At 32.5% G+C, this 576,716-nt stretch overlaps 3 protein-coding genes across 7 annotated transcripts in view; 1 reads left to right on the top strand and 2 right to left on the bottom strand.

Moving 5' to 3' along the window:
* rut (adenylate cyclase rutabaga) overlaps nucleotides 1-170,196 on the top strand; it is a 933,824-nt gene extending 763,628 nt beyond the window's left edge. For 4 of the 5 annotated variants that reach the window (XM_072523105.1, XM_072523101.1, XM_072523102.1 and 1 more), the window contains 13 exons: nucleotides 95,061-95,246; nucleotides 95,629-95,907; nucleotides 101,385-101,641; nucleotides 108,666-108,906; nucleotides 119,032-119,413; nucleotides 121,024-121,329; nucleotides 124,006-124,228; nucleotides 129,270-129,470; nucleotides 129,621-130,691; nucleotides 133,361-133,603; nucleotides 148,110-148,242; nucleotides 148,726-148,984; nucleotides 156,450-170,196. In XM_072523105.1, coding sequence (XP_072379206.1) covers nucleotides 95,061-95,246; nucleotides 95,629-95,907; nucleotides 101,385-101,641; nucleotides 108,666-108,906; nucleotides 119,032-119,413; nucleotides 121,024-121,329; nucleotides 124,006-124,228; nucleotides 129,270-129,470; nucleotides 129,621-130,691; nucleotides 133,361-133,603; nucleotides 148,110-148,242; nucleotides 148,726-148,984; nucleotides 156,450-156,784 — 4,116 coding nt within the window. In that variant the 3' untranslated portion in view covers nucleotides 156,785-170,196. The remainder of the gene's footprint in view (nucleotides 1-95,060; nucleotides 95,247-95,628; nucleotides 95,908-101,384; nucleotides 101,642-108,665; nucleotides 108,907-119,031; nucleotides 119,414-121,023; nucleotides 121,330-124,005; nucleotides 124,229-129,269; nucleotides 129,471-129,620; nucleotides 130,692-133,360; nucleotides 133,604-148,109; nucleotides 148,243-148,725; nucleotides 148,985-156,449) is intronic. The other variant, XM_072523104.1, reaches the window with a different exon arrangement.
* A 27,998-nt stretch (nucleotides 170,197-198,194) lies between these two features.
* Nucleotides 198,195-490,942, bottom strand: sog (chordin short gastrulation). The gene is made up of 10 exons (XM_072523100.1): nucleotides 490,431-490,942; nucleotides 313,580-313,683; nucleotides 273,625-273,757; nucleotides 227,639-227,707; nucleotides 223,142-223,448; nucleotides 221,210-221,531; nucleotides 220,736-221,126; nucleotides 220,196-220,677; nucleotides 219,465-220,136; nucleotides 198,195-212,862 (listed from the first exon to the last, which is right to left on the bottom strand). Exons 1-10 carry the CDS (start codon nucleotides 490,552-490,554, stop codon nucleotides 212,674-212,676), a joined length of 2,793 nt encoding a protein of 930 aa, XP_072379201.1. The 5' UTR covers nucleotides 490,555-490,942; the 3' UTR covers nucleotides 198,195-212,673.
* A 1,382-nt stretch (nucleotides 490,943-492,324) lies between these two features.
* Nucleotides 492,325-554,302, bottom strand: LOC140433718 (uncharacterized). Its single transcript, XM_072521696.1, has 2 exons — nucleotides 553,328-554,302; nucleotides 492,325-492,576 (listed from the first exon to the last, which is right to left on the bottom strand). Exons 1-2 carry the CDS (start codon nucleotides 554,300-554,302, stop codon nucleotides 492,325-492,327), a joined length of 1,227 nt encoding a protein of 408 aa, XP_072377797.1.
* Nucleotides 554,303-576,716: the final 22,414 nt, after the last annotated feature.

The raw sequence follows: 576,716 nt of genomic DNA, 5'->3' as shown, positions 1-576,716 counted from the left end.
GCCATGATGATTTCCAACCTTCGATAGAAGATGGAACTTAAAGAAGAAGAAGATTGGAATGGCAGGATGCCTTAATAACACTATATAGCGAAATAACACTGAGATGAAATCAAGAATTTTAAAGCCAGTGTAAGACCAATAATGACATATGTCTCAGAAACAAGATCCGATACAGCCACAATGCAAATGCTACTGAAAAAGGCAGATATGGGAGTATTGAGAAGAATTACAGGATATACGCTGAGAGATATAGCTGAGTGTATAAATAAATGGACACAAAATAGAAAAAAGAATGGAATAACCACATAAGCAGAATGGAAGGAGAACTGTGTCGTCAAAATAACAAGAGATAAGTCACCAATCGGCAGAAGAAGTATCGGACCACCGCGCAAAAGATGATTATCCATACATACCTTTCATAGAGGTATTAATTCGCCAATGAACAAGCAGAATTGCCTATAAAGAAGTAGAAGAAGGTATTGGAATGTAATCATTACTTGTTCTACGTACTGATTGTAGATTGCGAGTTTACAACTTTTATGTTCTATTTGCTTGTTGATTTTGTTTGCTGTTACTCGAACTGATACAGAATTCTTTGTAAGCTTTATAAAATTCAGGATTCTTTGTAAGTTTGTTTATCCGCATAACATACTATTTTGATCTCCGTGTTCCCCATTCTGTATTAAGTTCCAGATTGTTTTATTTCGTCCATTATGATATTGTCGTTGATTGTTATTTTATCCATCTTATGGATCTTAGAGTGTTATCCTTACTTACTTTAGTTATCATTATATTATATTACTTAACTTGTTTGCCACTCTTTTTCAACTACTTTTATTATTTTAGAACGAATGTTTCTCTTTTGCAGTAGAGTTATTATATTAGTCTAACTCTATCGAAGGTCTTAGTTAAGTCAATAAAACACATGAAAGCTACCTTGTTAAACTCTATGGCTATTTCTACTATTTGGAAGATTATAAATATTGCATTTATTTTAAAACCTTATTATTCTCCACAGATTCCTGTTGGCATTACTTCGTCTGCTAGAATTTTCGTGAATAGTTTTATTGTTTTTGTTTATGCCGTTTCAATATCTTTCATTAACATATTTCGTGTTGCTGATCTGGTTGTCAAATCTTTCATGTAGTATTACGCCAACACCTGATACTGCTCGCTCATTTTTATCCTTGTTACTGTATATTAGTATCTAGTTTTTATATTACATTTACCTTGATTTTTGGTCTCTGAGTGAGTACAGATGTAAAGTTTATGTCTTTTAATTTCCATGAAGATCTCGTGCTCTTTATGGTTGAATTATCATACATTCGAACATCCAATTCTTAGTACTCTAAGTTTCCGTATTCATTTAGTCCTTTTTCTCGCCGGGTCATCGTTGTTATTATTATCATTAGCGTTATTACCATTTGGTCTAAAAATATATGGTTGTTTATCACTGTTTTCGGATTTTTCTTTTGATCTCTCTCACTCCTTTCGGCTATTTTTTATTAAATCACTATATTAAGAATGCATCATTACGTGCGATACGTTAAGCCATTTGTTCTTGTGGTCTTCTTGATGCTGATCTTTAGTTCTTAGTTTTTTTACTATATATTGTTATTAATAATAGTACCGTATCTTTTTCTCCCAAATTGATTGTCTTTTAGGGCCAATTGAAAGATTTCTTCATAACACAGGTTCAATGTAATATATATATATATATATATATATATATATATATATATCTATATATATATATATATATATATATATATCATATAGATAGATATAGATATCATGATATATATATATATATATATATATATATATATATATATATATATATCATATAGATAGATATAGATATCATGATATATATATATATATATATATATATATATATATATATATATATATATATATATATATATATATATATATATATATATATATAGATATATCGCAAACCTTTTTACTGCAGTATAAGGACACATAAGGTGTAGTTATAGGACACTAAAAATAAATGAATAATTTTGTAGGGAAAATCGACAGCAAAAACCTAATGTTACTGTTTACTTTTTGAAAGGTTGTATATAAAATTTTAAAATCTAAACGGCCATTTTTCTAAAAATATAATATTTTCCAAAGTTTGTTAATTTATGAGATCCTCTGGTTCTTTATCATTTCAGTTTGGAGTTTTTGGGCGTAAAAAATAAAATACCCTTTTTGACATAAATATATTACAGGCCCTTTACCTTATCGTCGAATTTATTACGAGCACAGGGCATATGTAAAATAATACATCCCATTTAAAAAATAAAGCATAGAATAAAAATATGAAGAATCAATAAGGTTCTGAAATTTTTTTCTTGTGGCATGCCCGAGCTAAATATTATATCTATATAGGATTAAGCCACAATTAATTGTAATGAATGTTAACAATGATTAATTACATTTTTAACTATTATTTGTGTGAAAAGGAAATAACCTGCAAGGTTGTTTAAGCGGATTTTTTTTTATTAATGGTTCACTTACTTGGCCACGGTAGGCAACAGCCATGCTTTTAGCTGAAAAATCTGAGAGTGGAGTTTGTGCTCTCGGGACGTCAAATTCTATTATTTTGTTTTTTTTTTTGCATTAATGTTTATGTATTTGGTATTTGTAACCAAAGCATAATACATTCTGCTGACGGGTTCGCTACACATTTTTCTTCATTAAATAGGATGTGAGCTGCTTCATTGATTTTTCTGTTTTCAATGTCTGTTTCTTTCATGATTATTCACGCATCTTTCCATTGAGGTCATTGTCTCAAACATTTTTTGCGTATCTGTGATTTGTCGAAGTCTCTGTTTTTGATGAATGTTTCATGCTCAGTTCATGCTATTTTTAGTGGTCTTTCTCATAATACTTAGTGGTCTTGCGGTTTCTCCTACATAGAAATTGTTTGCATTCACAGAGTATTTTATAGATGCAGTTCTTTGATCTCTCTTGTGTGTTATTGGTTTGGTTTTTATGCAAAGTAGATCTGACTGTGGTGGTTGTTGTGAATGTTTTTATGTTGTACTTATTTCCTATTCTTTTTAATTTTTTGATATGCCGTTTACATATGGTATTGTTAGTGGGTCCTTCTTTTGAGTGTTTCTGGATTGTGGTGTTTTGTTGTTTGCTTTCTTCTATTTTGTGGAATTCCTTGTTTATAAATGACAATAGGGAATATTTTTAGTTAAAACATTTGTTAGCAGATATTTTTCTTCCTGAAATGCATTTTCATTAAAGCAGGTGTTTTGGGCTCTATGAAATAATGATTTTATAATTCCTTTTTTTGTGTTTACGTTGAGGCTTGACTGGTAATTTAAATATCTGTTCGTGTAGATTGGTTTTCTGTGAATTTTGGTCACATATCCTGTATCTTCTTGTGTGATTAACACTTCCTGAAAAGGAAGCAAATTGTTGTTTTATTTTTCCATGCAGAAATTGATTGATTGTTCTTTATTGTTAATATCCAACAGGAATTTATTCAATGCTTCTGGTCCATGGGGCCAAATGCGGTACATACTATCATCTATATATCTCCACCATGCTGTGAGTAGTTTTTCTTGTTTGTGTATAATGTTTTGTTCGAAATCCCATTCTGTTCGAATATTCGCTTACAGAAATCATTATCTAGCTGCATATAAGTATTGTCTGTTCAAAGAGTAGCTCCATGATAACAAACTAATACCTGCAGTTTGATTTTTGTGTTGTTGTCAAAGTATAATTTCTCTTGAATTTAACTTTTATTAGTTTTTAAGTTTTTTTTCAATAGAACATTGGTGAAAAGACTGGTAATATCGAAACTGACTAGCAATTGTTGGAATTGTAATCTATTTTTGCTAGTTTTTGCAAGAATTGTTGTGAGTTTTTAATATATGGTGTTGTGTTCGAAAGGCTGTATTATGTCTAGCTTACAGTCTGCTGCAAGGAGAACCCATGCTGCTTCAAATTAGTCTGAGGGGTACATTTTTTTGTGAATTTTTGGAACTTCTTGTAGCTGTGGTATCCTGCTTTAGTGTGGTGGTAGTGTTCTTCTTTGGTAGTTTGTGTAGTGTTCATTAAATTTGTGTAGTGTTTTATATATTTTATTTCTCAGATTCTTTCACTTAAAAGCATGGCTGTTGCCTACAAGATCTTGGTTAAGTAAGTCAACCATACATTTTTAACAAACAAAACCCGCTCAACAACCTTGCAGGTTATACTCTTTTCACGCAATTCTTAAATAATCTTTTTAGAAAACGATTTCCGGAGTGGAAATCGAAACGTCAAATATTAGTTAAAAATGTAATTTCCATTACAATCAATTGTGGCTTAATCCCATATATCTTCTTCTTCTTCTTCTTCTTATTTTTATATAGACATGACTCTGTCTGTTTTTCAATGTGCCTCCAGTAAGTTGTCTTTCCATCGTTTTCGTGTTCTTCCTACTGATCGTCTTCCTATTGGAGAACCGTCTCTTGCCGTTTTTACTACTCTATTTGTTGTTATTTGACTTATATGATCGTTCCATTCTACTCTTCTATTTCTTACCCAGTTCTTGATGTTCTCCACCTTGCATCTACGTCGTATATCTGTACTTCTAGCTCTGTCCCATAGTGTCTTGCCACTAATTTTCCTAAGTGTTTTAATCTCTGCTTTTTCTAACATCCTTTTGGTCCTCCCTCTGTAAGGTCGTGTTTCTGCCGCGTATGTCATTATTGGTCTGATGACTGTTTTGTAAATTCTGCCTTTCATTTCTTCAATCAATCAATTAATCAGTTTATAACGTTCTACGCCTCTTCTGATTTCCAGTTTTCAGTTATCTTCGTCGTTCCAAAGGTTTTCTTCAATGAACCCTTTCCTTTAAGTCTTTAACGATTCCTTCTCTCCAACTTAATCTCAGTCTACCTTGCTTTTTTCTTCCATGCGGTGTCCAGTTTAATATTTTCTTTGGTATTTAGTGTTCATCCATTCTTTGGACGTGTCCATGCCATCTTAGTTGATTTATTCTGATGTCCTCTGTTGTATTGTGCTTAACATCCATAATTTCTCGTATTGTTTCGTTTCTAACTCTGTCTAATCTTGATTTTCCAGCCGCTCTTCTCCAGAAGTCCATTTCTGTTGCTTCTAATGCTTTTATTGCCCATACCTCACTTCCATATGTAACAATATTTTTTATAATGCTGTTATAGATTTTGTGTAACTTTCATTTCTTTCTCGGTTTGCTCTATTCACTTGATCTTCCCTTTAGTTTCGAGCTTTCCGTAGCTAGATAATGGGATGTCTAGATATTTAAACTCCATCACTTGTTCTATTATTTGACCTTTCAGCTCCAATTTACATCTTACTAAATTTGCTGTTGTAAGCATGCATTTTGTTCTTTTTGGTGAAATTAACATATTCAATTTTCTGGCGCTTATATTAAATTGGTGCAGCATACGTTGTAAATCGTCTTCATTTTGAGAGAGTAGTATTGCGTCGTCTGCATAGCAGATTATTTTAAGTTGTTTTCCTCCCATTTGGTATCCTTTTTTAGTTCTTACTTTTTTTATTATTAATCCCATATATAAACATAATATTTAAATGAAGAATCAAATTTAGGAGCTGAATTTTTGGAAGCTACATTTTAGAATTTTGTTAGAAATAACTATATGATCAAATTAGCAAAAAACAAATTTTATATTCAAGAATAATTTAAATAAGTTGAGTTCAATTTTTATTGAGTTTTTATAAATTTCGGATCATTTCTGTTTATATATCTTTAACTTTAAAGAGTTATAAACAAACATTCAGTCTAATAATATAATCTATTGGCTTTGAAGTTGCGAAGAAAAATTTTTCGGGGCATTATTAGATCTTGTAGGAGACTTCTCAATAATGTGATCATGGTTTTCTCCATAATTATTTGAGTTGACTACTAATATCTATGGACATTTGCACTGTCGAGTTTAGATCTTAATAAGTGTAAACCATGTCTGGAGTGGAAGATCAAAACCTGGTGGAATCTTGAGGCCATGTATTCGTTATATTGAATGCTTCTTTTAAAATAGTATTTGCCATTTTTGTTGGACGTTTTCTAGAATTGATTCGGGTAATATTGTCATCCTCACTATCTGGATGGGCCGGTAGATTTATGTTGTCAGTGATCTTTGTGTACTTGCATGTAAGGGGATCAATCCATATTCTATCTAATGTCACGTCGGCTACGTCACTGTTTTATTTTCAAACCGAATATTATTGCTTGTTGCTCACAACTTGGTTCCCATTGAGAAACTGTTGGTTTGACTGGTCTAACCTGAAACAGTTCTGGACTGATGGTTATAGATAAATACCTGTAGAAGTTTATAGGTTGCGTATAAAAGACCAATAAATCATGGTTTTCCGCAGACTTGCTAGCTGCTGATGGCTATTAGTTTTGAGCGTTTATGTTTTTGTGATATGTTTCCAGTCTGTGAAAAAATGAACCAGCCATATTTTTGTAGACTTGAAACATTATATTGAAAATTCAGGTAATATTGTCTAATCTACTTCTGATATGTCTTTGTTGGAAAGGGGACCATAATATTTGGTTTCTGACTACTATTTTTTGTTTTATTTGTGTATTTTGATCTAATTATTGAATGTCAAAATAGAGGTAACTCTTAGTAAGTTGTTTTATTATAGCTAGGGAATAACAGGGAAGTATGCATTTACGTACACCCACACATGACAATAATCCCTGATCAGAATGAGACTTGCATACCCGTAGTTAGTTCAAGTAGATTAAGGACGAATCACCCGAGCCAGAATCCTCTCCAGACACTTTAGCCTATGCGCTATGTAAGGCTACTATCATAATAATGCTTGTCATTATAGTGGCAGTTTAATCCCTTGGTCTTCTTCTTCTTGTCGCCTTTATCTGTTTTGTGTGTCTGAGCATCGAGATTCCTTAAGTCTGCTAGAGTCTTTCGTCTGAGCAGACTCCAGAGTCTCAACACTCGAAAGGGAAAATGGCCCTCTATCACAGTTTGTTAATGTTTTGTTATTATTTCTTTCATCTTTAGCAAGATGTGGTTAGGATGGTCCATGGGTTCGGCGAATTTTGTTCTTGCTTTGTCGTCCATCTGGTCCAGTACTCTGATCTGTTGTGTATCTCTGACAAGGAATTTTTCCGCTACGTATCCAGGATCTGCTTTCTGTTCGTATTGAAGGTCTGTCCCCATGCGAGAGATACGTATCTCAAGATGGGCAGTATAATGCTGTTGATGTCTTGTTTTTGTTCTCAATATTAATTTTCTTCTTCTCCCAATTAGGCTTCTGATATTGGCTTGTGCCATTTTTGCTTGCTGTACTGTTCTTGTAACATGGAATGTAGAATCTTTTTTAACTGAATATTAGTCCTTAGACTATATTTTATTTTTAATTTTCAGTTCGATTATCAGGTCATAATGGGTGGCTTTATCAGGTCATAATGGGTGGCTTTGATTGATATTGCCAGGGCTGTAGCAATGATAGAAAGTTATCATCACTCTAGTGATCTTTGAGTGATAGTGTTGTAAATTAATAAATTAAAATCGTCCATCCAACGTAATGACACATGTCACAGAACAATAAAAGAATATGTGGATGAACACGAAAGTTACAAATTTTAAAATATTTTATTAACTTTTGCGCTAAGCTTTCTGAATTTATTAAAGGTCCTAATTTATTAAGAATTTACATTGCCAAGATTTTTGAAATTTTTCGAGTCTCTGATAGCGCAATACTTGAAGAAATCGGACAGGAATTGATTGTGCAATAATAATTTCTTAGTTGTTGATTCATATTATGTGTACACAAATTTAATAACATAAATAAAATACTCTTTTTTCAAAATTTTGCACATAAAACTATAATGTTCTTTAAAGTCCTAATTTAATGGGACTAAAAATTTTGTGCTGTAAACGTCATGGATTTAAATATGCTTCATCAATTTATATATCAACTTGGCGTATTTCTGCACAAGAAAGTGTTTTATGGGAGTTATACAAGTACAGTCCGGTCCAGAAAGCAGTATGAGGTCACTTCGAGATGTATGCGAATTGATTTCATTCATGATTTTATACCATTTTACAAAATATTTGTTAAACCAGATAATAAAACATTATGTTTTAATATAATTTGTATACTTCTATATTTATTTAAGTACATTTAATTTAAAAAAAATAATTTGTTGGGTGCTTGTTTTTTAATTTATTTCTAATATTCCCTTTATAATCCCTATGTAATTTCAAGATCTGTAGTTTATTGCCATTTTTATTTTAATTTTCAGTAAGTTGCAACTTTATAAATAATATTATTTATATACAATGAGAGAAATAATCTTGTTTTGTTACTTTATTTATTATTGAACAATTTATTACATACTAACATTATATTGCACATTTTAAAGTGTAAATCCTAAACTATACCTATGCTGAAATGTTAATGCCAGTAATTTTGAAAGCATTTCTAAATATGCTTAAAAAATTTCAGCGGAGAACGGCAAAATAGTGGAGTTTATAGAGTTATCGTAACTTAATTTTTTTTATTTAAGTTATTGCGAAAAAATATTTCAGGAAATAAGTTTACAAGACTCTAGGTTGATTTTTACAATAGTTATCAAAATTTATTAAAAAGTAAGAATTCTTAGAGAACGTAAAAAAGGCAACAGCATTTAGAATTCAGCATCATTCAACTGTTTTCAATTTTGTTTTAAATGCTTTACTTTTTTCCGGTAAACGAGCATCATAGCAAACTGTAAGAACAGTAGCACGAAGGACTGAGGAATTCTGAAAATTTTATAATTTTGAGTCGAATAAACTTCTATAAACAGCTTTTCGAAGTTGAAATTACACCATTGGTCTTGTTATTTGTTTCATTTAGCCAAAGCATTTATAATGCAGTGAAATATTGGTAAGTTTAATGAAATTTCTCCTCATATATGATTTCACATCATCATCATCAGTTAGCTCTACAGCCCTTCGTGAGCCCTGGCCTGCCTCAAAACATTCTTCCATCCATGTCGAGTGTCTGTCTTCTCCATCCCCTTACTCCAATCTCCATTAAATCGTCCTCCACATCGTCTAGATACCTGAGTTTAGGTTGCTTCCTTTTTCTTCTTCCGACCTTCCCATTTAGCATGGTCATTTTAGAAGGATCACTTTCATCCATCCGCATTACGTGATTCAACGATCTTAGGTGGTTTATTTTGATGATTTTTACGATATCTCCATCACCAAAAAGTCTATAGAGTTCGAAATTATATCGCCTTCTCCACAGGCCCTGTTAGTTACCTCAGCCATATATGGTCCTCAATATTTTTCTTTCAAAAATTCGTAGTAACTCTTCATCTCGGGTCGCCATTGCCAATGTTTCCGATCCGTATGTGAGCACTGGGCGATTACTTTATAAAATTTGCAGTTTGTTGCTTTTACTTGAGGGCCTAGCCCCAAATTTCATCGGTTAGCCACTCATATCTTTTTTATTATTTCTTTGGATTTGTTGTTTTTGCAGTCAACCGGTGACCTCACCATTCCACCAACCTTTCATTATTTTTTTCATTAAAAAAGTTCTTTGATGTGACAGAACTAAGATACGAAAAATAGAATCAGCTTTGCTCTCACGTTTTAACGTCAGTTTGCTCGTTTCAAATTTTAAACAACTAAGTTTTCGTAAAAAATTAAAAGTTTTTCCGATAAAATAAGGCTTCTTGTAAAAATGTCCCTGAACAATAGCTGTTATATCTTAGTTGTCTTACTAGAACAAGGGGACAGAAATAAAATGGAATACAAAGAAATAAACAAAACTATTAGAAAAAATATCAAGGAGGGTAAACGGAGAGTACAGGAAGAAAAGATAGAGAAAACAATTGAAAAAAATAGAAACATGAAGGGCTTAAAGCAGAACCTGAGAAACATACAAATTAACAGCATAAAGAACAAAGAAGGAGTGGAGACCAACAATATAAAAGAAATTTTACAGATAATGCACAAATATTATACAAATCTCTATAAAACAGAACAAAAACCAACCCAAGAAATCCGTAATCAGTTACAACTGAAAACAAAGAACATTAACTCTGACCTACAACCAGAAATCAGTAAAAATGAAATAAAAAAGGCACTCAAAGAAATGAAGAATAACAAATCTCCTGGGAAAGATGGAATAACTGTGGAAATGCTAAAGAATGGGGGGTAAACTACAGTGGAAGTAAAAATAAAATTAAAGACAGTCAAGATTTCCTTTCACGCAAAAATAGTCTATGTATCTGTTGACACGTATTTCGCTTTAATAAAGCTCATCAGAACAGTTATTCATAGGCTTTCTCAACGTGAAAATTAATCTTTTCCTGTCTTTGTGAAGCAACGATAAAATGGCTTCGAAACGGACGCAATAGAGACATCTGATATTAAATCCGTAAAATAGTTTCGAAACACAATTCAGATAACTGCCTTAATCTGAACCTTCTATAAATGCAAGGTATAACAGACGCTGATAAAGATGTTAATAGAGACATGGGGAATCTAAAATTTGCATTCCACGACATGTCTCCTCAGCTAAGCAGAAATCGTTAGCGAATTGGTTTCTTGTATTCATACAGAGTAGATCCGAATAAAAATAAAATTAAAGACAGTCAAGATTTCCTTTCTACTCTGTATGAGTACAAGAAACCAATTCGCTAACGATTTCTGCTTAGCTGAGGAGACATGTCGTGGAATGCAAATTTTAGATTCCCCATGTCTCTATTAACATCTTTATCAGCGTCTGTTATACCTTGCATTTATAGAAGGTTCAGATTAAGGCAGTTATCTGAATTGTGTTTCGAAACTATTTTACGGATTTAATATCAGATGTCGCTATTGCGTCCGTTTCGAAGCCATTTTATCGTTGCTTCACAAAGACAGGAAAAGATTAATTTTCACGTTGAGAAAGCCTATGAATAACTGTTCTGATGAGCTTTATTAAAGCGAAATACGTATCAACAGATACATAGACTATTTTTGCGTGAAAGGAAATCTTGACTGTCTTTAATTTTATTTTTATTCGGATCTACTCTGTATGAATACAAGAAACCAATTCGCTAACGATTTCTGCTTAGCTGAGGAGACATGTCGTGGAATGCAAATTTTAGATTCCCCATGTCTCTATTAACATCTTTATCAGCGTCTGTTATACCTTGCATTTATAGAAGGTTCAGATTAAGGCAGTTATCTGAATTGTGTTTCGAAACTATTTTACGGATTTAATATCAGATGTCGCTATTGCGTCCGTTTCGAAGCCATTTTATCGTTGCTTCACAAAGACAGGAAAAGATTAATTTTCACGTTGAGAAAGCCTATGAATAACTGTTCTGATGAGCTTTATTAAAGCGAAATACGTATCAACAGATACATAGACTATTTTTGCGTGAAAGGAAATCTTGACTGTCTTTAATTTTATTTTTATTCGGATCTACTCTGTATGAATACAAGAAACCAATTCGCTAACGATTTCTGCTTAGCTGAGGAGACATGTCGTGGAATGCAAATTTTAGATTCCCCATGTCTCTATTAACATCTTTATCAGCGTCTGTTATACCTTGCATTTATAGAAGGTTCAGATTAAGGCAGTTATCTGAATTGTGTTTCGAAACTATTTTACGGATTTAATATCAGATGTCGCTATTGCGTCCGTTTCAAAGCCATTTTATCGTTGCTTCACAAAGACAGGAAAAGATTAATTTTCACGTTGAGAAAGCCTATGAATAACTGTTCTGATGAGCTTTATTAAAGCGAAATACGTATCAACAGATACATAGACTATTTTTGCGTGAAAGGAAATCTTGACTGTCTTTAATTTTATTTTTATTCGGATCTACTCTGTATGAGTACAAGAAACCAATTCGCTAACGATTTCTGCTTAGCTGAGGAGACATGTCGTGGAATGCAAATTTTAGATTCCCCATGTCTCTATTAACATCTTTATCAGCGTCTGTTATACCTTGCATTTATAGAAGGTTCAGATTAAGGCAGTTATCTGAATTGTGTTTCGAAACTATTTTACGGATTTAATATCAGATGTCGCTATTGCGTCCGTTTCGAAGCCATTTTATCGTTGCTTCACAAAGACAGGAAAAGATTAATTTTCACGTTGAGAAAGCCTATGAATAACTGTTCTGATGAGCTTTATTAAAGCGAAATACGTATCAACAGATACATAGACTATTTTTGCGTGAAAGGAAATCTTGACTGTCTTTAATTTTATTTTTATTCGGATCTACTCTGTATGAGTACAAGAAACCAATTCGCTAACGATTTCTGCTTAGCTGAGGAGACATGTCGTGGAATGCAAATTTTAGATTCCCCATGTCTCTATTAACATCTTTATCAGCGTCTGTTATACCTTGCATTTATAGAAGGTTCAGATTAAGGCAGTTATCTGAATTGTGTTTCGAAACTATTTTACAGTGGAAGTCTTTTATGTACTAATGAATAAAATATTGAACACAAAACAAATACCCACCACATGGAACGAGGCAATAACACTATTACTATTTAAGAAAGGGGATAGAAAAAAAAACTGTTAACTAAACTACTAACAAACAGATTAACAACCAAGCTAGATAATTGCCAGTCAAGAGAGCAAGCCGGTTTTAGAAAAGGATTCAGTACAAGCGACCATCTGCTTACGATAAAAATATTAAATGAAAAGGCCAACGAATATCAAATCCCAATGTATATGGCATTTGTAGACTTTGAAAAAGCATTCGATAAGGTGGAACATTGGGCAGTAAAGAAGTCTTTACAAAAGGGGAGAATAGACTATAGGTATACGGACTTAATTTCCAATATATATGATCAAGCAACTACATCCATCAAAATAGTTGAACAAACGGAGCCCATTAAGATACGGCGAGGAGTCAGACAGGGTGATACTATATCACCCAAACTATTCAATCAAGCTTTGGAAGACGTTATGAGGAAATTACAATGGGAAAAAACGGGGTATTAACATAAATGGCCAATACTTAAATCACTTGAGATATGCAGATGACATTGTATTAATAACAGATAAAAGGGAAGAATTACAAAATATGATGGATAAATTAAATGGTGAATCAACAAAAATAGGTCTACAAATAAATTATAATAAAACAAAAATTATGACCAACCAACCAGAAGAATTAATAATTACCATTGCACAAACAACTACAGAACAAGTAAAAGAATATATATATATATATATATATATATATATATATATATATATATATATATATATATATATATATATATTTGACAACTAGTTAAATTAAATAAAGAAAATCAGACCGCAGAAATAAAGAGAAGGATACGGTTGGCTTGGGTATCCTTCGGAAAACTTTCCTATATACTAAAAAATAGAAAATACCCCCAATATTTAAAAACAAGAGTCTTCAACCAATGTATACTTCCTGTTCTCACCTACGGTTCTGAAACTTGGACGTTTACAAAGGAAAACATGGAAAAAATAGCAAAGACCCAAAGAGTCATGGAAAGGCAAATGCTGAACATCAGGCTATCAGACAAGAAAAGAAATACTTGGATCCGCAATAGAGAGACGTGGAAGAAGGAACAGGAGGCCTATGTCCAAAATTTGACAGCAAGGGCTGTATAGATAGATAGATAGAATCTTAGTTGTTATAGTCTTGTACCAATACTATACTATTCATCATCATCATCTTTGGCTCGACAATCCTCTGTGGATCCTGGCCTCTTCTAAGATAAGATTAGTCACCATTCTGTTCGATTTCTGCTTATGATCTCTAGTATCTCTAAGTCGGTCTTAACTCCATCTAACCACCTAATTCGCAGTCGGTCTCTGCTTCTTCTTTCTATAGGTGTTCCTGTTGTTAGCTTTTTAGCAATCATGTTGTCAGGCATTCTTATTATGTGTCCAGCGTATCTAATCGCTGTTTTTTAATGAACGTTACGACATCTGGTTCATTAAAGAGTTCGTATAATTCGAAATTAAATCTTCGATCCTTGATCGTTTTGTAAGGTTTATTCGTCTTTTAATTTCTTCGCTTGTTTTATTGGTAGTAGTCACTAGCGAGCCAAGATATGTGAAACTGTCAACACGTTCAAAGATATGACTTCCAAAAATGTTGTTTCCCGTTCCTCATTTGCTATAGGATCCTTAGTAACTAACATGTACGTGGTTTTGTCTTCGTTGATGACTAGACCGACCTCTTTCGCCGCCGTTTCCAATTCTAGGAAATATTGCATAACATCTCGCTTGCTACGCCCTATTATGTCAATGTCATTAGCGTATGCTAAGACTTGTAATAATATACTATTATCAGCTATATATCTGGTTATAGTCATAATGTTTAACATATCGCACATGCTAAAGAAAAGTGACACTATCCAAAATAATCAATTTTACAGAATCAGCGTTTAAAGTTTTTGACATACTTTGTTGCGAAATATGATCCTTTAGAAATAAAGTTAGTGACTGAAATATATTTTTTTAAAAAACCTTATTTATTACCTTATACACTTAATTATGTAGTTTTTCTGTTTCCAAGTCTGATACTAGTAAAAAAATTAATAAAATCATTTAATATAGTATAAGCAGTGAAATATTTTTATAGTTACATAATTTTTTATTGAAAATAACAAGTTACAACATTCTTAAAAATATAAAAAAACTTAATTTATACCGTTGGCTACACAGTTGAAAAATTATCGGAATGAAATTAACATAAAAAGTCAGAAACAAATTAGAAAAAATTATAAAATATTATTATAATACGATACACTATAATATTCAGGTATTATATTTTGGTCTATCATGCTTTGTATGTGTTTTTTCTTTAATTCGCTCAAAGAAAGTCGTGTGGGATATAATTGCTTTAATGGGAACTGCTGATTCATTGGTCGATTTTTCCGTGTTTTACACCTGTTAGAACCATCTATATCAATTTCTTTATAGTCTTCGTAGTACGAATTTTTGTAAGTTACTTTAATATTATCTTCATCTCTTTCAATTCTTATTACTTTAATATCAGTCAGTTTTACAGTTTCACCTTCTTTGTTTCGTTGTAAGTTAACTAGATTTGCAAGTTCCTTGATATCGTAAAAATCTTTATAACATAATTCATTTACAGTATAAGGATTGCCTTTTTTCTTTGCTTTTCGTATTGCGGTAATGTATTGCGAAGGCACATAAATAGGACCGGACCTTAACGTTTTCTTTACTTCTCTTTCGATTGTAGAGTGGGCAGCGTCACCTTCATTTTGTGTATGCCCTTTTATTAGAAACTTATGTGTAATTGAAGTCAAGTTTTTTAAAGTTAGCAAGCAATAAACGTACAAAGAAATCATAAATTGGTTCTTTTGTTGACCACTGCAGTTATCTGAGTAGAAAATTATATTGAGGTTAGTAGATACAGTCATTTCTGACATCTTTCTAATATATTTAAGAACACAACTTGCTATTTCATTTGCTCCACGTTGGCCCTCTACCTCATTCCAGAAAAAACACTCAGTCTGGTCTCTTCCTATTGCTGATATAGTGAAATTAAAACAATTCATTTTACTTTTGTAGTAAAAGACTGAGACATCACCTCTTGGACAGGGCAAAACAGCTTGTAGGTCGTAACATGCTACTATTACATTGTCGCATACCAATAGTTTATCGTTATTCTTTTCTTCTCGACTTTTCTCTTTTTCAGAAATATGAATATTATATTTTTCTTGAAGAGCTTCCTTATTACCTGCTTGAGCGATGTTGTATGCTGCACAAAGATCACATTGATCTTTTTTTGGGACAAAGAAGCTAATGTTAAAGTCAGTTTTAAAAATTTTTCTATAAATTTGAATATCCACAAATGAAAGACTTTTTCTAATACAATCTTCTTTATAACCTCTATAGATGTCTGAAACTGTTTTACCTCCATCAATGAATTCCCTGGTGGTTTGCTGCCTTAAATAGTGACTTTCTATTCGTGGAATTCCATTTATGTGATTTCGTACAGCAGATAATAAGCTATCATTTAATTTTGCATGTTTTCCATGTTTTCCTCTCTGTTCTGTATCAATTATTCCTTTGTTGTCTATCTTTGATATTACAGTACGTATTGGACGATCAGATATTCCAAGAGTATTCTTAAAAAAAATTTTACATACTCGCACTGTCTTAGATGTATCTACTTTCAAATGAAAAGATTGTTTAAGTTTCCTGTTACTGTTAACCATTTTGTACTGATATTTTGGGATAACAGGTACCATACTCCTTGCAATAAATTCTCTCTGACGTGTCAGCGATCCCATAGCCCAATAGCTATCAAATATCTGTTTTCGAATTTCTTCTGAAATGTGGTCAGCACATTTTAAACGGCATTGAGTTGTACATGGAGATCCCATTTTTCTTGCAGGTATAACCCTACGGTTACGAGAAGCTGACAGGTATTCCTTTCCTGAATTTCTCAATGTTTTAGCAACTGCCTTCCTACTTTGTCCAGGTCTTCTAACTATTTTTGGCACAACGCAATCGTCTGCTTGTTTGGAGGACAGATTTTCAATGCCTGTAGCAAAATTTGACGGGGTAACTGCTGGTAGCGCTAATTGATTGTCGGGTTGTACCAAACCTAAAATATCATTATAATTTTCAAGAGCATTGTGTCGCATGTTAATGCTTTCGACAGAAATGTTGTTTTCCGTAGCAACATAAACGGGATGTTCTTCTGATTCGCTTTTATGAGTGCCTGATATTGAACTAGTTGACAAACCTGAGTTGGAAGATGAGCTTGTGCAAGACGAAGTGGTGCTAGAAGAAGTATCAGAGCTTGAAGAGGAGTCGGAGCTAGAAGACGCCCTGCGTAGTTTTTTTGTATTGGATGGTGCCAGCAAATTTTTGTAACGGCGTTTCTTTGTGTTGGACGAATAATATGGCAAATATTCTTTATCGTCGTCTGACACTGGAGAAAAATCGGAAACATTGTCCACAGTATTATTATTGTGTTCACTTAGATCTGTATTATTCAATAATATGGGAGTATTTGAATTGGGGTCTTCCACATTAGATGCTGTTGACAGTAAAACCTCCTCGTTAATAATTTGCTTTTCCGTTGGCATTGGATCATGTGCAATATCACAATTCTCGTATATTTGTGTTGAGTTAGGTGGATCGACAGATTTATTAGCTAGCTCTACCAATATTCGTCCACGAAACGGCATTCTGAAGTCTAAAAGAAAATATTGAGCATCAGAAGCATAAAGGTGAACTTATAGTCAAAATAACTATTTTTACAGTTTTTCTCAGATTTTATTTACAAAGAACCGATTTTAAAAATGATTATATTAGTATCTATATGATTAGTATGTTATTATCTTTATTACCAAATGAAAATTCATATTAATAGATTGAATAAACCAAATAAAAAAAACGACGACACAACTATGGTGTTTAAAAATTTTAATAATTAACAGTCTCAAGTTTGCAGTAAATTACGACATAAAAGCCAAATGTAATCATATATTTAAATAATCGTATAAACAACAATGTCACTAAACAAAACATGACGCTATGGTAGCACTTGCTGCAGCTATTAATATTATAAATTAACAGCTACAATGTCACTAAAGACAAAGTGGCGTTATTGCTAACCACAAAGTCAATTATATTTACAAGATGTATACGGAACAGTGGCACTAAACAATAAATGTCGCTTTTGGAAGCGGCTAATTTAGCTATTAATACTACAAACCAAAAGCCATAGTGACATTAAAAATAAAGTGACGTTATTCCTAATTGCAAAGTCAATACTAACCTTAAAACTGATACAGGTAAAGTGTCCTTAAACTGAAGAAGACGTTATTTCACAATTTGAATGTTAAGTTGTAGTAATCACGTTCGTCACCACTGACATAATGACGGTTTTCAATATTGTAGAAGATCATCTTTCAGAAAATGACAAAACGGATTTCTGCCATCTAGTCGGCAATAGTTGTACTAGAAAAATGATATTTTTATTGTATTGTGTATTTCTAAATTTTGTAGTAGATGCCGCCATCTGTACAAAATACGTAAATTTCGTATAGTGTCACTTTTCTTTAGCATGTGCGATATGTATACTATTGTTTATATCAATATTTTTGTATTATCTTTTTCGTGCTTTTAAAAATTCTTTCAAATTAATTTTAAACAATATTGGAAATATGGCGTCCATGCTAAATCTCCTAAATAGCGAGTTCGATCTTTTAAATGCCAAATGACACATTCTTCTACCTGAAATTTCTTCGTTTTAAAAATGATTCCTGTTAGAATCTGCTTATTCTTGTCGCCAAGCATAAAAGAGCCAATTTGGTTTTTGATACATCATTTTTGGAGCTGCCCTATGAGACTCAAACCTAGTTTTACTTTTCGTTATAAGAATATTAAGTTCGTGTTTTAATAACTAAATATTGTTTATCTATCTCAGACAGCCTTCACGTATTAAATTTCAGTCAGAATTTCTTATCTATCTAATTGCTGATATTGTATGGTGTATATTTTTGAAACTAACAAATCACTGTTTAGAACATCTCGCAACTATCAATATTAAATCATAATCTATCATCACTTGTCAAGTTGCCCGTCGTACACAGAACATTGATCAATGCTTAATATAGTTATTTGTAAGTGGATTACTTTCTTGTCTTGACGTAAATCCTAGTGTAAAATCTGTCAGAAAACTACAAAGTGTTGAAAATGTTAAGGAACATCGATTTTTTGTAAATATGTTTAAAAATAATATCATAAACTCTGTAAATAGGGGGTTTTTACTTTTTTAATTTCATATTCTTTATTTTTTGCTTTGACAGTATTCTGAGGACTATTATTGAATACTAAGTATGAATACGTAAGTCATAAAGTGGACTTCTATTGATTTAACACTTTATATTTTTTATTATCAATGATTTTCGATACAATCAAATTATAATTCTTCATTATTTATATGTAATTAGTAATGTTTAAAATCTATTTTAGCACTCTAAAAATAATCAAAAGCTGCGAACGGAAATAACTGCCAAGATAGTTAAAAACAAAGATAAACCAGATGTCCTTACTTATATGACACACTGGAGAATGGCCAAAGGATGATATTACACAAAAACGACCTCTTATTAGTTCTGCCAATTACCGCGTAATTGTCATAATGCCTTTTAGAAGTAAATTGTTTTTCACATATAAAGAAGCCCTCATATGAAAGAAAATGCCTTCAACGAAAGTCAAAGATTTTAAAAAGAATAAATATTCTCGACGCGAAAATAAAAAAAAATATTAGTTCGCCAAAAAGCAATGGTAACAATATTTTGATAATCCGTTAAACGAAGAATTTTACAAAAAAAAGTAGAACTAACGGAGACAAAAACAACGCTTAATTAGAAATGATTTACCAATGGGTATTGGTAATGATATATATATATATATATATATATATATATATATATATATATATATATATATATATATATATATATATATATATATATATATATATATATATATATATATATATATACCATGATAAATGATATACCAAGTGAAAGTAGGTTTGCGTCAGTGTTTAGTCCTAATTTCTTGTCATCAATATTGTATCAGAAAACAGAAATTTTAAAGTGATAGTCCTCGGTGTTCATGACTACTGATAATGTGGTGTAATAACGTAATTCGTCGTCAGCATATATGTCAAACGTCGTGAAGTCGAGTTATGTAGTGTGACACTTCGTATTCGAACTTCGGCCCTTTGACTCGGACGCGAAAAACCGACACAGAACGGAAGTAGAACGAAGCCAAGTCGCATGAAGTACCTACCTGTCTACACTCTTGTACTAGCTGAACTTCAATCAACTTCGCGAGTAGTATAGTGGCCGCTTATAATGTTATTTAACTGCACTCCGTTGACTAATATGCCTTCGTCTTGTTCGTTTAGCGCTTGTGGAAAAATATGTCCAGAGTATGTGTTAAATAATTAGTCACTCAGTAGTCTCACTCCACTATCGATCGAAATTGTCTCCGTCAACCGGTCATGCACTTTAATGCTGACCAAGTTTAATCGTGCATATTAAATTAATCGTATTTATGTTGCAAAAGCTGTATTTCCGCATATTGTTCTGTTAGCCATTCGTCCGTATCTATTGTAATTACTTTTGGTATCTTTGTCTGATCGTCTGTATTTTAGGGGTTTCTGGATTTTTAGTCTTCTGAAATCGGTTAGGTTCTGGTGGATGGGTAATCCTGGGTTGTTGACAAGCTTTTTGAACTGTCTTATAAGTATGTTATATCTTCGTATTTTAATCGGCTCTATGTTGTTTAGGACCGGCAACCCGAAGAGTGGGGTCGTTTTGATATATTCCCTGAGATTATCCTCATCATTTGGTTTAATATTCTGCCGACTTTGTCTACATGGGGGCTGTTTAGTCAAACTGATTAGCAGTACACGGCCGTTGAGTAAACCAGACTGACTGAGGTAGTGCGTGTACCAGAGTGTTTGTGCATCACCTCCCTAAGTTGTTTCCGCCCGCTAATTTGTATAAGATGTTGTTTCGGAATTTTAGTTTAGCAGCCAAAGTTGTCAGCTGTTTATTTAAGGGGAGAGTGCGATTCAGTGTTACGCCCAGATATTTTGGATATGGACTGGATGGTAACATTGTGCCGTCTAGCGATATCTGCAGGAGTGTGTAAGCAAGCCTGTTATTTAATTTGAAGCATGAATTTATTTTGGGAACGCTTGGGCTAATTCGCCATTTCCTGAAGTATAGTACCATCAATAGCAGGTCTTGAGTAAGAGTTTGTTCGAGTGCCATTATGTTGGTATGTTGGGTTGCGAGGGCAATGTCATCAGCTTACAAGAACTTTCTAGATCTGATAATTGGTGAGTCTGCCACATAGATATCGAACAGGAGAGGCGCGAGCACTGATCCCTGGAGAGTCCATTGCTTAGGATTTTTGATTTACTGAGTGATCCCTGCATTGCCACTTTAATAATCTTTCCATACAGTTTAGTAGGCAGATGTCAGGTCGATAAAGATTGCATCTGTTTTCATACGTTGTTCCTACTCCCGATCTGTAAATGTACCATGTAGCACCAGGACCTGGTGCTCATAATCTCGGATTGGTCTAAAGCCTGGCTGATTTATTGGTAGAGATTGAATTATGATTGGATTTAGCCTGTAAGAGAGGAGTCGTTTACATAATTTATACGCTCTAAAGTTTATACGCTCTAAGCGAAAGCTTAAGAGAGCAACAGGCCTGTAGCTTTAAGGTTTGTCGTCTGGCTTGCCAGGTTTGAGAATGACGATGATCTTTTTTTGAATTCCGTAGATAAGATATTTGAATGGAGAATCTGAAAGTACAAACTCGTCAGCCTTTCTTTTGTTCTAGGTTCGTAGTTCTAGGTTCGTAGTTAGGTTTGGGTCTATGTTATCAAAACCTGGAGCCTTGCCACTTTTGATGTCCTTCATTCTGCAGTTGTGGAAGGTTCTGACAAATCTTGCTGTTCTAACCATAAATAATATCTGGTTGGAGGCCTTAAGCACGACATATTTGTAAATGTTGGTATTACACAGGATATAAACCTTAACAAGGGTAGCAGACCTGTTATAGGGATAAAGGCAAAGAGAATTGTGATCCTTCCTTTTAATTTTAGAAATACAAATAGAGATACATTATATCTAAGTTTATTTAAAGTTTAGACTTTGCTAGTATTTGTAGAGATAGTCCAACATTATATTGGAACCAAAGAGCCGTAGTTCAAATTGATGAGCAAGAGTCAGAAGAAATGAAGATCTGTAGAGGACTTAGGTAGGGATGCGTCGGGTATCGCCACTTTTGTCTAACTTAAGTATATTTTGAAGAAATTTTCACAAACACGCCCAATAATATCAAAGCGGGAGTTACCGTTAACGGAAAATTAATTAACAGCTTACAATGTGCAGATGACACTGTGATGCATATAAAACCTACAACATCTAATCGAAAGCTTAAATATGAATAGTGCTGTTATAGGAATTACTATAAACGCTACAAAAAGGAAATATATGCTAATTACAAAAAGGTCACAAAATATACAACACATCTTGACAATAAATGGTAACGTGATAGAACAAGTAAAAAAATATTAGTACTTAGGAACTTTGATCAATGAAACCAATGGTTATACTGCAGAAATAAAAAGGCGAATAGAGATTGCCAGATTAGCATTTATACTCGTACAAATGATGCTACTTCTAACGTGCAGTAATCTTAATTTGGAAATCAGACGATCATCATTGCATGTTATATATTTTCAATATTATTATATGGAGCTGAGACTCGAACATTAAGAACATTAAGAAACTTGAACGTTACATACAACTCTAGTTATACCGCGTATTAAAAATATCATGGACTGATATAATTACAAATAAAGAAGTACTGGAGAAGATTGGTAAAGAAACAAAACTAATCATCACTATACAAACAAGAAAACTGTAATACCTAGCCCACGTGATAAGAAGGACCAGAATACGAAATTTTGATTCTCATAATACAGGTAAAGATTCCAGAAAGAAGATCGGTTGGCCGAATGCAGAATTCTTGGTTGAAGAATGTACGTAATTGGTGTCAATGTAGATCGATTGATTTGTGTAGATCAGCAAGTTCAAAAATGAAAATAGCCATTATGATTCCCAACCTCCGTAGAAAGACGGCATTCTAAGAAGTATTTGTAGAAAAGTTTAATTTACAAATGTACAATTTATATTTTTAACGCGGCTAGTTAATATTTTGTTATACATAGGTTGTAATCAAATTCTTAAAATGTTGTTTTTATGTTTACTACATTAAGTTTTGTTTTTTAAGATTTTTGTAATCTCCAATATTTCAGAAACATTAGATTTAAAAACATCATCATCAATGCCAAAACTTTCTACATTGTACAGTAAAGAAGAAAATAGTTTAATTACACTTAAAGGTTCGATATTAATAATCAGCGATTTGAATAAATTTTCAACCGGACTGTACTTGAATGATTGTAATAGTGCATTTCTGTATGCAGTCATGCGCGTTTATGTAATAGTTTTATTGGCGATCGTACAAATAACCCGTGCTCGTTAATTAAAAACAAACAACATCTTTTATTCTAAATAAAATGTTGTTTACGTATATAATGACTAAACAATAACGGAAGGTTGACATAGTAAACTATTGCTAATTGGTATTCTATACAAATCTTTAAAAAATAGTTTAAATATGTAACTAGTAACGCGGAAATAATATTTATTACAAAAATAAATATTGTTTTGAAGATATTTTTTTGTGGCGTTATAATATTTACTATCTTGAACGGAAATTGACCACAATTTCAGTTGAAAATATAATTATTTTGATTTAGGAAGTGAAAATCTAAACTGCAAATAAACCTATTTAAAACTTAAACTGTGGTAAATTCCCATTAATGATGGTAAATAAAAATAAATTAGTCATTTAAACCTCATAAAATGTTAATTTAAAACTTTTAACCCCCTGAGCTGGTAAAAAAGTCAACATTTAACAATATGTTAACAGACGTAATAAATATAAAATTTGCAATATACTGCAAAATTCATGATTGCTATTAATATTGAAACTTGACACTATACTCATTATTTACCGAATTGTCTTTAAAATAATTATGAATATATTATTTAAAATCTTTCTAAAAATATTGATAATCTTTGTGAAATGGTAAATCTAGTATTGATTCTTTTAGATTTGCTAAAGGTATTGTTTCCTGTAAAAGCGGTGACGCTATTTAGTATATTACCCCCACATTACCTAGCACTAACTAGGTCCTCATAGCGACATAGTGCCTGTTCGTGTATAAGGTTGATATAGCCTCATCATCATTGTGTAGCGCTGTAACCCTGGATAGGTCTTGGCTGATTGTACAACTTTTTTTCAATTGGCTTGGTCTTCAATAATTGTCGTTGAGAATTTGAAACTCGACGTTTCGGCACTCATTTTGGAGCCATCATCAAGAGGGATACCAGTATCTTGTTCTGTAAAAATACAAGAACCGTCAAACGGCAGTGAAGTCCGACGAGTGACGACCAGTCTTACTACTACTACTACAATGTTCAATTTGAGTGAAAGGTAAAAGATTTTTATTTCGACAGGATGAACATGTGTGAGTCCCCGTTTAGGATCTTTCGATCATCTTCAGGTTAGCTTTGAATGTGTTGTTGGTAAAGCGTAACAGCCCAAAAAATACACCACTGTGCTAGTGGTGTGTGTAGTGGAGCAACTTGGCGGCTGTTGAGATGGAGTCGCTACTTGAATCAGAGGTGAAAGGCTTGCCTGGATGAGATGTTCTTTCAAAAGTGTAGTGTTTGTGTTTTGAGCTAGATGTGACAAGGACCGAGTCTCTAGTTACTATTGTTTCTGTAAGCCGTTTTTACGTCTACATTCAACTTCAGAACTAGTGTATTGCACTATAAAATTTTGATATTGAATGTTTGTGTTAACGACCAGGCCAGGTTTGTGTGTTTGTGATAGCATGAAAGTAATGGACGCTACCATTTCTATGTTACTTTACTTCCGTTAGTCGCTTAGACATCCCCTGCCGACCCTAGAATTTGTGCCGGGCACATAACGGACCGAATGAATGTTTTATAAGTGTGTAGGAGGGTTACCGGTCTTGTCCTATGTAGCTGCTCTTATACTCTTAGTATGCGCGGTAACGGTATCGGTCTGCGCGGAATGGGTGGGGTCGCTGAAGCAGCGGTCGCCATGTTGCCGGCAGTCGTTTAGCGTCATCGCGCGTATTTAAGCTGTTAGGCTGTTTTTCAATTTGGATGACTTCACGAATGATTCTCGATTTTAAGGAGCGAATGGGGGCGAAGGTTTTTACTTTTTCGAAATCTATTTTGTGGCCTCTTTGAATTTGATGTTGGGCTAGGGCTAGTATTGGAATATTTTACAGATATAGAATGTTCGTAAATACGTTTCTGGATTCGTCTATTTGTTTGTTCTATGTATGTACGTGGGCAACTGGAACAAGGTATCCCGTAGACACCATGGTCTTCATTGGGGATTGGGTCTTTTACGGATCTGACGAGATTGGACAACTTGGAGTGAGCAGTGACGATGGTTTTGATGTTTAGATGGTTAAGAGTTCTACTGATCTCGTCAGTGACACCTTTAATAAAAGGTAAAAAGATTTTGGGTTGATCAGGCGGCAAGGTTTCTTTTTTGGATGAAATGGGGTTTAGATGTTTTTGAGTGCTCCTATTGATTTGTGTTTTGTGGTAGCCGTTTTGTAAGAGTTTTGCCTTATTGAATTGGTTTCGGTGATTGTTGTCGCTAAGTCTTATGGAACGGGAAACAAGAGTGTTCATAACTGAATTAAGTTGGGCGGTGATGATATATTTGTATAATTGGGTTTCCGGTACACGGAATATGAAAGACTGTTAGGTGGGTGTTTCTGAACAAGAAAATCAATAAACGGTAAAGATGATTCAGACTCAACTTACATCGTGAATTGAATACTGAGATGTCTTTCATTCAGGTGGGAGAGGAAGAGATCTAATGTATCTTTTCCATATAGCCAAATGACACAGGTGTCATCAACGTACCGTATCCATGTAGATATCAGCTATTACTGGAGAGAGGGGGATCCCATTGGGGCACCTTTGATTTGAAGATAGCAATGATTTTGGAATGACAAGTATGTATTAAACATGCAGTGTTTTATAAGAGATAATGTGTCTTTGGGGGATTTGATGTTTAGAGTCCAAGATGGAAATGGTTTCATCGATAGGAATGTTGGCGAATAAAGAAACAATGTCAGAACTAACTAGTATATCTCAGGGTGAAATAGAAATGTTTTTCAGAAGATCATTGAATTAAAAAGAGTTTTTGACAAAAGATGATGCGTTTTCGGCTAATGGTTGTAATGATGAGGTGAGATGTTTTGCCAATTTCGGAGTGGTGCAGTGTATGCACTGACGATGGGTCTTAGGGGAACATTGGGCTTATGGATTTTTGGAAGGCCGTATATCTTTGTAATTCGGAATGATTTTTGCCTGGGTATAAGAGATTTTTTGATGTCTGAAGTTGGAGTAGACTTATTTATGATGTATATATATAGCGGTTTACCGACCAGTTTCTGCTTTTTATTTTTTCAGTGATTATTATGATCAATATAATTGTAATTGTTGCTCCAAGATATCTGAAAAGTTTTGTTGCTTTCTGAACATATTTGAAAAGTGCTTTATTCTCCTCGAAACAATTGATCTTGAAAAAGAGTTGTCTGCTATATTAGAATTACGCATTAAAGTTTTCGAAACCAAGTGGAAGACTAAGGAAAATTTTCTCGTTTTGTCATTTTTTGTTTTTAACGATTTTTATTTACAGAAACAACGTTTTAACTGATTTCCAAATGCTTGATAATGTGGAACTGCGAAAGTAATTTGACATATTAAATTAATCATTTTAATAGCCGTCTAACCATTTTTTCTGAATTAATACATATAAGTAGAGCACACAACCTTAGTTATTCAAAAATGGTTATAAATATTTTTTACTTATACCTATAATAATTTTTTCGAATTATATAGAAATCTTTGTTATTAATAATTTTAACAATTAAAATATTATTTTTATATTCTAACACCTAAAATAAAATATGTAGGTAGGTAAATAGTTAGCGACATTCATCAGTCGGTAAAGTTACTTTTTAAATAAAAATAAAGTTTATTTAGCAGCATAGTGTTTAAATATTGATCACTATGAAAATTTCCTGTCTGATACTCGTTTAAATGTATTGCATTACTGTGTTTTTTGGAGATTTTATTTACCTGCCTTTTGCAGTTGAAACAGTTTTATTTTTGCTTTCCACATAATATCTATGTGATCATTAATAATCTGAATTTTGGTTTCAAAAACTAAGTTATCTTCAGATTTTGACTGTTCTTGTTCTTAGATGGCTCTATAGCGTCTTTATTTATTTTACAGTTACTTGTTTCCACGGAAAATATGTAATTTCACGTTTAGAGCTTCTGCATAGTCACTCTCAGGAGTCTTGATAGGACGAAATACGTATAAGCGAATAGTGGAAGCACTATACTGAAATCAAATCAAGTCTAAGGCTTTAGTCGACGTTCAAGGTTTCGAAATCAAAGGTCATATTGTAAAAGTCTTATAATTTTCAAATGGAAACTTCACAGAAAATAATTTATTTCAAAATTTCTAGTGTATTCAGAGCGTAATACATTTTAATGTATACATTTTCAGAGCCTTTCGTCCAAATTTCTCTCAAGCCTTCGTTTCTCAAGCTTTGTGGACGAATGCAAATGTTTGAAAGATATTCATATATTTTAAGTTCAAATAAAAGTTTATATCAACGGTATCTTTGTCTTTAATAGAAAAATAATAACAACTTTTCATATAATGTCACTTAGTGCAAACTTTAAACATACATTGAATGTGCATAGCTCAGAAGATAATGTGAATATAGCAAATAGTTTAATTTTAGGTATTGAAAAATTATTACTTCGTTTAATGGATTGTTTAAATGTTAGTTGTTTAAAGGTCATTTTAGAAATACTTAATAGAGTTTTAAATGTTCAGATAATAAATCCGTAAAATAGTTTCGAAACACAATTCAGATTTCTGCCTTAATCTGAGCCTTCTAAAAATTGCAAGGCAAAACAGACGTTGATAAAGATGTTAATAGAGACATGGGGAATCTAAAATTTGCATTCCACGACACGTCTCCTTAACTGTATGAATAGCTATTCTGATGAGCCCTATTAGGGCGACATACGTATAAACAGATACATAGACACTTTGTACGTGAAATCAAATCTTGACTGTCTTTTTTATTTTATTCCGATCCACTCTGTATGAGTACAAGAAACCAATTCGCTAAGGATTTCTGCTTAGTTGAGGAGACATGTCGTGGAATGCAAATTTTAGATTCCCCATGTCTCTATTAACATCTTTATCAACGTCTGTTTTGCCTTGCAATTTTTAGAAGGCTCAGATTAAGGCAAAAATCTGAATTGTGTTTCGAAACTATTTTACGGATTTATTATCAGATGTCGGTATTGCGTCCATTTCGAAGCCATTTTAGTGTTGCTTCTTAAAGACAGAAAAGATTTATTTTTCACGTTGAGAAAGCCTATGAATAGCTGTTCTGATGAACCCTATTAGGGCGAAATACGTATAAACAGATACATAGACACTTTGTACGTGAAATCAAATTCTTGACTGTCTTTTTCATTTCAGTTCAGATAATAATTTGATAATATACAACTAACTGGTTGCAGTACGCCTAGGCCTAGGGTATAACGGACGGCTTTCAGGAAAAAGATAATTTGCTAAAATAATCAAGTCAGTTGATTTATTCAATACTTCAATATCACTTCAATCCATAAAATCAACATTCTGAGATTATCTTGTTGTGATTATTTGTGTAAATTATTAAACGTTTAGATTTTTAATATATATTTTTGTAGTTGACAAATTCTTCTGTTAAGACGGACGTCAGTTGACAAATGTCGAAAAGTAGAATGAAATAATCGAGAGGAAGGAAAAAAATTTCGAGATCTATAATAATTCCAATAATAACGATCTTTTCTAATTTGAATTTTTAGAAAAGTTTTAATTGCATAAATGTGCCAAATGCAGTAGAATCAATATGGATCAGCAAATTCGGCATTCTATTATTTATTTACAAATTTTTATATTTGTTAATAGTCGTCTGACTAAAATGGATGATTTTGTGGAGTACAAACAATAAATGGAACATTTAAAATGTAAATACTGGACAGATACCACTTTGTAAAATAATTTGAAATGGTATGATATAAAAATAATACCTCATTTAAAAGTTCGTTTGAAGTTCTTTTCAACGATGCCTACATTTATACTATGGGTATAAATAAACACAACATATTGATGTTAATTATTATCTCTAGTTAAAAAAAGGCGAAACATATTTTTTGAACCATAAAACTTAAATTAATAATTTACAAGGAATGGAATATTTTTGGGCTTTTGCGGTAAAACTTCTAATTGTGTAGGCATCGTGGAAAAGGACTTAAAACCTGCTTTAAAATTAGTATTAATAATTTTTGATTACTTCAAATTATCTTGCAAAATGTCGCCTATCCGCCATTTTAATTGATTACGTCACTGAAACGTCATAAAATGACCTGCTAACAATGAACGATGTCAGTATGTTGCGTGGTGAAGGGGTTACTTTATACACACATTTTATGATAAACCCTAATAAGTAACACACACTGCTTTATATTATTGGCAACTCAAGTAACAATTTAATATAATGCAATCACAATTTTTTTATGATAACCAGGTATATTATAGAATATTCTTTTTTCTATCGTATTAATTATTTTGAAAGAAAGGCAAATTCAACATTCAGTGTTTCTAATAGACTACCGTGTTCTTTCTTTGTACTTTTAATGAATTTGCAACTTTTATGCGATGCGATATATATATATATATATATATATATATATATATATATATATTTATATATATATATATATACGATGCGATGTAATATATGATGATATTTACTGTTGAACAAAGAATATATTATAATATTGAAAAATATTTTGTGTTACTTTAAAAAAATACGGGTTTGTGCTGACACCTATTTGTGACTTATATATATTAGAAAAAGTTTTTGAACTAAGTCATAAACTAGGTCAATATTCGGTAGAAATCTTAAAACTATGCGGTTTGCTATGTCCACGCCATCTTTATAGGCTATAATTGTGCATTACCATATACGATTTTATATAATACATATTATTATAAGCTGTAATAAATAATTACATAATATACCACTTATCCGTGAGGATAATTCTAACAAAGCTTGCACCAATAATACTCCGATTCAGCCAAAATACCGCACGGATCTAAATCGCATTGACAAAACTGCATCTGCGCTATTAGGAATGTTTAAATTTACTTATACTATAATTATTGCATCTTGATTTAGTTTATAAGTATGCTGGATGTTGTAAAACTGCATGATGGTGTTGTTTTGCATTTTAGGATGCGGTAAGTGTTCCTATCTCTATCTAACTTCTTCCAACACACACTAAAACTGTAAGTAAACATGTATATTTTTACAAACACTTTAGATTACTTTAGATACCTTTTTTATGTTTTATTGTTTCAAAGGTTTATTTTTCGTAAACTAACATATATTATTATACCTTATTAAATTTTGGTTTGTTTTATAATATATTAGTGTTATTTTTTGTGCAACTTAGGTAACAATAAAATGATAAAATTTGTATTGGCCGATTCCAATTTTTAAAATGGAATTTATTTATTCTTATATATTTTTTTGAAATGCCTTTGAAACGTGCACTATCAAAAAAGTTGGCGCAAACCAAATCAACGCCTTTGAGATGTGGGTATATAAAAGGATATTACGAATTTCATGCACATCATCACATCGTACAGATAGGTCTGTGCTTCAAAAACTAAATAATCATACCAGACTTATTATACCAATAAACAGAAATGTCCTAACGTACTTTGGTTATATCACTAGGATAGAAGGCATAGTAAGATTGCTCGTGGAATGTCGAGTCGAAGGCAGAAGATAAAGAGGCAGATCTACTTAAAAAAATTTCGAGGACTACCTCTTCCGGAAACATCTCACAAAGCTCAAAATAGAGTTGAATGGTCAATCACAGCTGATCAAACATCAAGACGTCCCATGTCCTTGCATAGAATAATAGACTCTTTTTCTTCCCGTCTCCCTACGGAGGTTAGCAATGATATTAGCTATTTTTATTTTTGAACTTTCTGCTCTAAACAAATTAATGGATCTACATTCCGACCAATCACGTAGATTCTTCATTCAAGAATTCTGCATTTGGCCAACAGGTCTTCTTTAAATATTTTTGTGTATTATGAGTCTCGGAATTTCATATTTTAGTCTTCTCATTATGTGGTCTAGGTATTCCAGTTTTCTTGTTTGTATAGTGGTGATTAGTTCTATTTCTTTACCAACCCTTTCCAGTACTTCTTTTTTGTAATTTTATTAGCCCATGATATTTTTAATACTCTGTGGTATAACCAGAGTTCGAAAGCCACGATTTTGTTTGAATTGCATTTTTTTAATGTACAAGTCTCAGCACCATATAACCGAATACTATATAGTATGATTTCTAAATTATGACTTCTGCACGTTAGGAGTGGCTTCATTCGTATAAATGCTGATCTGGCAATATCTATTTGCCTGTTTATTTTTGCAGTATGATCATTGGCTTCATTGGTCAAAGTTTCTAAGTGCCGATATTTTTTTACTTGTTCTATCACGTTACCATTTATTTTCAATATGTGGTGTGTATTTTGTGATCTTTTTGTAATAAGCATATAATTAGTTTTTTAGCATTTGTAGTAATTTCCATCGCAGCACTATTCATACTTAAGCTGTCGATTAGATGGTTAATGCTCGTTGCAATGACCACAGTGTCATCTGTATATCGTAAGTTGTTAATTAATATTCCGTTAACAGTAATTCTCATTTTGATATTATTGAACGTGTTCTTGAAGTTAAACAAAACACAAGTGGCGATAAAACGCATTCTTGTCTAACTCCTCTACGGATCTTCATTTCTTCTGTTACCCATCAATTTGAACTATGGCACTTTGGTTCCAATATAATGTTTGGATTATCTTTATGATTTTACTGTCAATGTGCTTATCCATTAGTATTGATATTAGTTTTTCATGTCTTACAAAAATCAAAAGCTTTTTCTTTTTCTTGTTCTTCCTTCTTGTATGTAGGCCTTAAAGCTTCTTCAATATTAGCCTCCTAAATTGTTTAAATTATCGCACCATTTTTTTCTTGGTCTGCAAATACTTCTTCGGAAATTTGGTGACTTATCTCGTGCTATTTGTACTATCCTATCCTCTGCCATTCTACTAATGTGTTCATTCCACTCCTGTTTCCGTTTTGTCACCCATCCATTTTTCCTGATATTGGTCGGAGTATTTTCATCTCTGTTGTTTCCAGTAGTCTTCTCGTTTTAAATGTGTCAGGTGTTGTCTCCGCCGTGTATGTTAATATAGGTCTAATTGCTGCTTTATAGATTCTTGTTTTTGTGTCTTGTCTTAAGTGTTTTTTCTTCCAGATTGCATTCCTAATATTGGTAATCGTTTTTTCAGTAATATTTATACCAGTTCTTTTCTTTCAATCCCTTAAATTTTTTCTTAACATTTCTTTAGAATATGCGTTGAAGTAGGTTGGTAACAATACGTAGACATCATAGAAGAAAAAATATTCTTATTAATTATTAAATATCTTTTTATTAAGGATTATTAATCATGCTACTAAAAAATATATCCGGGTGGACTATATATGCTTAATTTTTAAACGGTTTTTAGTTTGTTCAATTTCCTTTGCCGACATTTCTCCAAAGTATGCTAACAGCGTTCATTCTTGTTTTTCTGCTCTTTTTATTATTGTACTGATATCAGGTATGTCGCACCAGTCTTATGTCTCTGAACCATGTGTGACATTTGCGACCTGTTCCCTTTGACCTTCAATTCTGCCCATTAAAATGGTTTTTAAAAGATCATATTTGTTGCCTCTTAAGATATGGCCTAAATATGGTACCTTTCGTTGTTTAACGATATTTAGATGCTCTCTTAGGGTATTAGGTCTTCTTAAGATCTCTTCATTTGTAAGAAGGTCGAGGCATGGCATCTTAAGGAACCTTCTAAGACACCACCTTCTTCAGAGCGATTTAGCGATCTTACTTTAAATGACCATGTCGATACCGTATATATTATTATTTGCCTTATGTACCATTTTAGGATCCCAATATGAAGAACCCAAGGAGTTTCGCGCTGACAAGGGTAGTTGTTAAATCTAGTAAAAGTATTTCTAGCTATTGCTACTCGTATCTTCACTTCTTCGGTACAGTTCCACTTACTGTTTAAGGTAGCTCCAAGATATTTAAATTCCTCATCTCTGTCTATAAGTTGGTTATTTATTTTCAACTGTGCTTGCATATGGGATTTCTGCATATTATTCTAAATTTCGTTTTTTTGATGTTAATGTCGAGACCATAACCTTCTCCCACTGTATTAATAATATTTACCATCTCTTCTACTTTTTCTCTATTGTCTACTATTATAGCTGTTTTAAATTATTTATTTTGATACCCTTTTTATGCTAGTGTACAAGGTAAAAAATCTCAAATCTCAATCTCAAATTACAGGGCATAGAGGAGGGGATGCAGCTCTGTCTTATGCCCTTACTTACAGTACAGCCGTTGAATAATACTCATATCTATTTGTTTCTCCGATAGTTTCTTTTCAGCGTCTCCCAAAACACCCTGGTCCATAGGTTGACAGATAGCTGTGACATTTGAAGGGAGAAAAATGACCTTGAAATATTTCCTGGCAGGGCGTGTTTTGAAATTCACTTAAATACTCTGGGGTTTTTTGCCTTTCCAATGATTGTCAGTTCCATCTTTTGGTTTGATGTGGCATTGCTACAGGCCAAAATGGTTTCTCGCTCTTTGCTGCGTTTGTAGCCAGGAGCTGTTGATCCACTTTTAGCTGCAAGACTTATTGGGTAATATTTTATAATTAACGCCTGCTTCATCGCAATTAAATATTTGATCACCTGTTAAATTTTCAACTTTAATAAATGCTTGAAACCTTTTCTACTAGCAACTAAAGTGAAGTGTAACTTGGGTGGACTGGGGAGGGGGAGGTCAATCACCTGGTTTGTCTGGAGTCAAATTCCTGCTGTATAGTCATTGGCGCGCGGCGGACTATTTTCAAAGGTGTATTTTGCTGCATACATGGTGCGTCGTATAAAACGGAATGACGGATAACTGAAGGACGGATGATTGAATCTCTACTTTAATTACTTTTCCTGAAGGTGTTTTTGCAAGTAGTATTTCTGCTTCCTCGTGGTTTTTGTTTTTCTATTCTATTCTGTTTATCTATTTATTTTTGGTCTAACTTATTTTCTTTTTAATTCGTTTATTTATTTCTTTGTATTCTCTTTTATAACTGTTTAATTTTCTTCTTGCTTCCGTCAGTTCTAGAGCCAAATCAAAGGTTTATAGCGAATAATCGTAAGTAAAGTATCGAGTTCTTCTTATGGTTCGACTGTTATGTCTCTTAGACGCATAGTCAAGCGAATATTTACTGAAAATGAGAAAAACGTTGAACCAGATTTTGTACCGTGAACTCAGTGCGAAAATTGAGTTGATAGAGACAGCATGCATTGCAGTGGCTTCCGCGCGGCATCGAATAAATGTCAAAAATACAATACTGAGAGCGCCCTGTTGGAAGCCAACGGTTATTAAGGGCACACCTTCATATGATTTATTAGACATCAGAAATCATCCTTACAAGTTTTTTCTCTAGTTTAAAATGACTATAAACTATTTAGTCGAGTGAGTCCAGGAATTACATTTGGAACAGTAATGAAAAGCGCAGAAAAAAGACTGGCGGTGACGACTGTGCCGAGCTTTCAATTACCTTTCTGATGTTTTGTTCAGGGCTTCAGAGGTCTCAGTTTTCCAAGCCCCTAGACACCATCAAACTGATCACTAACCAAGGCATTACTGCTACTGGGAACAGCGGACGGTTCATTTATACCGTCGACGGTGACGTGGTTTGGGAGGAGGTTGGCCTGGAGTTAGCGTAAGATTGGCGTGGGGATTGGCGTGGGTTTTTTGAGTTTTTTTAAATTTATTTCTATTTTTATTATGTTTTATCTCTAATTTGGCTCTAACCATTCGGTGATTGCTACTGTACATGTACTCTACTGTAGTGTACATTCTGTTTTGTTACACAGTATGTAATCTATTTCGTTCCGTGTTTTTCTGCCTGGGAATAGCCACGTCCACTTTATTTGAGGTTTTTTCATATAGAATGTGTTCATTGCATAGTATTTGTGGGCTTGTATAAAGTCCTCTCTCATTTCTTACTTCAGAGCCAAATTGTCCTATACAGTTTTTGGTTTTTTCAAGTCATTTTCCGATCTTAACGTTAAAGTCTCCTATTATCATCGTATACGTGCTGTGATAATTCGTGCTAGTTTCTGCAATTTTCTCGTAAAATTCGTCTATATCTTCATCGGGATGTGCTGCTGTTGGAGCGTATACTTGAATAATTTTCTCGTTTACATTTAGCCTAATCATTGCAATTCTTTCAGATATTCCTACAAATTGCTCTACTTTATGTGCATATTTCTTGGAAATTAGAAATCCTACGCCATCTAGGCTTTGTTCTTCTCGCCATTTGTAATATAGGGCGTTACCGGACTCTAGTGTTATGTACTTTTCTTCTTTTCTTTTTACTACTGCTAGACTAATTATGTCCCATTTTAAGTCCTTGATGTCTTCTTCGAGTTTGTAGACTTTTTCATATTTGCTTAAAGACCTTATATTTAGAGTTGCGATGTTGAATCGTGTGGTTTTTAGCAATTTCTTGTTTCCCCCAGATTCCATGAAACTGTCCATTTTTCCAAAGGAGTGGGATTTGCCATTACTGTAAAGTCTACCCACCTGGGGACCCATTTCTTTTGTTTTAGATATCGCCATATTCATGTTAGGGGGTTTTTATCCTTAAAACACCACGCTGGCTAGACGGGTTGGTGAGTGATTTTATACAATCCCTAAAATCAAGGGATTGCCACTTCCGCCATCCACACCGTACCGAAGGTATTCTTCTCCGCCGTGGCTGCCGTTGTGGACTTCATCCTTGAACCTGGACAAGGGACCCTAAGCAGGTACTAGTTTCCCGGGTCAGGAAACACCTGGAATCTGCGGAGAGCAGGGATTGATTCATTTTTCCTGATAGGACTATCCAAAGGAGTTCCTACCCGCTACCCGCGATATTTATAAATATATATATATATATATATATATATATATATATATATATATATATATATATATATATATATATATATATATATATATATATATATATAGTAAACTCTTAAATATTGGGGAAATCTGCAAGAAAGACTCTAATGAGTATCAATTGTTTCGCCGAACGTTTTCGCCAAAAAGAATTAATTTGGCTTCTTTAGGGCTGAAAGAGAATAAATTATAATTAGCTACCATATATTATCTATTAAAAACATTATTGATCTTACCGTAACTTAGAATTGTAGAGTTAGAATGTTAAAAAACTTAGCTAGTAACAACATAGTGGTGTTTTTTTTACTACGTGCTTTTTTTGCATATTTACTATGTGCTTTTTTTTAACGTTGGAAATGTATGGTAGATTTGAACATAAAACGCAAAGGTTTACCCAAGGTTAATCGAAAAACCCAATGTAACTACATTTAAAAGGAGGTAATTCTTTGAATTGTCGGCAATAACTAAATTTTTGATTGTTAGAAAGTTTAAATGTAAGGTTCTGTTTTAACCAGAACGCATGTGCTGACAATTCAAGTAGTCCTTTTGAATCTAAGGTTCATTGGTAAAACCAATCTATTTTAATGTTATTGTTTTCCCTGATCATCCTTATGCCAAGAAAGGGGACGGACCACCGTGAGAACAATAAATCTAAAAGAGAATTCATTGAAATATCTTATATTTTCCATAACGATTTCTCCATCAATGTTAAGAGTGACATTAAGAATCTAAGCGATATATACCACTTCCTACTTAAATCAGACACCAAGAACAATGCAACATCACAGATAACTAACTTGACTGATATATCCATTAACAACTAACCTACTTTAATAATTAATTTTCATTAACTAAAAAAGATAACATTCCCTTGCTTTTCTTAGATACATCTCAATAAGATATTATAATAATACATGAACAATATAATATAATTAAAAAAGAAAATCTAAAATAATATTTCCCTATACTGGGATTTAATTTCATTCGATTTTACCAATGAACCTTAGATTCAAAAGAACTACTTGAATTGTCAGTACATGCGTTCTGGTTAAAACAGAACCTCACATTTAAACTTTCTAACAATCAAAAATTTAGTTATTGCCGACAATTCAAAGAATTATCTTCTTTTAAATATAGTTACATTGGGTTTTTCGATTAACCTTGGGTAAACCTTTGCGTTTTAAATTCAAAGCTACCATACATTTCCAACGTTAAAAAAAACTTTTTTTGCACATAGTAACAAAAAACACCACTCTGTTGTTACTAGCTAAGTTTTTTAACATTCTAACTCTACAATTCTAAGTTACGGTAAGATCAATAATGTTTTTAATAGATAATATATGGTAGCTAATTATAATTTATTCTCTTTTAGCCCTGAAGAAGCCAAATTAATTCTCTTTGGTGAAAACGTTTTCTATATATATATATATATATATATATATATATATATATATATATATATATATATATATATATATACAGTATGATGCAAAAGTATGGACTAAATTCATTATTTCAGAAACAGATGACTTTTAAAAAAATCTTTAAACACGTCAATTTTAATTTTTGAATAGCCATCATTTGCTATATATGCCTTGGACATTACGTTGTCAGTGTTGGCATAATGACGTAATCAATGATTTTTTTAAATACAAACCGAGATCAAGGTACACCTCATTTGAAAGGTCTCCTAATCGCCTTTGCAACGATTTAATTATTTGAATATATTCAAATCAAAAAACAAAATCTACAAGTTTAATCAAAACTGTTGGTTTATTAATGCCACTAATTTATAATAAATGTTTATTAATAAAAATTACATTAATATAATTAAAGAAATATTGAAATTGACGACCTTTAGCAATGATGCAATGAGAAAGACGGGCAGTAAATTTTTTCCTAACGTAACGTAGTTTAGTGAATGAGTATTTATTGTAATTTCATTTTACTTAACTAAGTACATAGTAAAAATAATTATTCGAATAATACATCCTTGCAAAGGCGATTAGGAGACCGTTCAAATGAGGTGTCACCATAACAATTAAAATTGACGTGATTTAAGATTTTTTTGAAGTCGTCTGTTTCTGATATACTGAATTTATTCCAGACATTTTCGTCATACTGTATACATAGATGATCTATTTCACAACAATGGGATAATGACTAAGTCCAACTAGTTATAAACGTATATCAACACCATATCAAATATAATAATTTTATCATTGAAAATATATGTAGTAATACCTTTGAAACATTAGAACTAACATAATTTTATAGTTTTAAACATATAATGACACTAACTTTTTTTTTAAATTTTATTACTTTAACACAGTATTTTGCACAGCACAAGTAGATTTAGGAGAATTTTATTTCTATGTATTGTTTCGAAGTAAGAAGCCAAATAATTGTCCAATTTAAATTTCAATTTAATGAATATACGACTTTTTAGTTTTATTCAAAAAATTTTCGATTCAAGTTTTATAGATTCGATTTAGAAAACCCTTATTCAATTAATAAAAATGAAAAGAAATTCAAAATGCTACCTGACATTGAAAAACTGATTTGAGTATGTTAGATATTCTAATTTTTTTCAAAACAAAGAAACTACTCAATATTAACAAAAAAGTTAAATGGACGAACCTAATATATTCAATATATCAATATAAATCTCATTAAAAATTGTTTTTATGTCAAAAATGAACTACGATCATATCAATCTGAATGATTAATCTTTTCTGTACTTGACATAAACACGGTATTTACTTAAAAATAAATAGTATAAACAATTTATTTTTATAGAAGGTATATGTATATACATAAAATTCTAATCCAAATAATAAATTACTTTTTTAATCCAAAATAATCATTTAAAATTAATTAAAACGTTTTCGATCCTGTCAGACTATCATCCAAAGATTATGTGAGTTCTGAAAAGCAAGTACAATTCCACTTAAATTAATGCAGAAAGAGTAACATTTTGACTGTCAAAGAAAACCGTGTGGTATTAAATTACTCGATAAAAGCATGCTGCATAATGTATAATTGATAAAAAACCTTTAATTTTCATTTTAATATGTAAATTAAATTTAAACTTATTGACGTAATGTTGGTAATTATGGATTCAACGCTAAGAGTACATCTTGACCCACGTGAAACGAGATAATTCTGTAGGTGTGTTGTTGGTATAGCGGATGCAAGCAAAATAGGCAACTTAGAATTGCAAAAAGGTATTGTATGTGACAAATGCCAAGATATCAAGTTAAATCTGAAGTATCACATCTAAAATTGTTTTCTTAAACATTCTGTCTTAAACATATTTTTAACAATTTTATGATATCATACTTCAGAGTTGTCTTGAACACATCTACATGTTTACCTCGTATGAAGTGGGTTTTCAAGATGTTTCCTTACAGTTGAATTTATAATAATCAACATTCTGTCAATAAGTTTAAGTTTAGTTTAAGTATTAAAATGTAAATTTAAGGTTTATTTATATACATAATGTTTTTGCACAGCAAGCAAGTAATTAACACATTCTTTTCTTTGGCATTCAAAATTTTACCTCTTTTGGAATTAAAGTCCAACTACATGCTTTTCGGGCCAATGCTTTTTAAATGCATTCATTTTTTTCGAATCCTGAGAAAACTAATAAATATTTTTAAAAAATTTAAATGCAGAATGAAAGATTGCATTATTACCGAGGGCCGAAAGTCTCTTAGAATAAACAAAAAGTTTTTTTGAATGACATATTTGAAATTAAAAATTACACTAAATTTTCTCTTCTTTTTCACCCCTGTAACTTATTAAAATAAACATTATAGAAGTTTTTAGGGATTTTCGGCCTTCAGTAATAATGTACAATTTAAAAAGCATTGGCCCGAAATTTTGAGCCTAGGCTCGAGGATAGTCTGAGAGGACCTTTATAAAAGGTTTTATGGAAGTTTTAAATAATGCTTTTCTGTTTTTACATAAATATATTTTCTACAAAAAGAAGTTTGTGTACTACTATTTTATTTAATATTATGGTATACAACCAACCACTGTGAATTTTCTTTTAGTGGTGTTAATACTTCTTAGGTTTTGTTTATAGTCCAGTGAAATAAGTTTTTTGTCGGAGCACTGACCACTGACCCGTGGGTCAGGTTCCGAATGGGATTTTTGGGTACTATATACCTAATACATTATAAAGACAAAAATACCCATCACAGTTCGTAGACATATAATAGTTATTAATAAATAAGTGTCAAAAATATTATTTAGAGTATTCACCTTTTAGTAGATAGGCAAAGGTTTAAATAGCAGTTTTTGAATTTTGGTCTGATCATTTGTTGCTTCGGAAATTGCAAAAGAATAAGGCTATAATTTTGAAAATAAAAAATTTGCCATAACTTTTGCAAAAATGAACCTAGGACTTTGATATTACATGAAAAAAAAGTTCAAAACGATTCCTCGATTAGTTAAATTTTATTCAATTTTAAAAGCCAGAGACTTTTTTTTACAATATTATTGCTCAGAAAATAATATTGATACCGTGATTCTGCGGAAACCACATGAAATAAGAAGTCATATTTTCAATATATTTAAAAAAATAAATAAACGCCATTTTTGCCATTGCAAAATAATTTTACTAAAGGAGAGTCATTTTTGGCTTATAAGTCATGTGAATAACTTTGTTAATATTGACTGTAGACAAAATACACTTTGATATTAGAGACGCTAGTTTTTTTTTTATAAGAATTTTCAAACAAAAAATCGCCTAGGTCAACTAGAGTTAGCTAATTTAGTAATAAGAGTTAGCCAATTTTTTTTTATTTAATTTACAGCTAGTGTGATTTTAAAGTTCAAAGTTTATAGTTTATGTGTAAAAGTTTGAGTAAACTTTGAACTTCAACAGTGTGGTCAGTTAAGCTTTAAAAATAAAGTCCAAACAAAATAAGCTTGGGGCTGTTTAAGGGGAAATATAAAATCCGTACACTCAAAAAATGAAATTGATTCTTCAAACATGCAGCTTTTAATATTTTTGGAAATTGATGGATTTTTTTATCTTACTTTTTTAAATTTGTATGTAATCGTAGAGCACATTGTAAATATGCAATTTTTTATAAAATTAATATTAAATAATGCATGTAATTTGTTTAAATAATTTAAAAAACAATTTTTTTCTCAAAAAATGTATAATAAAAAATAATGTATACTTAATATTTTATTTTACGGAAAATAACGACTTATTTTCTGTAGACTTCGTTTAACCTTTTTTGTAAAATAAAATAAATCTTTTACAAATTTGATGAACAAATTATATTTTTTTTTTTTTGTAATAAAACATTTTTAAATTATTATTAATAAATTCTCGTAAACGATGTTATATTCAGTTATAGACATAGAAGTCTTTTGAAAGTATATTTCAAAATCACAAGAACCTTCATATAGGTGTTTATATTATATACTTTATATATAAAATGCACATAATAGCACAGCTGCTAGATTTTAGAGAGGGGAATGTATACCAATACACTTTTACAAGAATTCTGTACAATAGGATAAAAACATTGATTTTTTTGGAGATAAATTTTCAAATTATTTAAATAAATTACATTGTTTATTAAATGTTAATTTATAAACATAACTTCATTTATAATTATTTGTAATTTAGTCGATGAACATAAACGTCAGAATTCCATTAAGAAGTTTCAAAAATATGCGTTTAAAGCATGAAATAATATATTAAACTACTACTATTATTGATAAAATGTTTTCTATTAAATATAACAATAACTAGACAGACCAGAACAAAAAAAACAAGTTTATTGAGAAAACAATTTTTTAATCATTTAAACAAATTAAATATATTATTTATTACTAATTTGATAAACACATTGCAATTATAATTTAGTATACGAGTACAATTGTCAATATTCATCAACGAGTTCCGGAGATATTAAAAGCAGTATTTGTTTGAAGAATCAATTTCATTTTTTGAGTGCACGGTTAGGACTTCATCCTTAAAGCTTTACTGACCGCTTTGTTAAAGTTCAAAGTTTACTTAAACTTTTAAACATAAAATATAAACCTTGAACTTCAAAATGGCGCTAGTTAGGTTGCCTAATTGTTATAAACGAGGTAGCTGTGGATGAAATAAAAAAAAATGGCCAAATTTAACCCTAATTGATCGTGACAAAATTTTTTTTTTTGAAAATTTGTGTAAAATTGCCAGTTTTTTAAATATTCAAAGTGGATTTAGTATACAGTCCATATTAACAAAGGTATTTAAATTATTTATAATCCAAAATGACTCTACTTTAGTAAAATGTTTTTGCAATGGTAAAAATCGGTTTTATTGATTTTTTTAATGTATTGAAAACATATATCTTCTCCTTTCGTGTGGTACCCGCAGAATCGTTTTATCATTATTACTTTCTGATCAATAACATTTCAAAAAAAGCTCTGTGGGATAAACAAATTGAATAAAATTTAACCTAATTAATGAATCCTCTTGAAGTTTTTTGTCCATTATAAGAACTACTTGACTCAACTCTTCTTCTTCATGCAATATCAAAGCTTTACGCTCATTTTTGCAAAAAATATAGCAAATTTTTTATTTTTGAAATTTTAGCGTTATTTTGCAATTTCCGAAGCAACAAATAACCGGACCAAAATTCAAAAACGTCCAGTTTAAAATATGTCGGTTTACTAAAATATGAATACTCTAAATAATATATTTAATTACCCTATTTTTACCTGTAGCGATTTAAACGAAAAAACTGCCATTTTTGATCCTTATTTGTTAATAACTATTAGATGCCTCCGAACTGTGACGGGCATTTTTGTATTTATAATGTATTACGTATATATAGTACCCAAAAAACCAATTTGTATACTGACTGGAACAGTGTTCTGTACATGGTATTTTTTGCCTTATTTCCCTGGTGTGTTATTAACACAAGTCTCTATCATATATATAAGATCCGATTATTAAAAATATTTAATATGTTCAAATATGCTTTAAAAGTACAATTCTTACGTTAAAGCACAGTATTGACATTTTAACCACTTTTAAAATGAACTTCTATCTTAAATATTCAATCTTATATTAGTTGTTACTACGTACCAACGGTCTTTGTTGAGTATACGCGCTATTTGTAATTGATCCGGATGCATATTGAAATTTTCGGTACGTCCCGGGAGAGTTCAAAACTTTTTTGTTAAGGCATACTATGATTATTTTAAAAATAGACCTGTTTGGACATTTTGCTTATATTCAAAAATATATTTGCTCAGTGCAAGTACCGTTTATTTTAGAACGCAATATGTAAATCATGGCAATCATTAGTTTTGCTTAAGCCCGTGTAGATATAGGATAAAAAGGATTTTGTTACAACAAATATAGACGTTTAGTTTGATAAATAAAATATGTGCGTATTCTAAATAATAGCAAAGCACTAAAAAACTATAAAATAAATTGAATATTGTCGTTTGAATCTCATTAAGAAATAATCTAAAGAAAGTCAGTATACTCACGAAGTATTTGCCTTACATTGAGAAAATGTTCGTTTTTATAGAACCAATATACAATGGCTTTTTATTTCGAAATTTTAATGTAAAGTAGTGTAGAACCGTAGACACCCAACAAAACAGAAAGCTACGAATACTACAGACTACAAAAATTACTCCTTTATCGCTCTGTGGTGTTGTAATTGTGGCTTTGTAGGTGCTAGACCTCCAAAGGGTCCTACATGCTGTCCCTACAACCTAGTGGTAGTGACGTGCAGGCGCAGACTAGCAGCAAAGTGAGTTCCAACACCAGAAAGCTTATATACAAACACCATTTCATATTTCCGATATCCGTAGATATTTTTTGTTCTGAACATATTACGAAATTTCTTTGATTTAAGGATGTTACAAAAATATGTATCTATTTTTTATACTCATTGTCTATATCGATTTAAAGTAGTAATATTGATTTAAAATGACCTGGAATAGGTGTCAGTTTAGAACACGGTTACAAATATAGACAGGTTCAAAAATATTTTATGTAGATCTATTACGTGTCTCCTTTTATCTATATATTGCATTTAGTTGTAGGCCTATTACCGCCTAGCTCATGTGATCAAGTAAATTATACATAAGCAATTGTAAAATTGTTTATGTAAACAATTGCAATTGTCAGATATATTATTATCAGAGGTTGCTTGTGCAATTAGTACAATACTTTTATAATCCAGCTCTGTTCGGAAAATTAATTTTCCAAACTTCGCTTCGTAAATTACTATTACTTATTCTTACGTATTGAAGAACAAACATCTTTTTAAACCTATTTTGACAAACTAAAATCGGTTAATGAGATCGGCCTAGGAAATGTTTTAACATGTCTATGAAAATCGCATTTTTTCTTTTTATATTTACTCAAATTTATTGCTGATTTTTTTAATACTATTACCAGTCATACTTGACTAAACCACAGTTTTTTCTGATATCTCTGATATACTAAATATCCTATGAACGACATATCTATCTAAGAAATCCACATCGGCATATCTTGGTTATTTCTAGAGCAAGAGCTTCAAAGATTGGCGTGACGGTTTTCGACATTAAATTTTCACTAACACTAATACACTAGAACTAATGCTATTGCACCAGATCAAACGGCTTTCTTCTCTTAAACCTTTTTCACGTCCCCGGGAAGACTATGAATTGTATAAAAATACGGTGCATCCATTAGAACTTCGTTTTGAAATATTTGGATAATTGTATGCTATATATCCAGACGGGCTTTATAATTTTATTATATAGTAGGAACTTCTTCTTCTTCCTCCTACTTTATAAATAGGCAAAATGCCTGTTTTACTTCGGTTTTTAGCCTCAATTGACGTTGTCTGACCATCTTTTCCTCGGTCGTCCCAATGATATTCTTCCATTTGGCGATTTGTCTCTTGCTATTTGTACTATTCTATTTTCTGTCATTTTTTCGATGTGTTGATTCCATTCCACTTTTCTTCTTTTGGTCCACGCGTTTATTTCCTCTATACCACATCTCGCTCGTATTTCCTCACTTCTTACTCTGTCTCTTAGAGTTTGTTTGTTATTTTTCGTAAGACTTTCATTTCTGTTGTTTCCAGTAGTCTTTGTGTTTTCGCCGTATCTGCTCTTGTTTCCGTTGTGAGGTATTTGTTTCTCCAGATTGTGTTGTTGGAACATTCTGCTGCTCTGTTTGCCATGTTCACTTGTTTTTGTACTTCTTCTTCCACTTTTCCGCAGCTTGACAGTTTTATTCCAAGTATTCAGTGGGAACTGTGGGAACTTATTATTATTATTACCTATATTACCTATATTACATTGACAGTTTAAATTTCCGACCAAGGAGCCTCTACAGTTTTTTGAATTTAAGGTTAAGTTCTTTCCTATTCCATTAAATACGTTCATTCCATTTTAAACGAGCATCCAAGGCCATGTCCAGGTTCTTAGCTAAGTTATGACTTCTATTATATGGTGAAAACTTAATGAGTGGGAGCCTTGTAACTGGCTCCCTATATTCGAGGGTTGGAAATCCTTTGATTCCAAGCCTTACTTCAAAGGACTTGTGAATGGATGTATCTCCATAGGTTTGGTTCTTCAGTGACCGTTGAAGGATAAGGATTGTTAAGGTGAGCAAATATTGCTCCAGAGAAATAAAATCACTTCAAGTTTATCGACTTATAATTAACTATTTTTAGATTAAAGAGGTTCAAAACGACCGTAGCTGACAGTACAGTATCAAATAATTCTTTCTTTATCACACGTAAAAGAGAAAAACCGTATTTATGAGAAAAAATGCCCGATTTCGGCGTAGAGAAATATTTTATACGTGAATTGAGAGTGAATTTAAATTCCGATGCCTCAAGGGCGATCTGTGAGAACTAACTAATAACAAAATACTTGGTGCGTAAAAGTGTAGATTACCCCTCTTGTATTTAGGTGTGAAAACTATTTAAGAGGCTGTGGCGCCAATACGTCGGCTGTGACTATTTTACTTATTCTACACTAAGAAAAGTGTAAAGAACTATATTTTTATTTTATATTTTAAAATGATATGTTCATTTCTGGAACAAAGACTGCCCGCGTTGAAGTATTTACTTCAAAACGAAAGAAAGAGTGATTTGAGAAAGTAAGCAAACTTAACTTAAATGTAATTTAAGAAATAACTATTCCTAAACTAGAGTAATACATATAAATGTGACAAAATTTAAAATTTTAATTTTCTACTTTGTCCACAGGAAGAGGACAGAGTTTTGTAATGGGTCTATTAAAATATCCATCTCTAGTCTTTATTTTAACACTACGGACCTTATCGTCCTTACCAGTAAACAATTCAACAATTCTTGCCAATGGCCAGTGTAGGGGTGGAACTTTATCTTCCTTTAATAGAACTAAGTCGTTAACTTTAAGATTCTTCTGTGGTGTTAACCACTTGAGGCGATTCTGAAGTTGATTAAGGTAATCAATTTTCCAGCGTTTGGCAAATGATTGCTGAATCTTCATGTAGTTTTGCCAAATTGTTAATTTATTGTCAGGTATTTCCGTCACTATCTCTTCAGGAAATGACGTAATTGGTTTTCCTATTAGGAAATGTCCTGGAGACAATGTGTTAAAGTCATTTGGATCATTTGACATAGCACAAAGAGGGCGTGAGTTTAGTACTGCTTCTATTTGTGCGAGAACTGTGCTAAAGGCTTCAAAAGTTAAAGTGGTATTGCCTAAAAGCCTTAAAATGTGATATTTGGCACTTTTTATGGCTGCCTCCCAAATTCCACCATGATGCGGAGAATGGGCTACAATAAATTTCCATTGGATTTCAGAAGAGGAGAGAAAATTGAATATGGACTCAGAGGTTTCCTTTTGTTTAAGAAATAGTGCAACTTCCCTCAACTGATTTCTAGCTCCTAGAAAATTAGTGGCGTTATCTGAGTAGATAATTTGTGGACAGCCTCTCCTACTGATGAATCTTTTTAAAGCAAGTAAGAAACTTTCGGTAGAGAGACCTGTGACTAATTCGATGTGCACTGCACGAGTAACCATACATACGAACAACGCTTTGTAGGATTTTATTTTTGGAGCCTTTCTTAAATTGGAGCTTTTTATAAGAAATGGACCACCAAAGTCTAGACCAACATTGGTAAATGGAGGGGAGAAACATGAACGTTCCCGTGGTAAATCAGCCATTAACTGTGTGGCTGTCTTTGCTTTAAATTTAAAACAATCGTGACATTTATTAATTATTCTTTTAGTTTCTTTGAGACCATTTAGACACCAATATCTTAAACGAAAATTGGAAAGAGTATTTTGAGGGCCTGCATGACATAATCTTATATGTTCTCTATGCAGCATTAATTTTACTATGTGATTATGAGAGGGTAGAAGTAATGGGTACTTCTGTTCATATGGGACGTCTGAGTACCTTAGACGACCACCTACACGAATCATTTGCTGATTATCTATGAATGGGTTGAGTTTTAAAATTGTTCTATTTGAAATTATCTCCTTATTTTTAAGACAAGAAAATTCTCCAAAAAAGTGTGCCTTTTGCAAAAGTTTTATTATTAAATTTTCAGCATTTTTTAATTCTGAAACAGAGAAGGGTCCAACATATTTTTCATTTGGAAACTTGAAATTGTGAATATACCTGAGAATAAGTGTGATACTGCGTTGTAGTTTTGAGAAGTTTGAAAATTTGAGAGATAAATTTTCAATGAAACTTATTGGGCTTTCTTGTGCTAGATGAACTATTTTCTTTTCCTCGGGTATTTTACTTACATTTGGCTTTGAATCATAAGAAGTTAAATCTAAGTCATAATTAAGTAGAAATGAGGGACCTTGAAACCAAAATTTTGAGTTTAGAAGTTCAGGAGCAGACATGCCTCTTGACGCCATATCTGCGGGGTTTTGTTTTGACTTTATATATCGCCACTTAAATTGTGGGTTTCCTTGTATTTCAGAAACTCTATTTGCAACAAACTGTGACCATCTCGAGCTATGTGAGCCTAACCAAGCAAGTACGATTTCTGAGTCCGTCCAGCAGTTTATTGAGTCTATTTGAGTTAATTTATTATTTAGAATTTCAACTATTCTTTTAGTGAGTTTGCTGCATAAAACAGCACCCATAAGTTCTAACTTAGGTAAAGTTAATGTTTTTATTGGAGCTACCCTACTTTTAGAGGTGATGAGTGTGGAAGAGATATTTCTTGAGCTATAAGTAACTCTAATATATATGCAGCTGGCGTATGCCTTTTCACTAGCGTCGGAAAATGCGTGTATTTGTATAGTACATATCTGTACCGTAGAGGTAAAGGGTAGTAACTCCATTTTTTTCTAATTTGGACTTAATACTTTGGCTAAGCTTAAAATGTTCCAATCTTATTTGTGGCAAAAGATGGTATGTGAAGTATTACTGGTGGCCTAGATATTCTTATAAGAAAAAGTAGTATATCCTTTGGAGAACGAGGTAAAGCATAGTAACTCCATCCGCTGTCGGATTTGTTTATCGAGCAGGCTATTTCGCGCGCGGTAAACAGCAGTATCTCCAGACAAGTGTTAGTCACCTTGATTGACAGAGCGTTTTACTTGATAGATAGTTGACAGTTACAAAAAATAAAAGCAAAAATGAATTCCAAAGACTCTAAAACTTTGGAAAATTTAAAAAACATGGTTGGATCGAGGATATGTGCGATTGTGGAAAAAGCAAAAGCTGAAAATTTGACCGTAGACGGTAAGTGAGGTTAAGTTTTAATTTTTATATAATCTTATAACACTAGGAAATAACATGTTCTAAAAATGTTGGTTTGTCACGTTTTATATAGTAGGTGTTTACTTGTTCTTGCTCTTTAGAGTCTTTATAGTTGGGCATTTGAAAATATTGCTGTTGTAAGAGTTCTGACCGGTAGATATTATGTTGTTTTATTCACTGCCCAATTCTCAGATGCATAAGTACATTTATTGCTCCTTTTTTAAAGTAATTGAAATTCTTAATCTTCAACAAATATTTGTAAAATCTAATACTAATACAAAATTAATATAACCAGTAAGGGGAAAGGAACAAAAATGCACAATTTTGACGCCTTTCAAAATTTTCTATGTATTTTAAATGTTATCGTTTATTTCGAATCCTGAGAAAACTAATAAGTATTTTTAACAAATTTAAACGCAAAATGAAAGGGCCGAAAGTCCCTTAGAATGAATAAAAATTTGTTTTGAATGAGATATTTCAAATTCAAAATCACACTACATTTTCTCTTCGTTTTTCATCCCCGTAACTTATTAAAATAAACATTATAGAAGTTTTCAGGGACTGTCGTCCCTCGGTAATAAAGGTAATCTTCCATTCTGAGTTTAAATTTTTCAGAAATACTTATTAGTTTTCTCAGAATTCTAAAAAAAAATGAATCCCATTTAAATATCATTGAAGTCAAAAGTTCGTACCCATCCCCTTAAGGCTGTTTTAGCAGTTCAAGCCAACTGCGATTTGAAATGGGCGTATCACTTACTTTTCTACACTGCTTACGCCAGACCATCTTTACTCAGTGCCGCCGGCCGACGGGTAGTTTAATGACAACAAATACATTATTCTCCATTCAAATTAGTTTTAACACGAACTAACTGACCGTACGTTCATGAGATTTGACGTCACGAAGGCGATAACGATGAAACTAAGCCCAATGATGAGTAACACGTTTCACTATTAGATTTCAGTATTTTTAGGCAATTTTCTTTAAAGTTGGAACACGCTTTTCTCGATTATTACTGGACACAGAAAGGTGAAACAAAAATCAACGATTACAGAAAAAAAAACTCTTTCGAGTGATGGGCGTAAAAAGTTTGGTTATAATAGAACGTTAAACAGTATATTCCAATTTTTCAACAGAAGTTTCAAAAAAATAAAAAAAGTAAAACCATCAGTTTAAAGGCAACATAATTTCGAATAACGTGTCCAAATTTCGAGACATTTTGTCAGTAAATAACAGAGAAAACACTGTCTCTAGGTTTTGATGCACCGATAAAACAGCCTTAAGTAGTATTTTTGTAGTAACTGGTATTGTATTATCTTTTTAAGAAAACATCAACCTGCAAAATAGTGAACTTGCTGCTTTTTTTGAGAATCACACAACAATGCCTCTAATCCATTTTTTGCTTTATTCTGTGTATTGTTCTGAAGTTATTTTCTTGTGGTATCTTATGTAATTTATTATTTTAAATGGAAATAAAGCCACAATTTATTTTTAACTAAATTCATTTAAAAATAAATTGTGGCTTTATTCCCATTTAATATAATAAATTATTCTGTGTACTGTTAACAGTTCGACAGATAGAGAAGATTAAATAAAAATAAATTTTTTTATTTACAGAATCGACGAACGCCTCTGATATTGCTCAAGCTTCAACAAGCCGTGCTCAAAATTGCAATTATTTGTCTAATTTAACTGAAGAATGTGTTAGCGATGATGATAGCGTAAAAGACCCCGATTACACAGACGATGATGGAGAAAATATGGACAGCAATAACAATAGCTACAGTAGCAATTATTTGGTAGACAATAATGGTGAATTGGAAGCAGATGATGATGAAGATGTTCAACTTGACAAAAACTTGACTGAAAATGAAACGGAAACTAATAACCAAATCAAAAAGAAAAGACGTCATAAGAAACCAGAAACTTGGAAAGTAACAAAAAGAGTAGAGGCAACATTAGGAGGAAAGGAACACATCAATAAATCAGGTAAAATTGTAAAAGCTAAAGCAATGAAGCCCCCTTGCCCTCCTTGTCGACTAAAATGTTCAGAAAAAATAGCAGAAGCTGTAAGACAGCAAATTTTTGAGAATTATTGGTGTAACACAAAAAATTGGGAGTTAAAGCGTCAATTTGTGCGCTCGCATATCACTCCGAAGAGTGTAATACGTCGTAGACCTAAAAACCATTCTAAAAGGCCGAGAGAAGTCAGCATTTCTTATAATTTTGATATAAAGTTAGATGGAGGTGTAAAAAAAATTGACGTATGTAAAAAATTTTTTTTAAACACTCTAAATATTTCAGAAACAGTTGTACGTAACGTTCTAAAAAACGACAATATGGGAGGCTTTGTGGCACAAGACCATAGGGGAAGGCATGAACCAATTAATAAAATACCAGAAGCGGTTTTGGATCGAGTACGAGAGCACATTAAGTCGTTTCCGTGCTACGAAAGTCATTATTCTCGATCCAAAACTGCCAAGAAATATCTAGGACCAGAATTGAGCCGTGAAAAAATGTACAAATTATATACCTTAAAGTGTGAAGAAGACCACATTCCAAATAATGAAATTGTTAAATTATGGCTGTATAAAAAAATTTTCAATAATGATTTTAATTTAGCATTTAAATCGGTTTCCGTGGATACTTGTGATAGTTGCGATCGGTTTATGCTACAATTAAAAAACTGTTCCGAGCAAGAAACAATAACATTACGGCGAAATTATGAACAACATCTTCAAGAAGCAGAAAGTCGATACAAAATGAAAGCAAACGATAAAAATGAAAGCAAAAAATCAGCTGGAAAAACTAAAATTATAATGTGTGATTTGCAGAAATGCTTGCCTACGCCCTGTTTGACAAATAACCAAAGTTTCTACAAGCTGAAATTATGGACTATAAATTTCACGATATACGACGCCACAGAAAATAAATCGTATTGCCTTATCTGGGACGAATCCGAAGCTGGAAGGGGTGGCCATGAAATTGCCTCGGCATTAACTAAATGGGCTATGACAGTTCTATCACAAACTGATGTGGAAGAATTGGTTATTTGGTCAGATAATTGCCCTAGTCAAAACCGCAATGTTATGGTAATGATGAGCTACTTTTGGCTTTTCAACATCTGCCCTAATTTAAAAGTAGTTAACCATAAATATTTACTGAGAGGACACACTCATTTAGAAGCTGACCAAGTGCACGCTATAATTGAAAGATCTGTAAAAAAACAGCCAACAATGCAGATCGTAACGCCTTGGGATTGGCAGCAATTAATCAGTTCCGTAGGTGCTCAGGTGATTAAAATGGACAAGGATGACTTCAAAAATTTTGAAGTACTTTACTCTCAATCTCAATCCCCATTCATCAGTAAAAAGAAAAATGCCGACAATAATAATTTCCTCATTTCAAACGTAGTCCAATTCCAAGTAAAAAAATACACACCGACCATAATTTTTTATAAAGAGGCTTTTGAAGAAATTAGACCCAAAGAATTACACGTCGCTAGAAGAACAGCAACTGCGATCAATCTTCCAGAGCAGTTACCACTACGATATCAAAAACCAAAAGGGATCACACAAAAGAAAAAGGATCACTTACTAATCCTTTTACAATGGATCCCCAGTCAGTTTCAGGAGTTCTATAGAAATTTAGTTGTTACTACAAAAAAAGTTGATGATAGCGATGATGAATAAATGTTTTTTTATCATTTTTTGTGTTTTTGTTTGAATTTATGTAGGCACTTACTATTTTTTACAATGTTTTATCTGCCGGTACATGCCGAGGCAAAAGACCTTAAGTCCCAATATTATGTAATATATAAACAAATTTTTTATCACAGTAGGACAATATTGATTAACTAAAATATAACGTTACAATTATATAAATACATAATTTCATATGTCTTCAGATTAAGAATGGTTGCAATAATTATCTGGAACTCATCTTATTTTCCCATTATCTCAAAACTTCACTAAATGGATATACTACCCTTTACCTCTACGGTACAGATATATAATTTTCAATAAAAAAAGGTCTGTGAATTTTTAAATGTTTTAGTGCTGAAATATGTTTGAGAAAATTTAACCATTCATTTAAGAGTGTAGAGTCTAAACTTTCATTCCACTGAATTTTTGAAAGCCAAATTTTTTGCATTATTATTTTTGCAGTTACTATTACAGGATTAATTAATCCCTTGGGGTCGAAAAAACTTGCGATTATCGAGAGCACTTGTCTCTTAGTGTAGGAATCTTTTATTGCGATTTCTGGCACTGAAATAGAGAAACTATCTAATTTAGAGTCCCAACAAAGACCTAATATTTTATTGGAATGATTTTCTGAAGATATAACATACGTAGAGTCAGTTGAAAATTGTGAAATATTTTCTAAAAATTGTGGTGAATTTGAACACCATTTGTGAAGAGATATGCCTGCCTTTTGTAGCAGTGCAGTGATTTGCTCATGCTCAAGTGTGAGTGTTTCAATACTATTTGTACCATATAATATGTCATCAATATAGCAAAAATTAATGAGCATATCATGAGCGAGAGGATATTCTTCCTTATGCATGTTTGCGAGTTCAATTAAACATCGTGTGCTAAGGAAGGTAGCTGGTTTCGTTCCATAGGTAACCGTTTCCAATTGTATACATTTTAACGGCTCCGAGGGAGAGTTGCGCCACAAAATATTTAATAAGAAAGTTTGGTTGGGGTTTATTCTGATTTGTCTAAACATCTTTTTTATATCAGATGTGAATACATACTTGAAGAGTCTAAAGTTGACTAAAGTGTCAAATAGTTCTGGTTGTGTGGTATAACCCTTTAACATAATATCATTAAGGCTAAAACCAGAAGTGGTTTTCATGGATGCGTCAAAAACTACGCGCAAACGAGTTGTGAGAGAAGTGTCTTTTTCTACACTGTGGTGAGGCAAGAAATATTTGTTTTCTGAGTGTACATTCTGCAGAGACAACGGAACATATTTTGCATGTCCTAATTCAACATACTCATCTATAAAAGATTTATATTGTTTGTAAAGAGAATCATTTTTTGAGAATTTGTTTTCCAAATTTAGAAATCGCCTTCGCGCCATTTGGAAAGAGTCGCCCAATTTATTATTTTCATTAGGCGTGCATAGGGGTAAATCTACTTGGAACTGTCCATTCGGTAGGATTTGTGTTGTGGCTTTAAATATTTTCTCAGCCTTTTGATCATCAGGACTTAAATGCTTTATTTCGGGAACTTCTTCAATGTCCCAAAACCTTTGGAGAAGATTATTTATATTTTCTTCTTCAGTGTGAGATTGAACAAATAAAGAAATTTGATTCGAGTGTGAATAGTTACAGTTTGAGTGAGAGTGCATCTTTTTCTTAGATGAAACTTGTGGAGATAAGTTACCGAACATGACATATCCTAAATGAGTGTTTTGAAGCACTGGAAGACCTGCTCCAATATGAATTAAACCATCCTTTAATAGATCACAGTAAATTTCTGCACCTAATAAGAGATCGATTCTCCCTGGGGAGGAGTAAGAGGGATCACTGAGCTTTATGCCATCTGGTATTTTTATTTTGCTACGATCTAGAGGTACCTGAGGTATTTTACACGTAATATTATCCAAAACTGCACATGATACTTCAAATTTTATATCATTGTTTTTATATGGGAAAAATTCAATGTTTACCATTTCATTTGAGATGGAACAATTTTGAGAGATTGTGGAAATTTGTAATCTTTTATTAGTGGTAGAGTAATTTAGTTTATTTACTAAATCTTTTGTTACAAAGCTCGATTGAGATCCATTATCGAGAAGACATCTTGCGTGTACAGGTTGTCCACTTTTAGAGTAAATTGTTACCAGCGCTGTGGCTAGCAAAACTTCGTTTTTTGGATTGAAAGTTGAGAGAGAAGAGAAGAGATGCAAGATGAATTTTGACTTTGTGTGTCTGAGAGTAGACAATTTTCATTTGTCTGAGTGCTTAAGTGAGTAGAAGTGTTTGGTGATTCATTATATGAATGTGGAGAATTAATTGTTTGAGTAACTTGGGCATTATTACTCCTTTGATGAACATGAAAATGACTTTGAGAGATATGTGGTGCACTATGGCGAGTTTGTGAATCACCCTGTATACTTGCGGAGGATTGAGAGGTTTGTGGTGCATTAAAGCGTGATTGTTGCCTATTGGCGTGACTTTGATTACCATCATGTGAATTTGAAGCACTTTGATTGCTTCGAGTGGGAGAGAATAAATTATTTTGATGAGTGTGAGGAAAATTATTTTCTTCATGCAAAAGTGTATTGTGCTTTTTATTGCAAATTTTACATGTGTATTTAGAGATGCATTTATCAGTAAAATGCTTAGTGCCAAAACAGTTTCTGCAAAGCTGTGCTTGCTTTACAAAATTAAACCTTTCTCGAGAATTTGTGTCTTTAAATAAGTTACACTGATATATTTTATGACCAGTTTGTTTACAAAATATGCAATTTTCATAGCTAGATTTATTATTATTTATAGTAGAAATATGAGCAGTTTTTTGAGTGACTTTATTATTAAACTTTGACTGAGTTTCAGTGTAATTTAGTTTCTCTAAAACATCACATCTTTTTTCTAGAAATTCAAAAAATTGTTTGAGTGTTGGAACATTCTTAGAACCTACTTCATATTCAAAAGCCTTGTGAGAAGCGAAATCTATTTTTTCTAAAAATATTTCTATTAAAAGGAGGTCCCAATGTTCAATTGGAACTTCGAGATTACTAAGAGCTTGAAGCGTTTGCTTCGTGTGTACGAGAAAATCTCTTAGTACCTGAGGAGTGCATTTAACTAGAGATTGAGACTTTAACAGCCTTTTTATAAGAGTACTAATCACTCGTGATTTGTCATCATATCTTTCTTTTAGGGTTTTTATAGCGATAGCAAAATTTGCATCTACTACTTCGATGCTGCTAATTAAGTTTAAAGGTTCTCCTTTGAGGAAGGATTTTAAATATATAAACTTTTGTACATTATTTAAACTTGAATTGTTTGTGATCAGAGTTTCAAATAGTTGAAAGAATTCATTGAATTTTGAGAAATTTCCGGTAAAGGTTTTCATGCTAATTTCAGGCAGCCTCGCACTGGAAACAGCATTATTATTTGAGCTAGGTACTTTATTTTCTGTTAAATTTAATTCTATTATTTTTCTTTGCAAACCTTGAAGTGTGTTGAAGTATTTTTCTTCAACATTTGCTCGATCAGCTGATTGTTGGTCGCTGTCATCAGTCTGTTCGATTTCTAATTGAATTTGTTCATATTGTGTGAAAAAATTAAAAAGTTTTTCTTTCCTATTTTCAAAATCAAGTATTTCGTTTTCTGTGTCTTTATTGGCTATAAACCATTCTGAGATACGTGTAATTGATGCTTTAAGTGATTTGCGCTTTTTCTTTAAAGCTTCCATTTTTTATTTAAAGTGAATTTATTTGCAAATATATGCTGAGCGAGAAATAAGAGTAAATGATTTTGTTTAGTGTAAATGTCTTTTTCAACTAAAACGCGATTTTAATTTTAATAGAGTATTTTTACTAGAGTGATAAACAAATATTATTCGTGAGAGCGGGCTGTGAGACAATCTGTATAATAAATAATTGTCAGCTATCTTTAGCGATATTGAGAAGAAAGATCTGTTGTCAAATCAAAGCCATTAGTTAATATAAATATTAATAAACAAATAAAAGTCAAGACAAATATCTACCAAATATAAAATGTGTGCATGCAGTGACTATAGAAATATATAGAAAGAGTTTTAACCTCACCAAATGTTTTTCAAGTATCCAATTTAATTACCGCTGTCGCTTACCAGCACATAACGCACTTTTCACAAAACACACGTGTCTAATATTGAACAAAGGTCAACTTGTGCAATCTTTCTTCTAGGGACGAGAAACCATTATTCTTTCTTCCTGTTGCTCTCCGGCGTGTGTAATCCTTTTCTTTCTTCAGTCCTGTTTCATAAAATAATCTGTGCTCGATAGGACCACGAATGAGTGGGAGCCTTGTAACTGGCTCCCTATATTCGAGGGTTGGAAATCCTTTGATTCCAAGCCTTACTTCAAAGGACTTGTGAATGGATGTATCTCCATAGGTTTAGTTCTTCAGTGACCGTTGAAGGATAAGGATTGTTAAGGTGAGCAAATATTGCTCCAGAGAAATAAAATCACTTCAAGTTTATCGACTTATAATTAACTATTTTTAGATTAAAGAGGTTCAAAACGACCGTAGCTGACAGTACAGTATCAAATAATTCTTTCTTTATCACACGTAAAAGAGAAAAACCGTATTTATGAGAAAAAATGCCCGATTTCGGCGTAGAGAAATATTTTATACGTGAATTGAGAGTGAATTTAAATTCCGATGCCTCAAGGGCGATCTGTGAGAACTAACTAATAACAAAATACTTGGTGCGTAAAAGTGTAGATTACCCCTCTTGTATTTAGGTGTGAAAACTATTTAAGAGGCTGTGGCGCCAATACGTCGGCTGTGACTATTTTACTTATTCTACACTAAGAAAAGTGTAAAGAACTATATTTTTATTTTATATTTTAAAATGATATGTTCATTTCTGGAACACTTAATGTATATTCACAGTTTAGATTTTAGTCCAAGGAACCAATACCATAGACATGTAATACCTAGCGTTGTAATCTAAAACCCCCAGTGTGAAAGAGGAAAAAGATGCGAGCAGTCCTTGCATCTATTTCTAATGGGAGGGGTTTACCGATCACGTGATCCCACTACCAAACAATCTCCAAATACAAGTAAAGTCTCTTCTTCTTCCTGTGCCCTGCTCGATTATCGTGCGTTGGATATCAAATTGGCTATACTAATTTTGTCCACGGCAGCTCGAAAAAAGGATACTGATTATCTGTTAAACCATTCCCTCAGGTGTCTAATCCATGACGTTCTTCTTCGACTTGGTCTTTCTCTCTCGTCGGATGACGCATAACTTGGCCAAAATATTCCAGTTTGCGATTTTTAACTATTCTGACCTATTTGTAACTTTTCCCATCCGCTGCAAAACAACCGCGTTAAAAACTCTACCTACCCAACTTATTCACAGAATTCTCCGATATACCCAGATGTCAAAGGCTTCTAGTTTTCTTAGAAATGTATGCATTACAGCCCAACCTTCGACACCATATAAAAGAATAGAGAACACATAACATTTTACTAATCTAATTTTCAGTTTCAAAATAATAGATATTAGGTATCACATAAGATTTTCTTCAACTTAAAAAATGCAGCTCTGACTTTCTCCATACGTATTCTAATTTCTTTGCTCATGTTTCAGTTCTCATTTAGAGAACTGAAGAGAAGTGATGCTGTTGGTTCTCTCTAGTTGTTCTCCATAAGCTGTTACCACTTTTATGCTTATTATGTACGCTGTATTTATGGTGTTTAGCATCAGTCCATGTTCATCACACGAATCCTATTAATCAGATGTTGAAATTCTGTTCTACAGTACTGCGCGAATTAATGCATTCATAGGCTGTTTTAATGAAAAAACAGTTTATTTAGAAAAAAAATATATTTTGATAAAACTAATAAAGGTAAACTTACATCATTTGGTAGGAAATATGTACCCCTTTGCTGCAATTACTGCTTTGACTCGTTTTGGCATAGATTCTACGAGCTTCTGACAGTTGTCAAATATCCTTTCAGCTTTGCAAATGGCCCATAAATTTTCAATGGGGAAGAGGTCTGACGAATTACCGGACCAATCTAAAACATTAATCTTCTTATTTTTGAAAAATTCCATCTTTTGCTTTGACTTTTGACAGGGAGCAGAGTCCTGTTGAAGAATCGCTACTCCTTGAAGCTGACATTTTTGGAGTTCTGTGCCCAAACGCTGTTCCAACATGGATTTCTATTTTTGGCTGTTCATCGTGCCTTCGATTGGTACCAAAGATCCAACCGCCATGTATGAAAAAACATCCCCAAATCATTTTTTTGACTGGATGTTTTATGGTTTGATCAATATGAGATGGTGTAAGGTTTTTATTGTCAGACTTGCTGACGAATTTCGACCGCTGTCGCTGAACTATAAAGTGAGTTTCATCTGTAAATAGGACTTTTCTCCAGTCGTCAACGGTACAATTAGAGTATTTTTTTGCCCACAATAGCCTTTGTTTCTTCATTCGTTTAGTTAGATCTGTAAATATTGAAAAATATTCAGCACAATACTGAAGTTGCAATTAAAACCATGTCATCGGGTACCTCAAATTATCAATATTGATACCATTAATTTTGATACCATATTGAACACTATCTACTACAAGTAGGGTAACAACTTAAATATAACTAATATCTAATTAATGTAATATTCATTATTATAAACCAAAAAAAAATCAGTTGAAAAATCGAATCCCGAATATCCACATCTGAAAGTAAAGACAATAACACGTCCTTCGCAACCTCTCTCTGTTGCGTCAACCATTTAAGTTATATTTAAGGTGCTACCCCACTTGTGTTTGGAGATAGTTTGGTAGTGGGAAGGTCACGTGGGCGATAAACCCCGCCTATTAGAAAGATATGCAATGACTGCTCTTATCTTTTTTCTCTGTCGCACTAGGGGAACGGTTTTATATTTCAACGCGCAGTCTAGGTATTACATGCCTATGGCCAATACATTTTTAAATTTGAGGTTAAGTTATGTTCTATTCTTTTTGATTATGTTTCTTTTATCTCAAATGAGCATCCAAGGTCATGCACAGGTCCTTAACATTTTATTGTTTATCACTATGTCTAACTTTTTAAATAGTCATCATCCATTGGTTTATCTTGTTGCGTGACTTTATAAGTTTTTCTCTACTTTTACTATTATTTTTGCCACCTGCTAGTATAGCTGTATTATCGCCTAAGTAACTATTTTAATATTTTGCTATTGAGTGCGGAAATTACTAGAAGAGCAAGACTAGCATGGGCAGGATTTGGAAAACTTAGTTGGATACTTAAGAACCGCAAAATACCCCAATACTTGAGGAGCAAAGTGTTCAACCAATGCATCCTTCCTATCATGACATATGGATGTCAAACCTGAACCCTAACCAAGGCAAACATGAATAAACTAGCCACAACAGAAAGAACAATGGAAAGAGCAATGTTAGGTATACGACTGTCAGATAAAAAGAGGAACGACTGGGTAAGATCCAAAACAAAAGTCGAGGACATAGCAACAAAAATTGCCAAACTTAAATGGAGCTTCGCGGGCCACACTGCTAGACAAAAAGACCAACGCTGGAATACTACAATACAACATTGGAGACCTTACGAAAGTAATCGACCAAGAGGAAGACCACAGATGAGATGGGTTGATGATATTAAAAGAATAGCCGGAACAAATTGGAAATATGTTGCTCAGGATAGAGACCGATGAAAGGAGTTGGGAGAGGCCTATGTCCAAACATGGACGACAGAAGGCTAAGAAGAAGAAGAAGAGCTATTGAAGTATATTATGTGTATCAAACAAGTAAAGAACTGGTCGCGGTACACTACCCTAATCAACACTCGCTTTAATTTGTCTTATTTCAGAGTACGCCTCTTGTTTCTTTTTAGGTAAGATTCGATATCTCTGTCCACATATTGTATAAGCATAGTCAGGTCAAGTTTTTTCTCATAAGTTTGGAGGTTTCCTAATAAATTTTAATTTTTCAAAAATATGTAAAAGTCTGAATGCTCTTCTGTATATAAAATGTTCAATAATCTGAAGACTTCAGTTTTGAACTTGCACAATTTTGAAAATTAATAACTTTATTTTAACAAGTTAGATTGCAAAATTTTTGTGCAAAAACTATTTGATCGATTATATTGAAAATTTGTGTGATGATTGAACATATTAAGAACGTTTTTTTCTGGATGTGAAAAAAACGTTTCCGAAAGTGTGAAGGGCCTATATATATATATATATATATATATATATATATATATATATATATATATATATATATATATATATATATATATATATATAAATATATATATATATATATATATATATATATGTATATATATATATATATATATAAATATATATATATATATATATATATATGTATATATATATATATATATATATATATATATATATATATATATATATATATATATATATATATAGTCCAATAATTAATATAACAAAAAGCAAAAAAAAATCTAAAAAAGTTCTAAAACCAATGAGATATATGAGAAAAAGAGGTAAAATAAAATTTTTTTTAATTTTTTAATATATTGTTTAATAAAAAGTTAAGCCAACTTTTGAGAATTCACGCAAAGTGAAAATCTGATTTCTAGTGATACTTGGAAACGATTTATCCAAAAAACTACTTTTATTTATTTCCCATCTGATCTATATATAGTATAAAAGAAAATAGTAAAGTCCTATTTTTGTTACATATTAATTTAAAATTTATTTAAGTATTCTACAAGAGAAATCTGACTACTCAACTTCTGTGACGTTGTGTTTGTTCTCAAGTGCAGTGTGGTATATGATGTTTATTCTGAAAGTAAAACAATAAAGAAAATGAATGTTTTAGACCTTTGGATCTATATGTCCATGTTTTAGAAAGTCGGAGCAAAAATTATTACCACTAATTAAAACATTTATAATATTTTTTTTTTGTTTATTAGGAATGATAAAAACTTAAGAATATTTCCGAACAGTTGTCTCCAATAAAAATAAACAGATAGTGCAAAATAAAGTAGATTATATATTTGTAAACCTGTCTATAGCCGCTATGCGATATTCAAAAATATATAAAAGTGAATCTAAACTGATATCCTGAATTTGTTTAACTTGTACAAAAATACGACTTTGGTCCATAACTGAATACCTTTTCAGGTTTTAGTTTTTACTAAATCACGAAATTTATATTTAATATTATAAAAAATTTTTTAATTAAATACAAATATTATATACAACTTTTCATTTATGGATTTTAAACTATTGTAATATGGTAAGAATAAAAAATATCATCATCACAATTTTTATTCACGCTTTTTAGCCAATTTTAGTTCTACTGGATAAATTACATTAGGATAGGATTGAAAAAATTAGGTGCTTCCGACAAAACCCTTTAAATATTTTATTATTTACTTATCCGCTTTTTGTTTTCAATCCAATCCTCAATTATGGTGTAGGGCGATTTTTTATCTAGTTTGTGGGTGACGTATATTTGGGTGTTTTAGAGTATTACTACGATAGATGTTTTTTTGTAAAATATATGTTAAAATAATACCTTTAATATTTTCATCTGAATTATAAAATGTTAGAATTACCTGTCCAAGAGTATTAAGCTTTTTTATAAAAAGCATTACGTCAATTTAAGCGTATATGTCGCGACTAATGCTTGTTTAAGCTCCGTTCTTATCAGCTTCTACATGATTGCCATTTTAATTTAAATATTTTATTTATATGGTATTAAATGACAATTGATTGTAATAAATTTACATTTTACTTTTGTTTTTGACGTCTTGATTGCCACCCCGGAAATTGTTTTCAAAAAGGAGTATTTTGAAAATCAAGAGTTATTTTAACCTGTAGATGTTTATTAATTGGCGCTTTGTTTTTCCAATTTGATAGATTACTTACTTGGTCTCGATCTTGTAGGCAAATAGCCATGTTTTGATTGAAAATTCTGAGGGAGATGTACCTTCGGGTTGACATCAAATTAATGATTTTCATATATTTATATAGTATGTGTTTATGTTCTATGTATTATGTAGATGCTGTATCTCTAACCTTCTATTTATCCATTAATGCTGGTATGTTCTTGCTGCTGACTTCTTCTTTTAGTATGGGTAACCAGATCGTGCAACATTCTGTTGATAGGTTTGCTACACATGTTTCTTTATTAAGATGTGCTCTGCTTCTTTGATTTTTCTATTTTTGCTCTCTGTTTTTTTATCACTATTATGCATCTTTCCATTTTATTCTGTGCTCATTGTCCCAGGCATGTTTGCAAATCTGGGATCTGTCGAAGTCTATGCTTTTGATTTATGATTCATGCTCATTTATCCTGATACTAAGTGGTCTTGCGGTCTTTCCCACATAAAAATTGTTGCATTCTAAAATATTTTATTTATTTTTTATTCTAAAAATTTTTATATTATATATATTTCTTTGATCTCTCCTGTTTTGTTTGGTTTTGGACAGTTTACTATTTACTGGTTAACAAGTTTATTGGTTGTATTGAATGTATTGTGATGTATTTATTTCCTATCCTTTTTAATTTTTTGATAAGTCTTTTACATTTGCTATTGTTGTCATCTTCAAATCCGTTCTTGTAAGCATTTGTGGATTGCGTATGGCGTTATGTTGTTTCCTTCCTTCAATCTTCCGAATTTTTTTGTTTATAAATGACATTGAATAATCATGTTTTGTGAAAACCCTTTTTAGCAGGTTTTTTCTTCCTGAATTGCATTTTCATTAGAGCAAATGTTTTGAGTTCTATCATAATATAGTGATTTAATAATTTCCTTTTTAATGTTTATATTTAAATTTAATATCTGTGGGCGTGGTTTTATTTTGAGGTAGTGAGTTCTTGTTTTCTTCTTCCATGGTAGATTTGATTGATTCTTTACTGTTAATATCCATCAAATATGTTTAATTTATTCAGTGCTTCTGGTCCATGAGACCAAATGGTCATTTTAGTTATTACTTTTTCTGGGAATTAACCACATATTTGACGTTTCGACTTCCAGCTAGGAAATCGTTTTCAGAGTACAATTCTTTCTTCAAAAAAGATGTATTTTGAAAGCAACTAGTGTATGATACGCTACAGTCATGCAGGTTTTTCTCCCGTTCCCAGAATTACACCATGTCTGTTCCAAAAGTGTTAAAAATTATATAATGTAGTTGTAGATTTACAACAAGACCTACAACTTCGCAGTATTTGACTACAAAAATGTCCTCTGTGTGTTATCATGTAAGTATTCAATCATATTTTAATGAGATTAATATATTACAGGTGTCTGACCTGCTTAATGAACCAACATTTTCCTAGGATTTTCCTTATTATCTTACAATTAGACCTAAAAGTATAATGCTGTATTATTTATGTTCAGCCCAAATTTTTCTCCTTCCGCGTTAATACTGTTAAAAGCACTTATAAAGCTCCTCTATAGTGTCAGACAAAATAACCGTATCGTCTTCATATCTAATTAAAAGTGAAAGCACTCCATTGAATCCTACTGCTTCCTTGAATATGTAATACGAATTTAGGCTGAATAGCAGAGGTGACAATACACAACCCTGTCGAACGCTTTGCTATATGTCAATATCGTCTGTTGTAGAATGTCCTGCTCGTACCCGTGACTTTTGCCTTCAATATAAATTCCTTATAATTCGGATATCCTCATCAACTTTCATGTTTTAATGTATTTCTATTAAACAAAAAGAGAAATCAAACGATTTCTGCCTAGCGAAACCGAATTCAAATTTTTACCACTGTGTTTCCTAAAATTTGCAAAACAAACAGCTGGATAAATTACTCGGCAAGGGAATCTAAAATTGCATTCCACATGCCGTTTATCCTGGTCAAAATTCGTAGTGAATTCAGTTTCTTGTACTCCAAACGAAGTAAGTAATAAAACATAATGACGGTACTAGATTTTTGTTATGATACAGGGCAGCGACAACCACTTAGTGAGCAGTGACTATACCGTTCTGATGAGACCTAAAGAGGTCGAAATACGTATCAGCGGTTATCGCCGCCCTGTATCAAAACAAAAATCTACTACCGTCATTATATATGTATTTCTATTAGTTTATGATGCTGGACTCGATCAAAGGCTTTTTTGTAATCAATGAAAAAAGCAAATACATCGTTTCTTTGATCTCTGCATTACTGTAGGAGTAGGTGTATATTAAATAGAGCTGCGCTTGTTCCAAAAGCGTTTTTAAAGCCAAACTGTGTGCCGTCTAAATTTGTTTCTCATATATTTCTGATTTAATTATATATTTTTCGTAAAAAGGTTTTAGGCATACGTGACATTAGGCCAATTAGTCGATAAAATCCGCACAGTTCCTAGAATGTGGTTTTTTAGGGATAGTTATAAATGCGGATTTTAACCGGTCTTCTGGGATCTGTGATGTCCTGTCGTCTGTTATCTTTAGAAGTGATATATTTTTCCAGCTGTCTTTTTAATTTTTCGTTATCCAAATCAATTGAAAGCTAATAAGTGGAAAACTCAAAGAAAATTTTGACGGTCAAAAAGGTTAAAATTTTAAATTTAGAAATTGTATTTGTTAAAAGCAGTCAGATTCTCGTAATAATCATTAAAATGTGATATGCTTGACAGTTAAAATGCAGTGGGTCGTTTTTACAGGCTGATATTGATAAGATTACAAAAATAGCTACAATGTTTAAAACCCGACTGAAAAGACACCTTATGTATTTTGTACGCCAAGCAGGCTATTAAATTTTAATATTTTCTAAGAAGCATTCAAGGGAAAATCAGACTGCTGGTAATATTTTAATTACATTATAATTCTATAAAATTCACATATTACGGGTGGCCAACATGCTTAATATAACACCAGTTTCATTCGTCAATATTTTCCTCGCATTTCCACGTGTTATCTTCTAATCAGATGAAAAATATATTATGTTATTTGTGATTATTGCCAATCGCTGCGTCTTACTCCAGTAATTTTTCGATTATAAAAGGATTCTCCGTCGATACACTCTTATGTCTTACACGAAGTTCCAGCATGGTATTTATTTTTTGATTCCTTACCTTAGGTTGAAAGACTAAATTATCAGTCAAAATAGCGTGAGGTGTATGATTTTGAAAGGTTTCGTGTGAGCGTCAAATCGAGTTTTTATGAAATAAAATTAACTTGACAAAAATGAGAGCTGAAAGAACGCTTAATCAAGCAGAGCTTTATAGAAAGAGAAAATATAATAATTAGTGTTAAAAATTTTAAATTATAAAAAATCTCTCCTACTATATTGAAGATATTAAAGGCTTTTTCACCGATAATACTATTCATAATCGTGAGTTTATGATTTTGTTCATACAAAGAAAATGATATACTTCCATAACAGCTACAATCCGAAGCTACAATTTATTCGACTCTATCTGTACCGAGGATATTAATTACTATAGTGGAAATCAGTATTAATGCCTCTTTGTTTAGCTGAAGTAATGCATCTTTTAACATAATGTCTCTTTTTGAGCATTATAGATCCATATTGTTTTTTTTTGTGTTTATTGTTTCATTTAGTGTTATTGATTATATATTTATTCATTTTACTTACTTAATATTGCTTAATTTGATAAATATTTGTTGAGTTAGTTACTTCTTTAAAGTTGTAATTTTTTTTTAGTCCTTTCGTATATCTGCTATTTTGTTCATTGCTTTTTCTTCTTCGTCTTTCTGGAATTTAACGCGTTATTTTGTTTTTTCTCGATTTGTGCATTTAATACAGTAGTACATTTAGGGTTTTTCGTCATGATAATCATCCTTCAGTGGTTTTATTGTTTTCTTTACTATTACTTTGTTATTTTTAATATTGTACATTACATTACGCGTTGACTTTATCTTTTATCTGTAGCTCTATTTTTAGGTGCTGGTTTAATAACATCATTTGTATAAGTTTAATTTACGATCCTGATTGTGAATTTTTCGTCCTATTAAGCGGATAATTTTTTTTAAATATTGCATCTTATCCTTAAAACAACTCTCATCAATCTGTGTTATAAGGTAGCCTTTTCTTTTTCCCAGGTTGTAAGTGTTATCTTCTTCATTTTCTTGGTTTATTAATAGCTAGAGACCATGACAATAACGGAAAAGTCTATTTTTTTACAATTTTTCACTATTTTTTTACAAAATTGTATGTATTTATTGAGCTACTATAATGTAAATTAAACCGTTTGAAATTCTTTGTATGGATTGAAGACTAAGCTCGTAGCCTAACTTTTGATATTATGAATTAAACTGAATGTAAATATAAATTCTGGAAACTTTTAATACCCCTCAATATCTGTATTTCGTATAAGAAAATGAGTAATAAGTTTATGATTACATATTTCAGAAAACTTTGAGAAAATAAAAATGAGAAAGTCATGTGAGGAGTTTTGGCCAACTAATTCCTTTTTTTGAAGCTGCTGCCATTTTAGCTGACATTTAATTGATTTTAAACTTTCTAATACTTCTCATGATTGTGTTCTAAAACTCAGCAGAAAATCTGCAAACTTTGAATATACAGCGAAAACAACTTGCAAAGTTCCGCTCTTAACATCTACTTGAAAAGTTTTTAAACTAAAAATATATACATATTTCGTCAAGATAATGGCAAAATTAGTATAAAACAATATTCCTAATCGTTTTTTTATTATTTTCTCATACATAATATCTCAATAACTACTTTTATTTATCGTTTCTTATTAGTTTTGTTTTTGTAAAATTCTACTATTAGTTTAATGCAGTTGTTTTTTATTCTAGTTATGAATTTATATTCCACAATTCATTATATGTATATTTTTTTCTAGAATTTGTCACTGGAAACGCTTTAGCAGTTCTTGGTCATTTTGTGAAAGTGTCCCCATTTTGACTATGGTCTTATTAGTTATTAGTCTTCCCCAGTAAGCCAGTTTAATTTTGCTGTGTAATTCTGAGCCTTGGACTAGCGTAGGAACACTTATTGGCGAGAACTATTCTTGTTTTAATTTCTTCGCTGACATTGATATTTTCAGTCAGTATCGTCATATATCTTAGGTATCCTAGACTTATGTAGATGTTCACTGTTCACACCCTCTAATTCCATACCATCCAACTATAAGTCTGATTACTTGACCTAGGGACGGACATACAGTATGATGCAAATGTATGGAATAAATTCATTATTTCAGAAACAGACGACTTTGAAAAAAAATCTTAAAACACGTCAATTTTAATTTTTGAATGGCCCTCAACTGCTATATATTATGTGTTGGACATTACGTCATCAGTGTCGGCTAATGTCGTAATCAACGATTTTTTAAATACAAATCGTAGTCACGCGACAGCTCATTTGAAAGGTCTCCTTATCGCCTTTGCAACGATATAATCATTTAAATATTTATTTTTACAGGGTTAACCAAAACTGTTGGTTTATTAATACAATTAACTTACAATTAATGTTTACTTAAATACAATTTAATTACAAAAAATGTTCCAATTGACGACCTTCAGCAATAATACAATGTGAAATATAGGCAATAAATTCTCTCCTAACGTTATCGATGACTTCAGGTGTTATTTGTGCAATTTCCGTTCTGATGCGCTCCTTTAACTCTTCTACATTATTAGTTCGATTTAAATAGTTTTGAAAAATAACTTGGAATACTTACTACAATAATTAATTTCAGATTATAATGTAGCATTGTTTGTTAACAATGTATTTTTTTTGGAACCACTAAAAAACACTATTATGTTTTATTTCCGGTGTATTTTAGTTCAGTGAATGAATATTTATTCTAATTCCATTTTACTTAACAAAGTTCATAATTTTGGTGAACCCTGTAGAAATAAATATTCAAGTGATTACATCGTTGCAAAGACGATAAGGAGACCTTTCAAATGAGTTATCGCGTAACCTCGGTTTGTATTTAAAAAAAAATCGTCGATTACGTCATTATGCCGACACTGATGACATAATGTCCAACACATATATATATATATCAGTTGATGGTCATTCAAAAATTAAAATTGACGTGTTTTTTAGATTTTTTTAAAAGTCGTCTGTTTCTGAAATAATAAATTTATTCCATACATTTGCATCATACTGTATATCACGTTTTTGGAATATATTTTTAATGTTATTTTCGGACAAGACGCCATAACAGAGTCAGAGACCCTGTGGACCGCATGATGATGTCGATATCATCTACATATCTAACCATTTGTACAAATTTATTAAACAATGTGCTATCAACATTAATCGAGAACTCCCGAAGTACGATTTCTAGTACAAGGTTCGATAGAAGGCACTACAGAATGTCATTGAGATGTCATTCTGAATTCCATCTCCTATATAATTCAGTCCGGTTAGACGAAGAAAAGGACTAACCTTACATGGCGAGCTGCCCCAAATTTTATTATTTTTATCTCTAGGGGGATCTATTTACGACTCTTTTAGAACATACTTGTAAGAAGGCACATATGAACGAGCATGGTATCAACATAAATGGAGAGAATATCAGTCATTTGAGATTTGCAGATGACATCGTCCTTATAGCCGATCGTATCGATGATGCAATTATATTCTTTGAAACATTATATCACGCTTCCTTGGATATCGGACTAAACATTAATATGAACAAGACGCAAATAATGACTAATCTAGTGCTAAATCGAAATATTGCTTGTGATGGAAGTGATATTGTGCAGACTACGTCGTATAAGTACCTAGGACATGAAATTCGGTTGGGCAGAGATAACCAGACATGTGAGCTCCCACGTCGCATAGGATTAGCCTGGGCAGCGTTTGGTAAATTAAACTATGTATTTAAACCGGATCTACCAATATGACTCAAAAGGAAAATCTCTGAGCGATGTGTGATACCTACACTCACTTATGGAGCGGAAACATTAACACTCACAAAAGAGGTAATTAATAAGATTCGCGTGACTCAGATGGCTATGGAGCGCCAGATGCTGGGTGTCTCTGTGAGAGATCGAATCCCAAACGAAGAAATACGTCGTAGAACAAAAACAACAGACGCTATCGAAAAAATTGCGTCAGCGTCATTAAAATGTAATTGGACAGGACACGTCGCCAGATTATCAGACAACCGATGGACAAAACGTATTTTAGAGTGGAGACCAAGGCAAGAAGCAATACTGAGTAGAGGACGCCCACCAACTAGGTGGACTGACGACCTGAAGCATATTAGCAATAACTGGATGCAAGTCGCACAAGACAGAGACAGATGGAAAGAACTGAGGGAGACCTATGTCCAGCAGTGAACGCATACAGGTTGATGATAATGGTGTTATGAATGTAGTATCGAATGAAGGTATAGAATGTAGTATGAATGAAGCCCCTATCCGTAGCATTAGATTTGCTGGTAAGGTTTTTAGTTATTGTTATAGTTTACTCGCTGGATCATGTTGCATATTTTCAACTCGGTGGGCGTGGGAAGAAAAGATTTTCTTATTGTTTGCGATCTGTTTTAATATTCCAAAGATATACGAGTTTTTTCTGTTAGCAGTAAACGTAGCTGTGTCTACCAACAAGAGTAGGTGACAATTTTACTAAGGAATTTAGAAAGTTCAATTGCTAGGGTGATTAGTCTGATACTTTTGATGATACTTTTTAATAGGTTCAAACTCTTAAGCAGAACATACTAAATTGCACTTTAGGTAGCATACAAAATATGTTATTACTAAGTCTGACTCATCCGATTAATCTATGGTCCTCCTTTAAGTTGTTTACAATGTTAGTGTTCTTTAACTACCATATTCTATGTTTATCGAAATTTTTTGATATTTGCTCCAATTATTGTTTTCTTTACATTGATAAAAGTAGTAACATAACCCTTTTAAACTTTGCTGCATTTCAGATCTTATTGCACATCTACATTCACTTACTTTTAATCTGGTGGTTTTTTTACAGTTTATTGAAAAAAATAAGTTTTTTGACGATCATTTTATTTCTTAACAAATGTTATTGATTTATTTCTTTAATATTGTCTAGAAAAAAAACAACTTGGATGAAGGAATTTATAGTTTTCCACTTTCCAACGACAAGAATGACCTTTTACTAATCCTAGTTAATTGTTCGATGATTCTCTTATGAGTTATTGCAACATAGTTCAGTGCTTAGGAAATTAATATTGGCCTTATTAGAACGACCCGTTTACTCCTGGATGATCCTCCAGAATCGCGAAAATAAACCCTTTGAATTTAAACCAGCTAAGTAATAGTAGCAGTGGATAACAGAGGGATTGAGTGTCAAAGTGCCTCACTTTGGCTGTTAGTTGATTAGAAATCTCTTGCGGTTGTTGAGGTATTGAGCGTTGTTTGCCTAATTTCCACGATTACACCGACAGTGAGAGCTGATAAGAGCGTTCTCTGTCCTGCGTAAATGAAAGTTTTGCTGCCTCCTCGGTATGCAAATATTTAACGCGTTGTAGAATAAGTACAAGGAGAGATATTTACTATGTGCTTAAGACGGTGTTTTGTTTGGAAAATATCTTATATCAATAATATTTATATATTATATATATACATATATATATATATATATATATATATATATATATATATATATATATATATATATATATATATACTATCCAATTAAATCGGCACCATATGGGACAAACGTTTGTATTTTTAGTTTATGGACAAAATTCTGCATGGTCTAAGTCCTAAAATACAATAATCCAATATTAAATGTTTTCAATCATTTACTCGTTTGTCAAAAAATATGAATTGTGGAATTGTATTTTAGGTTTTAGATCATTCGAAAAAGAATTACTTTTTTGTCATAAAACTAAAAATAAAAAAGGTTTCCATATGGTGTCGAGTTAATTGGACCGTATAGAAAACTTCTTTATTTTTAATTTTATAAAAGAAAGTTATTCTTTATACAAGGTTAAAAAATGCAGTGTACCAAAATTGATGTGTAATTATGAGATTCAATTTATTTAACACCCATTTGTCTCTTCATGGAACGAGGCCGGTAAACGGCTTTTCGAAATTATATTTAGATTGCATTGCAGGCGCCAGTTCCAATTCTGGATAATTTTTAATTATCTCTCCAGATTTGATCCCCGTATTCTTTCGCCGTACTTCCTGGCGTCTTAACCGCGTTCTGTGTTCACCTACCTTTGCCTCCTTCTATATTCATATATATATATATATATATATATATATATATATATATATATATATATATATATATATATATATATATATATATATATATATATATATATATATATATATATAATATGGGGTGGTCAACCATGACCTCCATGGTGGCGGTTGAGGTAGTCGATATCGCTCCTGTCATGACTAATGCTTTCAGTATTTGTAACCAGAGCCTGTTACATTGTATTGATGTATTTGCTATACATTTTTCTTAATTTAGTAGGGTAAGGCCTACTTCTTTGATAACTGTTTATTCATCTTTACATTGCAAGCTGTGCTCGTTATCCCAGGCATGTCTCATTATCCACAGACAAAAAAACTTCCTAATAACGGTCGCATATATATAAAGTATGCTGGAAAACCTTTTTAGTTTATAGAAAAGTTTCTTGATCCCATGATCCATTATTTGTTATGTTTAAAGCTCTAATTTTTATGTTTTTAGTCCAAAGCATTATGATTTATTTATTTTCGTGAAGTATCTGGTTTGTCAGTTCTTTTTTAAGTAAACAGAATAAAGGATTTGTAATATTTTTTCGGATTTTAATTAACAATAATAGAATAATACTTTTTTCCATTTCATATTTCACTATAAAGTAGCTATCATCATAGTGATAATAAGTTGTCCATCAATAACTAGCTTTTCTCCAAATCCATTTAAACTTTTGATTGTATATGTCGCATTGCTATTATACAATACCGGTGGAACAATGTATTTTTATATTATGCCTTATTTTGAACAAGTCACTTAAATAGAGTATGTTATAAACATTTGCTTTTCCATAGCTATTTAGTAAATATAGCTTTTTGCTTGATTCGTAGTTTATTTTTTTTTTCTAACTTAAGAGAATATTTTCCAAACGAAACATGTTTTTTATGTAACAAAATTAACCTCTAAGTGTATAAATGTACCTTCACATACCACATCCCAGATTAAATTTAACTAACAAAAAGTAGCTATAATCTACTTAGTTTAGTGTTAAAATGTGGCTTATAGGTGCTAGAACTGCAAAGGGTACTTCACAGAGAAATCTCACCCTGTCAAGAAAACGTACCCTGCCAAGAAAACAACACGAATGTGAGTGCGCAGGCTCACTTTGGCTTTACCTTTTTCTCTTTTTATCTACTCTAGTACCCAATTTTGAATCCATTGTTTTATCTTTTGAGAGTGTGATATTAAAAAACGGGGTGTCTTTATTTTAATTTTTGCTACAATAACAAAGTTGTAATGCGGTATAACAGTATTTACAGGTTGGAACTATGGTATAAAAATAATATTGATATGACGAGATATGGGTTTTTTATGGTGAATACTTTGTTCATAAGAAAACGTTTTAAAGTACTCCTGTAAATGTATTTTTAGTTACTTTTAAGTATAACGGCTTATGGTAATTTTTAGGTTTTAAATGTTGGTATCCTTGTATCATATCCAATTTTACACCTATTCTATTGCTAGTGCGCTCCGATATCATTATCATCTATTGTTTACAATTCATTATTTTTGCCAATATTTCACATACATGTCTTATCTAACAATTTCCCAGCATATCTTATGTGGCAGTTCTCTCTTAACTCTTACAGAAACTCAGCGATAAAACCAAGTAATATCTCCTTAGAATGTACTTTTTATCTGATCCAGGAATAATAGTTCTTAGTGAGTCGTATTTAAATTTATACTCACATTACATTTCTCTCTATATTTTTATCTTAAATATAAAGGTTGATTTGATTGTTTATTGCGACAAAGCTTGGTAGATTCGTTTTAATAAAAGATTCCAATAAAAGCAAAAATTATAGGCAGGTTTAGCTTTTACATTTTAAAATTAGTATAATATTTTAAGGGTGTTTAACGTCATACCAAATGATATGCACGTGTTTTGACAGTTTTCCCGTAGATTGTGTAATACGTGCAGATATTTAGTCAAAATCCCATTTCACTTTTCTGTGCATCTTTACTAGAAGCATAAAAAATGACTTTCACAAAAAGCAACCTGGAAAACTACGAAAACTACAAAATAAAATCTTTTTTTTTTAATATGGCTCCAAAAAGGTTAAAAATTTCCTATGAAAAATTATATTATGTGTTAGTAGAAAAATCGAGAAAAAATATTTTCGCTACTTCAGTTTTATTGGCTATGACATGCTAACACAATATAGATTTTCATAAAAAACTTTTAAACCGTTTTGGATCAATATTAAAAGAAAAACCGGTTTTATTTTGTAACTTTTTTATTATTATGACATTATTATTTATTACATTACATTATATTATTTACATTATTTAGTATTTAGTAGAATTATATTATTTAGTATTACAACACCCCGTAATTTTTTCTGGTTCATTTTACATATAAGTAAGAGAGGCCATATACGTATTTTCATCGCTAAAAATCGTGGTATAATTTATGACCAATCTTTTTGTAATAATCTATATATATATATATATATATATATATATATATATATATATATATATACTCACTTTAATTAAACTTCTCGCTACAGCGATGTTCCTCCTCATTCCTTGAGCCCTTGTCAGGCCGTGGTGATACTCTAAATATTGTTAGCTTGTTGTATCCATTGATTGCGATCTTGTGCCATATAAACGGCTTCATGTAGAGATTTTCCCACCAGAGTCTTCATTTGGCCTGCCCATCGTTTTGGAGATCTTCCTCTTGGTCTTCGGCCTTCTATCTTTCCTTCTACTACCAATAGTTCCATGGTCCCCGTTCTTCTAGCTATGTGGCCGAAGTAAATTAGGTATGCTCGTTCTACTTTTTTTTTAATAGCCTGTCTTTTATATAAAGCTCTTCCAGTATTGACAGGTGGAGTCTATGTTATGTCCAGGACACGCATAGAGTTCTTCTATAGATCCACATTTCGCGAAGATCCGATCTTACTCCTATACTCCTATAGCAATGGGAAAAATAAGGGCATTAACCAACCTGAGCTTAGTATTCCCTGGTATTGTTTGGTCTTTCCATATTTTAATCAATTTAGCTGTTGATGGTTTGGGCCATTGCTAGTCTACGCTTGATTTTTAAGGAGAAATCGCCATTTTTGGGTATCAGGGAGCCCAAGTATAGAAATCTGTCTACTACTTCTAAATTCGCCACTTGGTGTATGTGCAGTAGATTAGTATTTGCTCTGACTACGATCATTATTTTCGGTGTTGATCTGAAGTCCAAATTCTTCGCTTATCTGGCTTAGTCGTTCGGTGATGGTAATTATTTCGACTTAACTCGATGCTAGTATAAGTGTGTGATTTGCGTATCGCAGGTTCTTTTCTGTCTCCTATAGTGAATCCTCTATCCCATTCGTCTAGTACTCTTCTCATTATGTTCAGAATATATGTTGTGTAACAATGGTGATAGTATGCAGCCCTGTATGTTCCTTTCTTTATTTTGAATGCATCTGAATATATCCTACGAAACAGAGCAGCATTGGTATGTTGTGTTCCCTCGGTTTTTCTATTGGTCTGGTGTTCACTACCTGCTTTCGTGTTCCTTTTCCTGGTACAAATCCGCATTGTTCTTCGGCTTCATCTGTTCCGCTTGTTCTTCATCTCTGGAGGTAGAAAGTTTTTTAGTTTCATTGATTATATGTAGCAGGGATATTGTTAGATAGTTACTAGTTTTCAAACTTTATTTTAAAATAAATTAAAGTAATTAAAGATTTAAATAATTGTTTAATAAATAAATGTCCTTAACGCGTTTTAATGACTACCTCGATTATTTTAACGCAACGCAATGGAAAGCAGGTAACAACTCTTGCCTGCTTCCCATTAAAAATTTGGGTATGTCTTTGCTGATTTGCATGTAAAGTTAATATAGTATGTAACTTACCTAATAAAGAGTTTTAGAAGAATGTTCGTGTGCGTGTAAGGCACTCTGAAGATTATGAAGTATGTTCAATGCAGTTGAGGCAGGGAGATTTCGAAAATAATGACCTTTATTCCATCCCAGCCTTTAATAGAATTTCTTCGAAATGGATCAATTTCCCTGATAGATCGATGATTTCTAAACTTAATCAAATTGCTTTAAACACGTAAACCTTAACTGTCAGAATCCTTTCCAAAACGATATTCGTCTGCGGAGAATCCAGATTCCAGATTTGCATTCTTCCTTCAATTTGGATGTTTCATCTTAAAAGACGCGTGTATTATCTTATGTCCGTGTAAAAAAAAATTGTCCGTGTAAAAAAGTATAGACTCCATATTAAGCATATTAAATTTTGTACTATCCAAAGGTTTTTACCCAGGTATTTAGTGGCTTAACTTATGTGCCCGTGTGAGTATTTAACCACATTGCTTTTTTAACCTTAGTCAAAATTTTACCTTTACGTTTGCCTTAAATTGAGTGGGAATACTTATTTCAGGTAACAAAACACTGATGATGGGCTTTTTAGTCCGAAAACGTTCTGTGTTGTAACCCGAAGGGTATTTTAAATAATATACCTTTTATAAAGGATTTTAAATAAACTTTTATAAAGGTAAACGAGAAACAAACAATAGGCAAAGTTATGGGATACAATAAGCGAGAAGCAAAGATATAGAGATATTCTTGATAGATCTGTTCTATCTATCTAAAATAAGGCGAGCAAAATAAACGTAGCTAGAAGTACAATGTTAGGAAGCAGAGAGTTTACATGAGCAACGTGACTCATTTAATTTTCACAATAAATTTTAGCAGTTTAGAGGATGTTTCAGGAATATTAATAAAAATATTAATAGACAATTATGTAATTCGCATACTGGCCTTCTAAGCCAAAGCTTACGAGTTCGGCACTACCAACTACGTTTTAGTTTCTAAAAATAATACGAGTCTTTCACCGTGCTTCGTAGGACACGTAAAGTCTTCGGTCCCCTGGGCTAGTGTGCATCGGCACTATGTAGTTACTTAAAACAGGGTTAAAGATGCAATTGGCGCCGGAACCTGCCCGTAAGGATCTGAAATTGGAGATTTAAAAATTGAAACGAATTTTAAATTTAAGTAAATAGTGACCTTTTATAACACCAATCAATTACCATGTATATATTTTTGGGAGGTTGTTTTTGAATTTTTACTAGTATGTTTTAAATTTTTTTCTTTTGGTTTATTAAAAGAGTTAAGCACCTATACATCTGCTCTATATTATTTTATCACTTTTTTCCGCACTTAATTAGGGATATTTGAGTATATATCCCTATTGCTGCATCTTTTCTGTTAATATATTTATAAATTATGGTTGATTTCTAGATTCTGTAACAGATTTTTAAAGTAAATCATTTTTTACTTGACTGAAGTAGAAATTTTATTCCCAGGAATATTTTAAGCTACGACCAACTTGTAAATACTGTATTACTTTCTTAAATAAAACTTTTAGTATTCATTTAAAAAGACATCCTTTTAAATATATATTGCCTAATAAAAAACTAGTTTAGTAACATCGTATTCATAGGAATTATAAGCCAATGCGAAAATGCATAAAATGCGATTTTTTTTTTAACTAGAAGGCGGTTCTTAAGAATACGAAAAAGTTTTTTACTAATCTCATTATCTAGAACCAGTAGATTGCCTACAGTGATTGAGTATGTTTTTGTTTTCCTTCATCTTGCACGGTTCTACTCCCCTTTAGTAAAAGTTCCGTGTTCAAATTTCTAGGACATATGAACACTCTTGTTTGTAAGCTTGTGAAAATCGAAGAAAATACCGCATAAAAAACTAATCCATGATATTTAGTTAAATATAACATCTAATAATAAGAAATTTTTTGTACGTCCTAAACGATGTTGCTGCTGACGTTACTAGATTGTAATTATATGCTAGATAGAGGAAGTATTTTAAAATATTGTTGGAGTTGTATATTTACTGATCATAATTATTTCTTATATCCTTTTGCGTAATCTTGGTCTTGATATACATAGAGGTAAGACCAATAATAAAAAAATTAATAAAACAAAACCGACAGTAAAGAGTATAAAGTATATCCTTGTTGCTCTTTAATACCGATGATATATATATTTAAAACAATTAGTTTTCTCATTATGGTAGTGATCTCCAATAAACGCCGTACGCAGCGTATAGAGTTACGTCCTACGTCTCATCTCTATGCTTTATATAATAATAAATAATAAACGGTTGTACAGCGTGTAACTGCTGTACAAGCGTACATACGAGACGTGCGGCGTAACACTAGACCCGGCATACGGCGTTTATTATAGACCACCGTTTATTGTACGCCCGTATAACGTGAAAATGGGAGACCACCGCCTTAGACACATATATTATATACATAGATGCGAAGCGTACCAAATTTATTTCTTTGAAACATCGATTACTTTTAAACTTAAAATACGTTAATAAGATTTTGGTTTGATTTCACAACTATGATAAAGTTAGATGGTTCGCCATCATCGCGTTTAAAGTAAGTATTGGGGAAATGGAAAGTAGCTGCAGTAAAAGACTGTGGCTCTAAATTAAACGATTTAGAACAGTAGTACAAATAGATAAACACAAAACTCATTAAAAGACTTGGTTTAGTAATACAAAGTATAATTAAAAAATAGCGGTGAAGCAATTTATTACTTGTACCTCTATTGAAGTCTATAAAACACATTTTAGTAACGTAGCAACGACAGAAATATTAATAATACTTAATGTGCTGGAATTATTTGCTTCATTTTTTTATTATTAAAACATAGGCATAGCTAATGAATGAATGAATAGATATTACTAAAAAATAGTTTGCTAACATGCTTTTTACGTAACTGGTTATTTAAAAAACTAATTTGCATAAATTTACACAACAAAAATAGAGCAAATTTGAAAGAAATAAAAACGTGATCAATATTTTGGTAACTAAAATGTGTCTTTAACGTTAACAAATACTAGTCCAGTGTACCACGGTAAACATATGGTTACCTCCGATATCCATCAACACGGATCGATTCGGATGAAATTTTAGAATTAACCTCTACTTACTCTTAACTTTAAAATCTACCCTATGTGCTTTTACCTTAGAGGTGCCATCCACCCCAACTGGAGTGTTGGAACTTTTATATCGAAAATAACCTTCAGAATATATCGAAAAATAGGCTTTTAAACTTAGTGGTGATTGAAAATTTCATTTTTTCTTATATTTTCAATTGATATTCACGAATAATTCGAAAATTTTACATTTTATATAAAACACTCAAGGAATTAAAAGTAGCTTATAAAAAATGAAAGAGATTTGGATTTCTGCTGTAAGCCTAATACTTATAACTCATTGAAGGTGACAATTTGGTATTTAACGACAAATTTTAAAAACTCATCATAGCAGCAAAACGATAAATTTTAATGGAAAAATTCGTAAAGTATTTTTTAAAGTAATTAAGAAACATTAAAATGAGACCTTGTAGAATTCTCTAGCATATGAGCTGAGTGAGTTATAATAAAAAGAATGCCGATTTCTATTTTTCTCGCGGGAAAAAAATACTATCATTGCTATTTCTAACCTAATTGCAAACATTACCCATTTCAAATTTACTTTATTTAAGGAACAGTAATGTGATTCAAAAGCTTGAACAATTTAAAATGAAAATATTTTTAACATTTTTAAAAATACCATCTTTTTTTCAAAATATTGTAAACCGGGGCTACTTTGGCCCATTTCTTAAAACATTTAAAATCAAATCTCAATAAATCTTAGCATTTTTCTACTACTAAGCTAGGGTCATCTCTTATACATAGGTAAACTTTTTCAGATAACATAAATAAAGCGTTTTACTAATTAAAAATTTTTTAAATTTTTTACCTGGGCCAATGTTATCCTTATGTTAGGGTTCTTCTTCTTCACGTGCCATCTCCGCGACGGAGGTTGGCAATCATCATGGCTATTCTGATCTTACCATTCCCTCAAGTGCATCCGTACCATTCCCTCAAGTTACGCAATCATGAGATTCTTCTTCTTCCTACACTTCTCTTGCCCTGGATTTTCCCTTGTATAATCAATTGAAGTAGGTTGTATCTCTCATTACGCATAACATGCCCCAGGTATTGCAGCTTTCGTGTCTTGATGGTTTCCAATACTTCCATTCTTTTGTTGATTCTTCTCATGACTTCGTTGTTTGTTACATGCTCGGTCCATGATATCTTCAGGATTCTTCAATACACCTACATTTCAAATGCTTCCAACTTTTTAGCAGTCGCCGCGTTAAGTGTCCATGCTTCTATCCCATAAAGCAGAGTCTAGAAAATATAACACCTTGCCAACCTAACTCTCAAATCCAATTTTAGTTCTCTTGCACAAAGTACCTTTCTCATTTTATTGAAGTTTGTACGTGCGTTCTCCATTCGAACTTTGATTTCTTTGGAGTAATCGTTTGTGTGATTAATTATTGTGCCAAGATAGTGGTAGTTTTCAACTTGTTCTAAAGCACTACCGTTAATTGTCAGGCTTTCACCATTATTTTGGGTTTTTGATATCCTCATAAATTTGGTTTTCTTGGTGTTTATTGATAATCCATATTCTTCTCCATACTCAACTATCTTGTTCATTAGCTTTTGGAGGTCTTGGAGGTTGTCTGTTATTATGATAGTATCGTCCGCATATCTAATGTTGTTAATTGGTGTTCCATTGACCTTGATTCCTGCTGTTTCTCCCTCAAGAGCTCTTTTTATAATTTCTTTAGAGTATGCATTGAATAGTAGTGGTGACAATACACACCCCTGTTGCACTCCTCTTTTAACTTCGAACTCTTCTGATGTGTGTTCATTGATTTTGAGAGGTTTAAAATATGCCGCATCAATTGGTGGTGGTAGGTGCAACGAGTTTGGAGGCAATCATACGAATTGGATATTATTCTCTTTGCAAAGCCTGACCACATTTAAGCGTACATGTGAGCTAAGATTAACCTCATAAATAAATTAAGGTGGCTCAGAGGTTGGCATTCCCACAAAACAAAACGCTAATATTGGACAGTCGTATTCATGATTTGCTCTGGGTACTTTAAACCCCTTCGACAGATTACTTTTTTCCTGCCTGTATCGTCAGGCATGCATGGTTCGTCGTGTTATAGATGTTCTGAGGCGGTATATTCTCAACTACTTGTTTTAAGTAATCAAATTAGTCAAAGATTATTTCTGTATTAATCTGATCACGATTTCTTTTTATATTTGCTGCAAACCTGACTGTCAGCTGAGGATGTCATTTTAAGAAAGATTTGGTCCAGTCACGGCCAGGCAAATTATTGCAAAAAAACCTTATTGTCTTTATTTGTCTTGTGACATAACTTTTTAAAATATGTCCCAAATCCAGTTCATCAATTGGGAATACGAATTCATACATTTTGTTGATGTGACTAGCAAATGCTAACTCTTCTTCCCGACTAAAAACTTTGGGATAACCCGGTGAGCTCGAAAACAGATTTTTAGTTTGTTTTTAATAGTGCTTAGTGATATTTTAAAAATATCTGCGGAAGATGAATTTGGAAGATGATTTTGACTGTAGTCGGCATAACTCCTGCTTCCTGGTTCACATATGTAGTTATAGAGCATCTTCCGTAATCTGAAAATAAATTCATTCAATAGAAAGCATCCACAATCTTGATTTAAAGCAGTACGTAAATTCTGATGTTAAAAAAGTTCTTACCAATATTGTAACAGACGTAACACGGTTTTTACAGGTAAAAGTTTAAGATATTAAAAAACCACTTGTTATACATACAATACAAAACGCCTCGTGCTGGTTCTATTAGGCAAAATGTGAAACATTTGATGTTCGTTACGAGTTACGCAGATCTACACTCCAGCGGAAACTACCGACATCGGCTTAAAATCTACTCTCTCGAGAAGTCGAGATACTTTGACAACGTTTTAGTTTATTGTTAATATAAGAAAAAGTTACGATTTTTGTTACAGTAACTACAGTTATAAAGCACACTTTACGTATCTTAGATAGTTCTATACTGATTTTGAACAAAACTTGATACATATTTTTAAAAATGTCAAAAATATTCTTTTACTGAAACCACAATTTTTTTAAAATTTATTTATTTTAAATTGTTCATACTTTTGGATCCCATTACTGATGCTTTAATAAAGTGAATTCTAAATGTTTAACATTGTTCTGAAGCTATTTTCTTGTGGCATGTTAAAGTAATTACTATTTAAATGGGAATAAGCCACAATTAAAGGTTAAAGTAAGTTTATTGACGTCTCAATTTTCACTTTGGAAATCGTTCTCAAAATACAAACATTAGTAAATTAAACAAATTTTGTTTTTTTGTTACTTGGTAAAAAATTCTTCTAATAATTTAATTTTATCTGACTCATTTATATTGACAATTCACACATACATTATACATTAGTAGACGACTTTAAAATGATATTGCCAATATTGTTGAGTTGCGTTCCTGGGACGACTTTACTTGTAAGATAGTTCATTCGATTACATGAAAGCTACTTTAACTTGAGAATATCCAGAATAAATTACAGAATAAATTATAGCATTTAATTCGTCTTTAAAAAGACAAACACATGCCATGATGACAGTAAAAATTCTCCTGTTAGTGATTCTATAATAAATTATGAGGGAAAAACCGGGAAAAAAACCTCATAATACTATCCCGACATGGTTGTGCATTTAGTTTACTTTCAATAAACACCAAATTCTGATTTTACATGTTTGTTATTTAAAAAACAAAAATGATGTATCATCTATATGTTACCGACTTACTATTGATCTAGTTACCCATATTAAAAGAGGAAGTTATTAAAAGGAAAATACCAGTATTAGTAAGTCGGTAACATATAGAGGATACATCATTTATGTTTTTTAAATAACAAACATATAAAATAAGAATTTGGTGTTTATTGAAAGTAAACTAAATGCACGACCAAATATTTACCATGTCGGGATAGTATTATTAGGTTTTTTTTCCTGGTTTTTCCCTCATAATTTACTATGGAATCACTAACAGGAGATTTTTACTGTTATCATGGCATGTGTTTGTCTTTTTAAAGACGAATTACATGCTATGATTTTTTTCTGACGGATATTCTCAAGTTAAAGTTGATTTCACGTAATCGAATGAACTATCTTACAAGTAAAGCCGTCCCAGGAACGCAACTCAACAATATTGGCAATATCATTTTAAAGTCGTCTACTTTAAAATGTATAATGTATGTATGTCTGAATTGTCAATATAAATGAGTCAGATAAAATTAAATTAGAAGAATTTTTTACCAAGTAACAAAAAAAAAACAAAATTTGTTTAATTTACTAATGTTTGTATTTTGAGAACGATTTCCGAAGGGGAAATTGAAACGTCAATAAACTTACTTTAACCTTTAATTGTGGCTTATTCCAATTTAAATAGTAATTAAATGTATAACGTTTAATTTAAATTAGGGTAGAAATAGTAAGACTGGTATTGATGTTTTTTTCTCGGGAAAAAATAGAAACCAACATATTTTTGTGATAACTTCTTTAGTTCATATGTTAGTGAACATATATGATCTAAAGGAAAATAAAGTCTCAAGTCAATGAAACTTTGTTCTACAGTCTCATTGTAATACTTTTTTTAAGCATTTAAAAAAATATATATCTAATTTTTCTAGTAAAATTTACCGTTTTCCTATTATTCTATATTAATTTAAGTTTTTAAAATTGTTCGTTAAATGCGTAATTGTCACCTTCAATGAATTACGAGTATACCTCGGTTTATACTAGACTTGCAGCAAAAATAAAGTCTAAAAGTACCTACTAATTTTTTGAACAATTTTATAGAACATTTTTTGCTTAAAATACGTTTTTCTATCGATTCTTGAGGTTATTATCAATATATCCACCCCAATTGGGGTGGATTCCTCTCCCAATGTAAAAGACACTTCGGTTTTTGCCTGTTAAGGTATTCTCGACTAATGTTAAATTTCAAGAAAACCGATGCATGTTGATGGAATTCGTAGTTCAAAACGTTGGTACACTTCACAATATGTTTTTATAAAAACATTGTAGAATATAAGCTCTTTATTTTTATTACAATTTCAAAGTTTAAAGTTCTAACTAATATAACTTTAATAAATACAAAATATGTTAACTTGTATAAACCAATTAAAACTTTAACATGTGCAAAATGAATTTATTTTATTTTCATACTCGTTTGCCGAGAAAACGCATTGCAGGAAATGCCTGCAATTAATTCGAGTATACCGTAAAAGTTTTTTATAATTAATATTCAGTATTAATGGATGCCAAAATTCTTTTCATTTATATACAAGTGTTCCAAGTTATCGTTTACTTGCAGTATCTCGCTAATTTGAAAATGTAAAACAATTAATCAAAAACTGTTTTGATTGAGATTCCAATAAGGGCGTTTATGAAACTTAACATTAACTTTTACCGTTCCTTTAAAACTGCCCCTAAGTTATTTTAGAGACACTCTCTGTACGTTTTCAACGTAAATTACTGTAATTAATTGCTGCTTTATTTTAGATGCAGTGACATACTTTTCAGCCGTTTCTATACAGCATTGTCAATGCCAAAACAATACCAAAAAGAAAAAAATACCCTTAAAAATCCCGAATTACCAACATACGAATTAAACAGACAATTTTGTTTTGTTACTTGGAAATTGAAAGATTCTTCTCATAATTTTATTTTATCTTTCTCATCCATAATGATAATTCAGACTTATATACATCTTAAAATAGAGAACATGGCACTTTCAGTATTTTGATTCTAAAATGAATTTTAGAATTTTGACAAAGGCAAGGGTTTCCTGCCGAAACGTTAATTTCAATGGATAATAAAATCTAGTTCCAAATTTAATATTACTTATTGAACTTAAACTCAAGAAATACTAATTTTATATTAAATATAACGGTTCATGACATGACATAAAAAGAATAGCCGGAACAAATTGGAAATATGTTGCTCAGGATAGAGACCGATGGAAGGAGTTGGGAGAGGCCTATGTCCGAACATGGACGACAGAAGGCTAAAAAGAAGAAGAAGTCGGTTCAAGAAACATAAAGTTTATAATATATAGATATATATATATATATATATATATATATATATATATATATATATATATATATATATATATATGTACATAAAGTTAGTAGGTATCGACATAGCTCGCAACAAAGCAAAAAACACAATAAAATCTGTGTATAAGATGGAAGGCAACCATATATACGTATTTCTGACTATTGGCCGTCGTCAGTACGGTACAGCCAAGTTAGAAAAGAAGCATGTTAACTTGGGAAAGGATCACTACAGGAGCAATGCGACCAATTTGTGCCAGTAATGTTAGAATTACGGGGCAAATATATATTGATTTTTTACAAAATTGATTCATACTCACCCTTATAGACATTTTTTTAAATGAAAATGTAGTTTGCCAAATAAAAACATATGATTTTCTAAAGATGGTGCACTTTCTGTTTGTTATTTTTTTTTAACAAATGTTTGCCTAGAAGATGGATTGATAGACGAAGAATAATAAAATGTTTATATCACTGAATAGAGACTTAAATAAGCTTTCAAATAAGCTAGTACATGGCCTCTATTCTCATTTAAAAAAATTATCGATGACGTCATTATGCCCAGATGGATAACGTCACAAGTATGACATACTAGAATGTGGCCGGATTCTACTGCATCGGAATTCTCGAACGTATGATGTTCAATACGAAAGTTTCTATTTTTTTAAATAACCAAAAACAATACAAATAAATTACAAAAATAATATCACGAAAGGCTGTTTATCACCAAACACGTTGCAGAGATCGCCACCTGCTACAGAGATAGTAGCAGCTTTTGAGGATAGGTGGCGCTAGGTTTTTCGCTACGAACAGATAGACATAATAAGCAAATTGTATACCATATGTATGGAATAAATTCATTTTTGGCGTTATTATGTACTATCTGAAAAAAAAACAGGTCGATTTTTATTCTTAAATTAACAATTTTCAGTATGAAAATATTATCCCCTTCCAGCTTCCCCTTTGAATTATAAGCACCCCCTCGAAAATTTTAAATAACAAAGGGGGTCGAGTGGCACCTTATTAGAAAGTGATTTTAGTATTCTGTTCAGCAATATAAAGATTTTTGAGTTTGTGCAATCATAACTAAGAAAATTGATTTTTACAATTAAATTAAATGTTCAACTTGACCACCATTATTTAATTCTTGATAATAACCGAGACGATTTTGAAATTCTCGTACTACATTTTGTATGGCCTCGGGGGTCATTTTGTTAGTTTTTATCGTCATCCTAACTTTTAAATCAGCAATATTGCCGGGTCTGTTAAAATATACTTTAGAAATAATCAGGTATTTTCGTATCTGTTCTGCTAAACATTAGGGAAATAACTTTGAAGATAATAAAATATTAGTCAAAAAGCCAAATAAACAATTGATATGAATCTAGTAGGCTGCTATCATTTAGGTATTTAAAGTTACTAAAAGACGTCAATATAATATTTGTGCGCGTATTAAATTTAATTATGGCTCATTTGTCCGAGACTCAAAGAATGGACATTTTAATTATGATTGGTTTTGGTAATAAAACAAGAACTCAAAAGGAGGTTTGTGAAATGTCTAATAATAAATACCCTGGTCAACAAGTTTCGCAGTCTACAGTTCGAAAAATTGAAAAGAAGTTTCGTTATACTGAACATGTGAAAAATATTCAAAACCAGGTAGAAATGTTAAATTTACTGATGAAAAAAAGTTAGATGTACTTCTAGAGATTGAGGAAAATACGCAAAAGACAACTCGAAAACTGGCCGCCGTCAATGATGTAAGTAAATTATCTATTTTGAGAGTTTTGCATAAAAAAAATACCACCCTTACAAAGTTCAGTTGGTTCAGGATTTAAATGAAGATGATCCCGATAGAAGGCAAGAATTCTGGACAGAATGAAAGCAGGTTTGCAGTTCATAAACAAAATAGTTTTGTCTGATGAAGCGACGTTTCATTTAAACGGAACGGTTAACAAACTCAGACAAAATTCTCACTTGGTGTGTGAGACTCACGCAATATCCTAAAAAAATTAACATTTGGGCTGGTATCATTAACAATAAAATTATTGGTCCTTATTTTTTTGAGGGCACAGTTGATGGTTAGGTTTATTTAGATTTTTTGGTTAACTTTTTAGTGCCTACATTACGAAGATTTTTTCCTAATGTCAATCATACAAATGAGATAGATCGATATATTTACTACCAATAAGACAGAGCTCTTCCGCATTTTGCACGTATAGTTAGAAATTATTTAAACGAGGTTTTTCCCAATAGGTGGATTGAAAGACGTGGAACGATCGAAAGGCCGGCTAGATCCCAGATTTGACTCCTCTCGATTATTTCTTATAAGTTATTTAAAAACTAAAGTATATTTTGATAGACCAAACAGTATTGCTGATTTAAAGGTTAGGATAACGGAAGAAATTAACAAAATAACCTTCGAGGTCGTACAAAATGTTGTGCGAGAATTCCAAAGTAGTCTCGGCTATTGTCAAGAAGTGAATGGTGGTCATTTTGAACATTTAATTTAATTGAAAATTACATTGAAAAATACGTTCTAAATATTATGTGACATTATTATCTTCATTCAACCTAAAGTTTTGTGATAGAGACATTATTAAACTTTTACATCTTAAAAATCAATATTCTCAGTTATTATTACACCAAACTTAAAAAACGTTATATTTCTAAACAGAGGACTAAAATCCCTTTCTAACAAGGTGCCATACGACCCCCTTTGTTATTTAAAATTTTCGAGGGGGTGCTTATAATTCAAAGGGGGTGCAGGAAGGGGATAATATTTTCATACTGTAAATTATCAATTTAAGAATAAAAATCGACCTGTTTCAGTTTTTTTTAGATAGTACATAATAACGCCAAAAATGAATTTATTCCATACATATGGACCGCATGGTATATTGATATGCCACAAAATAAAAAAAAATTGAATTTAAAATAAAGTGGCGATTGATTTTAGTTGAACAAGTTTATATATAAAATTTTTGTAACGTCTATTGGACACAGGTGTTGGAATCTTATCTCTTTTTTTATTTTATGATTATTTTATTTTGTCAAATAAGAAAGATATTGCTTGTAATAAAATATAACGTAGGAAAACCAGAATGCATATATATATATATATATATATATATATATATATATTATAGTGTCTAAAATTGTGATTCTTACAATTTTACAATTTTAGATACCAAAACGTTGACACTGGTTGCGTTTATAAATAAAATTATTGTGTAACTATTTGTTAAAAGTCGGATTATCTTCATTATAATAACGAAAGGATAACTGTGTTTGAAGTACTCCTGATTACCGTTAATGATACATAATAATGATAAAGTCTGCTTAATTTTTATTGCTAGTGATTCAGTGATCAGAGAAATAAATAAACTTTACAGGTATCTTAATCGAGATTTTTCTCGAAATTAAGTGCGGTCTTAATAGTAAAAATAAAAGAATGTGTCTTAGATATAATATAAATATTTAGAAATGGTTTTTAGTAAATATTTTTATCCTGTACCAAATGAGTAGATACAGGGCTTGTTCTCGAATTTCCAAATGCATTATATTATACCAATTTTCTATCGCATTTACAGGATGTCTAGAAACTCTAAAAAAACTTACATCCTCTAATATTGTTTAACTTAAAATTCTGTACGAAATTATTTAATTTACATTCCCGTTTATTATTTAATTCTTGAGAAACCCTCTTTTCAACGACCTCTCATACGATCCAACTAGCCGTTCTACCCCAACCACAAAACTCTTAAAAAATTATCAGAATGAACCTTAGAATTTTTCTCAAATTTCCTCAGAATCTAGGGAAAAATTGATTGTCTCCCACTCTTACACATTGGCTCTTATGGAAAGTACTGTTGCCAGTTGTTGCAGAATGCCTCGTTTTTCAGAAGATCAGGGGAAAAAGTATCATCGTGGTCCAGAGCCTAATTTGAGTAATTACTAATGCTTTCGACGTGAGGGAGGTGGTGGGTTAAGAGCGTTGTCCCTAGTACCAAAGCTTCCTTGTGATTCTTTTTTTATGACTGATCTTGTTATTATTGTTTTATAGTACAATGGTATCTGCTTATTCTTTATATCTACTCTAATTTCATCTATTACGTCCATGTCGTCGTCATATTGAAAAATGTACCAGTTTATTTATACCCTGCGCCACATGCAGTCAAAAATATGTGGGACAAACTAATCGACGCGGCTCGTAAGTAGTAAGTAAGTAGATTTAAAAAGCCTTATTTACAAGCCTTATATAGAAGCCAAGGAAGCCTTCCATATAGCTGAAAACGTCCACAAAATTAAATGAATTCGTTAAAACTGTTAATCATTAACATCACAACATAAAACGACGAAGAAAACAGAAAATCCAACTCTATATTTCGATCTTCGACCTATCTATTATTTTCGTCCCCAAGAAATCAAATAAACACATATTTGTTTAAACCTTACGTGTATGAATTGGTATCAATAGAATCTTATAACGTTATTTCTGTATTCCGTACGTCTTCAGACAGTCGGGTAGCTACAAACTCCTACACGGAAAGCCGGCGAATTGTCCTGCTATTTTCCACTTCTCGGGTGATAAGCTGCAAAAAGCGTCATCTCTTTTGATGGCCTTAAACAAAAACGATTTACCACTATCGCTTTCTGTCCTTTTGAGCTATACTAAATTTGTAAAAGATTTGTAGGTTTCAATTATTTTTCGTTTTCGATCAAATTTTTTGTTTAGGTCCATCAAAATAGATAGCGCATTTTGCAGCTTACTACTTAAGAAGTGGGAAATAGCCTGAAAATTCGCTGACTTTCCGTGTAGGGGTTTGTATCTTCCCAACTGTCTGAAGACGTGATACCATTTTGGAGCGCTTTCAAACATAGTCAGTTCTGCTACTTTTTTTAAACTTTTCTCTTTGACAAAAATTGTTTGTAGGCATCCTGTATTCAAGAAAATAAGGAATTTTTAAAGTTTGTTTAAATATCTGTTATGGGTTAGATACTCAGATTTCCTTATTTATCAAGCTTTGTATAAAAATAAAAAGTTGTCTTTTGTTTCAAGGCGAGCAAGTAATTTTTGATGTAAAATTTATAATTAAATTTAAAGATTATATTAAATTACTAATTATTGTACTATAATAAATTATTAAAAAAAATTTCAATACATGAATTAAATAAATTAATTAATCATAGTCTATAAAAGGGACTTTTTTGAAAATTTTATCAAATCGTTTGAAAGATTATTTTTCATTTTTAAATTTTTGTGGAAATAAGAAAGATTTTCACTCTCCTCGAAGAAACACTCCACTCCAGTTAAAAACTCTTGATTGGAGAACACCTTTACAAACCTGTAAATATTTTTCTGATTACTGAACGGTGCTAATAGTAACCTAGGCTTGATTTTTGTTGCTAGCTGATACCTTTTTCCTTCCCTGTTCCTTCACGACCTTCACGAAAAAGCTTTCTCTTTACACACAAAAGTATCACGTGACATGAAAATGTGCTTTTTGCTTTCATTTCCTCCTTAGATTTATTAAAATCGAAAGTTAACCAACAAAAGGGTCTGTACGCATCGATCACTATCAAAATGAGTCCAATTTTTTCCACCAAAAATAAATTTCTTAAGACTATTGTTGCTCGTCATGTATTGTAAATGTAGTAATTTTCGAATGTTTATCTAAAGAATAAAAAGTAAAGAAGTAATTTGTAATATAAATACTGTTGACTTAAATGGGTATCTAGAAACTTAAGAAAATGCTAAATTTGAGAGATGATCTTATCTTAGACTCATATTAAATAATAATAAATTTTTCACATTTACTTTTAAAACGACTTTAAAAAATTAAATATTAACAATGACTTTGTTTCAAACTTTTTTTGTCTATTGTGAATATAAACTTGTTGTTGGAAAGTGTTCGTGGAAATTTTATTAAAATGAAAAAGGTCAAAAAAAGGTCATAGTAAACAATATATTGCTTTTGACATTTTTTATACAATGCACATCTAAACTTTCTCCGCCAACTAATTTCTGAACAATAAACTAGCCTAATGCACCTGTTCTTAATTCAGAAATTGTGACAGGTGTCATTCTGTAAGATAATTTTAAATGGAATCTAATGTAATACATGCTTTGAAAGCTCTTATATAATTTAGCATGTTGCTATATTTGTATACCATTCTGTTGTGTAGTTTCAGTTTGATTAAAAATGACAAGAGGATAAAAGAAAAATATGGACTACCTCTAATAAATTGGTAGCCTTCAGCTTTTATAAAAACTCTCGGACAGGTCAAGGTATTTTTCGAGTTTACCAAATTCTAAAATAATTCATTTGTTTATCTATTGACAACCGTCATCAAAATATAACCTCACTGCCTTTTTTTAGTGACGATATATGGCACATGATATATCATTTGAAAGTTATTGTGCCCCGCAGTATGTTCTACACATGTATCCACTTATACCTTGTATACATTTTATTGTACTTTTATCCTATCAGGATAAAACAGCGAACTGTTTTAATTTTTTTACAAATTTTATTCAAAGATATACTTTTCCCCAGCGGAAGACAGGAAAAAAAACGGGTGTGGCAGTCCAGTGAGACTGTAGAAGTTACACTTCTATACACGCATTCGCCGTTACAAATTTATTTGGGAATCAATCAGCACAATCATTAAATATGTAATGCTATAGGTAAGACATAGCAGAAAGAGAAACAGAATTAATAACAACTTATTAACAATTAATAAACAACATTTGACCTGTAATAGGAGTATAGTAAATGAAGGATTGAATCAATATTTTGATGAAAATGTATATTTTTATTTTCATATATGTATGAAAGGAGTTGAATGCAAAAAATTTTTTACACATACTCTGGAGTAAAATTCATTGTTTATTTTGTTATTAATATAAAAATACAATACACTGCCACATTATTCAATATATTAATACAATACAAGTTAAAATGCAATATTCATAAGTATTTAAAAATGACAATAATGTACATAAAAAAAATACACTACAATACAGTGCAACATAATTCAATATAATAATACAATACAAATTAAAATGCAATATTCATAAGTATTTAAAAATGACAATAATATACATATATTTTCTACTTACATGTTTAATTTACCATGTAATAATCTTAATAAAAAAGTCCTCCCCGGCTGGGAATCGAACCCCGGTCTTTCGCGTGACAGGCGGGGATACTGACTACTATACTACCGAGGACATGACACAAATGCATTTCAAAATTGACAGTTCTGGGTCATACAGTGATTTATTGAGATTATTATTTTGAAATACAAAAGACTAATATAATTATGAACATTTAATAAATAATACAAAACATATCACATAAATAATAATATTAATAAATATTTTATTATATATATAATATTAAAAATATATACAAAAAGAACATTTTTATATTCGAGAGAGGAAGAGAGAGAAAATATATCTTCTGTCTCTCTCGTACTCATTATCTTACATATGTAATGATTTCACAGATTCACTCCCATACAAATTTCCAACGTGGAGCGCGCGTATAGAAGTATAACTTGAAAAAGAATAATAAACCAAGCCATGGGCCTACTAGGCCTGAAGAGCTAAATTATATATATATATATATATATATATATATATATATATATATATATATATATATATATATATATAATATATATATATATATATATATATATATATACATATAATTTTCCCTTTCTTTGAGATTCTCTACACAACTACATATATAACTATATCCTGATACGAGTTGGTGTCCATATCAGAATTACGATAAAAATTATGATAAAAATGTGTCGTACCTGTAGTTCTTTCGAGCGTGAAAGAAAGATTCTTGTCTTGTTTAGATTCAGATTCTTTTCTTTACGGTTGCATGAAGTTTTTTAAGAGTTTTTTAATCGTTAAGAAGAGGATCTGCGAAATCCATACGAAATATCTGCTCACACGCTACAGATGATGCGTATATAGTGGAGAAGTACTCCTAGTCTAAGACAATATACTACAGAAAATTCCAAAGTAATGAGACTACAAAAACGCAGGTCTTTGCATCAATACTTTTAATTTTTTAAAGTTTACTCCTAACAATTAAAATTACTTATAGTGTTTGAAATATAAAAGGTTTTACGGTTTTAAATGGTATAAACTTTTTCAAAACAAAAGTAGATAAACAGATAAATTTCGAAACATATTTCGAAAACACCTAAAAAAAGTTGATAGCTGGTATGACAAATTTACCACTTTAGCTAATTCTTATAAAAATAAACATTGAAAATATGGACGGAATATGAACTATTTAATTTTTTAGACAACTGTATTGACGATTTAGCATTTTCTTCGGTTTAGAGGTCCCTGGCATAGGTAATCAAATTTTGCTAAAAATATTAATTTTGGGAACCTAAAAACGATGCAAAACGTTTACCACCTTTACCCTCTGGCTTTCCCCTAAAACACCACCTCCTATGGGGGGAAAACGGAAAAAATCGATTTATTAAAAATCTATACGACGCGCTGTAGAAAAAAATGTTTTAAATAAAAACTGTTGCTAAAATAATTTTTAACAAAAATGTTTATTAGCGCTTTTTGTTTAGAATGAAGCGTCCTCTCAGAAACAACGCTTAAAGCGACTGGTGAGTTTAAATGTCATTTACGCGCCCGAAATTAATTTTAAATACATGTAATTTTATCCACTAGACGGTAAAAATTCGATATGTTTAGATCAGAGTGTTCTGTGTTCTACAATTTTTGTATTTTGCCACAAATAAAGTCAGTTTTTATAAAGGTGTTAAATTAATAAACGATGCGCGATTTTTGCCATTTTTTATAATTCTCATGACATCAATAAATTTATTACTTTCATTATCTGGTCACTATGGAATTTCCATTGTTAGATCCTAATTTTCAAAACGTACTTTTACCATGAAATTTCGGTTTTGAGTTTTGGCAATAAATGTGAGGCATTTGAAATATGCCTAAAAAACGATGAATTTAAACTTTCACATTACGAACGATCTGCTTTAAAAATGTTTAAAACTGCTCCATTTTGATTGCATAAATATTTTTGGAACAAAATAACTTCAACTATGCATTCCCCTCAATATCACATTCGTGGAGACCTTTCCCATGACGTGTTATCATTTGTACTTTAAATGTTTAAATTCTGCGTTTTTTAGATATATTTCAAATGCCTCATATTTAATGCCAAAAGTCAAAATCCAACTTTTTTGTCATAAGTTTTGAAGATTATTCTCTAATAATGGAAATTCCATTACGACCAGTCCATAAAAGTGATTTTATTGATCTCACGAGAATCGTAAAAAACGGCAAAAGTTGCACTCTTCCTTTCTAAAATGTGTTTTGATTTTTGTCGATTGGACACTCCGATCAGAAAATATCGAATTTTTACCGTCGAGTTGTTACAAATTTTATTTTAAATTTATTTCGCGCGTAAATGGCATTCCCAATTGTCGGTCGCTTCAAGAGTTGTTTCTGAGAGAACGCTTCATTCCACACAAACAGTGCTAATAAACGTTTTTATTCAAACATTGTCCCAGCTACATTTTTTATTTGATACATTTTTTTCTAGAGCAGCGTACAGATTTTTGATAAATCAAGGGGGCAGTTTAGGGAGAAGCCGGGGGTAAAAGTGGTAAACTTTTTTGCATTGTTTTTAGGATCCCAAAATTGACATACTCTTGACCGTTTATAACAAGATTTTTATATTTGATTGAATGTAATATATGTTCCATTATAAATATGTCTTAAAGTTATTATTTTTATGATAACGAGTTTCAGTTGTAGAAAGAAAGAATTAAGTTCTTGTGCCTTTTCAATTTATGTCAAAAAATAGACTGTCATCTTAGATATTCTAAATTTTTCTATGTCAACAGTAAATATAGGTCGATAATACATATATTATACGGTTTACAAATACGTATTTCCGTAAATAAAATAAACAAAGGATATGCCAGTCACTGTGACATGCAAAACATGGATGTTTTTGAAAACATAATACATAGATATAACGCTTTAAAAGAAAGAGTAAATTTTATTTTCTAGTAGGTAAATATCAACCTTATCTTGACAGAAAATTTTTAGATTTTTATGTCGGCCTCAATTGTAACAAAAATCAATTTATTAGAATTTTATAATTCTATGTAGTTTATTGTTGAATACTATCGATTATTTGAAAAAATAATATAGATAATTTCACTTAAAGTCTAATAAATAAAATAATTTGCAACACACTTTACAATAGCTTTGTTGTTTTAAATTCTCTTTATACTCTTAAAGCGGTAAAATATCACTTTTTTAGAAAACCTTTTTCCTTGGTAAGTTTACAGACATTAAAGAAACACTCGTTAGTTGGATCAGATAACAACCCTTTTGTTGGTTAATTCTTTCTCCTTCCGTATTCATTGCAGAGTTTAATCTCTTTTAATTTTTAGAACAAAGTAACAGAAAAATTCAAAAGACCGTTTAAAAAAAGGCATTCCAGCGTTTATCACCAACCGTCGAATAGGGTGAATAAATATTTGGCTCAAGCTATCGAAGCAAGAAGCGTTGATAGGGAAAAGTCAACGCATGTCAACTTGTTCACACTTTGTTTCAAGGATCGACAAAAAGAAGATCAGGTAAGATAATTGAAATATTTATAACAACTTTTTAGCGAATTAAAAAATTTATGTATACAATAAGGAAAGTTTTGTATTAATACTTCTTTAGATCTTGTTAAAAAAGGATCATGTTGAATTTTGTTTTGCTTTAAACACTGTTTTAATCCTACCGAAATTCCGCAGTACGTCTGTTTGGCTTCTCGGATGGTTAGAAAACAATAGAAAGTTTTTAATCAGAATTTTAGCAATAAACACTTCCATTACCTATTATGAATATTCTTCTTTTTTCAATTTCAAGTGAATCGACTATAATAAGTATCCCAGATTTAACTATATTTTAGTTTTATGTTGCTGTATACTTTTTTTACCAACATGTTTTAATCTTTTACTTTATTTTCAGTATCACCACGACATCGACGTGGGTTACAGTTCAACTCTAGCCTGTGCCTTGGTTCTCCTGGTACTTCTAAGTACTCTTCAGGCAGTAGTATTGCCAAGAACCACCATTTTGTTCATATTATTTCTAGTCGCTTTCGTTTGGATAGCAGTACTGTTGATGCTATTGTTGGCTGTAAGATTACGATGGATACTTTGGGATATATCTCAAAGTTTTGTTTTAAGACTGGCTATTACTGTATTTACCATTATTTTAGTGTATACTGTAGCACAGGTTAATGTGGTAAGTGAAATATATTACAATTTTACTACATTAAAACGTAATTAATTTTTTCCTTCTGATATGAAATATGTACTATGAAATTAGTAAAAGCACACTTGGGAAACACCTTAACACCCAAAGACTTATCAAACAATATTTATTTTGAGGCAATAAGGCAATATTAATAAATAACTTTATAATAAATACTAATAAATAATAACTTTATATCAACCACTAAGATTTAATACTATTATTAACACATGTTGCATATTTTCTATATTATTGAAAAATTCTTAATTATAGAAGATATGTTATTTATAGTTCTATTAAAAAGAACATATTTTTTATTATATTCTTTAAAAGCAGTACGTGGCCAATGTATAAAAAGAAATAATTATTGGAAGCCAGACATGAAAATGATTTAATTTACTTTAAAACAACATCCTGGGCTATAAAAATACTGGAGCTGACCCATAAAGTATAAAGGACCCCGGCACTTTTTTATGTAAAAGTGGTTTCAGTTAAATTGGCTGAAATTTTGCAGAGAATTGCTTTGGTCATGCTGGTCAAAAGTTCTTCCAAGACTCAGAAATCAATTGGCTTTCAGGTACAGAGGTTCAAATATCGGTTTTTGGTCCATTTGAATAATACGTATTTATATAATTTATAGGGTGTTAATAAATAAGTAAAATAATCTTCAGGCAATGATTTTGCATAAAAAAATAATGACAGTTTGCTATATAAACTTATGTCCGCGAATGCTTTGTTTTCCGCTGTACGGGTCGTTGAAATTTCTCTTACGAACTAATGATTTATTTATTGTTCTGAAACCGATTGAGACATGCAAATGAAATTTGATGAGTTTTAAGAGGTAGTGCGCGTTTTTTCCATATTAATTAAGAATTTTATATTCATCATTGGCGCGCATACATGTAATGGTCTCAATTTGGTTTAAAGAAAAAATGGTACGTCACTGAGATTATGCAATTTAAAAATCATTTTTGAATTCTTCGTTTAATTTGTGACAAAAAATCTGTCTTCTTTTTTTTTCATATGAGGCGCCGTTTTTATGCAAAAATAATAAAACAAATTAACGCGTATTTTTCATTTCTCTAATTAATACACTCATGGACAAAAATATCGAATATTATGGAATTTGCAAATTTTTGTTTTTTCAAAATAAATTTTGGTCAATCAAGTCGTTTATTGTGAAATAGAGTTTATTTTAACAATGTTTAATGAACAATTTTAAATTTTTATGGGAAGAAAATTGCAAAAAAAATAAATGCTTAATATTAAATAAATTAGGTTATTTTACTCCAAACTTAAATGCTAATTTAAATTACTTAAACAAATTTTTTTAACTGAACGAAGTGCATAATCAGTAACGAGTATTCCCCTTCTAGCTCTTATTACTACTTGTATCCTTCTCGGCATGCTTGCAAGTAAATTTTGGACATATCCTTGGGAAATTGCATTCCATTTATCCTGTGCAGCAAGTCGGAGCTGGTCTATCGTATTTGGAACGATATTTCTTTGTCGTATGCGGCGTTTTAGGTAATCCCACATGGGCTCTATTGGATTTAAATCCGGGCTAAACGGTGGCCAATATAATCTTCGAATTTAGACCTCATCAAGATAATTACTCACTATGGCAGCGGCATGTGATCGAGCATTATCGTGCATTAACATGAACCTTTCATATCCAATGTAACTAACATATGACAAAACATGATCTTGCAGGATATTTTAAACGTAAGTGTCACCAGTCATCCGTCCAATCACTTCCACAAATGCGGTGCGTACCTCCCAACTAATATCTTCCCAAAGAATTATGCCACCACCTCCAAAACTAACGGTTTGGACGAGATTGCAGCTGGCGAATCGTTGTCCAACTCTTCTGTAGACGTAATTTTGACCATCTGGCTTTCATAATATAATTCTGGTCTCATCGGTGAAAAGAACATTTTTAGTTAGATATTTCACTGAATATGTGTTCTTGCAAATTCTAAACGACAAGATTTATGATTTTGGAGAAGACGTGGAACTTTGCCGGGGCGTCTGGGCTTTAAGGTTGTTTCTTTTAATCTTTGTTTAACTGTATCTGAACTCACATTAACTTGTCAAACATTTAATAGCTCATTTCTGAGGTACATGGATATCAATCAACGATTTCGTGTAGAATTAAGAACCAAAAATCGGTCATCAATTGCTTTTGTACCCCTTGGGTGTCCTTGACCAGGCCTTCGTATAAAATATCCTGTTTCGCGATATCTTTTTAAACTATTCGAAACTGTAGATTGACTTCTCCTGAGCCGTTATGCGATATCTTTTTGAGCATATCCTTCCTCGTACAAAATTACAATTTGTTCTACTTGGGCTTCATCGCAGTGTCGAATTGGTGGCATAATTGTTTTAAACTTGACTGTTACCTGTTAAATCAAAACAATATTTAATTAAAATTAATAAATTAAACTAAAAATAACCGAATTAGTATGATTTTTCCTTTACGGGAAGAAGGTTTTTTATGATAAAATGTACGAATGACATTAAACGCTAAATAAACGTCATAATAAACGTCAAAATATTTCATAACAGTTGAATAAATCAGCCTCTATATGAGTATCATCAGTAATCTAAAATTATTTTGAAATAATGGTGACTACAAAAAAAATTCCAAAATATTCGATATTTTTGTCCATGAGTGTATGTTGTCAAAAACTGTCTAATACAATAACATTAAACCAGAACAATAATAGAAAGTACCACTAATAAATTTTTAAATAGGCTTAAAGCTACAAAAAATGTTCATAATGATCTCCTTGAAACGTGACACAAAACTCATCTCTCATCCTCATCGGTTGTCGTATTCGTGCAAATATCCCTGGTGAATTTTTTTATTTACTTATGAAAAAGTAGTTTCAGTTAATTGACTGAAGTTTTGCAGAGAGTTTTGCAGTTTGGTCATGCTAATCAAAAGTTCTTAGTGCCCCAAGACCCAAGTTACGGAGTTACAAGAGTTACAGAGCTTGAAAGTATCGGTTTTTATACCATTTTTCAAAATCATAAATTTGGAAACGTACCGCCCCACGCATTAAATATACGGCATCTGAATCTTAATAAACACGAATGTGAGATAAATGACTTTTTTACAGGGAAACATTAAGAAATATGTCATTCCAATACCATATTTGTGTTTATTGAGATAAATATACCGTATATTGCATATATGGGACGGCACGTTTCCAAATTTATTTTGTGTGTATTTTATTTTGTGCCAAACCTCGTCACAAAAGTGCCGGGGTCCTTTACGGTTTTAAGTTTTGGGTAGTTAGTATTATTTATAATGTGCAGAATAAGTTGTGTAGGTTCTCTTTTTGAGTCTATTTAACTGCATGATTTTTAAACCACATTTGCATTTCGTATCTATGATTAGATCACTAGAATACAGGTTAATTATATTTTATCATCAGTATTTTAATAATGCATTCATTTTTTCTTTTTTAGTTGTCTATCTTCTGTTTTATATTAGGATCTTCTAGTTGGCAATATTTACTGCATCCCAAGTTATCCCACCTCTTTATATAGACTATTCACGTTCATTTCAGAAAACATGTTCTATATGTCCACACTACTACTCAGCGGCGCTCCAGCTCATAGTGAAACCTGGTCGGCAAACTATCTCCAAAAGATCTTTCCTCAGGCAGTGTTCGCCATCTTCTGATTTATATTAATAAATCTTGTTTCCTGGAGTGTTTTAGAATATTAATATTCAAACGAATTACAGATTTAACAATTATAATAAATTCTTGGAGGAATTATTCAAATCACTTGTTTTTGGTTAAACATTTCATTCATTAATTTTAAATATAATAACAACGCGACACAATAACACTTTACACTGATAAATAATACTTATTATTTCTTCTTCTAGCTCTTATGATAAACCGCTTCCTCTGATGCATGACGTTCATTAAATATTTGATGAATAATAGCTGAATTTGATTTTGTGCACAATTTTTAAGTGCGCAATTTAGTAAGGAGATAGCTTTCGTGCTATATTTCGTGCTGTATTTTATTTCAGCTTGTCCCATAAAGTTCTGTGAGATTTGCGTCAGGATTATTTGTTTTGTCACCCAAGCTCTGCAACTGGGACATCTTCAAGATCCTGTATTACTGTTTTTGCTGCATGAACTCGATTAGGTCAGGTTCAATATGAGTGGGCGCTTAACCACCCTGCAACTCAACCTAAGAGGTCTCAACCGAGCATGAACTCGGAAATTATCATGCATTAGCACAAAATTATTCTAGCGAATACAATCGACATGAGGTAAAACATACTCTTCAAGGATGTTGCGTATGAGCCAGTCAGCATTAACTTTAAAATTTATCTTAGTTTGCTCTGTACGGCAATTATAATAAAGGAATAGTTATTCCCATAAAATTTTACACCCTTGCGCAAATTAGTTTATTTTATACACTATGTCAAACATTATCATTTCGGTAGCTTTGGATTCTAATTTTCCTGTTTTTATTATGATAACCATGATTTACTCCCAGATACCTTCAATTTTAACAAATCAGCATGGCCAAATGTATTTTTTGCTGGTACAGTATATGGTTTCCTAATGCTGTAGTAGCGGATCTTCTTCCTCCAAATCTATTGGTAATCGTAATTCCAACATCAATATTTTGTATTTGTTCAGGTGGATACTATTCATCCTTTCTGATAGACCATTCTTTTGCAGAGAATAAGGATAGGCATATTCGACTATTATTTATTTTTCTATTTAAAATTTCTTGAAATCGTTTGAAGAATACTCTCCTTCTTTATTGCCTCCTATTCTGCTTGTTATTTTTCCAAATTACCCTTTCAGTTATTGTCGTATATAGTTTATCACATTAGTTTCTGCTTCATTTTTTGTTTTTTTTGTTTTCAATAGGTGAACTACAGTAATCTATTCCGGAACTAGAAAAATCATCATAATGGTCTGAGAATTTTTTTCGCCTTGTTTAGTTGGAGGATTGATGGGTTATTTGATTTGATCGGACATAACTTATACCTTTGAAAGGTTCTCTGGTTGCTTTGACTCTCAATGCATGAATCGTATAGTTTGTCTCAGCAGATTTTGTCTACGATTTTGTCTAAGGCAGATTAAAAAATTTTTGTCCAATATTCATAATATGGCCACTGGCCATACAATTAAGATTTTTTAGTATTACCTTACATGTTATCAAAAAACTGTTTTTGTATTTAAAAAGAAAGGTACATATCTTTGTTACTTATGGTTTTTTTTGTTTAAAAAGTCATTCTGTAAGTCAAAATTAAAATTACTGTATTCTTCTTGAAACAAGAAGACATAATATTGAATAAGAATAATTAAAATTAACAATTGTACGTCAGTTAATTACAAATAGACATCCTAATAATATAATGCCTTAACAAAATATTTACATATAATGGTTTAACTGCTGTTAATACGTTTATTATATTTTAGTTCACATGCCTGCCTGACACCAATTGCATACCTCATACGACTGTTAACATCACCCTGGATGGTAGGGACCATAGGGCTTGCCCATTACCGCAATACATCGTCCTCTCTTGTGCCCTTGGATATTTGGCTGTGGCTATATTTTTAAGACTTCCGATTTTACTTAAGGCTACGTTACTCGTCATCATGTCTACGGTTTATATCCTCCACATTGAACTGTCTCATATTGAGTTGTTCTGTTGCTATGATATTAGAGTAAGGTAAATCATTTGGTATTAAATATTATTAACGAAATTATTAATTAATTAATGTTAAAATTATTAAAATGTAGCTCTTTTTAATTCAGATATTTAAATACATAAACATGCTTTCTAAACGATAAATATACTTAGTGGGTTACATCAGAAATAAATAGAAATAAGCTTATTTTTATTATTAAAAATACAAACGATTCTGAGGTGGAGGTCAGACTGTCAAATACAATGTATTTTCAATTAAAATTGTAATTTATTCCCATTAAGTATAGTAGATAACATAAAAATGTTATATTTTTTGACTTTCTATTCTTTCAGTTTATTCTTATCGAAGTACCTATCAATATCAGGCTCTGAAGACTATCAAAGCTATTAAGACTTTGTTGAGCGCATATTTTAAATGCAAGTATCGTTCAATCTAAGCAAATCAGGATTAATCGTTCATGAAAAAGAATTTTGTTAATCGAGCACATAAACTATTGAAATGAATAATAAAGTATTACTAGACGAAAGAGGTATTACTATTATCTGAAACATATTCACAGAAAATGACCTAATAGAAGATGACGTGAGTCACGAAAATCAAAGTATTTTAATATAGAAAGGGGTGTTAGGCAGGAATGGGTGCTGTCTCAGAATACGTCATCGGAACATCACTGCAGAACAGGGAAGGTACTAATACTAGTGGAATTAAACCCAATAATATTCGTTACGCCGAATACATCATAACCCTGATAGAGGGCGAGAGTGAACTTCAGAACTGAGTGACAGAGAAGACATTGACAGAAACCAGCGAAAACAGAATTCGAGCAATTAACACATCAAAAACAAAAAGTCTTGTATTTAGTAAAACCAATAATAATATGCCAACAGCAAATATCCATAAAGCTATACACCAACAAATGTGGATGTCACCTAATGGAACGAACAAAAATCAAATTGACCATTTTGAAAAAATTTTTATTTCAAAATTTTTAGTAAAAGGTATAAATAAAATACCCAAACGGGCTATATTACAAATACAGAACGTTTTCGGAATGTAAATGGTTATCAACAGGTCCTCGAAGACACTTTGTCTCAGGACCAAGTAACCGATGTAGAGCCATACGTTGCCATGTTACCAATTCCAACGGTAACTTAAACATCTTAATTTTTAATAGTATATAATGTAACATATTTGTAAATTTATAACATTTAAAGATTTTTCACCCATATATTTTAGTGGCTCATAACATGTGCACTTTGTTACACTGATGATGGAATTTACATTCCGAAAACGTTCTGTATTTGTGATATAGCACGTTTGGGTATTTTATTTATACCTTTTACTAAAAATTTTGAAATAAAATTTTTTTGTGATACATGGTATACAGCCAGCTACAGGAACTTAGTTTCCTAGTGGATTTCCCTATCGGTAATATGCACAATAGTGGCATATTAGATAGGTATAATAAGTTATCGGGTGCGGATGGAGATACGCACTATTATTTTGTCTTTGCAAAAATTAACCAAAGGCTAAAAAAATGTATCTCACAAGTTCTGACGAAAGAGAAACCAAACTTAGACAAGCTAAAAAATGCAGAAATAGTAGTAGTACAGTAAAAAAGACAGTAGCAAGTAGAACTGGAAAATAGATTCATAGCGTTAGAAAACCATGATAGCACTGACAGCGTGGGTGGCAGATAGGATAAAATTGCAATAAGCATCAAGAATGCTGCCTTGGAAACTTTGGGAAAAAGAAAAAGACTAAAGAGCAAGCAATGGTTTGACGACGAATTTAGTGGACAAATTAATTGACGAATGGACAAGAATGAAGAGTGAAGTGGTTAGATAACCCCAATGTATATAAATATAAATATCAAAAAGAAAAGCTTGCTGCCAGAAACACCATAAAACGAAAGAAAGGAGAGAGCTACGAAAACAAGATTAGAAGAAAAGTACAACAAAGCAAAGACTTTCTTTCAAGAAATACGGAGAAGTTGGGTATAAAGCTCGAACAATCTTAATTAAAGACCAACATGGGAACATTAACAGGTAACCAAAAATAATAGAGCGATGGAAAGAACATTTTGAAGAGCTTTTAATTTTCCTAAATAGTCAAATAGAGAACCAAACAGATTAAGAAACAGTGGAAGTGGGGGTGGATACCGCCAATATTAGACGAAGTAGACGAAGTTTGTAAAAGTATCCAAAAGCTGAAAAACAATAAGGCTTCTGGCTACGATGGAATACCAGCGGAACTGATTAAAAAGGGTGAAATTAAACTCTCAGAAACCATATATAACCTAATTTTCTAAATATAGGAATAGAAAGAAATTCCTGAAAAATACTTATAGGCAGTATTGGTTCCGTTGTACAAGAAAGGCAACACAATAAAGTATCCTAATTACCGTGGCATATATCTGCTATGCTGTGTACGAGTTACAAGATACTTTCTTATATCTTGTTAAAAGATGACTACCTTATGCCGAAGAGCATAATAATATTATTCGACAAATATTAGAAAAAAAGATGTGAGTATAATAGACATATAGGAACAGTTCGAGTATACTTCCACTTTTACATTTGAAAGCGGTTTGCAAAAACTAATCTTAAATTGAACCTTCTTATGGAATTGGTACTACGTAATGTACAACAAGTACCAGGTGAAACACGTTTAGGAGGAAACACTCTGTTTTGGTGTATGCTAACGACATAAATATATTGAGGAGAAATTGCAAGGAAATAAAGGTAAAGTATAAAGAGCTCGGGAGAGCGGTTAGACAGGTTGAATTAATCTTAATTATTCAAAAGACAAAGTTTCTTAAAGTCTCACGAACAAACACGATTAGTCGATGCACGAATCTAATAACAATTGATAATGATATTTTTGAAAATGTCAAGGAGTTTAAATACCTTGGTAGCACGATCAGCGATACTAATAAGATTGGTCAAGAGATAGCGACTAGAATACTGAACGGTAATCGAATAGCAGGTATACAAACTGGTTAAATTGCGGTCCTTGTCCAGAAAGCTAAAGCTTAATATATAGAACACCATCATAAGACCACCATCATAACACCATCATAATATATGGGCGGCATATGGAAGGATGAGACACATTTTTAAAACAAATACCCCAATTCACCTGAAAAGCATTTAACCAATGCATCTTACCAGTCTTGACCTACGGAGCAGAGACCCTAACTTTAACGAAAGCTACTGCCGAAAAACTGAGGGTAACACAAAGGCGAATGGAGAGATCAATGCTGGGCCTGACCTTGAAAGATCGCGTGAGAAATGAGGAGATACGCCGACGAACTGGCGTAGACGATATTATACTGCGAATCAATAAGCAAAAGTGGAGGTGGGCTGGACATGTTGCTAGAATGGAAGACGGAAGATGGACGAAGAAATTATTGGAGTGGAGACCAAGAGCCGACAAGCGAAGTCGAGGCAGACCACCCACCCGATGGACCGACGACCTAAGGAGAATAGAAACAAACTGGATTGCAGCAGTTAGAGATAGAGAGAACTGGAGACGTTTGGAGGAGGCCTATATCCAACAATGGATATGAAAATGGGGCTGGATGATGATGATGATCATAAGACCAGTGGTGCTATATAGATGTGAAACATAGTGCATGACTCTTAAGAGATCAAGCGCTCAAACCCTTAGCATCTGGCGAAATAATGCCGAACTACTGGCTCGTTTGAAAGCTTGATCGGTAATAATCTCATTTCCACACATGTATGATTTTTGTCGGTAAGAATTCTCCCTATCCGCAATCTCATGATCAATTAATTCTATCTAGTAGGAGATTGGTCGAATTAATAGGAATGTGCCAGAGCATTTGGCAATTTGTAAACAGACAAATTGTGCTTATCTGTTAAATGCAATTATCGCAGCGAAAACTGTTTAAAAAGGAGCAATTAAGAGCAATCATAATACCTCTCTCCGTTCGGGATTCAAATGTTAAAGATTAACTAACTAACGTTCAAATTTATAAGCCTTATACAGGGTCGCTCAAAAGTTACTTCTTTAGGAATTAAATTGAATTTGAACTACGTGAAATAAAATTTTTACAAATTTTTCTTTGAATCGTTACAGAACGTGTAACTCTCGGTTAAAAACATTTAACTGCTGGATTTGGTCTTGCAGGTACCCGTGCGATATGGGGGTATTAAAAAATGAACATAACAACAACTATGCGAAGGAAAGGTATATGGGAGAAGGAGCATAGGTAGAAAGCATAATTCCTGAATTTTCTGTAATATTCATCATTTCGCAAAAGAACTGACACCTAAGAGACAATGTCACAAATACTTTTCGGCTAAGATTTTTTTTATTGTTTTTATTTGGCGTAGATTATGGTACACTTGAAAACATCTATGCTTTATTTCTTCTTTTTTAATATCTATTTAATATGCAGGTAATAGAAAAGTTTGACAAGTTTTAATTTTATATATTATTCCATATAATTAAATGGTAAAGCTATGAAAGTATTACGTCTAAACTTGTGTTTAGAACTTAAAAAAAAAATTAAATATAACAGAGATACCAACAAATACTCTTAATTTAAATAACAATCTACTTGTTTATTTTAGCCAAACTTCTATTAAGTTTGCTTTGTATGGGTCACATATTATGTAATCCCTAATACTAAAATACACATTGTGTCATTCAATTTATTTTTGTATGATGTCAAAGAGCGCCGTGTTCGAACAGTGTGTCGAAAAAAACCCTAATTAGAGTAGTCTTTGCGAATAAAATAACGCAGGTTGGGATTTTATCCACTTGCACAAATTGGAATTTATATAACCTAAATTATTGCTTTAATAAAAATTTCAAGAATGTAATATACACAAGATGGAACCTATAAAAAAATGTTGGTATTTTTACATGTAGCGGATAAATTACAGAAGTGACGTCACATTACTAGCTACAATGTCTAACATGAATTTGACAAGTGATTAACATGATCCCGATATTTTAATGTTAAACAGGTAACATTATGTGTTAAGTCAATAATTTAATATATTTTAATGTATTTTATTTAATTTTACATAGTTACACGTCATTACCTATATCTAAATTTATTCAAATGTAAATAACAACGAAAATGGGATTAGTCCCTACTTTGGACGCAATTATTTATTCATAGGTTCCATGTTGCATCCTGAGTATGTTACATGATACTATAACCAAAGATACTATATAGAATATAGACGCTATAAGCGTCTATATTCTTTGCTATAACTAACAAGATAAGTCAACGCGCATGTTCTTGCATCTCTCTCGCACACCTGTGACGTAAACCCGAGACAACTTTAATGATGCCAAGTTAAATGCTCTATCTGTTGCTATCCTGTGTGCTTCAAAACGTAGTGAATGAGATTTTTATTTATTCATTGATGTAGTAAAGACTTTGTATATTATATTGGTATATAAATTTTGTGGTGAAAACATTCAGTTTACTCTGTTAATATCACCTAATTTATATTTCGTACACAACTTCCTCTCGACTACCTGTAGCTTCTTTATAAAGACTAATTATTTGGTTGCCATAATGTGTTGCGCAGTGGTGGGTTGTTTAAACAATTATAATAAAAAAAGTAAATCTTTTTCGAAGTGTCGTTTTTTGTGTTTCCTAGAGACAAACAAATGCGTAAAGTATGGGTCTTCAAGTGTTTTCAGCGAGACAAATTTAATGTAGAAACCGCGAGAATATGATCAAAACATTTTACAGAAGCTGACTATTGTTTAAAAAAAACTATAATGGAATATTACTACTAATAGTATAATTAATTATGAAATTGTCACTGAAGAGATCGTTTCCTCGCTAAACATTCCTAGTGGTGATACAGAAATTAACCCTGAAGATTTAATTGACAGTCATCAAGATTTTATTAATTCAAATATAAAAGACCTGAAATGGGATGGATTGGAAAATTTAGCCGGTTTCATTGCATTTAAGTTACAAAAAAAAAAGAAATACTTGGATATATTCCGGACGCTAACGATAAATCGTTTAATTGGGTAAACCACGTTTCTGAGGGTGGTTTACTCAAACCAACACTGGAATTTGTAACTAAATGTAGTGAACTGGAACATATTTTTAGTAGTTATAATGGCAACAAATTAAAAATAACTAAAAATTATTTAAAAAACCTAACAGAAGCTGCAAAATATATAAATGTTGCTAAGATGTAAAATTACTTTTTTTTATATGTAAAATGTATTTTAAAATACTAATTCTAAATAAAAATATTAAAGATAATTATAATATCCGCAAGAGAAAAATCACGAAGATTGTAAAATAAATGTCTAAATGATATTCATAAAGTGTGAAGTATGACCTGCTTTTCCTTATATTTCAAATTATTTACATTTTACCGGTCTTTTATATTTTGTTTGTAATACACACAATCAAATCGAAGATTCATATATTTCTTTAATTAATTTTACAAATTACTAATTAATTTTCAAACCACATTTTCACAGAAAGTAACTTGTTATGACTTCTTAGTGCAAGATATGGCATCGAGGTATACTTACCGTTAATTGTTTAAGTTTCGAAGTTGTTCATTACAGTAATGGAACAACGTTGCCATGTGATGCATCGTTAAAATAAGATCCACACAAGTCCCTTGGCTTTGTCTCGCTATGACGTCATGCGCAAAGTCGATTAAAATTAGAACGGCAAGTGAGCATACCTTGTTTGTTATAGTATCATGAGTATGTTATATGTTATAAATGTCACGCACTTGCGTTTATGATTTGTAAAATGGCTAAAATTTCAACTATGGTTATTTAGGTTTAAAATCCACAACCTACTTTAATTATAATTTTTTTCGATGGATCTGTATTAAATATATTACCTAATGTCTGTTAAGCAACAGTTTTTGGGTAATTTTCATTGCGTAAGAGTTTTATAATTTTTTTCCGAAAATGATGGTTTCTCGTGTATGACAAATCTAGAAATTTAAATTGTCTGTTAATGCGTGTAGTTCTTATCTTTATTAAATTAATTTTTTTAATCATTTCTAGCTCTATCATCCCACTTCACGTGATAAGTGTCGTTGAAGTATTAATGTTCGTGTTAGCTGTTCTCCTTCATGGCAGACAAGTAGAATGGACTGCAAGGCTCGACTTTCTCTGGCAGATCCAAGCCAATGAAGAGAAGAGAGAAATGGATGCCCTTCAACACTCCAATAAAAGAATTCTCTTTAACTTGCTCCCTGCTCATGTAGCTACTCATTTTTTGGATAACCAATTTAGAAATAATATGGTAAGAAGTAGTAGCCGTTCACGTCTCACTTACTTGTGTTCGTGTAGGCAACATTTATGTTTATATATTGTGGAAATGATTGCTTTCTTCTCGTCGTTCTTGTATTTTTTTGTTAGGGGTAGAACGATGAGATCGAAAACTTTGCATTTTATGTTATTTTTTATAATAATGTAATTTAATTTGGTCAAATAGAATATTTTGTCGTCATTAATACATTATGCTGTCACAGTTAAAACTGTTAAGATGTCATATAAAATGAACATCTTCATATTTGCAATAGTTGATATATCAACAAAAAAAAATAGAATAATTAGAATATTAATTTTTTATCAGCAGACATATTGTATTAATCCTGACAATATACTAATGAAAGGTGTATACTTTTTTGCAAGGATCATTTGATAGTAAAGTTCATGTCAGCTACTGGAACTCTACTTTCAATATAAAAAATATTACATATAATGTAATAATAATTTATCATTGTCTTAACATTTCTATAATACTATTAATTTATTATCAATCCTTTTTCCCACCACCAATGAGGTAGAATCTGTAGATGCTTTTTTTACGTGGTATCCCCAGCAGGCCCAATCTATCAATTTTCAGGCGAGATAATGGTGAACATAATTAAATATTTAAAAAGTTATTTTTCAACTATTGTTTTTTCATTTTCTTTGATGGTCTAGGCTGTGGTTCAGTATCGGAGGTGAATGTTTGCGAAATAACAAAAGTTAGAATTGCAATCGTGGTGAGTAATTCGTCTTTGAATTTATTTTCTTCGATTAATTCTGATATTTCCATGCATTTGAAGCCTGTTTTTCGGCAACTACACATACTCCCACAGTTTCCCTTGCATATGAAGAACATTAGTTTCAGAAGTTCGGGGGTGCTGGAGTTTTGAACGTTTAGTTCGGAGACTGTGGAACTTGGCTGCATCTTTTGTCGAAGGAAGCGATGTTAAGTTTAATGTATTTTTGGTCACTGTCTTCGTAAATTGTTTGTATCTCATGCTGTACAGAAAATCATCTTTATTTCCACCATATAAGGAGACGAAACAACGTTCGCCAACGACAGTAAGCAAAGATGGCTCGACTTTCTCAATGAGAAATAATGCTGTTCCGCTAGCTAATTCGAAGGACGCTTCTATAAAAGTTCGATAAATTTAATTTCGCCAATCTTGTAAGACGCTGATGTTGTATCGCATCCTGAAAAAATATGGAGAAACAGCAAATTCTTTGCAGTGCCGTCGCCCTATATAAAACTTGAAGGAAAGTACAATTAATCCGACTTACATACTTTTGAAGGTTTTAAAAAATATACACTGGACTGCTTTATTCCGAATGCCGTGAGCATGACAAGAATGTCCATATCCTCTGCTACGATAGTCACAAAATCATAGGATTGGGATGCAGCAAGCGCAGAACGGATGACGGAACCCACCTCTGATAGAGCAGTTTTGAGAAGGTCTGTTAAGTTTGTTTTATCCGTTTTATTACAAAGAACTTTATCTTTGGAATAATGTTGATACGGTGGTCTTCTTCTTCACGTGCCATATCAGAGTTATCTAATGTTGACGATCACCATGGCGAAGGTTTCTATATCTTCTGTCATATGGAATAATTGTCCTGCATTCCATATCTGAGTCCATTCCTGCATTTTATATCTGAGTGGATACTTTTAGTGTCCACACTTCTGCTCAATAGAAAAGTACAGACCAAATATATATATATCACTTCTTTGTCTTAGTTCTAAATTGGGATTCTTCTTATTAGGGTGCCTGTCCGTTCCGAACGTTGGCGATCATTCTGGCTATGATGACTTTGTTGGTTGCTAGACGGAATAGCTGTGTTGAGGTCTTTCTATACCATGCTCTCAGGTTAGCAAGCCAGGATATTCTTCTTCGTCCTGGGATCCTTTTTACTTCAATTTTACCTTGCAAAATGCATTGGAGTCGCTCGTATCTGCCTTGATTTCTCAATATATTTCCCAAGTACTGCAGCGTACGGTCCTTCACGATGTTGACCAAATCCGCGGTTGTGTTCATCCTCTGCAGTACTTCTTCATTGGTGACTTTGTCTGTCCATGGTATCTTCAGGATCCTTTTGTGTAACCATAGCTCAAAAACCTGAAGTTTTGATAGAGTTTCCACATTCAATGCCTATGTTTCTACTCCGTATAGAAGCACTGAGTACACGTAACATTTAAGGAGCCTTATTTTTTTTTCTAAGGTGAGGTCATGGCTCTTGAACACAGAGCTTATAGTCAAGATTGCACTTTTTGCCTTTCCGATGCGACATTTAATCTCTTGGGTGTTGTCCCACGACTCATTGATTATAGTTCCCAAGTAGTTGTACTGTGTGACACGTTCAATTCTCATTTGGTTCACATACAGATTTGCTCCAGTTATGTTTTCCTTGCTGATGATCATTAGCTTGGTTTTGTTAGTGTTTATATCCAGTCCATATTTATGTTCTACTTGTTCCCGTTATTTTGTTCATTAAGTTTTGCAGCTTCTGTGGTAATCGGAAAACAGTATTGTATCATTTAAGTAAATTGGGACAATAGTTGCAAAGGTATGTCTTCATTTTCATAAAAATAGTTTTAGTCATTGCTATTCTTCGTTTTATTTCTATGTATGGATCTAGTTGGTCTGTTATGACAGTTCCCATTTATATCATTTTGTGAACTTTTTCAACTTGGACTCCATTTTATTGGAGCTCTGCATTTGGAGGTGGTTACGATTAAAGACTAAAAATTTGGTTTTGTTTGAGTTGATTTTAATGCCCATTTCCTCTCCTACTTCGTGAATACGATCAAGCAGAATTTGGAGACATTCCAGATTTTCTAACAGAATTCCTATATCGTCCGCGTATCTAATTACATTAAGTAGTTCCTCCTTGATTTTTATTCCATATGGCTATCTCTAGAGCGCCTTTTTAAATAGCTGGTCAGAGTAAACATTGAACAATGTTGGGGACAAAATGCAACCTTGTCTGAGTCCTTGTTGTATGGAGATTTTGTCGGTGTAGTTGTCTCCAATTTTTACGATAGCAGTTTGATTCCAGTACAGATTTTTAATGACACAAGTATCTTTGTTATCTATTCCTTTATTTTTTAGCAACTGCATTAATTTTACATGCCCTACTTTATCGAATGCCTCTTCGAAGTCAAGGAAGCATGCATATACATCTTTTTTTTACCACGGCATTTTTGTAATAGGATATATAGCGCAAAAAGTGCCTCCCTAGTTCCCATCTGATCTGAAGTATTCTTAAGAAAATCTAATTATTAGGAGTGCGGCTCATTAGCATTGCAATGTGCATTGTGTTTTTCGGTACTGCAACAAAGATGAACGTACGCCACTCTGCGGGAATCACTCCAGTGTTATATATTGCATTAAAAAGTTTCACTAGTATTTTTATGTTATCTTCAGCAACTCAGTTGGTATATTATTGTCAACTAGTACGATGGTCTTATTAAAATTTATCCGTCGATAAGTGCTTTTTCGTGCGACGCAAGTATTCCCACGACTTTGTTCCTGCGATATCAGAGTTTTCGGAGTAGCTATCAAATATTATCCTTGCAGAGAGTCCATAGTGTCTTTGTACCTGTGCATACCCAACATACTTCTCAAGAATGTTGTTCAAAGACGAATTCCGATCCCAAACCACTTTATGTAACAAGTAACCACCATCGATAACAATATGACCTCTGTGACTGTTATTAGAGGATCTTTCTACTGTTCTTTGTACTGTAAAGGTATTAAACTAAGATGCCAATGGAAAAGGTGCTAATTCGTATGCCAGATATTGTTTGATATCACCGGCTGTTTCTCCCACAATACACATCCGTTGAAATAAAAGTAAGGAATTGACGACGACAGGAGATTTTTCGACTTCAATAGTACTTATTATAGCACTAAAGGGAATAATCTTATGTTTGCGATGGAATGACAGTCGTTGAAAATCAGATCCTATGATGTTACTTACCAATCCTTCTCATATTTCAATGGCGCGATGAAAATTTAAAATTTCCGAAGCTACTATTCCATTATCAATACAAATTAATTCGCGGCGATTTACGGTAAAATCAGATCATTTTTAGGTCTTTCTTTGTTACATTAGATATGTAAATAATAAAATATACGTAGAGGGGTTAAAATTATTGTAAGAACCAATGCTATTCTAAGTTTTATGGTAGGGGAAAGGGTCCATAATAAATTATTAATAACAGAAATGTTATTAAGAATACCATAGAAATGTTAATAAAATGATAAATTATATGAATGAAAATTATATAATAAAAAACTAACCCTAAAGGTTAGCTTTTACGTTTTCTTACGAGTATTCAAAAACTCTGTCAACTTCGAAGTTGGAAAACCTGGAAATATTACTGAAATTAAACAAATTTGTACATGAAAATTATTCCTTGAAAAGTTTTCTATAATATCGCTCTAATGAGATTTTATTGTAAAATGAGCAAGAAAAAGTTATAGTCTATAAATTCTATAAGGAGTCGCAAAAAAAATTATTTCAAATTTCATTTCAAAAATATTTAGTTATTTTTGTTTGTAACTTATTTATTTTCCATTTTATAATAAAGAGTAAGAAGAACACAGTTGTGTGTGTGCTGTTAGTTTCTTTTGACTGTGGACTTAATCCATTAGCCGAAGAATACAGTTGTAGAGAATTTAATTTTCTACAAATAATGTCTGCGATAATTGTCTATAACTTACGAGATACATCGCAAAAACTCTTTGCATCCCTTTTCCAAGATATCGCCCGGGAGACAAGGGTGGCGACTACAAAAACTTGAACCTAAGCTTATACTAATTACCCCTACACATAAAAAAAATAAAATTGCGTCCTCTCAAAAATGCAACCCTGACCCTTTTCTTTCCAAACCAAAATAAAAATGTGAACATTGTTTTCTTCCTATTAGTGCCCTTCTAGAATTATGTAAAAATGTATGACATAGATATTTTACCTTTAATTTATCGCTAGGTACCAAATTTGAATTTGTTACAAATATGTCACAATGATAAGAATACCACAAACCTTGTTATCACTGATGATATATGCATTTTCTAAGGTATGAAACGATTTCTCAAAACAAAGTTCAAATCTCTTATCTCTGAGTTCATGAGAGTACTCTCGTATCATAAACTCCCCACCCTTCTTTAAATTTTAGGAAAATGATATCTTCCCCTCATTCACGCAGACATTGCTTGAGGAACGTGGTCTATCTCATCATAGCACAAGTCGTCAGCTACTGATGTCTTTTTGTAGATTCTTTTTTCAGATACAGGTTCTTATTTTTTATTAGATAATCTTTTTATTATGGACACCATTCGCCCCTTTTTTAGAGATAAAAAAATCAAAAATCTACATTTGAAAAAAAAAACTTTACTCACCCTATGTGTAGTAATGTAACAAATTTGTTACTTATGTTTTACGAGGTTTTTTGATAGTTCACTAAACAAAAAAAATCGGTTGCCTGTAAAGTCGGTTTTACGGGCGAAGATTTTACGTGACAACGTCTTTTCCCAGAGACACAAGCACGCACCGATTCAACGCGCCTAATTCTCTAGTGCTGCGCGCGCAGCGGACCGATCATGTTTGAGTGGGAGAGAAACGCAAGGCATTCGCTGGTCCGGCGGGCCTCTCTCTCGGTCGGTGACTCATCGTAACAGACGTGAGCGGGCGTTACACTTTTTCATGAGTGACTCCGAGCCACAACCTAATTTAAGACGTTGTCACGTCAAAAAAAAACGAAAACGTACGCCTGTCTATTTATAGGATAATTGCATAATATAAAACAGTCACCAAAACCGCAAAGAAAACAAATTTCTTATATAAAATTAAAAATTTGTGAAAAAAGTCGAGAACCTTCTCAAAAATACAACAGGTGACAAATGATGCCAGTTGTGAGTTATCAGATATCGCTAATAATAAAGACAGAAACCAACTATTGACATCTAGCAGTAGTTTTATATTATAAGTACAAAAAGTGAACATAATGCGCCACAAGTCGCCTAGAACTCACTTATGGCCTAAAATGAAAATGTTACATTTTTGTTACATTTTCAAAAAAAGGGCTAATGTAACTTTTCATTGGACCATATTGATTTTTATTTCTTTAAACACAGTTTCCTTATTATTATTATGGTATATATATTTTGACTATGCCAAGTAACATACTAATAGTATACATGTTTTTTCGTAAAAATTTAAAAAGTATAGATCTTTCATAACTAGATAACACTAATGGTGTCCAGGACCACTACATGTAGTAATACGCATTAATTTGCAGACCTTGCATTTGGCTCTCTTGAAATAAAATTATATGGCATGTTTAAATTTAATGTTAAAAATGAACAGTATAGTTCAGAAAATGCACCAAATTATACTCGCTCGCTATTATTTTAAAACGTGGGTACACTAATTGGATTATACCAATACATTAGGTTTTGGGAAAAATACATCCAATACATTATTTTAGATTTATAAACATTATGGGCATAAAAAGCCATGCATCTACAAGATCGTAATTTTGGTAGCCAGCTCCGCCCTTTAGTGCGGATATCCCACACGAGATGTACCTATATTTCCCAGTTGTGGATTGGATAAAATCATATAAACGCCATTTAGCTTAGAAACCATCAATTTAAGTTAATTTTTTTTCAAAAATATTTCATTAAACTATAAAATATGCGGAAGTTCCTCTTGGTATAACATGTATTTAAAAGATTGGTCGGTTGTTTGTCCTGATTAAGAACAAAATATCCCTTTTTTAACTTTGTTCTCCTCATTTTCTTTAGAGTGTTTTGTCCTCGTCTTGTATTTTGCTAGATGCCTAAGCATCGAAATTTTTTATCAATGATCAAGCTAGCCGCAAAAACTCTGTCTTTCTTATGTGGTATCCTTCTATTCTTAGTTCCAGCTTTTGAAATTTATACAAAAAAAGGATTTTTTTATTAATATCCAATTAAGTTCAAAAAGGAGCTAATTCATGTGTTAACAAAGTAACCATTTGCTGAATGGGTTGCAATTGTGTCGAATCTTTTCTTCAAGGACTTTTTATATACTATATTTTTCGTTGTGTTGTCAGGCGGGAGAATAAATAAAGTGAATGGTTGGCCTACACGACAAGATACTTCGTACAATTGACCATGAAAGAAGCAATTATTTCCTATATTCAGTCCACAAACATTAAAGGACTGGCCTTCCAAGTGATTTGTTTTTCTTCATGGCGAATGCAAGACGAATGGTGTACTATTTTTGTGGTCCATACTGTATTTCTTCTTCTTTAATGTCCATCTTCTATCGAAGTTTGGAAATCATCATGGCTATGCGGACTCTGTTGACTGCCGCTCTAAAAAGTTCTGCACTACTGCATTCAAACCATTCCCTTAAGTTTTTAAGCCAGGATATTCTTTGTCTTTCCACATTTCGCTTTCCTCGGATTTTGCCTTGCATAATAAGTTGTAATAATGCGTATTTTTGCCCTCTCATCACATGTCCTAAGTACTCAAGTTTGATAGTTATATACTGTATAAGTAACTTTTAGTTCATGTATCTTAAATATTCAACAGGAAGTTCCTATAAGCACTTAGTGTTTTGGATTTAAAAATCTTTGAACGAGAATAAACAAAATTTGAATGTTTTTTTTTAAATTGCCTTGGATAAATCACTTTTTCTTTAAGAATTGCGCCTCAAAAGCGTCGATTGGAATAAACAAATCAAATGATTTATTTGCATTGGAAGCTTTCCTATTGGAAGCTGTCGCTAGCAGAATTAAACGTGGTTGTTTAAATTTTTGCCAAATGCCTTTGGCCGATGTCTTTAAGCGCAACCAATTGCCCGCTAGGTAGAAGTTATGAAGGCGGGGAGTTTTGTTTTACTGGCGAAAAATCATCGATGCTTGAGAAATAAGATCCCGCTTGATATCTTGAAAGAGTCGGGGGTCCGGAATTTCCGATCTAGGTTCAAGATACGTTAATTTACGTTTAATTAGGTAAATTCAAATGGCATATTAATTAGCATCATCGGAACTCTCGGAATGATAACTTCTTTATCTTTAAGTTTTCCTTTGATTATCGTCGCGTATATATTGCCTATGAGTTTTCACACCAAAAAATCAGTCCTGTTACATAGTTTTAATTGGTTTATATTTCTAATTATCATTACAACCGAGCCAACCTTTAGTTTTAAATTATGAGATGGTAAGCCAAGCAGATGTCTTTGTTTATTACACATTGGACTAACAATTTGGAATAACACATCTATATCCTTGTTCTTTGCCGCTAAAATTATTCGTTCGCTCAACCAATTGTAATTAGTGTGCTGCGCAATGATGTTAGAACACTTTATTAATGAGCTCGCCCTTTGTTGAGGCGAAATGTCAAAAATTCGGAAATAAAATCGATTCGATTTGTCGACAGAAGTACGGCCATTACCGATAGTCAGCAATTGCTTGGAGAACTCTTCGGCGGAAAAATCTTTTAGCAATTTAACTTGCTAAAGTCCTGTTTGTTTTCAGTCAGTTTCATTAACTTGTCGTCCACTTATCATATTCACTTTCTGTACATCAACATGCACGTTCACGTTATAATTCTCTATTGAAAGCGTCGCTAAAATTCGCGATTTATCGATGGCATTCTTAACTTGACTAATAAACTGCTGCACATGATGTAATACATGTATTCATTCAAAAGCAAAACCTGGTTATGTATCTCCTCATTCGTCTGTACTGTATACCTTATATAGAGGTTACAATTTAAACAAAAAAAGTGCTGTTATCTATTAACAATTTTTGAAACTTTATTATGGTTAAACTATTTTATTTTAACTGTTTTGTATTTATATCTATAAATAACAATAATAATTATACATGCGCATTTGTGTAAGCTTTAAATTTTTTTAAATTTCTTTAATAATTATTTCGCTAATAAAAAAAATAAATTTTGGAGAGGTTTCTGCGGTTAGTATAGGTAATTAAGCCTAAAACTAAGATTATTATTATTACAAAAGTTAATATTAAACTCAGCAGGCTTCCGGGATCAACTGTGTCGATTGTCACTATGCTGAGCTTTCGACACCTTGCGAGGTCTCAGTCTCCTGAGCCCCCAGATACTACACTGTTTACTACTCACTACACTACTGACTTATGATCTCGACAGGCTTTAAGGATTGTTAAATCGCAAAGAAGACGATTCTAGCTCAGCAGCAGATTGCTTTATGATCTAGTGAGCTGGTAAAATTCCTCCCCGTAAAGGCGAATAAAATGTTCGAAGAGGTCTCCGCAGTTAGTACAATTAAACCTAAAACTAAGATTAATATTATTGGAAGAATTAATATTAAACTCACTATGTTTCCGGGTTAAACCGTGTCGATTGTGACTGTGCCGAGCTTTCGACATGCTCTTCTTCGTCTTCTTCATGGCTTTCGAGGTATTAGTCTCATGAGAGCCTCCATACACTACACTGTTCACTACTCACTACACTACTGAATAGTATCAGATTTATTGCATCCTAACAATGTGGAAATATACAAGTAATTGAAAATATTTTATATTTGATGCTCTATTTCCAACTCAGAAATCAAAATGTAAAAAGAAAGTAGAATTGAGACCTTAAAACATAAAAAAAATAATTATAATTATGGTTTATTCCCAAAAAATATATAGTAGTTACTATAAAAAGGAAACATAAAAATAGTCTCAGAACGACGTTAAATATTAAATTAAGATTGCGCAGTATGCAGTAAACATTAGCATGATATCGCGATAACATGCTGATGTTTACGATTTCAATACAAAGGCCTACAAGCGTTTCTGCTCCTGGATTCGTTTTATTCATGTAAGAATTCAAGATTATCATTATATTTTTAACTTGGTGCATTTTGTATGCTTACTGGACAATATATTTGTAGAATTGGCTTTTCTTTTATTTCGTACCAAATTATACATTTTCTCTGAATTAATTTTATTCAATTTCGAAAAATGCAAAGTTTCCGGTCCCGCTATAGTTCAACTCCGCTTTTTATCGGATTACTTTTCGCTGATTGACGATGTTGGCTGCACATCCAAGGTTTCATACCCATCCCTTCACCATTTTTCTTACAGACTAATCTATCGCAGGAACTTTACCATCAAAGCTACTCCCGCGTAGGGGTGGTATTCGCTTCAATAACAAATTACCATGAATTTTATACCGAACTAGACGGTAATAACCAAGGTGTGGAATGTCTGAGACTACTTAACGAAATCATAGCTGACTTCGATGATCTGCTTTCTGAAGAAAGATTTAAAGCTATCGATAAAATCAAAACTGTGGGATCTACATATATGGCGGCAGTTGGACTCATGCCCGATCTAAGGATATTGGACGATGACGAAACTACTGCAGGTACTCATCTAAGTACCTTGGTGGAGTTCGTTTTTGCCATGAGGGATAGACTGTTAAATATTAATGAAAATTCCTACAACAACTTTATGTTAAGAGTTGGTAAGTATTTTTTTATATTTCGTTATTTTATTACGGAGAATCTGAAATAAATATACCTAAAAACAAGTTTGTTTTGTATAATCCAATATACATTACAATACAAGTTCTTTCTTAGTCAATTTAAAGATTTCAATTATCCAATATTTTATATTTTACAATATAATGTCAATCTATTATCACTATACTATGTCGAATCCTTTCTAAATGAACATAATAGTTGGTTAATGTTACATTTTTTAGCAACGCTCACACTGCAACATCATATGCACCGCCTTTGAACATTTGCGTCAGATAATCCAGCTGCCTATGCCCACAGTCCACCCAACTTCGAAGGTTCGAGATTAGTGACTTCGTCCACCATGCCACATTACGTGTTGCCTCTCACTCTTGCTGCCTCTGTCCAATTAAAACCAATCTCTCAGCCAGTCTTATCTCAGTCATATCTCGCTCTCCAATTTTCCGCCTCATTCGACAATGAATCCTGGCCCTTTCACCTGCCAGCACATGTAAAGGAACACAGCCGGTGATCACCCACAGAGCGGCAGCTGAGACAATCCTGTAGGCACATGCTACCCGCAGCAGACTAGTTGTGTCGACGCGTATCATGAGCCTCTTGTAAGTTGGTATTTCTACCGCTTCACTCCAGACTGGGGCCGCGTACAGGACGACAGAACAACACCGTGAAGCGCCCTTCTTTCGGATTTGAGTTCACCGATATTGGGCACTATCCTCCTCAGCGAAGCCATTCTTTGAATAGCTCTGCGGATCACCCCCTCAAATGTTCCCCCCAACTCCCACCCTGGTGGATAGTAACTCCCAGATACTTAACGTACTTTTTGGGCGTCACTCTCGCTCCCGCGCTCTCAAATGCAACACTGTCTCTCTTTCTGGAGCCTCTGAGTACTACAGAAAACGTCTTATCCTCCGCGAGAAAAAGATCATGCTCGCCCATCCAATCATCAACGAGAACACACGCACGCGTAATCCGAAGCAAGAGTTCCTCCCCCTGTCCCGTGCCGCAATGTCGTTCGCGAATGCGAAGGGGGTAACACCTTTCCCATATTCGCAGTTTAAAACCCCGTCATATGCCAAGTTCCACAGCGTCTGACCCAGGATGGAGCCCTGCGGGACCGCAGCCGTTACATCCACTATCATACCATTCTCCACCACAATCTTCCTCTCGGAAAGATAATCAGTGACCACATTCCTCAGATACCCAGAACAGTTCCTTAGTTCCAAAGAGCTCATTACGTGACCCCACTGCAATGTTTTAAAAGCATTTCGGACTCAAAAAGAATCAGGATGACCCATTGATGATCAGCCCCAATTTCCCGTGTCGCCAGAAGCACTACGGTCATCGCATTCACTTTACTTTTACCCTGGCAGAACCCATGTTGCCTCGGAGGCAACCTGCGGTTCTTAAAATTGCATCATTTGTGGTTTGAGCGGTCCATGACACTCATTAGAGTTTCCGTAAAGTCCACATCTCAAATTCATTTTTTTACTTTTTTATTTGTAAATTTTTTGTACTGCTTTGTACTAATACTAATTGGATGCATATATCCTTTTCAATTGAAAAATTTCAAAATAATCAAAACCTTGATTTGTAGGTATTAACATTGGACCCGTAGTGGCTGGAGTTATAGGTGCCAGAAAACCGCAATATGATATCTGGGGCAATACAGTCAACGTTGCAAGTCGGATGGATTCCACAGGTTTACCTAATCATACTCAAGTCACCGAAGAAGTATTTCATGTATTGAGATCTTATCCTTACGAGTTCCAGTGCCGTGGGAAAGTAAAAGTAAAAGGAAAAGGTGACATGACAACGTATTTCCTAATAGACAGAAAGCAACCTGGTACTCTAAGAGTTGAAGAACTAAATAATATAAGGACAACCTCGAATAATGCGAACAGTAAGAAACTATTGGTAATATAAAAATTTAGTTTAAAGGTATTATTCTCGTTGTCGCTGTGGCGTCCTTTAACAGGAATTGGTAAAGTTTTGAATGTGTTTTTGTTTTGTAATTGTTTGCGGTTTTGAAAAATAACAAGGTTCTAACATTAGGAAGGTATTGCTTAGTGTGATAATTTTTTATTTCATTTTGTATAAAACATATATTTATATTCAATATTTATTTACTACTACAGTTGTTTTACTTAGTACTATATTCCTGTGCTCTTTTTATACACATACAAAACATACGAGAAACTTATAGTAAAGAATAAAAATTTATCGGCCATCGGTGACTCATTGAAGAAGGTTTGGGAATGTACACCTCTTCTAGAAAGAAAGCGTAACTGAAAAAGTTAAGTAAGAACTATTATAACATATATTTGGATATGTTTATCACAGAACACGATAAGTAGTAATAGTGAGCAATTGTCAAAAGGTGCCGATTTATATTGTGTGGGATAAGCAGAAAGCTGGACAAATAGGAAAAGTATCTCAAATACTTTATTTATTTATTAAAATATATTTAGCTGAATTGCTGTTTATGATGGAAAGTATGGCTAGATGCGATATAATACAGTATTAGTAATAAAATTCTTTAAACTCATTTAATACAATGGTAATTCTTAAAATACATACAAGACCATTGCTCAAATCTCAGAGGAATTACGGTTGGAAAACCATAAACGTCCTTTTTTTGGAAGCCGTTTATTTTCTTCTTTTCTCCGTACTATGACCGCTACTGAACGTTGGCTATCATATTGGTTATCATAATTTTATTCACCGCAGCTCTGAAGAGTGACGACAAAGACTGATTAAACCACTCACTTAGGTTATGAAGCCATATTGTTCTCTTTTCGATTCGTGATAGACATACTACTCCAATTTTCGTATTTTTACGATTTTCACTACTTCGGATTACCTGTTTAGACGTTGTAATACTTCTTCATTTGTCACTCTGTCAACCTAGCTTATGCGTAGTAGCCTTCTATACACCCAAATTTCTAAAACTTGAAGATTATTTAATAGAGATTTAGTGAGCGTTAAGTTTTCAACTCATTACAGTAATGCCAACAAGATGTAATATCTGTCGAGTCATATTTTCACGTTGTAAAAAAGTGCTCTAGTCTTTTCAATGCGGATTTTTTTTTTGGAAGAATACCAAAGGCCTTAATGTTGTCACCGATGCGAAGAAAATTTGGTTCTTCCGAAGTTACCGTATACCGTTATAATGGAAAAACAATTTGAAACCCATTTAACAATGTAAAAAGCTAATTGAAAAATATATCCTCGATTTCTAAATTTATACAAGGAAAATATCAATCAAAATCGAAACCAGTCAAAATATCGTCAATGTAGAAATCATTGCTAATAATTAAGATATTTCTGGATCATTATTTAAAGAAAGCTCTCTTTTATTTTCGCAAGAAGTGATCTTTATTTTCGATGAATTTTAGTAATAAATTATCGATGTTTTTGATGAAAGTGATTATGACTGGACGAAAATACAAATCCCATCCCCATTAAGAAAGGAGTTAGACAAGGCGACGTAATATCTCCAAAGCTTTTTAATCTAGCCGTAGAAGACGTCGTCAAAGCTACAAATTGGTCATCATATATTATGGCATCAACGTTAATGGCAACAAGTTAAACCACCTCAGTTTCGCTGACGACATCGTTATTATAACAATCACATTCGAGGAACTACAAATTATGATGGAGGAACTCGCAGACAACTCCTAATCCGTCGGCCTAAAACGAATATGGCAAAAACAAAAACAATGACAAACACAGACGACCCCAGACGTATAACTATATATAAAGTCCATAAATATATCTACCCAGGCTAAATTATGAAACTTGAAAAAGAGAACCGTAGTGCGGAAATCACTAGAAGTGCAAGACTGGCATGGGAAGGAGTTTGGAAAACTCAGTTGGATACTTAAGAACCGCAAAATACCTCAATACTTGAGGAGCAAAGTATTCAACCAGTGTATCCTTCCTATCATGGCATATGGATGTCAAACCTGGACACTAACTAAGGCAAATATGAATAAACTAGACATGTCAGAAAGGACAATGGACAGAGAAATCTTTGGTATACGACTGTCAGATAAAAAAAGGAACGACTGGGTAAGATCAAAAACCACAGTCGAGGATATCACAACAATTGCCAAACTCGAATGGAGCTTCACAAGCCACACTGCTAGACAAAAAGACCAACGTTGGAACGCCACAATACAACATTGGAGACTTTACAAAGGTTGACGACCAAAAGGAAAACTACAGATGAGATGGGTAGATGATATAAAAAGAGTAGCCGGAACAAATTGGAAGTATGTTGCTCAAGATAGAGATCGATGGAAGGAGTTAGAAGAGGCCTATGTTCATAAATGGACGACAGAAACCTAAGAAGAAGATTACTGATGTTGCGATTTTAAAGCAGTTGTTTTAGCTTGTTAATCCAAAGTCAAAATTAAATAAAAGAAAAATTATATTTTATTTATTATTTGAATTATATGGGATTAATTGTTAAATGTAGTCTACGTCTCACGTTTGTAATAGTTTTACGTATCAAATTAATATGCTATGTATCAAAATTCTGAAAAATATTCAACAATATCTAACTTTATTTTAGACATCAACAACATGTACGGTGGTGTAGCTACACCTCTCGCCCTTCTTCACCACAGTGATTTAAATAATGGTCGCCCCAAACACAACCCGCTTCAGTCCCGCCAATCATCTAGAGAAGATTCGTATACTGCATCCAGAAACGCCATGAGGTTACCTCCTCTTAGGGAAAGTGTATCGCATCATGTCAATGGTTGTGAGAACGAGCCACTACTACCTAATTTCAGGTAAGGATTATTTATCAACGTAAATAAGTATATAAAACAATACTTACTAGGTTTGAATCACTAATTGTATACTTTTATTCATGGATGTCTCACAATAATAACTAAAGTTTGATCTTGAGCCTTTAAGTTGTTATTGTAATTATGTTAAGACATTCTTAATGTTAGACGCCAGCAATACATCTCAAGGGCATATATTTTCTTTGTGTCTGCTTTTTTTTAGTCTGCAAAATTCAGATGCGTGTAGGAATACAGAGAAGGAATATCAAGTTTTTAACTATTCGAACTTTGGTGTGAACTGGTTTAACTATACGATGAATTTTCAAAATCTTTATAAGTTTTGTAATGGCTTGCTTTGCCAGTGCAATTGTTCTTTTAATTTCTTCACTACATCCCCCTTGTTTTATTATTAGCAACAAAGATAAGTGAAAGTGTTAATCGTTTCGATGTTATAGATTTTCTTTATATTTAAATTATTTGGATTCTGTCAGTCTATCATTATTTAATTTTTCTGTTTTTAATCTGGAGACCGACTTCCAAACTTTTTTCTTCAACTCTTTGAATGAGTTCTTTTAATTCTTCTTTAGATTCAGCGATGAGGGTGGTATCGTCAGCGTACCGTAGGTTATTAATTTTGTTGCTATTGATGGTGATTCCTCCTTTCCATTTCTCTAAAGCATGTCTCATAATCCATTCGCCAGATATAAGAGCGTGGGGTTCAGTACGTACTTCTGTCGCACACCCTTGTTAACAGGAAAACACTCCGTGAGTTCACTTTCCACCTTGCCTGGCCGCTGTTATGTTCCTAAAGATGTTTAATTAGGTAGTTCAAATGATAAGAAACAAAGAAGTAGAAATACTCTGTTGTGTATTTAACATAAGACCAAAGAATTTAATATGAAAATCTTAACTCAGAAAACTAAAACAATAGTAATCAGCAAAGAACCAATCAGATATAGAATAGAAATCGATGGCATCAGTATTAAACAAGTAATGGAAATAAAATACCTTGGAATTACATTGTCCAGCTGTGGGAACCTAGACAAAGAAATGAGAGATCAAGTACAAAAAGCAAATAGACTGGCAGAATTTATAGAGCCAGTGTAAGACCAATAATGACTTATGCATCAGAAACAAGACCCGACACAGCCACAATACAAAGGCTAATGGAAACTGCAGGGATGACAGTACTGAAAAAAATACAGGAGATACGCTGAGAGATCGAGAGAAGAGTGAAGACATTAGAGGAAAATGTAACGTACAGTGTGTAAATGAATGGACACTAAATAGAAAAACAAAAGAATAAAATAACCACATAAGCAGAATGGGGGAGACCCGTGTGATCAAAATAGCAAGAGATAAATACCCAATTGGTAGAATAAGTACCGGACGACCGCGCAAAAGATAGAGTGATAACCTTCCATAGACATATTAATCCCATTTCTTCGAGGATGCTCCATAGTTGCTGCCAACACACGCAATCGTACACTTTGATGTAGTCAATATAGCGTAAATAGGTTAGTACGTTGCATTCCCTGGCTTTTTCTACAATTTGTCTTATGTTTAAAATTTGTTCTCTAGTGCCTCTGCCACGAACAAAGCCCGCTTGGTTCGACTGCAGTTATGATCATCATCATCATCCTAGCGCTACAGCCCTTATAGTACCTTCTCAAGCTTTCTGCGCCATTCTGTTCTATCCCTTGCTTGGATTTTCTAGTTGGCAACACCGATCTTCTCAACGTCTGTTGGCAATTATGATTCGCTTTTTTATCGAGTAGCATAACATCGGCAGTTATGGTAGGATGTAATAGTTGAAATGCTTCCATATAATCTGCAGCATCACTTAGGTGGCATATAAAATGAACTCTATTGTCTGATAATTTTCGCATATGCCTTTCGGACCATTCTGTATTATATCGATTTAGTCCAGTCAGGTTCCATTGCTCCAGATTAGGTGACATATTTTATAAAAAATATCAGTGCCAGCATCTCCTATCGCCACAAGCATTTAAGCGACAATGTTGTCTGCTCCAGGTAGTTTTTTAGAGAATATGAGATTCAGAAGAATTCCACTACTGCACAGTAATTCGATGACATCCTCCATCGTAATTTTATCAAATACTTTCCGTAAGCCTACAAAACACAGATATGCTATTTTAATTTATGCTATAGATTTTTCTAATATTCGTCGCGTAATTAATACAGCGTCTGTACATATTCTTCCAAATCTAAATCCTTGTTCTTCTACTAATGTGAACGTATTTATTTTGTTAGTTATCACTTTGGTGGACAATTTTATAATTGCAGACAGAAGATTTATGCTTCCATAATTAGAAAAATACTACTTGTTAATATAGGTATACTCCATTCGCTTAGCTCGGGCATATTTTGACAGATTCATTGTCGGAAACCTACAACACAACAATTCCTACTTCTCAGTATTAATAGCTCAAGTATCCTACTATTGCAGACTTCTTTCTTTCAAAAAAGAAGAATAATTCTAAATAGTGGAAGTGTATACTAAACCCATCAAATTTTGGGTAGTATATATTTTAGTTGTTATAATTTAACATAACTATTTATTATATGGTGCAGATAAATAAATATTGATTGTCGGTAATTCGCAAAGTTCTATTTTATTTACTATTTAGTTTGTTTACTATTAATATTGACTATGAGTACGTGAGCTTGGTTGTATAGTAATTTCCAGCCACTTTTAGTCTGTCAAAAAGTAACTAACTTCGCAAAAAAATAATTACTAAATTCACTAGACAGTTCGGACTGGGAATAGCGAACCGAGTATATCGATATACTTAGTCTCCAGCTATTTGAGATTATATTATGTTTAAGGTTCTTTCACAATAATTTTGTGATTTCCTCTGCCATTGCTGCATCACCATATTTTATCAATTCGTTGGGTATTATATTTGTTCCCCGTGACTGTCTTTATTTAATATGCTTAGTAGTTTACTGACTTCCCTAATGTTATCATATAGCTCTTGATTTAATTGAATTCCAAATTCGGGCATAATATATGATCATTATTTTTGAGCTACATTCTGAGGCAAGTTTATTGAACGATACTCAGTTTGTTTGTATGAAATATTTAAGTTAAAAACGTCTATCATCAACATGATATTATATGATTGGTCTTGAAAAATACCATGTAATTGACCCCATTCAGGCAGTGAAATTTTGTTGTTAGTGATTTCATTGCAAATCATGGAAACATACAGAAAAAATTATCAATACTACCTCGACACAATAAGTATTCGCTCTTACGTTTAATTTCTCTCAATGTCGGCATCAAACTCTCTTTTTATGAACAAATTTTTAACTAAAAATGATGTATCCTCGATATGTGATTAACTTACCAATGTTGTTTTTTTAGCAACTTTTTTATTATAACATCGGTTAGTAAAACATATCGATAACGCGTCATTTATAGTAATATCTAGATCTGGTTATGGATAATAAATAAATAGTCGTTAAAAAGAAAATATCACTATTAAAAAGTCAATAATATATCGAGGATTTTCTCTTCTCTGGACTGATTGAATTATCACAACTATTGTATCCTCAGGACTTCGCCAAGCTCTCTGCCGATACCCGATAGATACCCAGTATACTTAAGGTTCTTTTTATTAAGGCGACATTAAACACTTTTTTAGCAAAAATAAATTCGGCGGAAGCTACCTTATTGTGCTGAAGGTCATGAATAAGGTGAATTATTTTGTAAAAGAAAATAATTTACTATCAATATTGGATATAATTGATTGCGTGGAATTTTTTAAGATCAATCACTATCAAAATACTATCACTATTTTTGTGAGAAGTATTTCTAACTATCGTTCAATAAAGTTGTTAAAGAAAGGAAGCTTAAATTTACGGATAATACCAGTTTAATTTTTTTTACTTTTAACTGTAAATTATGTCGGAATTGTAATTGTTATTGAACCAGATAATTTTTTCGAAAGTTGTCTGTTATAACCTGGTCACACTGCAGCCAATTATCTTATTGTACATCTTCCGTTCATTCAGGATATCCAATCTAGAATTCTGGAACTCTGTAACAGCTTACTGCCTTCGATCTAGTGCCTCGCAGTCATATAATTATGTTTGATAGCTTTAGGTTCTCTCATATAGAGTTTGCAGCCTTAGTATCCATGAAGCAGCCTGAATTATATGCAGGTGTGTCTTGACGGGCGTATACTCAGTAAGGAAGCCTGTTATGAGTCTGAGCTGATCCCTGCTTAATTTCCGTAGTACTTCAGCCCTATTAGCACTTATCTGTCCAATATACGTTTTCCAGGTACACTTCCAGGTGCTTGACCGGGTATATTTTCCCAGTAAGTGTTATGTTACTTTTTAGGACTCGTACAGCTGACTCTGGGTCTAAGTTCTTTGTTGCCGATCCTCAGAGATAAAAAACAGAAAAAATCGATTTACCAAGAATCTGTACGATGTAGAAAAAAAATTGTTTCAAATAAAAACTGTAGCTGACATAATTTTGAACAAATCTTTATTAGTAATTTTTATGTAGAACGAACTGTTCTCTCAGAAACAACACCTGAAGCGACCGCCGATTTTGAATGTCAATTACGCGCACGAAATCAATTTTTAATAAAATTTGTATCACCTCGACGGTAAAATTTCGATATATTTTGATGAAAGTGACCTATCGACAAAAATCAAATTGTGTTTTAAGGGTGTGCAGCTTTCGTATGCAATCTTTTTTAGGGGGCGTTTTAGGGGAAATCCGGGGAGTAGTAAACTGTTTTGCGTGTTTTGGGGTTCCAAAGTTGTCATTTTTAGCAAAATTCAGCTTGTTCTTATGATTTTTAAAGGTCAAATCTCTGCCGATTGGACTAATGTGTTAAAAGTACATTTCACATGTACAAATTGTTTTGGCCATTGTCTTATGCATGTGCTATAGACCAAACTATTTATATCATTGGTTTGAAATTCAACAAGCCGTTCTTATTTTATTTGAAATAGATAAATTTATTACAGTTTTAAGTCACGATATTTACAATCATTTTAGAAATGGAAAGAAGAAAGGTATAGCTGCAGAGGAAAGTTTACCTCCGCCTCCGTTACCTCCACATAAAAATAATATACATAGACAAGCAACGCCTGAGATGAGATATAATCCTCCATGGCCAATACCAGTAGATAACAGTAAACCTTATTTAAAACCGCTACCAAAACCTCCTGGAAAAGAATCACCCAACAGACATACTAGGTAAATATTCATTCTAATTAGAAGGCTTGTGTTTTTTACAATTAATATTTTCTTATTACAGTTCCAATAACTTGCATGATACGTACTCTTATAAATCAATAGACGCCTAGGTTAGTAGTTCGCTTTAATTAACTTGTAAACATTTTTTAGGAAACATAACATCGCCCCCATACCACCTCCCCATCAACAACAGTCTCATATGCACCAGCGTACCCCTGAACATACACCTGAACTACTTCGAAATAAAATCCAAACCCGTCACAATCCTTTAGCTCAGTCCCGACACAGCCCTCATCATCACCGGCACTCCCCTCTTCAGCGTCATTATTCAGATGAGAGTATAGGTGGTGTATACAATCCTGGAATACCTCAGAGGATTCATTCTTCCGCCGACGAGATAAGCTCATTGAATCATTCACCTAGTATTAGTAGTTCTGATGAAAGCTACAGTAGGACTACTGATGCCGATGCTAGTCCCTGCGTATCTCCACCATTGCCTGCTGATGCGCAGCAATTTTTGTTTCCTTCAGACATTCAGGTCAATCCTTTATCTTCGCCTGAAGTCTCACCAAGGGCTTCTTTGGACTACATACCTCCTAATTGTTCTCTTAGGAACACGTCTGATTCTAAAAGAAATAATCTTGCTCCAGCTGCTTTGCTAGCGCTAGCAGCTACTTGTAATACTGTAGATTCTTCCATAATTACCAGTCCCCCAGTGTTGGATGGTGAAGACAGTTGTCGAGGAGAAAGCTGTGCTAGCTTTGAGTTTGTCACCAAACCAACACCTTTACTAAGAAGTATTAGTAGTAACGGTTCCAGGGGTGCAGCGAGTTCTAAGAAAATTCTTAATTTGGATAAGCACAGGACTCGAACTGACAGCGACTCTATTTTAGAATGTAACAAATTAACTTCCTCATGTAAGAGATCCCCTAGTTTTAAAGAAGCTGATGAAATTCGACAGTTGTTAAGAGAAGAAGACAACAAAACAACAGTTAGTACCGACAAAAGTTGCAAGAAAGATGGTAGCTGCCAGACCGACAAGAAAGATTTAAGGAAGTTAAGAAGCCCTGTTGGTTTTAGGGAAAAGACAAGCCCAATAAATAAAATAACTAATATACCTTTTGAAAGAGAAATCCAAAAGTTGTTGGATGAGCAGAATTTGTTGCAGAACATACCGCCAAAATTGGAATTAAAGGAGCTGGCTCTGGAACCTCTAGTGAGGTAGGTTATTTTTAATTATACATAGGTGGTTGTTTTGTATTAATTTTCGTATTATTTGCTACGTGTTTTACTAATTTTTAAATTTTCTTAGATATGTTAATATTTATGATTATTATATAATATTTAAAATATAAGTAGGGATAATGCAATGAAGAAACTTTTGTATGACACGGAAACTAAGAAAGAGTGATGTAATTTGACATTTTGGAAACTTTCAATAAATTTATTCTGAATTCTGACCGTTGCTGTTACTGAGTTCATCATAGCTTTAACTGGTCGAAGTTATTTTGTTCAAACTGTGTGGGATATATAACTGGCTTCAAAATTAATGAAAATGTTATCAACATCAATGTTCAGTTCCACAATTTATTTAGAATTTGATTTGCGGTAAACCTTCCAGGCAAAAGGCAGGTTTAATATGCCGCCACAATATTTGCAATGAGGAATGGGTCTTAGGGTATCAAAATAAAGAACGCTAGAAGTGTATTCAATTTTACGAGAAATATTCTTTGCAATGTGACATAATGTGCAGGTACGAATGAGGACCGTTCGATGGTTAGTCTTCATTGCCCTCTTATATGAATGAAAAAGGTATCAAAATAAATGGAATTCTCATAAATAATTTGCGATATGCCGATGATACGGAAAAAATTGTTGAAAGTAAAAATGCAGGGAAAGAGACCTATTAGAAGAGAAAGCGATGGATGATGTGGAAGAGGACGCCAGAAATCTCTTTGGCAGTTGATCGTGGAGGAGAATGGCTACAGACCGTAACAGATAGAGAGATTTAATGGGGGAGGTCAGGGCTCAAATTGGGCTGTAGAGCCACATGATGGATGGATGCCAATGATACAGCTATCACAGCTGACAACATAGAAGATTTACAAGAGATATTAAATAATCGGCAGACAGTGTAATATGCAAACACAGCTGAAAATAAGCAACCAGCTTATAAACAGAGTTGAAAAAAATCTTGGAGTTGCCTTAAACAGTAAATGGGACAGCAACGAAGAAGTGAAGACACAAGTAGCAATACCTAGAAATACTTTTACCGAATTCAATTATTCTCTTTGTCAGATCGAAACTCCTTCAGGTCTCTGCATTGGTCACTTAAAGTAAGATCGCTAAACTGTATTAAAGCTCTGAAATGTGGTGTCTCAGAAGATTGCTTAAAATTCCATCGGTCGACCATATTACAAACGAAGAGGACTTATGAATACCTAATACCCAAAGAGAGCTTCTAAACATTGTTCGATAGCGAAAGGTCTCATATCTAGGCCATATTTTAAGCAAGATATCATTTTATTGATATCGTTCCTGATATCAATACAATGATAAGAAGAGAAGAGGAAGGACCCGTACCCATAATCCAACAAGCATGAACGCCTACACGCTGCATCGCATACGGCACCAGAAGAAGTCCTCTTATACGTCGCTGAGGCCTATGCTCTGACTCATGACTAACTTAACCGTCTGAAATCGTTCAAAATGTAGCCACATGCTTATGTTATCTTGAATCGCATCACTAATAAAACGATTCTGGAATAAGTTGAAAAGGAACTAGAAATCTTGACATCAGTTAAATCTAGAAAAGAAGCGTATGTTGGACGCATTATACAAAATTATAAATATCGTATGCAATGAATCAAGGGTAAAATCGAAGACAGAAGAGATGCAAGTCAGCAAGATCAGGAATCTCATGGCATAAAAGATTTAGACAGTAGATTGGAAGAACGTCGTTCACCGAACTGATTAGAATCGCAGTTGATAAATGTAATTGGACTAAGGTAGTCAGAATAATTTAAATAGATTAACTACTAGAAGAAGAAGAACACGAATTTTAGTTAAAGTCTAAAACTTCCTATTTAGGATAGATGTAAAAATTTCGTAAGCTGCGTGCGAAGAAATTTTCATATTGCAGCTTTCCTTATATGAATAGAGCAATCAAGAGCAGCCTTTTTGACGATGAGGAAATTTCTGAGGAACCCAAAACTCAATCTGCAAATCCAATATCGGATGGTAAAATGTTATACCCATTCTATTCTTCGTTATAGCGCTGTAGCTTGGACTGTTAATGTTGACTCAATGAGAAAGCTGAAAGCTTTAGAAATGTGGATTTCTAGAAGAATTTTGAAATTGTGGCACACACAGACGTATGGCACAGACGCTTAAGATAGCAGCAGATAGAGACGTATTTTTCGCACAAAAAAAGACTTGAGACCTTTGTACCAAACTTCACAGAATTAATGCTTCGGAAGCAAACGATTTTCAAAAAATATTTTCATGTATAGGACATGTGGCACCTATGGATTTTTCTTTTCCGAGTCTGCCAATGCCTTATTCGGTTTCTATTTAAGTTTCCAATACGTTATATAATTTCTATAAAACATTTCTGTGGAACAATAAGTTTAATTCTTAATGTTTTTGCATGTATACATTTTAACTACTTGAAAGCCGATTAGACTACAGGTAGTAAATAGATCGAGAGGATACATAGTTTCCCTTTAACATTATAATGGATAAGTTGCCTATCGCTTGGATTATTTTTCAAATAATTGAATTAAAACTTTTTCTCGTGGTCATTATTTTAAATTCTTAGTAAAATTTAAATATTTAATATTATAAAATTTTTATTACTAGTATTGTTGCTTTAACATTTTTTTGTAAAGGTACGCTCCAAACAACAACAACCACCAAGTTGGTCTAGCTGCTATTCAAGCATTAGCGCTGGGTTTACGAGGAGCTAATAATGGCGCCAACAACATCTCAACACTGAATAACATGTCGACTCTGAACAACATGTCACCATCGCCAAGAGCAAGCAGCAAGGAAGGGTCGCTTAAGAGAGGTGCCTCGCCCGGAACCCCGGGGCAGGATGCCGTTAAGTTGGCCAAGGTGTCACCTCTTGACAGGTATTAGCTGATCTCATAGAAACGGGTGTGGGATAAATAATTGGAATTTTTTAATAAGTGGATGAATTTTAAATACACAAGATCTAACTGTTTTTATAATTTTTTAATTGATTTTTTTTAAATTTAATTATGTCGTATATTTTTCAATATATATATATATATATATATATATATATATATATATATATATATATATATATATATATATATATATATATATATATATATTGTAGCGAGATTAAATAAAACGAGCGGTTCGAATTTATATACATATATTTATTTATAACTTTACAGTTCGGTAGTATCTTAACGACTAAACTCACTCCTAACAACGTTACATATATATAATAAAGTTACTATTCGAGAACATTCTGGCGTTGTCCCACCTCTAATTGCCTCATCGATATCACCCGTCCGAAAGACGGGCGCTATTGACATGCCGATTCTTACGTTTTCTAGATTCGTCCTTCTAAGAATTATGACGTATCGGAGATGGGCTATTTCGTTACACTGCTCCCCTCTTAAATCTGATCGTCCCGATCAGCAACCCTATATGTAGGCACAGGATGGCGGAATCTACAGGACTCTCCAGCTCTGCATGAACCCTTTAGAAAGAAATAACAGTCTACTGACTTTGAAGGATACGATCTCATCGGGTTAATGCAACACACAGTAATTCGTACGCCGGTTTCTCGAAAGATCACTTCAAGCATGCTTCTGACAATCTTCCAGTCCAGATTATCTAGTGCATTGCCTATCTTGGGTAAGGCCAAATTCTTGATGTCGTAATTGCACACAATTTTTTTCAAATTAGTTAGAGCACGCCATATATCCTCGTAGCTTGCCCTGTCTGTATACGACTTCCTGGTCACCATATACAGCAAAGATCGAGAACCATCTTCTAATCTCAGTACTCTTCCAACTTTAGGTTGCTGGTTTTTTAACTCGTCCAAACGACCGAATTTCTTATAAAATACGGATGAGATTCCTTTAGTCATCTCAAGATCTTGGGCAACACAGTGGGCTAGAGAGACGTTATGCGGAACACTAAAAAGATCCTGCTGAACTTCTGTGGTCACGCCGAATCTAGCACTCTTTCTCTCTGCGTAATTTGACATAAATTCATTAAAGCTCGGTCGCCGGTCATCTTTGATCTCATGTTGAAGGGTTCGTGCTTCTTCTGTTTCGTTTGAGCCAGCATATTTTGCAAGACGATTTATGTGAACTACTTTTGGTTTACCTTTCGGCAACTTCTTAATTCGGTATATTACGTCATTTATTTTCTTTTTAATTTCATATGGACCTTCCCATTGTCTTTGCAGTTTGGGAGACAAGCCTCGACGACGTTGTGGATTATAAAGCCAAACAAGATCACCTACTTCATAGCTTTCACTCTTGCATCGAGAATCATATTGATCTTTCATTCTGTCACTGGCTATCTGGATGTGTTGTCGGGCAAGTTCATGAATGTTGTTGATTCTTAACTTCAGGCGGTCGACATAATCTTCGCTTGCAACATGTTCTTCGGAAGGTCTGCAGCCAAACTCTAGGTCGCAGGGTAAACGAACTTCACGACCTAACATCAGGCAGGTTCGAGTCTGGCCTGTAGTTTCATTCACGGCCGAGCGGTAGGCCATTAGGAATAAATGAATATGCTGGTCCCAATCTCTTTGATGTTCTGATACAACCTTGGATAGGTGTTTATTGTTCGGTTTATTCTCTCGACCATTCCATCTGATTGAGGATGCAGGGGTGTCGTTCTGGTCTTATTGACACCAATCAGTTTACAAACGTTTTGGAAAAGGGTTGACTCGAAGTTTCACCCTTGGTCGGAGTGGATCTCCAAGGGAACACCAAATCGGCTAAAGAATTCTTTAACAAGTACCTCTGCAATGGTAGCAGCTTCTTGATTTGGTATCGCATAAGCCTCAGTCCATTTCGTAAAATAATCCATGGCTACCAGGATATATTTATTTCCATCATTTGTCTCTGGAAGTGGACCTGCAATGTCGATTGCTACTCTTTCCATAGGACTACCAACATTGTACTGTCTCATGGGTGCCCTCTTTTTACCAGCTGGACCATTACTGGTTGCACACAGTTCACATTTCCGGCACCATCTTCTTACATCATCTTTACAGTTCACCCAATAGAACCGTTCTCGAACCTTTTGCAGAGTCTTCGTGATACCAAAGTGTCCACCTGATGCACCGTCATGCAACTGACGCAATACTTCTGACACTTTACTTTTAGGTACAATTAACTGAAGCTTAGTTTCTGTACCATCATCGTTCTCAAAGGTTCTATACAGAAGATCATCTTTCAGCACTAGGCAATTCCATTGGATCCAGTAACACTTGACTTCTGGACTACATGCACTAATGTCTTGCCAAGAAGGTCTTTCACTTCGACGCATCCAATCCAATACTCTTTTTATACATGGATCATCTGCTTGAGCGTCTTGTAGCTGTTGAGGCTGCCATTGCTCATTAATGACGGTGATTCGTCTCACGGGGCAAAGTCGTTCTTCTAATTTAAGACAGTGATTACAATTTGCACTGCACGGCCGTCTCGAAAGGGCATCAGCATTTGAATGAACTCTGCCAGCCCTGTGTTCGATCTCGTAATCATATTCTTGTAATCGTTCTAACCATCTTGCCATCTGGCCCTCTGAAATACGAAATTGTAGTAGCCATTTTAGAGCAGCGTGATCCGTGCGAAGAAGAAACTTTCTGCCATACAAGTATTTATGGAAATGCTCACAAGCCTTCACTACGCCTAGCAATTCTCTCCTGGTAACGCAATAGTTTCTTTCTGGTTTTGACAAGACTTTGCTAAAGTAAGCAACGACTTTCTCCTGCCCATCTTGGATTTGGGAAAGAACAGCTCCTATTGCACTGTTGCTTGCATCGGTGTCCAACACAAATTTTCCTGCCTGTCTAGGGTATCTTAAAATCGGTGCGCTGATCAGAGCCATTTGTAAGTGTTCGAAAGCTCTTTGACACTCGTCGCTCCATGTATATTCTTTGCCTTCTTCTGTCAACTTTGTTAATGGCTTGGAGATGTTGGCAAATCCTTTGACAAAACGTCGGTAATATGTACATAGGCCAAGAAAACTTCTAATTTCGTGTTTATCTCTTGGTACTGGCCAATCCTTAATTGCTGCAAGTTTTTCAGGATCAGCTGTTACACCATTACTTGCTACAATATGTCCCAAGTACTTCACTTCTCGTCGAAACAAGTGACATTTCTTCGGACTCAACTTCAGATTCGCTGCCCGCAATCGTTGAAAGACTTCTGTTAGATTATTGGCATGTTCATCGAAGGATCTTCCAACTACAATTACATCATCCAAATAAACCAGGCATGTTTTCCATGTTAGACCTCTTAAAACTGCCTCCATTAATCTTTCAAATGTGGCCGGGGCATTACATAAACCAAAGGGCATAACTGTGAACTGCCAAAGCCCTGATCCTATCGAGAATGCGGTTTTTTCACGATCAGCTGGCTCCATGTCTACTTGCCAATATCCACTTTTCAGATCGAGTGTGGAGAACCAACGAGAACCAGAAAGTGTATCCAAAGTATCGTCTATTCTGGGCAAAGGATAACTATCTTTTTTAGTTACTGCATTGAGCTGTCGGTAGTCAATACAAAAACGTGTTGAACCATCTTTCTTCTTTACTAGCACTACTGGTGATGTCCATGGACTATTTGATGGTTCAATTACCCCTTGTTTGTTCATATCTTTGATGATGTCTTCGGCTTCATCTCTTTTCGCAAATGGCAGTCGTCTAGGTTGTTGTCTGATTGGCTGAGCGTCTCCGGTATTAATTTTATGCTTGTTTTGCCATTATCCTTCTTATCCAAGGCAAAAACATCTTGAAATTCTATCAGCATAGATTTCACTTTTTTAGTTCGTTCTTCATCAAGATCTTGGCACGTTTTAATCATCGTCTCAACAAGCTCCTTTGGATACTTAGATTTCGACGGTTTCTCATTAGTATTCATGGAACAAATCGAAGCCACGGGAACACACTGTCCGATCAAAGTTCTTTTACTTAACTTAATAGCAGTTCCCTTTAAATTCATAACTCTTACAGGAACGACATCTCGAATTCTCACCAAAGCTTTTGCCGTTAGGAACTCGGCATTATTCACATCTTCGACCATCCTTAAACTTCCCTCCCGGCCGTAACCATCAGGTCTGGTCATCAAAATTTTCTCACTATTACCGGGTATAGTTACGTCACAAGTAGTTATTAAGCTGATAACATCTTCTTTGTCTTCATGAAATGGCAACTCTTCACTACTGATCTCGAGAACTCCATCTTTGACATTCAATACAGCCCCAACTTTCCTTAGTAAATCCATCCCCAATATGAACTCATCGGAGATCTCTGCAATTAATACTGTATGTTTAACTGTGGTCTGGCCAATGGATACTGACATATTAGCCTCGCCATATGTATTAATTATCTCACCAGTTGCTGTTCTAAGCTTTACTGTTGCAGGCAATAATTTAAGATGGCCTCGTACTACTTCTGGCCGTGCAATAGTTCTCGTTGCACCTGTATCTACCAAAAACGATCTACATTTATTATTGATATGATCGTCTATGTACAAGCTATGAATTCCGCCTGAGGACGTAATGTTCACAGTTACTATGGGGGCTGTATTTCTCGAGGTCGGCAGTTGCCCCCTGTTGTCGACCCGTTCTAGTTTTCCGACTGTTGTATAATTTTCTTGCAATTTACGGCGAATGTGACCTACGTCGTTACCATTCCAACATCTGGGTTGACGTCTCTTCGGCATCATGTTACGAACTACTTTCCGTACGATTTCCTCCAGACGTTTCTCGTTTTGTTCGTCGCTCTCTTCAGAGGTTCGTACTCGATAGCTCCGTGAAGCTTGACTAGCTGTTTCATGTTCCAAGGCAATAGCGAGCGCTTCATCTAAAACTTTCGGTCTTGCTAGTCGTAAAGCTTTCTGTAGTTCACTGTCTCTTAACCCATTGACGAAGGCATCTACAGTAATTTCTTCCAAAATGTTGTCTGGTGCCTCTGGATAGGCCAACAGCGCTATACGAGCAATATCTGCTTCAAATTCTTGCAAACTCTCACTTGCTCGTTGGATTCTACTTCTTATTTGTACTTTGTAGACTTGTTGTAGATGGGCATCTCCGTAACGTTTGTCTAATCGAGTGAACAAGGTCTGGTAACATTTTTCTTGACCCTTAGGAATCGATCTTAGGATATCCGCAGCATCACCTCGTAAAGCAACAGTTAAGGAAACAGCTTTTTCTTGTTCTGTCCAATGATTGGCTGTCGCAATAGCTTCAAATTGTCTAAGGTATATGAACCAAGAGGACTTTCCATCAAATGGTGGCAATTTGAATCTCATATGATGTGTCATTTCGTCTCTGGCTGATTCTTCTTTTACTACCGGATCTAAAGCTACCGTATTAATTGGTGGTAGCACTTTCGTGTTAGTTATCATGGTCTCTAATTGTTTGATCTTCTCTTCTACGTTGTTTACATTTTTCTGTGTCTGATCGAAGGTTTTAGAAACTTCTTCAAATTTTTCATTGTTCTTTTTAGAAGTTTCTTCCATCATTTGAGAAACATTTTCAAATTTCTTGTCGAATCTTCGAGATACATTTTCGAATTTCTCATCGAATCTTTTGGAAACGTTCTCTAATTTATCATCATTTTTTTTTAGAGGATTCTTCTATCATTTGAGACGTTTTATCGAATCTTTTGGAAACATTCTCGAATTTTCCATCAATTATTTTAGTTAAAACGGCTTCGTCTGCTGACTAGAACTGGAATGTCTCTGGGTCTTCTCCATTCTTGTTGAGAACAGTCTTCAGTCGTTCTTGGAGAATCTTCTTGGACCCACTGCAGTCTTCATCGCGTTCTTCTAGCTGCTCACGCAACTGTTTTACTGAAAGTTCTACTAGCAGCATCTTTGGTCAGGCACACACGTACTTTTTAAATGTTCTTTTATATAAAGATCACTACGCGGATCTTCCCGACAAATAATACTTTTTTTTCAAAAGTCTTTTTCAAAAGTCACTGTTGAATTTATATTTTCTTTTACTCACACCGTAACACCAACTGTAGCGAGATTAAATAAAACGAGCGGTTCGAATTTATATACATATATTTATTTATAACTTTACAGTTCGGTAGTATCTTAACGACTAAACTCACTCCTAACAACGTTACATATATATATATATATATATATATATATATATATATATATATATATATATATATATATATATATATATATATATATATATATAATAAAGTTACTATTCGAGAACATTCTGGCGTTGTCCCACCTCTAATTGTCTCATCGATATCACCCGTCCGAAAGACGGGCGCTATTGACATGCCGATTCTTACGTTTTCTAGATTCGTCCTTCTAAGAATTATGACTTATCGGAGATGGGCTATTTCGTTACAATATTATATATAATGTTATCATTTCCTCTGATTTGAGATTAGCCTTTGTTTTCTTTGGTGTTGATCGCCATTCTTCCATTCTCTCTATGTCACTTCCCTATTTAATTATAACGTAGCAATTCTTTTGATTATATCTTTACCTTTAATCTTTTTGTCATTGTTGAGCATTCTACGTTCCTCTTAAGTTCTTGCAAGTTATGAATTTTACATATGGATAGGTCCGATTTAAATACATAGTTTAATTTGCCAAACGCTGCCCAGGCTAATCCTATGCGACGTGAGAGCTCACATGTCTCTGTATCTCTGCCAAATTTCATGTTTCAAGTACTTATACGATGCAGTCTGCACAATATCCCTGTCATCAAGAGCAATATGTCGATTTAGCACCAGATTAGCCATTATTTGCTTCTTGTTCATATTAATCTTTAGTCCGACTTCCAAGGAAGTGTGATATAATTTTTCAAACATTATTACTGCATCGTCCATACAATCGGCTATAAGGACGATGTCATCTGCAAATCTCAAATAACGCTTCTCTCCATTTATGTTGATACCATGTTCGTTTAGATGTGCCTTCTTACAAGTATGTTCTAAAAGCGTCGTGAATAGCTTTGAAGATACGGTGTCTCTTTGCCGTACTTCTAGCTGTATACAGAATTTATTCTTGTTTGAATTGTTGAATTTGTTTCTTGTTCAGATGTCTTACACTAGCAGTGGCATTTTGGTAAACATATTTGATTATGTTAGTGTAGCGATGGTCTATTCGGCATTCTGTTGATGCTTTTAACATTTTCTGATGGCTTACGGTATCGAATGCTTTCCCGTAGACCACAAATATCAGTGCCAATGGCTTGTTGTATTTTGCAGAGTTCTCTATCAGGTTCTTTATCACTAGTCAGTTTCCTACTGATAGGACGGTAGTTTTTTTTTAGATCTGTTATGTCACCTTGCTGGTGTAATAAAATAATGACTACATTGTTTCACTGAGAAGGAGTTTTTCCGTGGTAAATGCATTCAGTGAAAAGCTTGGCCAAACCCTGGATAATTTTATTTCCACATAGTTTGATCGCTTCGATCACTACTCCGTCATCGCCAGGCGATTTGTTATTTTTTATTTCTGAAAGTGCCGTTTTGATTTCGTATGGAGTTATTTCTGGCATTAATTCTGATCCCTGGTTTGTGATTTTTGGCAGGGGCTGGCCTTGCCTTTCGTCGGTGTTCTCATAAATTTCGCGATAGAAGGATTCTACCTCAAGGATTTTGGTTCTATCTGTAGTAATGTTTCCATCTTTGTTTTTTTTTTATTTTGTACATATTTGTGTTGCCTGTGTTGTTCGTATTTCGCCTCAAAACTTTTAAACTTTTGTTTTCTTGAATTATTTTAGTTATTTCTCTTATATTGTTTTCTCTTATGTCTTTTCGGATTTACCGGTGGATATCTTTATTTAATTTCTTCATTGTTGTGTAGTTGAAGCCGTATTTTTCCGTCAGCTGTCTTCTTTTACCTATTAGCTGTTTGGTATTTTGGCTTAGTTTTTCTTTATGGGTCAGAGCGGTCGGGCAGTACTCCCCTTCCGTTTCTATTAGAGCTTTCGTTATGCCATCATTTGCTTGATCTACATCTTCTATTTCATCTTGCAAGTCTTGTATATGTCTGGTTATATGTATTGGTATCTTCATCCAGGTCGTTGTTTTCTGGGCGAATCCATTTTTTTCTTGTTTTTAGGATCATCTTTGTTCTTTCCAATTTGACATTTAATAATATCTCAGCTCGGATTAATCTGTGGTCGTTTTCTATTGAAAATTTGTTGAGTATTTCGTTGTCTTTGATTATCTCTTTTCTGTCTATTATGATATAAACGATTTCATTTTTTACACTGCCATCTGGGCTGATCCATGTCCATTTACGCTGAGACATTTTTCGAAAAAAGAGTTCATCATGGATAAATTTTTCTGGTGTAAAAAGTTCAGCCATCTTTGTCCTCGTTCATTTCTTTCGCCATATCGATACTTACCTAATGCTACTTCTGCATCATCTTGTTTAAGCCCCATTTTCGCATTAAAGTCCCCCATAATTATTGTGTAATATGCTGTTGTCGCATGTAACTCTCCTTCTTCTTCTTCTTCTTCTCGTGCCACTCCTATCGGAGATTGGAAATCATCATGGCCACTGCGACTTTGTTAGCAGCGCGCCTAAAAAGTTCAATCGAACTACACCCGAACCATTCACGTAGATTACGAAGCCACGATATTTTTCTTCTTCCCACACTTCTTTTGCCCTTAATTTTCTTCTAGGTCTAAACTCTCCTTCTAGGTCCTCGTAAAATTCTTTAATTTCTTCATCCAAGTGGGTATTCGTTGGAGCATATATCTGGCTTACCTGAAGGTTATATCTTGCATTTAGTTTGAAGATGAGATATAGAATCCTCGGGCTTATGCTGATAATTTTAACTATATTTTGGGTGTGCTTTCTATGTATAATGAATCCTACTCTACAATTTGAAGTGTCTTCTTCTCCTCTAAAATGAAATACGTGTCCTTGTTTAAGAGCAATTTGGGCTTGTCTTCTTCGTCTTACTTCGCTGAGGCCGATTATGTCCCATTTTATTTTTTTCAACTCTTCCTCCAGTTCCATCATCTTCTGGTCTAACATAGGAGTTCTAACATTGTATGAAGTAATATGCATTTGTCGTTCTTTGTAGTAGCTTGATTTTTTCCGGGGACGTTCAGTAGTTTTGTCTTTCATGTAAAAAAACTCTTGGGATTTTAAGCCATTAAAACGCCACGCTTGGCTAGTGCGTGTTGGCGAGTTGGTTTGGAAGTAGAGGGAGTAAATGGTGGGAATGCTTTGGGTTTAGACATGATTTCTCCGGTGATGGGATTTTGAGGAAATTCATGAGCTCGCGTGAGCATGTGTGCTATTCCTGAAGTAGATTTATCCCCTTTAGGGATCGCAGAGAAGTATCCACTCACAACCCATTGTTATTCACGACGTAATTATCTTTGCAAACAGTTTATACAACACTAATAATAAGCTGATTGATATAATTATCTAATTTATATTTATTTCTTTTTTTTAAGTATCAATACTATGAGAGCATTTAGCCAAACTGTAAGTAGTTCGTATATTTCTATTTATTTTAAAAATAGTTGGGAATATGAACGAATAGTAGATATTTAATAAAATTCATCCACTAATTACCTTAGTTGCATTAAACGTTAATAATATATTAATAAAGAGATTAAAAGAGAAATATATCTACCTGATATTTTAAACATTTGATTGTAACACATTCAAATATTGTATTTTTTTATGAAAAATTTAGGACATGTGAAAAAGATATCTTCATCAGCTGCATTTTATATAGGCGAGCGGTTTACCCCTATAAGCAGAGCATCAACCGACTTAAATTCTTTTTGCATTTCTAATGCACCAAACCTTTTTTATTCGATTCTATATATTTTTCCAAGATGAAATGTATTTTTTTAAATTCTTACAAGTGGGCCGGCAATTGTTATTAACAAATAACTTATACAAAAAGGCAATTTCACCGAATTGTTTCGGAATCAATTTTTTTAGGTGTATCTCATCAAAATAAACACTTTTTCTCTCTTGATAATTTTTCGAAAAATGCTTCCTTTTTGAGTTATTTGCATTTTTTTGTTGAAGAAATGCCTTAATTAGTGATTTTTGGGATTTTTTTTTCTAAAAAAACTACTAAATGAATTGCAATTTTACAAATAGCTTTATAATCTTTAAACCGGCGAGTGCAAGTTAGAATATTTTGACAAGGATAAATGGTTTCTATCTCGCTAAAAACGTAAACCCAAATATTTCGAATATGCCTTTCGAGAGTATCCCGCTAAGCGTGTACAGCGGTTAAGGTGCTGTAGGCGCTAAAAAAAATGCATCTAATGAAAAATTACCACCTTCGAAACCAGCATTATTACAACATTACTTAAGAGCAGAGTGGCAAATAAATGAATGGATTCAAGCAAAAAACAATATTATTTCATCTCTTGATCCATTAACCCATGGGTGGACAATGGAAAATAATTGTTTCGATTTTAATTATTTTGAAGGCGAAACTAGTTTAGATATGTGACAAAAGTATTTCTGCTCATGTACCGGAAAATGTTCTACGAAAAATTGTAATTGTATTTCCTATAATTTAGAATGCTGCGCAGTATGTGCATGTACACCAGAGAATTGTAAAAATGTTACAGACGACTCTATTGAAGACAATGAAATCAGCTTATTAGATGGAAATTCTGTTGCTGTTGACGAAAATTTTCAAATTATTGACAATGAAAACGATGTATAATTAATATTATATTTTAATTTTATTATATTTTTCAATGAAAATTAATTATATATTGCTTAATGTATTTCACTGTAATAAAACATTCAATAATATAGTCACCACGTATATTAAAAGAAAAATTACATTATTATAGCATTGTAAAAAATTAATTTTAATTGTTTTAATTATAATATGTCTATATAAAAATAATTAGAAATATCTTTTTTTTTTAATAAATTGTATGTAATATTTGTATTGAATTAATTTTTTAAATTTAAACAAATATTTCTACGCGTCGCACGCCTGTATCGCCGCAACCGCTGTACACACTTAGCGGTAGACTCAATGACGTATATATATATTATACGTCATTGGGTAGACTGCTCGAAAGAAATATTCTAAATATTTGGGTCCACGTTTTTAGCAAGATAGAAAAAAATTATCCTTGTCAAAATATTCTAACATGTACTCGACGGTTTAAAGATTATAAAGCTATTTGTAGAATTGCAATTCATTTAGTAGTTTTTTAAAAAAAAATCCCAAAAATCACTAATTAAGGCATTTTTCAACAAAAAAATGCAAATAACTCGAAAAGGAAGCATTTTTCGAAAAATTATCAAGAGAGAAAAAGTGTTTATTTTGATGAGATACACCTAAAAAAATTGATTCCGAAGCAATTCGGTGAAATTGCTTTTTTGGATAAGTTATTTGTTAAAAAAAATTGCCGGCCCACTTGTAAAAATTTAAAAAAAATACATTTCATCTTGGAAAAGTATATAGAATCGAATAAAAAAGGTTTGGTGCATTAGAAATGCAAAAAGAATTTTAGTCGGTATATTCTGTTTCTAAGCGTCTTTTGAGGGGTAAACCGCTCGCCTAATATTGTTTCCTTTACTTACGTATCTTGACTACTGTCATTTAGTTTTTGATTATTCCATTGCTTCTTTCGTGCACTTCTCAGTATGTGGTTACTCAGTTTGGTTCTCAAGATATAGTGCAGTCATTGAAGCATTATTGCTCCGAATTTTACTGTGTTTGAACTCCGCAACCACCCTGGGGGTGGTTGCCACCCTGGGGGGTGTGGCCACCCTGGCCACCCTTCTCGGGGGTGAATTTAATAAAATTAATCGTATTACGTCTAGAATTAACTTTGTTATGAAGAGTTTGATAGATTGTATCAGTTTGGCTGCTTCAGGACACATATTTTTCAAAAAAGTCACGATTAAAAAAAATTTCAAATTTTTAAAAAACCACCTTTTTTTCATAATATCTCAAAAATGACGACAGATACGTATAAAAGTGTGGGGATAAAAAATTTAGGTATTTTTCTGACAAACAATTTAATTTTTTTGTTTTTTCTGTCAAACAAAAATTGACGGAGATATGATTGTTTAAAGAGCGCGTGGCAGCGCAATCACAGCCTCTCTTAAGCCCTTTAACCATTCACCGTTTTAGAAAAAGGTTTTTTACTATATATTGCAATAAAGGATGTTGTAGCTCTCTTAATTACCTTTACAATGGTTTTTTATAAATTGTGATAGCATGAAAATTGAAGGAGTTATGGTCCAAAAACTTATCATATTTTTTTCTACTTAGTAACTGAAAATTTCGGAGTGTGAATATTTGAGCAAAGTGAAAGTACGCAGTATAATAGAGACCCAAAACTATTGTAATGTGTATATTGAGTCATGAATAATAATATTATATTTTAATAATAATAGTACAATTTTATACAATTTGTAAATATTTTATTCAATAAATGGCAATTTGTTACTCTAAATTAAATTATTTTTAAATATGTAATCATATATATTTACTGTTTTAATTTAGGGGTAGAAAAGCTTAAGAATATGATAATCATTTTCGAGAGTGTTGAATAATATTTAAATCCTTTTCATTTTATCAAAAAAAATTTTTAACCATTTTTTATTAAGGGGTAGTTTTCAAGGGTTGAAAGAGGGGGTAAAAACTTGATAATTATTATAGAGAAAATAAAATTTTACTTACTCTAAACTTACATCTTTTTATGTCATACCAAAGTATTTTTTTGTGATTTTTTCAATTTAGGGGTTGTTTTCAAGGGTGGTAAGATTTTCAAGGGGTTGAAAATGATTTTAATATGAGGTAATTGTGTTAGAAAACACTTTACAATTTCACCACTTACTATTAGACATGATAGGGGGAGTTCAGATTATTTTCACTTTTGAAGTTAAGGGTAAGATGAGCTTAATACCAAAATTTCATGCAAATCGGTTCACAGTAAAAAAATTCGGAGGTAAGACCGTATTTTTCGCTTCAATGACTGCACTAATATTCTGGATTTCGTTTTTATTTAACTGTGGTTAAATACTCATGGTTGGATTAGGTATCTATTTTTAAATTTCTTGTATAATAGCTAGCTCATTTATTATATACTATCCTAGATATATTCTAGCTTCAGGACAATAATCTTGTATATTATTGGGATCGTGAATTTTTTGCCTGTAGTTAGATTTTCATAAAGTGGTTTCTAATTTTTAATTTGTATCTTCTAATTTTTAGCCAGCCTACCAATTTACAGCAAAATACTGCGAAACTAGTCCTTGAACGGACGCAACGCCAACATTTAAAGTTTAAAATATCAGGTTTTAGTTGCATGCTGTACCTAGTTTTTTCACTACATCATAGAAAGGGTATGAAAAATTAAACTGTTGGGTCGATTAACAAACTATTAAGAAACCTATATATATATATATATATATATATATACATATATATATATATATATATATATATATATATATATATATATATATATATATATATATATATATGATCCAATTACTTTCATTTAAAAATTGAGAATTCGCAAAAAATTACTTTATCTACAAATACTGCTAGTGTTTTGGCATGTTGAGTGTTGCTTAACAGCAAATTATTAATTATATTTTTATCTATTATTTTAAGTCATATTTTCTGAAGCAATAAACCGACACACAACATGGTATCGAAGGACCTGATAGTGAATTAAGCGCGAACCATTTTGCAGAATACTAGCAATTTATAGGTCTATGAACCTAATGCAGTTAAACGTTATCGGACGGTTGTTTTTGCAAATGCTTTATGTTTTTACCCCCAAATATGAAATACCTAGCATTTTTCCTTAAGGGCTGTCAGTATACCAAGTTTCAAGACTCTTCTTTCTAGTCGTTAACCTATTACGGGTTAATATTAGCTATATCATGATTTCACAACTATATTAATATTAACTATATCATGACTTCACAAGTTTCACGAGCTTTTCGATGTTCCTCCAGTTCTCTCTGTGCTCTGTAATTATCGCTCAAATAACCTCCAAAAATTCTGTAAACAGCATTTTAAAAGTGACTGCATTAAATTGATTCGAACTTAATGATATTTACTTAGTATATTTTTATTTATTTCTACTGGATTCTATAAGGCTTATTCAGCACTATATTAAATGATATTTTCTCTGCTTGAATTCTTGTATTGGTCCTCACATTTTTTTTTTAATTACCATGATCGTTTTTGGATCCTTTCTAATATCAACTAACTTATAATGCAACTAACAAATTTAAATTAGAACTAACAACTTAGTTTTAGTGTTCATTATTAACAAGACACTGATCCATGCTGCTTGCTCAGCACCTATCACGCTTGCAAATCATTTCATACACTCTACAGCTTCACATGCATTTTATATTACTATCTGAGACTATTTTTCAGGTGTCCAAGAACTGCCGAAGAGGAAGATATTGACTTAGACTGTGATATGCCCGAAGTTAATCGACAGGATTATGATACTGATCTGGAAAGCTTCGAAAGGGAAGAAAGGCGGATGGAGGAAGAGGCCGCAAAGGTAAATATATCATTAAAATGTTTGTTAGTATGTTCAAAGTAGACCAATGAGTTATTTGTTTGTAACATAAATTTACTAAGACAATTTCAAAACTAAAGTCTTAGTAGTATTCTTTAGTTTCTAACAGCTTTTTATACTCTCGTGTACACGACTGCACTATATTACTGGTTATTACTGGCACTGTATTAACACATACAAATTGGTTCTCCTTTGGTCTACTTTGATTCGTGTCACTAAGGAGCTAGAGGGCCTCAACAATCGATGCCTTTAAAAAGTATTGTTAAAACGTTAGGTTATATAGGTTTAGCATTTATTGTCTTTTCTATTCCTAGTAAGAGATATGCTCTCCGTTATAGAGTTTTTATTTGATTAATATAAACTTTTTTTAATTTAATTTTTGTTACAAGCTTCCTGTGGATAAAGAACTGGTAATCAAATTAATCCTTTTATTAAAAAAAATGTCTACAAAATGTTTCTTTTTAGGAGGCTGAGGTTAAACGACTTTTAGAAGAAAAAATTCAGGAAAAGCTTCGAAATCTCGAAAATATTGTGTTAGAGCCTATGGGGCAAGAGAGAACAAGTACAGCTGCTGAAGCGAGTCCTTCCGAATGGTCTGAAGATGAAGATGGGGGAGCCTCCGAACCTCTTTTAAATGACAGGGAATCTACCGGCTATACAACGGATGATCCTGCATTAGAGAATATTTCTATGATTAATGAGACTGGATTGACAGACGCAGAAGGTGAGACAGTGAAGTGATAAGATATATAATTACTTTTACAGGTTAAAAATATAAAAAACAATTCCACATATTATATAATATTTAGTAAAAAAAATATATTAAATATTGTATAATTTAGTTTAACTCCCAAGTTTAATTGTATATTATTAAATATTCCCTATAATCATTAACTTATGGTGCGAATTATACAACTTTTAGCTAAGCTCAAGCAGGGTCTTGTACATGTCGGGTATTATCTAATTATTGAGATAAGTTAAGATGAGATGAAGCTTTTTTAATAATAAAGAATATCCACAAAGAAACTAAATTTCTGTAGTTATTCTAACTATTAAAAAATTAGCTATTCGTTTGATATCAAATTTTTTTTGTGTATACCCTGCATCTATGTTTTAAACCAAAACATTTAAACTTCTAAAAAAGTTTATCCTTTGCAGAGATACGTTTATTATCTATTTAGGTTCTAAAGAGACCTGTTATGGTGTTAAAGAACTATTACCCTGCACCCTGCAGTTGCATACACTGTGTTTGGCTGTTTACCTACGTGATATTTCGTTCCAATTTTTTGTAATCAATCCAAACATTCTGGATGTGATTCTTTAATAGTTTCCTTGATACGGCATGAAATTAACTTCTATATTGTTTATATTCGATTTTTTTTTGTATCCGCATCATTTGGTTTGCTTTTAATAAATTATATATATATATATATATATATATATATATATATATATATATATATATATATATATATATATTATATATATTATTGTGATATTTATAGTCTTGGTGCGCCAAGCAATAATTAGCTAATTAATTTTTTTGATTAATTAAAATTATTTAAATGATATGATTATGACTTTATCACAATTATTAATTCTTTTATCTCAGGGTTAAATTCGTGCTTCAATATCTATGCTATTACATGTGAAAGGTAAGGTCCAGAGAATACCGGAATAATAAAAAACACATATGATCTAACACTATATATTGAAATAAAAATAATGAAATAATTCACACTCAAACGTTTTCAATAAACAAACCTCATATAAGGATTCTCAAAATTTTGTTCTCCGTACGTGAACAATCAAAATTTATGGTACAAACAATATTAATTGAAATCTCAAAATCCCAAACTATTCTAACTCTCCTAATCAAAATATTTATATCCTTTCTAAATTACGTGTAGAAATTGTGTTATCAATAAAAGAAAAAAAACTGCAGAAAACAAAAATATCTCTCTCTGATGATGAGTGGTCCAAATCCTTGTTCCTTGTAGACTGTATTATCTCCTCTCAACCGCTCCCTATGTAATCAGCAATCTTACACAGATTGTTGCAAGTATATCGTCCTTAATGATCTCCTTCAAAAGCACAAATCATTCAAATTATGATAGCCTTTCTCCTCTCGATAAACTGAATCTCTCGTTGGCCCGAGTGAAAAATGACTCTTGGAATATCTTCTCTTTACGATAAACTGAATCTCTCGTTGGCCTGAACAGTGACTCTTGGAATATAAGTAGAGAAATATGACTTACAATATTTTGCTGCTTCAGCTTCTGTTAGATACACTAACTCCACAAAAACTCACTAACATTCAACACTACTGCTTGCTACATTTCAGGAACCGCCAGAGAACAATCACTGTTCCTCTTACAGACTTGGAAACCAACTCCTCTTTTTCTCTCTCCTCCTCCATCTCGCTAAACTTTTTCCTACATGCTTATCCCACCTTTTTCAATCTCCGCCAATCAAAACTCGTCACAATTCCCCATTTTTTCATTTCGATAACAAACAAATTTTTACCTATAATTATAAAATTTCCTAAAACTTATTTACAAATAATATTTTCTATAATTCTTAAAAACTAACAAAAACCTCTATCTAAAATCTCTTCTATTTGTCCCTAATCACTGCATTAATGTATTTTGGAAAACCCCGTTCAATTGTCTTTTTGTTTTCACTTAAAATTATGCGGGTCACTCAAGTATAACAAAGAAATAATTTATGCAAAGCTTACTTTTTGTTTGGTACAGGTAATTCAAGAAATTAATAACTCTCCTTCTTCGAAATGTTTGTTGGATATTATCCTACTTATCTGAATTATTTTAATGTTATTGAATTTTGAAATATTTTTAAACAAACCAATATTTTTCTCGATTTTACATATCATAACAATATATTATATATATTTACGTTTTCTGTCATCCATGGTGGTTCGTGGTGGTGTTTTTTGTCGTTGTTCTCTGTTGCTCTCATGTAGTTCCTTTTCTAATCTAGATTGAAAAAGATGTTTAATACTTGGTTGGAATAAAAGGTGCAATTTATATCTCTCGGTTTTGTACTGTATAGTATTGATTCTCTCACTTTCGGTGTTCTGTTTGTAGTATTGGTTGAAGGGGCACAAAAGATTAGCTAAAAGAAAGTAGTGATCTGTCCCACAGTTAGATCCTCTTTTTACTCTGCAGTCTTGGCGCTTAAATTTTGATTTCTGTTTCATTATTATATAGTCTATGATCGACTTCTGTTGGAGTGAAAGTCGTTCCCAAGTGTATTTATGAATATCTTTATGGTGGAATTGGGTATGCATTATTTTTAAACCAAAAAGTTGACAGAACCCAGTTAAGCTGTCCCTGAACCATTTGTAACTATTTCTCCGTGCCGTCCCACCACGTCATCGTCTATTTGAGAACCTACTGTGGCATTTAGGTCTCCTAACAGTATTATTTCTTGATGACTTTTTATTTTATCACAAATGTTTGATAACTCTTCCTAAAAAGGAATCTTTAACTTGTTGATTTGAATCGTCTGTTGGCGCATAGACTCCGACAACTATTGTTTCGATGTCTTACAATGTGACAGTTATTGTCAGAATTCTTTCAGAGATGTACGCATAGTCTTTTATATATTTTTTTAACGATTTTTTTTATAAAAATTAAATTCTATAAGAATTCTCAATTCCTTTATTAAATGGCTTTTATGAATGCAATTCGATTACAGATTAGTCTTAATTAAGATTTTCTTTTGGAACAAAGTACTATAAAGATGACTAATCTTATCTCATGGAAAATTTAATGGTATAGTTAGTATATAATGTAACAGGCTCTGGATTAATTACAGAATTGACTTCAAATGTAGGGCTTAACATGAGACCAAAACCATGAAATTTATCAGAACGGGAAATTTAAAAGGGATAATGTCGTCTAAACCTGAATGATATAAATCTAAATCTGGTGAGTGAAGTAAAGTACCTTGGGATAATATTAGATTCGAAGCTTACTTGGAATTAGCAGATAGAACGAGTAACTAAGAAATCGGTCACTACCTTAATGGTAGCCATACGCAATGATCGAAAAATATGGGATTTAAAACCAGATATGTTATGTTATGATATATATATATATATATATATATATATATATATATATATATATATATATATATATATATATATATATATATATATATATATATATATATATATATATATATATTATGGTTATATAATATAACCAACAATAACATACGTATTAGTATTATGGTGACCAAAGGTGCAGCAAGAAGTACCCTCCTGAAATTAACCAAAATGCAAATATTTATTTGTCTTGGAATTACAGGTACTCTGAGGGACACAACAAGAGCAGTTATGGAGACCCTACTGGACTGTCCTTCTCTGCACCTAGTTATAACGGAATGGCAAGAATGGGATATTATAAACTGCGAGAATGAAATTAGGAATACCTTGTGGATGATGACTTCTGACCACATAAAATATCTTTCCACGTGAACCTCTGTATACGAGAGATATGGGGACTTTGTATACAGACGGGTCTAAAACTGAAGAGAGGTCGGGTGTAGGAATCGACGTGGTGGATATGTAAACATCTGTTTTCTACTAGGAGAAGGTACCACTGTATTCCAAGCAGAAGTTTATGCAATCTTACATTATGCAAGAGAAATTAGTTGATGCATGAGAGTTTTTGAATTTAAGATGGCCAGTATATGCAGATAGTCAAGAGGGTACAAAAATCTGGGAATCCGAGAAGAACTAGCGGAATATAACAGTATCACACTGGCATGGGTGCTAGGTTATCCGGGAATACAGGGTAATGAAAGAGCTGATCAACTCGCCAGAAGAGGATTAGCTACAAAATACTTCGATCCAGAGCCAGCCTTAGGAGTGCCAAAGAGCACCATTCTTGACCGTAGAAAAGCTTGAATCCGAACACAACTCTCACTGGGAAGACAGTCAAGCACAAGACAAAATGTATATTGCTATAGTCGGCCATGTATTAATAGAGCTAAAGTACTGAGAAAATCAAGCAGGAATTAACTTAGAATCATAACAGTCTTCCTCATTGGACCTGCTCTAGTCAAAGGACACTTGCATAGAATAGAAGTGCTTCATGGAGACTTCCGTCGAAGGCTCTGTTATAACATAGAACCTTAACAGTCAACTATATCTTGTATGTCTGCGAAGATCACAGACGCAAACACTTTTTGGAAACTATCGAGTGAGTCCAAACGATTCGCCCGATAGTAGCAAAGATATGTGTCTAAAGCTCCTTTGGTATGCCTCTATGTTTAATTTTTCTTTGTCGAACGTATTTGATAGTATCTAAGATACGTACCTAAAGTCCCTTTGGCATATTGCCATGTTTAATTTTTGCTTGTCGTCGAATTCATTGTATTCATTAAATCCTGTCAGATGACACCTCACACGTCACGATTGGTCCGACACTAGCAATGATACGTGTTCAAATCCCCTTTGGCATGTCGGCATGTTTAATTTTTGTTTATTCTATCGTATTCTGTTCATATTCTATTCGCTAAATCCTGTTATATGACACCTCAAATATCAAGATCCAATTAGTCGTTCTACCCCCTCCAAAAAACGCTCAAAAACGAACAGAATGAATTTCTTATGAAGATTTACAAGGAAAAAAGTATTGTTTTGAGGCCGTATGCACATAGCCTATTTACTAACATATAGTACCAATCCACTAGACTAGACTTTTAAAACCTGGTACCAGGTTCCACAATTCTGGTATAGTTTTCATGAATACAACAGATTGTTACCCAATACTCCAGATGTGTCCTAGTAATAATCCTTGGGAGGAAGAAACTTTTATTCTGACAGAAGAAGAGTTTTGATAAAATACCTTATTTCCGAGAAATTACTAAAACAATTGAATTATTTTTGAAATCTACACACTTCGGGCTCCCACAAACTAAATAACGTCGTTATCTGAAAATAATTAAAACTTCTGTTGACATTAGCAAACTACAGTAATCATATTTTGACTGAGAAAAATGTCTTTATTATGTCAGTTTATGAAGGGAACGTACAAAAGCAAATAAAACTACATACTCTCATACTAAAACGGTCGCTTTTATTACAAATTACAGAAATTAATTGCCTTTCACGATTTATTATTACGGTTGATTATATTTAGATATGAAACTTCTTCGTCGTCTTCTTACGGTGCTTATCCGTTCCAGATGTTGGCGGTTAACATTCATCTTTACGTTGTTGACAGCTATTCGGAAAAGTCCGGTTGTAAATGTGTTGTACTATTGTCTCAGGTTTTAAAGCCAAGAAATCCTTCTTCCTGGTCCTCTTTATCTATACATCTTATCCTGGAGAACGAGTTGTAGCAAACCATATCTCTATTCGTTTCTCATAGTATGGCCCAGATATTCTAATTGGAGCTTTTTTATTTTATATTCCCCCTTCCTACATAATCTCAACATTGGTCATTCGGTCGACCCATGAAATTCGTAAGATGTGCTTGTAACACCACATCTCGAAGGTTTCCAGCGTTTTTAAAGAAGCATCAGAAAGCATCCAATGCTCTACTCCGTACATCAACGTTTACGTGAACTAGTGATCATAATGACGCTTGTATCGGAACACCTGTTATATTACGGAAGATAGATTATCTTTCAATTATTTAAAAAAAATTATAACGTTGCATGCATGCTGTTCTTAAAGTTTTTACGAAAGCTAATCATACCGCGTTACTCTCCAACCCAGCTGCACACTTCAACAAACTCATAGCTATAATTTTCCACACGCGAGTTTGTTTTATTTATAAATATTATTCTGTCCAAATATCAATTATTCCCCAATATATTATTTTTAAATAAAAAAGTATACACAAATTTTCTTAAAAATGTTCTACCAGCTTCTTCTTATGGTGCCCTATCCAATCAGTGGATGTTGGCGACAATTCTGGCATACTTCTCTCGGTCTTGTGTGGCTCTAAAGAGTGCATGGGCATCGAGGTTTGTCCAATCCCTTATGTTTTTAAGCCATGAGTATTTCTTTCTTCCGATGCCCCGTTTTCCTTCTATCTCCCCTTCCATAATAAGCTTTAAGAACTGGTACTTGGAATTTCGAAATATATGACCCAGATAAGCAGTTTTTCTTCGTTTTATTATTGGCAGCAATTCTTGTTCTCTGCCCATTCGATTTAATACTTTGATATTTCTTGTGTGATCTGTCCAGGGAATTTTAAGTAGTCTTCTAAATACCCACATTTCAAAGTCCTCCAATCGGTTTATCACATTGGCCTTTATGGTCCAGTTTTCCACACCATATAGCAGTATGGAGTAAACGTAACATTTTACAAAGCGATATCGAAGCCTATTTACTAATAGCTATTATATAGTTGAGGCTGCTGTTGCTTAGCAAGGTTCTCATATTAGTAAATGCTGTTCTGGCTTGCTCAATCATGCTACGTATCTCTATGTCTGGATCTAGATCTTCAGTTATCCAACTGCCGAGATATCTGAACTTGGGGACCTTTTGGATGTTTTTGTTGTTTACTCTTATATTTAATTGCATATTTCGTGTTCTGCTAACCACCATTACCTTCGTCTTGTCTATAATAATCTTCAAGCCCAGTCGTTCTCCTTCAGTGTTTATTCTATCTATTAGTCGTTGTAGCGCTTCTTGGCTATCTGCTGTTATTACTGTATCATCAGCATAGCGAATATTACTAATAGTCTGTCCGTTGATTTTGATTCCATCTTCAGTGTCACTTAAGGCTCTATCGAAAATCGTTTCAGAGTAAAGATAAAAAAGGAGGGGTGACAGAACACAACCCTGTCATACACCTTTTTCGATTGAGAAATATGATTTCCAGTCCTACTCTCACAGATGCCACTTGATTCATATAAAGGTTCTTTATGATTTTAAGGTTTTACCTGCACTAGATATTATACAGTATTCAACACTTGCTGCATTGCAAGGTTATCTGAAGCATAGTTATTTGTTTGCACGCATATTTACATTTGCAAGGATTTTTAAGTGGTACATCAATTCAATACGTTTTATTTCTTTGATTTTAATTTTACGGAATGGATATACAATGTCGCTTAGTCATTTCTTCAAATGATGTATTAATTGAAATAAATATTTTTTATAGAACACGAACTTGTTATAATTTATTACTTATTTTTAGGAGCTTTAAGTGATGTAAACTCTGCATATATAGACCATAACCATGATGCAGACATGGACGACAATACCTCGATGTCATCTCGTGCTTCATCTAGGATATTCGACTCGGATGCTATGATGTCACTGGATTCGCTGAGTGCTCTCTACGATTCAGAATACGATAATTGTTACCGCACCGACGACGACTTAAACGCAGTGCCCGACTTAGATAGACTAAACTATTTTTCAGTGCCGACCGATGACGTGCATTTGGCCAATATACGGTCCATGAGCGAAAGCATTACTAGAAATTTCGGTCAACCCAGGAGCGAAACTGATCCTGATAGCGACGTTTAGGGAATATACTAAGATTCTTTTATTGGTAAAACGAATTAACAAAATCGAATAAGAGACTAAAGGGATGTGTGACGCGGGGCTAAATTTTAAGACTAAAACCAGACAAATAATAGAAAATCACAAAAAAATACGTCATGTTCGTTGGTGATATATTATCCACTTATTTTGGTACATCAAAACTTTAAATTCGTAAAACATAAGATCGATACAGTAATCATTATATCAATAGAATGTTGAACGTTTACATTTTTACCCAAACTTATATTAGATTATATTTCAACTTCTCAGTAAAATAAAATTACGAATGACAGAATTTGTCAATATCATCGTAAAGTTAATAAATTATGACAACATCGTAAACTTAATAAAATCAATAAAATAAAGGAAAGAATATAATATTCTTTCCTTTAATATCACTCGCAATATACACTGGCAATATACATAAAAACCTTTTCTTAGATTTAATGAAGTTATTCCATTTTGTTTTGGTTTTTGTTGAACAAAAATATTTTGAATTTATGTTGTACATTGTACTGTTTTTTTAGCCATGGTACATAATTAATATTGGAAAATTTAATCAGTTTTTTTAATTATTTAACATTATGTCCATTATTCTTTATCATTTTTTAATCCAACTGATTTTTTTTTAATTAAATATAAATTTACAATTCAAAATTGAACCCTGGAGTGTCTGCCAAAATAAGTGTATTTATTATATATATTCACCAATTTTCACAAGGACATAGTTAGGAACATATCTGTCCAGCTCTTAGTCAAATTAGATTTTTTACTGAAGTGGACTTGAATAGGAAATATTTGCGTGGAATAACAAAAAACATTTATGAATGGTTTGGAATAAAAGAGGTGTAACTGTGCCTGTATATATATTTTTTTATAGTGTAATAATATTTCTCTCTAAAATTGGTATCCAATAATGTTTCATAAGTATATTTCAAATTTATTAATCGATCACTAGTACGCGTACACTGAAACTGTAATAAAGTGTGGCTTTTGTCTTCAGATAAAAATATTATAAAGTTACTATATAAAATATTATTATAGCGTACTTATAGGTACAACAAGCATACTCTTTACTCACAGTCGAGTTATGTATCAAATGAAAACCCCTTAATTAAGATTGAGATTCTTATGATGATCGATTCCTCAGATGATCCAAAAAAATATGTCGGTCACAAAACTATAAAAACATTGTAATGCGTAAACATTTGCCTTAATTTCTGATTCACCTACCAATTCCATTATAAGGGAATAATTATTTTAAAAACTTCAATTTGAATTAACTTTCTTGAAATATAAATAGTTAAAATGTCGCTTTTTTATTATCAAAAATAAAATAACTGGACAACTTAGTTGAACTAAATTCATAATACTGCGGAATTAACAAATACATGAATTCAAATGTATATGCATATTATTTTTTAGGTTAGTGGCCTAAGGTGGTTTTTTATTATAATCGCGCAATACCAAAATTAGAACGCACGTCTCAATTAATCCACTAATCGAGGTCTTTAATTTGACACATACCTTGATCTTGAGTGACGATTATGTTTATTTTTCTTATAAGTATATGATTTCTTTTTAATTTCTTCTTTTTTTTTGTCATTTTCTTTCTACAATATACTTGTAGGAGAAAATAACACCACATCACCTTTTAGAGGTTTGTTTAAAAATGTATACATGCTTTAGTGAGTTATTGTTTACGGTTGAGTCATCCCTTCATTCTATATTTTAGAAATTAGAATATTTGGAAGAGAAATTCCCCACAATTTTCGTTGTATTATTATCAACAATTATATCAATAGACATTTTTTGATTGGTAATATAAATTCTTAGTTATCTTGATGATGAGTTCTTTTATTATATTTTTCCACATACATGGACCCGGTTTCTTTCATTATTAGAACATTGTCAAGTGGTCCATAAACCTCAAACAAGTTTACATCTTAAGTTACTCTCCATTATTTTTCCACTGTAAGTAGTAGTATGTTCCATTGTAACATTATTATATACTGAATTTGATATTTAAGAGATGCATAAAGTCGTCATAAAGTCGTTTTGTATCGTCTAGGTTAGGAATTCCTGAACACCAAAGATTCATCAATTAAAAGAAACATATGCGGTATTTATAATTTCTTTATTATCTGGTTACTCAAAGAATGATCTGGATTCTTAAAGAACTATCCGGACTATTTATATTTTTATGATAGTATATGGGAATCACATGCACTGGCCAAGATTAAGTGTCATATAAAGTAGATCTACAGATCACCGTATACTTGATGTTTTCAGATTTCTTTCGACTGTGTATGGCTCGGTCTTAACATTTTTTTATACTTCCAGTGAATGAATCCATTTGTTTTTAATTTACAATTACATTTATTTTATTTTACAATTTAAATTCAATTTACAAATAATATAAATTCTCCTTCTAGTAGTTAAATATTAAATTGTCATCATTCGGCGAAAGGCTGGCCTATGCAAAATTTAAACTTTGACGTTCTAGATGTTCTCCACGTCCGCCGAGCTGTGGAAGGACTCCCCTAAGTCACCATAAATAAATATATTGCAAATATAAAGCAAATTCTTCACAAATATATTTGTTCAAATACATTGGATCTGAGATATTTCTAAACTTCTTCATGCATTTTGAAAATAATGTGAAATGACAGATAAAAATAGAGAAAATTAGTAGTATTAACTTGTTGAACGTATAATTGTTAGTTTTTATTAGTATTATACAAATGTCAAGATAAATATTATTACACTATTTGATATAGATATTTCAAAATTGGTGCTTACGGCATTGATAAAAAAGGGCTGAATTTTGTGATCTTTTTCTTTATTGTTAGGGTGGCTCTCTAACCTGAAAAGATTAGTTGTGCGCCATTTTCTGTAGTTGGTTAGAAACCAAAGATGCAATTATTATGAATAGTATTAGTTACTCGATTATTTTTCTTTCTCGAATTTTGACCATTTCACAGCCGACCATAAAATTACTGTATTGTTTTTTTTTACTTTTCAATGTATTGGGGTATCTCACAAGTATTAGATTAGTGGAAAATTTTATTATTAAGTTTATTTAACGATAAAAATTATTTAAGTTATAAATAACTAGGTGACAACTTTTTAGTGTTCAGGCAACTCTGAATGAAATAACAAATGTACCATATGAAAATAAAATTAAATGTATAAATATTTTATTGGCTGTATATTTTATAAACTATATTGATTTTATAATTGCACTGGGTTCTTTGAACTTAAAAAAATAACACATTTAAAAAATTCTTCTTATGGTGCCGTGCACCTATAGTGCGTTGGCGAATTATCTTAAGGTCAGACGTCTGTCTTTTGCGGCATGCAAAAGTTCGCCAGTGTTAGTTACGCCTGTCCAGTTCTTTATATTTCGCAGCCACGACATTTGTTTGCGACCTACTCCTCTCTTGCCCTCAATCTTTCCTTGGATAATTAGTTGAGGGATTGCGTATTTTTCCCCTCTCAGGATATGGCCCAGGTATCCAATCTTTCGTGCCTTGATCAAGCTGAGCAATTCTCTCTCAGTATTTGCTCTATTTAAAAAATAGAAAGACATAATTCTTTCAGGACCAAAGTCGTTTCTCCTTCAAACTATATTCGGAACCATAAAACTTTAATTAATATTTTTTAATATAGCGTAGGGCGCCATTTTAAAAAATAATTTGACATGGAATCAAATATCTGTACTACATTGGTTTTGAAAGCTCGTTACAGGTTAATTTATTTTTCCAGTTTCCCATATTCACACACACAATTTGTACAAACCCCAGCTCCGAGTGACATGTGTGTTCCAATGGATCAGTGGGACCCACATGTCCGAAGATCAATCCAGTCACACTCCTTAATGGAGTGGTACCCATCTGATCTTCAAGCTATAACCAACCACCCCTCCCTATCGCAGGATATAACGAATAAGGAGGCTTTTGTACTGAGCGTTACTTTGGATGCCCTGGGTAATGGGATATTCTCTGTTTTACTTTGCGTGGTTGGGCCACCTAATTTTAGGGGTAGCTAGACGAGCTTTTTTTCCTATGACCGATTGAATTTATTGTTTGACTTGACTTTGGACTTGTGTCCCAAAAGTGTGTTCCGGACAGATGTCCAGATTTTTGTGTGCTCAGTCACTCAGCCGCCGAATCGGCAAAATAAATTTTGTTCTCCTCGCGTGCTGAGGGCCACCGAGCTCACACTTGTCGCCGTAGGTCCTTTGACCTGCCTGAGGGGCTGTTTTGCTTGAGGGGCGATAGCCTGAGGGGCGTCTTGTATGTTTGTGCCTCAGAATTCACTTGCTGTGTTTACATCGTTGGCATAACTGCTGTAACAGATGGTGGTTAGTGAAGATTAAGATGAAATAATAATAGAAAGAAAGTAGCAATGGGTGGGGTGGACACTCCCAGGAGTATATGGCCATTACACACCCCGTGTATATATTTTGTGGTTTTTATCTTTTACAGTATAACTGGTTAGTAAAATAAAACATAACTAAAGAAAAGAAATAAGATAATATAAAGTTTTTTTTCTGTTACTGCGTACGTTAGACTATCACATGGCTATCTCATTCTTTATTAGTCTTCTGGGTTGTCCCTTTATCCTGCCAGCTGCTGCCTGGACCGTCTATGTATCGTGCTCATGTTTTCGTTATAGTCTGTCAACTCTCTTAATAATCTGCTCGGGTGGTTCCTGAGGTTGTTGAATATCTCGTGTGCTCTTTCGTCCATTGTTCTCAGGATTCTCTTTTGTTGTGAATCCCTAAATACGTACCTCAATAGGACGTACTTGACTCCCGAGTGCTTTAGCTGTGTTGACCGTTTGTTTTACATGCTCTTTGAAGGTCAGCTTTTTATCCAACGTTATGCCTCGATATTTGGCTTGGTTTGACCATTCGATTGGGATATCTAATAGGGATAGTACCCAATTTAATGCTATCTGATATTCCCTTTTTTTTTTGTACATGGCGGCCTGTGTTTTGTCAGGGTTGACGGCTATTTTCCACTGCACACACCATGCATCAAGTTCGTCGAGTGCTCTTTGTAGGAGTCTCATAGCTAGATCTGGATTAAGACTCTAACAGCTATCGCTGTATCGTCTGCGTACAGGAGTAGCATCGAATTGGGTTCAGATAGTGTGTCTGCCGTATATATGGTGTATAAGTATGGCGACAGTACTGCCCGATGTGGTACACCAGCTTCCACAGTCTCGACTTCGGACAGGGTGGGCCCGATCCAAACTCTGCATCTTCTGTCGGCTAGGTATGATGAACCTGAATTCATTTGTTTATTTATTGACATTGTCAAGGATGTGATATCATCAAAATGTGACATTTTTTAAACGGCATTATATATCGTATGTGATACAGTATTTCCAATGAAAGAATAACACTTTATTGCTTCTGGGAACATACTGAGTGACACAAGATCTTTAAAATTATGTATCACATGCTATATATTGTCATTAAGAAAAATATTGATGGCGCCATATTTTCGATAGATGGGCTTTCATATTTTTTTCCACACTGCCGCCATTAAACGTTAAACTGTAGCCATTTTAAAATAGTGCGATATATTAACACAAAAATCTATAAATAGACTGAGCGACACAAGAGTAGTAAATTATGTATTACTTGCCGTGTGATCCCTTTTAAACCAATTTTACAAAAAGCCAGCCTCCGTTATTTTTAATGACTACGTCACCACAGTATAAAGAGGTTCCTGGAACCTCTTTATACTGTGACGTCACTAAGACATAAAAAAATATTAACAGGTGTCTTAGTTCAATTAAAAAAATGTACATAACAATTTAAGTTTCATGGTTTAGAAAATAGTGGTGGGCAGGAGAGGGTGTGGACGCGGATTGTAAATAAGTAGATACAGTTTATGTTTTTGGATCAAAACATTTTTATTTATATTTAACAAAAATCTTTAAAATTGACTCCTTTATCGCATATCCCGTTTATATTTTATTGCACCACACTCAGTAAACAAGAATTTTTGCTTGTTAGGTTCAAATCAGAAAATTCTCCTAGAAAATTATACTCATCTCTTTTTTTTGTGTTTTTGTTTTTTATGGCATAATTATTTTGAAGCACAATCCTAAGACAGGGCTCGGTTTAGCTTCAGTCTTCTTTATTGTGCTGATGTTTCATTGCCAATAAATTGCCAATCTTCTTGGTCCATATTGCCTAAAATTTTATATTTATACTACTATATATATATATATATATATATATATATATATATATATATATATTTGTATTTTTTTAATTATTATTTATATGAGAAGTAAATTAATATAGATTTTCATTAAATTATAGATCCATGATACGTTTCGTAGTGTATTCATTATTTTTTTACTATTTTTGTTATAATATTTTGTTGTCTTGTTAATATTGTATATGAAAAATAGGAATTTTCATACGTTAACTAAAATTGATTAATAAAATTTTCCAATGTTTGCCGAAAGAGATTGAAAACGTTTGCGAAAAGTTTTTAATCATTTTCGTTTTTACAGGGTTAGCCAATAAGATGATATACTGAATAATATTAAACTCATATGTATAACTCAATAATAATGATAATTTAACGTTAATTTTGGTTGATCCTGTAGTTATTGTTCATTTTGCGTACAAATAATTTTTAAACATACAATGTTCTAAATAATAAGGTAATGTTTAATCTTAATACTAAACATATGAAATTATATTTTAAATTATAATAATTATTTTAAATAGTGAAACTATTTTCAAAAATACAAAGGAATGTGTGAATAGAAGTGATCCGATGTTACAGTATAACAGACTTTCAGGGCAACTAATATAGTTATCTGAACAATTTTCACAAATCTCTCTATTATTTCCAAGTTTCTTACCTTTTTCAAACTGTTTTACCTGCAGCCAATGATTTATACTACGACGAGAACTAGCTATCATTTTATTGTGAGTCTGTTCCTTCCTTCATTTAGTTTTAATTTTATTAATATGCCCTTATATTCGGTTTTTTTGCCGTTTTTATGAGATATATCATGCATATTGCATCGTTTAATGCTTTCTGGTTCCTTATCAAGCACTCCAATGATTCTAGTATTCCCAAAGTTGAATGTTAATCATCATCCAAAAGCCTGCTATTACATAAAGGTTAATAGAATCATTTAATCTTCTCTCCTTTCGAACCTTTACACATATTACAGTGAAATATGGCGTCTTAAAATATAACGAACATTAAAAAATTCGAGTATTTGACCACCCATTTTAATAAAGGGCATATGAGATAAACTTTTGGGTATAAGGTGCTAAAGGGAAATTTAAAATAATAGAAATATTATGGGTATAATATCAGATAAAGACAATTATTAGTCAACTTAACACCTAATAGTAATATAGCAGACAGTATTAAAATAGACAAATATAATACTCTAGAAAAACATTCGAAAGCACGTGCGGTTTTAATATGTATTGATAAAATCATCCGGTTGGTTTTTCTTCTTTATGTATCGTGTTCATCACTGGAGGTTAGCGGTTATGGTGGCCAACGTTTAGATCTTCAGCTGTACGCATAAGTTCTTCAAAGCCTAGTACTATCCAGTTTCTGATATTACGCAGCCAGGACAATATTTTCTTCCAATATCTCAATTTCTCTCTATTCTAGCCTTAATAAACAATTAAGGAATGTAGTACTTTTTGGTACAGTAGCAAATGTCCACAGAACTGGTGCCATTGGCTACGGTACCAAATCTTACGGTACTTTTAATCGTTCTCAACAGTTAATTTTCTATATTTGGTCGATTTAGAACTTCTTCATTTGTTTTTTGTGCCGTCCAAGAAATTTTTAAAATTCTCCTGTTGTACACCCACATTTCAATTGCCTCTAACTTATTGAGACTCTTTATCTTTAGATTCTACGTTAACTCCATACACTGGCCTAATTATCGGTCTGCTGTTTGACAAATTTTTACTATTATAAATGAAGGGTGTTAGGCTAGAAGGGGGAATGTCCAATAACCATAGTTTTCCAAACATCAAAAATTTTAAGTTACCAAGTCTAGATTATTGGTGACAGGAGAGTAAAGGAGTATGTTTTTCTCATGAAAAAGTTTATTGGTTAAACATTACAAAAATTAAATATACATTAAAAGTAATTTTCACCTAATTTTGTTGCGAATCATATTTAAAAATCACAACAGATAAAACAGAATTTTATGCACGTAATAACATATGAACGTTTATAACTCAAATGTCATTCGTTTTTCAAACGTGGGTAACATTAAAAAGACATTTAGCTGCTTTCTTGTCACAGAATTAAATCAAATGCTTTATGTCATTGTATTTTTCTTTACTTACTGGTAAACATTTTGAATATGATTGTTCAGGAAGTATGAACACACCTTTTTAAGTAAAATGATTATTCTGGGCACAATGTCGAGTTTCATTAATAAACTGCATAATCCTAACACCATTGTAGTTATCTTGAATCCTCACAGACTTACACTGGCTGGATTTTATAAGAATTTCTTTCATTTTTTGATACCAAACCGACATTTTTTCTTGTAACGCTTCTCGAAAAATTGGGTCCAATTGTCTACATGTTTCTGCTTTACTGCAATCACCTTGAATGGAAAAGGTTTACGTCGTGAATTACGAATATTTTCAATCCAGTCTTGTGGTATTTACATCTTTTTTTTTAGATTGATGACACGCATATTCTTATCGCAGCAGGTTATTTCTATGGAGTCCAACCTTCTTACAACATTTACAATATAGTGAAGGAAACGGACTATTGTATAATTTGTTTGCCCCCCCTCCCACCCTCCGTCCCAAAAATGTGAAAATGTCTAAACTCAACTGGTAGTCGATTCATCATGTAATAATCAAACAAAAGAGCATACTTCATCTGCCCCTATTTTCGAAACGTATTCCGGGTATGTGTAGAAAATGCTCCATGTACATATCTATGTATAGCGCAGTACAATGCATAATATGTACAGTTCCATGTACATATTATGCATTTTCGATATGTTCAATTCTTCTGGTAAATATATGCGTCCTGGGTTGTCTTTCAAGCTATAATGACTTTTACATGTCTTGAAATAACTAACATGCGATTTGATCAGGCCGATAGTGGTTTTGTTCATTGAAGTTTTAATTTGCTGGCCTCTCCGATCTATTGGTGAAAGACCTGTTAATTTCAACGGATGTTGAATATTCACAACCTTTTTTTTAACACCGTGTACTGCCAAGAAAAAATTCAGACTTCAGTAACAGACTTCAGTTTCTTTAAACACATCATCCTCGTCTTTGATAAAAACACGGTAACTGTATGTAGTTGCATTGGGTTTTTATCATCCCCTACTACCTTTCTTGACATGCGGCGCTGAATTTGTTACGCTGAAGTTAAATACGAATTTAGTTCATCATGGGAATTGAGCGAATTTACCTTTCTAAGAATTAATCTTCTGTTTACGTCGTTCATTTTCTCCATGCACTTCAACCTTTTTGCATTGACAAAACTTACCGAATTCGTGTGGTCATAACCGAATTTTTTTAAGCACAACTCTCATTCTGCACGTCTCAGATTTTCTTTTATAGATTCCTTTGCCAAAACTTAAAAAATACACGAAAACTCAACTACATGTCATAGCACAGAGGTAAACAAGCAACTGGTGACCACAGGACGAGAAATTCTGCGGCAGGTTAGCGTGTACTTGGACATTTTCTCTACTTGCAGCACAAAATCCGTGGCGCGTAGGACATTCCTTCTTTTAGCCAAACAGACGGGTATTTTCAAACCGCAAAACGTGTAACAATCATTTTTTCTAGTCTCCATGAGACCACGTTTCGCGATACTACATGGGCAAAGCTAACAGGTGATGTTGAAATCTCAATTTCTTTTTTTTTACATTCCCCCATGTTTTTTTGCCTAACACCCGTCAAATATCCAACTTAGATAATCATACGAATTACTCAAACCCCCCCCCCCCCCCAAAATCGTATTTTGTGTCGGGAGCATATTCTATAAAACTTGGCCAAATATCAATAAATTAACGAATTTATGATTTTAGTCAATGTTTACAGTTTTTTCGTTCAACATTAATCATACAATTTCTGGACAATCGTGTTCTGCTCGATAACCATCATCATTATCTATGCCTTTATTTCTATAAAGGGTTGGCTTCTCTAATATAATAGTAAGTAATAATTAGTAAGTAATGTTGGGTCATATTAATCCTCTTCAAAGACATGTCTTACCTAATTATCTTCAATCACGACTCCTTTGGTCTTTCTTTGCTACTTCTTCCAGGAACTTGATATTTAGCGATTCTTCATATTGGGATATTATCGTTTCGGCTTGGAAACTAACCATCTTAACCTATGCTCGAATTTTCACACTTATTGGTATCCCTTCTAGACTTAATATTCATATTTTTATTTTTAACCCTTTTCGTTGCTCTACTTATCCATTTAAGCAATATTATTCTGTACCATGCATTCGTTATTCTTCTTCCTTTTTAACTAGTCGTACATCATAGCTGATATTACGGTAATATTAAAGAATTTACTTGGAGTGTAATTAGAATTTTTCGGTCACAGAACACAGCTTTCCTTTTCTGTCATTTTTTTCAACTTGCTGTAGCTCTACATATTTGCATATATTTACCCATTGCTCTGTATTGGTGATCCTATATAATCTAAATATTGTAAATTAATAAACATTCTGTACAAGAATAATAAAAAGCATTAAGTTGTATAGAACATGCAACAGTGTTGCGATATGTAATTTGATCTGTATAGTATAAGAATTGAACTTATAATTGACACTTGTTTACTTTTTTGTGGAATTATTTTGATAACTGTATGTTGCCGTACATGTTTTACAATATTACTTGATCAATTTTTTATATGTTACCATTGATGCAATATTTTTTTACAAAAGTTACGTTTACTATATTTTTGCAAGTGATTCTTTTGAACTGCATGTTATAATTTTGTACTTAGCAATTGTTTATTCTTCAAATGTATTTTAAATATCGTTGATAAGATGTGCTTATCAAAGCTGATTTCCTTGTTAACAAATATTACACAATTTTAAAAATTTCTCATTGTTAACAATGATTTCAGAGTATAGAGGGGTATGCCATTTTAATACAGTTAGATTTTACTATTTTTTAATGTTTTAAGATTAAATTGTTGAAAAATATTATTCATATTATTAAACCTTGATTTGAAAATTATATTGTTAGATGTATACTCTTTAAATCATACTAATCGTATAGATCGATTTCTTCAGAAACATTATCCACTATTATCATCATCATTATTCAGCCATTTCTGTCCGTTGCCGGATATTCATCTCCTCTAAACATTTCCAAGTTTCTATATCTTTCTATGTCTACCTATCCTTACTTCGTGTACTAGATAGGATATTTCTCGGCCACTACTATTTCCGTTCTAGTAATATGAAAGCTTAATGAGCAGATGAGAACTATATGTGTCATTATATCAGTTTTGTTCGGGTTTATCAACAGGTCCACTTTGTGTATAGCGCTTTTGAATGACTGTAATAACAATAACGGATTTGTTAAACAAATTGAAGTTATACATAATAGCAGTAAGTTTAATAACATGATAATGTGCGATGTATCACTGGATCGCTGGCTTACTCCTGTTCTTCTTGTATACTCTCCCGGTAAGACACTTCCTGTCTCCTACATTTAATTGTAATACCATTGTACCAAAGCCTGCACTTTCACTAAACTATAAAAGAAATTTTGTGCTCTTGAAAAAAGTCAGCAGTTTACTTACAGATAATTGAATTATTTTTCTGGCGCAATAGCCTTTGCATTTTCGGTCCCATGATTCATTGCCACCTACGTGGCAAAACGAAAGTTTGATGTCAATGCTACTTATAATTTTCCTTAAAAGGGTTTCCTTCTAGGACTTCCGATTTGTTGTACTTTTCAGTCTTTTCCTTTATGCGCTTTTTATTCTCTTGATAGCTGTTCTTGTTACATTCTGAAGAATAAATTGAATTTAAATCAAAGATTTTAATTAGTTATTATTTATATGTGGTATTTAAATGGCTTATCCTGTTTTTACAATCAACATCAAAACTTTCCTTTTCTGTGATCACCATTCATTAGTGTAAGCACTCTCGAATGATATTGGTGGTATGTAAATATGAAAAAATATATATTTCTATTTTTCTTAAATGTTCGAATTATTCTCAATGTTAAAATTTTGTGTATATATAAAATACGATTCGGTTAATTTTTACAATTTCCAAGTTTATGAAATTTATTGGAATGTTACAAAGGTTTAAAAATGCCTTTTTAGTTTGTTTTAATACTCTAGATTTATGATCTTATAGAAGTACTTTCGGAAAAAACCAGTGCTAAATCTTATCGGAGTTACGGATTAATGTAGATATTAACATTCCAGAATACTAGTATCAGGGGACACACTCATAAAGCAAAATTTTGTTACCGAAAAATACACTTTCTAAACACACGTCAATACTTTATATCAAATGATCACTGCAATTTGTAGAAAGAACAACGCTGGACCAACCATCCCTGTTTTGGTCCGTTAAGTAAGTTCTTGGTATATGGCATAAGATATGTTAAAATAGCTATAACTTGGTTATCATTTTTCAGAATTTCACAGAAATATACAAATGGCTTGCTTACATTAGTCTTAAAACATATCATATATCTATTGGCTGTATTAATTTTGGATGAACGTATCTTTGCTATCTTACGCAGACTTATAATGTCATTGCTCAGAGGCCTTATTACACTCTTCATGTTTTTGATTCACGTGTAGAGCATGAATTTAAAGCAAATACTTCTTAATATTCTTTAGCATAGTGGAAAGCTAGGTTAAATGTGTCATGAACATTATTAAGACTAAAACATTAGCCAAATGTTGTGTAGTTTTTTATTACATTTTGACTCGACCTATAAGATGAGTAAATTAGATTTGAATTGTTTTAAGCATTAATAAAGCAAAATAAAATACAGATGCAGTTCATGATATTAAAAACGCAAAATATAGACAGAATAAATGACTGATGTTTAAGTAGTTCGAAGAGAAGTATTCCAAATTGATATCTTAAAATTATTTGTCCTCTTAGTTTTTATAAACATATACTCTTTACCTAGATTAAATAAGTGATTTAAAAGGTTTTTTAAATTGTAAAAATGGATCTTATCGTATTTTATTTATTTTTGTTCGTCTTAGTTATATTTGTTGTAAAACATTTTTTCTACTTTTATCCCTGTAAAAATATTATACATAGTGTATGTTAAGAGAAATGTTTTAATAATTTATTGAATGCTTAAGGATAATTGAATACATAATCAAAAATACAGTATTCATATAAACGTCTTTTATTTCATTTCCCAGGTTCAGACGATCTTTGACTCGTATTGGCACCTACAGTATATTCAATTAACTTACATCTCTACTAAACGATTAATTATTACTGCAATATGGGCTTGAAAGCTGGACATTAAAGCAAGAACACATAAATAAGTTACAGTCCTTTGAAATATGGTGTTACAGGAGGATGCTTAGAATAGCGTGGACACAGAAGAAAACTAACACGGAAGTATTGCGAGAAATGGGCAAAGAATGCGAAATAATAAACCCAATAAAAATAAGAAAGTTACAATATCTGGGACACGTAATGAGGGGACAGCGATATGAACTGATAAGGCTGATAATACAGGGAAAGATAAGAGGAGGAAGGAGTATAGGAAGAAGGAGAGTGTCATGGTTGAAGAATTTAAGGGACTGGTTTAAATGCAGTTCTATAGAACTCTTCAGAGCAGCAGTAGATAGAGTAAAGATAGTGATGATGATATCCAACCTCCGATCGGGAGACGGCACTTAAAGAAGAAACGATTAATGGAATTCGCAGAAAATCTTTCGTTGTAGTGCGTTGTAGTAAAAGGCACGTTGTAGTAAACTGCACTGGAGTTCTTCATAATCTTTTTAATTACTTAGTTTGTTTAGAAAATTTTGCCTGTATTATTAGTTAGTTATCATTTGTATAAAATGAGGAGCAAAAATTGAAATGAAATTTTAAATATTGTTTATTTATATAATAATGAATGTATAAATATAATGGTTAACCTGATGTACAATTATTTTGTAAATAACATTATAATAGTGTACTTATAGATTATTTAAATTTATAAATCATCATCATCGTCACTAAATTCACTACCGCTATCATTATGTAAATCTATAATTACTGGATTAATTTCACTAATTTTATTTTCCCGGATCCACCACTCTTCTATTAATTTTTCACATTTATTTACAGTTTTGGCCCATATTTGTGGAGTTGCAGTGTTAAGAGCTTCTTACATTTCATTAACTGCATCGTTACTGTATCCATTGCATCCAACGTGATTATCATAATGCGTTTTACATATAGGTACCCCAGATGTGTTCGATGAGATTAAACTGGCAGTGATAGAGTGTGCAACAAATTTAAGTTTGGGAATGTGACGTAGTGTTTAAGGCAGGTGGGCGGACTGTTTCTACCAGTGGCGGGAACAGATAGATTTAAAATAATTTTTCACAAGTATATCCAATTAAGTTAACAATGAATTTGTTAATTTTTATTTTTATAGTTTTTAATTATTATGAAGTTTATAGTCAGTTGCACTCGAAAAATAATGAGTAAAATATTAGGAGTACTTTAATAAATAACAAATTCCTCAATACTTACAATTTATTAACATTACCCCGAAGGAAGGGTTTCAATAATACAAAAAAAATAAGTAGTTTATTTTAACTAATTAAGTAAGATATTTATTTGTCTAAACAAGAAGTTAGTTAGTTAGTTATGATTTCTCGCATAGTGTCTAAGAAATGTTCTTTTTCGATTTAAATGTTTTTATTATTTTGCGGGTGTTTACATATATTAATCCACTCTTCTAATAAGATTTCTTCTGAAAATTTAGTTTTTGCTATATTTTCAACATCATTTATATTAAATGTTGTATTATGAGTTATTACTACTTTTTATCAAACCTCATATTTTTTCGATAGGGTTTAACTCCGTATGATAGGAAGGCAAGGGAAGACCTTGATGTCCATGATATTCAAGCTCAAAATATAATACATATACAGATGGAAAAATGTCATAAAATTATCGTAAAAATTATTTTAGAGGATTTTTCGGCGAATTAAAATAAAAATAATCATTGTATATTTTTGCTGAACGACCTTTAACTCGTTATTAGTTTAGTAGATAGTCGTTAATAAGGTTTTTATGAAATTTTTATCAAAAATAAAATTTGATTTATTATGAAACTTTAAAAGTAATTATGGCTTACATTACTGTTATTGTTATAACAATTGACTTTTTAATTATAAACGTGCAGATGATTTAAAAATTCACACGCATATTAATGCACACAGCGTTAGGTACAAATCCAGTCTCTTCTCCAGCCTGAAAAATAATCAGCCTTTTGCCCTTAGAAATCGGTTTCTTTAAAGTTTTTCCACTTTGATCTGCCCGGTGCAGTACGGCTAATGTGTATCTATATGTCTTTCATTGGTATAAATTATGGTTCTACCCTCAGATCAAAATTGAATTAGCTGCTTTAAATATTGTATTCGTTTTGAACGAATATCATAACTTTTCATTAGGACACTCCTATTGTCTTCGGATTTTCTCATTGCCTTTGGATTTTCGCCACCTGCAGTTTGTTCGAGATGATTTGAAGAGTATCTGTTCAAAAGTATGATGATTTTATTTGTTCCTATCTTTTTAGGAGCCATATTGTTAAGTAAGTATTATTAATAACTAAAATAAACACACTATAGATACCCTAAATGACTTAATAATACACTAATTACTACTACCAATATACTAAGCACTAATCAAAAAAAAATTAATAAAACATCCAACACGATCAAATCAACATGTCATCACTCTCTGCGATACGGACTTCTCAAACAACGACACTGGCAAGCAGTACACTGGTCGTTTCCATGGTAACCATGTTTCCATTCATCTCTGTTGTTTCTAGTACTCGTTTCGTCTCGTTTTATGGGTTAGGTCTTGTCTCCGCCGTGTATGTTAATATAGGTCTAATTGCTGATTTATAGATTCTTGTTTTTTGTGTCTTGCCTTAGGTGTTTGTTCTTCCAGATTGTGTCATTAAAAGATCCCACCGCTTTACTTGCTTTTAAGCTTTGTTGTCGTACTTCTTCTTCAACATCTCCGTAACTAGTTATATCTATTCCCAGATATCTAACTCTTGCTTCCTGCTTTATTATTTTTCCATCAATTTCGAATTTACATCGTAGTAGGTATTTAGAAGTTGTCATACATTTGGTTTTTTCTGCTGATATTATCATATTGTATTTCTTGTCTGTTGTATTGAAGATGTGTCTTTGGAGCTTGTCTTCTCGGCCATTAATGCGGCGGCGTCGTCTGCATAACGTAATATTTGGATTTCTTTGTTCCCCATTCTGTAGCCATGACCTTTACGTACTGCTTGTATTATTTTGTCCATAATTATATTAAAGAGAAGTGGGCTTAACGAGTCACCCTGTCTGACTCCGCTTTTTACTGGTATACACTGTGTTTTCCATTTATCTTTGCCTGTATTTGATTATGGAAGTAGATGTTTTCGATGGTTTGTATAATATTGATTGCTATGTTTCTATATAACAATCATGGTACATCAATAGTTAAAATCAAAATAGTGAACTGTTTTTATAAATTTAATTTATTGACTTTATTTATTATAAAATGTTCTACACTTGACAGCACTTTACAAGTTTATTTACATATGTTTATTTATTTAATCTAAATAGAAACACTTAAATATTAATTTATTTACACTTATATAATTTATTTAAGACATTCACACCGGTTACAATTTAACTAGCCACGCGAACAATTTATTAATCGACACTTGTTTCAGACTGTCCTTTTAAATCTCAAATCGTCCGTTTTATACCTGATTTGTTTATCTAGAAATTTCTGCCCGCTTCTTTGACCTTCGGTCGGAACGCCAACGATATTATTCGATCCTGATCTGGAAAGTTCCAATCGCAGGTATAAGAGGAAACCCGTGTTTACAGCTTAGGGTAAGGGTCACATTTATCGTAACAATAGTTAACAAATTAAACAAGCTCGACTGACGAAGCTTAAGTTTTCACTTTCAGTTTTAACAAAAAATGATTTGCAAAAGGACAATTCTACTTATACCCCATGCAATAAACTTTTGAAACACCCTTTTACTACGGGAATATAATAGGTTACCTGCTACAACAATACCAAAAATATTAGGTAGTATCTATAGGTATTATGTATCTATAGTAATATTTAAGATTGAAATATTGAAACAAAATGAACATTGGAATTTCCAGTTACTTAGTCATACCACTATCTACGGTTGGATAAATATTATTTAAAATTCGCAATTCGAAATAAATTGATTTTTTGTATACATGCAAAATCCCCAGATATTAGTTTAGCATGCAGACGAATGCAGTTGCCCGGGGTGTGGCACGTGAAGTCATAAGTGATAGTTGGACGTCTTGTAAGGACTAGAAGTTATCAAGAACTATCTGCCTATTATTAAGTCTTCCACTCTTTTGAGAAATCTCATTTCGCTAGATTGGATTTTAGAGTTATCTCCTTGCGTCTTACTTAGTTAGTTTTTTTTGCATTCATTTCGACTATGACTATTTCGTTATAAAGTTTTATCATTGTATCCATTCTTGTCTCATTTTTCAATGTTCTGTGATTTGTTCCGCATATATCCCCATCAATTTTGTGATCGATGTCTCGAATGTTTTTCTCGAAACTTGTGTAACACTTTAGACACTGAATAAGCCAATTGGCTGAAGTACGACCAGTTAATAAAAGACGGCTTCCGAAAATAAAAACACACTATGTAATTGAAATGACTGACTTGTTCTAGTGTATGATCGTTAACTACTACTTTTTTTTCGTCTTTTTGGTCGATATTTTTATATTAAAATTCTTACACGCTAGACATATGTTGTAGATAGCTTGCTGGTTTAGCGTGCGGCCTAATCCTAGTAGCTTCCTAAGAGCGAACGGATGAAAAGAATACCGCTAGGGTGCTGGTTCCTACCAGTCGTAAGATGCCGGTTGTCTTGCAGTGGCGGTGTCCGAGTAGTCGGTGACGAACTGAATCTAGGGTGCTGGCCCCTGTCGATCGTAAAAGTTGTTTAATGGGATGGAATGAGAGATGGTGAGCTGTCTCTTGAGGTGTCGGGATCGCAGCAACGAACACAGGGCGTGATCTAGCTCTTACGTCCCGTACGTAGGAACAGTAAGGTGGCCGTCATTTGAGGTATCGGAAGTCGGTATGGGGGCTACTAGAAGCGAGACGAGTCCATTAGACGCACTGGTTAACGGGTTGTGTTCTAGTATCCGAGATGAGCTCAGGTTGGACCACTCTACTCTCGTTCCACATAACCTCTGTGGAAGGTTTTTCAGGTCATATACGATCATTCCCAATCTGAACGTGCGCCTGTGAGACGTGTCCGTAGTAGCAGATGAGTGGTAGAGGAGTAGGCTCCTCGGCGTCAACCTGTCAAACGTATTTGATGGTTCGTTATCCTACCAACATGCAACTGTTTCCCTTTCAGGAATCACAGGCAACATAGGTACTGCGGGGAGGATGGAGCCTCACGATATGGCTATCGTTCCACCGTCACTGGAGACGGACTCGCAGTGGCATTGGTTCTGCAATAATAGGATAGACTTCCTCTCAGAAGTTAGCAATACCCTTTATGCACCTATTCTACCCAAACGGTAGTGTATTGGGTCGACAACGTCCGGGGTTCCCCGGCCTTTACCACCCGGAGAGGGAATCCACGAATCCACGGGAGTCCCGGCGCTGGTATAACCGGCGTGGAGGCGGAACGGCGATTTTGTTAGCAAGTTGAAAGTACTGGAGTTGACGACCGCTTCGTCTCTTAAAATAGGACATTCGAACTTGTGTGGACTGGGGGTCCCAGGGGGACTGGGGGGTCGTAACTATGACTCTCTTAAGATGGCAGCCTTAGTTCACTTTCAGAGTTTTGGTTTATCAGCTGATCATTGACAAAAGGGATAGTTTTTGTAGGAGTTGATGGATTCATATATCTATCCGTACTGTCTTATTCCACTTTCTTATGATGTGAATATATATTAAAAAGGTTTAAAGCTATATAAATTAAAAAGCTAAAAAAAAGATCAGGTGTATTAGGTATTTCCTTTTTTCCAAAATGTTTCAAATAGTTTGTGTCTATCGACTTAATCGAATTTTTTGTTGCCCTGCGTTCTGACCGCCTTTAATTCTTACAGCATGTCCTGCCAGTCTCCATTTTTGCCTTGTAATACGTTCGACAATGTCTTTCATTCCAGTTCGTCTACGAACTTCCTGGTTTCTTAGTCTATTTGTAAAGCTCATTCCAAGCCTTGATATCTACATTTTACGTTCTGTCCTTCTCATTGTTCCGCTCATGATTTTGAGAAAGTTAAGGTTTCTGCTCCGTATGTAAGGAATGGTAGAATACATTGATTGAAAGTTTTTTTTAATGGATTTGTTTTAAACACATCTATCATTTTTTCGAATGCAGCCCAAACTATACTTACTCTTCTAAAAAGCTGAGATGTCTGGTTGTCTCGCGTTAATCTTATTTCGTAGCATAAATACACATATCTTTCCACAATTTCTCTGGCCGGTTTCTCGACTTCTAGTAACTCATTGGAGACGGGATTATTCATCATTTTTGTTTTCTTTAATACCTTTGATAACGTGGTTATAAGGGAAGATGGGTAATGGAAACCTACTGTAGTCGGACGATGTTTACAAGAGCCAAGATCATATGTTGTTGAGAAAGAAAATTGGACATTGGTAAGAAGAAATAGCTATACCACTTGATACCGTTTAGTAATAAGCTTAATTACCATATTAACCTAGAAGATGATTTTGATCATAATCAGAGTGGCACAGGTCTTCAACATCAACGACCTGTGATAGTGAAATACCAAATCACTTTCCTACCGGAAGTACAAGATTAATTACAACCCCATCTCGATGTAAGGATTTCGAGATGTACTAATTTTGTAATCAGTCAGTAGTATTATTAAACTTTTTTAGAATATTTTTGGAATCTTTTTATTCTTGGTTCATTGTCGTTAGTTCTATGTTTTATCGGGAGAGAAAGATATCATGAGACTGAATAGCTCATGAATGTAAAGTCCTGTGATCACGGATCACTTGAATGATGATGATGTTTGTTGGCAACACGCGGAAAAACAGAGATATGGAAGAGAGACTAAAAATAACTAAATAATAGCCGACCCTACAAACGAATTGTTAGTTTTATAATAACCTATAAAGTATTTGCCATCTATTACATTAGTTTTTATTTAAGAAATTTAATAATCTTGCAATAGGTAATCTTCGAAGGATTATGCGTTTCATAAATGAGTTTCTCTCCAATAATAATTAGTCTAGCATTCAGCTAGTTAGCTAGTAGATGGCGCGCACTCAGAATATTTTAATTGTTTTTTTCTTAATTATTTAGTCCTAAAAACAACTAAATAGCCGAGCCTACAAACGATTTTTAAATTTTATATTAACCTACAAATTATTTGTCATCTTCTACATTAGTTTTTATTTAAAATATGCAATAATCTTGCAATCATTTTCAAACTATTATAATATATTTAATAAATTAATTAGCTTTTCAATTCTAATTAGCCTGACATTCGGCTAGCAGACGGCGCACACGCAGAATAATTTATTTGTTTTTTTTTTGCAATTATTTAAACCTAAAAACAACTAAATAGCCAAACCAACAAACGATTTGTTAGCTTTTTAATAACCTACAAATTATTTGGCATCTATAACATTAGTCTTCATTTAAAAAATTCAATATTCTTCCAATAATCTTTGAAGAATTATGCATTTCATATGATTCTCTTCAATAACAATTAGTTTAGCATTCGGCTAGCAGATGGCGCGCACGCGAACAATTTAATTGTTTTTTTTTTAATTATTTGGTCCTAAAAAAACTAAATAGCCGACCCTACAAACGATTTGTTAGTTTTATAATAACCTACAGATTATTTTTTGCTATCTACTACATTAGTTTTTATATTTAAAAAACGTAATAATCTTGCAATAACTTTTAAAGGATTATGCATTCAATCGTTGATTGAAATATTGGATTTTTATAATATAAAACCATTGTTTAAATAGGACTAGTTAGCCAACGCAATGTATAAATTTGTTTGATTCTAATTGAGACAGTCACTAGATGTCACCACTCTTTCTATCTCAATAGATTTTAATATACCATTGTTTGTTTGATATACGTTATACTAGATGGTGCTATGTGAAAAAGTTAAAGACTAAACTAAACGTCCATTTTTGATCCCCTGAATTAAATTCACCAGCGTTGCAATATTTCACTGACATAGTAGCAACAGGTTTGCTTACAAATAAAAAATGTTACAAAAAACGGACCATGAATCATTTAAGGTATTCATTTAAAATAGAGTTATTACTATCAACTAGTAAATATCGTGTCAACTAAAATTGTACATAAACGTGCTGTGGCTTCTAAATTTTCCTATATCTAAATAAGTTTAAAGAATTTAAATATTTTATTTTATTTGGAAGTGTATTACAAAAATTTGGTCCGAGGTAAGTAAAACATTTTATTTCTGTGTTTAAAACAAAAAACATTTGTATGAGAAATGAACAAATTAGGTACCTATTTAGAAATAAATTTTACCGGATAATACATACATTCGATAATATTTGAAAAAAGTGATTTTAAATTAAAATAATGTTACTTCCATAATAAATAAATGGTTTTTTACAGATGGCTGGAAATATTTGTTGTTATTACAAATGTGGTTTATCACCATACAAAATTCATGGATTAAGAATGTTCAGATTTCCGACAAAAAATCCTTCGGCTTGTCAAACATGGATATTACACTCTGGTAAGTAAATAGAAACTTTTTTTATATTCTTTTATTTTACATCGTTTCCGTTACGTAATTAACTTAAAAAAATGTTTATTTTTTTTTCATTCATCATTTTTTATTATCGCCAGGGTGCATGCGTCATATTTGAGATGCATTAATTTAAATTTTACGTTTTCGTTGGTATTATAATTATGATATAATAAATTTTGGAAAAACAAATTAGTGAATAAATATCAAGTTAATAAACTTAAACAAAGTATTAGATATTTAAATATGTATTTCTTTAGTTATTTTTAGTTATTGTATTGAAACGTAGAAATAAGTTCATCTTTATCGGAGAACTAATTGATACACCAGTCCATCTGGGAAAAAAATCATTGATTTCACGTAAAAATCTTATTTGATATCTTATAAGATATTTGAAGGTTCTAAAAGATATATGAGGGTTAGTTAATAATAAATCTGTGAAGACATACAGGTGATTTTGGTTTGTTTTTGTTTAAACAATTTTAAAAAGTAAGAGGTCATTATTTTGCCTATAAAACATTTTTTATTCAGTTTAGAGAAAAATAGTTAAAATAAAAATTGTAGATCTCAAAAAGTTCTTCCATTTGTGAGTTTCTAAATTAAAATATATAAAGAATTTACCAAAATAGTTGCAAAAAACCCTTGATTTTGCAGAACTTTATAAATTTTAATAACTTTGTTTTTGCATAATGGTATGTAATGTAACTAATAAAAATAGTGAAGATTTGTTTATCATGGAAAGCGATTATTTAAACAACTTTTTGTTGAGCTACCCCAGTCAAAAAAAAATTATGTTTTACGTGCCACAGAAGCCAAGATATTGCAAATTTTGCAAGCGCGATTCATTTTAAAAAAGTTCAAATGTAAAAAGAAAACGGAGCTCAGATGGTTCTCCATTCTACTTTTCCGAAGCGGTATTTTACGAATACCATCATTTTAACGGGTTATAAATGTTTACTTCTTTACCGCATATGCCATCTGTGAGTTGGATCGCACAATTCAGATCTTCATTTAGAATCCCTTCAATTTTCAGCTCTTACTGTTAATAGACAATGGAAGTATGATTTTAAGAATAAAATGCTTTGGTTTTAAATATAAAATAATGCTCTCTTGGCTCGTAATGGTCATAGAAAATTCTTTTTTTTTTAGAAAGTGTGTTTTTCATCAGTTTTTCATTAAGCCTCTATATAAGTTTGTGGCATAAACGATATCAAAGTTAATATAAATGTTTATAAACAGATTAAATAACCTATAAACTATTTGCTCTGATTGATATTTAGCGCACCTTAATAACTTATTAATTTCCATAATTTCAAGGAGCTATGTTACATGTCTTTGCGCAAAAAAGAGTTATTTTAATTTATAAATAACTGCTAAAACTATTTCGATTAATAGTTTCATGTATTTTAATTTGGATACTCTTAAAAGTTACATAACTTTTTATGATCTACAACTCTATAAAATCTTTTCATGGACACCAGAACGGAACCAACACAAATTGATAGCAAGGAAGCTCCAATAATATTATAATCTGTAGTCCATCATGCTATAAACAACTCAAAATCTGACAGAGCCCCTGGGCAAGATAAAGTTCACATCGAGCTGATTAAACTTTAATTAGATTAGATAAAGATAATTTAAGCGCCATAACTATCCTCTTTAACACCATATATAAATCTAATGAGATACCTACAGAATGGCTACTATCGAAATTTGTTTTGCTATCAAAAACCAAGAATCCCTAACACTGTAATGACTATAGATTAATCAGCTTAATGTCACAATTATTGAAAACATTTTTTAAAGATTATAGACAGTTTATATAGGCAAATAAATAGTTTGGCTTTCGTAATGGCTTCGGAACAATATAAGCTCTGTAAAGTTTCAAGTCTTGCTCAAAAATGTCAAGAAAAACAAAAAAATCTTTTCGTCACATTTATAGATTGTGAGAAAACTTTCGACAAAGTTAGACATAACATTCTCATGGAATGTCGTATTCGGAAGAAATGATAAGTATGATTTGTTGCAGATAATTATTGCAGATATATATATATATATATATATATATATATATATATATATATATATATAGATATTATATATAATATATGTTTTATTTCAATTGGTTGGTTTATTAATAAGTTTATTGTTTTTGTCAATTAATCGGTTAAGTGTGTTTTTTCGTGATTTTCCAGATAATTCTCTGACTTTTTTAGGTAAATTAAAATGTTCATGCTCTTTTCTGCAATTCCTTTACTTCAGTACATGCTTCCATCGCATCCACTTTTCCTTAGTCTCTTTTATTTTTTTCCTGTTTATGTTTTTCTCTGTATTTATCTGGGTTTTTGTTTCTACATTTTCTTTATTGTTTCATGATTTCCAGTATTTCTAGAGTCATCCAAGGTTTTCGGCTTTCTTAATTTTTTTGTGGAGTTTCACTAGATCATTATTATAAATTAATTAATAAGGAGTTCTGACCTGTTATCAACAAACAAAGTGTCATATATATAAAGGATGGTCTCAACGTACGGACTAAAGACATGGACTTGACGAAAAACTGATTGCTACCTTGAGACGAAAAGTTATGTGAGGCATATATAACGTGTTACGGAGAACAGATCCTGGCGCCAAAAACCAAAAAAACTGAATGCTGAATGGGGCATGTGAAATAGATGCTAAAAACGAAATACCCAAAAAAATAACCAAACAGATACTTACCAATAGGAACAACACCAAAAGGGATATCCAGTCTCGGATACATGAAAGTGTAATAAGACCTCAAGATTCTAAATACAACCAACTGCAAAAACAAAATGCATAGCAGAGGTCTCGTAATAAAGTCAAAGTTAAACTGGCACCAGAAAATAGTCTTTTAAGATTTCAAATTCAAGCATAATAAAATCCTAAATTCTAAAATCCCACTGCAAGATCAGTATTTCATAACGTAACTAATCAAACTCACATTTTACATACATTTAAAATTAGGACAACACAGGTTGCCAGTCAAAAAGTGACCGCAAATATTTTTAATTCAATTAATAGTATTTAATTTTTGACAAAAATTTTATTTCGTTCATTTATTTTTTAAATAAAATACGCTGCTCATGACGTATATGCATGTTTTTATATCAAATTAAAGCTAATTTTTTCTTAATATGATAATATAAGTTTGCCTGAAAAAGAATGGCTAAAAATTAGGGTTGCCAGCTGTTAAAAACGCGAGGTATCAAAGATAGACAAAGACATCTAGCGCGCAACGCTACTGGTTTGAAATGTCAGTTATGAGTTTTTAAAGCATGCGTCGATAGATATATAATAATATACATATTATCAGTTCCCCACGAAGCAGATCCCCACAACAAAAAATAGAAATAACAGATAGGGAAATGAGAACGGCCATAAAAACAATCAAAAATAAGAAAGCACCGGGACCTGAAGGCATCTTACCTGAGCTTATAAAATACGGATCAAAAAAATTATACCGGATGATACAATGGATATTTCAGAAAGCCATAAATGGAGAACAGCTCCCAAAGGAATGAACGGAGGCATATATGACATCTATATTTAAAAAAGGAGATAGAAAACGATGCGAAAACTACAGAGGAATAAGCGTAATATCATCAATAGGAAGATTATATGGGAAGGCACTGCGAGAAAAGATAGAGCAAGCGATAAAAGTCAAAATCGGGGAGGATCAGGCAGGCTTCACGGCAGGAAGATCATTCATAGACCACATATACACACTGGAACAACTGTTGGAAAAGAAAAATGCAAAAAATAGATATAAATTTGGCATTTGTGGACCTGAGAAAGTCGTATGACTCTGTACCAACGTCAGAACTATGGGAGGCAATGTATAAATTAGAAATATAGACGGAGCTCATAGAAGCTACAAAAGCTCTGTATAAAGAAAATATCGTGTCCATTAAAATGGGAACAAGAATCATAGGAGAGTTCACCACAACAAAAGGGCTCCTGCAGGGTTGTTCCACATCTCCAACTCTATTTAAAATATACTTAGAGAAAGCCTTGACTACATGGAAAAGAAAATGCGAAGGCATAGGAGTACCGGTACGGAACGAATACCTATATACGTTAAGCTTTGCAGACGATCAAGTAGTGATTGCACAAGACCAAGACGACCTCCGCTACATGATGAAGAAACTATAAGAAGAATATACCAAGGCTGGCCTAGATATTAACCTCGCGAAAACAGAGTACCTATCTACAAGTGAAGAAGACATAGAAGATCTACAGATTGATGACAACGTAACAATCAAAGGAAAGGATAAATTCAAATACTTGGGGTTTATAATCACGAAAAGGCAACAACAGAGGAAGAAATTACACAAAGATTAGGACAAACAAGAACAGCAATCCGACAACTTAACTCAGTATGGTGGGATAGACACCTAAATATGAAGACAAAAAAACAGATTTATAAAACATTAGTGCGAAGTATTATGACATATGGGGCTGACAATTGGATCATAAACAAGAAAAACAGCAGTAAGATAGTAGCAACAGAGATGGAATGCCTGCGAAGATGCTGTAGAGTAACAAGAATGGATAGGAGAAGTAATGACGAAATAATGCAAAGAACATTAATAGAAACAGACATACTAACATACATAGAACAAAAAAGACTAAAGTGGTATGGACATGTAAGAAGAACTAGTGACAGCAGATGGATAAAGAGAATAACCGAATGGAGCCCCATAGGAAGGAGGAAAAGAGGACGACCCCGAAAATCCTGGAGGAACGAAGTAGACGATGCCATGAGTAAGAGAGGCCTGAACGATGGAGAATGGAACAACAGAGAGAGATGGAAACAGTTGAGCGAGGGAAGGCAGTGAATACTGTAGAATCCCTGAATATATATATTATCAGTTGTCAAAACAGTGTCGTTGCGCCCTAACACTATTTTACTTTATCTTAAATACCTTCGCGGTTTTAACAGCTGGCAACCCTAATGTTCGACCATTTTTTCTCAGGTAACCTTTTAACATCATATTAAGAAATAAATTAGCTTTAATTTGGTATAAAAAACATGCATATACGTCATGAGCAGCGTATTTTATTTAAATAATAAATTAACGAAATAAAATATTTGGCAAAGACTAATTATTATTAATTGAATTAAAAATATTTGCGGCCACTTTTTGATTGGCAACCTATTATCAATAGATTCTCCGAATTTTAGATGGTTGTAAAATGTGAGTTTGATGAAGTACGTTGAAGATAAACAGTGATCGTGCAGTGGGATCTTGTACATCAAACATTATTTGTAAAATCTAAACAAAATTTGTTCGTTGCTTAGGTACATTTCTTTAATACAGACTTATTTGGATTTGAACTAACAAAAACTTATATCCACTCATTTTCTAATTTTCTGACCATTTTTAACAAGGATTTCCATTTCATCCAATATCTTTGTAATTTCTTTTGGATCCGTCAGTCCAGAACTATTTACTACCTTACATTGAGTTTCTTCGGAAGTTAACTTCTTTATATTTACTAATCTACTCAATAGATATTTTCGAATATTCTTTAACTCGTTTATATTTTTTTCAAAATTTTGCCCATTTGGTTTTATTTTAACCACTGGTTCTCCAGGTTTATTTAGTCTTAAAGTTCTTGTTAAATCAAACATAACTAATTGAGCTATCTTGTCGTTTTTGTTTAAATTCACATTTAAATTTGTAGTAGTGTTTTTGGTTTTCGAAGTTAAACGTTTTGTATACTTAATTTTGCGTGTCCACACTTCATTTAAACCATCGCAGCTTTTCAATTCACATAAATTCTCATTAGTTGGTCTTATCTCAGTTATTTGTGGTTGATCAGTTTTAATTATGGCTTTATCTCGTATATTGCTAATATATTTAAGAAAAAAGTTTTGACTGGCTGTGTTCTGGCCAATATTCTCAGTTGAATGTTCTTTTAAACTGTTTATTTCTTTAACTTGTATCGTTGTGTCTCTTAAATAACTTAATTTAATATGTTGTCTTTGTACCTCGCTGGATCTGTTAGGTTTGTTAATTTTTTCAGATTCTACAAAACTATTAATGGTAATGAGTGGTAAACTTTTACTAGTCAATTTAGGATCAAATTGTATTTTACTTTTTACCCTAAAAACATGGAAGCTACATGGGTTTTTAATAATATTTTCGTTTCTTTCTTCGGATTCCGCTAGTACCTTGGACATTCTGTTAAATGTGTTTATAATTCGTTTGATTTCAGATTTTCTCCAGAACATTAGCTTCTTTATTTGATGTTGTATTAAAGGGCTCAAACGCTGTGATTGTTTGGAAGAACTGAAAAGATCAGTTTTAATTTTATTTATTTTACTATCGGTCTCTCCTTTGTGTTCGTCAGAGAAGTTTTGGATATTAACAGCTCTGGTTGCGTCTGACTTATATGAACTTTTTTTATTTTCATACATACCTGTAAATGCTTTTGTAATTGATTTAATGTAGAAATCTGCCTTTATGAATAACTCCCTTTCAACCATTAATTTTTTGCAAAAGGTAAATTTGTCTCGCTTCTATAATGTCCTTGAATAAATGTGCTAAAAATGATGATATGGAAGCTGTACAAAACTATTATTTGTTCATTGTGTGATTGCAATAAAAATATTTTACTACATTCTGTTTTTATGCATTATAAAAGTATTCAGTGTAATGAACAACAATTTTTTTAATACGTCAAATTAACGTCAAATTGTTGATTTACACAGTATATTTCTAGGCATGACACGAATTTGAAAACGAAGAAATCATAAGTTTTAAGCATACTTATAATACTACATTAATATTCAATGAATGACCGAATGATTTGAGACTTTATCATATTTACATTATTTATTCGTGTCAAAAGCACCTTAGCAATAATAATTACAATAATAACCTATAACGATGGCACCATTAGCAGTTGCCGCCTGCTGTCCCTCTCTCTATATGCCCCACTCCCAGCGACACCCTACCACTTCCATCGATGCAGGCTGGAGATCGAACACCGCCAAAGGTATAAAATGCCGTAGATAACAACACTGAAGATCAGTACTTAGGTTTGCTCAAAATCACCTTAACCTGGTTGACAGGTGGTGTGAGAGATGGAGAGTAACACCTAACCCAAATATAACATAAATGATTCTCTTTAGACACCTCAGTCTCAGCCAGTTCATCACACCCATCATATCCGAAAGACACAACCTTAGACTTTGGAGGGACCGACTACAGCTCCGCGACCGGATCGAGTACCTCGGTGTGGTGTTTACACAAACACTAAACTGGAGGACCGATCTGTACATAGCCTTTAACAAGGCTAGGAGCAGACTCGGTCTACTCAATGCTGTTTGTGGCAAATTTGAAGAACACATCCACGATCACTCATACACACATATAAAACATTTATCAGGCCGGTCATCGAGTATAGATCCAACATCTATATGACGATGCGCGGCTATCTCAGACAAAAACTGCTGGCACTGAAAAGGAGAATCCTGCGTAGAGTGAACAACAAACGCCGCGACTACCCCTTCGCCCTTATCCATCACCTGTCGAATATCCAGCCCATCAATGAGAGGCTTTCCTCTCTGAGCAGGAGTTATACAATCAAAACCATCTGAGGCCAAAACTTCAGAGCCCAAAATTTACCTGCTCATCCATCGGCAATATATTCAGATGAAAACCTAAACCTAAAATCCCTTTCCTACCTACAATACTGCTGGTCCTTGCCAGTAACGAGCCCCCTGCTAAATACATTGACATTTAGGAGGCACTATCGTCACAATAACTTTTAAATGTTCACTTCGAGCTTGCCTAGATAGGGGGGATCGGTTTTCTGTGGTTTCCCGATCCCATTGCACAATGATACCTGCCTATTGCAGAGGATACAGCCACAGCTGCCTATATGCATATATATATATATATATATATATATATATATATATATATATATATATATATATATGTATATATTATCACATATTCACAAATATTTTTTAGACAATATCTTCTGAAAAGGACCGTTAACCAGTACCCCTTTCACCGCTGATTATCCATATGCCCTTCCGACAACAAGTCCAAGAAGCAAACCACCAGTAGAACACACAAAGCCAGCGAAAGAAAAAACACCACCCAACAAAACAAACCACGTCCTGAAGAGGTGAAAAACCTTAAACAGGACAATAAAACATCAATCAAAGAAAACCATCCCATAAAACGAACAACGATACAATGAGTCACATGAAGCAACTAAAACACGTTTGGAGGAAAAGATGTTAATTTTATCTTTAGGTCCGGTTCGACTTCCAAACGGTTCCTATATTTACTTTTAAGAAAAACCAGTGTTGAAAACCCTGCCTCACACTTATAGGTCGGAACAAAAGGAATTTTATCACTTTATTGCTTTTTCTGCTAAAACTGGGTACTCCTGACGGCATGACAGCCAAAAATGTATCAGTGGTAGTTTGTCAAATATAACTTTGAGTGCCTTATCACACGATAGTTTAATTACTGATGTACACAAATTAAGTTTTTTTTTATTGCAGTTTCCACCTTCTCTTGTACTTTAAATACAGTTACATTGCTACCTTGTAATGTCATATTTAAATTATTCAAGAAGTCAAAAATATCACAAAGATAGATTAACTTGATTAAACAATTGACATCATAAACACTGTCTTTAAATTGAAATATTGCATCCCTAGCTGTTGGTGGATGTTGTTCTAAGAATATTGAAATTTCTTCCTTCAATTCAATAAGTCTTTTTAAAACATTCCCTTTTGATAACCAACGCACTTCGCAGTGTAAAAGAAGATATTCATGTTCACTTCTCATTTCTTTGTACAAAGCAGAAAATACTTCAGTTCAGTGGGCGAGATTTTATGAAGTTTATAAATTTTACACACTCTTGCAAAGATTCGGTTAAAAGCAGTGGCATTTTTTTGACAGCTAAAGCCGCTCTGTGGATGCTACAATACACCCAAACACATTCTGGTGCTACGGCTTAGATCTTCGGAAAAAGTCCAGTACGAGCGCCTGTCATTGCCCGTGCTCCATCGTTATTTAGTCTCACACATTTATTCCATTCAATTCCATTATCATTAATGTAGCTATCATTCAGATAAAACACTTCTTCGGCCGTTGTTCTTTAACTGTTGACAGAGATTTACAAAATAGAAATTCTTCGTGAATAGTATTTTCAAAATCGTATCGTTCAAAACACATTAGATTAGCATTATCTGATATGGCTGTACTTTCATCAAATTGCAAGGAAAAATAGTTACACTTTTTTAAGTGACCTATAATAGTTTCTCCAATATTATCTGCCATCTTCACAATCCTATGCTTCACTGTGCTATCTGATGGAGCCAGCGAATTCACTTGCGTTTCCTGTTTTTTTTATTACATAATATCTGAGATGCTACTATTTTCATTGCTGGAACTATTAATTTCTCGGCAAGTGAGTGAAAATAACCGGTTTCAGCAATTAATTTTAATATTTCATAAGAAGCCAATACAAGGTTTTTAGATTGAGCGTTCTGAGAAAAATTCAAAGAGACATAGTCTTTTTGTTAGCTATTAATTCTCTTTTTATTTATAAAAAAATCTATTGGCTTACTTGGCAGAAAGAAGAAATCCTTGCTGAGAAATTTGAGTGAATGGTTTCAAATACCAGAAGCTGCGAACATAATACATGCGGCACACAACAGAGAAACCTATCGTTTGATGGTCGCCAACCTTCGGTAGAAGACGGCACATAAAGAAAGAAAGATTGGCTTACTTCTGTATTCCTGGTGCTTCAAGACGAAAATTTGTAATTTTGTGGATATGGTAGTGAAAGGGGAAAATAAAAGGGGTGGCGTCAGTCAGAGCGCGGCCATAAAAAGCAAGATCTGAAACGGCGAAGCGAGGCGAACCGGCATTTTGCTTTCGTGGCCCGGTACCGGGTCGTTACCAACTATTGGGGAAACTCTGATCTAGAGTATTGATCTGGTGAGAGCTGCTAGCCTGGGTATCCAAATATGGATCAGAGGTTATCGTCCTTTACATTTCCCATCTGGGATTAAGTATTGATATGATTCAGACGCTTCCGTTCCCCGTCTGAATCGAGTATTGATCGACCGGTCCCGCCCACCTTTAGACTAGACTGAGAAACTACATATTAGTTGGTTTTGGATATTGACCGAAGATCGTCCTTTGCCTCCCCAATCCGAGTGTCGCTAATATTTATTTTCACTGGTATCCACATCAAATCGGAGAACCATCGATTTTATTTACAAGATTCGTCTTTATTTATATTTTACATATTATTATTATCCAGATTTAGCCATACGGCTCACACTCCCTCTAAGGGGAAAATTCACTCATCCCAGATACCTACGGTATCAAAAGGATTGTGCTCTGGTGGGACTCTTTCCGTGTTATCGAGTCCTAGGTGACTTTGTATGCTGGAGTATCTCCCAAAAATTTTCGTACACATCTGGACGTTGAGAGTAGTACAGCTTTCTGCATGGTCTTGTAGAGATGTTCATTCAGACCTAGCTTTTTTATGTTTTCTAGGAGGTTCTTTGGAATGACTCCAGTAGTACAGAGAATAATAGGTATTGTCTGGGTACTTTCCATTCTCCACTGTCTTCGTATTTAAATTTCCAGATCCCTGTACTTGGCGATTTTTTCGTTCTGTTTAACACGAAGATTATTGTTGTTGGGTATCGCCACATCAATTAATGTTGTTTGTCTCTTTAGTTTATTAACTAGTATGAGATCTGGTCTATTATGTACCACTGTTTGGTCTGTGAGCACAGAGCGGTCCCAGTATAGCTTGTAGTTGTCATTCTCAAGTATACTCTCAGGAATCGGAATCTGAATCGGAAAAATTACCCAGGGCTCGATTTAATCACTTCAAGAATCCTAATAGAACTTTCCAAAAAAGAAGTGCAATATTTAACACAGATTTTTAAAGCAATCTTAAGACCTGATTAGCTTAAGATTACCTGAGGAGCATCCCCTTTTATGGAAAATAGCAGAAATTATCTTAATATCTTAACAGGATATTCTCAGAATACAGCATATTCTCGTGGAATAGCAGCTAATATCCAACCATCAGTCTGGGTTTAGACAGCAACATGCTGCCACTGAGCAAATTTAACGAATCTGCAATTCCATAAACAAAGCCTTAGAAGAGAGTAAATACTGTTCTGCAGCCTTTTTGAACGTCTCGCATGCTTTTGATAAAGTCTGGCACACTGACCTGTAATACAAAATAAAACAAATCCTTCCTCTTAACTACTTTCTCATCCTTAAGTCTAATCTTTCCGGCCCCCATTTCCTTGTAAAAGTAAAGAATCATTGCACCAACTAAATTCCAATTAAAGCTGGAGTACCTCAGGGTAGTGTCCTTGGACCTGTTCTCTACCTACTCTACATAGTATATCTTGCTACAAGTCGAAACATCATCATAGCCACATATGCAGATGACACAGCATTCCTTGCGGCTCACTCAAACCCGTACATCGCCTCGCAACTGCTCCAGACCAATCTCGATAAAATAACGACTTGGTTACAAATACGACGAATTAAATTAAACGAAACCAAGTCAGTACATATAACGTTCACTAATCGAAAAGGTACATGACCAACAGTCTCATTAAATAATCAAGTACTACAACAAAAGGATGATGTATAATACTGTAATGTTTTTATTATTAATCTAATTTATTGTTTTTTTATTTATTATCAAAGGTTCTACACTTATAAGTTTATTTAAAGTCTTTATTTGTACAATATAACTAATTTATATTACACTAATAATTATATGATTTATCTACGTGCGTTACATTTTAAAAACTCGACCCGATGTTCAAAAACTAACTGTCCTGTTTACAACAAAATTCCTCTTTAAATATAAAATGCCGTTAGTTCCGGAATCGCCGCGATTCCCCATCGAAGAGCCCAGAAGATCGCTCATACTGGTTTTATTCGGCCTGCTTCTGGAAATTTCAAGTCGTGGGTGACTCATCAGAATTCAGGTAAACAGGTCTTTCAACTGAGAGCCCAAATAACTAGAATAGAAAAGAATTAGTCATAATATATTTACAGTTTTATACGCCATAATATTTACCGTAACAATACCTAGGAATGCACTTGGACCGCAGATTAATGTGAAAAAAAAACATATGCACAAAAAGAAAAGAGTTGGTTCTGAAACTCCGTAAAATGTACTGCTTAATTACTATTTAAATGGGAATAAGCCACAATTAAAGGTTAAAGTAAGTTTATTGACGTTTCAATTTCCACTTCGGAAATCGTTTACTTCACTTCAAACATAATGTTTGTATTTTGAGAACGATTTCCGAAGTGGAAATTGAAACGTCAATAAACTTACTTTAACCTTTAATTGTGGCTTATTTCCATTTAAATAGTAATTACTTTAAAATGCCACAAGAAAATAGCTTCAGAACAATATTAAAATAAACTGGTTAATAGGAAAAAGGTCACAACTGAATTTGTATAATAAAATTCTAGTATACAAGTCAGTGATAAACCCAATATGGAGCTATGGAACTGTGGGGATCTACGTCGAGATCCAATATCGACAGCAGCATTAAATTATCAAACATCGGAGGAAAAAAAGGAAAAAGGAAAGGTTGGCATAGAGCAGATGTCCCATTAGACCATTTTTCATTTTGATGAATACTGATCTTGTCTTCTCAATTCTTACTTTTATCTTCGTCTAATGTTCCCACCGATCGTTTAAATTTTTGCCCAGACAGAAGTAATTGGTGACCCATTATATTGGTTGTTGGTTGAGGTTGACTAATAGTTGTTCGGGTATAATTTTGTTTTTAATGAATATAATATACTTTATATATGATCATCAGTAAAATATATACTAGTATTTTTAATATGTATTAAATTCTAAACCAAATTTCTCACTTTTATAAATAAATAACAAAATAAAGTTATATTCGATTAAGGCTCGGAGATTAAGGTGTGTTAATACACACACAGCAAAGGAAGGAAAGGATGGCTCAGAGGAATAGACATGGAACGGGCCGATCAACACTCGATCCGGCGAGAAGCGGAAAGCGACTAGTCAATACGTAACCATGGGAAAGAATAGGTCTGTCTCAGATTAATACTCAAGACCGAGTACGGAAATGCCCCTAGATCAACACTCTAGCAGAAGCGGTTAGACTTCAGTCAATACTCTAGGGCCAGTGGAGTTGTTGCAGATCAACACTCTGACGGAACTCCGGATTGTTGGCCTCCAGTCAACACCCAGAGGCCCGGTGGAGTTCCCACTAGATCAGCACTCCAGCAAAACTCCTTTGTCTCTTGTGGCGTACGCTGTTTTATACGGTCGTTGGTCTTTCATCTCCTCTAGCGCACATCGATGGAAGAGGAACGAGGAACTTATGGTGGGAGTGTGTGTGTGTACGGAGCGTTGACGGGAGGGAGGCGATGCATAGCGTTACGAATTGTTCATAATATGTATATATTTTTGATTATTCAAAGGTCCCTACTGTCTAATCCAATTGATTCCAGTATATTTATTAAATTGTCGTACTTAATTCTATCGAACGCCTTTTGATAATCAATGAATCACACATACACATCAGAATTGACGTCTCCACACCTTTGAAAGAGAACTTAAACTGAGAACAGAGCCTCACGGAGAACCCAATGTTGGGCTCCCGTGAACCCGAATTGTGTGTTTGTCATGTATGCCTCACATTTTTAGTCTCACTGTAGTATTCATTACATCATGTATTATTGCGAATGTAGACTTCAGCCATTGTTGTCATATGTTTTGGTATAATCTTATTAAATATCGACTATTTTAACTCAATAACATAAACATTATCTGGACCCGCAGCCTTAACCTACTTGTTATTTTTATTGCGGCTTTTTCTTCCATTTCAATGATTAGTGGTCCAGTTTTCTGCATGGTGGTATTATTTCTGTTGTCCTCAAATTTTGCTGTTACATAATTCTTCCAAATTATTTTTGTTTGTTCTATGCCAGTTACTGTCGATTGTCGGAGTGTCGGTTAAATGTGCAGATTTTTGGTTTGTATAAACCTGTTACCTCCTCCTTGATTTTCTTGTGGAGGTTAGACATATCGTGTTTGAGGTCCAGTGTACCGATTTCTGTTCATTTTTCTTCCATCCACATATTTTTAGCTCCTCTAATAGACTTTTTTTTATATCTTTGCCATTTGCTAAAATCGTACACTGTCCTTTCCTTTGACTTCTCTTCTTTCATTCGGTTTATCGGAAGTGCCGCGATTGGCTCACGGCAGATCGGCGTGTTTTAACCCGCCATTGCAATGTGAACAATATTCTAATCGGCTTGTGATGGAGAGGTAGATTTGGTTGATTAATTTTTTTCTTGGTTTTTGTCCTTTCGCAAGATAAAGTATCTATAAATAAAACAATTTAATGTATTAATGAAGCATATATTTCTCCAGCTAGCAGGTACACTTAGAAATTGGGTCATTTACGATAATTACATCACTGTAATACAAACGCTTTTGCTGCACAATCAATCTTCTCTAAATTATTTATACAGAGGTGTACTTATAGTATATACCTTTGAACGATTTATTCAATACATACTGCGTTTGCTTAAAGGTATTTACAAGATGGGGTTATTAAATCATATCAGTGGTGTAGTAAAACCCTATTTAATCTTGGTTTTCACTTTTGTTGGTGGATCAATTTATCTTGTATTTAATTAGAAAACAGCGCACCTACACCACTGATATATTTTTGTCAAATGCCTGTCAGCCCACATATCACTATTTGTAACATATTAAAACTTAAATAGAAGAAAGTTAGTTGATATAAGTTTTTCCTAATGATTATGTACGTTTTGTAGCTTAAAATAAAAGAAATTTACAAGGGAGTGACTAATCAGCCGAAAATCCGTCAAAATAGTAAATTAGTTTGTAGAATCTTTGGTCTCATAGTCACCTTATAATTTACAAAGCGCATAAGGTATTTTTCGAACAAGACGAAAAAATCGCCAGTTCATTTTTATTTACAATGGTTTTATTAAGAAAATCACAATTACTACTGAAAATACTTAGATTACGCTATGTATTATTAATTTAGCAAAATACTGGTAGTATTGCATAATGAGATTCCGAACAACAATATACAAAGCGTGCCAAGCAACCATCATCTCAAATTCCTAAATGGATATTAAAAAAAAAAAACAGAAAGAAATAGTTAACGTTTACAGAAATAGAAAAAACAGAAATAGTTTTGTAAATTAGTAAAGTCGTATATAAATCGACCTTGTTGTTGAAAGTTTCGATTAAATATATTTTAAGCAGATATAGGAAACAATACAAAAAGAAGAACCAGATTAAATGTATGCAACGTAGGTACCTTCTTTATTATTCAGTAGCTAATGAGTCAATAAAAGAAATAAACCATCATATGAGATTTTTTTTTAAGAGCAGAATATGAAAGTATCTTCACCATAGAACAATCACAGTTGACGTTAAATACTAAAATCATACCAATCGTGCATGTATTACTCTGCAAGATACGTACAAAATTAAAATATTGAATGTTAGAATAGTTGAGTTTTAAGGATATATTATTTAGTCTTTGAATTGTGGTATCTATAGAAGTCGGTATGCGGTATCTTATAGTCACGTAACGTCTACAGGTGATACTGAAAGTGACAAGAGAGTGTACGGTGGAACATTATAAAACATCATCATAAACTCGTGCTTTTTCTTCTGGTGATGTATTGAGCAAAATGGATAGTTTAAGTATTCTTTATTCAGCAGTCAGATTTGGTTAAATATATACTGATATGATATGCACAATGTCAACAGTGTACTTCAAAAAAATGTACTGTGAAAATGTATGCTTAAATATTAGGAAATATATATAACTAGGAAATAAATCATATATACCGTAATGTCTGTCAGCAAAGCAATTATGTAAATATCAAATTTATGACTATAAGAAGAAGTACCGTTAGATAGGAAAAAGCAAATATGGTCGTAAATAGTAATAACCTAGAAAGAATTCCTAGATACCAGTATGTACTTCAGATATGCAAGTTCATGTAAGTTGGAAACACGAAAACTAATATCCAGGGAACGTTTTTCAAAAGCAGTACGCAAAAGCAAGCATGTGTAGTCCGTATGACGACGAAACAGGCCTGTATAATGAAAGCAGTAAAGCCAGGTAAACTGGACGAACGTATCGTACATAGAAAAGTTCGGTGGAAAAATAGAATAACCTACCAAGAAATCCTATGTGGAAAGAAAAGGAGAGAGATTTGCTAAAACTAAAAAAAAAACGGGAGAAGCGGGCTATCCCTAGTAATTAATTAAAAACTTCAGCCGATAATCCAAGAGATTGAAGTCAAGAGAGTAAGAAAAAAGTAAATATCTTGGCTAAGGAATGTAAGAGACTGAACGAGCCTCAGAACTATGGAGCAACATTAAGTATTACAGTGTTAGCGAACTGTCAAGGGATTGATATTAAATTGGATGCTTTAGATTTTAATCGATGTTGTACCTACCTAATTAAAAAAAAATAGAAAAATTCAATACGTTTTTAAATAGTAGAAAGTTTTGAATAGTATGTATTAGCAACAAATAATAACTTTTATTTAGGTGAAGGAATAAAAAAAAAAATAAAACACCCTCATACGACTTTTATAGGACCATTGACCATCACTTATTTTACTTGATCCATATTCGGGGTAAGTTTTCGTTATAATTACTATTGCATCTTGGGTTATACAAATATTAATCCTCTTTTCATAAATGTTACGTCCCTTCCACCTTTGCCCCTTTGAGTTTGATGTTCCTTCCAGGAATTCGATACTCAGTAATTCTTTGAATTTAACGATTCTCATCTCAACGTTAAACGCGTCCTAACCGTTTTAATATGTTCTTTCATTTCGCCATTGATTATTATCACACTAAGAGCCGATTGTTCGAACGCAAATCAAAACTTGATTGTAATCAAATATTTAATTACAATCAAATACGTCACAGCACCTGTCAAAATTATTAAAAATTGCTTATTATTATTATTATTATTGATTTCTAAATAAAAACATGAAATTAACATCCGAAAGAGTTTAATTATGGTTTATTTTAAATTAAAACGCAAAATAATAAAATTGAATAAAATAAATCAGTCAACATAACCTCAAAATGTGACGTATTTGATTTTAATTAAATATTTGATTACAATCAAGTTTTGATTGGCGTTCGAACAATCGGCCTTTAGTCTTCCCGTTAATTAACGCTGAACTTAGAATGCGTCATTTGGGCCTTTATAGCATTCTTTAAGCGATTTCATTTTTTACACGACTTCATATTTTTTTAAAATTTGGATAGTTAGGTTAGGCATAATTATATTGTTTTACTCATGTAGTAAAAAGGAGCACCATATTGCAGAAATATAACTACAGTGGAACCTTGATTATCCGTCTCTCTATTAACCGTCACCTCTGTTAACCGTCAGGGTCCATACATAAGTTATATTGACTACATAAGTAAAAATTTAGTCATCAATTCATTTTGTTTGAGCACTGCGATAAGCCAAAACGAATGGTTAATTTGTGATAAGAACGCAAACGGTTATCGATTGCTGACAGATGATGAAATCGTTGAAATGGCAACAGAGGCGGACGAAACTGATTCAGAAGCTGACGCAAACTTTGACGATGGCGATGTTGATGATGCTATTGCAACTCACAAAGATTTACGCAAAGAAGCTAAAGAAGCTGCATCGCACATAAAACATTTTATCGAGTGGTATTCATGGCAAGAAGTAGCAAATAATGTAGATTTGATGATTTTACGTCGATTAAGAAATTCAGCCGTTGCAAAATGTGAAGTAACAATAAAACAAAGATTTAGTAATATTTTAAATCAAATTGATTCGACTGTGCTTAAATCCCTCTTATACTGTCAAATAAAACATACAAATAATATTTAAAAGTTAAACTATGGATTTTTTTTAATGCTCTGTTAACCGTCTTTTCGATTATCCGTCATACCCTTGGTCCGGTGCCCTGACGGATAATCGAGGTTCCACTGTATAAGAATATTATATAATTTTAGATTGGCGAATTTAAATACGAAAGAATGGCAATGGCAAGAAAGATCAATAACTTATACCTCAAAGTTACTGGCTAGATGATGGTCTTTGAAGCTTGGCAACACTATTTAAATGCTAAGTATAGACCCAAAAGTGATATACATATTGTGAATTAAATACATTAATTAATATTGCAATATATTTATCGACTGACGCATACAGGTTTAAAGGAAGTGTATATATATATATATATATATATATATATATATATATATATACGTATATATATATATATATATATATATATATATAGGTATATATATATATATATATATATATATATATATATATATATATATATATATATATATATATATATATATATATATATATATATATATATATATATATATATATATATATATATATATATACCTTTTTAACTCTTGGGTTTGTCGGTTTGTTATAAATAAAACACTTAATTACTGGCTAACGTTTCAGCTATTTGCCATTTGCAATAATTACTTTATCTAAAATAATTACTATATACTTCAAAATACGAGGGGGTCAGTGTCGTATTTTGAATATCTGTCAATGGTGCATTTTAACTATAACAAAATAACATCTTTTGTTATAGTTTTGTTGTAGTTGTAGTGTAGTTGCAGACACACAAAAAGTATAAACCAACCAATTGAACACTACAGTCTTAGCCAAGCATTTTCTGGAAAATAGCCATTCTTTTGATTTTAAAAATGTACAGATTTTGGAAAAAGAACAAAAATACAAAAAATATGCATAATAGAGATAATTCACATAAAAAAGATCAAAATTCAATTAATAGTAAGACTTATATCAAAGATCTTTCCAATATGTATCATAATTTAATGAATTGAATTGTTTTTTAAATGCACCATTGGCAGATATTTAAAATACGACCCTGAACCACTCGTATTTTGCAGTACCTGCCAGATGTATTTAGGGTCAGATAATACTTTTTCATTCCATGTTAAACTTTTAAAAAGGGCAGACATCAAATATAATTGTGTATTATGTAATGTTTAAATTAATTAAAGTACTTATTGAAAATGGCAAATAACCGAAACGTTTAAACAATAATTAAGTGTTTTGTTTAATATTTATTTAATATAAATGATCGACAAACAAATTTCAATTTTTATACAAACATATATATATATATATATATATATATATATATATATATATATATATATATATATATGTATATATATAATACATTACATACTTATAATTAAGTATATTAAAATTCAACACATAAAAAATTTAATTAGATGATTTCTAAAATTTTTTGTATATTTAGCTTTTAACTAAAATCCTTTAAACCTTTGATATTTACGTCAATTGTATTAAGTACCTAAAGTTTTGTCTTAATAATGGCACTATATATGATATGTTCTACTAATAATAAAAATTCTAGTTGCCAAAATTGATTAAACTCTATTTGCAAAAATATGTCATATTTAAAAATATTTTCAATAAATAAATAATAAAATATACAAAGATATGTACATAAAAAGTAGAAAGTATAGAAGCGGTTGTTTCGTGTTGATATTTATTCACAAATCTAGTACTTACTTGAAATGTTTTCTGTTGTGTCGGTTCTAATTATAGATAAAGATAATAATTAATTATCTTAAATTGAAAATTGAGGCTCTTAAAATATTAATTTATTAAAAATCTTTTTGTTTATAATTAATAAATAGTTTTGTTTTAAAATCTTCTCTTTGATACATCACTATCGAGCATTGAAGATACACTCCGGTAAGAATAAATTTATGACAATTTTTAAAACTGGAATTACGAGTACTTAAGTAGCATCTATTATTTTTACAAAAAAATAAATAATATGATACGCGTTCCATTGTAGACAAAATTTCATGACTGCATATTCGATGTTTTAAAGTAAGAACATTTTTTTAACATTTAATCTATATAAAACTATAGTGTTACTGTACCGTATCGTGTATTAGTTATTATACAAAATATACATTGCCGGGAAAATATAAATTGGTTAGATCTGATAACGATTTTGACCAGATTAGCAGCAGATAAACAGGCAAATAAGATATGTATATTTTAATTGAATTATTACAATAATGATCGAAAGCCATAATAAGAGATTCAAAAATGATATCTATCTATCTCTTTCTCTGGTTCTCTCTCTCGTCAGTAATTACTCTCAAAGGCCTATAATGAGTTTATGTTTTAAATACATTTAATACATACTTATATGGCTATGGTTGCAAGAAAATCTTGTTTAAATCAACAATGAAACAATCAAGTAGTATTTCTTTATCAAACAACAAGTCATCTCTTGATCCTGGCCAATTATTTTTTCCAAGTCCTTGTTTTTGTTTGATAAATATCTAAAGTGTATCGGTATTGATTAAATTCATTTCGTCGAAAATCTTTTACTGATTTTTAGGTACTTTAAATAGCATGTAATTTCCTTTTATTCTGTCTAGTTCACGAAATAAAACGAGATTTGAGTAAAATAAGACGAGATAAAATGGGGATAATGCAATTAATCCGTTATGCTAATTGAATAGCATAGCCAGATCTTTCAAGATGTTGATTCTTCTCACTAAAGGAAAATGCATGACAATAACAAAGATATTTCTGAGATGAAGCAGATATAATAATTAGGAAGCAAGAAATAAAAAATAGTAAAGTTTTGTAGATGTTGAGCTGGAAGTACAGGAACCACCACTAAGAACACCAAAAATGGTAGGACGTTAAAAAATACAATAATCAGTTATATTACCTATCATACCATTATACAAGTAGATGATACGGTATAGGCATGGAAGATACAATCGAGACATTTGTACAAAATTCAAAATATCGTAAAAACTCCGGGTACTCCGGGAGTGACCATTCATTTTAATAATTATCAAGTTACTAAAAGTCACTAAAAAAAGGAAATAGATAATTTTAGAACTGTCTTATATTGATAATAAGTATAGTAAAAAATTAAGAGAGCACGTGTCTGCAACAACTAAGAAGAAACACGCATGGAACTGCGTTTACTACTCCACGTAGTGTGTGACCGTAAAAGAGAGATGGAATGAAAAAATGAGTGGGAGATGAGGGGCGTGATTCTACAGCTATACACAGATGTATTAGAGCGCAGTATATATAATGTATATACCTATAGCTATACAGTCTGTGGTTCGCGCCATCTGTCATTACTGTCTTTCGTATGTTTTCATCATACCTCTGCACGATCCACTGCTCCATCCGTAGCCCGCGATAAGAAAGCTATGCTTCCAAGTAGAAGTTTCTAAAGTATTTTTCTGTGTTAGACGGTTGCCCAAACCTAAAATTATTAACTGGTCCAGCGATCAATATATTAAGAGGCAAGGATGTATAAGGCCACAAGATCACGTGAAGATGGTAGGTATACATGGCACTAATTTTCTGAAAACTGAAAGACCTTGAAAAAATCGCATTGTGAAAAAGAACCGTTACAATCCGTTCAAAACAAAATTGATATTTTTAGTCGAAAGCTGGATCATCGTTTTGTTTTGTTTATGTTATACAGAAAATTTTATACAGAAATATTGCAACATACCGAAAAAAGAGAAGTATCCGAAATACACCCAGGCACAGCTAGAAAGAATTCCTGCATATTGCAGGGCTTTGGCACGAAGATATTTTGTGAGAAACGGTAAATTTTACACCTCAAAATATTGAAACCTATCAAAAACGAAGTAAAATTTTAATTTGGTGTGCAATTTTTTGAGAGTCAACTGCGAACATCAGAGTAAAATGCAAGATAATCATAAAGACGAAATAATTTTGGCCTAATCTGGCTTCATGATATTTAGCCAGAAGGACTCGGTAATGGCTAGAGCAGAATAACATTTATTTATTTAGCGTAGGATCTGCAATTCGGCATGATCCGCTATTCAGCTTTAAAAATATTAGTTTTCCTGTTGTAAAAAGGTTATTAGTGTTTAAGGGTATCAACCATTAATATTTCATGATAAAACAATACATACAGACATAACACTGTTTTTTAATTTCCACAAAATATCATCAGCTTGACATGTTTCGCTGTACAACAGTTTCCTTAGAAGAGAAATATTAACCCAACTATTTATGTGTTGCAAATTGCAAAAAATTGCAATCAGGCTTAACGGAATATGTATTGCTGTCATTTATAAGTAATACATTGACTGTATTCTTCTTATGAAACCTAAATCAAAGGTTTCATAAGAATTAGGTTTTTAATTGTGAAAACTATTAATAATTTTTAGTATTTTATATTATATGTATTTTAAATAAATCTAATTTTTGACTGTTTTGGTGTCTATACAAAATTTCAAAGTTGTGGTTGATCATGGTCTTCTGTAATCAAATGCATTTATTTTATCGCAAACAAAACTAGCTCTATGTTCCGTTAACTGTTTTTTAAAACTTATGCCTGTTTAACCTGTGTATACTTTTGTGCATGTGCCAAAAGTGATTTTATATAATCCTAAACTTCGGTTTCTATCCTGTACCTGTTTATTATTTGTTAAGTATTTACTCAAAGAATTGTCATTTTTTAAACCGGTATTACTCCCGTTTTTCTTCAAGAAGTTCGCTACTTTCTCAGTTTATTGACTTATAAATTTTAAGGAAACGTGATATTACTTTTTGTCTAATTTATTACTGCAAATGGGAACTAATCGCTTGTTTGTATAATTTTTTATTAAGAAGTCTATTCATTTTTGTTCATTTCAATTGCTTCTTTTCTTGCATAAGTTAGGTGTATGTCCTGTGTTTACTGGGAAATATTTAGTCTTAGTTGAGATTCCGAAGACCAGCTGTCTTGCTTGTTGTTATGTGCTTAATGTGGCTCAATGCAATATTATAATAAGCTTATGAAATAGAAACATTTATCAACTTGTGTGTCATAATGAAGATGAACAAAAGTATATATTCTGTATAATAGCGAAGTTCCCCTAAATATTATAAAAACTATCGAAAACATCTATCAAAACAACAAAATGGAAGTCAGAATAGATGGACAACTTACAGAACCTATAGAAATAGGCAGCGGAATAAGGCAAGGGGATTCATTGATCATGGATGAAATCATCAAAAGCGGTAACAAAGGAAGATGATACAGAATGGGAAAAAAAGAAATAAAAATACTCTGTTACGCAGACGACGCAATATTGATAGCCCAAGATGAAGATAGTCTGCAAAGACTGTTTCACAGATTTAACATAAGAGCAAAAGAATTTAATATGACAATCTCATCTCAGAAAACTAAAACAATAGCAGTCAGCAAAGAATCAACCAGATGTAAAATAAAAATTGATGGCATCAGTATTATGGGAAATACTGGAAATACCAGGAAATAAAATACCTGGGAATTACACTATCTAGCTATGGAGACCTGGAGAAAGAAGTGAGAGATAAAGTACAAACAGCAAATAGACTGTCAGAATGCCTTAATAACACTATATGGCGAAACAGACACATTAACACTGAGATGAAGTCAAGAATTTATAAAGCCAGTGTAAGACCAATAATGACATATGCCTCAGAAACAAGACCCGACACAGCCACAACGTAAAGGCTACTGAAAACGGCGGAGATAAAAGTACTGAGAAGAATTACAGCAAATACGCTGAGAGACCAAAAGAGAAGTGAAGATATTAGAAGAAAATGTAATATACGGTGTATAAATGAATGGACACAAAATAGAACAAAAGAATGGAATAACCACATAAGCAGAATGGAGGAACCCGTGTCGTCAAAATAGCAAGAGATAAGTCACCAATCGGCAGAAGAAGTATTGGACAACCGAGCAAAAGATGGAGTGACAACCTTCCATAGAGGTATTAATCCGCCAATGAACAAGCAGAATTGCTTATAAAGAGGAAAAAGAAGAAGAAGAAGTATATCATAATGCTATATGCGATCTTTTGTGTATATTGAAGAAGGCAGTTCTATTTTTATATATTTTTTATCGTTATATTATGTAAAAAAAATAACTGATTTGTGCAGCTCTTTGTCTACTGGAAATTTGTTATGAGAATGGATGTTGTTTATTACATTCAAAGTTGTATGTAAGTCTATCTGAATCTGCAAAATATACTAGAAATTCATTCACGTATTTGCACCAATAAAAAGAGTTTTTTGTGGAATATTACTGGAACTTATTTTTATACCTTATTACGTATAACCGTTGATTGGATAGTCGAATATGAATCTGAAATTGAATTCGGATATTCAATCAAGGGTATAAAGCAGAAACTAGACCAAAAACATCAAAAAATAAGAGACTATTAAAAAAATCTGTAATAAATATAATCCATAAAATATCTGAAACTATTAATGATATAATAACTAGACATTTATAGACAGAGAAACAAGCTAAAGCATATGCAAACTCGAGTACTGGGATGAAAAAAAGTGACGATGAACAAATAAACAGAATGTTGAGAATCGCTGGCGATAAATCATCGAAAGAACATCTGAGGCTAATTCATTCCCGAATGAAGTAGGTTGATGACCGAAACAGGAAGGAAGCAGGTATTTGAATATATTTGGTATGAGGGATATTTTTTTTCTAAATATCTGGAATACTTCCAGAATTCCCGAATACTTACTAATTTTGTTTATAGCTAACGCGAAAAGGTATGTGTATATGAAATATACATACATAATATTAATCAACTTTAATGTTTTGTTCATTGTTTATCAACTTTTAATATACCTAGTTTTTAAACTATGATTGTTTGTAATTGGTCCAACCGCAAGGAAGTTTACTACACTAAATTATGAAATTTTGGCACTACTGACATTTAAAATTCGTAGGTTAATTAAGCTCTATCGGCGAGTTTTGTGTTTTCTGTGTTATTTCTTTAATTTTTGTATTTTAAGTCTACATTTATATAAAAAAAACAGTTCTTTTTAGAACTCTTTAGAGACGGATTGGTGTTATTAAACTAAAAATATGAATTAAATGCCAAGTACTAGTGGTAATCCCCTTCTCCATTTAAAAAAAGCCGAGTGGATATCATCAAATGAAAAGCAATGAATTACAACCATGTATAAATAAATACAAATTGACGATCCTTAAATGCAAATACCAGCCCTGGTGCCAAAAATAAAACAGGTAACAGGTTAGTTTTGCAGAATAGTGATTGTTAAAATTAAGACTTACTAAGTAATGTGCTAATTTTAGGTGTTGAAAATTCAACAATTTATAGATAAATAATTAAGGAATATAAGTAGACTGGAACAGTAAGATATTATTATATCACAGCCGAAAATTGTAAAAAATTCTGACAACTGCACAAAAAAAGAAAGATACGCAAGAATGGCTACAAATAAAAAAATATTCCTTTTGATTTGGAGATGGTTATGTCAGACATTTTACATCTGATACAATCAATTAAAGATAAGTATATGTATGTAACTGATGAGAGGGCTAAAACAAATGGTCAAATTGTACTGCGGCTGCCTCCATATCATTGCGAGTTGAATCCCATTGAGAAAATTTGGGCCCAGGTGAAAAATGAAGTGACATTCAAAAACACAACATTTAAACTGTAAGAAATAAAGAAACTTCTGTTACGAGCTCTCGATAATGTAACTACAACACATTGGCAAATTGTGTTAATCACATCCTCAAAGTAGAAGAAGAAATGTGTAAACTAGATAGCATCATGAATAGTGTAATAAAACCATTAATAATTTCAATTGGCAATGCTGACAATAACACCTTCCTCAGAAGGTGAATAAATTGTATCTACAATGTAATTTTTAAGTGATGATGATTTATTTGAATTTGTATTTTATAAAAATTAAAAACATGAATAAACGTCTATGTCTTAATTAATAGATTAAGTTCAGCATGGATTTGTACATCAAACGCTTACAACAAAGATATGGCATTTTCAAGCAACACAATAAAGTGAGACAAAATGGAAGATGTAGCACCCTTTTTTGCATAGGTACACTACTGTCGGTTTCAAATACGTGCCACTCATTTCAATGAAATTAGGTTTTTTATCTATGAAGTTGTCTGATACTGATTACAGGATTACCGTCGAAGGCCGAGGAAGATGAATCTGGTGATTGTTTTAGTGACATTATTAGATGTGAATCTGTCTTTTGAGTTTACTCCTCCTATTTTAAAAGCAGAGTATAGTACATTCATTTATTTTATTTTAATAAAATTTATACTATGAATTTCTGATCTATCCGATTTTAATCTCCCCAATACATTTAAATTTTAATTTATAATTTTATATTATATTGGTCTTATGTTTTTGTATTAAGCTATATATTCTATACATTCTTAGAAATTTCATATTAGTACTCTTTTTAAGGATAGTACTTTTCTAAATTGATTATATATGTCGTAAATAGTTTCATTCATATTATTTTTTAATGCATGCTCAAATAATCGTATAGTTTCTCATTTTTATTTGTTTCCGATATAATTTTATCCCTTAGCCACATTTTTAACTTCTCTACTGCTGTTCTTTGGGTAGAATGAGAAAATATAATGTACAAAATGGACAGAAAAATATTTTACTCATTTTTATATACAGAAATTTTTGCGAACTTTATATACAGAAATAATATAATTACGAAATTATAGGATCATAATGAAATCGTAAATTACGGCAACAAACTCAATAATCGTATCTGCAATTACAAGAATAGTTTTGCGTATATTTTACAAATACGCATTTCAAAATGAAGACAATGAAAATCCAAGCCACGACGATATAAAGAAGAAGACGAGGATTGGCTTACGAGGATTTTGAGTTCGAATTTTGTCAGGAAACTTTAAAATTTAAGTACTTAGTAAGACGGAATGAAAATTTTGAATAGAACTTTAATTTGGGAAACTGTAGTACAAACAACCTACCAGTTTCAAATGATCATTATTATAAGAAAGCTGATGTATCAGCAAAATATGTTAACTATGTTCTGTGGTAAATAAAAATAATGTTTACAGATTCGAGTTAAATCTTAAATAATAAAAGAAAAACAAATATTAAAATAAACAATACAGTCTATAAACATATTTCGGTAGTAAGCATTTAAACCTTATTCAAATAAAATGCCGTTTAGAAAACGTAGTTTAGTATGGTATTATTATATTACAATATCTTCTTCTTCTTCCTCCTCAGCTTTTCCTTTTTCAGGGGTCGCTATTCCTTACTCTTCGTCGCCACTCATTTCTGTCCATTGCGTCTTCTTCACCTAAACCTTTCTCTCTCTAGTCTTTTGCCACACTCTATCACTCCTTCCATCCACTTCTAACAGCTCTATCCTTCGTCTCAAATAGTTTTCACCTCTACGTCTGACATGACCAAACCATTGCAGTCTTTGTTCTTAAATCTTTTTTGAGACTGTAGTTACCCCGGCTCTTTCCCTAATAAAATCGTTTCTGATCCTGTCCCTTCTAGTCTTACATAACATCCACCGTAACACTTTCATTTCAACTACCTCCATCTTATTTTCCTGAATCTTCTTTACAGGCCACACTTCACCGTCGTACACCAACGCAGGTCTCGCCACACTCTTGTATATCTTTTCTTTCAGCCCATCCCCGATTTTTAGATCACTGAGTACTCCACTCATTCGCTTCCAATTAAACCAACTACCCTGTATCCTGTGGGCAATTTCTCGATCTAGTGTCCCATTTTCTGGTATGTTGGAGCCAAGGTATTTAAATTCTCGTACTCGTCCTAGTTTTTCCAAAAGCAATTCAATGTCCCCAACCATTCCTCTTCCTATTACAATATCACATATGTATATTATTACGTTTTCTTTTATCTTGTAATTACAGAGTCGTTCATTTACTATATCGTCATCAACCAAGCAACACCACATAATTAATTTTCTTCAACTTTATAGGAGAGCAATAACAAAATAACTTACTTTTGTTGAAGACGAACCCAGCAAACCATCCTTCAATGGTTTTGGTATGGCAACTGAATGAGATATGTGGTGTGGGAAATGTTATACGTGGTATTCCTTTATTGTGATTAGAGCGAAATCTGGTGAGATTTTTTTTAATCTAGGGGCAGTCAGATATTTCGATTGCGATTTCGCATCAAATGAAACAAAAAGCCCATTTCTCAAAAATTGAGTTACGTGTAGTTGCTTGGTGGACAACGATATACAAGAAGATGAATGAGCAATATGCTATACTTATATATTGTCTTTGTAACTAATATAATAGATTGATTAATAATGTAATATAACAACATAATCATTTATATCATATTTACTACAGGACTAGAATGTTCGGTTACTACACCGAATACTAAGTGACATACTGTTACTTGTGATTTATGTTTTATTTAGTTGTAAGTATTGAGTTCTTCCTCAATTTTTTTTATTATTAAAAAAATTATCTTCACGTTAAAAAATTGATTTGAATAAGTGAATAAATAATTATCCATTCAGCTAATATGGTACGTGAAAATGTAAAATATGCCATATATATGTAGAAATACATAAAAACTCTTTTGTATTCTTTTTTCAAATATTTTCAAATATCAGAAAATGCTGTTGTATGATTCAAAAATAATATTTTAAAAGTTAAATTTATTTTCAATTTTCACATTTTATTTATTTAAAGCCATCACTTCTATCTTTTCACATTTATAATATATTAAATCAGTTTAATCAATCATTAGTTTGTAAATTTCTTGTCATTCGAAAATTATTGCAAAACTGGTGATTTCGTAATACATATTTTATTCATCCTCTCGATGCTTTTCCCTTTAATTATGCTTGGTGTACTTTTGTACTAAATATTTCCTTTAATACTTATTCACTACAGTTTACGGGTACGTTTTTTATATTACGCTTTAACAACTTCTCAGGGTATTTAAATTTTGGTTCGTTTCTAAAGTAGGGCATTCTGTTGTTTTTGTGTCTGTTATTAGACGTTTGAATTAATCGGTTAATCTGTATTCGGTCATTAAGTAGCTTAATGTACGAGATAGCCAGTATTCGGTTGCAGAAAAGAGTGTGAGACAGCAGCTAAAGCCTAAACATACATGTACGAATAGATGATATATACCTCTTCCAGTTCTATGAGGTTAAATGACCCTTTTATCTATAATCTACCCATAAAGTTCGTCAATATTCAACAACGACAAATAATTTTAACGTTTTTTGTACTAAAAAATATTGCTACATTTCTGACATGCAAGTTTGTTTCCAGAAATATGCCAAATTATATGTTCCTGCAGTTTACAACTCGAGTAACTAAAATAGAGGACAATATCAAAGCTGTTTAATAAGGTGTAAATTTTTCAGCGATTAACCAACCTTCTAAAAATACTTTGTCAAATACAAAACTATTTATCCTTTCTTACATTTGTTAACACTAGATTTGTTAAGAAAAAAAAATTATTTGTTATTTAAACTTCAAAACATGTATATGGGCATAATTTAAATAAACATTTGATTATCTTTACTGACGTTTCCAATCAATGCGTTTATCCGATAAAAAATGCTGTTGGCGCTAATTTCTTTGATTTTTTTTCAAAAATTTTATTCTACCTACGTATATACGAACAAAAAATCATTCTAAATAATTATTTCGGGGCATTAAATTTAAAAACCAACGTTGGCAACTATATGTATTTAAAATTTAGATATACATCATTCACATACAAGGGGAAAAACCAAAAGATGACGTCACTAAGAAATTTTAACAAAAAATCTCTAGTAACTTTTTAACAAAATTAAAAGGTATAAATATTATACAATCTAAAAAAATCTTACAGCTTCCCCCCAAAACATTCTCAGCCTTCTTCTCTAGTGAGTATTGAGAAAAAATTCTCTTAAACAACTTTTATAGTATAACTTAAAGATCTATACTTTTGTGTTCCAAATATGCGAGGCCGATTTAGAGGGTATAACTAATTTATACATTAAATGAGGTGAATTTAAAAAAATAAAACGTAAAAAATTAAATAAATAAAAATTAGCTATGTAAACATTTCTAATACACTGACTTTTATACCAAATTATTGTCTCCCCAAAACTTTTTGGAAACTTTTATCTTCGAAATTCACAATTATTTTAATGATATAAATTATTAAATAATAAGTAAATCTAATAAATTAGCAGTTAATCCAAAATATCAATATATGACTAATCGAGTTATCAAAATCGATTTAGTACACGTTTTCCCTCTATTCTTTTTTTAGGTTACCGACTTGGAATTTTATAATAATTATCAATTATTATAAAATTAAGGTGTAAGGAGTCAGAATGTCAATCAAAACAACAAACAACTGAAATGTCGTTTTTTTTTTATTAACGAATAAAATTAAGGTGGCAAATTGACAATAGTAATGGAACTTATATGGAATAGAAATGGAGTAATAGTAATGGAAATAAGAATAGGCTCTGGCAAAATACTACTACTTGTCGGTTTATAACGTTCTCCGCCGTTTTCCGACTTCCAATCGCCACTTAGACCGGTTGTTCCATAGATCTTCTTCTATAGCCCTCTCTCTCAGTTCTTTATTTATTCCTTCGCTCCAATTTTTTCTCGGTCTACCTCGTTTTCTCTTTCCATCTGGTTGCCACTTTAGTATTTCTTTTGGCATTCGTTGTTCGTCCATTCTTTGTATGTGCCCGAACCAGATAAGTTGTTTTGTTGTTAGGTCATCTGTGATTGTTCGTTTGATTCCCATTATTTCTCTAATGCGTTCGTTGGTAATCCTTTCTCTTCTAGATCTTCCTGCGGCTCTTCTCCAAAAATCCATTTCCGTCGCTTTCAGCGTTGACAGTGTTCTTTCTTTCAGTGGCCATACCTCACAGCTATATAAAGTGATACTTTTTACTATAGTCTCATACATCCTCTAATTATTTTCTTTGCTGATGGATTGGTCCGATAAAATGGTGTTTAACATTGTGATGGCTTTTCTCCCTGACGTATTTCTCTCTCTTATGGCTTTGTCTAATGTTCCATCTCGTGAAATAGTGATACCTAGGTATTTGTAGTCACAGCAGTGCTTTATCGTAGTGTTATCGTCTAATATGAGATCTTTTTGTTCTGCTCCAATGCACAGGTAAAATATATCTGTCAGAGGTTCTGGCAAAATATAAATATTATTATATTGCTGGCACACATCTCAACCATAGCGAAAATACGACGTATAGATAAGAATTGGAAGATTTAGGTCACCAGTAGTAAAAATTGAAGTGAGTATGTTACACTATAATTTCATTACTGAAAAAGGTTTTTCAAATATTATGTCCAATATGTTCGCCCAAAGGACGATAAGAATACTCAATATAAAGAAACTGGAAACTATAGAACATTGGATTTATACACATATTCAAAATACTACACCACCTGATTTAAACGGATGACATACCTAGTTTTGATAATCTAGGCTGGAAAAGGCCTGCAGAGAAATTGGTTTAAAAATAAATGTCCCCAAAACAAAATACGTAACGAACCTCGTGCCCAGTAACAATTTAAAAATTCAGAAAGACGAAATAGAACTTGTTCATAAATACATATACCCTGGACAAGAAATTAGAATAGGCAAGGACATCCAAACAGACGAGGTATCAAGAAAAATAGCATAGGGATGGGCAGCATATGGAGCTCTTAAAAACGTATTTAAATACGGCATCATACCGATTAATCTGAAGCGGGAAAGTCTTCGATCCGTGTGTTCTACCAGTAATGGTGCCTAGGGTGCGGAAACACTGTCCCTAACAAAAAACAATGCTGTAACACTAAAAGTAGCACAAAGAAGGATGGGACGTTCAATGATATGAGTAACAATAAAATACAAAATCACAAACGAAGACCTATGAAAAAGAACCAGAGTTACAAATGTTGTGGAGAGAGTTTGCAGATTGAAATGGAGATGAGCTGACCACGTAGCAACGATGAAGGATGGAAGGTGGATACGCAATGGAAAACAAGGACAGATAAACGAAACAGATGAAAACCACCTACACGATGGCAAGATGATATGCGAAAGATGAAGAAAAATGGGATCTATACTGCACAAGACCGTACAGTCTGGATACAAACAGGACAGGCCTATGTCCTGAAGTGCACTTAAAACGGGCAGATCATGATGATGATTCAAAATGCCATGTACATATAATATTAATAAACGAAGAAGAAGAAGACTTCTATTTCTTCGAGTGCCTTCTTCTATCCAAGATCGGCAACAATTTTGTAAAATTTTCTGGGTCTCGGGTCTTCCTCGCCAAACGGTTTGGGCACCAAAGTTGGGTTGATCGAATAAAAAATGAAATAGTTTTACATCGAATGAAAAAGAGCACAGAAATAACAAAAACGATAAAAATTCGAAAGTTACCATATTTCGGTCATGTAATGAGACATCAGGAGAGGTATAACCTTCTTCACCTCATAATACAGGATAAGATCGCCGGAAGAGTAGGCTTAGGCCGACGAAGAACATCCTGGCTCCGAAATCTCCGAGAATGGTATCAAGAGACCACCGCTAATTTATTTAGAGCCGCCGTAAACAAAGTTATTATTGCCAACGTTCGATAATCGGACAGGGTACTGAAAGAATAAGATAGATTATATATATAAATTATATATATATATATATATATATATATATATATATATATATATATATATATATATGTATAAATTCCACACTGAGGCTACATGAGGCTACGCATTCTTAAAAAGCTGATCTGTCTATTTGCATCCACTCTCTGATTTCTAAGTCAGGATTAAGAGTCTCATCGATCGATGTGCAAGCCGCCATATTTTGAACAATTGATACGTAAGGGAAATTTACTATAACTAATTACGCAGGACACAGACTTGATGTAAAGAATTGGAAGAAGACTGGAATTGATCAAAAAAATCGAAATTGGTTTTGTTAAGTTTGTGTAAAATACAGGATGTGGGACATACATAAGTTAAAATGTTTCATTACAAATAGAGAAATAAAAAATGGTCGTTAACAACCTTTAAAGAAGAAGAATACACTAACTCGGTATATTGAGTAACGAAGTTCATAAATTGATTAACTTACTAATATTTAAATTAGTAAACCAAACAGATGGAATATTATGAAAGTCATAAAACGGCTTAGATATTATGCAGATATTGGAAAGAGATCTTTAAATCATACTATACACACTATGGAATAATTTACAAATTAATATTGTTGTCAAATAAATAATAGTTCTTACTTTTTACAAGCGCAGTCAAATTTTCATTCTTACGAAAATCTTACAAAAATATAAATAAATAAAATCTCATGTCTCTTAATCCTCAAAACCCTCTCTCCACATTTGACTTTGCTTTTAAGTGCGTGAAATATATACAAATGTACAGAGTGAGAATATAAACAGAACCCCTTGCCAACTTTTAATTAACCCAAATAAATCGTTTATTTATACGTAGCTCTTGGTTATTCCCTTGTAATAAATTGTAATTACTTTTAAGGTTGAAGCAGTTGGAATACTGGCAAAGAGTTCTCTTTATATTCCAAACCTGGTAAATAAAACCTAAACGTATAAAATAAATATGACAGCTCTTTCTTCATCCTCTTATTCTTAAACTGCCTCAGTCTTCTTTGGTTAAGGGGTAACAAGGACTTGAAGTCCACTTTTTAAAAAAAATTCCAAAACTTAGGAAAATCCCAAAAATAAGGAAGTTCTGTTTTAAAAAGTTTTCACTGTTTGTGCGAAGCCCTTTCTTCTAGCTTCTTCCTGTGCCGAATTCTCCTACATTCTTTAATTGTACAGCAATACTCTTCTGGGAAACTCTTCTTGTTGTTTCTCGATTTTGATTTTCGCAACTCAAATATCATTTTGCAATTTTTCCATTCACATCGTTCTCTTAAACAGGTTGATGTACCATTCTAAAACAAGAAACGAAGTATTAATATACAAAAAATCATATCTACCATTTTTAGATATCAAAAACTAGCACATTATACTCTACATTATTGATGGAACGCTCTGTGAGACTGCTACATTAACATTGGCAAATTTATTTGAAATTATATATTGGATACAAATAATTAAACTCACGTTTTAATGGGCTTAAACACAATTGAAAAAGATGTACTTTAAAACGATAGCATCGGTTATACATTAGGCTTTGTCAATGATTAGATAGTGTTGGTATACAGTAGAACTATATAATATTCTATAAACGCTTCTATAAACCGAGAATTATCCGAGAAGCCATAGAAATTAAAAAAAAGGCCAATTTGTCTCAATAAAAGAGATGCCGGAATACGGTTACCGTCGAATCTGAGACCTCTCGCGCCAACCCCCGCGCTAATCCCCACGCTAGCTCTAAAGCTAACCTCCTCCCAAACACATCATCAACGACGGTATAAATAAACCGTCCTCTATTTCCAGTATCAGTAATGCATTGGTTAGTGATTAGTGTAGTAGTGTCTGAGGGCTCGGGAGACTGAGAACTCGGAAGCCCTGAAGAAGAAGAACCACGTTGTTTCATGTGTCACTCGTAATTAGCCAGTAACGTTGTTTTAATTTTAATCCAAGTTGTTTTCGTTTATTAAAGATGTGGTTTCTCCAAGTAAGTCGTCTATCAAGATGAATGCCGAGGTATCTTGCCCTATCGGATTGCGGTATATCTTGATTATTTAGTTGTACAGTTGGGCATGTCAGACGTTTAGTTGTTAATTTTGACCCTGATTTGTCATTTTCTTAACCACATCTGAATGGTGTTTAACTGGACTTGTAACCTTCTAGATGCTTCGATCGAATTTGTGTGGGACGAGACGAAGGCATCGTCATCGACAAATGTGGCCAAGGAACACTGATTAGAAATGGGTTGGTCGACCGTGTACAATAGATATAAGAGTAAACCAAACACATTATCTTGAGGTAGGCTGGAGTTAATAGGTCTCAACTCAGTTACTACCGTACCATACTTTATCTGGAAATGTCTGTGTGTTATGTAGCAGTTGAATATCCTATAGTATTCAGATAATAGTTGTTTAATTTTGTACAAAAAACCTGTATAACACACTTTATCGAAAGCTTATGTGATGTCCAAGAAGGCTGCAGAACAATAGCACCTGGTCATCTGCAGCGTGTTTTTGTCGAAAACCAAATTGGTAGTCAGGAACTAAGCAGTTTTCATCGAGGAAAGAACTTAATTTCTTTATTGTTAGTTTCTCAGTTAGTTTGCCTATTTTATGGAATAAAATAACTTGTGAAGAAATATTGTTTTGCTGCTTTGTTAAATGCAGCTTTATTGGTCAGTATTCTATTGTTTTGCCATGTCTTTCTAAGCCATGTCTCTTTTCTCCAATTTTTTTATTATTAGATGGTTGGGTGTATTCCCAGCACGCTTTCTGAAGACATGTAGTGAGATCATCCACAGCAGTGTCTAGATCACTTTCTGTCTTAAGATATAAGTTTATGTTTAAGTGATTAGTAATGGTTTCTTTAAATAAAGTACAATTGGTTTTTAATAAATAATGTGTAGTAAATAAATTATTTCAGAAGAGAGGGTTAGAAATACTGGCGAGTGATCGGATGTTAAGTCGAAGCATGATTTAGGTAATTTTCTGCTATACCTTTGGTTATACAGAAATCAAGGAGATCCAGAAGTTTTCTTCTGTCTGTTGGCCAATATGTAGCTTTACCCGTAAAATAACTTTTAAGGTTATTAATATTAATTGCCTAAAGGAGTTATCTGCCTCGGGGGTTCATCAATCTAGAGCCCCACAAAGGACGTTCCGCATTGTAATCACCACCAGCTAGGAACCTTGATCCAAGTGATTTAAAAAATTCAAAAAATTGATTTGTTTTTATTGTGTGCTTGGGAGGGCAGTGATGATATAGTCATTGGCCAACTCCAGTCTTCAATTACTATGTTTGTGACCTGCAGGTGCGGTATTTTAGTTGTCTGTAGTTCGTAATGTTTTATGCTGATTTTGGTTATTATGGCGGAACCTCTGTGTGCAGTATCATCAGGATAATTTGTGGTATATAGTTTATAATTTGGCATTTTCCAGTAACTTTACATATATACCGTTGGCTTTCCATATTGCCAGTTTAAGTATAGTAGTTATTTAAATGATTCTGGATTCGACTGCCATCAGACGGCTTGAAAAATTGTCTAATCTAGTATTAATGTTTTCTAGTTTATTTATAATTGTGTACAGATCAGTCTGATTATTTGGCTCAATCTGCATAGTTTGAATCTGCAGGTTTTAAGTTGTGGGTTGTTGAGATGCTGGTATTCTCTGAGTTACTTGTGTGTATGTTAAATTTGGTTGTTGTAGTTGGTGTTGAGGCAAGCGGTTGTTGTTCTCTTAGGGCTGGAAATTTGCGTTTTTGTAGCACCTTGTAGACGTTACACCTCTTGTAATTTGCGGGACGACTTATACAGTGCGCAAATTGCTGGGGTTTATCTATCGTTCATGCAATCTTTGGAAACATGACCCTGGCCAAATCTGACATATCGAGGAAGTTGGATGACATATCGAGGAAGTGGAGCTTCAAACTCAACTATCATGTTTTGCAAAACTTCAAGTTTCAAGTTTCGAGGTTCGAGATATATATATATATATATATATATATATATATATATATATATATATATATATATATATATATACATATATATATATATATACATATATATATATATATATATATATATATATATATATATATATATATATATATATATATATATATATATATATGAGGCTATGAGTGCAATAACGGACCAACCCACAAAAATTCAAAATTTGTTTTATTGTAGAATATTAACCGTCTAGTTGAAATCTATCAGCTGCATAGTGGACCAATCCACATTGTGCCCTTGGTTCCTAGATGGCTGCACTAAAGCAAAGTGGACCATTCGCGGTTAGTCCACTGTGCCGCTGACAGTTATATGTTTATCTATCATTCTTGATTGATATTTTTGGAACTTTTTGTGAATTATTGTGACTTTTAATTATTGTGAAATATATTTATTCTATTGATATGGATTTCGATGAAGATGCTACAAGTAGAGGTGAGTAGGTATATTTTATAAATAAAAATAAAAAAAGTATGAAAGGAAGAAACATTGTTTCTAGGTTATGATTTTATTTTATTTTTCTTAGATAGTTTTTGCTTTCAAATAATTTAGTTTGTTATATTTTAATTTGCTTTTAATAAATTTAGTTGCTATTAAAAATTTGTTGTAAGTAGAGGTGAGGTAGGTATATTTTGTAAAGATAAATAAAAAAAGTACGAAAGTAAAAAACGTTGTCTCTAGGTTATGACTTAATTTTGTTTTTCTGGGATAGTTTGCTTTTAAATAATACTATTTAGTTGTTATTCTTAAAAATTAGATTAAAAAATTTCTCTATGGTTCTAATTTGTGCGTTTTGTTGCAGGCGGCTCAGCCTCAGAATCAGATCCATATGTGGATTCTGGATCGGAGTACTTGCCTTCGGATGGAGATTTGGCAGAAACTAATAGGGACGTGGAAAAAGGCAACGATACAGAAGCAGATATCGACAGAGCGGAACCAACGACATCTAGTAAACCTAAAAAGCGTGTCCGCAATCCTGAAAAATGGAAGAGAAACATAACCAAAAGAAAAAAGTGTACTGGACAAGAGTATGAGACTAAATCGGGTAAAATTGTACATTCAAAATCTTTTAAACCATTTGAATGTAAATGTAAAGGAAGGTGTTCATTTTTGATTCCAGCAGAAAGGCAAATCGAACTGCATAACAATTTCTATACTTTACAATCCTTCGACTTGCAAACTGCATATTTATTTGCTCTGATTAAAGTCGTTAATAAATTGCGTAGCTACACTCTGAACCCAGAATCTAAGAGGGAAAAAACCAGACTTTACTTTTTACCCAGTCAGGAAGGTGTGGAGCATAAGGTGTGCAAACCATTTTTTCAAGCGGTATTTCAAGTTTCTGTCGTTAGATTAGACAGACTGCTCAAACGTAAATCCATAGAAACACTACCACCTTGTGATAAACGTGGCAAACATCCACCGCACAATAAAACATCTGACGCAAAGAAAATGGAACTAAAGGAGTTCATTGAAAAATTTCCATGGTACGAATCACATTATGAGCGGGAAAAAAGCAACCATAGGAAATACTTGTCTCCGGATTTGAGTCTCGGTAAAATGTATAAGTTATATAAAGGTGAAACACAGAATCCCCTATCCTATTTTATTTTCCGAGAAATTTTATTATACGATATTAAGGAATATAATTTACACTTTCATCCACCAATTACTGACTCTTGTAAGAAGTGTGATTTATTTAAAGTTACAATAAAGGCAGCCACTAGTGAATCAAGTAAACAACTCGAAACTGAAAAAGAACTTCATCAAAAGAAGGCGAAGAGTGCTAGAGATTCTTTAAAAAGAGACACCGAAATGGCAAAAAATGGAAACGCATCAGTCATCTGTTTCGATCTAATGAAGACTTTACCTACACCTGTGCTTACCAGGAATTTGTTACTACAAGCGGCAATTATGGACCTACTGCTTCAATGTTCATGAAATGGGAACCAACAACTCATTTATGTTTGTGTGAGATGAAACCGTCGCCTCTAGGGGTCCTCAAGAAGTAGGATCCTGCAACTTATTTTACATAAAAAATTTCGTAAAATCGAAACGACTTATTATGTATTCTGACCAATGTGGCGGTCAGAATCGTAATATTAAAATGTCATTACTATGCAATTATATAACTGCATCTCCAGATTTTACCGTGGAAGAAATAGACCACAAGTTTCTGGTAAGTGGTCATTCTTACTTACCGTCTGCGCTACTAATCTTCAGCGCAAGCAGCCGGAGGTGAAGTAATTGGCCCATTTGACGAAGAAGAAGATTAGACATTCTAACTTCTGATGTTTTTTTACACATTATGTGGTAATAAAGTCTTTGATGTAATATTGAGTGTATTATTTTGTGGGATAACCCATTAACTAACTAAAAATATTTTAAATGCAAAATGGACCAACCCACATTAAAAAAACGAATATAGGTATTTATCCAAAATTTATTATAAAATTTATTAAACAAGTAATATATATATATAACATACTTCCATTCATTCAAACCAAAAAATATTCTTAAACAAGGTTATAGTTGATCTCCTAATTTTCACTTTTTTTCAAACCCATTTTCTAACATTTACTAATATTGGGGTTAGTCCGTTATTGCACTCATAGCCTCATATACTGATCGCATTTTTAAGGAAACAGGTAGTGAAAACTATTCTGGCCATATACATAGACGCAAACATAGATACCAAGTTGAGCATGGATGAAAGGTATCATTTAAACTTTTTATTAAAATTTTAAAGAATGAACAGTAATAATTGAGGAATTTTGGATGTTATTATTTATTATACTCGATTATTATGTCAGTAAAGGCAAAGGAGTAATGTAAAGTAGATATACGCTTTATATTTTTACATAGAAATATACATTTTATCTGAAATATATTATGGCTAATTGATAGTATCTTTCTTTCAGCCCTGAAGAAATAAATAAACATTCACGAAAATGTTAGGCCGTATAATTGATACACATTGAGTTTTGTAGTGCAGAATTCCCCAATATTCAAATATAATATGGTAAAATTTTGAATATTGGGGAATATATATATATATATATATATATATATATATATATATATATATATATATATATATATATTATATATATATAGAATATCGTACTTAGGACAACTCTAGAGTTATGACAGTATGGACAGGTTATGGAATAATGTGTGACGTTTTTAAGGGCGATGTACCGATGAGCTTAAAGAGAAGGGCCTAAACAATATGCCCTACCGGTTTTTGTGTACAGTGACGCAAAGTAGAATGAAGAATTTATTGTCTCACAAATATGTGAGAGATAGGGTAGTAAAGAAAGAAATTCATAAAATGTGTGGTGTAGAGGAGAGTAGAACTAAAATTCAAGTGGACAGGAGATATTGCCAGAATTAAAGACAATAAAATGACCAGAAAAAATTTAGAATGGTAAACAAGAGTGGTCAAAAGAAATCCGGTAAAACTTCTAACAAGGTCTATTGACGATGCTAAGAGGATCTGTACCAATTGGCTTGCGACGCGCAGGATAGATCAAAATCGAAGTTTCTTGAGGGGTCAATATTCAGCAGAAGATGAGTTTGGCTCGTGATTATGGTCACGAGGGCACTATTCGACATCCAGATCATTAGGAGTCAAGAAATGTGACTTCATATTTTGCACACCTTTTGTTGTTTTTGGCTACTTTCAGATATGCCTTAGTGCTAATGCAGCGTTACAGAAATAAATATTTTTTAAATCATTTAAATTCAGAATCAAAATGGACTTATTACACTGTTATATATCATAGAATAATCTATAATTTCTAATTCAATATATTTTGTGTAATTTAAAAACAATATAACAAACAGGTTGAATAATTATTATCTAAATAAATATTAATAACTTACTTGGCATTTACAGGTCACACATTTATATTCTCCAAGAGAAGAAATATATGGATGATATGTGCTTTGATTTTTGTAGGGTTTCTCTGGATTAATACGATTTTTACAACCACCTTCCTTCAAAATCAGCTCAGAATTAGAAACTTCTTCTTTTCGCTGTACAGGCCATTTTCTTATATTGTCTTCACCCATAGTATCTGGAGTAGTAGCAGCACCTTTGCCGCATTTATCAGTGTTGCTATCTATTCGTTTGCATTTAATTTCTAAATCCAGGGGATCACATGTACAAACTGTACAATCATCGAAGCCAATCGGTATAAGAAAGGGATGAAATTTGCTACCTGGGGAATAGGTCCTACCGTTAAATACGCACTTTTTAGTGCTCATCAAAACTTCGGGTTCCCCACAGATTGGACAGCATTCTCCAGGAGTGGTAAAATTCTTATGAGGACATTTAATGTCAGGACAGTTCATTTCATCACAAGTAGGTTGACCGTCTTGACAAAAACACATTTGGCATGGATTTTTGGATACCCAAGTACTATCTTTCTTGTAAAATTTTCCTTCGAAGAAGCAACTTTCAGTAGGGTGTCCAACTCCAGGTATGTCATAGATTACTGGGACATTATTATCTCTATCTCGATAAGGAGACCGGCAAGATATTGGCAGCTTGACCTATAATAATAAAATAGACACTTATTTTAATTATACTGCAGTCAGATGATAAAACTCACCTTCGGAAGAGTTGCTGAGAGAAGTACTACTTTATGAAGTGAATCCTTTAATTTAACAAATGTCACTCCACTGTCCAACATGTCGAGTTCTTCTTTAGTTAAAACATCTATTGGACTACCTTCCACTTGGTTACCCTCAAATTCTTCAAGAGTCTTTATTAGAACAGGTGCACCAGGAGCTATGATCGGATACATTTCTAAATACAACTCTAATTTTCTTTCGTGACCTAAACCAGAAATTGATAGGTCGTAGTGAATATGACATTCGCTGTCTACCGATATCCAAGCTATACCGCCAACTGTTGACGGTAGAGAATAATTTTCACGTTTTAGAAGTATTGGAGCTGGACCGTCACGGGCATCTGCTACTAATTTAGAGTTTAAATGTCCATGTAAACTGCTATTGCCTACAGATATTCTCATATCTAGTCTACTATTATAAAGAGGCTCCAAAATCTTATGAACCAGTCTGTCTTCAGAACCTAGAAAGCCAATTATATCATTATTCACATTTAAATATTATTTTTTAAATATTCTTACCATGTGCTACTCCTGTATGAAAATAGGGAGTCAATACCTCAGCTTTTCTTTTACCACTTGCATCTGTTAGGGTAACGTTATGGAGCTGGTCAGTATTTCTGTTGTCTATCTGTATATTGTAAATCAATGCCCCTTGATTGTTAAGATACATCCATGTTAGACCATTACTGGGAGACGTTAAATCTCTGTCACCGACCAAGAGTGCTTGGAAAATTTCACAAGTTACTTTAGTTATAATGCTACCACTTAACCTTAAAGCGCTTGGTTCAGAAACTGATGAAACTGTCAATAAGACTCTGCCTCTTGAGAGGGAACGAAGATCTGCCAGGGACACTGGTGAACTAAGTTCGATAAGATTTAGGTCTGGGGCGGGCTTGTTAACTTTGATATTCTGTAAAATAATAAATTAAAATAATTAAAATTTTTAAAATATCATTAAATTTTGAATATAATATTTCTAATTATACTGCTTACCCCTTCAATAATAATTTGTTTCTTTTCATCCAAAGCCAACATCACGTTGATAGGTACTCCCATAGATTCTTCACTTGTAAATAACCCATTAAAGATAATAGCTACGTGTACAGAAGGAGAAGGAGTAGATGAAGTTGACACTAAGGCAGTACCGCCAGATCCAGCCATTCTAGCGGAATCTGTTCCCGGAGCTGGTTCAAGAAGTGAACTGAATAATTCACTGGCAAGGGCAACATATTTTGTAAGTTTACCACTAAGTGTAAATTCTAAATCCTTTGTACCCCATATTAGCACTACGTACATCTTTTCTTGCTTAAGAAGTCTAAAACATAACAGTTTCTGAAATTAAATTCATAAAAACATTAAATTGAAGTGTCAGAAAGATTAAAAAAAAATAATTTAGTGATTCAAAAAAGGAGATATTGATAATTATGCTGAAGCTAGGAACGGATATATGCGATAAATGAATGGTTATGTAAAATAAATAAATGGTATGGAAGTAAATGTATAATATACGTTATATTTGACGTTTCCTAACTTAAAACGTCAAATTAAAAGTTTTGATTTGTATAATCGACCGTTACACTATTAAAAATCAAGAACCCAAACATTGTAGTGACTAAAGATTAATCAGTTTAATGTCACAATTATTGAAAACATTTGAAAACAAGGTTGTACATGCAAGAATACTCAGAAAGTATGTATGAAGCGGATATGAGTAATAGACAGTTTGGCTTTCGTAACAGCTTTGGAACAGTAGAAGCTCTGTATAGTTTCACAACTCTTGCTCAAAAATGTCGAGACCAACAAAAAGATTTTTTCGTTGCACATAAATTAAACATAACATTCTCATGGAATGTCTACAGCCAAAAAGACTCGACAAAAATGATATTACTATAGTGAGAAATCTATTGGAACCAACAGGACGTGGTAACATTAAATGGAAATAGCACCGATGCGCAACAGATAAGTAGAGGAGTAAGACAAGGATGTGTACTTTCACCATTACTATTTAATATATAATATATATATTATGCTGACGATACAGTTATTATCGCTGAAAGTGAGAAAGACCTGCAGAACGCTACTAAACACAATTTGTGATACTGGGGAACGGTTTGGTTTAACAATAAACATACAGAAAACAACACCCATGGTTATCAGTAAGAGGAGTAAAGTTATAACAAGGATCCAGATTAAAAATGAAGACATTGAACAAGTGGACAAAATGAAATACTTAGGAGTCTGGATTACTGAAGATCTAAATTCGAAATCAGAAATTCGATCAAGAATAGAGCAGCATTCTTGAAGATGGGAAAATTTCTGAGTAACCAAAGATTCAATCTGCAAATCCGATATGGGATGGTAAAATGTTATATCTACTCTATTCTTCTTTATGTTGCCGAAGCTTGGATTGTTAATGCTGACTTAATGAGCAAGCTGGAAGATTTTAAGATGTGGCTTTTTGGAAGGATTTTGAAAATACTATGGACAGATCATATTACCAACATAATGGGAAAAGACAATAACTTTTGATCACCATTAAAAGGAGAAAGACAGCATATTTGGTTAAACACACAAATGCTTTTAAAAAAAGCAGAAAAAAGATAAAGATCAATTTGTAATGGTTATAGCAAATCTTGATTAGTAGAGTCGGCACAACAAGAAGAATAAGGCATTGAGCAAGATTTAAAAACCAAGCAGATGAAAAGCTAAGAGCCTTAAGGATACAAAACTGGAAAACTAAGACAAATATTAGAATTAAACAAAGCTATTCCTGGATCAGTTCAAGATCAGATCAGAGATTAATAACAGGGTTTTGGTCACCAATAATTTATATAACTTACTTGACATTAAAAGTATAAATTTAAAATTATAAAAAGTCTATGAAAACATGCAAAACATGCATTTTAGAAAATAAGACATAGTTACCTTCTGTAATCCCTGGGTACCCTTCTCCATATTCCACATACCTTACGCGTTGCATTCTGGTACGGACTGTTGACCAAGCCACCGGCATGTGACAAAGTGAACTCTTCCAAAATATTTCCTTGGTTATCCAAGAAATGTAACGACCTTGGTCTAGCAGCTTTTTCAGATATGTAGAATGAGTAATGAAGATTTCTTCTATGGAAAGTGAACCTGCCAGTCGCAACTACATTATTTTTGTTTAAATCTTTCGGCATCGTGTCGTTTCGAAGATCGAGTGAGGATCTGCCTGTGAGTAAGGCTGCAAAATCTAAAAAAAACACACATTGATAATTTTAAAAGATTATTTTGGCCAATAGTGAATTTTACAGATCAAGGATCTAAGAATGCATGTATCGACTATGAAAAAAGCTTGTTTAACCAAGGGGTCATTATCATCATTCTCTTTGCAATTATTCATACGCGGGATCGGCTCCCTAATCACATTATTCTTAATTAAGTTTTTATCTTTAGTCATACCAATATCAATCCTCCTTACTGACATGTCGTACCTAAGAGTGCCTTCTCGCCGGTCTTTTATACTTGCTTTCCTGTTCTTTCCAGAAATTTGCAAATCAGCCTTTCTTCGTATTGGTTGATTAGCGTCTTGACGTTGAACATGTCCAAACCATTTTAACGTATGCTTTCTCATTTTGGCATTAATTGATGCCACCCCTAGACTTCTCCTTACATGCTCATTCTTAATTTGATCCTTTTTTCTTACTCAACTATCCACCTTATCGCTCTCATTTCCACCACACACATTCTATACCCCTCTTTCTTTTAAACTTCCTAATATTCAGTTTCGTACATAATACTGGTCTTATGCCAGTTTTATAGAATTTTTCTTTCAATTTCATTAGTCTTTCTGTGACATAACACACCACTCGCTTCTTTCTAGTTCATCGATCCAATTCTAATTCTACTGTATGCATCTCTATATATTTTCCCATTACTTTGCAATACCGATCCTAGGCACTTAAAACTATTACTTTTCACAATAATTTCACCATCCAAAGTTATTATTTTATTTGTAATAACTCCATCTCTAAATAAATATTCTAAATACTGTGTTTTTGTTCAATGAACTTTTAAACCTTTTTGCTTAAGAGCTTGTCTTCACTGTTTCAGTTTTTGTTATAAATCCCTTTCTCAATGAATACCATATGAACATTTCTTTCTTTTGCTGTCTTTTTTTATCAGCTGCCTTATAAAGAAAATTGCATCTGTTGTTGATCTGTCTTGCATAAATCCAAACTGATGTTCGGATATTTCGGTTTCTTCACGCATTCGACTATAAATTACTCTCTGCTCCATACGTTAGAACTGGGAGTACACATTGATCAAAGACCTTCCTTTTCAAGCACATGGGAATATCTGATCTAAAGACTTCTCTCAGTTTTCCGTAAGCCGCCCATGCCATTCCTATTCTCCTGTTTAGATCCGTTGTTTGATTATATCTTCCTAATTTAATCTCGTGGCCCAGATATTTATAGCTATACACCTGTTCAATCTGCGTGTCGTTAGTTGAGATGTTTTTCGCCAGTACTAGGTTGGTCATATAATGTGTTTTGGAGAAATTAATTTAATAATAATGGAGAAAGTTCAACTCGTGTACACGAGCTCTGAAGATCTTGAAGAAGCTGGCAGGCATAATCTACCCGGTCTGCAATAAGGACTATGTCGTCTGAAAATCTCAAGTTGTTCAGAAATTCTCCATTTATGTTGACTCCAATATTCTCCCAATTATTTTTTCTCATAGCACTCTGCAACAAAGCGGTAAATAGCTTAGGAGAGATGGTATCTCCTTGCCTAATACCCCTCTCGAAGGGAAATGTATTTGTATTGCCATAATACATTCTAACTGCAGCTGTTGCGCTATTATATATTTATATATATATATATATATATATATATATATATACATATATATATATATATATATATATATATATATATATATATATATATATATATATATATATTCCGAAGAAGAGTTGTGTACCTATAATCAATACTACACTCTGTAAGAGCTCTTAACATGGAGCTATGCTGGACTGAGTCAAACGCTTTCTCAAAGTCTACAAATATTAATATCAATGGCTTGTTGGATTCTGTACCTTCCTCTATTAAGGATTTTATAATTTGTGGGTGGTCTCATTCGTTCCGAAGCCACTCCTAAATCCGGTCTGCTCTAATGGTTGGTGAAAATTCAGCTTAGGTTCCAGTGTGTTAGTAATTATTCTTATAAAGAGCTTATATAAATGAGATAACAAGCTGATAGGTCTGTAGTTTCCAATTTCTATTACATCTCCTTTTTTGTGCATTAACATCATAATGGCACTATTCCATTTTTTTGGTGTAACTCCTTCAAAGAGGCAGGCATTATAAAGAGTTTTTAAAGCTTTTATGACGCATTCGCCTCCTAATTTTAGCATTTCACTTACAATGCCATCTTTTTCAGGTGATTTGCTGTTCTTCATACCTTTCAACGCTGATTCGATTTCCTCTTCGGTTATATCTGGAAGTTCCTCTGATCCTTGATTTTGTATGGCTGGGATTTACACCTCTGGAATGTAAGCATCCCGACGATATAATGTTCTATAGTACTCTTCGATAATTTCCATAATTTCTTGTTGTTCATATACAGCATGCCCTTGTCTGTTTTTTAGCTTATAAATGTTCCTGGTTCCTGTCTGCAACTTTCGTTTTAGAACTTTAAGGCTTTTATTTTGTTCTATGGTATTAGTTGTTTCTTTAGTGTTAAAATCCCTTATGTCTTTCCTAACGGCTTTTGAAATGGTTTTATTTAAATTCCTCAGCTCTGCGATGTTCACTGTGTGCTTATCTTTCATTTTCCTTCTTTTTTGCATTTGGTTCCTTGTGCCTTTTGTAAGTTTTTCATTTTTCCTTGTTTGCTTAACTCGACAGTTCTTCTGTGCCTTCCTTAGAACTATCTCCATTAGCACAACTGTATTAGTCAAGTTTTTCATTCAATAAACTGTCAAAGTACTTTTCCATCGCTTTTTGACATCATTATCGTGAACTAGTATTTTATTGTTTTCATATTGGATACATCTAATCTTTTTCTTTCTTTGCTCTATATTTGGATGTTTTATATATATTTGATTAATCCTTCCTAGTATCAAGTTGATTGTACAGATTTGTATACATATGCTTCTGCTTTAGTTTTAGCTACATCTGAGAATAAATCGCCAAAGCAAAAATGCGAAGATTTCTTTGTCGAAACCAAAATTCAGATTTTTGCTTTAATCTGTGCCTTCTATAAATTGCAAGGCAAAACAGATGATGAAAAAGATGTAAGAAAGACATGGGGAATTTAGAAGTTGCATTTCACAACATATCTCCTCATCTAAGCAAAAATCCTTTCTGTAGTGAACTGGTTTCTTTTCACGTATGGTGCCTCTGTATATTCGTTTATACGTATTTCATCCTACCAGGATTCATCCTACCAGAGCGACTGGTATAGAAGTTCTAAAAGTTAAATCAAATCTTTTCCTTATAAAGTTTAACTTATTGTTTATAAACTTATTTAACATTTATAAACTCATAAACATTACAGTATTTGTTACAGATTAAAGCAAAAATATGAATTTTGGTTTCGTCAAAGAAATCTTCGCATTTCTACTTTGGTGATTCTTTCTTAAGGTTTTTCCAAGCATTTCAATGGCTATATCCCTAATACTACTGGCCATATTCCTCGAAATTGTATTAGGGTTTCAATGTTCTATATAATTTTTTCTGCTATTTTTGCCATGAATAAACATTCTCTCTCATCTTTTAACATTCATCATTTAAAATAATCTATTTGGGAGTGATTTTGTCCACTTTTTCCTGTGATAAGTTTACATTCACTCTTTTGAAAGAATATAAATACCATATATAACGCTGTTGCTAATTTCAGCATGTCTGTTCAAAGTTAAATTTTCCATATATTGCTTCATATTCTATATTTATTGCTTTTTAACCGCTATGTAATAAAAGTATATATATATATATATATATATATATATATATATATATATATATATATATATATTTATATTGTATACGACTTTTTTGATATTGATGGCTTTGGTTAGGACTAATTAGCCAGATATAATGACATGTACATAATAATTTGACTAGTTTAACCCAGATTGAGGATGATCACATAGTTGTAACTAGAATACAACTACAGGTAGAGAAAAGTAGGCCTTTTAGGCAAAGTTTAAAGGTAGGGTGAACCGTCGCCCTTTATAAAGCAAATTATAGAGACCTATCAGTGCCCTATACAGTGGTCTCTATTTTATGTCATTCAACGTAGATAGCACGTATCTATACGTATACGTCTGAGCTTAAGTATATATTTCAAAAGTTATGTAAACCTTGTCCCTTACAAACATTCTAGTATGTGTTTCATTTTAATTGTGGTCCAATTAATGTGGAGAAAGTACTTACGGTTTATTCTTCTTTCCTCCTCTTCAATAACATTTTGTGGGACGATGTCTTGTATAACGTCGGGTTCATCTGTAAACAAAAAGAGTTCTAAAATTAATTTTACGACCATTTGTGGGTGTATCTGTAAAAAGTGGGCGGCCATATGATGTTAATTAACAGTTCAATATTACTGATCGAATATGGTAACGATTGTAACGGCCACATTTGTGTTGCTTATATTGCAATGGCGTATCGCTCTTTAGTTTATCTGATACACTAGTTAGTAAATGAAAAGTTGTATAAGCAGTAGGGTTAAATAATGATATTTTCTTATGTGTCAAAATAAATTCACTAAAAACTATTTCGATTTAATTGTTCCTTTATTTTGTTACAACTTCAATGTAATGATAAGTATAGTCTCCGCCAATGTTGATTACTTTGTTTTTTAAATATATATATATATATATATATATATATATATATATATATATATATTCTAAATAAAGGTATAAAGGAATTTATTCTTACTCATTAGTATACTTTGCTAATAATTTGTCGTTTTGATTAACATGTCAAAGTCAAATTTGACTGGCATAACGTCTAATTATTTATATAAAGCCCTAATTTGAATTCGTTCTAGGAGCTTTATAGTTATTTATGTATCAAGGGTGTTATTAAGATCCTTACGCCCGAAGAGCAACATAATCCAGCCAGAGGGCTTTGGCCCGAGGGATGGATGTTGCTCGATGTGCGTAATCATCCAGTAACACCAATGGTACATACAAGATTTTATTTTTGACTTCACATACTAAAATTGAGACGTTTTTACTTTTGATTTTACTGATGCTACAAAATATATATAAGTATGCATATTTTTAGTAGTCTATGACAAATAAAGTGTTTGAAAGTAGTCTATCAAAGTTTTTAATATTTTGACGTTTGTTGATTATATCATGTAGTTGTTCAGTTGGAATTATTTTTAAATGTGGATATACCAGAAATTATTCGAGAAAGTGTAATAAAGGCAACAGAAAATTTATTGCCGCTTTAATGCAGGCCATTGTAGAATAAAGAGTACAAAATATTTATTCAATGGAAATTGAAAACTAAAATCTTTCTCTTCCTCTTTATAAGCAATTCTGCTTGTTCATTGGCGGATCAATACCTCTATGAAAGGTTGTCACTCTATCTTTTGCGCGGTCGTCCGATACTTCTGTCTTAATACAATGTTGGATTTTTGCAATTATCGGTTCGACTATTGTATTAAAGTGAGATAAAAAGGGTTATTAGTAAAACATTTTCATATTTTATACAGTCACAGCGGAAGAACAATATTGTTCTGTCAATATTGTTACAGATAGCCCAACAGATATTTAAATTACCATTCAAACCACAAAGCAAATATCAAAAAAGGAAATATTAAATCATTGTATCATTTGAAACCCGAAACACGAAAACCTGCTCCAATGAAAATCCATTTGGGGAAGAAAAAAACCTGGTGACCAAGGTTTTGACAACAAATGACTAACATTGTCACAATTTATTGTTATTATTTATGGCTTAAAAACGTAATTTCACAAAATTGAAGAAAGAAAAAACAACAAAGAAAAAACAACAAAACACCACAAGTAATGTAGAAACACTTACAAGAAGGGACAAAGATGACAACAATACAAATTATAAAGGGCTTAGGATAAAGGGAAGAGAGATGGACCACCTTTTAGAAAACTGATGCCTGTTTCTTTATTAAATAAACATCAGAGTAGAAAAACATTGCATAACATAATTTAACATTGGTATTTGTTTTAGTATAAATATAAATTTGGTATTTTAAGTAAAAACTAGAAATTATAATTCTTAAACTTAAAAAAAAATATAATGCACTGGCACGTCATCGGTCCATCTGTCCCCAACTGTGGAGATGAGATGGGCCACTAGGAGTAGGAGAGATGGACCAATGGACTTTCTGCACTTGTTACAGAGATTAGCGAACCCAGTACAAGTTTCATGTTACCAGTACTTACAAAAAATACATTGTAATCAGTCATCTTTTTTACATGTTTGGCGATAGTCCTCGTTCCACCCAACACACTAATTTTCAATATCACTCATGTTTTCATCACCACTAGTGTCGTTTAGAGTAACATTTTTAGATAGTGACGATTCGCTTGGCTTTCTCTTACTTTTTTGTTTTTTATAGGTTTTGAGCTTTTTTTAATCGAGGCATCCTTCATTTTAATAAAGTCTTGAGCAGTAATCTCTCCAGTTATTTTTTTACGAACTCTCTTTACTGCTGTTGCCAATACAGGCACGAGCGTTACCTCATCAAGAGCCTTTCCGGGAGTTATATCTTCATCAGTAATTGATGACTTGTTTGGGCTACTGTGTAAAGATATTTTACCACTGATTCCAGAGGGAACTGGTTGAGGAGATTCTGATCTAACTGGAAAATACATTGTTTCTGTTTCTGATGGGGTGTGTGTCAAAAATTAATATTCTGGGATTATTAATGGATCAAACGGATAAATTCCGTGGATTTAAATGCGGAAGCCGCATTTTGGACAGTTGCTGAGTTTCCCCATGCTCGACCCAAGAGTTTACCAAACTGAATGCGTTTTAGAACACTGTGTTATTCTGTACCATAAAACGGCATAAAAGTTGCTTTTAAGTGACTTAAAAAAGCACGATCCAGAGGCTGTAGGTAATGTGTTGTGTGGGATGGCAAACAAAATAAAATTATTTCGTTTTGGTCTACAAATTATAGTAGATCCAGGTTGGTCGTATGGGATGTGTGGCCATCTAATATTAATAAGGTTTTACCTGGAGGCTCTCTCGGCAAAAAGTGTGTTTGTAACCATTCTAAGAAAATGTCACTGTTAACGTATGCTGATTTTTCCGACATCCTAATTTTGGAACCAGGTGGCATACCATAATGCCACTCGTCTTTTTTACTTTTTCCCTTAAAAATGCAATATGGGGGCAAGAAAATCCCTTCTGCTCTATAGCAAGCTAATACACTGATCGTTTCACCTTTTTCCCCAGGGCTTATACTAGGACCACATTTTGAACCTTTTTCTGCTAGAACTTGACTGGCTCTAGTATTCAGTTGTAATCCTGTTTTGTCAGTATTAAATATGTGTCTGGGTTTATCATAAAAATTATATTCGGTTCTTTGGACATTCCTAAAGCTCGTGCAATTGAGGTGTTCTCTGCTTTTCTAATTGAAATTTCAGGTCTTCGTTTTGAAAAGAGCTCTAACCATTTTTTACCAGCTTTACCTAAAAGTAGACAATAAGTAACTCTTGTATCAGATTTATGAATTTAAAAATTTACCTTCTTCTACATTAAATTTATTTGGGATTCCTAATCGCTGAGCTAAATTAAAGGCCATGATTCTTACTTCAGTTCTGGTTGGTACAAAGTCTGTGTTTTGTAGTTTTTTTTATATGGCTAACGATTTTAGCTTCAAAAGTAGTTCCTAAAGAACAATCTGGACACAATCGGTTCATCTTATCCATATTGTTTGTTTTTATTCGACGTTTAAAAGTCGTTTTGGGTATTCCAAATGCTTTGGCGGCTTCATTAATACCCATATCACCATTCTTTTCAGCATCTACGGCATCGATTAGCTCCCTAGAGGTCCAGTTACCTCTCTTAGGTGTATTTTGTTTGCGAATATATTTATTGGGCATAATCCTAAAACAAAACATACTGGTCCAACTCTCCAACTATCCTCAAATAGGAGGACAGATGGACCATGACCCGTATTGTTTAAAATAAGCAGACTACAGAAGTAGTTCTTACTCTATAATACACATTTTAAATATAGTTCAATAATAAACTAACAAATAATCGGTCAAACTCACCTGTTTTTACAAAAAATGAAATTTAAAAAACTCAAATAAAATTATCACACGTGGCAGTTTCAATTATCGTAAATAACACTCCTACATGTACGCACCGATGCGTTACAACTGGCGTCTCTTAAGCAATTAACGTTAAACGATACAACAGAGTAGGATAGACTTGCCCTGTTGCCAAGTTTGGTCAGGTATACATAGCGGACCGACTATCCTCCTGGTCCATCTCTCCTCCCTTTACTCTATCAGAAAAAGTGAAAAAAATAGGAAATAAGTACATCAGAATATCATTCAAAATAATCAACACTGATATCTATCCTGTCCAAAACCAAACCCAACAACACACAAGAAAGATCAAAGAACTGCATCCATAAAATACCCCGTGAATGCGATAATTGCGACAATGCACTATGTAGGAGAAACCAACCACTAAGTGTCGAGCATGAAACATATTTCAAGGACAGAGAATTTGACGAATCTGCCCACAATACACAAATAATCCACGTTAACCACACTTTATACAAGCAAATAAAACAATAGAATTTTCTTGATAAAATAAAGGCAAATATCGAGCACAGTTTTATTAATTAAATCTTGCCAAGTTAAATCGTGCCCTTGCTCATTCATGAAACTGTGCTCGATATCTGCCTTTATTTTATCAACGTTCATTTATTCGAGCATTCAACCTTATATCAAAACAATAAAACACACAAAACAGTGAGAATTTGATATTCCGAGGGTAAAACACGATCCTCAGATTTTTTGTCAACCAAAAAAAGGTTATTGTCTACAAGATCGAGGCCAAGTAAGTTATCACCAATATTGTAAAACATAACTTACAAATAACAACTTGTTCGGTTATACATTTTTACAACGAGTTCCGGAGTGGAAATCAAAACGTCAAACGTTATTTAAAAATGTCATTTTCATTACAATTAATTGTGCATAAGTACCTATTAAAAAAGTTTTATATATTTAAAATCAACAAGAAAATAAAAGGTATTATTATGAAAGTTTTTATGGCTAAATTATTGTGAAACAGAATTTATTATATTAGTTTGGAAATTTTTACCAGTTAACTCATTTGTACGCCCATGGTTTTGAGATAACAACCATTAGATACGTAATTTTTCCTATCAATGAAAATTATAGGCAAATTGAATGGACCGTTGAGTGCGCGGGCGTCCGCGTAAGATAGCAATGAGTGGTGAATGCACATAAGTTGGAGATGGGACCGGTTAGTCTGTGACTGTTCTGGCAACTTTTTATGGAATAGAAATTTAATTACGTCACATTAATATTCTGATAAGTAATTCATTTTTAGTTGATTATTCAGCAGACTTCATTACAAGAGAACATGAAATTTCCAAAAGGCAAATAGTACCACTGTTATTATGGAGTAATTTCAAAAATTAATGAAAGTAAAGTAATGCCTAATCTTAAATGTTTTGAAGAATTAAAAACTACGATACATGCAAATCAATTTGTTAATAAGCCAGAATTTAATCTCAGAAAATAATAGCTAAAACCCACTAGTATAGTAGCACAAGATACAAAGCTATATACAAAAAGGATAAGAAATAAAGAATGTCAACATTAAAACCAAATAAAAGTAAAAAAAGCATGCTGATCAGAATATAAACTTCGTGTCTACATAAATATTTAACCATCATATTGTAATGAAAAACTCCATTTATTAGTTTTAGTGACCTAAAATTTTAATAAATCCGTATATTTCTTACAGTTACACAACGGACAAACCAAAAATAGAGACATTAAAAAAATTTTAAAAGTCAATATCAAAAAATTTCCGAGGATTGTGAAAACACGTAAATCGGAACAGGGAACAAGATTGTGCGGCAACGATCAATCGTATCATATAAAGTTAAAACATCCATAGGAGCGATAAAGGATTGATGTGGATAGACTGTGGAAAGCTTCAAGCGATATATCGAAAAACAAAAATCAATCAACCAGACAAATCACTCAAACAAAAAAACTGGATAGAATAAAAATTTATTTATGTTTATCTGATTTATTTATCTGAAATATAATAATCAAACTCAATTTGCATAAAAACGGAAACAGTAGCCAGATTGGAAACATTTTTAAAATGCTCTTTGTGAAATAAACAATGTAAGCATTGAATATGGTCACACTACTAAATCTATTTGAGGTATAATTTATTTCAGGGTTTTCAGGGTGAAGTACTAGGTATGGCGTATATTTGAAGCTTTTTTACATAAACCTTTGATTTGTGTTTCGTAAATAAACTTATATTAACAACCGAAACACCAGAGACATTAAAATGCAGTGCTGCGTATTGTCTTCTGTTTAATGTCTATAGCGAAGCCATATTTAAAGTTGTGTTCTCGGATTCAATAGAACGTATATCTATCAATAAAGAAATTTTAAATAATTTATGTTTTGTAGAATATATAGTAATAGTATCCCTTGCTTATCACTAAATCAGTAGTTCAAAACATCCAACTGGTCATTGAAAATATTACAGTTGAGAGAGTGAATTCATACAAATACTTGGCACGTGAATAACAACAAAATATTTGACCAAGATAAAAAAATCAGGACTTGTATTTATGTATCACGTAGATCATGTATTAAACTAAAGATATTTTTGTGTTGTCGGACTATAGATGCTTCGAAGCTACGTGTTATTTACTCTTCTATATGAAATGGAAGTGTACACTAAAAATAAATTTAAATAAATTGACTGACTTTGAATTTTGGTGTTAGAGAAGATTTTTAGTAGTACAATCAATGGGAAGAATGTCAAACGTAGGAGTAATTTGGATGATGAGAAATTAACAGTGAATAATATTGACCAACCAAAGAAGTAAAGGCAATACCAAAGTCATAAAAAAGAAGCAAATTTGAGTAGGTACTTGAAACATGGGATGAGAGGGCAAAAATACGCATAAGTAAGCTGTGGAAATCGTTCACATAGCAATGAGGGTGTCAACTTTCGATAGAAGATAGAAAGTCGCACGCTTAAACATTTCCATTTTGCATTTTGCAAGTCGGGCAGCCATGTTACGTCTGCTAGTAATAAATGTTTTTTATGTAGGTATTGTATTAACCTACATTGGTGTTTTGGTACAAAACGTGATTTGGTACAAGAAGATTTAAGTCAATATTTTATTGTTTTCAAGAGAACCTGATAGGTGCGCGTATGTGGTACATATAGATACTTACAGTTCCACCTTTGTTTTTGTAACTTTGAGAGAGTGGCGGCTCGTGTTTTTATCTATTTGTCTGTTCTAGTAATCCTAATCCGTTGTCAAATTTTGTCACTTAAGGTCAGTGTATTCAAGAAGTTATAACCTCTATCATACGCGTGACCTTTTATGTTAGTTTTATACTTTTATTGTTTCAAACTATTTTATTACGAGTATATTTAACTTGTTTTCACATGTTAAATGCAATGATTAAAAAAATGTATTATTTTAACATAGCTAGAATGACGGATGGGCAATGGACAAATAGGTTATTCGAATGGAGACCAAGGGAAGACAACAGAAGCGTCGGTCGACCACCTACACGATAGGTTCTCGATTTAAGAAGAAAAAATAAAAACTTGAAACTGGAAAAAATAAAAACGAGAGTGGTGTAAGATAGACGGGGTTGGAAACACGAGGAAGAGGCCTATGTTCAGAATTGGACTTCTGAGGCTGGATGATGATGATGATGACATTTTTTTCGATTTAAAATATGATTATAGGTAGTGATTCGAATGATAAAGAAAATTTTATAAGCTATCCAGAAATGTGAAAGAGATTCTGTCAACGAAGATGATATTGAAAACATACAATCTTGACTTTATGAAGCATTTCAGCGAAAAAATGTTAAAGCAATTTATTCTAGGAAATGGCATAATACTAAATTATATCGTACAATTACAATATTTAATTTAAAGTTTTATTTTTAAGCTACTGAAAATGAAGTTATGTTAAAATTATTAAACTTGAATTTTAACTTTGAGTTTTTGAATACCTTATTACAATAGAAATAACCAGTTTTTGACCAGTTTTTGACTTATATAAAGATTTCATGTCTGCATATATATAATTAAAAAAATATTATATATTAATGTTATTTTCAATTATTGTTTAAAATATTATAACTAAAGACGCTATAAAATATTCTCAAACACAATTTTAATTTGTTAAAATACTATACATAACATGAGTTTCCCACCTTTATTCGCTACCTAAGTTTCTGCGTGGTCAGAGATGAGAAAGTTTCAAAAAGTAACAACCAAGTGCATATAAGGCATCCAAAGACGACTACGACCGTATGTCGCTGTTTTTATTGGCGACTTAACCTATTTTCAACCAAATGGCAAAGATCTCTACTATTTCGTTTTAGCAATATCTAAATTGTCGATTTTTCAAAAAAAATTGTAGTTTGTCTAGGCGGAAAGAGACTTCTTTGACACATTAACCAACAGTTACATGTCTACCGGCCAGTGGCGTAGGAAACAAACTTTTTCGGATGACTTTAGTTTCAATGAAAAAAATTGTGCAAAATTAGTAATCTTTAAGATAATCTCGTATATTTATTTTAATACCATTCTAAGAAATATTAAAACAAATTATCTATACAATAAATCAAATGTAAAATAGAAAAGTAAACTTACAATTACAAATACTTACGAATTTAATTTTATGTATAGAAAATGTATTACGCTCAGAGAAAGTTTAAGGGCAATATTTGAACCCATACCTAATATCGAGACAGAAAAAACCAAGAACACCACACTTTTAGCCAAATACTTCATATTTTAATATAATTACAATATACCAATAATATAGTTGCATAAGTATAAGAGATGTGGCAATTAAATAACGTGACTGCAAAACAATATTCTATACATATTTACTTCAACATACACACCACCTCGATCCCTACAATGCTCCATGTGATACTTAATTTTTCGAAACAGTGTCGGAAGTCTTCGTCTTCATCTCCGTCTGGACGCATGCCACTTTGCTCTTTCTTTTGCAATGAGATGGAGGGTCCCACACTAGATTGCTGTACTTGGCTAGAACCTTCTTGACAGATAATGCTGAATACTTTTTGCATGTTTAAACTATTATATAAAATATGCCATGCAAATTGTTTGTTAATTCCGACAGTTTCAGTAATAACACGAATATTTAGCGAACGATCAGATCGAATCACATTCTTTTGATATTGTCATCCGTTTTTGAGGTGTAAGGATGACCCGGTGTGAATCATCTTCAATGACTTGTCAGCCTTTTTGAAACCACTTATACTTTATATTTTTAGGTTTGTATGAATACTTACGCTATGGCTATGAGGATTTTTTTACAGAAGCAAGAATTACTGCAATCGAAAGACAAGACTTCGCATTAAATAGTTATTGGTGGTTTGGCAGATGCCTCTAATTTCTCTTGCAGCGTCAGTCTTGTATGTATCACGAACTTTAACATGAAATCCTATAACCATATAAAGCGTTATATAACCAATTAATTCAAAGACTTCTACCTAAATAAAAAGGGGAACTTAGAAAGCGAGACGACACGTGAACTTGTAAAAATTAAAAGAGGCGTAAGACAAAGTTATATTGTGTTTCCTAATGGGGATACTAATTGAGAGGTAGATACATGAAGAAACAGTTAAAATCAAATATAACCCTAGAGTTTGGATCTATGCAAGGCAGAACAACATATACAGAACAAAATATTATAAGGTTACTAATGCAGAAATAAGAGAACAAACAGTCATATGCTATACTGATCTTGAGAAAGCATACTCGTATGATAGGGCGACCCACCAGCGATTTATCATATTCTTTTTTTATTCGTATTTGTTATCGTGATTATTGGATCAGATAATAAAAAAGTTAATATCAGTTTTGATGTTTAATACATGTTTATTATCAGGTGGTGCCGGTAGAAAATAAGGCAATTGCCCTAAAAGACGGAAACCGCAGGAATGGAATTTTTAAGAAAAAGGCAGTAGGGCTTTTGAAAAGAGCATTAATTTAAGGAATAAGTTACTTATATAAATATGATAGTAACTTTTAATTCATCATCGGTACCATCAATACAATTCTAGATGAGTCTTGACCGCGTTTACTATTTTCCTCCACTGTTGCCGGTCTTATGCAATTTTCCATTGTTGTATTCCTATTTTGCGTACATCGGTTTTTACTGCTTTAACTTTCTTCTTTTTCTTGGGCAACCAGTTTTTGATCTATCATGAGACCTTTCCCAAAATGTTGTATTGAAGAGCATTTCATTACACGATATTAGTCCATGTCCCACTAAATTATCCCATATCATTCGATTATTGGGTGAAACAAATTTGAAAAGCATTAGTTTTAGGTATTCAGGATGGACAGTACAGAGAAGTAAAGAAATAGATGAAGATACGTGCAGAAAAATGAGATTAATATAGAAACAAGTGACAAGATATATTACAAAAAAATCTAAAAGCAATTAAATTTAATTTAAAACCGTCGATGATGTATGGCACATAATGGTGGGTAGTTTAAAATAAAAACAAGGAACGCAACTTGGATGCAACGAAAGTCTGAGCTTGACACCTACTGTTGCCACAATTAAAGGACATGCTAAAGTTAAGGGTAAGTGGAGGTCAGAAAGATCATGAAAATTGTAACAAGCGTTAGAAGCAGGCTATAATCAACTAGAAACAGTTACGTACGACATATTTTTAAATTAATTAATGTTGGTAAAGATAAAAATATATTAAGAACTATAATTAGTACAATTGACTGTTTAGAGGGACTAGGACAAAGTTGATGATAATGATTATGCATGGCATAATTTTGTAAAATTGATTTTCCTAATTAATATTGATTGGTACTACTAATTAATATGGAGTAACGTCAATTTTATTAAAAATATCGATCCTTTAGCTGACTAAAGGGCTAAGTAACCATATGAAATGACTTAAAACAATCCAGCATTTCTCTTAATACGAAAATGATCTTTACAATTCCTAGACTTTTATTATATTTAAATTAAAATACATTAATAAAATTTAAAACTAGACTTGTTTATACAAAATAATTAAGCGATGTCCAAGGAAATATATAAATTACATAAAATATATTGAAATAAATTAACATTGAAAAGAAGATGAGTATCACTGAGGTACTGTAAGACTTGACGGAAGATAAACTGCAGATTCCTATACTTTTCTTTGACATATTGTTGCTGTCAGAAAATCCTGTTTCTCCGTCCATGTTAAAGAATACTATCTCACCTTACGGGCGCCACTCAGGTCGTACCAAGAAGGTATTCATCTGAACAACTTGTCCACATGCTCATTGATTATGCTACAATCGATTTAAGTATGCACATTGGTTGTCGGTATATCATTAAATTGATATTACCTTATATTATTGATAGGTACTTTTTTGGAAAGTTGAAGTTTCGCGATATGTATGCTGCTAAACAGTGACGAAACTTTAACTGATTTTCTGTTATCCTTTTATAGAAATAATCATTTTTATTGGATGGAGTCTATATCGATTGGACGACCATATCGGTCTGTTATAAAATAGTAATATTACAAAGTTGTTAATGCGTCTGTTACAAATTATTTGACTTTATGACCACAATGAACAAAATTGTTTATATGTTCTCACAATATTTAAAGATTTAATAAGATTATTCGTGTCCATACATTCCTATGGTTTAGTGTAAACATTTTTTCATTACTTCATTTGCCATTTGCCTTTCATATATATATATATATATATATATATATATATATATATATATATATATATATATATATATATATATATATATTTATTTATTAACGTTATAAACGTCACATGTTTGTTATTTTTCTTTTAATAATAATTATTTTATTTCAATTTCTTTTGATTTTACTTGTTCATTATCTTTTATTTTACTATTTTTATTCTAAAAATAGTTGGCGTTCAATTCGTTATTCAACTCTTCAATCAACTAAATATCCTATTTAATCTTTATTTTTCATATTCAATCTTCATTTATTTCAGCTATATTTTTCTGTACTTGACACGTCTGTTCTATGTCACAGACATGGAACATATAAATTTCTATGCCTTACCTCAGTCGACAAACGTTATTTGTCTGTTGGCAACTCTGCTCTGTCATGTCACCTCTCATTGTCAGTTCAACTGTAGAGGTGGATTATTAGTTTTTATATTTTCTTTTGCTTATTTATGTTGGTGCTTCGGTTCAAAATTCATCTTATATTATTAAATCTTCTCTGGGGTACCTAAGTTATATTTAACCAATATCCAGTCTCTCTTTACGATTTCAAATTTTATTTAATTTTTATACATTCATACATAACCTCTTTCGCACATATTTCTTTTATAAACTTATAATTCGTCCAATATGCAGTTAGTATCTTTATTATATTTTAATTTTTTAATATAATAAAAGCCTTGTGGTGCACCACAAAGACGGGATGACAACTGCAACAGATATGCAGAACCCAATAGCTGCGTAGAATATTAGCTCCTCAGAAATAAAACGGGCTCTATGCCTTCACCTCCAGAAAGTTATCCTGTGAAGCCAATATCAACAACTAACCACTACATTCTGCAATCCTTTGAAGCCAACAAGTTATCCAGTGATGCCAGAAGTATCATATTTTATATTTGTTTGTTTTGATTTTTAATATCTTATTAACATTAATTTTATATTTTTTTTATGTACAATAAATATGATTAGTTAATATCTTGGTTTATTTGTCCCAGCCAAACTCATTGTTCAGATTTACTTCTAGGATAAGACGTTCTCACACCTGAGAGACCTTACAAGTCATTCCAAAGAAAGTTGTGAGTTTTATTGGTATACCTTGGTTCCCAACTCTCGGAGGTAGTTATATTGTTACCCATTGGTACCCAACGTTTCTGATGGGTCTTTCAAAGGTAACAATATATTAGGCCTAGTGATTAAAACACTAACATATGTAGATTCTTTTATTAAAAGTCGAGCGTTCGAAACTGTTTAGTTTATTTATTAAGACAATAAATTTTGAGATTAGAATAGTTCGCAAGCCATGTTAAAATGAAAAACAATATAATACATAATTGTAAAATACAAAAATTCAAACATATAATACAACATAATTTGACATATTTAGTCAAATAATGATTATTTGACTCAACAACTTGTAAATGTGATTTTACGGAATCAGATTAATTTATCTGATTTTACGGAACTTTAAGAATATAAATTTTTATGAACTAGAATTATTATTGACAGTTTAATTTTTGATTTTTGAATATATTACGTTATGTGAGTCAGAAATCATGTAATTTTGTTAATTTTTTTAATATGTTACTAGGTGTAACATGTAATTTTGTAACTCAATTTTAGTAAGAACAAAACAAAGGCTTTTTTATTCGATTCCAGTTGTAGCCAAATATTCATATTATTGTCATTTTGTTATGTTGATAAATTTAAAATTTAATTAAATTAACTTGCTAATTAAGTTTTATTTCAATTTATTTAAATACTGCAACCTGTTTTAGCTCTAAGATTATTGATGACAATATGGTCCCATGTAAATTGGTTTTTGAGTATTTATTAAACACATCTTGGCTAATTGCTGAAATTCGCATGTATTTGTTTATATTTTTTGGTATTAATAAACAATTTTTTGAGGCTTATTATTTTATTTGAATAATAGTATTTTATAGACAAAACAACTTTTTGAAGTATTTTATTGAATATATAATCTCTTTCAGCTTATGGGAAAATGAGTCAATTTTTATAATTTTTTTGATAATTTTATGACTCTTTAATTAAGAGTCATTGACACCCTCCTTATTTTGCAGTTTAGCTGTATTCAGTGTTTCTTGTCTTTCTTTGTCCAACTGTTATATTTCGTTATTTAATTATTATCTTTTTATTATCTACCTTTTATTTATCTATCTGTCGTTTAATATATACTATTTTTCAAAGTAAAAACGTTGCACGTCACGATTTATAAGTGTCCAGAAAAAAATTCCAGATTATCAACCTTAGATTTCAAATTTCCCTAACACAGCTAATAATAAGACACCCATACGGAACTGCTCGATCTTTCATAGGCGTCAATAAGGTATAATAATCAGAAAAATGTAATCATGATTATATTGAGAATTTTAGAATTATATTGATTAAATAATGAAAAACATTTGTTTTTATTAATAATATAAATTTTATGAAATAACTGTTTAAGTTAAATACTGCACCAAATAATAATTTTAATTAAATAGATTAGATACTTGTACGCCACTGATACCGGAATACATCAAATTTTAATGACAGTTCAGCGTTTGGCAAAATGATTTACAATGTTGCCGCTTTTGAGAATAAAAATTTTGTTTATGTTTTGATTTCTTACACAATTTGATTCACAATATATTATATATTAATAAATTGTTTTTATAAATACATATTAAATTTAGCTAAATACATAGCTTTAAAAACAAATTATAGATAAAATAGATTATTTTGAACAAGAAATAATGGCGGGACATTTTTACTATTAAATGCTATAAAAGAGGTAAGTTAAAGAATTCAGAATATATAATTTTGTATTAAAATATTTTCTTATGTATTTTAGTGTGCTGCAGTAGTCTTAAAACTAAGTGTATCTACTGTTATTAATATTTCTTAATGTGTTAAAAATAATAAATCACCTCCTAAAACATAGTATTACAAAAAAACAAACTAATACAGAAGAGTTGAATGTCAATGGTATCCGTGATGTTATTTACGATATGTTTAAACAAGTAAGAACTTTTACCAATTAGCAAATGTAGACAGAATGTTGGAAATGGAACAATATGTTGTTCATGGCAAAACGGAGACAAAAGAAGTGTCAGAACTAAAAAAACAGATGGTAAAAGGTTCGCATTAGTTAATTCGTTAATTATATATTATTATTAATAGCATTGGGTTTATAAAACCTTTCAGTTTTTTTACTCATTTTACTAGATTTTAAAAATCCAACTGACTAGTGTATTCTGTTCTTAAATAGTTGACATTTTAAAAATTCCTCACTTATTAACTATTTTGATGTTTTGACAACGCCTTGGGGTTCTTAGGTCGTAAATCTTGAATGACGTGCACTCAGTTTTATAGAATTTTTCATATAAAAATGAGTGCACGTCATTCAAGATTTACTACGTCAGAACACCAGAGCGTTGCCAAAACATCAGAATAGTTAATAAATGAGGAATTTTTAAAATGTCAACTATTTAATAACAGAATACACTAGTCAATTGGATTTTTAAAATAAAGAAAATAATCACACTTTCAAAATTGATTTTAAAAGTTAATTATTTTTAACAGCTTAAGAAATATTATTGACAGTAGATACACTTAGTTTTAAGACTGCTGGAACACACTAAAATACATAAGAAAACATTTTAATACAAAATTATATATTCTAAATTTAAAACTTACCTCTTTTAGATCATTAATAGTAAAAACGTCCCGCCATTATTTCTTGTTCAAAATAATCTATTAAAGCTTATCAGCTTTCTACAGACTATTACTTTTTCTACAGTTGTTTTGGCATATCACAATAATAATTAGTTTTTAAAGCTATAGAGCTATATTTAATATGTATTTATAAATACAATTTATTAATATATATCTAATATATTGTAATCAAATTGTGTAAGAAATCAAAACAAACAAAATTCTTGCTCTAAAAAAGCGGCAACACTTGAAACAATTTTGCCACACGCTGAACTCTCTTTGAAATTTGAAGTATTTCCATATCAGTTGCGAACGATTGTCTAATCTATTTAATTAAAATTATTATTTTGTGGATTATTACACTAATACAGTTATTTCATAAAATTTATATTATTAATAATAACAAATGTTTTTGGTAATTAATCAATATAATTTTAAAATTCCCAATATAATCATGATTACATTTTTCTGATTATTCTACCATGTTGACGCCTATGAAAGATCGAGCAGTTTCGTATAGGTTTTGTATTATTAGCTGTGTTAGGAAAATCTGAACTCTAAGGTTGGTGTTCTGAAAATTGTAAATATAAATGACGTCATTTTATATCAATTGTGACGTGCAACGTTTTTACTTTGAAAAATGGTATATATGAAAAATTCTATATCTGTTACTCTTCTATTAAATTATATCCTTACCCACCGCAAATGAAGCTCCAGAATTGGGCAACGTTATCTTAGTTAAATCTTGGTGAACGGTCAGCTCTTTAACATTTATTTTTGTGTGCTTTTTCTTTACAAATGTCCATCCTAGTCACATGCTCTTCTCATCCTCATTTTTACGACAGTTTGTACTATATCTTCTTCGATTTTTATCATTCTTTTTATCCATTGAATTATTGAGTTACTTTTATGAACAGTTTTTTGTTCGAGTGCTCATGTTTCTATTGTACATATCAAAATTGGGATTATGTAAGTATATACTCTAATTTTCATATATGTAAGATCAATGACAGTCTTAAAAAAATTGTTTAGTTTCTTATTATCCTCATCCATCCATTTTAAAGCTTCTGTCGCGATAGAAGTTAATAAATTCTGAAAAAATTAGGTAACGAACAATTTTTAGTAGTTTATTTATAAAATCAGTTCGGTATCGATTAAGAGTAAAGACCCGTCTTAAATTTTTTTGACAGAAACAGTTTTTTCTTGCCAAACCTCTTAAGATTCTCTATTTTAGTTGTAAATAATAAAATTTGATTATTAAAAACCCTAAATCGTCTGGAGACGGCTATAATCCTAATTTTAACGTTCTATTTTTGTAAATTCCGCGAAAACCGCAGAAAAAAATATTTACTTGGCAAGATTCAAATTTTTTTCATCGCCACAATATCGAGTTATTTATTTATTAACAAATCTTTCGACGATGCTTTCCAATAAAATGCAAAATCTTAATATTGCTTTCAGCGGAAAAAGAAAGCAAAACAAACAGGCATTATTTTCATGCAGTCGCATTAATTGAGATAAGTTGTGGTGCCACGAGAATTTCAATTGTAATAGGAATCAATGTAGGGGGAAGTCCAAAAAATGAAACACTAAATTCATTATTTTATTGATTCAAAACGAAAAAATGAATTAAAATAAAAATTGATTCAAACGAGGCATTGGAACCGGGCCGTGTTAGAAAATGTTGAAAAGGAATCACTACTCCTCGTACTGACCGTAAAATCAGGGATATTTGTCTCAAAAATCGTAAAAAGAGTGTGGCACATCTGACTACGATGATAAATACCGAAGGAATTAATGTTTTCGGAAGAACAGTCCCACGAAGACTGGAGGAAGAGAATCTGACAGGTTGCCGGTCTATGAAAAAACCACGGCTCACCGAAGCCATGAAGGGAAAGAGACTAGAAGCGAATATTTTAATTTTTTCAGGTATGCTGCTCCGACGTATCGACATTCCAGATTTTGGTGGACAAAAGTGCGTTCGTCCGACGACGCGACGTCCTGGGGAGCAATTCCATCCAGATTGCATTGTGAAGAGGGTTACACATCCGGTTAGAATCATGGCGTGGTTTGTATTCTCGGCCAAGGGTATGGGACGCTTATACATCGTGGAAGGGACAATGAGACAGGACCAGTATAAGCGAATACTTGAAACTCGGCTACTTCCCCAGCTCAAAGAATGGTTACCTGGTCAAAAAAAATTACGTTTTTATGCACGATTCTGCACCGTGCCACAAAGCTAGAAGTGTAGCTGCATTTCTGTCCAAAGAAAATATTGCAGTTCTGCCTTGGCCGGGAAACTCACCTGACATGAACCCCATAGAGAGTATGTGAGAGTTAACCATACGGGAGATCGCCAAAGATGGTATTACAACTACAACGAAGCGGCAGTTGATTGAAGCTCTTATTAAAGAATGGCATCATAACCCAAAATTAAAACACAATTCAGAAGTTTGTATTCAGAGCATGCTCCGACGTGTAGAAGCTGTAATTGCAGCAAAGGGTGGCATCACTAAATATTGAAATTAGTGATTTTATGTAACAATTTTTTTTGTGAAAAAAATAAATGGTTTTACTAACAGAACTCATTGTTTTTGTGACCTTAAATACCACACTCTTTTATACAAAAAATAGTTGCAAGCCTTAAAGCCAAGAACTTGCTAAAAAAATTCAGTTAAATTAGAAAATTAAGAAATCATCTAACTCTCCCTAATAATTTGGCCACCCACTTAGAATTTCCAAACTTATATTCTAGAATATCCACTTCATTGTAGCCAAAGTTATAATTATATAACTTTCTTTCATCATTGGTACTTCGCTAGCATCTCTTTAGTACCTATTTCAAGATACATCTTAATTTAAAAAATCTACACCAGTTAGTTTCATAGTTGAATTATGATGTGAGGATAATAACGTATTAGGGGATATAATTCATTTGCGGATTCTAATAATAACAGTAAATTATAAGAAAATTTAAATAAATTCTTTAGATGAATAATATTTCAAAACAATAACAAACTAAAATTCCCATCATTCCTATTCATGCTTATGATCTTATACTACAGATAAATACAACAATAATTATTTTAGAAAATGATTTAATATAATTAATATAATGTATTTATCGTTTTATTAATTTAGTTTATTATTACATCATACAAAACTGTTTCTAATGGAAAACCAAAACAAACCAATTATCAAAATAACTACTTTCATAGACAACTTGACTAATCTGCCTATATACATGTCGAAATAACCGCTTTTGTATTTTTTTAAAAGACATCTAGTTTTAAAACCATTTATTTACCTTTTAAAAATTCTACAGAATCTTGTTCTGATGTGGGAGTAGCACTTATTAAAAAGAAGCTACACCAGAGGCGTGCAAATACCTGTGGTAATAGATTGTTTAATTTGTAATAATCGATTAAATATAAATAAATTTGATTCTTCACCAACACGTGAGTATGCAACATATAATTGACCATATGAGAAACATGGATTCTCTAAATCCAAGCCGCAAACGGACATTATCTGAGATTTGAGAGGCCTTGAGATTTGTTAATGGTCATCGCGAATGCTTATCGAACAGGAATTGAAGCATTTTGAATGATATTGTGATATCTGTGGGTATATATCTTGGGATACGTGGCAATAGGACGTTTTCTTCTTCAAATCGTCCAGCCAATTGCTTCAATAATATTTGATACTTTTCATGAAATTCTGAGCAGGTTCAAATTGCGGAGCAGAATAATGAATTTAAAAATTATGTTGGATAATTTACGGCTTCATTGTCATAACCGTAAATGGTTAGTGGTAAGAGAGGACCGGGAAGAAGACGTATTTCCTGGCTTCAAAATTTACGAAAGTGGTATAACACGACTACCACTGAACTGTTCCGCGCTGCAATAAACAAAGTAAAGATAGCCGTGATGATCGCCAACATCCGGAACGGATAGGCACTTTAAGAAGAAGAAGAATCGTCATAATTAATACTCTCGATTGATTTAGAGATATCGGATCACCTGGCAACAACCGTTGAATCTGGAAGTTAATTTTGTCAACATTAACATTTTTCGCCACCAAAATTGCATGCTCAATGAGCCAATTATGATTCAAGTAATTATTCAATATAGCCGGGAAGACACTTACAATTAATTCATGTTTGATCTCGACAAATATGCAGAAATTATCTGGATGTTTGATGCATTATGTATTTGAATGAGGTTTTATTTTACTGTTTCCAATATCCAGCAAATGTTTGATCATTTTGCACTTGTACTCTTATTCTTCCTCTTCTTAGAGTGCCGTCTCGCTACGGAGGTTTTCAATCATAATGGCTATTTTTATTTTTAAACTTGCTGCTCTAAACAAATCAATCGATCTGCATTGATACCAATCACGTAGATTCTTCAACCATGAGTTCTAACTTCGGCCAACAGATCTTCTTTCTTGAATCTCTCCCTGTATTATGAGTCTCAAAATTTCATATTTTGGACCCCTCATCACGTGGCCTAGGTATTCCAGTTTTCTGGTTTGTATAGTGGTGATTAGTTCTGTTTCTTTACCAACTCTCTCCAGTACTTCTTTATTTGTAATTCTATCAGTCGATAATATTTTTAATACTCTGCGGTACAACCAGAGTTCGAAAGATTCGATTCTTTTTAAACTGAATTTTTTTAATGTCGAAGTCTCAGCTCCATTTAATAATATTGAAAAATTATAACAGCGACTGGTACGTAGTCGGATCTCCAAATTTAGATTTTTGCATGTTAAGAGTGGCTTCATTCGTATAAATGGTGATCTGGCTATCTCTATTCGCCTGTTTATTTCTGCAGTATGATTATTGGTTTCATTGATCAAAGTTCCTAAGTACTGGTGTGGGACTGTACTCTTATGGTAATGGTCAATCAAACTGTTTCGACATTTCGTTATAAAAACGATTTGTTTAAACATGCATTAATCTCATCCGCATATGTAAAGAGAGGAATAATCGGTAATGTCTGTCGGAAGTCACCAGACAGTAGTAAGACAGCACCAATAGTTTGTCGTTGCCGTTTAAATCTTGCATACTTCTATGTAATGCTTCGAGTGAATGTTAATGAGCCGTAGTACATTCATTCCACCAACTGAACTCGTATGCATCACTGCAACCATTCCACTTCTTCTTTTTAATGATACACATTGAACTTGATTTGCTTAAGTGCTGAATGGGCTGTTCGCCCACCACCTAACCACCTAACAATTTTCTGAATCACCAGTAATAAGTAATTTAAAGGTTCTGGTCATCGAGCAAAAAGACAAAAGAGGGAATCTAATCGTTATGAAAAGGCGACCAAAAAAGTGGCCTCTGATGGCGGACATATCCGGAACTGCGAATGCGCCAAATTTAAATTTTCCGACACTTATTAACAGTAGCTATAAAATAGTTTTCAGAAAGTGTCTTAGCCAAGAAAATTTTAATTAAATATTAACGATAACAGTCTAAAATGTGAAGCAATTGTTAAAAAACTTCAATATAAATAAGATTTCATGTGACAGTTGGGACAAATAATAACATAACCCAACTAAATTTGATTTCTTAAACAAGGAAAGACTCTCTTTCCTTGTTTAATTTGGCCTCTCAAGATGGCACTTCCTGTCTAACAATATTTTTGCCCCCACTACCTTTACATTCCCTCTTTTGTCTTTTTGCTCGATGGTTCTGGTGGAGTGGTAAGAGGTGGTAACACAACTTTTTCTGATACGCACTTAATGCCAAGTGCTTCATTGTGAATCTTCAATGCCTGACAACACTGGCATATTGTGTCCATTGCACCAAGTAGTAATTTTAAAATGAGCAGAATAATTAATGTCTGGGGCATATTCAAATGCAAGACGAACAAATGATATACGTGTAAATGTGCGGTTGATTCGCTATCCTTTTCGTTCTTGTGTTCTGGATCTAGCTATATGCTGCTCACGTGCAGCTCTTATTCTTAATATATTCTGTCATACACATTGGTCATAATGTGCATGAGATTCTTGTGCACATTATCTCTTGGATCTCTTCTGAACTCATTCTCTGATCTTTATTTATTTGAGTAGTTTGTTCACCCGATCTATTAACCCTTGCAATTCGTTTACGTCTTGCAGCTTGGCTACAAACATTGTTGAGGCTTGATTTTCTTCGGGGCATTTTAATAAAAATGATAATTGATATGCTTTCAAACAATTTAAACAAATAATTGTATAAAATCGAGATAAATTAAAAATAAACTAAGTAGAACCCACCTCTTTTTTATTTGTTCAATATTTTATAGAATTTTATGAATATAAACGTAATCTAAACATTACCACTGAAAATAAACTGAGGTAACAGTGTAAATAATACACAAAACTTAATTATTTAAATTTGGGTACTGTTATACATTAATAATATATAAAATAACATAAAGCAGAATGATAATAAAATAGTAAGTATATTTGGGTTTTACGAATACTATTATCTTTTTACAAAATAGCTTTTGGACCATCACCATTTGTTTGGTGTATGGTAAAGAAATTAATAAATAGAATAAAACTTAATAAAACTTAAAACCTAATTACCGCCAATCAAAATTTATTTATTTACACCATATAATGTATTGATCAAATGCACAAATAATAAAATCATAAAACAGTCTTGCTCGATTTTCAATAATTAATGAAATTCACTTTATATTTGAAATGTTAATATTGAATTGTATTCCTTTCTTTAGAGAAATATTAAGTGAAATGATTTCAGCATTGCTTACAACAACTGTAAGTTGCCTACATTTGGCGCAACTCAACGACTAACTTACTGTAACTTTTTGTATAAAATATACTTTTTTAGAGATAATAGCTTACTTTAACATTCTCAGTAGATTTTAATATTGAAGTTTATTTAGAATTGTTTGATTAATTTTATATCTAATTATTAAAATGTATTGAACTTATGCACAAACTTAAATTGTTAACTTTATTGCAGAGAAAACTTTGAAAATAGTATTTTTATTGTAAATAAACACTGTTGAACATTTTAAAATTATTTTTAATTCTAAACATATTTTGTTTTTATTAATTTTCAATATACTTGATATACAACTAATAAAAGTTGATATCTGATGGTATGTGGTATGGACCATTATATATATATATATATATATATATATATATATATATATATATATATATATATATATAATTTTTGAATGGTTTTTACTACTTTCCTTACAATTTCATCATATTTTCCCGAGTTTAAGCGAAACGAAAAAAGTAAATAGATGTGAAGTTTGTTAAACGTCACTTTATGTTTAAATAAACTACTGTAGAGGTATAGTCGTATAAAACACTTTGTATAAGAGTATAATGTAACTGTGTGTACGGGAAAATAAAATCGTTGCTTCTACCATTTTCCTTATAATTTCATATTTTTCCACTTATTAGACCTTCCTAGGACTTCAAATAAATATTTCAAAAGCAAAATTAGCCAAATCGATTCAGTCGTTCTCGATTTATTATAAAAAAGTTATAAAAACATAAAATGACGTTTGTAAACGTCAATACCAATATTTTTACTTTTGGACCACTTTTAAAGGGGGTCCAGGGATGTTTACCAAATTTTTGTATATTATTGAACCTTAAAAAGTAGCCTATAGCTTTTTTTTAGCCCTCTAGGTGACCCTGAGCCTGAGATATGCTCCTCGAAAGGGTCAAAAATAGCCCTTTTTACCCTATATTTGAAGGGCTATATCTCTGAGCCCAGTGAAGCGATTTTAACTCGCAATATCTAATTTTTTTGTTGTTAACTTTTTGAAGAAATAATTTACAAAACCACATAAGATAAATTTTGTATTATAGGTCAAGAAGAACGAAAATGCAACAAAATTTTATGATTTTCAATGAATTGTCATAACTTAACCATACGAAGAAAAAATTGTAGAAACAGGTATATCAAATGATTTTTAAATAACTTTCAAAGGAGCATTGGTAAACTCCATTCGCTTAGCTCGGGCACATTTTGACAGATTCATTGTCGGAAACCTACAACACAACAATTCCTACTTCTCAGTATTAATAGCTCAAGTATGCTACTATTGCAAACTTCTTTCTTTAAAAAAAAAGAAGAAATATTCTAAATAGTGGAAGTGTATACTAAACCCTTCAAATTTTGAGTAGTATATATTTAAAAAATATATTTTAGTTGTTATAATTTAACATAACTATTTATTATATGGTGCAGATAAATAAATATTGATTGTCGGTAATTCGCAAAGTTCTATTTTATTTACTATTTAGTTTGTTTACTATTAATATTGGCTATGAGTACGTGTGCTTGGTTGTATAGTAATTTCCAGCCACTTTTAGTCTGTCAAAAAGTAACTAACTTCGCAAAAAAATAATTACTAAATTCACTAGACAGTTCGGACTGGGAATAGCGAACCGAGTTTAAGTTACAATCCATTTAGTAGATTCAAAGAAACAATCTTTAAAAATAGCCAAATTTTTATCACTTTCGTCAAACTGAAAAGTTAAATTCTCCACCACCTAAAGTCTTTCTTAAATGCTTAAAAGTTAGGTATTTTTTCTATTTTAATAATTCAGTAAGTTTTAATATTGCAGATTAATCAAGCATATGAGAGAAATCATTAACAACCACATGTGTTAGCTTACTTACTTTACTTACGAAGCAAAAAGCTCAATTTTTCGGCGGTAAAAAATAGTTAAGTTTCGTTCCAAGAAATTCAATAAGTAGACATTAGTGTAGTACTACCTTTATCGAAATTTTTATACAATTTGAGATGATCAGGGAAAAATACTATTGGTTTACTAATGATACAAAATGCGATTTTCACCATTTGTTGAAAACATTTCTTTGAAATTGCACGGCTATGATTCGTGCAGACAAAAAAGATATATGTCGGTGGCGCCACCTAGTGTGGGTGGGTGTCCGAAGAGATGGGGCGCCCACACCTGAGGCCGGCTCTCGTATTTTATGCGCTAAGCTAGGAACGAGGCCCGCAATGGAAATGTCCTTATCGGTTATGCATTTGTTTTTTACGTAAGGTAGCTTTCTCGGTGAGAAAGAATGTTTACTTTACAAAGTACGAGGGATAAGGGGGAAGTATTGTTCTAATATTTGAAAATATGATTTGGTTATGTATGGAAAATATTAAAAAAATTTGATTATGTATTTTTTTAGTCAACTCGTTTATAATTTTGTCCGCCATTTATATTACATAAATTTTTTTAAATACATGATTTTGTAAGAGGTTTTTTTTTACTTTTACTTATTTAGTTCAAATTATTACATTACTTCATTAAATCCGCCTGATGTAAGTTATGAATGTGCTGTGAAGTACTACTAGTTATAATACAGAATTAAAACCATATGTCATTTTGTACGAATTCCCCCTACAAATAATCATTTTCAACATAATTATAATGCCAATAAAAATACAGACCAAACGATTATTGTTAAAAGTTTTACATTATATAACTTCTTTAAAATGTTTTTCATTTATAAATTTAGATTGTTAAATTATTAATAAATTAATATTGTTAATTTCTGTTGCTTTAATCAAGGCTCCCTGTAAAGTTTTTAGATAACATTTGTTGATATCAAACAACATGCTCGCCGATGCAGCAATAGTGTCCCTCTCACCTAATGAGATTTTCGCTCGTTGAGTCGAGGGTTAGAGTTCTTCTGGCACAGGAATATTGCGATAAAAAAAATAATTCTTGTGTCCATCGGATGGGTACTCGACCACAGTCCCGAGTTTTTCCAAAGGCAAGTTTGCTTATAACAAGCCATTTGCTCAACACACACACTACAAAAAACAGAAAATGTTTACGCAGCAATGATCTAAATAGGTCATGTTGCAAAAAGGACTTTGAACAGTTATCTTACAATCTACGACATTGTCTTTCTTATTTCATTTGATGTTTGGAAGAACATATGTTTCCCAAAATACTATGTCAATACAATTGAGGTAAAAGTATATATTCATTAATTTGAAATAATTCGAGTTTCACATCTGGATAATTAACAAAACAAAAAAACTCGACGATTAATATATTTTCCGTAGCAATTAATTCCGTTCATCACAAAAAAACTACAAGACTAGCAAAAACTATCGCTGTTAGTTCTCAGTTCGATTGCATCCATTTTTAAAAATAAAATGATATAATAGTTGTCAAGAGTTATTTTCAATTGCACTCTTATACAAAACAATATTAATGACTGTACTTAACGGTTGGTTATCATTGAGATTGCGACTAACGTCTGTTTTAAAAATAAAATGGCGAATGTCGTACTTCGGGAAAGCGTTGCCAATCTTTCAAATACACTAAAAATGAATAAATATTAAATGAAAAATACGCTACGATTTATTATGTTCTTTTTTTTATACAGTTCTTGGTTGCTGTTGTACTAATATACTGATTTATGTTACCATTCCATCTATTTGACGGGCGTTCTATTTATATGTATGTATGTAAATTTATAAAAATGTTGATATATGTAATAATAAATTATTTTTTGAAGATTCTGGTTATGTTTTGGCTTTATAGGTCAGTAATGGTAGATACTGTTGTATTCTGGATTATAAATTTGACTCCTGTTCACATGGGCTTTGCCTTACTGTACTGTTTCTGATTACTACATTTATAGCTTTAGTTGTTTGTTCTAGTATCTGTGTCAGGATGCACATAGCTGGGGATTTCAGTACTACCTAGTATCAAAAGTACCATGTACCCCAAAATTTAATTATTGTTTTATTTGTTTCTCTAGAGCTAGTTGGATCACGCATCTAGATTTACTTGTTAATATTTTTATGTTGAATATTTGTACCGTACGATTAAACTGATTACTCTCTCAAAGTGAAGATGATTTACAACGTATTCTGCACCAATTAAATATAACCGCCAGAAAATTTAACATGTTAATTTCCCCAAAAAAGACAAAATGCATGGTTATAACAGCAAATTTACTAAGATGTAAATTGGAGCTGGAAGGTCAGATATAATAGAACAAGTGATAAAGTTTGAATATCTAGGCATCACATTATCTAGCTACGAAAAGCTCGAAACTGAAGTGAAAGATCAGGTGAATAGAGTAAACAAAGCCGCAGGTTATCTGAATGAAATATGGAGAAGATAATGGCATACGCGACAGAAACACGACCTGACACAGTGAGGACAAAAGGGATGTTAGAAACAGCAGAGATAAAAACACTTGATGGTAAGACACTATGGGACCGTGCTCGAAGTACAGATATACGTCGGAGATGCAAGGTGGAGAACATCAAGAACTGGGAACGAAATAAAAGAGTAGAATGGAACGATTATATAAGCCGAATGACAAGAAATAGAGTAGTAAAGAAGGCAAGAGACTGTTCCCCAATAGGGAACGATCAGTAGGAAGACCACGAAAACGATGGAACGACAACTTACTGGAGGCACATTTAAAAACAGACAGAGTCATGTTTACATAAAAAGAAGAAGATTAAACTGATATGAGAATTCACCTTTGTAACTAATTGGACACAAGGACCGGATCACCCGCACAGTAGGTAATCTGTCGCTGCCGCCCATTTTATATCAGTTGTTAGAGGTTTGTAATACTCAATAGATGATTTGACTTAAAACATGTAAAATCACAAAAACCACACTTATATGATTTGTATTCTATGTATTGTTTCTCAACTATAGAGGTTATTGATAGTAGACAATTTGCATTAGAATAAAAATCAGAACTATAAATTAATACAGCGCATTTTAGAAAAAATTGTTACATTTTTTACATAAGTTTGTTAAGTCTATTAAGTTTTGGAATTCTTTTTGTTGGTTAAGGATGATTTCATATAGCAGTGGAAATTATAGTTTGTACGTTTATTCCCGTAATTGATGCTATTTGCAAGAAGATACCTTATATTTGTAAATATTTGTTAGTGGTCAATTGTAATTTGAATTCAGAAGTGGTCATACGAGGTGGTCGGTGATTTTCACGGCTAATTCATCTCTGTCATAGACTTGATTTTATCTCTTTCTTTTTTTCGTTTTTTTTTCTGATTCACAATTTCTTTTTCTACCTATGTCCTTTCTCTTACCTATCCTTCCTACTATTATCAATGCGAGCCTCTCATATTCCTTATTCCCCATTTTGTATCCTAAATATGAGAATGTTCTCAGGTTGCTGCATTCGTTATTTTGCTTGTAAGCGAAGCATTCTGCGATACATCCACATTTCAGAAGATTTAAATTTTGTTATTTCTTAAAATTAAATTTCTTAAAATTTCTTTTTTAATACTTATTTTAGAACCGCACAAAATCAATACTTAGCATTTTAGTGTTTAGCAGAATCTGATTAATGTTTCTGAATCTGGTACTTGTAATTGATTTTGCCTTTTTAACTTTAGTTATGAAAAAAGATTTTTGGTTGGCTGTTAGTTTTACAGTTTCGAAATTTAAGCTGGTATTTGTAAACTGGTCACTAAAGGATGGTGAAAAATGCTGTATATCTCCAGTATTATTTAATATATACATTGATGAGGCCCTGAGATAGTGGGAAAAATGTAAGAGAATTACGCAGATAATCAAATTGCTATTGCACAGGAAAAGAAGAATTTAGAATATATTGCAAGGAAACATGTAGAAGAATATAGAAAGGAGGGTTTGGAGATCAGCATAAAATACATAGTACCTATGAATAAGAAGGGAAGAAGCTACTGAAAAAACTGGACCTGGACTGGAAAAAATTGAAAGTTGCAAGAAATATGCATACTTAGGAATTAAACTAACTAGGTTATAAAGAAACCAAAAAACACCAAATAGTAAAAGGAAGACAAGTGTTAGGGGCCCTGATTTCGGTTTAATGGAAAAAATATAATAGAAAAAGATGAATCTACAATACAATATTAAAATCAAAGTTAAAATATGGGACAGAAGTATGGCAAATATTTTATGAACCGCTGAAACCATATGAAAACCGTTTTAATATAGGTGTATATTTGTAAACTGCTAGTTTAGCAGTTTACAAATTGCATTTAACGATTACTTTTATTAGAATTATACAATCTTTCCTTTCCAGTATTTCCTTTCGTTTTTAATCTAGTCTTATTGACTAAATTATATGATATTATGTTCACATTTTTGTTGATCGAATATATATCTTCTGATTTTCTCTCTTCTCCACAATGGTGTAGCTCATTGTTGGAGTTCTTTCATAAGAATCTCTAATATTTCACGAGCTTTTTTTTCCCTCCAAAAAAGATTTTGAAAGATGAGATGTATGAATATACCAATAAAAAATAATAAAGGTACCACAAAAAACTAGATATACCAAAGATGGCGTTAATGAACAGAGAAGGATTATATTTTACGCACGTAATTAATGTTCTTATTTACATAAAATTGGTATTCTGCAAATGTAAAAAAGCATAAACATTCATGCATATCTACAATATAAAGTAACAGTGTGTAATTGGCAACAATGGGCTTATATAGCTGTATTATTTTACTATCGCTGCATACCATGTTTATTATATAAAACGGTAGTAAACACCACACTTTTCTGTATGTAGGTCGAGACTAGGCGCCTTATTCTATGGCTCTATCCAGATGGCCTTGCAAATTGCTGTCATTGTACTCATATCAGACAATGAAAAAATACTTTTGTTTCGCGTTTTGTGTTTGGCTTTAAGTTCATGTACCTGGGTGAATTAAACTGTCATTTTATAAATTTATGGTTTCGCAAAGTGATTAATTGAACAATACTTCATCTGGTGGTACGGCTTAGTAATTTTGCAATGAGAAGAGGTGTGATAGAATATGTGTCATAAGCAACTCGCATTAAAATATTTTATATAAAAAAAATAAATTCATATTATATTTTTGGAAAGATTCAAGTATTGTGCGAATACTTTTGCTGGCAATACATTTGTCAGATTAGTGAGCTATTGTGACAGACTGTGAGTAAGGGCAATACCAAGCTACAGACCAGTAGCTGTTATCAAAATTTTGAAGCAACATGGCAAGACTGGGACGATTTAAGTGAACAAAAAGAGAAATCAGAAAGACGGTATTAGATTTAATTTCGATGCAGGGCATCTGCAAGCCGCTTATACGTATTTCAACCTCTTTAGGTCTCATCAGAGCGATATATGCAGTTGCGATTAACTGCATATGTCACTCTAATATAATATAATAGCGACATATAATAAAATAATTATTAAAGTAAATTATAAAGTAGAAAAACATATATCTTGAATGGTCAGAAAACTCAATCGGATTGAAAATATGTGAGATATTATAAAACCTAGTTTTCGTAAAATGGATAACACAACAAAAACAAGACTGATTAAGGCTGTAGTCCATATATGGTTTCAATAACAGCAAATATCACTGTACAACTGCAAAATAAAGTCGAAATGTCAAATGTCAAAGTATAGGCTCCGATTTTTTATATTTTTCCCACTAGGTCATATTATTATCAATCATACCGTGTTTTGCCCGTATATGTCATCTAATCTCGCCCGCTACGCTCGCTCGCGCCACTAATATCATACTCTTTTGTGATCAGCACACACACAATAGTAGTCCAGATTTGTTCAGGTAGATCAAGGACGAATCACCCGAGCCCCATGTAATCAGTCAAACAATCATGCTAAACAAAATTAACCGATGCTAATTTTAAACCTACAGAATCTCTGTTAGACTGGTTTATAACTGGTCAATAAACTGACCAATTATAAACAAAAATTAGGTTTGAAACTATTTCGAAAATTCGCCATAATTTTTATATTTCTCAACTTTAATTGTCAATAACTATGAATATCATATTCGAACTCATTATCCTTGATTCTACATATGAAAAAAGTTTTAAGAAAGTTTATTGCTACATGTAAATCGCGACCTTCCTAATAATGCATATACTAGATGGTCCTAATGCACATGTTACGGATAAACCTCGAAATTGTGTAAAACTAGTATTACCCGGATATCTTGCATATTATCCAAATTGACTGGATAAAATGCAAAGGAGATTGAAAACATTAATTTATCCGGGTCCTTCTAGATCTATCCAGTCTCAAATGGATAAGCAGTACTTTTAAAACTTTGGTATAAATAACACTACTTACGTTTAAGTTTTATTTGCTTTCTTTTCTTTATTAAGAATCTACTACAGAATTAATATCCAAAAGATATAACTAAGCATTGAGAGCTTGATATAATTATTAATAGCGATAAAAATTATACTAATTCATTTTTACTCCAAATTAAAAACAGTTATTTATTTGAACAAATATATTAACCAAATAAATCCAGAATACAACGAAATATTCATAAATAAGTAGCTTTATCCAGTATGCTCGGATAATTCTAGCATTATCCGCCATTCGCGGTTTAACCGTAACACATATACATACACAATATACTAGATGGACATTATAAAATATGTGATTGAAAAAGGAAAAGAACACAGTTGCAAAAATTAAGAATAAATATTCAATTCCGTTGACTGATCGTAGTGGAATTTTCATTGTTAGAACCTAATCTTTAAAACCTATAACATGCAATTTCGATTTTTAGTTTTGGCAACAAATAAAAGGCGAATTTTCCTCCGACGAAGACGGTATTAGGAGGAGTTTGTAGCTGAAGTTGCGTAGTTTCGAAAAACGTACTTGTGTAATCGAAAAAAAGGATTTTTAAACTTTACTAGATAGTTTGTAATATGAAAGTTTAAATTCAGCGTTTTTGGGGCATATTTCAAATTCCTCACATTTGTTGCCAAGATTAGGCACTAATAATGGAAATTCCATAGCGACCGGCCAATAAAAGTGATCAATTTTAATAATCTCATGAAAATCGTAAAAAAATGGCAAAAATCACGCTGCGTTTATTTATGTAACACTTTTATAAAAAGTGGCCTTATTTGCGACAAAATAGCTTTTCACTTTTCACCTTTAAAATATATTTTGATTTTTGTAACTCTCATTCAAAACCATTCGTCGCTTCAAGCCTTGTTTCTGAGAGAACAGTTTGTTCTACACAAAAAGTGCTTATAAACATTTTTGTTCAAATCTCAGCTACATTTTTTGTTTAAAATATATTTCTCTACTGCGTACAGTTTCTTGGTAAAGCGATTTTTCCGTTTTTCGCCTCCTATGAGGGGAGGTTTTAGGGGGAAGCCCGGTAATAGGAATGGTAAACTTTTTTGCATCTTTTTTGGATTCCCAAATTTGACATTCCCAACAAAATTAAGCTTGTTCTTTGAAATTGATGCTATTAATGTAAAAAAAGTAAACTAAAAAACATAAAATATTAAGATAAGTCTAAAAATAAAATTGAATCCTTGAGGAAGACAAAAATATAAAAAATATTAAATGATATCGTTTTATTAAATGAATAAATGAATGTTTACTTGTTCTAACATTTTTTAATCTTTTTCTATTTATTTATATACAGGAAAATATCAGGAAATGATGTACATACTTAAGCATAACTACTGTTAAAAATACACTTCTACGGAATCCACTGAATGGCCGACGAGACAGGGTAGAGATAATTGTGCAAAAATTTCATTGACGGGCTAGTTATTTTTCGAGATGTTATATTTTAGGAGTAGACAATTTTACAGTAGACTAAAAAATATGTGACTTGCTGAAAGATTTCTTGTCTTGACAAGGCTTTGAAATATTGCGTGTAAAATTATATCAGAAATTGGAATGCCACTAAAAAGTATCAGATCTCAATTTTCTCGGAAGTGACACTGAATCTGTTGACGGAGAATTTTTATAGTTTTAAAAACCATTTTATCGTTGTCTCGTGGGGTCTCATTTATATTCGATTATTTTTTGTTTTGTTGCGTGCCAAGCATATAAAAAATTATTAAATGGACAGTTTTTTACTAATTCTAAAACTATTTAGTGAATGGTTGTTTTGCGAAGATTTTGAGAAACTTCAATGGGCAACACCCGAATAAATCACAGTATAAGCTGACGAACTGATTCTTAGAACTGATAAGAAAACATGAACATAAATATAAATATGAAGCATGTTTTTTGACTACCGTTTTGATATGTAAAACAAACTAAGATTTTTATAATAATTTGAATGTTACATGAAAGACCTACACTTTCATTTATACAGTGAGCGAAGTTATATTTTAAGCAAAGATTTCCTGACCGTCAAATTAATAGCCATTACATATTTTAGATACAATTCTTCTAAATTTTTTGAAACCGGAAGCGTATAAAACTAGAAGCGGGCTGGTAGAAAGAAGACAAACACATAAATGTTTTGTCTGACTTCGTTGTAGATCCAACTGTATGAAGCAGAAGTGTAGCTCGTGATGGCCATGTGAGTCAAAAAACAGTTTTGAAAATACTTGGCATTAATTAACGGCATCGATATAAACTGCAAATGGTGCAAATGGTTGGCGAACTAACAAAAGAGGATCCAGACAGACGAACGGAATATTGTGAAATTATGACTACCGTTCTGGAATACAATCCCGATTATTTGAAGCATGTTAGCTTTAAGTAAGGTTTACATGAGTCGAGTAGCTGTTTAAGTTACTTAAGAAAGTAACTGGAATCCAGTTACTTAAGACTTAATTATTCAAGCGCTTGATCAAAAACTTGAACAAGCACCCAAGCAAGTCAAGTAACTTGAAAGCCATCCAACTTACTTGTTCAAGAAAGAGTCTCCCACTACGGAAAGCAGTGGTGGTGGGACCATACTTGAACGGCCTACCTCACACTTGTTTACGTACGTACTCGCTGTCAAGAATGTGTAGTGTGAAGTCAATTTTTAAGTATTTCAATTTTATTAAAAAATATATTAAGTGGAATGAGGAGAAAACATTGAACGAAGAACAAATATGTCCTTGGGATATATCTGGTAGCTAGTATAGAAATAAACAAATGAGAGATTCTGCTATTAATAAAATAGAACAAGAAATGAAAATGGATGATTTTGGTCCTCAAGATGTGAAGACCAAAATAAGAAATCTGAGCACGACAATATTACCAGGAACGTGCTAAAATTGCAAAACATGAAAAGTCTGGTGCTGGAACAGACGATCTTTTCCGCTTCATTTTTCTCTCTTCTCTGGACCGCTGTTCAAAATCAGTTATTTCACTTGAATAGTGTAAATGCTTTACTTGAATGCTCTTCAAACTTGAATACTTGATTAAAGTTACTTATAGTTACTTGTCAGAATGCCAGGTACTGGTCTGATACAAATTCTTGTTTGTTTCGTACAGATCATACACAATTTCCGAAAAAACTAAAGGTATGGGTAAGTATTTTGGTCTATGAGACTCAATATTCAATGACATGAATTTAAATGACGAAAAATACCTAAATCTGTTGCTGAATTAAATAATAACTGCAATAAACGACATAATCAGAGATCATCAACACCATTTTAACCAAGACATTTTTCGGCAAGACGGTGTATCGTCCCATTACGCACTCACCGAAATTATTTAAACACAGTTTTTACCGGACGATGATAACTCATTAGATTTTTTTGTGGAGTTATTTGAAGTTCTAAGTATACCAGACAAATTAAAAAAATTCTGATCTACATCATAGAGTTATACAGTAGAGTAACAACATAAATAGAGAAATGTTTCAGAATGTTGGAGAAAAAACAAAAAGTAGGTTTCTACTACTATCAAAAGGTGAATGGTAAACATTTTGAACACAAAAGAAACTAAAATTTTTAAGTTTTTATTATTGCAATATATTAACGTAACAGTTGGAAAATTTTTACTATTTAATCAGTTAATAAATAAGCAAAAATTATTAATGTTATATATTTTTGGAATCAAATTTTGATACCTTTTAAAATGAAGTGTCACATAACCATCGTTGATACTTAAAAAAATAGTGGTCGGTGGCTATCACCTCATGGGGGTTTATCCAAATACCTAAACTTTGTTACCGTTAGATATAAGAAGTTTAAAAATCGATGTGTAAGTGCAATTTTGTTTTATTTTTTAAATAAACGAGTTGCTAGAGAGATTTTATCCTTTCAATGTATAATACATTATACGGTGGCTTGTTTTTCGTATCGGTGTCCCTACTTTGTGTAATAAACTAAATAATAATCATAAAGATGCTGTTTTGTACGTCGCGTCTGTCCGCACAAGATGCACTAAAGCTAATAACGAATTCGTATACGGAAAAATACATTTACTCGTGCATTATGATACTAGATATCGTGCATTATAATATTATAAACCACCTTACAACAAGATGAGGTGTTGAATCTTAAAGAGATGTACTTAAAATTAATTGGGCTTCGCCCGCACATGTTCGAATCCTCTCCAGAGCGTATCTACCCTCTGTTACTTTTATATAACACTAATTTGTTTTTGTTTTTATATAAACTTCAACTTTATATGAAAATATAATAAACGCTAGAGCTATGATTTATCATATAGGTATGTGAAAAAATAAGGTCTAAATGTAATATGCAGTATTTTATTTCAGGTGATGGGAATTAGTAAGTATTTTTATTAAGTAAGCTCTATGTTGGGCATGTTACTTATCTCGACCCATAAACTTATTGTTTATAGCAAAAAAAGTTAAAAATGCCACCTTTGTCTTAGATTAGTGCATTTTCTAATGGAATCATTCTCTCTAAAACATTGAAAAATTAAATTCAATTCAATCTTTACATATAAAAATAGTAATTACACTTTGATTAGGCTAGATGTCAATTGATGTCATACTCTTTAATATTATAAATAAACTGTATGACGTGTCTGAATTTTATTGTTTAAATTTTATACAGTTGTTTACATTCTACTTACTAGATTTGATTGATACGTTAAGAATAGTCTATCAAGACAACATGTAGGGTTCTAGAATTATTTATATTTAAATTGTTAAGAAAGATCTTTTAAAACGAATATGAGTGTATAGGCTTATCAAATATATTCGTAAGGTATTGTTAGTCCCCATTTGCACGTCTCCTCGAGTAAATAGTAATAAAGGAATAGCTGTTAGATGATACTGAGAAAATGAAATACTTCAAAAAATCCACGACGTTTGATTCTCTAGAATCACAGAAATCAGTATGGTTTTTGAAAAGGAAACTCAACGCTAAATGTGATGAACCATGTCAGTAAAACAGCTAAGGAGACGATCGCAGGGACCAGATGAAAGGATGATACGAAGAAGTATTGTCTGGTGACCACATTGGATATCAAAAATGCTTTTAACTTCTTTAACTGCTCTCACCGAAATGAAGGTACCGTCATATGCGTAGGTACGAGGATAGTGACTAGCTACTGCATTGATTGACTTCTGAAGAATTACAAAGTCCGGTCTTAAGAAATATAAAATCAGTAGTATCAGTAGTAAATAACTGGAGTACCACAGGGCTCTGTGCCAGGTCCTCCCTTGTGGAATATATTATTAAGGGATGCTAACCTCGTTGGAATATCTTGGTCATGTGATGAGAGCGAAAAAGTACCAATTGCTCCAGTTAATTATCCAAGGAAAGATTCAGGGCAAACGAAGCGTGTGGAGACGACGTATATCTTGGCTGCGCAATTTAAGAGACTGGTTCCAGTGCACATCTAACCAATTATTTAGAGCAACAGCTTCAAAGATACGAATAGCAATGATGATTGCCAAACTCCGTAGCAGAGAGGGCATTTGAAGAACAAGAAGAACCTCGTGGCACATGCCGATGACGTGGTGTGGGGATCGTCCCAAAGCACCTTGAAAAAATAAATTTTGTGTCCCACATCATCTTCGAGAGAAATTTCGATTGGATCAACACAGTCAATTTAAAACTAGCGAAGGCACAAAACTGAGACTGTTCTTACTATGAGTCGAAAACAGCTGGAAACCGTAATACTGAGTATTAGAGAAAATGAAATCACATCACAACAATTTCTTAGGTATTTGGGAGTGATGATTAATGCCCGACTCAGTTTCAAGCAGCACTTGGAGCATGTCAGTGCTAAAGCGCCAGATGCCAAATGTAGGTGGCTAAAAACAAATCAGAAGGACTTTACTGAGGTAATCAGTTACGTAAGTATTAACAAACGAATATCCATTTGACACCTTCGGAACCCAGAAATCACGGAATAAGGTCGCATCAGCATCGTCATCTTGGCGTTTTAAGAGTTACCAGCGCATTTCGCACAGTATCTGAGGACGTCATAGCCGGGATGCTCTCTATTAGAATGCTTGGTAAAGAAATCAGGTAAAGGGTAACCTTTATTGGCAAAGAGGTTCAACAACAACTCCACTGTGCCTTGATCAACTAAGAAGAAGGCAATGGCAAAATAACATTCGTCGATGGCAAATGCAGTGGGATTTCACAACAACAGACAGGTGGAAGCCTTGTCTTATACCACTGGTGAATGTTTGGCTGAACCGCAAACATGGCGAAATCAACTATTATCAGACGCAGATGCTCCTAGGACATGGCTGCTTTCGAGCATATCTTTATTGCTTCAAACATGACGATTCTCCAGAGTGTCCGTCCTGTCTCGGAGTCAGTGTAGATGCAGGAACGTGTTCTTCATGTGTTTTCGGTTCACCTCGGTACGCAATACTCGGAACGGAAACAATTATCAAACAGAAAATTTTTCCAGAGGCCTTAGTAGGAGAAATGCTTTCATCGACGGCAACTTGGGATGCAATCAGCACACTTGCGATAGAAGTTCTCTAGGATCTTCGTCGCATTAAAAATAAAGGAGCCAAAAAAGATGCCGATAGAAGGAGAGAAGTCATGATTTCGAAAACCTAAAGTAAGAGCTATAGCTATAAGTGTCTCCGTGAAATAATGCCTTATGGCAGTTCCACTGAAGAAATAGAGGCAGAAGAAGGGAAGGAAAGGGAATTGGTTTATTGTATATCTAATATAAACTATTATGCAAGTGCTCGGGACTTTGGCAGATCTGCGACATATAAAAGCTCTCCGTTAATATACGATGTATAGGTATAGGTATAACAGTTCTGGTATATCCAAGTATACCCAGAGCTGTTATATCAAGGCGACATCAAACCTTGTCATAGCAAGTAAATTATTAGGGACTACGGAAGCTGTCTTGCTGCGCTGAAAATTTGCCTGAAAGGACCTTGATTAAGGCCATTGAGATCTATTTGGATTAAATGCAGAGTCCACGACCGGGGTCGCCTCTATTCCTTTTCTTTTATTATTATTATTGTACTGTTATTGTTTTTATTTGTGGACTAAGAGGAGTCACTTATTTCTGAATCCTCTTCTGACCCATTTTTGTTTAATCTCTTATATAATACCAAAGAGTATGCCAGCTCTTTCAAGCATCGTTTAGGCAACCCTTTTCGCCTAACACCATTTATCTCCTGCGCATGATGATATTACAACTTGTGATTGGGGAGCGCAGTACTCGTAGAACAAATGTTATCATTTAATGAGGTAATTCTGGTTCGGCTTTCTGATGATTTGCTGATTGAGCATGGTGGAAGTGTGCATGCGTTTATCCATAAACGTTCCCTATTATTCCCCCTAATAATCTGTGCTTTATGGAGAACTGAACTGACTTTGCTAATGGATGTACTAAATGTAGAGAATGTAGATATGACATAACATTTTGGTCACCTGTTTTTTGGTCTTTACGTGTCCATCTTATCCTTTTTATGTAACTTCCTTTTTTAATTTGAGTGTCATTGTTACTTATAGATTGTTTATGTATCTTCTTAGAATATCTTTATATTGGTTTTAAGAATGCCAACTTTCCTTTTCTGTTTCTCCCTCCACATCTATGTTCTATTTTTGTTCGTCTCACTTAGCACTTTTTACATAATTTTCATTTTTTAACTTAACTGTCAATGGTACTTTTATATTTTCTATATCTCTTCTTATAATAGCTTTATATTTGTTTTTTTAGAATGCCAAGTCTTTTTTTCCATTCCTCCCCTGCTTCTGTTTTCTATTTCAACTGTCTTCCTTAAATATACAGCTTATATCTGATTGTTGACGTATCAGACTCTTTTTCTAAATATTTCTAGAAAGATTTATGTTAATTTTAACTAACTGGCAGTTTGTATATACATAGTCGCAATATCCATTTTCCTTACACACTGGTATATAACCTGGTGGTGAAACTTCAAATAGTTTTGCGGAAATGCATTTACCACAAGACCAGCGCCAGTGAGAGTTTGTTGAAGAGAAACGGATTTTTCTTAATCTAAAGTAAAGGCACCAAGGCGCCGTTAATTTTATACAAACAACTGAAAGAAATGAGGATTTGCTGCTGAAATATTTATCACTTAAGCTAATTACACAATACTGTATTCATCACACCAGCAGTGACGGACTGACTTTAAATAAAAGAAAATTTCGACAAAACCAGGAAATACGAAATTATATTTTTTGTAATGTGTATGACTATATATATATATATATATATATATATATATATATATATATATATATATATATATATATATATATATATATATATATATATATATATATATATAGTTATTTTAGGCCGAAAAATAAACAACCTGTGTTTTGCAAATGTAACAGCCGTTTTTGCAAATAGTCAAAAAGAGTTAATTGCTCTCATACGACTGGTTGAAAACGAAAGTCAAATATTTGGTCTGCAGTTAAACATATATAATGATAGTGGATAGACTATATACCAATCATCCATATATAACCACGATTGACCGGTTTGAGCTCATACTTATATCTGGGATCATTCGTCACACTACAGGAAGAAATAAAGCGTAGATGTGATCTATCAAAAGTCGCCGTCGTATGTTATGGAAGGTATTTTAGATGGTTTATTACCTATTTGTCACTTATTTACAGTTTTAACACTGTATTTATTAGTATTTTATTAGTAGTAGTAGGTTAAAGCCTGTTTACAATATCAGCCTTAACGTATAAACAATAATAATATCGACCTACGCTAACGGTTGTGAAACAATATTCTAATATCTATAATGATTAATTATTATTGATTGTTTCTATTCTAATATATTTCTACAATCCGATATGTACCTTTTTTATACTTATAAATATCTAAGTACTTGTGTCTTTTCAATGTCAGCTTAGATGTTATTGTTTATGAACCGAAGACATTGTCTAGGCCACCAATACGTACTTTTAATTAGGATCAATGGATTAAATGCTAAACATATTTCTCATTATATAATTAGTGAATTCTTTCTATTATAAAAAGTTTATTTAAAAATCCTTTATAAAAGGTATATAATTAAAACACCCAATCGGGCTACATCACAAAACGTTTTCGGAATCTATATTCCATCATCAGTGTCTCTAAGCAGTACACTGAGTTGTATTACTCCTTGCGTGTTGATCTGTATAAATTATGTCAGTTAAATGTTCTAACATGACCAACGAGTTTAATAGATATTATATATTTTTTTTTTCTTTTAATTTTTTAAGCTTGTTGCTACGTTTATTAAGTATAATTAAAACAACGACAGCAGCGAATTACATTCTATGATATCCAGATTTTACTATTATATCTATTATATCCAGAATTCCGTACTAAATTTGATTTATTTCTAGATGTTCGAGAAAGAACAAGAAAGGAAAAAAGATAATATTATTCTTTATTTTATCGATTCTATCGGAGGTACTTCGGATCTGTGCTTTTCCACGTGCTCCTATTATATAAAAGAGCGTTATTCCAAAACTTACGAGTCGCTTTTAACGATATGATCATCCATGTTCTACAAACTAAGGCCAAGTCTTAGTCAAAATGAATGCATGCTTTTTAAGTTTGTTTCCAATATGAAATCAAAACAAAAAAGTTAAGTCCTTTGAGCATGCGCTCATGGGCATGGGTTCAAAGTAGTCTTTCGATACCTATTTGCTAGAGGTGACGATAGTGAACCCCAACTCGAGAGGTGACTACAAACGAATAAATAATTTTTGAGAAGGAAGGGGTAAAGAAAGCACTAAGTAAATTAAAAAATAGAAATTTATTACGAAGGGAAAATTCGAGGAAAGCGAAATGTGAAAAGACGAAGAATATGGTGGCTTAAGAATTTAATGGAATCTCTTGAATGAAGTAGTGCAGAACTATTTAGAGAGGCAGACAACATGATCTGCATAGCTAATATGATTTCCAATCTTCGATAGAAGATGGAACTTGAAGAAGAAGAATGAGGCATATAGCACCAGATTAGGACACTTAAGAGATATTACAATAAATATTCATAGAAAGCAAAGTAAAAGAGTGTTGTGTCTACACATCTTCTAATCATGGTACATTCCTAGAATAAAAGACCTTGAATTTGCAAACGATATCTGCCTGCTGGATTGATACATTAGTCGGACATAATTAGCCTCCGAATAAACACAGAGAAAACCAAAATCTTAAATAAGAGTAAACACTAAAATAACCAAATATTGATAAATGGACAGAAAATAGAAGAGCTGTATACGTTTAAATGTTTGGGATCAATGCTGAAACACAAGGGTAAATGTAAAAAGGATATGTAGACGCAATTAACCAAATTTTGAAATTAAGTAGCATATCTGAAACAAAAATAAAAAAAAATTCAGTCTAAACTTGAAAATGATGAAAATATACAACACTAAAACTATAGACTCTGTATCTTTTAATAATAAATATTCTGAAGAGCGGAAGACCAGACAACAGTTGGAAAATACTTTGTACACAGAATATTCAGAAAATGAAAAAAAAAAAAAAGATGCACTGACATTTCCAATTACATTTCGCGTTACTGGTCTAGAAACGCAAAATGATTCTATAATGAGTGATATTAGTAGAGAGAGAAGGAAGACCAGAAAATGAGTTTAAAAATAACTAGTAACTAGAGATTATCCAGAATAAAAGAGAAAGAAAATGCACTGACTTGGCCGTGCAGCCATCTAACATTATAAAGAGATAGGGAGAGAGAGAGAGCTTTTTTCTAATTAACTAAACGTTTTCACATTTTTCATATTTTTAACAAGTATTCATATTTTTCATTGAAGTTTTTTCGTAGATGAGTAACAGCCGCACAAAACTAGAAACATAGAGAAAAGACAAATATAAATTTACATGATGGGCTAGTGCGTTTGCTACTTATTCAAAGGCACGTAATACGTATAATTTTATTTTAATAAAATTTTATTTATTCAGCGAAAACACACAGAAACAGAGTACGAGCATTACGTTTGCACATAAGTGGCGCCAGTGTAAATATTTTGATACAGACGTTCTACGACAAAATACTACATACACTCTTCTGTCTACATGTGAGGTCTGCGTACACACGTACATATACTATAGCGCTATTTATAGCGAGTCTTACGAATTATTTCATAAAATATGTAGACTACTATTTATTTAGAACAATGAAATACCTTGTGGGCGCGCTCCGCAAAATTTGGTGCATGCTTAGGGAGCCTAGAAAACTGTCCCAAGTGACTTCATGCTATATTCGATCACATATTCAAGACGTTTTATAATATATATAGTAAAGTATTTTTTAAAGTGTTAATGTTAAATTACACTGTAGAAACTGTATTTTCTAATTCACATACACACATATAATATACACTGCTTTGAACGTTTATTTAATTAAAAATATAAAACGCACTAAAATTAAGAACCCAAAACAAAATTAACAACAAAACACAACAATTAAATAGCGGGCATGTCTACTTCGCGCAACAATGACTGCTCGCAATCTTTTTGATATCGAATGAATAAGAATCCGCTGGACCTGAGGGAATCTATGCTGAAATGCTTAAGAATGGAACTCATAAACTATTTGAAATATTAACTTATGTGATCAATCAGTGTCTAAATGGACACCCAGTACCAGAACAATAGAGAACGGCATACATGTCCTCAATACACAAAAAGGGGGACAAAAGGAATTGTAATAATTATAGAGGCATATCGGTAACCAGCACCCTGAGCAGACTTTATGGACGAATTTTGAGAAATATGATCGAGGAAGAATATAAGCACAATAAAGAGGAAGAACAAAGCGGGTTCCGTGCAGGAAGATCGTGCACCGATAACGTATTTTGTCTTAAACAAATAATAGAAAAAAGATCGGCTAAGAATCTAGAAACTCATACTACTTTTGTAGACCTGCAAAAAGCATATGACAACATCCCCTTAACAAAACTGTGGACAACGTTGAAAAGATCTAACATCAACCACACATTAATAAATGCTGTACAAGAACTATATAGAGACTCAAAGGCACAGATAAAAACAGGAAAATATCTAACGGAAGAATTCCTGGTTACAAAAGGCTTGCGACAGGGATGCTGTATCTCACCAACCTTATTCAAGATATATGTTGCAGCGGCATTGGAAAGATGGAAAAGAAAGGTACATAGGATGGGTATAGAGCTTAGCAATGAATGTATATGTATATATACACTCCAGTTTGCTGGTGACCAGGTAGTGCTAGCGACCGACAGGGAAGACATGCAGTACATGCTAAGAAAACTGATAGAAGAATATAACGACTGGGGAATGAATGTCAATACAACAAAAACCAAATATCTTTGTATTGGAAACGAGTCAGATAACATAGACCTCGAAAACGGAAAACATATTTCCTGCTGTCAGAGCTAGGACTACTTGGGTGTTGCCTTTGACAATACAGGAACTGATACACGGGAAATAGAAAAACGAATCACTCATGCAAAGAAAGTCTTAGGATGTCTCAATGGTATACTGTGGAGTAAAGAGATAACGAAAGGAAGGAAATTTAATATATATGAGACCATGATTAAAACTACTCTTCTTTGTGGCGCTGAAACATGGAGAATTAGTGAAAAGAACAAAAAGCGAATAGAAGCAGTAGAGATGGATGCAATGAGAAGATCTTTAGGTATTTCCAGACGAGAGCGAATCAGAAATGATGTAATAAAACAACGTATGGGAATAGAAGGAAATATAACTCAAGATATAGAGAAGAAACAATTAAGGTGGTATGGGCATGTTCAACGGATGCCAGCATCAAGACTCCCCAAAAAAGTAATAGAATGGCAACCGATAGGTCGACGGAAAAGAGGAAGACCCAGATTAGAATGGCAACACGGTGTAAACAAGTCCATGAGCGAAAGAAATTTAACAACAAACGACTGCGAAGATAGGAAGAGATGGTGTTTAGGTATCGGACAACGTCGAAAGACGTTCTAAACCGATGTATATATGAATAAGATGTGTTATCCGAGTCTGGGGAATAGCCCGATATTCCTCTATCAGCGCCAACCTAAACTACCAAATTTTCTGGAGTTCTAGGATGACAGTGAGTAGCTCTTTTCAATTCATCCCATAAATGCCCGATCGGATTGAGATCTGGGTTGCATGCAGCCATTCCAATCTTATCAAACCAACTTCATCCAGATAATCATTTACAATATGGTCAACGTGAGGTCTAGCGTTATCGTGCATTAATATAAACTGGTTACCAATAAAAGGTGCAAATGGAACTAAGACATCTTGGAGAACTTCTTCAATGTAGCGACAGGCAGTCATAGCTCCAGATATTCGGATAATTCAAAAAACAAAATCTTAGAGATGCCTCTAAGATAATATGAAAGGACTATGAAACAAAATTAGCTTTTTAATCTTTCCACAGAATTTTTTAAAGTTAGGAGAAAATACAACGCTTGCTTTGTTTATTACCAAAATAAATAACAAACGATACATGTTCATACATGTACAAACTGATGTACGAATCTTGAAAATCGAAATATAATAAGTAAAAAGCATATAAATTGTCAAACTTAATTAAACATTTTTAGTGGCACAATTTTGGGCTCCGGCGAGTGTATATATACGTATGTATATATGTATATACACACACACACACACATATATATATATATATATATATATATATATATATATATATAATATATATATATATATATATATATATATATATATAATATATATATATATATATATATATATATATATATATATATATATATAATATATTCAAAAGAACTAAACAGCTATTATCATTAGATGTACCTTGACGTTTGACTGATGTTTTTAAGAGAAATATTTAATAAGAAGTACCTGTTATTAAAAATATGTAACATATACTAACCAGTACAGAACAAGTTCTGCGTAAATGTAGTAAGAACAACCGAATCAGTATTAGAAAAAAAATTGAGTGTGTCAAAATGTGTGTGATTGAAAGTGTCAAAATTCGTGAATTAAAAATTGCATTTTCAGGGTATTTTCATGTCTCCATGGTATCTGGTAATTTCATTCTAAATCTGTCGACAGTGATTACTCGGGGGTTTTCAAGGTCGCTGAACACGAATATTTCGGTGATAAATGAGCTAAGAATACCTTATGCAACTTTATATTAAAACTTGAAAAAATTATCTAAAACATTATTTTTTAAATTTGGCGCTTTTTAGATGTTGGTAGCACTGATAAAGTGCCAGGTGGTACATATAATCTCCCCTTTAGCAGCTCCCGCCTTTTACTTTCACATGTACTCATATACTTATTCTCTCACACGTACTAGTACATAGATATCGTCCAAGTTACATAGTTACAAGTGCGTTTTTTTCTCTTTGCTGTATTTCAAATTATTATGAAAATCACTGTTTTTTAAATAAAAATATGGATGTAGAAAGAATGGTTTGGTTTGCAATTTGGCACGTAAAAATTTTGCTGGGTAAAAATTTCACAAATATGGAGAACTATGAAGAAAATCAATTATCTGATACAGAAGAAGATGAGGAAGAAATATATTGAAATGATACCATTATTTGTTATTCATCTTTTTTTAACTTAGTAAAAAACATTTTTGTACTCGTATTTATGTAGACGAAATATTATTTTCACTCTTATTGGATACGACACTTTCATAAAAATCTTAAATAACAAAAATCTTGAGAAAACGAGGTCTACGCTAGACACCAGGTACCTTGGAGATCATTGCAGCCCTAATATCAGTATTCAGCAACCCCAAAAACCAACGAGAAATGACTTTTGACTAATTTCGAATGAAAATAACATAAAACTCCAGGAGACGACGTCTACTTGGGCACCAGGTGGCTCGAGGACCATCGTCGTTATCATATTTCTATTCAGCGACCTCGTAAATCCTCGAGTTTGATTGTAGCCTTAGAATAAAATTAACATAATTCAGGAGACGAGGTTCACGTGTTCAGCGACCTCGAAAATCCCCGAGTAACAAAATTAAACTCATTCCTGTCGATATTTTCTTAGTTGCACATTTGTCATGCACTTTGGAAATGCATTTTTTATGCAAAAAATCCAAGATTGATTTTATTACCCTGAATTTTGTTCACAAACTTTCCTGAATCTAATGCAAAAGTTTCACACCGATTCATCTTGTTGCGGAAAATTGGTAGATTTAGCGCTTCGTTTCCCCGCCTATAGTGTAGTTTATGTATGAGTCCTTATTAAATTTTTTCTAATACTGATTTGGTAGTTGTTCTTACTATATTTACGAAGAATTTGTTTTGTACTGGTTAGTATATGATCCATATTTTTAATAACAGGTACTTCTTATTACATATTTCTCTTAAAAACATCACTTAAAGGTCAAGGTACACATAATGGTATTTACAACATTCATAATTAATTTTGTTTCGTGGCTGAATGTTAAAATATAGACTTACTTTTATTATCACCAGGACATATTTTACAGCACCTCTCCGGCAATAAAACAGGATCTTCGCATGTCGGCTCAGGACATTCGTTTTTGATGTTCCTACATTGAACCCTCGCCACTATCCTTCGCTTTCTTTGGAACTGAAAAATAAAAAATTCATCATGTAATTTCAGTTTTTTGTCGTTGTTTTTGTAAGGTTTTTAGTGCAGGTCGTGAATGATTCAACTGCAGTTTAATAGAAAGTAAATTGGGATAGACAGTGTTGCCACCACGTATGAAGTTTTCTGTAAAATACAGGTATCTAAAATGGGGAATATACCCATCATAGTTTTACAAGTAATTTAAGGATAAAAAATCAAATCTATTTTTTTGGTTTGTCGATTAATTTTTTAAATATCTAATTTATACATAACTAACATTTCAATATACTAGTTTTGAAGAGCAATTGAAACTGTCCACTGATCATCTAAAGCTAGGGGAGACTTGTGCATAGGTAACACAAGTACTCAGTATACCCGCACGTAAAACATGATTACATTATTTTCCTCCACACTAAACATAGCATTGAATAGCTGACTTACCATGACCAAGGTCTATAATATTCAATGCATTTCTGAATACCTGCAACTCAAGTGAAACATTAGGTATAACTTGTTGTATTTAAAAGTTGCACAATTCAGACAGACTGATTCTGGTAGTGGAAAGTTTCCTTCTCGTTTGATATTGAATCGATTTATTCATGCTTTTTTCTGATAATTTAAAGTTCCTTTTGCATTATGAATGTCGTTTTGGTATATGACTAGTTTTATTTATAATCAAATGTATAATTGTCAACTTCCTCTATGTAGATATACTGATATCTTCTGGCACAACCATTTCAGTTTTAGAATAGGCGTACATTGATCCCAGTAGATATATGAAGCGCAGCGAAAGGGTGCAACATCCTTAAAGGGAGGAAAAAACCCATTAACTCATTAACCCAATAATGCAGATACAAATCTAAACGAAATAGAAAGAGAGCCATAGACACTCCACACCAAAAGAACTTATTAGTGGAAACATCAATATGCTTATAGAAATAAGAGAATGAAAAAGTAATGATAGTCATTATAGAAATTATAAAAAAGAAATCGTCAATAACGCATGTAGATTAAAAAACGGAATGACCCAGGACCAGATGGCATACCAAAAGATGTCTTAAAATACGAAGGGAATAAAATAATTGAAAGCATAGATCTTTTTTACGAAACTTTGTGATGCATAGCTGTATAAAACACCAGACTCGCTAAAACGTAAATTTTTATTTAAATAAAAATATATTCAAATAAATAACAAAAATAAAATGTACTCTACAATAAAAATTAAAAAGACGAATCCTCGTAAATAAAATCAGCAAGTTATAGTCCTAGGTTAATGCCGGTGAAAGGAAAATAAATACTAGTGGCGTGGGTTAAAGCAAAGCACGATTTTTGCTCAATACCCAAAAACCGTGGGAACGGCCGATTGATACTTAACCTAAGCCAGAGGTGGGATGAAATCGGTCGATCCATACTCCAACCGAGGAACGAAAGCGATCTATTAACACTCGCTCGCTCTTATGGGAAAGGTCGGTGGGTTCTGACTAGTACTTAGAGACCTGGGATAGAAGCTCTTACCAGATCAATCGAACTTGGTTCGCTGTCGTGGTTCAGGCATTTTATATTTTTGGATCAAATCCCACTTCTCTTTGGAAAAAAAAATGTAGCTTACATTTTTTTATGGCGTGAAGATTTTAAAGGTATGATCTTTATTGGCTGGACGATAACCCATTTCGTAAACAGGTCTTGGATAACTATCAATAAAATGTTCCCCTTCGTAGATCTTGGGAATGGTCCCATTATATTAATTGAGACAGTATGACAAGACTTTTCTACGCATTTTTTTCTGCTGGTTTCATTTACAATGCTTTATACTGAAAGCCTTTCCGACAGTTCCTAACATAGTGCTATTTGTTTTGAATATCTTAGGCCAGTAGTATTTTTGCGCTATTCGGCAAATGGTTTTCGCAATTCCTAAATGGCCTGCTGCTATGCGGTTTTTATTCGGTTCTTATTTGGTTTTTGTTCGAATTCGGTTTCTATTCAGTTCTTATTCGGCTTTTATTCAGACTCTGTTCCTATTTGGTCTTATTCGGTTTTTTTATTTGGATTCAATTCCTCTTCGGTTCTTATCCGGTTTCTATTCGGATTCGGTTCCTATTCGCTTCTTATTCGGTTTCGGTTCGGATTGGGTTCCTGTCAGTTCTCTGCGATCTTTGATAAAACAAGGCACGCCAACACTACGCCTGTTGTAATTCATCTTTGGACAGACGATATATCCACGGCTTACCTATGGTGGCACCACTTACTGAGTCTGTACCTGTCGTTGCTGGATGAAGCACCATTTACTTTTGCTCGGGCGCAAATTTGTGACAGGTAGCTCTATTAGACACCAGTCTCAGTAAAATGCAAGTTGAATGTAACAAATAACGAAAAAAAATTACTTTTATATAATGTGTACAATAAGAATAAAAAGACGAATCCGAATCCGAAAAGACGAGCTGCGGTCGAGGAAATATAAATATGAGCGGCGTTCGGATGGGTAAGGCAAATGACGATTTTTGCTCAATACCCAAAAACTGTGTGAACGGCCGATCAATACTCAGCCTAGGCGAGAGGTGGGATGGACCTAGGGGCGAGGAATGGAAGAGATTGATCAATATTCAATTGCTGGTATGAGAAAGGACGGTGGTTTCTGATCAGTACTCAGAGACTTGGGGTAGAAGCTCTTACTAGATCAATACTGCGGATCGAACTTGGTTCGGGAAATTTACGTATAAAACGAGATTTACAATACAACGCATCAAAAAGGAAATAGTAGGAATGAGACCAAATATTGTAAATTCTTCTGGCTCACCGCGATTCTTAAACTGCTAATAAAGTATATTTAAAAATTTAATAAACAGTAAACAAATAATTAGTAACGATCAACAGGATTTCGACAGAATAGGTCAACAGTAGACTATATTCATAACCAGACAAATTTCTGAGAAGACATTGAAATATAACAACCTGCCTATGTTCTTTATATTTATATTTGACTACAGCTTTTGATTGCGTTAGGCTATAAGATTTATTAAAACTTCTAAAATTAAAACCTTCTTAACTAACTGATATTATAATCAAGAATGAACAAATATCGAAAGTAGATAACAACTCAAGTAGTAATCGATAAAATCATAGAAGAAACTAGAAATACAACACAAGAATATAAACTATGCAGAAAACAAATCAAAATCCTTTGATATGCAGACAATTCTGATTTCAGATAACAAAGATAAGTTACAGCCAATGGTAGAATTACTAAAATGGACTGCAGATATAGACAATACGAAAATATCAACATCTCTAGTGGCAGCAAGAAAAACCAATAGATAGTAATTAATGTAGAAACAGGTGTCAATATTCAAGTACCTTTCACTAGAAATATTTAGCTACTAAAATCTTATAAGAAAATGTACAAAAAACAAGCAGATAATGCGGCTTTTGTATCAAGATGAGTGATGGATGTCATATGGAAAAATTAAGGATACGAGATTAGTTGAGAAAGTACGCATAATAAACCATATGTAAGATCAACTAAAACATACGTGACGCAAACGATAGCCGACATGTCAGAAACAAAAATAATATCTAAAACATAGGAAATGAGAACCTTGAAAGCAATAGCTGGAGAAACGCCAAAGGACAGAATACCAAATAACAAAATTAGATATCTCTATAACATCCAGGATATTGTAGGATAAGGAACTTAGATTAACGAAACCGGTTTCTTTAATTTAAGATAAGGAAGACAAAAAAGACGAGAGTAGAACCAGCATACTATACGAATAAACGTGAGAAGCTAACCAGAATATCACGGTATTTAAAACCAACAGACACCAAACTAACAGACAGATCTTTAGAAGAAGGCGAGGTAGTTGCAACGAACGTCAAAAATACAGGTGCAATCTTAAAATAGGACAACGACCAATAGGAGAAAGATAGAGATTTTATTAATTTGCCCACTGTTTATTTGAACTTTTAGGAAGATTGTTTTATTAAAATAGTACCACTTAATTGGGGTGTTGTTACCTACTCACATAATTTGAGTACTGTCATTTTAAACACAATATTCCTCAACTTCTTCTTTTGTAATAAGTACAGCCATAGATAATATGTGTAATTTTTAGGTTTTTTGCTGGTAATTTATTATCGTCCAACAAAACTATTATATAATTTGTTCATGTTTCTTTCAGATTTCCAAGTTTATCTAAATAATCTTTACAAAATCCACCAGAAATTCCTAACTAAAAGAAATGTAATTTGCACATCAAATCCTCCGAATCTGAGACAAAAATAGAATTCCAAGCACAAAAACGACCATCACGAACTATCTTCAGACCAACAGATGAAATATTCAGTAGGTAATTTCGGTTTGTGTTTTGTTATGACCGGGATTGCCCCCCAAACTCGCTTTCTGGCATGTCTCTTCAGCTTCTGTAGTTGATGGTTTGAATTATTTAGCTGTTGCTTTAGCGAGATGAGAATAAGGAATGAGGAATGAAAGTGTGAATTGAAGTGGTAATGGAGATTCACTTTGACGCAACGTTGTCGGTATTTAAGCTATATATTGAGATCAAAGACAATATTAATTTAAGATGAATATTTTTACAGACTGAAAAATTACCGCTCGCAAATGAAACCTAGAGGAACAGAATACGGACTTGTACATATTAATTAACATTAGTACATTAGTATTTAAAAGTCATACAATTATCAACTTTGAAAAATATTTATTATTTTTATAATTATTAATCTTTATTCTAATATTAGATACGGACTATATATAAACAATTATGAAAATACTATATTTCCGCAGAGATAGTTACTGTCAGTATTTTGAAGGTGCATTTCTGAGATGACTGACACACACACATCAGTTTTATTCTTGCTAATACGTTTCAGGTACGTACTAAAACGGGTCAATAAGCCTTTCCCCTATCTGTTTCAGGTTTTCTATCTCTCTCTGTTCCCATTTCCACTCGTCTTCAATTATCGGTATGTTCGTCTTCAGCTGTTAGATCTATCGGTGGTACCCCAACAAACAACATTGCCTCCTAATCCGTTGACATAGTACCTGTTGCGTAACAACATTTGATATTTTTATTCACTTTTGTATCATAAATTCCCAACAGAAAGGAAAGTTGAAAAATAACTTTCTCAGGTAGTGTTACCAATGAAAGGAGAGTTGAATTTAATGTAAATGTAAACAGATCCTTTATATACGTCGAGGGTCAGGGGGCGATTTCTTAATTTTAAGAAACCGTTATGAGCGGAGTGGGATTCAAGGGGGCGAGTTGACATCAGTTCGAATCAAGCATTGGATGAGCTCGAGGCTCTTGTTCGCACTAGCCGCACCTCAGAAGGCTTAATACAGTCGGTATATTAATAATGTTACTCAGTTCGTGATAATATTGCATCACCGACAAGTTATCTAGTTTTTTTGCACATAAATTCAAGACGACTAAATTTCGTAAATCAGCTGTTCTAAGCAAGTTATCGGCCTCCAAAATGCGTTCTGGTAATTGTTTAAATAGACGTTAAAACGTTCTTTGCAAAACTTTCATTTGTCCTAGTTTTCTGGGTGGTCCTACAAAAAAGTATAGAAAAGTGAACCTATTTCCCTAAGGACAAAACTTGTTCCCCAAAGGAAAAAACCAGCGACTTAGGACTGGTGCGCGAAACAAAGGCATCAGGACAAGGTGTAAGGACAAACACACCTGCATCTTCGCACAGTAACTATATATGAACTTCTCTAATTTTGAAGCGTTCTTTTAAATCTTAATTTTTTACGACAGAACTTAACAGTCTCGTTTCATTTTTAATTCCTCTTCTGTTCTAGCATCCGCCACAACCCATGTAAGCCATTTGTAGTATTTGTAGATTCAGTCGCCCCATCATAGATCATGATCCGCCAGATTGGCGAAAATTCATACCTCTACGGAACACCTACATTCATATCCAAGGATCACCTTCAAATAAACTTTCTTCCGTTTTATTTTTTTTCTTAAGATCCTGTTTAAACCCTAACAGTCTCTATGCTAATTCGCTACCACTATTTCATTATACTATCGTCAGCATGCAATTAACACTAAATGATGACCTCTCGAAGTTTCCTTGTTATCTAAACTTAAATAGCGAGAGTATATAAAGACAGTACTGATGCTTTAGACTAATCACATGAAATTGATCAATCGCTCCAACACCAACACAGCAACTCTCGAGGTATTCTATCAATGTCTGATTTAATACATATGTTAAAAGATTTCCAGGTGTTTAATATTTAATTTAACATTTTGTGGTGCTTCTACTAGCATTATTAACTACACATGATTAAATGTTGTTAAAAAACCTATGAAATCTTGTGTAATTCTCGACATTTATGCTGCAAATCTGAGCAAAACACGAATACTGCTGGAGCAATATAAAAATAGGATTTTAAAGTGTTTTAAAAGATAGATTATACGAAGGTTAAGACGAAGCCAAAAGAACTAAGTAGATACTTGCAGCAGAGAAATAAAAACTATGCAGCAATAATTCGAGGGACTTAAAATCAAACGTTTATTAAACTATTTCAGAAATATAATATTTCGTCATTTTGAACAAGTTAACATTTTTAGTTTATTTTTGTAACTACACTATAATTACTCTATAATTCTATATTATAAAATTCTTTATAAATTCATATTCAATCACACATATTTATATTATATAAAATATTTTTAAAAATAAATAAAACATATAATTTAAATAGAAAATTGGCTACTATTGCCGAAGACAGAGAAGTAAAATATGGCGAATAAATTATGTAAATGTTAGTGGTGCATATTTAAATCATGTTTAGTTATTCAACCACGACAAATCGTGCGTTTAGCCACAACCGATTTTTTTTTCGACTGGCGCGAGCAGCACAACATATACAAACTTGCGAAATAGGTTAGGTGATGTCCGCCCATGCTAAAAAATCAACGTCGGTAGATCACAGAGAGCTTATGAAACGATTGTCGGTCAATGACATTGATGACCTCCACCTCTTCGAGGATGCTGCCTGCTGATGTTGATACGCCCCCAACTCTAAGGAGTTTCATTAATGGAATAAGAGAAATCACTTTGCTACAATACCAAAGTGACATTCAATTCTCTGTTGCCGATTCCGTGAGTTTACCCGTGAGTTCAATTAATTTTTAAAATTAATGTGCTCCTTTAAATGTACTTATAGTTAGTATGGGCTAATTACAAAGTTATAGCCATCATGTTATAGCTAGAAAGTTATAGACAGAAGTGAGTGGGGTAATAGAGTAATATTGGTATATTACACATTTTCCATTTTCAAGCAGCTAGAATATACTTAGTTCATTGTGATAATTCTTAATTTGATATGTGATTTTTTTTAACGTATATTCAGCAATCTATTAGTTATTAACATTCTAATAATAAGCGTCTTAGGGGTTCGGAATAAAAATTGACTTTAAGACAGGTCAGTTCAATGACTGGACCTCTGGTATGGAATAAATATGACACTCCCATAATATGCTATATACATACATTTTACAAACACTACATATTATATCTAAAATATATACAAAATTAGGGTGAGTTAGAACCCTTATTTATAAACCAGGTCGACCTTTTAGTATTTGAGTTTATTGACTGTTATCAAGCAAGTTTATTGCCAGTACATTTGATGATTTTCTAGAGGTTTTAGATATCAAGCACTGCACTGAACGATCACTTCACTGATCGTAGGTATATCTAGATCACAATAAATCTCTTTGTTTGACACGAACCATGGGGAATCTGTTATAGGTCGTAACATTTTGGATTGAAATTTTGTTATTATGAATAAATTTGATTTAGTTGCCGTACCCCATTGCTTGATCCCATAAGTCCAAACCGGTTTGAGTATTATATTGTATAGCAACAGTTTGTTACAAATAGATAATTTCGATGTTCTGCCCAGTATCCAATAATGATTACCAAATTTGAAGTTCAACTGTTGGCGCTGTTCCATATATGGGTTCTCCATGTCAAAGTTTTGTCCAGGTGCATTCCAAGGTATTTAACGCATTCAGCTTGTGGAATTGCTTTGTTATTTATTCCTATACTAGGCGATATTTTGAGACATTTTGTAAAAATATGTTGTGATTTAGATTCATTGATCTTTATACGTCATAATTTTCAAAGTCCCTAATATGCATTTGAAGAGATTCAGTAGCTGTTGCAGGCTTATTATCTGTGACTAGCATATTAGTGTCGTCTGCGTAAATATCAAATATAATATAGGACCCAGAACACTACGTTGAGGGACTCATATAGAGTTTCGTATAGGGTAGATTTTTGATGATTCATACTTAACACGGTAGTATCTTCCTTCTAATTATAATTTTAGTAAAGTAAACATTGACTCTTAAACGTTCATTTTTTATTTTGAAGAGCAACCCTTCATGCCAGACTTTATTAAAAGCCTGACTGATGTCAATAAAGAGTGCAGAGCAGTATTTTTTTCCTTCCTTGAAGTTTTATTCACTATCTCAACGACTCTATGTACTTGTTCTATTATTAAATGCTTCTCTCTGAAACCAAACTGATGATCCTGGAAAAGAACTATTTTCAAATATTTTAGCAATTATCGGTAAGATACTAATCGGACGATAAGAGGTATGTTCGTAAGGCGGTTTACAAGGTTTTGGATCATTATTATATCAGCAATTTTTCTTTGAGTTGGTACAATTTTGAGCCTTAGTGATGTGCTGAAAAGTTGTGTTACCATAACTATTCCTTTATCGGGTAACTCTTAAGATAGTTCCTGTTATAAGATCATAGCCTGGAGTATTTTTTGTGTTTTAATCTATATTTATTACTTCTTTTTTTAATACTGGTATAATTTGCTCGCCTGGCTGTTGGATTGTTGCTAAACTTTCGTAAATAGTTTCATCTTCTTCAGCACTGACAGAGGGAAGAAGTTGAAAAACTGCTTCAAGAGATTTTTCAAATGTCTCTGCATTTTCTTGATCTGTTTACATCCATAAGCTATCTGGGCTTCTTAATGCTGGGATTTGTTTACTGGGTTGTTTTAATTTTATGGTGGTCTTCCAAAGTGAATAACCGGTATAGTGCATTTTTTAGCTATCTTGCGGCTCTATTTTAGTTTATTTTATCTTGCTGCTGCCTTGTGGTTTGCCATATAGTCCTTAGTCGCCTCTTCTCTTTTTTTATTCTGTATAGCTTTACATTCTGGAGTGGTATTCCAGGCAGCTTCTTGGAGAAGTGTAATAAATTGGTATACTGTCATTTCAAGTTAATCTTGTGTTTTTAGGGAAATATTAAGGTTTTTTGATGTATTTCTTCCCTAAACAGATTTTAGTCTGTCTTGTGTGTTCAGATTTTAGTTCTTTTGAATTTAGCATTGCTATTACTGGAGAATGGTCTGAAGCAATTTCTCCAAAGCCTTTGCTTACAAAGAAATCAAGACAGACAGGAAGTTTACTGGGGTCAGTGGGCCGGTAAGTCGGTGTGTAACTAGATAAGTGTTTGAGCTGTAGCTCCTGCATCACTCGAAAAAGGATTCTACCTCTACCTGGTGGTGATAGTCGAGAGCCCCAACTTACATGTTTTACATTATAGTCAGCACCAGCTAGAAATATATTACCTAGTGAATTAAAATAATTAGTAAATAATTCATTATTTCGTGGATAGTTTGGTGGGAGATATGCTGCAGATATTGATAATACTTGCCGCCTGTGGGTTTGACTTGTTTTACGTATATATGGAATAAACGAACAATCTGGCAACGTGGCCATTCAATTCAAAACCTGGGCCGACGTATATAATGGACCAATTGGATCAGAAGTCAGTTCTCGACGTATAATTTATATTTTTCTTTGGATTTTATTCATTCAAGAGATTGGGATGCATGCGTAGGAGACGATCATCTGTTAGTGTGTTAACATTGTTTATGGATCGATTATAATTTAGCGGTGACTAAGAAACCGGTAGTACCGGTAATTTTACTAAAAAGAATTAAATAACTATTAATATTATAAAAGTTTAAGTAATATATTGAGAGATTTTGTATTAACCTAACATGGAAATTTTGTATTTATAAATAATAGAAACAAGACGAGTACATCAAATTATTTATTTTATAAAAATAGTACAATTATTAGGTACTTTTTTCTAATAGTGTAGATTTTGTATATGTATATGAGACAAAAATAATAAAATACTAGTGCACAAAAATGATGCCAGAAGGGAAGGGAAAAAATAATTTGATGGTTTGTTAACTTTAAGTCATAAAATATACGATTTTTTCATCATTAGTTCACATCTTTGTCATGATTGACCATTCCAATTTTTTCTGACAATTTTCTTATATATTTTTTATTTCAAACACCATTTAAACAAAATAAATAAATACAACTAACTTTATTAAAAAAAACTAAAAAATTTAAAAATACTTTCTCAACAGTAAATATTATATAATCAAAAATAAAATAGTAAAAAATCTAGTAATAAGATAACAAAGAAAAATTCTGAAGGTGGTACAGTGAAAATAAAAAATATACTTGTGTGAATTCTTGGAATTTTGGCAATTCATGGTAGCATGACATACTAATAATGTACAGCTCAAACAGGAATATTTAGTCCTTCGATCTCAGCTCATTAGTATGGTTTCACACGGGACAGGCTCTTCCCGTTCGTGTCCCGCACTTTTCCATTCGTCTCGTCCCGCAGCTATTTTCACTGTCCCGTCCCGCGCATCTCCCGTGTCCCGCGGGACGTGACGCGGTCCCACAACGCTAACTTAAATTATATTTTCTAAATAAGTAAATACATTTTTATAATAATGGTATAAAGACAATTTTAATATTTATATCTTTGTCTGAGCATATTTTGTTTTTACAAATTGTCTTAACAATTAAACATGTATTGGGTAAAGGATTATTCGCGCAACAATTCAATTAGATGTTTTCAATGTTCTATAGTGGTATATTTCTGAAAATTTAGACCAGCAGGGGGAGGTAAAAGATGCTCCACCTTCTAATTTAATATTTTTTATTAATTATTACTTTTGGTTAGCCTGAAAATCGCTGTAAGCTTATTAAATTATATCATTGATAACATGTTTATTATTTTTATTTCTCTTTATTTTCTATTAATTTACAATGTGTCTACCATACATCGATATTTAATCTAGGATGCACTGACAAACCAATCAATTTTTGACAGTAAACGTCTAATTGCTAATTAGAATTTATGAAATAAAAGAAATGACACCTTTATTAACACACAATCGTTTTCCTTTATTATATGTACAAACTGCGGTTTGTAAGGATGGTATAAACCGTAGTTTTTAATAAGAATAAAATTTTCTTAATAACAATTGTCGATATTGTTAAAATAAAGGTGCCTATTTACTTTACTCTTCATAAAATATATATTTTTTGACAAACTTATATTTGCGTATACGATTGAAAAAAAATTAATACCTGATGATTGTATTTTAGGTTTTAGACATCGCAATAAATCAAAAAGAATTGTCGAAAACATTTTAAAATTTTTGGTTATTCTAAATATATTAATTATGTTACATTATTAGAACAGAAAACCTTTGAATTTATATAAATATTTTTACGTTGCAAACATAATACAGATACTTTTATAACTTGAATTACCAAATTACTCGGTTAATAATAAAAGTGCAGTTTTTTCTGGACATGCGGGACAAAGCGCCAGTCCCGTCCCGAGTACCGTTCCGCAGCAAATTGCATCCCTACTCATTGGACATACACGAAATCTTCCCATCAGTTTGGGAATTTACACAGGTGACACTTTAGTGATATATAGGTCAAAGTGTTTAATTTTTTGGGTAATACTTCTTAGTATTCTAATATTATTTTTTCTTTCTGGTAGGTGGTTCCGGATCAGTGTAATCTACTTAATTTTGAAAAACATTCTTCTGGCTTGTTTTAAATCTAGACTCTTTCCTTTGCTTATTACCAAAGCATTTATGATCACTGTATTCAAAATAGAAAAGATTAAGAAGTCATTTCCGTGAATTTCTAGAGACGGTATCTGTTGACGATAAGTTGGTCCGTTTGTTGAAAAGGCAGCAAATGGAAAATATTTAAAAACATAAAGTTTCTTTGAAAACGGAATTATAATCCAAATAGGAGTATGAAGAATTTACGTAGCGCAACATAGCAATCTATAATAGAATTCTAACAGAGCAATAAAAAATATCATATTGGACAGTTAATATTGGCTAATCAAAAATATAAATGAAACTTGATGTAGGAAAACGGGGCAACATTGTTAAAGCTCGAAACTTTAATAGTAGAAGAGATGTGAGGAAATCTCTATTAACTTTGTGACCCTATCTGATCATGAAGATATGAAAAACGGCATTTGTGCAGTAGAAAAATGCATTTTAAAAGTGCATACGTATGTCTTGTTTGATTCATTTTTCTTACAGTTTTATTATCTCTGATGGATAGTAGTTATATTTGGTACTGCAGTGATAATTTTCGTCATCGAGGCCATCTTGTGGACGTCTAGGGTTCTGAATGAGTATGTCTAAATGACGTATTTCTCCAGCGAGGTATTTTAATGACGAATAATATTTCCTTTCAATCTGACTGATGTGTTTCGTGAATTGATGTTTAGCATTTTTGTTGATACCCGATTTAGGCATTTGCTACTTTTTCATGGTGTTTTATTAGGTTTTGTGATTGACATTAAAAGATGGAAAATGCTTAGCACTAGTGGTTGGTGGTTATGTTTTTGTTTTTTTTTGTTTGCTTTATTTTATGTTGAGCGCGTTAAGAGCAGTTTTCGAGAAATAAGCCCAAGTTTTTAGGATATTTTGATCCTAGTTTTGCTGTACACTATGCCGAGATATTTGATATGATGTCTAAATTAAGGTTGATCTCTCCAAATCCTGAAATATCAAGGTATATGAGGATTTGTTTGAGTATTAATGGTTTAATGATGAATAAATTTAAATGGGGATATAAATTCTTAAGTTGACCGTTTAGAATTCGGTCTGCATTTTTTCCGAAGTTAGCTTAAAAGCATAAAATTCATGGTTTACGTGTGTAAAATAGGGAAGGGAAATACCTACCGGTTTTAACCGAAAACCGGTTTTTTTACTTCGCAATAACCGGTTTTATCGGTTGTTTTTTTGTCCCGGTTATAACCGGTTTTTTATTTTTAAAGTAAAAACCAGTTATTAGGTTTTTACGGTGATTAGGATTAGATTAGGTATTATTTTTGATCCCAATCATAATTATTATTCTCAAGTAACTATTCCAAACAAAACCATAATTCAAATTTTATTTTATTTTATAAATACAAAAGCAATCTCAAAGTGCAAACTTGTAACCTATTGGATTAAAAAAACCAAAAACCGGTTTTTGAAAAAACCGGTTTTTTTTTGGCCGGTTATAACCGCCAGGTTAAACCGTAAGCAAAAAAAACCGGTATAACCGAAAACCGGTGTTTTGTCAAAAACCGCCATCCCTAGTGTAAAATCTTAGTAAAGTCACCATTAATAATTTTGCTAACAAGGGCCTATATAAATTGAAGCTTACATTCTGTGTTTTTCGCTCTTTAAATATAATATTTTATCTACTTGCCTTATAAAATCTTTTACATAAAGTTTAAATCAACTTACTAAGAATTTAGTTTTTCCAGTCATCCATCTATCCTACGTAACTTGTCTAATTAGATCAGGTAACTTGTTTTGCTTAAGTTGCTTTTTATATTTTTCCTAAGAATAATTAAATGGAATACAAAGCTAAAACTTTACGTAAGTTTTAATTAATCCCTCGTTCACTAACTATTTCCATCGTAAAGAAAAGTTTTCATTTTCCACTTTTAATATTTTTATTAAGTTCTTCTCGTGCTTTTTAATGATTTATGTAATATTTTTCATAATAATATAGATATTAAAGAAAATATTTAAAAATTGTAGAATATACAACAACAAATTATTAAATTAAAAATATAGATTGAAATATGATTAAAAATTCATTTATTTATAAAAAAAATCTCTTCCTTTATTCATACGCAAAAAAACTATTACTGTCGTATAGTATATTTAAATGTTGCCGGCCACTTATTATAGGCCATACTGGCTTTCATGCAAAGTAAGATGTATTTGAATTCCGTTTTGAGCATTCGATTCGTGATAATCTCTACAAATTTTGTGACCGTATGTGATCATGAAAAAATGAAAAATAAGTTTTAAGCAAAACGCAAAGGCGTATTGATCTGGATGGACCTTTGCGAAGATACAAGCAGACCCACTGATCTCTCTAGTTTAAAACAAGCCCACATCCAAAACGGTTACCGCGAAAATCACATCAATAGAACCATCCACAGAGATCAATCTTCCACTCAATCCAAATACTCAGACCCTCATCATACGAAAGCTTTTCTTACATCAAAGGTGTAAGTGACAAAATCGGCAAAACTCTTAAATAAATTAAGAGAAATAAAGACAATATTTATCTCCCAAACAAAAATAATCATTTCTTGTCCGATGAACCAAAGACAAGATTCCAAATGAACAACACGGAGTTTATGAAATTGTCAGACAGCACCTGATCCTATATAGGCCAAACAAATCATATAATTCAAAATAGAATTTATGAACATTGTATTTCTGTTCGCAATTCCGATTCAATTTCAGCTCTAGGTCCACACCATCTTCATACAGGTCACAAAATTGATTTTGAAAACTCCAGAACCATAGCCCCTTCCTCTTCTATAAAATCGTACGGTCAGGAAATATTAGCGCTGACCCCCAACACCCACGCCAATTCCCGCGCCAATCCCCATGCTAATCCCCACACCAACCTTCACCCAAGCTACGTCACCATCGACGGTATAAGTGATAATATATAGCACACTAAGCGAAAAATATCCAGAACCCGATGAGAATTACTACATGAAATATCATATCGCTCAACTCAATGGAACAAGTAATAACCAAAATGCTGAAAGAGAAAAAGACAATTGAGCTCTATAGGAAACAAAAAATAAACGTAAAGAACAATCAAAATTAGGTGAATACTGACTAATCTACAGTGAAGTAGCAAAAGAAAGCAGGGCCAAAGAAGGTGTAGCCTTACTACTAGTACACCAAAGGTACCAAAATCACACCAGAGAGGTCAATTCATGTCAGAAAGGATTGTAGCAGCAATATAAGAATGGAGAAGGAAGAACCGGATATCATCGGAGTATACCGTATAGCAAATAACAAGCTTCAAACAACAAGGGATACGTTTTATGACTAATTACAACAAGTAGTAGATCAAAATAGAGGAAAGATGAAAATATTGGGGGATTTTAACGCTCAAATAGGCAATCAAGTAATGCCCGGAATTAAACAAAGACATAACGAGAATGTTAAAAACGAAAATGGAGAACTGATGATAAACTTCTGCATGACTAAAGAAATTAGAATAAACAACACATTTTTTGACCACAAAGACCAACATAAATATATATTCAATGTAGGTTATTCCACGAATATACGACTGTTTGGATTATTGCAACAACGAATATTTTACTGTGCAAGTAGAAGTATGAAAGTAAATTGGTCTAATCATTATTCCAATAAAATGGATCTACTGTTAGTATGACATCTAAACTAAAATTATTTCAGATAATAGGTGTTCAGATAGACGCAAAATTTATTGAAAAATTTAATCCGAAAATAACAAAAATTTTTACGCAAACGCTCCTACAAATAAATACAATGACGTCTATAAAGCCAAATGTGTTCATTAGATATTTGAGTTGGTTTTCAGTGAAATGTAAACACCAAAGGCGCGTGCCGGGTTTCTTTGATATTACACTATTTTATTACTTTATTAGGTACTACAACTGTAATAAAAAGAAATATACTATTTTTAATATAAATGAAAAGAAATTGGCAAAAAGATGGTTCAGAAACCAAAAAAAAATCTATTTCACTTTGTTAGATTTAAATATTTGTTAGCTTTGAGTGGATGTACTCTTAAAAGTTCCGAAAGTAACGGGTATAACATACCGGCTATTGATAGTTAAAGTACCGAGTTGTTACAGATATTAAGATATTAAGTAACGAAAATTTATATACAGTTTCATATATCACCATAGAGGTGTCCGGTGAAGAGAGGTGTCCGTTAAGAGAGAGTTTAGTGTAGTGTATTTGTTTATTGAAGCCAAAAATGCCGAGACGTGTTTTAGATGTAGACAGGGTAGCGACGACAGTGATTATGGCTGTGAATCTGATGGTTAAATTATGAATAGTTTTAGGAGAATAAAAGAATAAGTAAGTTTTTTTTGTTTTTTTTAACACTAATTAAATATTCGACTAAATAAATTACACTATTTAATTACTTAAGTATTGTTACACTTCGTTTAAATCACTTAATTCAAAAACCAACTTGTTTACAATACTAAACTCAACGATAGTAATTATATACTTCAAAATCTGAATTATAACTGTTCTATAAACTATCAATTCTATATTTATATCATGACTTCATATTTAAATCTAAGGTTTATATCTGTCATAACAGTATTTTAAAAATGGGGAGAATTTACTATTGTACAATTTAGCACATTGGACCATTTAAATCGATACCTTAAACCCAATTTAAAACAGTCGTATATTCGTGGAATGGAGTATAACACCCATGGACAAAGATCTATAGATTATGTTATAACCTACAGAGATATACATCCATCAAAAATAATCGACGTAAGATGCCTCAATTCAGCAAATGTAGGTAACGACCATAGTCTACTATTATGTAAAATAAGAATCATCATGAAAACTTCACACCCAAAAGAGCTGCGCTAACACGACAAAAATCGGAGTCGAAAGACTAAATACTAAATCCAGGGAATACTTATACAGAAAAAAACGTACGTTTACTAAATTGTGAAAAGTGCAATCAATGTTTTTTATTATAATAATATAGCGGTAGATATTAATAGCAACTCATACTGGTCGTTTACTCTAATTTAAAGCAATATTTTTGAATAAAACGGAGAAGCCTTTCAATTGTATAACAAAATAAAAAATTTTATATCAAAATTATATTAGCTTTAAATGAAATATATGAACAACATACTTTTACATCGAACCAAGTATAACTCTGGTATTCTTTTTTCTACACGTTTCTCGTTGCAAGGAAGGTCGTTTTGTGTGAAAATATGCAATTGAATAATTCATCAGATTTTAAAATTCTACACTAGACTCGCCACTCAACCGCAAACTGGTATGTGCACACTTGGTGTCTGCCTCTCTTCTGTCTAGAGAATTATCCTGCCTTTTAGAATAATTGTTCTATGTGGCAAGAATTGTAACATACGGTTAAAAATAACTATGTAGTAATAGTTAATAATTTAATCCAAGATTATTAACGAGAGAGGTGCATAAAAATTAGTGTGATATTTAATCTAGAGATTATTGCCGTGTATTTAATATATCATTTTATTAAGAGTAGATATAATCTGAATATGAGAAAATATTATTCTTAATGTTTACTATATTACACACAGCTACCTAGGTAGCTTGAGATATTTGCTTGTGCAAGCCAATAATTTAATTAAACCTATTTTGAGAGACTTACACACCCCTTAGAATGAAATTTTGTGTGTTACAATTCATTGGAGCGAGGTTTATCGATTTGTGTAAGTGTAAACAGAAACCACTCCACCGCGCTCCAATGCTTCAGACCATGCCTTTGGTCCACCCAATACGAAGATTCGACGCTCGAGGATGTGGGCCCTTCGTGCCCGCGTTTTTCAGGTATGGTTAATTTTTTTGGTGGCTTGTGCCGTTTTGTTAGTAATTTTGTTATTTTTTTTGCCGATGCCATTTTTAAGTTTTTTGTATATATATTTTTTGAAGGATGTCCTGAAAAATAAATCAACAAATCAGTACATTGCCAGTGCCTTGAACGCTGGATTGTCTTCTAGTGATAGAGCTACAGTTATCTAGACTTAGTTATATATGGGCCAGTTTAGGCGACAAAGGCAATACCAAATTACCAAGATATATTTTGTCAAGTACCGCCCTCTACTCTACATTCATTCGGAGTTATGTTATATTATAACATTCAGATATCAAAGATTATTTCGAAAAATCAATAAGAATTTTTAAAAAATTTCTACAACGAGCTATGATAACTTTAAAGAAGTAGAACAGAAAAAGCAACTCAAAAAATATCGCGTCGAAAACTACGCGAAGGCAAAAGTTTATAAGGCATATAAGGCATTATTATCGTGGTATACCTTCTAAAATTCTCCAAATAATACGGTTTATTTGACAGGTTGGAACGAAAACATAACTGAAATAATTGAGTAGTGGCAAAACAGAAACTGACATAGAATGACCAGGCTTAACGAATGGCATAAGATAACCAAAGAATGGCATACAAATTAGTAGGCGGTTCATAAGATGGGTGCGAAAACTTTCGCTATCTTAGGAGCTTAAATATAAAGATAATGAAAAATGATTATAATTACAAAGTCGAACACTTCCAAAAATTTACGAGGAATTATCATCAAAGGAAGAGGAAGTTGAAGGCGATTCACGCCCGGAAGAAGATTTTCTGAAAGAAAGCGACCACAACACAGACACTAAGCAGTCTGACTATGATGAAGATGCTAATAATGAAGATGCTGATTCTTATGAAGAAGTATCTATGATCCAGCGCCTTGAAAATTATTAGGACAAGTCTGGAATGCTGTGGTGCAACAATACACCCAGAACCAGGGCTCTATAAAAATCCTGCCCATATTATACGATTTTATGAACGTCCTACATGTATCAATATATTTATATACGAATATAAAAATTCAGAATGTTTAAGACAACTTTACACGAGAAAGGAATGGCAAAGTAAGTTAAAATGAAAGCATTCTTAGGACTATTATATTTAGCCGGTGTTCCACAAGCTTCTCACCTAAATCTTTTAGATTTATGGACCACTGATGGCACTGTTATAGAATATGTTTGGTGCTTAATATCGTTGTTCAGGTTCTAGTTCATTATTTGTTGCATACGATGCGATAATATTGAAAACTGCGAAATTCAGAAACGTTCTGACAAATTAGCAGCCATTAGAACTCTCTTTGAATGATTTCTAAACAGATGCCAAAAACATTTTACAATAAGAGTGAAAGCTACGATCGACGAAGTTTTGGAAGCTTTTCGAGGGCGACTTGATTTTCCTCAATCTAAGTGTAAACCTGCGTGATATGGAATTAAAATTTTCTTGCTTGCAGATTCTCCAACTTACTACGCTCTGAATATATATGAAAACTTGTACAGGGAAGCAACCTGAAGGCCATTTTTGCTAGATAATAGTGCCGCAAGTATTGTGAAAATGCTGGTGAAACCAACTATGCAACTATGCAACTTACTTCAAAATTTACTGCAAAAAATTTGACAGCTGTTGGAACCATCAGGAAAAACAAGAGAGAACTACCGCCAGAATTCGTCAGCTCCAAAAATATAGAAGTGAACAGCACTATTTTTGGATTAACAAATAACATAACCCTAATTTCATACGTACCATGGAAAACTGTTATATTGATGTCGACGATGCACCATAATAGACAAGTTCAAGACGGTGCCACCAAAAAAACGGAAATAATATACTGCAATAAAACAAAGGATGGTGTTAACACAGTCGATGAAATGAAAGTTATTTCGTTTCACGTAAAACCGCGAGATGGCCCTAAAAATTTATTTCTCGTTATTAAATATTGCGGGAATAAATAGTCAAATTATATTTGAATTCAATACAAAAGCAAATCAAAAACGACGGCGACGCGACGGGTCTTTTGAGAACACTTGCCAAATAATTAAGAGCAATATTCGTAGTGTGCTAAAAATTAGTGAACCATCAACCCCTAGAACATGCAGTATCGTAGGAAGGTGTGAATACTGCGGCTCAAAGAAAAACAGAAAAACGAGTACAACTTGTGACGATTGCTCATATGTGGGGAACATAGAGTTGACATATGCCTTAGTTCCGTAGGAAATGAACATTTAGTTTATATATAATTATAATAATATCATTGTGCCTAATATTACTAAGCAACGATTTTTGGTTTTTGGACTATAACCATTGCTCTTTACTATTAAGTTTGGATTGCGATTAAGACCACTTGCATTCCCATAAGCATGACTATTTCGACTTGAACCACGATTTCATATCACATGGTATGTATTTACACACTATTTTAACAGAACGTGTTTGTCATTTCAGTCTGTGTAATAATAATAATATCATATGTTATTTTTGCCGAGGAGATCATTTCGGATTGTTCTGGCGCCAATCACATCTTCCGTGTTTCAGGTAACTAGTATCTATGCGCACTAACCTAGAGAAACCGATGACTTTACATGTCCTCCGAAACACGGTGACGGCTCGTATAATTTTTAGAAATTGAAAATTTCGTTGTTGGTGCCGAGAATTTAATTCGTGCGTTTCGGCTTGAAATGTCAGTACCTTAACCGCTTAGCTACGGCCACACAGTCACTACAGTTTTTTCTTATTCTTCACTGCCACCTATGCCAATATATGATGTAATCTATGCAAATTTTATTTTATCAGATTTTATCTTCTTTTCGATCGAATATTGAGTGTGGTGCGGAAAGCACCTAGGACGGCTTTCCAATCATGAGGGTGATGTTGTATATAGAGTCGAGTATCAGTCGATAAGTACGCTGTCCATCCATAGTCGATTCTGGATTGGATAAGAGATTTATAAAAAATAGTCTGTGTGCAATAATCAGATTCCAAATTGCGGTTTAAGTTTTTAATAAGTTTAGTATTCAACATTAGGGTAAGATGTATTTTATTTCTCTTAAAAACAACTCTATATTTTTAATATATCATTTTATTTCTTCAGAGTAAGATGCATCTGATGTCTACATTACTTTAGATGTAATATTCCTGACAGCTGTTGTTAACTACTTTAAATTTCCATAGCATTTGTAATTTTGATTTTTAAATCTAAATACGTCAGTCAACTTGTTATAAACATTGACTTATAAAGATTTATTACGAGTAGTTCATAACTAGGTAGATTTTTATCGCTTTTCAGACTTTGATAACTGTCTACTGTAATTGGCTGTAGGACGTTTCAATCGATGTCATATTTGGATCAGACCACTGCGAGCATATTTAAACGACTCAATTTGTTACTTTATGATCTTTTCATTTTGGTTTCGATTTGACAAGCTAGTTAGAATATGACGTTGATTTCAGTTTATTGGTAAACGTAAATGCAATGGAAGATTTATATTTACTCCGAGAATATATACTTATTAATTTAATAGTGTTGTGTCTGTTTTGGGATCATTTAAAAAGTTACTTATTAAATTAGTACTAGTAAGAAAATTCATGTTGGTTATATCACAGAGTATTAAAAATATCATGGACTGATGGAATTACAAATAAAGAAGTACTGGAGAGGGTTAGTAAAGAAACAGAACTAATCACCACTATACAAACAAGAAAACTGGAATACCTAGGCCACGTGATGAGAGGACCAAAATATGAAATTTTAAGACTCATAATACAGGGAAAAATTCAAGGAAGAAGATCTGTTCCGAATGCATGCTGAATCAGGCCGAAAATCAGGCCAAATGCAGATTTCTTGGTTGAAGAATCTCCGTGATTGGTATCAATGCTGATCGATTAATTTGTTTAGAGCAGCAAGTTCAAAAATAAAAATAGCCATTATGACTACCGACCTCCGTAGGGAAATGACACTCTAAGAAGAAGAAAATTCACAACACGATGGAAAATATTTTCAATAAGTTACAATCACAAACAACTATTCTTCTTTATGCAACATTTTCCTTCGTCCATCCTTACAACTCCTCTATTTGTTTCCACAGTTTTATGCCGTGTTTATCTATCCCTGCTATATGCCCGGCCCATCTCAATTTCCTTTTTATTACGATTATATATATATATATATATGTTATATATATATATATATATATATATATATATATATATATATATATATATGATATATAAAATTGCTTTTTACATATATATCGTTGTGTAACCTGTAGTCTGTGGATTGTTCTTGTAGTAATGATTCACGTTTCTGTTAAGTATGTCAATGCTGGTCTTATACATTGTTTCATCATCATAAAGTTTTCATTATAAAGCTCTAGTTTTTGGAATGCACTCCAAGCAATTCTGATTCTTCTATTTCAATCCGCAGGCTACATTTCTCTTTTTGTGTTTAGATTTGTTGCCGTAGGTAAATATATATCTACCACTACGAAAGACAAACTATCATTATAAATGTTTTTTAGTTAAATTCATTAGTGTGGGATTGTCTAGTTAATATCTTTATTATGCTCATATTGACATAATTGAGAAGTAATCTTATTGGTTCAATTTATTCGTTGATCTTTATGTTTAACTGTCTTAGAGTTTGTGTTTGACTGTGTTTGTTGTCAGGTGACAGCTCGCATTCTATTTGACCACTATATTTAGTACTTGTTGAAAAAACTTCCATATCATTTGTAATAACTACTGTGTCATCACAAGTAGAAGGGAAACAAGGCAGCTCTTTAATAGAGTGAAAAAACAGGTGATTCGAAAGCATATAAAGCTAAACTGAAAATCTAAATAGGACAATCCTATCCTCCAAGGAAAAATCCTGGAAAGAATTATGTGAAAACATTAAAAGTTTACCTGATAATGCCAGGATTAACAGAATTCTTAAAAGAGAACAATAATAAGATCCAAGACAGGAAGTATGTGGTCACTAAGAAGGAGGCTGCTGAATATATATTTATATAAAGTGTTCACTTTCCAGAGTCGACGCAACTGATTAGTGAAAATACTAAACAAACTTTAGCCCAACAAAATTGAAAGAGCTGACCGACGAAAACATTTTTGCTTCTCACAAAGTCAGATAGGCTATCTAAACTTTTGAACCATATAAAATTGCTGGATCAGATGGTATATCTGATATATATCTTATATATATATATATATATATATATATATATATATATATATATATATATACATATATATATATATATATATATATATATATATATATATATATATATATATATATATATATAGTTATTAGAATATCTTGGCCATATTATGAGAAATGAACATAGATATGGCTTATTGCAACTCATTCTTCAGGGCAAGGTATTTGGAAAGAGATGATCAGGGAGAAGAAGAATATCTTGGCTTCAAAACCTAAGGAAGTGATTCAATACATCTACAACCGGACTACTCCGAATAGCTGCAAGTAAAGTTAGAATAGCTATGCTGATCGCCAACATCCGGAACGGATAGGCACCCTAAGAACATGGTATATTGCTCGGACTACTCCAAGAGAAACTGGAAATAATGATGGCTCCCTGATCCAAATATTTAGAGCTTGACATGCTCTGGGAAAAATTTCAAAAATTTGGAGAAGTGAGAGTGTGTGTTTATTCCTAAACCAGGAAAAACTAAGACTTTAGCAAAATCATACAGGCCAATAAGTCTGACTTCATTCATGTTGAAAACCATGAGAAAAATTTTTATCGAAATCTTAATCTGAAGTCGAAACTCGAAAGGAGGTTACACCAGAAATAAGTCAGCAAGACATTTTTAGACATCGAAGGTTCATTTCATAATAACTGCATAGAGTCAATCTATGGTGGATTATTGTTGGTATTTTTACTTTGGTGGACTGAATGGATAAGATCTAGTCAACCACCTAGCAAAAGACAATAAATTGAATAAAGGGATGCATGGGAATGAACGAGCAGATTTTTTGGCAACACAAGGCTCGAGAGAAACCTTTGTAGGTCAAGAGCCATTGTGTGGAATCACCAAAGATGCTGCAAAAAACGAGGTTTAGAATTGGCTGATAAGACATCATCAAAAGAAAACACCTATACAAAATAGGTAAGGTGAATAAACCATGGTGCAGAAAATGTGAAATGAAAGAAGAGATTGCTATACATATCCTATGCAATTGCAATGTGCTAAGTAATATGAGGCAGATATTTACTGGTCAATTGAGGATTAAACCAGAAGAGATCCTAAAACTACCAATCATGAAACTCTTGGCTTTCGTTGAGGCCACATAACTTATTGGAGTTTATTGAAAAAAAAAACACGGTATGGTACAAAGATCTTATGACTAAGTGCCAGAAATGAACGTATCCCGCCTGAACTACGAAGTAGTATTGACGAGATCACACAACCTTGTTACACTCCTTTTATTAAAATTATTTAAATACTTATTATAGTTATTTATGCAGTATACTTCCAGTTACTTATTCCTATTTTAACAGAAGGTACTGTAAAATAATTTAAAGTCCGTTCTGTACTAATCCATAAATAAACGTATCGAAACTCTTAAATCCTTTAGTTTAGCTCGTATCTCGGTTGGTGGTATGGGTACCGAGGGTTGTACGATGTGTGGTACACATGCATTACGTGCCAGTGCTGTCAATATAATTGCCACATAGGACCCGCATGAAAAACCTTCATATATTGTAGGAACGTGATATTTTATTATTTAATGTAATACATTGTTAAGAGTTTATCTAGGTTTTTTACTAGCATTAAATAAAATATAAGAAGGTTTAATCAAACTATTAGGCATTTTCTTAATCAACTTATATTTAATATATACAGTCTATAGACAGTTTATAGACTTTCATTGACCTTCGATAAAATAAAAAATGACTGCATACATAATTAATTTACACAATATTAGCAAAGCTTAAAGATCGAGAGAAAAGTTGAAAAAAAAAAGAATCCAATTACACTTAAAATTCTTATATGCAGAAATTGTTAATTGGCAATCGGAGTAAACGAATAAAGATAATTTGAGTAACTTACGTTCCATAGACGCTAATTGCTGCAAATGGAAAACAAAAGAACGGCTAAAGAAATTATAGCACAGAGATTACACAATTATAGCAGGTTGTTGTCCGTTGTCCCCATTGTTGTTTAATCTGGCCTTAGAATATGTCATGCGAAAAATATATCCAAAAATCAAACCAGACATAACTGCTCGAGGAGCAAAAATTATACTCGCATTTGCCGATGACGTAGACGCAGTAGCAGAATCAACATTAGAAATTAAGGATATTTTCTCGAGCTTTGAAGAAGCTGCATTAAACATCGGTCTAAAAATAAATGAAGACAAAACAAAATACATGGTCGTCTCAAAACAAGAACGACGGCGAATAAGGCAAAACATTACTATAAATGATCACAACTTCGAAGTGGTTAAAGAATTTAAATATCTAGGAGCAACAATCACAGACAACAAATTAGAGCGAGAAGTTGAAACGAGAATAATGGCAGGAAACAGATCTTTGTTTGCAATGCAACATCTAATGAAGTCAAAACTTGTCTCACGAGATACAAAAATCCGGATATATAAGACCATAATACGACCAGCAGTCGCGTATGGAAGCGAAACATGGACGCTAACAAAAATAGAAATAAATAAATTGCTGGTGTGGGAACGTAAAATTCTTCGAATGATATATGGCCCTTGCAGAGACAGCATGACAAACGAATGGAGGGGCAGATACAATAACGAGCTAAAGTCGAATCTATTCGGAAAAGAAAATCTAGTCAGACATATAAAGGCCAATAGACTCAGATGGACAGGGCATGTGATACGCAGTAACGACAATCGCCTTATAAACAATGTGTTCTGGGAAAGGCCAGAGGGAAGAAGGTCTGTAGGGCAGCCTAAAAAAAGGTGGAAAGATGCAGTCAAAGAAGATGTAGAGAAAATGGGAGTGCGACAATGGGAATTACTGGCACAGGACCGACAAACATGGAAGGCAATAGTAAACGCGGCAAAAGCTCATGAAGAGTTGTAGCGCCATTGATGATGAATTATAGCAGGTAGTAAAAGAAAAATATCAGACTGATTTACAAATAATAAGAACAAAATAGTGATGAACATAATGACCAGGGAAGAAGATGAATTAAAATAGTGAAGCATACGTAAAATATTAGGTAACATCTAAGAGACTACAATCCAGAGCCGGTATATTAACATGTTAGAGCAATTTGCCAATATCCCTAACAATTAAAAATGCTTTTACTGATGCATAGACCATATTTACCAGATAATGGAGATAACTAGATAGAGTAGCTGAAATTAGCATTTAGTTAATACCAAAACAACTTCATATCAACGCAATGCTTTACGATTAACGGAGTCTCTTTCCAAACTAACATTTTCTTTCAGAGAATTGGTTGCCTGGTTAATTTTAATTATCCCTGAGCGTACTTGAAATTCATGTTTAGTATATTATTTATCCAAATAGTGCCAAAAAGCAAGGTTGAAGTGGAGAATCTGTAACATGTATGTAAATCAATTGAGGGAACTTAAACGGACAACGAAGTAGTAAAAGTGAGGGGTTGATGACCTTTTCATCATCCCCTCACTTCACATCACATCAAATTCAATCACATAAACAAGCGCTTTTAAATAACGTTTTTCTATTTTTTCCATTCAGAGGTAGTCTTAACCCCTTAAAAACAAAAAGCACATTTCTCCCATATACAACTTCTGCACAGGAGGGTAAGACGAGCTTAAATCCAAATTTTTAGCTAAATCCATGTGGTCCGACAGAATTGGAAGGTAAGTTCTTATTTTCCGCCCGAATGGACTGGACTATGAATAAGAAACTTTCATGAACTGGCTTCTAGTACTCAAAATACGAGTAAATAAAGATATAGACAAGACAGTTAAGATTTAATTTCGCGTATAGTGCCTCTACAATTCGCTTATAAGTGTTTCGTCCTTTTTAGAACTTATCAGAGCGCGTCGTTCATCAGAACTGTCTTTTCTATATTTTTTTATTTTCTTTCTCATCATTCGAATACTTTTTCATGATGTTTGGCTTACATTTGTGGTCCTTTTTTCTGAATACAGTTCTGTAGATTATTTATTTAAATTGTTTCAGAATTTACTTTGATCTCATTAATCTTAACATAGTTAAATATTTTATTGAATTTCCGACTTTCTTTAATAATTCTAGCTTTTATTATTTATACCCTTAAGTCTGCCTTGTTTTCTTCTGTGTGTTCCTTTTAATCATATAGTTTGTCTTCTCCTGATTTAATCTTAGGCCGTATTTTAGTACCTTCCCTATTTTCGTTAAAAAAATGTTTAGATTTGCGTGATCCAGTAAAGTCTGTTTTTGTAGATTTTCTGCCTTTGTATTTTAAACAATTAGTTGTTTTATGACAAATGTATTAGTACACAGTCATAAACAATGTCGTTACACAAATGAAATTGACTTAAGAATATTATTTTCTTTGAAGTCTGTTTTATAAACTGAACAAATTGAGATTGATAATGCATGTGACATTTATATAAATCATTCTGTGATTGCATTTGTATTAATGTTAGAATATTAGCATGTACTTCAAGGTCTTTTTGTCAGTAAGTAATAGTGGATGTCTCAATTATCGGTATAATTGAAAATATTTGTAAAGTAATTGTAGGAATAGTGCGAAAAATACGTCAGACCACTAATTTGTTTTAATAATATTAGACATGTGATATCGACTAGCTCAGGAACCACTATAAGTCTTATCATCTAAATCTCCATCTTTGCGATTAATTTCGGACCAAAATATTTGCGCAAAATATGCAACACAGAACCATAATGAGTAGTATTTTTATACTAGCTCCAACGTGGTGTATAATCTTTGTTGTGGCATCATTTTACAGTACTCTAATCTTGTCTTGGTAAATCCCTGTCATCCACAGGGGCTTAAAGCAAAGTGGTCTAGTCATAGTTATTTTTTCTTCTTATTCCAGTGCCTATCCGTTATCGAATGTTGGCAATCATTCTGGCAATGATAATCTGATTTGTTGCTGCTCTCCCAAACATTTTGTTTTAAACTCATTTGTTGCTGATCTCTTTTATATTTCTTAAACATCCGGTGGATGTTGCAAACCAAGGTTTTAAGTTGTTTAGCCAACGTATTCGTCTTCTGCCGCGTTTCTCTAACCCCATTCTCATTATGTGTTCCAAATATTAAAATTTTCTACGTTTTACTGTGTACATTATGTCTGTTTTTCTATTAAGTTTTTGTAGTACACGTATGTTTGATATTTTGTCCATCCATGATATTTAAAGAATTCTTCTATAAGTCTACTTCTCGAATGCTTCTAGCTTCTTTATTGTTGCCTCAGTCAAGGTCCAAGACTATACTACGTATAACACGATGGATCGTAGCATTCTGAGTTTCAATTTTAAATTTATATTATGTGTTTTAAATAATTTGGATATTTGGACGAAACCTGTTCTGGCTTTTTTTAATTCTTGAATGGTCCCGCAGTTCATGTATATTGATACTAGATCATTTTCTCATTGATGGTAAATTATAGTTTTCTAAATCTTGCTATACTAATTATCATGACTTGTTTATTTGGTGTTAACTTCTAGGTCACATTTCTTACTAATTTCAACTACCTTGTTCATGAAAAGCTATAATTATTGTGTAATGTCTGCAAAAATGACGGTGCCACTGTTATATTTGACATTGCTTACTCCTTCGCCATTTAACAGTACTTCTGCTTGCGCGTATTCTAGGGCTTCTTGGAAAATTGTCTCTGAGTACATGTTGAATATAAGGGGTAACAATATAATATCACTGTAGAATACCTCGCACTTCCTCTATTTTCTCTTTGTTGACTTCAAAAGCTGATTGATTCCAGTATAAATCTCTGTTTATATGCAGGTCCTTGATATCAATTTCTCTTGCTCTCTCTTGCACAACTCTTGCAAAACTTTCATCATTTTGTTGTGTTCTTAGTATTGGTGGGCATATTCGTAATGAATGTTGGTGATCATCATGGCAATCTTTATCTTGTCTGCAGCAGCGTGGAAGGCTGCACAGATGTTGTGTTGAACCAGGTTCTGAGGTTATTTAGCCAGGATATTCTTAATCTTCCTGGACCTTTATTTTCAAATCATTTTCCTTGTCGGATTGCTTGTAGGAGGGCACATCTGGATTTATTTCTTATAATGTGTTCGAAGTACTGTAGCTTTCGAGATTTGATGGTCGTTAGTACCTGTGGGTTCTTCTTTATTCTTTTGAGAACCTCCTCATTTCTGACTCGGTCAGTCCACGCCATCTTAAGTATTCGTCGATATAGCAACATTTCCTTAATTAATTTTAAACCAAAAGAAAGATTTTTCCTGGTTGTTAGTTCATTCTTCATTTATTATGGTGACGAGCTAGTTGCCGCGCGTCACTCTTTCTACTATGGGGTTTAGTTGACGTAGAGTTGACCTACTTATATTTTGTTGTGTTGAACTTTGTTAAATACCTTTGGATAATTATGGGAATGAAAGAATCTTTACATCTTTGGAATAGTTGAATAGTTTAATGAAACCAAATTGTGTTTTTCGCATGTTTTGTATAATGTCCGATGTATGATTGTTAAAAAGAGTTAGACTCATGAGACTTATTGTTCCGTAATCACTGTACTTTTCTTTGCTGTTCATATAAAATGACAGTTAATTATTTCCTGAAATTCTCATCGAATATTTTGATGATCTCTGACTGAACTGTGTAACAATGTTCTGATCGTTTAACAGTTCGAACCGTGGGAGTGTCAATATTTGCGCATCCACTTCTACAACCTGACGGCGAAGTGGGATTCGGAACGGCTATTTAAGGCGTGTGAATAGCGGAATTAGACAGTCTTGTAGCTGGGCTCTAGGCTCCCTGACTCGCCGGTGTAGTGAACCTGCGAGCCAACCCGGACAGAGAGATTTCCGTATAGAGGATCATACTCTGTCCTTAACCAAGTGGAACCCATGGGTATTGTGTATTGAACATTACCGTGGATCTGCACAGAGCCAACCCGGACAGAGAGATTTCCGTATTGAGGATCGTACTCTGTCCTTAGCCAAGCGGAACCCATCGGTATTGTGTATTGAATATTACCGTGGGTCTGCTATTTCATTTCTTTATTAGTAATAATTAGTTTCTTTTCTTTTATAGACGTTCGCCGGGGAACTCATTCATCGCGGGACCCAGACGGGGACGTAGAATTCATTTTATTTTTATTTTATAAGTATACAACGTAGAATTCCTTTTTATTTTTATTTATTAATAGATTTATTTTTATTTCAAACCTGTGTTTTACTGAGTCTGTCGCCCCGAAAGAGCTACCCATCACAACTGCATCTGGACCACAAGGTTTCTTATTTTTAAGAGATATTATTGCTGTTGCCACTTCCTCTAAAAAGATGTCTGGGCCTTTTAAATTGTTCGTTATTTGTTGTTTTGCTTTTAGACCTGAGAATTTTTCTTTTATATACCATGTTAATTTAATTTTTCCTATTGATTTATTTTTGAGTTTTCTTGTTATTCCTTTGACCTTATTGTAAACACCAAAGGCCTAACCTTAAATGGTGAACTGCCCAAAATTTTATTATTCGAACATTTAGAGAAGGGGGTAAATAGTAGTGTAAATTTAAAATCGTGACTAAATCCAACAGTTGCATTATCTTGAATTTTGTGAAATAAAAAAGAAGAACTATTTTTGCTCAATATCTCCGCCATTTTCATTCCATTTTATACAATTTTGATTTGTTTCATTTTTTTGCTGAAATCAATATTTAAGGTCCTAAGTCTAAACTAGAGCAAGCACCAAACCATAAATAGGAACGAACCTACGACTTTAAATACTGATTTTAGCAAAAAAATGGAAGAGTTCAAAATTTTATTTTTTGCTTATGTACATTCATGTCGTAAAGTTAATAATAAACGAGATAATTCGATAATTATGCTTTCCCTTCCCTTCCACTATTTTACCTTAACTCGGAAAATATCGACCGTAAGAAAAAATTTGTAAAAAAGAAATTGTAGGAAATCGTATTTGTAACAATTTCAGTTCTTCTTTAAACGGTTCGAAAAACGGTTCTGCTTTAAAATCAAGATGGCAGCATACGCAACGACGGATTCCAGCCGAGATTTTAAATTTACACTACTAAATTGACCCCCCCCCCTAAAGGTAAGAATAATATAATTTGGGGTAGCTTGCCATGCAATGTCAAATGCTATCTCGACTGGACTAAGTGTGGAGGGCGATTAAAAAGGTTAGCAACCTACCAATCGTAAAAAGGAATACTGCTCAAAGAAACCATGTGAACAATATACCATATATACCACAGATGTATTGGTTTTGTAATCATCGATTGGCCTTTATCTAAGTAAAACAACTGATTTATCGAATCATCGGTTGGCCTTTATCTAAGTAAAACAACTGTTTTATCGAATCATCGGTTGGCCTTTATCTAAGTAAAACAACTGTTTAAGGTCTAATGATGAAAAGGGTGACAATGTGAGTTCATAATACTAATATGAGTTGATATTCACAGTAGAAAGAGTCAATACTCACAATCTTAAGTAGTTTTTGGGCACAAATTTAACATTAATAAAAAATAAAAACAACTTAAGATTGTGAGTACTGACTTATTTTTTATACATTGGTCTTTAGGGCTTTCGAGTTTATTTAGCAATTTACAGTCAACTACAGTACAATTTTGTTATTAATTTACAGTCTTACCCTTATGAGGATTTTTTCTCCTCATAACTTAATAAACTTTTTGTATAAACAACATCTATATTGTCCCATGTCACTTTTATTTTTCTTAGACGCATTTTTAGGTTAGTTTAACATGGGACAGAAGAAGAGAAGAAAAAAGAAAACAATTCAGCACCCTCTTTGACCTGTCTGTCACTGCTCCTAAACTTATTCAACCTTGGTTTTGTCATAGAAAGTAGAGCTGTTCTGTTTACTCTCTCTTAGTATTTTTTAAACAAGTAACAGAGTTTTTCATACTAATAAAGAAACCAAAAATCAAACACAAAAAAAACAACACTTGATTTCATTAGAACTTAGTTTAACCCTTCCAAGTATAGATAACTGTATCATGTCACATTGAATGATATTTCAATATTTCTGTATTCTAAAATCACATTGGCGCAACCAGTATGCGACAATGGTAGTAGAAGGTTGTTTTGACATGATTGGTTGCCGTTGCTGAACGGTATTGTGCATTCCTTATGAAGATTCCACCCCCGATAAAGATTTTATATATTACCCATTACTCAGAAATTGTAAAATTAAGGATAATTCATCATCAAGAACTTTACTGTAAACATAATAAAAAGATAGTTTACTGCTTGAAATTGTTGTCTTAGTTCCATGTGTATATTTTTAATTTAACCGTGGATAAATAATTTTACTGATCGTATATATAATTTAATTAAATACATTTTAATATCTTTAGGTAAATAATATTTTATTTAGTAACTTTAATTTAACTACACTGTCACACAACTCCACATGTTACGAGTTTTATAGATGTTAACTGTAATATCTTAAAGGCAACATTGCTTATCACCACCGCGAACCTAATTTACGTTTTATTCAAGAGTTAAAATGACGCAAAATGCAAAAATACTAACAACAAATTTATGTAACGTAGCAGAAAATAGCTCCATTTTAAAAATGCAAATAGCTATAAACACTGAAGGCATAAATTCAAATAAAAAGACCATATTTTCAAACGATACTGTCGCTCTGGAACCAAATTTCCCGTTTGAGATGTCTCAAGATGAAAATTGTTGTTGAAATAAAAATAAAATCAGACTAAACACAGAAATGAGAATCATTATTTTTTATTAAAAATACGTTTGTAATGTGCTCGTTGATTAAAAAATGCGAAAAGTTTCAGGAAAAGTTCTTGATTCGAGAAAATGATAGTAAAGAATGCGGAGAAAATTTTGCAAAATGTGGTTACATTAGTTTATTTTACGGTTTTCTGGAAATTAAGTTTAGTAATCATTTAACTTTTTCTGTAAACTTTTATTAAAGTTTGTAGCTTTTTCTTCTGATTTATTGCCAGAAAACGTGTTCATTTTCGTTTAGTTTCTAACAATGTGGAAGTTAAAGAAAATATAAACTTTCTAGCCTCGCCTAGCACCAAATAACTACGGAATACGGCTCCAAATAACGGAAATAATATCAAGTTAGTCTATTTCACGACAGATGAAAATAAAGTTTAGATATAATTAAATTTCTTAGTACAGAGATTTTCTGTAAAAAGTTGCCAACGTGACTTGAGTGGAAAATAAATAAAAATAATAAAAATAAAAATGTGAACAATTCTTGGTTTTTTACTTTAGTAATAAGTGGTTATATCTTATTAAAGTGACATTTTTTAAATAATCATATATAAAAGGTGAAAAAAGACTGTAATATACTATTGATTATACAATTAATAGAAAACATTTGAAATTGTATATTGTTGTCAAGGGTAATTTTCAATTTTTGAACTTTACCTTATAAATATGTTATATAGATAAAAAATACAAATTTAAACAAGTGTAAACAATTACACAGTTTTGGTTATACCAACTGATCAATAGTAGATAGTGTTTTTCCTGATGGAAGAAAGAAGGAAAAACAAAAACAATAACTCTATATACAAAACATTACAACGAGATATATAGAGAAAGATGTTTTTTTAAAATTATACATCGCAGAATATAAAACTATGCGAAGAGAGAATACAAGACACACAGTTTGGATTTACGAAAGGCGTAGGTACGAGAGATACACTGTATAGTCTACATGTATTATTCCAAAGATGCATAGATATGACTTGCGATATCTACATCTGCTTTGTGGACTACATTTAACACAGTTTAACACCGAAAAATGAGGGATGTTCTAACAAAAGTAGAAATAGATAATAAAGACCGGCGTATAATAAAAAAATTATACTGGAACCAATCAGCCACAATAAGAACAAGTCTTAAAGGTGAACCGACGGAAGCGATCCAGATTCTGCGAGGCGTTAGACAAGGATGTATACTTTCACCTATATTATTCAACCTATATTCAGAGGAAATATTTAGTGAAGCCTTGGAAAATTGCGAAAATGGAATCCTTTTAAATGGAGAACGCCTAAACAACATCCGCTATGCAGATGACACCGTTATTTTTGCAGACAGTGTAAACAGTTTACAAAAACTAATAAACAAAGTAAATGAAGTAAGTGAAAGGTTTGGACTACAAGTAAACATATCAAAAACTAAATTTATGGTCATCAGCAAGAATAAAAATAGAGACGCCCAACTACTTATCAAGAACACACCAGTGGACCGAGTAAAACAGTTTGACTATCTTGGAACAATAGTAAACGAACAATGGGATCACTCACAAGAAGTAAAATGTAGAATAGAGAAGGCTAAGAGTGCAGTCAACAACATGGCCAAACTCTTTAAAAGCCATAACCTCAATCTGGAGATAAAAGTAAGGTTCCTAGAACGTTATGATGTCTTCTCGATATTATACTACGTAGTTTTATTCTGAACACTCACTGAAGCGATGGAGAAAAAACTTGAAGCCTTCGAGATGGGGCTATACAGAAGAATCCTAAGGATATCATGGACGGACAAGAGACCAAGGAGACTGTATTACGAAGAATGGGGAAAGAAAGAGAAGTGATGTATACGATTAAAAAGAGAAAGTTAGAATATGTCGGACACATAATGCGAAACGGCACTTTTATTTATTTAGCGTATGGACTTTCACAGTACGATAAATATACAAATACAATAATATATACATATATATTAAATATATTATTTAAACACTAAAGATGACAGAATGAATGACACTAAATATTAATGTCCAATTTACATAGCCATTCAATTGCTTCTGGGGAACATTCCGCAAAGTCCTGGAGGTTTCCACGGTAGGCACGATTCAAGCAGTCTGAAACACAATGGCTTATGGTCTGTCTAGATTGTCCGCAATCGCACTGTGGACTTTCTGCACGACCCCACCTGAACAGCGAATCAGCACATTTACCATATCCGGTACGTATACGATTAAGCCTTGCCCAAGTGGACCGGGGCAGATTTGATCCGATGAAACCCTGAGTTGGGGTGGATATCTTAATATAGTCCGATTCTACTGTTGGCATCCATCTTGTTGTCCATTGCCTATGTATATCATAGGAATTACCAATTTTTCGGGCAGATCGTATTGGAGGATTTCTAGATCTCAGTCGCTGGTGTGAAACGGCACTAAATACTGATTACTGAAAATAATCCTTCAAGGCAAAGTATTCGGAAAGTGAGGAATTGGGAGAAGAAGAATATCATGGTTAAAAAACCTGAGCAAATGGTTCTCCAAAATAACAACTAATCTATTTAAAGCGTCAGTTAATAAAATAATTATAGCCAGAATTTACGTCAATATTCGAAACGAATAGGCACCAAAAGAAGAAGAAATCCAGTCGTCAGAGATGTGACCTCTAAAAATCATACGAAGAAGCTGAATTTTGCTGAGAATGTCAATTTTGGAACCGAAAAAAAAAAATGTTTTAATAAAAAAGGTATCTGATAATTTTGAACAAAAATGTTTATAACGACTTTTTCTATAGAATGAACCACTCTGAGAAAAGAGACTTGAAGCGACCGGTCATTTTCAACGTTAGGTACGCGCGCGAAATCAATTTTAAATAAACGTTGTATCAACTCGACGGTAAAAATTCAATATCTTTTGATCAGAGTGTCCTACCGACAAAAATCAAAATGCGTTTTAAAGGTGAAAGGTGCAGCTTTCTTATAAATTTTTGTATTTTGCCACAAATGAAGTCAGTTTTTATAAATCAGGAGCATTCTTTAAAACCTATAACATGAAATTTTGATTTTAAGTTTAGCAACAAATATGAGGCATTTGGAACATAAACAAAAAACCTAAAACTTAAACATTCACATCACAAACAATCGTACGTCACGGGAATTGCTTCCACGAAGACGGTATTAGTTGGAATTTGTAGCTGAAGTTGTATCGTTTCGAAAAACTTACTTGTGTAATCAAAAAGAGGCAGTTTTATAGGTTTTATATTGTTTGTAATGTGAAAGTTTAAATTCATTATTATTCGATTATTAACTTATTACTCTCTCTACTTACTATGATCTTCTTTTCTTTTGAAAAATAATAAGATGATTCTGACAGGAATGTAGAGCGACCATACAAGGTAAGTGTGTGATTGAATTTTCTCTTTGGTATACATAAATTGTTCAGAAAAAGTTAAAATTATTTTCTTATGGTTCTCATAAATAATTCCTAGATTCTAGGTTTCTGAGTTTTCTTATCCCTCTAAAAAGACAAGTTGGCCCCACTTTTTCACATTCTTGTTATACCAAATTCTGCCTATTTTCATTGGAATGTTTCAAAATTTATTTTTATATATATATACTCCATCCTAGATTTATAGACTTACGTCTCAAAGCTCGCCGTTGTGTTCTTCGAAACAACTGAGCGCCGGTTTGCAGGCCATACTTGATCTTGTCTACGTACTATTATCAGAGTACATAATTAATCTATAAGCAAAAATTATAAAAAATTACCGAAATTATCTCATTTTAATCAACAGATTAGGCAAAAATATATTTCAAATATAATAGAAAGATCTTCTTCTTTGAGTACCGTGCCCAAGTTTTAGGCGTGGGTAGCTTCCATGACGATTTGCCGATATCGTTCTTGATCTTGCGCGTCATGTAATAATTTATCTGCTGATAAGCCAGTCCATTGACGAAGGTTTCGGAGCCATGAGTATTTCTTCCTACCAATTCCTCTTTTTCCGTCGATCTTTCCGTTGAGTATCAACTGCATTATCCTGTATCTGTAAAGATAGGAACCGTAAAATTTTAGTCACGGAAATTAATATATATTACAATAATAGATACGGACCTGCACCTTGTGTTGTGTTGTAGAGATCATAGTTTGTTTACTAATATACAAATAGATGGGATAAGTCGATTGCAAGATGGAAATGTTAACACATATTTCTGTAAATATTTACTAAAACAAAAGTTGCATATAATATAACATGTTTTTATAATTTTAAATTCATTAAATAACTTTTATGATGACGAGTAGCTAAGTTGCGTAGGAAGAAAATTGCAACGTATATTAAGCCGGCATTTTTAACCATTAAACATAATTTATTTATTTATTTTTCTTTTAAAAATTGAAATAATTGAATTTGCTATTAATTTATTATGAATAATTTAAATAGTATGTACATTTAATCATATCCACTCATTTTTGGTTTTGAGTTATGATTGTAAGAATACAGTCATATGACACAACTGAAAATCTCCAAAGTAATTTCATAAAATAGTGACGAAAAATTTCAAAATTATTGCAGTATTAAATCTCGCAGTGATTTTCATCATCATCGTCATCCAGCCTCAAAAGTCTACTGCTGAACATAGGCCTCTTCCACGTGTTTCCAACCCCATCTGTATTGCGCCACTCTCATCCATTTTTTATTTTTTCTTCTTGAATCGTAAGCTCATCGTGTAGGTGTTCGACCGACGCTTCTCTTGCTTCCCTTATCTTTATTCCAATAACCTCTTTGCCCATCGCCCATCCTCATTTTAGCGATGTTTCCTGCCCATCTCCCCTTTTTGACCTGACCTGACCTCTTCGTTTTTTATTTTGTCTCGCAGAGTTACTCCTAACATGGTTCGCTCCATTCTTCTCTGCGTGACTCTTAGTTTGGTAGCCGAGGCTTTTGTTAGAGTAAATGTTTCGGCTTTGTATGTCAATACTGGGAGGACGCATTTAAATACTTTTCTCTTCAGGCATGTGGGCAGCTGACTTTTAAAAGTTTCTCTCAGTTTTCCATATGCTGCCCACCCAAAACCGATTCTTCTCTTCAGTTCGTCTGATTATCCCTGCCAATCATAATTTCATGTCCTAGATATTTATATCCCGCAGTGATTTTAATAAAATAATAATGTGGGTAACTATATAATCTGTTCAGGAATAAAATTAGGACCACTTAAGTTTCTTAGAAATTACTAAAATTTCCAATCCAATTCCAATTTCCAATAATTATTTTAGTTATAGTTAAGATTTACTTTACATTCCTGTCTGTTTAGACCTTTAAACATAAAGTGCAGAATTTTTAGTTTTGTAATAATCTCTCCCTCCCCTCCAAAAGGAATATTAAGTAAACTATGCAATAAAAATGGCACATATGTCTAATTTTACTATTGTGAAATTATAGTGTCATTTAACAGTGCATTTAAAGACTAGAGTTAAATGTACATTAACATCCCACTAGTACTGTTGGGAGTATAGTTTCTAATTGTTCGATCATGACCGGAATTGGAGAAGACAACATTTAATTGTTGTAACATTAATGCCAGTTCATTAATTTTTTTATTCTAAAAGTAAGACACCTACTTTAAACAAACTTTTAGCAGACATTAATACTGACGAAACATAACAAGAGAAAAATTGTGGAAAATTAGACTACGTTTGGGAGAAGCACAATAGAAAATGTATGCTTATAGAGAAAAAATCATTTGTTGGAGGCGGAGATATGTAAGAGACATTTGAAAACTGAGAAGGGAAGACACTAATATTTTTTATCTGGACGAAACATGGATTATTGAGGACCAATTTGTAAGAAAACTTTGGCAAGATAAACAGGATACAAATGCCCTTAAGGCGTTTAATGAAGGTTTGTATACTTTATTAAAATTTCCAAATGGTAAATGTCGTACTTTAATTTTGACCCATATTGAAGGAGATATTGGATAAGTCTCTCTCAGGACTTTAACCTTGAAGTAATGAGAGAGCCAGTAACCTCCAATATTCAGAGAGCAATGCCGGCGTGAGCGTAGATACTGGTAGGGCCACCCATGCCGATAAGGTTTCGAAGTGACGAAGGTGAAGCCAAGAAAGTGCACAATACGCAGCGTCTGATCCAGAGTGGACGGATGTGCCTACATGACGGATATTACTTACATGACAGAGATGACAGAGGACACTGATATACTTGCACACTGATAAACTGTCAGTACATTTGGTACCCACCGAGTGCACATTTTTTTGGCGAAGGTGCTCAGTCATTATTTCATGTAAGAGGGATACAGAAATTTGTGAAGAAGTCATAAAAGTGAATCGCCGGTTTTTGTATATTTTGTCATCAATTTCTCCGTCACAAGAGATGACCTCTCACTCCATCCTTAATGGTGCCCACTGGTTCGTCCTTGGTTGAAAATATTGTACCATTTCGTCATTGAAGATTCGTTTATTACATTCTCACCATAAACAGGCTGTATTTGCCTATAAATGTCCATAGAGCGAACATTTTGCGCTTTCAAAAACCGAATCACACTGCATACTTCAAATTTGGCATGATTTTTAATGGGCCATTTTAAAATGTTATAGAACAAAAATATGTGACGAGACTTGTCTTACACTGTTGCGACATCGACATACAAAGATACAAAGGTAACTGACGCGACGCGCACGATTTCACGGCAGTGGGTAATCAGCGCCGCGCGGTATGCGCAATCGTTTTTTACTTTCTGGAAGATCATATTATAGTTTCTGAGATAGAAACTGTAAAAATTGTGGGACACCAAAAATTTCATATCACTCACCACTTTCAATAAAAATGTTGCCTGATTGCTATTGCTATTTGATTGTTATTTCAAAATTTTAATACAAACACTATAGATATTTTTTGCCAAAATAAAGATAATTTTCATAGTCATTACTCTGATTATTCAGAGAATGTTATTTTCTGTAAGTATAAGTTTAAAAATAAGTCGAATGCAGAAGAATCTAGTTGTAATATGATGTAAATAACATCAAGTTAAATAAGATGATTAATTTGTGGTAGGACATTAAATCAAGTTAATAAAAATAACACGTACTTACCGGTACGCATTCACATTTCATGCAGTACAGGACTCCGATAGGCACTCCTAAATCTGGAATCCATTGCGAACCTAGCTCCCTTATTTGTTTTCCAAACACACATTCTGCAACAATATAAAAAAGTTCAATAAAAATCAAACTGACAGAGCATTTATAGTTTACGTAAAAATTAAAGCTTATCTTTAGTGTAGGACTCAAATTAGTATAATTTAAAATAGATATTATATACATATACAAGTTATTATTCTTATTAAATAGTTCTTTGCGAATAAAGAACAATTATAAAATATACCATTTATTTAACGTTTAGGTTTCTAGATCACTGGCCGTATTTAAAATACTCTTTTTAAATATTTAGTAATATTCTATTAAAATCACCTTGTAGAGTTCCAACAGTTTTTATTACATTATTAAGATATCATCTGCGATTAAAAAATAATAAAAAAATTTTAAGTTCTGTTGACTTTTATACCCAGTCCTCAACACAACCATCATTTCGAGATTACAATATAGTTATTTTATTATCATGGTTGTTTAAAACCACCATTTTTTCAGTCCAAATTATTCCATTTATATTTAAGGATTCAGAAGCGAAATATCTTGTGACGGTTTGTACACGTGCTTCGTAGATGTAGAAAAGTTATTCAAAAGAGTACAACTAACAAGCGTTATACATCTACTATATAAAACTAATAAAATATATATGTAAGCAACAAAACTGAAGTAAAATTTCAGACAGAAACAATAGAACAGATAGGAAGACACCAGTCCCATAGTATTAAACTTCATATTGTATGAGGTGAAAAAACAAGTAAAAATCGAAGAAGGATATCAAATATAAAAAAAAGTAATAAAAATGATATGTTATGCAGATGATGCGGTACTGATAACAAAGAACGAAGACCACTTACAAAGAATTTTGCATCATTTTAACAACCAAACTAAGTCTAGCAACGTTCTAAAAATACTTTCTTGTGGCATGTCTAATTTAAATATTATGTTTATATGGGAATAAGCCACAATTAATAGTTGTACTAAAACTAACTCCACGATTTTCGAGGATTCCGATACTCATTTCCACTCCCGAAATCGTTTTCAACAAGGATTATTATACAAATTCTGGAAAATGTACAACCAGATTTTTTGTTATTGGTTATGTAATTTCAAAATTGACATGCTTGGCCTCGATCTTGCAGGCAAATAGCATGTAATGCAGCGGTCGGGGAACTTTTTTTGTAATCATTACCCAAAAATATTTTTGTGTTAGTTGATATTAACTCATGACAAAGTGCAAAAAAAAAAAACAAAACCGCCTCTTTTTAGCATCTTTCATATTATAGCCCCCATGATAATTTTGAAAAGAAAACAATAGCTACAAATTTAATTTAAACATCATTTATTCAATTTATCAAAGTAATACCTAATAATACATGACGGTAATAACAGTTATATGTAATATACAGTTGAGGAAAAACAATTTACAGAAAATATAAGTAAATGATAATTTCTTGTTATTTTGTAATTCATATGATATTTTTCTTGTATTATTAGACTCTAATAATTGTTGATAATATTGTAAATGATCTTTTTCGACCTCCTATTACTCCGCTATTGGTGGTATATTTTTGTTGTTGACTTCTTCTTTTAGTATTGGCAACCAAAGCCTATAACATTCTGCTGATGGGTTTGCTACACATTTTTCTTCGTTGAGTAGCATCAGGGCTGCTTCTTTGACTTTTCTGTTTTTCATGTCTGTTTCTTTCATGACTATTGATGCATCTTTCCATTCTGGTCTGTGCTCGTTATCGCAGGCATGTTTGCATATCTCGGATTTCTCGAAGTCTCTGTTCTTGATGTATGTTTAATGCTCATTTATCCTAACACTTGGTGGTCTTGCGGTTTCTTCACGTAGTAATTGTTGCATTCACAGGGTATTTTAAAGATGCAGATTTTGTTGGTTGTTTTGAATGTTGTTGTAATATTGTACTTGTTTCCTATCCTCTTACGTATGGTATTGTAGTCATCTTTAAATCCCTCTTGGTTGTTTTGAATGTTGTTGTAATATTGTACTTGTTTCCTATCCTCTTACGTATGGTATTGTAGTCATCTTTAAATCCCTCTATGAGAATTTGTGGATTGCGTATGATGTTATTTTTTATTCTTTATTCAATCTTGTGGGATTCTTTGCTTATAAATGACACTCGGTAGACATTTTTAGTCAGAACCTTTGTTAGCAGCTTTTTTTTCTTGAAATAAATTTTCATTAGAGCAGGTGCTTCGGGCTCTATCATTTATTGATTTCATTATTCCTTTTTTGATGTTTACGCTGTGGTTGAAGTGGTTAGGTGTGGTGTATAAAACCCCTCAGCATAATGTAGCAGTCCTTCCGGTAGGGATCTATGGAGGAGTATCACCGAGCCACAAGCCCTTATCTCTTGCCGTACTGCTCCACCATAGGCCGATCAGACACCAGCATATAGTTTTGGTTGCCAATATGCCAATACTAAAAGAAGAAATCAACAACAAAACAACGTACAACATATATGCAACACGCAATACAGATAAATACAAAATCTATTTTTGCGTAATTTACGTACTCAACCACAACTACGATAGAGTTGTTTACACAAACATACAACACAAAATACACAAAACAGTCAGAATTTGATATTCCTAGGGAAAAAAAACACCACCCTCAATTTTTGTTTACCTATTATATGCTGTTTGCCTATAAGATCGAGGTCCAGCATGCCAATTTTGAAATGACATAACCAATAACAAAAAGTTTAGCTATACAATTCTCAGAATTTGTATAATAATCTTTTTTGAAACCGATTTCCGCAGTGGAAATCTAAACGTCAAACACTAGTTAGTTAAAAAAGTGGTTTTTGTTACAACCAATAATTGTGGCCCAATCCCATATAAACATATAGACGTGCTAGAAGAAAGTAGTTTCAGAACAGAGATAAAATTTTATAACTTAATTTAGAATATACCTTTATTAAGTTTTTCCTTAATTTAGAAAGACATGCACTGAAGACTGAACCGCCCACATATTTACATGAAGAAACATTGTTCCTCTTCTCAGAACAGAAAAACAACTTTAATTTGAAAATTAAGTATTATTAATAAAAAGTAAAGTACAATTTATTTAACAACATTAGAAATTCTAAGATTTCCTACTTGGCGAAACTACAATTTATGTATTTTCACTGTTTTTCAAATTGATTGCAAATGTAGACAAAAATTTGACAAATTAACATACGGGTTATTGTTTTTTGAGCTTCATCATATTCATTTAATTCCTTTATTCACACAGATTACTCTCTTCTAGGATGTCTTTATCTGCTGTAGCCTATTGTTTTTGCTCGTATCAACATTAATCTGTTCTATAATTATGTTTATTGTGGATTCCTTTCAAGTCGATTTATCCCAATTCATTTATTCATTATCATTCATTCCTCACAAGGTCACATAGATTTCCATTTGTGTGCTGAAAACTATTTAAGGCATCACAATATTTATTAACCTGATTAAAATTTTCCTTTTTTTCTGGTAAGGCATTGTTTCTTTTCAGTCCAAACCAGATCAAGAGCATTCAGGTCTGGATGATATGGATGCAGTCGCAATTTGTAACCATCTTTCCCATTTAAACATTCGACTATTTCATGTCTTTTTTGTCTTGGCTTCTCCACATTTTATTGCCTTGGTTTATGTATGTTTGTGTAGCTGTATAATTATGGCTTTATACCTTTAATCCGTAATCGTTCTTGCATTTCCGTTCCCTTAAAAAATTATGGCGATTTTTTTAGTTGTTCGTTATGGTAGGGGACGTTGTCGATTATCAAAATATCTTTTATTTTTAAATTGGGAATGAGTTGTCTATTTTTTGTACTTCTTGTAATTTATATCTTAATGGTAGTCGTTACTTGTACATTTGATTTCCATCTAGTAATATAATTAGAAATGTCTCTCTGTCTACATTTGTGTTTTTTGGTGCTTAAACAGTCCCGCCTAGATCTTTGGTCATAGAATTTTTGTATCGTCTTCACAAAAATTTAAATTCTGAAAAGAGGAAGTGTTAATGTTTAAACAAATCCTACTTATGTTTATCTTGTTATAATCTTAGAAGCTAAAAATCCATTAAGATTGTTTCTAATCGTCTATTGGAAAATGTGTTACAAAGTATCACTAAATAAACATATTTTAGATAATAAATTATGTGCGTGGCGTCATTTTAAATAAGGTAATCTCGCTGAATTCCATAATAGACTTTTGTAAATTGTTATAATAATTATAATTTATAATATTCATCTTTATTACAATAATTATCACTTCTATACTACTTTAGACTGACAATATATGCGGTAATGAATGATGATCTAAACATGCAAAATAACAGATTTTCTCAACGTAATTGTATAAAGCAGATCTTATATTCACTCTAGTATTAAATTCGGATACTCAAGATATTTATTCCAAAGGTTAAACTGCATAGGGTGCCAAAAAAGTGCATAAATTGATAATAACACATTAAATAAATACCAAAACATTTTCTATAGGAAATAACCGAGGAAAGATTCAATGTAGAATCACTGTGGAATGACTACAAGAGAAATGTACCAAAGGAAGCTAAGACAGAAGATACAGGTGAAACAATTATACGACATCGAAGATATATACGCGAGCTGGGGGAAAATTAAAAACAATATTGAAGAAGAAACAACAGAAGCTCTACGAAAACGCAAAGTCATACTGAACAAAAGAAACGACAACAATACACCATGGTTTAGAAAAGAAATAAAAGAGGAATGTAAAGAGAAGCAAGAGGCCTAGACTAAGTATAAAACAAACATCAAATACTCTAGAATCCCGAGACATTTAAAGAAGAATACAAAATGAAACAAAGCAGTTGATAAGAAGAACAAAAAATGAACACTGAGAACAGTTTACAAAAAGGATGGAAAGCGACTTCTACGGTACACAAAAACAAATATGGAGACTAATAAGAAACCAACGGAAAGAAATGGCAGAATTGAAAGAATACAATACCATACCAGAAATCAAATGAGAAAGATACCTGACGGAACTGTTTAAAGAAAAGAAAAATATTAATCAACACAATAACGTACCTGAATTAAGACACGGAATAGAAATCAGTTTTGAGGAAGTAGAGATAGCCATAAATTCACTCAAAAATGGAAAGTCACCAGAACCAGACGGAATAACCAATGAGCCTCTAAAACACGGGGAAGAAAGTATAACCCTAGAGATGGCAAAACTTATAGACACATACCTAGAGATACAAAAACTAATATTGCACTGCAAGATACCAGAAGCATGGATAAACAGCATAATGATACCAATGTTGAAAAAATGATATAAAGAAGACCCCCACAATTATAGAAGTATAAATCTACCTCACTTAAGCTTACCACAAAAGTCCTAACCAACAAAATCAATAAACTAACAACTTTATCAGATGAAAAACAAGGATTCAGATCCGGAAGGTCCTGCGTAGACGCCGTATTGGTACTAAAAAAAATCACAGAAATGGCCATCGAGTACAATAAACTAGCATATCTATGTTTTATAGACCTGACAGAGGCTTTCGATCGCAACCAAGTCGAAGACGTCTTACACCTACTATATAAAAGAAACACACCAATCAATATTATACAAACCATCGAAAACATCTACTTCCATAATCGAATACAGGCAAAGATAAATGGAAAACTCACACAGTGTATACCAGTACAAAGTGTAGTCAGACAGGGTGACCTGTTAAGCCTACTTCTCTTTAATATAATAATGAACGAAATAATACAAGCAGTACGTAAAGGTCATGGTTACAGAATGGGGAACAAAGAAATCCAAATATAATGTTATGCAGACGATACCGCATTAATCGCCGAGACAAAAAACGAGCTCCAAAGATTAACACATATTTACAATACAACAGCCAAGAAATACAATATGATAATATCAGCAGAAAAAACCAAATGTATGACAACATCTAAATACCCACTACTATGTAAAATCGAAATCGATGGAAAAATAATAAAGCAGGAAGTAAGCAGCTATCTGGAAATAGATATAACTAGTTACGGAGATGTTAAAGAAGAAGTATGACAACAAAGCTTAAAAGCAAGTAAAGCGGCGGGATCTGTTATTAATGACTCAACTTAGAAGAACAAATACCTAAGGCAAGACACAAAAAAGGAAATCTATAAACCAGCAATTAGATCTATATTAACATACACGGCTGAGACAAGACCTGACACATCTAAAACGAGACGACTACTATAAACAACAGAGACGAATATCAGGGAAAAGTCTGTTGGATAGGGAGAGAAGCGAAAACATAAGAAGAGCATGCAATATAGAAGACATAAATGTATGGGTGACAAAACGGAAACAGGAGTAGAACGAACACATTAGTGGGATGGCAGAGGAAGGGATAGTACGAATAGCACGAGATGAGTCACCAAATGGACGAAGAAGTATTGGCAGACCAAGAAAAAGATGGTGCGATAATTTAAACAATTTAGGAGGCTAATATTGAAGAAGAAACAGGCTTTAAATACTACATACAAGAAGGAAGATGAAGAAGAAGATACTGCTCTGTGAATCTTTCTGCTTTCAAACATAGTCCAGAATGTACTATTTTTCCCTTCATTACATCTACTTAACTCGCAAAAAACGGGTTGAGATTTTAGTTAAATGTCTAACCTTTTACCTTATAAATCTTTTAAGTTTATTATCTCGACTGGTCGCCACAACACTTGAACATCTCCATGATATATTCGCGTTAAAAGGTTTTAATAGCCGGTTGTAAAATATTGCTATTGCTTTTGAATACGTAAGCTGTACGTACGAAACTGTAGGCCATACACCACACCTGTATTTTTTCATCGTTCTATTTTTACAAAACGGTTTCTTAATAGTCTATTACAAAAAATATTTTATTGCTTGAATGCATAAACTGAAACGCAATAAAAAAAGATCCTTTAAGTTTATTATTACAATTACCGATAGATTTCCGCTTCTTAGCCGAAACAAGATACTCTCAGTCTCAGACAAGAACCAACTCCTTTAAACTTTATTTTAACACAAATTGTAAAATAAAAGAGTTAGTAACTGTGCTCAAATAAAATAAAATATTTTAAACTCAATCTAGAATTACTAGAACATTGAATTGGTACCAGCTTTGCAAAAGATTTAGTAATCAGAGTCTTGATAATCAATCCCTTAGAAGTTTGGTTCTCGTCTGATGTTGAGGACAAGAGACATCCACAGCATAAGTGTAACGACGTAATTTCATTATTGGAGTGATATATTAGTGTATTCAAAACATGCTACTAGAATAGGGAGGAGAAAAAAATGAAAGTGATGAGAGTGGATAGTACATATCTAAATGAGATTTTCACAGAAAAAAGTGATAGGATCAAAAAATAGTGAAAAAAAAAGTTAAAGAATGGCTGGAACCTTAACAAATACTGTTATTTAAACAGGTCTCATAAATGGTAAACGTACTCCTATACAAGACAGTGTTTCGACTAAAAGTTCTTTATGAAAGTGAAATGTGGTAAATGACACAGGTATACTGCGCAAAAATAGACACCCAGAGGAGAAAACTGATAAGAGATAAAAACAAATGGTTAGTTTTTCGTAAGAAGATAAAATCTGAACTAGAGAGTTGATTTAATACAACTGGGAATTATAGCCAAAAACCGGAAAATGTGAAAATAATTTGCTCTGCTATGGACCTAAAAGGATAATAATATTAACATTTTAACAGGTCTTCCAGAATAAGAAGGAAATTTTCTATCATATTGTCTAATATGAACATTTCATTTAGACAATAATCAATCTTTAATTATTTTTTTAGCGGAGAGGCTATATTCAAAGGGTATATCTCTACCAAACCGTAATATTTCAAACAAAAAAGTTTTAACTTAATGTAAATAAAAAGCTTTAACGTACGCAACAGCATCTCTCATACTAGCATTAACACTAAAATTTCCCTTCCTGCATAATTAGGAAGAAAAGGATAATACACGGTTTTCCACTTCTACAGTCGGACATGATGAGATTTATCTAAATAATTTAGAGGGCTGAGGCATTATTTCATGTTTTAAAAAGTAGCAGAGAGGATGAATTGGGAAGTTTGGCACTGTAATATATATATATATATATATATATATATATATATATATATATATATATATAAGAATAAGAAAAAAGAAAAAAGAAGTACTTGTGACTCGTTTGGAACAAATATATAACTGTTTTGGATGGGTTGGAGTCAATAATAGGGCTATTGGTTAACTATTTTTTTATTCTCGAGCTTTCAATTGTGTTTACAATTATTATCAAGAGCTAAAAAAGACAAAATACTTACAAGGTTGAACTAAAAAGAAAAAACAATTTTTGTTAACTTACCAAATAAAAATTAGTTTGGTAAGTAAAAATCACTGCTTACATGTTCAAAATATTTAATACAAAAATGTTTTTATCTAATAAATATATATATATATATATATATATATATATATATATATATATATATATATATATATATATATATTGTTATGATGTGTTTTTTGTTTGAATGATGAGCAATGAGTATTTTTAATAATATAGGGTTTTTATCGCGGTTCTCAAAGAATTAGTTTGTAAGTACTTTTTTTAAATTATCTTTATTGTAACTATCATGAAACACACATATATATATCTAACCTAGCCAATGTAAATTTAAAATAAACTATCTTTAAATTGATATTCTTACAAAACTAATTAAATTCTATAGACAATCTAAAATTTAAACAAACTATCTTCAAAATTGAAATTGTTATGACACTAACTAAATTATATTAACAAAATTTTGTACCTTTCTTTCACTGAATGCCTAAATGAACTGTTTTCCACTATATAGATTCTAATCACCACTGAATGTCTTCGTACTTCAGTTATCCTTGTTTTTTTTGAAATTATTTTTTTCACTTATCAGCTTCTACCAATTTAAGATATAGTTTTCTTCACCAGCATTTATACACCACCAACCAAACCAGCAAACAGCATTTATATTTATTCTTCTTTTCAATATACCAATATCCAATTATTATAAGTTGATTTATACTAATCTCCAATCATAATATAATTTTAATTCCTTCCAATGTCCATCCAATATTCTTTTAATATACTTTTATAATTATATTAAACAATTGGACTATCTCCAACTAACTTTCATATTTCTTATTAAACTGCTTGACTGACTTACTAAAACTGTGAACAATTGACTTCACTAATTAATTGTGTCTATCTTCTACTAACTTTCATAATAAACTGCTTGACTTCTGACTAAAAACTTCCATCTTGAATCCAAATCACGGGTATTTATATCCTTTTGGATATTCCAGAACCATCTGGTAAGAGATCATGTTCCATTCGTTCTATTAACTTCTATATAGATGTTCTCGAAAAAAATATCTGTTCGATCCACCGCCATAATCATTATTTCGAGAATGTTCGACCGTAAACAATGGTTAAATTCTGCACTCTGGAGAATTCGTTAATGTTCCATTGATAATTTTGTTGACATTTAGGCTTTTCAGATCAGAATAAACATTCAAATTAGTAACTAACACTCTAATTTATTAAAATACACAATTCAAACAATATATTATTATAACCCAATCAATATATTTTTGGTTGCCTAGGCACATGGCTCACTTACATATATTTACAACATTAAAATTACTAAAATACAACTTTTTACAATTATTATATGCTAATTTATTAAAAATGCCCTCACATAAATATATTTTTATTAAATTCTCTAGTATTTAACTTCTTAAAATAACCAAATACTTGTTATATCTAAAATTATGTAGTATATAACTTATAAATTATTTTCTATAAACCCCAATCGTCACAATATATATATATATATATATATATATATATATATATATATATATATATATATATATATATATATATGATAGAGGTATTATTGACTGTTGATTTAAATATCAAGTGGTGATTCTTGAGGATGCAGTCTATTTGGCCCACAAGACAAAGAAAACTCTTTGAATTACTGTCAAGCTATCGAATTTAGTTTCAATTCTTTTTTAAGACATCTGTTGACTAAATATAAAAATCACACAAATAGTAAAATTTAAAAAAAAATGTGTTTCTTAAAATTATATTATTATGATGTTTGGTTGATTAACATACATATTTGAATAGTATACAGTTCTTTTATGTGAAAAGTAAAACCAGTAATAATAGTTTTAATTATTAATTTGATTGTCGATGAAAAATTAATTAGTCCAGTCAATTTATCTCAAGCATATATGAATTATTCAAATGTCGGGATATCGATAACAGATGAGATTATGATGTTATGCCAATTGTTTGTTGATATGTTAATATGTAACAATAAATGTTACTTAATTTGACAATATCCGATTTTCTATTCTATACATTTTTTATTTTTCTGTATATGTGTCATTTCTAAAAATAACCGCTTCTGTTCATTTTTCTGTCTTTCTAGAATTGAAGTTGAAATTAAATGTGTGATTTAGATTGATGGAGTGGTTGGCTAATGCACAAGCTTGTGATTTGTTTTTATATCGCTTTTGTGAGAAATGATTCTGCTGTGTAGTGTACGAGAAGTTTCTCCTATATAAACCTTATCACAGTCTAAGCAAGGTCTTTGATACACTACTTTGGAACTTTCCTTGGTTGTTAGAGGATCTTTTGTTTTAGTGTATAAATGTGCTATGGTTTTAACATTTCTAGTGGAAATTTTTATGTCATCTAATCCTTTAAATAATTTGAGAAGAAGTTTCGGTGTAATAGTAACAATTTTTTTAATGACTTATTCTGTGAAGCAAAAAGATTTTTAATTCAGAATCCAGAATTGTACATTCTCCGCAGTGATGAAAGTAACATAACATAAATACCATAACGTAAAGCAAATATTATAAGTAACTAACAAATGGTCCAACATGTACATTGCAACAAAAATCAAACAAACTTGTATCAAAATTGGCTAATAATGGCATATCTGCTGGTGAATCAAAATCATTGAAAATTTACAATGCAGTAGCTCCACGGTTCTATGCATTTCCAAAAATACATAAACCCACTCTCTCAATGAGATCAATAATCTCTTCAATAGATTCTATATATATATATATATATATATATATATATATATATATTTAGGGATTCTACAGTATTCACTGCCTTCCCTTTTTGTTCTATATATGTTAGTATGTCTGTTTCTATTGATGTTCTTTGCTTTATTTCGTCATTACTTCTCCTATCCATTCTTGTTACTCTGCAGCATCTTCGCAGGCATTCCATCTCTGTTGCTACTATCATACTGCTGTTTTTCTTGTTTATGATCCAATTTTCAGCCCCATATGTCATAATACTTCGCACTAATGTTTTATAAATCTGCGTTTTTGTCTTCATATTTAGGTGTCTATCCCACCATACTGAGTTAAGTTGTCGGATTGCTGTTCTTGTTTGTCCTAATCTTTGTGTAATTTCTTCCTCTGTTGTTGCCTTTTTCGTGATTATAAACCCCAGGTATTTGAATTTATCCTTTCCTTTGATTGTTACGTTGTCATCAATCTGTAGATCTTCTATGTCTTCTTCACTTGTAGATAGGTACTCTGTTTTCGCGAGGTTAATATCTAGGCCAGCCTTGGTATATTCTTCTTGTAGTTTCTTCATCATGTAGCTGAGGTCGTCTTGGTCTTGTGCAATCACTACCTGATCGTCTGCAAAGCTTAACGTATATAGGTATTCGTTCCGTACCGGTACTCCCATGCCTTCGCATTTTCTTTTCCATGTAGTCAAGGCTTTTTCTAAGTATATTTTAAATAGGGTTGGAGATGTGGAACAACCCTGCAGGAGCCCTTTTGTTGTGGTGAAGTCTCCTATGATTCTTGTTCCCATTTTAATGGACACTTTATTTTCTTTATACAGAGCTTTTGTAGCTTCTATGAGCTCAATAGATTCTCCCAACAGTAAATTACATTATATTAAATCTTTAAAATGGCAGTGGACGGGACATTTAGCGAGAAGAACTGACAATAGATGGTCCACTAGAATTACACTGTGGTATCCAAGAGGCATCAAGAGACCAAGAAGACGTCCAAAAAGATGGAAATATGAAGTAATAAGGAAACAAGCCGGTACTACATAGCACACGAAAGCGAATATTAGACAATCGTGGGCAGAAATGAGAACAATTATGTTAGGGAGGCTGCATCTCCTTAATCGGTAGAATAAGCTGAGGATGATAATAATGATAATATATACAGATAAATATATATATATATATATATATATATATATATATATATATATATATATATATATATATATATCAAGAGAAATCAAACGATTTCTACCTGACGAAACCAAATTCAAATTTTTACCACTGTGCTTCCTAAAACTTGCCAAGCAAACAGCTTGATAAATTACTCGGCAAGGGAATCTAAAATTCCATTCCACATGCGGTTCATCATTTTCAAAATTCGTAGTGAATTCAGTTTCTGGTACTTCAACCGAAGTAAAGTAATAAAACATAATGACGGTATTAGATTTTTGTTTTGATACAGGGCAGCGACAGCCGCTTATACGTATTTCGAGCAAATCAAATGCGTTATTTACTAATAAGACAATCAACATAATATGAATTAGTAACACTACATTTCAATAAGTAATATGCGGTTCTTTTACAGTGAGCCAGTTGTAAAAACAGACGTATTTATGATGCGTTTTATCAAATTAAAATTTGGTCAGCATAATTTATTCAAATTCTTAATTCCTTACCCGCTATTAGTGGCGTTTCATGAAGTCATTTTAAAAGTATAGTTGGTCTACATTGAAAATTGAATGTGTATAGGAAATTTGTTATAAAAAAACTGAAAATAGCTAGATCACTACAATTTTTTAAATAATTTGATTAAATAATCAATTGTCAAATAACAAGTATATCGATTGTTAGTAAACACATTTTTTATTCTAGTCATTAATAGGCCTCTTCTGTATTTTAGAAGGATTAATAAATAGCTGAACAATAAATCCAACAGTGAAAATTACTTCGTGCTTTAAATTACCGTAGTTTTAAATTATCCTTATCGTAAAATTATCCTATTATATTTAACATATTAATTTTTTTTACTTAGAGCTTACTTTATAAAGCATCGGAACCCTGGGAATGCTCATACTCTTTTGACTCGTTGGCGCCGACCTTAATTATTACAAGTTCAATAACATTCTCCATTATACCGTTTAAGTTGCAAATATTTTCTTCTATTTTTAATACATAAGCAACAGCGTTTTCCCAATTTTTGGGATGTATCTGACCCATGCTGGTAAAAAAGGCGCTACGATAAATTTACCACGATGCTCCTTGAGTATTGTCATAACTTCTGCTTTGGACATATCCTCTGTAAATGAAATATATTTTTCCCGTAGCCTGCTCTGCTATAAAAACAAGGCACCATTTTGCAGAAAACCAGTATTGCTGCCAATATTAGCAACAATTAGACGGTAACTCTCATCTAATGGTGCTCGTAAAGTCGATAAACCTTTAACAAAGGCTTGCCAAGCATTTGTGACTGTTGTATATTGCCAAAAATTGCCAACTGTGTGTCTAGCGTTAACCCAATTCTCGTCGAAGTAATAAATCTGTCTTTTTGCCGAACGATATTCCTGAATTGATTGTAATAATTACGTCGCCATGATATTATACCTCATTTGTTAAAATGGAATTTCAGCAGCGTTTTATATATCGAAGCTTAAGATTATGTAGTGTTTTTTGTAATGATTCGTAGTTCATTTTAGGAAAGTTATTGATTTCGCCTATTTTATTTAATACAGATTTAAGAGTTGGTGCCTTATTTTTAAAGAAAAATAAATGTACAGTTTTACGGAGGATATTTTTTTGGTTTCATCCAATTTATGTGTTTTCGTCCGCACTGATTTGTATTTAGAAGTTATAAAAGATTGCTCAGTTTCTTTTTCACGGACAGTACGTTCGACAGGTTAGGGTAAATAATAAAGAAGAATTCCAGATGAAACTGATAAACAAGGAAAAACCACAAATATTAAAAGACATCAATAAAACGTGGAATAGAATGAAAAGCTGGATATATTCGGCGGATATTTTTTCCCTTTACTATTTACGTAGCTGAAACATGGACTCTCAAAAAAATCGATAGGAGTAAGATCGAATCCTTCGAAATGTGGATCTATAGAACGCGTGTCCTGGACAGAACATAGAACCAACCTGTCAATTAAGGCATTAAAAAGAGTAAACCGAGCATATCTAATTTACATCGGCTGCATGGCTAGAAGAATATGGAACATGCAGCTATTGGTAGTAGTAGAAAAGGTAGAATGCCGACGACCAAAAGGAAGATTCAACACGATGCGCAGACCAAATGAAGTTTCTGGTGTGAAAATCCCTTCATGAAGTTGTCCATATGTAGAGTGTCAGATGACAGAAAGTTAAGCACTGATTGGCCATTAATCCGATATTTATTTAACAAGAAAATATTAAATAGTATCAGATCATTTAATTTTCAATCATCAAGAAAAATGTAATCTGAAGAAAAGTAAATATTTGATGATATCCACAGACCTCACGGCAGTACATATTTCCTTGCCAATGGCAGAGATTAGATGATTATTGTAGAAATGAGATAGTAAAGACGTCAAATGACGTTTCAGTTTTTAGGTGAAATGAATCATTTTTTAATTATGTGTGGATTTAGAAATTAATTCAGTTCAAAATATGCATTCACAATCTATTTCTATAAGCAAGCCAAACCTGAGAAAGTAAGAAATCCACAGAATGCAAAAGGTACCTACAAAGACAGTACAATGAAAATAATTTATAATAAAATAATTAATTTCTACAAATAATGATAAAATGACGGTGCCGCTGGAATTGTGGAATTTCACACCAGTTGACTTGGATTTTGACAATGAGTCAGTCACCCTCTTCTATTGATTTTGGGACTATAGTAGGAATTAGAATTCAACCCGTTAAAACACAAAAGGCATAAAACACCCAACGAAGCTAAACTAAACATTTTATTTATTATTTTGGCCCATATTAAATAAATTATTTTGTTGTTTTTGTTACGAGTATAAGCAATTTTAATCTAATATACAAAATTTATACATACCTACAAAATCAAATCCCCAATATTAGTAATTGGTTCTATACGTGACGTTTGTACATGCACCTGCATGCCTTATCTAACTGTTGGATACTTTTCAATGGATACATTTAAATGCATAAGAGTTTGAAGCTTGCACGTGTCACAAATATTAGAGAGAACACGGTTTGGTTAAACTGCAAACTTGTGCAGAATACCGAGACTCCAGGAATGATACTAAATACGAATATTTTATTATGCAATATGCAAAACAGGAAAAATGAAAAACTTAACGTACTAATAGGAGAAAGAAAATTAAATTTCTAATGTATGCAACAAAACATAAAGTTTCGAATAAGCAGAACAATGTTTAAATAATTATTATCTTAAGAAATTTGACCTACAACAAAAATAATTTTGTGCAAGTATAAAATAAATATTCTATATGAACACAAAAATATAATACAGAAAACACAACAAATCGACAAAAAAATCAAATTAAAACACATTTACAATTATTGAAAATAACATAAATGAGAATAATAAAATGCTAAACCACGAAAACAATGTCAGAAAGATCTAGAACAAATAATGTGATAGTGTATACAAACGTGAGATAGTAACAGCTGTGGTGATTAAAATGATCAAACAAGAAAGTCGTTTCGGGAAGCACCACAAAAATAAAGAAAATCCAAACGTTCGACCTGTATGCCCGTACGGCCGATAAGCCCCCCATGGAAGAGCTTGAAGCATTGTAGAGGAAGGAGAAAAAGAATTCTGCTAACAACATAACATGATAGCGACAATACATAATGAAAACCGAGTACAGTAGAGTCTCGGTCATCCACTCTTTGGTTATCCGCCATTCCGTTTTATCCGCCGCACCATTTATGCAACAAAATATACTTTTAAAAATAGTCTGCTTCTAATGACTGTAAAGTAGGAATTTGGAGCCAGATAAAACAGTTGATTGACCTCCCCCACCCCAGTCCACTCACACAATACCTTGTCCTTCAACTTCACTTTAGTTGCTAGTACGCTTTCGTGGAGTTAACTACTGTTCCTTTTTGTGAGTTCAGTGCACAGTAAGTTTATTTGTTCGCTGTAATGTTTTGAGTACCAGTACGCTTTAGTAAACATGTTTACTGTTTGCTATCAATCGTGTTTATGGAAAAACAAAAAAGCCTTTTTAAAGGGAAAATACTGAGAAGAGTTGCTCACGAGTATGGTATTATTCGTCCTACTGTTAAAGATTGGAGGAAAAACCGATCAGAATTGCAAAAATGGTATTCTTCATGAGTCACTGAAATCGAATTGAAAGACAGAAAAACCATGAAAAAAAAAGTAATTACGAAAAAACTAGCGAGGCTTTGTAGGTTTGTTCAGTTTAGGGATAAAGGAGTGCCTATATCTGGGCCTATCTTAGAAGAAAAGGCATTGCACTTCCGAAAGGAATTTGAAGAGGTTGAGGCAGATTTTACAGCAAGTATCGACTGGCTAGACCGATGGAAGAAGCGCTACGGGGTTCGTCAGCTGTCTATTTGCGGTGAGAAATTGTCATCAAACTTTGAAACAATGTCTACAATTAAGAAAAGGTTTCAAGCATTTATTAAGGTTGGAAATTTAAGAAGTGATTAAATATTTAATTGCAATGAAATATGCCTTAATGATAAAATGTTACCCAATAAGAGTCTTGATGGAAAGATGGATAAGATGAAAACTAATAAACAAACAAAAATCTCAAGACAAACAAGACATCTAATTATAATTAATTATGAATATTAGATCTCATAATCCATTCAATTTATATAATAGACAGTGCACAAAGAATTAAACAACAATTTAGGAAATAGTGAACAACATATAATCACCGAGTGCGATGACGTAAACGTCCTGTGAAAAACTATTAAAGAGTAGATGAACAAATAATAGAAAAACACCTAAAACTAAAATCTAGAAAGAACAAACAAGTATGGACAACAGAAGAAATTATACAACTAATGCACAAATGTAGAGAATCCAAAGGAAAATATGATAAGGACGGAGAATACAAAAACTAAATAGAATAATTAAAAAAATATATATTTGAGGCAAAGAAGTCTTGCAACAAAGGCACAATTTTTTAAATTTATATAAAAAGATAAAAGAGTCACATCGACTAACAAGAGAATAACCTCACACACCATGCTGGACGCGGACGGGAAGTAGAAATTAAAAGAGGAGTTATACAGGAATGTGTTCTATCACCACTGCTGTTTAATCATTTTTTCAAGTTCATAATATTTAAAGTGGCACTGTAGGATTCCAAGGATGAAGTCAACGTGAACGAAGTAAATATCAACGGCATCAGATACGCCGTATGATGATTGATAAAGTGATCCAAAAAATCAAAATATACCTAAACTTTGCAGATTAGTCAGGCACATTTTAGAACATGTCAATAAGTTAAAGTACCTGGGATATTAGATAAATAGCAGTCTAAATGATGATCTAGAAATAAGATTCAGAATACAAATAGGCCAGAAATTTTTTCGAAAAACTCCTTTATAATTCTCGAATAAAACTCGACTGCGTTTGTCAAAATGCTACTCGTCAACTCTGCTCTATGCAGTTGAAATGTGAATCCTTAAAACATCAAAAATAAATAAATTGGAAGACTTTGAAATGTGGATCTACTGAAAGATCCTCAAAAATTCATGGATATGGCATACCTAAAGTGAAGAAGGGCTATATAGAATAGGCAAGGAACAAGAACTTTTCAATATAGAAAATTAGGAAACCATTATACCTAGGCCACACACTGAGAAATAATAAATACCAATAGTGAAAGAAAATATCGAGGGAAAGAAGGGACTAGGATAAGATTATCGTGACTAAGAAACATCCGAAAATGGACAGGGCTAAAGTTCGAAAAGGTAATAAAAACAGCAGAAGACAGAGAAGAGTGTGCAATTAAAGTAGCCAATTTCCATTGAGGAGAAGAAGAACTTCTCTAGATTATCACTTATTATAGATTAAAGCTTGTCTAATAAGAAATTCAATTTCATGATACACCCATGATGTTGAGCTATTATATGGAGCGAAATGTCTAATGCAATTGGGATATCTACCTATTGCAAACTCAATGGAGTCACCAAGCACCTACAGGAAGAAACTACTACCACGTAACAGGGAGAGACAAAGTGTCATAACTAGCAAATAAATTCAACTGTGAATCATTTGTGTAAGATAAACAAATTACGAAAGATTTTCCCTCTTAAATGAATTTGTCAGAGAGAATGAGTTGCAATTACCCGCTTATGTGAAAAAAAACGTGAAAAAAAAAAAAAAAAAAAAAAAAAAGTGGACACTTACCATTAGTGGACAAAAAATAATATTTTCCTGATAATGTACAAAACATTAACTGGCTACACAATCCATTCGCAAATCAGACTAAATGTGTATGTGAGTTTGATCAATATTAAGAATTCATCTTCTCTGAAATTCACATTTGAATCAGTACCAATGAAATTTGGGTCGGTCTGAAGGATGAATGTTCTGTAGTAGTTCAAAAGGTTGTCCCAAAAGGCTGATGATTAGATTTCCCCTTTTTTTTTCAGTATTTTTCAGTATATTTAATTTTTTTTTTGTAGTAAAATCATAAACAAAATAATACAAAAAGTAAAACATCTCGTTAAGCGGGACGTCGAAAATCATTAGGTCGCTACTATGAAGCATAGGCTTCAGAAGACATTTTTTTTATAATACGCCAGAAAATTTGGGAACTGCTATCCTACAGGTCCAAATCTGAAAATATTTTTTTTATATATAGCACCATTTAAAGCTTCCGCCATCATACTCCATAATATAAGATTATACGAAACATTAAGAACGAATGCATTAAGCACAAACAGAGTAAATTTTTAAGATGGCATACATATGAAAACTAAAACAGCTTTGTAAACTACCTCTTAACAATGACTTAATAGACACTACGCAAAATTATGTGAAAGAGTTTATCACTTTGTTTACCAACTTCGTAATAACTGTAATAATAATCCTAATTACAATGTCCAAACATTAGCGTAAATTTCTCCATTGCAACCAATCCTACAATCATTTTTCTAAAAACATTCAAGACATGTTAGTTCATAGTCTTACTATATGATTATACTTTCAAGAAAGCGTCTGGCGAGGCGGCCCCTACGTAGGGTGGGACGTAGGGGGCAGGTTAATAACAATCCGCCGACAAATGCATTCTTTGCAAATGCAAAAGCTGAATAAATTGAATGCGATCTTTATGAACTTATAAATAAAGCGATTATGACAGATGCGTAGACAATATTTTTTCAAGGGATGAATTTAAATATTCAAAAGTAGAATTAAATAATACAATAATGTATTTTCATTCCTCATTTTTTTGTTAATAACATTAATAGCTGGCCTCTACTTTCATCTTTCTAACTTAACTATACGATTTTTGAAGAAAAGTTTAAATTTATAAGGGTACTATCTGTATAATTGCATTCATTATCTGATTAATTAACAAGATAACAGCTAAACAAGATCCATTGGACTTGTAGACCTTGAGAAAAGATCCAAAGACCCAAATATCAATATCCTAAATGACATTACAATAGAAGGTATAGAGAAAAGTCAGAAGATACATTGCCTATGAAATTATATGAGTAGTAACGGATGTAGTTGTTACATTGACTGCTTTGTTCATACATCCGTTCAAAAACTGTCATTTTAATTAGTTGCTATCTAGAAATCATTCAGACATCGTCTGAGGGTCAACAGCAACCCCTAGTGGGAGTCTTACGTTGCCATGTAGGTTTTCAGAGAAATATTCAAACATCCCAACCTAGTTTTAAATAAAATGCAAGAGATATTAAACTTTGTACCATCTTAAGAGTTTTTATCCAGGTATTTAATGGCTTAATTCATGTGCACCGAGTAAGTATTTAACCACATTGCTTTTTTAACCTTAGTCAAAATTTTACTCTTAAGTTTGGTTTTAATTAAGTGTAAATACTTATTTCAGGTAACAAAACACTGATAATGGACTTGTTCAAAAACGTTCTGCGATGTAACCCGAAAGGGTTTTTAGAACAGAACATTTTAAATTATACTTATACCTTCATAAGGATTATAAATAAACTTTAACCTTTGAACTTTTACAGTGTTTAAAATTATTTGTTGTCCATATATTTGCATTATTTGTTCTTGTTCTCCAGATACGCTCATCTTTTATACCTCCATATAATCGTCTGAGTATCTTTCGCTCCCATCTATCTAGCTTCAGTTTTATGGTTTTGCTTAAGATCCAGGTCTCGATAGCATAAAGCACCGTTGGTCGGATAACCGTTGTATATATTCTTCTTTTTGCTGATGAAATAGGATTCGTTTATAGATATAAATACTTAGGTCATGAAGTCCAAAATGCCAGGGACAACCAAACTGACGAACAGCCAAGAAGAATAACTTTAGCACGGGCCGCATATGGAGCTCTATCAGATATCTTCAAGAGCAACATGCCAAATTATTTAAAAAATAAGACGTTCGACCAATATGTGCTTCCAGTCATAATTTATGGTGCCTAAACACTTTTCTTAACCCAGGCTACAGCAACCAAACTCATAGTAGCCCAAAGACGAAAAGAACGCTCGCTACTTGGACAGACTCTCAGAGACATAGTTAGAAACGAGGAAGGACAGGCGTCACAGATGTTATAGAGTGCAGAGCATGGCTGAAGTGGAACTGGGAGGGCCATGTGGCCACAATAATGACGGCGGTGGACCCAAAAAATTACAGTGTGAAGAATGCAGACCACGATCTGATAGAAGCAGAGGTAGACCACCTACACAGTGAAAAGACGACGCCAAACAAATAGCTGGGTATTGGCTGCAGGAAGCTCCAGACCGACAGAACTGGAAGAAATTAGGGGAGGCCTATGTTCAACTTTGGACGCATGACTGGATGATGATGATAAACGGAGGTATTGGGGGTTAATCGGAATTCAAATTGACCAGTACACAAGATAAATGCATAATGAATGAAGATTAAAAAATACCTAGGCAGCTGTATTGGAGAGGTAATGGATCCTGAATGAGAAATCAGAGTGAAATGACCAGCTCAACCTTTTTAAAAATGACAAATCATTCGATATACAAATAAGCTTTGTGAAGCAATCATTATAATCGTTTCAAATATAGTAGTAGAACACTGAGAAAATCTTCAAAAATGGTTCCACAGATAGAAAAGAAAAATCAACAACAAAAATTAATCTTTACTTGGACCGTTTTATACTCCAAGGAAAGAGCAATGTCCAAAACTTTAACTTAACAATAGTGAAATTCCGCAATCCACACTAAAAAATATAGAGGTTCTAAAACTGTTTTTTGTGACATGTTTAAGTTAAAATATTATGTTTATATGATGGGATTAAGCAACAATTGATTGCAATAAAAGTTACACTTTTAATTTGTTTTAAAGTTTTGCCACTTCGGAAATCTTTTTCAAAAAAGTAAAAAGAAAAAAAAAATTAAAATAAAGAGGTTATTACCACCTATTGTTGTTTATTAGTTGGCGTTTTTTGACCAAATTTGACAGGCGATTCACCCGGCCTCGATCTTGCCGGCAAATTGCTCTGTTTTGAGTTGAACATTCTCAGGTTAGTGTTGTACCGTAGCATGGGGTCGATATAAAACTGAGGTTTACAGGAATTATCAAATCATGATATTATAGAACCCAAAACACCTGCAGCAATGAAAACGCATTTCAGGAAGAAAAAACCTGGTTTTAACAAAAAATGATTACTCATTGTCATTTATCAAGAAATTTCATATGATTGAAGAAAGAAAACAACATATCACTATAAGCAATTAAAAAACGATAACAATAAGTAATTTAACGATGACAACAACACCGTATACAAAGGTCTTATCAGAAAAATTAAAAAGAATAGGAAATAAATACAACATTTAAAATAACCAATACACTGAGATCCATTATATTCAAAACCAAACCCAACAGCACACAAGGGAGATAAAGTACCTTGTGAATGCAACTATTTTTTATGTGGAAGAAACCGCAAGAGCACTAAGTGCCAGAATAATCGAGCATAAATCATAGATCAAAAACAGAAACTTCGACAGATACCAGATATGCAAACATACGTGACACAAAGATCACAGAGTAAAATGAAAAGATTCATTAATAGCTATGAAAGAAACAGATATGCGTGGTAAACCTTTCAGCAGAATGTAGCAAGCTCTGGTTGCCAAAACTTACACAACATCCACTTCTTGAACCACACGACAATAGAAGACTGAGAGACGTTGAGACGAAGAGACTATGGCTGAAAGGAACTGTCACTGGACAAGATTATCATGCCATTGTGGATCTAGTCTCTATAATTAGTGTCATTACATTAGCTTATATAATTATATATTTTTGTATATTGTATATATTGTATATTGTATGTTTTTATTTCCAGTACTTGTATTATTTAAAAAAAAAAATGAGGCAAAATTGTCCCTTTAGTATTTATTAAATATTTATTATTTAATTAAATATTTTCCTCTCATTTATCCATTAACTGATATCTTAACTTAGCTCTACAATTTTTTATTACATGATTTATTATTACATTATATTATTATTTGTCTACGTTTTTATTCATTATAATAAGAAGTGTTTTATATAATCTTTTTACAATGAAGGATATATGCTGAGTATACCAAAAAATACTAACATGTATAGCAGTACAAATGCTGTATTTAAATGTATTTTAATATCTTAAAGCGTTTGGAAGATTTAGATTTTTTAGTGTTAAGTTTCTGCCGCGTGGTTGCTATTCATTTTGATTCCCCATAAGCACCGCTTATGATCATGTGGCTTTTTAAAGTAATTGGTATGTATATAATTATCACATAACAATGCAGCATGTGTTATGCACTTACGTACTAGTTTTATTTCAGAATGACCTTTCCTAACGTTTTGTTCGCCAACAAACTAGCTAGACTTTTTGTCTCCGTAATCGAACGCGATCAACTGTGGAATATGTCTTTGCTAATTCAACTTTCAATCAAACGTAATTTTATTTTTTTTTATTAATTACAGTAGTATATAATATGTATGTCGTTCATATCAGTGAATGTATGGTCTTGAGTAAGGTATAGTGCGAATAATGTTGAATACAATGGTTGAACGGATATTGTAGATATAGTTCACAATTTAATTATATTAAATATGTTGCATATGAAATCTGATTAGAACATATCATTAGATTTCAATAACGATATATATATATATATATATATATATATATATATATATATATATATATATATATATATGTATATTGTTCTGAAGCTGGTTTCTTGTGGCATTTTAAAGTAATTACTATTTAAATGGGAATAAGCCACAATAATTAAAGGTTAAAGTACGTTTAATGACGTTTCAATTTCCACTTCGGAAATCGTTCTTGATTTCCGAAGTCGATATGGAAGAGTTGTATATGTATTGTATATGTATATATGTATATGTATATATGTATATGTATATATTATTTGTATTGTTGTAAAATTAATATTTTCAAATCAAGACTAAATAAATAATCTGTCAATTCATTAATGTCAGTGTCCCGTTTTACGTTTAAGTAAGTTTTTTATATATTTTACAATAAATTTTTGTTCCTAATCTTGTACATTTTAGAATCTTGACAAAGACAAGGGTTTCCTGCCGAAACGTTAATTTCAATGCACAATAAAATATAGTTCCAAATTTAATATTACTTATTGAACCTAAATCCAAGAAATACTAATTTTATATTATATGTATTATTATATATATATATATATATATATTATTATATATATATTATATATATATATATATATATATATATATATATATATATATATATATATATATGTATATAAATATAAAAGATATCAGATATAACTTTTACTTGTCAATTCATTAATGCCAGTGTCCCGTTTTACGTTTTGATAAGTTTTTTAGATATCTAACAATATCTGTTTGTTCTTAATCTTGTACATTTTAGAATCTCGACAAAGGCAAGGGTTTCCTGCCGAAACGTTGATTTCTATGGAAAATAAAATCTAGTTCCAAATTTAAATATAATTCATTGAACCTAAACCCAAGAAATATATATATATATATATATATATATATATATATATATATATATATATCTATATATATATATATACCTATATATATATATATATATATATATATATATATATCTATATATATATATATATATATATATATATATATATATATATATATAAATTAAAAGCTTAATAGCCAAAAATGGCAGAAGAGCACAATTTAGGTTCTTATAACGCGTTAGTTCTGCATAACCTTGCTTCGTCAGAGACTCAGGTAGCAAAAAAACGCAATATAAGACTCTAATGATACCTATTCATACACGGAGCGTTTGTCGAATTGTTCTCTTGTGCCTTGGGATCTCAACGATCTTGGGAACGTACTTAGGCACTATAGATATAACTTCTTACAACTAATAATGGAAGGCAATTTTGAAAGCAGGTAAGGTCCTGGTAGACGACAAATGACGTGGCTAAGAAATTACAGAAGAATTTACAAAAGTCATCGCAAAACATCGATAGAAGAGGGCACCTGAAGAAGAAGAAAATATTGATAAATGAAGCTCTGAAGACCTGTCTAATAAATTGGTTTTTTTTTTAGTTTTGTTTATCGGAGGTTGATACGAGGCCTTTCGTTCAATACCCCGATGCTTGAATAACTCTTCTAAGATTTCTTTCGTATTTATTGAGTTTCTCATATAGAAAAAAATATTTTATCTTTATTTGCACTTTTTTAATTTTAGATATACGTTTTCTTCTGTATATAGATAATATGATGCAATAGTGTCTCTTTTCTGTTTTAATAGTAACGGTTGTAGTAATAGGTCATATTTCTCTGATGAAGGCACATAATTTATTAAGTTCAGTTATGACTCAGGCTCTCTCTCTCTAATAGCGCTACAGCCCAAATCGAACCTTGGCCTCCTCCAAACTATGCCTCCAACTTTGCCGGTCCCGCGCCGACCTTCTCCAGATTCTCCTTCCACCTTTTCAGTGGCCTTCCTCTTAGTCTCTGCATTTTACTATCTAGGGCACTTTTCGGCAATCTTTTAGTCTTCATTCCCACTACATGAACCGCCCATTGAAGTCTCTGAAGTTTTAACTTATTCCGAGATTGGTGTCTCGTTGAACAGTTGGTAGAGTTCATGGTTGTGCCTGGAACTCCGTTTTTGTTAATAGGTCCAAATGTCTTCCTTGGAACTTTTCTTTCGAAGACTTCCAGCTTTCGTTTTGTGTCTTCTAGAATGAACCAGGCTTACTCTATATTAATTCTATTCATCCTGGATACTATTATGTGACGTTTGATCTAAACGGAAACCAGGCTGAAATTGGATTAAGGTTGGAAATAAACTAGCAAATGAATTTGCAACTAAAAAATATAGATATAAAAACTATGCAGATTATAAAATTTCAGGATTACTGTTTCTTTTAGTGAGTAATGTAATCCTTAAGAGCTGGAAACCCATATTGGATAAATAATATTTTTCATCCCGTATTTTAATTATAATATCCGTTTTACTTACCACGACAATTCAAAATACAAGCAGTTTAAATATATAAGTCATAAACATAAACTAGTTCGACTTGACGTCAGGCGAAAGAATGAAAAAGTCAACCAACACTCCTAAATTATTTTAACACCAAAACATACATCTTATTGTGGGTCAATGTCAAGTCATTTGTCAACAGAATTATTTTTAGTGATATTTCTATCAAAAATTAAATCTGAACATAAGTAAGCACTTTCATTAGCAGTTTTATAAATAACTCACAAAAGAAACGATGATTTAGTTATCGATGAATATCATATTATGTGATTATTTTTTATCAATTTAAATTTACTTGGGTTTTATCACAATTTAATTAAAAATTAGAATCGCCCTAATAATATCCAATTTTCGATAGGAGAGGCACTCAAAGAAGAAGAAGAAGTGTTTTATTAAATTCAAGAAAATATACATTTATCGTACATTATGAACTATATACTACATACTATACGGAATTGATCTTACTATTTAAGTTCGTTTTTATATAATTTCTTTGTTCATAAACTGAAAAATTTCAATCATGTTATATATCTTGTGCTTAACTTAGTTTTTCTATCTAAAGTAGTTGAGATAATGTGCAAAAGAAAATTTCTTAAATAGTTTGGAATATAAAATGAAAATGTATGAAATAATAGTTAACTATAATGTCGTATGGAGCTGGGATTGTGGAGACGGGGATTTTGAAATGGACTTCGGTTCATATATATCTGTAGTTGTTTTAAATATTTAGTATGAAGAAGAACTTGTAATTAAGAACAAATCATAATCTACTTCCCAGAAGGTTATATATATGAAAATCTTAACAAGACAGTGAACAACACACAGTTAGAAACTAAATAGATTATGCTGTAATAAATAAACGATTTTAAAACACTATTAACACAATACCCGCTTACCCTGTGGGTAAATAATTAGATAATGGCTCTAATTACAACTCACTCTAGATATGTTGGATATAATAATTTTAAAAAAGAATGAGACTAGAGAAAAGCTACAAACGGAAATATAAAAGCAACATTCTAAACTAATCTAGACTATAAAAAAACACAAGTAAAGACAAGTTAGATGGCGGAAGAAATTCTATACACAACGGAACAAAGAAGAAATTTAAATAGCAGAAACAAAGAGAATACGAAGATTAAATAGAAAATACTTTCAAGATGCGATTCTTTTAACTTCCATTAAAAACAAAAACAACGAAACCAACAACACTTTAAAAAATCAAAAAGAGCTATGCAAATTCTGGCGCTAATAACAAAAACCCAGTTTATGCCAATGTGGAAATACTTAAGCGTTAAACTTATTACAAACTATTTAACAATATACAATAATGGAAATATAACAATTATTAACAATATACAATACAATGATGGAAAAATTTCAAACAAGCACAATGCCAATAACTGAGACGATCACTACCTAATCAGTTTAAGGAGACACGTACTCCAGCTGTTCCTAAAAGTAATGCACAGGTGGATCTATAACAATAGCCCAAACTGTGGAGAAAAAAGTGCATTATTTAGTGAATTTTTGAAACCAGCACAGCGTTATGAAGGGCAATGCCTGGAGTAACCCCCAAAGTGTTTGCAACTCCAAATTGTTGGTTATAATATTTTTATTGCACTGTTAAGATGCAAAAACAGTGTTTTTTGATTATTTTTATTTTTATTGTATAAAATTAATTTTTTTAAGGGTAAAATAAATAGAATATTGTGAAAGTACATATAAAAGCTTTAATTTGAGCTATACATTATATTCGATCCAATAGTTTATGCAAAATTAACGATTGAAAGTCCAAAAATGTAAATTATTCGCTATTTTTATTTTTGACATACCTTTTGTGAACATTCATTTTTCTTGGTCAATTATATTTTATTGTAGGAATAAAAATATTTGCTCAAACATTTTTTCTACCCCTTATTTATTGCTTTGAAATAAGGGCGACTTTGGCGTTATAAATTAATTAAGCTACAACGCTTCCTATACGTTACACACATTTTTAAATTCTTGATTTTTATAGCTGAAGTCAAGAAAAAGATTAAAAAAAAGTTTTCTTCTACAACCAGTAGAAATGGAGTTAACTTAATTTGTTTGAATTGTAGAAGATGTTGGGGCGGCTGAGCTATTCCTTTTTACTTCCACTCTGACGTCGTTCAGCTCCAGAACGGCTGGTTCGATCGTGACGTTGACGTATGTGTTGGAAAGAGGATAGCTCAAGAAGTAAATAATAAAGGGTTGGGGTCAGGCGGTGAATTGTTAAAAATAACTTAAGCTTATAATGCCTAACCTACTTAACATACATAATTCAAAGTTATTTTAAATAAAAGTTAAACTATACGCTAAACACAGTTGTTACGTAATAGACATTACACGTTTTATTTAAATAATTATACTCCAATTTCTTTTGATTTTATTCGTTTGTTAACTTTCTGTTTTGTTTGATTATGTTTATTCTAAAAATAGTTGTTTGACTTTCGTTTTAACTAAATTATCCGTCTAATTAACTATTCTTTAATTTTAGCTTTCATTTTATATCAGTTCACATTTACTCTTGGTATATCCCCCGTACTTGGACCCAATATTTACTCAAAGTTGATATTAATTTTATTTGCCTGTTGTCAACTCTGAATTCTGATGTCATGTCAAGTTTTACTTCAAGATGTAGAAGTGGAAATGTTTTTTATAATATTTTTTATCTATTTATAGTGGTGTTTTAGTTCATAAACTGATTTATATTGTTTAAATCTAATCTTGTGTGTAAGATGGTAATTAAGTTAATAATTTCTTTATATTTAATTGTTCTTATTTTTGACTTGTGTTTATACCTAACCTCTAAGCCACGTTTCTCTTCAACTTTAGAGGTATGTGTATGTAGGATCTGTTATCTAATTTTACCAAATTTTTTTCTAAAAACATAAAGTAAAAGGACATTTTACAAAACAAAGAAAAGGCAACCAAATTTCATATAGTCATAAGTAAATAAAATGATAATAATAATAATAATAATAAAACTTTTATGACTGTTTCCAAAATTAGTACGAAATCTAGAAAAAAAAAAATAAGTTTTTGAGTACGTTTACTATTTTTAAACAACAGGCGGTATGAAAATCTAAAATCGAATCTAAAATCGGTTTTATGTACTTTCAAATGTTCAAAAAATTGTTAGAATAAATAAATACACTTTGTAAATCGATGATTATGAAAAATATCGTGAAATAAAAAAAATTATAAACAAATAATAAAATTTAATTTTCTTCTTCTTCCTTTTATATCTGTTTGTTTTTCAATATACCTCCAGTAAGTTGTCGTTCCATTGTTTTCGTGGTTTTCCTTCAGATCGTCTTCTTATTGGGGAACCGTCTCTTGCCGTCTTTACTACTCTATTTGTTGTCATTCATGTTAAATGATCGTTCCATTCTACTCTTTTATTTCTTACCCAGTTCTTGATGTTCTTCACTTTACATTTACATCGTATATCTGTACTTCTAGCTCTGTCCCATAGTGTTTTACCATCAATTTTTCTAAGTGTTTTCATCTCTGCTGTTTGTAGTATCCTGTTTGTCCTCTCTGTGTCAGGTCGTGTTTCTGCCGCGTGTATCATTATTGGTCTGATGACTATTTTGTAAATGTTGCCTTTCATTTTTTCCCGATAATTTTATTTCTCCATATTGTTTCATTCTGGCAACCTGCGGCTTTGTTTGCTTCATTCGCTTGATCTTCGACTCCTGGTTCGAGCTCTCAGTGGCTAAATATTGTGATGTCTAGATATTTTTAAAATCCATCACTTGTTCTATTATCTGACTTTCCAACTCCAATTTACATCTAAGTAAATTTGGTGTTACAAGCATGCATTTCTTTTTTCGGGAAATTACCATGTTAAATTTTCTAGCGGTTATATTGAATTGGTGCAGCATATGTTGGAAATTATCTTCACTCTGAGAGTATTGTGTCGACTCCATAACAGATTATTTTAAGTTGTTTTTATCCCACGTGGTATCCTGTTTTAGTTTTTACTTTTTTTATTATTTTATGCATAATCAGGTTAAACAATAGATGATTCAGGGAATCTCCATGTCCTATTCCATTGCCAGCTTCAATAGGGTCAGTTAGTTCTTCTTCTACTTTTACTTTTATTGTGTTGTTTTGTTTGTTACCACTTTTTTACCACAGTTTATTCGTTACCACTTTGGTTTTTAATTTTAGTGTTGTGTTTAATAAATTAATTTCTCTGTAATTTTCCGGATCCGATTTGTCTCTCTTTTTGAAGAGAGGTATAAGGATGCTTGATCTCCATTCTTGAGGAATTCTGTTTTGTTCCATTATGTTGTTCTATTATTCGGTTTTAGAAATATTTAAAATTCAGAATTATGAAAAACTTGATCACGATGAAATGTCTTGTAAATGTTTCGCTCTCTTATAATATATATTCTGGTACTTCTTTGTTATTACCAAATACAAAAAATTCTTTATTACCTTCAACTTCAAAATCTGTTTCCTTTCATGTTCCTGATGAACTTTCATAATACTAGAGCCCCTTACATCTATTAGTATTTTTGATCGACCTTGCCTTGGTGTATTTACTTATGGTCTACATAAACATCACTCCAGAAAATCACATGTACATTATTGTGTTTTGAAAATAGTAAATAAATTAATTTTATTACGGATAAGCAAAAAGATTACTTAAAATGTAGAGTATATAATTTGCATCGCAAATACTTTTGGATCATCCCTCATAAAGAGGTTCTTTTGCAACTAGAAGGCCTTTCAGCTTATATAGCCATCTCATTGTGTGTAGTTTATTGTTTAAGTTAACCAAATACAGAAGTAGTTTGCCTACTATAAAAAGAGCGCTGCAATTTCAAGAATTCTGTCTGACCGACGATATTTCTTCTCAAAATCAAAGCTAGCTGTGGCACAACATTTTTCAAACGGTGAGATCAGGACGGCCTTGCTTCACTTAGGGAAAAAATGATGGTCGTCAACAGTTGAAATACTGAAAGGCTGATGTACATGTTTTGAATATTTAATTGGTATGTACCTACAAAAAGTGTTATCGGTTCCTTTTAGAAATACAATTTTATTAATACAATTTGTAGTGATACATATTTCCAAGACAATAAAGAATGTACTAAGATAATTAAAATTCCAGTACCACTTTTTTGAACGAGGATAATAATTTTTTTTAATTAAGTAGAATTTTTATGGAAAAACAGACGTTTTCTCATAAAAAATGGTGACAATCTTAGTAGTAGGTATGAATGCGACGAAAATAGAAAAATAGAAAAGACGCGAAGGGATGTTTAAAAAAGAATACTTCTAAAACAACTGTAGTTATCTATTAAACAAGGGAAAAAAGTATTGGATGTTAGTTCGATGTTGTGTTGTCCGACTCCAAGCCGAAGCAGATATATGAAAGTCAGAAAATTACCGATGTGAATTTTGAATTTTTAAACTGGTAGGCTATTGTACTTATAACGACAGCCTTATCTGATGTCACCTAATATTCTTCTCAGGATCCGTCGTTCAAATATAAGCAGGATGTTTTCATCTGCCTTGGAAATGGTCAATATGTCAACACTGGCTGTATAAAGGTTTTGTATATGGTTATTTTTGTTTTTTGGCTTAAGTTTTTTATTCTTATATGTCTACTCAGTCCAAAATAGCATTTGTTTACTAGGATTATTCTTCACTTGATTTCTTTCGTAATGACGTTCTCCTTGGTGATCAGGGAGCCTAAGTATATGAATTTGTCCACCACTTCAAAGGTAGACTTATCAACCGTGAATTGGTGGCCGATGTTTCTGGCTCTATTGTTAGGTGTTGATGCCATTATCTTAGTTTTCTCCTCATTTACTTGCAGGCCCATATAATTTGAGTCATTTGACAAGGTGGTATACATGTCTTCTAGCTAGCGTGTTGTGCGGGCAACTAGGTCAACATAATCTGCATATGCCAAAATTTGGGATGATTTATTAAAAATGTTTCCTCTGTTGTCTATTTGGGCATCCCTGACCGCCTTTTCCAGAGTTATGCTGAAAAGGAGACACGCAAGCGGATCTCCCTGTCACAGCACAACATGCGTTTCAAATGCCTGTGATTGTTCGCCCTGTATTTCGACTTTGCAAACAACTTTACGCATTGTAGCCTTAACCAATCTTATCAGTTTATCGGGGATATGGAATTCATTCATGGCTTCATACAATTTATTTCTTAGGACACTATCATAGGCCGATTTAAAATATACGAAAAGATGGTATGTGTCGATATTAAATTCATTGGTTTTTTCCAGTATTTGCCTTAGCACAAAGATCTGGTCTGTTGTTGATCGACCAGGCCTAAAACCACTTTGATATTCGCCAAGAAGCTCCTCTGAATATGCACTCAGGCGACCATATAAAATACTCGAAAATATTTTGTATGCTGTATTAAGGAGGGTTATTCCCCTATAGTTTCTACATTACAATTGATTACCCTTTTTGTGTAGCGGGCAAACGATCCCAATACAACACTCTTCCGAGATTTGTTCCTCATTACAGGCTCTTAGTATGATTTTATATATATGATTAGTCAGAGTAGCACCTCCACATTTAATGAGTTCCGCGGGTATATCACTTCCTGGAGATTTATTATTTTTTAGGTGTTTTATTGCATCCCGTACTTCTTGAATTGATGGAGGCTCCAATGGTGTATTGTTGCTTGCTCCTGGGGGTGGTTGATGTGGATCTTCTACTTCGATAGTAAGTAGTTCTTTATAGTGTTCCACCCACCTTTTCAATACTTCCTTTGTATTGAGTATATGCCCCTCCTTATCCTTACATAGTCCGATCCTTGGTTTAAATTCTTTTCTTGCATTATTTAGATTTTTATAGAATTTTCTTGTTTGATTTTCCTTTTTTAATGCCTCAAGTTCTTCCAATATTCTATTTTCATAAGTTCGCTTTTTTCTCCGATGGATGTACTTCTCTTCTCTTCTGAGATCTTTATATTTTTGTTCTTATTCTCGGGTTTTTCTTTGCTGAATCAGTTTGTATGCATTGTTCTTTCTTCTTGTAATGTCCTCGCACTCAGCATCGAACCACTCATTGCGTGGTGGTGGTCTTTGCGGCCCTAGAATGTTATTTGCTGCGTCTTTAAATATAATTTATACACATTTCCCATTGTTCACTAACTGTTAGATTATCTTTAGTTATGTATTTAGTTTCAATATAGTTTTGAAACCTTTCTACCGTTTGCGGGTTTTTGTGGAGTTCAATATTAAGGCGCCTTGTTTTGGTACTTCTCTCCTTCTTCGCATTTGAGATACTAGCCCGAATTCTTGTGCCAACTAGAAAATGATCTGAATCAATATTGGCGCCCCGATAGGTGCGGACATCCATAAGGTTGGAGAAGTGTCTAGCATCTATGATCACATGATCAATTTGGTTGTTCGTTAATGCATCAGGCGAGGTCTAAGTCCCCATATGCATTTTTTTGTGTAGAAAACATGTGCTCGGTGTCCATTTGAATTAGTATTATTACGGAGACTATATTTACCAATGTGCGGTAGATATATTTCTTCCCTTCCGATTTTTGCGTTCAGATCACCGATTACTATTTTAATGTCATTTCTGGGACAATTGTCATATGTTCTTTCTAATTCATCACAGAAATTGTCTTTTTCTTCAACTTCCTTGTTCTCTGTGGGGGCATGTACATTAATAAGGTTATTATTAAAAAACTTGCCCCTGATCCTTAAGCAGCTCATTCGCGGATTTATCGGCTTAAAATCTATAACCAAGTGCTTGACTTTATTGTTGACTATAAAGGCTGTCCCAAATTCATGTCTGGTTCTATGGCACACGAAAATAAATTGTACATTGTAAAAATAAGACATTTAAGCAGATAACAAAATGCATAAGGAACTGCGAAGGTACGAGTATGTTAGACGAGAAAAGTATTTCACACTAAAAATCGCAGAAAATAAATTCAAAATTGAAAATTTTACTAAAATATGATCATCAGTAATGGGTGATGGTTTATAAATTAGTTGAGCTGATACTTTCAGAGGCATTAGGAGTGAAGGACGTTATATTACTTTACATACCTAACACAAATGTCTAACAAAAAACTAGAAAGGTTATATATTATGTATATCAGATAAAAGAAGAATAAATGAAACACGAACGGCGGATAATTTTAATAGCTGTGAGATTAAGTGCAAGGGAATATATGATAAATCAATCTCACACTTGACAGGAATTGTAATAAAGATAGGAGCAAAAGGATAATAGATTATAGTGACTATCATACTATAATCATTTGTTTGTCACCTGTAAAATTTTATCTGTGAACGCTAAAATAAAGATATCAGAAATAATATATAACATTCCAAAATGAATAATAGTAAGGTTTTTTAAAAGATATAATTTATTCAATAATTATTTAATTATGTGTTTCAGATAATAAAGCACTTGGTAATCATTATGATGATTTAGCAGAAATGCAAACATGAATCGATCTTTAAGCTAATGCAATCCCACTGATGTAAGATATATATCGCAAGGAATGATTTCCATGCCTTTTCTTACTTTTTGTACTTTGCGGTGGGCTCATACACGTCTATATGTGCACAATTCTCCCATATGAGAACTGGTTTTCAATTTTTTTAACTTCGTAAATATATAACTAGCGCATATTTTGCTTCGTCCGTCGTCAAAATGGAAAATAAGCCTGTTTGCTCAGTATCAATTACTAATAATTTTAGTTTGTGAAGCCGTTGTAAACACTTTTTAATTTTATTCTTGAAATTCTCTACACACTGTTGCATGACTAAAATAAGGAACTGACCATTTAAAAACAAAATAAAATAGAAAAATATACACCCGCTGATTAACTCATTCTCGGATTTTTTCAAGCATAATTTCTCAGAATTTAAAACATGGTACACCTTATTATTATGCCAGTTAGATTATTGAAATACTACAATAATATTGTGCATAAATGCATTAAAAGTTAAGTAACCTTAAGCTAAATGTATCATGAATAATTAGTTTATGATAATTTTGTAGTTCACATAAATTCTCTATACTTTCCCATCCGTCCTTCTCTTAGCGATACATACAGTGCAGAAAAACGATGTTAGAAGAACAGTTACAGCGGAAAAAAAATTGTATGATAGAAAATGTCAGAGAATCAATACCTACATAGGGGGAACAAAGAAACACAGAAGCATGGAAATTTGTAAAGTCAACAACAGAAAGAAAAGAGAATATATAGGCTATATTAATCCAATACAGGCAATAACAGTAAAATAATGGATGAAACGCTATAACAACTTGCTATCAAAAGAAAGAGAAGAATATAAGACGGCACCCGAAGAACACATATAAGGGGAAGAAGCGAGCGAGACTAGAGACATCCTAAAGACAGCCGTAATGTCATTAAAAAATAACAAGCAAGTGGTCATAAAACAATAGATGCCGAACTCTACAAATCTGGCACCAAAAACTATTTCATTTGATCCCAAAAATTGTTAATATTTGCATAAATGAATATTCCATTCCGAACCAATGGATAAACAAAAGAGGCTCTAAGACAGACCCCAATATTTATCGTGGCATCTAGAACACTTAGTCGTTCACATAGAAGGATATTAAGGGATCATATACAAGAAGAATACTGTAATTATTAGTAGGAAGAACTTAAATTTATCATAACTTTATTTTTGGTTTCATTCCGAAGGGATTTGGTTAATCGTATTATTTTATCCGAAAATTCAAAAATTTTAATGCGACGATCAATTTATATGCTTGTTGAAAATCAATAAACAATATGTTTAGTGACATATTGAATTCATATAAACTAGCCAGGATCTGTTTATTTGTAAATATTTGGTCTATTACTGATAAGTTTGCTCTAAAACCCTGACTCGATATTCACCCAGGTTTTCTTCAATGTTGGCATTAATTATATTTCTGATTTCACGTTGTCTTGTAATGCTATACCTTGTAGTATTTACGTTCCGTAACATTTCCTTTTTTATGTATTGGGCGTAGGGGGGCTTCTCTCCACTGTTTTGTTGTTCGCTATTTGGTCCATACTTTACATATGCTTTGGGCAATTTTTTTTATTTTATTATTTTAACTTTATTATTTTTAACTTTTATCTCTATTATTTCTCCTTTTGTTGATATTTCATCATTGTTATTCCGGTTTATTGTTTCTTCTAGTGGCTGATGTATTCGAAGATATTGTTCTTTATCGGTTTTTACTACATTTTTAAAAGATTTGGCCCTTCTACCCAGTTTTTTATCTATTCCTCCTACTAAATGTCCATCCTAATCTTTAGAATATTTTGGTGGGGTTTTATATGGATTTCGTTCTCTTTTTATTTCTTGGGAGAAGTTTCTAACTTTGTTATTTACAAAATCTTCTTCAATATTATTTAATCTTTCTTCCAGGATAAACTTTTTCTTTATTCTGCATATGTTCTTTACCTTGCTTAAATTTTCAACATATAGTTCTCTATTGGTCAAATTATTCTTCTTTATGCTATTGTTTCTGGCTCTATTCCTGTGCCATAATCGTCTCTTATAATTATTATGATGCCAATCTTTTGTCTTCTTTGAGAGGGTTTTGGTAGTGCTAACTCGACTGCTTGTTGAATCGTTGTTGTAAGTCATTATCACTTACTGTCCATGTTTTGTGCTAATTCCTGTCTCAATAGTTTCCTCTATACTTGTTTCTTACTTACTTTCACCTGCTGGCTATTCCTTCTAGTATGGGCATCATTTTGTTCCACTTTTACTTTTACAAGGAAGTGGTTTGAATTTGAATCCGTTCCTCTATAACTTCTACTATCTTTCACGACCTTCATATGTTTAGCTTCAATTAATATATGGTTTATCTGATTAATTGTTTGACCAGCTGGTAACATCCAAGTATCCTTATGAATCTCTTTATGATCAAAATATATGTTTACAATATGCATATTATTTTCAAAAGCAAATTCAACCGATTTTCTGCCATTTAGATTGCTATCTCTATGTTTGCTTTTTCACCGGTTATGTGCCTGTAAGCATCCTCCCTACCAAGTTTTGCGTTAAAATCTCCTACAATTATTTTCATATCAAACTCCTACAATTATTTCATCTAATTATAAAAGCATTTATCTTCTAAATATAAGTCTGAAATTGAACACCAATGCAATGTGATAACTAACCAAAAAGTCTCAAAACATTAGCAGATGAACAACATGGTCTGATATAGCAAATGAACAACATTTATTATGCGACAAATATTAAAATCTATCGAGGATAATAAAACAGCGTTCCTGTATTTCGTAGACCTACGGAAGGCATTTGATAGAAATCTGCTGGAGGATGCTATCGAATTATTGCGTGACAAGGTAATTCCGCAGAACAATTGAAGACATTTCCAGAAAAAAACACAATTAAAGCACGAGTAACCTATTAAAATATACAGTGGGATCAGACAAGGTGAATCACTAAGCCCAAAACTATTTAATATCATTATGGATGAGGTAATAATGGAAGTGCGCAAAGGGAAAAAGTATAAAAGGATAAATGCGGAGGTGTAAATCTTATGTTATGCAGACGATAGTGTCCTGGTAGCGAAAAATAAAGATAATCTTTAGAGGCTCTTTAAAGCTATATATTTATAGGTATAATAAAGGCTATTTATTATCATTATGAATAAGGTAATGATAAAAGTGAGCAAATAGAGAGGTTTTGTAGACGATGCTGTTCTGGTATCGGAAAATAAAGACGATTTTCAGAGGCTCTTGTATCGTTTTAACACAAAAAGGAAAAGCCTTTTTATGACAATAGCAACTGAAAAAACAAAACGCATGACTTTCTGTAAAGAACCGATATGATGTAAGTCGTAAGTTGACGGGAAAGTTTTTTCAAGAAACAATGAGCTTTTATTTATCTAGGAGTAGAGATATACAGTTTGAGCAACACCAAAAATGAATTGAAACTCCAAGCTGCAAAAGCTTATAAAGCTAGATATAGGTATGAGAGTTGGGATGTATAAGACAAGAATACGCCCAATTATGACGTACATGGTAGAAACAAGGCCTAACAAATGAAGAAAAAAATGAATGATGGAAAAAACAGAGATGAAAATACTAAGATGGATAATTGGCTAAACTTTATACGATAGAGAAAGAAGTGAATATAATGTAAAATAGTCTCATTTAACAAATGGTAAAAAAAAAGAATAAAATGGAATAAACGTATTGATAGAATGGCGCAAAACATAATAGTAACAATATCTTGTGACTAATCTCCAATAGGTCGAAGAAGCATTGGACCACCTAAAAAATGCTAGTGTAAACTATTTAGGAGTTACAAAAGAGTGAACAGGCATTTTGCATTTAAGAAGAAAGATGAGAAAAAAATAAATCTAACAATGAGCAAGTTTCCAAAGTAAAACACGTCAACTGTTTTCCAAAATATGTACCACATTAGTGTAGAAATAAGACTACTTCAAAATTTCTGTGCAAATTATTTGCTTCTGACACAAAGTCTATAAGTCGGTTCATTTTTAAATCAATATTCTACTTAAAGTTCAACCTTAAATTTACAAGCCCGAAGAAGGATACTTGCCTGACTTAAGATACATTTTAACCAAAAGTAATATGTGCATCAGAATCCGAGAAACAGGCTCTAAAAAATGTGCATGATGCTTACATACAAAAAAGCAGAAACACAATCCAAGTTGAATGAAGACCTATGTGAATCAGCAATTAACGAAAATAGAAACACTGACTTTGATAGGTAAAAACTCATCCAATTCCAAAAATCCCTACTGAAATTGCATACTGCAAGCATTAATCAAATTTATATAATTTGGGAATTCATGATAGAAGTCAAAATCAGGGAATTTTTAATATATGGACAGAGAATGTAGCCAGTAGAGGTACCCAGGAAGTTGTCTCATGTCTAATAAAATATATTCAAGAACATATTCGAACCCGTGTTAAAGATTTAAGATTCTTGTCTGATCAATTGGGCACTTAAACTAAAAGAGAGGCTCTATTCTGATAGTGATTATGTCGACTTATGTCGCAAAATATAGAAGAGAAAGAATGTTTTTGACTGCACATTCTCAAAAATATGATTTTGTTTCTGTCGAAAATCTAGTAAAGTCTATCACGAATCGAAAAATTGATGAATCAAAAAATAAAGTGTCATGATTGGCTTGTCATAAAATTAACATTCTTAAGGAAGAACTAACTATGTTAATAATGAAAACAGATTTGAACCAAGAGCCACAATATGTTAATATTAAACAAGGTGGGAAAGGTGATAACCGTCATTAAAGGATGTCGAGCTACCACTTGTTTGGCCATATGGTAATTCCTTATCATCTGAAAAAGTATCAGATTTAAAATATGTGTTTAAGTTGGTTCCCCAAGATGCAAAGGATTGTTTTATAAATTTCTATTTTCGTCAAACACAAAACTTTTCGTGATGATGTGTATGGATTTGGTGTTAATCTGGACTTGAAACTTGAAGATGAAACTAAAAATGATAAGTCAAAATAAGTTATCACAAGAATATATTGTTCTAAATGTATTGTAAGAAACATTATTTTTATTTTTGTTATGTCTAGAGAGTGGAATTTACGCAAAGTGCATATACGCTTGAGTGCAAAACAATTGACTCAAAAGCGATATTTGAGATTACACCTTCTGTTTCAACTTAAGAAGTATGGAAATAAAAAGATTTAATATGCAAACAATAACTTTATTATTGAACTTACAAAAACTTGTATTGCATTATTTGAAAGACGCATTATAAAAACAATATGCAATACGAACAGAGTTTCCTAAATATTTATCATTGGAATTAACGCAAGAAAGACGTTATGAATAGAGAAATCATGAATTTAAAAATGAATTTCTTTATTTTTCAGTAAGTATTTGATATTACCACCCTTACTCCTAATTACACTTTCCAATCGAGTTCACATGGATCGTATGACTTTTCTAACAAATTTTTGAGGCATTGCTTCCCATTCATCATTAAGCGAAGCTTTTAATTCCATTATGCTCCTTGGCGCATAATTTCCACCACATGTTCCTCCAAAATGTCTCTGATGTAACGATCCGCCGTTAAACATTCTCCACGTCCTCCACTAGGCACGAAAATCAACTCAGTTTTCCCATCCATAGAAATGCCTGCCCAAAATATACAAGAACCGCCTTCATATGACACAATTTCTCGTATACAACATTAAGCAAATCGCTCTCCTGGTCTTCTATAGACTCGACGCCTGTTTTCGTTGTAATGTAGGCAGATCCTACTTTCGTCGGAGAATAATACCTGACTCCATTGATAGTCGTCCCAATCCAGATGTTCGCGAGCAAATTTTAATCGCCTTTGCTTCTTGACTACAGCTTGAGGCCCATAGCTGCCCTTTTTGGTGTCAGATTGGTTGCCTTCAGTCTCTTTCTGACTGTCCAAACGCTGGTAACCACACCTCGGACCTCTCTAAGTTCTTCTTTGAGATTAACATCAGTCAAATGTCGATTTCTTAGGGATTTGGATACAAGAAAACGATCATCTCCCTCCGTTGTTATTCGTTTACCGCCTCCTCCTTGTTGTGGGACATAATCACCATTATCTTGATACCGAGGATACACTCGGGACACAGCAGATTGGCTTAAATTTAGTCAATTTGCCACAGCCCTCTGGTTCAGGTCTTCTCTCAATAATTCTGCTGCTTGAGCTGCTTTGACGGATGTGGTATTTGTAATGCAGTTGCGAACTTAAGTGACTGATGTATTAGTGAGTTGCTGTGGAAATTGATGCGTACAATGTTAACCGAATGCGTTAAGTCGGTGCGTGTAGTTTTCAATGAGTCAAATTCTGACCGCCTCTCTACGTGTTGCATTATTTATTTGTAATCATCCGATTCACAAAACAAAACTTTTTTAAAACTCAATAATGAGGCTAATGATTGTACACTAAATATTTTTAAATTTACACTTTTAAATTAAAACAGGAAACGTACTTTCGCAAAATATTTTGAAAGTTTAGTTCCTCGTATGAAAATTGATTTGTTTTTGGCACTTGAGCATTTCTTTTCTTCTACAGATTTTCTGTGAGAAGTTTCAAGTCGACCAATATTTGAAAACTGCGACTCATAAGTTAAAGGTAAAAAATATTGCATTGGGACCCGTTCAGCAGTCGATTCATACATTTCTTTAAAATGTTCAAGATCAAGATGAATCAAGAAAAAGAAAAATAAATATAAAAAAATAAATATAAGGTTGAATGCTTGAATAAATGAACTTTGATCAGATAAAAGGCATATATCGAGCACAGTTTAATTTAATCTTGCCCAAGTACTTTCGATCCCCAGATCATCTTCAGGGGCATTTCGTCAATTGCGGCCTATCCGGCAAGAACAAAATGTCATAAACATATAAATGTACATCACACTACACTACGAAAGGACAAACAAACACTTTAAAATTATTTAAGAAAGGCTACATTACTTGCAGAAGCCGGAGACAGAAATGAAAAAGAAAAATGTTTGTTTAATAACAACTTCTGTTAGTAGCAACCATTCCGTTAAAAAAATGGCGAAACACACATTTTAGGCAATTTTTGCAAAAATTTTGTAATTTCAATATTTCAAACGAGGCAACACTAAGAAAGGGCAATGTGAATGATGCAATAGTTGAGGAAATTAAAGTGAGCGATTCCAACTTTTAAGTAATTGTCGATGAAAGTACAGATGCATGTAGTCGATATATGGTTCTTCTTAAAATTGGTGTCTTCAAAGATGGTGACCCTGGAAAATATGTCTGTAAACCGTTTCATTCAGCTAACAAACTGCTTTATTTTTGTCAAAATAAATAGAAAGTAAAAATTTTAATATTTTTATCAGATGCCGCTTCGTGTATTGTAAAGGTAGGACAAAATTTGAAAATATTTTATCCGAATATGGTAGGGTACGAAAGTAGCAGAAGTTTTTAGAGATAAATTAAATCTAGTCAAAAAATCAATTTTAAATATTAAAAAAGTATTCAACATGAGTCAAATTGTAATTGAAAGTCAAGAACTTTTACGTAACCTACAACTTGCTAAAGAATTTTGTTCATAATTTTTACCAGATCTAATAAAGTGAATCGGTTAATTTTGTAAACACATTTCTGATCATTATCAAAAAATTCCAGGAAAAAACAGGGATTAAAATTAGAAATAAATTAGAAAATGTATTTGAAAAAAAATGAGGGCTTTCAATTGTTTGAGGAAAGTTGTAAGTACTTTTGAAGGTAACTTCTCGGAAAAACTTACGACTTGGCAAGTTTACTGCCTGAATTTAAATATTGCTCTATGACGTTAGTAGATGTATAACAAACTTTTTCTGTGCCCAAATACAATTTTTGTGATGCTAAAATGATTTGGATCTCTAATTATAATATTAGATTTTGTGTGTCTTTTGTTTGTTCTTGTATGAAAAATAAATATGTATTAAACATAAATGTTCATATTTAATATTTTGTTTTATTTTCGCATATTTTTAATCTGCCTTTGCATATTTAGATAAAATTAGAAAAATCAGTTGCATATTTTAGTAAAAGTAATACATACACATGCGCATATTTTCGTAATTTTGTGTTGCATATATTCGCGTCTCTAGTTATGTTGAATAAATTAATGATTTAAACAGAAATAAGTTATTTCGTATTTTTTCTATGAAAACCCACAATTATATTTTTTTAAGAAAGGTATTGAGTGACTGGTATTACATTGTACCAAACAATAATTGTAATTTTTTATATAATTTAACTATTTTAACTATTTTGCTAATTTTCTCAAAACATCAAGACGGTGGTTAAACCGTTGTTGGATAACACCAGCCAACTAATATAGACAAAAGAATTAAGGCAGGCAGCGTACATAAACCTATTTGTGAATTAATGAAAATCATATTAGAACGTAAACAAATACCTGCAAATTGTATGTAAAGTCTTAAGATTTATATAGAAAATATTTTAGAACATATACAAATTATATAATACTATTTTACAGACAAAACGAATGAACACGAAGTTACAGTCTTGGCAAGGAGTGAAAATAGAAGATAATAGGCACGAAGAATACAAAATAAAAGCAAATAAAAGCAAAAGGAGAGGTACATATATATATATATATATATATATATATATATATATATATATATATATATATATATAAGATAGTAATTAGATACCTACGGTAACGATACAAAAATAGTGCTTTTTCGTAAACCAATAAGAAAGAGACGTAAGGGGAGACCGCAAAAAATATGGTTAAATAATGTATATGAACATCCGCAAATAGTTAACATCGACAATTGTAACGAAAAAGTACAAAAGGAAATGGAAATAAGTATTGAAAGTACAGGGAAATATTACAAAACAAAAGCTATATGTATTAAAAGTAAAATGCAAGTAAAAAATACCTCTAAGCCTTTAAGGCCTTTTGTTCTTTAGACATAAATAAAAAATAATATTGATCTAATTATTGACTTTCAGACTTTTATGCCAAAGGTATATTCACAGATTCACCAAAGACCTGTTATTTTATTTCGGGATTATATTTTTTAATATGTAGCAGTTATTTTTAACCGTCTGATTTAAAATGATGCAACGATATTATTTATAAGGTCCTAAAAATGCTATTTTATAGTTCGATGGAACGCTTTAACGCTTTTTAAAAATAAGTGGAGCCAGAAATGTGTCGTTTATTCATAATTAAAAATTATATGCGGTTTTTGAGACAAACATGCCATTTGATATTTCTAATTTAAGAAGACATTTGGCAAATATACCAGGTGTTCAGATAAGCTTGAATTAGATCCCAAAAATTTTTGTCTCGAAGTTTGTCGACTGGGTACTACTTCAAAAGATAAAGAGAATACTTTTATTCGGTTTTTCTTGGTTTCCGGCCCCACATCAACGACAGGAAGTTCCTTTGACGCCATAAGTACATAACGTAGGAAGGTTCATACCTTGTTTGTTGTTTCTCTCTAAATTTTTGTGCTGACTGATTTAAACTAAATATATCACTCCTTCCAGTGTGTGCCCAAAGTCATGACTTACGACACCACAACACTTTCCTTAACCCAGGCCACAACAAGCAAACTCAGAGTAGCCCAATGACGAATGGAACGTTCGCTACTTGGACTGACTCTCAGAGACCAAACAGATGTCATAGAATAGAGACAAGACGAAAGACAGGTGTCACAGATATCATAAAAGTACATAGCATGGCTCATTTGGAACTGCGCGGGCCACGTAGCTAGAATTAATGATGAGCGATGGAACCAATATCTTCCTCATGTCCTTAAAACTTTTCTCAGAATCATTCATACATGAATTTACAATCTGGTCTGATCTTAAGACCCGCTTATCCACAAAAATCTTTCGTGCAACAGTTTTCAAAGCTACAATTGCCATTTGGATCGCCAACCTTCGAAAAGAGACGGCGCAATAAGAAGAAGAAGGTGAAACCAAAAAATTACACTGTGGGGACCACGAGCTGACAGAAGAAACAGATGTAGACCACATACACAATGGACAGACAACGTCAAAAGAATCGCTGGGAATTAGCTTTAGGAAGCTTAAGACAGACAAAACTGAAAGAAATTAGGGGAGGACTGTTCAACTTTGGACGGAGAAGGCTGGATGATATCACTTCTTAACTCTACAAACAGATTAATACTTGGTCTCTCCATCTATTTCGGTTGTTTGATCTTCCATATAATGTGGTCTTGACAAATAAAGAACTTTGCTAAGCCAACTGCCATTTGAACATGTTTCGTAGTGAACTGATTTCATTCTTCGTTTTAGAATACAATACAAGCCCTTTTGGCTTCAACTGCTGTACATTCAACACGTGGCCTGTTAACGAACCGTTTTTGAAGAATTTTTGCTTTATAATACGAGTATGTTACTTAAAGTTAAAATCCACACGGAAAAAGTTAATTTCCTGTAATCGGCTGTATATGTACCATATATCACAAATTTTTTTATTAAAACAACCTTTATAAAAGGTGTATTTATTTAAAAGAACTCTTTCGAGCTAGATCAGTAAATCACAGAACGTTTTCGGAATAAATATTTCATGTTCAGAGATACTACTAGGTATATATGTTTAAATCCACTAAATACATACCCCTTAAAACCCTTTAAATGTTACTTAACTGGTATTAGTTTACATGGTTGCTAATAAATTTATATGTTAAAATTTTAAGTAGATTCACTTCATCTCAACGAAAACTACCAACGAGTGTAACTGGTCCGTAGATTATAATCTTCCACGGATTATGATCACTTCTTAATCATAGAAAATTTGAAAATAAACATAATTAAAGACACAAAGAAATACAATAAAAGAAAAAATTGAAATGTAGCAAAACTAGACTCGGATATTATTCATTAAAATTATTCTAAAGAGTTGGAAACAGATCTAGAAATTTCAAGCCCTAACAATATGGAAGAAACATGACATGAAAAAAAAAACGCCACATTTTGATAGCACCAGAAAAAACAATAGTATTTAAAGAGGCAAAAGGAAAATAAGGCTGGTACGACGAAGACTGCGAAACGGTAACTAGAGAAAAAACCTAGCCCGAGAGAAATGACTGAAGATAAGTAGAGAAGGATACTTAGAAGGTTTTAAGAAAATAAATAGAGACTTACTTTTTAAAAAAAGGTGATGGCACACAATGCAACAACTATGGAGGAATAACATTGTCTAACAGCTGCTACAGAATATTGACATCACTAATCAGACAACGACTCACAAGACACACTGAAACTAAAATAGAAGACTACCAGCAGGAATTTAGAGAAGAAAGATTAACATAACATCCATCCAACATACATGCTCTTTATATATTTAAATCAAGCATTTGACAGCCTAATAAGACCAGAACTAATAGAAGACATGAAAAATCTAGAGATCCCAATGAAACTTATAAAGCTTGCGAAAATGACAATGGAAATGTCGACAGTAGCAATAATACTAGACGATGTAATCTCCCAAAATATAGAAATAGCAACTGAAGTAAAACAGGGCTACTCACTATCAACCTCACTATTAAACGTAGAGATGTAAGGAATATTAAGAGCTACTTAAATAAAAGGTATAATTATAACATGGACGTCGCAACTTGTTGCGTACGCTGATGATTGATTAGCAGAAATCTAAAAAAAATAAAGGAAAAATTTGCGAATTGTGCAAGGAAGTATCCAAGCTAATATGCTTCAGAAAAACTACAGTTAATACGACAGAGATAAAAATTGAAGAATACAAGTTCGAAAAAAAAAGAACACTTCAAGTAACTGGGGGTTTCAGTTAATGGACCTAAGGACCAAAGCATGCTTATTAAATAAATATATTCTGACAGGAAACAGAATTTACTGTTAATACAGCTAATTTTAAAAAGATAAGAAGCTCACTCAGAATACTAAACTGAAAATGTAGAGTGCAGCAATTAGACCAGTAATTACATGTGATGCGGAATTAATGTGCCTAACACAAAATTTCTGTGTCTGATTGACCTAAAAAAAGCGTTTGGCAGAGTAAGACTCAAAGATGTAATCCATCTTCTGTATAATAGAGAAGTTCCCGTAAATATTATAAAAACTATGGAAAACATCTATCAAAACAACAAAATGGAAGTCAGAATAGATGGACAGCTTACATAACCTATAGAAATAGGCAGTGGAATTAGACAATTCATTTTCATTGGGGATTCATTGAGCCCCATGCTCTTCAATTTGATCATGAATGAAATCATCAAAAGCGTTAACAGAGGAAGATAATACAGAATGGGATACAAAGATAAAAATACTCTGTTCGCAGACGACACAATATTGATAGCCCAAGATGAAGATAGTCTGCAAAAACTGGTCCACAGATTTAACATAAGACCAAAAGAATTTAATATGACAATCGAATCTCAGAAAACTAAAACAATAGTAGTCAGCAAAGAACCAACCAGATGTAAAATAGAAATTGATGGCATCAGTATTGAACAAGTAATGGAAATAAAGTACCTGGAAATTACACTGTCTAGCTATGTAGACCTGGACAAAGAAGTGAGAGATCAAGTACAAAAAGCAAATAGACCGGCAGGATGCCTTATTAACACTATATGGCGAAACAGACACATTAACACTTAAATTATGTCAAGAATTTATAAAGCCAGTGTAAGACCAATAATGACATAAGTCATATGCCTCAGAAACAAGACCCGCCACAGCCTCAACGCAAAGGCTACTGGAAATGGCAGAGATGAGAGTACTGAGAAGAATTACAGGAAATACGCTGATAGATCGAAAGAGAAATGAAGACATTAGAAGAAAATGTAACGTACAATGAATAAATGAGTGGACATAGAACAGAAAAAAGAATGGAATAACCACATAGGCAGAATGAAGGAGACCCGCGTCGTCAAAATAGCAAAGGAAAAGTCAGTAATCGGCGGAAAAAGTATCGGACGGCCGCTCAAAAGATGGAGTTACAACCTTCCGTAGAGGTATTAATCCTCCAATAAACAAAGCAGAATTGCTTATAAAGAGGAAGAAAAAGAGACTACAGAATAATGAAGAAAAATTAAAGATCCTAGAAATTCTTAAATTAAAGATTCCTAAAGATTTAGAAAATTAATCGATGAATCACGAAATAAGATAATTTTTGAAAGGAGACATCGCTAGATTTGTTAAGGCCCAAAGACTATATATATGAGACATCTAGACAGAAGATTTCCAGAAGCAGTTCTTAACTGGAAACCAATAACATATAGGCCCCCAGGAAGACCCAAAACGATATGGAAGAACCAGATAATAGGGGACATTAGGAAGATATGAGTTAGAATGTAAATCCATATGAAAAAAGAAGGATGGAGAAAATGAGAACTGCTTCCTCGCGACAAATTATCCGGAAGATTCCAAAGAGGGCGGCAATTGCTCCGTTAGGAGTGTACATACCACGATGATGATAGTTTAATTCATTGCCGACACTCGATCCGAGGTGTCGTTTGTTAAATCATTGACTTAAATTTAGTATATTACTTTTTAGCCTAGCTATTAATATAATTAGCTAATATATGCGAGAGCTATCTAAATATAGTACACACGTAGTTTTATTATTAAAAAAGAAACTTTTTCTAATAATTCTTTTATATCAGAAACTAATAATATGCTTGGATTCATATACGAACCATTTTTCCATATTTTGATTAAGTAGCATTATCCTTTTGATTTTTCTTGATGATACCAAATATCAAGTAACCTTTAATCAAATAAAACTTTGTGGTTTAATATTTATTTTACATAAAAATGTAAAATATCATAATAACTTCTTAGAGACACACTGTTCGTCATCTTCTCATTACTCAACGTGATACTCAAGAAGATAAGACATGGGATAGTATTTCCAGTGTATGTGTACACCCATATATTGTTTTTAAATTTGAATTAATTTTATCTGCTATTATCTCACTTTATCTGAAGGTGGTATGATATTTTAATGAGCGAGCAATCTTACGTAACGCAATGTGTGCAACTGTAATTTTTGTTATTAAATATTGTCTACAAGCAGTGGGTGGGTTTCTAAAAATAGATAAAATTAAAATGAGTTAATGAACTTTAGAATGTGAAGGTTACAGTTTACAAATTTTGAAGATAGTTATTTTTAGTATTTATTTGTGTTTGTCAGTACTTTGCAAACGATATTGTAACTAATGTAATAATAATCATCGTGATAAGAGAGGTTCATTCCAACGCAATTAATAACAAGCAACCAAGTGTATTTTTGATCTAGCACTTTTGAGTCGTGAGGCAACTTTGATTTGACTACAGTTTCCAATTATCTCCAAAAAGTAAAGAGTGCCTGTTATAAAACAGTCTTTTTCGCCACTTTTGCCACCATATGAAGAATTATTGCAACTAATCTTTGATACAACATGCGCAGCCGCGAAAATATTGTAGTAGATAGTCTTATTGGTATTGTAAATATCTGTTGTTTGATAATATTTTAGGATTCTTCATTTTATGTTACACTCTTTTTCTACAGAATTTTCCGCTTTCCATGCGAAGGCGGAACTCGTTACATTCCCAGCTCCATTCTCGGAACTGGAAATGCTTAGACAGATGGGTGGAATGACAAAAATATATAAATAAAGAACTTATTTATTGGGAGAAAGTTTAAGTATAGCACTAGCAGTAAGTTTAAGTAAGAAATTAAGGCACGCACAAGAATCGCTAAGTTAAAGTTCCTGGAAAAAGTAAGAAACGAAGAGTAAAGACGACCTGATGATAATAAAGACTTTGGCAAGATATTTCTATGAAAGAGCTTAATATTGGGATGTCCCAAGAGCGAGAACTGTATGTAGGTTGAACTATAATTTTTTTACCCTTTTATATTACTTTTCTATTATATTTATATAAAATCTAGGATTTTTCTTTAGCACTCAATCATGAATGTATTATAAACAAAGTTCGGCATAATAATTTACTAGAATCTTTTTTCTTGATACGATAAATTCGTTCCACTTTCTTTTGATTATCCAATTTTTAAATCTCGAATATTTTCTCAATAGTTTTTTTCCATCTAACTCTGTAACTCATCCTGATTAAAACGTGAAATATGTACTACTTTTTGATGGACCACGTGATGTCTGTAAACATAGCATATCCATTTTGTAAGGTCAAATTCAGACCAACACTATAACTTATTACTAATTTATTACGCAAAGAAAAAAATTATTACTGTAGACATAAGAAACAATTAATTATGTTAACTTTGCGGTAAAGCTAGCATAGCCATAGCTATATAGCTCAATTAATTATTGTTAATTGGTACATTGACCAATCACCAAAAACTACCGCATCATCCCCTTAGCGCAAAACTTATCCATGGTCAAATCGAGATATCGACTAAAAACGTTGAAACCATAAAAGTGAACCGCTATGCATTAATTGCTAATTTATTGCTGAAGTTTTATGCCAAGAAACACTTTATTGCTACAACCGTTTCCCAAAAATAATGATGACTGAACCTATCTTAGCGCCATATTGTATTGCTAATTAAATTTTCTTGAATATTTTTCAACATACTTGTTAAATTGCAAATCTTGTCTCTGGCGAAATAATGCCAGTTTATAAAAAAATATAGATCATTTGACACTCGCTTTTAGCTTGGAAAGCTTTTTGCTATATTCTTTGCATACACCAGACAATATTTCCGCTAATCTACAATATCCATATAATATGGCACCTATGTGATATAGTCCATATTTTATTGCAAATTGTTGCTAATTTATAGCACCCCTCACACCGTGTGCTACTGATCTCAGTTCCATAAATTCTAAAAAAATGGAAATAAACTAGTTTTAAGATAAGTGCATACATGCGTCTTTTAATGTTAATTTATTGGTGTAATGATAAAACAATGGGTGTTGTAGTTTAAGTATGAAAGTACAATATTTTTTGTGTTTTGGAAAAGAAAGAAGTAATAAAAAGATTTGTTGGCGTTGAACTGCATTAATAAATTTAATAAAACCACATATGAGCTGGTCTTAATTACGAAATACATGATTTTTCATGAAAAGCATAAAATTGATCCATATGGTTATGATAATAACCAGTGCTATCAATGTTGAAGATGTTAGCAGTGGTAACAATATATATATATATATATATATATATATATATATATATATATATATATATATATCCTTATTTCATTCTCATTCTTACCCCTATTTTTTTCTGATATTTAACCTCTATTCTGATATTCCTTTGATTCCAATAGAAATTCCTGCCATATTAATGACTTTAGTCTCAGGAATGTCTTTGAGTGAATCTTAACGTACCCCATTGAAAGCCATGAAATTCTATGACTATGAACATCTTTAGCTAATGGCTCATTAACGAGATTTTTCAGTGTTCTGAACATCGACATGAATATGGACATCAGTCATTCTGAAAGTCTGTCAATATTAACGACATAACATACTATACAGACATGTAGTTTATAAGTTTTAATAGTTCTCTAGTGATTTCGTTGGGGCCATTTGTCATCCCAATACTAGCATTTTTTATTTCGTTTTCATTTCTTTCTTATTTTCTTAACGAGTGAATATTAAAAAAATGTAGTAAAAAATACTCCAAGCAATCTCGAAACAAAATAATTTGTAAACTTTTTGACTGTTTAAAATCTCTGTGTGGTAATATTCGCTTATTAAGAAAGTAACATTTAAAATTAACATATGACAGGTATTTTTCTTAGTGTACAATAAATAAATAGTGAATCAGTTCTATTTCAACTGAAATAATGATTTTCTTTAAACTTGTCTCACCCAGTATTTGATCGAGATATTCGCATGTATATAGAGAGGTGTGTCGTCTGTTTGGTTGGCATTGAAAATACGCCAGGCTCAATATAACATGACTAATATATTCTGAAGCCCATCTGGATGAAGTAAAGGCATTTTGGAGACGTTGCCATTCAATGACAATTTAGATCGAATGCAAATATTTTAATATTTTTCTAAAATGTAAATACTCGAATCTTTGTAGAAATTACATGTGTAATAATCGATACTGATATTAAAACCGACAAGAGCTTTTATTTGAAATTGGATATAAATGATTTTATTTATTAATCGGCGATTTTCAGATTGGAAATATAAAACATTTTCTGAGGCGCATTTTGAGTAGATTTTAATCAAAAGATAAAACTTAAATGAAAGTCAATGGCCTAAACTACAGATAGCATTAGGTTCAACATCTGCAACGCAGTTAGCTACCATAAAAAACAAAAATATTTCAAAATATCTTAAATATAATCGTGGCCCTATCTTAAATGTAATAGCGACATTATTAGCATTCATAGACTTAGAGGGGGCATTTAATAACACATCGTTAGCAGCAAGAGAAGGTATACAACTTTCTATCATCAGATGGACCCAATTCATGCTAATTACTAGGAAATCATTTCCTAACCCAGAGATAAATCAATCACTATAAGAACAGTAAAATCTTGTTATCAAAACCTTAGCCTCCTTAGGGAAGCTCAAAAGATAGAATTTCATGCTATGTTCCATGCATATCTCTCTCCCTCTGTTCCTATTCACCCATCATCATAGCTATTAACATCTTAAAAAATGTTGTGGTTCATCATTGAGCTTCAGCAACTCGGACGTTTTGATTAATGATCTTTCTCCATTGGTCTCAGTTAACTGCTATCTATTTTCCCCTGGAATACTATTTGTTAGAAAGCTTTTTTTGTAGTGTCTGCCCATGGAGACCAACCTCGTTGTTGCTGACTGTAAGGCCTTCCTTGGACCAACAACCGCTCCATTTTATGATCGCTTCGATGGATATGACGAAAGAACTTTATCTAGAGTAAACTGTATTATAACGACATTGATTCAATTTAATTTCATCTAGAACCGAGTCATTCGTGCGAGATGTCCATGGAATATAAAGTAGTCGTCTCCAAGTCTATATTTCAAAAGCGTATATGCTTCGTCTATCCAATTCTTTGACCGTCCAAGTCTCGCATGTATAATAAAATATGGAAAAGACCAGAGTTGAAACGAGTGTCTTCTTGTTTGCCATAGTAATATGACGATCACGCCAGACCCCGTTTAGTTGAGTAATTACTACTCCTGCAAGCTGTATATGTCTTTAAATTTCGGGTTCGCAACTGTGTTGTTAACCAGAGCTCCAGATATAATATAGAGGAGCCTACTTCGCATTCCGAGATAGTTCGGGTCTAAGAAAAATGTTGTTGGCCGTCAATAACCATGAGTTTGGTTTTTTGTAGTTAACCATGAGTCCAAATTTTCTACCTCGACTTTTTTTTGGGAAGTTAGTGATTTCTTCTGGAGAAGAAGGTAGAAGGTTCTCTGTTGGATTCCCAACCATCCAAGTATTCAGGACACCCATTGTTGCCCCATCTAACATTGTCAAAGAGTTAGTATAATCGATACGTAAATATCATCTACAAGGAAACTGAATATCTATAGTTGGCTCTATACCATGAATCACAAAAAAATTTATTTAAAAAAAAAAACCCTTTATAAAAGGTAAATTTTTTAAAAATCTTATCGGCTATATCACAGAACATCTTCGAAATAACTATTCCACCATCAGTGCTATCATAAAATAAGTATTACTACTTTAATTAAAGAAAACGTAAAAGTTAAAATTTTGACTAAGGATATAACAAAAATGTGGTTTAATTCTTACTGGATTTACATGTTTGAAGCCTCTAAATAAATGGGTAAAGACCCTTCAAATGTAATTAATTTTAAATTACATCTTTGATGTCAAAAAACTAGGATGTTTAAGTTATAAACCACTGGGGTCGCTAGCCCTTGCTAAAATTTTTCTTAACGACGTTGCAGGATTTAGAAGATCACTTCTGGCGTGAGATATTAGAGCTAGTAGTTTATAGTTATTGTAATTCTTTGTTCGACCTTTTTTATGTAGAGTTATAATTTATGGTCTTTTTCTAGTCCTCAGAAAAAAATATGTTAGGTTCGGATTCAAAGACTGTGTTTATTGTCGGTGTCTTTTATTCACTAATAGCTGGAAATTTAGCATTTCCTCTAACCATAAATGAAATAATACTACTATTTTAGAATGTATCTCGCTTTTGTAAACATAGTGCAACAACCAATAATAGTATATCCAGTAATGAAATATAACGATCTGGTAAAAGACGTAATAAAGGGACACGTCAAGCGGAACTTCTCCAGACAGGAAAAGCCCGTAAGATTTGAAAAGTTAACATAAAGATTATTGGATTATATACGATGTGCATGAAACTGGATACAACACGCACAGAACAGGGAAAGTTAAAATGCATTCACGGAATTATGTTTTGTATTGAAAATTGTACATTGACTGATGCTGATAATATTGAAAGTAACGGTGATTTGATAACTTATCCATACGAATTTATTTTCTGTTATTCTATGTTGCGTACGGTTATCCCATCTTAATACTTAAATTTGCATAAAAGCAGCAGCATTCTTTTCCTCTCCCCTCTAATTCTTTGTTCGCTATACTAAAAACAAATATTTGTGTTAGTAACCATGTCTATTATAAATATTTACATTTTGCATTGCAGACAAGAAGACATTAAGTCAAGAAGTTACAAATGATTTGACCAATACGACAACCCACTAAAATATACAATGACCTCATGTGTTGAAGAAAATACATTTTGGAAAAGCTTCAATTTGGCAGGAGTCCCTAATTTTTTTCACGCGTTTGGGTGGGTAATTAAAAAATTGGCATAGTTTCGGAAGTTGAAAGCGAGAGTGCAATAAACACGTCTCATGGTAGACTTCACAGATGAGTATATCAAGTTTTAATTTAATTAGATATAAAACGATGTACATTAATAACTACAAAAGATTAAAAAATAATAAACGAGAGAAATTGTAAAATTGTGAAAATATTTAAACAATGCTAAAACGTCAATAATATTTTTGAAGGATACCACAGGAGATAACAGTACAGTTAGTGTAGTCTAGTAAGAGTATCCTGTAGACATATGTTATATGAGGAAATAAGGAAAGAGTACATCACTGTAGGCCTCAGTAGTCCTTCGTTTGAAATTTTTCTTGCATTCTTTCTTTATTTTTATTTCTTTATTTTTCCGTCTTTGGTACCAGTTCTCCAATTTAAAAATCCTTTATTTCCGGAATGATTTTAGTTATTTTTACTCATTTTTTGTGTCTAAGTTCCCCGTTGATTGTGATTCCATATGGCTGTCTCTCAATGCCTTTTTAAATAGCTGATCCAAGTAAACATTGAACAATGTTGAGGACAAAATGCAATCTTGTCTGACTACTCCATATATATGGAGATTTCGTCGGTGTATTGTCTCCAATTTTTACGACAGCAGTTTGATTTCAGTACAGATTTTTAATGACACGAATATCTTTGTCATATATTCTTACATTTTTAGCACCTGAGTTAATTTTACACACTGCACTTTATCGAATGCCTTTTTGAAATCAACGAAGCATGCAAACACATCTTTTCATTGATCATGTCATTTTTGTAATATTATATTTAGCGCAAAAAGTGCCTCCCTAGTTTCCATAGCATTTCTAAAACGAAATTTTGTATATTCGAGACCTTCGTATTATTACCTATAAATAATTATTTTCTTTCATTTATTTTTCTTCTACTTTTTTAAACAGTATTATTTGCATTTACTATTCACAATATTTTACGGTATGCCATATTTAAAACCACTCCTGCCTTTCAGAAGCTTTGATTTCTGTTTATTATTCATCATCATTATTATACTTCATATAGTATATGCGTTTTCTGTTCAACACTACTTTGTCCAAATTCCTTACCTACTGGGCTTTCTTTATCGTAAATCATCCATTGTGTTCTTATATCTCTTTTTCTATTATAGTAGATTCCAAACTATGGTCGTTCAAATAAGTTCGTCCAAAACCTAATAGTGTAGTTCGTAGTCTACGGGGCTTTAGACCCCCCATAAGTCTATAAATATTATTTTTTTGCAGTTTTACAATTGTTCCGACTTTAGCAAATAAACATCAATTAATTATCATTTTGTGTAATTATTTTAAATTATGCAGAATGCTTGTTTTGAACTATTAATTTATGCAATAATATGTTTTCCCCGTTTTAAATAATGAACAGTAATTGAAATTCGGTTAGGGTGTAGCGAAACTAACGCTATTGCTACCCTACCCTCATCCCACAACTATGCCTGATGAGGCAGGCTATTTTTATTTTCTTAATCTCCACTCCACACCAAAAGTCCGTAAAGAGACTTGCATCTCGGGACAGCGAGTGCGGATTGGGGTTCAGTGCGTCTTTTATTAAGATAAGCCAATATAAATCAATTTCAAATCGTGACAACTTGCACCGCGGAACGATTTTTCTCAACTCTAAGAGGTGTAAAGGCCTATCTTAGATCCAGGAAGAAACAGGAGGGACTATATGGTTTAGTGTTTCTAACATTCATGGCAATACTGACTTGAATCCAAAAGAAATCATAGATCTTTTCGCAAGAAAACTTCCTAGACGACTCTAACTACATTTATACTGATATGTATAAATATCTCGGAGTGAAGCAAGAGCAAAAAATTGACAATAAGCAAATGAAATCTGAGATAACTACGAAGTTTATACGAAGCATAAAAGAGCTGCTTTGTTCACATCTTAACAGTAATAATTTGTTTAAATTATTCTTTAAAATGTTGTTTAAATTACGCATGTTCCGCACTTAGCTATACATTTGCTATTATTAAGTGGATCTAAACGGATATGAAAAACCTTTGGCGAAAAGTACGAATACACATCACGAAAGAACAAAAACATCATCCGCGTAGTACATTTGGAAGAACAACATTACTACGGTATTTAGGAGAAAGAGGAATTATCGATATGTGTAAGTGAGCAATTGCAATTACTAAAAATAGTGCTAATTTACGAACTTATTTTCAGATTCGGGTTAAAACATCCACAGTACATCGCGTGATTTGCGAAGTAGATAACACCACACTGCTTAAATTGAGAGAACCAGAACTGCGCATAAACCATATTTTTAGGGAGAAAGAAATGCCTACTTGGAATATTGGTTGAAATTAGAAAAGATGTTCTGAAGGCGAATGATGTCTCTGAAACAGAAGGTTCCTTGCTTGCCATTCAAGATCAGGTGATTCCAACCAAGAATTACCTGAAAAATATTGTCAGATCCTTAGATCCAAAACAATAAATGTCGATATGAATGTCAAGTCCAAGGGATCCTCCAACATATTAATGGGGGCTGCCAACCATTTGCTGCAACCGAATATAAGGAACGGCATGACTCAGTAGAAAAAATCCCACATTAAGAGATTGCTATCAAACTGAGGCTTCTCAAAACCAATCGTCTCCAATCTTATCAATACGTTCCTGAGAATATGCTTGATAATAACAACTACAAGCTACACTGAGACCGCACTATGCTCACAGATCAAACATTGGTACATAATAGACCAGATCTCATATTGATTAATAAATTAACGAAACAAACAACACTAAATAATGTGGCGATACCTAACAGCAATAATCTACGTGTTAAATATAACGAAAATATTGCCAAATACAGAGATCTGGAAATTCAAATGCGGAGACAACGGAGAATGCAAGGTATCCACACAATACCTATTAGTATCTTTATTGCTGGAGTCATTCCGAAGAACCTCTTAGAAAACGTAAAAAATCTAGTATAAATGAACATTTTTATACGTATATTATACGTACGAAAATTTTTGGGAGATACTCCAGCATACTAAGCCACCTAATCCCTTCGATACCGTAGGTATCTGAAAGATCTTCCGAAAGATTTCCGCAGTTAGTGCAATTAAACCTAAAGCTAAGAGTAATACTATTACAAGAATTATTATTAAACTCAAGAGGTTTCCGGGTTAAACCGCGTCGATTATCACTACGCCGAGCTTTCGACATCCTCATTCGACCCATTTTGTTAATAAGGAGAACCGATGATGAGGTTATATGTTTGAGGCAGAGAGATGTTTCGTCAAACAGAATAATACGCTATTAAAGAAATTACTACGTTATCGATATCCGTTCATCTACGACAATGTACTAAATCAGATACTGGACGGTTATCTATGCGTTTCACAGGACGAACAAGAAAACTTTTTACAAAAATATGCCATAGAACATATTTGATGAATTTTTCTACTTATCGTTGCAGTTCTACATATCATATCATATCAATAATGAATATTGAGTATTCAAAGTGTAACAATACTTTGTTCTTTTGTTCAGTATTACGTCTGTAAAAAAATAGAACCTAAATTGTTTTTTGTGAACTGTTAACTATGGTATTTGTAAGATTGTGACACATTCACATTTGACAGTTATTCTAACCAAACTAGATTTCCATTAAATTACGCATTATTTCATGTAAGTATATTAAAAACTAAGTCTAGTTAAAGTAACCGACAAAAGAATCAAATTCTTTGGACCAGGGCCAAGACACACACAAACTGTATTTAATGAAACAGAACGCTTCTTGACACAGCTGGCTTATTTAACTGTCGCAAATTTAGTTTTGTACCATATAAAGACAAAACAATTGAGTTTATATTTAATTTAAGTAAAATACCTACAGTTTTAATGATAGGTAATTTAAATGAGTATTTCTTAAGATCTGGTCAAATCTACAGCCACCTGATTAAATACAGAACGATCAATTTATGAATGCAGATTCTGTTTGCTTTGTACAATTTGATGTTATTAATGTCAAAGTCGAATTCTTGATAAAAACATAAATAAGTTGTTTTAACACGTCTGAAACTTTCATTCTTTGTGAGTTCTGGACCTAGTGTAAAAATATTTAGTAAACCAAATCCGACGATTCATTATTAGTAAATACTCTTCAAAGGACAACCCAAAAAAATATACGAGAAGGCCAGGTTAAAAAAACGGTAAACAATGGCGATTTATAGTCTTAAAAACATTGCAAAATAGGCGCCAAGCAAGCAAAAAACAAAGCGAAAGTGATCCCCGGTGTGGAGGAATATGAGTTTAGAGGCACGCACAGATTGATGGTCGAACATGACCTGCCAGATGGATGCAAAATATTTATAATCGAAAAGTAGAGAAATTTAAAATAAAAATAAGGCCAATATTATAAACAGTGTTTATTATAATAATTTCATCAAATAATTTAGTATTATCTTTAAATAAACTAAATAATTTAAAATCCCAGATCTTGCGATGCAGTGTTACATTATAAATAAACATGAACGTCTGAAAGAACACACCGTTATTTATGCCACCCACGCAAATTCTTTTTTTTTGTGTAAAAGCATTCCAGATGGCAGAAAATGTCCTTGTCAAAACATTACCAGACCATTGACTTGTTTTTGTCATAGTAATACTCGAATAACTGAAATCTTAAGTAGTTTGTGATGGCGCCGAAAAATCGCAAATCGGAATTATAATAAGATTAAACAGACTTAATTATCTGAAGAATATTATCATAATATTCTTATTTTAAGCTATTTATAACTTTTATTAATTTCTTGTCTTTGCGTTACTAGGTCACATATTTATATGGTAGCTTATAAAAGAACGACATTAACTGCGCAGAATATTATTTATTTTGCAGAATATTTGTTTTTTTTTAGTTTAAAAGGTAAAAGACGTAGGTAAAATTGTCTGCTTACATAAGTAATTCTTCAACCTAGAAATAAGCTTAGACAATGTGAAAATATATATTCAATAATCTAAAATATAAAGTAACCTCCTACAATATTAAAAAAAAAAGTAAATATTTTTTCTTTCTTAAATATATTACTGGAATGCAACAAAGGATTTATGATAGGCAGTGTTCATAAACAGATTTGGACTAGTGTTGAGGTATCAATAGAAGTATGGGTATGTTGAGATTAATTATGATAGAAAATCTTATAATATGGTATTAAACAAGGAGATAGTCTCAGCCCTTTGCTATTCATAATAGTAATGAACGAATTGATAAGAAACACTAGAGTCAGAACCAATCAACTACAGACAATAATAGGTTACCGCAGATTACAACCGGTAACAATAGAGTCCTTAATGTATGCAGACGACATAGTACTAATAGCAGATTCCGAGAATAAAATGCAGAAGCTAATGAATATATGGATAGAACAAATAAAAGAACTAAAAATGGAGATAAACGAGGAAAAAAGTAAGATAATGATAACAACTTACGAATACCTGGAAGTATAATAACTAATGACGGAAAAATAGACTGGGAAATAACAAATAGAGCAAATAAATCAAACAAGTTATATTATGCGTTAGCCCCAATAATGGGAAAAAGAGAACTTGCACGAGAAACAAGAATAAAAATATATAACACAATAGTGATACCGACTGTGCTCTATGCAAGTGAAAACTGGACAATTCTCGAAAAACATAAGAGCAGGATAAACGCAATGGAGATGAGACATCTAAGAAGGATAGTTGGAAAGACAAAATGGGATAGATTAAGCAACGAGACTATTAGGAGAATGGCCAACCAGGAACCGATAATGAACAAAATAGCAAAGAGACAAACGAACTGGTATGGGCATGTGATGAGGATGCAATCCAATAGAATAACAAGAAAAATTTATGAAGCAAAAACATCGGAAAAAGAAAAAGAGGCAGACCAAGAAAAAAATGGATACAGCAAGTAGTACAGATGGGAAAACTTAAACAAAAATCACTCAAGGAATTGAAAATAATGGCAGGAAACAGAAAAGAATGGAAGAGGTGGGTAAATGGAAATTAAAATAGCTAGCCCAAATCCGACACCCTGATAGGGTAAAAGGAAGGGGAGAAAGAAAGAAAGAAAGAATCTTATAATATATAATCATAATAATAACTCAGTTGAACCAAGAGGTCAATATTCATTCTGGCAGAGACATTTACAAGTAAATAAGCACACGATTATTATATACGAGTATAATAACGTCAGGCAATGTTAAATACACACGCGTTGACCAACCCCATATCATTGCAAAAGATACGGTTATATAGTAATGGCACAGTATATATAAGCAATATACTGTGGTAATGACAAGTTTGACTGTATTAATGGCAGATATAAAAACTGCTACTCATCAGATCAACGTCGGAAAACGAAAACTAGTTAAAAACGACAAAGTAGAGAAAGCAGGTCTGGACATAGGCTGAAGCAACGCCGTGTTCAAGTAAACAAATTGTCCACTCAAGAAATATTTCCAGGCGATCATTTTAAACAGACGGAATTCTGTAAAATTATGAGGAGAAATGCAATGAAAATAATAATTTTTAAAAAAATATTTTGTTTACAGACGATTTCTCATTCACAATTCACAAGATACATAATTCATCCGTTGTAATTTATTGGGCTCAGGAAAATAAGCATTTGAGTATGTCTATACATACGCAGTATCCACATTTGTCGAATGTTTGGATTGGAATTTTGGGAGATCATAATTATTGGTCCATTTTTCATTAAAGGAAATCTAAATACAGTAATATATCTTCAATTGCTCCAAAATCAAATTATTCCTGCACTTCAACATCTTCAGATCAACTTAAACGAAATTTGGTTTCAACAAGACGGCGGTTCTTCACATAATGCTTAGGCCGTTAGAGACCATTTAGCTTTAATTACTCGTGAACGTGTGATTAATACACAAGGTACAATAAAATGACCCTCTCGGTCACTGTACTTAACTCCTATAGATTTTTATTTTTGGAGGATGCTAAAAAGGAATTTGTACAATCATGAATTCAAGCGGGCCACTAACTTAATAAGCAACTGAGACAAAAGATAATCGAACTTAGCCAAAACATAATAGCAAATTAACTCAACGCCATGAGAAAAGCGTTGTATAATAGATTTTTTTCTGTTTGGCACAAGTTAGTGGCTTGTTTAAACATTTAATTCGCTAAGAATTCTATTTGGTTTAGAATTTCTAATTGTTTGGAATTATTTAAAATGTAAGCAGTAGTTTCGGAATTAATTTTTATTTTATTTCCTTATATAGAACTAGTTTTCCTAAAATTTCTTATAAAATTCACTTTTAATTTTAATAACAGAGCTATAGAAAACGAATTTATTTCGTGTCCCCACCTACCAAGCAACGGTTCGACGTGAGATTGATACGACGATACAATTTAATAATGTTCTGAAGATTTTTTTCTTGTGGCATCTTAATACAATTTACTATTTTTATTGGGTTGGGAAAATTTGGGAAAGGCAGCAACCTTGTCTTAAACCTTTTGTTGTCATAAAGTAATATTCTATTGCCTGTTATTCTAACTGTTGCACCTCTATATAATTCTTTAATAGCGTGTATTAAGGTCACGTTTATGTTACTTTTTTTCTTACAGACTTACCATAGTTTTAATATCGGAACAGTGTATTATGCTTTTTTCAGATCCAACAGTAAACGACTCGCTTTTGTTTAGACGCGGTCTAAAAATAGTTGATCTGCCTGCTCTAAAGCCGTTTTGTTCTTCTGATTCATAGGAATGGTATTGCTTGTATATAATCTCCTTTATTATTTTCCCATATATTCTACTAAACGTGCTTGTCACTGTTATGCCTCTGTAATTATGGCATTCCTTATTGCTTTTTTGTGGATGGAGCTTATCCACTCTTCTTTCAAATTTTTTCCGTTAAAGTATCTATTAAATATTTCCGTTAGGACTAAAGCTAGTTTTTCTGTTCAATGTTTAATTAAATTTGCAGAAATGCCTTCTGAGCTGAAAGCACGTCTATTTATTTATTAATAGAGTTTTTCTGGGCAAATCTTTATTGGTTCTCCACTTATCTTTATGTCAGTATTGGGTATAGTATTATATTGAACTATTGTTCTATTAGTAATGGTTTGTAATATTCTTGTCATTTTTCTAATGATATAGTAATTTTTACTTCTCTTTTTCTAGACCGAATATGTTTTATGAATGTCCATGATTCTCTAGATGGTCATCCTCCTAAGGTAAATATCCAATTCCTGACACTTCTCAGCTTTTGTTCTTGGCTTCGTATCGTCGCAGAATAAATTTTGATACAGCATCGTTGTATTCTTTCTTATGTGTGTCTTTTATTTTGTTGCTTAACCACGTGATATAATCATTGTCTTGTTTCCTTTGAGTTAATTGTTCCACTAAAAATTTTTTGTTTTTTTTTGCTCTCGGTGCATTCCTTTAATAATTTATCTTGTTTACGTTCTCTTGTCGGCACTTTATTCTGCTTTCGAGATCATTCGTCAATATTTACCAACCTATAATTAATAATTATTTTATATAATAAATGATACTATGTATATGAATTATATACCAAATTATACTAAACTATAGAAAAATAATTAATGTTTTTGGAAAGTATGGTTTGATAGTAAGTACACTTTAGACGTCAGAGCTGTATTCACAGTTTGACCTATGTTTTTTTATTATACCTGAGAAATAACCATGGAAATATTCATTAAACAATAAGTAGAAATAGCAACACCTGTTTTATTATGCTTTTAAAACTTAAAAAAACTGTTCAATTAACATACTCATCCTGTATTTTGAACAACACAACAGAAAAAGTATTTATTAACTTTTCTTTCATTTCGTTTGCGTAAATTCTTTTTAAATAAAAACAGCAATTTAAAATTTATGAATAGAAGGTTCAGCTAGTGGTAACTCATTAAGAAAGTATTACCAAGATGGCATAAACGTATATTCTTTAGGAAGTAATTAAAACAAAACAGCATTTTTATGAATAGTCAAATTAGAGGCCTTCGGCAGAGTGTACATCGAAGACTACGATAGGTACAATCAAAAAATATCGCTGGATATGGATAATGTTATAAAGAGTATATAAAAAAAACAGAAGAAAGTAATCGCAATAAAATAACGAAAGTTAGTAGAGCTACTCTACAATGAAGCTGGTATTTTAAACAGGTCAAGAAAAGAAAATAAATACAAGATAGATTTTGACATACCTAATATATAATTATATGGGGGAACAGAGTTAAAGAGATCAATATAGACATTTCATAAAATAGCAAAAAAGTTTAAATTAAAAGCCTTCACAGACAAACAAACATAATACTACAGAAGTTTAGACTACCAAGTCAGGTAAAAACTAGCAGTAGAAAACATTACAGCATAATGTGAAAACAGGTTACTTTAAACTTAATATAATATATCAAGTGGAAGACATACAGAGAAAGAAGTGAGCAGTCAGCAAACTAATTTAATAAAGTTGCAGAATGTTTGAACGCCTTAATTTAGATAAACAATTTCTTAACTGCTGGATTGAAAAAAATAGTAGTAAGATTTTTTAAAAATACACTAATGAAATAAAACCGAAAACTAACAAAACACAAAAAACTTTGAAAACCAGTGAAACGATGAACAGAAGAAAAAAGATTATCAAAGTGATGGCATATTTTCAAAACTTTGGTAATGATGAATAAACAAAATTTTCGTTGATGTAAGTTCGGACCTTAAAAGAAATAAAACCCAGATCTCAAGCCAGAAATAGTTTATTAGACTGATAGAGCTTCTTTTTGATTTGATTCATATCTTAATCTGCAGTTAAGAATAAAATTTATAAGATTTCATATATCGATATTACTTTTTAAAGATAAAACATGGACGCTAAAGACTGAAGTTAAATAAAGTAGAAGTCAATCGAGATATAGGTTTCTCGCTGAATCTTGAAAGTAACTTGCAGTCAGGAAAGCTTTTCAGCAGTGGAAGAAAAAACTGGTTGAGGAAGTTTCACCAGAATAATTGCTTAACCCCATTACCGAAGGCAACACTCAAAGAAGAAAAGTACGTGGCATATTATCGAAACTAACGATCTATACCAGCTTTTTAATTTATATCTCCCTGAATATTAGACATAAGATATCTACCCGAGATCTGTCATGAAGGCTGGGTCTCTAGCTATAATCAAAATAATTGAATCGCTTTTTAGCAATAGCAGACAAAAAACTCTCCGTTTCTTTAATATAATTATATATATTTGAAGATATTAAACTATTGAACAGCAAAGTGTTAGTGTCCAAAACTGAAAATTTTTAAGTTCTATGTAACTAATGTAAGAATCCAACGTCATTCTCCTCCATTAATTCAATAACAGAAACCAATTACGGCAGCCTTTAACCTACTATTAGAGTGGTATCAATGTCTAAACAGACTTACTCTTATAATGTCAGTGCGTTAAATTTTAATTTTCCTTTTTTCTTTATTTTATTTTTCCTGTTACACACTTGCAACAAGGTTATGATATTTGCGCTCGCGGTTGGAGTGGGCGATATGAGCGTCCATTCATAAGTTCTTGAAAAAATTCTAGTGCTACGTTCCGTTTTACCACATAATGTGACTACTATCGTTTATATAAATGTCATAAAATCCGGTAATGAATCGCCATTTGTACCATAACATTTTAATTAAATTTATTTGTGGAAAATTAAAATAATATCCAAATACATGTGTGTTTAAGAATAAAAACGAAATAATACGAAATAAAAACGAAACAAATTAGTAATTCCTTCCTGTGTCTTAGAAATTTTATTTCATTTGATGTAGCCACGGAATAAATTTGCCGGTGTTGTTTTCGTCCATTATGTGAGATTGCGCAGCTATAAATTAGACATTTCTGTTTCTTTATGTAGTTCATGCCGGTATTGCACTCAACATATATTATTTCTGTTTCTTCTTGACCTTCGTGCAATTTTTATTATTGCCGGTCTGGCCAAGCCGTAACACACCGTGGTGAAGGCTATAAGGCACTAGGGCGACAGTGTAGCAAACGGTTCTTTTGGGCAACAGGTCGCAGCCAGTCGTATATAACCTTACCCTCGCAAGCGGGGCTCTTTGTGAGAGGTGGACTGTCTTTCCCTAGCTACTCGTGTGACCAAAATGAAAAAAAAAAAACGGAAAAAAGGAAAAACTCAGGGGCAAAGGGTTTCCGAGGATGAAAGGCCAGGGATCTCTAAAGCCAAAACTACGGTTCCTAAAGCCGAAAGGCAAGAAACTTTAAGAAAAAAACTGAATGCCGAAAGGCCAGTAAGGTGAAGGCAAAGAACCACAAATTCGGCCAGAGTAACAGTGTGGGAAGACGTTGATCTCATTACACACGAAGAAATTAAGGCTGCCAAGTTATCTGGCATCTCTTAAGCCCAAATCAGTTAGCTTGAGGCACAAGGCCAAGATTACATACAAGCCAAAAGGGCTGTAATTAAGGCCAATTTCATCAAGGCCGCTGAAAGGGCACAAGAAATGTCGTCAAAGCCATTAGAGGCCACGACAAAACAAAAACAAACTCAGAAGGCATAAGGTCCAAAAAGAACAAGGTCGGATGACCTTGGCCAAAAAACAAACTCCAAAGAAAAAACAAGATCAAGAGAAAAAGGCCAAGAACCGAGGATGTGATTGTCAGCGAAACTGTCGCTTCTGTTAAGGCTGCAGCAGTATTAACGAAATTCGTAGAAAATAAGATGGATGTGGATAGGTTTAAGGCAGTCCAAAAAAGTCATCTTGGTGGCTTATGAAAAAATTCCGGAAGCAAAACCTTAGGTACCCACAGGTACCTGAGGTACTTAAAACTTAGCGGTGCGAATAATAAGTTCGAGATGGCTAAACGAGGTGATTCCAACCCTATGGTTTTGGGAAGGTGTATCTTTAAGGGTTTTGAAGGAGGAAGATATACCCAAGCTGCACTCATGCACTGTCTTCGTACAGGATTAAGATGGAAAACGTCTTGAGTCCAAAAAAAAGTCCTTAGTCTTCAAAGGGTTTTACGGACCTTCTTAATGGATCCTGAATCTCGAGAAAAGCTCCAGAAACTTCAAATATCAGCCTTTTTCCAAGTGGGAAAATTTCCGATGCAAGGAAAGAAGACAAAAACCCTGGAGGAAAAGCCATTATCAACTCGCTCCAGTGAAACAGGGGACACTCTCTACATTTGAAGGTTCAGGAAGAGAAACAACTTTCCTCAGTTGGCACCACCTCAACCACCAGGACAAAGACAGGCAAAGCAGACCTAATAAGCAAAGGCGGGAAAGCCGTAGTAGGTCTGCTAATAGCTGAATAGTCAGTTGAAGCTGAGGGAATTGGCAGATGATGACCTATGCAGATTTTGTCACCCAAAGAAGAAACAGCACAAAATATTTTTATGTCAGTGTGACGGCCTGATAAATGTTAAGTTCTTTGCAGAAGGCAAAGACAAAGTAACCGGCAAAGAGCTATATGAAAGGTTCAACCTCTAAGTATGTAAGCAGACTTTTTAAAAACGGTCAAGCTATATAATGTAATCTAGGGCTAGAGAACCTCAATTGATCTGAGAAAGTCGCAGTGGAATAGGCCAAAAGCTACCTCATTAAATCTAACTTTCTATGAAGCTAATAACAAAGGTCTAATTTTGCTGGCTCAAATATTAAGCTAGCAGGAACGTTTCCAAATAAGATCGGTTTAGAGGTGCAAAAGTATCAGTGTGGTTAAAGTTTAGTAGAAACTTAAAAAACACTTTTTCATTTCAGTTTTAAGTAGGGGACAGTGAATTTGAAAAAAAAAAGAATTTTTCTCCTTAAATTTTAATCTAATTATTAATGTGAATAATTACTAGTGTGGTAATAAATTCGTAAAAATCTATGAGAGCCCGAGAATCGCTCCCCTTGAGGGTGGTTTGGTGATGAAAATTTTTTAGGGTGGTTTAGTAATACACATTTTTCGATGGTTTTCTTATAAACTGTATTTACTTAAAGTTCCTTTATTTTGAACAATAAAAAAGATATATTTAGCAATAAAAAAATAGTAGTTAGCTTACCGTATATACACATTCATAAAACAACAGAAGACTCACCTGAAACAACAAAAATATATGATTATTTAGGTTAAAACTAAACTTGACTAAAGTTGAAATCAACTAAAATATACTAGTTAACTCTAATGTTTCTAAAGGCGGACTCCCACTACTCGTGTATATGGTAAATATTTGTCACTTGCCTATATTTGCCATGTAGTGGGACTGGTTCACTCGGCCATTACTTGTACAATTATTTGACATAATTCAAACTCTCACTATTTGTGTATTCGTCAAATATTTGTCACTTGTCCATATTTGCGATGTACTGGGTGGTTCACTCGGCCATTGTATGTACAATTATTTACCACTTGCAAAGTCCCGCCGGTTGCCGGCAAAAGGAGTACTTGCCAAGTAACCCAGTGTTGGCGTAGTTGTCAAATACGAGTAGTGGGAACGCCGTATTTGGAATTGATATCAAACTTTGGTATATTTGTCAACCACGCAAATATTGGCGTACTTGTCAAATACGCGAGTAGTGAGAGTCCGCTATAATTGAGGCGTCGTTCGAAACTTGGTGTATTTGGCAAGTACGCATTTGGCAGGTACACAAATATTGGCGTACTTGCCAAGTATACGAGTAGTGGGGGTTTGCCTTAATATTCTTGTTCAAATCGAAAGTTTTAATATCGTTTTCTTTGTAGAGGTTTTAGAGTTTCTTCCTGTATCAAGGTTTAAATCTTTTCTTGCAATCTGTTGCTGGCTATACAAATTTGACTTTTTTGTCTCTTGCTTTGTCGTTATTTATATTATCACTTAATCAAGCTTGATCTCATATGAAAACTCAATAATTTCAATTATCCGTTCTATTAAGTGCTTATTAGGCTATTATGTATTCGTTTTATGTTTTCTATGCATTATGACTTTGCAGTTATTCTTTGCAGTGATAGTGTCATTTCCGTTCTCTTTATTGTTATTTGTATTTAGTTATTTCTAGTCGGTTTTCTGTTGCATGTAGAATTCTTAGTCGAATTGCTGTTTTAAAAAACCTGTATATCTCTCTTTTAATTTGATCATCGTGCCATTTTATATTGTAAGCCCGTTAGAATTTTGTTAAGGCAATATGAGATATGAGCATTGTATGTTAAAAATATTCAGTCATGTAAAGGTATAATTTAATGTAATCCTCAGAAACTAGTTAATCTAATTTTTTACAATTATTTTTCTTTATATATTCGTATGCAACAAGCGACAATATTAATTTTACAAAAGTTTCTTGCATTGAAATAAGTAGGTCGGCCAACATAAAACTACTTTTCTACTTACTAATTATCTACAGCTACTTAATAATTATTTAATAGTTTAGATATTCTTAATAATTTTCATCAACTGAAGTAAAACCTTGCATATCATTTAGACACGGCCTTTCAGCTAGATGATGAATGCGTTAAAATTACTTCAGCTATAATAGTTTTTTTTTTAAGTTTAATTTTATATAAGAATAAAGATATTTTGATTTATCTTACTTATTTGACTTATGATTCAAATAACTTAGATATGGCTGACTGTATACAGACTCTTCAATAGTTCTCAATGTTCTCTTTGGCACAATTTTAAAAAATAGGTACAATAAAGCCCTCCTTCCAGGCGTCCGCAAATATCGATGTTTTAATTGATCTATTGAAAAGAAAAAACAAGGCCAACACTATGGAACATACACACTCTTTAAGAAAAATACTTGGCAGTCCATTTGGTTCCAACGATAACTTAGAAAGTTTAAGAATTTCAATAAATATTTCAGGTCTAGATATTTCATTGCAGGTGATATTATTACTGACATTTTCATCCACAACTTCAAATTTAACAGTATCTACATTGTTTACATAAACTGTCTGGAAAAATTTGCTTAATAAATTTTCAATATCCAGACAATTAGAAGCTGAATAGTCACCGTCAAATAGTGAACTTGATAATCTATTAGCAGACCGTTTATCATTTAGGAATTTGCAAAATTACTTGGGGTTATGTTTTATTTTATTACCGAAAGATCTAATATACTTAACCAAGACAACCATTTACAATGAGCTCTTCAATTGGCAAAATTTGAATAGGATTCATCTGATGCTTCCTTTTTATATAGAGAGGAGACCAGTTTGTTTTTCACAAGTCTAGTTAATTAGTACTTTAGAAAACCATTTAAAAAATGTAGATGTTGAATACCTTTTTAACGTAATATACCAATTGCCAAAATTTCATAAAAAGTATTTACAATCTGATTAAGCTCTGTCCTACCAAGACAATCTTGCCAGTCAACAGGCGAAGTAGTTATTGAGATCTCCATAATTTCCATTTCTAAAATCATAAAAAAATTCACAATAAGAGAGATTGTCAGAGAGTTGTTGACCACTCATATAGAGAGAAATTTAACAATGGGTCACTTGCTCTTAAAACCTTCAAGAATATATTAGAAACAACAACAAGTCTAAAAAGACATTCCTGTCATTTGATATTTAAGAATTAAATCTCCTGTGTAACTTGATAGGCCAGATCATTATGCGAAAATTGTACAACACAGTCAAATTCATCAATGGACCAGTGCACATTAGAAAGTTTTAGTCATCGAACAGATACAAATATTGATATCAAGAATGAATCACTTATAGTCCAAACGACCTTTTTCGAGAATAGCCTTGTTTTATATTGACTGGATGTTATTTTAACATTTTAGCTGTAAATGCGATTTTTATAGTTATCCAATCAAAAATACTGGTTCTATGTGGTCACTATCTCAATGACAGACTTCTTTGGAAACTAATTTTGACTGATTTTTTTATTTTTTAATCTAATTATCACTAATTAAATTATTAATTGATTGTTTGTTCTCTTCTCGTTTATTTATTTATTAACCGAACCACCTTGGTGTTGAATTTTTTATTTTTGATTTATTGATATAATATTTTTATAGATGTCCAGTATTTATATAATAATACGCATAAAATTATACTACGAGGTGCACTTTGCAATTTTAACTACTCTATTAAGAACGATACTACGATTAATTATTTTACAGCTATTAAACAACTTCCTTAATAAATAATATGAACATAACGTTAGAATGAAAGGGTGTGTCCTTTTTATAGTAAATATATGTGTATTAATTGATATTTTCTTGCCTCCACAAACTTGTTTATTTTTCATTAGATATGCATAGCAATTATGTTTCCGATTTTGTACACAAATCGGTAGGAAAATTTATATTTCTATTAATTAAAGAATCTACAGAACATGGTTGATTCGTTAAGATAATATACAGGCATTTTAAATATCAATATGTCACTCAATTTAAGTTTTTATCATAAGGACATTCCTTTCTCCATTTCTCTCCGTCCCACCGTCCTTCCCAATCCAAAAGCCTATTTTTTATTTCGGCTTTTATTTCTTGATGCTACTAGCTTTGTCTTGGTCTTCTTTTTCGTGTAATTATTTTTCGTATACTTTACAACTTTATGTGATCTCCAATTTTCATTCAGTGTCATCGCATATATCCATTTTTCATTGTTTATTTTCTATATATATATATTTTTCAAGTCGTGAGAGATATTAAACCTTAGTTGTTTCCCAATTTATTCATTTCTTTTTGTATCAACGATTATAACTACTACAAAGGAATATAATATAAATAAATAAGGTACCAAACGAATAGTACAATTTTATTTAATTCGTTTGAAATAAGGTTATTCAACAATCTAAATACAACTAAAAGGTCTGGATACAAAACAAAAAAAAACAAATAAAATTAAATATAGTTTTGTGTATAGCCTACATCTAAATAAAGTCTATCGGCGAATAATTGACCGTGTAAATGCAGACAGTATGTGTAGCCTTTACCTTTGTACTTTCTCTGCTCTGTTGCCCTGCTCACTTTTCTTATTTTACAGAGATGATATCTGAGTCGGCAATGTTCAGTGAGAATATCTTATTACTCTGAGCTGTTATTCTTATATACTTATATACTATATTATTTATCGATTTAACGATCTGTTGTATATTCTGTTGAACCAAATACCAATTCCAAGAGCCAGTTTCGAACCCACGAGTCGCTATCCAACCATCTAGCTGTCGTTCGTAGTATAAATAGTTACCTTGTTAGACTTGTTTGCCTTTTGTTGTGCATAGGCAAATTATGCGAGAGGCTTCTAAGAGGGCGAATAGACACAGTGATTGAAGAGTCAGGCGGGCTGTCACCCAGGCAGTAAGGTTTCAGAAAGCACAGGAGCACGGTGGATGCGCTGATGGAAGTCTTCTTCTAATCCTACTGTTGTTTGATATCCGGAATGTTTTCAATACACTAAAATGGAAAGAGGTACTGAAGGCTATATGAGAGAGAAGGTGTCCGAGGTACTTGATGAATTTGGTCTCCGACTATCTGTCAGAGAGAAAAATTGTTGTAGGAAAAGGAGTGATGGTTGACGTAACGGCTGGAGTGCAGCAGGGGTCGGTCCTAGGACCCACGCTGTGGAACTTGGCATATGACGGGGTTGTGAGCCAACAATACGGAGAGGGTGTAACCCATTTCGCATTTGCGGACGACCACGCTATGCTGGTAGTGGCGCGGGACCAAGTCGAGGAATGGATGAAAATGCCTGAGCTAGAACTGGCTGCGGGTAACACCGATATATCTATATCGGTGTAGTTCTATAGTTCTCAGGGGTCCAAGAAAAAGGGACGGGATAACATTCAGATGTACAGGAAAGAGAATAGTTCCAAAGAAATGCGTGAGGTATTTAGGGGTGACTCTGAGTCAAAACGGAAAGTGGAGGGAGCACGTAAATGGGGTGACTCAAAGAGCTACGTTGAGATCCGCAGCGTTGGGGGGGATCATGCCCAACATCGGCTCAAAGGGTCCAAAACTAAGAGGAGGGCCCTTCATTCTGTTGTGCAATCGATCGTCCTCTATGCTGCGCCTCTCTGAAGTACTGCAATTTTAACAAAGAAAAGGCTGCTTTCTGCGTACAGAAAGCAGCTCATCCGAGCAGATAGGAAGAGTCTATTAAGGGTGGCATGCTAGTGAAGGAAAGAGGAAGAATATACGAGAGAAGAAATGAAGCCATAGCAGCAGAATGACTAAAAAAATTAGAAAGGGAGAGGTCTATAATTGTGCGACAAAAGGAATGGAACGAAATGAGAAGGGTGGCGCAGTGGACGAAGTCGCTGATTCCTAATCTGAGAGGATGGATGGATGGATGGACACTGTGAAATATCGGACACTGTCTCACACAATCTATTGGTATGCGATAGATGGATAGATGAGAGGAGCCTGCTTGAGAGAGAGAGGGAGCTAGGAAGTAATCAGCTAGGAAGTAAAGTCACGGAACTGAGAATTATGCGTGAATGAGAGATCGGGTGAATGCCGTGCCGATGTTGCGTCCCAATCAGGGCAATCCGGCCGGTAATTCATCACTGAGGAGGGTGTTTTTTAGCAGGTAGGTCTCTGATATTGACAGCGATGGTGTCCGAACTACCCCTGCGCGCGTTCTCGGATATCATCGTGGCCACGCTGGAGGAATCCTGCATAACCGAAGCTAGAAGGCGGTTCTGACCACCTTCTAGGACCGGCGTATGTTTCGAACATTTGGACCACCCTCCCTCATAAAAGACGAAAAAAAAGTATAACCAGTGATAATCTTTCTAGCAACATCCGAAAAGGGTTACACATTTGTATGAGATCAAGTGATTATGCAGGGACACAACTGATTATGCAAGGAAAGATCCAAGGAAAGGGAAGCATAGGGAGGCGTAGAATGTCATAGCTGCTCAACCTAAGAGAGTGGTACGGATGTACATCAAATGAACTTTTCAGAGCAGCCGTCTCAAAAGTCCGAATAGCTATGATGATTGCCGACCTTCGCCGCGGAGATGGCACTTGAAGAAGAAGATGAGGTCAAGAGCAAAACGAAAATATAACAAACCAAAGTTGGCAGAATACATTGGATAGGAGAAATTTTAGTGGAGACTTGCAGAGGCTTATGTACAGGAATTGAGTACTTGAGATGTTGGAAAATAATGATGTTCCTTTGTGTATAAACACATCTTTTATATTAAAATTTAATATGTAAATTTGGATTTTAGCATCAAATAAAGTAAACCACAAGATAAAATAATATATGAACTTCAGTTGTCGTAGTCGTGAGCTAACTGGTAAATAATGATTTTCTATAATTTAGCTTTATCTAATAGCGAATAATTAAGAGACAAACAATTTTTGTTGATTTTGCGTCTTATTTAACCAAAAAGGAATTAAAAATACACATATTTCCATCTTATTGAAGATTGTAGATCATTATTAAATTCAAAGAAGCCATACATTTAACCTCGATAAATCTTAATTGTAACAAATTAGATTAAAAGACAAGCTTAATCAGACTATTGCGAAGAACAAAGATTTATGTTCATTAAAAAGCCATATTTTTTTCTTAAGCTCGTGTTTTAAAAGCCTATGATATCATCACACTCCTTGTTAACAATTGCTCTTGTTTTTTTTTACTTTAACAATCGTAATAAAATGATCCGATCGAAACAGTGTTAGGAATAAAAAAAAACAGTGATTAGTCTAGGTGCCGCTGTTAATGTCATTCGTTAGAAAAAAAATAATATAATGGTCTGGGTTTTACCTACAGTACCTACTTTATGCAGGTTGGAAACACCCGAGCGAGTATGTGTCCTTTTTTAATTAACTTATTTGAGTAAGCATCCATCAAAATGATTATACATAGTTCCTTATTTTTGGAGCATCCAATTTTTATGTTTTGATCTTCAAACTATACCTATTAATTATATGTTAATTTTTACCGAAAATTAACATACAATGTATTTAAATATACATACAATTTATATTTGTATGTATATTTCGTTATACTTCTTTCCAAATGTGTATAATTATCTTTGAGTTGGATGTAATATGACCACAGTTTTGGTTCCTTGGCTCATATTAAAGATCAAAAAGTTTTCCATATAATGACGATTTTAATATTGAAGTGTGCCTAACGGATCGGAACAAGGTATGACAACCCTGTTGAGGCTTTCGCCTCTTCAAGGAGTGGTTGCTCCCATTTTTGTCTGGATTCGAGAATATATAAAAAGTGGACGTTGTGTGGATCTGTAGTGCGTTTGTAGGTAGAAGCAGGGATGCTAAGTTGACCTACATTTCATTGTTCAGTGGAGAATATCCATTTTTGTTACTACTAAGCTCTAAGGGTATAACGAAGACCATCGCATCATATCCTTGCCTAGATCATAGCACTGACAGTGAACGCTCACATTTAAAATAATGCATTTATTTACCTGGCAATCGATAATATGGTACGATCCTATGGTCGGAGGGAGAGTCGGCGCCTCATTATGAGCGCCCACTAAGGGTTTTTTGGAACGGCTCTTGGATCAGCGGGTTTGGCTAACGCAAGCTATTGTCTACTAGATTCTAGGGGGGTTGATTCGAATGTGTCAAAATACTCATCAGGAAGTTCATTGATTACTAAGTTTAGAAGGTTAGTTGATAAGAATGGAACATTTTGGGGGATTCTGGTCCTTCATTTACCGGCGATGGCATGTTGTTTTAAGGACCTCCTTTGCCCCGATGTTCGAGCTTTCGATTATTTTCAAAAAATACCTTTTATTGAGGATTTTGATCCGATTTTGGATTGTAGAGATGTTGGTTACTTGGTGGATTATTACTAATGACTAAAATCGATATTTGCCCTTAACTGTCCTCAGCAATTTCCTCTCCGTTTGTGTGAGTTAACACTCCTCAATATAATGTATAAACTCCTAACAAAAATTTTAACCAATAGATTGACGACAAAATTCGACGGATACTTGTCGAAAGAACCATCTGGTTTTAGAAAGGGATTCAGCACAAGTGACTATTTACTATCTATTAAAATACTTATAGAACGAGCAAATGAATACCACATTCCTCTATATATAGCGTTCATATATTTCGAAAAGACTTTCGACAGTGTCGAACACTGGGCAGTGAAAAGTTCTTTGATTAACAGCAGAATTGACCACAGATATACGGAACTAATAGCCAATATAAGGAAGCCAAAACAACAATTAAAGTATATGAAGGAACAAAATCAATACAAATAAATAGAGGCGTGAGACAGGGTGACACAATATCGCCGAAACTTTTCAATCAGGCTCTGAAAAATATTTTTAAAAAATTAGAATGAGAAGAAAAAGGTATAAAAATTTGTGGACAACGCTTGAACCATCTAAGGTACGCTGATGAAATGATGAAAGAACTGGACGAAGAAGCTGGAAAGATAGGCCTTAATATGAATTACAGCAAGACCAAAATTATAACAAATACAGATGAAGACATCACAATGAGGATCGGACAAGATGAAATAGAACAAGTTTAGGATTATATTATATCTGGGTCAAACTATAAAACTTAACAAAGAAAACCAAACAGCAGATATAAAAAGACGAGTTAGACTGACATGGGCGGCATTTGGCAAACTAAGCTACATTCTTAAAAACAAAAGATATCCACAGCATCTTAAGACCAAAGTATACAATCAATGCGTACTCCCTGTTCTCACTTATGGTTCCCAAACGTGGACATTTACAAAAGCAAACATGGACAAAATCATAAAAACCCAAAGAGCAACGGAAAGACAAATGTTGCACATAAGACTAATAGATAAAAAGAGAAACGAGTGGATAAGAGAGAAAAAAAAGTGTGGGATGTTAGACAAGAAGTTGCAAAATTGAAATGGAGATTTGCCGGATACAATATAAGACAAAAAGAAGACCGATGGAACAACATTCCTATAAGTTGGAGACCGTGGGAATATAAACGAAGCAGAGGAAGGCCCCAAATGAGATGGGCAGATGATATCAAGAAGCACGTGGGTTCTAGGTGGATGACTATAGCGACAGACAGAGAAGAATGGAAAAGGATTGGGGAGGCCTATGTCCAAAGATGGACGGAAGAAGGCTAATTAGATAGATAGATTAGACTGTGTGAGTTAGTTTTGTTCTCTATTGAGGAGTAGTCTCTCTGTATTGGACAATAGGCCTAATAATGGGTTTCTACATATGTACGAGAAAAAGATTATTACTATTAGAATATTTTTGACATCGGTGTTTCAATTGTGGAGTGTTTTTGTAAATTCGACACACAAATAGAACCCTGATGGTCTGCATACGAGTGTTTCTCTGTTGAGCATTATGTTGTTATTTTACTCGAGGTATTGTCAAGAACAATTGGAATGTCTGAATAGTATCAATTGTCTTTTTATTGAGTTTAATGTTACTATCCATTTTTTGCACCACCTGACGATGGAGTCGAGGTATGCTTGGGCCTTGACGAACACAGAACTTTATATTCCGTTATCATTAGGAGGTCCTGTGGAGAGTAGGGCAGTGTCGTCAGCATAAGAAGGTCACTGTTCGAGATTGTATAGAGTATACGCGCTAGAATAGAACCTGCAGAACTCCTACTTGGAAAGCGAAGGGTGTGGAAAGTTTGTCATCAACTTGATGATAGAATTATTTTCAGGAAAGAAATTGACAGCAAGGTTTGATGGAGTTTCCGATCAGGCTTGCATGCCAGACCTGATCCAATGATTTCTACAAATCTAAAAAGATGTCGATTGCTTGCCAGTGGTGTTAATTCATTGCTTGATAATGAATTTAACTGACATGCTTCTTGTTACTCTTAGACTTTCTTTTTTATATTAGCATATGTTATACCTTCGTCAAATATTTCAGAAACAAGAATAATTTTTATAGCAACCAATTTCGTAACTTCATGAGAAAAGTTAACTTCATGAGAAAAGTTGATTTACTTAAGTTAATGAAGCAAGTGTTTTTAATAATTGTTAGTTCAGTAGTATAGATAAATTAAAAAATGAACATTAAAAATGTTATTCTTTTGTAATTTTTTTGAAAAATTAAAAGTAAAAGTAAAATTGATATTTTAAAATGTTTAAATACTTATTTTGGGGTGTGAGAAATACAGAAAATGGAATTTCTTAACTGCACGTGACTGGAATAAAGTAATCTCCAGTAACAGGACGCGCCCCAATTGCCCTAAATAAGTTGTCACTCGCAAATACCGCACGCTGCGATGTAGTGCGTTCCTCACTTCATCAAAGAGACCGAATTACCATAAGCGAACATCGAACCGACTTAAAAAATGTTGGAATACATATTATTGAATGCTAATGCGTAAGGAGTTCCGCCTTTGGAATGAAATTATCAAAGTAGGCGTTCGAGAACGACATGGAAAAATCTCATCCATTGTTGAATGCTAAAAAAATGGCCAATATTTTTGTGCCCAGACAAAAGTACTATGTCATGCCTATTTAAAAACACTTGTGTCTTTGGGAGTGTATAGTGGCAGTGTTGGACTGACTTGGATGAATGTGTACTAATGATACGTAGACGTATCTATCTAATACTACACTGTAGCAATTCAAGGAGTAACAACAAAGAAGTAATAATTTTTTAAATGCTTAAAATTATATATTATTTCTACTCAATTATCTGAATCATTTATACTACGTTCAAATGAAAGAAAGAAAAACGATTGCAGTGACCGGAATTACCTTAATTTATTTACAAGTAAAACATCAAAAATAACACGTAAAAGATGAAATATGGAATAATTATCCAGCAGAAATTTATCCTATATTATTAAATTTTATTGTCATGTGCTATTTTTATTTGAGTTGAACAGTAAAACTTGCATATTATTGTAAAGGTAAGATGTATGCTCTCTTTGTACATGTATGCTTAGTAGTTTAAACTAACACCAATACATTTAAATTTGTAGATATTTTATAAAGTGCTTGTAGAAATATTGTTTATAAAAATTATTCTCTCGATACAAGTGTCGATATTGGTCCAACACGGATCTGCATTATATTGTAGACATTAATGTGTAGGAGTGATGCGGAGGTAGACATAGAGGTGTCAAGAAAGAGCTTCGTTAATTAAGCCCTTTTTTCTGTTTTTGGGATACAATAAAAATCACAACGGTTGTATAAACGTAAATTGTTATGTAAAAATATAAAAAATAAATAAGATATTGTACATAAAATGTTAACATTCTAAAAATGTTTCTTATATACATATATTGTATGGAAATATCTTCTCTGTATAATGAGGAAATCAAATAAGGAAGATTAGAAAAATAACAAATATAAGAGGAACAGTCTTTTGAAACACATTTTATAAGTAATTTCGTTGGTACAATATAATGAAACTTGTAAAGTTTAAGAAAATTCTCAGTGAAACTTATACATATGAATGGTAAAATTTGTAAAGATTTAAGTAACAAACATGTTTAGAAAATATTTGTTGTTTGTTTGGGTGTATATGATTGCGGATACTAAATACAGTTATCAATCTTACTAATTAAACTTATTAGTCATTGTTTTGTTCATAATCTTGTGTGGTGTATATATTCTACTCCATAGAGGAGGACATTAAAAACTTAACATCTAATAATTCTTATGCGTATATTGATACTTAAAGATAAGTTGCAGAGAATCTTCCTAAGGCTGTGGAAAGAGCTTCTGGCTTTTTCAATACGAGTTTTTATTTCGTAGATGTGATCATAAGTATCCTTAATATTGCAGCCCAAATAGCATATTTTTTCCACTCTTTCTAACCGTGTATCGTCTATTGTAATTTGGGCGTTTATGTTGGTGTTCTTAGTAATGATCACTATTTTGGTATTCTTGCAATTTAATTTTAGGCCGTATTTGTTACATGCTTTACAACGTTATCAATCATCTTTTGGAGCCCCTACGCACGATCTGCCAGCAACACTGTATCGTCTGCATATCTAATATTGTTTATAAGTTGGCCATTTACAGCAATCCGATCTTTTGATTTGTCCAAGGCCTCTGTAAAGATGTTTTCAGAGTATATGTTAAATAATGCCGGTGATAATATGCAACCCTGTTTAATTCATTTTTCGACTGTGAAGATCTCGGACAGTTCATTTTCTAATCGTACTGTTGCTTTTGTTGGAGATATAAGCTTGAGATCAGTCTTATATCCTTACCATCGAGTCCTGATGTTTTTAGGATATCGATTAGTTTTCCATCTGGGACTTTATCAAATGCAAAAAAAAATAATGGGAAAATCCCAGTAGTTGGCTGTATACCATCGTTTAAAAAAACATACAGAAGTTAACACTTCACCATTGTATTTAGGTATATAAAATAAACATGTAGTTAAAACTTTTACAAGTGTCGTCAAAATTTATACAGTAGCAGCATAACGTTTTCGATCTAATCAGATCATCTTCAATGCCTTATGTACTTGAAGCTAACAATGAAATTAGATTTTTATGACATCCATATATGGGTTACATCTTTCCAAACTTAAATTATGTGTTGACGACTCTAGGTCGATGACAATGAATAAATTTAATACTTGAGGAACTACATGTCTCTCTGCTCGGTTTTTAACACGTGGTTCTTGTCAGTTATAACGACACAGACCAACTGACTGAGGTGACAGGAATATAATTTAAGAAGACAGCTAAACATGACAAAATATTGGTGTGTTCCGCGACTAATGTAATTATTAAAAATTATAAAAAAAATTGTTTATGTTGTTATAATAATACCTAGTATCTTGCTAATGAACCTTTAATTAAAATTGAATCTGTTTAAATGATAGAAATTTTATTTCCCTTTCAATCTGCAAATCTCTATTATTGAAAAAACAACAAGTCATTAAGTTAGTGGAGTTAATGTTTGAGGTTAACAAATGTTGTCATCGACCTAGAGTCAACACATAATTTAAGTTTGGAAAGATGTAACCTATATATGGATATCATAGAAATCTAATTTCATTGTTAGTTTAAGTACCTAAGGCACTGAAGATGATCTGATTAGATCGAAAACGTTATGCTGCTACTGTATAAATTTTGACGACACTTGTAAAAGTTTTAAAAAGTTTTAACTACATGTTTATTTTATATACCTAAATACAATGGTGAAGTGTTTTAACTTCTGTATGTTTTTTTATTAAATGCCTTCTCGAAATCAATGAAACAGGCATACATATCGCAGTTGACATCCCTGGCTCTCTATTTTCTCTTGTACATAATTGTTATGTTCCTTGATGTTATTTTGTTTGATCATGTCACGAGGCTGGATTATGCCAAAATATTATTTCAGCGTTCTGATGGCGGTTATTAATAAAATAAAGCATATTTTGAAAAGCTTCTTTCGGTATAATCTTAGCCAAAATTGTTGCTTTTTACACGTACGATAACCTATATATAACATATGAGGACATATGAAAGGTAGTATGTTCAATCTAGAACTCGCTGGTTTCTCTTCTTCGCCTTGAGTATGTATATTACGCATACAAGTAAGAATACTATAGAAAACTCTATTTGAAGTACGTAAAAAAAACGGTTTATAGCATACATATATTTAATTCAAATTCATTAATATCTGCAAAGTAATCGAGGTGTGACAAATGGTACAAAAAGAAGTATTTATTGACAGTCCATGTCAATAAGTTTACAACGGGTATTGCACAAGCCACAATAATTCAAAAGTTAAAAATCTCACTAAATGAAACAATAGATCGAGCATCGCATCGCAAGTTGTGACTAAAGGTATACAAGAAAATACAAGCGATTTTCTACCTGCCTTTAAAGGCGGGAAAACACATTAATAAGCGAGGAATTTGAGAATTCCGCAAATGATGGCATTAATTAATATAATACACGTTAGAATGGTACAAAATATGCATATATAATTAAAATCATACAATTAATTGGTGGTAAAATGAATCAACCTTGTTAATAAAGGCACACAAGATGCAATCGGACAAAAAATACAAATTATCTTGTACTTAATATAAATATTAATAGATGCAATTTAAAAGTAAAATCAGCAATAAACTACACGTTCAATTAATAGTGAAATTAATACAATTTAGTAAAATCAGCACTTAAAATGTACGCAATAATAGTGATATTACTACAAATATTAATAAACCAATAAAACAGAATCCGTGGTAAAAAATACAATTATACGATACAGTAACAAACGTTTATACCAACGTCTTAAGCGTTATCAACAGGAAAACAGTCCAAATCCCCAATATAAACTTAAATAGTTCAGTACAAAAGATATGAATTCGCAACAAATTTATCTAACAAGTAAACGCTAATATACAACAGCAACAATGTAACTTTACAACAAATAATGTTTTTGCTCAAACCTTGAATGACGATGGCAGTAGCGGGGTGCTACCTCGTTTTAAGAGACGACTGTCTTTTCAGCAGGCCAGGAACAAAGTAATTCAGCAAGAGGGTTACCTTTCGTTCGAAGCGGCTACATTCTGGAAATATTGCTTATCTTAAGCGACGAGTGGTGAGCTCTGCTAATGTAATTTGTACTATCCGCAATTAGTTTGGATTGACGTAGAAATAATTCCCATTTAATAGTTATTTCATATTTATATAAAGTTGCGAAACTGCAACAAACACAATATGGTGTTCAAATTACATCCTCGAAAATTGCGCACCAAACTAAAACCTCGTTTGGGTAGTTTTCAATATTAAAGGTTTAAAACTTCCGTTGCCTTTAATTTCAAACTGTTAGAGCTTAAAATATATCTTATCATCCATTACAATGTCACGGTATTTCACAAAATTACTTTATCTCAAAGCTCGATAGTATGCAGAAATTCTTTCGAGATGTGCTTGAGTGTGTTTCGGACACTTCTTTCTTTTTTGGTATTTTACACCAGCTCTGGACAAAATTTTCTCTGTTCTCTGGACACTCTTGTTTGACACCTCAAAACGACAACTCAACTTTAGAGTAGAATTTCAAGGTAAACGTTTTTTTTTCTTAAAACTTTTATACGTTACATACGTTAGTTGTAAGGTGTAACTATAACAACTTTTTATATACTAAGATCTATTTGCCATTCAAGATTTGAACTGTTATACTATATTTCAATACTTGGTACAGAAAGCTTTATGAGTAATATATCCTCGTAAAGCAATCTTGTTGCTATCTATTCGAAAAATTCTTTTGGAGTTATACTTTACTGTAATTTTTTAATTTATACAACATTGTTAGAAGGCGTGAAAAGTCTATGATCCAAACAACATTTTTGGTCGCCTCTACATGCGATAGATATATAATATAATTATATTTCAAAATATAATTTTCAAAATGAATCTCAAATATTTTAATTGGATACATTATATCTCAAAAAATGCACTTTACTTTTATATTATCGTGATCAGCAGGAAACGTTATCATTTTGTCATCGCTGGATCATTTAGTATGTTACGATTCATAGTAAAGATCTAATTTTTCATTGTAATTAAGCCAATTAGCTCTGTGCACAATGCTTTGCTTCTCAGTCTCAAATTATGTTCTATAATTGAGTTCCTCAGTTTAAATTACTCGTATTACAATAATAGATTCAAATATATACAGAACTAAGTATTAGATTTATAATTTAGAAATATAAAGTTCATATTTTTGTTTAATGATTTTTTTTATTTATTTGGCTTATTACATAACTATTTATTGCGGCTTTCAAAATAAAATGTTTAATTAAAGTACAAAAACTACTAGTATTATATTTATATTCTTATACTTCCCTTTTAAAGTCGTAAGTTTGTCTGAAATATAATTTGATCTATTTTTATACTTTTTTACTTTCAATAAGTTGCAGTGGGCGCGTGGCATAATTATAGGGTGACAGAACTGGCAAAATGTCACGGGCTTCCGGTCACTAACAGAATTGACCAAACGTTTTTAATAAAGTGGTTTAAAATCAATTACAGTTAGACACAATCAAAGACCATAAACAAATTCCAATCAATAATTAAGATTTAAACAGATTCATTTTTTGTCGCGGTACTTCAAGCGGGCGAGCTCATGACGCTCGGGGAATTCCCGCATTTCGTTAACCGAGACAGTACTTTTTTCGTGACTCTGGCTGTTAAGCGACGCATGATGTTAAGGGAATAGTAGATTTGTATTATTTAAGTACAGAGAAAATTCACCTTTAAGTACTCTTATCTTATGTATACCAATGGCGGTAAAATGGCACACGGATAAATTATTATAAACGAAAGCGCCGGATAAATTATTAAGTTCCAAAAATACAAAATTAGCACATTTCTGTTGTGGTTCTAGAAGCAAAAAATATGAAAGCACTCCTAAATTAAATAAAAGCTGCACCATTGTACTTTATCATATTTGATACCATTCAAGACATTTCAAAAACAAAACAAATGTTCTGTGTTCAAACAAAAGGCACTCGTCAGTAGAGTAATGTATAGGATTTCATGAAGGTAAAACCAAAGAGCCTTCGCAATATCTAAACAAATTATTAAATGGATAAATGACAAAAATACACCTCTAAAGTGTCGAGGACAAGGATATGATGGTGATAACACAAAGAAAGGCACTTACGGTGGAGTTCAAAATTTTATAAAAGATATGTTATAGGTGCATCTTACGTATATCCTGGGTTGACAGAGTTACTAATGTGGAGGTCCTGCGTAGAATGGGGAAAGAATGTGAAATTCTCATGACCGTCAAAACTAAAAAGTTGGAATATCTAGGTCATGTAATGAGAAATCAAGAACGTTACGGCCTTCTCCAGCTGATTCTCCAAGGGAAAGTAAATGGTAAGAGAGGACCGGGAAGAAGACGCATTTCCTGGCTTCAAAATTTGCGAAAGTGGTATAACACGACTACCACTGAACTGTTCCGCGCTGCAATAAGCAAAGTGAAGATAGCCGTGATGATCGCCAACGTCCGGAACGGATAGGCACTTTAAGAAGAAGAAGATAAAAGATATCGAACCTAACGCGGTATATCTTTTTTTAATAGAGTTTTATATCTTACAAAAAAAAGAGAGTCTTCAGCTTCTATAATATTAAAAACATTGACCCCTACTAGATGGGCTGGACGTTATGATACTATTTTTGCTTTAAATGTTTGGTTTGTTGATGTCCAAAAGGCGCTAACAAGCTATCAACATGAATTTGAACATTTTAAAAAGGGAGCAATTAGTGTAGCATAAAAGTGGTCCATTAACACTGAGTTTTCGAAAACTCGTCAGTGAAAAGCGAAACGCCTTTTTGACAAACTTTGCGAAGATGAACAAGATCTGGATAGTTTTTTTAAAGAGAACATACTTTATAAAGTATTGGGCATCATTATTAATCAACTGAAATCCGTTTGTTTCAAATGAATAAAATTATTTCCAATTTTTGTGTTTTGCAACATGCCACTTTGCAAAATTTAAATCATTCTGATCTATTAAATAAAGCACGAGTTTATTGAAATATATAAAAAAGATATATCTGAATAATTTGCCAGCGAAATTTTCAGTTTTCCGTCCACTTTCCGAGATGAGATAGAAAAGTCAACATGTATTAAAGAATCTGCTGATTTATTAATAATAAAGAATCATTTTATGTTATGTAGCTTTCCTGAAGTATGTACTGTATTAATGTTATTTGTTACAATACCTGTGGATCTTTCACTAAAACTAGTGCTCAAAGATAATTTTCGAAACTAAAATTAATCCTTAAACCCAACTAAGAAACTCTATGCAACAAAACTGGCTAAGTAACTTAGACTAGAGGCTTAAACTTTGATGACGTTATTGATACTTTTGCAGAAATCTCGAAAGATCTTCTTAAGATTAAACTACTATTTTAGTATAAATATGTGACACCTATGCTTTTGATAATTAGATATTAGAATAATTAGATATATTGTAATTTATTTTCAACTTTAATAAAGTAGCCATATATTCTATGATTCGTCTAACATTACGTGCATGCCTGTAAAGAAATTAAACCCTCAGATCAGTTTCCAACGGTTTCCATTAAATTGATGTACCTTAGGGCATCCACACATATTCAGTAGTAATGAGTATCTACAGTTTCATGTGTGTCTTATTAAGGATCCGTTTTCAGACTATTTCGCCCTTGATATATGTGGTAAAGCTACATTTCAAAGCAATTTCGCATCTTCATTAAGGGATTCACGTTTAGCTGTCGCGCAACTGTACATAGGAGATGGTAATATTAAGCGAAACGTAAAAGCACATTATTTAAAGTTCCATACAGGGATAAAGTTTCAATAATTCTACAAATTGCGGCAATAAAGCAATTTTCTGTTTATGTATTTTTAATTTATGTTTAATATCTACTAATATGGTCGACTATAGTTAGTTTTTAGTGGGTAGATATAACTCATACCTATGAGTACCTACAGTAGAATTTAACAAAAATAATAATATGTATAAGAACATTTCAGTTGACGGATATCATCATAGTATGTTCAAGTTCAAATCCATAAAAGCCAGGGTAAAAACGATCTGATCTCTGGAAACATAACGAACATAATCTCAAAAAATAATTTTTAACGAAGATATCTGATGTTCACACATGAATTTTTGATTTTATGACCAAATCTTTGTAACACTGGGTAGCTGTATGAACTTTTGATATTACATGTTACTTTACATGTAAGTCACATTTTACATTATTGTCTCTTTTCACTTTTTGACCCTCACCGTTAATTCAAAGAAGTTTACAATTCCTTCTAATAGAATATTACTCTTGCAGATATGGACGGATGCTGTTATGTAAGTACAAAACGAAACGTTTCCGCTAATATATGGAATAGTTAACATCTAGCTTGATTCTTTTCTCTTCTTATCTGACTGAGATCTTCAAGAGTCACAGTGTAAAGGGATTCCACCCCTTTCCATTGTTTTTTCACTGCCAAAGATTTCTTGTCAATGTATCCTAGATTACAAATACAGTAATTACAGTCAAATTTTCATTGTTATTGTAGAGTTGAGTATCGAGAAATAAAAATGATTGTAAATTTTACTTTTTGTTATAATAATTTTCGATATTGGTGAAAATACAAATTTTTTTATAAACTTCGTACAAGGCTGATATAATTTAATAACCTATGGTCGCAGTTTGGGCTTGAAGTATTTGCAAAACTTTTTATGAATAATAATTTTTTGTCCAAAATTGATAAATAAAAAGTTATCCATATAGTTCCAATGGTTAATACGGCACTTCGGTTGCATTGGTAGTGAGTTGGCGGAATAGTGCAGGACATGATAGAAAAGATTCAGGGATCAAAAATGTCGGAATAATTTTTAAGACAAATAATTATTTGAATGAAAAGACCTTCTCTTAGGGTCTTACAGTCAAAACTATGGAGATGGTAGATGTGCTTAAAAGAAGAGTAAAATTGTTGCATTCACGAGACGAGCTGGAAAGGACAAATGGCGAAAGAACTAGATAAAGGGATACCAATTGTGGTATGTAGGGGAAACTAACAGTAGGAATGGAGTTGGTATAATTGCTAATAGGGAAATAAAAGAGAGTATAGGAGAAATTGTAAGAACGAGTGATAGAATGACAGTGAAATTTGTACTTGATGAAGAAGTGTTGAATATTGTGTGTATATGCTAAAATCGGTCTGGATTGGAATAAAGGAAAAGCTTAGTATAATCAATTAGGATATATACTTAGAGTTATTCCATTAAACAAGAGTCGTTATAGGGGGTCATTAGGGAATTTCAGGAGGGGTTATGATGTAGTAGATGGAGAGCTACGCTATGGGACTAGAAATGATGGTAGAGATGATATATTGCAATTAGCAACACCATTAGATATGACGATTTTTAACACATTTTTTCGAAAGGGATAAAGTCAAATTATCCCATACAAAAGTGAACAGAGAAGATCACAAAAAATTAAATGGTGGATGCTAAAAGATGAGAAAAAGGGTCTATTGAGGGCAAAAATAACAGAAAAAATGCACTGGAACATGAAAGGAAGACCTAATTTTACAGAATATGGCCAGTATTATTAGAGGTCCGGCTATTGAAATTCGTAGTAAAGCTTCATGGCAAATATTAAATATAAAATGGTTAAGAATATTTACGAGTTAGTTAATAATTACGATTGAGAAATAAATAATGTCTTTAATGAATACTAATTAGTAAACTATGGTAAACTCGTGTAATAAAATCTATACTAGACATAAACCGGAGAATGTTACAGAAACAAAAAATATTATATTGTTTTTACTACAAAGTTAACCAATTCATCGTGAGCCTTTCTACCAAAACCAGAGACTAGAGTTGAAATATTTGCTGGTTGAGGACACTTTAATTGAATTACAGACGATATAAAAAAAATTACTATATTTAGGACATTTAAAGAAGATATGACTTAGATCTGCTAACATACGCAATAAGCAAGCAAACACCCATGATCTGGATATAGAATTTGCGAACTAGGTATGAGATATGAGAAATATTTTTGAGAAAGTATTTATTTATACTATACGATAATAGAGATTATTTAATATATTAGCAATATTTCAAGTAATGCTGTTCCCACTGTTTTCTAGTCATGTTTTTAAATATACCACTACCTTCTCCAATATTTCTGACAAGTCGGTAAGCTTCTATTTGTAAAAACTAATAAATAAATCATTTTTATATTCTTTGTAAGTGCTACGTAAAAGCAAAGAAAAGCTAAACTGTGTTTATTATTCGGTCGAATTGATGTGGTGTGTTAAACCCTGTTAATTTTATTACTCACAACATAGCGGAATTCTTCTAAGTTATTTTCCTTAGAAATTCGCTACCGTCTTTTAGCCTAAGAGCGTCTGGACGGACCACAACCAAAAATATAGTTGAAAGTGTAGCGACGCGCCTCAGTCGTCGTCGCGAGTTCTATTTGGGGCTGCACTCGATTGAGGTCATCTACTCGTTACTCTCGACACAACACTAGAGATGTTGGATTAGTTACTGTACAATATTTGTAACATCTATTACTCTAAAGTTTCTTATTCATACAAAGTTTATATGACAATGAGTACTATACGAAGAAAAAATTTTGAAGTCTTGAAACAGATCACCTGAGACTTATATAAACTTAAAATATTTAGCAATGGCTTTGCGAATAATTTTTTTATCCACATATCTTTCTGAGACATTGTTCTCAGCATTAAGTTATTAAGACAAACAAACGGAATCGGTTAACAACAGTTAAAGTCAGTGGCGCTTTCTTAGATGTGAAAAGTATCAAGTATAAACCCGCACTATAATATTTAGCAGACAAACTTCAGAACTAAAAATGTCATTAATTTTATGTTAATAGTTTATATTATTTTTTATTCAATTATTTTTTTATGTTAAGTGTCAATATAATACATAAAAGAAGTCTTTAAATGTAAATCATGGGTTTTAAAATTTTGGTTTCTGTATTTAAAATTATTAAACAAATAATTAACTTGTGATATGCCACGAAAATTATTGTCGATTTTTCAACTTGACACACCGAGTCTTAATGAAGTTTTATGAAGCTTATTCAAAATTTTAATAATTTTTAATGGCACCTATGACAGGCTCTATCTCTCATTATTCCTCTGATTCTTCTATTCCATGGAACATCATTCCATGTTTAAGGACTGTTTGCCCCGTACCATAAACGTGGTTTGGATTCTATTCTATATACGGTATTATAATCCCTTTCTGTTCTTCTTATTTCTTCATTTGCGATATGATCAAGACTAAATATCCGACACGCTCTTCTTAGATAGTCAGTTCTATCACTTCCAGTCTTTTCCTCTCTTTCTACGTCATTTGCTAACACTCAGATCCGTACTTCAAAATTGGTTCTGCAACCTACTTGTTGATTGTCATTTTTGTTGATACAAATATTTTAGGAGACCAAAGTAAGTTTAGAGTTTGTACCATATTTCGAACCTGTATTTTCTGCTGCATGTCCCGTTTCGATATTCCTTTCTTCGCTATCACTGTTCCTAGGTAGTTAAATTCTTCGCATTTTTTTATATCTCTAATCGAGAGTTGTGAGTTTTGTTCTTCGCTCTTTATCCTAAGATATTCCTTTTTGTTAATGTTGATGGTGAGTCCTCAATTTTCGTATTCTTCCGGTAATTTTCGAATCGTATAATCCAAGTCTTCCCCATCGTTTACCATAATCAGTTGATCGTCTGTGAAGACCAGATTTGTTATGTACTTAATCCCAAGTTCTATCTCAATCCCTGTGTATTTTCTCCTTCAGTTTTTTGAAAAAAAAACCTAAAACATATTCTCAATGTAATGTTGGGCTATTTTTTTTGTTTGGAGTTTGGTTTTATTAAAATGCATCAATCTGCTTTGACTATTACTGAAAACAGGCATTATTTTTTTTTAATATAGTGAATGCAATGAAAACAAAATAGTTATTCCTGTTTTATTCTCGATATATTTAATTGTTGTTGTTTTTTTTGTTTCTAAAGAACTGATCAGTATATTTTAATGAAAAATCAGTATGCGTGAAATTAGATGTTGAAGCATCTCAACTACCCCTGTGGCAAGCTTCTTTAGGAGTATAGGAAGGATGTTAATTACGGTCTATCAATTACTTTCATTAAAATCTGGGGCCTGGCTGTTAGCCATGGTATCTAATGAATTAAATGAATCCAAAGGTGAAAACCGACAGCCAAGGAAGGTATTCATGTACAGTAACTCAAATACTCAATGTATTCTTGAATTCTAGAGGATCCATTAAACAATTTATTAAAAATGGTATGTACATTTTCTTATCTCTATTAACCGTTATCAAAATTTTGTAAAATTATATAGGTTTTGAAAAATAGTAGATACTAGAGACAACGTATTTTTGATATATTTGACATTACTAGCAGGTATCTAGTTATCACCACCTCTACACAACACATTATAAAACAAAATGCATGCTAAGTTGGCAATGCGTAAAATATTCGTTTCTCTGCTCTCTGTTTCTGTTTTGATTATTATTGGTAGCTTTTATAGTCCACCATTTTCTAAAAATAATCGAAACACTGGTCAAAACAATTCGATTTCATTTTGAAACCGAGGCTATTAATCAGCGGAAGGACGGCGTTTGTCAAATTTTCGAGGTCTGTAGTGACATCACGAACAACAGGTTGGGACCACGAAAATCTTTTAGAACAGAAATCTTTTAGAATAGAGAGAATAAATAAAACTTATTGACTGTTACAGTTTTTAAAAGCATACACCCATTTAAAAATATAAATAATAAAATATAAAGTAAAGTTTTTAAAGGACGTTTATAATAAACGCAAAGAAGTATAATTTTAAGGATCATTTTTTATATTACACCATTTTAAGGACTGTTATCACCACAATTATATAAAAAAACTGTGTAAATTTGACCACGTTTCTACAATAAACTTTTCGAATTTTATTTAATATATTTTCATAGGGTTCCGTATCAGTTAGGACGTTGGCAAATACATTAGTCCATCTCATCTTTTCTATTGCTGATCGATCAAATATATTGATGTTTTGCTATTATTATATTCTCTAAGACAGGAGATTCGTCCTCTCAACGGTTCTTTTCTATTTGCGATCTTTTCTTCAATTATGAGTTGTACAATATTCGCATCATGACCGAAATGCCTATTTTTATTTAACTAAGTTGATTATTTCTTTTCTTTTTACCATTCTGTAGATGACTTCAACATTAATTGTATGACTAACACATAATAGCCCTGTGCATTCAGCGAAAACACCACAATTTAAATGTTTTTACTTTATTTTCTAACGTTTTTGTTATCGTACACACCTCAACACCGCACCGTAGCATATGAGTACCCGAGTTCGTAAAGCATACCACACCTAGTTTACCTCAGCATAACATATTTTACATTTTGTAGAACCTGGTACATAGACCTCGCCTTTTCGATTCATTATTTTGGTTCCATTGAGTACTCCTAAGCTTCGTTTAGATTGCATCCCAGGTACGTTATTTTGCCACTCCTTATAAATCAGTTCCGTTTGCATTCATTCTTGTTTTCTTTGTTTATTTTCAGTCCGAATTCTTCAAAAATTCTGATCAAATTTTTATTTGATCAATTTTTATAGTACCTCTTCTAGTCTATCAGCCAACATAACTGTTTTTCCTGACTATTATAAATTAATAACGCATATATCATTTATTTTTATGCCATCTGCTCTCTATCGCCTTTATAACAATTTCCTCGGAATATATATTGAACAGTGAAAAGGACAGAACACAATCCTGAGGTACCTACTTCCTTTTTTAAATCAAATTGTGTGTCTTTCCTACATTTATTAAATTTATTTCGTTTATTCAGAAACGTGATCACTTACATAGAATGACCAGCAACTGCTTAAATGTTTCAAGCGAAAAATTTTAAGAAAAATATATCGAGAAATACAAGTGTAAGATTTGAGAAACCTGATGTAAAATTCATTAAGGTCCACGCCTTAGATGGAAAAGGTACGTAATCAGGCGAGAGGAACGTGGAACAATCAGAAAAAATTTTGACCGAAGAGGGCTAATGGGACAACAAGCCAGAAAAAAACAGAGACTTAGGTATAAGACATCCTAGAGGAAGATTTAAAATATATTGCAATTAGAGCATGCAGAAGAGTGGCCAGAGACAGCAGCGAATGGAGGATATCTCTGAAGAAGACTTTGGCTCATAACGAGCTGTGATGCAACGAGTTCACAACCTCTCTCTTGATACAAAAGTAAGAATGTTGCGATGCTACGTCTTCCTGTCCTTTTTTATGGTGTTGAATCGTGGACCTTGAACGAAGATATGTGCAGAAAATTGGAAGCATTTGAGATGTGGCTACATCGGAGAATGCTTAAGATCCCGTGGACTGACTTAGTCACAAATGAGGAGGTCCTCAGAAAAATGAATAAAAACCAAGAGGTACTGACCACCATCAAATCTCGACAGTTACAGTACTTCGGACATATTATGCGAAATGAATCCAGGTATGCTCTCCTTCAATCCATCCTGCAAGGAAAAATATTTGGAAAACGAGGTCCACGAAGAAGAACATCTTGGTTAAAAAACCTCAGAATCTGGTTCAATACATCTGTGCAGCTTTTCCTCGCTGCTGCAGATAAGATATGGATGTCCCTGATGTCATGGTTGACATCAGGGACATTCAACAGTATTACCAATTTGAACAGAACGAAATGTTTCTTTTGAGCTTCATAACATTTTTTAAAAGTATAAGATTGTGTTTTGCGGTTGGTCTTTTGGCAGAAATTAGCTGGTGTTGCTTAGTCAATGCTTCAATGGCATTTTGGGTATCAATGGTATTTTCATTTAAAAAATGGTCATCAGTATCGGCCTTACCAAATTTTCTCTTAAACTATTAACATGTGCTTCAAGTTATTTTTTGTTTTGAATATTTGCAATTTGCTCGCCAGGAAGAACATTCTGTGTATTCTGTCCGTCTGGCATATTCCTTCGTTGTAAGTTGTGCTTTTGGCTAAGTGGACAAACGGCAAACCGTTTAATAGTCAACATATTCTATAGTGCAACATATTCCGAATGTCCTGATGGGTTCTTTTGACTAAGTCTTATGTTGGGATGTTGCGAGGATTTTTGTGTAGGTACTATCTCTCTCTACCATTATCCGAATATAGTATAGCTGGATTGCCTGTGTGATTGTGTGCAGAACTTATCATTGGTCTCAGAATACTCTTTTTTGGTGCACATAAGAAATATTATTTTTTATTTAAGTTGTATATGTCAGTGTCAAAACGATTTAAATATTTGTAGAGCATAGAGAAGAATTGCCAGAGACTGGGACGAATGGAGAATTATTCTGAAGAAGACTTTGGGTCATAAGAAGCTGTGATGCCACTGATGATTAATTCAAAGGTTTACTGCTATTTTTTTAGCAAAAATCACTTCAGAAAATATTTTAGAGTATCTAGAATAGAGTATCAGAGAGAATGTAAACTGCTTACAGAAAAATAAAATCAGTTTGTCCGCTTGCTCCCCAACTCCAAAAAACCGATCACGATTTACTGCAGTAGGCATTATATACAAATTAGAATATTTTATAAAAAAAGGACATTAGTAAGCATACACGAAAACTATCAAACCTTTCGTAAGGCTGACGACAGGCCAATGTATCTCGTACTCTTGCGACGGACAATGGTGGAAACCTGTAAGACCTGTTTGTTTCTACAGTTACCGTAACTTATTTCTGTTTGATGATAGGCACCGGTGAAAGTCCGAAAGCAAAATTAAACTAATAAATATTTGGTCTGTTACCAAGAAATTTGGCATGTGTCGACATTCACCGACATATGTTGACAGGCAGTAATTTCGATCTATCACGATAACATATATACTAAATAAATTCCACTGCTATCTAAGGCTCATATCAAATAGAAAGATCCAAATACAAAAACATTACTACTATAACTAGTAGCGGCCATTTTATTTTAGTCATATCGTCTATCTTCGCCTGTTAAATAATAAAACATGGGGGTAATATCCTAACTCAAATTTGAAAATAACTATTGGAACAAGAATCTTCTTGAACACAGTAAAAAGATATTCTCCAACGCAACATGTATTCGTCTAAGTACATACGCGAAAGAACTACTTGGCAAACACTAAAGTGGTTTAAGACCATGTATATTTACAATAGTCTAGAATGTTTTTTTGGTACGTCAAATATTAGGAAAAAACAAGGAATTCGATGTTGATAATTTCCATTTCTTTGTATATTTTAATTATTTAGCGTGTTTAACACTCTATGGGTAAACCCGTGAATACAAGACTTCCTTTCAAAACAATAAGAATTGTAAAAGCGACACTGGGTAGTAGTTACAAGAAGAAGACTGTTAGAGATTCCGAGATATATAATATGATCTATTATAATTAATATTTAAATGGGAATAAGCCACGATTAAAGGTTAAAGTACGTTTACTGACGTTTCAATTTCCACTTCTCAAAATACAAACATATTTACTAATGTTTGAGGTGACATGTTTGACACCACTTGAGGTGACATGCACACTCAACCTTCTGTACCCACCTCAACGCTGTCCAGATGGATGGGAGCTCCCGTACCGTAACCAAACCTTTGCATCTGTTTTTTGTGCTGTCCTTTAATGAGTTTTTTTAAAAACTTTTTTTTATTTGATGAAGAATTTTTTTGAACGATGGGATTCCTATCTTGTAGTGGTATTTTTGTATTGTAAGACGAAAGCGCTCAACTGAGAATTAAATGCTTTACACACTTTTAAAGTAGTTTTATTTTCAATTCGTTCATTTCATTCATTTTTTAGTGTTTCGTAAGTTTTATTACATTATTATTATTTAAATATTCCTTTATTTTATTTCTACAACTACATACTTCTTGTATTAGTAGATAATACATATTAATCAAAATAATTAATATTTTCAGAAATCAAAACAGAAGAAATTAAAAAAGTTGACACAGAAATTAATTTTGTTTCATTGAATCGTTTTTCTGATGTTATTGATCCTAATATATTTGCATGGCGCCTCTTACATATAGTTTATATAGACACGTCAAGTGTATATGTAATTTTTATTTAAAAACACGACTCCAAATTACCCAATCATTAAGAAATGACAAATTTTATCTGTAACAATAGCTGAGATAACTTATCTGTACGATTTTAGAATCAACGTGTTTATTAAGTTAAAATGATCTAGTTTGTTATTATGAACGAAAATTTGATGCGTAGTTATTGCATTTTTTTTGGAAAACCTCGAATAGATTCCCTGAATTATATTTTTACTACTGATTTTTAAACTAGGTACTATTACTTACAGGTTATCTGAACACATTTTGCTATATGAGATTAATATCAGAATGGTTTGTATTTTGTCCTAGTTTATTTTTTTTATTTTAATAATGTGATTCGTGGTAATCATACAAAACTGTTGCCGATTGAAGATGCAGTCCAAGAAAATAAAATAAGTATATATACATTACTGTGTGCACCTTACTATAAAATATCCCCTCACTACGTCCTACTCTTTACTGTGTACATCACCTCACTAGTTTCATGACAGTCTGAGACTGCGAGTCTGAGTTCGCTTCCATTGGTGAAGAAGTTCTTATCGCCAATGGCTAATAGGCAACGTCCTCTGCGTATTCAGTACTTAGGAGAGGTTTGCTTAAGGTATAACCAGACAAACACCCACATAATTTTTGAAAAAATTACACAGGGACTGTAGCTGTGTCAGTAACTTTAAATTTGTTGATTGAACATGATTCATAGCTACACATAAATAAGCATACACACAAAATACGAATATATACATACGCATCTAGACCACAACGGACTCAACATATGGTGATATTAAATTTGTGCTGCGACTACCGCGCTCCCCAATCCTAAACTGTAATACCATCATGCCCAGAGGATGCATAGAATCGAGAAAAAAGGTTGCCAAAGCGATCCCAGATGGATGATTATAACTTTGGTACGGTATGGGCTTACTATCATGCCTAATAGCAGTACGTGAAAATAGTGTGGACACGAGAACAAAAGAAATGGCCTAGCAGAGGACTCAGAAATGTAACAGAAGAGATACAATGGGGGTCCTACAGGCAAACCTTCAGTACAGTTACAGCAGCTTCCGCAGAACTTATTAATGTTAAGTGACGGTACGATGTTCCTTGAGTGTTGGTGGATAGCTTGTATATAGAAGCCTGCCAAGTCCCAAGGAGTTGTATAATAGTTAATGGAAGATGTACAAGCCAATTGGCTGCATACGACCGGTGTAGAACTGACGGCTTTTATAAAAAAACCTCACTAGGTTGTAACATTCCCGTATTAGTGTAATATACCTGACTAGGGCACTAAAGAACTTGATGATCAATTGTGTTGAGACGTTATAAAGCGTCAGCTTTTTATCCTTACCGTCAGCCTAGGGATCATTACTTGTTTATTTTTTTTTAATTTTCATCTGCTTAACATTGATGTGTTGATACGAACTATCCAACAATTTTTTGAAGCGACCGCGGTCTTTTTTTTATATTACTTATATGTACCACATTCAGATGAAGAAGTAAAAACAGCTAACCTCTTTTATTTTTGAAGCTATGGTTATTCCATACCTCCCCATATTTGGTTAATTTGTTATGCACCGAATATCATTTTCCTTGTAAACGTACCGATAGTTTTTATGCGTATGTGACTAACACCACGAGCATTTAGTAATTGATAAGAAAATATAAATGTAAAAAGATTAAATTGAATTAAACAAAACATTTAACTAATTAAACAGTATATTATTAATTCACAATGAAATCAAAACTTCGAAAATGAGGTATTCCAGGAAACATGAGAAAATCATAAACTCAAATTAAGCAATTGTAACAATTTAATCTACAGTAATTAAAATATGTTTTTTTTTGATAAAGCAAATAGCGGAAATAAAATAGTAAAATACATTTCAAAATTTCTTTTGCAGTTCATATTTTGACATGGAAAGTAGTGCCTTGTGTGTCCAAGTGTTCTTATACAACAGTCGTAATGCAATGTAAGTTGTATTAACACTCATCATTATCATTGGCTTTACAACCCATAGTGGATCTTAACCTGTTCTAGGATAAGCTTCTATTCCTTCCTATCCTTCGTCTTCCACCTGGTCCTTAAATCGTGCTCTGGGCCTGCCTCTTCTGCTCACTCAATCCGATCTTGGTTAAATGATTTTTCTATGGCTCCATCTCGTTCATTCTCTTTAAGTGGCCTAGCTATACTTGGACCTACCTAGTTTCACCATAAAAGCGCTGAAGCTGAAAATTATAGCGTCTACGCCATATTCCGTTTTCCTACATGCCTTTATAAATATGTCTGATTATTTTACGTTTAAAACAGCCGAAACGTTCTTCATTGCTTTTCGTCATCGTCCAAGTTTCTGACGCATAAGTAAGGACGGGCTTGATAAGAATTCTGTGTATCAATATTTTTGTTTTTTTTTGTAACTATATTTGATTTGAAAAGTTCATAATATGCTCTATTTGCTAGATATTTACGTCTGTTAATGTATTACTGTATAACTTTGGTTGATTGGTGTCATTATATATGAACTCTCTTACTCGAAAGTATATGTTCCAACTGTCAGAACTTCAGATTTTACTACTTGCTTATTATTTGTCACCATCATATACTTAGTTTTACTAGTATTACCGTGTAGCTCCATTCTTTTTACTGATGCTTCCAGTGTCGTGAACGATTGGACCAGGTCCGCCTTTATAATAGACTCCTATTAATAATGGTTCCTATTGTTGTTATTCCATATTATCTAATATCTTTATCTCGGCCAATGTTATGGCTAAGCTATTCAAATGCCATGATTTATCAGTACCCATAAAAATCAGATTACTACGATGTTATTTTTCCTATATTGTTGTTATAAGTTGAGTCGTGGACTCTCACAGACGCTACCTGCAAGAAAATTGAAGCTTTCGATATGTGGCTTTATCGTCAAATCCTAAAGATATCCTATATTGAACACGTTACTAACCGGGACGTTTAATTAAGAATGCAAAAAGGAAAAGAATTGTTAACGACAATAAAACAGCCAAAATCGAATACCTTGGTCACATCATAAGGAACAGCGAAATATATGGGTTGCTGCAATTAATTCTTCAAGGAAAAGTAGAAGGAAAACGATAACCAGGAAGGCGAAGGATTTCCTGGCTGAAAAATCTACGTACATGGTTCAACACAACAACCACAATTTTTTTCAGAGCAGCAGTTGACAAAATACAGATTGCCATGATGGTCACCAACATCCGAAACGGATAGGCACTACAAGAAGAAGGTCAATGCTGAATAGAAGGCACGATAGGCTTCCGATATCCCTGTCGAAGTCCTATTTGGGTCTGGAAAATTCTTGATACTCGGTTCTACACTCTAATCTTACACTCGACTGTTGAGAGGATTGCTTTCACCAATTTCACGAAGTGTGTCACTGGAATATTGAATTTTACCATGGCTTTGTATAGTACTTTTCTGTCTACACTGTCATAATCACATGTCAAATCCACAAACAAATGGTATCAATGCCATACTTAAATGTTATTTTCCAAGGTAGTTTTACTTGCTTCCAAATCAGTTCTACTAGCCTACTTATAGAACAGGTCAGATTTTTTGAGCCGTGTTTTAAAAGCTCATAAGGAAAAGGATCTGCTCCAGGAGCTTCATTTTCTTTCAATTTTTGTATTGCTTTTGTATTAACACTAGGTGATCATAATTGACTCTGAAAAAATATTTAGTACAAGACTCTGTACAAAACTTAAAATGGGGTTGTAGTGCTCGACAAATATTTATATGGTATTTATTGAATTGGTATAGGTATGACAGACCTAGTGATCAGAGAATAAGAGGAAGACCCAGAACAAGGTTCATTGATAACGTCGATGAAGACATGAGAAATATGGGAATACGTGCTTGGCCGGGGAAGGTAATGGATAGGGACGACTGGAGAGAAATTCGTAAAGAGGCTAGGACCCACGTTATGGTTGTAAAGCCAGAATGATGATGGGAAGCCAGGTATGGAAATAGACATTTGTATGTCTGGTTTATTTGTATATTTCCGAAATGACAATATTACTTTTATTCACATGCGCATGTATCAGCCCATATACGAATCGTATTACTTTATTACGAATCGAATATATATTACTTTGCAGCTTCGCTTTTGGTCTTGAAAGCTAGCTTTTCTTTGTAAAACATTTTCGTTGGTAACTCAATGCGACCACGAGATGTGTTTCCTCCTTCGGTAACACCACATTTGAAATGCTGTTATTTTCTTACTGCTTGTTTCTATAAGGATTCATATCTCTATTCCACATGGGAGAGTTGAGAATACATAACAATGAAGTACTCGAAGTATAATCGTTATATTTAGGCCCAGATTGCAAAGAACAGCTTTCATTCTATAAACTATAGTTCTGGCTTTTTCAATTCTAACACGAATTTACCTAAATGTATCCCAATTCTGTCTTAGACTTTAGATATGTGAAGCTTTGAACTTTTTCTAGTGGTTTATCGTTTATACAGAAATTTATACATTAGTGTTTGAGTTAGGGTTTAAAAATAGGGTTTACATTAGGGTTCTTGCTGATTAGCATCGTTTATTATCGGAGACTATTCATAAATGTCAGATTTACTAAATATCCTTCTTCGGTCTTTGCCATCGGCTATCTAAATAGGTAATCAGAAATAATATTAGGGTGACAAAACTCAACCCTGTCCAACTTCTCTTATATATATAGATATATATATATATATATATATATATATGTATATTCCTATATAAGTCTTCTTACAAACTCTCTCGGATGACGGGTAGACCCAGAAACACGTGTTAGGGAGTGGTAAGAGACTCAAATTAAATCGAAACGCAACCGTCTTGGTATATATATATATATATATATATATATATATATATATATATATATATAAATTATGTCAAATGTGAATACAACTTACTTTCTTAATGCAATATTGAGCTTAAGATTCGACTTGGTACACCACCTACTTGTTAGTAGACTATTTTAAACCCATAGATAATAAAACCAGCGCAATCGTTTGGCTGGATTCATTATTTACATGACGGAAATGTCACAATGGTTTAGTGGTCGTAACGTATATGCACACACAAGATACGCGAGTAAAAATGGGGTTCTTGGCTAAATTTAAGAATAGGTACGTTGAGAACTCGTAGACTCGAAAATAATGTGTATATGTGGGTGTGCATAAAAGAACAACAGACATTTTATAGTTTAAATCCGAAATATGTCCTTTCTGTAGAAAACGTGATATACTGTTACATTAGCTATTTCAGTCTTTCTGAGTAAGATTTTTAGATCTGCAGCCCGAATAAACAACAAGTTTTGCTATATGAAACAATAATGAAATTTTAGAAAATTTAAAACTATGACTCACCAAATTGTATTAAATTCTCTGAGAATATAACAGCTCTGTAAAGTTGCTATTAGGTGATTTTTCATCTTGTATTTTGTGAGCTCAAGAATGTTTTATACCCTGGTTTGATAGCATTTCATCCAGTTTTTTTACAACATAGGCATCTCGCAAGGCATCTCTGATCACTAATCAATGCACTACTGAATAGTGATCAGTATAGTAGTGTCTGGGGGTCGGGAGACTAAGACCTCAGAAGCCCTGAATAAGACATCAGAAGGAATGTCGAAAGATAGGCGCAGTGATAATCGACGCTGTTCCACCCGGAAGCCTGTTGAGTTTCATATAAATTCTTATAATAGTACTTCTGTGTGTCACAGTTTTACTTTTAGATCAGAAACTAATGTGTATGGATGTATATAAAAACGTTTTCCAATAAAAAGCTGAAGGGGCATTATCCTTCCGTTGACTCAAAAATGTTCATTTAGCTTTAACTTTAACTGAATAGTGATAACCCTCTCGCAAGTTATATTTTTGAAATTCCTTAACAAAATTTTAGTTTACAATTAAGAAAATTGTAATTGTTTATGCATTGTAAATATGCTAAATAAAAAAGCACTTACAATTTAACTACTCCCAGTATAAATCTCTGTGGATTTCTATAAAAATCCCTTGTTAGATTTGTTCTTGCTGATGTGAAAGATATAGAAAATTAATATGTTATTTATTAAAGTTCAATAGGTTACCCATTGCTATTAGTGTATTTTTGTTAAGTTTTCTGGAAAATAATTTTATATATACATAATATATTTGACTCCAGTAATTGAGGTCAGTTCAATGATAAGGACAATTTACTCTGGAAAGGAAAAATGCTCCATAGTAAAATTATGTCGAATTTATATTAGTGATGTTATTAATTTTGCCATCTAATTCAATAACGCGTGATTTAAAATGGAGAAAACAATCTACAGTAAGCATAAAAGAATAGCAGAAATAGTCTAATGTACACCTTAAACGAATCAATCAGCAAAGATAGTTAGGTCATGTACAGGAAGCCCAAAAGAAAATAAACAGAATGTGTTATATAATAATTATGAATATATAATATATATAATAATAATGAATGAATATATAATTAGAACAAAGTAGGAGAGAAGTAATACGGAATAAAATAAAATAAAATCGGAGTTTGAAGGCGTCAAATGTTTTAATCAGATAGTCTAGTTTCAAAATCTCTACGTTTTAATTTAACTGGTTCCTTAATAACCTCCGTTTTTCGGGTATGGTTGGGTTCAAATATACATTAACCGCCATTTTGAGCAACCACCCCTTTTCCTGTAAATGTTAAAAGTTTGAACTAAAAATTAACAGGATAACACATGCGATGAGATTAATCGTCCCCAAGAAATTAGGATGAATCAAATTTCCAACCAGATACGAATCGGGAACGAAAAATTCAAGACACTCATTTTCATAATTCAGTGGTTACCATTTTGAAACAGCGAATCAGAATCTCCAAAAGTCTATGAAAATATTGAGTGATATAAGAGCTTTGAAGTGGTCCAAGTATCACATGCCATATACCTATGTTAAGAAAAATTTTAATACCGCATATAAATATAGGAACATACTAAGCGATATAAGCGCTTTTAAATAATGGATTTCTTGACACAATTCCTTCAAAATTTGACCCAGCTACCGTTCTTGATGACTAAATCGATAAAATATTAAAATTATGAATGCTTACCTTATTTCAGTCACAAATTTGTTAATTTAAGTTTTATGATTCAGAAAATAATTGAAGATGGGAGACTTTTGACGTACATCTTATATCTAAAATTGAATAATATACGAAATTTACTATCTATTGTGTTTGTCCTAAAAATAACGTAGTTTATTTACTTGTAACTGTTTCTTAAATTACCATTGTTATTTAACAAAGTAAAAAGTTTTGTTGTTTCCAAATAACTAAAACTTTTTAAGAGATACTGTAAAAATAATCAAACTAGTGTTGATCAACACTGTCAAAGCCACGTGGATAATAAAAAAAGTTTATCTCAAACTTTAAATGCACGTGTATTGGATTCTCGTATTTTTCATAAAACCATTCTGACAAAGCTATACAATTATATGTGTGTAACTTACTTGTGTATTGAATGTGGATAAATAAAACCAGTAAAAAAAGTAAACAACCTTCAACAACATGCCTTATGTATTAAAAAAATATTCTTAAAAAATATATACATAAATATATAAATAAAATACATCGATATTGGTGTAAACTATAAAGCATGAGTAAGCTTCTCGGCGTGAACATGATTGGGCACTACAATTTGCGATTGGACGTTCCTCCGCCCAATTGTATCAGTTGCGGCAGTTTATGTTGAAAGTTTTTTAATTTATAGATATTGTTTTTGAAGTTTTATGCATAAATAGATTTCCAAAGGCAAGAAAAAAATCAAATATCAGATTTAAAGAAAAACGTTCTGACATACGTTGATTCTTATGTTTACATTTGCGATAAATTTTAATTAAACTAAATTTATTCATTTTATATGGCGTGAAGCGTGACCAAAATTTAGAAACTCACGTGAGTGAATAGGCGTGAGTGAAATTAGGTAATCGTGGGAATGTGTTACTGAAGCGACAATTCGTTGGAGCTTACTTTAAACTTATTTTTTAGAAATGCAATCACAGCAATATATAAACACGCGAAAAAACAGTGTCATTCTATAGTACTGATTTAAAATTATGACATACATAGCCATACTGAAGACAGTTACCAGAAAAGAAATTCATAACACAATAAAACTTTTTTAATTATGTCATCCCATACATAATCTACATATTTAACAAGAGTACGTATGTTGCATACAATATATCCCAGTAAAGGAAGAAAAGAGCAGAAAAAAACTTAAGACAGACATTTGAAGGTTCTAAAAGCTATATGAGGGGTAGCTAATGAAAATACATTCTAGAGAAAAATGGTTTAAATAAAAGTCGTATATCATAAAAAGTTCTTTAATTTTCAGAGTTTCCACATTAAAATACATGAACAATTGACCGAGATAATTGCAAGAAACCCTTGTTTTTGCAGTAAGTAATTGCAGTAAAGTTATTCAATTATCCTGTGAATCGCACTCGATTCTTTAAGAATTTATTTTTAAGGTATATTAAAAAAAATCAACATTTTATTAAAATTGTTATTAAAGAACAGTTTGAAAAAGAGCTGATTTTTTAGCTTAAAACCATTTATATTAACTTTGACATTTTTTATGTTACACGGTTTTAAGTAAGCTCAATGAAAAGCTAGTAAAAAAACACTTTCCAAAAAAAAAACAGAAGCTTTTATTACCAAGAACAAGAAACAAGCCGAGGTATAGTAGCGGACACTTCTCCCCTCCACATTTCCGTGGCGTTATTTTACGAGTAATATCACTTTAACAAGTTAACCTTTTGCTTCTTGAATCATAAAATTTGTATCTTTATTTACAATCTATTCAATTTTCAAGTCTTAAATTTAATAAACAATGGAAAAAATGCAATCTGATTTCCTAGTGGTCATAGAAGGTTCTGTTTGTTTTGGAAAGTGTGCTTTTTCACTATCTTTTCATTGAGCTTACATACAAGTGTATGAAATATTTATAAGCTAAAAAGTCAGTCTTTTCTCGAACTGTTTTTTAATAACAAATTTAATAAAATACTGAAGTTTTTTTAATATAACTTAAAAATGAAGCGTTAAAGAATCGATTGAGATTTACAGAATATCTCTAGAGTGACTGTTTGGGCAAGTACCGTTGTTTAAATAATCGCTCTTCGGGATAAACAAAATGAAATAAGTTATAAACGTTTTGGTCGATCTGTTTGAAATTTATCACACTTTAATAATAAATTAATTGCAATAATTTTGAGTAGTTATATTAGACCTCATTATGCAAAAAACAAAGTTATTAACATTTATAAATTACTGCAACAAGGGTGTTGCAACGGTGTGCAAGTGTATGCAAAAACATTTTTTTCGCTTAACACTTAAGAAACAAAAAACAAAAAAAGCAAATCAGCTTCATCGATTTTTCAGTACGTCTTCACGGATTTTTCATCCGCTACCCTCATAATATACTTTTAGAATCTTTAAATCAATGATTTTTTTACACGTAGACTGCTTTTAAAACCATTTAATGCCTCTTGTGTATTCTTGGTTTATTATTCCACTATGCAATATCTGTTCCACTCTACAAAGCCAGCCTTTTTTTTTTAATTTTTTAAGCTTTTACTATACTTAGCCTATTTAGCCTATATTATCTGTATTACACCATACTGCCGTTGTTCCCACTATACTTTTTAATGAGTATAATATTTGTATCCAAATATAAAATTTCTGTTAATCTACCAATCTCCGAATTAGCATACGATTTACAAATAAAAACAAGGTATGATATGATTTTTATTCCAGGTTTATTCAATTTAATTTCCTTAAATACACAATATTTAATAATATTACAGAGCATTTACAAAAAAAAGTCAAGTAATTTTGTTTCTTTTCATACTGAGCATGTAGCTTTATATGCAGCTTAACGTTTTCATCTTAACATTTTTACCATATTTGAAACTACATAAATACTTTAATTTTTAAGTTGGAAATGTCTGGTAAGATTTTGTTATTGTCAAATCATTTTTTTTTCTCACTAACTTATTTTGTATCCATCATGACAAGTCGGTAGTTTACTACAATAAGATTATGCGAGAGACCAGCGCATCTGTTATTACAACCAAAGCTCTTTAGCAGTCATTATGACACGTTTCTCTACAAGATTTCCCATTAAAAGAACAATTATTTGGGATTGGAATAATTTCAAAAAGCAACCCCACAGATATTGGTAAATTATCAAAAGGATTGTTGTCTATGGCAGTACAACACACAAAGCACGTAAATATGTTTGGTATTATAAGATTATTTAACCAAGCCTTTAGATAACGGCACATCATCAAAAAATTATATTTTGTTTATTATCATTCAAGATATACACACATCTCTGTAACTTTTACTTTGAACAATTTATAAACATATTTAATGTTTATTTAATATTTACTTTAAATAAATATACATATATATATATATATATATATATATATATATATATATATATATATATAAATATATATATATATATATATATATATATATATATATATATATATATATTAAATAGTTAACATGAATTAAAGAATTTTACTTAATCGCCTGCGTAAACTTTCTATAAAAATAGAAAAGATAAACCTTTATGAGTTACAAGAACAAGAGGACATACACAATAATTTCCTCTTTCTTCTTCAGCCTATTTGCATCCACTCCTGGACAAGGAGTGGATGCAAATGGAGTGGATGGATTGTTTATATACACAAAAAAAGAAGCTAAATATCAATAACGCACTTTGAGCATATCAAATTTCTTTAATTCCTGCTGGCATTGAACTCAAAAAACTGATTTTTCTGGGTTTTTTATTTTTCGAGCGTTATCTATAGATATTCTATGAGTTCATGAAGTAGCCGTGTGTACGACACAACATAAGAAAAAGATTCTAAATATGATTTGGTTAAAAATCTTACATCTTTTAAGTGTTTTTTATAAGCAGTGTACTAGCGTTTGTACCTTTGCTAATGATGCTTAATAGTTTTTTTTATATATAGGTTAAAGATGATAAAGTACTTAGAGATAACAAAATCCATATTAATTATTTTTAGACGTACACAGTAGCGATTATACAAAAAACTCAAGCTAACATATCTACAATACCATCTTGTAAATTCGTATATTTTTATTATTAACATTGGTTTTACTTCTGGCAAAATAGCCAAAGCAAAGTTATTCTTTTATGGCAATGCTACAAATATCCCCGTAATGTTAATTTAGATAGTATGTTCGTAATAATAATAAAAGTGCACAAAAATACACCGGCAAGCTATATAATGGGTATTTTGGAATTATAAGAAATTTTTTTGGACAATTTTTACAGTAACTGGCAAAGGAACATGAACAGTTGCACAGAAAAGGTTTTCTCAGTGCATCAGATTAAGAGCGTGTCAAAATAATGATACTTCAAAGAAAAATTCATTTGGAATCGGTTTTTCTAAATCTTATTTCTATATAGATATTACAATTATTTGAAAGATCCAATATTTAACTCATATAATGAAGGGAACCTAAATATTGCTTACCTCGGTTAATCATTTAGGGCACAATAGACAAACTTCGCTGGGTCGGACAAAAACAACTATCCTGTCTGCGTAAAATTGGATATTGGACAGGTCAAACAGTCGAGGAATTGTTTCATTTAGCTACCGACCGAGAAGTATTCCAGCAGCTAGTTAACATAATGATAACCAAGCTTAAAAACAATCATGGCACATAAAGAAGAAAAAATACCTAGTACGTTTAAAGTAAACTTCACTAAGAGCTTAAAAAGTACGGTATCCACCTAAAGCAAACGAACGGAAAGAAAATACTGATACACGGCACATTATTACGAAATTCTGTGAAAAATTTTGTTTGCCGACGAGGAACATATCTGATTCCTGAAGTAAAAAAAACACATGTTCAAATACACTGAATATATTCTATGCTCGCCACGAGTATTCATTCTTCTTCATTTCATTGAATAACGATAAGGGCTGGGAAACCACGAAAGAATTCGACGATCTTATCAATTCCGTTTCATTCCGATATATTTTACAATATTTCCAAGGGGTACTGTGTGGACTTTCATTAGTTATTACGCTTTTCAATTCAATTAGTTAACATGCTTTTAAAATTTTTAATTTCCGTTTCTTTCCATTTTATTCCATTCCGAGATATGTGCGATCTGTTTGTTATTCCATGATGTGGAACCGCTAACTATATTGCTACTAACAAACAATAATAAAACAAAAATAGAGTGTCCTAGAAGTAATAAAGCAGGAAGAATTGCATTCTAAAGTAAAAAGGATTGGAGCTGGAGAATTACAAAAATATGTTTCAGAATCAGTTTTGTATATATTATATAAAAAGATATTCCTGAACTAAGTCAAAATACCATTGTTACCTTTATTCTACTACGGTCCTTGCAGTTGTCGTCACGAAGAAATAGAACAGAAGTTACAAAATTTCATTACCTAAATTAACAACCAAATTCCACCACAAGTGGTGGATAATAATATTTAATAAATCCAAGTCCAAATGTTTAGAACCCATACAAAAATACCGAAAATATCTGGGTGTCACACTCGATAACACAAGAAATTGAAATTAAATACTGCAAGGGATATTAGCTATTTCAAAGTGAGTCGAAACAATGCGTCTATCTCTCTCTTTAGTTCTGGCTCTCCCAATGGAGTGTAGTGGTCCTCATGATATCGTGTATTGTCCGTCCGTCCAAAGATATCTGTCCTTGGTTATTTCTTTTAATTCATGCATAGGACTTTTACATATTCCTGTAATTTGGTCGATTCATCTTGTTTGGGATCTTCCTCGAGATCTTCGGCCTTCTACCTTTTCTTGGACAAGTCTTTCCATATTTTCTGTGTGTGCTCTCATAACATGTCCAAAGTATTTTAATTTTTGGAAATTTAGCTCATTTAAAATTGAATTATTTGTTCTATGGTCGGTCCATGGAATTCGTAACATTCTTCTTTAACAGAACATTGAGAAGAGTATAAAAATTTCTTGATACATCAGAAATAATTACATACACTATTATATATATCATTAACTGGCGAGAAATCATGAAAATAAGCTGCACCAGCACGTGAATCTTGAAACCATGCAGGAAGACCATAGGAGTTTTTTAAAGCTCAACAATAACTGTAAGTAAGGCTTTAGTGCAGACGTTGCCTTAGTCAATTTAAGTTAGAAACAAATTGTTGTTTTACTATGGATAGAATATCATATTAATCCAACGGGATATAAATAAAAAAGGATATTACAAATAAAAAGATCGTATCACGTAAGCAAATATTCAACAAATTGTTGAGAGGATAGATGATATTTGGACCTCAAAGAAATACATTGACAGGAGACTGGAGAAGGCGCGGCAATGCTGAATTGGTGATTCTGTATAGCACTGAAAACATTACACACAAAACATCATAAACATGGCACTCAAACAACATTAAGTTCGGAGGAATACAGAGTGCTAAAGACAGTGTTCTTTGAAAGACCAGACGGTAAAAGGTCAGTAGGCCGTTCCAGAAAAAGATGAAAAGATGATGTTGAAGCCAATTTATCTAGGATTGTGGTACAACAATGGGAAATGGATGCACAAGATCGTAGGAGATGAAGGGCTATAGTGGATAAATTAAGACTCACCCCGAGTTGTAGGGAAAGTAAAGAAAGAAAAGATGGATTTTAATGGTAGTGATATTTGATTTCTCCGACTTGCCTTTTTTAAATCGTTTAAATCGAAATACCAAATAAGTAATATTTATGTTAATGTTGTTGATTATAGTATATATATATATATATATATATATATATATATATATATATATATATATATATAATGTTGAACAACGATTTTTGTTAAATACCCACTTATAAATCACTTGCTCTTCGTTTTCAAATATTTTTTTTTCTAGCCTCATAGAAGTAGCCTTTTTTCTAGTTTCATATGTATGCTTTATTTTGGTTACTTAAGAATTAACGATAAAATTAACATATAATATAAACTCCCCTGGGTATTTGATACAGATAAAGCTTATACCAAAGAGAAAACATACAAAAGAAAAACGAAAAATGTATAAGAGATCGGACATTGGAGATCGGAGATTTTAATATTAAAAGACTAAGCATATAATCATCTAATCATCTGTAAAAACAACATAATACTTGGACAACTGTTAGTCAACCAACAACCAAAAGAACGAGTCACCAATACCTACTATCCGGACACAAATTTAATGATTAAAGGATGAATAAAAGTAAAGATTGAGAAGGCAAGACCAGCATTCATCATCAAGATTTTCAGTAGTCACGATCAACAACTCCCCATTAAGGTCCGTTTAGTAAGATGTTATGTCTTCGCCGTTCTTGTGTACAGAGTGAAATCGTGGACCTAGTCCGAGGCATCCATGAAGTGCACTGAAACGTTTGAAATGTGGTGCCATAGACGCATACTGAGAATCTTTTGGATGGACAAGATTACTAATAATGAGCAAATTGCAATATATGGGCCACGTAATGCGTAACGAAGAACGGTATAGTCTGTTTTAAAACATTCGGCAGGTTAAGGTGCACAGCAAAACAGGTCCCGAAACACGATCATGGCTGCGCAATCTCCAAGATTGGTACAACTTAACGACTACATAACTTTTTAGAGCAGTAGTTAGAATAAAGTTAAGTAATAAATAAAGTTAGAATAGCTTTGCTGGTAGATAACATCCGCAATGGATAGGTACTGCAAGAAGAAAATATGATTACCTATTTAAAATCCATTTTTTCTTTCTGCCTATACTATTATTACGTATCTGTATCTTGATATCTGATATATTGATACAAATTTTATATCAGATAGTAAGATTTATGATAAAATCATTTACGTCATCAAAATAATGAAAATCATCGTGGTTTTAATGAAAGATTAGGGCCAAAATAACTGAAACTGAAACTAATATAAAATGTCCAATTACTTTATTTAGTATAACTATTATTCGTCAAAATTCAAATATGAAAATTCGCTCATATAAACATTTATCGAGGTATCTCCTCGTCACCACGATAAAGTATTGTAGTTTTTATTGCGAAATTGATAATAGGTATCATAGAGTGGTGAAGTGTATCATCGTGGAATTAGTGAAGGACGTTTAAAAATGTAAAGGTCGCCGAACAATTGTACAGGTGCGGATTCGCAAATCCGATAATCCTTAAAAAAACTTCCGAAGCTCTCTTTTTAATAACAGCTTTAAAGGTTATTTATATTTATGATTCACATTTCATATTTTTAAGGTAAATATTTTACCATAAATAAAACTATGCCAGGTCATATGTCTAGTGACTTAGATGATTTAATCATGATATTTTACTCCGTCAGCAACGACCCAGTATAGAATTTTGATATAAATAATCAAATAAAGAAATCTGCATACTTTAATTTTGTGATCACATGATGAATCTATAATTATCTCAGGCGTGCGACGTACGACAGAATAGGAACAAAAATAAAAAAATGACGTTGATCTCGTATATTGCACATGGACGATATCATTAATGAATCGACAGATACGAAGTAAAAACTTAGAAACTAAAATTCTTAGAAAATTGTAGTTGAACTGGTTGATCAGTTGTTCATATAATCAGCATTAAGGGCCACAAATAGGCACATTTCAGGGATCAATTTAAAAAAAAAAGGGAATAGAAATGAACAAATATTTTGTAAGGTACAGAAGTGGAAACTGGTTAATAGGTCATTTAGTGTCGTCTTGACGTCAGTGGCGCATTCAGGAGGTGTTTTGGGGGTTAAACCACAACAAATTTTAAGGACTCAATATGGAGGTAGCATCATAAAAAAAATTTCGATGCCCAACCAAAACCCCCCCACAGGAAAATTCTAGGTGCGCCACTGCTTGACGTTTAATGTCGAGATAGTGCAAATACTCCTGATCATGGCGCAGTAGACGAAATTTAGTTTACAATAGAACCTTTCTGTCTTTACGTGAATTTTGACTCCGCCTTCGCGCAGCTCCATGGTCATAAGTGTTTGCACTATCTCTACCACTGGTTATTCCTAGTGAACTGGCATAAATTCTACCTGTACCTGATGAGTTCCTATTTAATTTGGATTTGTGCATTGTGCAGATATCAGTTCTTCTAGGAGGCCATTCGCTATAGTTGCTTTTAATAGAAGAGAAGAATAATAACAAAATACATCTATCACACCTAGATCTCGTTTATTCGTATCTTTAAACTCTGAAGTTTACCTGTTCAGAAAAAACCAATTGTCATAATGATAACGACTATTGGGTGATTTTTCTTAGATCTAATTATAATGGTTATTACCTAATTTTTTGTACTTGTTCCAGATCCGTTGCAAGTATTTTGTAATCCTTAGTGATCGTAAGCTAATGTCCTGTATAATATTTATATATGTAATATGTGATTAAAAAAATAATAAAAACCTTTTAAAAATAAGTGGGATTATAAATAATAAGTTGTGTTATTATTTCGCATCCTAATTTTATGCAATAAAAACCTACTCGACATTTGTACACGTATTTGGTTTGATTTTTAGTGCTGTAATTATTTTCGCAGATACTGTCCTTGCTTAAAGCTTTTATATCACAAAGGGTGATAAACATCTTAGGTATTGCGAATTATTAAGCCGGTTATATAAATATATCACCACAATAGGAATCATCGCCAGTAAAACGTTAAAATCAACATTTATATATCTACCAAAGAAGGCGAATTAAAAAAATGCATAGACTAGCTAATAATTAGCTGTCACGCATGCTAAAACCTTTTAAGAATCATGCAAATTAAGATGCTTAGACATTCATGACCTTTCAGTCTGCTGCATAGACTACAACAAAGCCTTTGAGATGGTTAAACATAATAAACTAATGTAAATTATTTTAAAAAATCTGGATAAACGAGATATAAGATTAATATCAAATTTCTATTGCATTCATCGAGCAAAAGTAAAAATTGATAACCGGCCACTATACTACTCGCGAAGTTGATCTAAGTTCAGCGAGTACGAGAGTGTAGACAGGTACTTCATGTGACTTTGCTTCGCCTCGTTCTACTTACATTCTGTGTCGGTTTTTCGCGTCCGAGTCAAAGGGCCGAAGTTCCAATACGAAGTGTCACACTACATTACTCGACTTCACGAGAATGTAGAGGGTCAACTTGCCTCGATTAACTTCACTTCGACACTTCGTCCGAAGAACTTCGATCGAGAGTGTAGACGGCGTTATAAAAGTTAATATGATTTTAATTAACCATATTAGATATGCTGGTAATACCGTAATAAAAGCTGATAATTTGGAAAATCTATAAAGAATGTCATAAAAATTATAAAAATAACAAATTCATAAAAATGATTATTAACTATAGTATTAAATTATAATTATAATTAGTGGTAATTCATAAACGAAACCCGAGTAGAAGACCACCCTATCAAAAGAGTAAGGAAGTATACGTGCTTGGGAACACTTAAAGCAGAATTTAGCGAATATACTGCTAAAATAATAAAATAAACATTATATTTATAAAAACGTGCTAACTTTATAAAAATAAAAAAGGTTTTTTTGTAGCAGAGATTTGACATTTTCCATAAAATAACTATTGACTAAATGTTACGGATACAGTGTTCTGTACTATGGAGTCGAATCGTGGACGCTAAATCAAGAGGCGATAAAAATACTTAATTCCTTTGAAATGTGGACATATAGAAGCTATCTTAAGATCTCGTGGGTGGAACACGTTACGAACATTGAAGTATCAAGACGAACGAAGAAAGAAAAATAAGTTGAATTGTTTATAAAAGAAAGAAAACTGCAATATATTGGACAAGTACTGCGAGGAAAAAATACATAAAATTGCGGTTTATAATCCATGACAAAATATCTTGACTGAAAAATATAAGAGAATGGTATGGTTGCAGCTAAAAACAACTCCTTGTTACCTCATAATGGAGAAGGCACTTAGAAGAATAAATATATCGTAAGATACTTATAAAATCACGCAGCCATCTTCCTAGCTATGAATTGATTTCTGTTGTCATAATTTTACTTACATTGTAATTCCAATACGTAAACAACATATTATATTCGCAGGATATATGTTTATTCCGTACTGAATTGTATACCCAGAATATTCTGTGCCAGCGTTAATGTTTGCACGTTTCTGTTACAATCAATTACAAGCCAAATATAATTTGTGAGCATAGTAAGCCGGTTCTGTCTAACAACCAATTAAACGTTTCGTACAAGATTCTCGGGCGATTAGCAACTGCAATTTGCACCTGATCGGTGTTTACCGTTGACAGAGACGTACTGGTTATAAGGTTATTAAGTCGTATTTATAAATATCAATCGTAGCTCTTCAAATATACTTGACACGTGTTAGCTTGTGTAAAATTTTAATTAAATGATTGAACATATAACAAAATCTAAGGTGGAAATTGTTTTTTAAACTAAAACTAGAGATGGGGAATTCTTTGGTTCAAAGTACATACTATTTTGTTTATGGCTGAATTATTTGTTTTTCGGTTTTTCCAAATGATCCAAAAAAGTTATGGAAACTATAAATAATCTCAAGTCTGAAGTTCTACTTCCAAATGTTTAATAAGATCGGTAAAAGAATTATTTGCAACACAGTAGATATTTTATTCAAAATTCTCTTAATAAACAAATCTAGTAAAACAATAACAAACATTATACTGGAAGTGTAAATTCAGATATCTTTAGGATTTCTGATAAAATGTGTGTCTTTACATTATAATGTGCCAGGAAAGGTTGTATCTAGCATCTTGTTTTCTCTGATTACTATTCTTGGAAGATTTAATATGCTTCATACACCTATCATTAATTAAATGGCGTCTTTTTTGTTTCAAAGATATTTAGTCAAATATATATATATATATATATATATATATATATATATATATATATATATATATATATATATATATATATGTTCAAAACGGCTTCCACAGTTAGTACAATTAAATATAAAGCTAATATTGTTACATATATTAGAAAAATTAATATCAAACTGACCTGGTTTCCAGGTTGAACTGCGTCGATTTTAGGTACAGCCAAAATAATTTTGGGTAGCTTTCGACTACCTCTCTAAGCTACTCACGCGAAGCATATCGAAACAGAACGTAGTTACGTAATCGAAAAGGGAAAATGAGCAGGTATTTTTCAGGTACGTCTGCAGGACTGTGTCTGGATTAATTCTCGAAAAGTAATTCACTTTTTGTAGGACGTATTTTCAAAGTTTGTAAAATTAAGTTATAAATAACCTTAATATATACCTTCCCCTAAAGAGACTAATTTCGTATTGTTCGGCCATTCTTTTTTCTTTTCTGAACTCGATACTCGACAAAATAATGGAGATTTCTGTAACTATGATAAGCGTCGCGAAAATCCGTTAACCATGTTACTCTTTGACCTCTCCTTTTGAATTCAATAAGTGCTACGTCCAAGAATCACAAATACACTATTTGTTTAATATTTTATGTGAGTTTGTGTATTTTTTATATAATTTTTATCTACCAATCATTTTGTTCTACAAATCATGAATCGAAGCGGAAAAATTAATTTATATTTTTCAATAACAGAATAGACCAGTACCAGCATTTCATTTCAGCGATGTTGATCTGGCTCTATTGTAATTATATACAGGGTGTCCTGTGTCCTTCAAACAAGCGTTTGAGCTCAAATTGCTTAGGCAAAATAATGCTAGTTTTCGTTCTACAGGGTGATTCATTAATATTTTTTTATATTATTTTTAGGGATATATTAAAAACTATGCAACAAATTTAAGTGAAATTTGTTATCTTGCTATTATTTAGTATGCTTAATATGAAAATGATATTAGTTTTACCATTGACACTAGGTGGCGCCACCTACTATAACATTGGTTCATTAATGTGGCCATAATTTTTTGATCGCCCTGTATAAACATTCTAGGAAAAAAACATGAAATAACATTCAATTCTACACAAAAAAGGTATTCTTGTTTCAAATCAAAAAAGGAAACCGTTTTCGAAATAAACGTATTTTGTTAATGATACGCATGTATGTATTTAATTTTTCGCAAAACAAGCAGGTACCTAGGTATGCTGTGAACTTAATGGCAAAGTCAAGGCAATTTGTTTACTATTTGTTGCCAAAGTGCAATGCGAGTTTGCATAAAAAAAATGTATGTACTTTGTACGCAGGTAAGAAGTTATATCTCTATTATATGATTTCAACGAAATAAATATATTTTAAACAGTTTATTTGTGTTTTATATAAATATTAAACTAATTTTAATACTTACAAGTTTCCCAAAAATTTTCTTAAATAATACCGAAAATAAAAAAAAGTAAGCAAGGGAATAACATGACATGTTCCTAAGCGGTCACACATCCAAAGTCTGACCCCGGTCGACTCTGCTTGACTCATGTTCTCGAGCGACAACTGGTGTAAGCCAGTGTGCTATGGCCGTAAAATTCATACTAAAATGAATTATTTTGATAGATTATATCTAAAAATAATATTAAGATTGATTTTTAATCGTCTTTCATCATATTTTTATATCTATTATCCTATTTCCGACGAAGACAAATTCAAAGACACAAAAATTATAAAATATATTTTTTTCTCACTTTATTTGCACTAATATACGTATATAACTTCGTATTTTGTTAATGGTGCACCTCCCTATTTAATTTTTTGCAAAACGAGTACGCTTTGAACTTAATGGCAACGTCAAGACGTAACTACGAATTTATTTATTATTAGTTATCAAAGTGCAGTGCGAGTCAATATTGTCAAAGTGCTATTAAGTTTTTTATAAACCATTTAAAATAAAGGTAAAATGCCGCGTCATAGTGAATTTTCTAATGTAGAAATGCGCGATATGATCTGTTTGTATGCCCAGGGAAATTTTTGTTATCGTAAAGCAGCTCAACGCTATTTCGAAATTTATCCCAATAGAAGGCAACCACACTATAAAACTATTAGATCATTGTTCGACAGATTAGGCGAAACAGGGTCATTTCATCCCAAAAACAGTACTGCTGGAAGACCGAGAGGAATTGACGCGGATATGGAGGATGAATTTGTTGTGCGTGTTGCAGAAGATCTAGAAATTTAGACGATCCAATGTTTTATAATAAAATTTTATTTACTGATGAAGCCACATTTACTAAAACAGGTGTGTTTAACTGGCGCAATAGCCAGTGACTATGCGACAAAAAATCCTCATGCAATTTAAGAACATCATTTTCAATATGAGTTTTCCATAAATATCTGGTGTGGCATATTTGAATTCGAATTACCAACTAGGCTTGACGGAGTAACGTATCTAAATTTTTTGAGGGAAGATTTACCAACTCTTTTAGAAGACATACCTCTAAATTTGAGACGTAACTCCTGGTACATGCATGATGGTGCACCACCACATTATAGCCTAGAAGTTAGAAATTATCTAGGTGGATTGGTAGAGGTGTATATCCATGGAAAGCACGCAGTCCCGAACTAAATCCTCTAGACTTTCACTTGTGGGGCTACCCAAAGTCACTTGTTTATAAAAAAAATAAATAACCGTCAAGAGTTATGGCAAAGTATTGTAGAAGGAGTTAACGTAATAAGGGCCAAAAGAAACTCATTATTTAAAATAAGACAAAACTTACAAAAGATTTAGATTATGTAGTTTATCTAATGGTGAACATTTTGAACACTCATTGTAATTTTTTTTCGTTTCGTTTTGAATTATTCACTTTGTCAATTGTTTTATATTCACTTCATTGTTTAAATTAAGTTAATTTCTGATATTTTTTAAATTTGTTACTGTATAAAAGGTTTATTAAAAATTATTGTTTCAATCATATGCATTTTGTTTGCAAAATGTATCTACTACTAATACATTTAATATTCACTGGTATTTAAGACCTTTTGAATAATGTTTGAGTTTACATAAGTTTTTGTAAAATTGTTTCATTTTATGCACGTCTAAAAAATACGTTTATTTCGAAAACGGTGTACCTTTTTGATTTGAAACAAGAATACCTTTTTTGTGTAGAATTAAATGTTATTTCATGTTTTTTTTTCTAGAATGTTTATACAGGGCGGACAAAAAAATTATGGCCACATTAATGAACCATTGTTATAGTAGGTGGCGCCTCCTAGTGTCTGGTAACACTAATATCATTTCATATTAAGCATACTAAATATTAACAAGATACCAAATGTCACTTAAATCGGTTGAATAGTTTTCAATATATCCCTAAAATAATATAAAAAAAATATTAATGAATCACCCTGTAGAACGAAAACTAGCAACATTTTGCCTAAGCAATTTGAGCTCAAACGCTTTATTTTGATGTCAGCTATCCCCAATTAGCTAATGTCCAATTAATTATGGGACACCCTGTGTATGTTTTCATTCTGAAGCATTTTTTAAAGATAATTAAAAAAATTAAGCATTTTAAAGTGGATGACAATATGTAGAAAATGTTTATTTTACAAATCAGAAGTTATGAGTTGGCAGAACAGAACGAACAAAACTTTTAAGGTAGAAAATCCATCCAGAAAAATCTGACAAAATAAAATATAATTTACATACATTAAACTTTCGGCTTGGGGTTATATATTGTTGTAGATTTATTAAAAGGTTCAATATTTATAACACTTACGGATTTAATTTATTTCTTTACTTATCTGACAATTTATTATATCCGTACGTACAAATTCGCGAGCGCGGGTCTTGAGTATTAACTGTTTTCAAAATAAAAGTTCCTCCATATTTATACGAAAACAGCTGCTCTAGAATCCCATGGATTTTGACCTCAATTGACCTGGTTTCGCCTCGAATGGACAGGCCTAATTCCGGAAGATTCGAATGGAACCAGTTTTTTTATTACTTGGAGTTTATGCCAGCTATTCGAAAGGTCTCGTATATTCTAAAACAGAACAGCATTAGTCATAATATAATACGGTTATTTTTAGGCCAGGATTTTTATCGTAACATTGCCCCCCTCTTAAAAGATGGTTCCTCCTGGAACCTTGTCGGGACTGGAACCGGAACTGTATGCTGGTATCGGCAACTGGACCCTCTTTTACAACTTCCAGTTGTATAAAAATGACAAGGGACGGTTTTCTCTCCGCACCAGTAACTATGCGGATTGCAACAGACTAACACCTGGACTTCGGTGTCTTTGAAGATCTCCTCCACCATATTTCGGATAACCCTCCAATCTAATTGGCGGCACTCCAACTTTGGCATGGCTAACTTTTGCACGTCGGACTCTAGTACGTGCTCTCTCAATTGAAGTAAGGCTTCCCATACATCTCGGTAGGTAGGTTGGTCACGGGCAGTGTCTTTTGTTACCAGGTAGAAAAGGTAACGTGATGCATCTTGGAGTTTCAAGGTTTTACCGGGAGCTGGCACCTGGCATTGAAGTTCTGCAACTCGACCAAACTTCCTTCGAAAGACGGATGCCAACCCTGGTGCGTCTTTGATACTGGCCGGGATGGTGAGGGCCAGCGAGTAGTCATCGGGGAGCGCTAGTAGATCTTGCTTTTCTTCAGTGGTAACACCATGTCTCGCTTTACCGGTACCTCCATAGGCACCCATGAATTCCTCAAACGTGAGGTCAGACACATCGTGGACTTGGTTTACTTCCACTTCTTCATCTACGTCGTGGTCACCTTCGAAAGACGCCAGCCGGTTATGGTGTACTATCATCGGCTTTCCCTTCGGAATCTTGCTTATTCGGTAGATGACATCGTTGATCTTCTCCATAATGAGGTATGGACCTTCCCAAAACTGCTGCAATTTGGGAGAGCAACCTTTTCGCTTCTTGGGATTATACAGCCATACTTTGTCGTTCTTCTTAAAGCAACCCTTTTCGGCTTGTGTATCGTACCGTTTCTTCATTCGGTCGCTAGCGATCTGAAGGTGGGAACGGACCAACTCATGTACATCGTCCATTCTTCTTCGTAATTCGATCACATAATCTTCACCTGCTACATCTTCTCCAGGTCGACACCCAAACTCTAGATCACAAGGTAGTCGCATTTCGCGTCCGAATAGGACTTTCGCTGGTGTCTGGCCTGTTGATTCGTTAACAGCAGATCTGTAGGCCATTGTGAAGAACGGAAGGTATTGGTCCCAGTCTCGCTGATGATCGGACACCATCTTTGTCAAATATTTGCCAACTGTCCTATTCATCCGTTCTACCATACCATCAGATTGCGGATGATATGCTGTAGTTCTTGTTTTCTTCATGCCTAGTCTATCACATATTCCTTGGAATAGATCGCTTTCGAAGTTCCTGCCTTGGTCACTATGGATCTCCAAAGGCACTCCAAATCGGCTGATATATTCTTGGATCAACTTATCTGCAACGGTGGCGGCCTTCTGGTCTGGAAGTGCGTAAATCTCGACCCACTTAGTGAAGTAATCCATTACTACCAGCATGTACTTGCCTCCATTTTCACTTTCTGGAAATGGCCCAGCGATGTCCAAAGCTATTCTTTCAAACGGGCTTCCAACATTATATTGTCTCATAGGAGCTCTCCTTTTCCGGTGAGGCCCGTTACTCGTAGCACAAATAGTACATTTCTTACACCAGTCTTTTACGTCGTCGGAACTGTTCATCCAATAAAACCGTTCCCGAATTCGCTGAAGGGTTTTCCTTACACCAAAATGCCCTCCCGATGGACTGTCGTGTAACTGACGAAGTACTTCGGCTATTCTGCTCTTTGGGATCACCAACTGTCTTCTCTTCTCTGAACCGTCATCATTTTCCAGGACTCGTTTGAGCAAGCCATCTTCGATGATAAATGAGTCCCACTGGGCCCAATACGTCTTAACTACTGAGCATAGGTTTGATATTTCCTGCCAAGGTGGTCGACGGTTTTCCTCTTTCCATTTTCGGATTTTCTGTATAACTGGATCTCTCTCTTGTTCTTCCCTTATCTTAGTAGGCGTCCAGTCGTCGTTGACAATCGTCGTTCTTAGCACTGCTGCTTCCTTGGATTCCGTTTTGTTGCAGTGGGAACACTCTGCTGGGCATGGCCTTCTGGAAAGAGAATCAGCGTTTCTGTGGCTAACTCCGGCCCGGTGCTCAATCTTAAAATCGTATTCTTGGAGTCGTTGACATTGATAAGTCTCACAGGAATTTCTTTAGCCGAAGTCACCAATTCCTTTCCAATTATGATTCCACGGCCAACCTCATCGTCGTGGTTCCAAGGCTCCATCATAACAGGTCTCCCTTCGTCTACAATTCCCTGTAGTCGCGCTACTATGATCGTTTCGCTTCTCGCAGGCACGACTGTATCTTCTGTAATGGCTGCTTGCACAGTGTTGTCATTATGTGGATGGAGAAATACCTCCTCGTTGCCAACTTTGATTACCTTATTCTTAAAATCCAATTGGAATCCATGCATATTCATTACGTCCATTCCTAATATAACATCCTCTTCGATGTCAGCAACTATAACAGTATGGACGAACTTTTCTGCTCCAATTCCCAATTGTACCTGGATTTCTCCATGAATGTTAGCATTTTCACCTGTAGCGGTCCGAAGTCGCAACCTCGTTGGTAACAGTTTCTTTCGGCTGTTTATGACTGTCGGGCGTATAATGGTTCTGGTCGCTCCGGTATCCACCAACAACGTATGCTTTTTACCATTTATGTCTCCATCTACATATACACTATCTTCACGACATTTCAAAGAAGCTATTAGTATAAGAGGGTCTTTGGAAGAGTTCCGGGTCGAAGCTGCCTCCCTAGGGTTGACTCGTTCTGGTTTTCCTGATGGTGAGTTTCTTGATTTTATGGTCTTCTTTTTCTTGCATGTCATGCTTTTCATCAAATTAAAGAGCTGGTCAAGTTTATCTTCATCTCCTTCCTCTTTTACAGTCCTAACTTTACTGTACCCGCCAGAGGCCTGCGTAGCTGACTCGTATTCGAGGGCGGCGGATAAGACATCAACCAGCGTCTTGTGACGAGCTAATCGTAGTGTTCTCTGCATTTCATGATCACGAAGACCATCAATAAACGTTTGAACGGCCAATTTTTCCATCATGTCTTCGGGAGCTGTTGGATAAGCATATCGTACTAATCTGGCAATATCTACCTCATATTCTTGAAGAGCCTCATCTTTCTTCTGTCTACGATTTTTAAGCTGCGACTGATATACATGCTCCAAATGTTCGTGGCCATATCGCATATTTAACCTCTTCTTCAGTTGTTCGAAATCATCGGTCTCCTCTACTGCTATGGTCTGAAGCACATCTAAGGCATCTCCTCGAAGAGCGATAGTCAGGTTTACCGCCTTTTCTTTTTCAGACCATCCATTTGCTCTTGCGGCTGATTCGAACTGTTTCATGTAGTTGTTCCATGATGATTTTCCGTCGAAAGTTGGGACTTTAACATGAATAGAACCTCCACTTCCTTCAAATTTCGGCCGTGTCTCCAACTTACATTTCGTCTCGTCTTCTTTTATCTCCACTGTAATTGGATTGTTACCTCTCTCTGCTGTCCCTGTTTCTTCCATCTTCCTTTCCATCTCTTTAATCTTTTCTTCGAAGGCCAACTTATCGGCAGCAACTTGGTTTTTTAACGAAGATATTCTATCGTCCAGGGCAGACATCTCAGAAGTGACTTTAGAGATTTCTGAAGAGATGTTAGCAGAAACTTTGCTTTCCAGGGAAGAAATCTCGTTAGAAACTTTGCTTTCTAAAGAAGCGATGTCGCCGGAAACCTTCGAAATATCGCCAGAAACTTTGTTCTCTAATGATGCGATATCACCAGAAACTTTGGCTACATCACCAGAAACTTTGGCTACATCAGCAGAAACTTTGGCTACATCACCAGAAACTTTCGAAATCGACGAGAGGACAGCATCTTCAAATATATAAGTCTCTGGATCTAGTCCTTCTTCTAGCAAAGCGTTCTTTAGTCGTTGGACTAACTCAGCCTTTTTTCCGGTGGAAGCTAATTCTCTGTCTTCAAGATGTCTTCTTAAATTAGTCACTGTCAGCTCATAAATCGTAGCCATTTTCACAGTTTATTTTATATTCACTTGTAATTTATTTTCGCAATTTATCTTAAGTATTCCACTGTTCTGACACCATTTGTTGTAGATTTATTAAAAGGTTCAATATTTATAACACTTACGGATTTAATTTATTTCTTTACTTATCTGACAATTTATTATATCCGTACGTACAAATTCGCGAGCGCGGGTCTTGAGTATTAACTGTTTTCAAAATAAAAGTTCCTCCATATTTATACGAAAACAGCTGCTCTAGAATCCCATGGATTTTGACCTCAATTGACCTGGTTTCGCCTCGAATGGACAGGCCTAATTCCGGAAGATTCGAATGGAACCAGTTTTTTTATTACTTGGAGTTTATGCCAGCTATTCGAAAGGTCTCGTATATTCTAAAACAGAACAGCATTAGTCATAATATAATACGGTTATTTTTAGGCCAGGATTTTTATCGTAACAATATAATGAAAACTTTTTGCTTTTAACGGGTAAGTTGAGATACAAATTTTGGGGCATGGGTTCGGATTTATCGTTATTCATTGGAAACTTTTCGAGCATGTCACAAGGTAACGTAATCGAGAAGGGAAAAATGAGCAGGTATTAGATTGTCGCTATATTATTTTACGAAAAGTTTTAAACTTTTAACGATTCAAGAGATTATGTATATGAAAAAAGTTTGAAAAATGTTCTATGGCGGATAAAGCCTCAAATTTTCTAACTGAACGTTATTTTTAAAATTTATCTTGACTTATTGAGCATTTTTTTAGCGAAGGTCTTTACTTGAAGAACGATATTTTAGATGAATTATTTGTTTAAGAAGTCATTTTTGTAATGCAAATAAAGTGAACAATTTTAGTGTTCAGTTTCAAAATTTATCGTTGTTTTTAAACTTTAAACGCTATCGTAAACAATTGCAAAGAAAACGAAAAAAAATTTTTAAGTCATTTTTCTTTGTATAACACACTTAAGTGTAAAAGAGCTGTAGTAGGCAAATTACTACTCCGTGTTTTGTCATTGCCTTGGGGGAGATGTTCATGGTGTCTACAAACAATGACCTATAATAGTGGCACAATGACCTATAATACATCGCCTCTAAAAACCTTTATTGCAAAAAATGTTCTTGTGTAAAAATAAGAGCCTGTAGATACATTTTATTTTTATCGATTGAGTGATCAAAGTCGCACTTTTTTCGTGAGAATTTTTTTAACGGATTTCGTTATCTGAAACATCAGATTGTAATTCAATTTTGTAAATTGATTCAAGAGAATTTTTTAGAAATGTTTGTATGTCCAAAGATTTTTATCGTTACTTACAGTTTTTTTATTTTTTTCCTGTACTATAAGGAAAATACGCCCCATGCAAAATTACTTCTACTTACTTCAGAAGAATAAAATCAGTAAGAGAACGAAACTGCATCTTCCAAACTAACCAAGTTTTAGGTATTTCAAGTTTAACGAGTTTCTGAACAGAAATTTTAATAATCGGTTACTAATTAATTAGTGGTGATAAGTCTCATTTAAAATGAAAAATACATTTTTCCAGAAACGTCTTTTATTTTATTCCATATACTCTATTAATAAAAAAAATGTATTTAAACTTATGCCTTTGCAGTCCCAAAATACAGTGGTCATAACCTTTCTGACCCATTAGCCCATTCTTGGCCACTCCGAAGCACTTTTGCCAGTCCAATGCCGTGCGTTCATTCTGTTCTTTAGTGTGTGGGTGTAGTAACCGTTAAAAAAACCTGAACCCAGGTTTCTTTAACGGTTACTAATGGACGCCAAAAGTCCGCTGGATTGCGGATAAGGTCTAAACACTGCTGAGAATTGGTCACACGATGTTTTTGGTCAATTTTTTCTTATTTAAACTTCGTTTAAACTTAACCCATTTCATAGACTTCCTTTACATTTCCTGGTATAACTGCATCGGAGGGCCGTCCAGTACGTGGTTCATACAATGCAGATATACGCTCACTACGGAATTCTCGGAATCAAAATTTGATAGTGTAGTCTGAAGGATTAAACCCATAATATGTATCCAGATTTTATTTTGTTTCCTGTGCCGTTTTATTTTACAAATAATAAAAATGTTTAAAAAGAGATCGAACATTGTTTTTTTCATATGTGTCATTTTTCCAAACACGTCAAATTGATGTAGCTGTCAAAAATACACTACTGACTGGATCGCGCTAAAATTTAACATGTATACCTAAAGAAGGTTAGACTTTCTAGAGCTAATGTTTTCTTTTGAAATTACAGCGCACTTACTGGCCAAGGAGGTTACTTATCAGACCATCTGATAATACACGAATGATTAATATTTATCTATCTTATTATAACTTTTCTTTCGATTACCGTAATCTCTTATTTTCAGAATCTTTACTGGTCATGCATAATATTTATAATTTTACTTCTACTTTAATTGGAGAATAATTAATAATGTTTTTTCTATATTTTGCATTAATAATGCAATCCGTATATTTCTGATTCATCTGATCAATCTGATGAAACTTTTAGTGAAATCTTTTTTGTAATCCTCTCAAAAACGTTAAATTTTGTATAATATAAAATACTGGTATATGCCAATAAAAAACAGATGTTTCAAAAATGAAGCTTAGTAAAACTTATTACAACTGTTTATTTGAGTACTTTGTCAAGTTAAACTATATTTAAATATTTTATAGATTTATGGTACCTCCAATAAAACAGCTGAGATTTTTCCTATAATATAAATCTGGTAAAGGGTCTTTATAAGTTTAATAAGAGATCGAACATTGTTTTTTTCATATGTGTCATTTTTCCAAACACATCAAATTGATGTAGCTGTCAAAAATACTCTACTGATTGGAACGCGCTAAAATTTAACATGTATACCTAAAGAAGGTTAGACTTTCTAGAGCTAATGTTTTCTTTTGAAATTACAGCGCACTTACTGGCCAAGGAGGTTACTTATCAGACCATCTGATAATACACGAATGATTAATATTTATCTATCTTATTATAACTTTTCTTTCGATTACCGTAATCTCTTATTTTCGGAATCTTTACTGGTCATGCATAATATTTATAATTTTACTTCTACTTTAATTGGAGAATAATTAATAATGTTTTTTCTATATTTTGCATTAATAATGCAATCCGTATATTTCTGATTCATCTGCTCAAGCTGATGAAACTTTAAGTGAAATCTTTTTTGTAATCCTCTCAAAAACGTTAAATTTTGTATAATATAAAATACTGGTATATGCCAATAAAAAACAGATGTTTCAAAAATGAAGCTTAGTAAAACTTATTACAACTGTTTATTTGAGTACTTTGTCAAGTTAAACTATATTTAAATATTTTATAGATTTATGGTACCTCCAATAAAACAACTGAGGTTTTTCCTATAATATAAATCTGGTAAAGGGTCTTTATAGGTACCTACTTGAAATTGCTCTACCATCTATAAAAGACTTTCAGATTCTTAAAATTCTTTTTAAGCTTTAAAAATATAATATTAGTGTTTGTAAACTTTAATTGAATTGAAATTAATGAAGGTAATGAACTTTTTAATAAATCAAAGGAAGATGTAGCCAGTTTAATAAACCAGGCATAAACATATGGCATATGACAAAGAACGTCAAGATATGTACGATCCATAGGTCAACTTCACCTGTTCGACTGGTAACCTATAAGGTATCCCGTGAACCCACTTAAAAAATCAAACGCGGCTCTGGCAAATAGGGTATATAATCATATTGAGTGCAGAACTGTTTGAATTCTGCTTCTTCTTTCAACCGTCCTCGTCCTCCCGCCTTTTCTTACACATCGTCCAGCCACCTTTTTGGTAATCGGTTTGTATCATCCTCACAGGCAATATATCCTACCCAAGACCATTTCAATGAAGCAGTCCGTTTCATTACATCCTCTACTTTTGTTCTTCCACGTATTTCTTCATTGCGGACGCGATCTTTTAAAGTTATTCCGAGCATAAGTCGTTCCACTTCTCGCTATGTTACTCTCATTTTATTAGTGATTTTTATGGTTAATGTAATTGTTTCTAGATTGTATGTGAGCACTGGAAGGATCCAAGAGTTGAAAACTTTTGTCTTGAGATTTTTGGCGATAATTCTAAGCTTGCCAACGGCAGCCCATGTTATGCTGATTCTTAGGTCTACTTGCATGTTTTAGTTTTCTTTGTTCAACTTTATTAGATGACCCAAGTAAATATATTCTCTCATCCATTCTATCACTTCTTCCCGCACGTAATGCGGGACGTGGTATGGTACTTCCTCCAAAATAAGAATCCTGGTTTCTGGTTTGATTAATTTTCGAGACTATTCTTTCTGAAGCATTTCTTGTAGCTGGTTGAGTTCGCTACTAATTATAACAGTTATATCCGCAAAGTGGTACATAGGGACTGAGGATGAACGATATGGATGGAGGAGAAAAAAATATCAAAGGAAAACTACTAGCAAATTATAATAGGAAAATAACCCACTGCAAACTACAAACAAAGAAAACAACCTGTACAATCAGCACATTCTTTAAAAATCAAGAAAAGAGAATAGACTTGGCAAAGTCCAGAAAAGGAATGGAATACGTTACATTTGATGTAATAAAAGAAAAACTGTGTTAGGCACAGGATAAGCACAGGTAGGCTAAGAACATAAATAAGAATTAACACCAAAACTAGGAAAAGAAATCTTCTAGATATTAGTCAGAAATTGGTAAATACAAACGAATTGAGACAGAAGAAAACAATACAAAATAACCAATAAACAAATAATTAAACCTGAACCGTAAAGAAACACTGAATCTAATAAAAAAGAGATACCAGCTGAAATAACATCGAACACATAAAAGAATGAAAACAACTAAAATCAACAAAACAAAAAAAAACCCAGAACAGGTACAGAAAAAGAAGGGCTTAAGTGATTGTAAGATTAAAATAAGTGAATGAAGAGATTGAATAGGAAAACTAATTATTGATGGGAATAAAGAAATGACAGGAATAAAAAAATAGCCATAATGTTGGATAAGCCAAAAGCAAAACCAGCATCAGGAAAAGAAAAACAATGCTGGTAATAATAATAATTTTAAATTGAAAAAGTATATGTACACCCATCAGCCTGCTATAGGTCCTTTATGACCTGTAATGTATACAGATAACTATACTGCCGTTAACAAAAAAATTGGTCGGCTATTAGCTCCGACCTATACCTAGAATTTAGAAATGGTCACATCACCATAGTTCACATACAAGTAATAAGAATATTAATGCAAAAATCAAACAAATACAATATATTATGGATAACAATGGTAGACTACAAAAGGGCATTTGACTCTATAGGAATGTGGATAATACTCAACGTCCTGAGAAACAACAGAGGTATACATATACAGGATACGATATACAGTCGCACTATATGATAAATATCAACAGAAGACAAATCGGAAATATTAAAAATACAGAGAGAAGTTGGACAAGGAGACGCTATTTCACCAAAGATGTTCACTTTGACTTAAGATATAGTTGAAACGTAAGAAATGGAAAATAAAGGAGCGACACTAGATGACAAAAATCTGAACGATCTTACTTGAAATCTGCAGATGATGTTGACTTAATAGAAAATAACAGAAGAATAGAAATGTTATTACACCTAAACAGAAAATCAAAAGTATGTATATTTAGGACAAAAAAATCGAATGATTAACACTTAACCTAAGAGCCGATTTAAACAGAGTATCTTTCTTCAAGAGATTAAATGTCGCATCGGAAAGGCAAAAAGTGCATTCTTGACTATGAGTTCTGTGTTCAAGAGCCATGACCTCACCCTAGAAACAAAAATAAGGCTCCTTAAATGTTATGTGTACTCAGTGCTTCTGTACGGAGTAGAAACGTGGACATTGAAGGCAGAAACTCTATCAAAACTTCAGGCTTTTGAGCTATGGTCATACATAAGGATCCTGAAGACACCTTGGACAGACAAAGTTACCAATGAAAAAGTACTGCGGAGGATGAACACAACTGCGGATTTGGTCAACATCCTGAAGAGCCGTAAGCTGCAGTACTTTGGACATATAATGAAAAATCAAGGTAGATACGAGCTACTTCAATGCATTTTGCAAGGTAAAATTAAAGGAAAAAGGGCCCCAGGACGAAGAAGAATATCTAACCTGAGAGCATGGTATAGAAAGACCTCAACACAGCTATTTTGTATAGCAACCAACAAAGTCATCATAGCCAGAATGACCGCCAACGTTCGGAACGGACAGGCACCCTAAGAAGAAGAATCTTTCTTAGATTGAATAACATTTGGCCGACTACAAACAGTTTTTAGGCTACCAAAAACAGCATAGTTTAAAAAATCGATGTCACTCAGCGAGTCATATAACTTGGAAATATTTACGATTAAACTACAAGATCCCATACCAATACCGATTAAGACAGAGATCGCAGACAGCAGATATTATTGAATAAAGTGTTCTATTAAAATGAAACTTGGCCGGACATATTGGAAAAACGAAAGACAAGCGATGGACGAATTGTTAAGTAGTGGCCAAGGGCATACAACAGAACTAAAGAAAGACCACAAACAAGATAAACCGATTGCATTAAACGAATAGATGTTCGTGAATATAGACAAAAGACAACTAATAGAAAGTAGTGATCTAAGGGATGTTTGCATCTGAAGATGAATGAAATAGCTGTTGATGATGATGATGAATGATGAAATTCCATAATCTTAGAATCTGATTAAGAACCGGTCGGAAACCACTAAGCAGATTGGTACAAGAACTATAATAACTATTTATTAAGACCAAAAAGTACAAGTATGGATCACTTATCAAAGAATATTACAATTACGTCCAGTACAATTATTCTACTCTCCGCTGGAAACACACTAAAATAGCAAATGATTGGAAAACAATGTGGGTTTAAGAAAGGAATTTCGTATTGCCGTATCATGTCGTATAATTAAATAAGGATGACAAAATACGAGAATATAACTGTGAAACTCACATAGTATTTCTAGGTTTCGAAAAACCATTTGGGTCGACAGAAAACCATTATGGAACGTACTACGGGGATGTTAAAACATCTCAAAGGAATTCTAAAAAGCGTATCTTATTACAAAAATAAGTTGAAAATACAGTATACAACACTTATTGTATATTCTTCACTTGATAGCTTAAATATGTAATAAAAAAATATCAACAAAAAAACTTATTAATAATGGCATTTTATTGCTATTTATTCCCTCTTTTAATATTGGTAACCAGATCCTACTGTATTTGCGACACAATTGGTTTCATTTAGCATAATAAAAATAGCTTCAGAACAATATAAATTAAGAAGTTAATTTAAAAAAGTCAATCTATATGTAAATAAAATAAAATTTCATAGCGAAAATTTAAAAAATATTTTTGCGTGCATAATCCAAAACAAAAGTATTTAAATTTTGCATTTTATTCCATTCTGTTATGTCGTCAACTCATTTTAAAACCCGCTTTATAATAATTCAACACGTCGTTTATGGCTATATCAGTAGACTATAATGTCTTCTCCTCCGTACATATTCAAATGTCATTTCAAAGGCATAAAATATTACTTTGCATTTTATGAATAACAAAAATTTTAAAAGAGAAAAGATGTGTAATTAACCACACAGAAGTGAGCAATAAAATCGTAAAAGCAAATATTCACACCTTTGACAAGATAGGTAGCTGGATTTTATGAATGGGACTAAAAATAGCCAACCGCGTGGGTTCTTCAAGGTGTGCAAAAAATGTGTGAAAGTTGGTGTAAAATTCATAAAAGTCAAAAGGCTAGTTATAAATTGGTATAGGTTTGGTCCTTCTGTGATTGTTGTCTAATTGTCGGTACTATTTTTATTGGACCGTTGTGATGTTATTTCATATTTATTATGGTTTTACGACTATGCGCCTTATTGGCATTTGACACATGTTCACAAGAAGCTACAGACAAAGCAAGTAGCAAGTACTTTCTCGTCTTTGAAATTTTATGTCCAGATTCGGCATCTCTAAAATCGTTTTACTGGTGCAAACAACAAAGCAAATTCCAGCGCTGACATGTAAATGCAGAATTTCGTTTGAAATGAAATTAAAAACTTTTTCAGAGCAATAAATTTATTTCGGTCTTGAATAATGTTAAAAAGTACAACGCAATCATTTACCAGCAATTTTTTTGATTTTCTGTGGAACAAAAACATATCTAATAATATGTATAACGGATTAAACGGCTGTCACCAACAATCTTCCTCATGTTTCATGTCTCTCTATCATAAGTTCTGGTCTCTTTTAAATTAAATACATTTTAGAATCCATCGAGTCCGTAATATCTTCTGTAATTCTCTTTACATGCTTAAACCATGTCAACTATCTTTCCTCTATCTCTCCATTTATATTTCGATGTAGATTCATTTCCTTAGGTTTTTGCCTTTGCCACTCCTTTCTTTGTTAGATCTATCCTTCCTGTCACTTCTACATGTTATTTTTTTTTGTAGAAATTCTTCTTTTTTCTGCATCAACAGATCCTTTAAAACTCTCTTCATAGTTTGTGCATCCTGTGTGATTATTTAAGTTTTTACATTTTTTTTTCTATTTGTTGTTTATTTTTGTGAGTACTTATTCCTTGAAACTAGAGTAATATTATTTTTTATGTTTTCTCCGGCTCTGCTATGCATTTTTGCCCAAGGTAGGTATCTGCTATTATGTTACTCTTTATCCCAGAATGGCCTTTGATCCAAGCAATAATATAAATACACTTTTAAAATCTCTATTTTAAAATATTGGCATACTGCGCACACAGTGTTATTTCCTTCGTTCGAACCATCAGTAAATATAAATGTAATAATAATTAAGCCATCTCTTCTAAGTTTCTGCATTCAACATGGGATCATGGACATTATTAAGAAATTCTGTCTTGATTTTTATTGAAAAAATACATGGGGCTTTTTAGTATAAACTGGAGGAAGATAATTCTTAAATAGAATCTCTATATTTTGACAGATTTGTGTAGCTTTCCGCCAGAAGTGTAGATTTTTTTTGAACCAGTATCTTTTAGTCAAATCTAAGATAGCTAAATCGTGTTTATCTTTGAGAATGATTGGGTTTCTGCTAATAGTACGAGCCACATATTTGTCGGTAAGATACTGCCTCCGCAAATTCAATGGAGGTTCAAGTGCTTCAAATTCTATTACATTTATTGGTTAGACTTAAGATATCCAAGGCACAGGCGTAGACGTTTATTTTTCTGTACCTCAATTTTTTTTAAATGTTTGTTAAACCAGCTTTGTCTTAATGCTTTTTTCTTTCACTGTAACAGATATTAATTCTACTCTTCTATGTTTTTTGTTAATATGTATTATGAATTTACTTTCTGAGCTCAATTGCAAATATAAACATAGAATATTATTGAAAACATTAAACCAATTTCTTAATATAACTCTACATGAACTCAGATAAAAAACATTAAAATCCACACTTTTTGATGTAAAAGCAATGCTCTTTAGCACTATAAAGTAGACGACATGCATAAAATAAACCGCTGTCTACACTCTCGATCGAAGTTCTTCGGACGAAGTGTCAAAGAAAGGTTAGTCGAGGCGAGGTGACTCTCTACATACTCGTGAAGTCGAGTAATGTAGTGTGATACTTCGTATTCGAACTTCGCCCCTTTGACTCGGACGCGAAAAACCGACACAGAACGGAAGTAGAACGAGGCGAAGCAAAGTCGCATGAAGTACCTGTCTACACTCGTACTCACTACACTTCGATCAACTTCGCGAGTAGTATAGTGGCTGCTTTAAGCGAAGATTTTATACTGGTACTGGCGTTGTATTCCTTTTTTCTTTACAGTAAAATGCTGAAACAAGCATCACTGAACTAGAGCCACCAGATGACGTCGTCATGGGTAGCGTCACCAAATAACGGTTCCTTACATCGATTCACTACTCTCGACCAATTCGTTTCTAGTCATCATATAGTTACTCTAAACAGGTTTAATTGCATGAAAAATAACTAATAAAACATAGACATTAAATGAGAAGTAAAAAATTTTCTCTTTTTAAAATCATTTCTTATAAGTAAAATTCTTATTTTTAAACATTATTTAGTTTATATAATAATTAAATTTACTATCAAATGATATTTATTTAAATTTTATAATTAATTTAATAATTGGTCTGAATTTGACAGGTATGTCAGCAGTAAACAACGCATTCTGCGTTAATATGTTAAGAGGTGGTTGCTAGGAGCAAACATATTAATTTATTGAATTTGTTTAACATGTAAAAAAAATAAATAATAAAACTACTTTATTTAATTTTAAAAATATTACATATTTAAATTTTAAAAATACAGAAAACCTAGCATGAAACTTCCGCTAGTCTACAGTACTGCCTACTGGTCCAGCTATGGGTTAAAACATATTAGTGTAGGTTGTTAACTACAATATTATCATCTTTAAATATTATTATATTTGTATTAAGGCGTAGGTTATTTACTAGGTGTTCATTAAATTTTGTACTTTCATCAATATTTACAAACACGACCAACATTTGTTAACCTAAACTGTTGGCAAAAAGTATTTTAATTTTTTCTCCTTTTGGTTCACTCTTTTCTCCTGTATTCAATAAAAAAATCATTTTATGTTTAAATTAGTATCTGAATTGTAGTAAATATCTTCTATACATCTTTAAAACATCTAAAAATTTTAAAAGATTGCTGGATCTTTAAAACCAATCAAAGACCAGTTATTTTCCTTTACCAGTTATTATGAAAATAAAAAATTAATCATATTAATACAAAAAAGAGCAGAATATGTGCAGAATATAATAGAATATATTTGGTAAATTAAAGATCAAAATGTAAATGTACTCATATTTGCTCATAGAACGTCACTTTGATTATAAATACACCTGACAGAAAAAGGACCTTGAAACGTTTAATGGATAACGAAAAGGTGAAACCTCACTTTTAACGACATATCGGAAAGTACATAAGCTTATTGAGAAACAGTTTGAGCCAGTGTTCCCGTAGAATAGGATTATTTTTTAAAAATCATTTCTGATCCAAACAAAATAATTAACACATTATTTTCTGTTATTTTAAGATCATCACGTAGTGTATTAACAAACGAAAAGGAAAAATCCTTTATTCTAAAACCGTTAAAATATTTACACGAACACTAATTTTATAATTCACAATGCATTAAAGTTGTTTATATTTTTAATCTTACCTTGAATGCTTTAATGACAATCGGAATATCTTGATCTCTATTTTTAATGCAATCATTATAAAATGTGTTTACGTTATTACCTCAAACAAAAAATATTTACACAGCCAAGTGACTGTTATTGTTTCCGAATTAAGTTTATTAAATTTCTCATTTATATTTAATAATATGCAAAAATTGACATATATTCGACTTTTAAATTCACATAAAGTGTACTATTTTGTACCTAGATTTAGTCCAGTCGAGATAGCATTTGACCTTGCATGGCAACCTGCCCCAAAGTTTATTACTCCAATCTTTGGAGGGGGCCAGTAGTAGTGTAAATTGAAAATCGCGACTGAATTCCATCTTTGCGTCATCCGCCATCTTGATTTATAAGATAACCGCTTTTGCTCAATATCTCCGTCATTTTTAACTTTTAGACGAAAAAGGCATCTAATTACTAAAATTGTTACAAATGCAATTTCCTACATTTTTTTTACACATTTTTAGTGCAGTCGATATTTTCCGAGTTAAGGGGGAAATAGTGGAAGAGGGCGGAGAAGCATAATTATTAAATTATCTCATTTAAGATTAAATTTACGACATGAATGTATACAAGCAAAAATAAAGAAAATTTTATTTTATGCAATTTTGACCTCTTAATTATTTTGTTAACATCAATATTTAAGGTCTTAGGTACATTTTTGTTTACGGCTTACTGTTGATGACATCATCGTCTAGGGTTCGTTAGGCTTAGTACCTTAAATGCTGATTGTAGTCAAAAATCAAGAACTTAAAAATTGTATAACATGTAATTTTCTCCATTTTTGTTTATGTACATTCATGTCGTAAAGTGAATAATAAACAAGATACTTCAATAATTATGCTTCCCTCCTCCTTTCACTATTCTCCTCCATAACAAGGAAAATATTAACCTTATATATTATGCACGAAAAAATTTGCAAAAAAGAAGTTGTAGGAAATCACAATTACAACAATTTTAGTTCTTACCATTTTGTCGAAAAATTTAAAATGGCCGAGATATTGGAAAAAAAATTAATTCATTTTATCTATTCTATAAATTATTATCTGTTGTTCTAACGGTTCAGTTTTCGACAGAATGATGATAATATTATAACATTTTCGTCTCACCCCGTATATCATAAAAACCGAACAGGATTCTTAATCTTATTGCGTTTCTGAGATTGATAATGTTAACATTATGGAGTCTGTTTATAATAAACAAATTGCTCTTTCGTTTGATATCTAGATATTTACGCAGGAAATACATAAGAATCTTCTCGCTTATATGCAGGAAGAGAATGATTTTTGAGTGATTATGTCACTTCTCGCGAGAGCGGCCAGTGGAATGGTCGCTCTTATTGTGGAGTCCGAATTTTGTCATGAGAAGATGATGGAGTTCATCTTAGGAGGGCTGTTTGTTTTTTTAATGCCGCAGTTGAGTATGTGGCCCGTAAAGAAAGGAAAAATACATAGTGCAGTGAAGTTAAACTATAACATAAGTACAAAATAATATGTCTCATTTCAAGAGATAGTAAATAGCCAAACAAAGATCAAATAAAGCGATGAATTTTAATTGAGTTAAAAATTTAAACTTGGAGTGCCTGCTGGAGAAAAGTTAGCCAAGTTCTATGTAAGTCTTTCAATTGAATTTAAAACTTGACAAAATGTTTGGACAAATAATAGCAGAATGTTTTCTACCTGGTGAACCGAAGAAAGATACCTGATATCCTGAAATTCTGTCATTTTCATAGGTACATTTCAATTCCCCAAATTTTGTAAATATACCCCAATCCCAAAATTTACGTCCCAAAGCTCACCGTTGTGTCCTTCAAAACACCTAAGCGCCGGTTTGCAAGGTGAACTAACGCACCTGGATTTTCTTCGTCTCTTTCCATTCCCCACTCTCCATCCAGACAAGTTACGTTACAATATAATAATGTACTTTCAATAATTATTGCATGATTCGGAAATTAAACCTCAAGTTAAAAACTTTTAAATGCTTCATTTTAAATATAGAAAAGACAGATAAGACTTGATTTCTCGTATAGTGTGTCTACTATTTGCTAATACGTATTTGGTCTTAGCAAGACTCATCAGAGCGACTAGTGTAGAAGCCCTGAACATGAACTCAAATCTTTTCCACCATAAAAACTAATAAAAACATAACTTTATACAGACGCAATGTGAGAATAAAAACAAATACTTACAAAACCAAAGATATCTAAGTGTTCGAAATCAAAATTCAGTTTACTAAATCTGTGCTTTCTGTAAGTTTCAAAGCAAACAGACGGTCAATATTGTTTTTTAGTCAAGCTTCTGGTTCGAACCGCTTTAAAAATTCCAAATGTTTAGAAAATTTGGATATCGAAAGACTAAAATCAAGCATTTAAAATTTTTGGATTGTGGTATATTGTCAATAGTAGGGTTAATGAGTATTGTCAAATTATTTTTAAAATTTCTCAAAATATTGCTTCGAACATAATTATTTCTTTATTTTTTAACAATATTTTTGAGTATCCTCTTCTCCCTTAAGATTTAATAAAAATAAGTATCAATAACTGTCATATTTAAATTTCATATGATTTTATTAGGTCTAGACCACCGGTCATAAAACGAATAGATATCGCATCGGCAATTCTAATAACGTCAGATCGAATGTGGACCAGAGACTAGAATAATACGATGAAGTAAAACGTGTCCCAAATTAATTTTTAAAAGATTTACGTCGGTCTAAGATTTATGCTATTTTCACTAAAAACCATTCACAAAGTTTTAAAATATTTTGTCGTTTTTAAATTAATATGTTACGTAAATCATCCATTAGATGAATTAAATACAAAAATGTATTTGAAGGAGATATAAAAATAATTTAAAATATATAATAAATAATATGCAAATATCAAATAACTTTGGTTATACATTTTCGCAAATTTTTTTATAATAATGTTGTGAACGATTTCCGGAGTGTCGAAGTCCAAACGTCAAACACTAGTTAGTTAAAAATATGATTACAGTCAATAAGTGTGGCGGCTTAATCCTATATAAACATAATATTTCAATTAGACATGGTACAATCTCTGAGTATTCTTTCTTCTATCCATATTTTTTAATTTGGTAACATTTTTTATCAAAGTTTTTGAGTGTATTCCGTCTTTATTCGGTGCTTTCTTATTGGGGCAACATACTTCATGAATTCAATTATTTCGTCTATGGACGACGTCATCTGTGTCTTCTACTTTCAATATAGGTTGTTTCTAATCTTCATTTAGTAATGTGTGAAAGTATTCCTTCCATTCTTCATCTTTATTAACTTTGCCTTCTTCTTTTCTCGTTTTAATTACTTTTTCTTCCATACAGTTTCCATTAATTAGTAGTATTATTTTTTACTTTATTTTCCAAGTTTTTCATATTCTTCTTATCTTTCTCTTTATTTATTCCAATCCATATTAACCTGGCTCTTGTTTTCTTCATTTATGATCTTACAATTATCGTTATATCGGTGTTTTCTTCCCAATATTTCTCCTGTTGCTAGTTGTATTGCGTTATTTTATTCCAGGCTTCGTCTATTTTGGTTTGGTCATTAGGCGTTTTTCTAATATTTTTCAATCTCCTTTCTGTATAGTTTCTTGTCATTATCACGTTTGATCCCAACGATAAATAGATAATGACCCTTTCATTATATTCAAATATAAAGTGTGTAGTATAGAGATTGTAGAGTAGACAAGTCTGCATAAATTCTAAATTATTTACCAACAGCAACATCAATAAAACTTATTACATATAAATGCATTAACAAGTAATCTTTGAAGAATTCTCATCTTCAAAAGTCCGTGAAGAAACCGAAATATCCGAAAATCAGTTTGGCTCTATGCAAAAAAGATCAACAACAAATGCAATTTTCAATATACGGCAGTTGATGGAAAAATACAGGAATAAAGAAACAAACGCTCATATGGTATTCATTGATCTTAAGGAAGCATATGATAAAATTTCTCGAGAGATTATGTTGTGGTCACTCAATCAGAAAGGAGTATCTGGTGAATATTGAAAGGTTGTGAGAGACGTATATGAGCGAGTATGAACTAGTATGGGAAAGACTGATAAATTTTATGTGTAAGTAGGATTGTACCAAGACTCGGTGCTTAGAACTTATTTATTCTTATTACTTTTGGATCAAATAGCATCGAAACTACAGGGTAACATTCCGTGCTGCTTAATGTATGCTGATGATATAGTATTAGTAGGAAATAGTGAAAGCGACTTAGAACAAAAACTGGAATAATGAAGACAAGCTCTTGGGAAAAAGGTTTAAAACTTAGTGGAACAAAAACAGAATATTTGGAAGTTTATTTAAAGCTGGAGTTACTACAAATAAAATGATATCTTAAGATGGTGAAGTAATTGTGAAAAGTAATAGTTTCAAGTACCTAGGATCGGTATTACAGGGTAATGGGGAGATAAATGGAGATGCATGCAGTAGAATTAGGGTTGGATGGATGAATTGGAAGGAAGCAAGTGATGTGATGTTTGACAGAAAAATTCCCATGAAGCTGATGAGAAAATTCTAGAAAACAGCTATAAGACCAGCTATGATGTACGGAAATGAATGTTGGGCAGTGAAAAAGAAAGACAAACCACGAATGCATTTGGCGAAAATAAGAATGTTTAGCTAGACGGTTGGAGTGTCAAAAAAGGATAAAATTAAGAATGAGTATATTAGTGGAAGCCTAGTGGTGGCACCAATTATTAACAAAATGAGAGAGTATAGGTTACGATGGTTTGGTCTTGTTCAATGTCGAGACGTTAATTAACCAATATCAAGAATTGCTGATCCGTGGGTTCCTGGAAGGAGTAGCAAAGGAACACCAAAAAAGACCTAGGGAAACGCTTAGGATGGGCATGTCGATAAAGGGGAAAATGTAATTAGGGAAACCGACTCCGCATAGGCAAAAAGAATGATGAGATTCTTCTTAGGGTGCCTGTCCGTTCCGAACATTGGCGATCATTCTGGCTATGATGACTTTGTTGGTTGCTATACGGAATAGCTGTGTCGAGTCTTTCTATACCATGCTCTCACGTTAGCCAGGATATTCTTCTTCGTCCTGGGGCCCTTTTTCCATAATTTTACCTTACAAAATACATTTGAGTAGCTCATATCTGCCTTGATTTCTCATTTCTCTCATTATATGAGATGATAATGTACTAATCAGTCATTAACATATATCATTGGACATAAGTGCGGCAGTCAACAGGGTCCGCATAGTCATGATGATTTCCAACCTTTGATAAAAGATGGAACCTAAAGAAAAAGATTGGACATAAAACTCCATAATTTGTTTCATTTTTCATCCAGCATATTCTTTTCAGAAATTAGTTGCGGTTTTCTTGTCCTACGTGTGCATCGATCAGGTTTACCATTATTTTTACTGTATTTTTGTGCTACTTTGGTTTTCACCAGTGTATCCATGAGTCAGTTGTCTATTTTTTAAATGATTCTAGTGACTGAAAAGGTTTTATTTCGTAGTGATTTATGCCTTTTTAATACGAACGTTTTTCATTTAGTTAGTTTAACTTATTATTATTTTTTTTCGTTCGAAATGATTATAGGTAATACTCGAATTTCAACTCATTTGTCGGTCATTCTTAGTTTGCATTTTTTTTTTAAATATTCGTGATTCGTTGATAGATAAAGAAGTAGATAATTGACATTGTACATTTTACTGGTATCGTGTTTAATTTTACACAAGTGATAGTAAGTTTGTACGAATTCAGGAATTTCCTAAAACAACTATGCACAACTAGAAACCCTAGAATTAAAAACGAAATGAACGGAAATTAAATATTTTTCTGAGTATCTTTTATTGTATAATATATTTCTTGTGACCTTGTGGAAATTCCAATAATAAAATACTAAAACAGAAAGCTATGTTTTAGGTACTAAGCAATGAAAGAACTCAAAATTACAGAAAGTTTCTCGCCTAAAAAAAGCTTAAAAAGAGTAATAAAATAATAATTTTACTGCTTTATGGTTGTTATTTACTTGCTATGAGGAAGCAAGTTCAGGGTTCAAATACACGTATCCGGGAATGAAAAAGGGATACTTAACTGAAACGGATTAAAGAAGTAAGTCTTCTAAAATCCATCATAAAAGAAGGCGAAACACACACACATATATACATATATATATATATATATATATATATATATATATATATATATATATATATATATATACATATATAACAGAAATATCAGAACATATCGAGAAGACACAAAGAAAATATGCTAAGTGAAAAACATGACGAAATGCGAAACAGGGCATGATAAAACGGATGATAAATAAACAGATGCCGAAAAACATACATCTGCCCAACTCACTTTTAAAATAATCAGAAGCAATATAATTGTTTATTATAAAATTTTTAAAATAACATACAAGATAAAACGGACATAAAAAATCTTTCGAGATATTAGTACAATTAAAATACACTTCTAGAAATCGAACGAAATTTAAATTACAAATAATAAAAATTAAAAAGTATCAATTTCCCCGTGCTCCCCCGATACACATTTAACTCATTGCCAGAACATAAATATTAGGCGCATAATAAAAGACACGACTACCGAATGGTGGAAAAGGAACCCGGTTATCAAAAAGATAGAAAAAACGACAAAAAACTAATAAAAAAAAAACGTAAAACAACAAGGAAAATCTAATGACGAAAAAGGCACGAAATAGGATTTTAATTGAACAATGGAACTTTTGAAACAGGCGCATTGAAAAACTTAGCGGATACTCTAGAGAAATACGAAAGAGCAAACACAGGGACACCAACTTAAATGGTAGAAGATTGATTGAATTTGCGTTTGAAAATAATATGCGTATTGTGAGCACATATTTTGATCATAAGGAGAATCATAAAGGTACTTAGATATTATCATCAGATGGTCAAAACAGTTCATTAGATAGAACATATATTAATTAAAGCGAAACATATTAAGGCCGTTAAAGACATTAGAAGTTATAGAGGAGCGGATTTAAATTCAGACCACTTCCTGGTAAAAGTAAAAATAGAACAAATGATGCCAACGTATACTAGGAAAACCAGCCAGCAGGTGAAACGATATCGTGGATTACTATTTCAAAACGAAGAAATTAGGAAAAAATCCAAGAATAAGTAGAAGGAAACTATCTGGACAGAAAGTAGCACAAGACATAGACAGTAGGTGGGAACGACTCAGAGAAACGATTCAACAAGCAGCCGAGTTAGCGCTACCAAAACCCTCCCAAAGAAGACAAAAAGATTAGTATGATAATGATTGTGAGAGAGCGATTGAGGAGAGCACGAAGAAAGAGTCCCCAAAGCATTACTAAATACTGAGGTCGTACAAAAAGGAAAAGAGGACGACCACGAAGAAAATGGATGCAATCGGAAAAAGAAGACTTGGGAGTGTTGGGAGAACAAAACTGGAGAAACCTAGCGCACAATAGAAAGAAATGGAAGAAAACCATCGAAGCCTTGGGCCTCTAGAGCCTGTTTGAGCTATAAACACAATTAGAGATCTCCATAGTTCATACCAGCAAAACTGAGCCTATGAAATCATTTAGTCAATTTCAAATGCAAATTAAGTATAAAATAAATTTTTATTTTCTATCGCTAACTGTTCTTAGAAAAGTAGGTGATAAAAAGTTCTTTTAGTGTCAACATTATTAACAGGTTTTGTCGGGTTGCAAAAATTGACAAGAAATAGAGTTATCAAAAAAAATATACGCAACGAAAAGATTAATGTGAAAACGATATAGAGAAACACTTTTCATAAACTGCGTAATAATCAGAATTACCTAGATGTACGGGTTGTCCCCATATGTCTAACAATTACTAAGATTATAAATGACGATAATGAAAATTTGCTTTTATTTAGGAGTATGTGATTTTTTATTATAACTGATAAGTTACCTCCTTCGCCGATTAGGGCGATGTGATTTCAAAAAAAAATACATCAGTTTTAGAAAGTTTAACTTACCATATACGAAAATGCACCCAAGTTCTTTTTAAGCCCAGATAGAACGCTGTTCTTGTCTGGCTGGCTTTCGGATTTTCGAAGATTCGCTCAAAAACGGTGGTGGATGATTATTGTTGTTGTTAACTACCCTAGTACGCCAGAGTTTCCTTTTCATTGGCAAGATACATTACCCTTATTTCTGAACTTTTCAATTATCTTCAAAATTACGAGAACGTTTAGTAAAACGTGTCAATTGATCACACACGTATCAGAGACTTGGTCCATTACGTCGGCCGAAAAAGGATAAAATTAAAAGTGAGTATATAAGGGGAAGTCTAGGGGTGGCACCAATTGTTTACAACATAAGAAAGCATATATTTGGTCATGTTTAACGTCGAGACGTTAATCACCCAATCCGAAGAATTACTGATCTAGTGGTTCCTGAAAGGAGTACGAGAAGAAGACCAAAGGGGACGAACCTGGGGAGTAACACTTAGACAGGATAGAATCTCATAGAGAAATTTAATTAGGGGAGCCTACCCCGCATAGGGATAAATACAAAGATAATGATGATGGTAATATAAAAAATTCTTCTAATAATTTAATTTTACCTAATTCATATTGATAATTCAGATATACATTATACATTTTTAAAGTAGATGACATTAAAATAATATTGTCAATATTTTTGAGTTGCGTTCCTCTGTTGACTTGTAAGATAGTTGATCCCTTAGTAAATCATGAGGAAAACTAAAGCTATTTTTCGTATTTGAAGAATTCCGTATTAAGTATTAGTGTTTATCAGAAACATGCAAAATATGCTTCGCACACACAAAACATCCCTCAAAACAATGTTACCTTAATGTCAAACATATCGACATAACGTATGTATTATTACATTACAGAATATTATTTCATTCAATACATTGGTCATGTTCTACTCGTATAATACATATTGGATAAAATTGACTTGTTTTCACAAAACTATAAATATCAGCGATATAAAACCTTATGTGCAGTCTCTCCATTAACGACAGTAACAATTATTTTAAGTGAAACCTGGGATTACCCACTACTTTTTATATTTTATAACCTCACACTGTCTATTAAATTGTTGAGTAAAGTGACTTGACTTAAAAATGTTATTTAATGTGCAAGTACTTATATTTATTTTTTATTTAAAACACATTCCGTCTGAAAATTTTCATTGCCAATTTAAATGAAAACAGATTTTTTTTAGATGACGAACTAAATTCCCCTGTACCTTTCCAAATTTTTATCGTCACAAACATAATCATTTATATAAATTAACAAGAATCTTGTCGTGTTTTGTATAGATCAAATTGATAAATTCGAATTTTTGCAGATCAAAAGAATCTAAACATAAAGATACAGAATTAACATAGGAGCAAGTGGCGTAGAGACGGAATATTTTTAGAGATTTATATTCCAAGTTGCTTATTTGCAATACAAAAATATTTAAAAGTTAATTATGTAAACTAAAACAATATAATAGGTTCCGAGTTTGCATTTGAGAATAATATTATTGACAGAAACACGCAAAGATACAGATATTCACCGCAGCAAAGGTCTCTTGGAGGTCTTATTTGGTGAAAGTATTAAGATGCACCTATAACACCACATATCGAATGCTTCGTGTTTTATTTTCTATTCATCCAGTTCAATTGCAGAATCGGATGGTAGCACACCGTCTTTCTCAGCTGTTCCAACGCTCTTAACTTGTGAATAATTAGGTTGATAGTACTTTAGGTACTGGTTCTTTCAGACCTGAAGTGTAGTAAGAAGCACTGAAAAAGTATAGACAGACCGTTAACGCTTGGCAATAAACAGGGCAAATGCCCAGAAACCCTACAGCAAGAGTAGTGAAAGAAAATCTCGCAAGGCACTTAATCCGAAACTGACATCCTATCGAAATTGGTCTTATAAGACCGGAAGTATAGTGTAAGGACACGGAATAGGTGAGGATAGTTGTCAGCACTAGATGCCCAACTACTAGGCGTTCAGACGTCCCATTAGCGGGGCATCCAGATAACTCACGGAACATTCCTCACGAGTGGACGGTTAGAACAAAAAAAAATAGTCCTTATCTAACACTCCATCCCGTTGTAAAATGGCTCGCACGAGATCTTGCCGTTCCAATAACATGCGACCATATCAATGCTCTTAGCACGACCCCCACAGTACCTTCACAAATACTCATATTCACACACAACATTTCATGCCACGAGTACAAGGATTCGACACATACCTTTTCGAATCAAACACATCCCTAACAACATTTGACATCCATTGACATCCAACCACAACCCTCACACTACTTATTCCACAAACATATTTCAGACAAACAGAACACAACACTGTATAACTTCACGCTAAAGTAGACGTCGATAGTCACTCCATGTGCTCACGCTCATCTCAAGAGTTCATCACTATTGATGGACACCCTATCCAAACTGCTGACTACTTCAGAGAAGTAGCTGGGAACATACGGGAGGACTACGATGGTCCATTCAAGCCAGATACCATGGAATTCTACGACATAAACTACCATAGGACACAAAATACATAATCAACTACCTTCTCTCCGAATTCTTTCAGTAAATTCAAATTAATCTGAAATAGCCTTTATATTGCAAACCCAATAAATATCAAAGCCCTCCAGAAAAAACTCTTCACTGGAGACAATTACTCACCATAACCAATCAATCTAATCTCAGAACTCGTACCCCTACACCACTCGCTAGCCCTACTTTAGACCAAAATATCGAAACAACATCACACACATTTCTGCAATTAAAGAAGGTTCAACTGCCTCTCCAAAAATCACACTCTACTGACCACCACCAATCAATACCAAATCCTTATAAAATTGCCTAAGATTCCACACCAAGGATAACATCATAGTTACTGTCAACTCAGTCCAAAACATCCCACTCCTAACCCCTGACGCAAATCACACACGTACAGACAAAAAATGTACACAAAACAAACCAATTCCTACAACTAATAACATCAACCCACCAAATAGTCAGATTTCACAACACAATTACAAACAACATATCGAAACACACATTAAAGGAAATTGCGTCCCAATTGCGGACAACATAAATCATACGAATACCCGAATGCAAATGCACCCTCCTGTCCCAACGGCCTAGGCAAATATCCTGCATATTTTTATAAATGTCCCGCCAGAAACCACGTTCCAACCACACCACTACACACACAACCCGTCACAACTCCAAGAGGAAATCCTTACCATATGCTCACCTCAGACACGAAGTAGATTATTCCATCCATGTCTGTGATCTCCTTGAACGTCTTCCCTGAGAAAAGGAACGACGTCGAATGAGATCTCCCAAAATATGCACGGACAGGCAACTTTAATGTTGTCATACAACCATTCTATAAGTCAAAGATTTATACAAACAAGATTCTAATCTTCTTTACATCTTTCCTAGCTCCACAAGCACCTAGACCCAAGAGGGCACTCACTCGCCTATTCTAAACAACCCACTTAATCACCTCAATTGGAAAGTGAGCACCCTCAAATAACTCCATCATATATTCACCGAGATTTCCTTTCTTGTTGCTATCACCACAGAATTCTCTCGAGGAACTCTATCATATGCATTCTCAAGATCAATGAATACCATAATATGATCGTTTGTTCCTTTATTTCTGTATTTTTCCATCAGCTGCTTTATGATGAAAATGGCATATGTTCTTCATCTGACTTGCATAAAACCAAACTGATTTTAGGATATTTCTGTTTCTATATTATGTGTGTATGCTATATGTATTTTATTAAATTACGCAGGCGGTGACAATCATGTTATTAAAATGATCTTTTTCTAACCAAAGCGTAATTATTTAAAATAGCATAACTGTTACAAAAAAATCGAATTACAAGGATTGGCGTTATATAATATACAAAAGTATGTACACGATTTAATACGAGTGTCATAAAACTACAGTTACACGCCACTTAGTCACAGTAATAAAAGTATATTTTATAATTCAACTATTTCTACTAAAACGTGTAGTAACCACCTTCTCTAATGGTTTTCAGTCTCTTTCATAAATCATTAAAAATTCGTCAGATGGTTCCTGGACGTCTAGGTATTTATTTTTGATTTTTTATGAATTACTCAGTTTTTATTATTGGATATCACGCCCAGGGGACATGCTGAATGTCAAATATTTGATTTTATTTGTGTTAATTTACACCATTTCTCTAGCAGTTTTATGGGTGTTTTGAAATTTTGGATGAAAATATTGCCTATAAATTAATTATTTTGATTTACATGTGTAAATAAAGACAAACATTTTTGTGTCAGCTATTTTTACAAATAGACTGACTACTTACATGAAGCTTACCTCAAACATGAAACATTAGGGAGATAACTCTAAAATTAGAAATAAATATTTTTATAACGTGAAAAATAATGATAAAGCTAAAATAATAGAAAATATTTTATAACTGATACGATAATTGATTAAGATATAAAGAGCATAAAAATAATTCGAGAATAAACTTTTCCTAATCTCTTATATTCATGTGTTTCTGGCTATATTTTGATAGCTTGTTTTTCTAGTTCTTCGATCATTTCATATAATTAGTCAATTTTTTGTTTGATATTAATTATATATCATTCGCATACCTTAAATGTTTAATTCGTTTTCCGGAAATGTTAATGCCTGTTTGATCCCTCAAGTAATTAAACTTAATTTTTTTTATAAATCCTTATAAAGGCATATTAAAAAGTTTTTTTTTCTCTATCTCTCTCTTATTTCTGTTTTTTCTCACTTAAAACTGAACGTTTTGTATTTTAATCTGTATAGTTCATAAATTAAGCTATTTTTTTCACTTACAACTTAATATACCGCATATCTAACTACTTTGTGGATGAACTGATGATGTGTATAAATTAATATACGAAACATCTTCAATAACAGGATAAAGTAGCTGATATCTTTTCTTCTATTCTCCAAAATTTGACCGGGAACTCACCACTATCATAGTGAACTAAATTTAGTATTGAATTCGAAGGTCGTACTCCTTTTCCCGATATATATATATATATATATATATATATATATATATATATATATATATATATATATATATATATATATATATATATATATATATATATGTATATATAACAAAGTACATAACAGTACTGTAAACAGTATTATAAAAAGAACTTTCGTATAAGTAACGAAATAAAAACTATCCAAAACGGAGGACAAACATAATTCCAAAATAGCGCTGATAATATTTAATAATTATAATACATTTTAGGCGACTGGAAAAAAAATGGTACGGTAGACGGTACTGTAGACTTCATACTATATTTCTGTATTTCTAAATTTTAAAAAAATTATGAAACATTTTAACAATCAAAATAACAAACTATGGTCAGTTTTGGCGTTTTGTATACCCAACGGCCACCCCTCGTTAGGTACACAAATGGACTCTTCCGCTGTAACTGTATAAATATGAAAGTGTTTTACTAATAACACTTTTTATCGCACTTTAATACAATAGTCGAACTTAAATTTATATAAAATTATATTTATATGAAAATATAAATAAATATCATTTGGTAGTAAATTTCATTATTATTAGTTTATACTAAATAGATATTTAAAAATAACAAGTTATATTAAAAAAGTGGAACAGTAGGCGGTACTAAAGACTAGCTCGGAGCTTCATAGTATGTTTTCTGTATTTAAAAAAAAATAATGAAATATTATGTTTGCTCCTAACGTAAAAATATGATGTTCTACCTCTTAACGTATTAACAAAGCATACATTGTTTACTTATGAAACCTGTCAAATTCAGACCAAATATTAATAATAAAATATAAATAAATATCATTTGATAGTTAATTTAATTATTATATAAACTAAATAATATGTTTAAAAATAATAATTGTATTTATATGAAATTATTTTACAACGAGAATTATGATAAAAATTTAAACAGATGACTCAATATTGTTATTAATCAGATATCATTTATGATTTTTATTAAATTTTGACAATCGTTACGAATCAAATATGTAAAGATAATTTTTTTTATGCAGTTTTTAATTTAAACCTGCTTAGAGTAAATATATGATGACTAGAAACGAATTGATCGAGAGCAGTGAATCGATGTCAAGAACTGTTATTCTATGACGCTACCCGTGACGACCCCATCTTGTAGCGCTAATTCCGTGCCGCTCGTCTCAGCATATTACTGTAGAGAACAAAAGTAAAACAACGCCACTAGAAGACAGAAGACAGAGACAGGGTCTTACGACGAAATAAGACGGACAGACGTCACAGATATCATAGAGCGCATAGCATAGCTGAAGTGGACGTGGAATGGCGGGCTGTGTGGCCAGAATGAATGACGGGCAGTGGACCCAAAAAATTACAGCGTGGAAACCACGAGCAGATAGAAGAAACAGAGGTAGTAAAAAGAAACGTGGCGAATTGACTGCAGGAAGCTCAAGTCCAACAGAACTGGAAGAAATGATCAGATATAACGAGATGGACATTAATTTTTACCGTGTATGTAACACAAAACAAATACCATATTTTTATATTCAATAAATTTATTTGTCACTAACATGTTTCGATAAATAGTAGCTTTATCAGATGATTTCAAACTAAAATATTTTGTAGTAATATCAATTTAGGGCAAACGAAAAATGTCTATGTTAATTTAATCATTAGAAAAATAGTTGATGTTTGATGATCATATACTTATATAGACTTAAGATTTTTTTTATGCTGTCCACTAATCATTAAATTTTTTATTTTGGTTAGGCTAATTTTCCATAAACTGTTTTATACATGATCAAAATAATATATCAAAGTCTCTTGTTGAACTGACAGTCAATTTTTTTGAGCAGTGTAGAAGAAATAGTCCTGATTTCATACCTATTTGGTTTATAAATAATAGTTTGCATTATTTTTTAAGATTGCACCTGTGAAGTAATTATCCCACCTATGTTTGGATGCATGCTATTGTAGAAATGACGTGATTTACAAAATTACATAAGTCCGCAAATAACCAGATGTCAATGCTAATGTTTTTTGTATTTGTGCCAAATACAAAGTGTTTGTACCTACAAAAATCAAGTGGTCTTATTTCCTGTCGTCGTATGTGTCATTTCCTTTGTAAATATTATAGAAAGTAGAAATTTAAAAATACAGGGAAAAATCGTAATAATACCATGCATTTTATGAGATTGTAACAGAAAGGTACCGCTGTGATGCAATACTTAGTTTTTCCAAAATAAGAAAGCATATATTTGGTCATGTTTAACGTCGAGACGTTAATAACGTCGAGACGTTAATCACCCAATACGAAGAATTGCTGATCTTCTGGTTCCTGAAAGGAGTAGAAAAAGACCAAAGGGGAGGAACCTGGGGAGTAACACTTAGACAGGATAGAATCTCATAAAGAAATCTAATTAGGGGAGCCGACCCCGCATAGGGATAAATACAAAGAGAATGATGGTACAGGGTTATTCAGAATGATGATACAGGTTACTCTGATTACTGTACTTATATCAGGTATGTCGCCCTAGTTTCTTATGTCTCCGAACCATGAGTGACGTTTACGGATCATTAATTGTTATAAGCCAGTAACATTTCAAGCTATAATTCAAACCTTACAGCCTCTTTTGATGGGTTCTAATGTCATATATTGTTTTAGGATGCTACGACCCGTAAATATGATCATCGACTTATCGATAGATAAAAATCTAGCGAAATTAAAAAGAAGTCTGAATCGTTTTATCAGATAATCAACAAACAGTCTTATGTTATTTTGTAAAGCTGGTCTACTTTTAGTTACCTCTGGTTTTGGGTAAATTCTCAACATTTAACTGCAGTAAACTTAATATCTTTGATCCTCTAGAGTTAAACGGTTCATATTGCTTTTCTAATAATCACAAGCATCAAAATTAATCTCAAAGTGAAACTACTGGAAAGTAGTACATTTCCCGTCCACCAGGCGCGTGACTGCGTCCTTACAGAAAGAACTACAAACATCCCCACATGGTGTTATATATTTCGTAACATCTGTGAGGTAAACAAAATCAAGTTTACATGGTGCTTTACTGCATATCTATACCATTCATGGTTACATGACAGTGGTCTATATCTTTGTATAGAGGGAAAAATCTATATTCGAGACATGGTGCTTGATTTTGAAAAAAAAGTGCCCTTTATCTCCGTGGCACAGAAATGAAAAGTACCCTCTCAGACGAACTCGATTATCAATGCTTGTGCCTTGCTTATTGGCAAGTACACCAATATTTACGTACTTGACAAATACACTGTTTCGAACTCAATTTCAAATGCGAAGCTCCCACTTTTCGTGTATTTGACTAGTACGCCAATACTGGGGTACTTGTCAAGTACAGCAGGTTTTTTTGCCTCTCGGCCTTCAGTGTTTATTTTGTTTCCATCATGGATAATCGCTAGAATTAATAACATTAAAAATGAATTGCGATCAAGTCGACAAGTATGAACTTCAACCCTTTTACCCGCGGCATTTTTACCCTACAACCGGCGGGACTTCGCCTGTGACAAATAATTGTACAAGTAATGGCCGAAGGCCGAGTGAACTACTCCTACTACATGGCAAATGCAGGAAAGCGACAAATTTTTGCCAAATACACGAGTAGTGGGAGTCCGCCTTGAGTAGTAGTCAATATTGGCAATGGATAGAAACTACTGGCGGCACGACGATATGATATAAACTAATAGGAAAGTTGATGAAACCTTGTTCTGGTAAAAGAAAAAAGTATTTTTTTTAATCTTAAATAGTATTTAATTTGACCAAGTTGTTTAAATTTATGGTGTTATATTTTAAATTTTAATACAGTCAACTTCGTTATGTTATTTTGATGAATGTTTCTCTTTAAACTACTTATAAAATATATTTCATTGCATTTAAAAACCTAAGCAGAAGCAAGCAAACTAACTAACAGCTAAGGAACTACTCAATGTACTCATCTACTTTGCAGCGTCATTAAAAACATCTCTTATTATAATAGTTTGTTAAATAAATTACATGTGGTAGTCTATAGAGACGTTGATTATCGTTACTTGAGATTGTTTGGTTTCTAATGAATTTGAATGGTCGTTTTAGTCATACCAACCCACGTGTTACGCTTGGTTTGGAATTTAAAAACTACAAAATCATCAACAACATCCAATACGAATAATAATTCGCCAACAAAATGATTCTACTTAAATAAATCGTTTATTTGAAGGTTGCGGATAGAAATTAAACTTACAAAATTACATACATAAAAGACGAAGATGTAAGTAAGAATTAATTTTACTAAAATATTGAAGCATAAATAATATAGATCTATTCAACAAGTCTTATTTGTATTTCGATTATTCTTAGTGGCTGATTCTCATTTCTGTATGGAACATATCATAACCATTGAAACTATAAGTACTCATGACTTATAGTCTCTTCCATTTTAGTAAAGTCATTGCCATACCAACTCTTCGAATAAATACCTACCCAAATTTTTTATTTTATTCTTTTTTATCACTTAACTCATTCATTAAAAAAATTCATTTCTGCCACATTGATTCTTTTTTTTTGTAAACTGCCCACAAATCAGTAGGTCTTAGGATGTTCATATAGAATTTAACTTCTAGTATCATTGGGTTTGTTATCTCACACATTTCCCTTAATTTCTGCAACCATTCTGCGCGCACTCCTGTCTGTTCCCCATTGATCGGTATTACTTTAATAAACGGTTAAAGATATGTATTTGTAATACAATATATCAAATTGGACGATATGACCTTTACAAATCATTTCAACATCCAAATTTACCGTCTTATTTTCAGTAGTACTATTAACACAATTATCAAATAAATATTCGGAATAGTCTCGTTTTTGTATTAATAAGTTTAAGAACCTTTTATTTAAGAGCCTGTCTTTACTGTTACAGTCTTTATTTAATTGCTCTTTTTTGATTCATATGATAATATGAATATCTTTATTAAAAGTATAAGAAATGTCTACTTATAATTTTCCTGGTCTCCTGGTCAGGAGTTAGCACTGAGTCCTAATAAAATATTAGTCCAACATTAAGCATTAGTATAACTTATTGGTCATTGTTATATTTTTGCTAACGTTGATTGTTAATCCAGAATAAAATTATTTCACGATCTTCACAGGCTCATATAAAGCTCTTTTCTTATTACTCGCCCTCGCTAAAACTCTCAATATACCGAACATGCTTCTATATCTCTATCCTTCTATAAACCCACTGCATACATCACACTATCCAATATAAATATTAGTCGCCAAAAAAAACTTTCCGCTCAACCAATTACCTCATAGGTTGAGAAGATCGGAAGATGAATAATAAATTGCTTAGCAATATAGTAATATATGGTTGAAGATATATTTAATGTAATATAAATAGGATGTAATAAAAAGATACTAAATTAAACGATATTACTTTTTAAAATAATTGTAGCATTCGAACTCACTATCTTATTTTCAGTAGCATCCCCAAACCATCAATTTTTCGACGCTTTCCACACACTCATATGGAACTCTTTCTCTCTTATTCATTGCTCACCACAAAACCTCTCAAGAAACTGAAGATGTTTCCATCCATCCTGCTATAATCACACATCTCCATCTATTTACCCATTGCTCTTTAATACCGATTACATCAAAAACAATTACGTTTCAAAATAATAATTACCTGTAAACTCCCCTGTTTTCTCATTCAATATTAATAAATAGATGGAAACAGCTTATTTCCGTTTTCGTTACATTAGGCCGTATCCTCCACTTACGAAAGTATTCTCCTAAAGTGGCAAGGTCTTCTGTTAGTATTGTTTCTGTAACATCCATGCATTTATGTCTTGCTGCAATTGTTCAGTCGTCAGTGTAGCCCAATTTCTGCACTATGTCCACACAGTGTTGTCCTCACAAGTTATCTTAGACAGGTCCGCGATGTATAAATTAAACAGTAAGAGTGCTAGCACAGACCCATTGCTAAGCTTCATTTGGATACTTAAAATTGGAATTGCACGGATTAGTTTGCAGATTAGTCCTCGTCTACAGACGGATGTTTGTACGAAGATATTAAGATACTGACTCCCTCCCAGTTTTCGTTTTAAAAAGGCCATTCTTCGAGTGCATTTTTAAATTAGAAGGAACTTAAATGAGACTAGAAGAATAGGCAACACAAACATATTTAGTTATACGTGATAATAAAAAATGGGGTATAGAATTGTGTTAACATGTGACTCAGAAAGCTAGAAATCTCGCTAACAAATAAAGAAAAAGAATAATAATGGATACTACCACAGTAGATGATTAAAAAAATAATGTCGGATCAAGCTGTATTAATCTACTAATGAAAATAAATGGAGGCTATAATAATACATTTAAAAATAGATACGAAGACATAAAAGTAAAACGGTTATAAATCACTATACTACTGAAATAAACCTATGAAAAAACACTATGATTCCTTTCAATATATTTAAGATACATAATTCCATATTAAATTTTGACCAGATTTATAATTTTTAGGTCAATTTTTATTACCATATGTGCGGAATGTCCAATGAAACCTAATATTTTGATAAATACAGTTTACGAGCAACAATATTTTTGTTTATTATCATTTGCATGGATGGATTTACACGATTTAAAATATTTGTTAATTTATATCAACAGATTAAAAATACCATAAAACATTTTTCACCTTTGACACAAAGTTTACATAAAAATTACATAAGCGTAGAACATATCATGTACTCCCAAAATTTTACTACCAAAAGTAACATGTATTCTTTAAATTTGAGTAGTTTTTAATTAAGGACTCTACAAGATTCGTTTCATATTTATTCTGTTCGTTCATCTGTTAGTCTGTGTGCTATCCTGTTCCTCTTCGTTTAATAAAGTACACCATTTGAAGTCAATAGTTCTTCTTGTCATATTCGTATGTATTTTCATTTTCTTGAAGGAGAAGCCTTATGCTTGTTCAACCTTTGAGTTATGTTAAAGAATTCTGTCGGATCCTTGGATATTTCGTTGTATCGGTTTATTTTTATTACCATAGTGGGTAATATGTGTAAAATACATTCACAAACAAAAGGAGGCATGGATATCATTATATTTCTTGTTTTTATTAGGGATATGTGTTTTGCATAAGAGATATTATATCATGACCAATTTCCTTTATGTGACTTTTGTCAAATATGAAAGAAAGTATTGGTTTACTTAGACAAATATTGACAAAAAAAATTTATTTCAAGTGGACTGTACATAGTAGATGTGATACGAGTCTGCTGGACTCATAGACCTTTCCATACTGCGACCGAAATGATCTTTTGTGTATACCCTACTTTTTATGTTTTAGTCCAAAGATACACATATCTATGAAAGCCTCGAAAACGTTTTGAAGCTACGTTTTTTTACTCGATTCATCATCAGCATCACTATGGCTTACAACAGTATGTGAGTCCTTATGAATTTTCCTCCTGTCTTCACAATTACAGCCTTTTTCTGGGTGTTCCTCATTTTGGTACACTCTTTATAGTTGTATCATTTACATATACCACCGTCATTCTCCTCAGTACCTTGTTGTTGTTCTGTTGTTTTGTACACTTTTACTATTTTACGTGGTGTCTCTTGAGGCACTATTGTGTGCAAAAAAGTAATTATAATTAAAGTTTCATGTTACAATCATTAGCCTCCATTCCTATTCATTCATATGTTTTGAAACATTAGTATAAGTAAGGATAACCTTTGGGATTTTAACTATTTTGTTTGTGAGAATTTGAAATCTTACTACCTGTTAGTACTTCCATGTACTGCAACCCTTGAAATTTACATATATCTTGTTACGTAATCGGATTTTAGGTACTGAGCTTGCTTTTTTATGGATGCGATTAGTTCTTCATCAGTCGTACTACAGCCAGTTGGCTTATTGTACATCTTCCATTAACTATTATACATGTTCTCGGGCCTTTTGCAGGCCTACTATATAATATAAGCTTTCCACCAACACCTTTTATTTGGCTCTGATATCTCCAGGGCCATTATCTTCTTCTTCTTTCTTTATACAAGCAATTTTGCTTGTTAATTCGCGGGTTGTTGTCTGTATGGAAGATTTTCACTCCATCTCTTGCGCGGTCGGTCGATAAATCTTTTACCACATGATGATTTGTCCCTTGCTATTTTAACGGCTCTTCTCATTATTTTCCAAGAGCACCATTCAGGCCTATTGTGTCAAGACTAAATCAACAAGTTCTGCCAAAACTGCCTTACTGTGCTAAGGGTGAATAGCATAAATATTTTATTTTTATTATTCTTAATATTGGCAAGTTATAATCGGCAACCTCTATATATTATAGCAGCATAGAGGTTTTTTAATAACCTTCTTCATCTTGTGGTGCCTATCCGTTACGGATGTTAGCTATTAGCATGGCAATTCTAACTTTATTGACCGCAGCTCGAAATAGTACTGAAGTGGTCAAGGAAAACCATTTTCGTAAGTTCTGGAGCCACGATATTCTTCTTTTTCCTGGTCCCCTCTTTCCGTAGATCTTTCCCTGTAATATAAGTTGCAGTTTTAATAACCACGTCAATTAATTAAATATATCCTTAAATATGTGTGTGGGAAAAAATCATTAATTTTAAACCGAGTCATATATTTTAACCTTATCAATAAATTCGAAAGTGTTTTTGATTATATATTACTTTAATAAGGCTGCTAACCGAGTGTTCGATCGTTTTCAATACGTTTCTTGACTTAGAACCATTACCTCTCGCGTAGGGATGTAAAGACTCGTCGTTCCATAAATACGAGGGTGGCAATCAATCTCCTCGGAATATACTCGAAAAATCAATTTTTTTTCTACTAGTGCGACAAAAACGCATTCCTTCAGTTCCTGATACGAATGCCGATATTTCTTAGAACGATAATTGCAACAATAAAGTATAAGTGGTTATTTAAATAAATTATTTGTGCTAAAAATTGTGTTGAGCTGTGTCATTTGACAATTCGTATATTGACTCCCATATACATTTTATTTTTTACGGATTTCATTAATTATCGAGCTAACTATATTTCCTATATAAAGTATTACTTGTCGTTTTACCATTACTGAGGATCTCGTGGTTTCTCTAATACTCCGAAAAAAAATTTTCCGTCCTTCGATAATATACGAGGGTGGATTGAAATAAAACTAGCCTTTGATAGAAAAAACAAGTTTTTTGGAATTAAATCGATTTATTTCTCAATATAGTCCCCTTTTAGCTCGATACACTTAGTAAGACGATGTTCCAATTTTTTATCCCATCCGAATAGCACTTTTGCCCGAGCTCTTCAAAATAGGCCGAAGTTTCGCCGACGACTACATCATTTGGAAACAGAAAAAAATCGCTGGCGGCAAGATCTATGGAATACGGTGGGTGTTCAACCAGTTCATAGCCCAATTCCTGTAATTTTGCCATGGCGACGGCCGATCGGTGAGCCTGTGCATTGTCTTGGTGAAAGAGCACTTTTTGCGTTCCAAACCGGGGCGTGTTCGACGCAATTCGGCATCGAATCGATCCAATAATGCTGCGTAGTACTCACCATTGATTGTTTTTCCTTTTCCAAGTAGTCGATGTGGATGATGCCCTTCGCATCCCAGAAAACAGTCGCCATCACTTTGCCGGCCGAATGTGCACTCTTTGCCTTCTTCGGCGGCCCTTCGCCACGTTTGCGCCACTGTTTCGACTGTTCTTTGGTTTCAGGTGTGTAATAATGCACACAGGTTTCATCAACGGTGATAAATCGGTGAAAAAAATCCTTCGGATCGCGCCGTATCATCGCCAAAAGCGTCTCCGAAGTGGTCACACGTTTTTGCATTTGGTCGATTGTCAGCAAACGCGGCACCCATCGCGCTGATAGCTTTTCCATATCCAAATGATGGTGAATGAGTTTGTGTATGGGTTCGTAGGAATGTTTAGGACCTCTATTAACTCGCGGAGCTTATTTCGACTATCTGCCATAATCATATCATGGATTTTGTTGATCATTTCCGGCGTGATGATTGATCACTTCATTTGGCCTCCCGGGACGCTCATCATCAAAAATACTCGTACGACCACGAACAAATTCAGCTTTCCAAAATTTTACTGTTGATAACGAAGGTGCAACCTCACCATAAACTTCGTCCAGTTCGGCTTTGATTTGTACATTCGCTTTAGCCTTATTGTGGAGGAACTTAATCACCGAACGATACTCGACTTTTTCCTAAAAACTTCTAATTTTGACAGACGTCATGTCATGAATGGTAACTGTCAACATCGAAACCAATTCGGTATCAAGTAGCGCTATCTATCAAAGGCTAGTTTAATATCAATCTATCCTGTATAATATGGACTCATAACGGATGTTGTAATTCCTCATTTTATTTCTTTCATTATTTCAATCATAATTGTGCCGAAATTAATATAACAGTGTAACAGTTACTTCCCTGTTCTATTATATATATATATATATATATATATATATATATATATATATATATATATATATATATATATATATATATATATATATATATATATATACTTCTAGAAGGTTTCTGGTAGTAGGTATCATACTAGCATCTAATAGTGGTCGCAAGTTACTTGTACAATATATTTAATAAGCTAATCTACGCTACACTGGTTATCTCTGGAACATTTTTACCCTCTAGTTTTCTCTACAACTATTACTAGACTAGATGCTTCTTTGAACACGTCTCACGTACTTCAGTTTGCGACGTGTTATAGTCTCATCATTGAATTACAACACTCATAAAGGATGTTGTCATTCCTCATTTCTTTTCTTTGTTTATTTATTAATCATGGTTGTACCGAAATTAATGTAACAGTTACTTACCTGCTTTAATATCTGCTGATTTGCATTTAATAATTAAAAAATAGTTAATGCAATAGTGATTATATTATTTTTTATATAGAGTGTACGATATATTAGATTATTAAAAAATCTTTAGGAAAATATTCAAGAGAATACTTAATATATTTCTACAAATAAATGCTCCTTCTTAGACATCAATTTCGTTACGCCAATGATGAATGAAAAGCGTAGATATACTTTATATACGTAACTCAAGAACTTATCAATGAACTTACATACTAAATGGCGTAGAAAGATAAATTTATTTTGCTGTCTTTGAAAGAACGGAAATGCAACTTTGCGACTTTTAATAAAAACATATACTTAAGCGCCATAAGGTAGGTCATTTGAGCGAAATAAAACATTTTTTAAATAGTGACTTATACACGAAGTAAATACGAAGAAAGATAAATTAATTTAGCAATAAAAAAATTAGAATCTTAAGACAATCTACACTGTATGATCAACCATAAAAAATGTTTACGAGATACATACTACATAGAGCCATATTATAGTCAAAGGTCATATTATACTTTTTTTTTCTTTAATTACTGTTTAAATGGGAATAGGCCACAATTAAAAGTTAAAGTAAGTTTATTGACGTTTCAATTTCCACTTCAATTTTTTTTCTTTATTTAAGTCTTTAGCGTATGGATTTTATCTGTGCCTAGTATGATTTGAGACTATTTATTTGGTTTTTATGCTTTGCGTTTGTTGTTTAATGACAACTTTATCTTGTTTCATCTGGTATATTCTGTCATTGTTTACACATGAAACAATTTTTTTCGCATAACTACTCAATCTTCTGAATGCCAGTCAAATTCTGATTTACAACAGGGAAGAACCAGGATGTGGTATTTTTTTAAATAATTGCCACTGAATCTTGTTAATCACATTATTTTGTTGGACCATATCTAGTATACGTATAAATATTCAGTCCGAAGTCTTGTGTTTAGCATTCTTAGTTCTACAACGATTGTTCAAACTTCATCTCGTGATTTGCCCATTAAGAAGACATTCACGAAATGATATCTATCTTCGATTAGAATATGGCATAGATATCAGACTTTTAGTTTTTAAACGATGATTAGTAGCTTTCTGTGGATATCAGCTCTTCTTAGGACTTCTTCATTTGTGATATGGCCGATCCATGACATTTTGTGTCCTTCTAAGAAAGCATATTTCGAATGATTCTATATAATGAAATCGTAGGCTTCCACGGCCAGAGTCAGAATTATAGTTTATTCGTCTTCCGGGTTTGGACCGTGTCATTTGTGAGTGACCCAAAAGTGGGTTCATCTCGACGTTTCGCTACAATTGTATGTAGCTTCTTCAGGAGAACAAAAAAGAAAGAAAAAGAAACAAAAGACAGGAAGATGGGTAGTTAGCAACGGTAACTCAGTTACTCAACGCAACCAGAGGCGAATACTAACTACCAAGATGGGCATTTGGTCACAGTAACTCAACTACTCAACGCAGCCAGAGGTGAAAACCAAATGCCAGGACAGGGATTCACGTCCAACAGCTCAGAACACTAACGCGTCGAGAGGCAGGGAGTGCCTCTCGACGCGTTAGTGTTCTGAGCTGTTGGACGTGAATCCCTGTCCTGGCATTTGGTTTTCACCTCTGGCTGCGTTGAGTAGTTGAGTTACTGTGACCAAATGCCCATCTTGGTAGTTAGTATTCGCCTCTGGTTGCGTTGAGTAACTGAGTTACCGTTGCTAACTACCCATCTTCCTGTCTTTTGTTTCTTTTTCTTTCTTTTTTGTTCTCCTGAAGAAGCTACATACAATTGTAGCGAAACGTCGAGATGAACCCACTTTTGGGTCACTCACAAATGACACGGTCCAAACCCGGAAGACGAATAAACTATGATTCTATATAATTTACCGATCTTGCTTTTAGTGACTAGGTGTCGATACCATAAATTAGGATTGACCATAAGTATTAGTTTAGTAATTTAATAGCAAAACTCGCATTAATAGAGATATTACATTCCGTAAAATCAGATTAGAAGGCTGCTACAAGTTCTCCACATTATGGCATGGAGAACTGTACTCTTACAGAAACACTAATGAAACATTGGGGGCCTTTGAAATGTGGATATACCGACGAATATTGCAGATAAGTTGGTCGAATAAGAAATAAAATAGTTTTGCACCAAATGAAAAAGAGCACAGAAATAACAAAAACAATAAAAATTCGAAAGTTACAATATTTCGGCCGTGTAATGAGATATCAAGAGAGGTACAATCTTCTCCACCTCCTAATACAGGGCAAGATCTCAAGGTGAAGAAGAACATCCTGGCTTCGAAAGCTGAAATCTCCGAGAGTGGTATCAAGAGGCATTCACTAATCTGTTTAGAGTTGCCATAAGCAAAGTTATTATTGCCCATATGATCGCCACCGTTCAATAATCGGAGAGGGTATTGAAGGAAGAAGAGGAGCAGTTTAGGATGTGGATATAAATGTTTAAATGAGTTTATTATCAGAACAGACATTTAGATATTGCCACTCATATATTCACTTCTTCATCGTAATCCAATTTACTGCAATACAGAAGTGAATGGGACAGCGACAAAGAAGTGAAGGTAAGAGTATCAGCGAAAAATCGTAAGAACTGGAATTATTAAAATGCAATCCCACTTTTTGTTTAAGGTAACAGGAATCTACAACGATGACAATAGGTATTTTTTTCCAGGACAATCATACTCTCCACCTATTTCGCTACAACAGGAAAAAGTAAACAATCGGTCCTCAGTATCAACCATGTGTTAAATCACCAGAGGTTACCAAGAATCCCCCTGATTTACACAGTAAAATTAAAAACCAAATAACTAGACAAAACGAAAAATTATATCGGCTCATGTTACACGACCATGTGTTCTAAAGGATAAGATGGTTAATCCGATACAAATTTATTGCTATTTGGTCGTAGAATTAAAAAATATTGTTACCGTTACCAACATGACAGAAAAACTTACTTCGTCAAAGATTATTGTTTTTATTAGGACCTTCAGAATATATTTCGCAGAAGCAGCAAATTGAAATATTTCATACAAATGAGACTCACACAGGAAATTGGAAATTTTTTGGTTTTTCTCGTGGTTGCTTTCGTCGGCGATATTTACCGGAATTAAAACTTAAAATTATTTTAAAAGAAGACAGTCATTATTAACAAAAGATACGCCAGATAATGGACTGTAACGTTTCTTTTCAATTGAAATCAAAGATAAGGAAGGCCAATTCGTAAAGTGTCAAGGAAACACAAATTGAGGGGTTTTCCAGTCAGAAAAACCATAAAATTATCGGTTGTAACGATCTCTAATTAGAAGAGAGAATTCAGTAGTCATTACAGGGGATATAAAAATAGAACATATTTTTCTGGTTTATCTTGATTTATTAAGCTAAATTCTGGTGGTTTATTAAGCTAAATTCTAAGCACCAGTAAAGAAAAAATAGGAGCTAGTTAAAATATTAGTCTAATTAAACAAGAATACGCGGAGGAACACTTGATTAAAGAATCGTGGTGTCAATTTCGGAATGGAATAAAACAGAACATCCAAAACATAGAGGCATTTCAAATGATTTTTGTAATAGTCTTCTATTAGCTACCTTTCAAGGTCACTTATAATAAACTGACTATGAAATGTTGAAAGAAATATGAATGATTTTTACCAGCCATACCAAAATATTAAGCATTTCTACCATTTTTTATCTTCCGTTAATTTGTATTCACTATTCGGTATTAAATTGTTTTACAATTATTATTTATATTCTGCATGTATATTCTCCATTTGTTGCTGTTGTTACAATTCTCTAAACTCCTTGTGGATTCTTAGTTATGAATGATGCTTTAATAACAGAACAACGATAAGTAAATAAATGTTTAAAATATATCAAAAAAGGTTTTAAGAGGAGTATTTTGGTGGAGTTTCTAAAAAGTTTTTACTTCTGCGTAACTCAGGTTGGCAATCAAGATGGGTCACCAAGACAACATTAGGAGCAAATTTCTAAATAGTTGTTTCGAACTGCAACATCACTCTCTTAGTGTTTTCTGCCAACATATTCGTCTTCTTCGCACACTGCTGTCATTTATTTTTCCAATTATAAGCATCAAGATGTATTTTTTTCCAGCAATTTCATGTCCGAGATATTGCAGTTTTACTAGGGATGCACGCGGGACGTCTGGTCCAGGATTTTGTCCTGCAGGATGTGACAGTACACGGGACGCAACAGCGTTTATTTTGCAGGGCAGGACAGCGATTTTTCTGTGGGACGGGACTCATGACGCAACTGGCGCTATGTCCCGCGGTACGATCCGTGTCCCGCAAAAACTGCACTTTTATTATTATCGGAATGGTTTGATAATTACAGTTATACAAGCATCTGCATTATATTTGCAACATAAAAATATTCATAGAAATTACAAGGTTTTCTGTTTATATTGATGAAATATAATTAATAGATTTTACAGATCATTTCAAGAAATTTTCGACAATTATTTTTGATTTATTACGATGCGTACTTGGTATGCAAAAAATTGTTTTGGTTTAAATCTTTCTAATAAACCGCCACCCGACATTACGGCGACACAATCTTATATAAATGATATTTATATAAGATTTCGTTTCTGAGGTATAAAGGTTTTGTTGTTTGAAAAATGTTTTGTTTCAATTTTTGGTATCATGAGTATTAAAATATAATAGTATTTTTTTATTGATTTGGTAATTTGTGCATTGCTAAAAGATCAAGTTACTGTCAAAGTCGATTGTTCAGGGTTTAAGGTAAGTTAAACAACTTTTGTGTTACATTTTTTAGTACAACATTATGATTACTTTCGATCAGCATATCTACCCCCTAACCATTATTAATGAAATAAAGACCCTTTTTCTGCTTCATATTTATTCAGCTTTTTCTTCATAGTTTGCTTGGTATTTGCAGGAATTTAGTATGGATAAAAGAAAAATGGACGAAGATCAACGGAATTTAAGTAGTGACGGAAGCATAGCAGATCCGAATTTTACAGCTGAAGATGAGGGTCATGTACAATTAAGTGTTCCATTATGCTCTTCTGCCTCTACAAAATGATCTACTTATTTAGAAAATATCATTTAAGTCAGCTATGCCGGACAGTGAGACGTCCTGCGGGACACGGGAGGGGACAAGAGCCTGTCCTGCGTCTTGCTGTCCCACGTGAAACCCAAGTTTTACTTCTTTTATTGTCCTTTTAACTTCTTCTTTCTTCATTCTACTGATTACTTCAACATCCCTATTCATAAGCCTCCTATGATATCTTCAAAATACTTCTAGACGTTCACATTACAAAGAAGTTAAGTATTTCTATTACCTTTTAATTCAACTTCCACAATCCAATTCCATAGTACCCTATACGTACAATACATACGTATGATATTTAGTTAATTGTACTTTTAGGTCTAAGTTCGGTACTCTGCCATTAAAAAACTTTTTAGGTTCGCTTCTCACTTCGCTTTTTATATTGAAGGATACTCCATATTCTTTACTCCTCTGAAATTTAATATTTTGTTCATTGCTCTCACTAGATTCTCTAAATTATCGGCTATTACTACGGTGTCATATGCATTTGATAGTCTGTATTCTTTTCTATTCTATTCTGTATATTTTATTGGCATTTAGATGTCATTTATTACAATAAATAACACAAAAAATAACTTGGTGAAAAATTTCAATGGAATTTTATTTTAAGTGGTGTATATACTCGGATAGTCAATAATATTGCGTAGTTTTGCAGCAATCTTGAACTAGATAGTAGTGAGATGGACATAACTTACCACTCGAACGATGATTCCAAGAGTCCAAGTAGAAGGCTAGAGAGACTTAAAAATCATTAGGTTTAATATTGATTTTGTACAATACGAACCTTAGGTTTACGTTTTATCACTATTATTTAACATCCTGAAGTACTAAAAATTGTTTGTTATTAGATAACCGTAGTTATCTGTTTCTAAGCAACTCTACAAAGTGTCGCCATCATCTTAAAATTTAAAAATAAAGGCAAAAAATAGGATTTTATCTTAATTAGTCTTATCAAATAGAATGTTTCTTTTTCCTTGTATCAATTGTTATCATACATAAAATACTTTTAAAAAAGTGCAGTTTTGTTAAATGTTTTTATATTTAGATCTGTTCCGTTTAAAAATTGTCTTTTGATGTTTTTATCGGGATAAATATAAATCAATGCAATAAAAATGCAAAACATTGATAATTAAATGAGAGTACTTTATGTATATATGCTGAACAAATTTGTGCCGAATACTAAACAATTTCGTAGTAAATCCCTACAAATAGATTAGGAATAACAGATAGCTATTGATAACGTAGAAATTAATTTAACAATGTATTTAATTTTATTATTATCGTTATCAAGAACATTGTTCCATACACTTCCAACATTTTGCAATTATGGAGATCTGAGTAATTTTTTTCTTTCTTTGGTGTAGTGGGTTGTATGTTTGTCATCTTTTCCGTTTTATATTAACATTTTGTTAGAAATTATGCTTTTCGTCGTCCTTTATTAATTTTTTTTGTAATATTTGAAGATTGGAACATTAGATTTTATTATTGTTTATTACATTTTAGTCTTTCTGCATTAGTTGGATGCATCCATCTTCAAATTAATAAGTTCTGTGAGCTAAAACTTTAAAATTCTTCTGTGAAATACGATGTACTTGTAGTACTAGCTTTGTGAGTAGAAAAAATGATGTAATTACTTTTTTAAAACGGACTAGAAACTTAAGATGCGTGTTCTTTTACAAAAAAGTTGTGTGTTGAAAAAACGTTTTCGAAATATGAATGTGTGGTACGCCAATCTCACGGTCATAATAGCTGAAAACGTAATAGAACTTCAGAACATTGATAATCTGAGTAACGGAAAACGCCACCGTAGAAGTCTTAATCATATCACGAAAACTAAATGGTTGGCAGTATGAAATAAATATAGGTCACAGCCAACCATTGTTGAAAGGTAAGTCATTGAACACCTAGAATATTTGGATACCTTGTGAGCCGACTTAACGCTACAGTGAATCCAACCATAAGATTCTTTTTATTGGGAATTAGCCACAATTGAGTTGTGGCTTAGTTGAAAATACGATTATTTTGACGTTTAGATTTCCAATTGAAAATCTTTTTTCAAAAAACGAAGGAAATGAGTGAAATATGTAGAAGTAATACTAGATAAGCGGTTTACATGGAATGCCTGTTTGGAAGGAATAACCAACAAAGCAAAACTTTCCCTTTGGACATGTTGAAGGATATGTGGGAAACATGGAGTATAAAACCCAACAGATGTGGTACTAGATGTGGTCTAAATGCCAACAAAAGACCACCAGTGAGTAGCTGAATAAGCTTCAACGACAACCATGCTTAATCATAACAGGAGCGATGTCGACTACCCCAACAGCCTCCATGGCTCTCATACTTGACCTCCCTCCCTAACATACATCGATGGAAAAGAAGGTGAAGATAAGAGCACACGGAAAGCGAATATTAATATATTTTGCCCAGGAATAGGAAGCAGGGCAAAAGGATACTGAGATAGATATTTAAAAATGACCAAGAGTTGGAAATGGTACCAGATGCAATGTAACCCAGATACAATTTCGAAAAGCCGTTTACCGTCTAGAGCTACCCGCTCTAATGGCAGATTAATGTTGGTATATAGACGGCTCTATAACTAATGAGGCAGTGGAGCTGGAGAATATGGAGGAAAAAAAGGCTGAGCCTTAATGAAAGCCTAGGTAACCATTCGTCTATCGTCAAGCGGAAATTTATGGCCCAGGGATGTATCTGCTGAAACTAATAAGGAGAAACTACAGTGACCGATCTATACCCATTATATTTAATAGACAGGAGGAATAAAAGGCACTGGACTCGAATCGGATTGACTCTAAGTTAGTTGGGAACTATCTTCAGAATCTGATTCGGATTGAAAAAAGTAACAAAATAAGTTTATTCTGGGTTCCTGAACATACTGGCATTGAAAGCAACGAAAAAGTGAACCTACTTGCCAGGAAGAGCATAAAGAAACACTTATGGTCACACAACTTTTCATTGGCATAGCAAGAAGCACCACCAAAAGAATATTATCGGACTGGGTGGAACAGATGAAATATAACCACTGGTACGAATAAACGGATCTCAAACATTCGAAGGCATTTATACATGGACCATTAAAGAGGAGATTTAAAGATGTACTAGATATGGATATGAATGATTTGCAAATTATTGTAGGCCTCTTAATAGGACAAAGTGTGTGTTCCCCCCAAACGACACATGAACAAAATCGAACTAGGCCACTAGAAAATCGAAATCGTGATCAGGCCGATCACGACACGATGGTACACGTTTTGTGCAACTGCCTAGGGTTGGATAGGGTAAGGTTAAGAGCAATATCAATTCGAGTCCTACGACTTTGTAGAAGTGTTACCTAAGACCATAATAGACTTTTTAAAAAAGGATAGGCTAAAAAGGACACATTTAACCTAGGGATTAGCCACAATAGACCTTTGGTCTTTTGGGCCTCTTAAGTGAAGTGGAAGGGCGGTTAAGCGCCCACAATCATATTGAACATAACCTAACCTAACCTAAAGGTATTTTAAACGGAAATTGTGGTTGATATTATACAGACGATTTTATAAAATAAAAATTATCTCTGTGTAGCATAATTAAATGATTTTTAAATATTATCCTTTCTAGTTTTGGTATACGCATGTGATATCTGGACCCTAAAGGTAACATTGATAAACAGTTTGAGAATATTTGAGCTGTGGTTCGAATTCTGAAGATCTCGTGTACGACACACACTACCAACGAGTTAGAGCTTATAATGATAAATGTAGGAAAATAATTGGCGGACGTTGATTTGAGGACGTTGCTACTAGTCTAAATTTTTTGTTATAGTGGTACAATCTTCATATAAACGTATGTGAAGTTTTATTTCAATCTTTCAAATTACTCTTTGTTTACAAGCCATTGAGTATTGACGTTTTACATTATTTTTTTATAATGGAAAAAATCAAGTATATTGCAGATATTGAATTTTTATTTTTGGAAGCAAAGGAAATTTATGAACGTATGATGAAAGTGTATAAGTACTATTTGCCTTCAATTAGTACAGAACAAAGATGGGTTACTAAATCTAAACGTGGTGGTACAAGCCTTGAAGACGATTTACATCAAGGTCGTCCAAAAACAGCAACAACACCAGAAATTGCAGAAAAAATAACGTATATATCGTATTGAAAAATTGTCAAGCGACTGAAAGCGATGTATTAGAAGCCCTAAGCATTTCATTGGGCAGTAAGTAATATTTTGACCAAAGTATTGGGTTTCAGAAAGCTGTGTTCACAATGGGTGCAGCATTTGCTAACAACGGAACAAAAACATATTCGTTAATCAAATAAAAGGCAGATATCAAGCACAGTTTTTTTATTAAATCTTGCCCAAGTACTTTCGCTCTCAGAGCATCTTTAGAGGCATTTTGTCAAAAATGTAGGCTATCCACCCTCTAGCAGAAGAAAGCGAAAGTACTTGGGCAAGATTTAATAAAAAAACTGCTCGATATCTGCCTTTTATTTGATTAAAGTCCATTTATTCGAGCATTCAACCATATATCACTTTAAAAACATATTCGAATGCGATTTTCTCAGCAACATTTAGACTGTTTTCGAAAGGATACAATAAATTTTATGCATTGATTCATCACTATGAGTGAGACTTGGATCTATCATGACCCTGAATCAAAACAAGAGGCTAAAGAGTGGTGTGAAGCTCGTTCTTTGGCTCCGAAACGAGTTCGTGTCCAGAAATCGGCAAAGAAGGTATTAGTGTCAGTTTTGTAGAATGCAGAAGGAATTTTATTTGTGGATGACTTGCAAACTTGTAATGCAATAAATTTTAAATATTCTTGTAACCTTTCACACCTGCTGAAGGCAAAAAGACCCGGGTTGAATAAAAAAATCTTTTTTCACCAGGACAATGTACCTTGTCATATGAGTATTTTGACAATGGCTAAAATCCATGAATTAAAGATCTATTTGTTGAAGCATCCACCGTATTTACCAGATTTGGCCCCTAGCGACTTCCATCTGACTTAACACCTAAAAAAAAATTATGCGTGGAAAGCGTTTTTCATTAAATGATGATATAACAGCTGTGGAAACATATTTTGCAGCCCTTCCAGATTCTCACTTCTCATAAATTGGAATCTCGTTGGAACAAGTGTATTGATGTTCAGGGAGACTATACTGAATAACAAAATGTATTTAAAACCATAAAATTGTGTTTTTCTTTTCGAACTGCAAAAGTTATTGAACAGTCTATTACTTTCACGCGGACGCTCAGGGTTCGAATCTCACATGATGTTTTTTGCAATAATTAAATTTTAATGTTTGAAATTATGCAGAGATCGTTTGCTTTGAATAACTAAACATTTATGTCGGTCTTTATTAGAAATGTTTAAAGTAAAACAGGAAAATCTTATTGAAAAAACAATGTCGTACTGTCGAAAATAAAGTAAAAATTCTGCAAAAATAAAAAAAACGTTCTAAATAAATGTATTTACAAAAAAGGTGTAAATACGTAAAAATTCTAAAAAAAAACATAAAAAATATTCTAAATAAACGTATTTGAACATAATAATTGTTTTCGGCCAGAACGTAAATTTCAGTTTAGTAAAATATTTTAGTTGTTATTTTCATTATTGTTTGATTTATAATTAAAGTGGCTACTAATTAATGTTTTTTACTACCATTTGTCTTAATTTATTTAATCATTTGTTGTAACATGGAATATTAAAATAAAATGTTTTTCGACGTCATACATATTCGCTTCGTGCGTGACTGACGCGACACCTACCGCCTTCATCTGACAGTTTTGGACCTCCCAATTTGAGGTTAAACATTAAGCGTCTATATTCTTTGAACATACGTTAAATGCATACGAAATTGACAATTATTAATAATTAGTTTTTTAATTATATTTTTTCAGTTATTACTTTTGCGTTATTTTGCCGTATTTCAAATAAATAAAATAATTTAAAATTTTAATATTTAATTATAGCAAAAGAAACCACCTGTGTGATTCGAACCCTAAGGGTCCGCGTGGAAGTATGGTATTCTTACCACTTAACCACCAAGCTTCGATAATTTTGTAGTGACAAAAGTGTATGAGAAATCTCAAATCATAGTAGAAATTATGCTTGATTAATTATTTAATTTTAGGTTAAAAAATTACGTTTACTTGCATTTTTGCTTTATTTCCCTCAATCAGTTTTTACTTTCACTTTTTTTTTTAAATTTCAATCAAATAACAACCAAAAGACATAAAAAAGATAAACCTAAACTACATAAAAGACATTAAGTACTTTTAATTTTTCTAACTGGCGGGATTATTGAGTTAAATTCGTCTGTCTGTGGTTTAAGTTTCATGTCAGCTAATATATTTTTATGTTTTAACAATTTTTTCTTTAATCTTGGACATTTTTGAGGGATTTCCTCATTCCCTCGTGTACCTTCCACTGAAGACAACTAGTCCAGCAATTAGGGTATTTTATAAGGATTGCTGGTTTATAGAGGATGATGCAGTATTGGTTACTAATTACTGTACTGGTACTGGTTATTAAAAAGTAGTTTTAATGCATATATAGGTAACTTTACCTGTTTCATTAGAAAAATTTAAGAATAAAAACTATGGAGAAATAATTTAAATATCCCTTATATTTTCCAAGATATAGGCATAATATTTAATTCGTGTGAAGTTTTAAAGGTGTGAAAGACACTACGAATTATTCTATTATAGGCAGACTACAACATCCGAAAACGCCGATATTCCATCTTATGATTGAAGTTAATGATAGCGCCTTTATTTTAATTTCATTCCTCTATTAACATCTGTTAATGTAAATGTGTTCGAGAACAGGTATCCAATTTATACCGAGTATGCAGCCCGCAAAAATTTTATTTTGTCATATGTTTAGCGGGTGGAACATGATATAAGCTCCCGTCAAACATAAAAAAATGATCATTTCTCCGGAAAGGATATGATATAAGAGCATCTCTAACACTAACATGTTAAACATCAATATGGCAGAAGTTTTTGAACGCTTTCTATTTACATCATGTAATACTTATATACAATATAATACAATAATAATTATATATAATAATATAAAAATATGGTGTTTAAGAGAGAACCTCTGTATCAACCAAAATAAGACAAAAATAATCGGAATCACACATAATCGGAAGGTGAGCTGTTATTTGTTGTTTAATGTTGTTTTTATGTGCCCGTTCCACTGTAATCTAGGATGCCCTCTTTTCTCCTTCTATTTGGTTTCTATTTCCAAGTTCTCAGCATCCATTCTTAGCATAAGGCCATACCAGAATAATTTTTGTTTTTCTATTTCGTCAGTTAGTGTCTTCTTTTTTACCATCTTAAGATTTAAATACATGAATGCCTAATTTGGTTAAATAGTCACACAAATATCATTAACACAGATGAGGAACCCACTTTTCAGATGAATTCAGATATGATAACATAATTTACTCTCACTGCAAAAATTACTACGATAATACCATCAAGGAAACAATTAATCTTCCATAATAACGGAGATAGTCTACGATTTATTAGTGGGTCGGAATCTCTACATGGAACTAGACAGGGATCCTAGGATATACCTCAAAATTCAGAGAATGCTTTAGTTTATGGCAGTCAGGCTGGATAGTAGCAGCAAATAACATACTTACTAAAGCAAACTAGTAAAAAAGTGTAAGGGCTTCCGCACACTGAGTAACCTGGCTGCGACAGCCACTAGAACGTGCTTGTTGCACCGGCAGCCAGTTGGCCGTCCACAGCCAAAGCAAGTAAGGATTCTGAAGAGAAATGAATATGCTGCCTTCAGTTTCTGCGCACTAGTCGTATCAGCCAGACCTATCCCCAAAGTTTTTTAAATGGCTTTTGACATCAAAAAAATAATTCGGGAAGTTATAATCCGTTTTGGGACAAGGAAAGGCTATTTGGGATATATCTTGTAAAGAATACAGTAATCAAGAAGGTAAAAAAGAGGATGGAAAGGAATTACCAATATAATTTTGGAGGGCGATTTACCAGCTTTTTCTTTATTTTGCGTTTTTTACGAGACAAGCGGTAAATAATTATGGCCTCGGCCACCATATCGCTTTATCTTTATATTAGTTGAATATTAAAGGACACACCTGATCGTCGATTGGCTGCGATAACAGGCTGCTCATTTATCTCGGCTGCCGCACCTAAGCTGCCTAGTGCGCAGGGCCCTAAGGATATCCTTAATAAATAAATTTAGGCCGTCGGATTTTCGACGAAGTTTAACCACGATTTTATCCCTTACGCCTTTAAGAGTACTTTAAAAGATGAAAGTTTGTTACGACAATGAACCTGCAAACAAAAAAGCATAGGGGATAAAATCGTAATTGCACTTCATATTGAAATTTGATGTCTTCGCCTAATAAGTTTCTAATGTAGGTGCCGCACGAAAGAGTTCAAGGGAACGAACTCGAAGAGAAAAAAGTCTCTAGATAACTTTAAAGCCTAGAACCAATCTCGTCATGAGAAATGGCATTAGAAATGAAATACTAAAAGTGGTCATAAATGGCTGAAAACAGTCTTAACAACAAACTGTCTAACAGCAAACCCATATGAAGAAAATCATTAAATATTGACAGTAGGTTTTATGATGTGAAGATTCCAGGCTGTGACTTCGACTGTGACTCTGACTTCGGAACCGAACATCAATGTATCTGTTGGAAGTCAGAATTGAACTACCCTATATACTGACAAATAACAATTTATAATAGATGGAAATATTAAAATTTTTTTATTTAAAATGACGATCTCATGATAATATAAAAAGTAGGGAAAATCGTTTGATTGGGACCGTAAAAAAGAACAGAAAAACAATATTTTCTAATTTCGTATAAACTGATTTAATTTTATAGATGTTTTGTTCATGTGATACAAGTAAACATTGTCAAGATATATTTTATCTAATTATTTGGAAAATTTACTAACAATAAAATTTAATGTTAAGTATATTAAAACATATTTGATAATTATTATTATACATTTCTCAAACTACAAATCCCCTACTGATTGGAATTAACTATTAGTTTCTCGTAACAAATATTTATTGATGTTTTATTATTAAACTGGTGAATCAATTAAAATAATTGTCATTTTATGTTTTCCGCTACCTACGTATGTTTATTATTTGTGCGATTTTACATATAATTTTAAATGAATTGATGGGGGATTGAATTGATCGGATTTATCTAAAATTGGTCGCAAAAACTTTAAATAATTTATTACTTTCTAAAAATAACCATGCTTCTATTAGTGCCTGTCACGGCAATTAAAATCGTTATCAAGATCCTCTTTTTGTAAATCAACCCTTGTATCCGAACTGATGTGCTTATTAGCTCATTACAAATGTACTAATTTTACAGTACTAATTAACTAAAAACAGTGCAAATAAACATTTCTTAGATATGAATTTATAATGTACATTCAGTTGGAAATGTTATTTGAAAGGTGTTGGTAATGTTTCTGTCATGTCATGTATAATATTTATTTTCTATTTTGTATTGAAATCGAACACCCGCCGCTTGCGATAAAAGTCACTCATTATCAAGACATAAGAGCACTACAGACAGTTTCATAATTCATATAAAATTCAAATAGTTTACACCCAGAAATCAAAGATAATTACATACAGTAAAACGTCACACCCAAGAGGCCAGTCAAGTGGTAAATATAAAACCTTAATGTAATTATCAAATTTTATACTCGGACTTATCGAACATTAACTAATATGTTTTAATTACAGAAAAAATTGACCATTTCTATTTCCACCTCAAAAAGTTTTTGCATTCATAAGGTATTTTATAAATACAATCTTTTGTCCTTTCCCATTCGTTGTTAGGTTAAGTGATTTATTTATTTTATCTCCTTTTAAGTTTTTCTGATAATTATTTTTTATTAACTATTAGGGTTGAAAACGTCGAAACAAAAAATATTATTAAAAGAGGAGTTAGACAAGGATGTATGCTGTCCCTATTGTTATTTACTCTTTATAGCGAAACTACCATTATCAGAGGAATAATGAGTACTTATTGGCAGCCGAAGATTCTAAAATAAAAAAAAGAATTACTGAAGGAAGTAAAACTGTAGGAACAAAATGATCAAATCTAAGTTAATATCCAGGAATAAGAAAATCAGAATTTACAAAACGATTATGCAACCTTTGGTTATGTATTTTAGCGAAACTTGGGTATCAAGGAAGGAACAATGGGAATGAAAGATATTATGCAAGATATATGGAGGGACAAAGGACAATAACGGCATAAATGAGAATATGCTACTGGAAGAAGTCCAGAGATAATAAGCTAAAGACTTATCATGCAAGGAAAGATCAAGGTTAAAAGAGGCATAGCCGGAAGAAGAATTTTCTGGATAAGAAACCTTCAATAGTGATATAATTGCAGTTAGATAGACATTTTTAGAGCGGTGGTCAATATAATTCGAAAAGATCTGACAGTAACCAACCTCCGATAGCACAAGGAATCACAAGAAGAGTGTTAATTATTTTACGTCTGGTATTGATATTTTTTGTCATAAATTTGGTCTTACTGATGTTCATTTTTAGACCTATTGTTGAAGATACGTTTTCTAATTCTAGTTCCCAGCGAACCCCTAATCATCCAAAATCAAGTGGTAGAATTGACAGAAAAGTACATATATCTTGGTCATCAAATCAGAATAGGCAAGGACAACCAGACCTGCGAATTTCAACGACGAATAACACTTGCTTGGGCGGCGTATGGTTCACTAAGAGACATCTTTAAGAGCAACATCCCCGATAGCTATGAAACGGAAGACATTTGACCAATGCGTTCTTCCTATTATGACATATGGAGCAGAAACTCTCACGCTCACAAAAACAACAGCACTAAAAATGCGAGTGGCACAAAGGCGCATGGAAAGATCAACTCTCGGCGTGACAAAAAAAGACAAAATAAGGAATTAAGACTAAAGGAAAAGAACAGGTATCAGTGATGTCGTCGAACGTATAGCCAAGCTGAAATGGAATTGGGCAGGTCACGTAGCGAGACTGAAAGACACAAGATGGACCAGAAAACTAATTGACTGGCGCCCAAGAGAAGACAAACGCAGCAGAGGACGACCACCAACACGCTGGATGGACGACATTTGGACGAATATCCAAGAAATGGCAACAAGAAGCACATAACCGTGAAGAGTGGCGAAAAATGGGAGAGACCTATGTCCAGCAGTGAACAGAAGAGGTTGCATGATGATGATGATTGTTATTTTCCTCGAATCGTTTCTTTTAACTGTTTTAGGATCTAAAAGAGATTCTGAAACTGTTTTCTTATTGCATGTGTAAGTTAAATATTATTTTATATTGGATTAAACCACAATTGATTGTAATGAGAATTACATTCTACATTTGTTTTGACGTTTTGGTTTCCAATCCGGAAATCGGTTTAAAAAAATATGAATTTTTCGCAGATGCTTTCCGGATAGGAAATTTAAATGTCACAAATGTAAAATTCAATTTTCATTATAATAAATTGTGGTTTAATTCCACATAAAATAATATCTAAGTTAAATATGCCACAAGCAAACAGTTTCAGAACTTTTTTAAATAAGAGATATCCAAGTATTATTACTACTCGATCTATACCGATATAAAAAATGGATTTTTTTTGTTACTTCTATGTTATTTACGAATTTTAACTATCAACTGAATACTCAATATTTTCTGGGGAATTATATGTATTGTACCGGACACTATATAAAATAAAAAATTAATATGATTTTAAGGTAGTGATTGCATTTATTCTAAGCGAATTACAAGGAATTTAAATAATCAATCTAATCTACCTCATATCAACTGCAACTGCAAACCCAAATAAGAATATTATAAGAGAAATACAAAATCATATAAAAAGGACTTCAGATTGTTTGTATATCATCACACATATCGATTTTGGAAAATGTCATAGCAGATAGAGTAAGTAGCCCAATCAGCGAGTTCGCCTCACGGAAGAGATGAGTCAAAACCATACCATACCTGACTTATCAAAAGAAAGAAAGGGCTAGAACGATGGAAGTGACAACGCCAAACCAACCAAATCACAACGCGAACCGTTACCATATTATTGATTAGACATAATGATTTTCGCTCGGCCTAAGTTGTCACGTTTAGGATGAAAGGAAACTACTTTCTCCTAAATTCCGAAATCGAAGAAATATCAATCATATCTCTCATATCAATATTAGAAAAATCAATGTGCCCCGATATTATATGCTTTTCTCTAATAACCCAAAATAAACTAGATATTCCAAAAGTTACCGATTAATCGAAACAAGACTTATTTTTAATTGTCAGAAGCATTTCTGACACCAGTCTATGTTAAGGATTTCCCGTAATGCAATACGTAAGATTGGGGTTGTCTAATGATGGCATCAAAACTGGCTTCCAATAAAACATTTATCAGCCATAACAAAACATTTTGTGGTGTTATATAAGCATTTTTGAGCTGTTTTTTATAAGAATAAACTATTAATTATGCGTATCCACAGGTACTCAGTGCTTTAACACACAAAGATCACAACTAAGAATTATTATTCAACTGATTTGTAAACTGATTATCTTGAGCACTGGTAAGTTTTTAATTTATTAACAGGTAAGTAAGTATATCTTTTTTCGTTGAAATAATGTATCTTTAATAATTTTTAATACAAATAGCGCTAACTTGAAGAGCAAAAAAGTTAAGCCCAAATTTTGCCACATCCTTTATCAGCTACATTAAAGTATGCATCAAATTTTAATTCCTCATACTCAAAAGGTCCCCTAACATGAAAGTTATAACATGAAAGTTATAGAAATTTTAAATTTCTGCTTTAACATCCTGTATCTTTCTTAACATCAAGTTGGCTGAAATTGTAATATTTTAAAGTGTAGAATCTACAATTTTTTTTGTACAATTAGTTAAGGACCACCCTGACTTTGTAACTTTTTACTTTTGTAAATTCCTCCCAATAGTTTGAATATTGGTAAATGAAATATATATCAAATTATATAGAATATCAACCAAAAAATAATAATAAAACCGATCTTATAAAACGTCCGTTGTGATGAAATTGAAGTAAGATTTTTTAAAAAACTGTATTAAAAATTGTTTAGAAAAACAAAACGGGCCATCAGTTGACAATAACATTAAAATACTTCGCCGTTCTTATTTTTGTTGTTTATTTTAAACCTATATTGTTAACTACTACATGATAATCAGAATCAACTAAATTAATATAGAAAAAACAATGCCCAAAATAAAGCAGTAAAAGAAAATGGAAAATGATAAGGTCGAAAATTATCAACTCAACGTTGGAAAACAAGGATTCAAAAGAACAGAAAAACTGACGTCAATTAACTGTCATAATGGTAATATTGGATATATAAAAAGTGAATTATTGAGCAGATAAGAAAATTATAAATAAAGAACAGAATCTCCCAGTAAAAACAAAAACTAAAATAAAACAAATGTTAAAGATTTTGTAGATACATAAAAATAAAAGGGAAGATATCAAAATGATACCAAATAAAAAGTAGAGTACATTAAAACATGTTGTATAAAAAATGACTCATTATTATAAAATAACCTCTTACAGGACATTGCAAGGAATGTCTGAACTACATTTCTTAGTTGTTAGTCAAAGTTGATTAAAAAGTAAGATTGGCGAATGGTTTTAGTGTCCGCAGTCATATAAACACAAACAAACAACAATAAGATTAAAAAGTGTAAATAGAAACCATGCGAAAAAATTGATACATGAAACGAATTGTTTATATTACTAGAATATAATAGACCCTAAAATATAATATATCTAGTAAAGATTCGATAATATACCTAATATGTATTTGTAAAATTATTGGTACTATCGTTAAGTAGGTGACTGATTAAACAACCTTCTGAATGTTCGACAAAATAGAAAAGACGAGTAAGCGATCTTTTAAATTATGGAACATCAACAGTTTCAACATACACAATATTGTTAAATAAACTAATTTACGTGATTATAATATTTATTCATTCGAAAAGGTTTAATCAAGGTACGATTTTTGTTCGCCGTTTATCATATCTGATTGGCTCACTTTGATAATTTTCTGCATTTTGATTGGAGCAAGCAATATTTTTAATTAGAATGTTGATATTGCAATGGCAACATTATATATTTTGGCACAGATGTAGAAGAAAATTAAGACAGACATGTGTGTGGAAAAAGTTATTTTATTTTGCTAAATTCATATCACGATTTTTCAACGAAGATATCTATATATCCATTAAATACTATTAAAATTCGTATATATTTTATCAAATATTAAGGTAAGATGAAAAAACTGCACTTATCAACATATTTTGCGTTTTTGGCAAGTTGTTTAACGCTTTTAAAACTGGGATTATTGGTTTTCATTTAAAACTTTATCACCAACCATTTTATCTTTCAAAAAGTTCACATACTGTTTGTAACAAACTTCAGAAATTTATAAAAACTGAAAAATACCGGTTATTAAATGTTCTTTAAAAATCACGTGTTCCATAAGACAGGCGCCACTTGAGTTGTACAATCATGTCACAATTTTTTTAAATACTATATAGATAAAAAAGCTTACCGGCTGCTTTATTCCTAGATCTGGGTAGGTCATCGTCTAATAAGGGAGATTTCATCCTTGCTTGAACTAAACCTAGAACCGCCAGAGAGGCGGTAACAAACACCAACAATCTCGAAACCTGCATTATTAAAAAAATTATAAAAAGTTTTTTCACTTCACACACAGCACAACTAAAATCTTAAAACCATTCTCGAAGCTCGTAAGTTTTTTATGTAATATTTAACTACTCCGCGCGTCTACACGCTATCACCTCGCCAAGTGAACTGAACACTGCGAGTACAAACTGAATGTCACTATGTACTTTTCTCCCTACTCTTTAAGTCCTGGAGGATAGTAACGGCAGGATAAACGATGGACTAGCGCTAGGATGCGACGATGGACCAATGGTAGCCGAGACGGAGGCATGGGTTTGGTCAAAAAGGACGAAAGAACAAAAATTTCGGGCGGAATGAACACTGATAAGATACGGAACGATGTATACCGAACATCGAGAGGTATTGGTGTGAATTTTGAGATCCTTGTATTTGCGTGGGAGTTTAATCTATGATTCAAAAAAATAAGATATTGAAGATAAGACTAAAATTTTTATATTTCGCGGCTTAACAATTGTTATATATATTATAAAAATTGCAACGTTATTTAAATCTACAATAAAAACAGTAAATTAACTATATTATCTGTAAACTTAATTCAGGTGTTTTGTTAAATTATATTTACCTTTGAGTATACAAATGTTAATTTTTTTTTTTATTTCGTTGTCACATTGATACAAATCAGTCCTATGACATGTAGTTGAACTCCCCCCGTTTATTATGCATTTAATAAATTTACTAAAAGTTATAATTAATCTTATATCAATCTTAATTATATCTAATATTTAATTGTATTAGCTAATTAGAGATCGCTGTTAGGTTGTAAAAAACAAATATAGTTTTTCAGAATTATTGTTTTTTATATAACTTTTACAGAAAGTTTGATTAACTGGTTTAAAATATTTTTTAAGATCTATTGAAATAGGTAAACGTTGATATAAATTAGACAAGCATTGCAAATTAATAACTGCTTCAAAAACTATTATCAGAGTAAAAACCTAGAGAAGTAAACTAAATAAACTGTTGGAACACCTGTGAGAATAACATACAAAAAACATATAAGAAAGGTAAAGAATAAATATTAAAAAGAGATATTAAAGAAATACTTTCTTCTTTATCGTTTGTTTATCGTAATATGGATATTGGCTGTTACGTTGGTCCAGATAATCTTAATCACTGATAGGAACATGGAATGTTATTCCGAAATTTTTTAAATAGGAATTGGGTCAAGTGAGAATTCATTGAAAATGTTTTTTGATTCCCTATACACTGGTGCTTTGTCTTTGAAATTAGGTCTTCTAGTTTAAAGTTTCGTTTAGAACTAACGGGTCTAAAATGGCACGTTTTTTTACGTAAAAGAGTTTCTGAAACTGTTTTCTTATATCATGTTTAAGTTAAATATTACATTTATGTGGTACACATAAATTGAAAACTTATTTACAAAAAGAACATATCTGTATTTTTAATGTTTTACATAAAATAGAAATTGTTTTGAAAGAACTGAAAATTTTAATGATAATATTTATAGATATTCTAGAATAATGTGCATTTGTTTGAATGTGTAGGTTAATTTCCATTAAAAGTCGTTTTTTTAGAAAAATAAACAGAAATCTTACATGGGCATTTATGTAGTTTTTGTAAAATTTTATTACATATGTAGTTTTTGTGTTAAACTAATAGGGTGCGTAAGGGGATATATGTTGTTTTTGTGAAAAATCTCAAACAAAACGTTATTAATAAATTTAAATATATTTATTCATGAAATGTACAGTAATTAAAGTAAGTAAAGTAGCTATTAAAGTTTAATCTTCTGTGCCACTACTGTTGTCCTCACTGTCGATATCATTTACAGATATTATTTCTTGGACAGCTGAATTTGAATTCAAAGAATCATAAAATTCCTGACTAACTGGATTTGATACATACTTCTTTAATTTCTGCAAATCCTCAGCTTTAAAAGGATTTAGTGCCAATGAGGACTCATATAGTTGTTTCAGTTCCAATTCTTTGGGCAACTTCCGTTTGTTTCGTATGTATGATCCTCTACCATGGACCTGTAAGTGTATATCTAACTAACACATATGCAAATTCTTCACTTATTTTAATAATTCTAACTTTTTTAAATTTCATTGCTGGTTTACTTTGACGTAAAAAATACTTCTCAACGGCTTCCTTTATATTTAAGAAGACATCATGTGTAATTGTGTCAACTTTGTATGGAGATGGGTGTACCCGAACATTATTCATTTTCTTGGTACCAATTAGACTAAAATCTTGGCCATTGGGTAAATATGTAGGACCCCTAATAGGAAACACATATTTAATGTGGCCAAATATAGATGAAATATAGATGATAGAATGTACCAAGCAATACAGAAAACTGATTAAAACGACATTATTTTTCCCAACATCATGAATCCCAAATACAAACATCCACAGCTGGCGACAATAAAAAACATCACTGGTACGTATGTGTGGCAAAAGTAGGTTTTGCATATAATGAAAGGTGAGCAATATTATCTTATTTTGTTGGGCATCTTGCTTTAGTTTTCTTTTAATTTCAGTAAACTATTCAACCTTTTTCAAATGTAGCTTGTGCTCAGTTTTAATAACGTTTGTTTCTTCTAAATTTGCCAACTGAATTTTTAGTTTATAACTATCACATGTGGCACATGTATCAGTTCATGGGAGACCAAACTTGAGATTGTACTCATTTTTAAAACTGACCAATACACTACATATGAAACCTGTAAGTATTTGATACTTTTGTAAAAATAACTTATACATTTTATTTACTGACAAATTCTCAGAAAAATATCCACAGTTGTTTTTTTTTAAGAATAATGTGATTGTCTTGCATTAGAAGACTCAACATGACAACGGATTAACTTCAAAACTTCCTCTGATGTTTTCTTGTACCAGTTTGTCCTGTGGCTTCCTCTCTTGTCTTTAGGGGTCAATATATTACAAGAAATGAGATCTTGAAGCCTTCAAACGCGACTTTTTATAACACAATGTATATTACAAAAGGCAGTAAGGCATACAGATTGTTCATTTACATCTATACGATTCTTATAGGAATAAGTGACCATTCGAAATTTTTTAGGTGTTTCTGTTGAATATATTTTTGGATAGAATGACCAAATAAAGCTCATTATATAATCATCCTGGTCGTTTTTTACTCCCAAATTATTGAAATATGTCAATATATTTCTACGTTGCTCCAAGGAAATTTTTTCATAATATTTATATAGCTTGCATCTGAAACAATATAATATTCTTCTTCTTTTGGTGCCTATCCCCTGTGGATGTTGGCAATCACGTTGGTCCGTACAACTTTGTTGACAGCTGCTCTAAATAGATGTGTGGTAGTCATTCCTGTTCACTGTCTGATGTTCTTCAACCACGATGTCCTTCTGCGCCTTTGAGATCTTTTGCCTTTTATCTTGCCTTGTAAAATTAGTTGAAATAATTGATACTTCTCATTGCACTGCACATGACATGCTCTAAATATGTCATCTGTCTGAATTTCACGATACGCATAATTTCCAGATCTTTATTCATACGTTGGATCACGGTGTTGTTTTTAACATGATTGATATAGGAAATTCTGAGCATGCGGCGGTAGCACCACATTTCGAAGGCTTCTAATTGTTTGGATGTTGCCTCCATTAAGGTCCAGGCTTCGACTCCATACAAAAGGGTAGAAAATACATAGCATCTCAAGACTCGTGTTCTTATATTAATGTTCAGGTGCATAAAACATAAAATCTTCCTCAGGCGATTGAAGACAGCTCTCGCCTTTTCTATACGACATCTTATTTCCTATGAGTGGTCCCATTCCTTATTTAGGTTGCATCCAAAGTATGTAATTTTGTCGATTATTTTCAAGGGTTCATTATATAATATAATATTGTATGTAGTTAAAGGAGAGAAGGTAATTTAAAAAACCAACACTAATATTAGTAACAGATACCTATAGGTACTTATATACAATCTGGTCCTACTTTGCGAGTTGAGATTAACGTGTTTTTATGTTTAATATGTTCAATCATCATCATCATCATTATCCAGCCTTCATTTATCACGTCCACTGCTGGACATAGGCCCCCCTTAAACCCTGTCCATTCTTTGCGATTTTGTGCTCTTTGTTGCCAATTTTTCGTGATACGCCTGATGTCCTCAGCGCAACATGTAGGTGGTCTTCCTCTACTACGTTTGTCTGCTCTTGGCCTCCAATGTGTAATTTTACTCGTCCATCGTGAGTCATGCATTCTCGCTACATGGTCTGCTCAATTCCATTTAAGTTCTTCTTCTTCCTTCTTCGCAGATCTTCGTTTCTTATTCGGTCCCGCAACGTCACTCCCAGTATAGATCGTTCCATTCGTCTCTGTGCCACTCTCATATGTTCAATACCTTTAGCTTTCTTCATTTTTATTAGTTTCCCTTTTCTCTTTATATTTTCGTTTTTTATTTAATCCAGTCTCTTATTTGATCATTTATTTTGATACGGATTGAAATATTATACGTTTGAAACGTATAAACGTATAAAGTTATAAACTTATAAACTTATAGTGAATTTTGAGGTTAGGTTATGTTACTTGACAGCTTGACACCGAATATAGATATATATTTCACAAAAAGTACATAACTGTTTAAAGATATGTAGTTTTTGTTAAAAAGTATTGACAGATACGTAGATTTTCTAAAACATCGATATTTTCGTCGTTTATTTTTTTAGCTGCCTGTGTCGTTTTTGTAAAATATCTTTCACACTATCCGATGTACCTTAAAACAAAAAGATGCTTAGAGCATTAGCTCAAATCTAATAAAAATGTAAGTTGTTAGTAGGTTAGGTTGTTTTTGTAAATACGTCTTCAATTGTATATACAGTTAATTGTAATAAAAACTACATTTTACATTTATTTTTGACGTTTGGATTTTCATTCCGGAAATCGTTTTAAAAAATATTTATATATAATAATGAATTATTTAAAATGTAGTTAATTAATTGGCGCTTTGTTGACTAATTAGACAAGCAATTTACATGTTTCGATCTAGTATGCGTATAGTAATGTTTTGAGTTAAGAATTCTGAGTTAATTAATATTTAAATGGGAATAAGCCACAATTACAAATTGTATATACAGTTAATTGTAATAAAAACTACATTTTACATTTATTTTTGACGTTTGGATTTTCATTCCGGAAATCGTTTTAAAAAATATTTATATATAATAATGAATTATTTAAAATGTAGTTTATTAATTGGCGCTTTGTTGACTAATTAGACAAGCAATTTACATGTTTCGATCTAGTATGCGTATAGTAATGTTTTGAGTTAAGAATTCTGAGTTAATTAATATTTAAATGGGAATAAGCCACAATTAAAGGTAAAATTAAATTAAAAAAAAAAAAAAAATTGTTTAATTTACTAATGTTTGTATTTTGAGAACGATTTCCGAAGTGGAAATTGAAACGTCAATAAATGTATTTTAACCTTTAATTGTGGCTTATTCCCATTTAAATATTAATTAATTTAAAATGCCACAAGAAAATAGCTTCAGAACAATATTAAGAATTCTGAGGGTGGTGTGGTACCCTCGGGTTGATATCAAATTCTGATTTTTGTGTGTTTATGCATTATGTGTTTACGTATTAGGTAGATGATGTGTCTCTGACCTTAATTAATCGACGAATGTTGGTATATTCTTATTGCTTACTTCTTCTTTTAGTATTGGTAATCAGAGCATGCTACAGCCGTACTACTCATTTTTCTTCATTAAGTAGGCTGAGGGCTGCTTCTTTGATTTTTCTCTTCTTACTGACTATTTGTTTCATGACTATTGATGCATCTTTCCTTTATACACTGTGTTCATTGTCTTAGACATGTTTGCATGTTTGAGATTTGTCGAAGTCTCTCTTTTTGATGTATGATTTATGCTCTTTTATCCGGACACTTAGTAGTGTGTGGTTTTTCCCACATAAGCATTTTGCGTTACTAAGGTATTTTTTACAGGGTGTTTTTTCGGAAAGTAACATACGCTAACTGAAAAAAAAACACTTATGCGATCCCAAAAATCCTATAGTTAATGGTTCATACTTCAACAATAACAAAGATACATATTCCAACATAAAAGCAACAACATGTACCTATGTTAGATTTTTTTTAAATGAATTCTGCACTTGGAAAGAGACTGAAAAACTTAATTTAGTCGTATAAGGTTTGACTTTTTAGTTTTTGTCTATAGCCGCTTAGAGGGCGCCACCAACAAAACAATGTAACCAAAATCTCTTGTTAAAATAAATCGAGAGTTTTATTGGAATGGAAAAAATGGTTACCAAAATAGAACTTTTTCGAGCAATAAATTTAACAATTTTCGAAGAGGATTATCCCAACAGCAACGTCTCACTTAAATGGTTTCTGTGTTTGGGAATTAAGCATCACACCAGTCAACTATTTCCTACTGGTATTACGAATTTCAGAGGGGTCGCTCCAGCGACGATCTAGGCCAGGTCCACTCAGAACAGCAGTCACACACATCAAAACATTGATTCGTTTCGTCAGCTGATTAAGGATGACCGCCTTGTAATGTACCGACAGAAAGAGGCATCATTATGCATTTTAAAAACCTCGTTTCAAAAGATACTACACGAAGAACTGGGTGTTACGAAGTTGGTTTCCCGTGGGACCCTCATTTGCTCACATTAAAACGGTTTAACAAAGGAAGCTCAAGAAACGTTTATAGTATTGTTAGTGGCAATTAATCTTGGATTTACTCCTATGAACCAGAAAATAAACGCCAATCCACTACGAAGGTGTTTCACGATGAGGAAAACCCAACAAAAGTGATCCATTCTCGAAGTGTGTCAAACAAAATGGTTGCAGCTTTTGTGTCAAAATCTGGTCGTATGGCAACAATTGCTTTACAAGATCGAAGAACGGTTACTTCTAATAGGTATATAACTGTTTGTTTACCAGAAGATATCGCGAATCTTCGAGAACATAATATAAAACGGCGATTCGCGGTTTCCTTAACGCAGAATATCAAACTATTGAACTTTTGGAAAGGTATACAATTATTCCAGAAGACGCGGTCAATTTCCAACTATAAGACTTAACGAACGTAATGAACGACAAAGCGAAAAATATGGAATATATACTTAACTTAATTGAGGATAATTCAAAAGTGAGTACCCGACGAATTAGTCATGTTCTGCAAATTCCGCATACCACTGTCTGGCGAAGACTTATGAAGTTTCAACCCGATCCTTACCATATATAGAAAGTACAAAGATTGATATCTGGAGATGAAATAATCAGAATTGATTTTAGTAGGTGGATCACTCGAAATCAAAGAATTATAAAAACAGATCTTTATTCACGGTTAAAGCAAAATTCACGAGAGATGGGGTATACAATTTCGGGAAATCAAACGTTTGGGCAGAACAAAATCAATTTACCACAAATCCAAGTCACTTGCAGCATAAATTTTCTGTAAAGGTATGGAGTGGCCTATTTGATAATAATTTAATAATATATTCTACCTCTCACCCTAACCTTTGAAGTGTATTTCAATTTTTTGGAAAATATTTTCAGTCGCTTAATTACATTACTGGCGCATAGTTAGACATTTTGTATCCAACAATTTTCCCAATAGATGGATTAATAGAGGCGGTGTCTGGCCAAAACGATAATGTGATTTTAATCCTATCGGTTATGTTTGGAGATATTTAAAATCCGAAGTTTATAACAATAAAATACATAGTAGGGAAGAACTTCTTGAACTAATTTACGACGCCTTCCAAGAAATGAAAAATAACCCAGGCGAGATTAGGAAGTCAGTCACACTTATTGCAAAAAGAGCAATACTTTGCCTTCAAGGTGGTGGTCATTTTGAACAATTACTTTTTTTTTTAATTGCCGTATTGCCAGATTCCAGTAAGAGCCTAAGAAGGTATCTATTGAATTCTGACAGGCAACGGTGGAAGAAATCATTTTTGGACATCTACGTCACGGAACAAAATGCCAGGGTGATCTTTCGGCCGAGTAGGATACTAAGCCAGAAGACCCCAGGGTAGTGCCGGATTTACCGTGTTCCGGCTAAAACCTTAACCACCATTCCAGAGAGGAGGTCTTGCCACTCAATGAACAACTAAAATAAAAACTAAAAATTTATAAATAATTATGAACAATTACTTTAGTGTTGATAATAGTTATTTTTCTGCCAATTTTTGCTGTTGTTTTTTTTAATTTTTAAGATATTTCGTTGATTAAAGTTATGTATTTTTTGTGGACTTTTTATTATTTATTCATTAATTAAAGATAAATATTTGTTATGAATTATTTGTCGCACATAATAAAAAAACGCTAGAAATGTTAACATTTTATACATTTAGATTAAATAATGATGTTAATGAAGTAGCATTTAAATCTTTTTTCTACTTCGATATCTCACAATTCACATAATTTCAGAATACAAATTCAAAATTTACCAAAAAATAAAATTTTGCTGAAAACTCAAAGTATACAACTAAATTAAGTTTTTCAACGTCTTTTCAAGTGCAGAATTCGTTTTTAAAAATCTAATGTACAGGATGTTGTTTTTGGGTCGGAATATTTTTTTTAATATTTTTTAATCCGAAACTGGATTTGTAATAATTATAAATAAATTAGTCGAAGGGGAACCTTAAACAATATTTGCCAGTCTAATATAAAGAAAATATACAGTGTGGTTGAAAAGTTATGAACCAAATAAAAAGTTGGCAAAATAAATAAAACACCCAGTGTTTTTGTTATTGATGATGATTTGATTTGATAATCAATAAGATTTGATAATCGATATTATTCGATTCGATAATTAATATTATTTGATTCGATAATCGATTAGATAATCTATTCGATTCGATTAAATATAAACGATTATCGAATCGATTGATTATCGAGTGTAATCGATTTAACGTACAAGCTACGTTAAACGAGCAAATGCCTGCAATAAGGGACACAACTAACGAAGAACAAAAGATCAAACATATTACTGAAATAGTTTAAATTGTAAAGAAAAAATACTTAAAGGCAAATAAATTATTCAAACCAAAATTGTGGCTAATAGATGAGATCCTGAAGCTAATTGACGAAAAAAGAAAAACTTTATGACCCGGACAAAAATAAAACGATAAATATAATAATAAGAAAAATGAGAGAAGCGAAAGAAAAAGAAGCATTATAAAGATGCGAAAAAGATAAGACTTTAGATAGTTGAAACACGGTAGTTACATTGTACACAAATTATGCAATAAACAAAAAAGTTAAAGAACTGACAGGTGTACTAAGGCGAGGACAAAAAAGAAATCTAACTGATTCTGACAGAAACATCATCTTGAAAAAATAGAGTAAGATAAGAACATAGAAAGAATACCTAAAGAAACATTTTGAGGACCAAAGAGAATTTTTGATCTAGAAGTGGAGGTAAATAATAAGTCAAAAACCACTTCCAAAAAAACCAGAAGCCAAAAAAAGACGAAGAATACCGTACGATAAGCCTCATGCTTCATTTCCAATTTCATCATTCATCATTCCATTTGCATCATTTCAAAGCTGTTTCTAAAGTTAGTTTATAATATAATTAAGCGTAACAATCAAGCAATAGTTTAACTCAGCCTGAGAGTTTTGCACACAAGTATAACATTAGGGTGATACAATTCATTGGAGCGAGGAGAATTAACTCGTGTAATCATGAATCACTCCACCTTCCTCCAATACTCTAGACCATCCACTTCCCCCCGATAGCACTCTGATGCGCTATAGAGGCTCTCTTATCAGCAAAGTGCTTTTCGTGTGGGAATCCTGGGTACAAGGCCTCCCACAAAAAATCCGACCTCAAACAATGCAGGTCTGCCTAAAGCGCTCAGTTCGGTGACTAGGCCCAGTTCTGTGACTCGGTTCTCGGGGATGTGGAGCTCTCTTCTCCATTTTTTGGGGTTTATTAGTATTTTTTGTGGCTTGCCCCTTTTGTTAGTGTTTTATAAATTTTTTAGTAGCCAAATCTGTTTTTGTGTTTTTTGTAGATTTCTTTTAGGGTTGTCTGAAACTCATAAAATCAATATTAGTGAATACACTGCCATGCTAACGGTGATCTCGTTGTCTTCTTTTTTTGCTGTGTGCTGCACGAAACTTCTTTTTGTTGTTGGGACTTTTGTGCCCATGCAAGAGTCCCCATATGTAATTATTGTTAGTATGATGCTGTTTATCACTCATAATTTTGTTTTCATAGCCAATTTGCTTCTTCTTACTGTTAGTCCTCATATTATCTGACCACTTCTGTTTTCTGGACTGTCGCGTTAATATTAGATGTGAATGCTGGACCTTGGTCCATTGTGACTCGTAGGTATTTAGGTTCGTTTTGCCATTCGATGGGCCTGTCTTGCACTGTTAGCTGTTCTTCTGGGATATCTCTTTTCTTTTTAAAGATAACCTCTTGGGTTTTTTCTGGATTTATTTTCTGGGTATTTTTTATTGTATTGGATACTCCATTCTTCTATTGTATCCAGTGCCGTCTGTAGATTTCTTAAAGCCATATCCAGGTTCCTATGTTTTGCCGCGATTGCCGCAGTGTCGTCTACATAAAGGCTGATTAGTGTTCTGGGTGTTTTTGGAACGTCGGCTGTATATATGCTATACAGGTATGGTGATAAGACTGTCCCCTGTGGCACTCTAGCTTACGAGATTCCGTGTTCAGATAGAACTGTTCCTATATGGACCCTAATCCTGTATCCCTAATCTCTCATTTTGTATGTTAGTTTTTCATGCCACACTCTGTCAAAAGGCTTTGCTTACATACAGAAAGGATGCTCCTGTATATTGTTTGCCGTTCAATCCAACTGCTACGTTTTCTATAAATCTGAGTACTTAAAGTTCGCTTGAATGTTGAGCTTTGAATCCAAATTGTGCTTTTGAGATTAGACCCTAGCCCGTCTGTCTCTGATTGGAGTCTGGTTTGGATAACCCGCTTTACTATCTTATTGACTGCTGGAAGTAAGCTAATCGGAATGTAATTTTGCGGAGATATGTAGTTCTTTCCTGGCTTTGGTATCATGATTACATGGGTTTCCTACCATCTGTTTGGGAAGAGGATATATCTTAGTACTGCGTTTGTTATGTTTGTGTCTCTGTTACTCTGTTAGCGATTTCGATTGGGTTAGGTGCTTTCTTTGGTAAACGTTTTCTAATAATTTCACTTATATGTCTTGGTGATATTATTATTTTTTCTTGTTCTTCGCCCATTTAAGTTTTGTTGTTGTCGACTCCTTAGATAAAGTCTATATCTGCGTCTTCTTGATAATTCAGTGAACACTCCCTCTTATGAGTCCTTATCATCATCTGGGCTTTCTCTTAGTAGTTTCTGTCGTTTCTTAAAGTTCTTCGGAGCCTCTATAGTTCTTGCATATTTTGACCCACTTCCTCCATTTCTTTTACGTAATTGTCCAACTTTTGGCTTCTATGCTCTATTAGTGCCTATTTGACTGGTCGATTCAGTTGGTTTGCACTATTTTTATCTTCCTGATTTTTTGTTCTTCTGGCTTCCTTTTCGGCTTTGTTCTTTTTCCTTATCATTTCTTTTATTTCCTGAACAATGTATCTAAATCTATATTTTTTACATGTTCCTTCGGTAGTGCTATTCCCTAGTGCTTTTTTAATAATGTTTTCGAGATATAGGATTTTTTCCTCCATTTCTTGTCAATTGTAGGAACGTTTCCAAATTCCTATGCTCACTAGTTGTTTAGTTGGATCACTTCGTTTTATTTCTTTTCCTTGATATTTTGGTATTTTCTTCCCATATGCCTATTTCAAGGAGTATAGGGTTGTGGTCTTCTGATCCTTCAAGTAAAATTCTGATATCTGTTTGTAGTCCTAGGTTTTTAGCTACTATTATATCCAAATCTACGTCTTCTTTTTTCACTGTAATTTCTTTTCAGCCTTCCTTGACTTCTTGTTTATATGTTTATTGTATTTATTTCATGTTTCTTTATTAGTTCTGCTTGTATGTCTTTAAGTTATGTATTTGTGGGAAGTGCTCTGATAACTATTTTGGGCTTGTTGACTTTCTCTAATGGGAAGGCGATAAACTGTATTTTGTTTTTTTTGCTATAATCTTCTTAAATATGTGTAAATTTTCTATAGTCTTTAGGGCTTTTTGTTCGAATGAGGGTTTCCCTTCCGTTGTTGGAGATTTTATTGTCTAGGTATACCCTTTGAGTTTGAGCAATACTCAATATTGCTCCTGTTTTGTTCACTGTGGGTAGTTTTATTACTTGGGGGTTTGTTTTTAACTTTTTTATGTTGGTTATCTCTCTGTTCTCTTCGGTGATTAGGCTACTACCGTTTTCGCTAGTTTCGATTGATTATTTCTTCCCTTTCCTTATTTGGTGGGGAAGGAAAATCTTCTCTGTTTTGTGTCTTGGATGTTGATGGCACACTGTTTTCTCCGATCTTTTTTGGTAGGGAAGGGAAAACTTCGTTAATTTTTTTTGAATGTATTTTCTGGTTTGGTTTTTTAATTCGTCGAATATTTTATCTATAGGTTTCATTACTTTTTATTTCACTAATTATTGGGACTATGTAACATTTGACATTCCTTATATAGTTTAAAAAAATCATAAGTTTAGTCGTAATTAAAACATATCATTAAGTGCATACTCTCCAAATGATTTGTTAATCAATTCTTAATTAAATCTAGATATGAATTTTATAAATTCACCCGATTAAAGATCATTGCATAACGACACCGTGATAATTGTCCTTGGCGTCAAAGCAAAAAAGTCGTTTGTGATATCTTATGATATTTTATTATATGTATTTGTTTACGATTCACTGAAGAGGACAGATGTTTTCTTACATTAATTAGCATAAGTATAATAATATTTTTATTAGCTACAAAACTACTCTTAGTTTTATAGATGAACCTATCTCAATAAAATCAACTTCCAATTACGCAATGATACAACTGCATAAGCTACTACAATTATAGTAGAGAAGTTATTCGTTTAGTCATGATCATAATTCTATTTATTTTTATCACTATGCGGGGTCGGCTTCCCTAAATTCTATAAACTGTATAAGTTTATATATTGGGTCATACTAATATCAATCCCTTTAAGGGACATGTCCTTCCTAAGAATTTCCCACCAGGTCTTTTTTGGTCTTTCCTTCATATCTCTTCTAGGAACTTTAAACTCAGCAATTCTCCGCATCTCGAACTTTGAACATGCTCAAACAATCCTAATATATGCTCTCACATTTTGGGATTAATTGGTGCTACTCCTAGACCTCGCCTAATATATATTTTTTAAACTTCCCAACATACTTACAATTATTAATTTTCGTAATCACCATCTAAAGTTATTTATCTTATTTATAGTAGTCATGTCAACATTGCACATACTCGTTTTTATTCTACTAAATTTTCAACCTTCATTTCAAAGTTATCTCCACCGTTCCAGTTTTTGCTCTAAATCGCTTTCAGAATTCTTACTAGCACGACATCATCAGAACACATCAAGCTCAGGGACTGTTGTTCCGTGATTTCAATATTATCTGATCCAATACTAATAGGAATACATAATTATTGAGCGCTAAGCCCTAATTAATCCTACTTTAACATGACATTTATCTGTCTCTCCCATACCGGCCCTAAGAGTAGTTGTTACTCTCTCTTATATATCTCTTACAATCTTCGTATACTGACCGTGGATTCCTTTCTTATTGAGCGCTCATCATAGAATCTCTCGAGGAACTCTATAATATGCTCAGAATTAATGAATACCATAAATATATAAATATGTTTCTTTATTCGTATATTTTACACCATCTACTTTAGATGAGAAATGAGAGTGAAAGTATAAATTCAGTATATATTTCTGATAGTTTTTGCAAGTTTTGTGAGTTTTTCCTCCTAGAGCTCTCTAGGAGAAACTTTGAGACAGTCTGCTGCAAGGAGAGTCCATGCTACTGCAAATTGGTCTGAGGGGTAAATTGTCTGTGTGAATTTTTAGAACAACATATAAGTGTGGTGTCTTACTGTAGTATGGTGTTAATGTTCTTCTTGACACAATTCTTGAAAATTAACCCAATATAAAATTATAATCAAGACATCAGTGGTTATAACCAGAATCCAGTCAGTCATAAACTGTTTATTCGTTGTAAGGTAGATACAATTTAGGTCAAAATTAAAATTAAAAGTTCAACTTTAGAAGAATTGTATGAAACAGTTAGAACTTACATATCAGGCACAAGAAGGCTCTCCTTCTAGGATGTATAATACTATGGTTCACCACTACCCAGAAGGAATCCATTAATTCACACTTGCAAAATCACCGAACCAGTCAGTACGAACTGGTCAGTGTAAACAAAGAGAGGATTAAACGTTCCGCTCTTAAATTGTTTCTACTATATTTCTTACTTATATTATATCCTTAAACTAACAACAAAAATTTTACAAGAACTAGTGAAACAGAGGCTAAGTTTAGCTCATGAATAATAGGGTCCTCTAACTGGAAGATCGTTTACAGATGCAATATTCGTCATCAAGCAAATTACTGAGAAATCACTGGAGTATAATAATCTAGCTTTTCTGTGTCTGATTGATGTAAAAAAAGCATTTTATAGAGTAAGACTCTTCTTTCTTCTTCTTCTTCCTACTATATAAATAGGCAAAATGCCTGTTTTACTTCGGTTTTTAGCCTCAATTGACGTTGTCTGACCATCTTTTCCTCGGTCGTCCCAATGATCTTCCATTTGGCGATATGTCTCTTGCTACTCGTACTATTCAATTTTCTGTCATTCTTTCGATGTGTTGATTCCATTCCACTTTTCTTCTTTTGGTCCACGCGTTTATTTCCTCTATATTACATCTCGCTCGTATTTCCTCACTTCTTACTCTGTCTCTTAGAGTTTGGTTTGTTATTTTTCGTAAGACTTTAATTTCTGTTGTTTCCAGTAGTCTTTGTGTTTTTGCTGTATCTGCTCTTGTTTCCGCTTTGTAATTATCAGTCTTATTGTTGATTTATATATCCTGGTTTTCGTTTCCGTTGTGAGGTATTTGGTTCTCCAGATTGTGTTGTTGAGACATCCTCCTGCTCTGTTTGCCATGTTCACTTGTTTTTGTACTTCTTCTTCCACTTTTCCTTAGCTTGACAGTTTTATTCCCAAGTAGTCAGTTTCCATCACTTGTTCTATTATTTTGTTATTTACGACTAGTTTACATCGTCTCTGTTGAGATCTCCATGTTGTATATGAGTGCCGTATCTTCGAATTCTATAATTATTCTTTGTAGGTCATCTTCATTTTCGGCTGTTATTATGGCGTCATCGGCGTAGCATATTATCCTTATTTCCTTTTCTCCCATTCTATGTCCTCTTCTTTTTTAACTTTCTTTATGATTTCATCCATTATCAGATTAAATATTAATGGGCTCAGCGAATGTTCTTGTCTAATGCCTGTTTCATATTTGATAGGTTGCGATAGTTTTCCTTTACATCTTACCATAGCTATGTTAACTTTATATATATTCTCAATGGTTTTTACTAAATCCAGTGATATTTCCTTTTCATATAATAAATGTATCGCGTCCCGAATTCTCACTCTATCAAACGCTTTCTTCAAATCTATCAGACACATATATGCTGGTTTGTTGTATTCCAGCGACTTTTCATTTTATTTGTCTTATTACAAAAACTGCATCCGTGCGTGATCTTCCTGTCCGAAATCCTTGCTGTTCCTCTTGCAGAGATATTCGTTCGTTTATTTTTGTCGCTATTATTCTTGTTGTCAATTTGAGTGTTGTATTTAATAGATTTATTGCTCGATAATTATTGGGGTCTTTCTTATCTCCTTTTTTGAAGAACGTTACCATGATCGCTCTCCTTCCTTCATCTGGTTTTCTATTCGTGGTGATTATTTTATTAATAAGAAGTTGCAGTTGTTGTACAAGGTGATCACCTCCATATTTTAAGAGTTCATTTGGTATTTGATCTTCTCCTGGTGACTTTCTGTTTTTTAATTTGTAAGTTTAATTTATAGTAAGGTTTAGTTAAGTTATGGTATTATTTTGTTTTTATATGAAAAAGATAAAATATATGAGAGATTGGAGATGTTGAAGGAGTTATTTTTAGTTATTTTGGGGAAGAAAAATATGTGTTTATATTTTACCTATTTTCCCTGTGTTTGAATTTGTATCTTCCCGGATATCTGACGAGACAGAGTTATTCTGAAATAATGCTATAATGTCATATTATTAATTAATATCGATTCATACACGGAACGTTTGATGAATTGTGTCTCAAAGCGATAGCAAAGCTTTTTCTGAAATCTGCAAATCTTTGTTAACGTTGTTTGTAAACATATAATTTTTAATTTTCTTCCTTATTGGAAAAAGGCACCAAATAAGATGTGTATATTTTAATAATTAGTATTTTTTGCCTGTTAAATCCAACGCAAAGTGCATTTAACTTCTAGACAGTAGGTATAACAAAGCGTTTGAAATACTTCTGGGATTATGATCTGCAATAAACATTTTATCATCCAACAATAAAAGTCAACAGTACGTTATGCAACTTTCTTTTACCAGCTTGTCTTTAGGATTATTATGTCGAATTATTAAAATTATTAAGAAACAAAGTGAAAGGGATACAAAACGTAAATAATGAAATAAACATATAAAATATAAAATATAAATTATAAAAAACATATATAAGAAATAAATAAATATGTACTGCAGCTCTAATTGTGATTAGGATTAAAATAATTATGTTTTAACTGAAATTAATGCAAGCCCTAAATTCTATAGATATTCAGACAACCAAAAATTTATGACACAATTAATTTATTAAATTAGTGACCTATTCTATGACGTTATTTAAAAGACATTATAGAATTATAGAACCAAGGAAAAAATGGTAATTAGATAAAGCCGAGAAAGCTAGGAGGTCGGTAGTGAAGTCACTACGAAGGCTCGCTAAAAAACAGTTACTTAGCACTACCGATAGCGTTGATCTTAAGGTTGCAAGTTTTCGTTCCTCTGGTCGTATTTAATATTAAAACTATTTAACTTGTCATAGTCTAAAACCGAAAACATCAATTTCAATAGTGCTCCAACAGACAGATAGATAATACAATAGTAGTATGGTACATGTTATAAAGGGGTGATTCAAAGGGTTTAGAAGTACTTTTTTTGGTGGGGATTTGATTGGAGATCGTGCATGAATACTGTCAAACTGACATTTCGCTTTTGTTCAGTATTCTTTGACATTTCATGATGGAAAGACTTAGCCTGGTACAGCGTCTAGAAATTATTAAGTTGTATTCTGAAAATAAGAGTTCTTAGTAGGGAGTAGTAGTAGAGAGCGAGAGTTAGGATCTTGGTTTAAAAGCATACAAAATTCAATTAGTGCAAGAGCTGAAGCCGACCGACCTTCCGAGTCGATGGGCTCTTGATAAGCTTTCAGAAGATCCACTGTTTTTGAGAAAAGTTTTGTTTTCAGATGAGACACATTTTTGGCTTAATGGGTACGTTAATAAACAAAATGCCTGTATTTGGTATGATAAACCAAAGAGGTTCAAGAGTTGCCATTACATCCTGAAAAAACAACTGTTTGGTGTGGTTTATGGGCTGGTGGAATAGTTGGTCCATATTTCTTTAAAACAGAGACCGGCCAGAATGTTACTGTGAATGGAGACCGTTATCGTGCCATGATACCGGACTAGTTGGTACCTGAAATTAAAGCTCGTGGTCTAGGCGACATTTGGTTCCAACAAGATCGCGCCACTTGCCATACAGTCCGTGAAAGCATGGCTTTACTGCGAGAACGATTCGGTGAACAAATTATTTCACGCTTTGGACAAGTGAATTGGCCGCCTAGATCCTGTGACATCTCACCTCTAGACTCTCTCTGTTGGGGCTATCTAAAGTCCAAAGTCTACATGAATAAACCAGATACGATGGAGGCATTGGAGGCCAATATTACTCGAGTGATTAGTGAAATACCAATCGAACTGCTGGAACTAGTCATCGAGAATTGGAACTTCAGAATGGACCAACTGAATCGTAGTCATGGCCAACATTTAAAAGAAATTATATTTAAGAAGGAATTGTAAAGAATGGTTTTTTTGTATGATAATAAATATTTTCAAATAAAATTTATTTTTTTCATTGTTTTTTCTTGTTGAAAAAAGTACCTCTAAATGAATCACCCTTTATATACATATACGCTTAAATAAAAAATGACAGAACATCAAGTTTATAAACTGAAATTTATTTTAGGAATTGCTTCCAGTATATTACAATAGAAAAATAAACGTTCATAATGGTTCAATATTCTTATTTTCTACACTTTAAGGTTTAGGCTCGCAGCCCGTTTCGTCTTCTTTCTAGCCACCTTCTTCTAGGCCTACTCTCGTCCCTTCTTCTTTGTCGTCTATAGTTAACTAATTGTTGGCCAAGTCCAAATAAGTCGTAGTATTTGTTTATAAAGTAAAAACTTGTTGTATATAAAGAAGACTTTTTTCCAAGCAGCCAATACATTTTTATATATTTTATGCCAAGTTTTTCCTTTTTTTCTTAACATAAACTTTCCAGCGTTGTTACACATCTAATGTCATACCTAGTTATTTTGCAGAATTTGCATATGGTATTTGGTTATTATTAGTTGTAACTGGTATATTTTGTATCTTTTTATTGGTAAAGTTAACGTGGACTCACTTATTTTCGTTCAGCCTAATTTTCCATTTTTTTTTGTCCAGGAATGTATTTTGTGAACTGCTGTTTGCTGAAATGGTGTTATGTTTTAATACATGTATGTCGTAATTGTATAGCAAATAAAGGACCAGGCCGAACACGTTACCTTGCGGAACTCCTGCTCTAATTTCTCTTATGTTTAGATAGGTGTTTTTTTGTTTAATTCTAAAGTGTCTTTCAGATACATAAGACTCTAAAATTTGGAAATATTGTTTGAGAATAAATGTTTTTAACTTATATATCAAACCTTTATGCCATATTTTATCGAAGGCTTGAGCAACATCAAGAAATATAATAGAACATACCCTCTTTATTTCTAATGATTTTTTAATATTATTTATGATTCTATACACTTGATCAATTGTCGCGTAGTTATTTCTGAATAAAAATTGATGTGTCGGAGTAAGTTTTTTGTTTTAATAATTATTTCCATTCTTTTGAGTAGGAGAGTCTCGAATACCTTCGACATTACAGAAAGTAGTGATATCGGTCTGTACGAAGAAACTTCATTGTGATATTTTCCTGGTTTAGCAATCCTTATGACTTCCACTATTTTCTTTAATCTGGGTACATACATTAACCTAAAGGCAGCATTAATAATATAAGTCAGTTTAACAATAGCTTTACGAGATAGGTTTTTAGTACCTCATCAGTGATTAAATCATAGCCTGGAGTTGATATTTTCTTTTATTTCAGTCTTATTACTTTTTTAGAAGATTTTGCTCTTATTACTTTCTCTACTTGAACTGGTTCTTTCCCAACTGTTCAATCACAAATTAATCCCTTTATTTGTATTATTCTTAACTTCTTAATATTTTATAGTTTCACCATGTTTAATTGAAACATTGTGAAAACATATCGTGTAATATTTTAATAATTAGTTCATTTACCTACAACGTAATAAATTTCCGAATAATATATTTTTTAATTAAACTTCCTAAGTGTTGCAATTACGGCCTAGATTAAATTGTATTGCAAGCTCATAGTTCAACGTTTTCTATTATGATAGAAGCAATAACCTCTGTGCTGAGGTATACATTATTTGTGAGATTATAAATTGGGGATTTGAGCTCATTTGAGGGCAGTCTGTTGTAGATAGTTACCTAACTAACATCTATAGTGTAATTATCAGTAGCTGTCAATAAAACCAACATTTTTACTCCACAACTTCAACGGTTTATTGTATTTATCATCTTCGCTCGAGAAGAAGCGGACAATGGTTCATTATAAAACGATTCGATCCTCATAACTACGTTCGAATCTGTCCACCAACTTTGCTCATCTTCTTGGCTTTCATTGGGTTTGAATGTATTTTCAAGTTGTCTAATAAATGTGTCTTCTTTTTCTTCTTTGCTTCTATGGTCCAATTACCGTCCTCTAGTCTAATGGGTGGAGAGTAGATAATTGGTCTTTTTAGTTTTTTTGTAGCTTTCCATAAAGAATAATTAGTTCTATTATTATCCGTTAAGTTTTTTTTAAGTATGTATTAACTGTTTAATTCTTTAGTTGTTGGATTTAACTTTTGGGTTCTTGGGTATAAGGTCTACAGCACTTATGCCTATGACTGAAGAGCCGTAGTTCGATCCTCGCCACTGAACTTCAAATTTAACTCTGCTGCTACCGTACTTCGGAAATCACGTAAAGCTCTCGGTCCCGGCTACGTAAGTGGTCTTTAAGTCATGCTAAGGGCGCTTGTGCGACCTGAAAACCCCAATACTAGACTTAAACCTGACGGTTACATGAATGGAAGATGTGCATTAAGCCAATAGACCGCTTCGGAGAAAACCTTACTTAGATACAATTAAAGAAAAAATTGCATATTTTAGAGATTCTTTGGATAATGGGATAGGTCAGAATTCCAATGTATAATCTTAAAGAACTGAGAAATCACATTCTATATAAGGTTGAAGAGATCAACAATTCATTAGAAATAATTAGTTTTGGTTTTAGTTATACCTATAATTCGTTAAACCACTGGTATCATTCCTAACAGTCATCTAGAGGCTCTCAGAATCGTCAGAAAATTTATTAAAGATATTAGAGTACGCGATAATGCGGAAAGACTCCTCTCACAGCTAAATCCTATTGATACTCTAGGTATCTGGGATCGGTAAATTCCGCATACGGGGAGTGAGAGCCGTATGGCTTAGATCAGATAATAAATCTTTATTGAATATAAACAAAATAGAAACAAATAATAAATATGGAAATTACAGCTAAGCATATTTTAATATACACCAGAATATAAACACATACTAGTTATAACCAAGTCTTGGTTTTAATCCTAATCAGAATTACAGCTGCAGATACAAATTTATTTATTTCTTTATTTTCTATCCTTTACAATTTGTTTATTAATAGTTTTAATAATTCTAAATATAAATCCTAAGACAAGCTGGTAAGAGAACGTTACATAATATTTACTCTTGACTTTTATTGTGGGATGATAAGATGTTTGTTGCAGATCATGATCCAAGAAGTTTTTCAAGAGCTTTGTTATACTGTCTAGAAGTTAAATACACTTTGTTTTGGATTTAACAGGCAAAAAATTTTAATTATTAAAATATTTACATCTTATTTGGCGCCTTTTTCCGATAAGGAAGAAAACTATCGTAAATACAGATCCATGTATATTTATATTTACGAATTAATTTAACACGTGAAATAAAAATTGTGTATCATTAATTCAAATATTCGTTCATAGAATAGATATTTTTATTATCGAATTCAATAATAACTATATGTTTACAAACAACGTTAAATATATATAACGCTAAATTTAATGAACAATATATATATATATATATATATATATATATATATATATATATATATATATATATATGTATATATATATATATATAAAAGGATAATGCGAGTGAATAATAAAAGTAAAAAGTAATGACATGTCTCGCAAAACAGAAAACCAAAAATGGTATATCGATGGAAGGCAACCGTATATACGTATTTCTGACTATTTAAGTTTATTTAAGTATTCTAAGGGTTTGCAAGTTTGCCTTTAGTTTTTTTTGTTTTCTCCTTTTCAAAAATTGCAGTAAAAAAATGATGATTACAAAAGAAGTAGCATAGAAGTTGTTGTTTTAGAGGATAATGATAAAGAGTCACAACTTCTCTCTCAACTTAATACAAAAGTAAAAATGCTGCGATGCTACGTTTTCTCTGTCCTTTTTTATGTTGTTGAATCGTGGACCTTGAACGAAGATATGTGCAGAAAACTGGAAGCATTTGAGATGTGGCTATATCGGAGAATGATTAAGATCCGTTGACTCACCGAGTCACAAATGAGGAGGTCCTCAGAAGAATGAATAAGAACGGAGAGGTACTGACCTCTCCGTTAGTTACAGTTCTTCGGACATATGCGAAATGAATCCAGATATGCTCTCCTTCAAGCCATCCTGCAAGGAAAAATATTTGGAAAACGAAGTGCAGGAAGAAGAAGAACATCTTGGTTAAAGAACCTCAGAATCTGGTTCAATACAACATCTGTGCAGCTTTTCCGCGCTGCTGCAGATAAGATAAATATTGCCATGATGATTGCCAACATTCGTAACGGAGAGGCACATCAAGAAGAAGAAGAATCAGATAAGCGGCCTAGGATTTGGAGAAGAACTTGTGAATGTTATCACCAATGTTGTTTTACTGCCAGAGTTCAATTTGGTGAAAATGGTATAATGGTGTACACAGGCATTTCTCTAGGAGGCAATTTAAACGCTGAAAAGCATATTAAACAATGTTTGTAAGATCATGTAGTATCATTTGCCCCATTTGTTTGACAAAACTTTCGTCTGATTCAAGATAATGCTCGTCTACACATTGTAAGAATAACACTTAGCTGAAATTAAGATTCCTTTATAACCAAAGCTCCCAAGGAGTAAGACTTAAATCTAATCGAGTATGCATGGAATATTCTGGGACAACATATTCGACGTAACCATGTTCAGTTTCAAATCGTCATTGACTTGAAGCAAGCAGTTTGTGACGAAGGGGAGTAAATTCCTCAGGAAGAATTTGCTGCTTAATCCTAAGTATGCTTGATTGAATGAGTGAAGTAATTAGGGATCGTGGAGCTAATACACCCTACTAAATATAATTTTTTATTAAAAAATGTTCAAAATTAAAAAAATGTATTTTTGTTTCTTTGCAGATTTTCAATTTTTTGAACTTTTCCTTCTTTTTTCTTTGTTAATTTCTTGATGTGTAATAAATTCTACTATTAAATTTTGTTTAAAATTAGAAATACCAAAACTTTTTAAAATGCTAGTTTTTAGGAAAAATCTGGGTGTCCGATTAATTTTGCAGTCCAGTGTAAAACTATTCTCCATTATACAGGGTCAGTAGAAACAACGGAATGAATCTCTCTTGTATTGTTTTAATAGACCACCCTGTATATTAAAGTAATTTTGAATATATTAATATGAAGAATTCGTCTAAAGTTTTATAGGTCTAAAGTTAATAATTTTTAAAATATACACTTTTATTGAGAAAAATGTTAATATTTAAATTGTTGTGGATTAGTTTTCGAGAGTAATAAAAATGTAAAGTACATGTCAAAGTTTTTTTAGTGTAGTGTCATTTTTAAATAATTTAATATCTTTTATATGTAGCCATACAATATACAGTGTAATCACTATTTTCAAATACAAAAGAACCTATTTTTTTATATTTTTATCATCTTTATATTTTTTTTCCTTTTACTGGTGTTGATTATCTTTATAAATATCCTTAAAATAATCTTCATTTCTCTGCTATATCTTCTCTGTTGGTTCTCAAAGTTTCTGTGTGGTTGTCAACAGCCCAAGTTCTGGCTTTAAACCCTTTTGTTATGCAGCGTATTTTTCTAAATACGTCTGTTGGCTACTTGTTTTGATCGTGGCTCTCAATTTCTTTACATATATTGTAATAGTATAGATGTTTATCAGACTTGCATCTTCTTGCGTCAGTATATTCTTTAGGTCGTCATTCTGTGTAGTGTTGTTGATTACGTTACAGTTGCCGTATACTTAGTTAAGCTCTTTTTTTGGAATATTGGCAACTGTTGTTTCAAATTTTTCGTAGAATTTCTTGACTTTTATGTAATCTGCTGTGCTGGTTGGCTCATAAATTTGTATATTATTGAGTTTATGTGGCTCGCCATCCATTTTAAAGGGAACTATCCTATCGCGCATAGCTTTGAATTCCATGACAGACTTTTGTAATATTGGTGAGACCAAAATGGCAACACCTGTATAGTTCTGGGTCTCACCGCCTGAGAAGTAATCATAATTGCAATTATGTGTTTTAAAATGGTCATCTTCTAACTAATGCGTTTCCGCTAGTCCAGAGATTTTAATGTTATACCTAGTCAGCTCTCTTTCAAAAATTGACATTTTATCTATGATCCTATTTAGCCCTTGTACAGCCCCGCTTGTGAAAATCCAATGATAAGTCGATCCAGGATCATTTCCTATGCGCCTGATATGGGAAGAGAAGGATGTATGGGGATAGATTGAATGCAAGACTGGGATCTGTTTTCTCCTTGAATGGGAGCTTAAGAGTGGAAAATTAGCTGGCGTAGGGGCAGGGCTACCGAGCACGGAAGTAGCCTGTCCTTTATTGGTAGCTGTGAAAGAGTACTACCCGCTATCTCGTCAATAAATAAACACACAAAATATCAGAATTTGATATCTACCTTAAGGTTCATACCTTCACAAATTTTCAACCCAAATATGGCTATTTGCCTAGAAGATAAAGGCCAAGTAAGCCACGTGACAAAGTGGTAAAACAAAGAGCTAAATAATACACATCTACAAGTTAAAAAACTTTTTAAAATGGAAGTCATAACGTCAAACACAAACGTAAAATATAATTTTTATTACAATCAATTGAGGCCGTCAGCGGCAAAGTGGCCTAACCCACAGTTTTTTTGTATTCGTACTTATCTATTGCAATTTATTTAAAACTTAATAAATTTTGATTTAAATCCAGCCTAACCCTAGTTTTTTCATGGGTAACAGTCGGCATTCTTAAAATTCTTTCTACACGTATTGCTTTTGCTTACGACGCAGTGTAAAAGTGGCCTAACCAAGCGTAAGCTATTTTTGGATTCTGTCAGCACTGGCTGATTTGACGCGTTAGGCTGTCAGTTGTCATCGAAATATACGTTTTTCTGCTCAAACCACTAAAAATTTGTTTTATTGTAACACGAATATGATAACGACGATGATCCTCGAGTTACCTGGTGCCCAGAGTGGGCATCGTCTTCCGGAGTTTTATGTTATTTTCATTCCAAATCAGTCGAAAACTCGGGCTTTTCGAGGTTGCTGAATAAGAATATTATGACGGCGATAGTTATCGAACTACCTAGTGGAGGGTGGACCTCGTCTCCAGAAATTTTATGTTATATTTATAGGAAATCAGTCATTATTCCGGGGTTTTTGGAATTGCTGAACACGAATATTATGACGGCGATGGTCTTCAGGGTAGCTGGTGCCTAGGGTAACCTGGTCTCCTGGAGTTTTAAGTTAATACAAATCGTAAATAACAAATTAACAAAAAACTTCAGGGATGATTTTCACACTGAACACCACATACCTTACAGATCATCGCCGTCATAATATTTTTGATCAAAAACCAGGTACCAGGGCACCAGGTATCTCGAAGATCATCGCCGTAATAATATTCGTGCTCAGCGACCTCGGAAACTTTCCAAGTAATGACCTTTAACTGATTTCGAATGAAAATACCATAAAACTCCAGGAGACAAGGTTTACTCTCTACACCAAGTAGCTTAAGGACCATCGTTCTTATCATATTTGTATTCAGCGACTTTGAAAACCCATCAGTTATGACTGTCGACTGATTTAGAATGAAATTAACATACTCCAGGAGACGAGATCTACCCTGGGGCCCAGGTAGCTCGAGGACTATCGCCATTATCATATTCGTGTTCGGTGACCTCGAAAACCCCCGAGAAACACAATTAAACTCATTGTTATTGATATTTTCTTAGTTGCAAATTTTTCATTATCTGTTCACTTTGGAAATGCCTTTTTCTTATGCACAAAATGCAATTTTTAGTTTACCACCATGAGTTTTATTTACAAACTTGCCTGACACTTTCCCGAATCGAATACAAAAAGTTTCACAGTGATTCATTTTGCTGCTGAAAATTGGTAGGTTTAGTGCGTCGTTTCCTCCCCTATATTGATGACTATAATCACTATAATATTATATTATAATATATTATAGTATTAATTCCATGCAAGTAACTGTCAAATTTAAACTTGATAATTAAAAGTTCTCCTATTAATTTTTAATAATTGTGTGTATATTAAACAGTATTTAATAGTTATATTACAATTAATTAGTATTCAAGATTCCCATTGATGTAGCCAACGAGTAAACATTACCTTGTGATGTGATAATTCGAATTATTTTGTGTGTTATGGAAAAAGCAATTATTATTGGACTATAATATTATTATATTCAACTGAAGTAAAACTGCAGATACAGGTAACTGTTATATTCCTATTATTTTATCCACAGTGTCCTAATAGGACGACTGTTGCAATACTAAAAATTAAGTGTAGTGTTTTTGGTATCCAGGAACACTCACAAAAATGAACTCAAATCAAAACCTCACAACTCCACAAGTCCTCCCCACAAAATCATATGTCGCTGCTACTTTATCCAAACCTCCACCTCCTACTTTCCCACGTAAGGAGCAAGCCATTTTAATGCACGCTATTCCAAATACTGTTTTATTTGACTATGTTAAAGCTATAGGGGACATTGTTATCCCAAAAAACATTACCTTTGCATCACGTATTCCAAATAACCGCATCTGTATTTATCTTTCCTCGCCTACAGTTGTCGATAACCTTCTAAAAACACATCAAAATATCTCTATCAACTCTACAGTAGTTCCCATCAGAAGACTTATCACCCCAGCTAAACGCCTTCTTATATCTAACGTATCTCCTTCAATTCCACATTCCATAATTGAGAAAGCCCTTAAAGATAATGGATTACAGCTGGTCTCTCCTGTGTCATTTGTGAAATGTGGTGCACTCGGAGAAGGTTATGCACACATAATGAGCTTCCGAAGAGTAACGTATATTATCCCCGATAAAGAGAACTTTTCAATAGATAGAAACTTCGTTATTACATACGAAAACACACCTTATAGAATATTTATTTCTACGGATAAATTGCATTGTTTTTTATGTAAAGAGGTCGGACATACCGCTGACTCATGTACCAATAATCCAACTACTTTTTCTCAAACTGAACTACCCCATCTAGAGCCCTCTACATCTGAAATTACTGATATAATTTCTGACGTAAACACTCCTGTTCAATCAGACCTAACTACTTTAAATTGCACAGAAACCCACACTGAAATAGATACTGAAACTATACACCCATCAATTCCACCCACACAAGGACAAAAAAGAGCTATATCAACAGACAGCAATTCTGATATTCCTTCTCTATTATCTTCAGCAAGTACACCCGAACCAGCGTCTAACCAAATGCTTCCTCCGTTATCCACAAACACAAACACTATCTCCAAACCTCACAAGAAAAAAGCAAAAACTACAAAATCAGAGGAACATAATCTAACAGCTAGTTCACTACAATCCGTAGCGGCCATTTATAAAAATAATCCATCTGGTTTACCTTTGACCGAGACTCAGTTTATTGCTTTCCTAGAAAATACACATGGTAATCCTAGTCCACTTAATGAAGCTTTTGTTTTTACGTCAAATATTGAAGGACTATTACAAGACATAACAGTTCTCCATTCAGAAACTAAGGAAAGATCCCTTAAAAATCGACTTACGAGACTTCAAAAGAAAATCAAAAGACAGCTAAACTCAGATGACTCTGATAATATCAGCGTCTCATCTGAACTCCTAACCGATGATGAAACCAAAATCCTTATCTCCCAACAGCCAGAACAACCATCTCAGTTGCCCCTTACCCCTTCAACTCAAGATTCACCTTCAATTTAATCCAATGGAACTGCGATGGGTTCTTTCCCCGTATTGAAAGAATCCAACAACTAGTGACAGAAAAACAACCCGATATCATATGTCTACAAGAAACGAACTCAAAAATATCTAAGCTTCCCACACTAAAAAAGTTCGAAGGATATCATTATATCAGAACTAATTGTGACAGAGCCAGTGGTGGGACATCTATTTTTATTTCAAGTGAAATATATTCATCCCATCTTCTCATCACCACCGAACTCGAGGCTATCGCCGTAACTACTTGGTGTCCTAATAAACTTACGATATGCAGTGTTTACATTCCTCCTAACTACCCCCTTAAAGAAATTGAAATTCTAAATCTTATATATCAGCTCCCCGTTCCATATATTCTAGTAGGTGACTTCAATGCTCATAACTTTATGTGGGGGTCAAACCATACTAATGGCAAAGGTAAAACTATAGAAAATGTTATCAATTGCACAGGCTCCTGTCTACTAAATACAGGCTCTAATACGCATCTGAACTTTTCCTCTGGCACATTTTCGGCGATAGATCTTAGTTTTAGCGACCCAAAAACATATAATTCACTAACTTGGAAAACTTCCGATGATCTATATGACAGCAACCACTTTCCAATATTTGTATCATCTGATATCTCCAACCATGAACAAACTATAACCAGAAACTTCTGGCGGCTAAAAAATGCCGACTGGATAGACTATACTTCACAAACAGATAACACCTTACCTTCTCTATCCCTATCCGACAATATTAACAATAATCTATTATTAATCACAGATTCCATACTTAAAGCTGCAAATTTGCACATAGGCAAAAATAGTATTTCCCATAAAAGAAAGGCAGTACCTTGGTGGAATACATCTTGCCAAACTGCAACAGAACAACAAAAATTAGCTCTTAAAAATTACCGTAAAAACAAAAATCTGGAGAATCTTATTGAACTAAAGAAAACTAGAGCCAAAGCCCGATTTATTATAAAACAAAGTAAAAAATCATCTTGGAGAGAATATGTATCCTCTATTAATTCAAACACCAATCCGGCGGACCTCTGGAAAAAGATTAGGCAAATCCAAGGAAACAACACCAACCTCAAAATCTCTAGTATTGCTGTAAATAACACTACAATCACTGACAATCAAGAAATCGGTGAAACCCTAGCAACGCACTTCGACACTAAATTCAAAAGTAAAATAAATGCCTCCTTACGAAAACCATTACCTAACGCCCCACCCTGTTCCTCACCCGAAACAATAATGGACATCACACATCTTAATTCTCCCTTTCTTTTTGAAGAACTAGTATCAGTTATTCAAACTTGTAAAAACAATGCCGCTGGTCCTGACGACATTCCTTACATATTAATCAAAAAGCTCTCAAACTGTAGCCTACTCAAAATACTTGAGATGTATAATTTAATCTGGTCATCTAACCAATTTCCCAATCAATGGCAAACCTCTATCGTAATACCTATTAAAAAGCCTAACCTAGAACGTTCCTTGGCCAACTCTTATAGACCTATATCACTAACTTGTACGATGTGCAAAATATTCGAAAAAATGATTAATAAAAGACTCCTATGGTTCATTGAAAAACATAAGATATTTGCTAGTGAACAGTCAGGATTTCGTCAGAACCGTTCAACCCAAGACAACCTTGTAATCCTCCAAACTCATATATCAGAGGCCTTAAACAAAAGACAAGAAGTCGTAGCTGCCATATTTGATATTGAAGGTGCTTTTGACACTATAAGTAGGCAATATATATTAAACAAACTTATCCTTCTTAATATTAATGGTAATATATTTAACTTCATACGAAATTTTCTATCTTCTAGATCGTTCAGAGTCTCTGTCAACGGTATTTTATCTTCTACTTATACTCAAACTGATGGCGTACCTCAGGGATCGGTACTAAGTCCTACACTTTTTAATCTAGCAATAAGTGATTTATGCTCTCACCTCATTTCCCCTATTAAACATATCATGTATGCTGATGACCTAGTAATTTACTGTCATGGACAAAACTCTTCTACCACCTCGAAGCTTATTCAAACTGCTGTTGACACACTTTTAAAAAAAACTAGTGACATGGGGTTATCTTTATCCAATGTAAAATCTAAAATTATAAACTTTAGTAGACGTCCCCCTTCTCCATCTCCACTTATTTTGATCAACAATGTCCCTCTTCCTGTTGTTAAACAATGCAAAATTCTCGGATTAACGTTTGACTCACGACTAACTTGGAAGCAACATATATTTGCAATAAAAAGAGAAACGAGCATAAGACTAAACATAATAAAAACTCTATCACATCATTATTGGGGATCTGACGAAAACTCACTTCTTAAAATATACAGATCACTAATACGCTCCAAGCTAGATTATGGTTGTCACATATATATATCCGCCTCCAAAACATATATTAACCTTCTAAACTCAATTCACAACACAGCCCTTCGTCTTTGTATTGGCGCTTTTCGATCTAGTCCTGTAGATAATCTTTATTGCGAAGCTAACGAACCTCCTCTTTGTATAAGACGAAAACAACTGCTACTCTCTTATGCAGCATCGGTATCAGCTAACCCCTCTAATCCAGTGCATCCCTTATTTGTAATGTCCACGTATAATTTACACAATACCAATTTCTTACCACCAATAAAACCTATTCCACTAATTTTAGCACAGACACTTAATGATATCTCTCTTACACATACCCTTCCTCTTTATCTCCCTCCATCTCCTCCTTGGATCATGTCCACGCCCAAATTTAACACCTCGCTCACCAACTTCGATAAAAATAAACATCCGAAAGAGATCATTATAAATGCATTTAAAGACATTATAGATACAAATAAATACGACCTAATATTATACACGGATGCCTCAAAAAATGACACAGGAGTAGGCTGCTCTGTTACAACCTCTCATTCACTAATTAAGTCATCACTTATACCAGCCATCAGCAGCGTTCATACTGGCGAATTATTTAGTATATTGCAAGCTTTTAACCATATATCTCCACCTAATAAGCAGGTTGCCATATGCACAGATTCTTTAGCATCAATCTATTCTATCAAAAATATATTTACTGATCATCCAATCGTCCAAAAGATCCTAGACTCTTACCAAATTATCTTGTCCCAAAACATAACAGTTACCATAATCTGGCTGCCATCACATATTGGTATAGAAGGCAATGAAACTGCAGATCACTATGCTAAACTTGCTACAGCATCACCTGAAATCACCGATAAAATTCAAATTTGTAAGGACCTAAAATCATATATTAAAAGAAGAACCAGACTCCTTTGGCAGCAGCATTGGAACTCTAACCGTTCGATCTTGCACGAAATACAACCGTCAATAACCAGTCAGCCTACATTTGACTATTCAGCCCTCTCAAGACGAGATCTCGTTGTGATAAGACGACTTCGGATAGGACATTCAAAACTCACACACGGCTACCTAATGTCCTCTAGCATCCGTCCCTCCTGTCAAATCTGCCAATCATATTTGACAATCAAACATATTCTCACTGAATGCCATCAACATTTGGCCAGAAGATTACAATACAAACTCAAAAGTGAAGTACGAGATATCCTAAACAACCCTGACCAAATAAAAGCTGTGCTACAATTCCTTAGAGATGAACACTTATATCAAAAAATATAATTAGATTTTAATTTAGACATTGTATAACATATTATTATTATTCCGTATTATTGTAACATATTCTTAATGTAACACTTAATGTTTGTGTAATGAAAATTCATGTTATAGTACCTGTGTAAGTGGCCATAGTAGCCGAGCACGTTAAAGTTGAAATAAAAAAAAAAAAAAAAAAAAAAAAATTCCATGCAAGTAGTCTGCATTTAATTTAAAATGTATTTTCTATTAATTTGGAATAAAAATGTGATTTCAGTTACATATTTATTATTTATTTTTGACCTAACTCTGAATATTAGGGGAAATACAATTACTTTAAATACAAAAGTAGCCTATGTTACAAAAACTATTAATTTGTGATAATTTTCTAAATACAATCTTTATTACAAGGAATGTACCATAGTAAATAAATAAAACACACTCAGAAATTAAATACAAATATATGATAATTACTATTTATTAAATTTTAATTTATGAAAATTCAATCCCTGTTATCTCCAGACTAACTATATTAAGCTTATGCCACTTTTGTGCTGACTCAATTGTGGTTTAATTACAGACGAATACAATATTTAACTTAAATATGCCACAAGAAAACGGTGTCAGAACCTCTTGTAAAATCGCGACGCAATTTTGTTAAGTCCTCTTACTTTATTATTAAATTATTAATATTAAACTTCCTATCCAAATTTTTATTGATTTTGCATAGGATAGTCGATCTAGAGATATCACTGTAGCTGTAAATCGTAGTTACAAACTTTAACAAGCTTAGACATTGCTGCTTTCTTTATTAGATCACATAGAAGACATTCATTATAGGCATGCTTAGCTCAATTTAACAAAGTATTTTCATAAGATAATCTTTCTAAGATCTAAATATCTAAACGACATTACTTGATTTCTCATCATCAAACCATTTCTGAGTACGTGTCCTTGGTATTCTTTTCCTTAAAGAACTTTTATTCCCCTTAATAAGTAGTTCTATTTATAAAATGTAGTAATTCTAAAGTTACCTAATTACGACTACCTTCTTTCACTCTATTAATTTTAGATGCCATCTCACCTTTTTATTACTATTACTACAATCAATCCTAGTATACTTAACTTCCTCCTTGTGTTTCAGTGGTAATTTTGGGAAAACAGAAAGAAAACTTGATTAGCTGCAATCGAGTTATTACGATCTTAGGTTAACTAGACTATTATAGATATAGTCAGGATAATATTCACAAAAAAAAATATTTACAAAATTTGACACTGAGCTGGTTTCAAATCCTAAATTTATGACAGAGTTGTCCATGGACCCCAAAAATTTATTGTATGATTCATGATAACCAAATTATAGTCTTCATAGTCGTAAAACCTTTTTCAATGATGATTAACGAGATTGTCAATACAAAACCTTCTTTGACTTCTATTCCTACTTATCTAGAACTTAGCATTACAATCCCCTACAGCCAAAAAATTTCACCATTAGAGGTATAACTATAGGGATTTACGCGGGACAGGCTCTTGTTCGCAGCTATTTTCGCTGTCCCGCCTCTCGTCCCGTCCCGTTCCGATGTCGTAAATATTAAATTATATTTTCTAAATAAATAAATATATTTTTATAATAACAAATGTAATATTTATATTTTTCTGAGCATATTTTGTTTTTAAAAATTGTATTAACAATGGATGTCAGCAAAACAGAGTTGTTACAACCAATGAGCATCCAGAGCGTATGAAATAGAGTTAAAAGAATCCATAATATCACCTATTGAGCGCCAATGATAACGATAACTGGGATATAAGCAAATAAATAAGAATACACATTGAAATATATGCATTTCTCCTTTAAAAAATATAGAGGTAAATGGATAAGAACAGTTACAGGGAAATCCGAGATATTCGCAGAACATCTTTCGAAAATATTTAGTCCATTTACCAGAGTAGTGCCCCTAGAACCAGTAGAACCAGTTCATTATTTTCTTGATGCTCCATATCAAATTGAACTACCAATCTTCCAACTGAACATTAAAGGACTAAAAAAGATAATAAAAAATGGGATAAAACCCAATAAGGCGCCGGGATACGACCTCGTTACGGGTAAGGTCCTTCAAAAACTAAGCCATGTTTGCTACAGAATAATCACTATGATCTTTAATGCTATGTTAAGTATGCACTACTTACCTTTACAATGAAGAGTGGTACGTATTATACTGGCTCACACCGACCTATTAGTCTGGTAACAGTCATTTCTAAGATTTTTGAAAAACTTTTAAGAAAAATCGAACCAATATTGGACAAAAAGGGTCTTATACTTGACCATCAATTCGAATTTCGTAACCAACACCTTAAAATAAAACAAGTTCACAGATTATACACAAAAATAAGATTATACACAATAAGTCTTGAAAACAAGCAATACCGTATTGCAGCCTTTTTAGGTGCTTCTCAAGCTTTTGACAAAGTGTGGCACACAGGACTTCTGTAAAAGTTAAACAAAAACCTACCTTACACTTACTTGGAATTGCTTAAATTATATCTTAGAGAGCGAAGATACATAGTAAGATATAATGAAGCCTATACAAAACTCTACCCCATCATATCTGGTATACCTCAGCGTAGTGTGTTCAGACCTATCATGGACCTGATATATACGGCTGACTTAGCAACAAGCAATAATCTAACGCTTGTGACATTTGCAAATAATACTGCTTTCCTAACATCTCAGTAAATCCAGTAGTAAATCCAGCAATAGCATCAGATATACTGCAACTACATCTAAACAAAACTAATCAATGGTTTAAACTCTAGAGAATCAAAGTAAACCCCCTTAAAATCTACATATATTAGATTTACTCTAAAAAGAGGTATATATCCACAAGTTAACCTCGATGGACATCCCATACTCCAAAAAAATGACGTAAAATATTTAGGCATTCATCTGGACAAACGATTTACATGGACCAAACATATATAGATGAACTTTGATCAAATAAAAGGCTGATATCGAGCATAGTCTTGCCCAAGTACTTTCGCTCCCTAGAGCATCTTCAGGGGCATCTGAAATAAGTCAAGAAACGTTTTTTAACTGAAAAAAAAATTAATTAATTTCGATAAAAAACTCAAAGTTGATGGTTGATAAATTTTATACAGAAAAATTTACTATATGCAGGGAAAAAACTAATACCTATCGATCGACAACAAGCTGCTGATATACAAAGTAATAATAAAACCCGTTTGGTCATATGATTCGCAGCTCTGGGGATCAGCTAGCAAATCCAATGTTATGAAAATACAAATATTTTAATCTAAAACTCTAAGAACAATAGGTAATGCCCCTTCGTATCTCCAGAATGACGTCTTACATAGAGATCTGCAGGTACTAACAGTCTCTGAAGTGTGCAAAAGAATTTCTGAACAATATCAAAACAGGTTGCGCGTGCATTCTAACAACCTGGCATACAATAGTCTCAACAACAAACGAGCGAACAGATTAAAGCGATATGATCCCTCTAACCTACCAAACCGTTACTGACAGTGCCTACAATAGTGGAATGTACGCCTTCAACAGCGCCCAACCATTGCGATCTGTATCACTTTTAATATTCGTGTTAGCGTATCTGTGTATGTGAGCATCCCACCTGTAAACAAGCCCATATTTGTGTTCTGATGCTTTGGTCACTGGACCTTACATCTCTCTGACATTGTAAAGACAATTTTACTTATTGTTTTAACTGAGAAACAGACAGTTAAGACATGATTTCACGCATAGTGCCACCGACTGGCGTAGAAGCCATGAACGTGAAATCAAATCTTTTTCGCCATTGGAAGTAATAAGAATATAACTTCATACAGACGCTACAGGCGCTATCTGAAAATAAAAACAAAACTTAGAAAACCGAAGATTTCTAAGTGTTTGAAACCATTTTCAGATTAATACCTGAAGTCTATGCCTTCTACAATTTTCAAGGCAAACAGACGACGAACGGTTGTAGATTATATTTTTCACCACGTATATTATTATGTACGTATATTAATGAAATACCTTGCCTAAAGAATCGATAGACACACCACTGGTAATTCTACTATGCCTGTAAATTATGTATGTACTATTAATTATAAAAATTATTTATTTTCTCTACCATTTCCTTCAACTTATAATTTATTTGATTCTGCAAATCTAGTGTATAAATTCTAAAATAAAACATTCTTATGTATGACTATCATCCAGTTGACCGTGTAATATTTATATTCTAAAAGCTCCCATCCCAATTCTAAAAACTGGGATTAAGTATAAAAAAGCTACCCTATAAATTTCGGGATTTGAATTTTCAGTCACGTCTACCTGGCGCATTTGTGTCTACAATACCATATTCTGTGAGGATTAAATATTTTAATGTTTTTGTTAGATCCATTTAAGATGATCTCGACAAATTTTTGCGGTTAGAACGTGTCTTCGGATATAAATTATGGCGCTCACCGTGTGAGTGTGAATATCCCTCTTTTTATGTCGGAAACAGTGAGTAACATTATCTCAGAATTAGAAGATAACAAAAAATGAAGCATAATTCATTCAAAATGTTACTTAGAAAAATATAATTACAGCGATTACATTAAATTTATAAAAAGAAAATATTTTATGTGTGACCATATACAGAGTAATAAATCATAATTTGATATAAATTTAAATGCTCGAATAAATGAATTTTAATCAATAAAAGGCAGACATCGAGTACAGTTTATTTATTAAATCTTGCCAAGTACTTTTGCTCCAAGAGCATCTTCAGGGGCATCTGAAATAAGCCAAAAAAGTTTTTCAACTGAAGAAAATTAATTAACTTCGAAAAAACAACAAGTTGATGGTTGATAACAATTTTTTATGTAATATAACGTCAAATTTGGCCTATCCAACAATATATTGAGAATGTCATAAACATTAAAAATTATACACTAACACAACACGACAGAAGGACAAACAGTTTAAAATTTAAAAAAATGACGAAGCTACATATTGGTTGGCATCAGGAGAGAGAATGGCTCATGGTGTTAACGGAAATGTTAAATTGACATGTGACATATGACAACTTGGGTGGACAGTCACAATTATGGTGATGTGATCTGCAGATTTTAAAATTCTATGAAACTTAGCATTGACCAAAGGTCAAACTGACACTACTATAGGAAATCAACTGATGAGATATGAAATTATATAGATTACTTTAATTATATTGCATAATCCAGATCTCACACTCAAACCTGTCTTTAATAATTAGGGTGTTAGTTTCGAGGCAACTGAAGTGAACGTAGAGTATGAATGCAAGAAATAGACTAAACAATCTATTCGATAGTGGGTGGTTGACTACAACCAAGCACTATCAATACTTGTAGAAAAGAAGAAATCGAACTATGAAATTGAAATACTAAGAACAAAAAATGAAAATCTAAAGCGGATTGTATAAATGGGGTGTAATCCAAATAGTTAACTGAAGACCAACTGACCAACAGTGAGAGATGTTGAAATATACAACTGTGGAGATGGTATATCTAAATTACGAAGAGATATGGAGAGTGTAATCAACGCCAACTACAGATCAATTGAACCTGAGCAAGCTAGTTTTGTAAATTATTGAAGAATAAAATAGTAATGTTAATCAAAATATGAAATTAATAAATTCTTAATGGGTATACTCAGTGCAGGAAGTCTAAACATCCCAGCTAGGTCCCCTACGAGGTGAAGCTGCAATAAAGTTTTTAAAAATAGGTTTAAATTTAGTACAATTTAAATTAATTTGAGTATTCAGACAGTGAGAGTTTTCATTTGTTTCCCTTGTAATTTCCAAATCTTCCAATATATCCAACTCCAAGTAGTTTTTATTTTTACTAATGTCATTTAAAATAGATGAATTAGTATTGCTGTTAAAATTATGTTAACTGGATAATAAATGTTGACCAAAACTTGAAGAGTTAGGCCTTTTAAAATGTTCTGAAATTCTAGTAGATAACTTTCTAATGGTTCTACCTACATAAGAGGCATCACAGTCATCACATTTTAATTTATAAATACCACTTTTGTCAAGTGTGTTCATCCTATCTTTGGTGTTAATTAAAAAGGAACCTAAAGTGTTGTGTGACTTGAAGGAAATTTTGATGTTTTCAATTGTAGAAGTAAAATGTTTTAATATTTTATTGAAAATGTTGCTAATATAAGTAAAGGAGAAATATCTGATGGTATTTAAAGCATTGGGTTGAAGAAAACATTGTGATGAATAAGCAAGCATTTCTGCAATTTTAAGTTTAGCTCTATTTAGAAGCGTATGGATAATGTTCGGATCATAACCATTATTGAAAGTAATTTGCATGAGAGTATTAAGTTCTAAATTGAAGTTATCATTAGAAAGTGGAAATTTGAGTAACCTATGAATGTAACTGTTGAAAGCAGCCATTTTATGTTGGGTTGAATGATTAGATGTTTCATGTATAACGTGATCTGTTTGAGTAGGTTTTCTGTAAATATTGTACTCTAAAGAATGTTTATTACGAGATATAGTCATATCCAAGAAGTTCAACTTATTGTCAGATTCTGGTTCCAGTGTAAAAGAGATGATAGGATGGAGGTTATTAAGATAATCCAGAATCTGTAAAGCATCATCTTGAGTTCCCTGTATAAGAGCTATACAATCATCAACATATCTTGACCAAAAAACTATTGCGTTGTTGTTAACAAATTTCTGTTCTAACCTATCTTAGAAAATATCAGCTAGAAAGGTGATAATGGAGATCCCATCGCTAAACCGGTTGGTTGTTTATATATTTTTTGATTAAGTTGGAAGAACTCCTGATCAAGACAAAATTTGAGCATAGTTAAGATGGCATCTTTGTCTTTTGCTGGTATGTTGTAATTGTTTAGAAGATTGTGTACTAAAGGTAATATTTTATCTCTTGGTATAGAAGTAAACAAAAGAAACTAAATAAAAACTCTCTTCGATTTTAATATTATTTAAACGTTCTATTAGATCTAAAGAATTTGTAATGGAGAACTTAGGTTTAAAATTAGTAATAGACTGAATTGTGTTGTAAATATAATCTGATAATTTAGAAACTGGAGTGTTACAGAAACTTGTAACAGGCCTTATGGGACAATTGTGTTTATGGATTTTAGGAAGTCCATATAACCTAGGTGTTATAGGATTAGGTACAGTTAACTTTCTGTTGTTATATTTAGTAATAGTATCATTAAACAATTTAACCATTGCTGTTGTTTTATTATTAAAGGTGTTAAGTGGATTTTTTCCAAAACTACAAAACTGTTATCTGAAAGGAAAGATTCTACTTTCTCGATGTATTGAATTTGTTCTAAGATTACAACACAATTTCTCTTATCAGCCTTGCTAACTACTACAGAATCTCTATCGATTTTTCGTTTAATTGATTTTAGCAAATTCTTTTTTTTGTTTTTTAGAAGAATGGTGATTTCTATGAAAATTACATTTGTACACTCATTGTTTTTGTTGAAATAAGCTAACGCAAGAGTTTCTTAAATATTGCACTGCAAAGCTTCCTAGAACGCAGTCAGTTAACCTAAAATTCTGACAAGAAAACTTAGGACCTAATCTTAAATAATACAATTCATCCTCTGAAAAGATAGTGTTACTTACGATTTAAGACTCTAGGATGAAATTCGTGACCTGAAAACTTATGGATAAGTGTTGAGGTACTTGTATGTTCTTTTTGCAAAATCAAACGGTTTAATTTGTTCTGTAAGACTTCATTTCTTGGTGGATTGTAAGCGGGAGAACTTATTTTCTATGTGGTTTTCTAAGAATTTTGTTGCAAAATTTAATCATAAGTAACTTGACATTGATATGATGAAGCTTGGTATAGTGCTTCTTTAGTTCTCTTTTCATGATCTTTTTCTCCAAAATCTGTTTTTCCTTCTCAGGTACATTTTTGGATGTTTTGACCTTAGCAAAAGTAGGAGTAACCTGATGTGAAATGCACTGCCTAACGAACCAAATGTTCAAGAATATAATCATTCTCTTGCAGGATAGTCTTCTGTAAGTATCAACCAAGACTGCCATAGTCAATAAAGTGATATACAAGGTTAAATGCTCGAATAAATGAATTTTAATCAATAAAAGGCAGATATCGAGCACAGTTTATTTATTAAATCTTGTCCAAGTACTTTCACTCCTAGAGCAATTTCAGGGGCATTTGAAGTAAGCCAAAACGTTCGTTAAGATCTCGACAAATTTTTGCGCTTAGAACGTGTCTATAGATATAAATTATGGCGCTCACCGTGTGAGTGTGAATATCCCTCTTTTTATGTCGGAAACAGTGAGTAACATTATCTCAGAATTAGGAGATAAAAGAAATGTAGCATAATTCATGCAAAATGTTACTTAGAAAAATGTAATTACAGCGATTACATTAAATTTATAAAAATAGAATATTTTATGTGTAACCGTGTACAGAGTAATAAATTATAATTTGCCTTAAATATTTATTTTATTTATTTGTGTCAAAAGCACCTTAGTAATAATAATTAGAGTAATAGCCATATACTAAAATTACATAACAGAGACTAGGTAATAGCAATAACAAATAAAAACTAAAATAAAACAAATACATGGTCTTAAAATCATTATAACCACGATTACAATTTTGGCCAGAAATCGGTGTATTAATCGCATTTGGTACAAATTTGGTAATGTACAAACTGTTAACTAAACTACTAACAAACATATTAAATAAGTTAGATAATTACCAGTCAAGAGAGTAAGCCGGTTTTAGAAAAAGATTCAGTACAAGCTACCATCTGCTTACGATAAAAATATTAATTAATTATTTTAAATTAAAATATTAATTTAAAAAGGCCAACGAATATCAAATCCCAATGTATATGGCATTTGTAGACTTTAAAAAAGCATTCGATAAAGTGGAACATTGGTCAGTAAAGAAGTCTTTACAAAAAGAATAGACTATAAATATACTGACTTAATTTAAAATATAAATGATCAAGCAACAACATCCATCAAAATAGTTGAACAAACGGAGCCCATTAATATACGGCGAGGAGTCAGACAGGGTGACACTATATCACCCAAACTATTCAATCAAGCTTTGGAAGACGTTATGAGAAAATTACAATGGGAAAAGGGGATATTAACATAAATGGCCAATACTTAAATCACTTGAGAAATGCAGACGACATTGTATTATTAACAGATAAAAGGGAAGAATTACAAAATATGATGGATGAATTAAATAGCGAATCAACAAAAATAGAAGCCAGAAAAATTAATAATTACAATTGCACAAACAACTATAGAACAAGTAAAAGAATATGTATATTTGGGACAACTAGTTAAATTAAATAAAGAAAATCAGACCGGAGAAATAAAGAAAAGGATACGGTTGGCTTGGGTATCCTTCGGAAAACTTTCCTATATACTAAAAAATAGAAAATACCCCCAATATTTAAAAACAAGAGTCTTCAACCAATGTATACTTCCTGTTCTCACCTACGGTTCTCAAACTTGGACGTTTACAAAGGAAAACATGCTGAACAAATGCAAATGCTGAACATCAGGCTATCAGACAAGAAAAGAAATACTTGGATCCGCAACAAAACAAAAGTGACCGATGTATTAACGCAGATAGCAAAACTTAAGTGAAAGTTCGCTGGATATACCATAAGACAGAAAGACGACAGATGGAATAAAATGATTATACACTGGAGACCATATAGTTACAAACGAAAAAAAGGGAGGCCACAAATGAGATGATCAGATGACTTGAAGAAACACGCAGGCCCGAAGTGGATACAAACTGCATAAAATAGAGAGACGTGGAAGAAGGAACAGGAGGCCTATGTCCAAAATTGGACAGCAAGGGATGTATAGATAGATAGAATCGCATTTGGTGTGGCTGTTGTAGGTTCCTAATCGTGCACTTCCAAGGGACGTATTGTAGATTGTACTGATCAGGGCCGGAACTAGCCAGAGTCGTTTGCAGCTCCCCCTAAACCTACCACCAACGAATAATACCTCTATAGAAGCGGAAGTTGAAATTTCGCACAATATGTGTACCATTCAAAAATTTTAAATATGAAAAATGCTTATAATAATTCACCACTTATACATATTAATATATATGGTACATTCAACCAACTCACACCTCTAAACGATTAACGGAATTCGCAGAAAATCTGTCGTTGTAGTAAAAGGCACGGTAAACTGCACTGGTGTTCTCCATAATGTTTAACACTTTGCTAAATTCTAGGTATAAAATAAATATATGTGTCATTAATCCGTTGTTCATAGTCTTGCATATTTTGTTAGAAATTTACGTTAAAGAACATTATGCAAGAATACTTTTTATTAAAAAAAAAAAAAGTAACCTACTTGTTTAATAATTTTTTTCTGAAACAACCGTGCTAAGGATAATTTATATTCAAAGTAGATATACAAAGTACTAAAATATTACTTTTTATTTTTGTTAAAAATACTTCGAAGTAAACTATAATATTTTGTTAATTTAAATATTGGTGGTTAGATTGACCATATGTCTGTTAGAGTGTACTGTTTTTGAGACGTCTGCGATAACGGGTTAAAGTTAGGGTTTTGGTTAATATATTTAACTTTTTATTTTCAAATGAAAATACTTGTACTAAAAATATAATAATTGTGGGAAACATTTTAATTGGTTTATGTACGGTTTACAACCATTTCTACACTTTTTATCAAACATATTTAAATTACAATCGGCATTCCTAATGATCCTTAGGCTAATTTGCTTAATGTGTTTAGGATTTCTGTAAGTGGTTATATATTTTACCTCTCAAGCACAATAGTTAGAAAATTTCTGTCATATTGATCTAAACTCAGTATATTGTAATTCAAACGTGTAGTTTCAAGTGACCATCATGTGGATATTGATGAATTAATTGCAAATGTGCAATGGAGGACCTTTAAAGTCATTATTACGTATAAATCAATGCGTTTGTGACGCACTAGAGATAAGTAAAAGTAAGCTAAAAACTGTAATGAAAACTGTCAGAGATTCTCAAGACTGAGTATTACAAAGACAAGAAAACAGTTCGTAAATATTCTAGGAGCATTGACTTACCTAATGGAGAACATTTTGAACATGTAGTTTTTAATAATTTTAAGTTTGCTAAAACCTCATTCTCCAGATGAGAATGTAACTGGCAGCGCGAGAAACATTCTCAGTGCAGTAGTATTGTTAGGGTAGCTTTCCTATAGTTTATTTTTTAAATAAAACTTAACATTTCTCTTGATGCTGCTCCTTTAATTTTCGTCAACTAATAAAGCGTGGTGCCTGAAACTTTCTATTTCAAATTTTGATTATTCGACGTTGAGATCAGCAGTGTAGATATTTGCCAATTTTTTTGCTCTCATTTTTGGATCTTTGGTTTGCATTTCTCTTTAATTTGAACTACATTTAAAAATCCATACTTGCTGTATATGTTGTCCAAAGCCTTAAATCTGTCACTGAATTCCGTAATCATCCAGTCAATAATCTCTAACATAGCTACTTGGTACACATTCTCAGTACTTGTCAGAGCTTCATCGGACACATAAAGCTCATCAGACATTTTTTTCTTCGTTCTTTGTCTTTTTTTCTGAAAACTCAGATGGTAGATCACTCATGCTTGCTAAGAATTTATCCTCAGTAATGGCCTCAGATGAAACAAACTCTCTGCAAGACTTTAAAAGGGGGTTAAAAGACCTTGAAGGTTCAGGCAGCCAAATCTACTGTTAGATCTTTTCTTTGCAAACACTAAATGACATGATTCAACATTTTTAACAAAGCATGCCAGAAACATGTCCAAACGATAAATTCAAGTTCTCCAATCTTTGTCAAAAGGGAGCTGGCCTCAATAGTTTGACGCGTTGAGACAACGTTTTTATGATCCACTAGAGCCTGCACAATATTACATAATATTTATACACAGCTTCGACCGCATCTAATCTTGAAGACCATCTTGTCTTGTTTCAAGTTTCAATGACAGTGGCATATATTTTGGGAGAATTGTAGAAAGAATACATACTGTTTAAAGTTCCGAAAAAAATCTGAGCCTCAATAATAGCACTGGCAGCATAAGCGCCAACTAAATTTATGGAACGAGCAGCACAAGGAACGAAATATGCTAACTCATTCTCCTAAAGTAGTCTGAACTGAACTCCTTTATACTTCCCGGCCATATTTGTCCCATTGTCGTAGAATTGACCTCTAAACTTTGTCTAATTTTTTTATGATTTCTTTACAGACACATTCGCTTGCTTTATTACTAACTAAAAGAAAATCAATAAAACTTTCTTCTACCTCCGATGTATTTATTTTGACGTAAGACTCATTTTCTCACTTTGAACGGTATCCGGAGTGCAGTCATATATTAAGGAATAATATTTCACATCCAAAATGCCTTTTATTACCTTTAGCCTTATGTCATTGGCAATCATTTCAAAGTCATGTCATCTTATATTTTATGTGAGAAGTACGAGATTTAATCTTTCTTATGCCGCTTAATAAGTTGTTAAATATGCATTGTGACTTCCTTGATTTGTTAGGAATAGAATAGCATCAATAATGCAGCGCCAAAACTAAACAAGATTCTAACGCTTTCCACGAACAAAATAACTCCTTTTTCTTTAGCTAAGGAATAAACTTAATTTGATAATAAGTGTAAAAATAGCCTGCAGGTAATACAATATAGAGTTTTATTACTTTCATTATAGCGTAGTCACAGTTTCTTTACTTTTTTCCATTTTTGAGAACTTCTATAAAACCAATCTTTGGTTAAGTTACGTCATTCTCTGTTGCCGTTACTTAAATGTGGCTGAATCAGAATATCAAAGCTCATTTTTCTTATGTAATATCTTTCAGAATCTAAAGAACTCTGTGGACAAAAACCAGGATCCTTAAAGTTAAAGGAAAACTCGGACGTTTCTTAAAGACTTGTAGTGTCTGGACGAGATAATATTTCAGCTTCATTCGGCTCACCAATAGGACTGAGGTTCTTGCAAAGCTCGACATGTTGCGAGCCTTTCTCTCTGCGAGCCGGGATAAAATTCAATTAGTCAAACTAACAATACCTAGAAATCTCTAAAATCTGGAGATTTTCCTAGTTTGGTTCTTATTCTTTTACTTATGACTTATTTATTACAAATTGCCACTTTTTTTACGTTTTTTCAAGACACAAGTAAGTAAAAATAAATATTTACGTACCTGATTGTTCTTTTCTTCGTCTTCATTAACATTAGGATTTAAAAAATGCTTCTAATTTTCGTGTTTGTGACAGAACATCGCTTTCTTTTTTCTCTTTTACTTTGGTAAGTTTTTTATAACTGATAAAAACGCAGCTTAAAGTGTACTAAAAGTTCGTATAAAAATACGCAGACAACAATGTACGAAGGTCACACGTGTAGCCGTCGATAGACAATAATGACTACAGGTAACTCTTTGTTTAATTTACTGTTTATTGAAAGCAGAGGGAAGAAAGAAGGTAAAATAGATGAGAGAAATAAATTACATTAATTCTTGTGTCGTGTCTTATAATAAAGAAAATAACTTAGTATACAATGTGCATGTAATAAAGTTTATTAATTGTTATACAAAATCTAATAAAATTAAATAATAATTGTGGTATTATTATTTTGAAAAAAGTTCCGGGCCTTGCACTGATACAGGTGGAGGGTCATCTGTTCTTCTCCGCATCTTGAGATTTGATTTGCATTTTGTTACTCTTGACCTCAGGGTATTAAGGGACCTCTAGGTGGCTCAGGCGGTGTTCTGGCCATAGATTTTCTGTCCAGTTTGAGGGAGACATATATTTCTCTTTCCAAGCGTTAACAGCGTCTTTCACGGTCTTTGATGGGATAGTAAGGCCAGAAAACTCTTGCATGACAGCAGTCTTCGTTTGGCGGGGACATACTTGTTCAATGGTGGTTCTCATTTGGAGCAATCAGTTTTTATTGGTTGGCAGCCGCATCCCTTCGTATATCTCCGGAAAGAATGCTTGCTAGGAAATGGACTCTGTTGGTCGCAAGCATCCAGTTACGATCCTATATGTTTTTTTCAAAGATATATCCTCTTGCCTTGCATGGGCGGATCTATACCATCCGTAACTTGCATATTCACCAGCAGAGTAGCACATAGCCAAGGTCGTTGTTCTTAAGGTTAGTGGCTCTTTACCCAGGAAGTTACAGTTAACTTCCTTATAATGTTGTTTCCTGCTGATACCTTCATTTTGGTATTTTGACAGTACTTCTTAAATGTTATGTTTGATAATGTCGTTTAAATGATAATTATATTTAGAATGAATTAAAATTGATTTACAAAATAAAAGGAAAAATCCCAGTGATTGGCTATATACCATAGTTTAAAAAAACTTTAAAAACAAGTAAAGACTTCTGATGTATGATGGTATATTTTATTATTAAAATATTAAAAATTTATCCAAAATGATTACAAATATCTTCAAAACGTATTATGTCCAGTCGGACCATCATCAGTGAAATATCTTGGAGTAGTTGAAACTAGCTATAAATCTAGTTGAAAAATTTTTTAAATAACATAAAAATTATATTATGTTGTAAAATTGTAATGACACAAGGTCGATATTATAGAATATCACTTTAAGGGTACATACATTTTCTCTGCTCGAAAAAAGGGCAACTTCGTCCAACGGTCAGAACCAGCCAACGGACTAGATTAGGAAGGAAGCGAAATGAATAAATGAAAAAAAATATTTGTCATATACTAAACATCATTTCTATCAGAACGAGTAATCTCCCAAATAAGTATTCCATTTGTTATTCTTCCAATATAATATTGTGTTATCTAAATAATAAAAAATACAGGGTGAGATTTTGTTCTGAGGGGGGAATATTTTTAGTCTCTTAGCAGATGTTAATGTTTTTGTTCGAATTTTAAATAGGAAATGTCAATTGGCGTATCATATTAAAGGACGTTAAAATTTCTCCCCCCCCCCTCTCTCACGGTAGCTTCACAATCCTTGATGGCTTCGCTGCCTATATGACTTATCTCCACCTACTTTGGCAAATTATATCTTCTCACCAGATGTATATCCCCATGACATACAAATCTTTTAGAATGTTATCCCTCCATCTGAGGTCTGCCTATTGCCTAGTGAAGTACAAATGGGTAATTAAACCCAGCGGACGCTAAGGTCATACTCGAAGAAGAAGGGAGCTATGGTGCTCCGACGAATAGGGGGTTGAGCGTAAGGTTAACAACCCGACATCGAAAAAAAAAAATGAATACGTTATGAAGCAAGACGATAAGCCTTGAAACAGCATGGGTACCAGGAAACTAAAATATCATTTTCACTCTCTAAAAAAGTTAATTTTATTTTAATTAAAATAGAAAATAATATTGCATAGCTAAAAAAATTATTAAAAACTAATATAATAATAAAATTTTCAACGAATTGTTGTCAAGAAAGAATTGTGTGTGAAAGTGTGTAGCTTGGAGTTGTGGTACGTTACGCATGTATTAAATAAAAAAAAAAGAAATAACAAGTGAGTACTAAATAAGGAACCATATATTCAGGTTTTGGGAATATTTATTGCAGAGATCACCATCTCCGTACGAACAATACAAGTATAACAGTACAAACGGGATTGTAAGAAATTCAATAAAAGTAATAAGTTTCATCCACATAAAGTGCAGATATTTCAAGAACTCTATGACGATGATGTTAATAAAAGAATACATTTTGTGAAATCATGTCTGACCAACTCAACGCGATTATTTTGTGTCGAACATTTGTTTCTACATTCTAAATGAGCAGAGAACGATTGCGCTGATGGAACCTGCTATAATCCGATCTCGATAAAGGGTCTTTTGAGCTATGGGCACGATTGCACCGGCAGCAGATTTAATTCCTACAGCACGATTATTACGAGTATTGGGTATTTATTTACAGCTTTAGTCTAAGTAATTATGCATATCTATATTTCGTGGACCTTAAAAAGGGTCAAATTAAAGGGCGTTATTCACTTATTGTACGCAAGAGAGATACCTCTAGAAATAATCAAAACGATCGAAAATATCTATCAAAACAACACAATAAAAGTAAAAGTAGAAGAAGAACTAACCGACTCTATTAAAGCTGGGAATGGGATAAGACATAGAGATTCCCTGAGTCCTCTATTGTTTAACCTGATTGAGGACGCAATACTACTATTTAGATTGAAGAGATTTACAACATCTGCAGGTCAGAAAGTCTAACATGTTAATTTCCCCAAAAAAAGACAAAACGCATGGATACAACAGCAAATTTATTAAGATGCACATTGGAGCTGGAAGGTCAGAGAATAGAACAAATGATATAGTTTAAATATCTAGGCATCACATTATCTAGTTACGGAAAACTAAAGATCAAGTGAATAGAGCAAACAGAGCCGCATACTGCCTGAATGAAACAATATGGGGAAATAAAAATATTGGAAAAGAAACGAAAAGCAGAATTTACAAAACGGCCACCAGACCAATAATACACGACCAAAACAGCGGCAGAAACATGACCTAACACAGAGAGGACAAACAGGATGTTAGAAACAGCAGAGATGAAAAACACTTAGAAAAATCGATGGTAAGACACTATGAGATAGAGCTAAAAGTACAATACGACATAGATGAATGGTGAAAAACATCAATAACTGAGTAAGAAATAGAAGTGTAGAATGGAACGATCATATAAGCCGAATGACAACACATAGAGTATTAAAGACGAAAAGATACGGTTCCCTAATAAAAAGACGATCAGTAGGAAGACCACGAAAACGATGAAACGACTACTTACTGGAGGCACATTAGAAAACAGAGAAAGAAGAAGAATCTAACTAATTAGGTGTACATATCTTAAATACTAATAAAAAATATTATGCTTAATAAATATAAGTCTATAAGTCTATATTCTTGGAATAAATTCGTATATTTTATTTTCATTTTTAATCATATAACCTAATCTATTTCGTCTAATAATGCATTACGGTGCGGCCGTACAGTTACAAAAGTAAGACAATAAGATATTACGTCACCACAGGAGGCGGCGCAATCATACCCAAGAATTAGGGACCATCTGAGTTAGTTCGGCGCAATCGTGGCCCCAACGTACCTCAGGTAAAATCGGGGCAATCGTCTGATATTCATCTAAATAAACGAAAAATCTGCATATTTTTCAGGAACAGCATACACAACGTCCACAAAATGTACGGGCTCCTATCCTGGAAAATGAAATTTTTGGGAGTTTATTTATTGAAGAAGATTTGTAATATAGGTACATGTGAACTATGTTTGAAGAAATTATTAATTCTATTATAACTATGGAGCTAAAAACTTAAACTTATACCAAACTATATGGTGCATAAATAAGTTTTTATTTTTTTTACTAATGAAGTTAAATTAAGTAATTCATGATTTAAATTAAGTTATTATAAAATTAACTTCTAGACTATATTTTTTTATGTTATTTATTTTTGAAAATAAATTTTTGGGAGATACATCGACTTATCGAGTCACCTAAGACTTGATAACACGGAAAGAGTCTCACCAGAACTCAATTCTTTTGATATCATAAGTATCTAGCATGAGTGAATTTTTCTCTTAAAGGGAGTGTAAGCCGTGTGGCTAAATCTGGATAATAATAGTATTGTTTATGTCATTTTTGATGGGGATATCCTTTCGGATATGTTCCGATGCCAATTGTATCTTTAACCCTGTTTTCGTCAACAAGTATCGATGCACACTAGTCCTGGAAGACCGACAGCTTTGTGCCCTCCGAAGCACGTAAACAGCTCGTTATCAGTTTTAGAAATGTAACTGTGCTTATTGGTGCAGTGTAACGAATATGACCCTGCCCACTCTGCACACAGGACCAATCACAAGAAGCGCTAAAAGGTATTTAAACAGAGCGTGCAGAAATCCGACCTAGAAATCAGTTCTCCTCGAACATCAAGTCCGACCTTGACGAAACGTCGTCAAAACAATGGTTCTTCTGAAAACTAAAATAACTTAATGGGAGTCAAACTCGGAAAATCTCAGAAATCACATATACCATTTTTCAAAGTAAAAACGTTTCACGTCACGATTTATACAAAGTGACGTCACTTGTATTTAAAATTTTCAGAACCTTAGAGTTGAAAATTCCTTAACAAAGCTAAAAATACGACATCCTTACGAAGCTACTCGATCTTTCATAGGCGCCAACGTGGTATTATGAAAATTAGTATATTAAGAAAAATATAATCGTGATTACATTCAGAAATTTAGAATTCTATTGAATAAATATACAAAAACATTTCTTATTATCAATAATTTAAATTTTATGCAACAATTGTTGAAGTTTAATTATTCAAAAAATAATAATATTAATTAAATAGATTACACAATCGTACGCCACTGATACGGGAATACTTCACTTTAATATACTTCATTTTAATATAGCATTTTTCATATAAAAATGCTTGCACGTTACAATTTATATAAAGTGACGTCACTTATATTTAAAATTTCCATGACGTCAACCTTAAAGTTAAAATTTTCCTAACAAAGCTAAAAATACGAAACCCGTACGGAATTGCTCGATCTTTCATAGGCGTCAACATGGTAAAATAATCAGAAAAATGTAATCATCATTATATTGGGAATTTTAGAATTATATTGATTAAATAACCAAAAACATTTGTTATTATTAATAATATAAACTTTATGAAATAACTCTTTAAGTCTAATATTCCACAAAATAATAATTTTAATTAAATAGATTAGACAATTGTACACAACTGATACGGGAATGCTTTAAATGTTATTGACAGTTAAGCGTGTGACAAAAATTGTATGAAGTGTTGCTGCTTTTTTAGAGTAAGAATTTGTTTATGTTTTGATTTCTTACACAATTTGATCATAATATAATATATATTAATAAATTGCATTTATACATATTAAATTTAGATTAAAAGCTTTAAAAACTAATTATTGTTGTGTATTGTGATTGTGCTGTGCCAAAACAACTAAATAGTCTGTAGAAAGCTGATAAGCTTTCATATAATAAGATATATTATTTTGAACAAGAGATAATGGCGGGACGTTTTTATTATTAATGCTCTAAATAGAGATAAGTTTAAAATTTAGAATATATGATTTTTTATTAAAATGTTTTTTTTTATGTATTTAAGTGTGTTGCAGTAATCCTAAAACTAAATGTATTTACTGTTAATATAATAGTTTGACAAATAGTTGATATTTTAAAAATTCCTCACTTTACTTACTATTCTGATGTTTTGGCAACGCTGTGGGGTTCTGACGTGGTAAATTTTGAATGACGTGCACGCATTTTTATATGTATGATATAGTATGATGGTGGGGTGGCAAAAATGGGATAGTCACAGTACAGCGTTGTCACTACCTTATAACCTTATGCTAAGTCTGTTTACCTTTATGTTTGTTTTGATCAATTTGATTCGCAATATATATATATATATATATATATATATATATATATATATATATATATATATATATATATATAGTTAAAGCTTGTAATGGGTCTTACACAATTTTATACAAAGTGTTTGAAAAAGGTATATCATAAATTAAATCACGCATTCCGGGGACGAAAATAAATTGATTGAATCCATATATATATATATATATATATATATATATATATATATATATATATATAGCTTTATTAAACCGTATTTATAAATACATAAATTAATGAAGCTTAATAGCTTTTAAAACTAATTATTTTTGTGTGGGCCAAAATGCCTAAACAACTATATAGTAGTTGTTGAGAACTTTCTGCTTTTTAATAGATTATTTTGAACAGGTAGGAGCTAAAGAATGGTGGCCTTTTTGAATTGAATGTTGTGAGAAATGTAGTTTATAGAATTTAAATAATACAGTTTTGTATTACAATGTTTTATTATGTATTTTAGCGTGTTGCAACAGCCTCAAAACTAAGTTTATCGACTGTTAGTATTATTTATATTATAATACAGAAGAGTTGAATGTTAGTGGTATCCATGATGTTATTTACGACATGTAAAAAACAAGTAATAGTATTACATAATAAAAGTTACTGATTTTTTAGTGCCTCAGTATTTGAGGTTTAAATTTTGAATGTATTTAAAATTATACATTTTTATGTGATCTTTTTTAATGTTATGGATTAAACGTATCCCGTTTTCACATATTTCAAATTTTAAAAATGTATTTTTGTATGTATTTAAAAATGTTATATATATATATATATATATATATATATATATATATATATATATTATTATATATATATTATATATATATATAGTAGGTCTATATATGATTATATATATATATATAACGATGTAGGATTTGTCGCAGTCTCCACAGGGAATCTTGTACACTCCTTGGTTTTCTAGTGGGATTTTGGTTTTTGCGGAGTTAAGCATATTTATGCTTATATATATATATAATATATATATATATATATATATATATATATATATATATATATATATATATATATATACATCATTTCTTTAGTATAGACTCGTCCTTCCCAAATCTATGTCGCCAGTCAGCATTACCAACCGCTACCAGTTTGTTACACCTATTTTTCTAACATATTCACATATATTTCTATAATATTTCTATATATTTAATACCATATTTCTATATAATAATATATATAATACCATTTTATCTAATGTTTGGCCTATCTCTCAGAAAGTTGTTGTGCGGCGATCTTGCTAGATGCAAGATTACGTCCCAAGCATCTCAAATATACTGTAAGAATATAATTATTTATATTAAAAAAAAAAAAAAGAAATTTTCCGTTACATTTTTCTCAAGGTTACAGTTTTTGTTTATAATTAATTTCAGTCTCTAAACTAAGTGACTTTCTATTAACAAACGTCCAAGTTTTTTGTAAAAAAACTTGTTTCCGCTTGTGCCCTATTTTAAGTACTTATGTTCAAGTACGCAGTAAGTCATTATAGACAATGTCAATTCCCAATCGTATCGACAGCTTTCACGTTTAAAGCAATTCTGTAAAACATTTCAGTGCAATTAACTTAACAACATGAACACGTAATTTTTATTAGTAGTATTTAGGAAAAATTGTAATTCTCGTAGGTAATTCCACATGAGTTAGATGTTGATTATACCACATAAGCACTTTTATATTATCCATAAAAATTATTTATGGTTTAATTTAAATATTTTTTATTAATATATTTTACAAAAATATTTTCTCACGCTTCTCTGTTTTTTTATGAGAATCGTGAATTCTTTGCAATTATCGGCTGCGTTTGAAATTCCACAACCAGATACAGCGCAGTCACAAATGTTTTATTTTTTTCAGGTTCCCTTTTATCTCTATTTTATCTTTCAATATGAGCTTTGGTATAAAATTTCATGAGTCATATAACACTTCGATATTTTAAAGCTGTCTCATTGTGCTGGCTCATATCAATACTTCTTCACTAAGAAAGCTAAAACACTACTTCTTCACTACTGAAGCTGAAACTAGAAAAGATACGGAGATTACTAAGAACACCAAACTACTCTTGGCACGGGCGCTTATCTTGGACCACAAACTTTGACCCTCAAAAAGTCTGATTCACAACGTATAATGGCTATTGAAATGTGGATCTATCGTAGAATATTGGGCATGCCCTAGACAGCACACCGCATAAATATCTCAATATTAACAGAACTTACAGATATTATTATTAACAGATCTCAATATTGACGCAAGACAAAGGGAAAGTATGGAAAGATTGGTGGTTGAAAGAAAAGACTGACAATGCTAAAAAAACTCGAGGAAGATCGCCACTTCGATGGTTAGACCAAATAAAGAGCACCAACAATTACTCTCTCTCCTTCTAAGGCAACTCACCACGCACAGGAGAAAAAAGAATGGATAGAAACCAAACGTTGAATACCATAACGTCACCACATCCTCACGAAGGAAGAGGGACAGAGGAGCGCCATGTAGACTTTTCCACACTGAGACCTGAAGCTCTTTGTATATTCTCTACATCTATGTTTGTGGCTTTAGGATAATAGGAAAGAATAATAATAATCCAACTGAATACTACTCCGGTCAAATTAACTGTTTTACAAGTGTATGCCCAACCAGCAATAAACCAGAAAAAGAGATAGAGCAATTTTATGGGTTGTTGATAAATTCAATGAAACAAATTAAAAAAGAAGATATAGCTACTATTATGGGTGACTTGAATGCTAAAATTGGTAAAGGGAAAAGCGATGAATTCATTGGTGATTTTTGTCTAGGGAAGAGAGATGAGAGGAGAGAAAGATTAAAACAATTTGTAAAGGAAGAAGAATTTGCAATACTAAATCCGTTCTGCAAAATATCGGCAAGACGTTTGTATACTTGGGTGTCTCCGCAAACTCAACCAGGAAACATACTACGGAATCAAATTGATTACATGATGGCGAACCAAAGATTTCGTAATGGGTGCCTATCAGATAAAAGTTACCTCGGTGCTGACATTTCATTAGATCATGTTCTTGGTATTAGTAAATTTAGATTTAGATTTTAAAAGGTTACAAAAACGAATAGTAACCAAAAATGTGATATGAGAAGCTTCTGTTAGAAAAGCTCAGTAACTTGGAGCAAACATATAATCTATAAGAATCACTCCAGAATATATGTGAAACAAAATCAGAGAAGATCATCTATAGAAAAGAGAGACAATGGGAAAAGTCAGATGAATGACAATATATTGCAACTCATAGAAGAAAGAAAAAAAATCAAAGAATATACAAAAATATTCAGAGACAAATAAGAACCGAAATTCGAAAGTCCAAAGTAAATTGAATAAAAACTCAGTATGAAGAGATAGAGTTCTTGGAAAAAAAGACGATACATTTAATATGCATTCAAAGGTAAAACAAACAGCTGGTCTTTAAAAATCCAACACAGCTAGCAAACTATATGATCAACTGGGGAACAGCAACACAGATTAAAATCAAAAAATATGCATATGGACCAAATACATACACAACAAAAAGCAATACCACAACAAAAAGATGGCAAAGCTCCTGGACCTGACAATGCATATGCTGAACTCATAAAGCTATCTAACGCCGACGGTACTCAACGACGAACAAAAATATTCATTGACATATGTTTAAACGGAGTAGTACCAGGTCATGGATGAAGTCAACGTTTATTGTTCTATCAAAAAAAAAACAATGATTATCCTGCAATGACTTCCGGACCATCAGCTTAATGAGCTACATTTTAAAGTTATTTCTAAAAATCATATATCAAACGATATATATATATATATATATATATATATATATATATATATATATATATATATATATATAAATATATAGTTTGAGTTTAGTTCTTGATTTACATGTAGTGACTTAGTGGGTATGTCCTATATTTGTAATATTATTTTAATTGTGACGTCTACTTGTTAGTACCGAATTTTTACATGCTTGGTAAGTCAAAAGTTTAACTTTTAAACCGTATTATGTCTGTCATAGCTCTTGGAAATGGTATCACACATTCCCATTAACTCGGCTCATAGGGCACAGAGCCACCTTCTCTGTCGCTCATATGAGTAATTCCTGTCTGGCGCGTCCACGTCGCGGGGGTGGGCATCTCTTGCTTCAGTAGACCGGAGCTAGTAGATGGCTAGGTTCAGATAGGGACCCAGTTCCGTGGGGTATAACACGGCCCCCTTGCCCAGGGATACGGGTGAAGACCACAACGATGATGAAGGTGGAGAATATAGTATTCGGTTCAGTGAATTCAACGGAAGTGGCAACCCTGTTTCTAGGGATAGTATAGAATCAACCTGGTGAAGGGCAGCAGCGATCACCAGTACTAGAATTAGGCGTAAAGGAAATGATCCTAAACCGGCTTCTTACTAGAATACCGTAGGTGAGACTGAAACAGTTAGAGGGCTACGGTACTGCGATGCGGAAAGCAAGTAGGAAACTACCGCATTATATTCCTCAGGACATCCGTCCGTAGATTTTTTCTTGTCATGTTGGAAGAAACAAAACAAACGGCCCCTAGTCCCGGGCAGGCCTTAAATGACCAAGGGGTGCGAAGAATCTCCCGGCTTCAACTTGATAAGACAATCAAAATTGCTACGTGGAATGTTAGAAGCTTATTTGCAGCAGGCAAACTACAAAATCTAATTCAGGAAATGAACAGAATTAACATCGATATTCTCGGCATAAGCGAATTGCGATGGTAAGGCACAGGCATGATCAATACTACTGGTAAAACCCTTTACTACTCATGCAGTGATAGCACAGACCCTCACCACAGACATGGGGTGGGAGTTCTGATAAGCGAAAATTTGCGCGCCTCCGTGAAGAACTTTGTCCCGATCTCCGAAAGAGTCATACTTATTCAGTTGCATGGAAAAGTTAACATAAATATTATACAAGTCTACGCCCCTACAGCAGACAAGCCAGAAGAAGAACTAGAGCGATTTTATCAACAGCTAGACGAAGCCTTAAAGGTGACTAAGAATCACGAAATTAACATCGTATTAGGAGACTTCAACGCAAAAGTTGGGGAAGGAGCTGTAGATCACGTAGTTGTAAAATATGGTCTTGGTCAGAGAAACGACAGAGGGGACAGATTGATACAGTACTGTCAAGACAAAGATCTAGTCATAACGAATACTTGGTATAAGTTACCACCCAGGAGGCTTTACACATGGAAGTCGCCTTTAGACGGACATCAGGGCATTATAAGGAACCAAATAGATTATGTGACAATTAATAGAAGGTACAGGAATGCTATTACTAAGGTATCTGCATTACCTGGAGCAGACATAGGATCCGACCACAATCCCTTAGTAGCAAATATCAAACTGAGGCTCGCTACAGATAAAAGAAAACACCAGAAGGCATCAGTAAACATTAGAAAACTCAAAAACAATGAAACAAATGAAGCGTACACAGAGGAAATAAACAATAGGTTCTCTAATATGGCAACTGAGAATGATGTTGAAAAGTCATGGACCACCATAAAAGAATCATTTGATGAGTTGAACAACACTTTTCTACTCGAGAGTAAAACAACTACCAAGAATGAGTGGATGACAGAAGAAATATTAGAGATGATGGAACAACGCAGGCAGTGTAAGATCAGGCAGGACGAAGTAGGGTACCGAAATATACACAGTCAAATTCGTAAAGAAATTATAGCGGCGAAGGAGATCTGGATGACTACACTTTGCGCCGAGGCTGAAAGCCTATATAAACTCGGCGACAGCTTCAATCTTCACAAGAAAATTAAGGAAATTGCTGGTGTCTTCAAAAAAAAACAAGTCACTGGTATACATAATGACCAAAATGAATTAATAAGGGACCCTAGCGATATACTTAATACTTGGAAAATGTACACAGCCAATTTGTTCAATGATGACAGAACACAAAAACCACCACAACTGGGAGACCATTTGTATGGCCCAAGTATTTTCAAAGCTAAAATTGTACACGCTATCAAACTATTAAACAGTAACAAAACCCCAGGACCAGATGATATGTACGCAGAAACAATCAAGTTACTTAATGAAGAAAACCTAGACATTATTGTCAAGCTCTTTAACGACATCTACGATACGGGCCAGATTCCAAAAGATTGGCTTCGATCTACATTTATCGCCCTACCAAAAACACCACGTGCGAACTTCTGCAAGGACCACCGACTAATAAGCCTAATGAGTCACTTTTTGAAACTTTTCCTGAGAATACTTCACACTAGATTGTTTAAGAAATGTGAAGAGGTCAGTGGATGGAGTCAGTTTGGTTTCAAAAATGGACTTGGCACGAGAGAAGCGATCTTTAGTATGCAAACATTGATACAGAATTGTTTAGATTAAAGAAAGGATGTTTTTATCTGTTTCATCGATTACGAGAAAGCATTCGATAATGTAAAACATGAATTGATGATAAAATACCTACAAGAGATGGGATTGAATGCAAAGGATATAAGAATCATTTCCAATCTGTATTGGAATCAGACAGCAACAGTACGTCTTCAAAATTCCAACGAAACAGAAGATTTCTCCATTAAAAAAGGAGTAAGGCAAGGTTGTATACTGTCTTCAATGCTGTTCAATTTATACGTAGAAAAAGCCTTCGCAGAAGCAGTGGAAGACTCTAATAAGGGTATTAAAGTTAACGGCATATTTATTAATAACATCAGGTATGCCGATGATACAGCCATAGTGGCAGATAACATCGAAGATCTTCAATGCCTTTTGAATGATCTAACTCTTGCAAGTGAAGCTCGGGGTTTGAAAATAAATATCAAGAAGACAAAATCAATGATTATAAGTAGAAATGATTACCCCAACGCAAAGATATATGTCTCTGGAGAAGAATTCGAACAAGTCAGGCAATTCAAATACTTGGGATGTTTGCTGAATGAGGGTTGGGACCCCGAGAATGAAATAAAGAGCATAGTTGAACAAGCCAGAAATGCTTTTTTGAGGCTTCGTAAGTTCAACCTTCAACCTCCGATACAAGATGCTTAAGTGTTACGTGTGGCCTGTTCTCCTGTACGGAATGGAAGCATGGACGTTAAAGGCCAGTTCCATTAACAAACTTGAAGTGTTCGAAATGTGGTGCCTGCGTCGAATGCTCAGAATATCATGGACGGACAGGGTCAGAAATGAGGAAGTACTCAGAAGAGCGGGCTTACAGGATAGGGAACTTTTTAATTATGTAAAAAGTAAGAAGACTGCATACTTGGGGCACATTATACGAGGAGAACGATACACTTTTCAGCAACTGATACTCGAAGGGAAAATAGAGGGTAGGAGAGGTCTCGGACGTAAAAAAATGTCATGGCTGCGCAATATTCGACAATGGACAGGAATCCACAGCTATGAAATGCTTCGCAATGCTGCTAAAAACAGAATTATTTAATCCAGAATATTTAACATCTCACCTGACAAAACGATGTACGGTGGACGCCTACGCAGAAATGCATGGCACCTTAAGAAGAAGAAGATGTCTGTCATAAAATGTTCTTTAGTCAATATTACTTCTCGAAAAGGCATGGATTTCCTGCCAAAACGTCGAAAAAATATATGAAAATGAATTAGTATCAAATCAAATTTTTTTTATGAACCTAAGCCCAAGAAAATCCACTATAAATATATATATATATATATATATATATATATATATATATATATATATATATACATATATATATATATATATATATATATATATATATATATATATATATATATATGTAAATATGTAGACTATGCAAAAAATAAAAAAATCAGCCGTCACAGTTTGGTTTTCGGAACGCAGTGGGCACGAGAGAGGCTCTCTTTAGCATACAAGTGCTATTTCAACGATGTAGAGATGTGAATTGCGATATTATTGCATGCTTCATGGAATAACATAAAGCGTTCGATACAGAAAAGCACGACAAGCTAATGGAGATATTAACAAATATTATGATATGATCTAACAATTATTAGGAATACAGGAAGGATTTCTTCTTCTTCTTCAGTGCCTTATCCGGTCCGGATGTTGGCGATCATCAAGGCTATTATGGTTTTGTTGACTGCTCTGCGAAACAGCTCCGCTGAGGTCATTCCAAACCATTTTCGGAGATTTTTCAACCACGAGATACGACGGCGTCCCGGAAGTCCAGGAAGGATTTCCTGGCTGAAAAATCTACGTACATGGTTCAACACAACAACCACAAATCTTTTCAGAGAAGCAGTGTGCAAAATACAGATTGCCATGATGGTCGCCAACATCCAAAATGGATATGCACTACAGGAAGAAAAAGCAATAGATCCAATTATAATTTCTTTGGTAAATTAAAAAGATAGTTATGATGATGATGCTATCTAATGGGAAAAAAAGGACATATTTATTTTGGTATACAATAAAGGTATGTACCTATTGACCTTTTTTATCTTTCTATGGTAAAGTAAATTCATGTTCTTCGTCACTAGAGCATGCAATTCTGGCTTAGACCCTCATTTCCATTTTGTGTTCGTCGGGGTAGTCAAATTATTTTTAAAAATTCTTGTACACATCTTGGACCCTTTATGGGTCTTTTCCGGTTTCAGAACGTCCTTTCATTTATCAATATCAAATGTCCTTCTTCTGCATCCTCCAATGCCAACTGTTTTGACGCCGTTGGGAAATCTTAGTCTAGGTCTTCTTCTAGTTCTACTACCTACTGAGTTTTAAAACATATAGTGGGTTTTCCAGGGTTCTTAACACGTGATTATGACATCCTGTCTTATGCTGTTAATCTGAGTGTGCACAGTTGAAAGTTATATTGTTTACGCCATATACCAATTTTATTTATTGCACCGTATATTTGCGTAGTACTTTACGCTCGAAACGTCCTAGCACTTCCTTGCTATACTTTGTCAGTGTCCAGGTTTCGGAGCCATACGTTATCACAGGATATATCAGAGTTATATGTAATTTACATTTCGTTTGCCTGGACAGGCTGCTTGATCTAAGTTGAGAAGGCAGAGTATTATAGCTTTTATTTGCGGCTACCATGCAGTGTTTTATTTCCATGGTGACATCATTTTGGCTGTTCACGAGTGAGCAGATAAACGAAATCAGTGACACCCAGTATTTGTGCTTGTTCCATTTGCAGTACTCTATTATTCTGTATTGGCTGCATCGTCCACATATACTTAATTTTATGAGTGTTTGTTACCTGCTCCATATCCCGCGCTCCCACTTAAAGTGTTTGGTTTTGTATGCTTCCACATTTCTAATTTTTTTTCTCCTATAAATGGTGTTGTATAAAGATCGTTGTAATCGTTTGCTTCTGTGATATCGGGCATTTCCAAATCAATTAGGGTGTATTTCCCAAGTCGTTTACTTGTTTAGTGATATACTTGTAGGCAAGGGTAAAGACTTGGATAAGGTTATAAAAAGCAAAGATTATACAATAAAAAAACAATCTCGTGTAGAAAAGATTAACCAAAATAAAGGAATTAAACAGTTAACATTGATAAACAATAGTAATTATAATATCAAATGTATTAAATATGAAATAATGTAAAAAAGTTAAAAGAAGTAAAGGATGCATTCATTAATAAATTATTACCCTATCGGTATTTTATCATAAGTATGTAAGACGTTTTATAGATAACAATTGAGTATGTAATGACTTCTAGAATTAGCCAAACATAAATAACAATTGAAAAAAGGAAAAATAGATTATCAGTTTTTAAAGGTAAATAATAGATTTAATACGATTATTACTTAATCCGAATCATTCATTCAAGTTATGTAGGTGGCAAGATTGCTCAATTTGCTAATATTTATGTCTGGTTACTGTTTGATATAAAGGGATTTAAACATTACACAATTGTAGAAAGAAACATTTTTGGTTTTCACCTATTGTTAAAGGCAGATTATACGCTGATGATATCGGTTTCAAAACGTCTTGAGTCGTTGTCCGATGCCTAATTTCCACGAATTTCTATCATTCCATTGTTCTTCGGTCAAGTCTCGGGAGCTCTTTGCCTTTGTTATTCCCTCCTTCCATGTTCTTTTTGGTCTTCCTCGTTTCTTACGATTTGGTGGTACTTATACATTTCATGGCGCTTTTTGGTAGTCTTGTTTCTGGCATTCTTTGAACATGGCCATACCATAGAGGTTGTTTCCTTTCTATGTCTGTTGCCAGTGATCCATCTACCCCCATCCGATTCCTTATTTCATCGTTTCTGATTCTGTCTGCCCTAGATATTCGAAGTGATCGTCTAAATACATCCATTTCTGTTGCTTCGAGTTTTCTTTTATTGCTTTCTGTTAGTCTCCATGTCTCTGTACCATAGGTTAAGCTGGTTTTTATGAGAGATTCATATATATTGTATTTTCGTCTTTTACCAATTTCTGAGCTCCAAAGAACTCCGTTAAGGCATCCAATTGTTCTACGGGCCTGGGTTATTCGTTTTCTAATTTCCCTATTGTCTGTGCCTGTGGTGTCGAAATCAATTCCTAGGTAGGTATATTCAGTGCAGAATGCAATTTCAGTTGTGTCCATCTTAATGTTGGATAGTTCTGCGCCTATTGGGAGATATTTTGTTTTTTGTGTATTGAGTTCTAAACCCCACTTTTTGTATTCTTCCTGTAGTTTTCTGGCCATATATGTCAGGTCTTCTTTATCGTTGGCTATAAGGACTTGATCGTCCGCAAACTGTAGGGTATATAGGCAAGTTTCTCACAGGTCAATGCCCATTCCTCTGCACTTTCTCTTCCACTGATACAGTGCTTTCGCCACGTAGATTTTAAACAATGTGGGGGATATGCAACACCCCTGCCGGAGTCCCTTGTTTACAGGAAATTTTTTTGAAAGTCTATTTCCAATTTTTATTCCCGACGTTGATCCTTCATAAAGCTGTTTAAGGGCGTTAATTAATGTGTGGTTAATGTTTGTTTCCTGCAAAACTTTCCATAGCTTTTTAGCGGGTACAGTATCATAGGCCTTCTGAAGGTCTAAAAACATAAGGTGGGTTTCTTGGTTGGTACTTGATCTTTTTTCTATTATTTGTTTCAAAACAAACACATTATCGGTGCAGCTCCTTCCCGCTCTAAAGCCAGATTGTTCCTCTTCTTCTTGTTCCTTATATTCTTGTTCGATAATGTCTCGAAGTATCCTTCCATATAGGCGACTTAAGATACTGGTTACTGATATACCTCGATAGTTTGAGCAGTCCAGTTTACTTCCCTTCTTATGTATAGATGATATGAAGGATACTTTTCACTCATGCGGGACTGGTGCACCGTTTAGATATTGGTTTATACACCAGGTTAATCGTTCAAATAGTTTGTTAGTGCCGCATTTGATTAGTTCTGCTGGAATTCCCTCCGGACCTGCAGCTCGACCATTTTTTAGTAGTTGTATCGTTTTTATGACAGTCCTCTCATCGATGTTTATCGTTTCTCCCTGTATGTATATTTCAGTTGGAGACATTTCTCTATATTCCTCTCTGTTTTCTGTTAATAGATTTTCGTAATGTCGGATCCAGTTCTCTGTTGTTATTAATTGTATGTTTGTTTCTCTTTTTTCCTTTGATTTAACTTTTGTCAGGAATTTCCACGTCTATGAGCATTTTCTACCTCCCATATATGTGTCTATCTCTTTGCATTTTTTGTCCCACATTTCTCGTTTAGCTGTGTTTACTAGTTGTCGTGTTCTTCTTTTAATATCTTTGTATTCTTCTCTATCCAACTCCTGTTTTGTGTTTAGCCATTTGTGGTATGCTTTTTTCTTCCGAAGTACTAGTTCTTCAATTTCTTGATTCCACCAAAGTTTTTTACTAGCGGAATTAGTTTTTAGTCCAATGGCTTCTTCTGCTGCTTCTTTGATGCTACTGGTTATGTTTTCGTAAATTTGTTCTACTGACTGGTCTTCTATATTATGTAGCAACTTTTCGTCTAATCTGTGCTGGTATAGGTTTCCTGTGCTTTCGTTGATAAGGCTGTTTAAGTTATATCGTTTGTTCATTATCACTTCTGTTTGTTGAGGTTCCTCATTAACGTTATTGTCCTTGTTAGATTTAAAAGGAAATACCATTTTTGTCCTAACTATATAGTGGTCGGAACCACACATCGGTCCTCTAAGTACTCTTACATCATTCACTTTTAAGGTAGTGCTTTGTTTGACTATTACATAGTCAATGATCGATTTTAGATTCCTTGTATGTTGTACCCATGTGTATTTGTGAATATCCTTGTGTTTATAGAAGCCGTTCATTATTCTCAGAGTATGACTCTGACACACTTGGATCAGCCTTTCTCCATTGTCATTTAGGTTTATTTCACCATATAAACCAACCACCTCACTGTTTATTCTTTGACCCACCCGGCTATTCAGATCTCCCAGTATTATCAGTTCTCGTGACTTTCCTATATTGGTGATTATGTCGTTAAATTTTTCGAAAAACTCGTCCTTAGCAGCAATTGATTCGTCATCTGAGATGGCGTAGACTCCAAGAATTGTCACTGGCGTTTGATTTATGTTGATATTAACACGTATGATGTTTTCGTCGATTGTCTCGAAATCAGTTATTTTGTGTTTGAATTTTTTGTGTATCATTATAGAGACTCCTCTCTTTGCTCTTTGGTGTTTTGGAATGCCACTGAATATGTGTGTATAGTTATTTACAGTCTCTGTGCCAGTTCCTTTTTTCTTAGTCTCCGTCAAGACTACTATATCCATGTTGGCGTTTTTCAGTTCATGAATAACTTCTTCCATTTTTACTCTTATTCCCTGGATATTCCATGTACCAATATTCAATATCCGTTTCCGTAGCTTGTGTCTTTTTCCATATAATCCGTCCGAAATTCCGAGGCAAGCATTAGGCTTTTTAGTAATTACCAGTTTATACAAGTGACAGGGAACTGGCCTGACGCCTAAACCCCCAACCTGGAGGACCAGGTAATTTTTCCTCAAGGTTTTCTTCCTCTAGATCGACTGTCTTTCGAGACTTTAGAGATCGATCTTCCCTTCTTGTTTTTTATTCCTGCCACTTCCGCCGACTTCGCCGTTTCGATTTTGTTCTCATCCGCCTTCATCGCCGTTGTGGTTTTAGAATAGAGTATTGATTTTATACAATTCCTAATATCCAGGGATGCCACTTCCGCCATCCACGCCGTACCAAAGATCTTTTTCTCCGCCGTGCCTACCGTTGTGGTCTTCACCTGTATCCCTAGGCAGGGGTCCGTGTTATACCCCACAGAACTGGGTCCCAACCTGAACTTAGCCATCTATTCACTCCGGCCTACTGAAGTGATAGATGCCCACCCCCGCGGCTTCGACGCGCCAGGTTTTAGTTACCCACGTGAGCGACAGAGAAGATGAAGAAGAAGAGTTAATGGGCATGTATGATTCCATACCCAAACTTAGTTTTATTTGCCAAAGGAAAAAACTCTACATCTATTCAAAAACATTTACAACAAACAATCAATCAGTTAGAATCATGGTCTAGGACAATCGGATTACAATTTTCATCGACAAAAACTAAATGTATTTTATTCACACGAAAACATAACACTCTAACTCCACATCTGAGGCTATATAATCAAACCCTCAGTTTCACAAATATCAAATTTTTAGGTATGGTTTTCGACCAAAAGCTCTCCTGGAAAAAACATACAGAAGAACTTAAAAAATCATGCCAAGCAGGACTAAATTTTATAAAAACTATTTCCAGCAAAATTTGGGGAGCAGATCAAAAACACCAGTTGAAAGTTTACAATGCTTAACAGGAGAACCACCACTAAGTTTACGATGCAAATACCTTTCTCTCTCAAATGCTTCTAAAAAAGCTAGTAATAAAGAACACCCTACTTATACCAATACGTTCACAGATCGATTGCAAGACACTTTCTCTACAACAAGACTAGATCCACCATTTTACGAAAGCGTTAGAAGAAACCTTCATGCTACATCTTGAATTTCCTAAAATTCTCCCAACAAATTTCCTAACTTCTCCACCTTGATTAATACCAATTCCCAAGATTAATACTAACCTTAGTATATATAAAAAAACGTGAGACTATAACAGACCTGATCAAACAGAAACTCATAAAAATCACTATAAGATATACACTGACGCATCCAAATCTTCAGACGATGTTGGTGCAGCCATCCTTACACCCAATACATCCTTAAAATTTAAATTCAATCCCATTATTTCGTCATACACTGCGAAGTTGTTTGCAATATTACAAGCACTCATCCGCATAAAAGAGTCAAAACAGTCTCCGTCTCTCATAATAACCGATTCACTAAGCTCAGTTCACACTATCAAACGTTTATATGCCAATAATCCAATTGCCTCACATATCGAATGATAAATAGAGATTCTAAATAAAAATAAGATCACTGTTGACTTCATGTTTGTTCCATCACATTCAGGTATACAAGGAAATGAAGAAGCAGATGAACTAGCCTGCTTAGCATCCTTCAGCCAGGACTCCATTCTTATTAATGAGGTTTCTTCAGATGACTTTAAATCAGAAATAAAATATAAATTATTAAGTGCGTGGCAAAATAAGTGGAGTGTATCAGAAAATAAATTCAAGGAAATCAAACAATTAGTGAAACCGTGGCTCCAACCCACAGCGAATAGATACGACCAAGTGAGAATAACACGTTTGCGACTAGGACACAGTAACTTTACACATAAACACCACTTTACGCGAACTACGCTCTCTCCTCTTACGCGAAGTAACACTCTCCGTAAAGCATATACTAATTCAGTGCAAAACATATGAAGCAACAAGAAAGAAGCACACTATACCAAATAATATAAAGGAAGACCTAGGAAAAACATGAACATTAAAAACACTATAAGTTATCTTACAGACTTAAGGACTGTATCAATTATTGTAATTTTCTCTAACTTTACCTGTATTATATATTTTTAGGTCGCTAATAACCCTGGTGGTTACAGCGTAAATAATTAAAAAAAACATTTTTGGTTTGTTTTGTCTATTTGGTATGTAATTGTCTTATATAATAAATAGTATTTTGAGAACAATGTTTAAGGTAAAAATCGGAATGTCATGTACAAAGTTTTTTTCATTGCAATTATTTAATACGTTCCATAATTTATTTATTCATTTATTTATATATTTATCCATTAATTAATAAGTAATTTATTCCATTCAGTATATTAGGTAATATAAAAATGCCACGGAACACTGTTATAGAACTCATTTGATTACTTAATGCAACTAGACTGTGACTAGTTGTATAATTAGCAAGGGAGCTTCTTGAGGGGAGAGATATTAACAAATGAAATAGGAATAATGTATATGTGATAGTTTGTTAAATGAAAGTGATGTTTTATATTATTTAAATTATTAAAAGTTATATGCTAAAATATATCCCTTGAATAATTATAATTAACTTCTAATAATTTAAATAATATAAAACATCACTTTCATTTAACAAAGCTCCCTTGCTAATTATCAGACAGTTAGAATATTAACCGAAGATCACTCATCATCGGCACTACAGGATAGCTTGAACTATGAATCATTAACTAATAATTCTTGTACCGGCATGTAAGTAGTATTTTGTTTGTTACTAATTTATTTCAATTCAATAGATTATCTCTTACCAATTTATTGGTTTTTACTGTGTCTGCTTAATCAATTTTATGCATATTAATAAACATCGACATGTAATATTGGCATAATTACTATACCTTTTTAATCTTTATCTTTATAAGATAGCGCCCTAATATGGGCTTTTTATAATTTCAGCGTTTAATTTAATTTGTACGGTTTGACCTGAAGATGCTTTGCAAAGTGTAGAAAGCGAAACCGGTCGTTTTGGTACTAAAATTAAATTAATTGTGAGTAATTCTTATTTTATTTCTTTTACTTCTTCGTTAGAGTCCATGTTTCCGCCTCATATATAAGGACCGGCCTCAACAGCGTTTTTATATAATAATTTTAATTTTGCTTTGGATATTTCTTGAGTGGAATTGTTTTTGGAGTACATAGTATGTCCTATTCATAAGGTTTATACTTTTAATTTCTTCGCTTGTTTTGTTGGTAGTAGTTACTAGCAAGCCAAGGTATGTGAATTTGTCAACACGTTCAAAGCTATGACTTCCAAAGACTGTTTCCCGTTCCACATTTGCTATAGAATCCTTAATAACCAACATGTACTTGGTTTTATTTCGTTGACGACTAGACTGACGTGTTTCGCCGCCGCTTCCAATTATTCTAGGAAATATTGCTCAACATCTCGCTTGCTACGCCCTATTATGTCAATGTCCTCAGCGTATGCTAAGATAGGTATCGATCTATTGTAAATCGAACCGCCGTCTCTAATTCGATTGTCTCGGACTGCCTTTTCTAAGGTAATGTTAAATAGGAGGCAAACCAGGGCATCCTCTTGTCTGAGTCCATTTTTTATCCCAAAGGATCGAAAATTTTCTTCCTGTGTCCTAATGGTGGCTTTTATTAAGTTAGAAATTGGCATTCTCGTTAATCGGATAAATTTTTCTGGTATACCAAATTCACTCATTGATTGGTATAGTACTGTTCTCTTGATACTGTCGTATGCAGCCTTGAAGTCGACGAATAGACGATGGGTTTTAATATTAAATTCTAATGTTTTCTCGAGGATCTGTCTTATTGAATGAATCTGGTCAATTGTTGATTTTTCTAAAGTAAATCCGGCCCGGTATTTCCCAACTATGTCAACTGGGAAAACTTGTAGTCTTTCGGAGAGAATATTTGCTAGTATTTTGTAAGCAGTTGTTAACAGGGTTATACCTCTGTAGTTGTCACACTGGAGCTGATCACGTTTTTTATGTAACGGGCTTATCACGCCTTGAGACCATTCACAGGACATGGTCGCATTTTGCCAGACAAGAAGTAAAAGTTTATGCAGTGCTTGCAGTAGGGAGTCGCCTCCATTCTTGTAGAGCCCACTACAAATTTGATCAGTTCCTGGTGCTTTATTATTTTTAAGCTTTTTAATGGCTTGGGAAATCCTTCAGTGGTAGGTGGTCTTTCGTTTGGGTTGAATAGATTCTAGTCATTTCGGTCTGCTACTGTGTTATCTGCTTCGTCGATATAATGGTCGTTAAAAAATGGGTCGAAACATTCATCCCATCGGTCCAAGATCGCATCACTTTTCCTTCTCCATCCTTAAAGCTTCCTCTTGGCATGAAATATTTACTCATTTTGTTTACATTTTTGTAGAACTTTCGAGTTTCGTTTTGATTTCTTAGCCATTCTATGTTTTCGAACTGCTTTTTTTCAAATTGACTTACCTTTATGTGGTTGCAGTATATAAATGTAGAAATATGAATTTCAAATAACTTTTGTTACATATTTTTAAATTTCAAACTTCAAACGATTTATTCATTTTTTAATTATTATTTAAAAAAACTAACAACTATAACCTATACATATATAAATATATATATTTAAACCTAGAGCTAAGATTAATACTATTATAAAAATTAATATTAAACTCACCAGTCTTCCGGGTTGAACGGCGTTGATTTCCATTGCGCCGAGCTTTCGACATCCTCTCTGATGGCTTCTTCAGGGCTTCCGAGGTCTCAGTCTCCCGAGCCCCCAGACACTACTACACTGAGCACTATTCACTTCTAATTATACACTAATAATAATATATTCACTAATTATAAAAGATTTAAAAACCAGTTCTTATATTAAATGTACAAAATGTGCTTAATCTACTTCCTTTCTCTTATGCATCCTATTGCTAAACTCTTATCGTACTCGATGAAATACGTCGGGGGAAATTGCCTACATTCTTCAAAAATTCGTTGTTTTAAAATGTTAATACAGTCGGGTGCTGTAGCGTAAACCTTAGATTTTAAGTACTTCCACAGAATAAAATTTAACGGTGTAAGTTCCGGTGACTAAGCTAGCCCAAATTCTATTAAGCCCCGTCGTCCAATCGATTTACCATCCAGTCCATATTCGTTATCTAGTCAACGCCTTTCTGGACCATAATAGTGTTCAGGAGCACCATTTTTTTAAACGAGGTTTCAACCCAAAAAACCCGCCCAAAAAATTACTTTTTTTTTGGAAACTGGGTACGTTTTTCAAGAAAGACGTGAGGATTAGTAGAGGAAAAACTACTTTCGTTACTATCTGGCTGTTGGGTAATTTGATACACAATGCAGAAAGTTGATACACAATTTTTAATTTGTATGGGTGAAGCTTGTTTTTAGCCAACACTCGGTGTACTATCCTTTGAATGATTTCACAAATAGACGCAACTTGAGCTGTAGAAGAAGTAGGATTCACTATTATTTCTGAAATTATGTTAATTTTTTATCAACACTGATTGTTGGTTGACCAGATCGTCTGGCATCTTGAATATTACCTGTTTCTTGAAACTTCCAAAGAAGCTCCCTTAAAAATTTCATTAAAAGACGTTCTGCTACATGGAAATTTTTCTACATTCACCAATTATTAAGACAGCTTTGTCGGTTTGTAAGTTTGTAATATCAAAACTTAACAGTAATAATAAATCGGTAGAAAACAGGCAATGTTTGAAATATACAGACGGAAGAATAAGGAAATTGAACAACGCCTCTCCGTGTAAATTCATTTTAACAGAATTTCTGCAACGCAACTTCTTCGATAATGTGCATAATACACAATTGTATTTTATTTGTCAGAAAGCATGCTTAACTTTCATACAGCTTGTATACTTGTTTGTATATTAAATGCCATTAAATGCAAATTACTTAACTTCACCGCTCTAAATAAAAATTACTTGTTTGTGTAAGCAATAAGTGTTAAAACAGTAAATATTTTGATCGTAATGTCACAATTTAGGCGCCCTGCGCTCTTAAAAATATTTTTTTATAATATAAAATGTAAACTTCACGCAAGGACGACAATTATATTTATAGTAATCTATAAGTAGACGTCTGTGAACTAGGTTATCAATGAATTATTGAAATTTTAATGTTAAAATAATTGTTCAGTCCAAGAATCCATTATATTATATCCGTTGTATTAAATAATTGTATAATCTGCAACCTAACTGTATTTGCTTATTTGTAAAGTCTTTTTATCATTAGGTTCAATTTTGCACTAGTTTGAGTGAACATTATCTCAGGTTGTTCGTTTTTGCTATCTTTTTTGTCGTCGATCTTTTCTTTTATTGACAAACTACATTTTTTTTTAGACCATTCTCAGCATCTTTTTTCGTACCTAGACTTCTTGCAACTAAGTTGGGGCTATTGTTTTTTTAAACACTTCAGAATTTTTTGTTCCATCAACATTATATTTTGTCTTGATCAGCATGCAGAGTCTGTTTTCCTGATTAAAATTTTTTTTTAGATTTCTATCATGGATGAATATTAATCCCATTCATAGAAGTGTCTTGTCTAATAATCTATAACCAAGTCTTCTTTGGTTTTTTATGCTTCTAATAACTTGCAACTAAGATATACTTTATACTGCAATTGTAGTTAGAATCAATTGGTGTTACTTCTAGATTTCTCTTAACACGTTTTCATTTATTATTCTTTTTTGATCATTTTTTGTCACTACTCATCCATCTAAGCATTACATTTCCGACATGCTCCGGCATGCTTTGTTAGCATCGACAATAACATCACAATCACTTGATTGCAGAATTAAAAAACCATCTTGTGCTTTGGCAGAGCATGTAATCGATAAAGACCATATTTATTATGGATTTTGATAACATTAAAATTTTATGTAGTGAAAGTAATAAATTTAAAAGTACTTTTTTGGAAATGGTTTGTATTAGCAAAAGTGATAATAATTTAAACAAAAGATCAGAAATTCAAAATCTAAGCAAAATTTATAATTATATTCTTTCTTTATGATTTATATATAAAACTTGTAAAATGTCATATTTAATTCTCCATATATCTGTTACATTTTTTCAGACATCTGTCAACGGTGAATAAATCTTCTTTTTTGTTACTAAACAAAAAAGAATGTTTAAACGAAATTTTACTTTTGGCAATATAATTGTCAAAAATAAAAATTTTATGTTGGCATTTATGACATTGAGGCTTATTTGTAATTGGTTGCTATTTTAACTTATTTATAAATTCAATTATTTTTGTATTAAAAAAATGTTTTCAAAATTATAAAAATTTTTCAGAGAAGCATTTATTAGATTAAGACATTTTTATATTAATTATTTTTAAGATGTATTAGCAGCAATTTTTATTTAGTAAACTAATTTTTATTTGGTAAGTTAACAAAAATTGTTTTTTCTTTCTAGTTCAACCTTGTAAGATATTTTGTCTTTTTTAGCTCTTGATAATAATTGTAAACACAATTGAAAGCTCTAGATTAAAAAAATAGTTAACCAATAGCCCTTTTATTGACTCCAACCCATCCAAAACAGTTATATATTTGTTCCAAACGAGTCGCAAGTACTTCTTTTTTCTTTATATATATATATATATATATATATATATATATATATATATATATATATATAATATAATAGTCTCCCGTTTTATACCGCTGTCGCGGCTTTGGGAGTATAGCAGGGTAGTCTGCTATATCTAGGGCCTACGGTATACAAGGAAGGTAACATGGCCAGTGCTACGCTTCAACCGTCTATTATTACACCTGGTTTTACCCAAGGTACTCATTTTTATTCAGGCTGAGTCGACCTGGGGCCTATAGACATTTTTAAAATGTCTAGATGTTCTTGCCGGCGGTAGGATTCGAACTCCGGACCACCGGCTTGCGAGGCGAGCATCCTACCGCTTGCCCTACGCAGGCCCTAATGTTTGTATATATATATATATATATATATATATATATATATATATATATATATATATATATATTGATACGATTAGGGTTTATAGACAATAATTTATAAGTTATATACTACATAATATTAGATATTTGGTTGTTTTAAATAAGTTATATACTAGAGAATTTTATAAAAATTATTTATGTGAGGGCATTTTAATAAATTAGCATATAATAATTGTAAAAAGTTGTATTTTAGTAATTATAATGTGGTAGATATATGTAAGTGAGCCATGTGACTAGGCAACACACTATACAGTGAGTGATAGACAGATATTTATACTCTGAAGTGACGTTTAAGAATATTTACGAATATAAAGTGGGGTTATAATAATATATTGTTTGAAATGTGTATTTTATTAAATTAGAATGTTAAGTTACTAATTTAATTATATATTCTGATCTGAAAAGCCTAAATGTAAACAAAATTATTAATAGAAAAGAATGGAATTCTCTGGATCTCCGGAGATGGCCATGTTTGCGAAATGGTTTGTTCCAGAAAATTCAGACAAGTATTTGATAGAACAAAATAGAACATGATTTCTGACCAGATGGTTCTGGAATATCCAAAAGATATAAATACCCGTGATTTGGATTCAAGATGGCAGTTTTTAAGTTTTTAGTCAGAAGTCAGGCCAGTTCATTATGAAAGTTAATAGACACATTTAGTTAGTGAATAGTGAAGTAAATTGTTCAGAATTTTCAAGAAGTCAGTCAGAAAAGTTTAGTAAGAAATATGAAAGTTAGTTGGAGTCAGTGAATCAGGTACAAATAGTCAAATTGTTTAACATAGTGAGTTAAATGAAGATTAAAAATTATGCATATAATTTAATGCACATTTATAATTATACACAAATAATTATTGAAGATTAAAAAAGTATATTGGAAGAAATTAAATTATATTATGGTTGGAGATTAGTATAAATAAACTTATAATAATTGGATATTGGTATATTGAAAAGAAGAATAAATATAAATGCTGTTTGCTGGTTTGGTTGGTGGTGTATAAATGCTGGTGAAGAAAACTATATCTTAAATTGGTAGAAGCTGATAATTGGAAAAAGTAATTTCACAAAAAAACAAGGATAACTGAAGTACGAAGACATTCAGTGGTGATTAGAATCTATATAGTGGAAAACAGTTCATTTAGGCATTCAGTGAAAGAAAGGTACAAAATTTTGTTAATATAATTTAGTTAGTGTTATAACAATTTCAATTTTGAAGATAGTTTTGTTTAAATTTTAGATTGTCTATAGAATTTAATTAGTTTTATAAGAATATCAGTTTAAAGATAGTTTATTTTAAATTTACATTGGCTAGGTTAGATATATATGTGTGTTTCATAATAGTTATAATAAAGATAATTTAAAAAAGTACTTACAAGCTAATTCTTTGAGAACCGCGATAAAAACCCTATATATTATATTATTAAAAATACTCATTGCTCATCATTCAAACAAAAAACACATCATAACAATTTGGCACCCAACGCGGTGGCTCTCTATTTAAAAGAATTAGTTTGGGAAGATAAGTGCTCTCATATAATTAAATTAATTATCAGTAGAAAGAAAAAATTATAGATTTTATTTTTAATTATATTTGAACAAGTAAAGTCTCAAAATGTCTCAAGGAAAGAAAGGTACAAGAAGCAAAAAGAATGAAGAAGATGTGGAAGTAGAAACACAACCTATACAAGAGGAGAGTTTAGTTCAAGTTCCACAAGATACTGCAGAAATGAATCCAGAAAGAGAGGAAAATGTCAATATGGCAGCTTTGATGTCATTAATGATGCAGATGAACAAGACAATGGAAGAGAATACGAAAAAAATAGAACACAAAATGGAACAGAATTCACAAGAAGTCAAAGAAGACATGAAAAAAATGGAACAGAAATTGGAAGAGAATTATAGAAAATTAGAAAAGAAAATAGAAGATAATAATAATAAAATTGTAAAACAAATGGAAAAACAAATGGATAAAAAACTTGAAGCTGCAGAGAAAAAAGTAGCAAATGAAATAAAAATTATACGGAATGACTACAAGAGAAGGATAGAAAATGAGAGGACAGAAGTAAAGAGGATTATTCAAGATAATAAGATAGATATAGAACAGAAAATAGAGTTACAGAAATGTAACTTAGAAGTAAAAATTAACGAAGACAGGAGAAACACAGAAAAAAAATTAGATGATATACAACAAAATATCCAAATAAATAATAATCAAATAAGAAATGTGGAACAGAGAATAGATGATATTTCACAAATGAGAGACATAGGGAGACCTTACTTAAATTTAACAAATGAGACTGGGATTAAATTCTCTGGTAATATAAAAAATTTGCATCCTAGAGTATACATAAATAGTTTAAAACATAAATTAAGATTTGTGAATAATATTAATGATATTAAAGATTATATTAGAATGACATTAAATGACAATGCAGCAACTTGGTTTGCTAGTATTGAGAATGATTTAGATAATTTTCAAACATTTGAAAATAAATTTTTAAATTATTATTGGGGTGAACTAGAGCAAGCAAAGTTTAGAGAAATTCTATATTTTGGAAAGTATAATCAAAATTTAAAATCAAATATGGTAGATTATGCATTGAAATTGATAACAGTTGCAAAATATTTAGAACCACCACTTAGAGAGGATGAAACAGTCTTAAATGTATCTAGACATTTTGATGTTGATGTTGTGCAAACAGTAACTGTACAAAATATTCAAACAATAGATAGTTTTATTAATTTTATTCAAAGAATACAAAGAGGCAATATGACAAGTAATAATAACAACAGAAAAAACAATAATAACTTTCAATATAATAAAAATGATAATCAACAATATAGACAATCATATAACAATAATTATAGATATGGTAATAATTTACAAAATTTTAATAATAATAACAGTAATTATAATAAACAACATTTTAATAACAGTACTAATAATAATAGACAAGATTTTAACAATAGAAGAAATACAGAGCGACCTAACTATAACAGACAGGTAAATTGTGTTCGAAGGAATAGAAGCTGCGAAGACAGGGAACGAAGTACTACAAGGCAGGAAAATGTGAGTAGAAGTCATAGTAGGGAAGGACATAGGACATCAGATCCAAGTGGTCAGATACAATCTGACAATTCTAATAATCAAAATTTTGTGCAGTAAACTTTCTGAATTACAAGTTAGGCCATTGCTATTATGAAAAACCTTCTGAATTTATTTCTTTAGATGAAGAGAAAATTATTGAATCTATTAATTTAATTTATATAAATGCTTTGGCCAAAAATAAAATGATTAAGATTATGATAGATACTGGTTCAGAAAGTACTTTAGTCTCGGAAAATTTTATTTTTAATACATTAAAACTATCAGATATAATAAAGATTCCAAAAATTAAAATTATTGGTGCAAATAATAAGAAGTTGGGTGAAATTGATAAACTAGCCAATTTTAAAATTAATATTCTTAATAAAGAAATTAATATGCAAGGATTTATTGTCAAGGATTTATGTGTTGATATATTAATGGGAAATGATGAATTGGAAAAGAAGAAAGTAAAGATAGATTTTGAAAAAAAAAATGGTAACTTTGGAAGGGCAAATAATTAAATTTATGCAGAAAGATGAGGTGGAAGAAGGAAGAAGAGTTGATAGGATATTATTAAAAGAAAATAATGATGTTTATGAAGAAGAAATGTATTTTGATGATAGGGAAATGTCCCAAAAGAATGTAAAGAATAATTATTGTAGTGAATATTTAAGGAATGGAAATTTTAAGCAGATGGATGCCTACGAGGCGGAGTGCGTAAAATTGGAAGCAAGGAATAATGAGTACATAATGAAGAATAATTTTATTTGTAAAGAAGAAGATATGATAAAAGTTTTAAATTGCCCTGAAGAATATAAATCAATAGTCATTTCCATATTGCAGCAACACAAGGGACTTGTCAATAAAGAAAATAGAATTGCACAAAATTATATCCATAGTATAAAAGTTAAAGAAGAAAAAGATTTTAAAACAAAATCATACCCAATACCATATAAATACAGAGAAGAAGTAAACAAAACAATTAATAATATGTTAGAAGATGGGATCATTGAGAAGGCAGACACACGTTTTATAAATCCCATAGTAGTAGTACGAAAAAGATCAGGTGAAATCAGGTTATGTTTGGATGCAAGGAATATTAACAAGATTACTGAAAAGCAATTTGAAGCACCAATCAGTATAGATGGAATATTAGGAAGAATTACAGGAATGTCATTTTTCACTAAAATCGATTTACAGCATAGTTTCTGGTTAATACCTCTAGAAAGAAAAAGTAGACAGTATACAGGATTTCAGATAGATGGAGTAGTATATCAATTCAAAGTAGTACCATTTGGACTTCAATCATCTTGCAGTGCTCTATGTAGATGTCTTCATGATATTTTGGATCAATATGAACATTTTGTAATTCACTACATTGATGATATATTAATTTTTTCTAAAACTGCTGAAGATCATGAGAAACACCTAAAAATTATAATAAATAGATTAGACAAAGTTGGACTAAAAATAAATCAAGAAAAATGTACAATTTTTCAAAAAGTAATGATATATCTAGGTTATAAACTTAACACTAACATCTTACTGATATATCCATTTTATTCAATAGACTTTATTTGTTAAATAGATGGTAGATTTCATTATTTTGAATCAATTTGACATCATACTTGTTGAATTTTGTACATATGGAAATTGTTTGGTACCCTAAAAATCATAATTTGGGGTTAGATACTATAATTGCTATAAAAATGTCTTTCTAATATAATAAAGTGGAAAAACTTACCAATTTATATTGATGAAGTTATTTTGAATGGAAATAATTCCTAGATTTTGTCTATAAATAAACAGAACACCATATCGATTATATTTTTAATTAAGGTTATATTTTATTCTATCCATTTGATATGACAGTTTGACCATAGAATAGCCGAACTGTGATCCGTTGTTCTTTGCTTTGACATAGACAGCGAACAGGGATGTATTTAACACATTTTAAATAAAAAAAAATTGAATTATTAATTTATTAAATTTAATAAGGTATGAGAAAATTAATATTTAAAAAAATAATAAGTAAATTATTTATTTTAAATATTATTTTGGGGTATTGATACGATTAGGGTTTATAGAAAATAATTTATAAGTTATATACTACATAATATTAGATATTTGGTTGTTTTAAATAAGTTATATACTAGAGAATTTTATAAAAATTATTTATGTGAGGGCATTTTAATAAATTAGCATATAATAATTGTAAAAAGTTGTATTTTAGTAATTATAATGTGGTAGATATATGTAAGTGAGCCATGTGACTAGGCAACACACTATACAGTGAGTGATAGACAGATATTTATACTCTGAAGTGACGTTTAAGAATATTTACGAATATAAAGTGGGGTATAATAATATATTGTTTGAAATGTGTATTTTATTAAATTAGAATGTTAAGTTACTAATTTAATTATATATTCTGGTCTGAAAAGCCTAAATGTAAACAAAATTATTAATAGAAAAGAATGGAATTCTCTGGATCTCCGGAGATGGCCATGTTTGCGAAATGGTTTGTTCCAGAAAATTCAGACAAGTATTTGATAGAACAAAATAGAACATGATTTCTGACCAGATGGTTCTGGAATATCCAAAAGATATAAATACCCGTGATTTGGATTCAAGATGGCAGTTTTTAAGTTTTTAGTCAGAAGTCAGGCCAGTTCATTATGAAAGTTAATAGACACATTTAGTTAGTGAATAGTGAAGTAAATTGTTCAGAATTTTCAAGAAGTCAGTCAGAAAAGTTTAGTAAGAAATATGAAAGTTAGTTGGAGTCAGTGAATCAGGTACAAATAGTCAAATTGTTTAACATAGTGAGTTAAATGAAGATTAAAAATTATGCATATAATTTAATGCACATTTATAATTATACACAAATAATTATTGAAGATTAAAAAAGTATATTGGAAGAAATTAAATTATATTATGGTTGGAGATTAGTATAAATCAACTTATAATAATTGGATATTGGTATATTGAAAAGAAGAATAAATATAAATGCTGTTTGCTGGTTTGGTTGGTGGTGTATAAATGCTGGTGAAGAAAACTATATCTTAAATTGGTAGAAGCTGATAATTGGAAAAAGTAATTTCACAAAAAAACAAGGATAACTGAAGTACGAAGACATTCAGTGGTGATTAGAATCTATATAGTGGAAAACAGTTCATTTAGGCATTCAGTGAAAGAAAGGTACAAAATTTTGTTAATATAATTTAGTTAGTGTTATAACAATTTCAATTTTGAAGATAGTTTTGTTTAAATTTTAGATTGTCTATAGAATTTAATTAGTTTTATAAGAATATCAGTTTAAAGATAGTTTATTTTAAATTTACATTGGCTAGGTTAGATATATATGTGTGTTTCATAATAGTTATAATAAAGATAATTTAAAAAAGTACTTACAAGCTAATTCTTTGAGAACCGCGATAAAAACCCTATATATAAAGAAGTTTAATGGAGTTTCTACTAATCTACCTACTAATATACTAATACGTATATTGATTTTTAATTCATCTGGCATTTGTCCCACTTTTATTATTCTAATAAACAAACTTGTTTTTTACTTCCTCCTTACTTTGTTCATACTCCTTATATATTTATTTATGTTTGTTAATTTTCGTAGTGATTAAGGAAATTCAATTAGTTTTCTACCAATCTCTTCGTTTAATAAATTTTCAAACTATTTGTAAATCTTTTTAATCCATAAATAAAAGTGTAAAGTAAACGAAGCGAACCTACAGTACATTAAGGCAGCTTCTGCAGAAGTTAGAAATGCTATGGAAGGGTTCGATGTCACCTCGATACAAAAGTTTTGGATACAGCGAGGGCGAGGGGCTTATAAATAGCAGGTTGGCAAAGACCGGAGATCTTGAATAATAGTTAACGAAAGATGTACAGTAAGCCACTTATCTGCAGTACGACTGGTGTAGAACTGACGACTTCCAGAAAAAAAGTATGTTACCCAATCTTACTTTTATCATATACTATTTCACTAAACTATTTTTATCTGACAAAACGTCATAGTAACACGACGTATCATACCGACAAAACTCGTTCCTGCCCGTGATTTCTCAGCGACATAATTTTGACAGATCCGTCAAGAAGGTGTATTGTTGTCAGTTTGACAAAAGTTGTTGAGGAGTAAGCAATCTTGAACAGATATAATGAATCCAGACGAAAAATCAAAATGTGGATGCCAGTTAGGTGAAGAAATCAAAAAATTGGTTGGGAAAATGTCCCATTGAACTGTGAGAAATTTTACGTTTGAAAGATGCACTACCATAACGAAACTAGCAAAAATTCTCGTGATTATGCCTTTAACATGAAAAAAGTCAATGGCGAAGACTATAAAAAACCGTTTGTAAAGTCAATGTGGAATACTACAGCAAAAATGGTAGAAGAAAAATATTTTACAGAGTACGGCATAAAAATCGACCCTTTCACAGATATATCTTTAAAATGTGCAAGTTTGGCCAGAAATACCAAGAGGAGACAGCTTGAAAGTGTTCAAGAAAAATGAAAACTCAGTTCAAAAGCATTATCCACCGAAGGACTATTAAAAATTATCCAAAGCTACGACGAGGAATTCCCCGATGGAACATAAAAAAAGTTTTTTCACCTTTGCTCGTTTGAACTTGCTTGGAAAGGCAATGAGGCAGTAGAATGCAAAATTCACCTTTTCCAGAAGGAATTTTATGTGATGAAAGAATTTACGGGTCGAATTGAATACAACCAAAATAGGCCAACCATATTTTTCCAAAATAAATTAAGGCGGTTCGAAAATTTTGGCAAGCAGCAAATGGCTGGTAAGAAATTCATCAAATGAAAATTTATGCCCAGTTAGATTATTTTTGAAATTAATGGTAAAAAGAGGACCAAAAATTTTATCAGATAGACTCTTTCTTACCATTCACCCCAACTGGAAGGATGGATCTTGCTTCAAAAACTGTCCACTTGGAATGAACACTGTACTTAAGTGGACAAAAATGTTAGCCGAAAAAATTGGAATAGACACAAAAAAACATAAAATAACAAACCATTCTCATAGATCTTAATCTGTGTCAGCCTTGTTTAAGCAAGGTGTTTCTGAACAGGAGTTAAAAAAATTAACGAGTCACTCAAATGCAAGCTCTCTAAAACCATATCTGCAGCTGGATTCCAGTCTTTGGTAGAAAAGAATGGGCAAACTACTATATCCTCCTCCTCCTCAGTCCTAATCCCTTTTGGGATGTGGTGACACCATCAGGCCTTTACAGTTTTTTCACGATTTCTCTCCATCCTTCTCTGTCCTGGGCTAGTTGTTCGGCTTCATGTAACCCTTGGTTAATCAGTATTTTTGTTTGATCTACCCAACGGCTTGGAGATCTTCCCCTAGGTCTCTTTCCTTCAACTTTACCCTCGACTATCAGTTTTTCCATCTAGTACTACTATACTTACCATCTAAACTACTATATACCTTATAATAATTGTACATTTAATATTTTTAAATAAAAAATAAAGATTACGTTTTGTTGATATGGGGCATTAATTGTGTCGTGAAATAGTCTTGTCGAATATTATTCGAGAGAAAATTATTTACCGGCAAAATTTTCTTCTGGCTTTATTCAAGTTTGTTGCCTTTTGGCAATTCTCGCTTATGAAATTTTGACAAAATCACTCGACTAACCTCTCTTTATTTAACTGTCCAAATTTAATTTCCGAAAATTACCAGGCAGCAAACTTTCATACCAGTCGAAAATATTGCAGGCAAAATTTTCTCGTTTATTATATTATATACGAAAATTACGATTAACTGTGTTTGTTGCCCAGTTCGACTTGAGAGGTGTACATAAACACACACTCATACACTATATTCAGCACTTCTTTTTTAGGGACCCCCCATGAAGATATTTAAAATGCCCTCACTCCAAGAATTCAATTTTATTTTTTTACGTTCTATGTGATTAAAAATTTAAGCCCAGCTTTTTTTTTGTAGGTTGCAATCAATTTAAAAATTTCAAAAAATTCACGAGCATAGGTTGAATATGCGTAACCTAAAAATGCATTTTTAGGAAAGATCACAAGATTGCACAAAATGCAAGATCATCACTTTTTTTGGAGATGGCCATTATTTTTATTTTTGTATTTTAATAAAAACTATACTCGAAAAACTATGTTTTACAATTATACCGGCACGCTTTAAAAACCAGTATTTTGGATTTTTGAAGATGGCGGCGCACTAGACGGAAACATCTAAAAAAAATCGGTTTCCTGTAAAGTCGGTTTTACGGGCGAAGATTTTACGTGACAACGTCTTTTTCTCGGTAGAATATTTATTGATATGAATATTATTAAATTGCACAATAGGACCAAGGAATTGAATGAAAATAAGAATTATTATCACAAATTTTAACTATAGAAATATATTTTGTTTACTAAAACATTGTACATGTAAACTTAAACTTAACTAATTTCTATTTGAGTGATTTTGTTGAGGATAGGACGATGATAGGAGAAATATGAAATGGAAGGAAGTGTTTCTGCTGTAATGTGTCTTGAACGCCAAGAACGCTCGTGAAAGACAGAGACACAAGCACTGAAGCACGCACCGATTCAACGCGCCTAATTCTCTAGTGCTGCACGTGCACGCGCAGCGGACCGATCATGTTTGAGTGGGAGAGAGACGCAAGGCATTCGCCGGCCGGCGGGCCTCTCTCTCGTTCGGTGACTCACTGTAACAGACGTGAGCGAGCGTTACACTTTTTCATGAATGACTCCGAGCCACAACCTAATTTAAGACGTTGTCACGTCAAAAAATTAAAGATTTATTTTTTAATCAAATACACAAAATAAAAAAAAATGTTCCTTCAGCCAACTCGAAACAAAAAGTTATACCTATGGATCTATAAAAATACAGTAAAACCTCCGTTAACCGAAATAATTGGGGGGGAGGCCGTTTCGTATAACAAGAATTTCGGTTAAAAATAACATTGTTTTTTATAATATTCTTGATCAAAGTATTGGTATTAAAAAATACTATGAGTTGATTGAGCCTAACTAATTAGGCCTACTGTATAAAATTCTTACCTCTAAGGCGTTGAAAATCTCTTCGGCGGTCTCGTGCTGCCTGTTGTCTCTTGGGTCGTTATCTTCGTCGTCTGATATGCTCAGGTTGTATGGATAAAGAACCATATCAATGATGTCCTGGTCGATGAATTCAGTTTCTGAGTCATCGGCTGCTAACCACTCACGTATCTCTTCTTGGTTAATTTCGTCACATCCCGGCAAATTTTTTATGAAAGGTTTAATTTTTTGTCGTTTCCCTACAATTTTCTTCTTCAGGATCGTCAATCAAAATCCCAGTTCGGGGACATCCCATCCAAATCCCATCAAAAAGTTTGTTCCAGCATTTTTCCAAAGTTGAAGATTTGATCTTGGCCCACGACTAGCTCACCAATAAACATGTTTCATTGTTAAAGATTTGAGAATTTCGGGAACACTTTTCGATTAATTCGTCTCCTGTAATAACAGATGTCTTAAGAATGCTCCTCTATAATGTCTCTTGAATGTCTCTATGACTCCCTGGTCTAACGGCTGAATTAAGCTTGTGACATTCGATATTAAAAATCTGACAATTGTCACCATTTTGTAGAATTTAAGGGTGAGTTGGCGCATTGTCAACAAGCAACAATGCTTTGCTTAGGTTTTTTGATTTTAAAAAGGATTTTACACTTGAGGCGAATTCATTTTCGAACCATTCTAAAAATAAAGTGGTTGACATCCATGAACTTTTTTGGCTTCTATAACTGAAAGTGCTTTTTCGGAAATATCTTTTAGAGCTCTTAGTTTTTGTGATTTTCCAACACACATAGACATCAATCGGTGAGTGAAATTAACGGAATTGTTTACGTTTTGCGACAAACATTTACTTTTTATTGACGAAATTATTGAAACTCTCAGCCGTTTCGGTTAAACGATGTTTCGGTTAAAAAGGTTTCGGTTAAGTGAGGTTTTACTGTAGACAAATTGCGCTGAGTCTTATTTTTTAATCACATAAAAAGTAAAAATATGAGAAAATTTATTTAGGTTGTCTCGATCTCAAAAAATATGATTACTCCGGCCAAAACTGTTAAAAATCGTGAAAAAAACATGATTTTTTGGAATGTTTAAAGAAGTTTCGCCCAATTTTTGAATGTCTGAAAGACCCCAATTAATTTAAAATGTATATATCCTATAAATAACCTTGGTTTGATCTATTTAAGTCTATAAAATGAAGAAAATCCCCCAAAACCCCTAAAAAACCAGTTTTTCGGATTTTTGAAGCTAGAGAACCATACGAAAAAAATTGAAAAATATCAGGGATATAATTTTTGTTCAAAGACACAAAATGAAGTTGGACCTGCAGCTACCTCCAAAAAAAAAATTATACGCTTTTTTCGAAAAAAAAAAAAACTGTATTTTTAGGTTATGTATACTCAACTTATGCGTCTATAAAATAGACAAATTGCTCTTTCTTATTTTTTATTTATGTAAAAAGTAAAAAAATGAGAAAATTGATTAAGGTTGTGTCGATGTCAAAAAATTTGGTTATCCCGCCAAAACCCATAAAAACCGCGAAAAACATGTTTTTTGGAGATTTTCAAGGTGTTTCGCCCAATTTTTGAATGTTATAAAGACCTCATTTACTTTAAAATATATATAACCTATAAAAAACTGATTTGGTTTATTTTGAAGTCTATAAAATGGAAAAAATCTGCCAAACCCCTAATAAAAAAACAAAGAAAAGTCTAAAAAAAATCACAGGTACAATTTTTGATCAATGACATTAAATAAAATTGGACCTGCAGCTACTTCCAAAAAACAGTTATAGGCTTTTTTCGAAAAAAAAAACAAAAATGTATTTTTAGATTATGTACACTCAACCTATGGGTCTATAAAGTAGACAAATTGCGCTGAGTCTTATTTCTTAATCACGTAAAAAGTGAAAATATGAGAAAATTGACTCAGGTTGTGTCGATGTCAAAAAATATGGTTAGTCCGCCAAAACACCTTAAAACCGTGGAAAACATGTTTTTTTGGGATTTTAAAGATGTTTAGCCTAAGATAAGTTCAGATGAGGCTATTTAAAAAAAATTGAATACACCATGGACCGATCATATTACGAACGAAATGGCGTTGCACAGAATGGGAAGAGACAGAGAACTTTTGACCACCATTAGAAGGAGAAAGATAGCATATTTGGGGCCCATACTTATAAATTAGAAGTAAGAGTTGCTGCAGCTGATTATGAAGGGTAAAATTGTAGGAAAAAGGGGTTCTGGTAGAAAAACATTACCGACTGGACCGGGTTAAACACACAGACGCTGTTAATAAAAGCAGAAGATATCAACATAAATTTGCAATGGTTATAGCCAACCTACATTAGTGGAGTCGGCACTAGAAAAAGAAGAAAAATAGTTTTAAGAATTAGGATCGGTATTACAGAGTAATGGGAAAATAGACGGAGATGCATGCAGTAGAATTATGGTTGAATGAATGAAGTGGAAGGAAGCGAGTGGTGTGTTGTGTGACAGAAAAATTCCAATGAAATTGAGGGTAGGTAGTTAAAAAGAAAGACAAACAACAAATGCATGTGGCGGAAATAAGAATGCTTAGATGTATGAGTGGAGTGAGAAAAAAGATTAGATTAAGAATGAGTATATTCGGGGAAGTCTACGGGTGGCACTAATTGTTGCCAAAATGAACGATCATAGATTAAGATGATTTTGTCATATTTAACGATTTGGTCATGATCTCCGAGTTACTGGAAGGAGTAGGAGAGAAAGACCAAAGAAGACTTGGGGGACGCTTAGACAGGATATGTTTGTAAAAAGGATTGATATTGATATGACCCAAGATAGAAACTCAGGGACAAATGAAATTAGGGAATCCGACTCTATAGAGATAAATGCAAATAGAATAATAATGATGATGATGTCGACTAAATTTTTCCAAGAATGTTTGTTCAAAATAAAGGCCTCACCTTTAACACCTTGACTGCGGCGGTTAAATACTTAATATACTAGTTCTTGCGTCACATGCCCCCGGAGATACGTTATGGTCTATCCTGTCTATGCATTACATGCCCCCCATGACATGTGTGTACATGTAAGTACTTCATGCCCTCTAGTACACAGAAGTATAACTTTTGCATATATTACATACAGAAAACTATTATAGAAGTATTAATCTACTATCATCTCAAAGAGTACATGCCGCCAACATCCGGTGTAGCACAGACAGCTAAACAAATTTTCTCTTGTAGATAATTGGATAAAATAAAAGGTGTTTATAAAAACAAAATACTTTATATTAAAATAAACGGAACAATTAAATTTTAAAACTGATTGATTATTTCTGATTCTTCTTATTAATTATGCGCCTTATTAAAACAAGGCAAACAGTATTCAGGTTGACCAGGGTAATCGGAACAAAAAGTTATAATCCTACGAACTTTTTTATCCACTTCACGGTAACTTAAACTTGGTAAACACGGTACTTGACGACAGCCTCTACATGGCTTTCGTCGTTTCCTTCCAGATCCTTCAAGTTTGGTAAAAGTATGCACGCTTTTTTGAAGTTATACTTCTATATGCGCGGTCCACGTTGGAAATTTGCACGGTAGTGAATCGGTGAAATCATTACATATGTAAGATATGAGTAAGAGAGAGACAGAAGATATATTTTCTCTCTCTTTCTCTATCGGGAATAAAAATGTTCCTTTTGTATATATATTATATATATATATATATATATATATATATTTATAATATTATATATATAATATAATATATATATTAATATTATTATTTGTGATATGTTTTGTATTATTTATTAAATGTTCATAATTATTTTAGGCTTTTGTATTTCAAAATAATAATTACACTAAATCACTGTATGATCGAGAACTGCCAGTTTTGAAATACGTTAGTGTCATGTCTAATTGGCAAATTTCTTACGTGTTTGGTTTATACGCTGGTATATATGAGTTCGAATCCCAATATGAATTTTCTTTTTTATTTTTGAAATATTTAATAACCCCACGTTAGTCTTATTAAAAATATGTAATATACGCAAAAATGCTAAATAATAAAATAAAATAAAAATTTACAACATAATCGTTGGTTTTTTATTTTTATCTTCCACAAATATTTTTTGAAGTTATACTTCTATACGCGCGTTCGATGTTGTAAATTTGTGTGTATTCGTATATATTG

This window comes from Diabrotica undecimpunctata, chromosome 2 (assembly GCF_040954645.1).
Source record: "Diabrotica undecimpunctata isolate CICGRU chromosome 2, icDiaUnde3, whole genome shotgun sequence".
Classification (NCBI taxonomy): Eukaryota; Metazoa; Arthropoda; class Insecta; order Coleoptera; family Chrysomelidae; genus Diabrotica; species Diabrotica undecimpunctata.
The sequence above is the reverse complement of the archived record's forward strand: the minus strand, read 5'-3'. Positions and strand labels throughout refer to the sequence as shown.

Coding starts and splice junctions, on each gene's coding strand:
- LOC140433718 (XM_072521696.1), bottom strand. CDS start 554,302: ATGGAAGAAGTTATTCATGAACTGAAAAACGCCAACATGGATATAGTA. Junction 492,577..553,327: donor ATCAAGAAATTGAAGAACTA/GTACTTCGGAAG, acceptor ATACACTTACAG/GTCCATGGTAGAGGATCATA.
- sog (XM_072523100.1), bottom strand. CDS start 490,554: ATGCAGGTTTCGAGATTGTTGGTGTTTGTTACCGCCTCTCTGGCGGTT. Junction 313,684..490,430: donor ATCTAGGAATAAAGCAGCCG/GTAAGCTTTTTT, acceptor ATATTGTTGCAG/AATGTGTGTTTGGAAAACAA. Junction 220,137..220,195: donor TCTCAGCAACTCTTCCGAAG/GTGAGTTTTATC, acceptor TTATTATTATAG/GTCAAGCTGCCAATATCTTG.